Below are 473630 nucleotides of genomic sequence, written 5' to 3'. Positions count from 1 at the left end.
TTTTTTATTAATATGCATTACGTTTTATCTGCATATTATCATATATGTATTAATTTTAATATTCTTGCAAAAATTCAGTAATGAAATCCTTTTCTTTTTCCCCTATGTCTTTTATTGACATGTCCTTTGTTGCAGTTCTAAACTGAATTTTAGCTTCTTTTTTTTTAAATCTGAAAAACGAATGATAGTTTCCCAAAGACAATACATATTCTTTCAGTTTCACTTCGAATATAGTTTTTAAAAAATCTTTTTTGAATTTAAAATAAGTGCTCAACATTTACTTTCCTATGCCTATTATTAGATTACTAGAAAAGAAATTGATATGACAGTAAAAATTCCTTTGGTTGAATTTAGTATTATTAATAAAATTTTAAACACCGATGCATGTTCATTATGTTATAAGAAATGTAGTAATTTACTTTTGTAAATAAATATTTTTATGTTTGATTTTAGAATATTTGAAATAAATTTATCGTTTGTGTTCGTAAAATTTATTTTCTTTCATGTTTTATCCTGCAGTTTGTTTCTTTGCTACCTATGTATATCCAAATGACAAAAATATTGTATTAACATCTAAGAATACCAAAATTATCGTGCAGCATATTTTCCTGTTCAGCAAAAGAAGAAATAGGTCATACTCTTCTACATATCTTGCAAATAGAGAGTTTTACGTATTGCCCAATTCTGTGGTATTAATAACTGCTATTGGTTTGTTCTGCTGAGATCGTAAAAGAGCACTGATTTGAATATTCAAAGACAGCTGTTTTTTTATGGGGCCTAGGCGAGTAGAAATGGAATTCCAGAAAAACAGATATACTAATAAAAATGATCGGCATCATTTCATCTCGGATAAAAATAATGTGAACATACTACCAGTACATTTTTCCTATCATTCATCTCTTTTTAGCATATATTGTCCTTTAATAGTTTTTATATATCGATATAATAACTGATGGTATTAAATCCTAACTTGAAATGCATAAGTATTTATCTTAACACTTAGCACCATATACCAAATTTGTAAATTATTAAGTATGTTTTTTTATACTAAAAACTATTTACGAATATACAATGTACCAAATAAAATCTTAGCATCATGATAGTTTGGAGATAGTTTCGAATACCGAATCCGACCAGTTTCCAAATTTAGTTCGTTAGCTTAGGCGTCTTCCTCTACAATTCAAAATTATTGAAACGAATCTCTAAATAGTTCTCGTATAGCTTTAAAACGCGATGCTACTCTAAGAAATCAATCGATATTTTTGGAAAAACCAAAGATTTGAAAGCATTTAGGGGCATTTGTTTAAAAGAAAATGTGCTGGTCTATTCGTGCATTTCCACTCTTTGAAGTGACGTTGGATAAATAAGACTTCTAAAAAGGTACATCTTGTGAAGTTTGGTTTGTTACTGTTTTGGATAATCAATCAGAGATGGTACATTTAATGGTACATATTTACAAATATAAGCAAGCAGAAGACCTTTCGTTCGGACACCCCTATATTATTTCCTAATATTGACAGTCAGCAATACAGAAAAAAAACAAAAAACACTCACACTTGTAAATAATACTTAATATTAGCGTTACTATTTTAGATGTATCTCCCAAGTTTTCGATGAAAACTCGACAACGCAGTTTGAAACACCTTTGTAACATAACAAGCAATTTTTATTTCCGATTTTATATTAACCGTTTCTTTTATTCTTGTTTGGTGGGGCATTTTAGAATTTTCTTTTAATAAAGTATTGTTCCTATTTATCATTAACTAAACTTCTCATTGTAACATTTTTTTTACCCCATAAGATCTGTATCAAAAGAATTTAAATAAAATACAGCGTGGGTTATTTTTACTCCTGTTAGATAATAACAATGCTTTTACAAGGAATAATAAATAAAGCTCTATTTAATTCTATTTTAAAACAGATTACACAATTAAATAATTTTACAAAAGTTTACTTCTTTATCCTAACTGTAATTGTTTGCTGATAAAATAAAATAATTTTTGAGTTTGCTTTTTTTTCCCTATTAAAGGTAAAAATAAATTTATCCACCTCTTTTTACTCTGTAGCTTCTATTACGCGAACAAATTTATTTGAAGTAAAATTTTAGCCCAATGAACCTTACTCCGATACAGTACTATGACATCGTGGGTTCTATCTAGCATGAATTGCAATACAGGAATATCAGGGATCTGATAAAAGATTATAAAGTGTGATTTAATTACACAAGACAATCCTAATATAACGTGGCATTTTTAATTTGATTGTGCTGAACACTTTCGTTTTTTCATGTAACACCTCGACAATACATGGGATGAATTCAACGTGTTATAGAGGAGTTGGGTGTGCATCATACACATAGACATTCATTATAAATTTACGAAATAATGCAGAATAAATATTTGATTACAAACATAAAAGAGTGCATTATATTCCGGATTCATTATTGTCGAGTTCTGCTTAAAAACTTCCTGTCAACATCGATATGCTTTCTTGAGCAAAACCATTATGAAGCATAATTTCCGTTCCCATCGTTACAAATATTTTGACTTCATTTCTCACTAGTCATTTATTATTATTCAAATGACTAGTAACCAGCAGTTACAACAATAAACTGCGTCCATTTTCTCATTTCAAAACAAGACGGTTCATCCAAAATGTTGCACCGTAATACAGCGCAAAACGGCAGTAAGTAGCGAACCTTTTCATTCGGCAACCGAATTAGTCAGGCTTGGCTGGATCTGTTATCATATTACTATGCAGGTAATGGTCATTCCTCGGTCTGATATGAAACATAATAAAAGGCTGCTGATTGTGTAACACAGTTTAACTTCCATGTTAAAACATTTCCGCATCCAGAACACAATAAGATACGTACCTTAATGCTGCAGATTGTACCGCTACGCAACCAACAATTGAGGTGGCATGGGAATTTTTTTCTCCTCAAAAACAAAGTTCTATTCATGCTTACGATGTGGAGATATTTATCGCACTTTGCTGACGTAAATGAAAATTTTTCTACCTCCACTGAATAATTCAAGAAAACTTGTTGGAATGCATTAGATTATAAACGCTATTCATTCATTAATATTGATGCCTACAAATTAATACGAAATGATGAGCTCTGTAAATACCGATTTTACCCTTGCAAGATCATGTAAAACTTATATAATTATGATTAATAAATTTTTTTATACAACATTAAAAAACATTCACCATGATTTTCCATTTAATCAAGCGCTTTTAGAAAATGATACTACAATTAAAATGTCCGATGAATAAGAGTTGAAACTGAAATATAAATATTCCAGAATTATATTATTGCCTTTTCTAACAATTTTGGGATTCATAAAAGTTCCATAAATCTTACCTTTAGTTTCGTTCATGCACATTTTTCTATCCACGCCCATATTTCGAATTGTTAATTTTTTTTTCTTTTATAACAATCCAGCTATTTTTTTATAAATGTTTTTTATACAGTTAGATGTGATTTTCGGTATAAAAAATCAATAAAGATTATCAACTATTGCGTTCATTTACTCATAAGAACCGTTTGCTAAATGCATGTCACATATTATTCGCATAAGAAATTTATTTTTAATCCCGTTAATTTCTAACTCACTGCTTTTGTAAAAAAAAAAAAAAAAAAAAAAAAAAAAAAAAAAAGTGCGCAATTCTGAAAATGATCCTTTGAATTATAAATAATTCATAAAAAGATACCATTTTCTAGGTCAGCTTACTTGAACAAAACTTTTATTGAAATCTGCAGCATTTGCGGTGAAATGATGCAAATTCGATTCTGTGATAAATAAACAGGGAAATATCACATCGTTAGATGTTATTTAAAGGGTTGGGACTTAAAGATAGGAAACTACTACGTCAAAGAGTTATTTTCAATAATAGAGCGATGTTAACTCTTCAAAATAATAATTCTGACTCACTAATTTATGCAACGATTGTTTAACTTTTAGATTACGGAGAAATGAAATCTCAAAACTACCTTTTAAAACGGAGATTTTGTGGAGACAGGTATATTTTTTTTATTAGAATATAAGATACATTTATTAGAATATAAGATACATCTCATAATGCAATCTAATTCTCCTTTAATTAATATCTTTTCCCGTTAATAATAAGCATGTCAATCATTCTAAGGCTTATACAAAAAGACAGGCAAGTAAAACTATTAGAAGAGATGACATTTCATTTTCAAAAGAAAATAGAACCTAATAATTTAGAAGCATTGCATTTTCACCAGACTATTAAATAAAAAATCTCCTGGTACACAGCTACTATTAAAAATACTATTGGAAAGGGAAAGAAAGTTATGAAGTTTTAAAAATTATATCTAGTTCTATACTTTCAAAATCGGATCATTTAGTAAGTTATTAATCTGTATGACGTATTGTATGAAGCGAAATTTACACAACTGGATCTAATTTCATAAGATAAAATCATAATTTTATGGGATGATACTTACTAATCTAAAGCTATATCAAAAATGAGGTAAAATTACTTTTAATATCCTATGCAATTATGCAAAAATCTTAAAGTAAAGCTAGATTATCCTCACGAAACTTCATAGTAAATTAGAATTAAATATCAGATATTATCTGTATGAATTCAGTTTTATTGTCTAATTCATCCATTATAGGTCATGACTCAACTTAAAAATAATTGTAATTTTCTCAAAGACACTTTATAAGTTTGGTCGACTTCAGTGACGCAATTCAACTGTCTTCAGAGCCTTAAAATAAATCGAGGTTTTTCTCCCAACACAGTATGCTCTATTACCATATTTTCACAATGTAGCTGAGGTACATCACATGAGCATGAGTTTCCATTGTGTATTTTATGTTTTGATACGGAAGCATACAGATTATCGATTAAATTTTTTTATATTTTAAAGCAATTAATAACATGAGATGTTTTATAAATTTTCGCTGCAGTTAATTTCATCTAATCTTGTGCTCTATAACACATTAATTAATATTTGTAGAAAAAAGAGATTTACTTTCCTAAATCAGTTATATACCAATGAGGAAAGATAGCGAACTGTTGTCTTTTATTTAGGAGCTTTAGTACTTTTAAATAGCTATGGTGATTGGACATCAGTTTTGCATACTTAATCCACGTTTATTGAGCAGTTCTTAGCATAATAGAACCACATAACAATTATATCAAACAAGATGTATATGAAAGTTCTGGTGCCCTTCTTAGAAGGCACTGGAAGACAATATTTTTGTTTTCATTTTACATTTTTTAAGAAACAATTGATGGATGAGATTCGAGGGGAGGAAAAATATATTCCTTATTCCGTATGCCATTTACTCTCTTTAGGCTACCCGTTTTTGACATAAACATATCCATTCCTCTCTTATTATTTTTATTTGAAATTACCATAGTGAATACAGACATACAAATGGGTTACTTCTCAAGGCACCCAAACATATACAATGAGATTTAAATAAGAGAAGCAAGTTACCAAATATATTCTATGACATGTTTAATATCCAGTAGCACATCCCCTGATTTAATAAATTAAAAAAAAATAATACTTTACAACAATATATTCTACTGCTTTAGTTATGGTATTTATACACATGCAAATTGCAAAATATTAACTGATTTTTATGCGCTATCATTGTTATGTACTTTTTATCGCTACTGTTACTTAAGAATGAATTAAAATAATAAAAATAAGATAAAAAAATCAAATCTACATCATTGACACTGAATGCAGCTCGGCCCTGTTTGTATCCATACTAGCACGTTATTGAAACATTATTATTATTATTATTTTTGGTATTTCGAATATTTTATGTGAAACTATCACGCTTACCAAAATGTAACGTATTTTTGAAGCCTCAATTAACAATATATTTTACAACTTCAATTTTACTTTTTTTTTAAACCATCAACAAACAGACATTAAACAGACCGATAGCCGAGATACAAGCAATATTCTGCACGTGACTTTAAAATGTTTCCTCTTCACTCGTTTTAAAAAATATCAGTTGTTAATGGAGTTTTTTTTAAATCATTTTGTGTTATTTGTTATTCGAATCATTCATCATGAGAAGTATTTGTTAGGCAAGCTTTGCTTGTATTGATCTTTAGTGCGAATCTGTCATGTTTACCGAATTTGTCATGTGACTATGCATTTGATCCTCTTTTTTCGCCCGATCTAAACCAAGGTTTGGCACGGAACTTCAGTTATAGTCACAAGCCGAAATTCATAGCGTTTATGAGTTATTATGTTTATATGTATGCGAAAGAAAAAGCAGACAGCAATCAACCCTTTGAAAGATTTGGACCAAAATTTGTAAAGCATCTACATTTTTTATGCTAAACCACATTTTATCTATCTAGCTTTTTATATTTTATAATTATCGTGTTTCACTTGGACAGCAGGACTTCGTCTGATCGGATTTCATTCAAAATTTCATTTCCCCAAATTTGGTATAACGATTCTATCTTTATCTCACCAACGAAAATTCCTCCATTTAGCTGAAAGCAATTGCGAATTATCGTGTTCACAGATAGACAGACATAATTCCAAAAGTAAAGCACATCGGACTCATGGAGGTTTAAGATCTCGAGATTCTTCAAATTTTGGAGGTCGAATTTTTCGATAATTACAATATTATCTCTAAGTATACTTCTGTATGAGAAAATTAAATCACCGGTACACCATCAGTATTAAAGGTAATTAAAGTTATTTATACATTATTTTTATGGACAACAGTAGAGAATCTTTGGCTGAGATGCCACATTCGTTTGAAGTGGCTTTTTTAATATAGAAATGCACGAGAAAGTGGGGAAGAAAATATGGCAGTTTTTTTTTTAAATGATAATTGAAACATTCAGCATCACCCGTGAGAAAATTTTCACTTTATTTACTTTAAAAACTTATAACTTAATTAATTACTTAAACTTATAACTTAAGTCACAAAACGTTTTTAAAAAAACCCTTATTCATACTTAGTATTTTTGAAGAAAATTTAAATATATATTGTATGAATATATTTAATATCGACTCTCGACGGAATCCCAACATGTCGACAAGCTAACTTTTAATGCAAAAGTTTATGCTTATAAAACTAGCTTTATTTTGAAAATTTTCAGCAAATCTGATGCCTGAACTATTTTTAGGGAATAAAATGTTGTGGTGTTTTGAACTACTTGAAGCAGAAAATGGTAAACCTTACATTTCTAGCTATTCAGCTCAGCTGCAAGCCCCCCTTTGTGTTATGCATCTTCTAGCTGCGACACAACCCTACGGTGGTATTTACATCAAATATTTATTCTCATTTCGACAACCTACTTGCCATATACGGTTGGAAATTTATGTAAATGAAAGCAAACTATCTTTAGTTTGGCAATGTGAATGTTGACCTTTATTTCACAGGCGGATCGGCATTTAGACACGGATACTCTTCTTTTCTGATGCAAATTGTTCCGAGAAAAGGTGATCTACATTTTTTCTTTCAGGGCAATTCCACGCTTTTATTTCCGACTTAAATAGCTATTAACGAGGAGTCAAAATGTCAATTCGATTCCACATTTGAGACATGCGCCTTTTTTTTCAATGGGAAAACCATGTTTGTTTTGTTGCGGAATTCGGAAAATTCTGTTGTTTGTTGTTTTTGAGTGGGCAGGGTGAATGAATTGCAAAGAATAAAATTTGCTACAGTTTTTTTTTTTCTCCTTTTTCTATTATGTTATCTAATGAATAGTCGCTGATGTAGGTGGTGTGATTAAGAGTTATTTTAAGGGGAGAAACAGGTGTTTGTTTATTATTTTCACTCGTAAATAGTAATTATTTTGGTAATTAATGTTTAGTTCATGGCAACTTTTTTCGACTTAATACATCATTACAATAAATCTAAAAATTCATATGTAAGTTTTAGTTTTATTCATTTTTTCTTGTTTGTTTGTTGAAAGGAAACAAGTGAAAGATAAATAAATAAAAAATCATTGGAAATGTTAAATCACAAAACTACTAAATATATTTTTTCTGCTTTTAAAAATTGATGTACCATCAGTTTGAAAAATGCAACCTGCTTAAAGTTAAATAAATTCTGGGCCGTCCTTTAGCCAACTGGACTAAATGAACCTCGCGCGAAAATGCTGTTTGACACTCAATTCAAAGATATTACTAGAATTCGATTAAGCAGAACACTTTCAAAGGATATAAAATTGAGTTCAAAAATTTATAAGCATTTTATTTTTTACTTTGCAGCATATAAAACTTAAATATTACAATTGTCAATATATTCACAATACTAAGTTCCGAATTTCCGTGTTTTAAACCTAACTCAGTCAGAAAAAAATATACCATTCTTGGAATTAAGAACTCGGTCTAACATAATAATTCAAACTCAAAGGATGAAATATGATTTGTGATCATAACATCAAAATTGAAAATATCGATCAAATTTTAAATGAAATCTGTTCATCCGTTCATTTGCGTGTTTTTGATAATTCAAAAACGAAAAGAACTTAGAATATGGTATTATATAATTATTGTAAATCTGTATTGTATTTTGAAGTGGATCCATCAAAAGATTGACTATCTGTCAGTTTGTTTGTTCGTAAATATGTGAAAACTATAATTGAAAAATGTAACATCTTAGATAAATAAAAATTACATTGTGTCCTTGTTATGAACATTCTAGTTTTATATAAAAATTTTATTTCTTAATGATAGAAGAAAATTGCTTACACGGTTGATTTCACTATACTATGAAGTAAAAAATAAATTATACAGTGTGAGTATATTAGAAAGTCGAAGGGAAAGCACATTATTTTTCCTTAATTCAAAATCTTTAAATTCTTTAAACGTTACAAAAATTCCGGTACCCCCCCCCCCACATTTGGGTTCCACTTCTCATAAGTTCGGCTTAAGCCACCTTTAAATGATTCGTATAAAACAAATAGTAGATACAATAAAATTTTTGAGTATTCTAAACAGTTTTGATATTTCTTATTTCACCAATTCACTGCAAAATGGCATTAAAAATTATTTAAAATTATACATTTTTAAGTAAAACATTTTTAAAAGGAGAAGGTCAATATATCCATTAAAATGATTTTTAAAAAATAAAATTTTAGACGAAAACATGAATTAAAAATTTGCAATACAGTTTATACAACAGAAGTTAATCATGTTGTCAATTAAAATTGTGATTTCTGAAGATAAGAACAAATTTCAAATATATAACATTTATTATAATTGTTTATATCAATAAAGTGTCTGTATAGACATTTGCCCCAAGTGACTATATCAGTAAATTAAAGAATAGCTTGAAAGATAGACACCCATCAATTTTTAATTAGACACACCTCAAAAAAAAAAATTGAATTTCCAATGGTAATATAATAAATACCATATCAGCCTTCCATCTATTGTATCAAAACTCTCTACCAGATTTATTGTTAACAGAATATAATACAATATGATACAGATCAAACTATTAGATCAGAACAAGTCCTGCTTAGAAATGTAAAAAAAGTACATTCTTATTCTAAAGAATATTCTGACTGAAGGTGCACTGAATTAAATTCGATGTTAAATCCGAATTTTATGGGTTTTGAGAGAGCATCCGATAGTATTGGCAGAGATTACATCTGCAAAATCTTGAATTTCTAAGGATTTTCCTAAAAAATTGATTGTTAGTACTGGAAATCTATAGTGCGGAAGTAAAACATAAGTTATTGCACAGGGCACACTATCAGAAGCATTAGATATTAAATCAGGAGTAAAGCAGAGATACATTCTGTCTGGAATATTTTTTTTTTTTATAATTGTAAAAGATTTGATAATCAAACAGGTATTAAATATAAAAAAATGGGAAAAGGATGGAGTTTCAGTTCCACACTAGAAGACTTAAATTTTATTGATATTGTTTTTTTTTTTTTTTTTTTTTTTTCAAATTTTATCAACGTGAATAAAAAGACAGAGATTTGAAGCATATTGCCTAGCAGATGGGTTTCAAAATAAATATATATATAAAAAAAACACATAAAACAAAACAGAAATAATGAAAATATAAAAAATAATGATCCACTTTAAATAAATCAAAACAAAATCAGAGATTGAATGTTTTTAGAGTTACAAATAGTAAAATGAGAGGCACAACTGAAGAGATAAAAACTAGTATTAGAAACATCCATGAAACATTCAGAATACTGCCATAGATTTGGGAAACCCCTATGGACATGAACTAGACATAGAATGCCACCAAATAACTATACAAGAATTACATTGCCACAGACACCAAATGGAAATAAGAAGAGCAAGGGCCATATGGCATCTTGTGACTGCAGAGGAAAGGGAATGTTTTTGAATTTTTTGTAATTTAATGGAAATGGAAAAGTTGGGAATGTGTTTGGGCGGTATTATTAGACTGGGTTAAAAGAGTTAAGAGATGCAGCTGTTATGACCTCATGTACCAATTTGATGTAAAAAGAAATGATTATCATAAAATAATTTTTTTAGGAAAATTGTGGGCTTAAGCAAATTGACAGATTTGTAAGCATTTAACTATATACAAGATCTTCTAAACTGCAAAGATATAATTATGATATAACTGTAACACAATGTACTGTTAAAATATGAATGGAAAATGGCAAAAACAAAACTTTTGAAGTTTTGAAATCAATTGAAAACTTTACTCAAAACCATAAAGTTTTTTCCTCATACAGATTTTCTTCCTCATATCTGATTTTTTAAACAGAAGAACATATTAAAACACAAATATTTCAAAATAGTATTTATCAAAATAAACAAAATCAATACAAGAAACTTTTGATGGATATTTGCATCGAAAATAAATTTTTCTTTGGAAACTTATTATTTTTGTGTCAATAAAAATAAACATAATTTATCAATGTCTATTTTTATTGACAAAAAAAATTGCATCAAAAATTATATTTCAATATGCACCTAAGAACTATAAATTGTTTCTGGTATTAGAAAATTCACATTAGGAATTTTTCCCTGAAATATGAAATAGTATTTTTAAAAAAAATATTATTTTTGTTGTAACTTAATGGGACTAAAAAATGCAAAGAAAAAATTATTATAATGCTTTCTGATGAATAATGGCAATACTAAGAATTATTTAACATCATTCCAAGAGTAAAAAACAAAATATATATCTAAAAACATTTATAAATGATGAAAGAAAGGACTTTTTTTTCAAAAATTATTTAAAATTTTATCCTTATAAAGTCATTTGGCAGCAACAAAATAAATGGAACAAAATATGGAATAAACAAATAAGTCACAAATTGGATAAAATTTATTTTGTAAGTAAAGGGGAATTGGAATCAATACCCCTTTCAATATATGTATCTGTTTAATTGACAAACAAATATCTAATTAATTTTTTTAGTAATTAAAATTTACTTATTGATTTGAAATTTTAATATCAATATTTAATTTGCAACACATTATTTTAATGCACAGAAGTTGATATATGAGAAGAAGTTTAATGCACCTAGATTGGCAGCAAACATAAGAAGAAATTGCACATTGATTAAGGATATATATATATTAAAAAAATTCAATATTTCATAAAAATCTTTTTAGATCTTATTTTATAAACAGTCCTTCATATAAAGTGGCTTCACATTTTATGACGCACAAATCATTATCATTTTCTTTCGAGGTTTCATAAAACAATATTTATATCTTTTTGGGCATTGTCCAAATTTCACAATTCTAATTAATTTCTAACACTGATAGAAAAAATTAATTTGTAATTACAAAAAAACTATTTTTTAGTTCTTTTCTTTTCCTTTAAAACTATTGCCTTTTTAAGGAGAAAAAAAATGTTTTAATAAACATAATTTGCATTGCATTTTCCTCATCATTGAAATAAAATAGGTAGTAATTAAAACACATGATGTGCTGAAATACTATTCAATAGCTCCAGAATGTTGCAATATAAATAACGGCAATGAAAATTAAGAAATTAGTTGAAATTACTAAGCACCACAAAAGATATGAAAAAAGTAAATAACCTGAAAAATAGATAATTATCATTCAGCAAAATTAATATCTTGATACCCTACTTTTAGAGAAAACACAAATCTATAACTTTATGGTGAACTCTAAAGGTTAAAATTTTTATTCTTCTGCATCCAGAAACACAGTTTACAAACATATATTCCATCTGTAAAACTTAAAATAAATAAATATAGAGACAATCAATTTTGTCTAATATGTTTTCTTCTTCTTTAAATCTAAAATGGAGATAAATTATAATCTGTAAGTTTGCATTGGCTTGATATCACAATTTTGAAATAACAGATTGAAATTTTTCTTCTATAAAAACATCTATAGTAGATTCAAAAATCTTCCAGCAGTTACGTAATAAATGTGATATATTTCATGAATAAATTTAGAATTTTAAAAAAATTCTCACATTATCTCAATCATAAATTTATACAGAAAGTATATATTTAAATATGCAAAATTTAATCAAATAAGTGTTTTATTCAAAATCAAACATAAATAGTCTGAAAGAAAAACCTTTTGTATACTATGAATAACATGCTCCTAATTAATGCTATTAATTTTGATTATTAATTTCATTGTCTCTTTATATATATATATATATATATATATTAGTAAGGTCCACTAAGGTTAATTCTGTAAAAATTCTTAGTTTTTACATTTTTTCCAGTTTCTTATAAGTTCCAGTTTACTGATAAGTGTGAAACAGAATGATTTGAAAAGAACAATTATAGGAACACAGTTACATTAAAATGTAAAGTTACATAATTTCTGCAAAATTAAATGTGAAATTATAACATGGGAATAAAAAAAAAAAATACTCAAACACCACAGTAAGAAAAAAAAAGGAAATGCGAAAAAGTGAAATAAAATGTTCATTATAGTACACACAGAGTCTTATTTTATGACTTTTTATTTTTAAAGATGACAATAACCTAAAACATTTAACATGAAGTTTCAACCATAACGATAGTTACCAGATTTCAATTCAGCAGGAGCATTCAGGAAATAAGATTCAAAGAAGTATTAAAGAAATAATGCATTAAAAAAATGTAAAGCTAAATTGCTTTTAAAAAGTATTATATTATAATTGGAATGCTTAAGAGAATTTACTTCAATGTCAAGAAATAACTAAAACTATTATTTGATGAGCCATTACTTAATGAAATAAAAATTAATAGCATTATTCTTATATTACAATATATAAATTATTTGAACCTTATTTTGGGGTAGTTCTACATTTGATATCAGATTATAATAATAATAATAAAAATATATCCCATGAAGATTAATTAAGACAGCTTACTTTCTTCAAAGTATAAAAATTTAATTATGGGATCGAAATATGCTGCGTTTTATCACATGGTCACATTGTTTGTGTTCTACTTATAACTAAAAAGATCAAGCACCATGAGAAACATAATAAAATTATAAATATTACTTTGATTGCAAAAAATCCGCACACACAAATAAAATATGTCAGAATAATTTAAATACTTTAGTTGCAGAATGTGATTTATTCTTTATTTTAAATTAAAATGAACTATCAAAGCTGAACTCACATGTGGCTAAACCTTTAAAAAAAATTCCGTAACCCTATCAAACGATAAATACAAATTTATAATATTATAATAATATTTTATTTACGATAAAATTTTTTATAGAAATGTTTAAATGTGCGAAGTTGAAGTTTTGTGACTTTTAATAAATATTTAAAAATACTTTCAGAAGTCCGAGAAAAAATTCCTTTGGTAGAAAACTGCTTTTATTCCTTCGGTTGATTGAAGTTGACTTCATAAAAAAGAAACCGTAATAGCAAATTTAAAAGATTTCTCCATAGGATAACATTACGTTTGAAAATTGTAGGTGGCGTGTAGACGGCAACCTTAAGTTGGATCGGAGCCGAAAATAAAACCAGCATACAAAATTTTATGTAGGCTTTCTTTATATTAACGGAATCAATTAACTAAAGATCCAAATATGAAATAATTTCCTTGATAAAATCTTTGCACCTATTGCATAATTTAAAATTTTTGGTATATGGACTTAATTACAAAATTAAACGTGATCTTATGGATAAAATAATTTTTTATAAGTTGATAGTTCTTAGAATCTTGTCCGATTAGATAGTAACTGTAACTGGAACAAAGTTGTTTTATTTTGAAAATACATGCTTCTTGCGGCTTAGCAAAGAAAGTACACGTGTGTTCTATTTGCTGCTGAAGTTTTTATAAGTAATTGCTTCATTCATTTTTTTATATATAGAATTAATCCTTTAAAATTGGATTTTCAATAGTATTTGTATCTTTCAATTCTTTTTTACATTTTAAAATTTCTGCTAAAGTTAAGAAATAGTTGATTATAATGTGGCATCGATTTACTAAAGTCATTTTAGACATGAAAAATTAGATAGCACGTATTTTAGACTTAAAAATGTGTGGTTAATAATTCTTGAATAATAGATTCATTTTAGAAATAAGCATATAATTGTTAAGTTTTGTGTCCGTGCACTGAAAGTCCTACACTATACAGTACGACTATCAGTGATATTTTGATTTTTGAAGTTTGTACTTCTCTATATACACATGCACTCTTCAGTGCTGTAAATAAAGTGGAAGTTTAAAAGTTATTTGCATTCAAAAATGCCATTTCTATTAAGATAAGATTCATATTGTGTGTTGCAAAATACTGAAGATTCGAGTAACAAATGTCGATTGAAAGTCTAATTCATCTAGTTCATTTTGCATATGGTAAATAAATTAAAGAATACAATTTATTCTAAAAAATACCTCTTTTATCAACAATTGATGTAAGCAACTGCAAAAATCGTTTTCTTTCCAACTCTCACTCAGCATTGATTTCTATTTAAAGATTCATCTGTAATGAATGATGAACAACAGTTATTTTATAAATTGTTTGTTTTATAACAACTTCATAAGGATTCAATAAAACTCTTCTATGAATATCTATTTTCCTGTCTAACCAATATTTTATCTGTGTTGTTAATTTAGATTATTAAATTTTACTAAATTTTCATTTGTATTTGATAAAATTCAATTATTTCCTATTAGTTATAATTATTAACCCAGTATAAGACAAGTACCTGCCACTGATGTTGGAGATCTTGTACAGTTACTGGTTCACTATTAATTTTATTAAAAAATAAGAAACAAATAAAAAAAATATTTTATTATTAACAATGACTACAATAATTAATTAAGAAAGTATAATTCTTTTCTTAAGAAAATATTTAATATTTAAGAAGATAATGCATTTATAAATTTAAAAAATAGAATTGCATACTTGTATTAAAGGTTCCAAAACAACATACACTTCTAGCAAACACAAGAAGAATGTTTTTGCATGAAAAATGATTGCATATTGTGCAAGAAATTGTGTTTTATTATCCTTTGATCTTGGACACATCGGTCTTTGTCAGGTTTTGGTCTTTTTATTGGATGTTGTATCTGCTCTGATCCACTGGATGTGGCTTTAATGATTTTTTGAGGAGTTCTTTAGGAAGCATTTGCATAGCTTTTCTTGACTTCATATGTGGCTAAATAAGAGATAAAGTTTTTAAAAATATTTCTTCTGTTTACATATTGCCTGGAAGGTTCTTTGTTGATATTAGAACAACTCTGACATTTATTCCAATGATGCTCAATGTACAATAAAAAAGCAACCATTGGCTATTTGGTGGTTTTTCAAGCTGTAAAATATAATGTAGACATTTCATCTACTGTATCCACACCTCATTTTGTTGTGGTATAAAACTGAATAATTTAAAGTTTTTTTTTTTTTCCATCAATGACATCATCACAATGCATAGCAAACAATATGGCCTAAATTTCCCTTGATTTTGCAATGAACATGTTGGGAACTTCCACGTTGTTTTTCTTCAAGGTTCCAAAAATGGTTAATTTCTTAGATAAAAGTTCTTTTCTTAAAGAATATCTTGTGCACCAATTATGCATTGTAATATTTCTACGAGATCCTAACAAATGAGTACACAGGCATTTTGTAATTTCATATGCTTTTTTTTTTTTTTTCTTTGGACCTTCAGGCTGTTGCTTTGCACATATTTCCATGTTAAAGTCATGCAATTGACTAAAGCAAATATTTTGATTCCATACTTTGCTAGTTTTATGGAGTATATTTTGCTAGTTATATTGATGAAAAGAGATCATAAATCTCTTTCAATTTCTCATCAGTAATTACATATTCATCAACAATGTATGTTTTGGGGCAGTTTTCATTGAAAATGGCAAAGAATTCTCTCACAACTGCCAGCTTGTCCCTTTTTTTTAGAGCTTCATGATGAATCAAATTGATTAGCTATAGATGCCTGAGAAGAAAAATAAATCTTTTATATAATATTATGTTTCATAAAATTTTAATGCCTGATCCCACCAATAGCCCACAAATCTTGTTCAATTATATGTGACAACTTATGCAAGCCGCATAGATACAAAAGTCCGCTTGGACTTTCACTTAATTTGTCATATTGGTGTCTTGAACTCTGATATTTTTTCAATATAAATATTTGTACACTCTTCTATAGATCGTATGATTTTATCATTGAAAAATAATTTTCAACTTTCCAGAGGCTCTGTTATATTATGTTACATTTTACTCTGAGTTATCACTTTTTGATTTGGTTTTCTTTCTTCTAAACTTTTTGATTTTTATTTAAAAAAAAAGTTTTCTTCTAATTCAGATCTTCATTTTCATCAGTCTGCTCAAGTTCACTATCAGTATTGTGAGAACTGTATATTTCTTCATCAGATTCATCCTCAGTGGGTTCACCAATATCTTCTGAAAACTTAACTTCATCTAACAGAGTTCTTAAATATTCCATCTTTTTTTCATACTTTGTTAATTTACATTTGTACACTTTTTTTTTTTTTATTTAGAAATAAACTAGCAAACAAAACTATGAAAACACTCCAGAGCATGAAACTGAGCTACTTATAAGAAGAAATTTCATAGCAATTCTGGTCATATAAGGGACAGAGTCACCTCGTTATCATTTTAATTCCTAGAAAGAACCTCTCCACATGAAAGGCAGATGAAAAATAATAATGCTCATTCCAAGAGGGGTGTGGGACATGAAGATACTGAAAGGATAATTGATTGCATATACATACTTTTCCCAGGATTGTTGATTTTCGAAACATGGGGTGGCTTTGTCCCTTGTATGCCCTGCAGGGGGTTAATTATGCTAGTGAACCCAAATTTTAATGAAATTGATATATTGATACTACTTTTTGTCCCATCAGTAAATGCAATGCATATAATAAGCAAGTAAAAATTCTTGTTAAAATATAAAATTGTAATTTTCCATTAACTTAACTGTAGATATATATCAAGCAGCCATAAATTCAAAATGATATTCTCTGTTGTCTTAATAGCATTCCAAATATGCACATATAGGCTAAATATGATAACCTTTCATTCTGAATCTAACAAAAAATAGTAACTTTAATCATTTGCTTTACTAAGCATCTTGAATGTTTATCTAGACTTTTTTTAAATTAATTGTGGAATGGCAAAATATTTAATAATTCATACTTTTTAAAATGTTGGACACTGTTCTATTAGCAAGTATACATGGGGGAAGGGGAATGTCATGGCAGCTCAGTAGCAATCATTAGAAACTCTGCTAATGAAATAGCACCAAAATCTTGCATAAGAAATTATACCTATTTGTACTTAATTAATATGCACCTCAAAAGTAATTTTTTTAAAGATATATAAATATTGTATTATTTGTGTGTAACATTTTATCATTTTATGGCATTCATATTTTAAATTTATGTATATCTGCCTATTTTTTAGCAAATATTGTTAGGAACTGAAGTTAAAGGGAAATGATATTTATTAATAAAATTTTTTTTATTGTTCGTGAGAAGTAGATGTCCTAATTTATATATATATATATATATATATATATATATATAATATAATATGTTATTTTTAGAAAAGTTTGCAATATGGAAGAAGGTGAAGTTAGAAAGCCGCATCGTGCAGCTCATAGTGGTCGTAAGGCTGCAAAGAAGGAAGCTAAAAAGAAAAAATATATAGATGATCCGTCAGCTGCTCAAAAACGAAATCCTAAAGCTTTTGCCATACAATCTGCAACAAAAGCAGAAAGAAGCTTTAGAAGGTAAAATGAAATTTTCTTTCTTTTACTTTTTTAAATACTTTTGTGGTGAGTTGTATGGAATAATTACAGTGTATCAATTAATATATTAATAACTAATTTTAAAAGATGCATTAAAATATTATTTAATGGTTTATTTATATTGCTAATAATTTGGATGTTTCATCTTTTTTTTTATAATTATTTTTCTTGTACTTGAATTTCATTATTTTGTTGGAGTATCAAAATTTTATTAACATTTTTTCCCCCAAAATCAGTTGTTAATTTTTTTGTCTAAAATTAATCAAACATTCTGTTTTAATTTTACTGTAGAATTTATAATAGAAATTTAACTGTCATTTATATCCTTTGCCACCTGTTTTATTTTACTCACTCCATTTATGATTTTTGATATTAAATTCTACAGTTAATGAGTTAAATATTACTAATATCTTTATATGCATATTTGATGCAAATTTAGCATCATACTTGTATAAAGATTTCTTTTTTTATAAATATTATGAATTTGAAATTTTATTTCTTTGGTCTAAAGTTGTAGTAATTATATTTATTTCATTTCACACATAAATTTGTGATTTTTTTTTTCTTGAACAGACACAGTACTTCCTTGGAAATAAGATATAAGTGGATAATAAGTTTTAGCATACATTTTTAAGATGCTATTATTGTTTATTCTTATGTTCAACTAAATCAAATCTTTTAAACTGTTTATTAGCAATATGTTACATATTAGCTGTTCTTTTCATGATGTGTTATTACGAAACAACATCAAGCATTCAAAAATATCCATTGGAGAGTCTTGTCAGTCTGATTTTTAAGACAAACAAGAAAATTCTAATAACCACATTTAAAAATACAATGCCATTTGGAAAAATTAAAGAGAATTAGTTTTCTGAGTGAAGTATCTACTGTAGATTAATTTTAAAGAATATATATATATATATATATATATATATATATATATATTTAAATTTACCTGGTACCATTGTGCTAATCCTATTACTCAAAACTATTCCAGTTAATTGTATGTTAATAGAACTCATACTGTCAGATAATTCAAGCATTGAAGCCATCATAATCTGATAAAGTCCCTTAATGATGGCAGTAAGCTGACTTCTGATCAGAAGTCCAGATTTCTTTATTTTTATTGTTCCACCTTTAGCGTTAATAAATTTTTGCTGTCAGTTCAAGATTTTTTTTTTTTGTTGAAAATTATAAATAAGAGTAACTCTATTGGAAATACTATTGATAATTTCAGAGGTTAACTATTGGAGATATATATAACTGTTAAATTATTTGAATTTAAACTTAGAAGTGAAAATAAAAAATGAGCAGACCTTTGGAATACATCAGTACATTGTTTTAATGAATGCCATCCCAGGAAAGGGAATTAATACTTTAGATCTGACAGAAAGGTCTTCCTTTTAGACATTTTTTTTTTGAGCTGTAATTTTTATGTCAGTGCTACAAATAGTCTGAAATTTGATTATAGAAATCATTGCTGTATGATGTATTGCAGTATATTACTGGTTAAGAATTTTGCTTAAGAATCAAGACTAAAGATGAACTTCATTCATATAAATAGATGCTAGTAATGATAATTTCCAATTAAGATAATCAGGCTGATAGATTAAAATGTCCAATAAAGCAAACAAAAAAAAACATGTTATATTCATATAAGCCTAGATTGTTGAAAATATATGATTGAGACATTTTGGCATAAATAAATTGATTATGTAAATTCATTTATTATATTCCACCTTAATGAAATATATTTTTTTTTTCAATATAGAACAATGGATATCAAAAGTAAGGGTTATCATGTGCCCACAGTTGATCGTATGCCAGCAAAACCACCTCCAGCTATTGTTGTAATAACTGGCCCTCCTAAAGTTGGTAAAACTACTCTGCTAAAGTGCCTTGCAAGAAATTTTAGTGGACAAAAGCTTACATCTATTAATGGGCCTGTCACATTAATATCAGGTTTGATATTTGTTAGATTTTAATTTGTCTGCTTTCTAAAATTTTATGTTCTCATCACAATTGCCCTGATAGAAATATGAAATTTGACATTAATTTGAGATGATACTTCTCTTTTCAGTTTGAAAATGTTAGAAGGAATAAAAAACATATAAATAAAAATAATTCTAAAGAGCAAAAGCTTAAATTAATCTGGTTCTTTAATATTAAATGCAATTTATATCCAAATACTTATTTAAATCTAATGAAAAATTGTTTGTACTATTTATAATTGATTAGGAACAGGGAAAATGCTAATTTTATATCTGTGGGAAAAAAAATCTCCTATTTTTCATTAAAGAAAATATTCTCACTCTGAATATTAGTATAATTAAAATACTTTTTTTTGAGCACACTAAATAAAAATTTAGTCCACTCCATAAAATGCATAAAATAACTCTGTAACACATTTTCTCATTTAATATTTTTTAATTGTCAAGTGTTTAGTTAAAAAAAAGTTATGAAAGAAATTATTCCTTATAGAGTTTTTATTTAACATTCCTTTTAAATATATAAACTTTACAAATAAATCAAACAACTTCACAAGTCAGTTTTAATGATTTGTCATGTATGTAAAAAAGACATGATAATTTATTTGAAGACCTGTTGATTCACCATGTATTATGGAATTATTTTTTCAGTCATATTAATTTGTTTTGACTGTTTTAATATTTCATATTTTGCATAATAATAATTTCATATTGTGTTTAAAATTAACTTTTCTGTTATAGTATTGTTTTTATTATGTTATGAGGAAATGCTTTTCCATTTTTCCGAAATTAAAATTCAAACACATAGTATACTTTAATTATTCAGGTTCTCCCCCCTCCTTTTACAAAAGACTTTCCACTTTCTTGTACTTTTTACAAGATGTATAATTTCATGTAATTGTTAATTGTTTAATTCATTAAAAATAATATGAATTAAATCTCATAATTTTTTTTATTTATTTAAAAAGTGGAGGGTTTCTATGTTATTTTATTGATGTTTATTGAATTCAACTAATTTGATGATGAAGCTTAGTAAAATTACATAAAATTGTCATATTTTACCAAAATCCATGATTATCTTGAAAGAAAATGGATTTCTGCAGTATTTAAAGTTTTTTACACCACTCATAACATTGAATGAAATTTTGCATACTTTTATGCTCTTAACTCTTTTTCTCTCTCATTCTGCATGGTAATAAGAATCTTAGATTTAAAAAACAAATGCTGTTAGTTGGTCAAATTAAAAAAGAATAATTTATCAATATGATTCAATAATGAAATAATCACTCTTTTTTAGTTTTAGTTTCCATTTAAGTTTTTTAAAACTATATTTCCAGTATAGTTTACAAAAACAATATTTGATTTAATATTAAATAATTTGATTATCTTGATATAAAAAATAATGTGTATATAATATTTGTAATAGTAAAATACGTTTAATATATGGATAAAATTTGAATTGTTTATAATATTAAATTATAAAATTAAAAAGCATGATGAAATATAAGTATTTTAGTTGTGATAAATATTACCTTTTGTTTATATTAAGGCGTATCTAATAACACTTTCTTTTTCCATCTATTTTAGGAAAAAAGAAAAGAATTACATTTATTGAATGCAATAATGATATTAACATGATGATTGATCTTGTTAAAATTGCTGACTTAGTAAGAAATTTTTTGTTATTTAAGTTCTTTATTTTAGATGTTTTTGTCTTCAATAAATAATTATGTTTTCTATAGCACATAAATATTTAATGTAAAATCTTTCTCATTTGCATAAAATTGCTATTTCCTCTGCACCTAATTATTTGCAATAACTAGTATTTGCATTTCAAGTTTTACAAAATATAATTTTTCTTCTTTTTTGTATCAATAAATGGAATTGAATATTAAAATCTTTGTTTTCTCCACCACTAATAACTTTCTGTTTTTTTTCCCCCCTCAGTTTTTTAGAAATAGCTTATATGAATAAATCTTAGTATTTGAATTAATACCCAGAAAATTATGAAATACTAAACCATGTCACATTAATCAATTATTTTAATCTTATTTAACATTTAAGGTCTTTTTATTTCTAATCTGTATCAATCACATAGTATTCATTCAAATATAAAAGAAGAAAGAAATATCCAACATAAAATACATATTAAAATTGCTTCATTCAGAGATTTCTTAGGATTATGGATCTCATCTAATGGAAAAGTTCTTTTAGTAATTTATTAATAATTTGTTGTAGCTCAGCAAAGACTCAGCTACTTATTATATGAACTGGCATTTAATTATATGAAGATTAAGAAATTTATCTGTTATTGAAATAGGAAATTTTTCACTCCTTTTTTATACTTTACAAAAAATTCATTTTCAGTTTTCTTAACAGCATTGATTAATTCATTTATTAATAATTAGTATTGAGTAAAAATATTTTTTTTTTAAATTCTGTGTTAATTTTGTTTAATTCTGTGCTATTAGTAATATACATGAGAAGAAAATATTAAATTTTTTGAAATGACATATTCAACATCTTAACTGCACAGTTTATTAACACATAGTATTAAGATCAGTGTTTAGTAGTGCCATTACTATAAACACTCTTTTTCTTGCATATATATATATATATATATATATATATATATATATATATATATATATATATATATATATATATATATATAATGTGCTGCTTGTAATTTAAAATGTCAATGATTGAATTATGATTTGGCACCTTTAGAGACAGTCATTATTTTAAAAAATATATTTTTTCAAAATTCTTATTTTCCTATTTAAATTATGTCTTGATTATCAGTTTTGACCATAGCATTTTACTCTATGACAAATAATTAGAATGTTTACAATATCAGGAGTTGAAACAGCTTCTTATTTAAATGTAAATTCAAATTAATTTTATACTGACAATATTTAACATGAAAAATTTTAGAATGTCTTGTTTCATTCAGTCCATATTCAACATAGATTCATCTTCAACATCAATCTTATTAAAATGAAGAATGATTGAAAAAATTAATTTCATCTTGCTAAAATCATCTTTACTTTAAAAATGCTATTTTATCAAATGCTAAATATTTAAAAAAACATAATTGTATATAAGAAAAGCAAATCATTTTTTAAAAATGTTTTTTAAGTTCTTTTCGCAATATTACATTTAATGTTAGAAATAAGTGTACTTTGTCATTACTACTTGGTTTGAAAATTAGTCTTAGTTTTAAGCAGTACAGTTTCTTAAATTAAATAATAAATTATTATTTCTTTTTTAATAGAATTTTTATTTATTTTCTTTTATTTACAGGCATTATTAGTCATTGATGCAAAATCAGGTCTTGAAATGGAAACATTTGAATTTTTGAATATTTGTCAAGTGCATGGGATGCCACGATTGATGAGTGTTTTGACTCACCTTGATCTGTTTAAAAATAAAAAGGCTTTACAAAGACAAAAAGTTTTCCTAAAAAAGAGAATTGCAACCGAAATTCCTAGAGTAAGTTTATTCAATTTGTCTTAACTGATGCATAATAAAGATTTTTTATTTTTTTATTAAATTTTATTGTCTATGCTTTGAAAGCATTAAAGTCTTCAATGAGATAAATGAATAAATAAAGAACTTTGATTGAACAATATTTTCGACTAATATTTGAAAGTGTCATACGGTATGAAGCTATGATGTGGTGGTATGTAGATTATTATGATCCATGCAGAAAGCATCAGGACGAATGTTTTTAGGAACATTTCTTTTAATAATCACATTCACACACTAAACAAGCACAAACACAAAGACAAGACATTAACGCACACGGCTTTGTTAGCATCACATCTCATTCTAATTACAATCGCAATGCACTATGGGATGACATATGGAATGGCCTAATCAGGCATCGCCATCTAGTATCCAAAAGAGAAGATAAGAGTAATACAACTGCTACAATGAAAAATTAAATGTATTCCAAATAAAATATTTAAAATTGAGTAAAGTATAATCAAAGATGAACATTTACCATGTCGAAATAAAATATTATGGTGGACTTGTCTACTTATTTGAATGCTTTGGCTTCAGTGCCAAATTTTATATAAAAATTCATTAATTATTTATAATAAAATTCATTAAAAAAATGAAAAATATAAATGAAATTTTATGTTTTAAAATTGAATTGAATCATTTTCATTTTATTGTTTGTATTGTTGATTATAATATGTTTTATATTTTTAGTGTGAAAAGATGTTTTATTTGTCTGGCATTCTTCATGGAGAATATCTAAAAAATGAAGTTCATAATTTGGGACGTTTCATCTCAGTTATAAAATATGAGATGTCTACCTGGAAGAAAACCCATCCATATGTATTTGTTGATAGGTAATATAGAGCTTTTTTTAAAAAATTATTCATATTTTATTTTTAAATACATTTAATATTTTACATATTTACATGAAATTAAACTATATTTAAAATTAATTATGATAATTTTATAATAATAATAATAAAATTTATCAATAAAGATGCTTACATGCTTTTAAATTAGAAAATAAAATATAATTGAATGTACAGGCTTAGCAAAATTAAATCACCTAATAAGCAAAACTAATAATTTTTCAGTAATCATTTAACTAAGTAAATAATTCATAAAATCACTGCAGGTTAAAATTTGTTTATTATACATTTACTATAAAATAACTATAAAATGTTTAAAATGATCTTTTCAATAAGACTAGTCTAGAAATAATGATTCTTTTTAATCATCATAATCTAAAAATTCTTTAAAATTTCATTCTTTAAGGTTATAATATTAATGTGAAAATCTCTGAATTCATTGTTTTTAGAATGGAAGATATCACAGATCCTGAATCAATGGCAAAAGATCCAAATTGTAATCGAACAGTATGTTTATATGGCTATGCAAGGGGAGGAGCTTTGAAGAAAAATTCACATTATCATATTCCAGGTATATTCAGTTGAATATTGTTTGACAGACTATACATGAAGAAACATCTTACTAAATAAAAAAATTAACTATATTCTCTCTTCACTGTATATTTCAATATATTTTTCAATTGTTCAAATATATTTTTGCAATTTTATCATGAATCAGGAAGATCAATGTACAGTAAATTATTATTAAAATTAATATCAGATTGAGACTTTTCATTCTTACCTTTTGTTTTAAGGGTTATTAGAATGAACACTAAGAAAGGAAATTGTGAAATCAAACATATAAAAAGAACACAAGTTTTATTCATAAAATTGATTATGCTAGCTTCCTTATATTTGTTTTAGTTTATTGGAGCATTTGATTAACTCAGTTGGTCAGATATAATTAAATAAGAGATTCATTAATCAAATGCTTTGCTTTGATGCTACTAGAAATTGGAGGTTGCTTACTTAATAATTTCTGTTATTTTCTTTCCTAATTTATATGTCAAATAGAAAATATTCTGATATTTTTTTTAGCGTTTCAATTATTAATAACATGTTTAGAAATTTTTGAGAGATTTGTTTGATTCTTTTAGATGAATTCAATTTCACTTAAAAAGAAGAATTGAGTGTAAGAGGATATTTTATGGACAAGGAAAAATATTCTGAATTTCTGTATTCTTCACATATTTATATAAAGTGATGATTCGAAAAGTTTCATCAAATATAATAAACTATACATTAAGAATTAATCAGAAAAACAGTCTATTAGCATTAAAGTGAATTTAATCATTACTTTAATATTTTTATTATTTGTGTGAAATGAAAATAAGGTTAAAAAAATGCACATGCTTAAAATTATTTAATTTTATTTCAATCCTATGATCCAAATTTACTTTATGAGATTGTCTTATTTCCTTTCAAAAATAGCTATCCATAAGCTGCAATTATAAAGATTTATAATAATAATAATATATTATCATTATTATAAAAAACATATATTCATCCCTGATATTTATTTATACCTTTTTCCATAACTGATATTTTTGCTAAAACCTTAAATGGAGGAGTAATATTTTTATTAGTTTTAACTCACTAGAAATTTGCTAATATGAACTAAACTGGGATTCCATAAGTTAAGATTTTAGGAGTCTTAATGTTGTGTGAAATGGTAAACTGATATATATATATATATATATATATATATAATTTTATATAATTTAATTAACCTAATGCTTTTTTTTTCTTTTTCAAATATGTTGTATAGGTTGTGGCGATCATTTGATAAAAAATATCCATTTCTTACCTGATCCTTGTCCACTTCCTGACAAATTAAAGAAACGTTCTCTGAATGAAAAAGAAAGACTTATATATGCACCTATGAGTGGTGTTGGTGGAATAGTGTATGATAAAGATGCAGTATATATAGAAATGAAGGAAGATCAAAATAAGGCAAATGAAGAGGTAATTATGATTTGTTTTTTGTGCCTGAAAAACAATTGTAGATTATACAGCTGAAATAGATACTTCAGAATGAAATGAAATAAAAATTTTAATCTTTAAAAGAAATATATATATATATAATAGAAATATTTTGTATCTGTAATTTCTATGCATTTTTAAATTATTATTTTCTACTCACTTCAATTCAGACCTCACTTCTGAATTATGTAGGTTTTTCCATCTTTCTGTTTCAAAATCTGTTTATAAAGTAAATGATAACTGCTAAAATTTAGGGAAAACTCCTTTATGAAGATGTATTGATTCTGAAAGCATTTCATGTATTCTTTTTCCTGTTTCTGCCATCCTATTTGGACTATATATCCTTGCCTGTTCATGGATATAACAAAAGCCTTAAAAGGAATCTAAAAAAATAGAGCATTTTCCATAATATCATGACAATAATAATGAAATAATTAAAAAAAAAATCAACACTTGTTTCTTTTACTAAAAATGTGTTTTATTAAAAATATAAGATTTTTTTTCTCCAGTTTATATGTATTGAAAAATATTGATTTAAATGTTAGATGTATTCTTTCCAGTTTACACTTCAGCTTCTCTCCCTTTTTATCTTTGTTCTCTGTTTTATTATGAATCATTACTTCTAAATTTGACTTGTCACTAATTATGATTCTATTACTTTCTTAAAAACTGAAAATACAGCTTATATAATTAGTGTCAATGATCGGTATTTCCAAAATGAAAATGCTTTCTTACATGAATTCTTTTTTCATTTTTGTTTATTAAATATTCATAAATTCTAGACACCAAAATGTCATTATATTTCATCTTGAAATCTGAATTGTGCTATACAATGAAACCTCTCTTAACAAGCTGATTTGTTCCTTATTTTTGCTCATAATGTGAAACACTCGTTATGTTAAATAATGTAAAAAAAGGATAATGCATTCCATTTGAGAAGAATTAATAAAACAAATTTGAAATAATATTGTTATTAAATGCATGCTTTTTTTTACAAAATTGTTTAAAAGTGTTTGTTTTTCTACTCTTCAAAATGTAACAAAAATAAGACTAAATATTAGCATTAAGTAAATCTATAATGTGTATTGCAATTGTCTAATTAGGGTCATTCTTCTCAACATATGATGCAGCAATTTCTCATCTTTCAGCATCTTTCTTATTTCACCTGGAAGGTTGATACTATATTCAAGCAATTATCTTTTCTGCTGAAATTTCCTCCACAACTGCTTGCTTTCACATTCAGTTCCTGATTGTGCTTATATTTGTGCTTGCTTTTTATTGAAATACTTCTTTCTCATATTGCAGTGTAAAACTATGATATTTACCATAATACATTGCAAGATTTTTTTTATACTTCAAATTGACTATATATTTATCAGTTGCACTGTTAATTAAAAAAAAATCAACAAAGAAGCATTAACTTTTTAATGCCAACAAAAAGTGTCATGCCTCTGCAAAAAATGCTGAACAAATTTCATGAATTTGCAAGAATTTGGGGAAAAAACTTGTGAAAACAAAATAAAAATGCAAAGCATAATTTGTTTCATTAATAAGATTTAATCTTATTTATGTGTAATAAATACTTTAGAAATTAGAAAGATTGGTCAGAGAGTTTTATGCAGAAAGGTCAAGAGAGTTATACAATATGTTAATGCATGGCATATTTTGACTTTTTTTTCCTTCTGCAACATGTTCAAAAGTTCTCAGTCAAATATCAATTGGATTTTAATCCTGTGCTTTTAAATTTGATCCATAGGCTATCAGAATCATATTATATTTAAAATGTTTCTGTGTAATATTTGATAATCTTAAAAAATTGTTTCAAGTTAAATGTCCCCATTGTTAAATTAAGAATATCGTATATTTTAAATGATATTTAAGTGATTAAATCTATAACCATTGATAAAACCTTAAATTTTTTTTTCTTCTTTTGAGCAGTTTTTTTTTTTCTGTTATAAAGTATTTTGAGTTTAACTCAAAAATTTATATCATATTTTCAAATTAACAAATCATATTGAAATTTCTAGTTTTACATGTTGTATAATTAAATTATCTGTGTAGTTATTTTATAAATCAAAACTTTCTAACAAATTAAGTGACAAATTATGCATGTTTATGTTATATATATTTAATTGTGAGTATCTAATTAAATTATATTGTAACTATCAGACACAGCACATTTCTAAGAAAATACGAAATTTCAATTTTTATGGAATCAAATTTTATCATTCTTGAGATCAGTTAAGTTTCTTTTATGTAATAATTCTACAGTATTTTTAATATCTCAAGTATTTTTGTATAAATTTATTCACTTTACAGTTTAATTAATCATATTTTATATTTTGGTGTTAATATTTGGCATAACATATTATTTATGAAACTCAGTTTTTTTTTTTCCAAGCATATGTTTGAATTATATTATGAACAATCATTTTATTAAATTTCTTATGTTATGAAGTGATTTAGAATGTTGATCTTTTTCATGAAGTCTAATTATAGTTATTAGAGACTAAAAGCATTAAAAAGTATCCATGTTTTATTATAACATCTTTTGCAGAAACATATAAGCTCTGCAATTATTAGAGATTATTATTGTAAGTTAATTTTGGCAATGCTTGTATTAAGTTTTTTTTTTTTTTAAATTATTGATGAGAAGTTGTAAAATTAATTTATTTGCAAATTCTGTTTTACATTCTGATAAAATTATATGTATTAAGTAGTAAATTATTCATATTAAAAATATTAATGATCTTACTGTAAAGCTTATTTATATTTGTAATTAATTTTAAATTAAGCATTTAAGACTTAAGTAGGATCCTATTTAAGAATGAAGAAAAAATAATATTGATATGAATAAACTTCTACTTCTGCATTAAATTGATGAAAGTATGATTGTATTAAGTTGTTAGATCAAATAATTACTATATACATTTTTATTATATCTATTCAATCTAATCTATATAAATGTATTTAAACTCTTTGTAATGTTGTGATATAATTTTTCTGCATCTGTAAATAATATATTTTTATTCAATACAAATTTTTAATTAGTGCATGCAACACTCAATATTGATAATGATAAGATTTCTCTCCTCTCTTAGGAAGAAACTGAAACTGGTAAACTTCTACGATCTATGAGTGCAGTTCAGCATCCGATTGATGAAAAGATAAAAGCTGCTTCAATTCAGCTGTATCCTGGTACAGAACTTCCAGCAGATGGAGATGATGATTCTAGGTAAAATATAGTTTATGAATAAATAAATTTTTAATTCATTTTTAGAAAGAATGTTAAAATATGTATGTAAACATGTATTTGGTTCAATATCTCAATGAATAGAAATCCTCTTTTTGACATATTTGTAATCTTTGTATGAATTATAAAATTATAACTGCAAACTTTATTATTTTTTCAATTTTTAAACTTCTTACAGCGATGATCAAAATTTTGAGGATGAAGATGATAATGAGGAAGAAAGTGATAATGAAAATGAATTTGATGAAGGAAATGATGAGGATGTTGACTCTGGTAGTGAATTCAGTGATGATGAAAATAATACCATTTCTAATGAAAAGTTGAAAACAAAAGGGGATAAGAGAAAGGTAAAAAATAAAACCTTTTAATAATTACATTTATTGTAATTGAGGTCAGCTTGAGAGAATAGACATGATTGCATTTCTCCATTTATTATTTTTCTTTATTAAATTTTCCTTTTTTTTCTTTTTTGTTAATAGGTAACTTTTGCTGATGATGAAAATAATTCAGATCTAGATTTTAATGATGGTACTAAAAAGTTAGTTAAAAAAAGAAAAACTGAAGCCAGTTCTGATGAAGAAGTGGATGGTTTTGAAATAGGTTTGTGGTTTGTTTCTTATGTGTATTATATGGTTTTGATATTTTTGAATAATCTTGGATTATTTGACAATTCTTTACACAAACAAATAAATAAAAAATTCTATAAAGTTGTAAAATAAGAATTAATTCAAAGAAAGTAAGGTAAACTTGTATTATTTATAATCAATATTTAAAAAGCAAATTATATTACCTGATTGTCCTACTAATATTATGCTTCTTAATGGAACATGTGATTTTTTTTATCAGAAAGTGTTGTAAAAGTATTAAGATGTGTGTATTTGAGAAATGAAGAAGGTTTTACAATCTAATTTTTCTATAACTAATAATTTTAGAATTTTTCTTTTGTTATTTAGTTTAATTTCGATGTAATAATATTCAACTTACTATTATTACTTTTTGTATAACTAAATATTTCACACAACATTGTAATCTTAATTGTATTATTTTGGATATTTTTCAGAAATTTTATACAAGAAATCCATATTATGCTAAATTGTGTTCTACTTGTTTTTTTTAAAAAATATTATGGATAGCTTGAGGCAGAATAATAAAATTTATCATTTTAGGTGAGGCAAAATGGAAAGAAAATTTGGTAAAAAGAGCAGCAGATGATTTTTATGAAAGACAAAAGCAAACAGTTAGCCTCCAAAGACTTGTTTATGGTCAACGTAAGCATTATTTTTTTTTTCTAAAGTAACTGTTGTTATGCTAGTTTAGTTCATGCTTGATGAAAATATTAGAACATGTATAAAATGAAGAGTATTGCTTGAATTATAAATGAGCATATAAAAATATTTTAAGAACTCTATAGATGCATTTAGAATATTATGATATGTTTTATGCACTTGCCTACCAACTGTTCATGGCATTAAAACTCTTAAGCAATACAAATATTTGTTTTTAAAAAAATGTATATATTGATATAAAATGATTTTGGTGCTGAAATATGAAATATCAATAATTTTAAATTTTTTTTTTTTTTTTTTTTTGCTACTGTGATTTTATTCAACCTAATACCAAGCAGAGTAAAGAACTAAAATTAAAAAGATAATAATATTCAATGTATGAATTTATATTAATTTATCAAATGAAGTTAATGAATTTGAAATACCTTTTTCTTAGTTTCAAGATCATAATCAAGATCAATTAACATAATTATGAAATGAAGTAAGCCTTTCTAAAAGATATTTTTGAAAAATGTATCATTCTGCTTCACTCAAAATTTTTGTTTATTCTTACTAAACATATGCTTTTTTAAAATACATTCATAATCCTTGGTGTTTATTCCCATTGTAAAAGAAAACTGTTCAATTTAACACTTTATCTTCATTAAAGGTGATGATTTTTAATTTTAAAATACTTTGTAATGAATTATAGTGTTTTAATTTTCATTGAAATCCACAGGTCAGACAACACAAGGATCAGATGAATCTGATTCTGAGGATGAAATAGGAGGTTTATTTCGTTTAGCAAAACATGAAAAAGAAAAAAAGGATTTACAAAGTGATAATGCTGTGGACTGTTCAGCATTTATTACCACTGTGCAAAGAAATTGGGAAGATGAAAATGTGAGTCATATCTTCTGTATCTTTTCTCAAAAATATAACCATAGTCTGCATATCACTACTTAATATCCCCCCTCTTAATAATTTTTTTTACTGTTAAAAAGTAAAATCTTTTTCGCATTAAAATTTTGATTTGAAGTAGAGAAAAATTTTATGGAAATCTTTTACATTTTTTATATGTTTACCTCATCTACATTTTTAAAAAAATCAGGTTATGTGACTTCAAAAGTATTTTTCCAATTACAGCTAAAAATTTAAAAAGTGCACTGTGTAACATTAAAATATACATGTATAATTAGGATTTTTTTTCTCTGGGAAAATTATGTCTGTATTGTAAAATTCAATGATTAATTTGTTACATAATAAATCGATAATTTGATCAAACTTAATTTATCTCAGTTTTTTAAAATAAATTTAAAAAATATATTGTTTTAATAGCTTAACTTTTTTTATTTATTTTAAAACTGTATTGCCTTTCTTCATAAATTTTAATTTAAAGAATTTTTTTATACTTCAAGTTTTAAAATTAAAAGTTTTAAGACTCTGCTAAAATACTCAGCTGTACTGAAATAGTGAATTCAATTCGTAAAAATCACTTCTTAACAAAAATTATGAGAAAAATTTTATGTTAATAAGCTTGAATAATCAAAAAGAATACAGTGAATGTGTCTTTAGTAAAAAATATCATTTATAGATTTGTGATGTTCTTAATCCATCATTTCATAGTTACTGTAAATTTAACTCGCAACACTTTAAGTGAGAATATTCTTCTTTGAAAGCTGTGTGCACTGATTTGAAATATTATGAAAAGTTAATTCTATGTAAAAATTTCTGTAAAACATAAATGTTACCTTTGAACAATTTTGTGTTTGATATACTTTTTTTTTTTTTTTTTCAAATAAATGTGGAATATTTGGTCATTTTGGTTTTGAGGTCCTTTTCCCAATTAAAAAAAAATTATTCAATTAATTGTATTAATTTTTATCAAATTGTTATCAGTATGTTTTCATGCCTTTAATAACGGATAATTTTTAATAAGAAGAAAATTCTGAAATGTATATCTTAAATATTTTTTTATAGTAGGTTTCTTTTATTTTAAATTATTAAATTGTTATTCCAAATATAAATTTTTGGGAAAATAACTTGATTACAGTTATATGTTTAGCACTACTAAGACTAACATTTGTACACGGCATATTTTTTGTTAATTTTTTAAAATCAAATTTAGAATTTTATTTGAAACCTTTTATAAAGAAATTTAAAATTTGGATAACTAATCTAAATTGGACTTGAAACTATAAAAGTATTTTAAAAAATTTGTAGTATTTGTCAGGTAGTTATTTTATGAACTTGAAATAACTGTTTCAATTCATATCAAATATTGATTTATATTTCCAAATAGATAATTCTCTGTCACATTCTGTATCCTGATAAGTGCACTTCTTTAATTAGGTGCAAGCGATCCATATGTCTAAGGACAGAGATAGAATATTGAATTTCAATCTTGTGCCATATAAAATAATATAAATAGTTAAAAGTGAATCCATTGAATAATATTGAAATTTTATTATAAATAATTCCTAAATGCACATTTTTTCCTTTGCATCAACATTTATTCACATAGGAATTTATTTTATTATCTTTATTGATTGATTCTTGTCACTTTATTCTTTACATTCATATTTTTGTTTATTGTTCTTACTTTTTTGTTTGTTTTAGGAGTTGCAAATGATAAAAGATTGCTTTGTCACTGGTAAATGGGATGAAAATGAGGATGCTGAACATCTACTTAATGATGATGGTAATTCAGTTTCTACTATATGATCTATATAATCAGTTTTTGTTTGAAAAAAAAAATGTGCATTTCTAGATATTCATGTGTAAATCATAGCCACATAACTTTCTAGAAAAGCTAATAAATTCCTTGAGCATTCATCTTTAGACCATAGTGTCATCAAAATAAGTTATAGCTTTTGGTAAGATTCAGTATTTGATCAATTATATGGTAAAACTCAGCTGGAGCACTTTTAATCCCTAAACTCAGCCGGAGTAGTTTGTATACCCCTTGATGCATTGAAATGGTTTGGATAATGCAAATCTTTTCATCAGTCTACAAATGCTTATATGAATCCAATTTGCAAAAATGCTCTTAGATATTTAGCTCTTCATCCAATTTCTGGATTGAATATATATTTTTTTTAATTGAACATTTATTGCACCACAAAGTATCACACGGGGCTTACAGAAGTAAGTATGCAACACACTGCATAAAGAAAAAGAAGAAAATTTAACAGTCACGAAGGATTACAGATGTCAACAATAAATTTACAGAAATTTTCAAAAGCACTTCTGGTGGAAATATGTTGGTGAAAACCTGGAGGCCAATTTATATTCATGCCCTTGGAAGCCAGTCTTAGGATCTGTCTTTCTTTGACAAACGTGGAACATAGAAGGAGCACATGTTCAGCATTTTCCTCGCCATCAATATTACAATCGCAGGAAGATGACGGAAGCAAATTAAATTTGTACAAGTAACTTTTAAAGTTACCATGACCAGTGAGAAATTGGGTTATAATTTGTAATTAGTTTAAAAATGAGGGCATGACAGTCTTTTATAATTGGATGGAAAAAATTTCTTTGTTAAGCTCCCTTTATTTGAAATGAGATATTTTTGATTCCAAGACTCCACCATATTTTTTTCTCGTAATCTTCTTGTGAACGGATTTAGGGATATTAATGACAATGTCAATTTTGCGCTTAGTGGCAGCCTTTGCAAGCCTATCGGCCCGCTCATTTCCATAATTGCCCTTGTGCCCACGAACAAATGCAAAGATTATTGAGATATTTTTATCTTTCTGGCTTTTAATTTGTTTTTGGATTTCAACGATTATGTCGTTATACGAAGAAATACACTTCAGAGAATCCAAGGATGAAAGAGAATCGGTACAAATAAGATAGTCTAAGATTACACTATTTTGTTCAGTGATCCATTTGATGGCGAAGTTTGAACATAAAAGTTCAGCTACAAAAACTGTGCATTCATATTGAATTCTGAATTGAAAGTGCTCGGATTCAATACCACTTCTGTAAACAACAAATGCGAAACCAACTCTGCCATCAGTATAGCAAATAACAGGGAAAACATCTTTGGTTGTTAGTTGGTAACTGCAGCTTTGTTACCTATGCAAAATTGAATTGTTCCATCTCTCTTAAGGAATTACAATTAAAGAGGATCTATAATCATTTGTAATTGATTCAGGTATTACTCCAGCGACTTTGAAAGTACCAAGTTCTTTTTCTGCCCTTTTCCCCTAAAGTATAAAGTATATTCTGTTCTGGATTGTAACAAGGTTTAGCTCCATTGCATAGTTTTAATTTGATTGTAAATATTATTGATCTGCCAAATAAATATCATTAATATCTTGAACTCAAAATATTTTATTTTGAATTCCTATTCCCTGCATTTTCATCAATTTCATTTAGATTAAAATTTAAATGTTGGACCCAGAGTCTTCCTGATAGAGGATCATATCCATCTAATATGACATACATATCTTCATAAGACTAATGATACTTGTAATGGATTTTCACTTGAATTTTTCCTAGAAGCAAGAATACATTTTCAGTATAAATACAATCCTTGCTGGTCCAAATTTTTCTTCATACTTAATTCTTTAAATTGATTATCTGGTGTGAGATCTTGCTGGTACCTTGCAGCTGTGTTAACATCAAATTTTTGATAATGATTTTCAATGTAAATTGAAGTAAAATATTTCCTAGCATCAGTTCTTGCTTCTTTAATTTATAAAGTATTTTCTAGCTATTGATTGTAAAGTTTGATTATTGTAAATGTTGGTAATCACATTTACATAGGTGTCTTGGTAAGTTTTTACATGGTTAATTGGCAATTTTGAATATTTGATCTTACATTATTAAATTTTACATATTTTCTGAAGTCCTTATACAGATTTTGTGTGCATTATTTAGTAGATTTTCATGGTTTGCATTTCAAATTGTTTGTATCTAGTCATCATTCTCTAAATAAATGGTTAATCTCACAATTTTGATACAAATATTTATACCAAATTTTTAGAAATCAAAGAAATTTTTTTTTAAATTTTTCTATGATAATTTTATGCGGCATCTTTCTACTTTGTGGTTGATTTTTAAAGTATGCTTTCCCGCTTTTCAATTCTCCATTTTATATATATATATATATGAAGATCCAACTCTCAGTTGAATTCAATTTCAGTAACTGATACTTGTCTATTTTTGAAGCTTTTAGTGTACAAGCTTGGTCGATAATATCATTAAAATTATTTAATCCAGACTGCTATATTTGCTCTCTTAACCAACTGTCCTTAATGCTGTGAATAAATTGTTCTCTCAGCAAAATATCAGTCACCAAAACTGTTTTACAGCATTCACAAGCAACAGTGAATTCACATTCAGCTATATCACGTCACAGATCAGCAGCATAATCCGAAATGGAATTGTCCTGTTTTTGATAAATTGTTAAAAAGTAATGCTCATGAAGCTACGAAGCTTCTCTTTGGGGCTAAATGATTTTTTTTTCACTTCATCATATACCAATTCATTGTTTGTTAGCTTTTGATGTAATTAAAGGCATCAAGCTATTGTAATGCATTTCTTCAATGGAATTGAATGACATTTGTGCACTCTTAAGCTTATCTTTAAAATCCTCTTTCATCATTAAGCAAATTTCAAAATAATGTATATATTTGAATTTTTCTTCCTTAAGTTTTTAATTTTCATAAGGTGGAACATGAAAAATATTACTGAATTTTCTTTGGAAACAATCAGTTTTGATTTATCTTTCAATATTAGCTGCTCAGTCAGCACTTGTCGATTAGCTTTTAAATATTCCATATTCATCATAAATTTATTGAAAAATATCATAATTACTTTCAAATAATTTTTGAAAGAAAAAATATTTGTTCTGAAATATTGCGAATTTGATAAGACAGCCCACTTATTTCGAATGGATGAATGGCAGGAAATTTATAAACATCTATTTATTATACATCTAGCATGCATATTTATTATATTATTAGCTAGTATTTATATATTAAAATGTAGTTATAACCATATTAACATATAATAACATACATAACCATATTAATCGTCTGATAAAACTCTATAATAAATAACGTTAATGTTGCAGCTCTAAAATTTTAATTTAAGCAATGATTACAGATGGTCTAGATGCTCAATGCAGACTTTTAGGAAGAATCCAATAATTTCTGAAAATATTTTGTTGGCTTTTTGAATGAATAACTCTAGTGATTGTTGAGTTAGAGTTTGGTTTATTTTCCTTTTCCAGATGAATTATATGGAGATTTTGAAGATCTTGAAACTGGAACCATGCATAAAGGCAAGCAAACTATGAAGAAAGATTCTGAAGGTTTGTGCTTATACTTCTTTGTTTTCAAGTCACAATATTATAATTCATTTCTGCTTTTAATTGAAATTTTTATTGAATTCTAATTTAATTATAGCTAGAACTTTCTGTTTAAGCTCAATAATCATTCAATGTAATTTATCCTGCATGGGCTTGTTTAGATTTTCTTTCTTCCTATTTTCATGATTGTTAACTATCATGAACTTTCATAAACTGTGACTTATATATGCCAGTTTTAAAAATATATTTGCATTTTCTCTTCGTGTAACGTGTGTTTTATTTTTATATCTTTTAATTTTCACTCATTTATATTTTATTCATTTTTGAAAAAATTAACCCTCCTTTCATTGTTATATTATTTACCAAAATTGATAAGGAACCTCCCCCCTTGCATTAGAACCAGTTCTAATGCAAGACACTTAAATAAATATAAACATAACAATCCAATTAAATTCATTACATTTATATTTTATAGTATTTAAATAGACATTAGTTTTTCATTCCATTGAAATACTTCATTTTTTTTTTATTCATTTAATAAATTATTACCATATGACAATATTTATGTCTGTTTTGTTGTTTTAAATCCTAGTGCATTAGTTTGCTTTATTGTTATTTTAATAAGTATATTTTGTTATTAGTGTACTTCATTAATTGAAAACTTACTTGCAATTATTTCAGGTGAAAGTGATGAAGACAAAGAAAACTCTGAAGCTGATGAAGAACCAGAGACTGAAGAGGTAAAAGAACAAAAAGAAAAAACATTGCAAGAAAAGAGAATGGAGAAGAAGAAAAAGCTTAAAGAATTGTTCAATCAGCAATTTGATGATTCTAAAGACCGTACCTACCATGATGATCTCAAAATGGAAGCAGATGCTCAGGGAGAAGTATGCAAGTTTAAACCAAATTTTTATTTAAAATACATAAGTATTCAAAACAATTCTTTTTTGTTATTGTTTTATTAGTGTTTTTATTAATCTAAATTTGTTTCTCATCTTATTTTTTATATTGCATAGGATATAAAATCATTTTAATTTAAAAACATTCCAGAAGCACTAGCGTTTTATACATTTTTGCATTCATTACTGGATATAACATTTTGTACAGTTAACAATAGTTTCTCAAAGTCAGGAGGCAATTTTTTTTTTATAGAATGATGTTTTAAAATTGAATTTATAAATAGGGAAAAAATCTTAACTAGATTATACTTAAATAATAAATGTGACTTTTATATACAAACGGAAAAGTTCTATCAAATTAATTAAATATGTACACAGGATATCTCAAGTCATTATATCATACATTTTTTTTTTTTCAATTTTGTTTTGAAAGATTTCTTTTGATATTGACTTTTATATTATTGGAAATTTAAAAATAACTGACAATATAGAATTTAATATAGACTGATAAACAATAAATTTTTATATTTGTGTGGTTTTAAGGAATAATTTTTCAAATTCTTCATGTTATGGATTGTTAACAGATTTTTTTGAAACTATTAAATAATATTAGTTTTTAAAAATGTTGATTATTAAATATTTATTACTTCAGCATAGGAAATAATGTAATTAGCTCTGCAAAGTATTTTAAATAAAAATGAAATTTATACATTCTGCAATTATTATAATTATTGCTTTCTGGAAAATTTAAAACTATTAGTTTATATAATTTTAAGTTAAAATATTACCAATTGTTATCTTTTTTACTTAAATGTTTTATTTCAATGGGTTTTTTTTCTCTCATAGATGTCATGAATAAATTGATTTTAAAAAGATATTTGTCTAAAAATTTAAATTATTGTACTCTTATTTTATTTATCTAATTTTTACTCCTTTTTTTCAAAAATAACTTTTATTTCCCTTGAGTATTTATTAATTTTAATATTCTTAATCCAACATTTTTTTCTTCTGATAGTTCCCCCCCCCCCCACCTTCTGTATGTTTTGTGGATGATAAAATAAAATTACAACTTCATTTTTCTTTCATAGTTGAACAAAACAGAATTTGAAGGACTTGATGATGATGTTAGAGTTCAGTTTGAAGGATACAGACCTGGTCTTTATTTGAGGGTGGAAGTTGAAGAAATGCCATGTGAATTTGTGAAAAATTTTGATCCATCTTATCCTATAATTGTTGGTTCTCTTTTGAAAGGTGAAGAAAAAATGGGATATCTTCAGGTATTTATCTTTTAAATAATATTTTGTGGTGTATAATTCATTACTATGATATTATGCTCTTGCTAAAATTATTAAAGAGGCCTGTAGATATATTTTTATCTTTCAGTTGTCATATTTTTATATTACAATATTATTTTTGCCATACTGATTTGTGGATTTCGTCTGGTTCTTAAATTTTCAGTTAAATATTTTTTGTAATGTGGTTTTAATAGCTTTATCACCAAAATATTTTAAAGTTTCAAATTTTGATAGATATATAATTAATACTATTTTAGAAGCCTTCTGCTGTTTTGTTTATTTTGCTATGCTTTTCCCTTTACTTTTTGTCTGCTTCCCTAGAATTCTTAAAAAAATGGACGAATTCTGCTATCTGTAGCCTTTTAATAGTATAACTTAATTTCTAACCTAAAACAATGTAAATTTTTGTCTTTTCTTCATGTTAATAGTATATTTTAAATATGAATTTAAATATTTTATAGATTCTTCTCAGAATTAAATAAATATAATGCTACCTTTCCTGAAATCAGCTTTGCCAATAATGATATGTGTGAAGTGCAGAAGTTTAATTTGACTATCTGTAGTAATTTTGATTATAAAACAAACAAAAAAAAATTGCAACTTTAATAATAACTTATCAATAACTTTGATGCTGTATCAGAATTTTTATTTTTGTATTTTCAGCTGTGATATGTTTAATATTCATTCGGAATTCATATGCATCTTTATATTTTTATAGGATTAATGATTAAAATATTTTTTAAAAATTGATTAAATTTGTAAAAACAGCAAATTATACAGCAGAGAACTTGTTTACATTAAAAAGATAATTTTTTGAATTTTGAGATGATGTGAAAGTTCATTTTTTATTGAAATAATTTCTATAATTACAGCAGGAAAGCATTTACATTTTGGTTAATTTTTAATTAATTAAAATACAAAACAATTGCTCCAAGGTACTCATTCTTCAAAATGTATACAGTGGTGACCAAAAGTGTGGACATTTTTTGAAAGTTTTATGTTTTTTAAATTTGCGTGCTTGTAGAATATATTAATTTTCACTTAAATACAAATGTTTGTATATCAAATTAAAGGTAATTGAATGTAGAATTTAATAACAAAAACAGTATTACAATATCTGTATTACAAAAAAAGTTATGCTCATTTTAGTAAGCTCTATCTTAGATTTGCATTTTTTTAAAGTGATACTTACACAATCAATACTTAGTAGGATAACCCTTATTTTTTAAGACAGCTTCACAGCGTCTTTTCATCGAGTGTTTGGAGTTCATCTTTCGTAATCACATGGTGCCAAGAATCAATTATAGATTCAATAAGTTGTCTTTTATTGGATGGACGTTTTTTTCGTACAAGAATTTTCAAATGTCGCCACAAATTTTCAATTGGATTGAGGTCAGGGCTGTTTCTTGGTCCTGATAATACATCTATGCCTTTATTTTGAAACCATGCTTTGCATACTTTTACTGTGTGGCATGGAGCTGAATCCTACTGAAAAATAAATGGTGGTTTGTTGGGGAAGAAATCCCTGATGGAAGGTATCAATTTTGGTTGCAGGACAGTTTTGATGTATTTTTTGACATTCAGGATGCCATCAATCACTTGAATTCAGCCCACACAATCTGCAGACATGCCCAAATCATGGCATTTGTTGTTGTTTTTATAGTTGCTTCAATGCAATCAGGATGAAGCGCTTCACCTACTCTATGTCTCACATATGTCACTACCATCACTACCAAAGAGCGATATTTTAGTCTCATCGCTCCAGATTACTTGCTTCCATTGATTTTCTGACCATTTAATGTGTTCTTTTGCCCACTTAACTCATTTTTCACGCTGCTTTTGTTTTAAATATGGTTTTTTCCTTGGAATTCTAGCTTGTAGTCCAAATCCTGATAACCTTCTTCTTTTTGTTCTTGGAACTTACTGCAATACCCGCTGTATTCATTTCACATCTAATGCCATCTGATGAAATTTTTCTATCTTGAAGGCATAGCCGTTTAATTTTTCTATCGGCAGTAGCACTTGTGCATTTTTTTCGGCCTTATTTTCCACTGATTTCTTTTTTTCATAACGTAAACAGAACTTTCGTACACTAGAACTAGTAACTGAACCACCAATTTGTCTTGCAATTTCAGCATAAGAGAGGCCATTTTCTCTCAATATGACAATTCGGTTTCTTTTTGTAGATGTCCAATCAGTTTTTCTTGTTGGTGACATTGCTTAAAATTAGTTTAATTTATAAAAAATTACTTAAAATATTCAAAAACCGGAATACTCTATTTAATTGTACTAGTATGCATCATTTAGCAAAATATTTCCACAACAATAACTCTTTTACCATCCAAATAACCTAAACTATAGTTACAGACATTTGACTGGTTCTCAGAACAGTGTTTGTGATTAGCTAGTGCACTTTTATTACAAAAACGTCATTATTCAATGATTTGTGTTTGTTTGTTCTACTAAAATGAGCCTAACTTTTTTTGTAATGCAGATATTGTAATACTGTTTTTGTTATTAAATTCTACATTAAATTACTTTCAATTTGATATATAAACATATGTATTTAAGTGAAAATTAATATATTCTACAAGCACACAAATTTGAAAAACATGAAACTTTCAAAAAATGTCCACACTTTTGGCCACCACTGTATATACCAACTTTGATAGCTCTAGTTTAAGTGGTCTAGTCTGTAGAGCATAACGCACACACACATGCACATACAAACATTCGTTTTTATTATAAGTATTTGGATTTAATGTATTTATTTAGATGTAAGCATTTTAGATGTATATTAGTTAATGTAATTTGAGTTAAAAAGTTTATTTTCATACAAAAGTAACTTGTAATATTATGTAAACAAAGGAAGAATTTTTAATTTCATCTAGGCTCGCATCAAGTGTCATCGATTTTATCGAAGAAATTACAGAAAATTAGTTCTCAAAAGTGGAGATCCTCTGATTCTGTCTTTAGGATGGCGTAGAATCCAAACTGCTCCTATATACTACATGGTAGATCACAATATGCGATGCAGATTTTTGAAGTATACTCCAGAGCATTTACATTGCATGGCTACCTTTTGGGGTTAGTTTTTAAAACATTATTGCTTAATTATTTAATATAATTTTAATTGTATAAATCAGAATTTTAAAAAAATTAAATTATTTTAGGACCAATAACTCAACAAAAGGCTGGAATTGTTGGGGTTCAAACTGTCAGTGAAATAACAGTGAGTATAATTTATTCTTCATTTTATTGATTGTCTTGATGATGCATGGGTGAATCTGACCTTTACGTTGTTAAAATATATTACATTTATCTATGATTTATTTGATTGCTGAGCTATTATTATTGTATATTTCTAGTATTTATTACATTTTTTAATCTTCATTGTCATTTGGGCTTCATATATTTATTTTCTGTAATCTGTTTATTATCTTATACTATTTATTTTTCCTTTTAAGAGGATAATATGGGATTTTATTTGATATGTTATATATTTGTAATTACTTTCGTACTAATAGAAGTTAATTTATATATTTACATGCACACATTGCAAAATCTGTTAACATAGAACATAACTGAAATCTTAATTTTTTTAAGCATAAGAGCAGAATTCTAACAGAGCATGTTTCATTTAATAGGGAGAAATGTTTATCCATGCCCAAAACTGAACCTAGGTTTGAAATATCAAAAATAGGAATTATTTTTTGATATTCAGCTAAATTATTTCAAATCTTTGAAAAGCCTTTTTTTTTATATTATGTTTATATTTTAGCAGTTTTTCTGATTTTATAAAGAAATTCAACTGGTAGTATATATAATGCTAAAAAGATTTATGTTTAGATAGCTATATATTTTCCCCCCTTTGCAGTCAGACTTCAGGATTGCTGCTGTTGGAAGTATTACTGAAGTGAATCATGTGACCAATGTGGTGAAAAAATTAAAGCTTAAAGGATATCCTCGTGAAATATTTAAGAAAACAGCTTTCATTAAGGTAATCATAAGCTCTGTTTGCATGCTACCCTGTTCAAAAATGATATTTGTTTCTTTCAAATTTCTTATTTTGAATTTGTTTTGAAATTTTCCTTTTTCTTTCTTTATAATTCCTCTTACAAAAAATTGTTTATATTTAAAAATTAAATGTCTGTGCATTTTATGGACCAAAAAGAATATCCAAATTCCATATCACTTGATTAATTGAAATGAAATTTAGCTCACATGTTCCTCAGGGCTTAGAAAGATTAATGAAAGTATTAAATCTCTGTATACCTCTGTAGGAAACTAATAAAATGCGAAAAAAAAAAAAAAAAGATTTTTTTTTTCTGACATTACTTCTGAATCTATCACTCTGTGCTAATTTTACACCATTCTAGAATTCGAAAAATAAACTTTATAAGACATCAGTTTTGTGACTGTACAATTTATCTTTAATTTTTAATCAATTTTTCTGTTAATCTAAACATAGCTTTAGTCAATTCTTTTTTTTTTTTATGTACTATAATAAACTGTATGATATGCAAATATCAGTATTTGGTTTTTTCTTGCATACTTATAGAGCAAATATACTCAGATGAAGACACAGAAATAGTGGCTAATTTTCTATCTATTCAATTTTTCCTTTTACCTCTTGCATGTTTTTAACTATTTATGTTTATATCTGTGGCTTCAGCACAATTAACAAATAATATAATGTTATTTTTCAAAAATTATTTTTATATATTTTAATCTGTGTGTTCAGGCTTAATTATAGTTTTCAAAAAATGAAGGAGATAAAAATTACTAATATTTCATAGATATTGCAATTTTCTATTTTCTCATCAAATTTTCTTGTGACAACAATCTTGGAATTTCTCAAATGACATTATATTAATATCAATATCTGTTGATAGATAGTTGGAAAACAATTAAGGAAAATAATTTTTACATCACTCAACATATCTAATTTTACTTATTTTTTCCTTTCTTTTTAACATCATAAAAACACTTTACAAAATTAATTCCAGCATTTTTCTGAAGTAGTTACAGTAATAAACATGGTACATTTGAATACATTTTTGTGAAGTGGTGTATTTTTGGAAATTTAATCTGTGTATCAATTTTGGGAATGTTTAATGATTATGGCTTTTTGTTTGGTATTTATTTTCTTTAGGACATGTTTCATTCTCCATTAGAAGTTGCCAAATATGAAGGGGCTGCAATTAGAACAGTTAGTGGTATTAGAGGACAGATAAAGAAAGCATTACGAGTAAGTTATGAAAGTAAATCAATATATAAATAATTCCTTTATAATATTTTGTAAAATTTTAAACTAAAGTTGTGCATAGCATTACTTTAGTACAATATGGGTAAATTGAAATACATAAAAATTTTATTGTTCAAGTTATGTCATACATAAAACTAAAATATCAATATATTTCTAATTATCATGATATTTAACTGCATCCTACGGCTGCAAACAAACTGGTAGGGATGTAAATGCTCATCTTCAATTAAAACTTCTATAGTTCCCATAGCAAAGTTTTAAACTGAGATAGATATTTAAACCATATTTTACATCTTAAAATCTTTATACTTGTTTTGTTCATAATGTATATGAATTCCCTTAAAGCAGATCAGAATTCCTTTAATTCTGAAATCTTGCCCAAACTTTGAAATTTAAGAAAAAGAAAGATTTTAAAATTTACCTAGTCTAGTGGAGCATCCTAAATTTACCTAATTGGAACATCCTTGTTAAAAATGGAGAAAAAAATGATTAAAATCATTCAATAGTGTAATTTGTGTTCTGCCAGAGATGTTGCAGAGTTGACTTTCTATCTTTTATTTACAGACTCAATTTTTACAAATTAAGAGGTTTATTTACAGAATTCAAAAAGAAAAATTCAGCACATTAATGTATTTTTATATATAAATTTAAGTTTCAAGAAAATGTAACATTATTTAGAAATGAGCAAGTTATCAGAAAACATTTGTAATTTCTGAATTCTAAGTTGATTAAATATTTTAAAGTTAAATGAAATCCATCAAATTACAATAACTTATGATTTGTAATGATGTTTAAATTTCAATGAAGTCTGTTGAATATACAAAACACTAAGCAGCATATTTATGTTTTAGTTTTTTGTCAAGAGAAGAAAAACTTAAGATTAAATATTTGTAGGAGTATTAAAATTGCTTTGAATTTCATTACAATAAAATAAGTATTTTCGCATATTATATTCAAAAATATTTGTTAAAATGTGGGAAGGGATATTAAATTATATGAATTTCATTTAGGGAATTAAATTTAAAAAAAATCATTTGTGTGCAATGAAATGTTTCAAAATCATTGCCATTAAATGTTAATTTTTTTTAATCAACCGAATTTTAATTGACATTTAAAAATCTTTACTCTTAATATGCATCTTGTTGCTATTAAAATGCATCATTTGAATTTGAGTGCTAATGACCTGCCTTGTAAAATATCAGCAAATAAACATGCATTTATTTTTATTATTTTTAGAGTATTTATTAACAGTACTAAATGTTTTTTTTTTTTTTTTCTTTCATTTTAAGGTTCCTCCTGGTGATTTCCGTGCCACTTTTGAAGACAAAATTCTAATGAGTGGTAAATAAATTTTAATTTATTTTGAGTTTTTGCGGAAACTTTTCTACTTATATTTTCTATTATTTTATATGATCTCATTCATTTTTGAAAAATGTTTCAACTCTCATTTTAGATTTAGAAATACTTGGTTCCTTTATTCACCAAAAATATACTATGAGAATTTGCATTTAATATATTTATTGTGTTTCATAATATTTTGTAAAAATGTCATAATAGTATTTCTGAACAAAATAACTTGGGATCTAATCTTAATTTTATTGAATAATCTTTATATACATAGAGTTTCTGAGTCTAGAGTTTTTTATATCCTTATTTTAGTGTGACTTGGAATTTTTAAAAATGGGAATTAATTTTTTAAATGGTCATTTTAATTCTTTTCAACAGTCTTCAGGTAACTCCAAAGTAAGTGAAAGTGTAACATATTAGATGAATTTTGTGTCTAAACCAGACTGTCTTGTGAATTATAACAGTAAGCAGATATAGAACCCTTCACAGTTTTTCTTTGTCTCTTGTTTTTTGGAATTAAATGCAACCAAGAAAATTATTTTAAAAAAATTCACTATAGGTGATATTAATAAGAAATGAAATATTTTATATTTATCATTAATTAGTGCTTTTTTTAAAATTTATATTTCAATCTGGGCATTTTAGTTGAATTTTTTTTATGAAAAGGTTGTTTGTGTGTATATATATATATATATATATATATACAAAAGTATTAGAATCAAGTTAATAGGAAAAACAAAAATCAAAAAAATTAAACCAAAAAAATATAAAAAAAGAATCCGGCCTGAAGACTTTTTCAAGGGTCACCCTCAGGCAGGGATTCAAAGAAAGGGATTTTTTTCTGTGAGGAAAAACAGACATTGTCTAAAAATGATTCCTCATGACCCGAAAATCCCCTGAAATTATGCTCAAGAGATATACCATTTTAACAGAAAGGAAATATAAAACAACAAATAAGAAAAAATTAACCACAACAAAGTAAAAATACAATAACAAAAAAAAAAAAAAAAAAAAAAAAAAAACAATAAAAACAAACAATAGCACTAAAATTAAAAATTAAAAACGAAAAGGCCAGTACATACCATTAACAGTCAAGAATACTTTAAACTATTGATTGTGATTCCCTGTTTTTAAGAAACTAGCGGTAAATTTTGTAAACAGATATAGGCACCCAGCGCCATCTATTGAGTAATCCAATATGCAAGGAAAGTTCTATTTTTATTTAAGCCAAAGGATTAATCCCAAACCATACCTTGTTTAATTAAAAAATTGACATTACAGTAATTTCTAGGAAATTCATTTTTAATTAAATTTTTAAGGAGGTTGTTTGATGCTTCAATATAAGAATTTTTATTATTGCAAACCCTTTTGATCCTGTTAACTTGTGAGAAAATTAGATTTTTGAAAATTTTAGAGTTTAGATTGGAATGGTAGTTACATAGTTTTGTTATTTTAAAGTTGAAATCATCCCTTTTATCGTATATACCAACTATTGTTTTATCATTAGCAATTTCGATTTTTAAATCCAGAAAGGTAGCCTCAAGTTGATTTTTATTTGTATCTTTTAGAATTAAATCTTTTGGATAGCAATTAGTAATAATATTAGTATTGTCGAAGTTAATCAAAAGTAGGTGATCAATATATCTCCACCCGTTTATTAAATTACATTTAATTATTTTTTTCTCATAGTAATGCAGGAAAATATTAGCCAAAGCACTTGAGAAAGCTGTTCCCATTGGAATGCCCTTGACTTGTTTATAAAAATTAATACCATTAAACACGTAATTTTCAGTAATATTAAAATTACATAACTGAAGCCAGTTATTTTTAGGAATGATATTTTCATTTAAATATTCGTCATATATAAAAGTGCAGACCTTTATTAATTTTTCATGAGGTAGATTAGTGTATAAATTTTCGAAATCAAAAGTATTAAGTTTATTAATGTTGTTATCTTTAAGAAAATCCAATACTTCTTTGTTACTACAAATAATAAAGTTGTCTTCATTTTTTATTTTGTCCAGGATAATTTTTAAGTATTTAAAGAAATGTTTACCCGTATAGTAATTATAACTGCCAGTGCTACAGGTTACGAATCTGAATTTTAATGGATTTTTATGAAATTTAACTGTTGGGAATAAATAAGGATAGTTAAGAGAGCAAGTCTTAGTTTTGGTTTAAAATAATAAATAAAAAAAAAATGAAGACAACTTTATTATTTCTAGTAACAAAGAAGTATTGGATTTTCTTAAAGATAACAACATTAATAAACTTAATACTTTTGATTTCGAAAATTTATACACTAATCTACCTCATGAAAAATTAATAAAGGTCTGCACTTTTATATATGACGAATATTTAAATGAAAATATCATTCCTAAAAATAACTGGCTTCAGTTATGTAATTTTAATATTACTGAAAATTACGTGTTTAATGGTATTAATTTTTATAAACAAGTCAAGGGCATTCCAATGGGAACAGCTTTCTCAAGTGCTTTGGCTAATATTTTCCTGCATTACTATGAGAAAAAAATAATTAAATGTAATTTAATAAACGGGTGGAGATATATTGATCACCTACTTTTGATTAACTTCGACAATACTAATATTATTACTAATTGCTATCCAAAAGATTTAATTCTAAAAGATACAAATAAAAATCAACTTGAGGCTACCTTTCTGGATTTAAAAATCGAAATTGCTAATGATAAAACAATAGTTGGTATATACGATAAAAGGGATGATTTCAACTTTAAAATAACAAAACTATGTAACTACCATTCCAATCTAAACTCTAAAATTTTCAAAAATCTAATTTTCTCACAAGTTAACAGGATCAAAAGGGTTTGCAATAATAAAAATTCTTATATTGAAGCATCAAACAACCTCCTTAAAAATTTAATTAAAAATGAATTTCCTAGAAATTACTGTAATGTCAATTTTTTAATTAAACAAGGTATGGTTTGGGATTAATCCTTTGGCTTAAATAAAAATAGAACTTTCCTTGCATATTGGATTACTCAATAGATGGCGCTGGGTGCCTATATCTGTTTACAAAATTTACCGCTAGTTTCTTAAAAACAGGGAATCACAATCAATAGTTTAAAGTATTCTTGACTGTTAATGGTATGTACTGGCCTTTTCGTTTTTAATTTTTAATTTTAGTGCTATTGTTTGTTTTTATTGTTTTTTTTTTTGTTTTTTTTTGTTATTGTATTTTTACACTGTTATGGTTAATTTCTTCTTATTTGTTGTTTTATATTTCCTTTCTGTTAAAATGGTATATCTCTTGAGCATAACTTCAGGGGATTTTCGGGTCACGAGGAATCATTTTTAGACAATGTCTGTTTTTCCTCACAGAAAAAAATCCCTTTCTTTGAATCCCTGCCTGAGGGTGACCCTTGAAAAAGTCTTCAGGCCGTATTCTTTTTTTATATTTTTTATAATTTTTTTGGTTTAATTTTTTTGATTTTTGTTTTTCCTATTAACTTGATTCTAATACTTTTGTATTAATTCATCTGTGTTTTAGAAGTAGCTGCAATTGCGCTCTCTAAATACTATGAAGTTCTTTTTTTGGTTTTAGTTTAAATAGGTTATAAATTTTAGTTGCGATTTCGAAACTGTTTTTGTTTCGTTTTCATGTTAGTTTCGTTTTCAAACTTTTTCTTACTTAAGATTGGTTATATATATATATATTGCTTTTTGAATTAAAGTAATTTTATTTATGATAGAAAGTGGAAGTTCAAATGTGTGAAGAAATATCCATATATATCAATTACAATATCTAAATTTACCACCTTTAATGATTCAAGGAGTTTGTTTCTGAATATTGTTGTGTGAATATATATATATATATAAAAGTATTAGAATCAAGTTAATAGGAAAAGCAAAAAATCAAATAAAAATTAAACCAAAAAAATTATTAAAAAAGAATCCGGCCTGAAGACTTTTTCAAGGGTCACCCTCAGGCAGGGATTCAAAGAAAGGGATTTTTTCTGTGAGGAAATACAGACATTGTCTAATAATGATTCCTCGTGACCCGAAAATCCCCTGAAATTATGCTCAAGATATATATATATATATATATATATATTTGAAGCAGTCTTGTCTAGTGAGTTATTATTTCAGACTCATATACATACATGGACTAATTACAAAATCTTTTTATTCAGATATTGTATTTCTGAGAACCTGGGTAAAAGTTCCTGTGCCTCAGTTTTGCATTCCAGTGAAATCATTACTTTTGCCACCTGAAGAAAAAACAAAATGGCAAGGTTGTAGAACTTTAGGTCGTCTTCGATATGAAAAAGGTCTTCAAGTACCTGTTTCAGACGATTCTAAATATACTGTAAGTAAATACAGAAAATTAATTTTAAGAAAAAAAGAATTATACTTTGTGTTGATTTCTTTCACTTTCTTTATTTTCCACTTTTTTTTTCGATCTAAATTCTATTTTTTAAAGCAAAATTAGAGCTTAAAAAAATTATGTAAATACATTTTTAGAAGGAATTGGGAAAGTTTTTATAGAAGCAAATACTTCTAAATTCTTTGTAATGCACTTTTCTTTTAGCAATTGTCTTGAAAGCTTTTAGGCATAAATTTTGATTGGCAGTTTTTGCTTTCTTGAATCCAAAAAATGCAATTTTGTAATTAAGGCTGCCTGTGATAATGAAAACTCAAAAGACTTATGAAATTTGGTATGTGCTTGGTACACTGTATTTTTAATTTTTCATCAAACTTTGAAGGGAATCCATTCATAGGGTCTGTTTGTCTATGTACTAATGGGCATGATAAATGCAAAGCATAAAGAAATAGATAAATAAAATTTAGTAAAATTTTTTATCAGCCCCATATTAAATTTTAAATCAAATTCATGTATGGTTAATTATCAGTTAGTGTATCTTCATCTAAACACAACTCAGAAGTGCAATGAATGGTTGAAACTTAGTATTTTTCATTGTGAATAAAATTTTTTATTCAATGTCAAATTCTGATTCATATCAATTGTCAAAAAAAAAAAAAAAAAAAAAAAAAAAAACTAAATTTGTTTTTTAATTGTCATAATTTACTTTTTTTAATAGCCTATTGAGAGGAAACTCAGGACATTTGCTCCTTTGGTGGTTCCAAAAACCTTACAGAAAGCATTGCCTTTCAAAGATAAAATTATTCATAAGGAAAAGATGAAACATGATCCTGAGAATGAAAGAATAGCTGTTATTAAAGAACCTCATGAGAGAGAGGTGAGTTGTGTTTGTAATTTAAATGTAATTAGTTTAAATGATATATGCATGCATGCATGCATGCATCTGTATACAATTACTTTGCCAATCTTTAATTCATATCTATGTTACATTTATTAAAATTATTTTCATGATACTGTAATGACCATTTTTAAAAGAAGGTTGAAAATATATGTTTCATCTCATTAAGATTGGAGGGAGAAAAATAAGAATTCTTTTATGAAATTTAGATTTAATTAATAATCTATTGAATGTGTTGAATTTTCTGAATTAGCATGTTTTATTAAGAGTTTTAATGCTGTTTAACAAGGAGTGAGCTTTTAGATAATTTAAAAGAAGTAATGATTACAATAATAAAAAAGTGATTGCAGAGAGAGAAAAGATCATGAAACACAAAACAGACAAGTATTAAAAAAATTATTGCATATAGATATGGCTATCATAAGTCATTTTAAATTTATTTTTTCCTTAAATTGTGTTGACAGGGGTTTTTAGTTACATTGTTTATTATGTTTATATTAAAAATTTAAAGTAATAATTTTTTTTTTTTTTTTTTTTTTTTTTTGTAATTTTTTCAAAAATTTAATTATCATTACCATCGTTTTTTATCATTTCAATATTTGAATCTCTGTAAATGTTATTTTTAACTGATTTTAGTACAATTTTATTTCCAATATATAATGCATACTCAAAAATTAGTCATCTTTTAAAGAATATAAATGCTAAATTTAATTTATATAAGAGATAGCAAATAATGATAGGGCTGAAGGATTTTTTCCCTCTTATCTTTTCACTGAGTACTGAGTTGAAAAATAATTCTGAAAGTGGCACTTTTTTTCCCCCATTAATGTTCAAAAGCCTCTCTCTAAATTTTATAATCTGAATATTGGTTATTTCAGTAAAAAATTTCCTGATCACTTTGTTTGAACAGGGAAATCTTTTAAGTTAACGAAAATGACCCATGTTGCAAATTATTTCGAAAATTATTAGAAAATATTTTGCAGAATTTTAATTTTGTTAAGAAGAAATAGAATTAGAATACTGAAATGAACAGTACATGATCAGCACCAATCAACATTGATTATAATAATCATACATTCTTCTTACCTGGTTGAAGTATGTCTTTTCTTAAATTACTATTTTAAACCATGTTTTCTGTCTCTTTGTGTAGGTTTCAAAGGTACTAAATATGTTAAAGACTGTTCATCAAATGAAAGTTAAGAAAGAAAACAAAGCAATGTGGCTGCGAGCTAGAGCTCATCGTAAGGAGAAGCGCAAAGAAGAAGCTGTTCATCATAAAAAAGTGCAAGAGATGAAGAAAAGGATATTAAGGAGAAAGCCTAATAAAGCACCTGATATGTGATAAATATGTGATATTTATCTTTGTAAATAGGACTTTAATAAATTGTTTTATTTTTATTTGTACCTTAGTACATTTTTGTAATTTAAATATTTTTTTAAGTTGCATTTTTGTCTTGTATAAATTATATTGCACCATATCAGCCCTCTTACTTTTTTTTATCATAAAAAGTTGTTTGATTTCTGAATTTTCTTTCTAATAATAATAATTATTATTATTTAAAAACTTTTAATAATTATTTTAAAACTTCCAAGAAAGAAATCAACAAGTGGTAATTATTTTTAAAACTCAAGATGAAATAGATTATTTTTAATTTTATGGTCTATATTGAAAAGATAAGGATATTTATTAATTTACAATATTGTTATGAAAAATCTATCTAATATCTACATAGTGAAAAGTCCAAAAAACTTAATAACAGATAACTGTTAAAAACACAAATAGAAAAAAAAAACAAGAAAAAAACAAAAACAGCAAATTATTATTATTAAACAACAGCACAAAGCACTCAAAGGGAACTTGCTGGAAATCAACACTCCAAAGAAAAATATCACTAAACTACTCACAACTGTGCATCTCTGTTTTATAACTTCTCATGGAAAGGCATTGAAACTTCTAGAAAGAACTCGCTTATTGGTTATAATAATATAATTGATATATTATTTGTGCTTATTTGAGGACTTCGTTTGTCATGAAGATTGAGGTATCATTGTTCTTGCATCTCGTTCTGTATCTGTAAAATCGTCTTTCTTACTCTCAGAATAAATTGCATACAGAAGTAATATTACCGATTCATAACAATTAATATTTTCTAGAAATTTTTACAACTTTTTTTAATTACTAAAAAAAAAGCACTTTATCACGATACAAAAGTTCTTTAATTATCATGTAAGATATATTCATAATGCTTTTTTCATTTCTTGTTAGGCCTGCAATTGAACATAAAATTTATTCTTTAGAAACTTATGTCTTTTAAAAATATTTTATTCAAAATAAATTATATTCCAAAAATATGAGATATTTAAATTAATTCAGATGTTGTGTGCATAAATTTTAGAGTAATAATTGACATAACATAATGTTTGAAGTCATTATTGTTCAGAGAAAAATTATGTTTTCTAATACATCTTGAATTTTTTATTTGTTACTTGGGGAAATATTCTACTTATTTTCCAGAAAATTAGCTTATTTCATTTTATTGAGAGAATCACAACTCCATCGATTATTTTCTCTTCTAAAAATTAATAATATTTGATATTTGAGTCAGCGATAATTGTTATTAGAGAATCTGGCAGAATTATCTGAAGCATTCATTCAAAAGCTTCGAAAGTCAAAACATTTTTTAAGCTCGGAGATATTGTCAATATTGCTAACTATAATAGGGAATGCTAACTATAATAATTTACCAGAACCATATTTCACCTAGAATAAGAATGTTCATCTCAAAGCGGTGCTTTTATTAAAATCTTGAAATTTTTACTAAAATTGAATTAACAAGTCGTGGCCATTGACAAAATGATTCTCAATTTATCGCACAAAGCTGGTTTTTATAGGATGATAAAATTCGGATGGTTTCAAAATAACTATTTGTGCTTATTGATGCCTGCTTTTTTTTCTTTTATATATATATATATTTCTATTTTTTCAAGTTCGCGGGAAAAAGTTAAAAAAAAACGTTTTATAAATGTTATTCAACAATTTCTGATGATATTCAAATGATCAGTATTCAATAAAAGTAGTAAAAATAAAGTTTGAAAGGGGTTTTCTTAAAGATCTTGCTTCGTGGCCACAGGTTCTCCGGAAACGCACGCGAATGTAGTGGGCGTCGGAAAATGCATTCATGTTTAATAATTGAAATAAGCTACTGAATTCATTTTTTTTTTCTTCTTCTTCTTAAAATGGATCATTATAATACCATCTGAAATCACAGAACAAAATTTTTAGAGCCAGAAGTTTTTTTTCTCTCTCTCTTTCAGCGAATTTGTAGTTATAGAAAAGTATTTAAAGCATTCTTAACTTTTTTTTTTTTTTTTTTTTTTTTTAACAAAGCTAGATGTTTTTCAAAGATTGCGGATGGTATTCTGAAATTTTTGCCATTCATTTCCTTTTGTGTAGCTTATATGAAAATGGAATTACAAAAATTTCTTTTAAACTGAAATATATGTACAAATATTTTCCCTAACTTTATATATTTAAAAATTTTCTTTTGATCTATTTAAGTTACCTTAAAATTGAACCGTTCATTGTATAGATCTTTTTTTTTTTTTTAATACCTGTAACGTTTTTAATTTAAATAAGCAAATACTTTTACTCACCGATTAATAACTGTTTAAATAAATGTGAAAAACTGACATGCAAATTTTCTCATTAAAAAAAAATGAATTGTAAGTACTGTAATCGCGAAGATGTTACCTCTACTCTTCTTTGCCTCTAGGTGAAATCCCGACAGCATAAGCAGTAAGTGAGGCTTAATTCCTAAAGCCTACGATGGAATCTCAGCTGTAGTCAAGGTTCTGCCCCTCTCGAGGGAATACGTTCCGTCATCGCACTGACATAACTCGATCTCACGTCATTATTGTGCTTATCTTGCTTATATAGCATCGCTCTTTTTATATTTCTTATCTATGTATGAACCATCTTACATGGCAGCTTCTCGTCCCCCCTCCCCAACTCGTGGTACCTTCCTCTTCTCTAGCTGTATATGATTACTGTAAGAAGTTTTGATTTTTTTATAAAATATATTAATCCGTTAATCATTTCATTTCATTTTGGTTTTAAAATTGCTGTGATTAGCTTGTAAATATGTTCCTTAACCTGATGGATTTACTTGTAGCATTAGCCGGTTTCCTAATTTTTAAATTATGGTATTTTAATGAACTTCTTCGTTAAGTATAATTTTTTTATGAAAATGAAGAACTAAAATAAAAATGTATTATGTTTAATATCAAATAATTGTAAAAACTTCAGTATTATAACATTTTCTTTTAAGTTTTCTATGCTTAACTCTATGCTCTATGTTTTCTATGCTTCTTAACTCGAATATTTATTATGATGGATAGCTAATTTTCTCATCGAATATTAAAACGCTATTAAACATAAAAACCCCCTTGTGCATATTAATATATTAATATTGACACGCGTATTCTTAAAAACAAAACGAAAACAATCTTAACATTTTCAAAGATTAGAGATTAATTAAAAATTAATCTTTCTTCTTTTTATATTTTTTTCGCGATATTTTTCGTAAGTAATATTTTACAAATATGATTTTTATGCCACCAAAATTCAAAACATTACTATTTTAGTGAAATTTTTAGCAATTAAACAACTTTGATTTTTTTTATATATTTATATATAATCTGTAACAATATTTTTTAATCGTTCTAATGAAAATCAAACTAGCTTCATTATTTTATCAGAATGTTGTTCATCTAGATTAGATTTCTTTAAATTCTAATATATATGATTGTATTATTAAAAATAAGGTGAATATGAATTTCAAAAAGAATGTATATTTATATATATCAAATATAGAAAAGAAAATAATTATCAGATTTAACTGGCTCCATTCCGTTATTTTAATTGGCAACATTTGAAATAGTTATGTCTCTTTTTGCTAAAAAAATCGTTTGGTGTTAATTTTTCCCCTTTCTTCCTTTTTCCTTCTTATGTGAATGATAAAATTATTTTTAGAATTTCAGCTGTTCTGAAAACGAAATCGTGTAGAACCAGCGCGCATTAATTGGTGAAAAAAAGGTAAGAATGTGGATGTAGTTTATTTTTTATAATTTTATGTGTTGTAATTTGTATAGTTTTAATACCAATTCTAAATTCTCTTTTATCACAAAATAATAAGATTCAGTGTTTGTTTTTTTCTTTTCTGGATTTGATATTACATTGTTGTATTTAATATATTACTGTCGTCGCAGCAACATCATTTTAAATCGGTGCTTACTTTCAGATGAATTTCAACATCTTAAATTTAGTATGCAATTATGGAGTGTGTTGTAATCGTTTATGGTTGTTATTTAGATTGATTCTAAATGATTGCAATATTTATGGATGTATGAATGGGGAATGTAGGGAACTTATTTCATTTTATATCTCATATTAAACAATATATTTAATCATCAAGATTTTCCATGATTATTTTTCTTTAAATTAGTTAAATTTCAGATGGTGATATTTATTCCATTTTTTTTTCATGTAACCGTTATGTAGTATCGAATTATTAAACCTGATTTTGTCATCATTTTTTTTATCGCTTTTGATCAAAATTTGGTTAGGGTTCAATCTTGCTTATGTTGTTTTTAATTTATGAAATAATTTCAAATAAAATTAACTTTTTCAAATATTTTTATTAAATTAATAATAATTCTTATATATAAAATAATTATTTATTCGTATGATAAATGAATTATAATTAAATTTAATTTCTAAATAATTACAAAAACAACTTGAGAAATGATGAATAATAACTTTAAGTACTATAATCATTACAATTTTAAAATTATTAGAATAAAATAGCTGCAAAAATTGGTTATAACTTTATTGAATGTTTTTGAATGACAAATAGAATAGACAGAAACTATCACTGTATTAGATATTTTGGCAGATGGTTTCTAACAGATTTTCTGAAAAAACGCTGCTCTTAAGGACAAACACAGTTCTCATTTATTAATTGTGCGAGATCATATTTTTTTTCATTGTTTTAAGTATTTTTATGACAATTATAATTCTGATTCTTATACGTAATTAACAAAATTAACAAATAAGTAATTAAAATGAACAAATAAGGAGAAAAAAAAATGCAAAAGTTTACGAAAGCAAGCCAGCATGAAGTTTTCTTGTTGAGAATGTTTATGTTAATTATTTATAACGTTTAAAATTATTATTCTTAAAAAAAAAATTCATCTTTGATTGAAATATCATATGAAGAGTAGTTATTTTACGAATAAAAATTATTTAATAATTAGTTTAATAAAAATTTGTAAATATTAAATTTAATTTGGAATTATTAATTGTAGAAAATAAAGAAAAAACCTGCTGAATCAACCCTTAGCAACTAGTTTGGAAACTACCACTCATGCTGTTTTATCATTAACCAATATAGACAATTTAATAGTATATAAGTTATATCGCAAATATGAGGAATATTTTCTTGGAATGGACTGGATGTTGAAGTATTTCCTTATATGAATGACTATATACCCTAAGTGCGTATTAATAATATATCAAGTCTCACTTTAGAATGAATTTTTTAATCCGTGCCCTCCTATTGATAGGTGAATGCGGTTTACTTGCATATGGTTTCAAATTTTGAGCCGAAGTGTTCTTTACTTTTAGTTTGTGTTGCGAATGAAAGAAATGGCTTTTAAAGGATGAATTAATTCACTAGACCGTTTCTGCTTTATTTGTTCTATTTATAAAGCAAAGCGAAAAAAAAACCAAAAAAACTCAACAAATATTTCAAATCGTGTGGGAAAATAGTGTTTACTTTTGCACGAAATTATAAAATAAGAAAGAAGATGAAAGAAGAAAATCATAAAAATATATTCAAAGACAAATTTTAATTAATGACAGAAGTTTTTACTCCCATCACTTCATATAAAGCCAGGCATTATAAAACGATTTGTTAAAGCGTTATGAACAATTCTTGACATTATTTGGACATTAGTGAACAGTTCACCTGTTTCTCTTAATCAAAATTGAAGAAATGGGTATGACTATTTTTTTGATAATCAAAGAGATCCAAAATAAATCGAACGTAGAAAAGTGTTAGCAAATTTTAAGGCATTAAAATAAAAACATAAAAATTTATTTTCCTTATTTGCATTTGGTTATAGTCAGTAAGGCATACGGAAGGGCAAAATCAGGAAAGGTGGGATGTCAATGTGATTACCAACTTTTATTTGACATATTTCATACTTAAGTAAACAGAATTTTAAAGTCGATTTTTTTCTCACTTTCTTATGTGATAGAATTTTAAAATTTCATGCACTTGTTCTCAATGACAATTATTTTTTTTAGAAATTAATTATATGTTAATCGAGTAATTTTAATGAAATTTTAATTTTCTATGAGTAGCATCATTTAATGAGGAATTCTAAAAGATCATTACAAAAACAAGCTATAATAATTAAAATAAAAGAATTCCGATTTTTAACACATTAATAAAAATGTATTATTTTAAAAGCAATTTTTATTAAATTTATTTAATTTCGAATACTTACAGCGCAACACGCTATTTCGCAACCAAATCGAAAGTTCTCAAACACAGTGCCATTTCTCATAAGATTCAAATTGATTTCCTTATCTTGAAACCTTTTGAGATTTCTTTCAATAAACTTTAAATCTTTATCATAAAAACTGTTTATAAAACATTCACCGTGTAAGGATAGTACGCGTCAAATAGAAATTTAATAGCTTTTATGACCTTGAATTTGAAAAGATGCAAATTTTATGCTGCTTACATTTACTCTGTCAATGAAAAAAAAAAAGAAAAAAGAATGCAATCGAAAAAACTGATGAATTAAGGAAAGCATATTATGAGTTCAAAACATAAAAATAAAAGATTTGATAAAACTTTATCTTACACCTGGAAAATATTTAATTTCTTGAAAGACTGAATGGGCGAAATTTAGAATCTTAAAAAGTTATCCCCCCCCCGAAAAAAAGTTTTCTTATTGGGTTCTTGAAATTCCCTACTCATTTGTCAACATAAAGCCTTTAACATATTGAACCATGTTCTCACAATCAGACCTCGTGTTTGAATGCAGTCCTTTCCTCCATCACTTTAGTTAGTATCTAGAGTGGAAGAGACAGGACAGATAATTTGGACTTAATTACATGAGTGCTTAAAGTTGCTGGAAATTTAAGAATGTTACCGGTTTTTACTTATTTGTATATGTATGTTACTACTGAAGTGAAGAAATCAGTTATTCTACAACACTCATTAAAATGAAAATAGGGTCTTTTTCTGGAATAACAGCAGCTTTTCTACTCGCTTAAATTAACATAATGTTATCTATTTACTTTCTCGATATCTAGAAAATTAGTTTAATACAATTAAACAATCAACATATTAGTTGATAGGATCAATTATCAACCAGTTAAAAAACTATAATATGAAAAGTCAAATGGTTTAAAATATTATTACAATTAAGGAAATAAATTTGCAAAATATACGATAAAATTATACTTATCAGTGCTATCTAAAGATTGACAACATTTTGACAAGGGAGAAGGAGTAGAAAAAGGAAATGAGAGAAAGAAATTTTTGAATTTTAATAATAAGGAAGCCATTAATGTGAACATTACCTAGGTAACATGCAAAAAATTCTTTATTCCACACTTTAACGGATCACTCTAGCTAATCAACAGATTAGCTAGGCAATGTGCATATTAACTATTTTCGAGCTTTAGCGGTCACATGTGTAAAGAGAAAGCATTGTAATCGAATAAAAAAATTCGAATCCTAGATTTTGACGCATTTCCATATTTCCGACCGCCGTGAGTCCCCCAAAATCCATTTTGGGAATTATATCTGTCTATTATTCTGTTTGTCTATCATCATAATTCAAAAATCCTATGAGATGAAAGGACGGAATTTGGTATATGGTTTTTACAGAAGATTGCAAAATTGTTATCAAATTCAAAATAAAATTATATTCCTATTGTTGATTGATTCGTGTTTAAACTAGAGACTTTAAATCAGTGTGCTGAATTTTATCTATCTAGTGCTCTTCGTTTTGTAGTTATCGTGTTAACTTATATTCGAACAGTCGGACAAACAGACTTTTAAAAATTGGATTTCGCTCAAAATTTGATGGAAATCTACAAATTTGACGTAAAGACTATACGCCAAATTTCATCCATTTAGCTCAAAGCGTTTTTTAATTATTTTTGTCGCAGTCAGGCAAACATTTTCCAAAAAATGTTTATCGAACTCAGAGAGGTCTAAAACGTAGAGGTTCGTCAAAATCTGGAGTTCGATTTTTTTTTTTTTTTGACGATTACTATACTTTATCTATACTAAATAAACGAGAAAGTTATAAAAAACATATTATGTTGTTGCTACGAAATTCAAATAATTTTCATTGTTTCGTTAAATATTCAATTGCGTGATGTTCTAGTATTATTAACAAATAAATAGAAAGGATTCTATTTAACATTTGCATATTTAAGAGACTAATAATAATAAAAAAAGAAATTGCAATATCGCAAAAGTTAAAAGATAGATAAATTGGGCATTTTTATTTTAAATAGAATTATCATGTCATCGTCCTCATTAGAAAGGCTGCAATAAACATGTGATGGAAGACCATAAGTAAGATAATTAAAATAACATGACTTTAACGCCTGATAATTTGGCGGAATCGAGGGCATAAAAATATCTAAACAAATTATCTGAAATTAGATATAATCAATATTCCCGCGAATCAGCTAGTCGCCAGAGGCGATTTATTCTGCATAAAGTTGTCAGCGTGTGAATATGACATTCAGGAAAATAATGCATCTGTTTGAAGCATTTTTTTCCTGCTATTTTTTATAGATATTGCAAAGGAACTTATGGCATTTCGTTGAGCAAAGCTGAAAAAATAGTAGAATGCAACAAATTTGACTTGAATTTCCGAAATATTTTTCTTGGGTCAGATTAAAACTGCCGGAATCAGGATGATGCTTTATAATTTAACTAAGATGTTCTTTCATTTAAATTTTCAATAAACGATTTGTATTAACATTATCTGAGTATTTTATATCAGAAGTCGATAAAAAAAACTCATACTAGTTAAGAGAAATGAGTATTAAATATATAAATAACGTATAAAATCTTTATTTTTCAAATTAAAAATATGTATAATAAGTAACGTTTCTAAACTTAAAGTGACTTTTTGACTTGGAATTCTTTAACAGTTCCAAGTTAACATTGAAATTCCGTTATTTGAATTGCTACTTTTAAAAAAAATATCCTAATAGGCTTCTTATTAATGTGTTAGTGCATTAGTATTCTGTTGGTCTATCTATTCATTTGCGTGCGACATAACAAAGTAGATATATGAAATTTTGCAAGTAGATTTTTAAATAAAACTATAGTGCATTTTGAACGAAATTTGTTATTAATAAAAGAAATTTTTCTGAAATGCAGACTTAACTTACTTCATTATATAACAATGTTTGATACAAAGCCCGTCATCTTAAAAATTCAGATCATTGTCTTTTTAATAATACTCATTTAGTTGTCGCGCAATTGCTTTCATAATTTCGGCAATTTTTTTAAAAATTACAATACTTTTTACAACAGATTTTAATGCTGCAATGAAATTCAAATTTTGTAATGTTTTATCAAATGTTTGATCCCCTGATTTTATCCCAGCGTTGAGAGATAAAAGTGAAAGATTATTTTTAATATCAGTATTCTTTGCATGATGAATTAGAAAGTAAAGTTAAGGTACAGCAAAAGTTAGAAGATAAATGAATTGCCTACTTAAGGTTTTTAGTATCAATACGATGTTATGAGATTTGATTGTAATAGAATAGCTCATGTATATAATGAATGAAGTATAAAGTTAATAAAACAACATGGCTTTCATATCTATGACTATTTTATGCTTAAAAATATTTTATTTAAGTTATTGAAATTATTTTAAAATGAGGAGAAGGCATTGAGGTTTCCTGTTTTTTTTGTCTGATTTTATATGCTTCTAAATGTGTGCTTTATCCTTATAAAGAAATCCTTTAAGACGAAGCTCTATTTTTTGTCATATTTTTCATTAACTAGTACCATTAATGATAGCAATAGTACTTATTAAATTCTTTCTCATTATTCTTTTTCTTTTCTTTTTTCATTACTTCATAATTTTCTGGTGCTGAAATTTATGGAGAAAATGATGGATGTTTTTTATACTTAGTCCTGTCATTAACACTGTCGGACCTTATTTAGAAATTTTAATAACCATGTCGAAACAAACAACAAAAAAGAAATAAGGATTTTTTCGTCATCTTGTTCGGTTTTCACAATTAATTTTTTTTATGCTTGCTATCGATAGAAAATCTTTGCAATCGCGAAGATTACTAAAAAGAGAAGTGAAATTTCTGTGGCATATTTTCTTGAAAAGTCATTTTATAAGTATTTATTCAACGGTTATTTTATCACAGACGAGAAACCTTAAATATTCATATGTAGTGGAATCCTAATCTGATAATGATTGGGCGTATGATGCAAATTTGATTAACATTTTTCATCAATTGTTGTTTTAGTAATTTTTTGAAATTGCAAAGATTTTCTGTCGATGCCGAACCTAAAAAATACTAATAGTTAAAACCGAACAAGATGATAAAAAAATCTGTTTTTTTTTTTTTCAACATGATTATTAATATCTCTAAATAAGACGCAACAGGGTTATATGTAAGTTTCTATGTAAAAACGTTTTTCCTTGTTTTTTTAATAAACTGAATTATTAATTTCAGAACAAGTAATGAAACCTTTGGACTACCAAAACAAAACCCAGAAAGCGAGTTTGAAAATAGAACTAAATAAAGAATCAATGTTTTTCTGTATATTCGAAAAGATAGCAATCACTTTGCTATGGTTATATAACACGTGCGGCAATGTTTGTGTAATAACTACCAATCAGTGGTGTGCTTATCAGTATCAAGCTGTTGCTTCCTAAGCGTGCTTGCTACATTCATTTATTATTTTTGAAAGGCCTTCATATTATTTTTATTTCCGTCTATCAAGGTTTTTCTAACACTTATAATGAATGAAAATTAGTTTCATTAACCAAGCAGTCTCTCGGAAATACTGAGATTCCAACATCCGGTTATAAAACACATTGACGGAAGCATGTTTTCGTTTTCTTCAATGGACATTCTGGAAGAATAATCCGGCGACAATTTGGCGATCGCCAGAAACTTCTTAAGCAAAATTTTGAGATCCACCGAAATTCTATCAGCCTTAAGATCTAAAGTTCAAGAGGCTCCTAGCGAATTTGCGTTAGTTTTAGTTGAAAAGTCAATGTCGCCGCATTTATTAATCTGAACGGAAAGACTACCAGCAATTTAATTTGCTGGCAAATACTACAGGCGATGTTTATCTCAGTAATGAACTGGGACGGAATACTGCATCATTCGTTTCTTTCTTTCTGATGACTTTCGGCGGAGGTGTGATTTTTTTAGCAATGTTGGCGATGTTTTAATCTACGATGGTTCTTTATCATATTCTTCTGAGTTGTTCCTGGTTGATCTTATCATGGCTTGTATCTAAAGGAAACGCTGAGAAAAGAAGCTATATGACTTGTAAGTACCATAATGTTTTTTAAAATTCGTTTTCCACTACAAATAAAAAAAAAATTCTTTATCAGATTAATTATACATTTATTTTATTCCCGGAAGAAATAGAATATTGATTACAGAGTAATTAATTCAGCTTTGGTAGTTTTAAACTATCAACAGATTTTTCCATTTTAAGTTTATATCGACAAGTTTATATTACTTCATAAAAAAATAATAAACCGAACCTGTTACGTTTTAATGAAATGCATTATGCCGATTTTATTTTAAATCTTATATATTTGTGTTTGGTAAATTTTTTTTCAGGACTTTCAATATTTAGTTGTATTTTTAAAATTATGGTTTGATAAAATACAAAATACGTTGTTAAAATGTCAAAGTCATATTGTTTGAGCATCAATTTATTAACTACCTAAAATAAATTGCAGTAAAGTTTTACGTTTAAAAAAATCATAATTTTTAGTAAGATATTAACATTTTTTCAACGACTTTGTTTTTAATTCATTATTAAAGTTTATTTAGTTAATGTATTATTTTTGCAATTTATTTGAACTTATAGCTGCATTTTGTATCATGAGTCGTTAATACTATTGATTTTATAAAACATAAATAATTGTGTTATATATTCTGTTTCTATGTATTTTTCTTGCGTCGTTTTTCTTTGCAATGAAATAAAATGAAACTTCAAAATTATTTATCAAATTATACTTTTTTGATGTATATGGAACTTAAAAAAAAAAATATTTTCTAGCATATCCCCTTCGAAATTGATCATTTAATTTTTCTTTATAAATGACATAAAATCTACATAATTGCGATTTCGATCTCAAAATTTATAGATAAGCAGAGAAAACAAAATAAATTTTAATTGTTTCAAAAGCCGTGTTGATTAATCATCTGACTGTTTCTAGACATGTCTCTGGATATCTTGACCTTCAAGACATCCATCTTGTCTGATTGGTTTAATGCTTCGCATTATATATCTTCTACGTGCTGACCAACCAGTTAATTCTATAATCCTCTCCGTTTTGTGAATTAATGAGTTCAGAGATTCACGAGAGGGACTAAAAGATTTTCTGAAGGGACTGAAGATTTTCTGAGTTCTCAGTTTTATCTAACTTTTACATGAACAGGATACTTGTTCTTTAACTTCATACATATATCTAAGCATCTCATTATATGCAAATGAAAGGACGTACTCGAGGGTTGTTTTTATCTCCTTTGTTCCATTTTTGCAAACTAGATCTTCATTTTCAAGAATATATAAATAAAACATGCTGCTTATTATGTCATCGTTTCTCGATTGATTTGATTACAATTTTAACCTTTGAAATTCAATCTATTTAAGAAATCCACAACAACAGTGATATTGTTTGCAGTTTTTCATTTTTTTAGGATAGAGTTTTTCATCGCGTTTATACAAATGCATGCTTCTCTCTCTCTCTCTATTTTTTACTTAAAATTCGTGTGAAAGGAATGGAAATAAAGCAAAAATGAATAAAATGGAAACGGAAAAGGACAGATTTTATAAAAATTAAACTACGAAATTTATTTTTATTTGATATCAAAAATATTTTATTTCGATTTCGATAAAAAAAAATTATTTCGTTGTCCAAAGAGATTAACAGAATCTTGAAAAATGCGTAAAATAACCATTGTTGACTCAATAATACGCATGCTCAAATGGCACTGTTTGATTTGTGATAAAAGAGAAATTATCGAATCATTCAGATGTTTTCATTTGTATCAGATTTCAATATGGTTTGCTTCTATCAGAATTTAATATGGTTCCGTTAATGTTTGTGAAATTAAATTGATTCTTTATTGCATGTACAATTGATGTTTAAGTGATTAAAAACGTTCTGGATAAATTTTATTTTTTAAAATGAAATTTCTTTACAAAGTTTGAAAAAAGTTGACAAGCCTACTATTGTAACACAACATATAATTAAGAGAAAAGAGGTAAAAACTAACATAGGGTTTAGTATTTTTCATATAGTTTGTATATAAAGTAAATAAATTCCATTTTTATCTTACATTATTTTCAGTTTTTAAAAATCTTTTTAGTAAGAGTGCAGCAAGTCGTAATTTCAATAAACCGGTGGGAGCGGTCGCCCCAAAACTCTCCTCCATACTTTCTAATAAAGATTCCTGTCAGTGAACGCCTTGCATGGCATTGGCGTACAGTAGTTACGAAATATTAAATTTTGGCGCGAATTTTACATTTTTACTGAATCTATCGCGTGATCCTTGACGAATGTTTTGGCGATTAATCCTGTCATAAGGTCAACAGTACCCAAACATTGAATTTCTTTTTCAGGCGTGTTCTTCCCTATCTATTGAAATAATAATAATTCAATTTAGAATTGCTTCGCACGATTATTCTACTTTTGTATATTATTTATATAATTTAGTAAGAATTATTAGCATTAATATAGCGATAATTTTTTAAAAAAATTCCTGTATCTAAAAGATATTTTCCATGTGCAGTGACATTTGTTTCCTTAATGTATATATACAAGAAAAGCAACTTCGCTTTCATTTTGTTATGAATTTGATTGATTATATTACGTGTAATTTTAGATAAGGAATCTTCAGATTTTCTTCATTTTCATACTTTTCTGTTATGAAATTGGCGAATTTTTTGAATTTATTCATTTTGTTGTGAATTTGATTGATTATATTACGTGTAATTTTGGATAAGGAATCTTCAGATTTTCTTCATTTTCATACTTTTCTGTTATGAAATTGGCGAATTTTTTGAATTTATTCATTGGGCAACTTTTTTCTAAATTAAAATAATTGATTTATCCCCCCCGCCCCCCGAAAAAGACTTTTTTTAAAAAATAATGACAATGAACACAGCTTGATCTCTTCCATTTATGGTCTGAACTTCTATTTGAAAAGGAAGTTCCAATACAAAAAAACATTTAACCAAAAAATATATAGGAACACGAAAAGAAACTTAACATATTTAATTGCATAGATAAATGTAATGCTTAAAACCCCCAACCAATAGGTGACTTAATATAACATTATTCCCATTAATTGTCCTGTGATATGAAATCATCCTAATATTTATATTATTGTGATGTTAAATTAAGACTAATATTCAATTTCTTAACTTTTCAGTAAATATTCTGAACCATTGTGAAAATGCAAATTTCGCAGTTGTAAAACGTGTTATCTGTTTTATGATTAGACTCAAGAAGAAAAATTAATCCTAATGTTAAGATCTAATCCTAATACGATCTTGTTGGCGCGATGACTGATTACCTCAAGAAGTCCTTCCAAACTGGGTCTGTCCATTCTTCGTCTACTTGGCGTGGACATTCGTCCTTGTGTTCTCTATCAAGTAATTCTGTTTCGTCTGGCCCTAGTACTTACTGCTGTACATTAGGGATTTAAATACGTAACAGCATACTCTATTACTGGCGCGATATCCTTGGATTGGTGTAAGATTTTTCTAAAGGTAGGGTTAAGGTGTTCTAAAAATCTTCGGCTTTTAAATGCCATTTGTAACATAAGCGAAGATAGCGAGAAGTTCGCTGAAAAATATTTAACAACCCATCTTCTGAATTTTGTTTATTGATAGTATGTTTCCATTTATTTAATTGAAGTTACGCTATTTTAAATGTTATTTTATACATCATGTTTTTTTTAAAAAAAGTCTTCTTTTTGTTTGAAAAATTTGAATAAAATATTATTTATCTTATGATTTAGTTTTGTTACATTAATAATATTTTTTGTGAGATCTGATTTAAAAAAAAAAAAATTACTTCGTTTTCATGCTATTTTTTATGTTTATGAAAATGGTCTTATGATTTGCATGAATTATTATCACCGTTAGTACATTAAATTCAACTATTAATTTAAATTATTTAACTTAATAGCTTATCTATTAAATTTTTGAAATACTTTATTACGACTGGTTTCTTAGAAAAGTTAGCTTATTCTTTTAAACTCCTCAAAGTAAAATCAAGTTAAATAAGTTTCATGCATTCCAGGAAATATTACTTATGAATTTAATGAAATGACTTTAGTTGTAGTGTTTCAGTGAATTAAAATATTTTAAGTGGGCTAGAAAAATGCTATTAGCTCTTCTAAAAATTATCAAAAAAGTTACTTATTCTAGCTTATTTCGTTAACTTATAACATGAATATAAAATATAAAACTTCACTGAAATATTTTTATCATTTTTGTTTGCAAGGAATTTTTCTGCAAATGTTTTATAATATGGTTATAAATTATGCTTATGGTTATAAACTATACAGTGACCACAAAAAAATTATTTCAAGCAAAAAACATCCTAAATAAATTATAAAAGCGAATTGTCAGCACATATTGCATATAAATAATGCTTAAATTTTTTTCGCTTCCGAGAGTAAACATTGCTATAAAAATTTAATTTATATTGAATAAAGAATTTACTATGAGTAAGGTTTAAAATATGTAAAAAGAAACACGAAAAATATTCAGGAAATTTCCAAAGTTAAGGTTACTCAAGCGACAGTTATCTCCGTCTTTTTGTTTAGAAACAAACCATATTAAAAAGAGATCGATTATTGATAAGACAGGCTGGCGAGTGTATACCATCTTTATAATGTTCTCTGGCTGATAAGACGAACTCAAGTTCCCTTAATGGTGGTGGTTAACTTATAATATAAACAAAAACACTCTTTATATTTATGGGATGAATGGCTCATCGATCTTTAAGGTTTTTGCTTATTTCATCACAATGAAAATAGATAGCCGATACCTTAGTTATCTATTTTTTGAAAGCTTATTCTTTCGTATAAACTGAAAATAAAAAGTAGGTGCTGATTTGTATTTTGTATCCTCAAAATGTATAACTAGGAAATCTAAAATGTGAACATCGATAGTCAATGAATTTAAAATGGATAACCAGTATAATATTTAACAATAATACATACACAAAATTTTAAACATCAAAATTATTTATATTTACTTCCCAATTTAGTTATTATTTTAATGGGAATCCTAAATTAACGCAAGATTTGAATTTACTACCATTCGTGCAGTAAAGTTTTGGCAACCCTATTAAAAAACCATTTAACAGTTGATAGTTTAGGGTTAATAAGAATGCAGCCTTACAAGATAGAACAACGTGTTTTCATTGTTGAAAAATATTTCAAACATAATGAAAATCTGGCGGCACAGTCCGAAAATTTGAGAATAGGCCCTCTAGATCGTGTGATTTAACCTCATTGGATGTCTTTCTATGGGATTATTTGAAATCAAAGCCAACGAGCACACAAGCATTGAGGGGGGGAATTCAACGCCGCATCAACGAAATTGGGCCATATTTATGCAAAATTGTCATGGAAAATTTCGGCAAAAAAGTGTCAGCGTAGCCAGCATAGGTGCCACTAAAGCCGTGGAGGTCATTTGCCCTCTGTGTTATTCCATACATAATCCTATCCTGTGTACTTTATACAATTTAATAAACTTTAATAAAAATATAGCAATTTAAAGGAAAAAAAACTGTGTTTTTTATTTAATTCAAATCTTGCGCTAACATGGTGTTCTATTGTGTAACGCTCCATTTTTCCTAACCTTTAAGTACTAGCTGTCAAATATTTTTTTTAATAGGGTTGCCAACACTTTACTGCACGAATGGTGGCAAATTCAAATCTTGTGTTAATTTTGGGAAACCCTTTACTGAATATTCTAATAATAAGATAATGTGAATTTTTGGACAACTAATTCTATATTTCATACTTTTTTATGCAAATGTATCAATGCATAGTTTTACTTAATATTTTTTGAATAAATAGAGTTATTTGATTGTTAAGAAAAAACAACCACCCATTTTGATGTAACGTGAAATAAACATGACAGAGAAAGTAATTTTGTGATTAAGTGTCGAGGAGACAATTTGAGGCTGTATTCGGTCTCCGAACTTCCATATCATACTAAAGTCAACATGTTTGGCTCATGATAATCGATTTAACGAGCCTTAAGTCCATGCGCAGCATATCTGTGGGGAAATCGAGTTTCGAAACCCCAGATCATGGGTTCTTTAAGCTTAGAATCTATTATCAGCCTCCTTTGCAAACCAAGGCTTGCTTGTTTCTTTCGCCAATTTCAATTGCTTGAAAATATTCGGTTGGAAATTATAAACTTATAGCTTTGTTGATATTCTTTTCATACAAATTTTTTAAGACCAATAAAAATGCTGTTAATATTTTCAAGGATTTTTATTTATTATGTTCTGGATTTTTGACTTATCCTGAATTCCCAAATGTTTTACTGAAGTACTACATAACTTTCTCTAAATTTGCCTTAAGTTAAGATTTCTTTAAGATAGACACATTAGATTTTTTTTCAAACAGTAATAGCTAAATGTGAGCAAAACTTCGGTTTTTGTCCAAGACGGCTGCCGCTTGTGGGTAATTTATCTGGAACAAATTTATGATTGCAACATTTAATTTAATTTTCCTAATCCTATTCCTAATAAATTATCCAGAATAGGATTCCCGAAATTCCAAACATAAATCTTTAAAATTAAAGTAAATGTTGCAGTGATACAATAATAACATTTAATCATTATTGAATTTATTAGGATAAATATGTTTATGATAAATGTATTTTCAAAATTTTGTTAGGAATTTTAGTCAGACAATTTATTAGCAAAATAATTAAATGTATTCCCAAAGATGCATGCATTAAGTGAACTAGTGACATGCTGAGAAAAGTTATCCCTAAAGAAATATCCTCATCAAGTTTAATTCATTAAATCCTGCTCTACATAGCGAAGCAACAATTTTCATTGCTTTGAAGAAATTGATAGATAATTTTTTAAATGTAATTTTAATTGATGAAAAGTTGTTATATCAAGAAATCAAAACTTATCAAATATTTGTTCAATTATTTTAAACAGGAGCGGAAAATTCTGCAGCTAACTTTTGGGTTGAAGCATTCAGATTAAAAGAAAATGTGAAGTTGAATTACCTAGTGTTGACAAAATTAGTAAAAAAATCTGTTTAACGTTTTATCGAGAACCCATTTTTGAAAATTCTCTTAATTATTTCTGTAATGTAATGATAATTGATGAACACTTTTGAGGATGGATAGTCTGTATACAATACGGAATGTAAAATTTTATTTATTTCTTTAAATAAAAAAGTATATTAAATTTTGGGATCAGAAAAATCTACGAAACTCCATTGATCAAGATTTTGTGGAAAATTTATTAAATCTTTCATCTATGATGTCAAGATTCTTTACTTCCCATGAACATTTCTCTTAATATGAACACTATAACTGACATATTAGATTCTAATGGAATATTAAAAGGAGAAAATGAAAAAGCATTGTCTTGCTCAAACTGAACTTTACTTATTTGCCGAGAAAAATGTAATAACAGCAATTTCCAGAACTGTCTTCCTTCCCCATAAAAGAGCAATCATTTTAGTTTATTATTAGTATAGCAATTATAAAAAAATGTCGCGAAAACAGAATGCTAAATAATATTGTGAAATGAAATATGATTAATTATTTTTTTAAATTGCACATTATGCTGAATGAAATTGTTTGGAAATATGAACATCACAAAATTAATAGCAATTATACTCATTAGTGAGATGTTTTTTAGTTTTTCAAAAATTTTGTTAGCATTGCTATCTTTGCTGTAATAATGATTTAAAAAATATATGCATGGGAATTACAATAATATTGTGAATACTGTCACTTTTGTTCACCAGTTGATTCGCCGGGATTAATGGTTGCTAAAATCTTCAGTTAAATATTTTTTGTAGTTTGGTCTAAATAGTTTTCTCAGCAAAATATTTTTAATCTTCGATAAATATATAATTCATAATACTTATGCCGATCTGTTCATTTTACTGTGTTATTTCCCTTAATTTTTATCAGCTCCTCTAAATTTCGTAAAAAAATGAATACATTCTCCTATTTCTAGTCTTATAATAATGTAATCTAATGTTTAGCCTAAAACAATGTAAAATTTGACTTCTTTTCTTTATGTTAATAATGTTTGAAGTATAAATTTGAATTTTTACAGATTTTTCTCAGAATTAAATACATTTCTTTTTTTCCAGGAATCTAATTTGCTTTAACTATTTTGCATGTTTCATTATTTTTTGCGTTAATATCGATAATAATTCGGTTTACAAAATAAAAACGAAAAAGTATCTGTAACTTTATAATATTGCAAAAATATCTGCAACTTTCATCAATAACTGGTGTTCTTAAAGAATTCTTATGTTTTTATATTATCGTTCTTGATTACGTTTAATATTCATTCAGAATTCTTATATATCTTTGTTTTCTTGTTGGAAAATATATTTAAAATATTATTAAAAATTGATTAATTATAGGAAAATAATTTTACATGGTAAAAATTGGTATAATTAAAAAGATAATTTTTTTTTAATTTTACGTAGATTTAAAAATTATCTTTGTACTGCAATATTTTCGGAAGTTATCACAAGAAGAACACCCATTTTTTGCTTAATTTTTAATTAAAAAAATTATACTTACAATTTCAAAAATTTCTCCAATATGCACATTCTCAGCCGCCAAAGTATATAATATGCCAAATTTGGTATTCTAGGACAAATGGTCTACCTATAGGGAACCAACGTGTGTACGCATTTGTCTTATAATAAAGATTAAGTTATTAATTATAATAAGTAATTAATTAATTTTAAGTAAAGATTAAGTATGTTAGATTTTTGTTTCAGGGTGTTTTCAGGATTTTTGATTTGTAGTTGCAATCACTCCTGTATTTTTTATCAGTGAGGCGATTAACTGCTACAGTATTCATTTTTATCGTCCTTAGTTCTGGAAACATTGATTATTTGGATATTTCTATTGTCCATCGAAAAAAAAAAAAATGAGTTTTAAAAAAATGACACCCTGTTATCTATGCGGAAAAGATGAATTCGGGAAAGCACGTGAAGGTGACAGAAAAATTCCTTTAATCACATTTAAGTTGATTTTAATTCAATCAAAACGCATTTTTAATTTTTATTAGGTGTTTTATAAATGTTATTTCTTATGATATTCATTGATGCTTTATTTTTTTGTTGTTTTGTTTTCAACCCTTCATGCTTTTGTGATTTTGATCCCCTATTTCTGATAAGAGAATTATTTTCTTTTAAATATTCGGAGAATATTAAATAATGTATAATCATCATATTCTGGAGTTGCTGAACGTGAGAACAATAATCACACTAGGCACAATAATCAATCTATCAAGCTTGTGTAATGATATCTCTTAATTTAATTTAAATCTTAATTAATTTCCTATTTTTTTATCTTAAATTATTTCATGTTACTTTATTCTAAAATTTTCTCATATTTCCCGATTCAAATTTTTCTTTTTCACATAATCTTTTCTAACATCTAATCTTCTCTAAAAAAATGCCGAGTTTTGACTTCCCACAATCCGAGCGAAGAGATATATATATATCAAAATTATTAACATTTTACTTCAGATGAATTTTTAGTTTCCCTTTAGAATAGGATTTTCTTTGATATTAAATTGCTGATTGTAAAACTGAAATACGAAAAATAGTCGTAATTTCCAACCTCATATTTTTCCTTTGCAGTTTCCGAAAAAAAAATTTGTTATTTTATTAACTGACATCTTGTTTATTCAGTTCGTGATATTTTGTGCTTGGCATGCTTGCTAAAGCATTTCGGTCTTTGGAAGTATTGAATTTTTTTTTTAGCTTTTTACCCGAGAAAACGACAATAAACAAGATATTTATACGAAAAATAGGATATTTTTCTAAATATTTTTAAATCTACATACTTTTTTTGCAGCACATTTTTTCCCCGTTCTGTTTCAAATGACACATTTTCATAATATTATTCATGTACTAGCTCTGCACGTTTATAAAAATAGTGCGAAATTTCTATATGAAATATTGGTCTCAATAAAGTTTTTAAGATTTTAAAATATGAAAGAATCTTAGACTATGAGATTCCTATTTCTCGTTAATGAACTTGTAGAATGGAGAATAAGCGTTGAATTAAACTGTTATTAAGTTAAAAACGAGAACATTATCAAGAATTCTTTTATCTGATGAAATTGTGTTTATTATTTTTCTTTCCAAATACTTCTCGATGATTTCATCCATTATCAATTAATGTTCTCTTTAGTGCAAGCTCGAAAATTCCCCAAGTTTCGAAAGCTGAATGGATTTCTCTGATGTCATTATTTTCACACTTCCTACAAGAAAAAAGTTCAAAAGATTATATCAATATTATGATCAATATGGGTAACACATGCCTTTCAACACTTATAGTAAACGCTTTGATAGCTTACGTAAACAAGATATCAGAAAAATATTCCCGACTTAAGAAAAGGGTTAGTTTCATAACAAAGACGAAAAATGCTTGTCTAGAATGTGTCAGATTTTCCTTCTTGTAGACACATTATTTACTTTTAAACTATACAGAATATCTTTTTTAAAATTAAAAACGTTTTTAAATTTCTTGATTAATGGTATATTCTCTTAATGTTTTCAAAATTTTCTGTAAATATAGATGTCGTGGAAAACAAAAACAAAACAAAAAAATCAGGTGAAAAATTCTATTTATGCTGTTATAAAAGTTTAAGTTAAAAGTTTTTTTTTTTTTTTTTTTGTTCAAAAATTAAAATGTTTTTTAAAGTAAGTTGGCATTTTTTATTTGTTCGGCAAATTATTTAAATGTTTCGCTAACGTCATTGCTGCAAACGTTGCTTTCAATATAAGAAAACTAAATGCCAGAATTAAAGGTTAGATGGATTTTGTTAACTTGGTATCATTTTGAATTTTCTCGACAATATCGGTAATAAAATTACGTAATCTGGAAATTTTTAAAAATATTTTTCTTCTTCAAACTATTACCAATATATACTGTTTTTCCAAAGAGAAAAGGGAAAAAATATCATTGATTTTTAAAAGCAGCTGCAAAAAGTTTGTTTTGTAGCAAGTGTGTTAATTCCGATACCTGTATGATGTTTAAGAATTAGCAACTGATTTAGCAAAAAAATATTATTGTATTTTTAGAATTCTGAAGTGCAGGTAATTAATACTTTTAATAATGTTGTGTCTTATTATCAAGATCGAAAGAAATTGTCAGCAATAATACTGAAACAAAAAATTATGGAAATAAACAATACATTTTTCTGTTAAACACAATGCAGTTCTAAGATAAAGTGATAGTTTCTTTTAAAAGTTTTTTTTTTAAATCTTAAATAATAAAAGTCTTAAGAAACATTTTAATTTAAACTATTTTGGGGAGACATGTTTGTAATTTATAGTATGATATCATCTCTTTTTATGTTTTTCTCGAAGTAATGTTGAATTCTTTTTAACTCTATGTATGTGTTTTGTAGTAGCATCATGCCTCACACATTTAACATTTTATTATTTACATTTAAAAGGTGATCTTTTAATCAAGAAGTTGTTATGCTTTGTTTTCTATATGACTTCAGAAATGAGAGATTATTATTTCAAATGCTACTGTCGGATAAATATTTGTATAGTTTAGATATTCTATTATAGTTTCACTGATTTTCGCTTTTAAATTGAAATCGCAATGGCATATGATATTAATCTCTATTTGAACTTGAGTAAGTATTAATATTATATTTGTCTAAAATAATTCGAAGAAGGTTTGTGTTCTGAAGATATAAAATCTCCTAGACATGCATAAAATTTCTAGCCTATCAGTAATGTGAAGTTAAATGGGTGAGTCCTTAAGTAGTATGCTAATTCGATTCTTTATATTTGAGCTATTACTATAGTTGGATTCTTAATGCTAAAACTAATAAGATTTACAAAATTATCTAGTAAGTATGCGAAATATCATCGTTTATTAGTAAGAGAAAAAAAATTCAGCATTCTTATGTCTTTGGATTTCAATCTAATATAAAAATGGCAGCCATATGCTGCCTATTTTATATTATTGTCCATACTAAATTTTAAAAGATATGTCTGAAAAATTAATCATCATAATATTATGTTATGGCTAAAAATTTGTAATAAAAATATTTAGAAATTGTCATTAATTTTTTTTTTTTCGTATTACATAAATTCGTGTAGTATAAAGGACACGCTAGAGCTCTGCTCATGAACTTGAAAGAAAGATAGGGATCATAAGCATATAGGAAAGCATGATTAGAAATGGGTAGATGGCACTTTACACGACCTGCTTCTCTTTTACATATCGACTGAGTGCGACCGATATATCTTTTGCGTTTAGTTTAACGGAAATGGACGCATGCTGTGCCGTTGTTTCTGGAAACATAATCTCGTATCAAGTCACAAATATTTGTTGATGTGTACAAGAAAATCTCTGAATATGATGCTTTAACAGTTCCGATGAAAGGCTCTTCACAATACCGTTGGGGCTTCATTTCATTTCTCAATTTTTGAACGAGATTTCTTACATCCGTCATTTAGCCGTGAATGGACTGAGCGTGGTGCGTAGCACCACTGCAATGGCTATCTCAGATCACCTGATTTATCTCTTTCTCTTTTCCTATTTGTTCGATGCCTTGAAGCCTATCGTTTACGAAATGTTAGTAGATTCATATTTGTTCCTGATGGCACGAAATGCCGTATCTTCTGCTGCTATCCGCTAAATGTCCGGTATCTTACAGCATGCCTAGTAGTCTATGTGGCGTAGATTTCAAGTTTACCTCAATCATCATGCCTCAATGTCAATAGGTAAAATTTATTATGATTTGAACTATGACTATGGACACTTACTATGAATTTTGTAGCTATTATTTGTATTCTTTTTCTTGGGTACTATAGCGCTTTATATTACTTTCAATATTGTGGATTTATGCTTTTTCATGACTTAAGTATACTACGATCTCTGATATCATATAACATTTCCTACGATCTCTGCTCTCTATCTCCCTTATAAGCTTGTATGTGGAATTCTGGTATACTTTAAACAAATTCATTTTAACTGTTGACCTCATGGAGTTTTAAAGTGTTTTCAGATTTTAACCTAGTTTTAAGAAGTATGGCAATAAAATTCCACTATTGCTCATGCTATATCTAAGACATGTTCCTATTAAATGTTAGACTTAAATATCTTTCCCCCAATAAATAAATAAAAAAAGAACATATTTGTTTTGTCTTGAGATCACACCAAGTCCAATTTTTTTCAATATTTGTGTGAAACAAAGTTTTTCAATCAATTATGCAAAATGTATTTGAACTTTATTTGATGCCTAGTTTTTTTACAAAGTTGGACTAGCAATGGCAAAAGTTTAGGACCTGAAGGATTTAAAAAAATTAAAGGAAGTTATATATTTTCCAAATTTTATTTTCATAAGTCTTATCATTAAAATTTCGGAAATAAACAGAAAAGAAAACTTAATCTAGTATATATTTTGCAAATTTCCAATACTCGTACGTGCAAAAACAAGAATCATGTTTTGCTTTTAAATATTTTATCTTGATTAATTTCTTTGTGTTGCTATTTGAAATGCTTTAGATAAATGCAAATTAGTGAAGTCTTATCTAAAAATAGGTTGAGTTGATATCTCGTCACCAATATTAGAAGCTTTATAAATGAAGAGTAAACATCCCTTTCATGAGTTGAATAGCTTCTCATTGTTATTAAAAACATTAAATGCTTCAGGCGTTTAATATTAAAAACTAATATTATTAATATTAAATGCTCCAATGGAAAATGTTAAATTTTCATATTAAATTCTTCAAGCATTAAAATGTAAAAAATTAATTGAGGAAGTTTCCCAATTTGTGAAGTGGCAATAGCCTCGTAGGATGACCCAATTAAATCCTTCTGACCTTCTCCATCTGGCTCAGTGTGTACTATGAAAAAATGACTGATATAAGTCACCTAAAATGTCGAATCATAGTTGGAATCGAAACTGTAACTCTAGATATGCTTCTCAAGACATAAAGTGAGATTGTCCTGAAGTCTATTGAGCGATTAACGATGCCACTGTGAAAAAAAAAAAAAAAAAAGCTGAAATGAATAAAAAATGTTTACAGATTTCTTAATATCTTTGTGCAAAATTTATCCGCACATACTTTTATTACTTTGCGCCATACGATTTTGTAATTCCGTATATATATTATTATATATTCCGTATTATAAATTAGTTTATGAAAAATCTATTTTGCAAATTAAAAACTGCAAAAAACAAAGACAGAAATGCACATTTTATGTCTTATTCTTATAATCCTTTGATATCGTGTAGTATAATTGTTAAAAAAAATGAAATGAATATCAATGTGTTGAAATGGTTTTTCTTTATTACTACTTATCTATACTTATAATAAAGCTCAATGTGTGTGTGTGTGTGTGTGTGTGTGTGTGTGTGTGTGTGTGTGTGTGTGTGTGTGTGTGTGTGTGTGTGTGTGTGTGTGTGTGTGTGTGTGTGTTGGCGCTCTACAGGTCAGGTCATTTGACATACAGCTATCAAATTTGGTACATGTATACCTTAGAGGTCGGGAATGTGCACCTGGAGTCCCTTTTTTGAAATTTTAATTAGAATTTTAATTATTAATTAAAAACTAACTTTCCCGCCAAAAAAATCTTCCATTTTCCCCACCGCCAACTTTTCCGCCAAAAAAATCTTCCATTTTTCCCACCGCCAAATAAGTAAGGCATCAGTTGTTATTTTCTCCCAACAGTAATGAGGCTAGGGTTAACATTTTTCGACGGATTATTTCAAACGATTCTGTTTATTTTCTTAATATTTGATGCATTTAAAATTAAACATTGTTAATTAATCCATGTTTCAGATTCATTCTGAAGTACTTTTGAATTAAAATAACACAGAATAAAGGAAATTAAAAATGTCTAATCTGCATAGCGTTACCCCAACTGGCGTAGAAAAATTTACGCATTTGCGTTAACGTAACTGGCGAAGAAAATCCACGCATGCGCATTGTTCTGATTGTTGGCATGACAACCAGACGGACGATTTAAATTATTTTTAGGTTAGTTGCATGCTTTTGTAAGCAAAATGTATTTATGTTAGTTATATATTTTTTGTATATGTTTATAGTTTTAAGTACATCGTTTTTTAAGTAGTTTTTTTTAAACCTGTTTTCGACCGATTATTTTAAACGATTCATTTTATTTTCTTAGTGTTTGATGCATTTAAAATGAAACATTGTTAATGAATCGATCTGTTCATGATGAATCTGAGAAATTTTTGTTGACAAATTCTTGAGATATTACATAAATTAAGAAAGATATTCTTTAGTGCCCATAAAGTTTAAACGCTCAGTGACTCTATTATCAGTAATCATATTATTAAAAAAATGCTTTGTTTCAGTAAAAAATATTATTATATTAATTGCAGATTAATCATTTACACTTTAATTTAAAGCATAATTTCTACGAGGGGTAACAGAAAATTAGAGAGATACATATCACGCTATAACTGAAGGCCTTTATAATATTATGAGTGACTATCAAAATTTGAAGTTTTAAAATATTTTGCTGAAGAATCTATTAAAGTTGGAATTGCGTAAAATATTTAATGGTACGACCGGAGTTTTATCCCCTGCTTGGCGAAATTTTTAAAAATCGCAAACAACGGCCTTGCGAAATGTTCAAAAGCAAAGAAGCAGATGTTCAATTATAGTGCATAATAAAGATTGCCTGCTTTGGCGCGTTATCGCAACTTGGCGAAGTAGGGGGTTAAACTCAGGTTCAACCTATTTAATTATTAAAATTTAAACGAACATTAAGATTGGCGAACCGGCTGGTCGCCAAAGGCGGCTAGTAATAAATAAAGTAAATGAAATGTAATTTTTAAGATTATTTTTTTTTATATTATAAAGAAGAAATTCACTGTTTCCTATTTTAAAGAAGAATTTTTAAAAAAATAAACTTCATAAATTCTTTGAATAACTTAAAATAGAAATTTACATGATTGATAAAAAGTAAGCACGCTTAAAAATAGCTTATCAAATTTTTTCCTTAAATGGTCTTTGACGTGTTACTCTGGTAATTAGCTATACCTAATTATAAACTGTTTTAACATTAAAGAACTTGGAAACAGTTTATGGAAGAGGAAAGAAATATATAATGGGATCCGGTAGATTTTAATTATAATTTATATTGCTTCAAACTCAAATAAATCATCTTGCAAATAGGCATTAATTCATTAATATCTAATAATTTTATCTCCTTTAAAATGTTAGTTTTCGAAGAAGGATGATGTCTGAATCTTTGTTTTTTAAAATTAATAATTCTACATTAAGTTTAACCCTGAAGTATTTGAAGCTCTTTTAGGGTATTTGATACCTCTATTTTTATAATTCTAAATAGATTTTCCATAATTTTTTTACTTAAAACTATAAATTGTTAAAAATTTTTGCTTTTCAGATACAAATGTGTTTCCCTAATAGTTTTAATTACTGGTAAATTGTTTTCCTCAGGTTGTTTATCCATTTCTGAGAACTGTATATCTTATTCTTTTAAATGATTTTAAAAGTTTTGAACTCCTTTTTAAACATTTAAATTTGATTTTTTTTATCATATCTGTAGAAATGCTGGTTTATAATAGCTGACTTTTTACTGACTTTCTGATCTTCTAGATTTTGCAATTTTTTACTACTTTTGAATAACAATAAGCTATTTTTATATTTTCAGAATTTTATAAGTTAAACATTGATACCGTATCATTAGTGTCTAATTAAAAAAAATTTCCAAAAGTTTACTACTTGAGTCCGTAACATTTATAATAAGGAATCATAAATATTAAATGTAGAAAATATTTAAATTAAAAAGACCACCTTTTTAGAATATATTAAAAAAATATATTTTATTACATTATCAATAGTATAATATATTAATAGAAAAAATTCTATTCTTCTAAAGAATACATCAATAGAAGAATATTTTAATAAACTATATCAATACTCGTTAGACGCAAAATCAAAATAATTAAAATGTTTACAGCTACTTCAAATTCCTTAAGCAAGGAGCATTGATGAGAGTTGGAAATGCAGTTTATTGAAATCTGAAGTAACTAAAAAAAATATATACTAAAACAAGTGAAGGCCACTATAACAACCATAACATTTATTTATGATGGCGAAATCGTCTTTACTATTTATATTCTCCCTGAATCATAATATACAATCTGTTGTCACTCAACTAAAATAAAGCAATTATTATTTACAAAGAAAAATACAGAAAAGTAGTGTTGCAAAATAATTCAGTTAAAATATTAATTATGTATAGTAATCAAACATTCAGAGGAGTTTGAATGCCTATGTAAACATTTAATTGGGTTTGGAGCAATTTCTGCTAATTATGAAATAATGACTAAGAATTTTAGAATTCTCCGGATTTATGGAAAGCGTCCAGTCATGTCACTTGAATTGCATCACTTCAAGTGACAAATAAAATGCAAGGCATTTAAATCGTATAATTGAAAAGATTTTGTTTAACGTTAAATAATGCAAAAATAATTTTTTTGGAATAATATTCTCTAGAAGTTATCTTTAAAAAAATCGTAAAATTTTGTTCAATTTTTAATTAACTAAAATTTTACAAAAGTTGCTCTGAGGAGCACATTTCCAATATCAAAGGTATGCTAGTGCTTGATTTCATACTTGTAGGTGCAAGCATTTAGACTGGAGAGCCCTAACAAACAGAAAGAAAAGATACGCTAATTTTTTTTTTCAAATATAATGCTTTAAAGTTGAATGAATCGTGGAAAAGAATTATACCAAATATAACTGTGAAAGATTTGAATTAGAGAGCGTAATATTACATTTCATAAGAATGCAATAGATCTCAATTTAACTTTTGATACATAGACAGTAGATTTTTCATAAAAAAATACAGTGAATTTAAGAAAAAATATGCTGTGTCTATTGTTCTGTTAAAAAAGATAAAAAGATGATGAAACTGAATCACAAACAGTACATAACTGATCAACATCAGTATAATGGATTACAGATTATTTTCTTGTTTCTTGACGTGTTTAAATTCGGAAAAAAGGGTGACATCCGTATATACATACGAAAACAGCAGCTGTTAGCATTACAATATATTTTTTTTAGTAGAGAAACATTATTTAATCAAATACCAACATCTGTATATCATTTCAAAGGCATTTTTATGCTTGAATCCTGGAAAAGAGAATATAAGCACAAATGAAAAAAGAAATGACATCTAAGGTATTTTATTCGTTTTTTAATAAAGAGAAAGAGATGGAGGTGACAACTTGAATTTATATTTGTCAGTTGAGAATTCAATTGAAAAGACAGTCTAATAACTTCTTTCGAGAGTCCAAAAATAATAATACATATTGATCCAAGATATTTTATATTTGGCATTTATATTAATAAATGAAGATTTTCAAATTAAATGCTATGATTGATCTGCATTTATTATAATATTTTTATGTCAATTCTTTTTGTGCTCAAATTAATCTTTTATTCGGATTTCAGCATTAAAATTCTTTATTTTAATATTTTATAAATATTTAAAAATCTAAAAAATTAAAATATTTTATTAAGAAAAGATACCAAGTTAAAGTTGGAAACTTTAAAATTACGCTTATCAAGCATTGTACAATAATTTCTAAGAAAACACTAATAACTACTGTTGTAAAAATAAACCCTTTCTTTTTGAATAAACTCTTTAGAATTTTAATTTGTGCTTGTATATTTGTTTATATTTTTCATGGACAAGTTAAAATGTTTGAAAAGTTTTATATATGTACTAGTCACTTTTGGCGATTAACTGGTTTGATAGAGATATTAATTTTACATAATTCCAATTAAATCGGTAAATGTATTTTCATGTCTGTGATTACACCAACTTGTCAGACATTAAAACTAAGTCATTTTAATTGTCCTGCATATGTTTTCTTTACTGAGTTCGTGAATCTTTCTAATGGAAATCAAACTTATGTCATTATAACTCTACTAAACACGTAAATATCCTCTTAATCCATCTAAATTTATAATTAAATCTGTCCAATTTTAAATCTATATACCTTTATAATTAATTGTATCTAATATTAATCGCTCTAAATTTATGAAATAAAAATCCTGTTAACACTTCAAGCTATCAGCTGATTCGCCAGAAATATTGATAATATTTGTTTTAAGATAAATGGTTTAGATGTAACTTCCATGTCCGTAATTTCGCCAAATTGTTTGGCATTAAAACATATTATTTTAATTATCTCACTTTAATTTTATTTATTGTGTTCATGAACCTTTCTAATGGAGACAATCTCATAACATCATAGGGCTATTAAAATCATAAATATATGGTTCATGTCTTCTAAATTTCCCTTTATCACTTTTTTTATCTATCTTGTAAACTATACATATATTATACAGAATATAAATTTCTTAGCTTTCGACAACAGAAAAAAAAAATCACGCGATTAAATATTTGATGAAATAGACACAGTTTTGAATTTCAGGATAATAATGTAATCTATTGTTGGAAATTATGCAAAAAAATTTCCAAAATTTTTCAAAAGTTTCTGTGGTTATTAAATTGGTATCATTTAGATGATAACTTATTTTGAAACACTGTAAAATTCAGCGATATTTTCGGTAGTTAACACGGATTAATTTTTAATTAATTATAATTATAATTAAAATTTTTTTTAAATTACTCAGAGATGCACATTTCTACTCTCCGAAGTATATATGGGCTAAGTTTAGTAGCTCTACGTTAAAGATCTGGCACACACATACACACACACGGTCATCTTTATGATTAATATGGATAAATCTATAATAATGTTATGTATGTTTTGTTTTTCAGTATAGAAGTATTAATATTTTTTTCAGTGTTTTTTATTATTATTTTTGGTCACAAGAAGTTTTTTTTTCTTAAACTTTTGTCAATTTAAAAAATATATTTATTATTCTAAGATTGAATAATTTCTTGTTAAAACTGGTGATAATTAAATGGCAGATCAACAGCTGCGTTTCACTTTGTTAAGTGAAACTAACAATATTTTATAGAGTAATTTTAAAACTATACATTCCGAGTTTTTGATTCCAATAATGTTTTCCTTCTTTCCTTGGATTTACTTAAAAAAATTTTGGAATATTTTAGATGGGAGCAAAAATTACTTAGCACCAATTTTTTTTAAAATAAAATTAATGCGTCACATTCTTTTTTTTAAATTTTTTTGGTTCGGTTAAATTAGAAGCTTTGATATTTTTATAAACATGATATTTTTCTTTCTTTATTTTTCGTTTTTGAAATACTCACTGAGGATTTTGAATGAAGTGTAAAAAAAAGAAGGGTGAACTATAAAAAAACAAAACATAGAGAATCGCAATTTTCTAAAATGACAATCTTGCTGACGCAAAGCGGACATTTAGAATGCCTGTTCAAGTGTCATACTCATTATCTGGCAATGCTTAAAAATTAGAAATCCATACAAAATAGCGCTTTGCATGCTTAATCAGTATTTATTAAGATATTATATTACGGCCAAGAGAAATCGTTAAAAATGAAATGATCCCAATGAAATTTTAAGAAATGTTTTCATAAGAATTTCTTTACCACAAAATTTAGAAAGTTTCAAAATATTTACCAATGACCTTTTCGTTACATTTTCATCATATTTAGAAACATTCAAGGTTATGTAATGTAGAATTGCAAAATGATATGTAATTAACACGTTCATTTTGTTCTACACTTTTTCCCGTAATTTTTTATAGTGAATATAGTGTTCAACGCTGAAATTTAAATGGCGGTATAACTTCTTTTCTGCATCCAGATGACATGACTACCATTTGCAAGAAGCTGCCCAACTTCAAGATTCGGATGCATCATAGCAACGCGGGATCTACGGGAATTTTAAAAGCTACGGACTACTTGTCTGAAGAGGAGGAGAGCGAATGCGTTGCAAAAATCACACCTCCAAGAGGCTACGGTGTAATTTATCATTTCGAAGGAATGGATCTGAGGAAGGACGCAAATAACGATTGCAGAGATTATATTAAAGTAAGCAGTTTTAATTTTTTTAAATTAATTTTTTTGTATTTATTTCCCAAACTGTTACATTTATGATCAAGTTAGATTCTTTTTCTGCTATTTATAAAATTAATCAGGAATTTATTCTTCGCAGTTGGCCGTAATTGTGAACTATTGATTAGCTTACTAAAAACATCATGAATTTTGAAATAGATGATTTTGTTATTTGGAACAGTTGTTTTATTCTAACTCATAAATTTCTAAAATGTTATATGTAGATCTGTCATTTGCAAATTTCAATTTCAGTAATTTATTAATTATAAACTTTTTAATAAATGTTCTTTATGATATTTGTTGAAATACTCCCTCAATTTTAGTATCGTGAATTTTAATCGCATGAAAGATAATTATTTTGAACGCGGTCCATTAGATATGATGTCTCAATCATTTTTAATACTTATCTGTATTATTCTAAGCAATGACATGAAGGAAATTAACATAATTTAGTGGTAGAAACTGAATTGAAAATTAGCAATTCATAAGAAAAAAATTAATTTTCTAATGAACCCATCAATTTTCTACAATTTGTTTATCTCCCGAGTTACAATATTAAGAGATGTTTGCCTTTTCTGTAATTAATATCATTCAAAAGAGCTTTTCCGCTTGATTTTCAAAATGTCAAGTAACATGTTGGAGATTTCATCGGCGTTTAGTCAGTTCAAGGTCAATTTCGTTATCCACTATCTGTTGCATCTGTTTATAATTTCGAAAGATCAAAATATGATTTTATAATAACTTACTTCCGCTGAAAAGTTTTAAATTGAGAGCATTCTTTGCTTCGAATCGCTAAATTTATTTGCAAATATTTTATAAAATAAAAAATATATTTTTTTTTTTCGATGATGTTGCATTTATGGTGTAACAAATAAAAAAAAATCGCAATACTGTTTGAAAAAAAAAAAGAGTTTGATGTAGAGTGCAGACCGCTAATAAAATATAACTAAAAAACTACTGTGAAGAGATTTTATTATAGATTAAATATAATTCACGTTTAAATTCAACATAATTTATAGTACAATGCATTTATGAATATGATAAGATAGAATTAACACTCTATCTTTCGAAATTAATGCAATAAACGGCCAAAATTAAGAATAAAAATCCATGAATAATGGCCTACATTCATACCGTAAGTACCCCTTTACCTTCAAGATATTTTAAACATTTGCTATTTTATCGGCTCTTTAAGGGCGATGGTGAAATGGAAGTTAAAAGAATTTAGGGTTTTCTACCATAACTTCTTAAAAAAAATCGCTACACAAAGTTATTTTTAAACCAATTTAAAATTCAAAAAATTAGCTTTATTGGTCAGTAAATAAACAAGACAAACTTCATTAACGTACAATTGTGCTTTGATTTTTAATTAATTTTTCAGTGTTAATTTTAACATAACTTATATCAATTCCATTTTATTTGTATGAGTTTTCATTGCATAACTTACAAGCTTGTCTTTTTGTTTTTCTGTTTATATGTTTTGCTTTTCCTTGACGCATCTGTACTCTTCGGACCTCCTTCAGTTTGAAAAACATATTTTTGCATTATATCTGTCTGTCTGTGAACACAAAGGAATGCTTTGAGCTAGACGAATGAAATTTGGTATATGGACTTTAAACCAAATTTGTAGATTTCTGTTAAATTTCGAACAAAGTACTTTCTGAGAAAGTCTGTTTGCCTGAATATTTATGCACAAATGAGTTCAATAATTTCAAAACATAAAGCTAATTAGATAAAACTTAGTACACAGTCTTAGCATCTAAAATGTAGATTCTTGTCAAATTTTGAGCTAAATCTGTGAGAGTGTTCATCATCTGTCAATTTATACTTTTATATCTATGTAAACGCAATGATTTAAACCATTAAAATTAGCTATGTGATCTTTAAACGAAAGCTGTAGTTCTGAGTCAAATTTTGGTTGCAATCTCCCAAAATGCATATTCGCACGACAGATTCAATAAAAAGGTTAGATTCATCCCAAAGATTTATATTTCGTAGCAATTGTTTGCCAATGCCGTATAAGATATTCACGGTTTTACCTTAAGCCCCAATTTTATGTGGAGGAAGAGGGAGCGGTAAGAACGTTATTGGAGAGTATTGTTATGAAATTTCCGGGGTTCGTTTGGATAGTGGGGGTTATATGGTGTGAAGAACGCTCAATCAGCAGGCGGCAGTAGAAAATGAAACAACGACGTTTATTTACACGAAGACACACAGGACAGCACAAAGACGACAACTGTATACAGCACAGAACACGATTATCTTCAGCCGAGACGTGCTTCATACAACAGATTCTACTGCAGACAGTAGCACAGTTCAGCACTAGCTTCACTCCGTCGCTGCTCCGCTTATCCCTGGGAGGCTTATCTCTTTACCGTCGCTTCCGACGACTCTTCGACTCCACTGGTCCACGACTACTCTCTCTCTGGAAGACTCGTTCTTCCCCGTCGATCCCGACGACTCTACTCTGTCGCTTCCGACTACTCTACCACTACTGGGACACGACTACTCTTCCGCACTACTCAATTCACGACGCCGAAAATAGCACAGATTAAAGGAGTACCCGCCCGATGTGGGCTACCTCCAACATAGCAAAATTGAGGTGACCTAGCTTGAGATAAGTTGACATGGACTGTAACGTCTCCTGTGATGGTAGTAGAGGAAATGGACTCAATTCACGACTGAAATAGCACAGATTTGTGGAGTACCCGCCCGATGTGGGCTACCTCCAACATAGCAAATAGAGATGGCCTAGCTTGACATAAGTTTCCATAGACTGTGACGTCTCCAGTGATGGTTGAAGGAGAAATGAAGCAATATCGACTGATGAAAAGTCGCATGGCAGGTGAGGGAGAGAGGGTGAGATGTCTCAGCCAATAGCAAAGCAGACGGTCAAGGGAGTAGGAGAGGGTGAAGTAGGAGCACTTTTGGTCTTGAAGTGGGGCCGGAGCCGGATAATCTATTGTACCTGGGGGACCAATCAGGAAGCTGGGTTATTGTAGTGGGATGTCTTGAATTCTGAGGGGACTTAGCCGATCAGCGCGTTAAGGATGATAAGCTTTTTCTCTTCTTTGTCATTTGTTTTCCTTGCGAGTTTCACTGCCTCCATTAATTTGGGGAATTCCTGGAGTATTTCTTTGAGTTCTCTTATGATTTGCAGGGTTTCTTGGAATGATGTTATTTCTTCATTAGCCATTGGAGTGGGCACCGTGTTCTGTTTCCTGGGTGTTGAGATGGGCTTTGGGTCTTGTCTTGGTTGATTTTTCTTTGTTATTTCAGCGTATGTAGTTTTCCCGTTGGAGGTTATAAGTTTGGGGAATTTTGAGCATAATTTCCAGGCAGCTGTATGGCCAGTTTCTCCGCAGTTTACACAGACTGGATCTTTAATTTTTTCCGTGATGCTACAGTCCCTGGTTGCATGGGTACCACCACATCTGATACATTTTGGGGTCATTCTGCAGTTTCTTGCTGCATGGAAAAAGCCAGCACAGTTATAACACATGGTAGCAGTCGTTTTTCTTCGGTAGCTTTCAAATTTAATTTTGAGATGTAGTAGGAATTTTTCATTGAATATGTTTTGGGCGTTTTCAGTTTTCTTAATTTCTAGGAGGAAAATTGGGTAAAGGGATTGCAACTTGTGGTTTTTGAGCTGGGTAATTCTGTTTACCTTGTAGTTTCTTTCTTCTAGTGCTTTTGTGATTTCATCTTTTTCTGCATTCACTGGGAGGCCTTTCAGGATAACTTTGATAGGTCTTTCGTCTTGGCTTTCAGATAGAACAAATTCTTCTTTCTTTTCAGTTAGCAGTTCAATGATTTGTGCTCTTTCATTTTCCGTTGCCGGGCTAATTGATATCATGTTTCTTATTAATTTGTTTTCTGTTTGGGGGAACTTTCTATGGATTTCTTGTAAAATTACGTTGTAGTTACTTGTAAGTTTTAAATTAATGGTGGCTGGTCTGTTCATTATTTTTTCTTGGTTTTCCTCAATTCACGACGACAGCTGCAGCTCCTTTTATAGGTCTCAGGAGGCGGAGCTAGAAACCTCTCAACCAATCAGGAACGTTCGGGGCGTATCTCGGTTCCTAATGGACGGTTCGGGAAAATTCTTGATGTTTCGGGTATAATCTATTTTGGCGCCAAAGTCGCCGGATTCATCGCCAAGTCGCCAAAGGTTTGCCAAGTTTGTCGCCAAGCTCTGGGACCTCCTATGGAACCAACTATGCTGGGAAGCCGCATCACAGATTCGTAACAGTATGCAAGAAAGCTCCGAAGAGACCACACCTGCTGATTTTCTGTTATTATATCAAGGAAATGACTTTCTGCCATTACCAAGCCTTTTCCTAGGACCATAATTTTATGCGGGGAAAGGGAGGTAACAACTTTATTTAAGAGAACATGAGGAAATATTTTGGAGAAACTACTTCTGCTAATTTTTTTTTCTCTGTGTTAAAAAAATTATTCTTTTCCGATATAAGTCGAAGGTCAAATATATATCCATGATTCACTGAAGGGTCAGACTGTCACGATCTACATAATTGAGATTCGAACTGACTGACTACCAGCCAATTCTCTCACTGACAACTCACCAATTCATGAAACTCTCCATCCAAGCCGCCCAGCCTTTCAAATGAAAGAAATAAAACAAGTATTGTTTTAACAAAAATAAGGGCACTTTGGGATTATCACGTCGACCTGTCAATGCTCACGTAACGTTCATAGGACAAAAATATTTTTAAACACTTTGACATAGGTAGTTCTTTCGATGAAATAGAACAATCGTTTGAACTTTGCTATAAAAATAGTGTAAAGATATATATTTTTTTAATTTAAAAAGATAAATATGAGCCTTTTATTTTTGCCTTTTTCTTATTTGAATGGCTTTAGATTTTATATCTTAGTAATCAACATAATCATTTTAAAGCATCAATTGATAACTTTTTGTGAAATCTAAGTCTAAACTGACAAAGAATGTAATGATTATTTATAAATAATTTAGTCTATTTGATAGTTATAATAATTTGTTTAGCCTTTGCATCCTTTTCTTATATTCTCCTCTATTATAATGCCATTATTTTCATTTCTGAATAATGTTAGTATTTCTCCCTTAAAGCCTCATAAACAATTTTTCAAAATAATCCTAGTTCAAAAATGAGTAAATTTTTTTTTTTTATTTTCCCTTTTTTTTCCCCAATTATTATTTGTAATTTCTTGTACAAATCTAAATTTCAATATGAATGAGGTATTTCAGGGCAGTCTTTTTAAAAATTTCTAATGGGAAAAATCATTGAAAGATTTGACGAGTGTATATAAAAAGATATTCATTCAATTTTTGAATAAATTACATAAATAACAGATTATATATTTTGAAATGTTTTAGAAAAAAACGTGAACTGTATTTGTTTCTGGTATCCTTCTTACGCATTTTACTTATTTTTGGATTTTGTTTTTCTCCAATATTTATATATTATGGAAAGATAGAAAAAAACATTCTGGCTTTGCTTATTTTAAGATTCAAGGTCATCAAGCTGATTGCCCGGAAATAGTTTTTAAATTGAATTAGCTGCGTTTGTTTTTTAACCAGAAATGACATACATGATGATAAAAGTCCTGTGATGTACGTTCCAGACCAGCTGACATATAAATGGATGGAGCTAGTCTTATCGAAACAAGTGTACGCAACATGAGTCACGCGTCTTAGGGAGAATCAGAGAGTAAGAATATCATTTTTGGCGGCATATCGCAAATCTTGACAAATTCAAAATCTGTCGCGCAATCTTTTCCTTCCCGACATTGGGTTCGGTCGATTTTCATTTCCTAAAAAGTTTATTTATTTATTTTTTTTTCATTTCGTTTTTTGAGATTATCATTCTTTTAAGCAAAAACTAAGCAAACTGGTTTCGAAAATAATTTTTCTTTTTCATAACATCTTTTGATTTAAATCATGTTTAGTTTTTTACTTTGTTTTTTTTTTGCATTAATTAAAAGTGATTATTTTTCTTCTTTAAGTAAACATTTTATTTCTTTTATTTACCTAAAAACATCTTTTAATTTTACATTACATGTTCAAATACTTCTATCATTAACTCAAACAGATAAAAAAAACTTTTATAAACGCAGATTATAAAAGTAACTTAAGTCTTTCTTTTCTGGGTATTTAAAAAAATGCATTCGTTTTTATAATTATTTTTCTTTCTAAAAATTAAATTATAATTCTTATTAATTACTAGCCGCCTTTGGCGACCAGCCGGTTCGCCAATCTTAATGTTCGTTAAAATTTTAATAATTAAATATTTTATACAATTTCTACTTTAATAGCTTCTTCATCAAAATATTTTAAAACTTCAAATTTTGATTATCATATAATTCATTCATAATATTATAAAGGCCTTCAGTCATAACGTAATATGTATCTCTCTCATTTTCTGTTAGCACCCGTAGAATTTATGCTTTAAATTAAAGTGGAAAGAATTTATCTTCAATTAATATAATAATATTTTTTACTGAAACAAAACATTTTTTTATAATCTGATTACTGAAAATAGAGTCACTCAGCGTTTAAACTTTATGGGCACTAAAGAATATCTTTTTAAATTTATGTAATATCTCAAGAGTTGGTCAACAAAATTTTCTTAGCTTCATTATGAGCAGATCGATTAATTAACAATGTTTAAATTTAAATGCATCAAACACTAAGAAAATAAAACGAATCGTTTAAAATAAACGGTTGAAAACAGGTTTTTAAAAAACTACTTAAAAAACGATGTACTTAAAACTATAAGCATATACAAAAAATATATAACTAACATAAATACAATTTACTTACAAAAGCATGCAACTAACCCAAAAATAATTTAAATCATCCATTGATAACGTTGTCATGGCAACAATCAGAACATGGCAACATGCGCCGGTTACGTAACGCAAATACGTGATTTTTTCTACGCCAGTTGGGGTAACGCTATGCGGATTAGAAATTTTTAATTTCCTTTATTCTGTTTTATTTTAATTCAAAAGTACTTCAGAATGAATCTGAAGGATTGATTCATTAACTATGTTTAATTTTAAATGCATCAAACATTAAGAAAATAAACAGAACCGATTGAAATAATCCGTCGAAAAATTTTAACCCTAGCCTCATTACTTTTGGGAGAAAAAAAACTGAAGCCTTTCTCGTTTGGCGCTGGGGATAATGGAAGATTTTTTTGGCGGAAAAGTTGGCGGTGGGGAAAATGGAAGATTTTTTTGGCGGGAAAGTTAGTTTTTAATTAATAATTAAAATTCTAATTAAAAATTCGAAAAAAGAAACCCCAGGTGCACATTCCAAACCTCCAAGATATACATGTACCAAATTTGGTAGCTGTATGTCAAACGGTCTGGCCTGTAGAGCGCCAACACACACACACACACACACACACACACACACACACACACACACACACACACACACACACACACACACACATTGAGCTTTATTATAAGTATAGATAATTTAATCTAAAAATTAAATTATAATTAATAAGAATTAGGAGATATAAATATTTATTTATGCATAAAAAATGAAAAAGATATTAATTAAAACTGTTAAATTATTTTGAAATAATTTAGAAAGAGAAAAAAACACTAGCCCATGATCGAACTCAGGTGTCGTGAATGCTACGCTAGTGCCCTCACCACTACTATACTATTCGAGCGCTTGTTTTGGGTAACACATTATTAGTATATAAGCTAATTTAAACGTTTCAAGGTTGGTTATTGAATCTTAATATTTTCATGAATAAGCATTCTAAATGTATACTACCATTATACAAAATCTCATCCCGAACTCAATTTTAAACCTCGTGTCTGCCCCTTGTTAATATTAGTTTTAAATATTTCGCTTCTGGTTTATAAGTTTGCTGATAACTTTGCTTCTAACTACCGCAGAAGCAAAGTTAAATCATTTTTGGAATCTTAAATATGTTGACTTTAATACAAAATAATAAAAAAATTCGAAATTTGTACGGAAACGGTGATTTTAGGGTATGTGCATACCTCAAGTTATTAATAAATGTTAAAATTCAGACAAAATTTTTATCTGTTAAGATAGCAATTTTTTCTTTAATAGTTTCTTATCTTTAGAATATCCACTAGTTTCTTTATAGACCTTAATTAAAATTTATAAAAATATTCAATTATTACTAGTAAATTTATGAAATTTTGCTACATAACATTTTCAATAAAACATACGTTTTAGTTTCACTATTTCATTCATAACGATGATTTAATATTGTGCACGGTATAATACGATTCGTATATTTTTGGTAAAAAAGAAACAGCATTTTTAAAATAATAAGGAAATGTATTTGCATTAAAATAAATACACAATTATTAATCGGTCAATATTGTTTATATATACACTCGTATTGGCGAGAAAAAAAATCATGCCAAGCTTGCAGCCAAGCGCGTGCGACACATTCGAGATTAAAATAAAGCGAGTAGCAAAACATAATGCAATTATATCAGTTTAAATGAACCTTAAAAAGTTAACTAAATTAAATACAATAACTAAACCAAACTATGAAATATTATTCAGTTATAACATCAAAATCACTGAGTCATCCAAGTTACGCAATTTTAAACTGATTTAAAAGGGATATAAATAGAAAATGTTTATTGTACATAGCTGTGAAATGATACAGGACAATCCTTAGAAGTTTTTTCTTTGACTCCAATTGCACAGAAAGAGTTAATCAAGGCTTAAAATAAGCTCTAAAATTTAACAGTTAAAAGCGAAAAATAATCTGCCATTGAAATATAGTGGGGAATGGAGAATGCGGTTACAGCGAATACAAATTTTGTCCCAAGTCACGTGATTTTATCTTGTCCTACACCAAAACAGGGTTGCCGTCCTTCAATCACTATTTCAACTCTATGTTCCAGCCCTTAAAGTTTCCCTCAGAATTTATGAATGCATCAGAAATGTTGCTTGTTTGCTTCATTTTTTTTATTTTTATTTTCTTATTTTCACGGAGATAAAAAGGTTCTCTATTGCTGTCATCATTAATCAAGTATATTACTTAGTGTTTCTATTTTAAGTATATCATTTCGAAAGAAAGATAGCATTATATCACTGGAAACAAGTAATCATGAATCTGGTTTTCCTTGATGCTTAAATTGTTTTGTAATTTCACGAAGCATGAATTCAAATCGGAAAAAGCATGTAATAAAGTGCAATATATCTTCTATTATGTAAAAACAAGTATTTATTAACAGCTCTCTCATACAAACTTAATTGTTTATATGAAATTACTTAATCAAAAGTATAAAAGTTAAAATTCTAAAAAAAAATATGGGTGACAGATTTCTCAGATAGATGAATAACTTAAATCATTCATTATTCAGTTATATATGAAATATTGGATTATATTTTTATATTTCAAACAATACATTAGTATTCGTACATAATATATTCTATTGTGGGATTTAATATTGTTATTACTATATATTGTTAATATATATACCTATACATATAGGTATATATATTAATTTACAGGGTATATATATTACTCTAGTCGTGGCCGATTAACTAATTTCTAAATAACCAGAGATACGTATAGTTCTTGTTGAAAAATATTTTGCACGATGTAAAGGTTAAATAGGATAATTTTTTCCAACAATATTTTTATTGTTGTTTTCCAACAATTGTTATTTTCACCAATAAAAATATTGTTGGAAAAATTTATCCTATTTAACCTCAAACCTATGAAATCTAGAATTTTACATATTCCCCCAGTTCTAATAATCATATCTAGCGTTTAGTTTTTGGAACATAACATTAAAAAAAGGATCAATTCTTCTACGAGAAAAAATTTTCAAATTAGGAAACTGAAAATTGCCTCTAAGTTTCCTCCAAGTAAAATCATCCAATCAGCGAACTCTATTGTACTCGGTTTTGATCACAGTAAAGTGGACTTCTTTTGTATAAAATGTCAAAAATATTTTACTAAATATGCTTATAGGATAGTACTGTAAAAATATTACGATTTATTAGATTTTTCAGGAGAAAATTTATTGACTGAAGCAGCGCAAAATACGATTCTTCAGATAATTTAAAGTATTTTAAAGACTGAAATTATACATATAAAAATTTTTTAAGGAAATAGTCAAATTTTTATACATTATCTTCTTTTTTGTCCAAACCATTAGGAGAACAGTGCTTTGTAGATTAAAAAGGCAATAAACAGGAAACCACATCATATTTAAAACTTATATATATTTTCAAAAAAGAATTTTCCGACTTTGCGTAAGATTAGGATGAAGTTATTGTGATGCAGAAGCAAATTTTACAATGCAATAATAGGAAATTGTTTTTTAGAATGTAGATTAATAAGAAATTATTACATGTATATGAAGGAAATGGAATAAAATTTTTATGTGGTCAAAAAGATATTTTTTTTTGTTTAGCTATACTATATTTTCTGAGATTCATTCTGTAGAAGCTTATTTATTATTACGCTGGTTATCCAAAATAGGGCTCTATAATCACACTTAGAAAATGAACTAAATAAGGTAGCAAAAAATAAAACATGATTTTGTCATACTCAAACACAAAAGTTGAAAAATAGTTTAAATTAAAAGTTCATAAGTATTAAAACGATTTATAAAATGAACTGTCGAATGTTAACTCAATAAAATCAAAAGTAAATTTTTAAAAAAAGTGTAAATTTGGAAGAATATTTTTATTTTTTCAATTTGAGCGAAATGCTTTGAATTCCATTCTTTCATGTGTTACACAAAAATAATTGACAAATGATTTGATATCTACATTATGTTTTTCAATTTAATTTATAGAAAAACGTAAAGTTGTTCGAATATGCCTATAAGCATTTTTCTATCAACCACATTTCGCTTTAACAAAAGAAAAAGTCTGATTTTAGAAGTGTAGTTCTGCATATTTCATACGGATTGTAAGGATCGATTTTCAGGAGAAAAAAAGAGTGAAAATTAAAATTGGAGTGAATATTTTGTCTCAAAAATTGTGCTTGAACATTTCTCCCATCGGCACAGGTAATTTTTTCCACATATTTTTTTCAATTTATCAGATTCACTTCAATTTTATCAAATTATATTTTGAGAAAAAAAGAAATATGAAATTTAAAAAATTTAAGTTTAAATGAAATCATAATAATTTTCCTTTCATATAAGTTATTTATCAGTATCCCATTTTTTTGTTTACTGATGGTGTTTAACGCTAGAAAAAGTATTTAACCTTTATTTCCTTTACATAGTAACATTTCATACTATATAAAGCAAAATAACTGATAATTTTTCTAATTTTATCACTGTCTAAATTAATATTTATGTTTTTTTTTTTTTTTTTGACAGAGTTCACGTGTACTCTACTTAACGATAAATAAAAGGAAAAAAAAATGAAACATCCGCGCCAATGAAGGTCACGTTATCAGTAAAAGTATCGATAATTTTATTTGGTCTTAGTCATTTTACACTATCGTATGTTAAGTGCTCTGACTGAATATATAATATTTTAAAAACACTTTCACACATAAACAATCCGGCGTTTTCGTAATGTAGAGGCTGCTTATTTCTCGGAAGTTTCAGACAAGGAAATTCATGAAAGCAGCTATCAGTTTGTAGATAAATTATATAACATAGCATATTTGAAATTATAAATGTATATACTATCCTTGGAAGCTTCATTTCTTGAAACAAATACGTTTATAAAATTTCAGTGAACCTGAAATATATTATATTTAATTTATATTTCATTTTAAGGTATCCGAACACGTTGAAAAGGTCAATTTTAGCAAAAATGACATTTTTAAAAATTCTATTATTGGATAGACCAGTCTTTGAGCTATCTAAAATAGGTTTACTTTTATCTCTACGTTAATTAGAAGCTAAGTTGTTAATATTTTCGTAATGATCGATAAACCGCAAGTGGACAATTAAATAACCAGAAGTACCGATTTAAAGGGCCGAAAACATGTTAAAAATTTGTATAAACACAAATTTAGTTCTAAATATGGAACGTTTTTGCACTGCAAAGTAAAAATGCTAATGAGAGTTTTAACGGTGTTTAGTGGAAATTTGTACCTAAAAATGTCTTTATTAAGCTCCGAATCTTCAGATTAGGGCATTTATGTCTGAAATACATTTTAATGAAAGTTTTATAGGATTACAGAATGTTCTTAAGATTATTGGAGTGTATCCTAATGCAAATGCAGTTAGAGCATTTGCTGAGCTCGACGAAAACAGAATATACGAATCTAGGCGGCATTCACTGCCAAACACAAAAATTGCCAGAAAAAAATGACTAAAAAAAGGAAATTATTAAATGCCAAGGAGTAAGAAGGTATAACCTATAAATGCGGTGAATTTTAAGCATGCACACGCATAATTTATTATTAAAACATGTTAATGTATACTTTAAATGCATTTTTCTCAAAATTGGTTTTTTTTTTCTTATTTTTTTCTCACTTCAAATCAAATAACTCAAAATATAATTATCATATTACTATGAAATTTGATGGACTTTGTCTTTATACTATTTTATAGGGAATGCGCTTAAAGAATTTAGATTGAGGAAATACTTTTTAATTTACAGCCTATTGTTTGAACAATGACGTCATAAATTTACTAAAAATTTCATGATAAATTCTTTGACTGGTTCTAACATTTTTATTTATTATTATAACCATACGATTGTAATTCATTTCCATTCCCATTCATTGTAATTCATGTGAAACTATGTAGTTTGTTTTGGTGTTTTGTTCGGATGGGAGTAATAGTTTTTGGTGTAGCCAATTTGAAGTTTTTAAAGAATTTGCTTAAATTTATGTTATTAAATGCCAATTTTCAAAAAGTTTTAATGTTTATTTCAAATATTGACATCATATTACTAATTTTGAGTAGTCTTAATCCCATAAATATGGTTAAAGTATGTCTACACCATGTTTTCTAAAAAAGTGCTCCCATCTTGTTCAGATACCTTAAGAAATCTGATTAATGCATGAATATCGAACAGATCTGAAGAGTTTAAAATGAATTCCAAAATCTACATATAATGGAAATTGTTTTATTTGATGATACATCTTTTTAAATTCAAGATATTTATGTATTCCATTATTTGTAATAAAAATTAATTATCATTAAAAAGTTTATGGTAGTTTTTAAAAAGTCTTCTAAAGTTTAAAGCCTAAAAGGCTCCATTGGTTTTGCAGTTTTTAATGACGATTCTATTTCAAAAATCTTATTTTATTTTCAACAGCGTTAATTTATAATTTTTAGGATTTGTAGGATGTATAATATATGAAGAGAAGAAGAACTAGGTATTAAGAACAGTACTGCAATTGCTAAGGATAGTAGCAGAGATCGGTGATATGTAATCAAGATTAAAATTGAAATTGCAGCTAACTGTAGTGAATCTTTTTTAACCAATAATAAATGCAAAATGCAATGATGGATTAAGAAATGTGAAGTATCTTCTCTTCTTAATAGTTTAGAGTTACTCTTTTCTATTGTCAAATTTTGTTTTAAAAAGAACTTGCTATTGTTTTCTGTCAAATAATTTCCATTTTTTTATATTTTTTTCAAACTTTTAAAAAGAAATAAATACAAAGAAAGCTTTGGTCTATAACAATTTTGACTTTGTGAAAGGATTACTAATTTTTAGACCCATTTCCATTGAAGTTTCGATGCGGATGCATTTCATTATTCTTGTTGAGTGCTTGAAATCTGCCAGGTAGTAAGTGATGATTGTGAAATGAGATTAGGCACGAAGTGGGATCCTTGGAGTCATTACCAAATGACGTTAAAATATTATAATCTCAATTAATTATAAAAAAACAATTTTATTATTCTTTAACTCAAATGTAGATATTAAATAAAAGTTAATTTTTTTTACAGTAAATAACCATTCAAAATGAGTTTTATAATATCATTAAAAATTACAGTGCGCTATATTGAACGCTATATTCAATACAGGGTGTTTATAAAGTCCCAGACCCATTTTAATGTTTAATAACTCATAAAATAATGAAAATATAAACAAACTTATGGCATTTATTGATGGAATAACTCATATATTTTCCTTTTCAGGTTTGAATATTTTTACTTTTTTGGTTAATTTCAGATAATTTCATTTTCCAGTCTAAATATCTGTACTTTTCTAAATATCGTCTGCTTATTAATTGCATTTTTCTCTCTTTTGTTTTTGGCAACTATTGCAATGTTATGTTTACTTATGTTTGTTCTATGTAGTACTTTTGTATGTAATGTTTTATTCGAGCGGATATTAAGGAGAATGCATACACAGCAAGAGAAAAACGAAATCGGTAGTGCAAGCACAGAGAAATTTCAGAAGAATTTACCAAAAAGATTCTCCATCCAAAAACAGCATCTTGCGGTGGAAAAAGAATTTTCTAGAAATTGGTAGTATCGCAGATAAGAAACGTTCCGGACGCCCTTGCACAAGTGATTTTGATGTTGAGCATGTCAGAGAGACATTTTTACACAATCCTAGAATATCTGTGAGATCAGCGGCAACAGAATTGGATGTGCCAATTTCGACGGTGTACAAGGTTATTAAGAAAAAAATTAAGACTGCATGCATACAAAGTTCAAATTGTTCAAGTTTTGGAACCGAACGATAGGCCTAAGAGGATGGCCTTTGCAACAGATATGCTAAGGAGGATAGAAGATGATGCTGATTTTCTGAAGCGCATAATGTTCTCCGATGAAGCATCCTTTCATATTATGCGCACATTATGGCATTGTTAATCGCCATAATGTGCGCATATGGGGATCTGAAAACCCCCATGAATACCGTGAGGCACAAAGTGATTCCCCAAAGGTTAATGAGAAAGTGCGGACTAATGCACGACCGAGTCATTGGGCCTTTCTTTTTTACAGAAAAGACGGTCTCGTCAGTCGTATACTTAGACATGTTGGAAAACTTCGTATTTCCACAACTAGAAGAGCTTCAGCCACATGTCTTTTTGCAACAAGATGGTGCGCCACCTCATTGGGGTACCATCGTTCGTGCTTCTTTGAATGACCATTTTCCAGGAAGATGGATTGGGCGAGGAGGTCCAATTCTTTGGCCACCCAGATCACCTGACATAACGCCACTGGACTTTTTCCTTTGGGGGTTTGTAAAAGACAACGTTTTCAGGAGGAGAGTGTCGAACATTGATGACCTAAAAGCCATAATTACAACCGCAATAGGCTCTGTGGATGCCGACATGCTTGCCGCTACCAGGCGTGAAATTGACTATCGACTTGATATTCTCCGTGCGACGAAGGGGGCATACGTGGAAGTTCATTGACAAGGGTCATGAAACTTTTTGAGTCTATTTAACCATTTATGTTATTAATTTTAATCTATCTTTATTATTTTATGAGTTATTAAACATCAAAATGGGTCCGGGATTAAATAAACACCCTGTATAATGTGATTGTTGGAATTCGTTTATATCCAAGAATGTTTAATAGAGTGTCTGAAATCTATAATATAAAATACTTCAACTTAGCTAGCTAGATTTTCTGAAATCTTTTAAATGAGTCGTGCATATTTTCAAGCGTTTTTGACTCCTATTTATATCGTTATATGCAATGTCCTTTCTTAAACGATCAAAGGTTATTATAGGCAAAAAAGATTTTTAAAAAAATCTTCAGAAAAAACAACCGACATATTAAAAACAGACTTTAAGGAAGAGAAAAAATTATAATGTTATCTTTTTAATTTTGGATTGTTTGGAAGGATTATTAATCAAATAATTTAATTAAATTTTTTCTTAGCAAGAATGGAAAAGTCATGCGAGAGTATTAATTTGAATGAAGCAAGATTTGCAAAATATTTATAATGATTAAAATTTACTATTAGATATACTAACTCAATTTTAATTTTAAACTCTTTGCGATGTCATTTCAAGTTTTTGAAATACTTTTAAAAGTAATATTTTTAATTAATAAATTATAAAAATGAATTAATATTATCTATTAAACTAATATTTTAAGTAAAAATTAATTACATTTTAAATAAAATTTAATTTTTTAGATTAACGGATAAATCAAACTTGGCTATTATAGTTATATAGAGAATATGTTATAAAATTTCTTTTGATTAAACTATAGAGGTACTATATCCTTTTTTATTTAATCTTGCAAAGTTTTAACTTCAAAAAAATTCAACAGCTTGTATTATTTTATTTCATATGTCGGCTCAATAAACTAATTTACATTAATTATGAAGGTTATGATTAAGATAGCAAAATATTCCTCGAAAACTTTTTACCAGCATAAGTTGAAAATGTCTGTCACACTACCGAACTCCAAGGATATATCTGAAACCCGGATTAATTATAATTTCAGTTTAAATTGCGATTTTTAAAGCTGTGCATCTCATGCATTATAAGCTAATTTCTTATTATTTTTATGCTTTTCCTTTTTAGATTTACAATGAATCATCTACGAGCAACAATACTGCTCCCATGTGTAGAGACTGTTGTCGTTTCACGAGATCCGAACAGGTGTGCCACGGTCATTGTGGATACGAGAGCGATGGCCTCATCTGCGAGGAGTTCTGTGACAAGAACAATGCCACATTCCTCAGCACGGGCGCCGCCCGCTCACTTTCCATTCATTATCATACACGGTGTGGGACGTGTACAGAGAAGAAAGAACAAATCGGATTTCGGATGATCTTCACAGCTTACAAGATGCACTCAGGTGAGTACGGAACATTGAATAAGAAAAAGAGAAAAATGATTGAAAACTATCGAACATAGAATTAACTGTTAACTGATTCATTCTCTGGTCATTTTTAAACACAATGCAGAATCTTTGGGTTAACTTTCAGAAAATTCCGTCGTAAAGGGACTTTTTTTTTTTTTAATAATAGATAAAGTATATAACTCTTCTTATGCCGGCGTCCTGGCATAGGGGTAGCGCGTCTTCCCCGTGATCTGGGCGTCCCGGGTTCGAGTCCCGGTATGGGCATGGTTGTTCTTCTGTTGTTCTATCTGTGAGATGTGTGAATGTGCCCTCCTGTAAAAAGGGGTTGTGCAAGCGAACGAGTGATGCGTGAGTAGCAAAGTCGTATTCTTGGCTCTAGTTGGCGCTGCTATAAAAAATAAGAGACGTCCCCCTCAGGCTTAAATCGCTGTCTTCGTAACAGCGGGCTTGTCAGTGGCAAGTGCCATAAGGAACAAACAAACTCTTCTTATAGAATTAAAATAAATGTCACCATGACATCATATTACCATGTTTTCCTTGACCGCCATAATCACTGGATGCTTTCTCCCAGAACTCAATTTTTAAAAAATTATTTTTTAGTTTGCTGGACCATTATCGGATTTTATTTTACTTTAATAGTAGCTTATTCTTCAAAATTGTATGAAATAAATGAACCACTCTTCGAATCGCAACATGATACCAAGTATCTGAATGATATTTTGCATCAAGTTGATACAATGCATCATCCAAACCAAACTTAGACTGGTAGCTGTTACCGATACGAATATGATTTCAAATTGGGATTACCGATACGAATATGATTTCAAATTGGGGTTACCGATGCGAATATGATTTCAAATATTCATCATCTCGGGTTTGATAGTGATTGACGATTAGTTGAAAAAATGAAATGAAAACCCCTTCTACTATAATTAATATCGTAGAAGGAGAGGATTCGACAATGGTATGTTCACTGTTAAATATGGTAACGCAGGTATGGCTTGGGATGAAAATTAATAGTTAAAAAAATATCATTATGCATGCTTATAGCATTCCCGAGACTGGGCAACAAATTAGACTCTGTCAACTTAATACTTTATATCAAATCGATATAATTTATTAAATTGATACTTTCTACATGCATAATCGTATAAAATAAGAAATGCATAATTAGTACTCAGGATAGGCAATGGAAGTGGGATGTTTGTTATTTTTATGATAAGCTAATAGAAAACGATTGAGATCGATGAGATTACCAATAAATATCAATTTAGTTCAGAAACTGAAACAAAATATCTGATACTCTTAGTATGTGTCATTGTGTACCTGATATTTTTGCGCGCCGGATACAAATAATGAAATTGATGCAATATCAGTTTTCCTGCTTCTTTGGAGTTTACTTTCAAGGCTTTTATGAATTCTAATACTAAAATCATGCATTCGGAATTATTTAAAATTGACGAATTAATAGAAAACAGATTGTCTGCTACCAATTTTAACAATGAACGAATGTTAAGATGATATTTTGCCTTTCTTTTAAAAACACAATGTGCTTCAGTGAAAAAAAAATGCGAATTTATTTTGCTTGTCAAAACATTAGTGACAAAAAAGATTTCAATGAATTAGATTTGATTCATAATTCTGCACTTAATATTCTCAGATAATCAGACATAGGACGATGACTTAAGATTATTTTTACCTTCCTGCATGGATAATCGTACAAAATAAGAAATATATAATTAGTATTTTAAGATAGGCAATGAAAATGCAGTTTTTCTTACTTTAATAATAAATATTTAATTTTAGAATATCATTATTATTTTCCTTTCTTTGTAGTACTATTTTATACTTGTCTTAAAAAAACTTTCAAAGTATTGATTTTGTATGAATTTACATTAATAGCATAAAACATATGATGGTAAAAGTGATTTATTAAAATTTCAATTATATGTCTTTTTTATACTATCTGTTCTCGAATATGGGAAATTTCCGCTGATTTTCGAATTTGCCAGGGGGCATTGATTTCACTAAACTTGGAATAATATGAAAGATGGAATGGCAAATGTTTACTTTTTCTTTGAAGTACAGTAAATGATTGTCAAAGGATTTAGAATTCAGAGTATTCAACGATAATCTGCAAAATTTAATTAGTTTTATGAATAATAAATATATAAGTAGATAAAATAATATGATTCAAAATGCCAAGCGTGAAAAAAATATATAACGGCGATGGATGAACGATGGTGGAGGACGAAGATAGAACTCCCAAAATGCACTCATCTACTCACTGCATTTCAACTATCTGCAGGGTCCAATTGTCCAAAAATGCTGGTCTTGGGTTTTTGAAATGAGCAGATATCTGCCCATGAAAAGCTTATAAATGATTCTTTTGTGCATAAGACATCTGAAGGGATAACTCCCTGAAGATTATCCTCTCAGTCTTTCTCGTTAAGGGTTGCTGAAAGAATAATTTCTTGAAAAATATCTTTTGCAACATTCCTAGATTTCAAGTTGAACAGTTGTCACTAGTTGCATAACACTAAGTATTAGAGTGATTCCTATATCAATATGGTACAAAGTATCAGAGCGTAACTACACTATACGCCTGGACATTTTAACTATCTATGTATATTATTTATTATCATCAGTTGGGATAAAAGCATTTCTAACGCATTAGTTTATTAAGCACATAAAATTGTTTATGGATAAATAAATGTATTTTGATTTGAGTATTTTTTTATTTGAAGCAAATACGTAATTCAAGCAATAGAACGACTTAAAAAAAAATGCACTTAAAAAGAAAATTTTGGATTTTTAAAAATAATAAATATAATATAATAAATGTATGACGAAATATTTAATAAAATTTTTTATTCGAAACTAATAAGTAGCTCAAATAAAAGAATTATGATTAGTGAAATAAAAATTAAATACTGAGAATGTATAGATTTTTTCCTGTATATAACTATTTAAAAATATATTTAAAAAGCAAATATCTCAATTTTTTAAATGTCATTCTAAATAACTACCACAAAATATTTAAACATTAAATATAAATTAAATTGTAGCTAGCAATTTTTTTAAGTTTTATAGAAGTTCTTATTTTTTAATAATGCTTTAAAAAACGAAGTTCAAAATTGAAATTAAGTACCAAAGTTTTATTGATAATGAACCATTTGGGTCCATTTAATAGTCTCTAAAGTTATTATCTATTAGCAGATGGTGTTATAATAATATTGATGATAAAAGGACTGGTTTCCGTGTGTATCAAGTGTGAAATAATCAGGTGAAAGTGTCAGGTAATATATTCAGTATCAGTATCAATTTGCTCTTGATGCTGCGAAACCGAATATCAACTCAACTGCAATCTCGAAGCAAGTAAAAGAACCGATATTCACCGAGAATATTTAGAGACCGAGTTTATTTATTTATTCCTATTTGTTCCGTTTTTTACCAAGTTGTACTACTCTTTCAGTTGAAGATTTAATGGCCGGATTCGTTCTAATAAACCTAAAGTCAAGCTCAATTTTAAATTAAAATTTCGTTCTAAATAAAGAAAGCGATTCGGGAATCAAAACTAAGTGTAACATTTGATTAATTGGCAAATATTTACCATTTTTTTTCTTAAACAGTTGTACGGTCTTAAATGAATTTCTGATGCTTAATAAAGTTTTCTTATTTAATTTATATTCATTCTTATGAGATAATCAACTGTGAAGCTGCAGTAGGTATAGATTTTTAAATGGAAAGTTTTATTCGATGCAATATAAAAGTTTGTCTGATTTATAAAAATTGTTTTTCTATTGAAAAAAAAGCCAAGAATCCTGAAGATGTTCTAAATAGAGATGCTTTTGATTTATATATATGTTTATTTTGTATATCTATAAATATCAGTTTTAAGTGAATTTAAAATTTGTTTGAACTTTAAAGCAAAGGCATTTAAAGTACTAATTCTAGAAATAAATAGATTACTAGGTACCTGTAAAGGAAGAAAGGTAAATGCATATTCTTTAGTATATATTATATAATCAACATTATTCATCCGCCACATCTATTATTGAAACTAATTGGGGCCTGTTATTATCTAAACGGGGCGTTGATTGCCTGCACTGTTTAGAGTTTACTAATTTGGCGAGACTTAAACTATAGTAGAGTATTCTAAATTAATTATAGTTTGGTATTAACCAGAAGGGCTGTGAATTATCAAAATAATAAGGTTTTATCAGATTACTTGAACTAATTTTAATTTAGGTTTTTCCCTCATCAAAAGTTGACAGTTATTCTTAATCTTACAGATAATGACAGCTTGTTAACTCACAGATGATAAGATTGCAAAACATGCTTAAAGAAATTATTTTCCATTAACTCAAATTTCTGACATTCAATATCAGATTTTAAAACTTCCCACATTTTTGACAATTTCAAATAAAGAAGTTTTTGGGCTCGTTTAATCCTCTCCTAATTACCACCAGAGTTCTTATCTAAAAATATGTGTAATATAAGTAAGTACACGTTAACTTTCCTTTCTTAAATGCTATTATCTGAAAAATTGATCAAAACTAAAGAAATAAAGAATGAATAATATCTTGCAATCCAGAAATTTACGAAGTATTCTTAAATGAAACGTTAAAAACAAATTCAAGGAAATGAGCCAACGAGGAAATTTTAAAAAGCAAGATAATGAAAGATACCATTTTCTAACTTTTCTTATTTTTAAAGAAACTTGTTCAGCTTAGTAATAATAATTTTTCATCATCTTTATCTCATAAAACGGTTCACACATTGATTGAGTTTTGAAAAATTTTGAAATTTTTCGACGTAAGCTGATATTTCAGCAGGCAAACTGTGATTAGAGTATGTGATTAAAAATTTTGTTTTTATCTTTAATTGTAAAAGACGTGGAACTCACATTAAAGAAATGTCTACTAACTTTGCTAAATAAATGAAAAATATATTTTTGAAATAACTTACTGCTGCTTAAAAGAGAATCACTCCAAAAGTCAAGCTAGAGAGATTGGATAGTTAAGCATCAGGCAAGCGAATATTTTCTTATCCTTTACATACTTAAATAAATTATTTACGAATTCAGAAAAATTTATCATAAAAAAATAGGCTTAGGTTTAATACATGTTTTTGACACAAAATAATGAATGAAATAATATTGAATAACATAAGTATTATTGCATAGTTACAATAAGTGCCATATTTTACAATTGGAAATATGATGGAAGTTTGATAATTTTTTTTACATTTGAAATATTTGCTGTTAAGCCTATAAAATCTTTACATTTAAGACACATAATTTAACTTTTTCTTGTTTGCATTTCAGGTCCAGACACTCCTTGTGCTTTATCATCTGAATTTCAGTGTGACAACGGTCGTTGTATTTGGTCTGGATTGACCTGCGACGGCTACAATAATTGTGGTGATTTGAGCGATGAAAACAAAACGGGTAATTCTCATTGCGGTAAGTATGCAAAGGGTAAATTAACTTTCCAATTCTTTTGTTTTATGTATTTCGCACTTAAACTCGAGCACTTACAAATGGAATAAAAAAAGCATTCTCCATTGTAGAATTCCTGTAACAATTATGTTTTGATATCAATGCCATTTCCGAGTTCTTTTTTCATTGCCAAGGTCTTGGTCATAAGTACTTTTTAAATCATTTTTTTTGCATCCGGCACATGACGAGGTCAATATGTTCTTGGAAATCCAGTTCTGATAGGGCATTTTGAATTAATAAAGGCGTGTACAAAAATAAATGTGATTTTCTTTATTTTAGTAGGTACAGCATCTATGTATAGTAGAATATATAAAGAAGTAAAATATTAGTGGACCCTTCTCAAAAGTATAATATTGTATTAATGATATTTCAGTTGTTATATACGAACAATTTTTATTCAAAACATTAAAGTTTTCCTTTCAATGTATTATCTTCTATGAAGGTTTCCGGAAGACAAGTAAACCTACCGGCACACTTTCAACTAGTATGTTTATTCGGTGTAAACACTCAAACTTGTAGGTTAGATATATCTAAAGTTTCATATTGCTAAAATTAACTATGCAGATTAACCCTTTCGAAACGAATGCCGTATATGCTCGTTTGGATTAAATTCTCCTCAGAGGTGAATGCTGCTTATGTAGGAACCACATAATTTCTATTAGATGGCGTTACTAATCCATGTTTTTATTAAAAGACTGACCCCATACATTAGTATTTTTCTCTCCGAGATAAGATTGGGTTGGGTAAGTGTCAGTGAATTATTAGATTTTCCCAAATATAAACAGACACGCGTTTTCTAATGTAAAGGAGAAAACGTGCTCATTTTGAAGTAGATATTATAATTTATACTCTTATTTAGGATATTTATTCTAAAGAGGCTTTTATTTCGCTCGGTTCCATTTGTGCATTCATGGCTACAAGACCGGTTATCTTTCCGAGGGGGGGTGATATGTAAGTTTATGAATGATCCATCTATGGAATTTTTCCCGATGGTAGTAACAAATATTAAAATAATCAAGATAAAATAGATGATTAAAAGATGTATAATATGTCCGGAGCACTATAAAACAACAGGACACTTCCTATTAATATGAATCGTGATCTTTAGAATGATTGAAGAGTATCTACAGTGACCTCGTTTTGAGATTTTTCATACGGCTTTCAAACAATAATTATTGCGATTTTTGTGAAGTATTTTAAAATATTAATTGTAATTATTTATTTTTTCTCTTGTTTTCATATTCTGGTTTTAATTTAAGTACTATCGATCATAATAAAATACTCAGTATTATTTTATTATTTTTTAGCTTTAAATATCAAGTATTTCAATTAATTTTTTTAACTGTGATTGAAAATACAATATCGATTGTCACATTCGAAAATATAATATCGAAAATATAATAAGTCACATGTTTAAAAATTGTTTCATTAACGAGTTATTATGTACATTTTTACAAAATATAATGCGCTGTAGACTTAGTTGGAGAAACTGCCCCGGCTTGATATGGATTGTCGGCTTTTGCCTAGTCCTGTACTGTGCGTGCATTTCTTTTCTTGCGAAAATCCATCCTGAAGGGGTTAATCGCAAAGAAATGTTTGTGCATCAGGAATCTTCATCTCTTCACAGAGACCATAAATAGTCAGAAAAGAAATCCGACAAAATAATGTTTTCATATTATAATTTTATCAATGATAGTAATTTCTTTTTATACTCTTATGCTCAACTAAATTTTTTTCAAACCTAAAAAAAAAAAAATGAATGCTTTTATTCACTCTCATGTGAGTTAGAGTTTTGAAATTTTTTACTATTATATATTCTTGATGAGAATACACTATTTTAATATTTTATAAACAACATTATCAGTTAATTAATTTAATTTAATTTTTTTATCTGCGTTTAGTGGCACTTGGAATTGTTTTCAAGATTTCATAACATTGTAATTAAGTAGTAAACAATTGAAAAGTAATTAATATAAAAATATCTATTTTTTGTATGAAAGTAGAAGTGCGTTTCCACGATTAGTTTTTAGTAAATTGTTTTCACTTGAAATTCTTTTTTTCATTCAGCTGAATTTCCTGATCCAGTGAAGGCAGTGATAGTTGCCAGTGCCGTCATTGTGGCAGTCCTGCTGGGCGTTGTGCTAGCCTATTTCCCAAAACTTTCCATGCTATCATTCCTCGGGAAGAAAAGAAAAACGGCATCTTTGCGATTGTCCAGAAGATATGTGAAAAAGAATTCTCAAACTGAACTCATCGTCAGAAAACCGTCTCACAGCAAAAGTGTTAGTTTCCAAACTCCCTTGCCTAAGATTAGAGAACTGAGTATTGGTGAATCAGAAGTTTGAAGAGGGAACTCAGTTATAGCTGAGAAATCCATTTTTGTTCTCGTATCAAAAGTAACAGATGCAATGAGAAGCAACATGAGCTTTCGAACTGTCAAATCAACGAACATCCATTCATTATTTTCACATTAAAAATAATGTGGTATGTGTGATCATCGACGTACAAATTACATTTTGCACTGATTCCTCGCAAGTATCGATCTTTTATAGATCAATCGACTTTTTCAGGAAAAAATGCCAAGAGGAGAAAAAAAAGGGAGGGCACATAAATTCCTGATAAAACTTTGAAAACAATTAGAATGTTTTCTGCATATGATGTAGAATAAGCAATTCCATATTTCAAGATAGTATGTTCAAAGGCATGTTTTTAGTATCTTCAAAGGCAAAAGACAAATGCTTTTAAAGTGATTTTTAACATGCAAAGAAATAGTAGATGCCTTGTAGATCTTATGCGGGATGTGCCAAGTTTATTTTAATGCAGATATCAGAGCTAAAGTGCCAAATATACTCAAATTACATTCATTTCATTTTGTGGTTTATTCTTAACTTTTTATTGGAAGCTCTGTTTAAATTTTGGGATATTATTTCATATTTGGATGACAACAGACTTTGTTAAGTAGTATTGGTATAATGTGAATAAGTGAATGAAATGAATGATTTGTTATTTCGACGTTAAGAAGAAATATTTTTAAACATTATCAAATATTTAACTCTCTTGGTAAGCATATAATATTTCTGCTTATTTTTTAAAAGAAATTTGTTAAATACCTATTTAAAGAGTTTTTACACTAGCTTACACTCTTACTCGATATTTCAGGTCATTTTGAACTTTTATTATTTACTTGGTATTATTAATCTGGAAAGATTCAGATTTTCCTTTTCTCTGCAGGAAATATCTCATGTATATTGTGATTTAGAATCAGCATTAAATATTTATACCGATTTTGTCTTTAATGAATAGTATGAAATATACAAAATGAAGTTTTAATCCACATAATTATAGCATACAAATACTTCCAGGAAAGATACCTAAGTCTTGGTATCCTTCTTGGATTCCAAGATATTTTTATCGTTTAAAAACGACTTGGCGATTAAAAAAAATTGAAATCCATTTCAGTCTTTTATTATTTTTAAGTACAGGCATTTAAACGAGTACAAATTTGACAATCTGTTAGAAATATCATTTTTTCAACTATTATTTTTATCTTTTATATTTCTTGTTCCATTTACCTCTTGTACTTCCTATTTCATCTTTAATTGGTCAAATACGTGAAATTCCTAAAGTGAAATATGCCAAAATCAGATTTAGGGACTTGCATTGCTTCAGTTTTTATGAATTTCACTTCGAATTCACCATTCATTACGTGTTCCGATTCATTTCATTTAATTTTATTTTTCGAAATTGATGTTATTACACATATACGAGTTATAGCGTCATTTTAAAATCAATCTTTTGGTGGAAATTCCTAAACTTATGAAATAAGATTTTTTTATGTTCTTTTGCCACAAATAATTTAAATTTATTATGCTTTTGTTAGCTGTGCTATAAAAATGCATCACAAACGTTTTCTATTTATCAGTCATTGTTGAGTAAAACTATTTTATTCTTATATGAAAATTTTAGGAATAGTTTACGTTCTAGTATTGCAAATGTACATGTGTGAATTTTGGTTAAAGGAAAAAAAAATGCACTATCTGTACATGATATATTCTGTACACACATTCTGTACCGTTAAGTATTGAGCAAAAAAATGTACACAGAATTCATATTTTACTTCAGTTCATTTAAATTAATTTTATATAAACTTTATTTCAGGTTTTTGAAGAAATATAAAATAATAGTTTATGCATGGTTAAAATTTGTTTCAGAAAATTTTTGTTCATAATTACTTGGGAATAAATTCATACAAAAGAGGTAAGAATAGTTATTTTTCACGTAATTCTGTTACAATTACAATGTCTGATATGATTAATATAAAGATTAAGAAATGAGGATTTTAATTAAGGTTATGTGTGCACATAAAATATTAGACATATAAAACTCTGAATTAATCTCATTTATATTTTATTATTAGTTTTATGCAATGAAGGTTTTAGTCAATTAAAAAATTAAAAATATTATAATTAGTTTCAAGTTAATAATACTGGAGACAGACATTTCCAAATAGTTAACAATTTATTTCCTTCGTTCAAATGATTTTAGAAATGTTCATTTACCTCTTGATTAATTAAAATATTTTAACATATTAAACGGAGATTTCTTCTTTCGTTCCTTTTTTTTTACAAAACTCGTTAAGGATAGGACAATAAATTTGCTTTCATCAACGAAGAAAACTCTGGGTCCTGTTTTAATTAGCGATGTCTTCTTAATTTGCTTATTAAATAGAAAAAGCATCAGACGGTAAAACTAAAATTTTAAGAAATTCTTTTGAATTTTTGAATCGGATATTTGCATTTTAGTTGTTCGTGAAAATGTTATCTTTATTTTCTGGTTTGCTTATTCCTTTGAAATATTGTTTATTACCGCATATTTTGATTATTACCGCACATATTCAAGCTTTTTAGTACAATATGATATGATATTTGAATTTGCACGATTGTTGAAATGTTTTATTTTAGTAACGGTAAGAAAAAAAAATTGCTGAAGTTACATAAGCTGTAACTAAATTTTTAATGCATTCTATCAGGTTTGTTGATTTTAATTTTCAAACGATCACTAAAAAGTTAAAACCTATAAAAATATAAGAGACTGAAAATAATTGTCAAATGTTGAAACAAAATAATTTGATTACAGATAAAAATTTTGGAAATGTATAAAAAAATAATATGAAAAGCCTAATAGAAAAATAACATGAAAAATAAAAATTCAGTATAATCAATTTTACTTTTTGGATCCATCTTTTTTTTTTTTTTTTTCTTCTTCTTTCTGTTTGTACACAAAAAGGTATTTGAAATGGTTTTAGTTTTTAAAATTTTTTTCTTTACTTTCTAGTAAGACATTTTTATTATTTTTAAAAGAAGAGAAAAAAATAGCTATTATAATAATTTTATTCTGGATCGAAAATATGATAGGAAACAGATAATTTTAAGCATTTTTTCTGTATTTTAATGTATTTTTTCTAAAAACTCAGGAACTTCATAAAGTAACCATATTTTTTTTTTCAAAAATTTCTCATCACCATGAAAATTCATTTTGAAAGTAAAAATTATATACTTTAGACTTATATTTCTAAACCAATTTATTAAAAAAAAAAACAGAATAATTTCTGTATTATTTTTGTAAAAAAATACAAATTAAATGTGCATTCTAAAACACGTATGAATGTATTGAATTCACAAGCTAAGGATAATTTTTGCATATACTTTGACATTAGAATGATATTTCGCATTGATATTAGAATAATTAATATCTACTAGATCATGGATCTAGCACATGATGGATTTATTTAGTGACAAAAATGTAGCTTATCATTATTGTAGCCGATAGTACGTAAGAATTTCACTAAAAAAAATGATTTGCCTACCCATTCTACCTGATATTCTAATGTAAGACTGATACATATAGTAGTAAAAAAAAGTAACAATATGAATGGAAACAAAAGTACGTTTGACTTTTTTTTCCTTTGGTCTTTTATTGCAACATATGAGGTTGAAATGATTCTTGAGATTAAAGTTTACGCAAAGTACATTTTATGATTTATTCAATCATATAAGAACTTTGAGTAGCAGCTATGACATATCATTTTAACCAAACGAATAAATAAGGATAGTATGGTTCAGTGTAAATATCTATACTTCTATCGATTGTTTATGAATATGTGCAACTCTAGAATAAAAATCCATTTCTATTTGAATAGAAAATCTACTTTTTCTTTTTCTTATATTTACTATCGGATGTTAGATTTCTGGAAAGTTGTCCAAATTTAAAAGAACGAAATGTCTGGTTTGAGTAGCTAATAAATTTCGGATTCTTTAAAATTTTAGATTAAGAATGTTTGAAAAACATATGAAATAGATGATTAGCAGATTTTCGATGATTCATATATTGATACAGTAAGAGAGTTCCAGACTCATATAAAAGTAAACCATTCTGTATTTATCTCAATGTTGAGTCTGGAAAACAGTAGTAAGTGCTTACTGTAAATAATGATTCAAACACATATTGGAGGATAGTTCTGAAACAATATACTGGAAGCTTGAAAGAGAAAGCTTTTATAAGGTTATCAAAGATAATAAAACTGTTCTGATATAGCAATAAGCGAAGAAGATTCGTCATCAATGGTGTATTTAGGTATTTCACTGATCTAGACAGAGTACATTATGTGGCCCTCTTTTAATAAATGATCAATTTAGTTTCCTATTTTAACACATTTTTATTTTAAATAGCATGTTAAAAAATAATGTAATTCAGTTTTTTTAATTTTATTATTTTAGTAAATATGGAAATATGTGCTTCTATTTTTTATATATATCATGGTGAAAATGATTAAAGTAATAAAATTAGTCGTAATTATTAAATAACGATTTTTTTGCTTGCAATGAAAATCCTTAGTGATTGATTGATTATAAATAAATAATTAATTGCAAGCAAATAAAAACTATTATTTTACTGGATCATTTTAGAAGAATATAATATAACCAGGCCAATTCCTAATTAATATTTTAATATATTATGATCAAGTGGTTAATTATACTTTAATTTATTTAATAATTATTTTAATAATTTAATTTAACCTCAAATTATAGAAATATTTAATAATTTATAAAATTTGTATTTTTTACAAATTTATAGTTGATAATAATAATAATTTGGCAACTAGGCTAATAACATTTTTATCAACTTTCAACAGCCCAGCGGCTCTAAGAGATGCCTATTTGGCTGCCCATTACAGTTCATCAAGATTTTAATGACATTGGTAGATAGATATGGCAGTTGTTTTAATCGATTTTCATATTCTTAAAGGATAGTTAGTACATTTATCAAATTTATAAGTGGCTGAAATTTGTTTTAATTTTTGAAAGGATTTGCGTCGATGACATGAAATTTACGATAAAGAAATACCAGCATCGTGCAATTAAAATTTTTATTAAATTCTAGAAAGATAGAAAAAAAATCGAAGAAATTCTTTCGATTCCGATGCATGTTGACAGATGTTGGTTTATCCGAACACACTTTCCTTAACGTGACTTTCCAAATGGACTCGAACTCTCTCTCTGTTATCCTAAAAACAACTTCAACTATCCTTTCGCGAGTGCAACACATAAAAGGTTTCAGGATCACTTGAAGCAGTGCAATACCGAGAAAAACACATCCACGAGTTCGTCACAGAGGACCCTCTTGCTGGAATAAACAAGGATAGATGAACGCAGCGCGGCATCGGAGGTTGCAAGGTTGTGATGATTATCATCTGAGGTCAGCGGCACTTACCGAAACGGTCTACAGACTGAGCGTGGTTCACCTCCACCCAGACTTCCCTTTGTACTCATTCGGTGCAACGAGTGCATGCGGAAATATCTGGGCGAATCATGACGAGTGTAAATTCCCTGCCAAACTCAGTTACGCTGCTTATCGCAGTTTGTGGTGCGTTGGCGATTTTTCATAAAGGGAGTATTATGTACAGCGACTTTTCGATAAAACGGTTTCGAATGTAGGCACTTTGTTGCTTGAAAATAACTATCAAGATAAGAAGCTAGAATTACTTTTGGTCACCGAATACGAATGTGATTACTTTCGTCGTGTCGTAATTACTGCTGATGGCATAATTAATGCATTATCTAGTGATCTTAACATCGAATGTTATTTTGCAGTTTTCAGGCATGAATGGAAGATATATTTATTAAACGATCAAGTATTTGGTGTTCTCTGCGAAATTATTGCTGTGCCCCATTTCCTTGCATATACCGTATACTGGCACATGTACTTAATCCTCAATACACAAGTACCTTTTGCGATTTAATGTATATTTAATGTATAGAAGATGAAAGAAATCGTATAATGTTAAAAATGATAGTATACTGTTGTTTCATGTTAAATAAATGTGTTAGGCCCTAGAGGGGGAGAAAGTGAAATGTTCAAATTCAAATACAAAAAAATAGAAATTTGTGAAATTTTCTTCTTTTTCTATTGTATTCCATTGGCAGCCATGTAGGGCGCTCAAATTTTCAAATTTATGATTAGGAATTGGCCCTCAATGCTCTTGGAGCTCAGTGCCGCGGTTCAGACTGCATAGCCCCAGAGCCGGCCTTGTTCATGGTGAATGGAGAGGCGTCTGTTAAGACATCGCAGTACGTTGGAACAATAAACACTGAGGGAAATAATATATGATAAATATTATTTGTATAACACATACTGTACAATTTGTATTTGTATAGTACGAATATATAAAGATGCACTAAAGAAAAATTTCACATTTTGTAAGCAACATTTTTTTTAAGAAAAAGGAGCTATGTATGGTATTAATACAGAAGTAAGACACTGGAAGCCGCTGCTATAGACAGTCGAAGTATTAATGGCTCGTTTTAATTATTTTGCTTTCTATTGTAAATTTAGAATCCATGCATTAGCTTGTGGAATTATCATAACAACTTGATTTCTTTAAAATAATATTTAACTCTAATTCCAGGTGCAAGTGGATAGATGGCTTGAATATTTTATCTGATCTTATTCAACATGTAAAATGTATAAAGTAAAATGAACTATTTTTTTATGTTTTAGTAAATGGAGTAATGTTAAAGTATTTCCATTTTGTAATTATAAAATCAGTATTGCAAGCATACTCAGAGAGTATTTATATTATAAAATTTGTGGGACCAATTTTTTTAAATCCAATACAATATTATTTCAACCATGATTATGTGTATACCTCTTTTGGGCAAACGTTTTTTCCAACGCTTTTGCGTTTGAATGTGAATAACCTTGGAAATATAGACGCTATCTATTTATAAATTAATTTGCGATAAATTGAGGATATTATTTTTATATGAATATCATTCATTAACGATATGCATTTATTTCTCTACCATTTTCGAAAATATCATCCAATTGACTATCAGATTTTCAGTATTCATCAAATCTTAAACCCTTTTAAACTATATACTTCGTGTAATAAGCGAAATTTTTGAAATTCCAGCCATCTTTAAAATAATAAATAAATTTAAAAACAAAAAATGAATGAAAAATACTATAATATATACTATAAAGGCAAATTTCAATAATTTTTTTTTATTGATCAATTTTAAACCTTTAATGAATTGATACTTGTATAGAAGTAACAGTAAATAAGTTCTCCTACCGGAAAACGAAATTGTCATTATACAATTATTTTTAGAGCTAATCATAGCGATGGTTTAAGAAAATGCTTAATTGAAAACAAAACCGAAAGCAAGAATTTACTGAGGTTTCTACTATTTTCAGTTACAATTGAAATTAGAATTCTCTAGTTTGATTGGAATTGAAATAATGCTAATATTTAAATTTAAAATGGTCCGTTGGCTTTAGATGGTTTTTAAACGCTTAAGGTGTCAGGTTAGTAACAGGTATAGGCTATAGGCATACCATGCATGAATTTTTAGATCCAAAATTAGTTGGAAGATTAATGTTAATTTAAAAACTATTATAAGTAAACAAAAAGAATTGTAACAAACAATGAAAGAATAAATTTAAGTTAAAATTTTAAAAAGTATCTTTTAACATTTGGTAGAAATTGTGTAAATATAAATGTTTTTTGAATTTGAAATTTTCCTATAAATTGTACTAAAAATTCTGAATACCAGAATGTTTGTGAACTGGGACGAAGAATATCTTTAATACGTCAGATTTAGAGACTAGGTCCATATTTTTTAATTTTGATCTCTAATGTAATTCGTCAAGCTATATATATGCGCAGTATTTTTTTTATTTAAAAATGTTCGTTGATTGAAAGTTGAGCTATCACATTAAGAGTAGATCAATTTATTTTATAATCGCATACATTGATTCCCTGACTGTTTCATTAAATATAATGTTTCAGGAGTATTTAGTCTAAACGTTTCGTTATGAAAATAAAATTCCGTTCACTGTCACTTTGCGAATTCTTTTTATGAATACACATTAATATACTATATTTATATTGAATCATATTGTATCAATTGCGATCACTATTAGCTTTAATTCTGGACAAAATAAACATCATTACGCCTCTAATAAGTTATATAAATTAAAAATATTTTTCTGAACGCTTCTCTATTTAATAGGATGCTCTGTCAAGTAAACTTTCGAAATTTCACCCTTAATGTAATAATTACCGAATGTTATCAATAATAAAAAATAACGATCGCTGTAATGGCAACATTTTCTTAAGATTGTTTGCTTAAATAAAAGTTTAATATGACAAAAATGCTAGAATAAATGTACAAAATAATAATTATTCCTTATGCTGAGCTATATATTTGCCTGTTTTCTCAAGCGATATGAAATTTTAATTTCTCTAAAATAAACAATAGTTGGAAAATAAAATGGAATAAAAGGATTTAAATAAAGCGGATAATGAAAATAAATAAAAGAATTCTACCAAACAGTGATGTGATAAATTATGAAAAGGGTATTATTTTCTAATTTACATTCAGTCATTATCATTTGATTGTTTGGAAAATATTGACTCAAACATGAAAACACTGATCTTCAAACGAAAGATTTCTGTGTGACATTTATTTTTGATGAAACACAATGAATACTGAAACCAGTACATTATACAATAACAAGTTCATTGAAACTTGTAATTCTCTAAACATTACATTTCAACAATAGATTTATTAAATTCATCAAATAAATATAGGTGATATGCTTTTTAGTTTTTACACAAGCATGATACAATGTTTTAACATGACTAGACCGCATAACACAGAACGGCTTATCACAGAACATAATATAGGAAAAGTTTTGAATAAATTATGAAACTCCAGGACGTGTGCATATTTCAACAATAAAAAATTATACCATTACATGAATATGAAACTATAAGCTTGAACAATCAATGTAAATAATGTTTATTTCGCATGCTTGTATGTACAAATATATACGAGTGAGTTACACATAAATATCTGTTTATTAAAGTAAAATGATGCTGTATCTCGGTGAAACATAAAATTATTATTTAGGCATCTACACACCAGTATTCATAATAAGTCATGTAAATTAACCAAACTTCTACTAGTTTATTTATTAATTTTTATTGCAGTACATAAAACATTTTTCTTTGGATTAAAAAAAAATTATGCTATATTCAGTAAGATCAATTAAAAATTTAAAAAGTAAGGGCACTGCGTACTGTAAATCGTAAATTTTGTTTCTTTATCACATATAATTTCTGCGCTAATAACATTTGTGTATACATGAATTCATTATATTCTTACGAACGAGCTAAAAAACGATTTTTGTAGGTCACTTAATATTTGTTACTTTCACATCTTTTTCGAACTTTTTGCAAGCTCGTGGGCACTACTTGATCAGGAAGTAACAACATTTTTTTTTATTAGCTAGCCCTCATGCTAACAGGCCCGATTTCTTCTAAATTAGTTTATACATTAAAAAGAAAAAAAGTTTCTTTCTTTGACAAATTTTAATTTTATACTCGAATAAGATGTTCGTCAATTCTGAAAGTCTAGATATCGTTAATAAAGATGAGCCGCTTTTACTGTTCGAATTTTTCCAGTAATTCTCAACTTGTGGAACCTGGACAATTAAAACCGTGTGACGTAAATACAAGAGTCGTGGTAAAATATGAAAAAAGAAAGAAAGAAAGAAAATTAAACTGGAAAAATATGAGAAATCATTCTAACAATGCAAAAATAAAATGACGCCCTTGAAATAACCAAATTCACGAATGCTACCAAAAGCTATTTTATAATAATTATTTTAAATTCCAAAAATTGATTGGAAGGGGGAGAGGCAGTAATAAAACTGATATGGAAAGTTGAGTCACAAATTACCAACTAATGCGCATGATATCACTAAATGAATTATAATAAATAATTTATTTTGTGTCACTGCACCAAACATTCTGAATAATGCGTATTAAGAAAAAAATTAATCTAAAAAATAATTTTTAGAGATTTGTATTGTCTTGAGAATACTTACATATTTTTTCTCGAATATTCCTTTCACCGAGAAATGTCTTAGAAGGAGAAGAGGGCAAGTTGCTGGAATGAGTTTTATCATAAAAGTTTACAATTACCCCAAATAATACGTGAGTAAACATTTATTTGAAGTTTCTACAGCAATGAAACGTTTTTCTGAAAAACCAGCCATATTCATGATGGTAAGTGCTATATTTACACAAATATGCCTATATTCACGAAATATGTTGTAAAACAATCATATAATACATCTAATATGCTCTCCAAAATTGTGCTTATCCATTTCAATAAACTCGAGTTATGAAATGTGAAGTGCTTTTGAAGGGAAAAAAATTATTTTAGAAACGGCATGTGTGTGAGTATAAAGAAAATTAGAACTTTTTAAATACGAATAAGTGAAGTTGCAGTTACGGTTAGTGAAAGAAGCAGTTGGAAAATTTCCAGCTGACAGATATGCATGGCTGAACCACCATTTACATATACATATTTATATTTGTTGTAAAATACAGAATAACTCTTTCTATGCATTTTATGTTTATAAAAATTTCTCCCAGGAGAAAAATATCCATCATTTCACTTAGCATTTATTTGATGGCTCAGAAGTTTTAACCAAAGTGCTTTTATTCACATTTCAGTTTTGAAAAAAAAAGAAAAGAAAACGATAATTTTAAGCCGAAATTTAATAAACCATGGAAAGTAAAGAACTTCAGTTTTGTAAGGTTGCATTAGAACACGCTTATTTGCTCAGTCCTCTTTTACTTTCATGTACCAAATTGTAACAATGAATGCCGCATCAATAAGTTCTATAATATAGGCAGTTGGTAATATCAATCACTAAAATTTTCTTTCATAATATATGTATAGTATATACTTTAAATGAAAAACACAAATTATTTATTATTTTAAAACTGCTATCAATTCGATTACAGTAATATTATTAAAGTTGATATTCGCAATACAGCAAACAAGGCTATTAATATCATGAATCTATAAATGCCAATAAACATTTGCTTAAAATTCTAATTATGTTACGTTTATTAATTTTGTTTTGCAAAATAATATATTCAAGCACTGCTAATTGATTTTTACGTTAAAGAATATACTCCAGAAAAATGATATCCGCTATAATTCAGAGTGGAGCATTAAAAAGAATTGTAGGTTGTTTAGGATACAATATTAATTACTGGGATAAATATTTAGATGTTATAAAAATTTTAATTATATTCATTTTCTATTAAGCTAAATTTTTAAGACGAAAAATAGAAGGTTTGCAATGATGTGATGATTAGAATTAAAGTATCTAAACTAAACTTTTGCTCACAAGGGGAGGGCATGAAGTTGAAATCTGAGATCGATTAAGATTTAGTATACATTTAGAATGTTCATTAATGAAAATATTAAAACGCAATGGCCAGTCAATTTCGAGAAAATGGTTCTCAAACTTTTGGTAAAACTTATATACTGATAACTTGACTCCCGTCGGGTGATCCCTGTGGCATGGTTGTCTAGGTAACCATCTCATATGCGGAAGGTCAGGATTCGAACCTGGCTGAGAATTTATTTATTTATTTTTTCTTTTTAAATAGTTCTTATTCAATTAAAAATTTACAAATGCTTTTAACTAATATGTTTTTAATTTTTTTATCCAAAAATATTTAATAATTTTAATATTTCATAATCTTAATATATTATTATTTCGTTTTAATATTTTCATGAATGGACATTATACTAAATCTCATTATACTCACTATCATTATACTAAATCTCATGCCGATCTCGGATTTCAACCTCGTGCCCTCCCCTTGTCAGATGCACTACCATTATAGATGGTATGCCTTTCAGAACATGGGAAAAAGAATGATTATATATATAATTTAATATTTGCCATTTCATAGCTAAATTATAATTTTCCTGCGTAAATTAGTATAGACACAGATACTGAGAACTGTTGAAACTTATGTATTAATCTAATAGATGAACTGAAATTCATCTATTAGTTATATTAGGGCGTAAGGTTAAGCAATTTGATGATGAAAAAAATTGCCTCTTTTAATACACATTTCTTTCACGTTGACTTGAAATTGATACATTATTCCAGATCAGCTGGACTAGGAAAGTACTTTGCGACATTATCAGAAAATTTACATTTGCTCAGAAAAAATATCTGCATTCGTAGGCAAAGGATATTTTAGAATTAAAATCTACAGAATAAATTATCACAGGTTATCCATTCACAATTATTTGGGGTCAGAGAAAAACACAGCTGTTGCTCTTTATCAGTGGGCGCGCATGTTCGTTGTCGCGGGAAGATTCACTGGTATCTCTGACCCTGGGTGCGACGTGGATGACCTTGACACTGTTTTTCTTTGCTGGACGTGAGATGATGCTGTCGCGCAGGTTAGTGCGGCGTTGCAGGTGGCAGGGAACGAGAGAGCAAGAGCACGGGGAAGGGTTTTCTGTGACGTGGCAATGACGGCAACTGTGACGCTCGCGACGAAAACAAAAATAACCATTTGGTTCCTACAAGAATTCGAGAGAGTAAGTTAATAATTTGTTGTCAAAAATTATTTAATCAGTCATGAAACATATGATATCTTGAATAACAATTGACTTTTAAAAAAATAAAGAAAATCTGTACATACATATAAAAAAAACTATCAGACAGTCAACAGAAATAAGAAAATAAACAGATATAAAAATTTTTAAGATAAAAAATGACGTAAAATTAAATATTTGGCTAAAAATAACCAAATAACTAGATACACCCAAAATCGCCAAGTTAATAAGAATTTCATCTTCTTTATAAAAGTTTATAATCATTACAGCAGGTTTTCATGTTGAAAATGAAGTTATTGGCCACAGTCAATATTAAAATTCATATAATAGCGAGGATTCTAAAGCACGCTAAGTTCTTGGAGAAAAATTTCATCAAACAATAAATGTTCCAAAATTTTGGGATTTGTCGGCCCCAAATTCAAATTTATCGAATTGTAAGAGAAAATTCACTCTTACCTGTCATTCCGAGAACTTCTAAATCAGAAGAATCGAGGTATCCCAACATGAATTAAATCGTATAAACATCAAAATCATTAATACACACGTTCTCTTTCTTTCGTCATCTTTTTTATTTGCTGGGCGATGACACAGGCACAGATAATTATTTACATATATTTCATTTTACGTGCACGAATTCTTTATATAGCATACAACCATCATTGGTTCAGTTCTTACACACTTCAACAGAATTGAAAAGTGAACCGAAACTGAAACTTACATCTGTTAGTGTGGGATTTTTTTCTGACTTCACCATTTACTTTTGGGCAAAAGGGTTTCATCTTATTATGGTTAAGCCAGAAATTCCAACATCAATCATCCAGTCCTCGAATCGAGAAAAGAGTTATTTTCTCCAATAGTTTAATTTGGCTTAGGAGGAACAATAATTTAATATGCTATTTTTTATTTTGAATTTTTCAAAGAATATACTTTTAAAATGTATTTATTTATAATTTTAATTATGTTAAATGCAAAAACATCTTTAATCTTTAACTTATCAATTCAATAAAAAGTCAATGATCGATTTTGTACTGCTGCCAGGTATGCCAGGTTCCAAAACTCCATACCGAGACAATCAGCAAGAAACTCCTCAGCATCCACATGTAATTGAAGTTACTTTGCGAATGAAAGAAGACAGCTGCACCTTGGTAATGGTAATGCATCAGATTTAGTTCGAAATCACCTCATTCAGCGCAAAATTTAAGAATATTGTAAGTTAAATATTAGATAGACCATTAGTACATATTTATATTGCAAAATATTTTATGATATAAACCCTATTTGAAATATAATATAATATAATACAAGGGGTGTTCAAATGAAAAGGTACGGAATGTCGTAACAATGTAATCGTTAACATATTTGCCGATGCCGCTATGGGAGAACGTAGCGAGACATCTAGGGATGAGATTGAAGTCTCTGGCATGGACCGGAGCATTCGCGGGTATCCGCATGCGCAGTAGAGAGTAGAGGCTCTTATAAAGAGCGTCGTCCAATTGACGTGGTAGTGCATGTGAAGACAGGATGGCGTTCACATCGCAAAATTCGACGATATAGGAGCACGCGGCTTATCCGATTTCTGACAGCGGAAGGTGTTACACGGCCGCTATTCATCGCTGAATGGTTACCGTATACGGGGAGGACTGTGTGTCATACAAGTCAGTGAGAAAATGGAGTGCCCGCTTTCGTGCAGGCCGTGAGAGTTTGATTGATGATCCGAGACCAGGCCAGACAAACATCATCACGGCCGATCTCATCGACAAGGCGGATGACCTAGTGAGAAGTGATGGGCGTGTCACATTGCGAATGTTGGCGGTGAAGGTGGATGTCAGCGTTGGAACAGTGTGGACAATTGTTCACGACATGTTGCGTTATCGGAAGGTATGCGCTCAGTGTGTTTCGAAGTAGTTGACCGACCAGTACAAGGAACTGCGTATGGGGCTAGCACTTCAATATCTGTTTCGGTATCACGAAGACCCTGTTTTCCTGGAGCGGATCATCACAGCTGATGAAAGCCGGTGCCATCACTACGAGCCAGAGACAAAGCGGAGCAGCATGTAGTGGAAGCATACGTCGTCGCCTCCTCCTAAAAAGTTAAAAGCCGTGGCGTCAGCAGGCAAAGTGTTGCTCACCGTCTTTTTCGATGTTCAAGGTTCGCTACTTCTTGAATTCCTCGAGCACAGAAGAACCATTCGCTCCGATGTGTACTGTGAGACACTCCGAAGACTACGCAGGTCCATCAAGAACAAAAGCCCGAGGCTACTCACGGATAGTGTGATTTTGCTCCATGATAAAGCGTGTCCACACGTCTCCAGATTAACACACGCGGAACTGGCCAAGATGAAGTGGGAACAGCTCGATCATCCGCCCTACAGCCCGGACATGTCCCCCTGCGATTTTCATATGTTTGGTCTCCTGAAAAAACATCTGAAAGGGAAGCACTTCAACTCGGAAGGCGAACTCAAGAACGCTGTGGAGGACTATATCTCGTCGCGGCCACAGGAATTATAGGAACAAGGAATCCTTCAGATCGTTTTACTTAATTAAAAATTAAGCTGGATTTTAGTGTTTTGCATTCGATAACTTCCATAAATAATAATTTAAAAGCATTTTGGAAACCACTTTTTTCCGACTAAATGAAACCGAGATTTAGTATAGAACTATAATTTTAATCACAAGATGACATACCAAATTTAAATTATTTAAGTCATTGCTCTTTTGAGGCACCTAATTCACTTAGATTCAAAAACACAAACACATAGACGCCCATTCTTTTGTTAGATTTGGTTTCAAACTTCATGCAGATATATATTTTAGACGCTTAAAACTTATATACCAAATTTTATCCGTCTAACTCTTTATGTTTTGTGGCTATCGAATCCACTCTTCTCGAACAGCCAGGTAAAGAGATTTTCTCTCAGTGCATTTCGTTCTAAATTTGATTAAAATAAATTTATATGATTGATATCTCCCACAGGGAGAGGGGGATAAGTAACTTCCGGTTTGGTAGTTGGTTCTCTCCACCCTGGTGGGCTCTTTTAATGGTGGGGGTCAGCTACCTCCTATCGATGACCTTCTATAAGTAATTTCATACTGCCTACGGGAATCGTTGCACCGTGGCCAGTGATGGCCCTTAAGACTCAACCACAGTTCCCGTCAGTGTTGCCGTCCAGGTGGCGTTATCCGCGTGCCTTCCGTTTGGGTCGGATATATATTAAGTCAGCTATTACATGTTTGGCAATAAGACCAGGTAAGAAATTTTCTCTGCTTTGCTGAAAACGTTTTTGATTTACCGTATTCTTAGCTAGATATAGATCCAAAAATGTGGTTTGCGCACTCAGGGAAGTCTGAAACGAGGAGATTAATCAAAATATTTTCGAATTATTTGCCGATTACAATACGTTCTCTTTGTATGTCTTATACAAGAAAAATAAAAACAAATGTCAAAATTTCCATAACTTTTTAATTGTCTGAATATCAAATGTCGTGAAATTTCAAATTTATAGTTTGGTAAACACCCATCAAAAATAAATTTCCATTAAATCTGGTATAAAAAAAGTTCTTTTAAATCTTCTCGAAAAAGATTTTGCATCGGGAAAGGAATTACTTACGTGTTGACTAGACACTAGAGGCTGTTCGCGTAGACAGTTGCGTGGATTATGATAGGTAGACATTAACACAGCAGGACAATGAGAAGGAGGACTTGTTTGAATACCAACAGTTGACAAATCTGGATTTGTTTTCATAGCCATGGACAGATCCTCCTCACTTCGGATGCTAGGCGTGAAAACTGCGAAGAAAAGAAAATGATTTCTAAAATCTTAATTTCACAGATGTGCGGGGGATATCGCAAATATTAAGAACTGTATATGAATAAATGAAAAGTTCGATGCATTCAAGGTATTTATGCACTTGCCGTTTGGTAATACATGCTGTGGATACGTTGTCGAAAAATATCTTGTCAAAGCATTAAATTTATATTCGCGTGATGCATGAGAAATTTATTTTGACTGTGGCATCCACTTCGGATCAGAAAGAAGATAACGCCATAAAACTACGTAAGAAAAAAAAATTCAATTTTATTTTCGATGTTATGAGCAGAAATAATTGTATTGTGATTGAGATATTCAAGTGGTTTTATTAAAATATCGTATGACGAATGCATATTGTTACAAATCTGTAATTTTCCTTCCCATCACGAATAGTGCCATCGTAAGAAAGGCCGTTTTAACGATCAGCCCTGTGGGTGCTGATCGGGTGACGCGTCAGTGATCTCAGGGCTTGGCGACAAAATGGATAATGCTGGAAACTTCGAGAATTTTCACGATCCATCCAATAGGAAACGAGATACGCCCTGATTGGCCCAGAAGGTTCTCGGCCCACCGCCCGGGAACTATAAAAAAGGCCAGCACTCTCAAGCTGCAGGTTGTCATCCCGAATTGAATGGTGAATTGAATTGTAGGTGTAGTCGCCGACAAGTAGTCTTCGAGAGGATCGCGAAGCAACAGCAGAGAGTCAGCGTTGTGTGGAACGAGCGCTGAACTGCTGTGTGCCGAGTCCTATTGTCTACTGTGGAAGCAGAGTCGTATGTTGTGCGTAGTAGCGAGTCGGCAGTTAAAGCGAAGAGCAAGTGAGAAGTTCAGCCGTTGAGAGACCGAAGAGCGAAACTCCGAGAATCCCCTCTCCTGCTGGATTCTGTTTGGGGCTTTGTGTGCTGCGGTCGATTACTACTTGTGGGCTACTGTCTGTGCTGTCCTGTGTTCGTCTCGGCTGTAAATATTTTTCGTCAGTATATTCGTGTTCTTCGTGTAAATAAACGTCGTTGTTTCCTGATTGCGTTCTCACACCATACACCCACTATCAAGCGAACCTGGCGGTGAAATCCGTAACAATATATGGCTTCAAATGAAATGCGTGTTGAATTTATTAATTAATTATTCTATTAAAATTGATATTAATTGATTTATATGAAGTTACTATTAATTTTTTTTGAGAAAAAAAATAGAAAGCATAACTAAATATTAACTAAATATTCATTAAATGGAATAAGAATGTATGGATAGTATAATTAAACGATACAGAGATAAAATGTTAAAAAGCACTTTTTATTATACGACAAATTTCGTTCCATTTTTTTATATAGAGTATCTTTGATGTTTGTACAGTTATTAGTTAGTGTAACTTCAAGCAACGTAGTGATTCAATTTTTGAAGCTTCTTTAACAAAATCTGTAAACTAAGATATTTCCCAATCATTTTAAATCTTTATAAATTCTCTGATGAAGCATTAAGCATTTATTCAATTATTTTTAAATTCTTTATAAATTCTCTGGTGAAAAATTAAGCATTTATTCAAATATTTTTAAAATCTTTATAAATATTCCTGATGAAGAATGAAACACTTGTACAATTTCTTCCTAAATTTAAAATTCCATTCATATTTATTTATTTCACAACAAAACTAAATGTTTGTTTCATGCGAAAACATTTTTCTCCCACCAAAATAAACTTCAGATTCTTTGAGCACTGCGTATTCGTCACTTTCTTTACATCATAAATTTTATATATGCAATTTGCAGAAGGTACTACATTTAAAGACTCTCCCTCTCAAAAATTCGGAAAGCATTTTGAAATTTATTGGAATGGAGATGCTGAAATTTTAATTCTACATAAGGATTTTCGTGCATTAATAATTTTTGCGTTTTTTTATCCCGTTTAATAGAAATTTAGATATTAAACAGAAGGTTTTCTGTATTTCTTTATAAGCATTATTCCGAAATTTTTTTGTTATAACTAGAAAATCTAAAGCGAATGCTCAAGCTAGACATGATCCGATAGATCATTTCTAAACCTTTAATGATTGACACATTCTAGTTGGAAAAATGCTTTACACACCTTAGGAATTATATTTTGTGCCGCTTGGGTCAATGAACGTAATTCGGAAAAATAGTCAAAACTAAATTTAAATATAGACCGCGATTTTATAAATCATATATAGTAAGACATACTTGAAAAATTGCTTTATTAAACATAATCAAATCCAGACACCAACGACAAAAATTGACAGAATTAAAAAGCTTTGAATACCACAATTTCGGACGATTTTAGACCATTTGATAGTCACCTCGCGAAAACAACAGAAACTAAAATAATTCATTTTTTTTTTTTGAGACGACCGTTTATTGGACTAAAATTTAAAGCCTCAACTCAAAGCTTCATAACTATCTTTGATTTGATAACAGAAGTGTAGATATTTTAAATATAAGTATATTAAGAATAATTTACTAAGTATATTAATACGTCAGAAGTATATAAAAATTTAGACATTGCAATTTTTTAGCAGTATGTGTATTGATTCAAAAGGCATAAAATATAATTCTTTACGGCATTTAGAGCCCTTTTTTGGATTTGGAGCATCTGCTTATCTCTAACGATTTAGAAATTAATAATTGTATAATAAATTAGACTGAACAATTCGCATAAAAGTCTGTTCACTCATATAGCAAGTTTAGTGCAATAAAATAAAATAAAAACTTTTTTTTTCACTTTCTTAGTTTTAATTTACAGTGTTTGAAAACCATTTGATAATTATTTATGAAATATAAATTAATCAGATGAGTATAATAGGAATAGGCATTTGGCTTCATTAAAGCTTTTTTTTTGTTTGATAGATAAGAAATTTATGAGCTATATTTAGAAGTTTTTAAAAGATAATTTTGTTCTTGTCATTAAAAATTTATTAAAAGTGATATTTTAGAAATGAATCGCAGGGGATTATTGAAGCATAACATGAAAAAACTTTTATCGAAGCAGAAAAAAAATATCAGGAATGAAAAAATTAAATAAATAAATAAATATTAGAAAATGTTTTTGACAATAAATCAAAAAGAAATTTATTTTAATGTCAAGAAATATTTAGACTTAAACCAGACATTTCTTAGAAAACTCTAAATATTTTAGTCAATGGAATTTTTTAAATGAGACTTTTTTTATTATATAACTATAAATTTTACTTCATTGGCAACAGTCCATTAAATTTTTTTTTTGCAATAACTGCAGAACATGACTAATTCGAAACTAATCCTAATAATTATTCTATTCTATATATCGATTCTACATTATAATTTCAACTGGGAAGATAAAGAAATTTCGACTTATCTAAAGATTTGAAAAAAAAAAAAAAAAAAAAAAAAAAAAAAGATGAATCTATAAATGAGTACAGAAAGAAAAAAAAAAAAAAAAAAGAGATTTTCAAAACTAAAACTGATAAGAAATTATTTTTTATACTGATCAGTTTTAGAAAAAATATGTATTTAATAAATAAGCAATAAATAATTTTCATAAATAATAATTCATAGTAAGAATAAGAACTTATAATTGAAAATTTTTTTATAATTCCGAATGTGATAAATAATTTTAATAAATAAACAATCTGTAACACTTTAAATTCTTCAATAGTGCAATAAAAATTCAAACTAAACAATATAATTTAGGTATAATTTTTTTCAACGATTTTAAATGCTTTTTTTCATTGCCTGTGTAAACGTCATACCAGTTGCAACTCAACTCCACATGGTATAATTTTTTCAGATTTCGTTTTCTCGATGTAAATATGCTTTCGAAATTTTTTATGTAAATATTCGCAATTAAAGTGTTCTCTCATATCATATCCATAGTAATTATTGAAGAGTTTTTACAGCCTATTTTGATTGAATACAGAATAAAGCATTGAAGTCCTTGAGTGTATTAAAGACATTAGAAATTATTAATAACGATAAGGCACGTAGAATTCAATTAACAGAAAATTTTCATAATTAATAAATTTTATAATTTTTAGTTTTGTTTTTGAATTAATCAAAAGAAATTCGAATTACAGACGATATTTTAATGTTACATTAATATGAAGTTTAAAGAACCAAAGAAAAAATTCGAATAAGGAATGATTGAGTTAAATATATCGGATTACTCAAGTTCCACTCAAAATATTTGAAGAATAAAATAAAAGAAAAAGAAAAGAAAAAATAAAATAAGAATAAAAATAAAATAGGCATAAAAAGAATAAAAATAAAAAATAAAAGAACAAAAATAACATAGGAATGAATAAAACAATAAAGAAGAAAAATAAAATAGAAATAAAATAAAATAGAAGAAATAAAGGAAGAATAAAAATAAAAAATAAATATAAAATAGGAAAAGAATAAAAATAAAAAATAAATAGAAAATAGAAAAGAATAAAAATAAAAAATAAATATAAAATAGGAAAAGAATAAAAATAAAATAGGAATGAATATTTTTAAAATTACAATTAAGAAAGAGAATATCCTTCATTTTTATCTTGCAAATGAAGCTGACGTTCCATGATTTAGAAATCGATATCTAAGATACTGTGTCAACGGAAATAATCTATCCCCATCTATTTTCCCTTCCTCATTTCTCCACAATCTACTTGTCAAAGCCGACATCATTTCATATAAACGAATACATTTACGTAATTTTGCTTTGCAACTTCGATGCCACTACGAAATTTACGACATCAATTTAAGCACTGAATGGCAGCGAAACCCATAAACCGCGAAGCCCTATTGGTCCTGTTTTGGTGGCACCTCAAAAAAGCTGACCATACCCCATAGGAACAATCAAGTGAGACAAATACCGCCACTTACATTACCTTCTCGGTGGCTAGAGATTTGTGGCGACACAGAAGGCTCTGGCAACCTCAGAGTATCCTTTTCAAAATCCGCCAATGGCAAGAGATCATTCGAAATAGAGCTGGTTGGCGACATTACTGGCGAATATCTGGAGACGTCTTCGAAGGTGACAGGGGAGTACAAGGATCGAGTGTCATGAGAGTCCAAAAGAAATTCCACATTCAGGGGTTCTTTGCCGAAGTCTGGCTTGTTGGGCTCTATTAATTTTGGTGTCTCTCGTCGGTGGAAAACCACAGGTGGTTTTAAGCGTCCATGCAGCCAATATGTTTTCATTTCTCCTTTTCCCTTAAAAATATAAAAAAATAAATATATTGTTTGATTTTATTGATTTGAAAATAGTTAGAATTGGTCAGTCAAAATGCTTTTCTCATTTTGCACAATTGGATTATCTAATGCAGACTATTCATGTTCATATTAAGGATTTCTCGAAAATAAAGTATGTCCATGATTTAATTTTGAAATCCTTTGCCATCTGACATCAAGAAGACGGATATGACATCACAGCTTAGCTTATGTCAATGTGCACTTAGTTATTAAATCGCGTGCATAGTTAATCCCGTAGCTAAAACTTCATAACAAAACCTAGCAGGAATGTTTTCCCTTCGATTTTCTAGTATACTTAGAATAATTTAGAACCCCCTTTTCTCTCCTTCCCTACATTCTTTGGTTGGGGTAGCGTAGAGAGCAATGGCGTATTTCAGACTAGGCCTCGAGTCTGAGAGAGGTAGCAACATGTCGATTATTTTTCTTGTTGCCAAATAAATAAGCAAGTAAAAAATACAAGTTCTACGTATTATAAAGTATTAAGTTGTATTAATTATCAAATACAATTGATCGGTGCTTAAATGCTTTATTACGATCACTTTTCGTTATTAGAATATTTATAAACGTGGATCGTCTGCTTCGATAATGTTGTGAACTTAAAAGAACCAGAGCCATTTTTACGAAGTTAATAAAATAAAATAAAACAAGTTAAAATGAGTTGCAATGTGAAATTAAATTGATCAGTTAATTAATAGAAAGGTTTAATAATGTGGACTGTTTAGGGTCAAAATACTTAAATTCACCACTGGTAGATCGGAAAACACCAGACATTTGGTCATGGCTGTCTACAAAGGTGAGAGCCCCCCCCCTTTCAGTGTGTAGGCGGAGGCATATAATGTGTTTTATAATACGCTATATTATAAACAAAACGGAGTTAGTTAGCCTATATCTATACATAGTATAAAATGAAGTCTCATGAAAGCGTCTGTATGTTTAAACCAGAAAAACTCGAGAAATTAGAGATATTTGTACCATTTTGAAGGGCATTTATTGGGGAATGTTTTAGTATATGAAGTCATATCAAAATTAAAAAAGGAGTTTTATAATTGCGATGTCAATTATTTTCCTATTACGATTCGCGCATGCGTAATACACTTATCCGCGCATGTGCGAAAACTACAAATTGCGCATGCGCAAATAGCAAGAGCTGTGGTATGCATATGCGATACATTTCTTTGTTTACGTCTGATTTTAAACAGCGATTCAAAACTCATTATACCCCCAAAATAAACTGATATTCGATATATTTATACCATTTTGTAGGGCATTTGTTGGGGAAGGTTTTATTCTATAGAAAACATATATAAAAAAAAGGAGTTTTAAAATTGCGATTTTAGTTACTTCAAGGACAAGTGTTTCACACTGTGGAATTGACTTAAGCGGAAAATGTTTTTCTCATGGACAAGTTTCTGTGGCACTTTCTAGAGTTGCATCCAAACAAAATCTTTTTGTCTTGGCAGCAGGAGGAAAAATCGTCAATATAGTTTGCAAAGAAATATTACGTAGCAAGCTGAATTTTATTTTAATATCAAATTATACAGAGTTGATAAACAAGTGTGGAACAGTGGGTGGAGGGAATATCGAGTGGAGGTAGACTTAAGTTTAAAGCTAATTTTTCCTCTTGGGCGTTATGCCACAGGCAACGCTGTGCGGGAACTGCTAGATATGTAATAAAGCATGCATGCGGTATGTTATCCTGTATGCGGAAACGAAGTATGTTATCCCATTTTTGAGTTTTTCGCTGCCTTTCTTTCATTTTCCCGATTCATCCAAAATTTGGCGAGAAAACTCGGTTCCAATTTTTAAGTATTTAAGTCCTTGCTTTTCTGTGTTAATGTGACGTGAAAATATATAGATAAAAACGTGTCCTTCACCCTTTGTTACATTTGGTCCAAGCGTAATTCCGTTAATGAACCGATATTACAAATTAACAAATTAAGTTTTTGAGTTATCGTGTTCACAGAAATCAAAGTTCAAAAATGTGTTTTTTGGACTCAAGGAGTTCAAAAATGTAAAGTTTCATCAAAATTTCAAAGTCTAATTACAATACTTTGCATATTTAGTATAAGAGAAAGTAAAAACTGTCTATTATGTGTGAATAAATTTTGCAAACCGAAACAGAAAGAAATAATTTTAAATAGAAAACAAAAGCACGTTTTTCAGAATTTTCTTTTTATAATTTCAGTTAAAAATTTGTTCAAACTATGATATAAAATAAGATAATACTATTCCTTTGAGACTTCTTTTATGCATTTTTGATAAACTATATTTTTAAAGAACTATACAAAGCTCTAGAATAATGAAACGAATGTCCTTTGCATTGTGTATCCTGCTATACAAATACCGACAAGACAGACTTCATAGAACAACTTCTATTAAAAGAGAAGGTAATAAATGGAGTAACACAAAAGCTCCAGCAAAAAAATAACATTGGTTTGTTTTTGTGGGCGATTCATTTATATTGGATGTCTGACCAAATAACAATACAAATCAGGAAAAAAAATCGCATTCTTGATACACAATAAGAGTAATAATTTATGCGATGTATCTGCTGCATATATTTATTGCATTATCGCCTTCGGATTTTATGTTGCTATTTTGTGAACTGACCATCGATTTCTAGGCAAAATAAAAGCAATTCCCATGATAAACATGAAAAAGATATACATGATTTAAGATTTAATTCTCTCTCTCTCTCTCTCTTTTTTTTTTACTTTCTCGTGTACGAAATATATAGAGAAATTTGAACTCTAACATTTGACGAATATCCCTGACCTAAAAGCATATCTTTGGAATTCTGTTTGTAGTTAAGTTTGCAGTTATCTTTGGAATTAAGTTTGTAGTTAAGTTCGTAGTTGTTAGTAAGCTGTTTGTAGTTAATTCAAAAACACTTTAAATCAGATGAGTAAAAATCGATATTGCACCAAATTTGTAGTTTTTTTCTTTCAAATTGTAAACGAATTTCATTCCGAGAAAATCTGTCCATCCGACTGTTCGAATGTAAGTTAACATGATAACGATAAAAGGAAGAGAACTAGAGGATAAAATTTGGTGCACAGATTTAACATCTAAAATAAAGATATGTATCAAATTTGGAACTAAATCCGTTTGCGGATTGTCCGTTTATAACCATGAAAACGCAATATCTTTGATATATTGATATGTAAATTTGTGATTAAAATTGTAGTTTTTGGGTTAAATATTTATTTTAATCGATTTGATAAAAATTTCCCAAGATGCGTATTACAAGTATTTCTGTATTAACTGCATCGCAGCGATTAATTGTCAGGTAATAGGATCTTTCGTAAATTTTGTTCGCAAGAGGGATACGAGGATACATCCACATTACATCCACATTTGTTTAAGAAAATGAGAGAAATTTTCTGGGGGACTATTCCAGCTGGTTTATATGTCTTGCCTTTAGAAACCACAATTGGGCAGTGGCAGAATCTCACCTTTTGATTTATTTGTTTTGTGTTGGTTTTTGGCTCAAGAGCCAAGTTTGGCTATGCTGCGCCTAAAATACAGAGGACAAAGGTCAACGTTTTGTCAGTTTGGTTTAATTATATCAACGTCCCGTTTTAAAGCAACACTAGGGCTATTATGAGATTTACCTCTTAATTTTTAACCGTTGTCAGATGGCGAGGACGATACCTGAGCTGGGATCACCTCTCTAAACTTACACATAACACCATCAATTTGGCCCTGACAGATTTAGCGTGCACTCAGCTTCTGAACTGGAGTGTCAGGGATTTGATACTCGATTCTTATTATTCCATTGAAAGAGCCGTGGTTCACATAATACTCAGCCGGCGTCCTTGCATAGGGGTAGCGTATCTTTCCCGTGATCTAGGCGTACTGGGTTGGAGTTCCGGTTCGGGCATGGTTGTTCTTCATCTGTTCTATCTGTGAGATGTGTGAATGTACACCCTTGTAAAAAGGGGTTGTGCAAGCGAATGTGATGCGTGAGTAGCTAAGTCGTACTCTTGGCCCTAGGCGGCGCTACTAAAACAGGAGACGCTCCCCCACCGGCTTAAATCGCTGTCTTCGTAACTGCAGGCTTGTCCATGGCAAGTGCCATAAGAAATAACAACAACATAATTCTGATGCCCTTTGTATCCTTCAGGGTTGCGCAGTTTCACGTATGAATAGGTAAGATTTTGTAGGGTGGGATTTCTCATCATTGGACAACATGATGTGAAGTTCACATCTATATAGTTTTTAAATTGCTTTGAAACGGAATTATTTATCCAACGTAATAGGCTGAGTGGAAAAGAATGATAATAAAAAATAACAGAAATGTAGGAAAATTTCGGAAAAATTTAATTAAAATAAATTATCTAATACAGCTTAAGCATATTATTTCGGTTTTCATGATGTCATCAACAATACACTTTATACGAATTATTATTATGTAAATAAGTAAGTTATCAATGCTTTGTCACTGTGAGATTGATAAAAAAAAAGTGCTGTTTAGGATGGGGGTTTAATAAAAATCTATGATAATTTAAAATTTTCTCTTCATAATTATTGTAAGTGTAAATGGATTTTGAAATAATTTACGGTAATTTCATTGAAGCTTAGTGGTGGATTTGTAGTCCTAGGCAGTACAAATTATGAAGAATATTTTTAATAAAATGCTCAACTAGTCTCAAATTTCAGCACATTTTTAATATGTTAATGATTCATTTTAAATTCATTTTATTTGATTAAATTTGTGAATATGTTCTATCTATTATGATTACAAACTGCCCAAAAAACTACATATGTATATAATCCTATTGAAGCATAGGTTTTTATAAATATTCTAATAATTGAATGAATGTAATGAAACATATAGGATCCTGACCAATTATACTTGATAAAATGTTAATGTTACCATAATATTTTTATCATTCATGGAAATTGCATTTTTTACAAACTAGGTAACTAGGGAAATAAAGCGTTTTAATCATTCTGCTAGCGGTCCCCTCACAGCTTAGAGGTTCTAAATAATTGCTTAATTGGAAATAAGCTTCTATTTCAGCTTCTTCTTTCATAATTACAAACATTACTCCTGACCTGACCAAGTATCGGAATAATCTAAATGACGAAATCATTTCGAAAATTAAAACAGACCCTATAATGAAGGCACTATAGCAGCTCTTTACTATTATTCTAACCACGAAAGAAATAAGAACCAACCACCATTCCAGAGGCTTCATATCTGAGGTGCGCCTTAAGGGCGGAATTTTTCTTTTGTAACAGCATTTATCAAATATTGAAGATATCTTTTCCCCCCCTCTATGCAGAATTCTCTGATATGCAGAATTCGCCCTCCTTCATTTTTAATTTAAAATATGAAAACCATTTCGGCGCAATATCATAAAATTTAGTATTTCCTGAACGTCTAAATTTTTTTCGGTGCGAATTTAATTTACGAAACTCAAACTTTTTAATAAAACTCTTATTTTAACACATTATTTGTGTAAATCTATTTCAAGTATCTCCCTTCGTGTTCTGCCTGCTGGAGTCTATAACAAATAAACGGAACAAAAAAGAAAATATATAAGAAATATATTTTATGCAAAACATATCATAATTTGAACGTCATTTGAATTTCCTATTTCTTTTGAATGACAGAGAAGTAATAACTCAGCTTTCATTTTCCTACATTGCATGCCATTTTCAGTTGGTCAAGGCATTTCGTTCAAATCGAGCTTTCTTTGGCCTGGGGGCAACTTTCTTCATATAAGGTGCAGTGAGTTTGGAGTAACGGATGAAAATGATTTCCATCTTTTCATTTATCATGATATTATTGATCGTTTCAACGACTATTTCTAGAACTTTTGACGAGGACCGGATTATAAATAGGCATCCAGGTAACTGCCTAGATACCGGCAACTTTTGGGAGTCCCCGAATCTTGATTATTTTGATGATATTTTCAGAGTAAACTAATTTTGTGATTTGCATTTCATTTACAAGAGATAAATACCGAATTGATTCAAATATAAATTAAATATTTTTTTTTAATTAACAGACCATTATCATTAGGATTTTTTTTTATATTTTCAAAAACATTTGTAAATTAAATTTTGCAGTTGATTTCTTAGACTGATTAATCAACATCTATTAATCAAACATTTTATTAAAAATCTTTAGACTGTATTAAAAAATAGTTTGGTAATTTTTTGGCATCTTGTTTAAAATTATACTTATTTTTATAAACTCGAGATGCTGAAATGAACTCTCTTGAACTGAATGATTGCATAACCAAACTGCAACATCGGATATATTGTAAAAAAGTTTGAACAATCTCTACTGTGGATTGGATATCGCTCGTATTTTTGATTGCGGTTACAATGAAACATTTATAATTTTATAAACTTTAAAATATTATTTATTTTTGATTCAGTTTGTCTAAAGTAACTAAAATATGCCGCAACTTTTTTCAGTTTCGTAATTTTAGTCCTTTAAAGTTGAAGTATTCTTTTATTAATACCCTATAGTTTGGATTGAATCAACTGAAAGAAACAAATTTTCTTTAAGTAACAGAAATTCAGACAGATAATTAGTTTAACCACTTAGAAAAATTTCGGCCATTTTAAGTGATGTTACAAAACATCTTTGTCTTACTTTGACTGTGATGGTGCCTCGATCTGATATGTCCCATTCTGTGAGATCTAGCCTATCTCTGGTCTTCTCACTGATGTGGATCTTTAAAGCCTGAAAAGAAAGAATTACCCAGTAAGTTTTTCAATTTGTAAACATATATAGTGGTATGAAAAATTACTTGAATCAAAATCAAATTTTAGAAAGATTCAAATCAAAAATTCTAAAAATATTTATTATCATGTGAAAAAATTATGTTGTTTGCCCAAAATGCACGGCAGAAAATTGACGAATTTTCGCTTTTGAGGTATCAGTTTTCGCTTTTAGGGTTATTCGAAAAGGATAAAGAAGGTTGTTACATCTGGCGACTTATCGCCAACAAACAGTTACAACTTGACGCGAATGTCCACCATGTACCCGATTCTCCTATTCGGCCATTAAAGGGAATGTTTGCAAGAAATTGTTGCCCAGAGAAGAAAAACGGGAATGAAAGCGAAACAGCTATGAAAGGTATCGAAAGTTATATATATAATTTGTTTTTAAATTCTAGGTGGCAAAAAAAGGTTTGGAGCTCAAACAAAATGATTTTGAGATGGGGAAAGGAAAACACACACATTATTTTCTAATTATCGACGCATAGGTAATTTGATATTCACGTGATTGTTAAAACTGGTTTGTTACGAAAATAGTTCTGGCCTCGAGAAAGAAATTTTAGCACTCGATTGATTTTGAGATGGTCAAGAGTCATTGCTTTTCTAAATGTTTGTGATTGCGAAACATGAGTCATGTGAGTACGTGATGTTTTTCCGACAAATAGATACCATGTGACTTTAAAAAAATAATGTTCTCACATGATAGCTTGAAATTTGCAACAGCAGATTTTAATTTTTTTATTTTTAATTCATTTATTTAAATTTTTATTTAATTAATAAGGGTATTCTTTCGATCATTCGCTTACATACTTGTATGGTAGTTAAGTTTTTGTGATGAACGAAGAGAATCAAAACATTTAATTTAGAGTTTTTATCTTTGATAGATTAAGTCTAAAATTCGTTATTAATCTATAGTTGTAATAGTAAGATCATATATAAGGTTTCATTTATTTTGCACTTTTGAGTCATTGTGCTCACATATAGGACATATTGCTTGAAATTCTTTAATGTGCTTAATCATATCGCCAAGAATGCCAACAGTCGTCAGCCAACAGAATATAGTCGTCAAATTAAAAAAGCTAGAATTATCTCCCTAAATTTTCCTCGTACACTCTCTAATAAAGGATTTGTCCCCTTCTCTCTACCTCCCTAAAAACTGTGGTTCTTGAGTAAAGCTGCAAATGACCTGCATGGCATTGGCGAAAAATAATTATGAAATATTGATCTTTGGCTTGAATCTATTTTTTCATCAAATCTTTCTCGTAATTTTTGGCGAATTAAAGCGGTTAATACATAAGCACCTGAAAATAGAATTTGAAAATAAAAATTTCTTTTTCAGGTGCTTATGCATTAACCTCTTTTTCCGACCGCTTAAAACCAAAATCTGACACACAGCTGCAATTGTTGTCACAAGGTAATATACCACATTTCATTTACTTAAGTCATTGTACTTTTGAGTCATTAGGTACGCATACATGTGGAAAAATCACCCAACAGATGGTTAACCCTTTGACAGATTTGATCACAATTTAATAAGAATACACATTTCAGATCTAAACCTGTGCACCAAATTTTATTTAACTAACTCATTATGTTTTATGAATATCGTACTCGGACAGCATAATAAATACATTTTCTATAAATGGATTTCGTTTAAAATTTGATAAAACTCTATCAATAAAAGTATAAAGTCTATAAACCAAATTTCATCCAACGAGATCAAAGCACAAAGAGTTATTGTATTCATAGAGAGACAGACGGACAAACACATATAGTATCAAAAAATGTATTTTTCCAATTCGGAGAGATCTGAAACGTGGTCCGAATCGTCTTTCCCTTTTGTCTCCTTTTTCTCAGATTTGACAAACCTCCAGTTGTCCAAAATGTTCCAATTGAACTTAAGTCATAATAGTTTTTATTGTACAAAAAGTAATTGTTTGATTGATATATGTATATCAAATTCGCATTTCGATTTTTTCTTCTGATTCATATACCAGCAGATAAAAAAATGAAATAAAAATTCATATAAACACAAGTATCTCCGCATTACAAAAATCAAATATCCCTGTATTACAAAAATCATATAGTTGAACCTGAATAACATCGCTAAATTTCATTGTATATTTAAAGCACCGTTTTTTTCCCTCCGGAGAAAATTTTTATTACTATTTCAAGACTAGTTAATTAATGTGGCACTAAACAAACTTTTAACTAATCATTTCTCACACTTGACAAATAAAATGTTGATTTATTATTTCAAATCCACAACCTCGGGACTTTATTCCACTGAGAATCCAACTGGTGCAAGCTAATTTCGGAAAAGGGAATTTCAAAATTGTTATCAAAATACAGAGTGATTTCAAATCCATGTACAAGCTAGGAGAAGAGGTTTTGTTTCTAATTTCTGTACTAGTGGAGATATTTTAATGAAATATTCAAAATTTATTTAATGCATTTATTTTGGTACATTTATTTAAAATAATCATTTATTTTAATGAGGATGCCTGGTGGACAAGTCCTTTGGCACACCAATCAACCGCTTTATCGAGCATCGATTACTTTTTCTAAGGACATACAAAGAGTTTAGTTTATGAGATTCCAATTGAGCCAGTTGAGGATCTAGTCTCCCAAAAAGCAGCAGATGCTGCATGTTTGTGTGTGAAGTTCATAGAATCTATGGCAGTGTACGCCAGTTGCTTTACTAAAGCTATTAAGCATGTATCACCATAGGTGGAAGCAGTTTTGAACAGTTCTTGTAAGCATTGCACTCGTTAACGATGCCTTCATTAAACGTTTTGTCTTTCTCTTCATCTCTTATTTATGTCATTTAAATCTATGCATTTCTGTACAATAAATGATTGTTTTAAATAAATTTAGTACTGTTGAAAATTTCTTTAAAATATCTTAACCATTTGAGACAAATATCTAGTTTCGGTTGAACTGAGACACCCTGTACTTATGACTAAAGAAATGAATTGTGACTTGGGTGTCCTATGTGAATATTATTTGTATTTTTGTTCTTTACCTCACTTCGAAGTCTGTACTATGAATTTGCAGTCATCCTTTACAACTATGGCGACTCCCACCAGGGTCACCTCAGAAATGAGGATAAGAAACTTCCGGTATGGTGGTTGGTTCTCGCCACCCTGGTGGATAAAGAAATGATAGGAGTTGGCTACTTCTTATAGATGATGGCACGTTCTTCTCACAGGAAAGGTTGTATCTTGGCCGGTGATGGCCCTTATAGTTTGACTCACTTTTAGTTTCCGCCAGAGTTGCTGTCGTAATAATCCGGACAATCAGATTAAATCTGAAGGCCTTAATTAGGCTGGGTGATATAGTCAGTGTAGTTATAGCTATGGTGGGATGTGGAAAACAGCTGGTGTGTGTGTTTGTGGGGGACAGCGTATTCAAATGTCTTTTTCATCATCTAACCATGACTTTAAACAGTGACATTCATCCCAAAATAGATCTCTTGTAATTTCAAAACATCTTTATCTTATTTAACTAAATAAAAATAAAGAAAGGCTAATGAAAGGATTACATAATAGAGACAGTTCGGCGCCGCTAGATATTTCTAGTTTTAAATCCTTATTAGCAAAGGATGATAATCAATAACTGTAAGATGTTCTTCAAAGGCAAGCTGAAAACATGATACATTTTGAATTAAAATAATTATTATAAATGAAGCCGAAAGCTTGAGTTATTATTAAGTATTAAATAATTAGTAAGTGTCTAAAATATTAATCTACTCTGCGCCTTGAAAATTCCCTTGAATGCCGAACAGATTAAAAGTGAAAACTGGGCGAAAAAGGATTAGTAGAAACGCATTATGGCACTAAAAATAACTCGTTTTGTTAACACTGAATAGATTTTAGGCAGCGTATTCTTCTGCCTGGCCACGTGTCGAAAATTTAATGAGGCTCTTAAAAAGACTCGAGAGCCTTAAGATCACCTAATGAAGCAAAGAGACAATCAATTCTCTGGCAGAGGGCTTTCAGCAGTCAAGCTGTCTCTACGGGTTGATGATTATGTTGGGATACAAACTTTCGAAGGATGGTATTCTGGTTATAACCGGAACGGAAGCCAGTGTAGGTGGTACTTAAGATTAGAATAGCTGAAAGTTGCTTCGGAAAGTTTTCGCTAATTAAATACAATTTGCTAAATCTGCTAGCTTTTCTAAAATTTTCAGATTTGCCCTGAATAAAAGATATTTTTGATTGTTTCTCTTTTTTCTTCATTTATGTGAAATATGCTTTGAAATTTTCAAAAAATCCGACTGCTAATTTTTGACGAATATCCATTTTTCAGATCTCGTTGGCACAGGCGAAAATTTTTTCCAGATTATACCTGCTGGTATTGACGTGATATCACACACATACAAAAAAGGGAATTAGCTATGTATTAGACATTTACACTAAAAATGCATATATGCATCATAATTTTGAAGAAATTCATCAATGTACATTTCAAAATAACAATTCAACCAACGGGAATGATATCCTCGAAATTTCCTCGCATTCTTTCTCATAAAGATGTTACCCCTCCCCCTCTGTACACGCACAATACATGGAACTTGGACAAAACCGAGAACGCCATGAGTACTCATATTTTTATTTTCAGATTCTTGCACATCAGAATTGTATGTGTTTTGGATATGCCTATTTCTCTACCGATTGAAACCAAATGATAACTACATTTGCAGTTTAGTATGACACAAAACTACAACTGTAGTCATAAAATCAGATACCAATTTTCATTTGTTTAAGCCATTGAGTTTTTGAAATCGCATTTACATGCATTTGGAATCGCGGTCAGATGACGAGGACGACATCTGAGCTAGCAGCCCCTCTCCAAACCTCCACTCCAACTGGAGGACGTTTGGTGCGAACGGATTTAAAGTGCACCAGATCTGCTTACTCGGCAGTTCTTCGGGGAATCCTGTCTCGAATCTGAAACCCTCCTGTTCCGAAGCCAGGACCTTACCACCAGGCAACCACGGCCCTCAAACTCATAAGAATCTACACTTTAGATAATAACACTGTTTTTTTAATGTCATATGTTGACATATTACAATTTGTATCAAATTGGCTGTATATGATATTATTGTATTTAAATTTTGAAAACAAATTATTAGAATATTGGATTCATAAAAATATCAATATACTTTACCTATGCGAACGATAAACTTAAAAATACCCTAAGTAATTATTTGCATATCCAGTGATAGCAAAATAAAACGAAAAAAAAAAACAATTAAAAAATATAAAGTACTGTTAAGATCAGTTCAAACCAAAAAAATTTTCATTCATAATTTTCATCATTTTCATTTCATTATACCACATTCAGATGACCCATTAATACCAAATTTTTGGAGCAATCGTGGGATAACTCATTTAGCTGAACATAAAAATTATAGTATAATTAATCGTAATTATTTCATAATTTTTTTTATAAAAGCATGTTTATACTCTAATATCGATTAAAATGTTCATATTAGATGTATATTCCTTTTCAAAATTTACAGTTATTTACTTTCTCTGAAATACATATTTTCACAGACACAAAATTATTGACTATGATACTAAGCAAACACGTCTAAAAAATTGTTTATACTTAAATTTCATCCGTAACGATTTTAATTTCAATATGCACACACTTTCTAAAATATAATTAATTTTGTGAAGTTCATTTGTGAAAGTATTTGGGATTTTAAAACAATTCAACTGCACATTCAGGATTTCATCATTGAACTCAGACTTTAAGGAGAGTCCGAATAAGGACTTTTTAAAATTTTGTTTTAAATTATTTCTATTGAAAAAAAATTGTAGGTTCATTCCAGACAGTATTTCAAATTATTAGATAATTACATTCCCAAGTTTGAAAAAAAAGCCCAATTATAACAACTATAAGAACTGTTATTTCAAATAATGAAATTTAAAAAATTAGCTTTTTTTTTCAATGAATATCAATACTCAGTAGCAGTTGTAAAGAAGCAAGGTCCTGGATGTAAACCCTACAACGTTAAGCATAATTATACGTGATGGCGATTTTAATGTCTTTCCTTTCTTAAATTGACGAGGAAACAAACATGAATAACAAACATAAGAAACAAAACATAAGTAAAATAAATACATAAACAGATAATGAAATGCAATTCATTTTAAAGAGAAAAAAGTTTAAATAAATTTAAAAGAAACAAGCTAAACTAATATAAAGACATCTGTGGCAAAAGCGAAAAGACGGATGATCAACAGATCTTTTACCGACACAAATATGCGTCAAAATCAAGTAAATCCCAGACCTCTGATAGATTCCCCCTTTCGAAAACCAAAACCGATTCCTACAACGATTCGCATAAACCTAACCCCTTGGCAGCAAGAGTTTTCGTGGCGGACAGACAGTACAAACATAGTTACAATGACTTTTATTCATATTAAAATTTACAGCCCTGTTAGTAGAAAATGTGACATTGTTTGCCAACTAAGGAAGACAAAAAGTAAGTTCAATCGCTTGATTAATGTTTATTTTATTGATTGTATGTTTAAAATTTATAAAAAAAACCATATATAAAAAGTAATAACAGTTTTAAGGAAAAAGAAAAAAGGTCTCATGTGGGCTACTTCGAATGAATGGAAAGAGAATTCAACAACAAATATATTGCAACGTTGGTGTTATTACATAACTATCTTATTGAGTCACTAACCTCCCACGGTAGGAAACATATCCATGTTAATTTCCAGAAATAACTTCAATTATTTAAAGGATAATTTTCATTGAATGCTATCACAATCTTAACCATCACGCTTTTGGCGTGCCTAAATGCATCCTACCAACATGAAATACACTTATGGTACATTTATAATTTTTGTGTGCTCATTTTTTTGTGACGTTTCATCTATTGAAGGCAATTACACATATCCTCAACTTTAACTCTCTTGATAATGAACTTTTACTCTCAAGATTTTTTATTTTATTTATTATTTTTATTTATTTATTATTTTTATTTTATCTTGATGAAGATTCAAGATTTTTTATTTTATCATTAGTGAATATTTTAATAAATTTTTATAGCTTTGGTTCAATAAAAGAAGATAATTTTTTGACAAAAACAAAACTTACGCATCTAAGTTGATTTTATGTCCTTTAGATACATAAAATTTTATTACATAAATTTCACTCCTCAAGGGTAAATTAAGATGAAAATTTTTAATATAAAAATGAATTTAATTACTAGTGAGTTAATTCACCAATATAGGCAATTCAAAGTTATTGGACCTCGAAATATTTATTTTCAACAAGGCTATTGAAAGTTACAGAGGAAACGTAGAAAATCAATATCATTTCTTATTATGTAATTATCGAAATACAGTTATCTCTCTTGATATCTCTAAGAGAATAAAGCCTTTCTAACATTTTTGTTACTTACATTTTGTAATACCTGTCTAGAGGTTTCAATTGCTTTTAACAAGTAATTTCAATTGGTGACATATATCTTTGATTCAAGAAAAAAAAAACTACACATACATTTTCTCAATTCAAAATACTATAAATAATTTCATAGAAAAAATTTACATTTGGAGCTATTTGATATTGACAATAATGATTATCTATGTATTTGCAGCTGTAGTTGAAACATTTGGCTCGCGTATGTCATTGTGTTTTTTTTGCTCAGACGATATTTTTAGTATTGTGTCAAATGCTTAAATGGATGATTTGGAGAGAAATATATTTTGGGAACAAAAGCAAAAATATTTTTAGTTGGGAAATTTTACTCAAAACGGAAATGAAATCAATTTTGATTTGCCTCAAGATGTTTACAAAAATGTTCTAGTCGTAAACTAGATTTTATATTTTTTACTACTCGCTACTTTTTATAAGATAAGTAAGAAACTAAAACATGTTGAGGTGTGTGTGCTGGCATGAATATGTTCGTTCCTGTATTATTTTCGAATATCTGAGCGATTTCAATGTAAATTGATACATCTGTTTCTTATTGCTTTGAAACAAAGTAAAACTGTAAACGATTTTCTTTTATTGAAAGAACAATTTGAAGCAAATGGCAAAAATTGCAAATACTTATGGACGGATTCGCGAGCTCTCAAACCAGAAAAAAAAAACCATTGAGATCTATAACAAAAACAATAACATGATAGCATTTCACCTCATATGCATATACATTTACAAAAATATTTATATGGTAGGAGTTTCAAATAATGTTTTCTTACCTCGCTTGTACTTTCCATTCTCGATGCCGTATTGACAGTGTCTCCGAACAAGCAGTATCTAGGCATTTTCAAACCCACCACACCTGCCACGACTGGCCCTGTGTGCACACCTGCAATGGGATATTGGAAAGAAAAGCCTTTTACATAATTCTCCAATACTCTTATTATTATAAAGGAATACTCTTATTATTATAAATATCTGAATATGAACAAAAAAATTAAAAACTACATTTGAGCAATTATTATATTTTCAGTCCAATAGAAGCGATAAGATTTTATAGCTTAGCAATACGTTCAGTGTAACGAAAGAATCGCAGATAGACAGGGAAAGTATAAACAAATCAAGGCATAAAGTGTACCGAAAAAAATCTGGAGTAAAGATCTTAATGGTTAATGATAGCGATTAAATTCATTCTTCCTCAATGATGATATCAATTCTTTATTCTTGTTAAATGTTGATAATCTATATATTTAAAATAAATAGGAAACAAAGATCCATTTTCCAGAACCCCAGTCCTAATAACTGGTCAGATTTCGTCAGTTGATGGGACTGGGTTTATTTTAGGCGAAGGCTTATGACTTTCAGCAATGATATGATGATTGCATTCACTCATTATAATGACTGCCTTCCCTCATTATTCATCACTCATTATTTCATAATGATGATTGCCTTTCACTCATTACTTCATTCGTTTTCTTCATTGCACATTTTCTTTGGAAGGGGAAGCATGATAGCTTCCCAGCATTAATTACTGATCCGATTTCACCCATTTTCTATTTTAAATGAAAAATCGGGACATCTAGATACATTGTCAATAGTTCTCTTACTTCCCCCTCCCCTGATTGTGGTTTTTGAGAAATATCGCAAAATAAAATCTTGATACAGCTCAAGCTAAAAACTAAATTCACGTTTCTAATTAAATTTTCCACTTCGCGTGCGTATTTAACAAATCAGAATGTTATATATTCATTGCATAAGTACAATTTTAAATGTATTTTTAAATTCGTGATATAAGCTGAAGTTCTTCAAAGGGTGCAGTTTTTGACATCATCACAAAATGACATCAAGTTCTTTGATATTGCAAAATGAATTTTGTTAGCCTTGTAGGTCAATAACGGGTCGCCGAAAGTTGCTAGAGCAACAATTGTTGCAAACAAACTAATTTTATATTTGTTCCTTTCATATTGTGGTATAATATTTTCAAAACTATCTAATCAAGCATCAAGAAAAAAAATAACAACAACTACATAGAATATTTTTCACTGTCCAAATTCGCTGCGATTGCTAAGAATTTGTTCTTTGAAGCATGCTGAATGCACTCAAACTACGAACAAGGCTTTTACACTGAGCAGATAATCTTTCAGACAAAAGATTGAAAATATTTGTGACCCGTACAATTTAAACAGGATGCCAAATTGATACATATTCAGAAATTTTTTACTTCCTATCCGGAATCATAATAGGGAACATTTCTACAACCTTTAAAATTAATGACTGTGTAACGGATTGATATGAGTGAGGATAGAACCTGGGACCTTGTGGTTTGCAGCCCAGTAACACGGCCACGATACAAAAGCAATTGCTCGTGCAGCGTAGCTGTTAACTGGCTTATAAGCTATTCACCACAACTGCTTAGAATTCAGAAGATCGTTTTTTGTCTTACGGATATTGCGCCTTATTTTGAGAATTGAACCTTATCTTATCTTAGACATTTGCATGTAAGTAAAACTGAAAGTTTCTGGCTCTTGAAAGCTGCATTATTTAGAATCTTAATGCTTTTACTGCTTCAAAATTAAATGGGAATAGCTCTTCGTACAAACGGAAGATTTAAACTGAGAAGCAAAGCTTGTATTTCATTTGCGTTGTTGTAAAAACAGTAAAAAAAAAAAAAAAAAAAAAAAAAAAAATGAATGGTTAAAATTTTACCATCGAATTCACTCAATATATATATAATTAGGGATTGCAATACCGAACCAAAATTTCAATACCGGTATTCATTATTTTTTAAATCTTAATACCGGGATACCGGTTTTAATACCGGTATTAGAAATTTTAGAAAAAGAAAGAAAACACAGGTGTTTCTTTGTTTTATTTGCCAGTTTTGTTAGAGAGTGTAAATATCACAAAAATAATTTGTAACTTATAAATTATAACAGTATATCTATACTTATAATAAAGCTCAATGTGTGTGTGTGTGTGTGTTGGCGCTCTACAGGTCAGGTCATTTGACATACAGCTATCAAATTTGGTACATGTATACCTTAGAGGTCGGGAATGTGCACCTGGGGACCCTTTTTTTGAAATTTTAATTAGAATTTTAATTATTAGTTAAAAACTAACTTTCCCGCCAAAAAAATCTTCCATTTTCCCCACCGCCAACTTTTCCGCCAAAAAAATCTTCCATTTTCCCCACCGCCAACTTTCAGTTATTTTTTTCTCCCAACAGAATTGAGGCTAGGGTTAACATTTTTCGGCGGATTATTTCAAACGATTCTGTTTATTTTCTTAATGTTTTATGCATTTAAAATTAAACATTGTTAATTAATCCATGTTTCACATTCATTCTGAAGTACTTTTGAATTAAAATAACACAGAATAAAGGAAATTAAAAATGTATAATCTGCATAGCGTTACCCCAACTGGCGTAGAAAAATTCACGCACTTGCGTTAACGTAACTGGCGAAGAAAATTCACGCATGCGCATTGTTTTCTGACTGTTGACATGGCAACCAACGGATGATTTAAATTATTTTTAGGTTAGTTGCATGATTTTTTAAGTAAATTGTATTTATGTTAGTTATATATTTTTTGTATATGCTTATAGTTTTAAGTACATCGTTTTTTAAGTATTTTTTTAAACCTGTTTTCGACCGATTATTTTAAACGATTCATTTTATTTTTTTAGTGTTTGATGCATTTAAAATTAAACATTGTTAATGAATCGATCTGTTCATGATGAATCCGAGAAATTTTTGTTGACAAATTCTTGAGATATTACATAAATTAAGAAAGATATTCTTTAGTGCCCATAAAGTCTAAACGCTCAGTGACTCTATTATCAGTAATCATAGTATTAAAAAAATGCTTTGTTTCAGTAAAAAATATTATTATATTAAATGCAGATTAATCATTTACACTTTAATTTAAAGCATAATTTCTACAAGGGGTAACAGAAAATTAGAGAGAAACATATCAGGCTATGACTGAAGGCCCTTATAATATTATGAGTGAATTATATGACTATCAAAATTTGAAGTTTTAAAATATTTTGCCGAAGAATCTATTAAAGTTGGAATTGCGTAAAATATTTAATGGTATGACCGGAGTTTAACCTCCCGCTTGGAGCAATTTTTAAAAATCGCCAACAACGACCTTGCGAAATGTTCAAAAGCAAAGGAGCAGATGTTCAATTATAGTGCATAATAAAGATTGCCAGCTTTGGAGCGTTATCGCAACTTGGCGAAGAAGGGGGTTAAACTCCGGTTCAACCTATTTAATTATTAAAATTTAAACGAACATTAAGATTGGCGAACCGGCTGGTCGCCAAAGGCGGCTAGTAATCACAAAAAAGTAAAGAAACATCTTATTTATTTAAATGGCAAAAAAAGTGTAAATATCACTATTCAGTCTGTGGTACTATTACAAATTTTTGAAATGTGATCTTAAAAAACATAATGTATTAATTGTACTGTCATTAAGCCTGAAAAGTAATTTTGTGTAAAAATTGCCAGCTGTCGAAAACGCTCTTTCGGCATCTACGGTAGTTGGTGGTACTTTTAGCAATGCGCGATATACTTTTTCTAAGTATTTACCTCTAAATCCCTCATCTTCAAATAAATCGATTTCCCGTCGGATGGTTTTGGGTGTAACTGATTTCTGTATTGTATTTTTGGTTCGTTGAAATTTTATTTATCGCTAATTCTACTTTTTGTTCAAGAGACAATTCCTTTTCATTATCGACAGTAGTGACATCATAATCTTCGATAATTGAACCGAATTCTTCCGAATGTGGATAGGTTTGTGGGTAAACAATTTTAAGAAAATTTACTCAAAACTTAATCAGATTTGAATTGGTTATTTTCTTTTCTTCTTTTTCATTTTCATTTTTAAAATAATTATAATTATGTAAATACCATAAGACATTTTTTTTATTTCGGAATGCCTTTCTTCTGTGCGATTTTTCAATATAATATATAATTCTTCAGATAGTGATGTGTGCTGTTCTTTCAGTGACTGCAACATGAAATTTATTGTTGCATTAGCTGTTAATAAATTAGAATCTCTCAGACATAATGACTCAATAGCCAGTTTTATTGGAAGTAGAGCTGATATAGTTCTGGATATTAAGTGGAATTCACTATCTGAAAAAATAATTTACACGTTTAAGTCGATTATTTCTTTTTGGATTGAATTTCTCATTTTCAAAAATCGTTCCATCATTAGGAGTAAACTGTTCCAACGTGTTTTAGAATCTAATATTAACATATATTCTGTTTTATTTTCAGTTAGTTTAAATAACAATTTTTCGATCTTTATAAATTATAGGAAGCAATTCTTGATAGGTTAATATTTCATCCTCATTAGCAATATCTTCTTCAACAATTACATTGTCATTATCTTCATTGTCAATATCACTCTCACTCTTACTCTTTTCAAAGTTGGAATCCGAAATTTCTATATCCACAGTATTTGGATTCTTCTGTTCTTTATGTTTTCGGTATAACTCATCTATTACTCCTAATTGAATTCCATGTGATTAGCACAACTGCTGATTTGCACCAATCAACTTTCCAACTTTTTTCGTAATTGTTGCTCCATCAGTCGTTATGGATACAATATTTTCTTTCGGGGATAATCCATGTTTCGCTCATTTAGATTTAAGCAATTAATTAAGCCATTCATTAGCTAATTAATTTCGCCCGTTATGGAGACATAAAAACAAAAACGTATACTATTTTGCTATGTTCGCGATACCTGAACATATAGTTGAAACAATTTAAAAAATTTCTAGTAAATACCGAAAAACCGGTATTTAAACTTGTGAATACCGGTATTACGAAATTGTACAAATGGCTCAAAATACCGGTATTCGGTATCCCGGTATACCGGTATTGCAATCCCTATATATAATGTATAAACAGTTCTGACTCTTAAAGATGAGGCTGCTATAGCCCAAGATATCTTTCTACCTAGTAGAAAAATAACGGCTTTGGGGATGAAGGGTTCTAGATTTGACACCCGACTCCATTGAAGAACCGTCTGTAAGTGGGTCACTGGGGGCCAAATGTTCTCCAGTATACTAGGAAAAGAATTAAAGAAAATTTCTTCACAGTTAAAAAAAAACTTCGTTTATTCTTTTAACGAATTGGCAACAAAGACAATGATATCATCAGTAAAATTCATAGGAAAAAATTATGCTTGGGGAGTATTTTCGTTTTCTTGCTTTAAACATTACAAAAAGTTATTATAGAAATAAGCATGGAACCGTCAAAAACTTTTTGAATGAAATTCATTTCACTTGATTTGAAACAATTTAATCAATGTGATTCACATATTTAAGGCAATTTACAATATTCCCACTCCGAATCCCCTGCTGCGATCTTTCTTAAGGATAAACACCCTCTGTTTTTGTCCGCTTTCTTCAATACCTTTATTAGTAGCACTGGGCTTGTGCATATAATAACTATTAAATGTTCAGCTTATGTAAAGATAAGAACTTATTTGGGAAAATAATATTTGCTTGAAATTAATTAACATGATTTAAAAAATACTATTAGACATCATTATATAATAAATAACCAATTATAAAATAACATCACGAGATATAGCTGTTTTAGGAAAGTAATACAGAAAATAATTTCAAATGTTGCATTTGTACCTTATTAATTATAGTGTTATAAATAGTCCGTTGTGCAAGAGACTGAAAAAGGCTTGAATTCAAAATTATGTTGACCTTTTCGTTGTTTTCAAAACGCATTTGTATTGTAACATGGTATATCGATTGTGACAGATTAGAAAACAATTCGACATTTTGACATAATTGAATAAATACTTCAAAGCGTGTTAAGTCCTGTTTATATCGTTTTGTAATAAGAAGATATGAATTAAATGGACTACGAGAGCGTCGAATTTGCTTTCAAAATCAATTACCTATCTTCGAGTTTCACATTTATTCCTTATTTATCAAGCATATTTTCCTTTTCAAAATGCTCTCGAAACAATGGAGACGTTTTTGCTTTTAATTCAGTTTTCTTTAAAAAAGGAATTGATATTTAAACGTTGTTATATTTATTCATCAAGTGTAACAATTTGATAAATTTTCAGAAGCTTTCGATAATAAGATGAAATTAAATTAACACGTGCCCTACCGAAATCAGCCAGTTCTTTTTATCTACACATGAAAAACAGTTCAGAATAAGATACTGCTTTTTAGATTGACAACAAATGATAAAATAAACAAAAATATCTCAAAATATAGAATTTATTTGCTCATTTAAATAAAAAAGACTATATTTTATTTTGTTTCTGAATTAACCATCTGAAAATATCACTTCTTTTTCATTAGCATATATGACTTTATGGTTTAATCGTTTAAACTATTATCTATTTTTTTCCCTTAAATATCCTGCTACTGGTGTGGTGTGGAAAGTTGGAGAGGGGGTGCCAGATCAAGTGTTGTCTCTGTTATCTGACCGTGGTTCAAAATTACGAGGTCCGTCCCAAAATAGCCACAGTGTTGCTTTAAAACGGACGTTAATATATCTAAACTAAAATAAATCTATTTTTAAAACGGTTCTTGCAGTTAACATATTAAGCGATAACACTTCTATGATACAATGAGATTATGAACTTTGACAAAATGACATAGAATCGCATTTGAGTTTTATTTATAAAAACAGAACATCAAAATGTTTAATGGAAAATCATTTCAAAAGAAAAAAAATTATGTTTGAATTGCATTAATCTTTAAATCCCAGCTTTCATGGATAGACATTTTAACAGTACATTTCAAAATACAAGGGAAAATTATATTGCCATTTGCCTTACACGAAAAGTTATTATTTAGAACTTTCGAATTACCGGCTTAACCTTGCACAATGTCAATTCATAGAAACATCATCAATTTCATTATAAACTGAGAATACAGGTTTTTAGAATTGTTGGAATGTTATAAAATAAAACATTCTAAATCTATTCGGAAGGAAATATATCAGATAATTTTTTTTCACAAATAAATCAATTCTACTATTTTATACTAGAACATGTGCTTGTCTAGACGGGCTTTTATTCCGTTAACAATAACTTAGATCTGACAATGACAGATTAATTAACGAAAGTTGTAGAAAATCTGATGCACATTTGCAGAATTCTTAAGAAATAAAAGATTATTATTTGAAGTATACTTTAAATGTAAATATACTAATATTAAACGTAAACAACAGAAGAACCTGAAATTCTGTGATTTAACAAATTTTATAATAAACAATATGCTTCTTCTCTATCAATAACATTTACTCACATTAAAATCCTCAACAAATTTCTGAAATCGGATTGAAACAAATATTAATTTAAATAAACAAATTTTTTTAATATAATTAAATTAACCAATATCATTTTCCACTAATAGAAAAAAAGCAATATAAAAAAAATAATGAAAGAAAAAATCCGACAGAAAATATTAGCAATAACCTACAATAGGTCAATGAGAATGTAATGAATCAGCATAAATATAAAATAATAAAAAAGTACAGGCCTCAGCACCTTTGTTATAATTCAGCATAAAAAATAGATAATTAAAAGTTGAAATATGTGATTACATAATTAATTTTTATTCATGGTTAGTTTTATTTGTGCCCTGATAAATCAGCCAAATTAAATATTAAAAAAGTCTGCATGAGTTAATTGACGCCAAATAGAAATTAGGATCTGCGCATCTTATAATGACTCAGATAGAGAAGAAGTCACTTCACTCCGTCCTGCATTTCAGACGCCGTTGGGTTTTTCTATTAGAAATTTTTTTATTAATGCAAAACAGTTAATGTCTGATGCTACTTTTTAAGTATTCGTCGGTGTATCGCTTATATCATTCTGTAAGAGCCATTGTTGTTATGTTTGATACTGAATGACCTTACCAACACGTATCTTCAGGCTATCCCCGGTCGATGGATCCTTTAGATCACCAATCACAACCACCATATCGAGTGCCATTTGACAAATCTTTTCAGGATGTCGTTCTTCATTTTCGGGAGCGCCTGAGACCACCATATAGGCATCCCCAATCGTTTCCACCTGCAAAAGAGGCCCTTTCTGTAAATCTTGAAAGAATATTCCTGTAAATTGGTTGTGTATTCAGAATAGAAAATATATTAAATATAAATTATTTTACGCGTCATATCTTTATATAGTACAGTTACATTGCCAAGAAAAATGGAGGGATATTTCAAAATGAGGAGATAAAAAACATCTTATGTATTTAATTTCTTTTATTAAGTAAATATATCAGATAGACGACAAATCATAAAAATGTTGCTTGATAATGTGTTTTAATTTAGACTTTAAAACCACTGTACACTACTGCACTTAGAACATGAACATTCCCAATCAGTAGGGATGGGCAAAAGGGGGGGAAGAAGTGAATCGTATTATTATTATTAATAATAATATTAGACGAGAGATCTAGAACTATTGTGTCTTTTTGAGGATGTAAAAAGTGTTAGATATACAACTGAAGACAATAAAAATTAGAAAGACATAGCAGCATTGGGGCTTTGCAAAGAAAAAAAAGTACAGGCTAAATCTTGGCTAAAGAAAGGGGGTAACTGTAAAATTGGAACAAAAATTGTTCTAAATATATATTAATAAAACAATGGACCAAATAAAGATAAACTGTTGGAATGAGCGAAGTAAAGTATTTTTCATGACTATTTTTGTTCGGATAATTATCTTTGTGATGATGCTTCCCATTTCTCTCGGTCCCCAGCATTCCTTCCCATAACCCCTCGAAGATATAGCTGTGTGAGTATAATACTCAAAATGCTGTGCGATCTCTTGTTAATCGTCTATTCTCTTTATATAAAATGTGCAATTGATGAGATCCTTGAGAGGGATCATTAGAAAACAACAGAAACTGTGACGAAACAAAGAATAAAATCTCATAAAATGCAATATGATAGCTAGAAATAAAATACCAACAAAACGAGGAAGAGTATTAAGAAAGCATTTCATAAATTCGGATCTAGAAAAATTCCAGGCAAAGTTCGTGTGCAAGAACATTGCATCGTCCATTGATTGAAAAGGGTCGAAAGTACCTTGGATGTCAAGCGAAATGTCTATTGTGTAATTTTGCTATCACTGGAATTTTCGATTTTTTCTCAGTTATTGGAGATGTACGTCGCCCATTGAATCGAATTAATATATTTGGTAAGGATGATTGATTGTAAGATGATACTTTAATTTTTGAAGTGATATCTTCACCAAGATTTTACCCAACGCTGGGTAGAGGGAAACTGTTTTATAGGATTTTTATATTGATAAATGCTTTTCTTTTTCCCCTTCTTTAAGGGATCAATATTGCATCGGGAAATTATCTGGCGAATCTTGCAATGACTACCGCAACGATTTTGGAACTGGAAATAGTTTTGAAGTGACAATATTAATGTCATTCATGAAAGGAAAATAGCATCTTGTAAAGGATTATCTTTTTTTTAGCTTACTGCAACTTTGAAAAATGTCTCCGAACAGAGTGATGTGAGTTTCATAACATTGGTAATCGAACCGGTTTCCCATTTTCTTACTGTTCTCTGTTATAATTTTGAATCAGCAGTGAAACGTATACTGAATCGCAGTAATCGAAAAAGATCTGTTAAAACTTCCAAGACTACGATTGAAATGCTAATATTGTGTCACGTATACAATAGAATGTTATAACAGAAAATAACAGTATGTCCCCACATCTCTCTTGTCTTTCAACGTCGAACATGTATTATTTCAAAAACATCAATGTCAGGCTACTGAGTCTCAGCTTGCATTACATTTTAAATTGGTGATTCTTTATGCTTTTTGTTCATTGAAATACCTTTTTTACCATTTGACTGGCGCAGCATAGTCAGATGTGGATTTTGTGCCAGAAAACCTAAACAACCAACCAACCTCTTTGCTTATGCACTCTATAATTTTTTCCCTTTCAATATCTATTATAGTTTTCTAGATGAAAGTCATACCTCAAATATTCGCCATTTAAGGCGCTGGAATCAATTTCAAATGATAACGTGTGATCAATGCATTATAAAGAGATATATCAGAATTCATTGTTTCTTCCTCTGAATATAATTTCGGAAGGAAACAGATAGGTATATAGCTTGCATTTTTTATTCTAAAAGCCACTGAATTTTATTATGCACATTATATTTGATAGTTTCGTTCATGAATTTTGACGCCGGCGTCCTGGCATAGGGGTGGCGCGTCTTCACCGTGATCTGGGCGTCCTGGGTTCGAGTTCCGGTTCGAGCATGGTTGTTCTTCATTTGTTCTATGTGTGAATGTGCCACCCTGTAAAAAGAGGCTGTGCAAGCGAATGTGATGCGTGAGTAGCTAAGACGTTCTCTTGGCCCTAGTTGGCGCTACTAAAAAGCAAGAGACGCACCCTCGACTTAAAATCGCTGACTTGGTTAGCGAGCTTGTCCACGGCCAGTGCCATTAGAAACAACAACAACAATGGATTTTGTTTGTTTTTCTTTTCCGTAAAATACCTTTTTTCACTTTATTTTATTTTACAGTGCATTTTAAACAAATTTCAGTGGCTAAGAGATACAAATGAATTTAAAGCAATCGATTCGGGAATTGTTTCCCATTCAAAGTACAAATAAAACAACCTTTAGTATATGTTCAGAATAATAAAACTTCTAGCATTTTCGGCTTTTTAAAAATATTTTTTAACAGTAAGTAGCTTTTAAACAATAAGAGACTTTAAAGTTCAATTTTGTACATCAAATAAACTTTTTATAATGATGATTTAGTAGAAGTAAAAATTTTCTAATTATTTTTATTTAATCGTGTACTCCACTTAATATTTATTTTTTGTTCTCAAAAAATGAGCATTTTATTCTTCTAAAAATACACACTTCTAAACTAAAAACAAAAATACATAATATATATATATTATTTAGTCTACCAATTCTCAGACTTTAAATTTAAAACTCTGAAACGGCTGCAAATTTTCATTTCTTATATAAATGATAGACAATAAAAATATTCGTCATAAATTATGAAATTGTTTTTGAAAACTGTTTGTATATTAATCTCGTATGTTTATGAGTTCAGAAACAGGTACCTTACTTTGTACACATCGTGCTTTTCGGTCAGCTGGTCAAAAATACTGTACATGGAATTGAGCATAGACACTACTTGCATAGGCGTGATGCGGCTGCAGATTTCCGTGAAAGTGACGACATCGCTGAACAGTATAGTGACGCTCTCGAAATACTGAAACAAACAAACATTTCTCAAAAATTCGTTTTGAAAAAAAAAATGAAAGAATGAAAATAATTACAGAAATAATAATAATAAAAAAAGGATTGGAAAATTTAAGTTAACATAATGAAAACAAAAGAGAATAACATATCAATATTCGGTGCATCTGAAGTAAGCTATTGTAAAATTGTTTACCTCTGAGATACAGAATTTTAGTAGATACAATCAATTACAATCAATACAATAAAAAAAACAACATATCAATTACCTGGTCCATTCTTAAATATTACTTTTGTTCTATAGAATTTGCAGTGACATAATTGTATGGAAGCTAGAATCCTTGTTTAAACCTATTAGAAAATTTTAACCCAAAGGTTCTTATAATTTTTCAAAATTTCTTAAACTATAGTAGAAATACTATAGAATAACTAGCATTAAATAGAATTTTTCTAAAACTTTCTGCATCATCATAATAATAGTATAACATTAAAACAAAAATGTTATAAGAAATGCCATCTTACATTTATTTAAATATTTTACGAAAAAATGTACACTCAAAAACCATGCGAAATACAATTAGGGGCACAAATGTTAGAGAAATCCTAGCATGGAATTATAAAATAATTCCGTAGTGGGAAATTGAAATTCTGAAGGAACACTGAAAACATATGAATCGATTAATTTATTTAAGATCAATTTATACAAATAAACACAAAAAATCTACTTCTTTTCAAAATATACAGTTACTCCAAATAGAATCTACTTTCGAAGAAGGTTTTGATTACAAACATATCAATCAAAGCAATATGCATTTTTAGAAATATAACGTAAAAAACAGAATAATGGATTGTGCATCGATTACTATACTATTTTCTTAATCAAATTTCTCGAGATAATGAAATACGAAAAAACAAGCAATTTTGAATTCAAAGCAGTGGTTTAAATTAATTGAAAGAATTTGATTGCTACATGAATATTTGAATCATTTTTCGAGTAAACATAGTTATCTTACATTTAAAGAATTTTCATTTAATGCTACTCATTAAATGCTACTAAAATTTTAAACTTTCAGTAATTGGTAACTTCATTTATGAACGCGAGTGACATTTTTCAATATTTTACAAATGCAACGACAACAAGTCTAAATACTTCTGAAATAAAACGATTAGCTACTTATTAATAAACATTATAATAATTCCTTTCATTAATCCGAATGGAAAAAATTGATACACAATTTCTATGTTGCATTATACAAAAGCGTTAATTTATAAAATTACCAAATTGATATATGAAACTCTAGTTCTGTAATCAAGCATTAATTAATAATTCTTTTATTTAAGATTCCGAAGGCCTTTTCTTCAAGTCAATTTGAAAACATGTTTTCGAAATTCAGGAAAGATTTCGAATCAATTAAATTTTTTGATATTTAAAAGAATGTTATTTCTTGAAAAGTAAAGATGCTACTCCAAATCTGAATCCACCAAAATCTTAATTTTGAATTATTAGAAATATAAATCATAAAATATGTTAAATTCCAGTCAATCACAAATAAAAATAATTTTCGAGAATTTCCATGATTAAAAAAAAAAAAAATAGTTTCCGCGAAAAGCAGAATTAATATTTCCTATCTGTAATCATTTGCTAAATAAACATTATTTATGTATTAGAAACATCTATTTTTTTTTCATTTTAAAATCACTTGAAATGGCCTCGGAAAAATTCTTTTGCAACTGAGCTCAAAAGCCAGAATAATCATAAAATATACTGATTTCTTATGACTTTTAAACATCTATTCATCAAGAAATCTTTTCATCAATTGATAAAATGGATATTATATGATGGTTAAAAATCAGTCTGAAAAAGATCCAGCGCATATAAACACGCGAGAAAAATATTCCGAGAGGCACTGTAATCTCTGATCGGCGTAAGGACTATAGATAAATCGCATTAGTTTATTTCCTTTTTTATTTCATGACATTGTTGGGAATCTGATAAGTAGAGAAAGGGTTACGCAAATGATTTATTACGGTCAAGAAGTTCAAATCCTAAAACATCGCCGTTAACTGCCAAGAAAACCATAAATCACACTGGTCACGGACAAACAGATCTGTATGTTGTATGCCATTTTCAGAAAATATTAATCCTGGTGCCTTAGATTTGTAATATTAGTAGCTGTTCATTCAAGTTTCTCAAGCTTGAGTGCATTTATAGAAATTGAGCTACAATAAAGATATCAAGGAATTCACGATGCGTGGTTTACAGCTCTCAAATTAAAAGACAGGTGGTCTTTATGTATTATTGGGAGTGGTAGTTTTCAACTCCAAAACAATTCTTTTTAACAAATAATGTGTCAGAAACCAAAGAAGTACCGCATTCTTTGAGGATATAAACCGCTCCCAAGTCGTTTGTTATTTTTGTAGACATTTTAAGATATAAAAGCCATCTGCTTTCCAGAAAATCCTCACTACTCAATCGGGGTTCTGGTATCAGTAGCAGCACATTTCATTCGGAAAAAAAACATGCCCCCTATCTTGATGTATTCAGCTTTCCTGCTTTGTGTTGGCCTACTTGCCAATGCGTCAGCCAACAATTCAACTGCAGAAAACAAAATAGAATCGAAGCATCGCTCTGGTCGATGGTATTCAGAAAACCAACCTGGTGCATACATTAACGCAGGGGAATACGCTTCTCCAAGTAAGCCCTATTATACAGACGGCAATGATGAAGATGCTGAACGCAAAGACAAATCCAAATATAACGTGCCGACTTCTTTTGCCGAATTCATTCCAGATCAGAAGTACAGTTCTTCCAAATTTCCATCTAAAAGTGGTCCACCCCCATCTTTCGCAGATTGGAAAGGTTTCTCTGGAGATGCCGATCCTTCAGCTTGGATGTTCCCAGCAGAGATGATGACAATGTTATCTGCCATGAAAGATGATGGCAAAGAAACAGGATTCCTTGCAAAGCTAAAAGCCGAGCCGATTGCTGTTTTCTTGAGCATCGTTCTGCCATTGACGCTCATTCTAGCTGCGGTATGGCCATCCATCCTCAATTTCTTCATGGGTGGCATGGCTCCCCCACCTGTTACCACAATTGCTTCTGGCGACAATGGCGATAATGCATCGGGTCGAAGAAGCCGTAAAGGAGATGACCCATCCTTTATTGTTTCTGTTCTGGAAGCCATCGAAAAATTTAGTGAGAATATGATTTCAGATATGGATAAAAAAGCAGAGGTGAAAAAAGAAAAGAAAACCCCATAAAATTAAAGATGCATTGCTACTTTTTTCCATTGGAAAACCAATATTAACAGAAAATCAACTCAGGAGAGACAGAACAATACCAGTTTTTATGTGGAAATGATGCCAAAGATGAAAACAAAAACAAAATTATAAAGCTCACTATATTCACGCGTACTTCTTCATGCTGCTATAAAAGGTAACCCAATCTATCTGTATATCTGAGAAATGTATTACTATATGTTTTTTAGATGTGACTAATAACTAAAAATAATAACCAAAATAAAATTTGAAATGTTGAATTCTTTTTCTTTGAAAAAAAGTTATCAAATACTGTATTTTTTTCATATAATTTTTGATATTGAAAAATATGGTAATATTAAAATCCAATTAATAATCATCGAACTTATTATAATGTTAAAAGACTTTTTTAAATATTAGTATATGTATATAATTATAACTAAACAAATACATTTATAAATTAAGATAAATTATGAAAAAGATAAAGGAATTGGCAAAATATTTCGAATCGAAAGTTGCATATTAGTATAAAACGTTATATTACAATATCCTTAACAATCGTGAACATTAAGATCTTGTTTAAAGACTATTTTAATGTTAAGCAATGAATATTTCTTGTAATTAAATCTCACATTTATTTATTTATTCCAAGAGTCAAATTATAAAAAACGATCACTACGATTATAGAATATTTCGAATTTATACCTACATAACATGATACTATTTATCAAAGAATAAAAAAAAATGTCTCTAATTTCATATTGCCACTGAAAATTAAAATCATATATTTTAATTTCTAGAATATTTTAGCAAAAATTGATTGCATATTAGATAAATTTGAATTAAATATTCAGACGATATTAGCCAGTTTTAAATTATTTTCCTGATAGATGAATAGCATTGTTCAAATCACACTTTGAAAGTCGATTGCATAAGCATATGCTTAAGTACTAATATATTTACAATTTTCTCAATGCAGAACTCATTTGATACATTTATTTTAAATTTAATCGCATTTTGAATGCTAAATTGATTATGCACAATATATCTATTTCTAAATTAATGACATTATTGTTTTTACTTATAAAATTTGTTTCATTTGTTAAATTAAGGCACATTGTTCAATGATTATTATAAAATTCAAATTCAAATGCGTCATTAAACAAAAGAAGATATAAAACACAGAACGATTTCTGAGTTTTATATTTTCATTCCGTGTTTGAGGATGATTTTTAAGATAGTTTAGAAATTTCAGCATCATATTAAAAACGAAGATAATGATCGTGGAAATGTGATATCTTTTTGTTTTTATTCAAGTTTTTTTTTCACAAAACATAAAAGATATCGACTGTAGACAGAGAAAGCTTGTTAAGTGGCTTTGAAAGTAGCATTGAATAAACTTTATTAGATACATAAAAAAGAAGGAAATCATATGAAATCCATAAATATCAATGCCGAACAAAAATGGGTGTTTACAATGGATTAAAATAAGTGCACTGAGAGATTTTTGCTGAAGGCGATTCAGTAAATATTGATAGTGATAAAAATAACAAGAAATTTTGTCAAAATAAAATCTACATGACTCTTTCAGTTAAACCATAGGATTTAATTTTATGAATTCATGATATTTTAACCTCAAAATAAAAATATGAATTTAGATAAAGCATAGGTTAAAAGAAAACTAGACAGCAAAGGTGGGAAAATATATATATTAAATATATTTTTAAATAAACAGACAGTATTTATGCGTTTAGCATAAAATATAAGATTATTAAAAAAAGTACAGGCTATACTTGAATTTTGGAAAATGCATTTATTTCACAGGAAAGAATTGAGCTGTATAGAGTATAATGTAAAGATACTTAATTTTTAAGTTATGAACTCGCTCCATAAAAGGAATTAAAATGAAAGATAACATGGGTAATTGGCAGAGAATGAATGCATGAAAATTGAAAAATGTATCCTCAATTTCCACTTCCCTCCAAGTACGCTTATTATTATTATTATTATTTTATCAGTATTATTTATTATTATTATAATGTTTTGAAAAAACTGTATAATAGTATCGGAGGATACATTTTTTAATTTTAAGATGAATCCATATTCAAATCATGAATATTTATAATTTTAATTCCAAATATCTCCACCAATTTTACAGATAACTCCATGAAATTTTTTCCTACGATTTATGATGGTATAGCCTACATTTTTCAAATTGTACTTGTTAGCCGATATCTTTTATTTTTGTACTTATTTTTATAAATTCCTTATTTTGATCCTGTATCAATGAATTCAACAAAGTCACTTTACTATAGATACATCCTACTTACCTGGCTAAACGGGACGCCGTTTTGAATTTAATGGACTTAAAAAGGAATTTAATGATCATCTTATATCATAGGAATATATATTATATATATATATATATATGTATGTATATAAAAGCAACAAAAACGAAGCGTTCTTAAATGATTTTTCACATTCAATTTTGAATGTTTTTCAAAGCAGCATTAAGTGAAACTAAATACAAGAATAAAATGTTTTTTATGAACCATGCAATTACGAAATTTTCGCCGAGATAACTTAACTGCTTGAAATATTTAAAATGGAATTTGATGAAAGAAATGGCATGAGAACTTTTGAAATGTGATAGAATAAATGTGGATATTTTCATTAATTCTTCATGTGGTACCTTATTAAATAAAGTAGTTGTAAAGTAAGGATGAATAGATTAATCAAATTTGGATAAAAAGAAAATTTAAAATATCTGGTTTTTAAGCGTTGAAAAAAAAATTGTGGATCAGTGGAATCTTTTATAAATAGAAGCAACGGAGAACAATTAATTTCGAATAAATAGCGAGTTTGATATAAATTATGGAAACAAAATCAGGCAGAATAGGTAAATTTAATTATTTTTCTAAATGAAATACAGTTAAATAAATGATAAAATTACAGTTAACTATTAATTTGCCATCTTTTATTCCTATAATACTATTTCCTGTAGGCATAGAGAAAAAAAAATATAAAATAAGCATTTTTGTAATGAAACAATTGAAATCCAATTATAACAGAACACTGTTAGGCATCAAAATGTTAAGACAATTATGATTTCTGTCGGAACAGGAAGTCAAATATTTGTTTAAATTAAACTGATGAGTAAATAACATGTTATTTACTAAGATTTGATCGAATTTTCGATTCTATCAACGTTCTGCTGACGTTTACAATTACTTTGATGAGTCACAATGCAGATTTGAATTAATATTTATGATGTTGGAAGAAAGCGTTAATAATTATTTTCCTTTAATTTTTTTCTTCAACAAATGGTTTCACCGAAATGAATGCTAAATTTTCAGGTTTATTCATCGAACCAAAAGATATCGTAATTGATAAGTTTCGAAGGCAGAAATTTAATCGATTCATTCAGCTGAGTGGATTGAAGTATTTATATAAAAGACTGAAAAACTTCAAATAAAACTGCATTTACTAAAATATTTCTTCTTCGTATATAGATATTAATTACATATTTTAGAATATATCATTTATAAATTGAGCTCAAAAATTAAAATAAACTTTTCAGGAACCATTCTTTATTACTTCAGGAGATTGATGCAGGATTTAATAGAATTTTATCTATCTTATTGTGCATCTAAAAATAAATCGCACACAAACCTGTATATTCAAGCATATAATATTGTTACGAAGAAATAAATTAAACACTAATCTGTTTTATTTTGAAAGATAACATAAAAAAAGAACGCCAAGAATCTCGCTTTATAGATACACATTACAGAAAGATGCAATTAAAAGAAATAAAGCACGTGCATCTTCCGGATTTTTCTGTAACTAATTACTTTTTCATCATATTGCCAATAAATGTTCCTTTATTTTTTTACTTGTTTGCTTAATTTTTTTCAAGATATTACATTTTGGTTTGTATGCATTTAAATACTTTCAAAATAAAGTAGGTTTTTCAATAACTTTTTCATCTGTCAAAAATATTAATTATTTTTCTGTTAATGCTTTATATTTTTCAAGAATTTTATCTTAGAATATTACAGAATTAAAATAAGTTAGAAAATATAGCAAAACCAACCTATTTCTAAAACTAAAACTTTTATTTACACGTTAAAATAAATAGCCATTGCAAAACAATTTTGTTTAATATTTGTGCACATAAACAGTATATATTACTAAAACGCGCTTTTTCAAAAATCAGAAGATTTAAGTTTTAGTACTTTTCATATAATATTCGAAACTAAATTATTCTTTATAGCAAACAAATCAGTGGATTGTAGAGAACCATTGGTTAGGCATCATCATTAACGTTTAAAATTTTCCATTTTTATGACTAAACATCACCCATTTAAAAATAGTTCAAAAATCATATAATTATATGTATTTTTGTTATTCTATGTATAATAAAAACATCCCCATTTAAATACAGTTCAAAAATCATATAATTACATGTATTTATATTACACTATGTATTTTTAAGTTTCATAAAACTACTTTTTGTTATTCAGAAATATTTAATGTAAAGTCTATGAATATAAAATATACTTTCTCCAGTTCCATTTGATATTCAATTGAAAGTTTAGAGATATTCTTATTTCTAAATTTCGGCATCATCGACTTAAATTTAAATAAAATATCTTGAATTTAGACGTTTTCCTTTTCTGAAAAATAACATTATAGAAGGAACAGTTCCAGACAAATCCTGAGAGAAAATAATTTTTAAAAAAAATCTAACATTTCCAAAAAGAAATACTAGCTCTTGCCCCAGGAAATCTTTGAAATAAGAGGAAAGCTTATTTGTTACGCAATACTTTTTTTTTCTTTCATAGAACTTTTCACATTAAAGTGCATTTGTTTTATTTCTTGCAGAGCAACTTTATTTTCACATGTTTACAAATTAAAATATTTAGAATAAGACTTAATACATTTTTTGGATGTACTTCACTATGAAAATTGAATTGCTATTGTTGAATAAAATATAAAGGATTTAAATCTGTTTCGTCTATTTGAAAAAATAGAAAGTTATTTGTAAAACTCTAAAATAGCGCGAATGGATTATTTTATAATCTGTAGTCATAACAGAATTAGGTACACGAATCAAAATATAATAAATTTTACTGAACTGAAATTTTAAATGAATATAAAATAGCTTAGAAGATCTACTTTATTAAAATTTTTTTACTTAATTCTTGATTAGTCAATTAGTTGTTACTAGCTTTTATTTGAATTTTTTTCTATTGTTATAAAATAAAAAATATCACCTTTAGCTTGAAAATAAAAGGGGTGAAGGAGTTTCTCTTTCCGATTCTCTCCAATATTATCACAAATTATATGTTTTTCTGCTTTGTTTTGTAATTTGGTAAATATAATTGAATATACAATCTGACTCTTTTCTCTTTTACTTATTACATCCAAAATTTTATATAGATAATCCAACTCATTATATACAATATTATTACTTTCTCTTCTACGAAGTATACAGGCACAAGAAACAGTACTGTCAAAAAAATTCGAAATCGAAATTTTAACTATTCTCCCCCTTGCAAAGTTTTCCATTTTTGGCACGATGTCTTTCTGTCTGTGAACACTATAAAATAGAACCTCTTTGTGCTAAACGGCTGTAATTTGGTATATAGAATTACGACCAAGTTTGTAGATTTTTATCAAATATTGAACAAAATTCATTCACAGGAAGTCTGTCTGTCTGATTGCTCAAGAACAAGTTAATTCAATAACTACCAAAAGCAAAGAGCTAGGTAGAAAAAATTTGACCGGATAATATTTAAAAGGTGTGTTGCCAATCTTCATTTATATAGCTCTATACGTTATACATTCCCAATAATTGTTTTTACGGAAAAGTTCATCTGGTGAGTGTAAGGTAGAAAAGTCTAACAAGTGCTATAACGGTTAATTATGCTTAACCAAGAAAGTACAGTCAAAGTGCACAAAAAATAGTACTTGCAGTAAGCAACAGCATACAAATGGAAAATCTCTAATGAATAAACGCAACAGCAAATTTCTATTTAGTAACCGTAAAATTGCAAAATGCTCAGATTGAACTCGTTATTGATCAATAATCCAAAGAGAGATTTCATACCACTACTTTTTTCCGGCTTTTATAGCCTCCGTATCAAATGTTTCAGAACAAATGTCAAACTCGAGTCTTAATGAAGAAATCTCTGAAATTCGAATTGTTTCGAGGAAATTTATTTTATCGCCAATTTTGTCGCCAAGACCGGCGATCATTAACCCGGAAATCATTGTATATCCATTAGAACTATCTATAAAACACTCTTCCTTATCACAAAACTAACTAAGTAAGGAAGCAATATTACGAATTCAACACAATATTATATTTATTATTTTCATAAGTTAATTATCAGAATTTTATTATCAGTTCTACAACATGAGTTAAAATTTTGAATCTATGTTAACGATCCCATCTAATTGTGAACTTCAAAAAATTATTAAAAAAGCCTGTAATATTATAAGTGTCCTAAATTAAGGATTTAAAACCGGAAAATAATTTAAATAAAAATTCAAATTTTTAATGCACTAACAAATTTGTACTGAAAAATGTTTTTTTCTTCTCCCAAATTGTGTTTATTCCATTTATATAAATGTTTGTTTAACAGTTTTCTGGGACACTTAATTATCAGTATTTACAATATGATAAAATGGCGATTATTCTACCATCTTTGAATATCATGTTTGTTTTCACGAAGCGACGATTTTTTAACATGGACTTTTGTTATTAATTTCTATTCATTTCCTTATGTACTAAAATTTCGAAATTTTGTATATTTATGAGTTTTCTATGCAATAAATCATTCAAATATTTTTGTAATTAATTATCAATTTACCGTTAATCTAATCGCATTTTGATTCCAGATGTGTGGCGCCATCTAACAACAGGTATGAGAAAAATTAATTTCAAAATTCCACAATATTTAGAACACGGAGTTATAATTTTACATTTAATTAGTAGAATGTATAAAAATAAAAAAAAAATCAGTAGAATAAGGTTTTTTAAATTCATTTTTGTTAGATGTATTCCTACCTTTAAATATGTAATCGCAATTATACGGAGAATTAATTACGAAATTTTAATTTTCATAAAAATCTGTTGCTTTAATTCAATGATATATAATCCTCCAGGTATTTCACTGTTTGAAAAACTGACAAGCTGCTAATTTACAGATTTGAAAATTGAGTTATTTTTTATTTGTCTCAAATATTGACTTTAAACCAAGTTAGGCATATTAAAAAAATATGATGTTCGCAAGTTATTTATTCCCTTGGCACAAGTCTAGCATATGAAAAAGTAATAAACTATCGAAACATCACATAACAGATTCCCATGAATATACTATGCATTTTAAGCAAAATGATCATCGAATATTAATTTAAGCTTCGAATGCAGCAGATTTTCCATTTACTGTAACCATTTTTTTTTCTGACTTTAACTCGTCCAAAAATTCCTCTGACAGTATTAAAAAAGATAGGTGTAAAAATAGCAACAACAAAATCCAATACTTACTAATCTAAAAAACACTTTCATTTATTAGGTTGCTGCCTCTAGAAAATTACTACTTTTTGAAGATTTTTTTTTTTTTATCTACGCGCTGTGTGGATAAGCTTTAGACGTGAAAACACTTATTAACTTAGTGAACATTAAACAGCTTACACTTTTTTGTAAACTTCGGAAAAAAGATTCTGGGAAAAGAACAGTTTTAAATAGAGAGCGGCGTTTTTTGATGTTTTTGGGTATTAAAGTGTTACTTTCCCCTACGTTGTATTACTTCTACAATTTTTTCTGTGACATCAACTCACATAATACATTAATGAACGAAAGTTATTAAGGAAGTAATGTCAATAATATGTGAATGTTTAGTATATTTAAAAACACTCTTAACATTGAAAGAAAAGTAAATTAAATTTGTGAAATATAATTATTGCAAATTATTATGAATATAATTATTGCAAATTATTATGAATATAATTATTGCAAATAGTATTAGCTAATACTTTTTTTTATATCCTTTGTGTCACTTTACGGATTTATTCTTAAATCTGGGAATGTATTTTCTTTTGTTTTGTGTGTTGTGTATGCATTCATTCTTAAATAAAAGTATAATTGCGATATGTTTGAAAACTTGACCTATTAATTTGATTAAAATTCCAGAAAATGCAACAACAAATTGCATTTAAAAATCTGAAAGTTTTAATAAAAAGTTCAGTTACATTTACATCAACGCTTACAATTGCAATCATATATTTTTAAATCTCATTGTTAATGACTGAAATAGTATTAAAATAACAGGCAATAGTCGATATTTTCTTGTTTTAAGCAGTTAAATGAGAGTTGTCACTATATATATTAACAAAAATTAAGAAATAATCTGATGGTATCTAAAATCTTTCCTGTAAAAATTCCTTTTACAGTTAAAAATCTGAGAAGTGGTCTCATCAAACATTTCTCGCACACTTATTAATAAAAATTTTATCTTCTCCCGTATAAAATTGTGAACCTTCGGCATTTCTAAGCAATGTTTTGCATGGAATTGGCGAACAATAGTTACGAAATATAGATCTTAGGCGCGGATCTTGCATTTTTATGTAATTTATTGTGCGGTCCTTGGTAACTCACTCTTGGCATCCGGCTAATACACAAATGCGCAAAATTCGAATATGAATTTTAAGCACTTTTTTCTGACTGATTGATATCGAAATTTGGTGCAGAACTACATCAAATTTCGAATATGATTTAAATTACATAATATGATTTAATTAAATCATTACATTTTTGAACTATTGCTCTTGCATAAACAAGATAATCTGACTGACGGTCAGAACTTTGAAAGATTTGGCAGAAAATACTTGTAATAAAAATCTATATTTTGAAAAACTACTACTAACATTTTGTCGTTACTGAATTCATTTGTACTTGAATAGTCGGAAGGCAGATCTTCTCAGAAAGGATTGGTTCAAAATATAATATGAATTTACAAATTTGGTTGTAAGTCTATATATAAAATTTGATCCTTCTAATTCAAAGAGTTTTAGGTTTATTATGGTTACAGATAGATATAATACGGAGAATATATCTTTCAGATTCTGAGATGAAAAAATTTGTCAAAATAGTTTATATTATTTTGACTATTAAAATGCTTTCTCTTTGTGAATTTCGCAAAAGAGAAACTAAAATGATAAAACATTCAAATAAAAGAAAAGAACATTCTATTTTTAATAGAAATAAATGTTATATTGATATAACTCCATTTGAATGGATACTGCAACATTAGAATAAGAAATAAAAAGCTCCGATGAAATATTACATGGACACTCCGTAAATTTTCTGCACTAGTATTTGATTAATTCACATACTTAGTAAATCACAACTGAATTGGGATTTGTAAATTCACCTTTACAAGTATGGATCCAAGATATTTTTAAATAGATTCTTTCAGGAAGACATTCTAGTAAAGATCATATTTTTAACTCTATTCCATAGGTTGGTTTGTTCATCAAGATTCGTATGGTAAGGCACAATATCCTTTGTGCAAACATCTGGATTACTGAAACCCATACAATGAACTCATGCATCATCAGGTGATACGAATGTCATATGTTACGCTTTTGTCAGATGTGTTTTATCAAGCTGAAAGTTCACAGTACAACACACTATTAACCAATGATTTTATTATTAAAAAATTGATATAAAGCTATACTTGAAGTCACAAAATCACATATAAAATTTAATATATTTAACCCATTGCGTTTTTAAGTTAGTGCGTTTACACGTTTCTAGAAATATAGACGGACAGACGATCAACCCGCCATTGGATTTTGCTCAAAAATTTATAAGTATTTTCACAATATATGTTAAATGTGTGTACCTAGTTTAATCCATCTAGCTCTCTTTGTTTTTTAATAATCGTATAAACTTATATTCAAACAAATGGACAGACAAACTTCCTTAGAACGAATTTTGCTCAAAATTTGATAGAAAGTAGCAAATGTGATGTAACACCTGTATGGCAATTCTCATCCATCTAGCTCATAGTGTTTTAGAGTTATCTTTGTCACAGACAAACAGACGGATATGTTCCAAAAATATATTCTTAAATCTCAGAAAGGTCCCAGAAAGGTGGAAATACCTCAAAATCACGGGTTCGATTTTTTTATGATTACTATACTTACTCTATACTTCGTATATGTGAAAGTAAAAAAAAAAAAAGAAAAGACAGATTTCCTTCTAAATGAATATTCTTCCCTTTTGATTTTTCAAATTACATACAATCTTCAGATTACATACAATCACATCCTCTGTTTTCGAACACAAATACCGAAATAAGCAGAGATCTAAAAATACGTATATGAAGATGAGTGGATAAATTTCAGGAATTATGAGTGCAGAAAAATATTCATAAATAATTTAACAAAAACCAGTTGCAGAAAAATGTAAATATCATAAGATTTATATAAAAAAGGACAATTAATTACAAATTAAATTTTCTATGAAGATTCACTACATACAAGCATATGTATTGAGATTAGAAATGAACAACATCGTTTTTTTTTTTTTTTACCTTATTTTAGTTTTTAAAAATATAGTCATGAGAATAACTGGTTTCTATGGTATGATAAGATTAATTTTTTTTCCTCCAGTGGTAATCAGTGCTTAGCAAAAGCAAAGATTGTTTAGTACGTGGTATTATAATTTCGTTCTTTTACAAGAATCAGCTATTAAAGGTGATATAGATGCTCTAATGTTTTGCTTTCACGACACTAACCAAGACGGGCACCCAGGATATCTATGCCCCTGGTGCTACACCATTTCATTGGCTGATAGTATTCACATTATGATTTTCCTAATTTTGACATTTCGTTGCCTCCCCCCACCACCAAATGATTTGGATAACTGAAAATTCGCGTCATTGAATTAGGATAACTGGGATTCAATTGAAAATAAATCTTTATTAATTACAACCATGAAAGATATTAAATACCTGACATGTTTCTACCGCCGCTTCGCCTTTTCTCAATCTGTCAGCTACTTGCTTCGGAATCATTTGGTAAAGCAACTCGTCCGTCCGGCGCATTTCGATGTCCAGTTTTCTCATGGATTCCTCCAGTTGCTTGCTCTTTTGGAGCTCCTGGAAGAAGAAAAATTATACTTAGTGATAAAAACTACTTCATAAAATGTAAAATTCATATTGAATAAGGAGTCAACTTCACTGCAAGTTCTTAAATAAACGTGAGTTTTGCTATTCAATGTTTCATCAAAGCTTGTTTAAAAAAATATTCTCACAGAAGGAAAAGGAGTTAGTATATCTAGTGCTATTTTTTCTTATTAAATCTTCTCAAAAAACGACTATTTTAAAGTTCCAGCTATTCTAAACAAAAATTTTTACCCATTTTTTTTATTTTTAAGCCTATCGAAATTTTTTCACTATTAAAACCAGCAGGAGTGGTCGCTTCAAAACTTTCTCGCATAGTCTCTATTAAACTTGTCATATCAAAGAACGCCTTATATGGCATTAGCTTATAATAGTTATAAAATATTAATTTTTGGCAGGAATTTAGCATTTTTAATGAATCCATCATGTCAGTTTTAGCGAGTTAATTTGCAATTAATGCCTGGCATACATTAATAGTATCCTAAAATGGAATTTGTGCTTTAGGCACATTTTTCAAGCCAAATTTTATACAAAACTACACTTGTAGTTGCGAAATCTCATACCAAATTTGATATATTTGAGCCATTGACTTTTTGAATTGTTGCATTTATTTGTTTCTGAAAGTATAAACCGACAAACAGTCAACCCATAAATGGATTTGGTTCAACATTTGACATGTGTGTATACTATATATGTTAAATCTGTGCACCGAATTTTATGTATCTAGTTCTCTTCGCTTTGAAATCATCGTGTTAATTTATACTCGAACAACCGGACAGACGGACTTCCTCTGAACTAATTTTATTCAAAATTTGATAGAAATCGACACATTTGGTACAAATATCATATACTAAATTTCATATAACCAGCTCAAAGCATTTTTGAGGTATCCTTGTCACAGAAGACAAACATAATGCCAAAAATGTGTTTTTCTAACTCGAGGAGATCAGGAAGGTGGAGATTCGTCAAAATCACGAGTCCGAATTTTTTGAAGATTATCATACTTCCCCTATACTAGCCATGTGAGGTATATGAGAATGTAAAAATCATGAATATAAAAGGAATTCGCATTAAATAAAGATAATGCAGCTATAAGTATTCATAAAATGACGATGATTCTTCTTTGTTTTGTTGAAAAAGTAAAAGGAGCTCTAACCAATATCTGACGTAAAATACAAAGCAAACAAAATTTAACAAAAGACAACTCACAGCGTCATTATTCTATGTAGAAATGACCGATTCGCGCGAGTTACTTTCTTTGAGAAGGATTCAAGTTGAGACTACCTATCAGTAAAAACAGATTAACATTTTTTTCGTCTGTTCTGTCTTTTCCCGAACAAAACTTCAGTAAATAAAGAACAAATTTGTTATTATGGAGGCTTTTGTTAGAAGCAGAATTATTGCACTTTAGTTATCATAAATTTTCTACGTTTAATTAATTCATAAGCGTTGAAAAATATAAAACCATTAACTATTTATAAACTATTTTCTTACTTCATAATCTCTGAAATTCAATAAATCAGGATTTAAAAGAGCTTATCAGATTTAAATATACATTTTAATTCTGTTATATTAAAGCACAAAAGTTAAAAGAAATGTTTAGAATAATTCAAGCCGGCGTACTGGCATAGGGGTAGCGCGTCTTCCCCTGATTTGGTCGTCCCTGGTTCGAGTCCCGGTTTGTGCATGATTGTTCTATGTGTGAATGTGCCCTCCTGTAAAAAAGGGGTTGTGCAAGCGAATGAGTGATGCGTGAGTAGCAAAGTCGTACTCTTGGCCCTACTATAAAAACAAGAGACGCTCCCCCTCCGGCTTAAAATCGCTGTCTTCGTAACAGCGGGCTTGTCCGTGGCAAGTGCCATAAGAAACAATAACAGAATAATTCAATGTAGTTTAATAGACGCCGGTTAAAGCCAGTAGTTTATAGCTGTTCAACATATTAAAAGCCAGACTTAACAGTGTAGCTGTCAGTTTAATCCGATTTAAACGCTTTTAAGTCAAATAATGAATATTATTTGGCCATATCATGTTTTTATATTTTTCAAAAGATTTTAAAAAATAATTAAAACAGCTTTAAAAGCTAAATAAATATTTGAGTTCATCCAAAATTCATGCAATTGTTTTTTCAGTGATACAAATTTTTTTGTGGTATATTCTTTATTTTTTCTATTTTAAGTCAACTTTTAAAAAATAATCTAAACCTATTCTATAACAATATATTTCTTTGTTGAAATGGAAATCAAATCGCTTTCATTGTTGTTTGAATATTGACTTTGTTGGTGATCAAGATTTGGAGATTATTTTTACTTTCCCGTTTTCAAAGTATAGATAAAATATGGTATTCATCGAAAAATTCGGACTTGAAATTTGACAAATATTTTAAATTTTAGACGTCTCTGAATTCGAAAAATAACATTTCTAAAAAAAAAGACTTTATCTCTGTCTATGTCAAAGATGACTGTAAAACGCGTTGATCTAAAAAGATGAAAGTTAGTAAACAGGCTTTACACCAAATTTGTAGATTTCTGTCAAATTTTGGGCAAGTTCTGTTCAGAGTAAGTCTGTCAGCCCAGCTGTTGGAATGAAAGTTAGCAGCATAATTACAAATCGAAGAGAACTTGATATATAAAATTCGATGCATAGACTTAACATTTATAATGTAGACAGACACCCTGTAAAGTTTGAGCCAAATCCAACAAGGGGTTAATCGTTTGTCCTGTACTTTCAGAAATATGCAAACGCGATAACTCAAAAATGTGAGGCTTGAATACATCAAATTTGGTATGATTTTGTGATTATAAATGTAGTTTTGTGTCCCTTTTTTGTTTCAATCTTTTGAGAAATACGCGTAAAAAAAGTCGATTTCCACATCCTATTAACCGTTTTCTGGGGATTAAACGCCAAAAACTCGCCAAGCATCATACAATAGACTCATTAAAAATAGTAAATTCAGCCCAAAGGTTAATATCTCATAATTACTGTTGGGATGAAGCGAGCGGACTATTTTTCTAGCGCAGGAATATTTGTGTGATTACGCTTCTGCTTCGTTCCAGCGCCATTCCTCCCGCGAACTGCTTAACACGATGCTGTGTGCGTAATCGTCAATACATGTGTTTTTTTCTTTTCGTTTTCAATGTCTAATAAATGTGCTGTCTTCAAGAACCATGCTGAGATTTATTGAAAAGTAACAACAATTGCTGTACGTCAAATTCATGCAATTCGCGATCTGTGATAACATCATCATTTGAAAATATGCGAGAATGTTTTGGAGGGATAGCTCTCTCTGGTTTCATATTAATTAAGTTACAATACCAGATATGAATTTAATAAGTTTTAAAATGTTGTTACAGTTAAAACTAACGTTTAACTTCAAAAGGAAGAATTGATGAAAATTTTTTAAGATGCACTCATTTTTAAATATTATTGAAAATTTGAACAAATGTGAAAAAATATTATTGACACATTTGAATATATAAAGATACACACAGAAAATTTGAGAAATACACGCCAAAATGAAAAGAATGGTAAAAGGCTTCTAAAATAGCATGAATAGCACATATCCATCATAATTTAGAATTTAAAAAATATTTTGCTTAAAATCCCTTTATACAAAGTATTAAATTGAAATTTTTAATAATAGTTATTCCCATCAAACCAACTAGTCGCCATTAACTAATTTATAAATAATAATTTTAATTTAATAATCTGGATGTAATTCTTTAACCTAGAATAAATTAATAATTCTATACATTAAGTTATTTTTTCCATATTTTACATCTTTCTTAGTTAAAAATAATAATTGTAACTGGAAAAGTTTAAACAAATATCATTATGGTGTTTATGAAAACAGTCTGCTCAAATGTCTCATTTAAACATACCCATTAATCAAACTACTGCTATGATCTTTTTAATTTACATAACAAACAGTAGGAAAGATAAATATCTCCTGGTTCCCTCACTAATTTCTTCAAACCCCCGCAGAAAAGAAGAAAAATCAATTGCGCTCTCCAAGACATCCCCTCCTCCCACCGAGCAATTGTTGGACAGGACACAGAGAGCAATTTGCAGTCAATTAACGCTCACAGCAAGACAGCTTCACAGCATAACAAGCTCTTTTGACGAGCTTTCTCTCTCGCAACCGGTGCATAGAAAATGAAGAGCAAACATGATGGATAAGTTTTTGGTTTCTTTAAAGATTTCGCAGGAAAGTCTTTTAATTTGCACAGTGCACTTTCGGGGTGTAATTTACATAAGCTACTTAGGATCCACAATTGTTATGCATCACGGAATGACGGTGACAGTTAATTAAGATTCGGGCGACCGAATAAAGGCGACTGCACAGGTTACTGCGCTGCGTATTTAATGTTAATGTCGGTTTGTTATGCGGTAGTTAAAAGCATTTTCGGGAGATTACATCTTCATTGACGTATTGAGTCTATCTGGTCATGGAAAGTTGCCTGAGGGAAAGCGTGTTTTAATTCGGCGAGAAATAAGTTTTTCTTTTTCTTTTTTCTGAAATGGAAATAAAATGTTGCTTAGTTTGACATTATTTAATGTACAGTCAGTTTAATATAAGCGGAATTGGAATATTAGCTCTCGATTCTGATTTAATGCATTAGATTTCACTCAGTTCATTAAATTGCATAATATCTATTTCCTGTTTCTGCAAGATACTACTATAAAAAATACTTAATTATTTTCAGCAGTATTTTTATATCATTATTACTTTTGTGATAGTCTAAATTGTTTTGTATTTAATTTTTTTCTGTGCATTTTTATTTCCATGTTTGCTCGAAACTAAATTATGTTTCAGATTTTTAGTATGTGGTCTCTGCAGCAATTTACCAAATTTGTCAATTAATAGGCTAAAACTAAGTCAAGTAGACGTTATATATATATAATTCATTACTTCATTATTTAGCTATTTTTCGCACATTTAATGCTACGTAGCTCTGTAGGTGATTTCTGTAGAAGTGTCTTTGGAATCGTTGACTCATATTCTTGGTATTATAATTTGGAATGACTTCATGAATTTGGAACGACCAGATATTTTAATTAATTAACTACAGAATTTACCTTTTAAAGTCCCTTCAGTCCATCTTTTTAAAGTCAAGCAATGACGCATGTATACGCCGAACTCAATACAAATGGTTGCAAAATCATAATATAGTGAATTAAATATTATTTTTATTCGACAAAAAATTATACATCGATCACTCCAAAATGAAGATTTTGATGTGCATAGGTCAAACACTCTTAACTAGTTAATATACTCCTAAAAAATGGGAGACGTCTGCTGGAGGTTGATCAACTGAAAGCCTAATGGTGTCCCGATTTCTTAATCCATTGTCTGAATTAATATAATATTTCAATAGATAAGTTTTTAAAAGAAAATGTGGACGATTTTGGAAATATCAGGTGTCTATTCAGGAAATATCGTCTATATATTATCTCATTAAAAAATCTAAAAACCTTCTTACTCTTTTTTTTCATTTGTTAATCGACTATTGACTATCTGATAAATTTTCGCTTATTTGCGTTATTTCACATTTTAATATTAATTTTTAAAAACCGATACATACTTAACAAAAATAGGCACAGGGAATAAAAAAACGATACTGTTCATTCAAGGAATCAAACCCTCTTCGCTTTCGCGCATGCGTCAGGATGCATGTATTTAGTCAAAATAGGGCCGAGAGGAAAAAGGAAAAGGGGAGATGTTTACATTTAACTATAAGTATTTACTTATTTGTGTTACTTTATATTTTAATTTTTAAAATCGGCATAGTTAACAAAAATAGGCGCAGGAAAATAAAAGGCAATACCGTTCATTCATGGATTCGAAAACCCTCCGCGCTTTGGCGTATGCATCAAGATGCGTTTATCTAATCAAAATAGGGATGAGAAGAAAAATGAAAAGATGAGTTGCTTACATTTAACTATAAAATGAACTCGAATTATTCGCGGGCTTAAAAAGTGAACATTTGTGGATAACTCGTAATATTGAGTGAAAAAGATTCTAATTCATAGTAAAATATTTAGAACAATTTTTATTTACTGTTAGGGCCCTAAAAATCAAATTCTGATGAATAAATGAAAGAGTTTTGTTCATAAAATTTGATAACTCATTTTTCAACAAAATAACAATATTTTTTTTTTATGCTAAAACACTTTTTTTTGTTATTAAATTTTTTATAACATTTTGAAATTAACAATGGTAAATATTTCGGTCACATTTAACGTTATGTAAAATATTCTTTGTGACCATCTTAAAAACTTTTTAGCCACGTGAACTAGCGATATAAGCAATCAATACGCAATTTTGAGTTAAAATAGAATAGTACAATCAGAAATGACACAACTCTAACACTAACACATTCACTAACATATGTGGAAAAAAGCTGAACGAAGAAGTATAAAATGAGAAGGAAATTAACGTCAATAAATAGAGAAGAATTTCGGAAATGCACTCATTCTGCTACGTTTCACCCCTTAGCCAGGTAGAATCATCAAAAAGTGGTAGTCTCGGGATATCGAAACGAACAACATTTGTAGCTTGTTGATAGGAATAAGAAAGAGATAAAACCATTTTTTTTGCCTAGAAGAGGGAGATTAAAAAAAGAAAAAACCGATTCTGCTACGTTTCACCCCTTAGCCAGGTAGAAGCATCAAAAAGTGGTAGTCTCGGGATATCGAAACGAACAACATTTGTAGCTTGTTGATAGGAATAAGAAAGAGATAAAGCCATTTTTTTTCCCGAGAAGAGGGAGATTAAAAAAACCGATGATGTGGTACCATATAAATAAAGGTCAAAGAATCATCATACAATGGAGATAAAGATAATTATAAGTTACAAACCTGATCTAGTGCAAGCTTTAATTCCGCAGATTGTTGCTGTCCTGCAAGTACCATGTCTCGACTGAAATCATGCATGCTCAAATCATTTATATACAATCCTGTATGAACCATAGCATCCAGATCTCGCATCCTAGAGAAATAAAATTAAAAAGATTATTATTAACCTAAAATATTAAACATTTCAAGCATTACAGTTTAAAAGACTTGATAAAATAACTTCAATAACTCCAATGTTTTCCATTAAATAGCTTTTCAAAAATTACTTAAGTTTCAAAAATTTTAATTAGAATCTATACCAACCAATGTACCAATAACTTTTCAGTCCTATATCTGAGATGACCCCCATGTTGGATAATAAAACGTAGCTTAATTATTTTCAAATAAATATATATAACAATTATTTTTAAAGTCAAATTAGAAGAAAGTATTTCTATGAAAACTTACCGCAGAAGAAAGAAAAACGAAAAATGACTATCGCCATGATCCCTTTAATTTCTATATGTTGTAATAAATAGGACAAAAATATAATGTATTTATGGTGATGATTTTATAAAATTGTTACTAAATGATATAATTAATATTAAGTGAAGGTTCAATCAATTTAAAAATGTGATTAAAAATATTTAAAAATTTATTTATAATGTATAATATTATAAATGTAATAATATATTAAATTAATAATGGAAAAATTACTAAACTGATGACCCTTACAATTATATTAATCAAGTAAAGAAAACAGTGTATTCTATTTCCCGCATAGATTCCATATTGTATCGTTTTGCAGCTGTCTTGTGCAATGTACTAAAGAAGTCTTACTATTTGCAAAATTGAATAATAATTTTCATAAGCTAGAAAAGATTTTTCACAATTTTTTTTCAACGAAACAAAGATTGATTTCATTATCAATAGTAATACTCTAAATGGAAAATCATTATAAAAAATATTGAAGCATGTTTCTTGAAGTTTTGTTTCAGTTACAACGCTAAGATTCGATCTTCATTAAACCTTAAAGTTTTAGTTTATGCTAGGATGAGACCCATATTTGAAATAATATTCTGATCAAAAGCAATTGCGGTGTAAATGAAAGTTTTTGATTTTTTTTCCCTTCATATTGCACAAAAAAAAAAAAAAAAAAAAAAAAGGCGATCATAAAAAAAAATTATCATTAAAAAATTTGGCCTCATTTTTTTGGAATTACCAAAGAACTGTGCATTTGTTTTATTAAATGTTTGATCCCCCTGGGGGCACCTCGAAATGAGAATGAGAAGCTTCCGGCATGGGGGTTGGTTCTCGGCAGTCTGGAGGATACACGAAAAGGTAGGGGGTCTGGCTCCTCCCATCGATGACGAGACGTACTTCCTTAGGGAAGGGTTGTATCGTGGCCGGTGAGGACTCAACCACAATTCCCGCCAGTGTTGTAGTAGCGGCGGTTCGGTCATTCAGTGTTTATTATTCGTGTACCTTTGGGTGGGTTGGAGAGTCAGTGATATGACTGATTAAATGTTTGACAGTACTAATGTGGAATATATTTATGAAAAGGTAAAGGCAATGTCTGCTCTATAGCTAATTATTCTAGTGAATTCTTATAGGTATCTCTTTTCTATCAGATTTTTTTGAGACTATGTAAATATTAAAATACATCAAACACTTTATTTATTCTTTTTTATTTTATTTAATGAAAATATATTGTGTGTAATATGCCAACCTAATTAATATTTTCCTTTAATAATAATAATAATAATAAATTCATTTTTTTAATATTAAATTGCATAGGAATAGATATGAAATATCTTTAAACAATAAAAAAATATTAAACTTTTATGCATTTTCAGAACATATGAATATAAAAATTAAAAAATTATTTTCATAAGGATCAGTTTTCAGATACATATTAAACTCTTCTTATCTGAAAATGACAAATCTTCCATTACCAAATTCAATCAATCTACATTCTGTATCCTTCTAAATAGAACATCATTCATCTTTAATGGATGAAAGTTGCAATGCAAGTCAAAATAATCAATAAAATTTCCATTATGACAATATGTAAAATGCCATTTTAAAATTCTGCGAAAAAGGGATAAATACGAACTACACTCAGATGTTTGATCAAATCATAGTGTATCAGTAGAGGAAACAAATACTAAAAGATGTTTCAAACTTAGAATCGCTAATGGCAAAGTGCAAATTAGTATCTGTATGAATACAGATATGAAAGATGGAAGTTTGCAATGCTTTTACTTACACAGGAGTTCCCAAGTAAACCATGCTTCTCCATTCTTCCATATACATCATTTGCCCTTTTAGATGAAGCAGTTTGTCTTCAAGTTCTGAAAATAAATAGTTACTATCAGTTATTTTATGGGCACTATGCATGATTAAAGTATTTTCAATCATTCAAATAAAAAAATATTTCCTTTGATTTATATTTTATGATTTTTACTTTGATATGAGACTAAGTAACACATTTCAAAAGAGCTACTTAAGGAATGCGGACAGTTTTAAAAGATTACAGATTTAAAATTAAATTTGAAGCAAATCCTGAATTCCTAAACAGAAAGTGAAATAATAAATATTTGAAGTGTTTCTTATCATATTCTCATCTTATTCATATTCTTAGTCACTGTAAAGCATGCATTATAGAGATAGCTCTCAAGAAACTAAGGTAAAATGATGAATGAATGAAAAGATGTCTAATAGAACGTTTCAGATACAACTTTGATAATTATAAATGTAATGCTACTATTGCGAATTCGGTAAAATGTAATATTAAAAAAATAGTTAAGTTTTTTATAATAGTTATAGTATATTGCTGCATATATAGAAAACAATTAAATTTGATACATACTTGAATAATTAAATTTGAAAACAAATAAATTTGATACAGATTTAAAATAAATTTGAGAAACATTCACAGTTTTGGTGTAAAGACTGCTCGCAATGAAATTATTTTTATGTTTTTCACTAACAAAAAATTAGCTATTTAATTAATTGTCATTAAAAACCTACTTTAAAACTTTTCTTATATTAATATTTGTAATTAAAACTTGAAATATCCATAATGTAATAAATTTTTTATATATATTCATTATTAAGGTTAAGGTTATCATATGCCAAATTATATTTTGAAAGCTACTTATTTTAAACCTAAACGCCAGAAAGTAAAAATTTATTTATAATATTAGGACTTATTGGCATGCCAACGTGTGTTATAAAAAATGCAAAAAAATATTTAAACAAATAAACTGTAACAAATAATAGACAACTTATTTTTAATGTAACAGATTATAAAATGCAATATCTTTTATATTCTATGACTTTATTTTAAAATAAAATGAGAAAAATCTATTTCCACAAAAAATAATATTTCATAGTTTCTACTAAAAATTATAGAACGTTCCTAAATGATTTTAAAAAAACCATAAAGTTAATTTTTATATAGGTTATTAATAACTTTTTAAGAATAAGAATTTAGATAAACATTGTTAGTAGAATTCAAATATGTGTTTACATCATAAAACGCGAAGGCAGTCATTTTGAATTTTTCAAGTTGAATTTCAATCGCTACGAATCATCAAAATCAAATAGTCAAGTATTGATATTATACCAATTATACCAAATCAAATATCAAGTATCAATTTATTTTGGTAACAGAAAACATGAAAAAAGTTTTCAAATTAAAGAATTATTTTTGAGCATCAATGGGCATTAATAAGGTAAAATAAATTTTATTTAAATATCTTTTTTTTTCAGCCTGTTGGATATCTTGAATTTCATTCATTAAGTAAGCCTTAAGGGCAGACATATTATTTCCTAGCTCAGCACTTCACTGGATCTAAGGAACATAAGTTTTTAATTAATAAGAAATTAATTATCTAATTATTACGGATAATAATTATCTAATTGTTATTAAAATATTCTTACTTCGCAGTATTTGTAAGGAAAAAGAAACTAAAGAAAATCAAATTAGTAGTTTGATTTATATAGAATAAAAATAATTGATGTTTCAGCTTTATTTATGCAGGCTGTCAATTATAATAGCAATTTTGTACAGATATATAAATGGTTGGTATTAATTTGAGACGTGGGTGTATAAAAATTTTGTTGTGACGACAAGATGATCATTTATTAATCAACATTTACTAAGAGCCTCTTATTAATTACGTAAAAATACATCTTGCCAACTCGTTTTGGAAAGTGGTAACCGGGGATATTAAATCCCATGATGCAAGGAAAAATCTTTCATGGTAAAAAAATAGAAAAGTAGCATTCTACCTTTTCATTTCCCCGATCTGATCAAATTACTTTTCAGTTATGAAATTAGTTTTATGATCTAAAGCAATAAAGAGATTATCAAAACGTTTTCTTTCAAATGAACTTGATGTTGTTAATAATCACAGAGCTCCCGATATGATGCTTCCAATGTTGGAGGGAGTAAAAAATATTTCGACGTTATTAGGAAATAATTAATGAACATGTTTAATATTTTGTTCAGGAAAATGTTGCCTCGAATCGAAACTTCATACTTAAAGAAAAATTAAGTAAAGAATGAATTATTTCTATTTCTTAAGAAGATAAATTTGTATTCGAGATTCATATCTACGTTGGAAAGTAACTAACAATTATTTTAAATGCAAAGATTAAATAAAAAAAAGTTCTTTTGTTTATTTTGCGTTTCGCTTAGAAATCGAAAAATTAGAAAAATTTCCATTTTTATTTTAAAAGATCTTTATTAATAATGAAGATGGTTATGTGAGTGTGTGCCTCATTAAGGGGATAAAGGATCACCATACAACATGGGGTCCCAAACGACGTTAAAAAATCTCAAAAATATAGAGTCGGAGAACTGTTGGAAACTGTAAAAAATTAATAAAAAACAAAAACAAATGGTGTTTTATCTATGATTTTTTTTAAGTGAAAGGACATTCTTAAAAGTTTTTTCATGTTAGTAACATGCGGATTGGATGATCTAGGGGGACATGAATTACTAAAAACGAAAAAGCAGTTAGGACTCATATTTGCAAAAATATTAAAACTTGTAGCAAAATAAAAGCTTGAGAATATAAGGAATTTTATATTCTATAATTTGATATAACCGTGTAGTGTGAGAACTGGGGAGTTTAAAAAATATTCAAGAAAAACTAAAATGGGAACCAAAAAACGTCGCTGCAACATCAGTACCGATGTTCGCAGAGAGCGTTGTCAAATTTGATAGATAAATTTAGAGCGAGAATAGAAAGCATTAAGTAGATGAAAAATCACCAGAAAGCATAAGGTCGCAGGTCACATTTATTCAGTGAAAATCACAAAAAACAGACGTCGAAAAGACGATAAGTCTGGCGGAGATTATGGCCCTATGAAAGCGAGGATTAGAAACAAGGTAAGCGAAAAGAAGCCGAGAAGAATGTAAATTTTTTCATGCGTTCGAGAAAAATAAAAGCAGAGAGCAAGTATTCATTAATGAGCAGTGCAGAATTCATGGTCGTTAAACTTCATTCACAAATAACAAGTCAGATTTCACGAATGTAATTAAAATGTGGTGGTGCTTCATCATGCATTAACCAAATGTTCTGGGGTACAATTGTTGGTGCTTCTTGCAGTAAATCCGGAAGAACGTGCTGCAAAAAAAAAAAAAAAAAAAAAAGAAGGTACTTTGTGCCTCTGAGGCGTTCGGGCAGAAGATATGGTCAAAATAGAAGACTCCGCTCATATGTTAATGTCAAACTTGTGTTGTACGTTCGACGAGAAAATGATGTGGAAATTTTCGAATGACGAAATATTCGCATTGTGCGTGTTGAAGACACCTTCTCTTGTAAAGTAGACTTCATCAGAAAATAAAACTCTCGTTGAATAGTGTGCATCTTTCTATATGGCATCAAGCCCCCAGCGTTCGAACTCCACCGATTTGCGATTTAAATCGGTGGAGTTCGAACGCTCCTCTGTTACCAGCGGCCCTATGTTTTCTGGTAATTTTTCATCTACTTAATGCCTACTATCTTTGCTCTGAATTTATCTTCCGAATTTGACAACGCTCTCTGCGAACATCGATACTGATACTGCAGCTATGTTTTCTGGTTCCCATTTTAGTTTTTCTTGAATATCTTTAAAACTCCCCAGTTCTCACACCACACACTTATATCATAGAATATAAAATTCCTTACATTTTCAAGCTTTTATTTTCCTTCAAGTAATATATTTGGGTAAAAATTTTTTAAATATGGGGTTCTAAACTACTTTTTCATTTTCAGTAATTTACGACCCCCTAGATCATCAAATCTGCATATTACGAGCATGAAAAAAAAAAAAAAATAAGAATGTGCTTTCACTTAAAATAAAAATGCATAGTTGAAACTCCATTTGTTATTTTTTTATTAATTTTTTACAATTTCCAACAGTTTTCCGACTGTCTATATTTTTGTGATTTTCACTTACTAAAGGTCGTTTGGGACTTTTCTAACCAGTTTTATGTAGTTATTTCAATATTTTATCCATTTAAACAATATTTCAAGATTATTTTCCAATAAGAATATAAATATATGTAAGAATTTTGAACAAATATTAAATACAAAAACATACAATTCATAATAACAGAACATAATACAAAAACATAGGTATTTTGGAAGAACAAATATTTTAAAAAAACGTCATTAGTAAAGTAGCAGCTATTTTTTCATTTTTGTTTCACAATCCAAATTTTTATAGATAGTTATACAAAACAAAAAATAACTAAACGTGCTAAATAGCAAAATTAAGCTTTTGTTCTAAACTTAAATTATTATTGGCAAAGCAGATTTCAGGAAAGGCAGACGATATCTATATACTTATAATAAAGCTCAATGTGTGTGTGTGTGTGTGTGTGTGTTGGCGCTCGACAGGCCAGGTCATTTGACATACAGCTATCAAATTTGGTACATGTATACCTTAGAGGTCGGGAATGTGCACCTGGGGTCCCATTTTTTGAAATTTTAATTAGAATTTTAAATATTAATTTAAAACTAACTTTCCCGCCAAAAAAACCTTCCATTTTCCCCATCGCCAACTTTTCCGCCAAAAAAATCTGCCAAATGAGTAAGGCTTCAGTAATTTTTTTCTCCCAACAGTAATGAGGCTAGGGTTAACATTTTTCGGCAGATTATTTCAAACGGTTCTGTTTATTTTCTTAATGTTTTATGCATTTAAAATGAAACATTGTTAATTAATCCATGTTTCAGATTCATTCTGAAGTACTTTTGAATTAAAATAACACAGAATGAAAGAAATTAAAAATGTATAATCTGCATAGCGTTACCCCAACTGGCGTAGAAAAATTCACGCATTTGCGTTAACGTAAGTGGATAAGAAAATTCACGCATGCGCATTGTGTTCTGACTGTTGACATGACAACCAACGGATGATTTAAATTATTTTTAGGTTAGTTGCATGCTTTTGTAATTACATTGTATTTATGTTAGTTATATACTTTTTTGTATATGCTTATAGTTTTAAGTACATCGTTTTTTAAGTAGTTTTTTAAACCTGTTTTCGACCGATTATTTTAAACGATTCATTTTATTTTCTTAGTGTTTAATGCATTTAAAATGAAACATTGTTAATGAATCGATCTGTTCATGATGAATCTGAGAAATTTTTGTTAACAAATTCTTGAGATATTACATAAATTAAGAAAAATATTCTTTAGTGCCCATAGAGTTTAAACGCTCAGTGACTCTATTATCAGTAATCATAGTATTAAAAAAATGCTTTGTTTCAGTAAAAAATATTATTATATTAATTGCAGATTAATCATTTACACTTTAATTTAAAACATAATTTCTACGAGGGGTAACAGAAAATTAGAGAGATACATATCACGCTATGACTGAAGGCCTTTGTAATATTATGAGTGAATTATATGACTATCAAAATTTGAAGTTTTAAAATATTTTGCTGAAGAATTTATTAAAGTTGGAATTGCGTAAAATATTTAATGGTACGACCGGAGTTTAACCCCCTGCTTGGCACAATTTTTAAAAATCGCCAACAACGGCCTTGCGAAATGTTCAAAAGCAAAGGAGCAGATGTTCAATTATAGTGCATAATAAAGATTGCCAGCTTTGGCGCGTTATCGCAACTTGGCGAAGAAGGGGGTTAAACTCCGGTTCAACCTATTTAATTATCAAAATTTAAACGAACATTAAGATTGGCGAACCGGCTGGTCGCCAAAGGCGGCTAGTATTTATATAATTCTGAGAAGAATCTAAAAAGAATTGAACTTATATTTATAATGAATAATAAGATGAAAAAAATGCTAACTTTTACATAGTTTTAGACTAGAAAATTAGATGCAATGCTAAAAGGATAGAAATAGTACCATTTTTTTAACAAATTTTAGAGAAACTTATAGAAAATACGGGAAGAAAACCGAACAGAACGATCTGAATTAAAGAGAAGCTTAAAAATATCTCGCTAAATGAATACTGTAGCTTAAAAATATTTTGCTGAAAAAGTCAAGTTGTATAAAATATTTAATGAAAAATTTTAGCGAATGTTAATCCCGATGAACAAGTTGATTGCCAAAGATAATGTAGAAAAATGTAAATGTTCTTTAATATTCTTGTATTTTAAAATGTTTAGAAGGCATGAGTGTACTTGAGGATTTTAAGTTCAATTTCTGGAAATTTTTTTATAATTATTAGAAAAATTGTTTGAAAACTAAAAACAGCGTTTGAATTTTAGTTTCATATCTGGCATTTTTAATAGCTATTTAATATTCAAAAGATAAAGTATGCTTGTATTCTTGATCGGAATTTATAGAAAATAATAAAAAAAATGTATTTACAATTCCAAAATCCTTTTCTACATTAACTATTAAGTTCTGCTTGGGTTTTGTTCTCCTAAGTTGCCATGTCTATTTACAAAATTAAATTAATGCTTGAAATTTTAAAAATAAATTAATGATATTTTAGAGAAATGACAATAATAAATGGATCAAAGCGTTGCATTCCACTAGCATATTTCATTCTTTTGCATATAAAAGTGAAACCAGAAATGATTTTTCGATGGTTTTTTTTTTAAAATTCTAAATTTCCTTATGGAAGACACGTTTGAAATTGAATGGTAAACTGATGTATATTTAAAAGTTTGAAATGATTTAAATACTATATTCTTATCGAATGCTTCTAAAGAAAAATATAAAATAAAGCTCTGTTTATTAATAACAAATCTGAGAAAAAAAATCAATATTTTAATGCTTAAAAGGAAAATGAGGATAATACGTGATAATTTAGATGTTTCATTTCGATAATTATTGGAAGTTGTATTGAATGGCAACTGATTATACACAGTAATGAACAATACAGTTTACAAAATATATACAATACAAAATACAATTTTAAAACGTGAAGTTGAAGCAATTTCTAAACATCTACTGTCAAGCAATAATAAAAAAAAATCTGAAAATAAATAAATACAATTAAACTAAATTGTATTACCTTTTAAAAAACTTTCGTTAAATCTCCAGTATAACTTAAAGTCAGAAAAATTATTTTTACTTTTATTACATGAATTCAAATGAAATTAACATTAAAACTCTTTCTATTTATACAGAATTTTATTAAACATAAACTTTTAAGCAGACAATCTTTGTTTCTCTATATTCCAAATATAGTAACCCTTACGTTTCTACATCATTTAATTAAAAGCATTTACATAGTCAAAAATGAAACAAATTAGCAAATTAATGAACAATTATTATTTATTTCAGGTAATTTTACCATTTCGATGTTAATTAATAAATGTGTTGCAAGACTTAAATATTACTAGGATTAAAATGCAAATAAAATATGACATAAATTTTGAATCATTTACATATAAATAGAAAAATTCTTTTTTCATTTATTTAGCCTTATTTAGCAATCACCTTTATTTTGTTCAATTATGATAATTTAAATTATTTTCTAAGTGAACAAGAATTATTTTTTTGTTGCAATCATATAATGGATTATTTTGAAAGAAGTTTTAAATACCCATTGCATTATTTCATTTTTATTGCGATTCTGATTAAATTTAGCATAATTTTTTATCTTCAGTTATCCTGGATGAAGGATATAACACGATGTTTAAATCCTTTTGATTTTATTACACTATAAATTTAATATTAATCAAAGCAGAAAATAAGGCAAGTACTTTAACTATCTAAATTCAAAAATTTAGCCTTACAAAATCAGATAAATTTTTTAAAATCTTAAATTAAAATATTAAGGAAATTAATAATTAAGGAATTAATTATTATTAATAATTAAGGAAATTAAATATTAAGGAAAATGTTTTTTGTTTCGATAAGAGCTAAATTATTTATATTAAATGACATTTTCTTATTAAATTAATTAATTTGATAATTAAATATACTTTGTTCTTTTTTGTATATTTTCAGAATTTGAATACGTATTATTAAATGCTAACTGTCTAGTATTTATTTGCTAAATATAAGGAATTTTAATTATTAAAAATATCAAGAACAGAAATATTGAATTATTAATGTATCAATAAATGGATAATTCCTTATTAATGCATAAATAAAAGTTTATTAAGTGACTTTAACTAAATATTAAAGCAACCTAAATCTGACTAGTATACAAATGACTTGGTCACTGTCTATTATTATCTGGTCACTTGGTCACTGTCTATTGAGAAACATTTCTGATCTTTATAACTGCATATGCGTCAATTTATTTATTTATATGGTTCAAGAATATTTCGAAGAAATGTTAAAAGTAAAACTTTATGCTTATAGTTCCAGTGAAATGCAGATACTTTAGTTTAAATTTTTTGAAGAAATCCTGCCTAAGAATCCTTTTCTCAAATATATTGATATCTTGTATAGAAAGGAAATAGTTTTTTTTGTTCATAAATCAGGTTTCGCATTGGCCTCGAAACCGGAACTGAAACCCCTCAGCATAAAAATTCAACAAACCGCAGACTGCAAAGCTTTATTTTGAGATGGAAAATTTTAATATTAATACTAGAAACTGATCCTTAGAAATATTGCATTTCGAAATTTGATCTATATCTCCTATTTGTGTTATATATTTCTATCTCTACTGTTATATATTTCTGTAAAATATTTATAGAATACTTGAAAACTTGAATGGTAAATAAAATATGATATCAAACTAGTTGGAGAAATTTAAAGAAACCTGAATAAAATATTTAAATTTTGTCGTTGTTTCTCTCGTTCTCAACTAAATATTTTAGAATGTTTTAAAGATAGCCATAGAATTTATTACATTCGTTTTATTTATTTTATTAAAAATGTATCTAGTAAAAATTTAACGAAATTAAAATGATGCAATCGCGTTGAATATTATCTCGCACTTCTTTGAAATTGGGTTCAATTTCAGTGCTCTAGTGGGAACCAGAACGCATGGCAATTCTTAGCGTTCAATATGTTTTATAATCGGGCTATTGTTTTAACTGTATTTTTAACTATTTACAAAATAGTACACATTTAGAGTTGCTGGAATAATGACTGCTCTGAGAAATAAGACGTTTTATAATCATCTCGATGAGAAGTAAGAGATTAACCTTTGCATATAATAAAATGTTTCTATCGATTCTTTGTCTGCCTTTCTGCTCTATATCATCTCAAGTGCTATAGCTCCCACTTTTCACAATTTCGTGCTCGCGATTTCGTGCTTTTCGATATGATATATATCAGTAAGTTTTCTCATTTTCAGCTATATATTTTAGATTATTTTAAAGGTGACAGAAGAATTTAATAGAAGTTTTTTGTTAATAATTGTTGTTAATAATTTTTGTTTAATTTATTTAATTAAAAAATGCGTCCAGTAAAATAAAAAAAAATCAGACGATTTTTTTATTTCTAAAAGAAAAGCATTTTAAAACCAGATTTGAATAATAGCATTTTATTTTCCATAAATATGAAATGCCAGATAAACATACTTTGTATGAGGGTCGTATTTTTTTCTAAGCTCAATGGACAAGAAATAAAAGAGATAGGGATGGAGAAAGGAAATGAATACAAAATTTGATATAAATCTACAAATTTAGAGATAAAGCCATATGATAAATTTCATTCATCTCCTCGTTGCCTTTTATGAGTTATGATATTTCCCTGTACGAACAGACAAACATTTTTGCAGTGTGATTGTTTTCAAAATATGATATAGATTTTTCAGTTATCGTGCAAAGAATATATGAGATCTGTGTATAGAATGTATAGTATCAAACGTTTAACTTGTATCCTTTTTGAATTGTCATACTCAAAAACAGTAACTAAAATATTTTAAAGATATTTTAAAATACATATTTACATATAATAAATTTAAGTACAATTTTAAATATATTTTTCTGACCTATTTAGATTTGAAATGTGAAAATTAATCAAAATATCAGAATCGAAATTTTGATGACCACAATACTTTTTATTTCGTATTTAAGCAAAAAAAAAAAAAAAAAAAAAAAAAGTTGGCAAACATTTGATACTTAATAATACAATGATTAATTTTATGTAAGATAAATTAAATATAAAACGGATGAATAATATTATATATTTATTTACATTTACATAAGTTTAAAAGATAAATCTTTATAAGCTTAAACTGTATAAAAACAGGTACCTAAAATAAAAATAAAAAATAACAACAGATAAAAAAAAATCTAAAGAAAAGTTGATAAAACGATGATGAATTCAGGGTTGATGGAAACGCTGGATTCATGGTATGGATTTTCGATAATGTTATTCTTCAGCCCTTTACTTTGTTTTAAATTAAAGTTTCATAAGGCGGTTTTTCAAACCGAGCATTTGGCAATCAATCGTTTCGTACCCTAGGCCTTGGAGAACAAAGCTGAAGTTTTAAAAAAAAATCTGCAAACTTTTCTTTGATCCATGTTGTTTCTGTTCAACTTTTATAAAATCAAGGCTTAATTTAAAACTTGACCTGACAATGACCTTACTCATCATTTTTCAAAAATTGTTACCGATTATGGTAAAGTTTTGAGAGATCCCTCCACTATGTGCTATCCATAAAAAACGGCGCTTTGAAGATATGATTTCTAAGCAGAAAATGAGCTGGAATAATAATTCTAAGAGGAAGAAGAATATAAGGGTTTTTCAGCTAAAGATTAATACAAGGGGTGTTCAAATGAAAAGATATGAAACCTCGTAACAACGTGCGGGCGGCCGCATGCGCAGGAGAGAGCAGAGGCTCTTAAAAAGAGAGCCGTCAAATTGACACTACTTGTTGAATTCCTCGAGTACTGAAGAACCAGTAAATCCGATGTGGGATATTCTGAAGTCTACGCAGGTCCACCAAGAATAAAAGACCGGGGATACTCACGGAGAGTGTGGTTCTGCTCCATAATAACGCACGTCCACACGTTTCCAGGGTCAAGTTCCTGACCAAGTTCAAGTGGGAGCAGCTCGACCATCCACTCTAAAGCCTGGACATGCAGCCCTGCGATTTTCATGTGATTAATCATCTGAAAAAAACATCTGAAAGGGAAGCGCTTCAACTCAGACGGCGAACTCAAGGACGCTCTGAAGGAATGGGTCTCGTCACGGCCACAGGAATTCTGGGAGCAAGGAATCTTTCTGCTAGTTAATCAATGGAATCGTTGTGCTCAGGCCTATAGTGCATACTTTGAATAAAGTCTTCATTTATATCCACAGAGTCGTTTCGTACCTTTTTATTTGAACACCCCTTGTATCAAAATTCTAATCACTATATATCGCAAATTATTCATTGTCCATCACGGCTGTTTTTTTTTTTTTTTTTTGCGTATTTTAAAGATTCAAATGATTAAATTAATCGAATTTCTCATGTACGGAATGCTGTCTCTACTCCAACGGTTGCCCATGTTTCTATAGTTTAAACTGTCTCAACAAATATCCCTTTTTGTTGAAATTTGTTGGACTCTTCCCAGTTAACTATTTAACTGTTCCATGCCCAATGGATGAGAGGTCTGCATGGATCGCAGATAGTGGAGTATCCTAATAATTCAATAAAATTTGTTATAGTAAAATCTTTATTTTCCTGCTGCATGCTCTAAGCAAATTTTTCATTAGTTCTCATTATGTTTCATGATATTCATCCTAATTTTGTCTCATGATTTTAATTACAATTTTGTTTCATTAGTCTATCATTAGGAATTAAGTTACTTTATTACAATTTTTCACAATCGACCTCCTGTAAATTAAAATCTGGCGTTAATTATCAATTTTTATCTTTTTGGTTTTCAACAGTATGGAATGATTACTTAAGTTCAATTTGTTTTTGAAAAAAGTGACTGTAATAAATCTAGTAATAAATATAGTAAATCTAATTAAAATCACTTTTAATTTTCTTCTTCTCCTCAATCTCACTTTTTAGTCTCTTTCCCTATTTAAGTTACATCATAGTCAATTTTATGATTATCCAAATTGTCTATTCCATAACCTGTTCTATCTACATCGTTTATAATTCGCCAGATGAGCACGGAAATACAAGCTCCATCAACAATTGTGTTGGAAAACTTATATTCATAATGCCGAATGAATGCTACAATCATGAGCCACATTTAAAGTCTAAGTCAAAACATACAAACGCCATTAGCAACTATCTTGAGAAACCTAAGTGCACTGCACCAAATCAATCCAAGAATCATGACATAAATGCTAAGGTGTAGATTGTTGTTGTTACTTATGGCACTTGCCACGGACAACCCCGCTGTTCGAAGACAACCGATTTAAGCCTAAGGGGGAGCGCCTCTTGTTTTTATCGTAGAGCCAACTAGGGTCAAAAGTACGACTTAACTACACACACGTCACAATTCTTTTTACTGGGCGGACTTCATTCTGGCATTTCATTCACTCATCCACAGATCGTAATTTAGACCTGAATCAGAGAACGATCACCCCTGATCCAGTACCCTCAGTGGTATTACTCTCGACATGGAGGACTTTGTGACCACGACAGATTTATACGCGCGTCAACCACCAAGCACGCGGGGAATCTTCGGCCGGCGGGGTTTGAACTCGCAACCTAAGGGACGCGAATCCAACACTCTACCCACCAGGCTATGTCCGCCTAAGATATAGATTAAAAAAATACAAACGCCATTTACAATTTTTTGGGGAAACTTGTGTGCATTGTGCAGAATAAATGCTAATATCACGAGACAAAGTTTACAGCAAGTACCCAGAGGTTAGTCATTTGTACTACAGAACATGGCACTGCAAGCACAAAAGTGACAACTAAATGGGCTCTTTGCACTTAAATTAAGTAAAAGTTAAAGACCGGCCAATAAAATGTTCAAAATTAGCTAAGTGGAATAGAAATTTATAAAAGCACACAACTAAATGAATGAATGATTATCATAATAAGTCATAGGCAGGATAACAGATAAATAGCAATAAGGAAACAGTATTAACAAGAAATCTTTGGAATATTAAAAATAAAGAATGAAAGGAATCATCTGAAGTTTTAACTTGTATAAATGTTGCCACATGCAAATACATATGTTGTTGTAACAGCAATATAAACGAATATGAATAACAGCAAGCGAAATGTAAAAATTTTGAATTAGTCTCTCAAGCATTTGCTTCAAAATCAGTGATTCCATGGAAAAAGCAAGTTTAGGTGAACATATAGAATAATTTTTTTATTCTTTATTCTTAATATTTGAAAGCCCTTCTTTCTTTTAGAAGTTACATTCATTTTTAATGTTATTTTACATCTTTAAATATTATGTTCTTGAATTTTGAAGTTTAATAAAGTGTTCTTACTAGAAAATTTCATAAATAATAATTTAATAAACACTTTTTAAATTAAAGTTTGGTATAATAATTTCTGAATAGGCTTTGCAATTCATGTACTTCGTAATAAGCAATTTCAATATTTAAAAAGTTTTTACAGTTGTTTTGAATGCTTTATAATGCAAAAAGATTGAAAGTTTCATTTTATTTATTAGTTAAGCACTAGTATTTAAAGATTGGACAGAAATGCGGTTTATTTCTTAGTTTCCAAACTAGGTAATAAATTTTTTAAAGCATCTCCAAAATTTTAAACAAATCATTTGATTAATATCAAACTAAAAGGGTTTTGCTTTATGAAGTGTATAGTTATAAAACTTTTTTTCCTTCAATTTTGTAAATATTTTTAGTTTTTAACTGATATATTTTCGTTTCATGGATGTTTTTCAATTTATTTAATGCACAAATTCAAAAATAAAAATATTTTACATTTTTCAAGAAATTTATCACGAATATATTTATTATTAATTGCTGCTTTTTTTATTGCCATTGTATTTATCATGTTGATTATAATTTGTTAGACGTCATTTATGGAATTATTTTGTTCTGCTTTTGTAAATTTGTATTCCATTAAACTTATATTGCACATTTTATCCGATGTACTTCTTCTTTTACTTATTTAGTGAGCAAATAACCCCTTTTAGCATTTCCATTTTAAGTTTTTGGTTCCCTGTTCTATCTTAACCTTTCTTAATTTTTCTAACTCTTAGATTTTGTCCTATCATTTTAGAACCAACTAATAGACTAATATTTCAAATATTTTAAATTTATTCTTCATTATGAGTAAAAAGTTTCAAGACTCTTTGATTTATTGCCTCATAAAGAATCCGAAAACTTCCCCTTTTTAGTAACTCAACACTTAATTAACAAACAATCCTTTGACTATACATTACACAAACATGTTTATTATTTTAATTACCTAGAAAGATTATTTTAAAGAAATTATCGAGACTATCATTCCACTTCAGTTCTTTCGCGAAAATATTACTCTTCCTAAGAAAACGATCTCATAAATGTCAAGAGAATTTGAAGTATGGCAGCACTTTTCAACTCGACTCAACTTCTTTTCTTCCTGAAATTGCTAAAAATACTGAAGAGTTCTTCTCAACAAAAACTATCGACATAATTTAATAGAAAGACAGAGTCTTCTATGAAAACAGATTTTTTTTTGTGCATCATTTCTTTCATCTTTCTAGAAATATACCTTTTATATTTGCTTATTCAAATGAGAACTCAAATTAAGGAGTTTCTTAATATAATATTTTACTGAAGCGATACTTGTCCTTTTTATTTTCTTTTGATGTTTATATTTATGTAATTTAAGCATTTTTCAGTGTCGTAGAGGAGCATTTTCTTTAACAAGCCATCGGCATAATTTTATAAAAATTATATTGATTGTGCAGCGATATATTTACTATCAAAAATGGAACAATGGAAAGAGTGCTTGGATTTATTTTTGAAAATGTATATTCAATGCATCTTCAATATTTTACATCAGACTTCCAAAACTTCGTTAAATTTGTTCATGTGGATGCAAATATAATAATTTTAAACCGTAAGACAAAAAGGATTTTGTACGTGATCGATTGAACAAAATCAAAGCCCGGTATAAAATTTTAGATCTGTTGTTTCTAAAATTTATACTAACTTTTTCGCTCAATATAAGGAAACTAAACACAAAAGTAACATATGAAAAATTATACGATAAAATAAAAGGGAGAAAATTCCCGTTTATTTTCTCAGGAAATAACATAGATTTTAGTCTAACATTCTTCTAAACAATTTAAACCTTTAATATTTTGAATAAAGCTATAAAAGCAATGCAAAAAGCTATCCCAATTAATTTAATAAATGTATGCATTTCCTTTTTAATGAAATGCATACCGTTGTTTAACATTTCTGGGACGTAAATAATAAAGTTCCTTGAAATTTATTTTTACAATAAAGAAACCAATAATTGCCGTTAAAAATAATAAATTCATTTTTTATATACATGAATATAATAAATGAACCTATGCTTTTATTTAAATTGGAAAATGATAAAAGAAGAAAAACGTCTTGTACTCCATTTTATTTAAAATCGTATCTTTCGAAGCATTAAGAAATAAAAAGGATTCGAATATATATCAGTTTTCTATTTTCTTAAATTTATGAGATATGCGACTTCTTGAAATATTAATTTCAAAGTTAAAAATATCTTCTCCTAATTTATATTGCTATTTACTATTTTCTTAAAGATTGTCTGAAAGTTTCTTTCTGAATTTATTTTGAATATATTACATTCATTTTATCTTCAATTTTCGTAATAGCAATAGAAATTAGCTAAATTTAAAATAGTGAGATTGAATTTCGGGTTGCCAATATATATATATATATATATATATATATATATATATATATATATATATATATATATATATATATATATATATATATATATTTACAGGGTTATCGAGAAATAAGTTACCCATTTCAGAGAACTCTAAATTGCGTTCTTTTGATCCAAATGAGATAAAATTTGAACTACAGATTATTTAGATAATGCTCTTTACATTTATAAAATAAAAAAATACTACAAAAATTCAACATTAGGTGGCGTTGTTATACACATAAAACCATTTAATATGGTTTATAATTGTTAAATGAAGTAAAATTAAAATTGTTCCATATGTCCGCCTTCATTTTCAACAGTATGCTCTAATCAGAGAACCTATATTTTCTATAGATGGTGGCAGTGAGTTTGCCAGAATAGTAAGAATATGGCGCCGAACGTTGTCCTTCAGATCTAGCAGAGAGGTTGGCCTTTGACGGTAGATATTGTCCTTCAAATAACCCCACAACCGAATGTCTCAAGGGGTAATGCCCTGCGAGCGAGGAGGCCATGCTATTGGGAAATGACAGCTGATAGTTCGTGCTTCTGTGAAATGCTCAATTAACAATCGCTTTACACGACGATCAATATGAGGTGGAGCACCATCCTGCATGAAAATGATATCTTGAAGACATTTACGCTGTAGAAGAGTTGGGATTACAAAATGCATCTGCACATCATGGTACCATTGTCCTGTGAAGGAAAAGGTTTGGATTCCATTTGAGGTTATCTCTTCAAAGAAATACGGTAATAATAAAGGTAGTTGTAAAACCACTGTCACTTTTTCAGAATGCAAGGGTTGTTCCTGGATAACCTGAGGGCTTTCCTCTGCCCAAATTCGACAGTTGTGGTTGTTAACTTGCTCATTGAGGCAAAAGTGGGCCTCATCACTCCACAGAATGTCCCATGGCCAAGTTGTGTCAACCACCATTCGAGCAAGAAAATGAAGTGCAAAAGTTTTGCGGACCTCTAAGTCCCCGTCCTGCAGCGGGTGCACATACTTGATTTTGTATGAATAAACATGCAAAATCTGCAGTACGATTTTTCGTACAGTTGAATACGGCATATCCAGAACACTGGAAAATACTGGCAAACTCACACTATTATGCGGCGACTGACTGCTGGATTTAACGAGCGTAGTCGCAACATTTTTGATGCTAGAAGACGGGATTTTTTTTTCGTTCTCTACCTGAAAGAATGCCAAGTTGCCCAGTTTTTTCAAATTTCTGCATCATCTTGCGTAGGGCACCTGGAGACATTGGAAATCTTCGTATCTGCTTCATACGACGAAATTCCTTTAGATCTGCAACGGTATCTTGTTGGTTCTGGTAGAACAATTTCACCAGTAGCACTTTTTCTTGCAACGTGGGCATGGCGAACAGAGAAGAAACTAATGTTTGTGCAGAATCCACCTTCTATTTATCCAAAGAAAAATGGTAATAGACGTGCGCTGTAACGCAAATTATGTTTCACATTTTCAATATATGCAAATAAATGCCGTTTGTGTTACAGCGCCATCTATTGGTGAATTTTTGTACTATTTTTTATTTAATAAATGTAAAGCGCATCATTTGGATAATCTGTAGTTCAAATTTTATGTTATTTGAACCAATAGAACGTATTTTAGAGTCCCGTGGAGTGAGTAACTTATTTCTTGCTAACCCGGTATATATATATATATGTTAGCTAAAATTAATAAACAAAGTAAACTTGCTTAAACGATACATATAGTTATAATTTAATTAACAATATCTCAATACTGTTCCACTCGAATGATTTCATAATTTTTTTCTCTGAGATATTTCATTCTTTTTATTTCCTTATTTCTCAAAATGAAACTTGTGATTTTCAAAACCTTATAATTTACCTTTATTATTTATTAATTTCGAAAATTATAAAGCCCTATAAAGATATATTCCTTGACAACTGATAAAATCTTATCAAAAATGATGTATACTATATTTGTCACGTAAATAATTAGGACAGTTGCGCTGATTTTTGATTCGAGCCGTATTAATGGAAAAGATCGATTATAAAAACCAGTGTAATGTTATGATTTTGATAATAAGTTCAAATAATAAAATATGGTTAAAAGGAAATGATCGTTTCTTTCCAAACATTATTATTATGTTTTTTTGGGGTAAATGGTAATAATTATTTCTATCATTCCTCTAATCATAAATTATTGATTAAAAAACAAAATTCACAAATCTGAACTAAAAAAATTATTTCTATAAAATTGTTTATAAACAGGCTTTGTATTTTTAAATACTTGTTCGATAGAAGAGAACGAAAAAAAAAAAAAGAGAGTGGCTCTTTTAATTAGTCATTTTTCAGTTAAACCCTAGACAGATATGCATGCAAAGTTTGAAAAAATGCATGCCCAATTATTTAAACCAATTTCTTCCAAATTTGTTTTTATCCTTTTCTTAATTTTTGAAAAAAGGCAAACTGGGCAGATGAAGATGGTTTGAGATAGTAATATTTTATTGAGATAATAATATGCCAAAGTAAAAGAAGACTTAAATTATCCTCAACTGAATGAGGCAGTACGATGCCTTTTCATTATATCATAACACTCGGTTTATCCTATAGGATACTATTTTACACAATGATCGAAATGAAACAGGAACAGCTTTGATATTTTCTGAGCAAAAATTAGAAGTTGAACCACAACGAAATCTTATAAACATATATTTTTTTTTATTGTACGATTCAGAAAGATTTCATATTAAGAACAAAATTCAGAATAGATTCAGAACAAAAAATATCATAGCTCGGTCAAAAGTATAAAAAATGATGTGGTATAACAAATTTGCATAGAATTTCTTTACCTTTCTTTCAAGAAGCAATTTCTCACAGAATTAAGATTTTAAAACTTACAGCAAGAGAGAATTGAGAATTAACATCATTGCTTATCAAATTCCTGAAAATTGATTTGCTTATCAAAATCAATTAATTAATTCACAATTAATCAATTGTTAATTAACATTGCTTCTGACATGATGAAACCAATTTAACAAATAGAACAAATGGAAATGGAGAATGATTATACATTTTGAAAATTACTAGAAAATTCGCAGTGAACCTTTGATGGTTGGTTGGTTGGTTGTGAGTTTTAGTGGCGCAAGAGCCAACCTTGGCTAAACTGCGCCAACTGAAAACTGAAGCCTTGACGGAGCCTCAAATCAATGGAAATATTGAGATCTGATAAGCAACAACAGATGAATATAAGAGCTTCTAAATAACTTTCAGCTTTCTCTTAAAAGTAAAATTATAGCGATATTTTTTTATTCGGTTAGAAGCACTATTTCTTAATTATTGAAGAAAATATAAATTTTTTCCTTTTGAAATTAAAATTGGGCACTTAAGAGAATGTGTGTACAAAATTTGTGACCCAGCCTATGGTTTTAATGCATATGCTAAACCCTTCTATTCAATTTTCACCTCCCTGTTTGTTTTTTAAATCTGGCCTGAATATTTACAGATTTTAAAAGTAATGGATATATATTTGAACAAAATTCAGTTTTAAACACTAGTAATCAACATTATTCGCAAGGAAATTCTGCACTTGAGGAGAAATTGTTGAGTCCTATGAAGTTTTATTTTATTTTTTTATTTCACTTGCTTTAAAATGCGTTTCTATACGTGTTATGGCCATTCAGTGGTGAAGCGGTGATATATAACTTTTTAAGTTTTGAAATGCGCTGATTATAATAAGTCAGGAGAAACGAAATATTGCGTTAAAATCCCCAAAGACTTAGATTTCATTTTGAAACATTTGAAAGGAGAAATAACTATAGCTTCCAGTTAAATACTGGTTACTATCAATAGAAATAAAACCGAAACGCTCAGTTTTTGTTTTTGCAGAAATATATGCAACTGAATAGATCCTTTTTTTCAAATTACGCACATAAATATTTTGAAATATATCCAAAGTTTTATCAAAAGCTTCTTGATAACTATTTAAATAATAATTTGTTATTAATTAAAATTATATTTCCACTGCCAAATGCACGGAATCTGAAATCCACAGCAAATATGTCACGAGTCTGAGATTTGTTTAATAAGCTGAATTTAAAATACGGAAAACATGAGATATTCAAAGAAGAATTATTTTACCTCTTAGATTATGAAATTTTTCTCTTCAAAATCAGAATTGTTTTGAGGTTTCCTATTACTTAAAGATAATTCAAACTTAAATGTCTGCTAACTGGGAATTGAAACTCATGATTCAAAATGGCTGTTTTCCTTTTATATGTTGCAAACACATATTTCCTCATAGCAATTAGCTAAATTCTACGTCATTTCTTAAAAATTATTAATAGCCCACTAAAAGATTAGTTTTCGAATTTAAAAAAATTCATTTGTGGGGTGCTTGGGCTATTTTGTGAGAAACTACTAAATATTAAAAAGTTTTGGTGCAGCAAAATTTCTTATTTTACTAGAAATAAAAATGTGGACTATAAAAAGATTTTGTGCGTTATAGCATTCATATAAAAGAATTTTCTGAATTAAAATGTTATATATACTGATTATTTTTAAAACATACGGGTATTACTGGTATATGTTTAATAAACGGTATTTTCAAGCGCATTTCTTTTTTGTTCTGATATTTTCCTAATTCTACGATCATTCGTCATCAATAAAAACACATAAAAACAGTCTTTCCCGATCAAAAAAAAAAATTTTTTTTTAAAGTTTTATAGCTTTTTTATTGTAGAAAGTTCTATATGTTAAACAGGCACGAAAATAATCTTACATTTTTCTATTTTAGGTAGAATTAGAATTCTCCAATATAAATACTGTATATATATATATTCCTTTTCCTAAATCGACAAGTGTGAAAGAAATCCTTATCAGAATCTCTTAGAAAAATCACTAACGTGAAAAATACTTGTCATTTTGCTCTGATCTATTGTAAAGGAAGTGAATGAATAAATTGAAGAGTAATTTTTTAATTATGTATATATAGTTATTACTGATACTATTATTATTTATTTTAATATGTATTAATGATCAAATGAGATCATTAAAAATATTAAAATAACTTGTATTGTACATATACTTATACATAATCTTAACATATACTTTAACATATATTGTACATATACTTATACATAATCATATACATAATCTTAACATAATATATTTGCATTTGTAAAAATTCAAATGAAATTTTTTTTAACTAAAACTGTTTATATATAGAGATAGATAGATTGATATAGATATATATACACCCATCCTCCCTCCTAATATTAAATTTCATTTGCGAGTTATTTACTAATATTACTATTTCCAATGAAAGAATTAAAAGTGATGATGAAACATGAAAAGTGATGATTAGGGATGCAATACCGGTATACCGAATACCGGTATTTTGAGCCATTTGCACAATTTTGTAATACCGGTATTCACAAGTTTAAATACCGGTTTTTCGGTATTTACTAGAAATTTTTAAAATTGTTTCCACTATATGTTCAGGGATCGCGAACATAGCAAAATAGTATACGTTTTTGTTTTTATGTCTTCATAACGGGCGAAATTAATTAGTTAATTAATGGCTTAATTAATTGCTTAAATCTAAATTAGCGAAACAGGGATTATCCCTGAAAGAAAATATTGTATCCATAACGACTGATGGAGCAACAATTACGAAAAAAGTTGGAAAGTTGATGGGTGCAAATCAGCAGTTGTGCTATGCTCATGGAATTCAATTAGGAGTAATAGATGTGTTATACCAAAAAAATAAAGAAGAATCCAAATACTGTGGATATAGAAATTTCGGATTCCAACTTTGAAAAGAGTAAGAGTGCGAGTGATATTGACAATGAAGATAATGACAATGTAATTGTTGAAGAAGATATTGCTAATGAGGATGAAATATTAACCTATCAAGAATTGCTTCCTATAATTTATAAAGTTCGAAAAATTGTTAAGATATTTAAAAAGGGTATATTAACAAAATATATACTAACTGAAAATAAAACAGAATATATGTTAATATTAGATTCTAAAACACGTTAGAACAGTTTACTCCTAACGATGGAACGATTTTTGAAACTGGGAAATCCAATCAAAAAAGCAATAATCGACTTAAACCTGTTAATTAATTTTACTGATAGTAAATTCGACTTAATATTCAGAACTATATCAGCTCTAATTCCAATAAAACTGACTATTGAGGCATTATGTCGGAGAGATTTTAATTTTTTAACAGATAATGCAACAATAAATTTCATGTTGCAGTCACTGAAAGAACAGCACACATCACTATCTGAAGAATTATATATTACATTGAAAAATCTCACAGAAGAAAGGCATTCCGAAATAAAAAAATGTCTTATGGTATTTACATAATTATAATGATTTTAAAAATGAAAATGAAAAAGAAGAAAAGAAAATAACCAATTCAAATCTGATTAAGTTTAGAGTAAATTTTCTTAAAATTTTGTACCCACAAACCTATCCACATTCAGAAGAATTCGGTTCAATTATCGAAGATTATGATGTCATTACTGTCGATAGTGAAAAGGAATTGTCTCTTGAACAAAAATTAGAATTAGCGATAAATAAAATTTCAACGAACTAAAATACAATACAGAAATCAGCTATATCCAAAACCATCCGACGGGAAATCGATTTATTTGAGGATGAGAGATTTAGAGGTAAATACTTGGAAAAAATATATTGCGCATTGCTAACAGTACCACCAACTAGCGTAGATGCCGAAAGAGCGTTTTGGACAGCTGGTAATTTTTCCACAAAATTACTTTTGAGGCTTAATGACAGTACAATTGATGCATTATGTTTTTTAAGATCACATTTCAAAAATTTGTAATAGTACCACAGACTGAACAGTGTTATTTACACTTTTTTTTGTGATAAATAAGATGTTTCTTTACTTTTTTGTGATTATATACTGTTATAATTTATAAGTTACAAATTATTTTTTGTGATATTTACACTCACTAACAAAACTGGCAAATAAAACAAAGAAACACTTGTGTTTTCTTTCATTTTCTAAAATTTCCAATACCGGTATTAAAACCGGTATCCCGGTATTAAGATTTAAAAAATACCGAATACCGGTATTGAAATTTTGGTCCGGTATTGCAATCCCTAGTGATGATGGAATAAAATAAGTACAATTTCTTGATAAAATGAAATTCTGCTTCATGTTGCTTTTTTTAACAAAAGTATTCTTTCCTTCTAAAACCGTTCATTTTTATCGAATTTATTTTATTTATTCCTTACAATCTAAGTAATGCAACAATGTTGTGATTTTCTTTTATTAATATTAAACGGTTAAAGCTGGTTTTTTAAAATTATTATTTTAAGTATTTAGTTTCCTTTGCATTTAGTTAACGGTGATAACTTGTCATATTTGGTCCTTTACCTTTATCATGCACTTTTAGTTATTTATTTCAATAAACTATAATATAGTGAGAGTATTCTTTTTTTAATTTCTTATTAATATTTTTTTCCAAATTTATACTCAGTTAAAGAACAATTAATTTTCCCGTTTCTTTACAGATTTACAGGAAATTTTGATAGCTATTAAAATTTCGAAGCATTCTATCACTTAAGATTTTAAATAAATCATCTGTAAGTAAATTCGAATGTTGGATAATTTTTTTATTTCTAATGAATTTGCATTCAGCATTTGGTGACACTTCTAACTTCCCATTTTTTTGTTTTTCTGCCAAAAATTTAAATTTAAACTCGATATTTATTTATGCTTAAATGACATGATAAATATTAAATTATTTTTATTCTGAATGCTAATGACAGACAACTAATTTAGTAATACAAATCATTTTACTACGGTTTGTTTTATGTTTTAATTAAGATTTTTTCTCTGTCTTAAAGATACATTTTCTTCCGGCTGTGTATGAATGAAAAATTTCTCTTACTTGTATCATCGTCGTTGAATTCCGAATCATAGCTTTTTGTGGAACCTGTTTCTAGAAGACGTTCTTCTTTCGGCTTCAGGGGATCCACGGAACATAATTCGAAGATGTTATTCGTATGACTATGAATCTGAAAAAGAAACACTTGAATGATTACATGATATTTAATTAAATTAACAACTTCTTTCTCCATCTTTAAAAAGGAAAAAAGAAAAACACGAATATGTAAAATACAGAAAAATCTCGAACACGAAAAAATACAAACGCATTTTAATACGATTAAACATCTACAGAGAATTCAAATGGGTTCCGAACAAACTTTAAGAGCAGAATGAGCTTTCATAAACTAATGAATTTCTTGTAGTTATGTAGGGTCATGAGCAACAAACTAATCAACTTTATGTTGGAATTTCATGTAGGAAATTAACAACGTCGCTTTCCATTCTGAAAAAGGCATAAAAGAACACGAATACGGAAAAAAAAATACAAATATAGAAAATACAGAAATCTTACAAACGCAAAAAAATACAAATACATTTTAATACGAATTAAACATTTACAGAGGATTCAAAAAGTATCCGAACAAATTATAAGAAAAAGACGAGCTTGCGCAAACTAATCAATTTCACGTAGGAATCTTTAGGAAAACGAACATAAAATTTACTCTGACTTCAAAGTTTCATGTTCACGCGTATATTATACTAAATCAAGTATATGCCCTTTTACCTTTACAACCAATCACAATACAATTTTTTAAATACAATTTGATAATTGAACCAGGCACACAATGAAAAAAAATCTAGTTTTACAGTGTAAGCAATACAAGCAATTACAGTGTTGCAAAATCATTCATTGACGAAGATTTCTTAAGAAACCTTAACGGTGTAAAATATTTTTAAAATAAAAAAAAGTAAATATCTGCGTAACGCTCATAACTTATAAGGAGTTATTGAGATAAACAATATAACGCATTCTGTTATGTGTATTTTCATCAGGAATGAGTTCAGATGCAGTAGCGATAGTTGTTTTTTTAGAATTACAGAAAGACCGCAAGCTACCAATAACCAAAAAACTACGATGAATGCCGAGAGTGAGAGATTCAGATTTACCAAGCTTTCGATGCAAATATTTTAAGGCTTATTTTTTCGATATGAATATATCACAGGTCTATCATTGCCTTTAAGCATCACAATCATTAGACTTCCCAAATGCAAATTAGTATTTGTTTGTGACTTCAAACTTTGGAAAAATTTAGAAGTATTTCGTATTTAACATAATTTATTATATCCTGACCAATCAATCAATCGATTTCATCCATATTGATGAAATAGTAACTGAACAAAATTATTTATTTATTATTTATTTGGATCCAAATTATTTTACCATCTATTAAAATACTAGCCGCCTTTGGCGACCAGCCGGTTTGCCAATCTTAATGTTCGTTTAAATTTTAATAAATAACATTTTACGCAATTCCTACTTTAATAGATTCTTCATCAAAATATTTTAAAACTTCAAATTTTGATAGTCATATAATTCACTCATAATATTATAAAGGCCTTCAGTCATAACGTAATATGTATCTCTCTAATTTTCTGTCAGCTCCCGTAGAATTTATGCTTTAAATTAAAGTGGAAAGAATTAATCTGCAATTAATATAATAATATTTTTTACCGAAACAAAGCATTTTTTTATAATATGATTACTGATGAGTCACTGAGCGTTTAAACTTTATGGGCACTAAAGAATATCTTTCTTAATTTATGTTATATCTCAAGAATTTGTCAACAAAATTTTCTCAGATTCATCATGAACAGATCGATTATTTAACAATGTTTAATTTTAAATGCATCAAACACTAAGAAAATAAAATGAATCGTTTAAAATAATCGGTCGAAAACAGGTTTAAAAAACTACTTAAAAAACGATGTACTTAAAACTATAAGCATATACAAAAAATATATAACTAACATAAATACTATTTAATTACAAAAGCATGCAACTAACCTAAAAATAATTTAATTCAAGAATCACCCGCTGATAATATTGTCAACAATCAGAACACAATGCGCATGCGTGAATTTTCAACGCCAGTTACGGTAACTCAAATGCGTGAATTTTTCTACGCCAGTTGGGGTAACGCTATATAGATTAGACATTTTTAATTTCCTTTATTCTGTGTTATTTTAATTCAAAAGTACTTCAGAATGAATCTGAAAGATCGATTAATTAACAATGTTTAATTTTAAATGCATGAAACATTAAGAAATAAACAGAATCGTTTGAAATAATCGGCCGAAAAATGTTAACCCTAGCCTCATTACTGTTGGGGGAAAAAAAAAACTGAAGCCTTACTCATTTGGCGTTGGAAAAAATGAAAAGATTTTTTGGCGGAAAAGTTAGTTTTTAATTAATAATTAAAATTCTAATTAAAAATTCAAAAAAGGGACCCCAGGTGCACATCCCCGATCTCTAAGGTATACATGTACCAAATTTGGTAGCTATAGGTCAAACGGTCTGGCCTGTAGAGCGCCAACACACACACATTGAGCTTTATATAAGTATAGATAATTGCAATTTGAGTAATATCTGTTGATTACAAAAAAATGAATTAGGGTTACGTGAAGTAATTAGGACAAAGGAGTTATTGGAAATGGCGAATAAAATGTACATGAAAAAGGCCTTAACCAATTGGAAAGCATGTATTTTAGGAGAAAAACATGTCTTCCCGCTTTTTAGATTATTATATAACGTTTATTTACTCTGGTTGCAAATATGTTCAGTAAAAATATTCTAAAATTTCAGAAAATTTTATTATTCACTCCTTACTCAGTTAATATTCAAACCAAGTTGCAGAAATATAAACTTCTTGGATCTGTAGGGTGTAACAGTTATGAGGAAATAACTTTTCTTTTTGAATTTTCTCCCGAAAAAAAGGTTAATGTTCACAATTTACCTAGGCAATTCCCATAGCAGGGAGGTAAGGAACAGATTTTTAACTAAACCAAAAGTTATATTTTTATCATTTAGTCATTTCTTTGAAAATTCTAGACAACAAGGGTCGTGGTGGCCTGGTGGTCGGGTCTAGGCTTCAGAATTGTAGGTTTTATGTTCGAGACACGACAGCACCGAAGATACGATGGGTAAGTGTGTCTGGTGCGAGTCAAATCTGTTGTGGCCAAACGTCCTCCCCCTAGTGTGGCTTGGAAGTTTGGAGAGAGGTATGCTCAAGTGTCGCCCTCGTCATCTGAATGCAGCTCAAAATTACGTCTACCGTCCCCAAAAGCCCTAATGTTGCTTTAAAACGGGACGTTAATAAAACAAAAAAGTGCTTTTTTAACATGTTAAAAGCTTGTTCAAACTATAAAAATGAATTAAAACACGAACTACAGCATGCCGAAATTTTTATTAATCAAATCATTTGCATAATTTGATATTTCTGTCTCGAAGAGAACCTTTTACCCCTTTTTACCATGCTATTAATGAACCATTTGATAAAAACTCCGATGGCTATCAAAAATTCGTGCATTTTGGCTGAGTGAGTTTTGATCCCGTATGATAAAAAGAGCATGCAAAATGTTGTTATGAAATGAAGCAAATATTTTGGGACGAAGTTTTGCACATATAATCATTTGTTTCAACAAGGCTTATTTATTTACGTTTGCGTCTTGTGAAAAACAACAAATCTGTCGGCCCCTGATAACCATTCCCCAAGTGGTCGTCACTTGTCGGTTATCGCTGCCATATGATTTTTAAAAAAGTTTATCACGAAGTTCAGTTCCCCTAAAAGGGAAATACCAAATAAATTCTAAAGGAAACTTTAAAGTTTAACCGTTAATGTAGGATGCTGGGGGGGGGGTGCACCTTAAGAATTCGATTACTTTAAACAGACGTCGAATTTTTTGGTAAAGCCCCAAGGTCAATATATGGTTCCCATGTCGCCTGAGCAAGCATTTTAGAATTACGTTTTATCAACATATCACGGAAAGGTATGTTCCACATGACATCATTGTATAACAGGACAAAATATATATTTTTTACAAAATCGTAAATTAAGATTGTTAAATGATCAGACAATAATGGTACTATTTTAAAGTTTAAAAAAGTATTTATAATGCAAGTATACTCAATACACTCATATCTACTCTATGAGTAAATTAAAAGATCGAAATACCGCAATAGCATAGGAGCGAGCCATGATAGAGTCCTAACGGTCATTACTGGCTATGGTCAAACCTACTCATAGGAGGCATGTCCTGTCATCTGCAGGTGATGACTGGAACCCACACCATTATTATCTCCACCAGAATGGCGAGAACTGAGAGATATCGGAGGATTAACATTACAGTTTTTGAGATGCTTCCTGGTGGGATTTATTTATAAATAATCGTCTTCGACGATCAACTGTTAGCCGGTGATATTGTTTATACTGAATGTTATTTAAATCGTTTAGATGTAGCTTCATGCGAGTGATTCGGGACACATTCAGATATTAAAGTCGTACTATTTTAATTGTCCAACTTCTGTGAATTGGGAACACGAATCTTTCAAATGCCCATAGTTCCATTCCATAGTATCGCATTACTATTAAAAATTTAAATGTTCAGTTTTTTTTTATCTTCTGAATTTCAGGCAATGTAACTTCACTATTTTCTTCATCCTTTGAATCATGCAGATATTAAACAGATACCTTCTTCTTTAGCTTTCAAAAATGGAAGAAAATCATGCAGTTACATATTAGATGAAACAATGAAAATGGTTTGAATTTCAGAGCAACAATGTAATCTACTATTGCCAATAAATAATAATAATTTTAATAAATTCCGAAATTGTGTAAAAGTTTGCACAATTATCAAATTATTCTTGAATCTGATATCTTGTATTAATTATTCTGAAAATAATTCTAACATCAATGACATTTAAAAAAAAAAACTTTGAAAATTTTCTAAAGGTGTATAATTCAGTTTTGTGCTATAATAATTTCGGAAGTTATCGCGGAAAAATGCCAAAAAATTATGCTTGATTTTTAATTGATTATTGTTTTGAAAAAATTGCTCCGAAATGTGCGTTTCCACCCTTCAGTTCTGTATGCGCCAAATTTCACATTGTGTGTCAAACTGTCTGATTTGTAGAGCTCCAATGCACACACAAATCTTTATTGTTAATAGAGATGTAAAAATTTCTTTAATTTAGAAATTAATTTTATGAAACATTGAATGAAAAAAAATTTAAATATAAACTTTGTTTAGAGTGTCGATATTAGTTTTTTTCTATATTATTTTTTAGTACTTTCATGCTATGCATTAAAAGATATAATATTAATAATTGCATTTATGCTAGCCATATTGTAAGAATTTTATAAAGAAGGCAAAGAAATACATAAAACTTCATTTATTGAAGTACATAATAAAATTAATTAGTAGCAAGTACATTATGATTGATTAAGAAATTCGAATACTTATTAAGATTATAAATTATTTTTGGTCTAGACATTTCTATTAGATTAATAAATACGTTTGGGGTTAATCATCTATTTAATAATGAGAAATTCAATAAGAATTTAAAACGTAAATGTTGATTCTAATTAATATATTAATTAAAAATAGTCCTCAAATTTTAGTTAAATTAATAACTTCAGTTAAATTAGAAAAGCGAAACTACTTAACTAAATAATTAGGTTATTAAAATGTTTAGCATAAATATTACATTTAAAGCTTCATTATGATTCTTTATGTCTCTGAATAGAAAGCTTTCTATATCCGCTTAAGGAAGCTATTTGAAAAGATTTAAGAGCAAGTATGCAATCTTGAAATTCAATACTTGTTTTGATTAAAATATTTTTAATAAAACATATGGCACTAAACTATACGTTTAGAACATTTTCAAAAAAAAAAATCGTTTCTGGATTAAAATTTTGCTTTTTGAAATTAATCAGCTAAAATGTAAATTCTGAAATCCTTTTGAAGATACAAAATAGAATGAAAGGGAATATTTTACCGGAAAAGCTTGTTCAAATAAAGTGATTCGACGAAATAAAATGATGCTTGAAAAATTTGTTCTAGAAGTAACTTCTCTACAAAAGATGGAAAGATGAATGAGATATTTGGCCTTAATATGTGCATTCATTACTAATTAAAACTATTAAGAATGTCCGAATTAATAACAGAATATAAAAAAAGTGCTTTATTTATATTTAAAAACTCCTTCCTACGAGTAGTTTAGATTCTATTTACAGATAAATTTCATAGAAATAAATATACAAGTAATTAAATTAATAAAATAATTAATAAAAATAATTTAATTAATTTATAAATTCATTGTTGTTTTTTCATTGAAGACGTTATTAAAGTTTATCGTAAAACAGACTTTCCTAGTCTGCATTAATGAAAACAAATTAGCAGCAATCTCAAGAGATTTGTTAATCCAAGACTTTTAATCTATGAAAAGAATTCTGCATATTCTTGTATGTAACCGCGTAGTTGCAAAAAGAACTTGTTCTGAAAAAACTCCTTAAATTGAATTAAAAATTACGACAATGATCATGAATTCTTATCAGCAATTTCGAGACCTACAAAGAAAAATTCGACATACTTTTAAATAATAAAGAATATTAATTTGATAAATATTTACCAAATCTAAAAAATAAAATGTATCTTAATAAAATAAAAATTCCTCTTAAAAATAAAAGAAATTGAAGATAAAAAAATTCCTCTTAAAAATAAAAGAAATTGAAGATAAAAAAAATCCTTTTATTAAATAAAAATATTAAAATTTCTCTTACTGTAGATTTATTAAGTTATTGGAACTTGTTAGCTTATATTTTTATGTAAACAAAGCAACAGCAATCTTTTGGCGAAAATTTATTTCTTCTTTTCTTGTTTAATTGTTGAGTTATGCCATTTTATATTTTATAATTTTAGCAGTTTTATATTTTAAAAGATTTATCCAAATAAACAACATTGATTAACCATGTTTAAAAATATGCATATACATATTTATTTTTATAATTGAATCTTTTATGTGTTTTATATACTTACATTAAAATATTATATAAAAATTATATTCCTTTATTTGTGAATAATTTTTTTCCTTCCAATTCTTTCTGTTCCGGACACACATCGTTAATTGACTGTCATTAAATGTTTCTATACACGTTCTTCTATAATTTATTAATCAGTTCTGATAACTGTGTGTTCGCGTATATTCCTATTCATAATGTATTTTAAAATGGGTTTACACTCGGCCAGTCCTAAGACGGTCAGTAAGACAACGCATGCGCAGAAAGGAAATTTCATAAGATCGATTCACGCATTCCATGCTTGGTTACAAATGGCCGTTTTGGTGTCCCTGAATTTTTCTTTTTCACTGCGCATCGTATTAAAATGATAAGTAATTACACAAAAAAACGCGGTAAAATAAAAAAAAAGGTCAACATACCTAAATTTAGAAAACTATAGAAAAAAAAATGGCAAATAAAATGGTAAAAAAGCCTCTTATTAGAAAGAACAATGTACAAAAAATGTTGGAATTAATCTATGATAAGTAATCAATTTTTTCACGCAAAAAAACACCGAAAAAAAACTTCCCCGCCAAATTCTACAAATGCATGCGCTGTATTGTAAGGGGGAAAAAATGCAATGCAGCGGCATGTTGTTGTCCCGTCGGGACAAGTACTTGCCATTTTCCGAACAGCATTTTTCAGCCTTCCTACGCATGCTCTTCATACTGGCCGTCTTATAACTGGCCGAGTGTAAACCCACTTTTAATGGTTTTATCAAATCAATTAGCTGTGGAAATAAATGATTCGTTAATGAAAGATATTGCTTTATTATCGAATACAGCTTAAATGCAGCAGCATTAAGAACCACACATGCTCTGTTCTTATTATAACTATAACTCCTTCTTTGAAAGTAAATTAAGAATTTCTCATTTTAAAGTAAAAGTAACACATTTAGCAACTTATGCGATTGTTCAAAAGAATTATGTACTTATTAATTAAATTCTATTGTAAGGAATCTGAATGATATTAAGAAATAACGATAAGAACTTTAGAGTGATAACTAAGAAATTAAAAAAAAATTCTTTCAGAAAAAGGTTACCTCACGTAAAGAAATCATAATCTGCCATCTTAAATAAGTTTTTTAAAGAGAGAGAGAAAAAAAAGGAAAGTTTGTAAAGAAAGATTTTTAGTATATTTTATTTTTCTGAGAGCATATGGCAATATCATAGTAGGTATCTAAGGCCGAAACAGAAATAATTTCGAAAAAAAAAACCCTTTAATCCATTAGATTGGCAATGGAATATGAAATTCTCGGTCTTTTTACAAAAGCAAAGTTAATATAAATATTGTCAATTGCAGCCCTAAATTTTTTCCTAAAGCTGGACATAGCAGGATCATATGTTGGCGCTTAAAGTAATTCTTTGCGGATCTGTGTAATTTTTAAAAGAACTTAATTGATATTCGTTTAATAAATTCCGAAACCTGTTCAATTTGCAAGTCACTATGAAGTACTTTCATTCTTATGTATCAGGCTGAATTAACAATTATTAAATAATTATTAGCATTAAGAAAATTTATTATATGTTTATTTTGGAAAACTTGCAATTTTTAAAGTTTTGGGAACCGGAATTTGAGAACCGTGCATCAATTTCTAATTAAAATTCCTTTACAGAGCAGAAGCGTGAGCCATTTTAAGACCAAAAACAATCTAGTAAGTTTCAAATATCTGAGGAAGAATTTTCCTCTTTGCTGATTCTCCCTCTTTCACAAATTAGTGGATAATTGGGAGTTATACACGGAAATAAATATTAAAGACTTTATTAGAGATTGCAAGTAAATATTCTGTGCACCAGATGATGATTAAATTAATAAGCAGTGATCTTGAGAAAATTAATAAGCAACAGCTTCTTCCACATAAAAATACATTAAAATTTTCCAATAAAAAATGTTGTCAAACACATATTATCACTACTAATACCATCTTAAAATAAACTGATTAAAACTCCTTTTATTTTAATCTTCCTATTCTATACTAAAAGGCATTTGTTTTCATAAGAGTAATAAAAAGTTTTTTGTGCTGTATAGATAATGAAAATCGATATCTCATAAAATGAAAGAAGCCAGAAGAATTTAAAAGAAGAAAAAAAAAGGAAAGATGATTATAGTTTTGTTGCAGCAGATGGCTAGCAACAAAGACAAATATAATCTGAAGTGATGTAAACTGCATTTCCGGTATCTTAGTGGGTCCTCAAAATTTCAAGAGCGGCTGCGTAACTTTTATTCAGAGATTTTTGTTTTAAGATGTATCACATTTTAACTCTCCAAAGTTTCTTAGAAGAGCATTTCACTTCAAGACCGAATAAATATTATAGGATTCTTATACAACACAAATGTGCGTTGAGTTTTCGTTTAGAGATTTAAGGATTAAAATATGTATTTGCTTTAAAATATTTGTAATAAATTTGATGAATATTATGCTGAAAAACAATGACGTATAAGCTTATAATACAGTGTCAGTATTTATAAACATTTGTCAAATTTTGGATGAATGGCTGAATATCGAAGAATTAATAAAAATATATTAATGAACTACTAAGGCTTATCTATTAAACCATATCAAATGAAAACAAAATGAAATATTTTACTTAGTTTTTTTTATTTGTTAAATTTTTATAATTTATAAAATATTTTATAACCGAAATATTTTATAAAATATGAAATATTCTGAAGTTGAAGGAAAGCTTTTCCTTCAATTTTCATGCAAACTTCTTCAACTTCTTTGGATGATAAAATAATAGGATAATATCAATACTTTGTCAAGTATAATTGATCAAGTTCCTGTATATTTCCTTATGTTCGCTTAGTACTTAGGATATTTATAACATTTAGCACTAACTTCAATAATATTGTGTACAAACATGGATACCAGGTAATTTGTAGTTAGATAAATTCTTAAAAAAATACATATTCACAAAGTTAAAAAAAAATGTTAATACAAAATAAATCATGAACATGTTAAAACTATGAAACTAAATTGATAATTTTATTAAAGAGAGGTCTCATAATGTGCTCTTCCTAGCAGCTCAAAATATCTAATTCAGTGACTGAAAAAAATTCAACAGCAAAATTCTGGTTGAGTTAACATTCCAAATAACCTCTTTTTCCTTTCATAGATTATCACTTACTTAGTGAATGAAAAAGAAAGATCATGGACATCAGTTGGGATTTTACAAATAAGTATTTGGTAAAAAAATTTAGCCATGGAGAGAAAAACTAATATATACCAATATGATAATAACTGGCCTATTATATAACTCCACAATGTTTAAATATGATTTCTAAAATAATGTGACATATAGAAATTGATAATCAAATTTCGAATTTCAATGAAAATTCACGGATTCGAATTCAAGTATAAAGGAAAAGAGTAATATTTAAATGAACTACTATTTTACATATAGGTTAACACAGTTAAGAAATGTCAATTCAATGCAACAAAAATAGGCAATATTTTGCATATAGGTTAACAGAGTTAAGAAATGTTATGCAACAAAAATAGGTCAATAAATGGTCGTTAAAAGCAACTAATCGTATTATAAATAAATCAATCAAAACTCCTAACTATTTAATTCGAAGCATCGTTCCATGATAAAGCATTAGGCTTGGTTCACCTATTCTTGTTCTTCGTTCTGTTTGATTGCATAAGTTATGCCATTTTTATATAATGATTTTTTATAGCATTTAATCGACTAAATCTCAATAAATAATCGAATCATACTACAGCACTGTATGGATGTCTAGAAAATATCACCATTGTATAATTCTGTAGTTAAACTTTAATTGCAATTACCATAAAATTGGAAAAAATGAAAAATTCCATCAGATGCATGCTTTAAAATTTAAACTTATCTTTTAAATACGCAACAAAGTCCCATTGTGAAATATTTGTAGCAACAATGAAAACAATTTTTGTTTCATTACAAAAAAGAAAATTATTTCCACTTATAATAAAAGCGAATTTGTGTATACAATTTTTCTTTTTGCAAGATCGACAATTCGACTTACAGTTGGCACATTCGACAAATATACATAAAAGGGTAAGAATATGCATTTTTAAATTTATTTTTTAAAAATTTTAAATTGAATTAAAATTAAAAGTGAAACGAGTTTTGGCATTGCTCCTTATTATTCCCGAAAATATGATGGCACAAAATTCATTTGTAAAACCCTAAAAAAATGTTTATTAATGATATTAATTAATAGTCCAGTATTTTTTCCTGAATTTTAGCAATCTTTTTAAAAATACATTTTTGCATAATTTTTAACAATAATTTTCATTGTTATAATGAAAATGAAACCACTCTCATTGTTTTATCAAATATTTAATCGCATACTTTTTTCCTATAAGTTAAGAAGCAAGATTCTGGTAATTATTAGGCAGTTTCGGCAAAAAAACCAGAGAATGAAATTTCTACAAAAAAAACTTGAATATTAAAATAGATTATGTAATTTTTATTAGCGCTGTGATATCTTGGGAACCGACTCCATTAAGATGGTTTAAGTTCAAAAAAAGAACAAATAAAAAGATATTAAAATAACCCACTTCAACGTCTTCTCATAATTCATGTTTAAAAATACTTTGAATAAGTCATTCAAGCAAGATATGCATAAGAGAATTAATTAAAATTAATTAATTGAACCTCCAAACAATTAGATAGGTTCTAAAAGAGACTAGAATTTAATAATATATTAAAACTTACGAAAAATTAGATGGCAACGAATTTAGTATCATTGAAAAGATAATTTGAAATTTAAAATGTTGTGCTAAAAATTTAAATTATTTGCATGCTATAATACTTCTGAAAATTATACCAAAAAAAACTTCAAAATTTCGTTTAATATTTAATTAATTAAAAGCATGAATAACTCTCTTTGACAACAGCACTCAGATGTAGATTCTCATCCAATTTTTTTTTTTAATTTTCGATTAAATAATCTGCCTATAGAGTGTTGCTATCCGTATGATCTTACATCACTTAATATAGAGTAAAAATGTAAACATTAAAAAAATCATAACAAGTTAAAATAATTTCTGTAGACTCTGTTCTCAATCAAAAAATCTGCAGATAGTATTTCTGAATCAAATTTATTTAAGAAAGTATAATGCTGAAAATATATATTAGTCAATTCTCCTGACTCTCAGATGTGACTTTAACTTAAACTTAGCCGAGAAATAATCTTTAATTGCACACAGGAAGAGAATTGATCCTTTTGTCTTGGTAACCATATGAATTCCTTCATGCCATCCAAATTCAGTTACAAAAGAAAGCGTATCATTTCGTCATGGCAACCATATGATTTATTTCTTCCGATTCACTGTGGTATGATTCCTTTTTCGGTTACTAATTGGATTGAAATGGCTATTATCTATTTACAAATTCAAGTTCAATGAAAAAGTTAAAGCCAAAGTTCACTGCTTATGCTACAGCATCCACATATGTATAAATATATATTTAATAATTTTTTTAAATGATTCATGTTTATTTATTTATTTTTACATTTCATGGTTACATAAAACACAGTTGAGAAGACGGTTTTCCGGCAAAGACATTCGTATATGGTTTTTTTTCTTGTTGTATAAACAAACGTTGGCCTTATTTCATTCAAGGCAATACAAACATCTGGTTTTATGGGTTTTCCTCTAGGAATAACATTTGGGTATTCATATCTCCAATATGCTAAATTCTTATGAGAACGAAGGTCATTGGATAAAAGGTTTATGTTTCGATCTGTTCATATGGTTAAGAAAAGGTTGCTCAGAAGCTTCAGAACTTTTTTCGTTCAAAGTTAACTGGGAAAATGTATACATAGCACATATTAGAACTACAGATGAATAATTTTCAAACCATGAACCAAAAAGGTTTCGAATTTATCAATATTGTGTCTCGAGTTTACAGAATCAGTTTCATAGATTGTAGATCAGTTTCATAGATAGGCTTTATAAGCATCAATTCCACATATATCATATATGCCGATTACAATCTAGCAAGACAAATATAATCACAGCCAATAGTAGTATTATAAAATGAAAATGAAAGAAGACTTTTATTAATAAATGCTAATTTCTAAAAAGGACAAGAAAATGAACTTGCTTAATCTATTTTTAAGAATTATAAAGAAATATTCTTAATTTACTTTGAATTTTAAATAGTGTAATAAATAAAGAACGATTTCAAAAAGATATTTGTTACTCTTTTGTTTGATAATAGTTATTGAAAGCTGTAACAGAAAAGCTCTTTTGTTTCTTAAAACATTGATTATTATTAACACTGAAGCCAATCAAAGCCAGTTCGTTTGAAAATCATCCAAAAAGATGTTCAGTGGACTTATTAATTCAAATATTAAATGTATTGATTTTCGATGGAATTGGATATATAAGGGTCGGTAGCTATTTTCTAAACTTTAAAAATAGATACTAATATATATCAATATTTATTTGATATACATGATGACGTATTTGTAGATTCTTTTTTTAACACATAGAAAAAAACACAAATAACATAAAAGCAATAAATACAATTTATTGTATCTTATACAAATTTTTAATAATAACGTCTATATTGATCCTGTATGCTTAATTTAATCGCGGCCAATAACAGGTTTCTAAATTATCAGAGATAAACATATATTTCCAATTGGTAAAACGTTTTAAATAATCATATTTAATAAGGTTAATAAATTTGCTGCCGAAAAAATTCCAAAATTTAAATTTTTATATGGTTACATTCAGTAAAATATTTTTGATATATTAATATAAATATAGCTGAATTCTTCTTCGAACTGCTTTAAAATGAATTGAATTAACATGTTTGCATTTCCTGATTAAAGAAAAATAAACAATCGCCTAGAGGAAAGGTCGCGTGTTGATTGGTAGATATTATGAGACGTGGCTGGTCAAGTAGTCTAAAATTTAAAAAAAAATCTATTTGAAGATTAAATATCAGTACTTTCTCAGTAATTCGCACAGTATTATTTTATTTTATTAATTGTGATCGGTAGACATAAAATTTCATCATTTTTTCCGGTGTATATTTATTAATTCACACACACACACACACACACACACACACACACACACACACACACACACACACACACACACACACACACACACACACACACACACACACACACACACACACACACACACACACACACACACACACACACACACACACACACACACACACACACACACACACACACACACACACACACACACACACACACACATATATATATAGAGAGAGAGATTTAAAACATCATCGAAATACATATTTATATTTTTAGAAAAACACTAAATGAGCATTAATGTAGTGAATTCTCAATAAATAGTCATTTTTGAGAATTATTAAATTAATTACAATTTAGAAGTTTCATAAATAACATTATTTTTATTATACTAACTGGTTTTGTTTAGTTAATTAGGTATATTTAATTCAATAATCTTACAAAAAAAATTAAATTATTATGAATACTTGTTTAATGGAATAATAAAATTAAATTTACTGTTTAGAAAATCCTTTAAATTTTCAACAATAAAGGAAATAAAATTTAGAGTATGCAATAAAAGAAAGAGAAGTTACAAGATTATTAAAAGGTTAAAAAGGAACTTTTATTGTACTTGATATGTGACACAAATTTGTCTTTAATAATATTATTTTATCTCTTTATTCTAATTAACTAAAAACAGAAGTAACAGTATTTGCATTTAAATAGCTTTGATGCCTCGCTGTTTAAAAACATAATGGAAAATCAATAAAGCTAAAACTCGTCTAGCATTTTTTATGAGCTTTATTTTAACAAGGAACATTAAAGCAAAAATTTTCGACTATTCGAAATATGAAAAATCAAAGCTACGAGTTTTTAATAAATGTTATTTTTAAATCATACCTATAAAAAGGCTTTATGTATTATGAAATATAATTTAAAACCTCTCAAAAAATAGAGATAAATTCTTTTAACAAAAATTCTTAAATTCTTAATAAACAAAAAGCATCGATAAAAAGTAATTTTATTAAAACAATTACAATAATTTGGGAAATAGTTATTTACATACATTCACCAACTGTTTCAAGTGGTTTCTTTAAAGTTGTAACACTCAAAAGAATATTAAAAAATAGCTTATTCTCCTTTTATTTCTGAAATATCTGCATAGTGAAACTTGAAATATGGAACATGTAAAGAGAATTTTGTATGAAAGAGATAAAATCTAAGAGGTAAGTTTGTATAAGAGTTGTTTGTTATAATACTCTCACTTGTATATGAAACGTATAAAGAGAGAGAGCATTATAACTGTCAAAATATCTGATCATAGTATCTTGATAAAGATCCAGACTGACCTCCCTAAGTCCAAAGAGCACGTTTTGGACTATGTCTGTCTGTCTGCTTATGAATACGATAATTAAGAAACGCAAAAATCTATATGGATTCAAATTTTCACCTGCATTCCTTCGTGTTAAATAATTTTACCAACGTACTATCTACATAATTTTGTCATCAGTTGTGTATTAAATTTTGGACCAGTTCCGCCGATGGAGTGATTGGTTTATATATTCACTTGAATGTGAAAGCAGTTATGCGGCAATGTAGCCAAGACAGTTCATTTGTGTCCAAATGCAGTTCTAATCGGTGAAAAAAAAAAGGCTCCCAAAGATATGCTCAGGTTTCTTCATTATATTATGAAACGAAAAAATATGCCATTCTGTCTCACTATACGCGTAAGTAAGATGGAAGGCAATCATACTTGAGGATATCTGCAATCTTTCAAGTATTTGCCACCTCTGTCCCTATACAACTTCATTTCCATTGTATATCCAGGGATTCAGAAGACATAAAGAGAAATGCTAAGTACAAAGAGAATTAATGCTAGATTGCTTAAGCATCAAAGAACTAAGAAAGTCGAGAGAAGAGACTCTTGTTGGTCTATATGATATTCCAATGCCATTCATTGCACACTATAAGGGTAAGCACTGTAAGGGTTAGCAGATTTTAAGCTTTGGAAAAAAGATCAAACTCTAAAACTCTTGTAATTTGCCAGAATTTTGCGTTATTGCTAAAATTTTTAATCATCTTTAGCCAATAAATAAATGAATATATATATGCTGGAGGATATACCAATCAGGTTATTTGTTTTTGATCTAAAGTGCTTAAAAAATGGACTTATTTAGAACAAAATGTTCTAGATTTTCTTAAATGCTTGAGAAAATATTAAAATTATATTTTTTTTCTACGACATATTAAATTTTTGCTTAAATTTCATTTGAAGATGTTAAAAAAATGCTTCAGATATCCTTATTTAAAAAAAGATCCTAGAAGGTAGTTGAATTCCTTAACACTAAATTTGTAGAATTTTTTTTCAATAACATTTGGATAAAATTCGTTAAGGAGAAAACTTCGCCTGTTTGTCCGTATGTACGATAAATCAAAAACGGGAACAAATTTTGGTATCCACATTTTTTTAAATCAAAACTGTAGGGAATGTATTAATTTTGGACCCAAGCGGTCAAAAGGGAGGATGGATTCATTGCAGGTCTGATTAATTGTCACTTATATATGAGCATGATAATCTAAAAATAAATGAAATTTGTATGTGGTTTTCTAGCAAAATGTTAGGAACGATTAAAATTTTACATTAAAAGTAAGGGTTGAGAGTACATGGGTAACATAAAAGTACATATGTTATACTAATACATAAAAGTAAGGGTTCTTTATTACATTATGAAGCCTAAAACGCGGCATACTGTTTTATGAAACGCGGCAGTCGAGAAGGGAGTGGTGAAATTCAAGCTTGGAAACTATCTTGTTTTTTAAAGGTTTACCGCCTTCTCTACTCAAGCTCACTCCTACATATTACATTCAAGGGATACAGAGGAGGACAGAAAGACAGTAGAAAAATGTTTCAAATCCAGGAGATTATCTAAAATAGATAAGTAACATAATTTGGCAGATATAGACATGAAGCAAATTTGGAATTAACTTGAATTTTTTTTCCACGGACGAGGGGCGTGATTTGTGCAATGGATAGACCAGTGGAAAAATGGAAAGTGTGAAAAATTCTTCCTTTAATGCTTTTACTGAGATATCCGTTTAGGGATTTCTTTGATAGTGTTGATTCAGGACAGGGAATCTTAACTATTTTTGAAGACATTACGTGGTGTTAGGAATTTTTATCCTTTCGCTTTTTTCCTTGAGAAATAATTAAATGAAAAATGAGATTTAAACAAAAAAATAAGTTAAAATGTGAAAATAAAGTAGCATGGGCTAACTTAAGATTATATATATATATTAGTTTAATTATACAGAAAAGTTGAAGGGGAACAATTCAGCTTATTAAATTACGTGTTCAAACAAATGAAAGATTAAATTTTCAGCCTAAAATTAATACCAATGGCATGCATGATAGTGTATAATTAGATGAATAATTATAGTTGGATAAGGAGTCATTTCACACATAAATAATCTTATTTTAGGACGATTATAAGCAATTATTTATTCTGTAGACAAATCGAAATTAATATTGACTCTTGTACCGTCAAATTATTAAATCTTCCGCTTTTGGATCAGCGGAATACCTTTCAATAGGAATGTAATCAGCGTTCCTATGAAAAGGTAAACGTTATTTTCTATATGTATTATGGATTAATATAGTTTTCACAACTCGTAATTAATAGAAATTATAGATTCATACACCCATGAAGCAAATACACAAGACTTATAGCTCGATTCATACACCCATGAAAGCCGCACTGCGTTCAAAGACTACGGATAAAGTTGTGAAGGTTATGACAGTGATCGAAAACTGCTGGATTTGCATTTTAGATCTTATAATGAAATTATCGGTGTTTGTAGCGGAACCAATTTAGACTAACTCGATGACGTTCTGCAATTTTTAATTGGTCCTACACTTTTGCGATTGATTTTACATATTTATAATTGAAAATTGTTCAGTGTAGGTTTTAATGTTCCATTCCCTGATTACTGAGATTAGCTGAAGGGAGCTTTTAAAAGAAAATGGATGGTCACTTTACTTCAGGTAGAGTGCCCGAAGGGGGGAATACAATAAATATGAAGTTGAGAAGTTGCTGGATGAGTACTGTTCATTTCAATATCCTGAGAAGACCCCCTTTTTGCCAATTCTACCTCACTAAAGGGTGAGGCGCGGAAGGATATGCGAATTTCCGGAATTTACTTTACTGTTAAATGTATCATTCCCTCCTTTCATCTTTTCTCTCACCCCTATTTTGCTGAATTCAACCCATTTTAACGCATGCACAAAAGGTCAAAGGTTTTAGAATCTGTTGGCAAATAATAAGCAAGATTTTATTTCCTTAAAATGGTAATACAGGATGTTCATTAATTATTGTCGGGGTTTCCGTACCTCATAACTTTCGAATAAAAAATATTACGCAAAAACCGATTACGTATTCGTAAATTACAACTCAAAGAGTTTTATTAATGATATTAAAGTGTAAATCTTGCACAATTTGCACTTTGTAAGCATTCAGCTGAAGGCGATTATGTATTCGTAAATTACAACTCAAAGAATTTTATTAACGATATTAAAAAGATTAATGAATATGCACATGGCTGCCCTTCGTTGCTCGTAACACATCGAGACGAAAATCGATTACCCTCCAAGTGTTCTCCAGCATTTGTGGAGTAACATTTTGGATCGCAGTAACAATTCTGTGCGAAAAACCACAATACATACATTGCTTTTTCTTGCAAGGTCGCCATTTTTATTTATGACGTCATAATTATCCAGACTGCAAATGCTCTAAGATCGCATTGTTGCCACGTAAAATTCTTTGAGTTGTAATTTACGAATACATAATCGCCTTCAGCTGAATGCCTACAAAGTGCAAATTGTACAAGCTTTACACTTTAATATCATTAATAAAACCCTGAGTTGTAATTTACGAATACGTAATCGATGTTTGCGTAACATTTTTTATTCGAAAGTTATGAGGTACGGAAACCCCGACAATAATTAGTGAACACCCCGTATAAGTAGTGTCTTGTTGGTCAGATTCCGATAAATAGATCATACCTATTACGGAAGGTCCTGATACTTTATATTTTACTTTATAAGTTTATAACTGATTTTAAAGCCCGCATTACTATCTGTGAAGATAATTTATTGAAACAAGCCGGAGTTCGTGAGTGAAGATTAAAAAATTCTGTAGGAAAATTACAACAGATATACAGTTATAGTTAATACAGTTTCCCCAGTTAAACCTTCCTCATTCAAAATTAATTTTTATACAAGGTCTTTAATTACACCTTTCATGATATTATTGGATGATGCTGAAAAGAAAAATAATAAATCTAAGATTAAAGGAAATTGTTTGTACTAAACAAAATTAAACTATTGTTATTACGAAAAAGGCATAGAAGATAAAATTAAGAATTTCTTTAAAAGAATTATTAAAAGGAAATATTGTGTTAACTACCTTCTCACTTCTTTTTAATAAAAAAAGCCATTATTAGAATTTGAATAAATGAAGTTACTTCACACTCTGTTCACTAATTAATAAGCTATTAAGTTTCTGTTCGCCGAAAATTAATTAAAATAGCTAAAGACTTTATTATGTAACCATTATCTCGATTCTGAAATGCAGAATAATAATAGAATAATGAATAAAGCATTTTGTCCCAGAAAAAAAACATAATGTTAGTTAGTTTAAAATTTTTCAATAATGATGGCATAGATAGTTCATAAAAAAAATTAATTATAAAAATGACTATTTGTTTGGTGCATTATCGTTAAATATTATTTTATGGCTTCATTATTTCGTGAATTTAATTTTCCACAAATGTATGCTTATAAACATCATGTTAATATCGAATATATTTTTTTTCAGTACTGAACAATTTTTATAAGTAGATATTTTATCATGCAAAATATATTTTGTGAAATAATTCGCTAATATGAATGTAAATAATAATGAGAATAATAATGTAAAGAATTATACTAAAATAAAGTACGCCAAAGTAATTTTAACGTAATGAGAAAATCTATGAATAGAAATAAATACATGATTTAGTGATGAATGAGTTTTTTTAAAGAGAAAAAGGAACGTTAAAAGAAATAAAAATTATTATTTCATGCATATGCTAATATATTATTGAAATATGCTAATATATTCTCGATAATATATTATTGAATATAATGCTATTAATTATTTTATATTATATATATTGTATATTTATATATAATTAACAATTTTAATTAGAATTTTAAGAAGCGTAAAACGACGATTTAAAATCTATGTAAATTTAAGTTATGTAAATTTTAAGTTATGACGAAGCCCACATTTCATAGAAGTATAATTTGATATTTTTTGTAAGAAATACATTAAATTAATATTTTTAATTTCTCAGATATAAAGTATATAAAGTGTTGTAATCTTCAAAAATTCGAATTAAACATCTTGACGAATTTGAAAGTTTCATATCTCCTTGAGTTTATAAACACATTTCTGAAATAATGTCTGTCTGTTTGTGAGAAAGATTTAAAAAACACTTTGAGTAAGTAGATGAAATTTCGTATACTCCACATTTAAAAATTTCTATCAATTTTTGAACGAAACTGATTCAGAGGAAGTCTGTCTGTATATTTGGAATAGGCGATGCTGACCACAAAAGTTTTTTTTTTTTTTTTTTTTTTTTTTGTCTTATGGAATGGAGAGGCTTGACCACATATTGGTTATGCTAATCACGGGTTTTTTTTTCTTTTGTGGAAATGGAAGATTCCTGGCAATTGGATTTTTGAGGGAGTTTAGTAAGTAGAGGGAATCACTGGATGACGTAACAGTTACAATTCACTGTTTTAACTATACAATATTATGTCGAATCTTTACATTTACGTTTTCAACATTTTCCCCGTCATTTACGATTGCTTTTGCTCTCTCAGAATTATGTCATGACAGAAGGGTATCTATACAAATAGTTTAAATTGATTAACACTTTCTTCTGGTTCACACCACGATTTCTTATTTCACGAGTATTTATTATACAGCCGTCAACAACAACAAAAAAAAAAAATTCCCCTCGGAAAGCTGGGAGGCAAAGGTGGATTCCTTTACATCTAAGTTACTATCTGGCAACATAAATTGTCGATGTTAGAAACAGTCGAAATTGGGGCCTGAAAATCCCTTTTCAGCCCCTAACATCTAAAATATTGCAGTTATAGACAAAATTTAAGAACAAAAGTTGTTCGTCTTAATGAGGCACTAATTAGGCTGATTGGATTTATTTTTCTGTCCCCCCCCACACACCATTTCCATCTGCTTTGAGCTAGATGGGCCATTTACGAACTCGTCCGAGATTTTTACGTTTCTAACAACATATTCAGAGCCAATTAAAATCCAAACAAAATTTCCATATATATATATAAGAAGATGCTTGGCCAAAGTGAAGAAACTTTTGAAAATTTTAAACTTTGATTTATTTAATTCTAGGAGGCATAATTTTTACAACCACAAAGTGTTAAAAAATGTGTCCCCCTACATCGCGATACAAGAGCAAGAAAGAAAAGAATTTTTCCCTTTAGTGACTTTTCTAGGATTTTGATTCACTTGATTTTTTTGAAAATTGTCGATTTCGGAAAGGAAATCTTAGGTATCTTTAAAAGCATTGGGAATTTTTTAATGACACACACATACTATATGTCAAACATGAAGACAAGACAAATATATGATGCTAATTTAAACAATAATGAAAGAAAACGTGAAACTATTCCATCTTTCTTTAAAGAAGCAACGTATTCCATTGTAAAGCCTCATTTTGTTTGTCAAAACAAGAGTGGAAAATGTATTTATTATACTTGATTTGATTCATAATAGTGCGTTTAAAACTTCACAAACAATCAGTACATCATACTATAAATACTCACAAACAATCAGTCGATATTAAAATATTTTTTAAAGTATTAAACGATTAACTTTATAAACATAAATCGTTTAAAATCAGAAATACACAATTTACATTCAAGATATGCAGTAAAGGTATATTTTTCTAACATAAGTAACTAATTTTTTTAATGGAAAGCATTAAATTTTAAAATTAACTGTTAATTTTTTTAAAAATTTAAATTAACTTCTTCAGCTAAATTTTCCTTTTGTGATTTACAGCTAAATTTTAAATTAACTGTTTCAAAGCATTGCAGTAATATAACAGCATTGTCATTGAAAAATATAAAATTATTACATTTAAATAAGTCTACAGCTAGTAGCATTCAGTTTATTATAATCAAAGGTGTTATCGAAATTTCAATAGTATATTTATTTACATATGCAAAAGACGAATAAAGGGTGCATTAGTGATTTTGATTACTTTATAAATTAATTAATGAGAAACAGTTAAAATGTAAAATAAGCTCTTTAACTTCATTATGTAAGACAGAAATCATTATATGAATATAACTGAATTAATTGGTACTACTGGGACTATTAAAATGGAATTTAGAATCACCTTAGAATATTATTTCTATTAATAAATATTATATAGCTTTCTTACAAGTTATGCTATGAAAATGTATTTTTCTGATTCAGTTAGTTAAATTTTTAAATACCAAAGTTAAATTTTAAAATCATTTATTTAGTAATCATTTTTAGTACCATCTAATATTATTGAAGTAACTAATAATCATGTAGCATTTCCTTCTTTTTCATGCTAATCGTTTGCACTTGGAAAAGTAATTTGATGCATAAATATTTGCTTAATGCAAGAAATTGATATTGCTGCGAAACATTTTTATAATTGTTTTATGCTGAATTGCCTCGAAAAATAAATTTGCATATAAAGTATTAGAATCAAGTTAATAGGAAAAACAAAAAATCAAAAAAATTAAACCAAAAAAATTATAAAAAAAGAATCCGGCCTGAAGACTTTTTCAAGGGTCACCCTCAGGCAGAGATTCAAAGAAAGGGATTTTTTCTGTGAGGAAAAACAGACATTGTCTAAAAATGATTCCTCGTGAGCCGAAAATCCCCTGAAATTATGCTCAAGAGATATACCATTTTAACAGAAAGGAAAAATAAAACAACAAATAAGAAGAAATTAACCACAACAAAGTAAAAATACAATAACATTATATTATATATATATATATATATATAGCTAATAAGTAACAAAAAGAATACATCATGACGGAAATGTTGCACTTCGAAGGAGTATAGATCGTTATTCTATGAAATAACTAGATAAATCATAAGTGTCAAGTTAGTTTTGTCTATCCTCTTGCGGTGGAAGTACGTGACACACACGTCCAGGTGTTTTTGTCACACAATTACCAACGACGCCCTACACATGTCAACAGGCAATTGTCACAGATGTCAAAAATGATGTTCGTGACCCGTGGACTGAGATTGTTTGATGGAATACAGTTTACAAGAGCAAAGTCTTATGTCGAAAATTCTTTCATTTAGAAGATATAAATCTTGTTCCGATTTGCATCCAAGTTTTTGATACTTTGTGGGCAACTTTGCGAATTATAGTAGACTACTTTGTAAGCGCACCTGTGAATTTCTTACCATCGCAAGTGTTACAGACTTGATCTGTTATTTATATCATATATAGATTACATATTTCAAATAATATTGCTGCAAGAAATGGCTTCTTTATCACGAGGATTAATTATGATAAAAGATTAGGATTATAAACACTGTAAGAGTATGTAGCTGATAGATTTAATATAAATGCAAAATTTGAAAACCGTCCAAGTTGCTTTTAAAATCTTACGCAATTAAAAAAGAAAAATGTTACAGATTATTTGTCGAAATTCTTTCACGTGAGGAAAAAAATATTTTCAAAATATTTTGAGTATGAAATTCTGTGAGCTTTAAGTATAAGATATGGAAAATATGCAATGTCTTTACTATTAATAATAAACATGACACATTTAGATTATTCTGATTTAATTTCAAGTTGAAAATTGAATTCTGATTTAATTTCAAGTTGAAAACTGAATTCTAATTTAGTTACAAGTTGAAGGGAGCTATTAATAAGCTTTTACTGATGTTTGTGAAATGGAGGATTTCTCAAGGACTACAATATCCCCAGCACATACTTGAATCAAAGTTGTCTAATCTTAGCAAGACCGATTTAGCATCTCGTTATTCATTAATAACCAAATCAGATCCAGCACAAGAATCTTGACGGATACCAATATAGTATTTCAGCTGAATTCCATTGGATAATTTAATATTTCTACTTGACAGAAAAGTCTGGAACCATTTCATTGATTTAAAAGCTTTTTCTATATCTAGTGAGACTACACAAACAATTTTATTTTCTAATTTAGCATCAGTAATGAATTTAACGATTTTCTCAAGTGCTCGAATGATAACATAATTCTTTCAAAATCTATGCCGAATTTTAGATAAAATATCAGAATCTTCCATGAAACGTATAAGTAAATTTTTCATGAGCTTTTCTCAGATTTTACTCTATGCAGAAAACAAGTAGTTTGGTCTGAAATTTTAAAATTTGTTGGATTATTTCCTTCCCTGGGAATTAAGATTATTCAGAATTTTTCCTAGACCCAGAAAATTATATACAAATACAATTTTCATAAATGATAAATCTTGAAAAATAGCTTCATATGAAGAACAATGTAGAAGAATAGGTGAGAAAAACTTTAATTAGTAAAATTAACAGATTAAAAACCTAGTGATATTGGACACCATTAACCCTTATCGTGGCAAGATTGCTTTTTTGAAAAAAAGCAAAAAAAAATGTATATAGGTAGCTATACATTTTGTATAGTATACCTCATTTTGTATAGCATCTCATTTTGTATAGAATACCATACATACAACTTTATAAAAATTATTTTATAGTGGTAGTATATTTTTATAAAGTTGTATGTATAGTATACTATACAAAATGAACATAAGGGTTCAAGATGAGAAAAAAATTAAGGATCCATATAAAATCTGAAATCTTTGCCATTTCCAATAATAAGTTTGAAAATATAAATAGACAAATAAATATCAGAAGAAAGTTAATTCATTTGCACTATTTTTCTTGTGCAAGGAACATTAACTTTAAAAAGCCACATCATTCTTAAAAAATATTAAGTGCAACATTTATATGATTTTAACAAATAAAAATACTATATGAAAAAAATAATTAATACTACTAACATCTCCTATTAATAAAATTTTTATAGTTTCAAAACCTGTATCTAGCTTTAAATATGAATAGTACCAAATTAATATCTTTGGATTTAATAACATAAAATACAAATATGTTTGAAACAAAGTTGAAAAGCCAACAGAACTAGATTCAAAAAGAGTCATTTTAATCAATCGGATTTACGAAACAACAAATAATTTCTTAATTGACATGTCTGAACGATGAGATAAATGCCATTCCGGGCTGCCCAATTGCCGAATCGATAACTCAAAGAAAGTTGTTAGAGATGATCAGCTGAAACGTAAAAGTTCCGACTCATTTACAATAGTTCCTCACAATTCTCAATATTTCTCTCTGCTTATAGATATTAGAAAATAATTCAGTCATGCATGATATTATATGAAATGCTGGTAATTAAAATCTGACTCAAGTGGCTCCATATAATTGTTTTTCGAGGAAGATACCACTTAGAAATCTTTCATCAATAGTTTGTAGAAGTTGCACATTTAAATATTATCATATGACTAGGGATTGCAATACCGGTATACCGGGATACCGAATACCGGTATTTTGAGCCATTTGTACAATTTTGTAATACCGGTATTCACAAATTTAAATACCGGTTTTTCGGTATTTACTAGAAATTTTTAAAATTGTCTCCACTATATGTGCAGGTATCGCGAACATAGCAATATAGTGTACGTTTTTGTTTTTATGTTAGCAATTAATTAATGGCGTAATTAATTGCTTAAATCTAAATTAACGAAACATGGATTATTCCTGAAAGAAAATATTGTATCCATAACGACTGATGGAGCAACAATAATGAAAAAAGTTGGAAAGTTGATTGGTGCAAATCAGCAGTTGTGCTATGCACATGGAATTCAATTAGGAGTAATAGATGTATTATACCAAAAATAGAAAGAACAGAAGAATCCAAATACTGTGGATATAAAAACTTCGGATTCCAACTATATTACATTGAAAAATCGCACAGAAGAAAGGCATACAGAAATAGAAAATGACTTATGGTATTTACATAATTCTAATGATTTTAAAAATGAAAAGGAAAAGAAGTAAAGAAAATAACCAATTCAAATATGATTAAGTTAGAGTAAAGTTTCTAAAAATTTTTTTCCCCACAAACCTATTCATATTCAGAATTCGGTTCAATTATCGAAGATTATGATGTCACTACTGTCGATAATGAAAAGGAATTGTCTTTTGAACAAAAATTAGAATTGGCGATAAATAAAAAAAATTTTAATGAACCAAAATACAATACAGAAATCAGCTATATCCAAAACCATCCGACGAGAAATCGATTTATTAGAAGATGAGGGATTTAGAGGTAAATACTTGGAAAAAGTATATCGCGCATTGCTAACAGTACCACCAACTAGCGTAGATGCCGAAAGAGCGTTTTCGACAGCTGGTCATTTTTACACAAAATTACTTTTCAGGCTTAATGACAGTACAATTGATGCATTACGTCTTTTTAGATCACATTTCAAAAATTTGTAATAGTACCACAAACTGAATAGTGATATTTACACTTTTTTTGCGATTTAAATAAATAAGATGTTTCTTTACTTTTTTTGTGATTATATGCTGTTATAATTTATAAGTTACAAATTATTTTTTGTGATATTTACACTCTCTTATAAAACTGGCAAATAAAACAAGGAAACACCTGTGTTTTTTTTTCTTTTTCTAAAATTTCTAATACCGGTATCCCGGTATTAAGATTTAAAAAATACCGAATACCGGTATTGAAATTTTGGTCCGGTATTGCAATCCCTACATATGACATTCATTTCAATTTTTTATTTTATTTATGCAGGCAAGTGCTGCGTTTTACTTCAATAATTAATAAAGTAATGTCTTCCAGCTCAATAGGTCATCGCATATCTAGAAGAATATTAATCTAGTTGAACGTAATTTTCAAATACTGAAATCACTCCTTTAAAAACGTGGTTCATATCCATGTGAATAATATATCCGACTGTTGACGACAACTTTTGAAATACAGTTAGTTTAAATAATACGAAATAAGCTCATAGAGTTGTTAAAAAACTTCAAGTGGAACGGAAATTTACATCAAAATTCTACCGTAAACACCACTTTTAGTAATTATAAAGAATAAAACCACAGACACAGGCAGTAGTTCTAGATGAAAGAGGAGGGATATACCAGACGATTGATGAATTTTCGCATTTATTTGTTAACGATGATTGATATAAGAAACGCCTAAGATGCATGAATTCTTCCTGTTATTTTATTTAATATACTGACTGCTTAATAGTAATACGTGTAATTTATTTATGATATGGTCTCAACTAATGTTTTTACGACATGTATTTTCATTTCGATTTTAGATATTCAAAGAGGAGGACTGGCTAAGAGAATTCATAGGTGATAGTCTGATTTTTATAGGATTTCCAAGTTTCCTGATTCCATAATCCACTGACCTTTTTTTACTAAATCTTTTCTTTTGAAAATTTTATGGGCATACCGAAAATTATTATTCAATTGATCGATATAACCACAAATATTTACACTATATCCCATATCTTTAAGAGTAGGGAATACGCTTTATATCTTTGTAGAATATACAATAGTATTCATAAGCGCCAATGTTATTGGTGTAAAAATACATGTACTCATGTCTTGCTCATGTTTCATATATACATGTCTCGTACATGTCATTACCATCTTTTATTTCTTTTAGCACTCTACTGCTGATCACAAGTTGTATTGAAATATGTGGGTAAATGAAACTTCTTGCTCAAAAATTGAATTTTTTTCGTCTTCAAATGACATCATACAATTATTTTCATATTTCCTCTAGGTGTCATGTTCCATTTTAATTCTGATTCTTTTTGGTGTTTAGTACTAGATTACTACTAGACGGAAGATTACACTACAAGTGAGTGCCCCCCTCGCAACATCTTTCCATACAACAAAGCTTAAAATAAATTTCCTGCAAAGTCACAAAAGGAGCATTAATTCATTCTATAGGCAGAAAACGCAGAATATCATTTAATTCTAGCAAATAGTCTCTTCTTCTTGCTGATAATTTAACAATTCACATCCTTTTCAACAATAATATTAAAAAAAAACCTTCTCTGGCATAATTATTTTATTTAAAATTGAATTTTTTAGAAATGAATAAAAACGTTTTAGGGGAGAAAATCTAGGAAGTCTGTTTTCAAATAGGAACTATTAAAACTTAATTCAAAATCAGACTACGTAACAATAATATTTATTAAAGTCTAAAATATCATTTCAGTTCATCCTTTGTTCATAATAAGTGCATATAATCTTTAGTAAAGTATGTATAAAACATCCAATAATGCACAGTATGCAAAAATATTTACTTCAAATTATTTACTTTCATTTAACATTTCTTTCTTTTTCTTATGTAAATTTTAGAGCGAGAAATATAGCATAATTGATTAAAAAAGTGTATATGATATGATTAAAAAAACTTTCTATACTAACTCAATTGCTTCTGATTCTAGAACACTAGACTAAGAATCTCTACAGACAGGTCGATTAAACAATAATATTTGGCTAATTGCCAAGGAAAAAGTAAATAAATATATAACAGTAAAACTCCAATATATGTTTACATCCAATTATTAAAATCAATATTAAAGAAATTAAATTTTCATTAATTATTTATACATAATGTATTGAAATATAAAAGAAGCAGAGGAGAAATATATGAAATACAAAAGAAGCAGACTTCTATGTGCGTTTACATCGAATTATTAAAATCCTTATTAAAGAAATTAAAGTATCATTAATTACTTATATATAAAATGTATTGAAATATAAAAGAAGCAGATTTTAATATAGATTTAGTTATTAAAATCATTATTAAATAAATTAAAATGTCATTAATTATTTATATATATAATATAATGTATTGAAATATAAAAGAAGCAGACTGCTATGTATGCTTTCATCGAGCTATTAAAATCATTATTATAGTATCATTAATTACTTATATATAAAATGTATTGAATGTACAAACAAGTGCAGAAAAACAAGCAAAAGTCCAAATGGTATTTGAAGTTCTGCATGTTTACAATTAAAGCAAGCAAAGAATATATATCGTCGTTTAGGGCAATGCATCGAATATCTAGTTACTTGTCATCGAATATATAATTATTCACTATCTAAATTTTGATGAAGTATATATTATACTATATATTATTTAATTTCTAAGACAACGATCTTAAAAAAAAAGTAAAATATTCAAGGAAATAGAAGTTTTAGGACGAATGAAAGCATATGAATTTTCTTTCCAAATGTTCTCATGTATTATTTTTCTTGCAGATAGTATATGTACTGATCAAATACTGATTTAAAAAGATACAGATGGAAATCTTAATGAGTTTGATCAATATCAATTATGAGCTCCAAATGAATTAATTTGCAAATAATTACACTTTCACATAATATGATGTTCGATTTTCAATGATTTGAAACGACACCTTCCTTCGTGGTGATATTTTTACAAATAATGGCATATTAAATATAACAAATACCAAACTAAAAGCATATTTATAGAAATATTCATTACTTTACGATAATTAATGTATTTTCATACTGGATGTAAGATTAAACTTCAATGGTATCTCCTTAATTTTCATTATTCTAGTTTTTCTTTATTAATATCAAATAGAAAGTAGCCTAGCCTGAATTGTTCAGAAGGCTGATTGTAGTAAAATTACCATTTTTACATAAAATGATATTGCTTGACTTGTGTATTTAAATATAAAAGTTTTGATATATTAATCACTAATGAAATCAAAGTAAGAATTAATTTAAAAGATGAACATCAGGAGGATTTCTCTTCCATTTTCTTATAAATTGAAGAAGAATACTTATAAATTATAATATTCGTATATTTATAAATTAAACACGTAACCTTATTAATAAAAAGTAATGAATGTTATATATGCATGACCATTTGACCAAGAGTTGCGAAATTAGGCGTAATATGCTTTGGAAAGTGTAAATGCGCATTTCCGAGCGATTTGCTGAGAATTTTAATAAGAATTTTGATTAATTAAAAAATAAGCAAAATGACAGCGTTTTTCACGCTAACTTTTACAAATATTACCCAATGAAATAGATTTTTAAACAGTGTGTGCGTGTATATATTGGTGAAGTGCAGACCAGATCATCTGACATAAAGCTACCAAAATGGCGCACATGCACTTCGAAAATTGAAAATCTGCACCTCGGAGCCTTTTTTAAAATTTAAAATTAGAAATTAAACTGAAATTTGGCGTTTCATCGCTATAACGTCGAAAAATATCATCACCCAAAAACAAATGTTACACCATTTCAAAATTGAAAAACAAATTCATATTGATAATGTCTTAAATAAGTCGTGCAAAGTTCTGCTAAAATTTAGATTTTTTTTGTTTTATTTTTAACAAAAGATTATATTGTTCTCCCGAAGTACAAATCGTTTTCTGAGCTTCATCAATATCTGATCACGTGATTTTTTTTTCCATTGATGAAAACTAAAGAAGGAGAATTCAGTTTAATATCTGTGTAGTTTACAAGACCAAAGTGAAGTCACAATATCTCAAAATTTAGAAGCTGGATAAATCGGATATTTACGTTTCTAAAAACGCTATGATATCTTGCGGCCAATCTCTTCTAGAAAAGTTCGTGTACAAAATTTATAAAGACCATGCAAAAGACAGTTAAATTAAGCCACTTTTAATGCTTAATAATTTGGCCGATCATAAAATTACATCCAAACGATTTATCTGAAATCATACATAATCAATATGCACGGTGAACCAGCTGGTCGTCAAAGGCAACTAGTTATTTTTTAGAAATTTTAACAACAGTGAATTAACTAGCTGATACCCAAATATGGCTGATTAAGAATATAAATAAAATTACAAATCATTTTGTAATCTCTGTCAGTATCTTATGCTTTTGCAATTTGTTTTGACCATTAGAATGTTTATGATAAAAAAAATGCTTTCCTCTATTTAGTTCATTATAAAAACGAGTAATTAATGGTTGTTTATTTTTGTTTTTTTAATCTGATTTTTTTTGTGCTGTTCTTTTGTATAAAATTGTACATTCAGTAATCCAGCAATAATGATGTACGGAGAATACGGGTACACTGTTCTCATATAAGTCTCTATACTTTATGTCTTCAAATATTCCTTCCCCGCATAAAAGATATTCATATCTGATAGATAACATAAAAGCGGCGCATTTCCTAAAACTCTCTCAATATCTTCCCCCTAAATAAGCAGGGGAAAGGCTTGTTGTAATACCTATCTCCCCTCAGCAGTAACCGATGTTGTTCGGAATGAACTGCATCTGCCGGATGCATATTACACGATACTTTGTTCATTTCGCCACCGATCCTTTAGTGAGCTTTTTGTATCTTTGGGATTCATTCCTGTATAGCTTGCTCACTTGACACAGTGGATAAAATGAGCTGAACTGCTGTGAGTGTTGTCTGTTGACTTTACAGTATACTTCTAAAGGGGCTTTACTTATAGAATGTGGTGTAGAATTGATTTTGCTTGATATTCGAAGCGAAAAAATCTTAGCGTAGTGGAAAGTGATAATCAAAACACACAGATATCAATGAATATTGTTTTTAAGAATCTAATATTATCTTTCACTTCAAAAGATTTGTTTCTGATTCTTTAAGGAACTCATTCTGATTTATTTTTCTGGTGATAACCTATCAAATTATTATCCAAAGAAAATGTGTTAAAGACAATCTTAAATAATTAAAATCATGTATTCAAGAATGTCAGTCTCTTTCTTTCTTTTTTTACTTTTTTTAAATATACCAAATTAAAAAGAGAAAAAAATAAATTCACCAAAGATAAATAAAAACGTAGGTATCTTGATTTTCAAGGCCTCTCCGTTCTGCTTTGTATCGACGAATAATAATATACATATATAATGTACAATATATTAACCCTTTAAAGGGCCATTTTTTTTCTAGTTGTGGTATATTAAAATATTTTTAGAATTGAGATTGGCTTAAGAAAAGAGATTCATTTAACTTATTAGATAAATTTAATTTGATTCATTAATTAATTTGGTTAATTAATAATTCAGTAACAAATCAAAACACGGAATTTTGCGGGAGATAAGGAACTGAACCATCTAAGTTTCTCTCTTGTATTGAAAAATATGTCAGAACTTATGTCAATCTTCATTACTTTGTTCGAAGATCGATAATTTTGGTGGGAAGCATACTTACCACGTCCCTAGAAAGGGTTAAACAATATTCACAACATTATATAAGTAGTTGCCTTTGGTGACTAACTAGTGCATCGGAGACATTGTTTATATTTAATTTTATTTAAACCGCTTCATGTCCGCAATTCCCTCAAATTGTCAGTTTGAAATGTCCTGTTATTTTAAATGTTTTGCACTTGTTTTATTCATTGTGTATTTGAACCTTTCAAATGGAAACCAGTTCCATGATATCATAGCGATATTAAAAAAGTAAATATGCGGTTAATCTATTTTCTAATTTCTGTGGAATTGTATTTTTTTTTTTTGTTGTTGTTGTTTATAACGTAAACTACACAGAATTCTTTCAGACAGAATCTGCAAATAGATTCCTTTTTTTCTTTAGCTTTCAACAATGGAAGAAAAACACAACATTAAATATTTGATGAAATAAGGAAAACACTTTGAAAATTTCAGGACAAAAATTGTAATTAATGTATTGTTGGGAAAAAAACAAAACAAATTTTAAAATATTGCTAAGGTTCAGAAACATTTTGAACGACTATCAGATTGGTAAAATTAAAGACAAAAATTTTTAAATTTTAAAAAGGTTTAAAATTTATTTTTACACAATAATAATTTCGGAAGTTATTGGGGGGATTCTAAAAATTCATTTAAATTTTAATGAATTAAAGTTCTACTTAAAATTGCAAAAAATTCGCCTCGAGATCCATATTTTCATTTTCCAAGATATTATATATATATATATATATATATATATATATATATATATATATATATATATATATATATATATATATATATATATATATATATATATATGCCGAGTTGGTCGCTGAAGGTTAAAAAATTTGACATGTTGAACGTCAGCACATACATTGAACGTAACAGCACACATTTTCGTCATTCCGCCATCTTCTATTCCAAATTATTTGATGCATCCCCAATCTTCCTAGTAGCTTCAAAATGTAGCATTAATCCATTCACTTTCGAGGAAATTCAATTAATAACCGCTCTTAAGCATTAGACTTAAATTATAAACCTGTTTAGATGAAATATATTTCTACAGACATATTAATAAAGCAAAATTTTATAAATTACGTTTATCTGTTTACATTTCTTTGGTAAAAGAAATGAAGCTTTTAAATATATTTCACTTTTTAACTTTTACTAAAGTAAACATCTCGTGAAAATTTCAAATAAATTAATCCATTCACAATAGATATTATGAATGGATAATATATTTGATATTATATTATATTATATACTAGCCGCCTTTGGCGACCAGCCGGTTCGCCAATCTTAATGTTCGTTTAAATTTTAATAATTAAATAGGTTGAACCGGAGTTTAACCCCCTTCTTCGCCAAGTTGCGATAACGCGACAAAGCTGGCAATCTTTATTATGCACTATAATTGAACATCTGCTCCTTTGCTTTTGAACATTTCGCAAGGCCGTTGTTGCCGATTTTTAAAAATTATCCCAAGCAGGGGGTTAAACTCCGGTCGTACCATTAAATATTTTACGCAATTCCAACTTTAATAGATTCTTCAGCAAAATATTTTAAAACTTCAAATTTTGATAGTCATATAATTCCCTCATAATATTATAAAGGCCTTCAGTCATAACGTGATATGTATCGCTCTCATTTTCTGTTACCCCTAGTAGAATTTATGCTTTAAATTAAAGTGGATATGATTAATCTGCAATTAATATAATAATATTTTTTACTGAAACAAAGCATTTTTTTTAATAATATGATTACTGATAATAGAGTCACTGAGCGTTTAAACTTTATGGGCACTAAAGAATATCTTTCTTAATTTATGTAATATCTCAAGAATTTGTACACAAAATTTTCTCAGATTCCTCATGAACAGATCGATTAATTAACAATGTTTCATTTTAAATGCATCAAAGACTAAGAAAATAAAATAAATCGTTTAAAATAATCGGTCGAAAACAGGTTAAAAAAAACTACTTAAAAATCGATGTACTTAAAACTATAAGCATATACAAAAAATATATATAACTAACATAAATACAATTTAATTACAAAAGCATGCAACTAAACTAAAAATAATTTAAATCATTGAAAACAGATAAAAAAAAAACTACTTAAAAAACGATGTACTTAAAACTATAAGCATATACAAAAAATATATAACTAACATAAATACAATTCACTTACAAAAGCATGCAACTAACCTAAAAATAATTTAAATCGTCCGTTGATAATGGTTGTCATGGAAACAATCGGAACGCAATGCGCATGCGTGAATTTTCTTACCCAATTACGGTAACGCAAATGCGTGAATTTTTCTACGCCAGTTGGGGTAACGCTATGCAGATTATACATTTTTAATTTCCTTTATTCTGTGTTATTTTAATTCAAAAGTACTTCAGAATGAATCTGAAACATGGATTAATTAACAATGTTTCATTTTAAATGCATAAAACATTAAGAAAATAAACAGAATCGTTTGAAATAATCCGCCGAAAAACGTCACTCTAGCCTCATTCCTGTTGGGAGAAAAAAAAACTGAGCCTTACTCATTTGGCGATGGGGAAAATGGAAGATTTTTTTGGCGAAAAAGTTGGCGGTGGGGAAAATGGAAGATTTTTTTGGAGGGAAAGTTAGTTTTTAATTAATAATTAAAATTTCAAAAAAAGGGACTCCAGGTGCACATTCCCGACCTCTAAGGTATACATGTACCAAATTTGATAGCTGTATGTCAAATGACCTGGCCTGTAGAGCGATAACACACACACACACACACACACACACACACACACACACACACACACACACACACATTGAGCTTTATTATAAGTATAGATAGATATAAGAAAAGATTCTGTAACAGCACACATTTTAAATTTCAGGGCTTTTAAAATTGCACCGATTTTAGTGTTTCATTATCTTCCCAAAACACTAACATTTGGTATTAGTGGCATTTTTTTAAACGCAATATATCCATGCTGTGTTGCGTTTAAAAAATTTCTACCAAAAAACGTTCATATATTGCTGTTGCATACTTTTTTAATATAATAACATTTTTACTTTAGAAGACTCTGTAAATTGCTTGATATAATAATCGTAACGCTTACAGTGTAAATATTGAACCCTAGCTGCTATTTCGGTAACGTAGTTAGATTTTAATATATTCTCGCTAATTACGGTTTTCTTCGAAATATTAATTAAATTTTCGAATAACTACGAATTATTTCAATTTTTAACATTTTCCTCAATAAATTCCGTAGAAAATTATCGCACAAAAGTATTTTTATGCATGGATGATAAAATAAATACAAAAACGGAAAAATACATGGATGATAAAAAATTTTATGTATTACCCGCTTTAAGTTAAATATCTATTGTGTTTGAATCCAAAAATGTATTTATTACATTGTAAAACAAACATCAAACAAATATATTAACATAACTTTTTATGCATAGAACTGAAAATAAAACATTTACATTGTTTGTTTAAACAACAACTAAGTTTTTGAGCAACTCTTTAAAATATTTATATCAACACTAACATAATAGATTATTCAAATATCCTGCCAAAATGAGAAATAAAGAAAATTGAAATAATTACTGGGTAGTTTATTTTATGAACCCATTCGTAATGAGAACCATGTCAAGAGAATGTGTGTTTGAACCCAATTAGCTCGAAAGAAAATAGAAAACAACGTTAGCGACGCATAATAATAAAAAAACACTGTTTCAAAATGACTGCCAGTTAAAAAATAAATATTATTTATTAAAGGTTAAAAGAGGCATTTCACATTTTCCAAATTCATTTTAAGCTTATTTTAATAGCAGTTATGTTTAAAGAAGATATATGCACTAGAAATGGCAGTTTTTAAAGTTTAACAAATACTTAAGTGCTATTTTTTTACCATTTTGTCATTTTGTGATGGTAATTTCATTTAATTTTGAGAAAGAAATGCTGAAACTGAAAAACAAGCAAAGTGTAAGAAATTTTCAAACTCTTTTACCCATTTTTATTTAATTTGACATGTTTCATATTTATGAAACTGTAATAGATTAAAAAGTATTTGTTTGTTGTTAAAAGTGGCGTAAAGATTATTTATTCGTTTCCTGATGTTCTGGAGTTAAAAAAACTTAAATTTTTTTGTAGATAATATATACTGATTCAATAATTTCATGACTTAGTTATCAAACAATTTATTCATTTAGTTTTATTTACATTTCATATACGTGATGCCATCTAGTGGTGAATGTGAACAAATTGTTTTTCAAATCTATTATAAAAAATAAAAGTTAGGAAATAGTGTGGCAACATTCTGTTTTTGAGTTGTATACAATTGGAAAATAAAATATTTGTACCTTTGATAGTCATTTTACCATTTTTATCCGTATTCAGATCAAGTGCGATACTCATTAATTAAATTTTTTGACCTTTTTTGTTTATTAAAGTTGCTTTTTATGTTGCTTAAAACTATATTTCGTTAGTCAAAATGAATTGAGTCTTTCAAAGTCAGTTGAATGCGTAGGCACACAGCTTCTGTAAATAATTTCCATTGTTTACTTTTTACTCTTGAATACAGTATTTACAATAAATGCCATTCCGATAACTGAAACATGAATTTCTATTTTTAGCATTCTAATAAAAGTCTGTTTACAGGTTTTTTTTGAAATTTATTTTATTTCAAAAATGAAAACAATTATCGTTGCTTTAATTATTTTACTCCTTAAATTATTTCAGGGTATCTGGTAATTTTTATAAGAAACTACATTATTGATAATGTTACAAACTGAAGTCATTGACTATAGCTTGCAGCATATTTTGAGATAATTTACAGGATATTAAAGTTGTGGTATCCTACAAAATATCAAAATGTTTTTAACAGTATTCTAATCAGAAAAAATTATCTAAATAGGGAAAGAAAAGAAAATTTTTTCTTCAAGGAACAAACGTGAGAAAAATTGTTCATTTACATTAATAGTAAATTTTAGTCAGCATCATTAATACCTTTCCCCCTCTATTTTATTTCAAATTAAATTAAAAACGGTATGTACTAGAAGCATTAAATTTTATATGATGGCTTGAATTAAAATTGTAGAAATATAGCAAATTGTTGACCAGATTCTTGAGCAAATTGTTGACCCGATTGTACGGATGCACGCGTACATGATAAATGTAACGATCTAGATGAAAAATATATCGAATACCACATATCGTATGCCATACATACCTACCTTTATTACTATAATAAAAGATAAGTTTCAAATTCTAGGATAAATTTGCCAATAGGCGGAAATTGAAATTTGAAAATGAAATAACATCAATGCAGTTTTCAACAATCCTTACAATTTAATATAATGCCTGTAGAAATTCAAAATTCTTTACGTTTAAAATAAAATATAAATTAAAAATTATATCTTCGTCGTATAATTATATTTCTATTCATTTTCTGCATAATTTTTTTTAGTTTAACTTTCTCACTACAAACACGACCTAACTCGGCCTTGGACCAGTTTTTTCTAATGGGCGATTATGGCGCCGTTTCTCTTTCAGGATCTAAAGCAAAGGTATGCTTGGTGATTAATTACTTTATATACTTTATCCCTCTTCTGAAACAGAAATCGACCCCAAATTGGCACATTAGTGTAGAACTTTCACCACCTGGTTAGACCGAAGTTGTGGAGAAATGGTTAACGGTTGACTTGAATGTCAAATAGCAGAAAAGAATATATTTTTCAGTTCACAGAAAATAGCTCAGATATAGAAAAAAATTGTATTTTTTAAAAATTTCTTTTTAACTTTGTATTACAATCTAATAGCAAATATTTTATTTCATGTACAAAACAGAAATATCATGCATTGAAGACGGTACTGTTTTGACGTTCAAGGATTACTATGCAAAATATTTAAAATCTACTGAATACATTAAAAGAATTGAATGTCTGTAACATAAATTATTCCATTTCATCAGCATAATTTTCGCAAGAATTAGCAGATTACTCATAACTAGAAATACACACACAATAAGAACAGAGAAGAAACACAGAATAGGAAATAACTCAAAACTACACAAATATATATTTAATAAATTTGAGAAAAGTTCTAATCCTCGTATTCGAAGCAAATCAGTTTTTTTAATCTAATAATTTTATATTCTAATAATTAAAAAAAGATATATTTCAGCGATAGTACAAAAGAGGAATGATGAATGTTTCTTAAGAAACTTTCATCATTTCATAGCAGCATTAACGGAAATCCTTTGATTATTAAAATTATTTAAAAAAAAAGTTGATGTAAGCAGACAGAAGTAGTAAACCATATCTAAAATTAATGTTTTTTTTAACCAATCGAAATCGGAGAGAAATATTCAGAGATTCAAAACCTGAGAGGGATTAATTTATAGAGGAGTAATAATTTTTGACAAACAAAAGAAATAAAATTCTGCTTCAGCGACAGCATTTGACTTTATGATGTTAGCAAGACCAAAAAAGAATATATAGATAGATGGCAAATAATTAATAAAGGGAATTTTGCTGATTTAAATTATGATTTTTTTTGATTATTAGCATTTCTTTTATTCAGACGAAACGTTTATCAAGCGAAAATAAAAATTTACTCATTATAAATTAGTAGAATAAACAGATTTTGTTCTTCATTCTTTACGCTTTCAAAACCGAAAGAGTTATTTGAATATTGAGTAACAAAGGGAATTTAAAATTTGAATAAATTCAACGAAGCGAAAAGCATTTAAAAAGGAAATATAATTTTTAAAAATAAGAGCAGAAATAAGTTAGTAATTTAAATATATTTATGTTGCTTTCATTAACTTTAGTTTTCCCCCTTTTATTTACAATTATTTCTCAATCAAGAAAGATGTTGAGTTATTTTATCAAAAATAGTTCATTCCTTTCCATTGCGTTTGTAAACTGTAGAAAGAAATGAAACATTCATGAAGATGATATGAATTAACAGTAAAAATAATCAGAACATAGCATATGTAATAAGATAAACTCATTCGTTTTAGTTCTACAAATAGCGAAAGATAATCTCTTCTCTAAGTAAATGTGATTGTAAGTTAGAGCAACGAAGATTTAATTCAAGATTAGTTAGAAAAGGAATCAGGATTAACTTAGGAATAGGATAATTCAGAATTTAACTTCTGATTAAATAAAAGTTTCGATCAGAGATTATTGGAAATTCGTATTTCAAACAACGCAATTTAAAGAACTTGAAACCTGCTAAATCAAAGATTCCTCACTTAAAACCTATTCTTAAAACAAATGGTGAAGTCTCTCCCAAACTTTCTCGCATACTCCTCTCTAATAAACTTTTCCTACCAGAGAACGCTATACATAGCATTGGTTACAATAGTTTCGAAATATTCACTTTTGGAGTGAATTTAGCATTTTTACTGAATCTATCGTGTCATCCTTGGAGAGTTATTTATCAATTGATCTCTGGCATACGTTAATAGTACTCAAAAATCGAATTCATGTTTTAAATACATTTTTCTCATCCTATCAAAACAACAATTTGACATAACATTGCACTTATAGTCAATTTTATGTCAAAATCCAATACCACATTTGATATATTTAAGACACTGAATTTTTGAATTATGGCTTGTAACAGGAGAACAAAGGTGGAGTAGTATCAGCAAATTAATAGACGTTAGATATCTATTTGCCACAGTTATTAGAATAAGAATGGAACTCTATACTTTAATAACTTTCTAACTCATTTTTTTCCTGATCATTTTTATGTAAGCCCAATTGTGTATGTGTTCTCCTGCAACTAACCTTTAGCTTACGGCTGGTACAACAGTTGTACCAGATTTATTTTTACCTTTCCTTACGGCGCGGTACAACAGTTGTACCAGTAACGAGTTTGAATTTCGTCCCCCACTTGAACTTTCCAGCTGAACCCTAATTGCCTCGTAAAATCGCTTCCCTTTTGTGTCTCACCCCTTAGGGTCAGGAGATTTCGTCCAGCAGTTGTTATTATCACTTGTTGGAGCTAATGAGTCTTGTGAACCCTGCTTTGGCGGCATTTTTTTAAAGTAACATTCCTAAGAGGTATGGAATGAGTTTGCATAATTTCATTTGTGGGAAATACTCATTGAAAACTTTCGTCTTTCCCCCTGCTTCTTAATTTTTTAACTTTATAAATTCCTTAATATTTTAACTTAATATAATTTTGTAACTTTATAATAATATATGGTTATAGTTGGGCCCATCTATTTGTCTAAATATTTGAACCAAGAATTTACTTGAAAGAATTCACTAATCATTTGAACAAAAAGAATTTCTGAAGGAATAATATTATGAAGGTAATCGGCACTCTAGACAAATTGTTACTTCTTCGCTCTCATTCGTCAATAATGTAATAAATATAATATTATTACATTATTGACGAATAAAAATATCATTTATATTCGTCAATATAAATGATATTTTTACGAAGTTGTTTTCCTTGAAATTACCCATGTTTTATACTAAGTCAGGCCTTCTTAAATTATAAGTATAAATCACACAAAATAATATATTTGTCATAAAAATTTTTAAAGCTCCTTCTGTTATATTTTACAACATTTATAGGGGGAATATATTGGGAAAATTAATTTGGATTTTTAAACATTTTCTTCAAATTTTTCCTTCAAATTTGCTTCAACAATGAGCTATGATCGTATCAGTAGGAATTTTCATCAAAAATCTTTCTTGAAGAAAAATTTGGTGAAAGCTAATATTTTAATGTTTTCAATTACCACTAAATAATCTTTATTTAATTAATTTATTTTTATATTTTTGGTTCCTCAAAAAAAGTATAAAATCAAAAAATAAATTTTTTTTATAGTATCTGCAAATGTAGTTATTACAATCAATTACTAAGCAGAAAAATCCTGCAAAAAATGAATAGCTGTGTGTTGTGCATTCACTGTAGAACGAAATTAGGATTGCTTGGAAATAATTCTGGATTGACAAAAATTGTAAACAATTTAATGTCATTTGAAGATTGAAATGCTGATATATAAACAGTATTAAATTGTTGATAGATTTAAATATTACATGGAACATTAAGTAAAGGAGTGAATTCATTTATATACTGGAACGTATAGAAGTACTGTTACTCCGTAGTAATATAATTTAGCCGCCCCTGCTATTTAATTAAAATGTTAAAAAACCATCATATAATAATTCATTTTTACTCTTGATGGTTATTAAAAAGGAATCGTAAGAGAAAGTCGTGTAATGGATATTAACAATCACAAATACCAACTTAATAAATGCGTCTAAGAACACAAAAACAGTAACTTCCACCAAATTTTTCTTTAAAATACTTTTTCCCTTTTTTCTCATTTGATTTTCCATGTTTTGAAATCAATACCATCAATATATATCGTTCTTCTCCTGTGGGATATCAACAAGAAACAATTCATCCAAACCATCTTATAAAAGAATTGATTTATCCACTAATTTTCAGCGAACTAATTTTAATTTTTCGAAATGCGCAGTTTAATAAGTGAATTTATACTTACCGCTCTCCAAGTGCACTCGATGAGAGGTTTCGTCAGTTCGAAAACCAATGTCAATTTCTTGCCAACAATGTTCGGCATCACAGCTTGCAGGCTGTTGCCAATCGTTCGTATAACCAGATACTCATCAAAGACGATGCAAAAAGGGAAGATCTCCAGAAACAGAAATGCTTGCACCGGCATCATGTTTTTATCGATTCTCTGCACGTTTTGTTTTCTGTCCAGCTGGAAAGCTCGGTTGTCGAACGAGAGCTGCATCATGACGTGGAGGGTGTCGAAGATGGTTTCTTCTTTCAACACCTCGATGACAACATCGGTCTGGTAGAAATGCCTGCCGACTTCCTGTGGACAATGAATAAAACAATTGATAAACATCTGAATCTAATAATCAGTATATGTAACTGCCCAGTGTTGTCTGTAATACTGGACCGATTTTAAAAATATCCTCGCCGATACGAAATTCTAATCTCTGCTTTAAGCAGTTTAGTGACACAGATATGTTTCTTCAACTGCTCGAATAAAGCTGAGCATGATTAAAAAGTAGATAAGTAATCGTAAAATTCCCGTTTTATTTACATTGTCGATGGATTGTGGCACATATCAATGAGCTGAGATCTGCATTTTTTTATTATTTTTATTCTATGTTGATTCATTAAATTCTAATTTCACGAGACAGTTTGGAAGATATATCAGTTGTTTTCGTTCAGATTTTTTTATTTTTTTTATTTTTCATTTACAATATATATATATATTTTTCTCCTAGTAGTACTATTTGTTTCAATCCGATTTTAATAATTAGTTTTAATTTGGGTGATTATGAACATTATGTATAAGGAAAATCACATTGCAGGGAAACATAATTTAGCAAAGGGGAGAAATGTATAAAACCAAGACGATGAAATTTAGTTATGACATCACAAATTTCAAATTGTTTTTTCCTTTTCAATTTTTTTAAGCTGAGTTGCAGCAAAGATTAATAAGTTGATTCTGCTGATTCTCAATACACCATTTTATAATTGGACTCTATTTCCAATATTTTTCTTCAGCAGTATTTATATTTTGCATTTGGTCATGTAGGTTTTTCTATTACAGTCTGTGTATTTTCTGTAGGCGGTTCAAGGTCAAATTTTCTACCTTGTTATTGGTTATCTGGTACCAGTAACGCGGTAGAAAATGTGACCTTGAACCGCCTACAGAAAATACACAGACTAAAGTGGGTCGCTATTTATTCCACACCTGATTCAGTGATAAATTGGATTTGAGCTCTCATGAATATTCTGGTTAGAGAAGATACCGTTGTAAGGAAACAAAATTTCCAATGTTATATTTACCTCTAAAGAGCTTTATACTACATATTTGTACTTAAAATTTATTGTAAATAATCCATTTTTAAAATATTTGTTAAACATTCTGCTAGTGAATATTACATTTTCTACTACAGTTTTCGTTTATTAATCTACGACAATCATCTGTTAAGATAATTATGTCAAAAAAATCGATTTTTTGCAAAATTATGAATTTTTTTTTAGATTTTATTTTTTTAATGGTAGAACAGAATTCTTCATAAAATCCTTAGATTTTCGCTTCTATTTTTTGGACATTACACTGATTTTTTTAAATATTTGCATTTACATATGGTTTAATGATATTTTACATCTTTAAATTCTATTTTCTCAAATATAAAATATGGTAGACTTTTTCTTAAGCAAAACGCCATAAATTAAAATCTAATTCATATTTTTTGTTGAAATTTGGTATCATAATTTGTCAATATGTTCTGCGGTTCCTGAATTAGAAAGTAAATAATCTATTCATTTAGAAATAATTCATGGTTGTTTTTGTACTCCATAATGTGTAAAAAAATATGAAAATTTCATATTAGTCGAAACCAATATTTAAAGAATGGATTAAAATATAGCTTATTTTTAAGTTCAGGAACTAGAAGATATATTTCTTAAGCTGTCTGCAATGTTTTAAGAAAATCGTTTAATAAACTTCTAAACTCGAAGTTTTTTGTTTTATACCTCTTTTTAGATAGAAAAAAGGGTCCTTTTCCATTAAAAAAAATTTGGCACTTAACTGGTATATTTTGGGTTTTTTGCTGTTTCTTTCAATCTTTTTTTATGCAAATATTCAAAAATACAACTATTTTTCGAAGCTTTTCTAAAAAATTCACCTCAAACGTAGTCACGTACTTTAATAGGTTAACAGCCCTTTAAGAAGGACATATCTTCTAGTCATATAGCAATATACAGAATTATTTTGAGTTATGGCTACGCTGGAAATGCGTAGACAATTTTAGGAAACCCGTTGAATTAAATGCGATTACATTTTATACGATTTGCATAAATTACAGTCAGGGTTTCGTAAATGACTGTCCACAAATTTAAACCTTGTGCTGCTATATTTCTATTATCTGAATGTAAATATTTCGAAAAGCGCTATCGACAAAGTCAATCCACAGACCAGACAGTTACATTCTTTTCTCTCGTCTGTATTCCTTCGTGTACATGCGTTCTGCAATTTGGCATGATAAATTAAATTCTTCTGACGTCACAATTCTCTAATCATCTAATTAATATATATTCTTTATATAAATACTATATTCTTTATATATATTATTTTGCAGAGAAAAAAAATTTGAGACTGTTTTTCAATAAATTTACTATTACAATTTAGATATGATATGCCAATAATAGAGGAAAAAAGATTGTATGGAAGGTAAATCAAACGATGTAAGATGATTTACAAATAAACATGGTGAGCTCAGTGAGATTAGTTTCCGATCATGTAAAAGTCATAAGATCAGAGTTTTAACAAAGTTGGTTTGATTATTAATGATTAAACTGTAATATTTTCACATGATCGTTATATTAGTAGGTATATTTTAATTGTTTCAGGTAGGTAGGTAGGTAGTTGGGGATTTTTGGCGCAAAAGCCAAATTTGGCCATACTGCGCCTTTAATTGTTTCAGAGACGGGATAATCTGGTTGATAGGACGTTGGATTCACATCCCTTGGATTGTGAGTTCGAACTTCGCAGACTCTTTGCGTACATGGTAGCATGTGCACGTATAAATCCGTCATAGTCACAAAGTCTCTCCAAGTCGAGTCAATACCACTAGGGATACGGATCAGAGGTGATCGTCCTCTTATACGGATCTAAATTACGCTCTATGTGTGAGTGAATGAAATATAGGAATGAAGTCCGCCTTGTGAAAAAGGCTGTGACGCAAGAGTAGTTAAAACTGCTTTTGACCCTAGATGGCGCAACTGAAACAAAAGATACTAAAACTCGGCTTAAAATCGCTGACTTCTTCATCGGGCTTGTCTATGATAGGTGTCAAAAGCAACAACAGAAAACATTTCTTTAATCTAAAATTTTTTTAATTTCATGTTTCAATTCTTCATTTCTGCAGAAAAAGTGAAAATTATGATTATTTTATAAAATAATATATGCATTAATTTGAATTAAAGTTAAAATATTTTTTATTTAGAATTGGGCTTTTTTCATTACAATTTTAAAACAGTTTGTTTCCATTTACTTTTTCTGTCTGGAAGGAGGGAATCAATTCCTCAGGAAACTGCACTAGACTGAGAACAAACATGATTCGAGGACAACATTGAGGTTAGCGAACGAAAACGAAACGAGCTGGGGCTAAAGCCTCCTAGGGTTTTACTAAATATTTTTAAGGAGGGGAGCTTACCCTAATTTGTCCGATGGTGTACCAGAGGAACCCTCTTCTGGTGCTCCTGTAGTGCAGCGTCAGTCCCGACGGCGTCTCATTCTCGCAGAAGAAGGAAGGTGCTTTCATTCTGGGGTAGCTGAACTTGAGGTACTCGTGCAAATTGTCCAGTCCATTGAGGAAGTCTCGCATGTGACGGCCCAGAACCCCGAGAACTCTATCATAACCATAATGACCAACAAAAGATACGAAGTACACCCCCATCTGATCGAGAAATTCCCTCTCCGATACACCAAGCACCTAGAAAATTAAAAATATACATTAGATGTAGTTCAGTTGTCACTGAAAAATCTTTTAAAAATGCATTCTTTATTCTTTTTACCTCTTAACATATGCCATCATCTTATAATATAACGAAATTCGCAGTCTATCAATATCATTTGGGAAAAAATAGCATATTCAAAGTAATTTTTTTATGTAGTCCATGACATCCGTATGGAGTATGTTGCTCTCTTGAGGTAAGAAGTTGAAATATCCTTTCACCTCTTCATCAAGGTAAAAGGATGAATACCATTTTTTAGGAGTTATAATTCAATTTTTTTTCTTTCTTTAGGCTTTATCATTACGAATTTTAACAGGCAAATATGATTTGAAATTATGTCGTTAATGATGCCTATAATGTGGCTTTCTTTCTTTCAGTTATTACGTCAATTTCGTTTGTAATACTGAAAAGCTCAATAGTTGCAACATAATCATTTGTAAATAATAATATTTTATAAGAAAGGAGGATCTGAAATTTGATATAAAATTGGGGGTGTAAAAAATGCATTGTTGTGTATGATTCCTTTATGTTTCGCAAGGATTATGCCTTCCAAAATATGCATATACCAAGTTTGGCAGGGCTAGATCAAAAGTCTGGCTTGCAATGTGCCAACGCGCACACACAAATACTTTCATCTTTATTATAAGTAGAAATATATATGCAGATACTAAAATTTTTGAGAAAAATGAATATGAAAGTAGCATGCTTTTTCATAATTTTCACACTCACAAAATTTATTTTGCGTTTAATTAAAACAATTAAGATTAGTATGCTTTGTTTGAGAATGTTTGCAAAAAATAAATGGATCCAAATTATCTGATATCACAGTTACAAAAATAGCATGCCATCACACACAAAATCAACTAGTACAGATAAAAGCTATAGACTATCCACTATTCAAATGTTTATTGAGTTACAGTATGCTGTGATGTCCTGCTAAATTCTTTTCAAGATAAGCGATAAATTTAAAAATTACAATAGGGCGATGTATTTGACGTTTATCACTTGAGCATAAATTTAATCCATTGTAAAAACATATCGTGTATCGATAAAAATGGTGTAGGTATAATATATTTTGCGAACAATGCTGGCCATGAATTAATAAATGAAGATGCACTCCTCAAAGCTGAAGTTAAAGACATAAATCTGAAAAGGATTCTTTTCAGAAGCACGGCAAACATCTATTATTTCCGAAAACTTTTATTCCATGATTAAATGGAAGCAAATTTTGTCTTTTATTGTCCATCTGTCAAATACTTTAGCGTGAAAAGAAATGAATGGAAAGCCCATAGCTTTCCAGTGAAAACATTCATTTGAAATCGTTCAATCGCAAATATTTTTATTCGGCATTTTGATTAATGAATAACAAGTAAAGAAGACGATCCATTTATTACAAGCATTTAAAAGTGATATCTCTAAAAATTGAATTAGCGCAATGCTTTGCTTATTTAAAGAACGTTTTTTCAAAAGCTTATAAGTTAGTCATTCGAAATTCTTTGTTGAACAGGAGGGATTATTGTATGTATATATATAAGAATTGCTCATGAATGAAACAAATATATTTCATGGCTTAAGAGGAAAAAAAATGCTTTTAAATTTGTTGGAGTATTTGCTGTTTTTGTATTAATCCTTTCAAAAATATTTTTCTGGTAACAATATAAAAAGTTTAAGAATACTTTTACAGATAATCATAAAGCATTTTACTTGGAAAAGAAATTGTATTTTAATGAATTATGAAGTCAGTAAAGAAAATAAAATATTTATTTAAACTAAATCTATCATATAACAATGAAATATGTCAATTTAACTTTAGGTTATAGCACTTCGGACTGACATTTAGAAAAAGAACATTTATAAAGAATTGCGCATAGCTTAATAGGGTACAATATAATAAAATGTGAAAATCTCTCACTAATAGAAAATGTTTATTTTCATAAAAAAAGGGATAAAACGATTTTTTAAGTATTTTTCATTCTTTAGCTTTCAATAATATTTCTGCCTTTCTTTTACGAAAAATAACCTATAAAATATGAAAAAAATTGAAATCATGTTTTAATAAAAGAGGAAATAATTTGAATAAATTAATAATCTGAATTTTCAACACAACAGATGAATTTAAATTTATTTTACTGCAATAAATATGCTGTTTTAATTTTTATATGTTATAATAATATCCCTTTCATTATTAAAAATGCCTTGAAAAATATTATTTATTAACTCATTCAACTAAATTTGTGAATCGGAATTCCATTTCAATTAAATGATAAAGCATTTTAGCATGAAATGACTTTTTATCATTCATGTCTAGTGCCATATATATTTACCGTTATTTTTTAATTAAAGTAATTGTATACGACACATATAAATAGCACACACAATACTTTCAATTTTTCTAAATTCCTCAATAAATATAATTGTATTTTAGTAAAATATAAAATTATCTCAAGAAATATGAGACCAACACTTAATACACTAATAATATGTTATTTAATTTTTAGTTAATGTAATTTCTTGTGACACATCAAAATCTATATCATGTAAAAATACACTCAAATTCTTCAATTTACAAGGAAAATAGATATTGCATTTTAATTGAATATGAAACTTATTATAACGTCTAAACACAGTTATAATACAGTTTTGGACATACGAATTAGATAGCATTCTTTTTAGAATTTATCTATCTTGAATGTAATATAAGGCAGTGATTTCCTGATTAGAAAGAATAATTATGAGAAATTATTATAATTTGACACAATTGCATTTAGAAATAATTTATAGCCGATTATTAAATTATTAATAATCCCACTTACGTAAGTAAATTTCAGTGTGAGCACTCTTGATAAGTCAAAGAATGTCAAGACGGTATTTCTATAAATGCATTTAAGGAATTAAAAATTTAATAAACAAAATTAAATTTACAAAATTGTTAATACTGTTGATATAGAAACTAGATAGCATTCAATGTGCTAAATAATGTTAATTTAAATCGTAATCACTAATTTCCCTTTCTTTCTCTATATCAGTGGAAGATGTGTAGAATGTTATCCGTTTAATTGTATCTCAGATTTGATTAAATATCATTTGTCTTTGTCTCGCCTCCATCTCAGAATATTTTTTCTTGCTAACCTTTTTTTTCTTTGCAATAAAATGTTCTTTATTCATTGTAATCATGATTACGTAAATCTAAACTTGTCACTAAAAAAAATTGAAACAAATATTGACCCACTAGCAGAAAAAAAAAGTGCAAAACCAAATACAAAATGAAAAAAGGTTGAAAGGAAATAACAACAATAACCTCTAACTGGCTCGTGAAGGAAGAATATAATAAATCAACATCAATATAAAAAAATATAAATTACAACCTCAGATCATTTACCTTTGCTATAATCCAGAATTTAAAATATAAACAAAATTGGAAGTTTGTGATCTCACAACTAATTTTTGTTCTTGCTTACCTTTATTCGCTCACAGATAAATTTTCAAATCAGCATTAGATTATGATGCAGGCAAAAAGGGTAAAAATAACCCTCCATTAAAAATGGCACTAACTTATTCTACTATAAATAGATTTTTAGTTTAGAAGCTTTGAAAGGAGTAGAATTTTAATTCTACAACCTTGATAAGCAGAGAATCACAGCTCTAACAAGTTTTCATAAAATTGCAGAAATATGTAAATTGAGAGAAATCTGAAAACACAAGAATTTGTAAACTATCTCCTGGTTTACCAAACTGTCTATTTTTTTTCATTTTTATTATTTTATTTGGTTTTATAAAAATTTTTTTCCATTTGAATTATCTTACGCGCAAACGATTTTATATATTTTTATAAATAATATATTTATAAACTACCACAAGTAATTAATAAATATACTTATTAATTTAGAAAAAGACTATTGAGCTGTTATTAAAATGTTACATTAGATTTATCTAATGTAAATTTAAATACTAGAAATTGAATATATAATAATTCTTTTACGTCTAACGAAGAATAAGAAAAAAAATTTTCTAATGCACTTCATTTGCAATATACTAATGCAGAGCTATTGCAATTCCATTTGTCAGGACAAAACAAAAAGTGTTTATGAAAAATTTATATAATTTTTTCACATAACTATATGAACTGAAATTATAGTTTAAAGTAATATGAAAGCATCTGAACTATTATAAGCTGAAAAATTAATTCAGTTCTGCTGTTTGATCAATAGCAGAAGTCCTAACTCCTTTCCCTAACTTTGAGTTATTGTCATTCTATATGTCATATCAAAAAAAGGCCGAAGAGAAAAAAACGAAGAGGATAGTCTTTCTTGATCTCAATACCCGTCAGGGACTTTCGTCAATAAGAAGTTATTGACTTGTTCAACTGTGAAGTATGCTCGAAGGAATGATGAAGTTTCAAAAAATTTCATCGGATGTCTTGATAAGAAAATATGAGATGCGCCTCAATAGGAGGAAAAAAAGGTCAAAGGACAAGGATTATTTTCTAGACATCTGTGCTAGACATTTCAACTATTTTTGATCAATAAACGAAAAAATGCATTCAAAAGTTTTAAATGGTTCTCAAAAGATGCGATTAAAAACTAAATATTAATTACTATACTGCAAAAATAAATATTTGAGTAAATCTTTATAAAAATATTTATAAAAGACTATAAAAATTAAGCATTTTTTTACTACTGTTTTAGCTAATATTATAATAGTTAATTAGAAGCGAGTGAGAGGAGTTAAAATTTCTTTACTCTTACTTAAATTATAAAAAATGTGTTTTTCTTAAAATCTAAAATATCTTCAGAAAAAATATTTTAATTGATTATTTAAAATTTTAAAAATGATTCAAAAGGAAAAACACATTTACGTAAAACTAAATCTAAAAAAGTGGTACTAATATATATTAAAAACTAATTTTCAGGAAAAAATCATTTTAACACAAATAAAAAAAAACAGTAAGACGAAGTTTGCAAAAAACATAAAATATTTTAATGCTGATTTTCTTTAAATTTAAAATAAGTTTTTCTTTAATTTAAAATAAGTTTCTCTTTAATTTAAAATAAATTTTTAAATATTAAAATATAAATAAATTAAAAAAAATTGTAGGAAAAAACATTCAATTAATGATTATAATTCTTCTAAAAGATTTTTCTTTTTTCAATTTCGGAGAATAAATTTTTATAATACTTTTCTTCAAAAACTATTATTATAGTAAAGTTTTTTTTACTAGAGAATAGATGATGGAAATGCTTAAATTTTAATAATACAGTAAAAATGTTAATATTTCCAAGTTATTTTCTTAAATTCTATTAAAAAAATAAGGTTTGGTTATGATTTTAATATGAAGTAGGAAAAATGTTTTAATATCATGAGGTTTTTAGATTGACCTACTTTCTATAAATTGCGTGCCAAAAATCATGTAATATATGCTCAGAATGAAACTCTCTGTAATACAAACCGTTGGAAGCACAGACACAAAATTCAAAAGTAGTTCATTCTTATGTAGGAGGTGCTGACTAAGAAAGGATTTTTCATTATTTTAATTAATTAAAACTAGGTTCCACTTAAGATTAAAACATTTTTTCAATTATATCAATTTTCTTTTGGTACAAATATTTTCTTAAAATTTAATAAATTCATCAAAATTAATTTTAAAATATTTTATAGAAATACTTGTATATTTATAATGAATTTAAAATTATTTTATTGCTTCAATCAATTTTTCCGTAGTGAGAATTCCAAACGACGTTAGAGTTAGAAAATTAATTACGTTGGAGATTAACTCCATGTTAGAATTTTCACTTTACTTTTAATTAAGCCTTTAAGCTGTCATTGTTTCTGTAAATTGTGAACTGTCAAAATTGTTGTGCATAAAATGTAAGAGACGTGATTTCAAGCCAGACGAATTAATCCGAAAACTATAGCAATTATTTATAAACATTACCAATATAGGATGTTTCGGTTTAAATATTTGCAATTTTATAAATTTTTGCATAAAAGCTGTAATTCTTGAAATATTTTCATATATAATTAGTTTACTTATGTTTTTTATTTGTTGCATGTACAGGTTTATTTTACAGATATTTTATACATTATTAGCTTCTAACCATGTCGAATGAGTTATGAAAATGAAATAGAATGAATGAGTTATGAACATACCGAAAGTTGAATCTCAGAATTGTATTGTGGTGTGAATATACTTCATTGTGGGAGTCTTTTAACAATGTTGACAACTTTAATGATTTTTTAATACTTTTATATTATTTTAGATGATCTACATTGCTAATCATTTGCTAGTAATTTATGTTATCATTTTTATTATATAGTGTTACGAAATTTTTCTCTACAGCAAAATACCGTCGATCAATCGTAATGACGCAGCGCATTTAATCGCTAGTTCAGCAGATTGCTTGCTGTCTAATCCTCTAAATTCTTTTACTTGTCGGCTACTCCGACTCTCACACACGACTTCTGAGAAGCTTCAGAGTGCCCGTCTTTTATAGTTCCAGGAGGCGGGGCTAGAATCTTCAGACCAATCAGGGCGTATCTGAGTGTATCTTGGTTCCTACTGGATGGATGGTAAAACTTCTCGAACTTTCCAGTATGATCCATTTAGTCGCCAAACTCGCCAAATTCGTCGCCAAATGGTCGCCAAGCTCAGCACGCACAGGATAGATATTACAAAGGTTTTAACGGTTTTTCCAGGATGACACTATTCGTGCCGGGTAGCAAAATTACAGATTTGTAACAATAGCTTTTATACATATAGCGATAAGAATTCTTAGAAGCTTTAGTTAAAATATTCATATAATTAGTTAATTATTATATATTGTTATATTATTAGTTATATTCTTATAAGAATTCTTATCTTATTCTTCTCATAAGTATTATTATTTGATAAAATTCACATTTGCATGTAAATTTGATAAAATAAGAATTCGTTTGGTACATCTTTTTAAAAAAATTCTACTGCTGAAATAAAAATTCTTCATTAATTTGTTCTTCATTTTTGATATTCTTTAATCTGAATTCCTTGTATGAATTCAGATTAAAGAATATCAAAAATGTAAACTTATTCTAAAATGTCTTATAAAAGTACCAAGACAAGTAAAGGAGACAGAAATAAATTATGTTTGTGACTAAAAGTTTTAGCTGAAAATGTTCTTTTCTACTGTTTCGTAATTATGAATTACCATATATTGATGATTATTAAGTAGAAAATAAAAGAAACGTTATGGAATTGAGTAATAAATTAAATACATCTGCGAAGAAAAATCAAATTCTTCAGTGGTGCAGCAGAAAGGCTTTTGTTTGTATTCAATAAATATATTTCAAGAAATGAATCATCGAAATAATATTAAATCTTCAGCTTTCCAAACTACACAACATACTCGAATTATTATTATCTGTTGAAAACAAATAATATTCGAATATTTCAATCACATTTTGACTCACTACTGAATTTCAAATACAGTCAGTTTATCACAAAATTTCCATGTTCCAAAGGCATTTTATTTTCCAAAATCAAACTATAAATAAAGAATGAAGACTGGGAACATGCCTGCTCTCTTTTCTTTCTGCCTTAAGAATGGAGAAAAACAAAATGGGTATTTGACAAAGACAGCAGGAAACAGGGGCTTAAAGAAATGCTAATGAGGCGCCCATTTCTTCAGATGTTTCTTTATGTCGAATGTAATGATGTCGTTTCTTGGATATACTTGTATATTCTCTTGATGGTCTGGTACTCCTGCGTTCGTAAAAAATGTATTTATCATGAATCAAAATGGTTATTCAGAGTTAAATAGCTATTTATTTCTAGAAAAGTGATTTAATAAGAGGAAAAGGTGAATTTATTATAAAATGTTGGGACAAGATGTTGTACCAGTTCTGCTGTAATTTGAATTAGCATATGAATATTAGAAAAAAAAGAAAATATTTCCTGATTTGAACATTTTTTTGCTTATTTCGTTCTGAATAATATATCTTATTGTTTTAAAAGGATTATGTATTTAAAATTGTTACATGATATTATGTTTTCATATTTCAATAATAAAAAATAACAGCTATATATATATGTGTAATATTATTTATTGTAAAATAATAGTGTGACATAAATTATATAAAACGTAATGAATAATACATTAAAACATATATGCGATTTGTATTCGAAAAGTCTGGTAAAATGATTTTAAGCTGTATGTTTCATTTTTAATAGAATTTAATATAATTATTATTGGTTTCCATGATTATTAGAAATTATAGAATTAGTTATAGATAGAAATTATTATTGGTTTCTATGAGGCCATTATTTTCCTCTTAGCATTGGAGTTCAGAGAAAACAGATGGCAGTGTAGGTATCGTACGTGTTGGAAACTGAAGCCTTGAAATGACCCCCATAGAAAATTACGGGATTTGTCCAGAAATAGATTTCATGCGTAGAAAAAAATTCAAAATGAAAGAAGAGACTTTTATTTTATATTAAAATAATTACATTTATTTCCTAACCAACACTTTGTAAGAAAAGATTATTTTTTTAAAAGGTTATAAGAAATTCAAGAAAACGCAAGGCAATGATTAGGGGAAGATTATTTTGTCTCTACAGCATATAATCTGCTTTCAAACTTTTGATCAGGATTTAAAAATGACGTCTTTCCCAAATTAGCCCTCAAATTATTTTAAATCATGTTGAAAAAGGATCTCAAAAAAGAACAAAAATTATTTTTTTTACATATTAATATAATAAAATTTATTTCTGAACCAAATATATATATATATATAATTTTACAAAAAAAAGGGGAGGGGGGTGGAAATTGGCGAAACAGTTAACTCAAGATTACTTTTTACTCTCTCGTATACGTAGTATAGAGAAAGTATAATTATTGTCAAACAATTTAAACTCGAGAATTGACGCATTTCCACGTGTTACATCTCCTTGAGGTCGAGAAATCTAATTTTTGAAAAATGTCTGTCTGTCTGTCTGAGGCAAAGATAATTCAAAAACGTTTTGAGCTAGACAGTTGAAATTTCGTATACGACTTTACCCTGATGCAGATAGTTACACTGATTTACTGATATTTTCAGATTTTTTTTTTAATCAAATTTGAGTAAAATCTGTTCAGAGGAAGTCCGGCTGTTCGATTATAAGTTCACATGATAACTGCAAAACGGAGAGATCCAGATGGATAAAGTTCGATACACAGATTTAACATCTATATTATCAAAGTTTGAAACAAAATGAACAACGGGTTGGCTGTCCGTCGCTCTGTACTTTCAGAAATATGTTGGCGTGATATTTCAAAAATACAGTGACTTAAATATATCAAATTTGGTATGGTATTTTCCGACTATAAGTGCAGTTTTGTGCCAAATCTTTGTTTCAATAGATAACAGAAAAACATTTCTAAAGTAAATATTCGATTTTCAGATCCTATCATGCCAGGGATTAATCGCCAAATGACTCGCCAAGGATGGAAAGATAAATTTAGCAAAAATGCTAAATTGAGGCCAAAAAATATTTGGCAACAAATGTACACCAATAGTGTTTTGCAAGACGTTCTTTGGCACGACAAGTTTTTAGAGAGTATGCTAGAAAGTTCTTGGCGGACCACTCCAGCTGGTTTCTTCTCTATTATAAATAATTCATATTCGGGCTTTTAACCCGATTCACTACTGTGAGATCCATCTCCCGTAAATTTATTCAGATTATGATGAAAAAGGATTTCAAACCAGTGGAAGTGATCTTCCTTAAACTTTCTCATATATTCTCCGATAAAGATGCTATCCCGCACACTCTATCCGCAAAAAATCGCAGATCTTGCGATAAAATAGAGAATGCCTTGCATGGAATTGGCGTGAAAAAGTTAAGAAATGTTATCTTTTGGCGTGAATTTATCATTTTTACTGAATCTATTATGCGATCCTGGAGAAGTTCTTTGAAGAATGATCGGTTATACGATTAATAGTAACGAAAATCAAAAAATTGACGAATTGAAATTGTAAGCACGAAATTGCATTCCAAATTTAATATATTTAGTCAATTAGGTTTTGTGCTATCGCTTTTTTACATGCTTCTGAAAGTGCAGACCGAGAAGCGCTACAGAGAGACGGACAGACAAAGACAAAACTAATCCAAAATGGGCCTTTCGAACTCGCGAAGATCTAAAACATGAAGATTCGTCAAAATCTTGAGTTCGAATTTCTTGTTGATTATAATACTTCCTCTATACTTCGTAATGAGAAAGTAAAATATCGAAACGCCATTTTTATTGTATACCAGTCGCCTTTGGTGACCAGTTGGATAGCCAGTAGTAATGCTCTTTAAAATTTTCAATTAAATATTTATGTACCTTTGTTTCTTAATAGTTTCTTCAATAGAATATTTTTTTAAGTTTCAAATTTTGATAGTCGGGTAACTCATACTATTATAGAAATATTCAGTACATTGCATTGTATATCTCTCTAATTTTTTTCAGCTCCCGTGAGATTTAAATTTTTATTTGAAATGGAAGAGGTTATTTAACATAATTCATTTTCAAACCAGCATTTACTAAGACAAATATCAATTTTCTTTTAAACTAAGAAGTTCAGAAAAAACGAGTCAGTTTTGTAAATATTTCATCCTAAGCATCTCCTACAATCAGTGCTATACGTTCACGGCCGCTTTTCTCAAGAGTTTATCCAAGATGGGACTTTCTCATCCCAAACTTCCAAGGACTTCCTTCCTGGTTGTGTTTTTTAGAGGGATTTTCCACTTGGCACAGCTGTTCGAAGCACCAGACTGGCCTGATTACGTTCGCCCGTCACTTGAGAAAAGAGTAACATTGTAAGCGCTCGCATCTGTCAAGACCAAGAACTTCACGGACACCAAAATAGAAGATCGCAAGGTGTTTTCTTCTTCTAGCCATGCATTATCAGCTGTCACTTCGAAGAAATAAATACAGGCATGGAGGTGTTTTTTTTTTTTTTTTTTTTTCCTTCCTTCCTTTGCGTATATGCGTGTTCATTATTTTTGTTGATTCAGTTGATTAAAGAAAAATGTTTAATTAAAGGTCTTTGTTCATTAATTAATCATTTATTATGCAATTACTGAAACACCACGGAATCAGACATTCAGTGGACATGACATAATTTTTTTATGTAACTTTTAGAGATGTAAGTTGAGTCTGTATGATTCTGAAAAGAATTTTTCGCTAGATGTCCGAATACCTTGTTTGATGATGCCAGATGTTTGAGTGTTATTGCTAAGTAGCTACAAAATTGCGAAATTGCAAATGCCGTTAAATGCCACAAAAAGATGTCGGTGCATCTATGTTCGTACTGCGTTACGACTCTCTAAGATGGGTAATAAATTTATAAATAGCCCTTTGAGATCGTCAGCTGGTTGATAATGATTTCTAACCGCTGATTATTAATTAGGATAGGTTCTCATGAAATAATTTCATCGTGAAATAAACTTTCATTAGCTTTTTTCTTTCTCGTATCAGTAGTATAGAGAAAGTAATGCGACCGTCAAAAAATTCGAAAGCGAGTTTTTGACGCATCTCCTCTTTTCAGACCTTTCTAAGTTCGTAAAACACATTTTTGGAAAATGACAGTCCATCTTTCTCTCTCTGCGACAAAGATAACTCAAAAACACTTTGATCTAGACAGATAAAATTTGGTATACGATCTTTATACCAAACTTGTAGTTTTCTATTAATTTTTGAGCAAAGTTCGCTTAGAGGAAATCTCTCTGTCCTGTTATTCGAATATATTTTAATACGATAACTACAAACGTGGAGAGCTGGACAGATAAAATTCCATATACATAATAAACATCTAAATCTTGAGTCAAATCCAACAGCAGATTGCCCATCTACATGCTTCTAAAAGTACAAACAGCTAAACATGATAACTCAATGTCGTAGTAACTTAAGTATATCAAATGCAGTATGACTGCAAGTGTAGTTTTGTGTCAAATTTCATTGAAATCGGTTGGAAAAAAGCATCTAAAACAGAAATTAGATTTTCAGATACTATTAACTGCATGCCAGGGACTAATAGTCAAATAACATTCTAAGGATAACAAGTTAAATTCAGTAAAAATATTGAATTCACGTCAACGATTAATATTTCATAACTGTTGTATTTCATTACTATGTAAAGTATTCTCTAGGATAATACTTATATTAAAGAGTATGCATGAAAGTTTTGAGAAGTCATCCCACACAGGTTTCACGAAACGATTTGTGGTAGCAAAGATCTAGCATTCAAGCTTCAATTAGTAAAAGGCAATATATTTGTAGTCGCTCAAGATTGTTTAACCTAGAAATACCACATTTCGTACAACTATACTTTGGAGGATGGAAATGGGCACCTTGAAGCTATTTTCTAAAATTTTAATTTATTAAAAGTGAAATTAAAACGTTTACGCATGATAACTTAAGCAAATTTGATTAAAAGCACCCAAAAGCCATTTTAAAAATCGAAAATTATCATTTAAATAATAATTAATATCAATTTCATTCCTATGCAATCGTCAAATTTTCACACTTTCTTAAAAACAACTTATTGCATAATTTTCAATAATTTCATTGGTGTAATAGAATTCAAACCCTTTTCAATATTTCCTTAAATACTCAATCGTATGATTGTTTGTCACTGTAGAAAACTATAATTATAAAAATTCTGTTTGCTGTCTTTGCAGTTTACCAGAAGAATCAGAAAAAAGAAATTATATTATCGCAAAGGATAACAAATGATTTGAATGAGATAACCCAAACATTTCAGTTTTCACTGGCGTTTTCATGTCATGGGACTCCGTTCTTTTAGGAGCGTTTCTCCGTAATTTTCAACGACAATCGAAACTAGGGTCAACAGGATTTTAATTTATGTCATAATTTAATATTTATAAATGCGTTTCTAAAGGATTCAGGTAGATTAAGTTATGCAGAAGAGATTTAATTGAAATTAAAACACAGCCAAAATTTCCGGAGAACCAGCAAATCGCCAAAAGCGACAACTATATAATAAACGATTTTCTAAGCTATTTTTAAGTAATAAACTATTACTATAAGTTAAACTACAAGTGCCGGCGTACTGGCATAGGGGTAGCGCGTCTTCCCTGTGATCTGGGCATCCCGGGTTCGAGTCCCGGTTTGGGTATGGTTGTTCTTCCATTTTTCTATCTGTGAGATGTGAATGTGCCCTCCTGTAAAAAGGGTTTGTGCAAGCGAATGAGTGATGCGTGAGTAGCAAAGTCGTACTCTTGGCCTTAGTTGGGCTGTCTCCCAAAGCGCGCTACCCGCGACGCTCCCCCTCCGGCTTAAATCGCTGTCATCGTAACAGCGGGCTTGTCCGTGGCAAGTGCCATAAGAAACAACGAACCATAAGGTATATTATAAGTTAAACTATAAGTTATAACTTAAATAATAAACTTTGTTATAGTAGTAATATATTATTTATATTCTAATTTATTATTTTTAAGTAATAAATTAGCTTTAAAGTATTAAACTATTTTTAGCCACCTTTGGCGATCAGCTTGGCTCCAAAATTATTGATTTTTTAACAATGGAATGGAATAGTTAAGTCACAACGATTATCCATCTGCCAACGGTTAAGTTTATTTTAGAGCTTGATGAATTTTCTGTTTGACCCTCATTTCTATATCTCTTTTATAAATTTTTTTCTCTGATTTAATTAAATTCCAGCTTTTTCCAAAGCATTTCTAACAATATTTTGCAGCTCTATTAATTAGCGAAACATTGAATAAAGCGCAGCTGTAAAACTATTCAATGAAACAGTCCGAAGCTTTCGTATAATGATTAGATTATATTTTATTGATGCCATTTAGAAATAAGTAATAAGTAAGACAATTATTTATTAAAATTCCACTTTGTTATTTAATAAGACTGAAAAATACAAATTTGAATGGTGTCAACCTACAACAAATTACTATTCAGACATATTAAAATGTGAAGGGGACATTAATGCAGAGATTCTCGCCAAGAACGCCAAAATCGGTTCAATCGTCCAAAAATTCGATTAAAAGTTCGCCATCTTGGATGGTTACCAGAAATGGTTACAAACGCTTTTAGGGTTGCAATAAAAAATTGTTTACGATTATATTTGATCAGAAATCCTCCCAAATTCCATTTTACAACAGCACATTCATCTTAAGTCTAGCCAAATTGGTATATGTCACTGTTAAAATATGCAATTCAGTTATTTCATAGAATTCTGAAATATTTTATATAGCAATTAATCATAACTTATTGAATGGAATTTCTACTTATTATTTTAATTTTCATTTTTTAACGATGCAAATCGTGTATATATATATATATATATATATATATATATATATATATATATATATATATATATATATATATATATATATATATATATGTCATCTTTGGTGACCAGTCGTTAAAATTTTCAATTAAATACTTTATATCTTTTAATATCTTATCAAAATAATTTGAAGCTTCAAATTTTGATGGTCATATAATTCACTCATACTATTATACAAGGCCTTAAGTCATACCGTAATATGTGTCTCTCTAATTTTCTGTCAGTTTCCGTAAAATGTCAACTTTAAATTAAAGTGAAAATGATGAAATTGCAATTAGTGTAAAAAAATGTTTTTACTGAAACCAAGCATTTTCTTAAATTACGAGTACTGAAAAAATAGACGTTCAGCATATAAGTCTTATGTGCACAACTTTGAGAAAGTCGATGAAGTGGTCTAAAATCGCCCATTTTTATTGTATAGTGATATTCAAATTTTCATAAATCATTCAGTTTTAGTATCTGATTTAGTTGATTGGTATGCAACTCATTTTATTTAAAATGTTAGAATATTTTGCTAAATATGATTCACAGAACGGAGGATCTAGATAATGGCTAAATATTCGTAATTCATTACAGCATTTATTGACTCAAGTTACATAAAATATAATTATTTACTTCATTTAAACTTATTTAAAATAATTTATTTCTATTATTAAAAGTTTACAAATTAGCCGTTGGTTCCTGAATTGAAAGAATATATATTAAACCATTTTTGCCTTAACTAAAGCTAATTTATTGAATTAATAAGACAGATTTATAAAAGATTATAGAAAACTTTTTCTTGCATTTATTTTTACAAAAAAAAATCATCTCATATTTATTTCATTTCATACAGACACATGTTGAAAATTGCACTTTTCAAAGTTTGCAGTAATATTATACTTATTTTTTAATTTGATCTTTTGTCTATACGATGGCAACTCATTGATAAAAGCTAGTTTTTCCCCATGTGCAAATTAAATTTTATTTTTATTTTGTGCGAAATAAATTTTTGAAAAATGTGGTTAAAATATATTTTTTAAAAAATTCATTAGAAAAAAAGAAGCCAAAATTATAGGTTAAAGCATTGTTATCATTAAAAAGATAATTTTTTAAACTTTAACTTGATGTAAAAATAATTATTGTACTGTATAATATTTTCGGAAATTATCGCAAAAAATGCTGAAATTTCCTTTTTTTAATTAATTAAAAATTTTAAAAAATTGCTCCGACGTGCACATTTTCGTCCTCTAAGATATGCACGCACACACACACACACACACACACACACACACACACACACACACACACACACACACACACACACACACACACACACACACACACACACACACACACACACACACACACACACAGCTTTATTATAAGTATAGATATAGATAGAAACTGAGTTATAACCTGTTGATAATCTACCTCACAAATTATAGAAAGTATTATATTACCCTATTAAATTGCCTAACACTATTTAAATTGTTGAGGGATTTCATTATAATTACAAAGGTAGAGTCTACATACATGAATATGATTATTCTTTATACATTTTAACGATCTGTGGTCCGCGCCGATTTAGCGTGTTACTACTGGCGATAGGCGAGGATCGAACTCGCAACCTTTGGGTTCGTAGCCGAGTAACAAGACCACTAGACAAAAGAAATTTCTCATGTCTCGTAGCTGTTATCTGGCTTATAAAGCATCACCACAAGCGATTCAATCTTATCCATTTTGGAGATATTGAAAAAAGAACGAATAAAAAATGTTCCAACATTGACAATTCAATAGAAAATGGATTCATTCGTCTGAACTAAAAGCGATAAATATTAACTTAAAAGCAGGCGATCATCTCCTCTATTTATATTATTTTCACAGCTGGAAAGTTCTCAAATTATTTTGTAATTTTGCTGGAACAAGAAAGTATATGCAAATTATCTAGATCGTCCATTACCTAGATTAAGTAAATTTTGCAGCATTTGAAATAAAAATTTGCTTACATTATCTTGATTAATTTATGTTAATAATTATCTTACCTGATTTACTATTTTCATAATTTATCTATACGAGGTAAAATTTTATCAGAGTAATAAACATATTTCAGAATTTCATAAACAATTAAAAATTTATATGCATACAGATCATAAACATTTGTATACTACAAAAAATTCCAGAATGGTTGAAACACGCTTTAATTTTATACTTACTGAGGATAAGTAGGTTTTGTAAACTGCAAAAATGTTCAAAATGTAGATAGGATATAATTTTTTTTTTAAGTCCCTGCTACCAATTTTTAAAAACTTTCGCTTTTTAAATTCTTGTACGATACCTTTAGACAAAATTAAATAATGCATATTTAATTTTTTTTTTATCTTATTTTGAACAGTTTCGGAATTTATAATTCTTATTTATTTCCAATAGTTAAAGATAGTTAAGTTAATAGTTAAGAAATAACGAAATTTGTCTCATTTTAAATGATATTTGTTAAACATATAATTATTGCACAATCTATAGATATACTCTAGCTATTGAGGTAATTCAAAGTTATTAAATAACACTGTAAGTATAATTTTTCAAAATAAGAATTGTACTAGAAAAATAGGTGCATTAGACAATCAAGGCTATGGAGATTTCTTATATAATAATATATTATAATTTGATTCTCGGAATTGAATTTCGAATGCAACTAAATGTTGATCCATTACTTCCAGGTGCCTACTGAATGGAAAAACCATAAAGGAAAATGAATGTTCCGTACTTTTTCTAGAATTTAATTATATTTATAAAAAAGAAGATGGCATCAGTATTTACTTTATATATTCATTTTCAGCCCAGGAAAAAAATCGATATTGCAGTCACTGATTCAGGGCAGAAAAAGGCATTTAATCGATTTTAAATGTATCGGAACAGTAATCAAAATGACCGCATATTAACCTGAAGAAAAATAGTAAAAAAAATATATATATATTTCCGGTTATTTTTCAGGAAAAGTGAACCTGAAGATACATAAATAATATCAAGAACGTAGAGGGACAGGACTCTTTATAACTTCATTATGAGGTAGATGAAAATAATTGACGAGTTTCACTTAATTATTTTCTAAGTTCCTTAACTTACTTAATTATTTTCTAAAATTCACGTTTCACAAGACAATACGAAAATAAACGATATCCACTTAAAATACGATCTAACAATGACCCCGAAAAAGGATAATGGGAAATATGTTTTGATGTTAGTAAGGTAATGCCATCTGTTGTATCAAAAGAGAAGATAGTAGAGTTATGTAACCGCTACAAGAAATATATTTAAAATGATTTTAGAGACAGTGAATTTATGAGAAATTTAATTAGATGCCACATTTCGATATTAAATTCAGGATTTGATATTTCAGATTTTTAAACGGTAACCATAAATGTAACAAATTTAATTTCTTAAACTTTCCTATTATTGGTATTTTAATATTATGATGAATCATAAAAATTGCTCTCTAGTGGCGAGTATTTTCATTTTGCCCCTATTTTGTTAAATTACAAGAATATTATACAAAAATAAATAAATTTAAACAAGACTATAACACCAAAATAGATTAATTTAAACAAGAATATAATACCAAAATAAATAAATAAATAATTTTTTTTGCGATTAATCCTTGACATTTGGTAAATAGTATCTGAAAATTGAATTTGTTTTTCAGTCTCCTTGTTTCCAAACCAAATTTGACCAAAAATAAAAACTAAAAAAATGACTGACAAATACAAATGTAGTTAAAAAAAATCACATACCGAATTTTATATATCTAAATTTTTACTTTTTATTTTTATTTATCGTATTTGCATAGTTGTGAAAGCACAGACCGACAGACGGCCAACCCTTTGAAAGATTTGATTCTAAGTTTAATAGGTACCTACGCTTTAGAATGCTAAATTTGTGTACCAAATTTAATTCATCTGTTATCGCAGTAATTTATATTCGGATGGCCGGACAAAAAAACTTGCTCTTAAGGGATTTCGCTCGAAATTTGAAAGAAGTATACAAATTCGGTGTCAAGAGAATATATTGAAATTTTATCTGTCTAATTCAAAGACATTGAGTTATATTATTCATAAAAAAAAAAACAATTCTAAAAATGTGTTTTTTGAACTTGAGAATGTTTGAAATGTAGGAAATATACAGTTCGACTTTTAGACGATTTCAATACTTTCTCTTCGTATACAAGCATTTCTCTATACTTCGTATTCAAAAAAGTAAAAAGCAATAACTCAATACCAAGACATAATAAATACACACTTTTATCTAAATTTTAAAGATCGGTAAAATTTTAAGAGAAAAACTAATTAGATTAATTAAAGAAAGTTAATTTATTATAAGATAATAATGTTTAAGATTTGACCGAAATGTAGGACAGGTGAAATCTCCAAATCATTAATTTATTAATGATTTTGAGAAGACTGGAAGCTACAATGAGCTAAAGTTTAAATTGCTAAAATGTCTATTTTTTTTGCTTTATCATTTTCTATAAAATGAAAATTTTGGCATCATAACTACAACTTTAAAGAAAAAGTTTGTCCCTTTTAATGGCAACACAGGAAAGTAAATAAAATTCGCAAATTCTATTTATTTATCAGGACTCAGTTTATGATAAAGTTTCTACTGTTTTTCTATTTCCGAAGAGATAAACAATTCATCAATTCATGAGAAAACTTATTCCTTAGAACTAAAGCGTGGGCAAAAATTAAAAAAAATATTAGAATTAATTATTTCGATGTAGATAATGATACTTTTTGAAGCAACGCAAATAACTTTCAGGATATCAAGCTCACATTCCATTTGTAGGAACAAATGTAAATCCAAATTACATGTTTGTTTGTAAATGCAAATACACCTGATTTTTAGCAGAAAATATTTGAAAAGATGAATGTTTGAATAATTTAAAGACAAATTATTATTTGATGCAGAATTAACTAAGAGATGGTTCAAGGATTAGAAATGACATATGGAATAAGCTAAAAAAGTCTGCAGTCTGGAACTTAATTCTGTAAATATCAATAGTTAAAGAGAAGTAATTCAAAAGATATGCGAATCAATAACTTTATTACTGCGAATATTCTTGCACATACGCACGCGTACATTTTAATATTTTTTTTGATTCAGTATAATCATACTTCTTTTAAATAATTAATATGATGCTATATTCAGAAACAATCTATAATTACATACGTATATATAATATGCTAACTTAAGTCCCATAGAAATCGGTCTTATTATTTATTATTCAATGGCAACAGACAAAAGTCGTACAGACGCTTTAGATTACTTCACTGAATTCTTTTGCAGCTGCATTTCAATCAATGGCATGCTCAGCTAATTAATAGAGAGATAAAATATTGTAAACCTAAAAATGCTCGAAAAAGGGTTCTCCATGTCACTTAAATCCTCTTCAGAGAAAATAAATAAATGTAAATGAAACCAAGATTCTAACATTAAACAAAAAGCTTGATTTATTGCGAAATTCGGCTAGACCGATAATCGCAATGATTTACATCGTTAAAGCATCAAATATGTCATTTCATATAATATGGAATAACTGCAATTTTATGATAAATCATAATCAACTAATTTATGAAATAACGGAAGTCTAATAAATTAGCAGAATTATACAATTTAACGTTAACATTTGCACAATGTAATCCCCCCTCCGAATAGTAACTTATTGTAAGCTGATTCAATTCGTATAATTCAGTATTATTAAATAACAAGGTGACATTTTAATAAACGTATTCCGTATTAATAGTTTAACAGCCAGAAAATTCAGTATTTGAGGCGAATACGCTGGTCGACAAAGGCAGTTACATCAAGAAAAGGATAAGAATTATATTCTTCTGGATGTATCCTTGACTATAAATGTTAGTTAAAATTCCCTTCCTTCGTTTTTATAATCAATAACCTTCTATTTAATGGTGTTATAGAAAATATATTCTGCTTCCAATTTCTAAATTATCATTCCTTTTGAAAAATGAAGTGTGCACTTAAAACTTCTTAAGAAGGCATTTTAAAACAAAATGGGTGGAGAAAATCGAGTGCGTATAGTGAGTCTCAAATGCTTGGTATATTCATCATTTTAATTTCATAAGTAATATAAAGAATCCCTAAGAAGGTTAAAAGACTGATATATTCATGGGGGTTTTCTTTTTGTATAAGAAAATGTATTTTCAACTTCAATAATTCAACTTGAAAAATAACTGTTCTTTTAGAAGCCTTGACTACTTAAATTGAGAAAATAAACTATAGTTTTTCGTTGGTTGAAATAAAATATATCGGTGCTATTCAAAGTTGATTTGAAATAAAATGTAAAAAGAAAAGATACACACGACTTTTTGTAATGATGATTCTGCTATTATCCATGTACATGTATCATGTTACACATTCATATCGTTGAAAATACAGTTATTGTGAAGTCATGCTGTAAGCTGTTCATATGGATGAATGTTTTTAAGAAATGTTTGAAAGATAAAATTTCTAAAGAAAAAGAAAATTGAAGTTCGATCATTGTTCAAGTGTTTTTTCTATCGCATATACACATACAGTTGAATAAGTTGAGAGTACTGTGGTGAAATCTTATAAGCCATATAACAGCTACGCTACCCGAGCAATTGCTTTTGTATCATGGTCATGTTACTGGACTGCGAACCACAAGGTCCCAGGTTCTATCCTCGCTCATACCAAGCCGTTACACTTTTATATGCTATGTATCTCATTGCTTTTATTCAAAGGTTAAACCTTGCAATCAAATTTATGTTTGAAATAAAATTAAATATCTATTCGGATAAATTTCACTGAAGAAAATTTAAAGAGTCATCATCAAACATTAATATTACTTTTATTTCTACTAGCATTAAAGATGAATGGATCTTTATAGATCAGACTGTTTGACCTAGAATTATAAAATTTGGCTCAGATATAATTTGCAGCGTGAAAATATGCAATTCGGAGAGATTTTTTAAAAATTTTATAGGAATTTTAATTAAAAAAACTAAATAAAATTTCGATGTTTGTCACTTATTACAGTATTAATTTTTTTTTTTTGCATCATCTCCATTTTAAAAAAAATTAAAAATTAAAAACGTTATTCATTGAAAATTAATCAAAAATTCAAAACATTGTCCTTTCAAACATTATCATTATCCTGTTTTAACTGTATATACTTATCTTATATTTTGTCAATTTGAAAAAGTTTTAACATAATTTACAACAATATGTTTCATTGTTCAAGTTTCAAACGGTGAAACTCAAATAGCTTTCAATGTTTCTAATAATATTTCATCCTGCCTTTCTTTCCTATTGTTGATGAAGAAGATATGAAAATTTGATTTATTTTTCTACATTGAGTGGGTTTCGGTATATACTATGCTTTAAACAAAAATGTTGGTATACTTAGAAATTAATGTTTATCATCATAATTAAGCAAAGGCAAAAATATTTTTCACAAATATTATTAATTTTTTATAAGGAATCAGATAAATCTATAACAATAAACATAAATATAAAATTTTTGAAATGGTTCGATTTATAAGCCTATCAAAATTTGAAGATTAAAAACATTTTACTGAGGATCCATTAATACTAAATTACGAAAAAAATATGATTAGAATTTTTAGCAATATTTATGCCCGGAGAATCAGCAGGTCGCCAAAATCTAAATAAAATCAATCAATATTAAGATTCAGAATTTATTATGTAATTGTTCAAAAAAGTAGGCAATTGAAAATTTTCAACACTTAATCAATCTATTTTACTTTTAAAAAAATCCCAGACTTATTACAATAGTTTCATAATAAAAGCTCAATTCAATATTCTATTTTCTTTTTTAAAAATTTCCCCCGCAGCTGTTCATTTTCTTATTTATGACCACCTGCTTAAATCTGATATGCACATCTTGTTTACGTGTTTTAAAAATATATTTTTTTTCATTGTAAATGTGCTTTCAACAACCGAGCGAATCACCTACCTAAAAATCTCATTAATTCTTATAAAATGCAATCTTCTTTTCTGCTGGAAGACGAGAATGTTTTCAAGATTTTCGTCTTTAATTAAATTCTTCCTAAAGAGAACGAAATTACATTTTATTATTTCCTTGAAAATAATTTATTTATTCCTAAAGTTTATTCCGAAAGAAATGTTCAGTAATTTGTAATTATTCCCTGAATGGATTTCATGCTTTTCAATTATCTTTTGAATCATCTTTTAACTTTAAAAGTATATCATTCGAAATTTTGTAAAGCTATTTTATTACTTTTTTAATTGATAAAGAAAGTTTCTTTTGTAAATAAAAAAAAAATCAAATGTTACTAAATACAAAGACGCAAAAAATTTGAATTTTTATTTTTCATTTAAGAGGGAACTAAATCAGTAATCATGTGATAAACACAAAGTGTGCATCTTATCTAGGTGATCTCGGAATTTACAAATGTACATGATAATGTAAAATCGTAGTACATATAGATATTAGTTGAACATCCATAGTTTCTCTTGTAATTTGATGATTTGTAATGATAATGTTGTGTTTTAAAATTTGTAAAAATTATTTATCAGTTAATCATAAATCAAAATAAATTTTGATCCCATTTCAGTGGCGCCATCTAGTATTAAATTTGAGATAAACTGATCTGAAGATTAATAATTGGAAAATAATTGAAATAAAAATTTCTACATTTTTTTTAATTCTAAATATACACATTTAAAAATGTGTTTATAAAAGATATCTGAATTCAATTTATATTTAATTTTCTTAGTTGTTTATTGAAGCATAAAACAATGAATTTTTGCAATGTTCGTGGAAACGTTGTGTAAATGAAATTAATTTCTCATTTATTGGAATATTATTAATCCTTCGATTTGAATTCCTTGTAAATTGAAATTAAATATTATGTGAGAAATCATTGGAAGAATTAATCAACACTGATTACCTGCGATGTGTGATTTTTTATTTTAGAAATATGTGTTAATCTTGTAGGAAGGAAAACGTAAGAAATGAAAGCTCACATATCAAAGATAAGTACTTATCAAATAACGCAAACTTAACACGAATTTACTCCATTCCTTCGATGAATCTTCAGACGAAATTTGATCCACTCTATCGATTTCACGACACTCGAATAGCCAGATTTTTGTTTGACATAAAAAAAAATATTGGTACCATTTAAAAGAAAGATCCTTCGCCTTTGTTCGTATTAAATCGTTCAATTCTAATCCTCGTTTAATTGAGAGTTAAATATTGTATGGGAATACAATACAGAGGGGATTAACGATCTACTCATTTCTAGGTTTAGAATTAATCTCAAACCTTACAGGAGGAAAAATAAAAGATAACGTACAATTAGATTTTACATGTCATGCCTAATTACTCGTCAATTAACTGAGTATCATACGAATTTGCTCTATTCATTCGATTAATTCTGAAATAAAATTTGTTATCAATTATTAAATATTGGAAATGTGCGAGTTTGGTTTTATATGTTCTACAAATGAAAGGAAACTTTTATTTATATGTGAAGTATATTCCACTTTTACACTATGCGTTAAATGCTAACAAAAAAATTCAAAAAGATTCAAAATTTCGAATAAGAAAACAAATTATTTGTTTCAATTTTACTTAAAACTCTAAGTAGCATAGCTTTTTATTTTTCAGGAGGAAAAATAAAAGCTATGACTTATGGCACTTTACAAGCCCGCTGAGTTATCTGTCAGCGATTTAAGCCGAGTGAGTGTCTCTTGTTTTTTCAGTAGCGCCAACTAAGGCCAAGAATACGACTTAAGCGGCGTTCCTATGACCGGAGATACTTCAGGCGGGCCACGCATTCCCCCCTTGAGCCCCTCTTGCGGTTTTCTGGGGTGCTTTGATGCCTGTCTAGTTTACCGACAAATCGTCGCTAAACTGGACAAACATTAAAGCACCCCAGAAAACCATAAGAGGGGTCGAGAAGGAAAAGCGAGCCTCGTCTGCCGGGTGGACAGGTCGTTGGAATGCCGCTTTAGCTGCTTCATGCGTCACATTTGCTTGCAGAATCCCTTTTTACAGGGGGGGGGGGGGGCATTCATACACCTCACAGATAGAACACTGAAGAAGAACAACCATGCCTGAACCCGGGACTCCCAGAACCCGTTTTGAATTCTTGTGTAATCCTTACTAATAATAAAGATGAATGTATGTGTGTCTGCGTGTGTGTCTGTTGGCTCTTTATAAGTCAGACCATTTGACTTGCTACCAAATTTGCCATTTGTATACCTTGGAGGTTGAGAATAAGCCCTTTCATGAATTTTTAATTTTACTTAAAATTGTGATTAAATAAATATTAATCTAAATTTTGACGTTTTTTGTGATTACTTCTGAAATTATTACTGCACAAAAATAAATTTTACAACGTTTCAAAATAAAAAATAAAAAATCTTTTTAATGACACCAGTTCAACAATTATGAGAATTTTTAATGAATTCCAGCATTTTTTTTTTTTGCCTGATTTCCAACAATAGATTACATTATAACTCTGAAGTTCAAACCGTTTTCGATGTTTCACCAATCCAATCGTATGATTTTGTCCCATTACCATATAATGGAACAACAATAGGACAATATCGCGAAATTTAAAAGATAGATGAACTGGATATTTACGCTTTTAAGAGCACCATGATATCGTGGAACTGATCTCCTTTAGAAAGATCCCAGCGCACAATAAACAGAATATTTGAAAGACAGTTAAAATAACGTTGCTTTAATGCATGATAATTTAATTTCTGCTTTAATGCTTGTCATGGACATAAAGTTATATCTACAAGATTTAAAGAAAATTAAATATAATCATTATTTCCAGTGAATCAGCTGGTCGCCAAAAGCGAATTATTTTAAATAAAAAGAAAGACATTCTCGATTGTAAATAAAACTGACTGAGTTATAAAAATTTGAATATTACTATCTTATAAAAATTTCTTACTTTATACTACTCCATTGACAGTCTCAAAGGAGATAGCCAATCAGCGCCCAGAGTTTCTCCAAGATTGACTAATCTGAGATTATGAAAATATTGACTGTTTTAAAATCGTAATATTCAAAATTCTACAGTTTTTGGCAGATTTGATCGCAAGAAATATAAATGCGTTTTTTTTTTAAATTTAAATGTCGAAGGGTTAAGAATATTTTGCAAAATATGATTCTTTAAGATCAAAGGACTGTATAAAATTTATATTTCATAATTTTTTGAAGAATACTTTTTGACCGAAACGAAGTAAAATATTATTATTTAAATACTTATGGGAGTAAAACTAAAAACTTAATTTCATGATGTCAGAGAAATTTCCATTGAATAATTTTTTGAGTTATTGAATAATTTATTATAAAATTATTCTGTAATGCACATAAGATTTCAGTGCCGATTCAGTTTTTATTGAATAATTCAATGCAGATTTTGTTTGAGTACAACAAACAGAATTTGCATTGAATTATTTATATTTCTAAAAAAACTCGTTTTCTCTGAGTTTTCTTCTCTCATATTGTACTCATATTTTTTTTAAATGTGCTTAGTTTAAGCAAAAAATGTTTTTGTATTAATTGAAGTTTAATCACTTATTCTTTAAAGTTCACATTTTAAGAAAGCAGACTGAAAATTAGAGATACGTAGCATAATGAATAGAACGGTTTAAGTTTTCTATAATATATGAGTTGTATGACTAGCAAAGTTTGAAACTTAAAAATATTTTGCCGAAGAAGCTATCAAGAGACCAAGTGACATAAAATATTTAATTGAAAAGCGAGTATTACTCAAGCAATTATATAAAATATTTATTTAGGGAGCATTAATCATGATGAACCAATGGGTCGCCAAAAGCGGCTAGTTTAATACTATAAAAAAGTGAACAATGAAAAAACGACAAAAAAGTAATGACCATTAAAAAATATTTAATGCACATTATTTGAATTTCATATTCACTTCATTCTATGCACATTACTTAAATGTTCAACTTAAAATATCCTCATTACTGATGTCAAAATTGCCAAAACAATTTATTAATGTATAATCGCTGCATAATTATGCATCCATAAGCTGTTGATGTCTTACGTGATTACGTATATGCTGCTTCAAAACGCCATTTGTCAGTTTTGGTTCTTGTTGTTACATCAAAATTTCGTACGTTTTTATTTTATATGATTTTTAACTTACGAAATTTTGATCTATCACCAACCAGATATTTTTTTAATTAGAAAAAAATCATATCATGATTTATCTGGATTAGCTAATTTTATCTCAGGTATATTTTGAAAAACAAATTTAATTTCAGTTGTGTGGATTCATTTTACTCAGCATATTAGAGAATCAACCTACCGAACATATGATTCCCATATTATGGAAACTATAAAAAGTGGAAACGCACAGACAACTGTTCCTCAGTAATCGAGTTGAATGAGTGAGTGAGTTAATCGAGTGAGTGGTTGAGTGCAGTCTCTCTTCATATAGTATTGTTACGAATCTGTGATACGGCTTCCCAGCATAGTCGGTTCCATAGGAGGTCCAGAGCTTGGCGACAAACTTGGTGACCATTTGGCGACGCGACGAATTTGGCGACTTTGGCGCCAAAATAGATTATACACGAAACATCTAGAATTTTTCCGGGTCCGTCCAGTAGATACGCCTCGAACGTTCCTGAATGGTTGAGAAACTTCTAGCCCCGCCTCCTAAGACCTATAAAAGGAGCTGCAGCTGCCGGGGAGTGGTGGTGAATTGAGTAGTCGGAAGCGACAGAGAAGAGTGGAGTCGTGGACCAGTCGAGTCGAAGAGTAGTCGGGATCGACGGTAAAGAACTGGCCTTCCAGAGATAAGCGCAGCAGCGACGGAGTGAAGCTAGTGCTGAACTAAGCTGTGCGCTACTGTCTGCAGTAGAGACTTTTGTATGCTGCACGTCTCGTCTGAGGATAATCGTCTTCTGTGCTGTATAGAGTTGTCTTTGTGCTGTCCTGTGCGTCTTCGTGTAAATAAGCGTCATTGTTTTATTTTCTACTGCCGCCTCCTGATTGAGTGTTCTCCACACCATATAACTCCCACTATCCAAACGAACCCAGTAAATTTCGTAACAGTATTATAGTGATGAATTTTTCAAAACCATATCATCTCATTTTTACATATTTTGATACTTTTCATGACAATTCAACTAGAACTAAAAATCTTTTCCTTCCACTTATTTATTAATAAATTCAAGAAAATCATACATACTTTAAATCATATAATATTCATATTTGCTATTTCAATTCATAAGATCGTATTACTTGTAAATCAGCTTCATCAGACTGACTTATGCTAGGTTTCATTTTGTGAAAAAATGTCTTATTACACTGTTTCTTAAAAATAGCTGGAAAAAAACACTAATATCTATATAAATATATTTTTTTATCTTCCGTTTTCGTCATTTAATTGTGTTATCGCTCCATGCAGTGAGTATCACATTTTAAGAGATATTTTTAAGAAATTCTCTTCTGTAAAACTCAAACACAAAAGTTCTCAACAAACACGCTTTTCAATAAAGTTCTGAATCACAAATTCTTCAGAAATCAACCATTTAAAAACATTTGGATCGTAATGTATTATTTCGCAAATGAAAGAGTTTTTTAATTTCAAAATAATATTGATAAAAGAGGATTTATCTATCGCTTATTAATATTTTAAAAAGCATTCGTAACAATTTAGCAATTCATTAAATAAATTCTATTGTTTAACTTTCTTTTTATGGAAAATTAAAATACGTATTTTGTGAAATTAAAGTAACAAATAAGAAAACATTGACGAAATCTGAGCCGCTCTATTATATTAAAAGCAACACTAAAAAAAATTGAATTTAATACTTTTGGAGAAAGGCTTAAACAAAAAGATGTTTATTTATAGATTAGAGCAATTACAATTGCGGCGAGTTCACAGAAAAAAACTATGCTCTTTAAATGCTTAAAAAATGCAGTAAACTGTATTTTCTAACTAATTAATTTCCTTTCGTAAAGTTAAACGATCTTTTTCTTCTTAAATCAACCATTAAAGACCGAATTGAACAATTCAAGATGAAAAAGAGTTATTGCAATGATTTTTCATTTATTTTAGATTACTTCCACATTTTTTCTTTCTTTTAATTTCTTCTTATTTTGAGTAAAAATTAAGCTATGGTTGAAAATGGCAGCTAATTAAATAATTGTTATAAGTTGTAAAAAATAAGTAAAATAAGTAAAAAATTGTCGAGAAAAGATATTTCACACATTATTTATTTATTACTTCATATTATATTTGTTTGCATAAAACTCTTTAAATATTATCATGGATTCACTTTATTATATATATATATATATATATATAGTAATCAAAGAAGTCTGATTAGATCTGACATCGAGTCAAATGCTCTCCTGTTTGTGTGGTGTAGAAATTTGAAGAGTGGAGAGACTTCGTTACTTCACTTTCAAAATTACGATGTCGGTTCTCAAATAGCCTGTTTCACAGCAAAATGGGACTTTAATGTAACTAAACTATTCATTCTCATGTAAAATTTAATTTTCGCATTCATTGGCTAGTTAAGTGACGTCATAATGGACATCATAAGCAATGTTGAATTAGATATCATGCTCAATTGGGTCATTTAAACGAACCACCATTCATTACAATTATGCACTAAATTAAAGGAAATTCTCATTATGCAATTCTGAATTGTCTCTATTAAAAACAGAGGGGGGGGGGGTATATGCCTGCTTGCATTTTTATCTGATGGAGCTCTACGAACAAGACAGTTTAACTTACATTTTCCAAATCAAGCAATCCAAAATCATAGATTTTGGAAGATATCTATTTTTCCTCTCATTAAAATTCTAGCTAAAATGTTAAAAAAGCTAAGATTTTTGCATTTTTTATTTGACCACTTTCTAAATTTTCTTATTGCATAAAAATAATTTTTTCAACAATTTTGAAATTTAAAAAAATTGTCTGTTTAACAGTGCCTAGTTAATAAACGTGCTAAGTTTTTTTTTCAAATTTTGACCGTTTTGAATATTATATTTATTGCACAATTTTCAACCCGATTTTTTTTCCTTATTTCAATGAAATTCGAGCCATTTTCCTTTTTTTCATCAAGTAACCAATCGCGTGACTGTATTCCAGTGTCAATAACTAAGGATAAAATTATCTGTTTGCATGAAGGATAAGATAGTATCCCAAAAAGCAGCATGCAATAAAAATATAATAGCCGGGCAGTTACATTTTTAATTGCATTATATCTTGGAATATGATTTCACTGAGTAGGTGCATATACACAATAAGCATAATAAGTGAAAGGCTATTAAAGCAACCGATTTTAATATCTATCACAATTTTATACTTAAAACTACTTCGTTGAGGGAACATGCACATAACATTCAGTATAAATGAAATTAAGTACAAATAATATCAACAAATGGTCGCTAAAAGAAGGCTAATAATATTCATTAATTTTATTAGCATAATATTAATATTATGCTAAATAATATATTTTCATAAAAGGCAAACAGCTATTTCGACAATCTTTTAATTTATTATTGTTTTTTCTCACATGCATATTATAATCATTTAAAAGTGAAAACCTGAAACAGTTATTTTATATGCTATACTTCTATTACCCATAACTGCTTTACTAAATCTTAAAACCGGTAAGATAAAGCGTAGCACAGTTTACTCTAGCATTTATTTGATAACAATATTATCAAATAAATGCTAGAGTAAACTGTGCTGTTATAGACTAAACTGTTATCATGAGATGAATTTGATTCAATAATCCCATTTGATCAAACTTATCTCACTAAGTTTCTTGTAGAAGACGCACCACGAGTATGCGGATGAAAGGTTTTGGCATAAATAAACAAGATCTAGCTTTCTTGGTGGTTTAAATAATGATGTGTATATGTTAACCATCCAGAAACGGGATGCTCCTTCTACAGGAGAAGTTTTGTCACAGCCGATGTTGCTTAGGATACCTTAGATCCCACCTCCACGTGGTGACGGCTCTATTCAACGAATTCTAATGCCTTGCCAGGGCGTGAGTATTTCTAACATGCTGTATCGCACTAACTCTCTGATAATTAAAAAGGGTATATGTGGCGTTCTTTCGTAAATCAAACTGACTTTGAAAATCAGAAAAGAGTAACCTCCACTCCAATGATGGACTCCTGCGAGAGAAGTTGCAGTATAGCCGGCGGTCCCTTAGAACTCGACTTTAGTTCGCGACCACAGCGATTATTATTCAAAGAACCCAGACACCTTGCTTTATCCGGTTAGATACAACATGATGAACCTCGTCAAGTCTATAATTGTATGACTTATGATAAAGTATGTGGTTTTATTTAATCGAATTTTTAAACTGGGATCGTGTTATGTTTACTCTAAAGACGGAATATAACACAGACAATAAAGGAGTTAGAACCAGGTACTACCTGCGAGAGAAGTCCGATACAAAGCTAATATTTGAAGGAAAGTTGCTATTTTGGGAGACTTACGGCGTCCACATTTGGGGGAGAAATAAATATTTTTGCAGCTATAATGACTGCAGAAAACATTTCATTGCGGAATTACTCACCGACTTATGAGTTTTTCAATAATCAGAGTTAAGATCACAGCCAAAGAATTAAACCTATAACTTTCTTCATTTAACTTATCAGTTCACTCACTAAGCGGTTTCAATCTTCATTAATCTACTAAATTACTGATGGTTCTGATTTATCTTTCCAGAAGTACAATATATACAAGATATGAATTTATCAGATATAAGAATTCAAACGTCAATGTCATTTTTAAAGTAAACAATGATTCATTTATATAATATTTTTAAGAAGATTTTAACAGACATAATGTCGGTTAACAGACTTTTTACACAAATAAAAGTAATAATTTTAAAAATAAAAGAATTTGATCTTTTAAAGAACAAAATAAGAAAAATTAAAAAAAAAAAGACTTTTTTAATCACTTACCGTCTATGCAAAATTCAAAAGATTAATTACATTTTTATCAAATTATCTTTTGAGATAAAATGCCACTTCATTCAATTTTTCTACAGAAATTAGTCTCAGATACAAATTTTCTTAAATAATATCGTTAATATTTTTCTAATGATTTCTTTAATATAAAATATAATTTATAAAATTATTTTGATTGCAGACTCTCGAATACTCTGATACCAATATATCTGATTTACTCGTAAATTATTTCCTAAAATTTCCTTAATTTTTCCTACTCAACCGAATAACATACATATCATATCGAGAATTGCAGAAATATTGTTATCATTAAATTAATCAGAAGGAAACGTTTTGATAATCTCTTTATGCAAAGTAATTTGATTACGATTGAAGAAAAAAATATAAAGTTAGAATATTCTTTTCTCTTTTTTTATTATCGAAAAAGAATTTTTCCTCTCAGATGCTGGAATTCAAAATCTTCACTTACTCGTCTGCCGCTATTTTTAAGAAAGAACCAGAAAATATTCCCTTTTTGGCATTATTAATATTTAATTAATGAAAAGCTTTATAAAATACTCATTAATAAATAATGGAATTGGAAAATTTGGTAAACAACCGAATCTCACATTAATATCATAAATATAAATCCCTATTTACACTGACAACAAATGATAAATATTATTTAAAACCTTATCCAAAAAAAAGAGTAAGTTGGAGTAAATTTTCTATCAGAAATTTTTTTTTAAATCTGGAATTATTAATGGTAGAATTTTTTAGAGTAACAAAATCAGATTAAGCACCTTTTCTCTTTATCTTCATGACAGCTGCAAAAGGAGTGTAATATTTTTGAAATAATTTTTCACAGATACTTCGTGAAACAATAAGACATTTTTCATAGTAATATTATGATTAGTATGTTCGAGTAAATTTAAATTCTTTTTCTGAAGAATTAACAAAACCCTTTACAAATTTTCAATAATTAATTTATTGTAAAGAAGACAACTATACATTTAAAACATTTAGGAAAACCAAAAGACCAGTCCCGCAACCCCCAACAACCAGTTCGATTTCGACAATTTTTATTTCTTTGTGAATACTCATGATGAAGAAGATATCAACGCCCCTTATGACCTTTGTATCATACCTTAATTTCGGAAGAAATCTCAAAAATACTATTTCACTCTATTGTCTCTATGAGGGAAAGGTGTCCATTTCAATATCTGTACCGATTTCACCAATTTTTATTTCTTTTAAAAGTTTGTGAAATTTAGAAAGGCCATTAGATTTTGAATAACCACCTACAATTGTAAGACAAAATCTAAAAAAATATGGAACATATTCTATACTTTAAAAAAATCATGACAGAAATTAGATCGATGTTTTAGACCTTCCTGCTTTCGAAAAACACTCTTTTGTAAAATGTCCGTCTGTTTGTCTGAATGTGACAAAGACAACTCGAAACTTTTTGATCCAGATGGTTGAAATTTGATATACCGCCAATCCAAATTTGTAGACTTCTATCAATTGTGAGCAAAATTCGATAAGAGAAAGTCTGCTTGTCCTGCTGCTTGAATATAATTTAGCACAATAATTACAAAACTAAGAGAGTCAGATAGATAAAATTCAACACATAGAATTAACATATGTACTCTAGACACCTATGAAATTTTGAGCCAAATCGAACAAGGAATTGATAGTCTGTCGGTCTGAACTTTTAGAAACATGTGAAAGCGATAACTCAAAGAAGCAATAGCTTAAATATATCAGATATGGTATGTGATTTGGTGACTACAAGTGTACGTTTTCTGTCAAATTTATATTTCAGTCCATTGGAAAAAACGCGTCTAAGAAACTCGATTTTTGGGTTTTATCATCCGGATGCCAGAGATTAATCGCCAAATAACTCGCCTAGAATGACAAGATATATTCAGTAAAAATGCTAAATTCAAGTCAAAGATTATTTCGTAACTATTGTACGCCAATACTATTTAAGACGCTCTCTGAGATAGTAGAACAACACCCTTATTACAGAATATACGAGAAAGTTTTGGGAAAACCATTCCTTGGTCTTTCAATATTGAATGCGAAGAAAGAAATATTCTGCTTATTATCTGATTTATTTCCAACAGATATTAGAAAGTTAAGTTGGTATACTACTACAGATAATGTGCAATTGGATGACATTACTCAAACAGTTACGATTTTAATGGCAGTATGATGTAAGCATCTTGACTCTACTCGGAAGGTTTATGCACTTAATAAGCAAAACAGAGTTATTAAAATAACACGAATTAAATGTCTATCACAACTTGATACTCAAAAATACATTTTTGGGGGAAATCATCATTAAAACATCAATTCATGACATATTTAATTGAATCTATATATAAATGCCCGCATCATTCTGGCCAGCCAATGGTCGCCAAAAGGTGGAAAATTACTATTTCTTCTAATAATAAAGATGATCGTGTGTGTGTGTGCAGGGGTTTAGCAGACGAGACTGTTTGATCCAAAGCTACCAAATTTTGTACATTGGTGAGAGGGAACATGAAACTATAAGTAATTATAAAAATTTAATTTCCGATGATAACTTCCCGAAATTAATACAGCACAAAAATTATTTTTGTTTCATCTTAAAATTATCTTTTCAACGATATCAATTTCTTTGCTATATAATTTTTTAAAACAATTTTTAAAAATGCATTAAGCATATTTTATACCAGTATATTTCATTGAAATGAATCTCAATTCGTTTTAACTGTTTCAACGTTATATATATTATGATATATATTATATATATTATGTATATTATGATATATATTGTTATAGCTATTTGCCATTGCTGATGATCAATATGCGAAGATTTGTTTCCCTATGAAATATAAAGCATGCTATTTTTCAATATAAGGCATGCTATTTTTTAAAAATTAATAATATTTTTCAGATTATATATATATTTTGTTAAAGCTTAATTACAGAACTAAGTAATAGTAAAATATTTTAAGAGTAAAAAGAACTCTTTTAAATTTCTGCATACCTTTAAAATAAAAAATAACCCGATAATAGTATCTACAGCTAATAAGAAAAAAAATGTGTGTGTTGTGTTGGCACTCTACAGGCCAGATTTTTGACTTATAACTACCAAACTTGGCATATATATACATAGAAAACTGGAAATGTGCACCTTTAAAAGTTTTCTTTTTGAAAAAATTTTAATTCGAATTTTAATTAACTAAAAATTATACAACATTTTGGAGTACATCCGCGATAACTTCCGAAATTATCGTTGTATAATAATGAATTTTACACCATTTCAAATGTACAGCTACTTAATAATTATGCAAATTTTTGCTGTTTTGGCAATCTTTAAAAATATTTTTGTAATATTTTTAAATCTAGATAATACTATTATCCTTAAATTCAAACAATTTTCATTATTTCTTTAAATATCTAATGACGTGATTTTGCCTCCGTTGTTGAAAATCAATGACGAAGAATTTTGCTTAATATCAGTGTATTTTACATATGAAAAAAGTTGAAGAATTGCAAAAATTAAAACACACATGATAGCTTATATACTTATAATAGCACTGTGATGCTACAATACTGGTTTCTTTTAAAAAGGTTCACTTACACAATAAATTTACTTTTAGTAAGACTGTTAAAATAACGTATTTTAATATATGTAAATTTGTCAAAATCGTAGACATGAAGTTCTATTTAAGAAATTTATCTGAGATCAAATATAATGAAGATATCCAGTAAACCGACTGGTGGCTAGAAGTGAATGAATGATATAGTAATAAAATAAATAAGAAAAATTAAATCCAACCCTTTTTAAACACCGCTGATCTTTTACGTGATATAATTAGATATATAAGGATACAGAAGCAAGGTTAAAAAATACATAGCACCATAAACAGAACGATACAATACATTTAAAATGGTACGAGTTATATGTCTGTCGAATTTGAAGTTATTTTGATAAAGAAGCTATTATGAGCAAGTTACATAAACAATTTAATTGAAATATTTAACTACAGATTATTTAAAAAGAAGCATGGATCCTACAATAAACAATTCTATTTTTCAAAATATTGTATTCTATATAAATATACATTATTATTCTATATTTTATTATTCCAATTAAGCATATTTTATTCTATAAGATTCCATTATATTACTATTCCCCTCATTCCTAAAAATTTTCAGAGAAGCATTGAAAAAGTATCAGATGTCAGAAATATAGGATACTAAAAGTGAAAAAAGACGCATGTCAGAATCATGTTCCACAAGCGCGAAAAGTTTCGTAATTCTCACTTCCGATTTCATTCTATTTCGATTCCTGCCTCTTTTCTCCCGTCAAATTGGTAGCAACGCATGACAAAGCTTTTTTTATGTCATTCCTATTCGTACATATCTTCTGACATGGCGAAAAAGATGGCAGAAAGTTAAAATTCTAATTTTAGACACAGGATCAATCTCAGTGTTTGTAAATACGTTTCGACAACGTTTTCCCGCTTTCTGATTTTTTTACAATTCTAATTGGGCGTTCACTGATCGCTATAAAATTGCAAATGTTTTTTTTATTATTTTATAGCTCTAATTTATTTTTTAATTGATTGTCGTTTCTTATTAAGTTCATTTTTATCGCGTAGAAATTTCTGAGGATTTAAAACGATAAAACTAATATCTTCAATATTAAAGACAAAATCTTTCAGCCATGGTTAAACCCTCAAATTTAAGCAAGGATTGTTTTGGTTTAGTTCATTATTTTGGCGAAAACTAAGATAAAAAAAAGCATCAAGTTACATTTAGTTAACTGAAGTAACCATAAAAGGCAACAAGGAGGCGTTAAGATATATCCGAATTACCGGAATACCACGACATTGGCATTATTTCTGATTGTGTTCTATATGCCTTCATCGGTCACAGAACAACCCCTCTTGTCAACGATGGGAACGGAGGCGGGGGGGGGATTTATATTAACCTTGTCCAATATTTAGTTGCGCCAAATTTAACACTTGTATATTAAAAGGTCAGGTCTTCACAGCGACAATTCTCTCTCCCTCACAGTGATATATTTTCAAATGTTTATCAAGTAAAGATTATTTTAGAATCAACAGAGAAATAAATAGAATTTCTATACGATTCGAATCTGCTACGTGGGCTGTTATTTGTACATTCATTTTGGTGAAACATTTTGAAAGTATTATACAAATTTTTGCAACTAGAATATAAATATTTATAAAACGAAACTATACATTAACATTTGGAAAGTTCGCCAAATTCATTCCAAAATTTGCGAATTTTTTCTAAAGCTGAAAAAAAATTTAATTTACATTTAGGCATAAAATGATTGTAATGCAATGAAAGCTATCCCTTAGTAGGTTTAAACCAGTATTACCCACAGAACAAAATGCAACAATCAAAAATAATATAGTAATGCCTAAATATTTATGATTAGTTGATATACCACCGGTGTTCGGGGTGAAATTCATATATTTTCCTAACAAAAAATTAATAATTCAATTAATTTCCGCAAAAGACTTTAGAGAATCCTTATTTCAGTATTTGTGACAAAAATGTGAAGTATTTATAACAATACATTTATAACAAGAATTTAAACTATCACATAATAAAACAGGCCATAAAAAGATACTGGTGTAGAAGTAATATGCAAATAAATAATAAAGAATTTAATATTAACACTCGACTGAATATTACACCGAATGAAAATAAACGCCTTTTTAAATTACTTCTCTGCAATGCGGAAGAATATTTTACATATAAAATCTAAAACGCTCTTTATATAAGACTCTGCGATGCACAAAATATTTCTATGAAGTACAACTTTATTTTTAATTAAAATGGGTCTGTGCATCTGCAAAATTAAAAAGCTCGTAATTTCTCAAAAAAGAAGATTATTTCGAGCATTTTTTAAAAAATGGCAGAAATATTTTGTTTACAAAAATTCTTGACATTTTTGAAAGAATGACACACAATTTAGGTAAATATTGTGAATAGAAACTTCAGTACTTGTAATATAAAATAAGAAGGTAGCTATTTTCAAAAAAAAAAAAAATTATCTCCTTTGATAATTCATAGTTATTAAATAATTTTACTTGTTGATTGTCTATTTATTAATGTGATTAAGGTAGTCATTAAGCTGTTTATTGGCGCAGACATTGTGTATGGAAAAGTAAATTAAGTTTTTAATTAATAAAAATTTAATCTTCTTGATGTTAAGTGACGAGAAAAATTTGAAGAAAATCTGCCCTTAGTTTGGATTTCCTTAAGGAAGAAAAACGCATTTCAGTTTGATTTATATAAAATGAAAAGAACTACTCCTAATACCAGAAGATGTATCTGTCTAAACAAATTGTTATCCTTTTAAAAATTAGAGAAAGTTGTATGAGAAAATCTCATGCATATTGAGAGCATGGATAAGAAATAAGAAAAATTATTTTTTAGTACACATTAGATAAAATATACAATAATATTAAATTTTTTTTCTTTCCAATGGGATCTTCATTCATAATGTCCATGAGCATTTAAATCAAAACTAATCACTAAAACGGGATTGAAGCAAATAGGGATTCATTAAAAGAAAAAAATGCAATATCAAATGCAAAACAAAAACTGATACTGAAAGAAAATATTAGCAATAATCGCCAACTGGTCCATGAATCGAGAATATAATGAATCAACACAAACATAAAATAAAAAAATAACACACCATAACTCATTAACCTTTGCTACAATCCAAAAAAAGGGGTATATTTTATATATGTATGCTTAGTTTAATTCGCACACCTATGAATCAGTCAAGTGAAACAAAGAAAAGCCTATCTGAATCGCTTAATGCTACACCAAATGCTAGGATTTGCACATCCGAAAATGCTACAGATAAAATGAGCCGGGATATTTTTAGTCCCTATCTATATTACTGGCATCGCAGATTTTTTTTTTATTATTATTATAATCTAATTGTTTTTGGCGATCAGCTGGTTTGCCGACAGATTAATTATATTTAATGTCAGTTAAACTTTGTAGATACTGAAAATTCAAATTCATGATTCCACCCAAATGCCGGAAATTAAAGCCGTTCTATTTTGTTTTATATATATCCTACACACTGTGTACACTAACCTTTCTAATGTATACTATTCCCATTAAAAACATAAATGTGCGGTTGATCTAATAAATTTCATGACATTGCAACTTCACCTTTTTATTCGTCTTGTAAACTACACAGATATTAAACAGAATCCTTCTTCTTTGGGTTTCAACAGTGGGAAAAAAAAATCACATGATTAAATATTTGATGGAACATTGAAAATGGTTTCAGTTTCATGAAAACTACGTAATCTATTGTAACCAGGTAAAAAATATTTTTAATAAATTAACTAAAAGCAAGAAAAAAGATTTGCAATAATAAGTCAGCCATCTAACTCTCCGACCCGCCACGAAGGCACACGGATTTAAACCATAAAAACTGAATGACCGGACCGCTGCAACAGCAACATTGGCGGGAACTGTGGTTGAGTCCTAAGGGCCGTCACCGCCCACGGTACAACCCTCCCCAAAGGAAGTACGTCCCGTCATCGATGCAATTCTTGCAATAATAAAAATTCTTGCAATAATCAAAATGACAAGCGTTTTTCTACGAAAATGTATAAAATTCTAACAGAATAAAATGCAACAAGATGTATTTGAAATCGTTTATCATCAGCAAAATTACAGCATTTATTCTCTAAGGATATGTGACTAATTATAACAAACTTTATAAAATATAGTATTCTTAATATAATATAAGAAAACTCATTTTATATAAATAATAAAAGCCAGAAAAAAAGTTACAATCTATAGATATTTTAAATTCCTTTTAACTATAGTCGCTATAAAATTCTATGAAATTCTATCACGTTTTCTATGAACAGAAAAAGCATAATTTTATTATATTTTAGCAAATATTTGATTTAATCAGCGAATTTCTTATTATAAACTTTAACGCATTGCATGCATAAAGATTTCGAATTCATTGCTACTTTTTGTCACAATGTTAATAGATTCTTTTTATAGGTAGTCTCGGTTTTGGGAGTGGAACGAAAATATATATTTTAAAAGTAAAGAAGTTACTCTTTGTGACAAAAGTCCGTCTCTGTGAATTAATAATAAAGAAAAAAAGCTTTAGGGAAATACTAACTTTTTATAGCTCTAAGAAAAAGCTTTAGAAATTATATTACATTATATTTTGTTAATGGAAACTGTGAACCATAGCACTCAGACTAAAATTCAGAAAAAGAATTTTTCTATTGCCTTCATAAAAATTCCGCAAATACAGATTTTATATAATCTTTACATATTGAAAAAAATTGTTATTTTGAAATATGAGTGAAACATTATAAAAAGCCTTAATTGATTTGATAATGTTGTGTTACTTAACTATATAATGTTGCATTACTATTATTTGTTAATGTTAGTAATATTGCATTGTACTTAATGTCGCCTTATGGAGCTACAGGTAAGTTATTATTGAACAAGATATTTAATTTTGCAATGTGATTAGATGACATGATTGATATAAAAGTTGACACCTTATTCTCCAAACTTCTAAGTTATAATAAAGTGAAAGTTTTCGACTATCAAGGGTAAGAATTAGCAAATATGAAAACCTATTTATGTGAAGAAACTTTGATGGTAAATCTAGAAACTCTGATTATCTAAACAAGACTAAGATTCTGCCACTAAGTGACAGTTATAAGTCATATAATTTGATTTATACGATTAGAAAAATCCCAACTTAAAATGAAATTAATTAAATCAAATAATAAAGAAATAAAAAAATGGGATGGATTTAACAAAATGAAAAAGAAAAGTATGGTATAAAAAATCATTGATATCCATATTTGATACACAAACCTAACAGATTTAATTATGTAAACTCGAGCTAAGATTCTGCAATTAGGTAACAGTTTTACACCATATAATTTGAATTATACGACTGAAATATTCCAACTTGAAATGAAATTAATTTAATCAAATAATTAAGAAATAAAAAATGGAATGGATTTAACAATACGAGAAAGAAAAGTATAAATTATATTAAAAAAAAGCATTGGTGTTCTTATTTGATACACAAACCCAACAGATTTAATTATGTAAACTAGAAATAAGATTCTACCATTAGATGACAATTTTAAGCCATATAATTTGAATTATACGACTTGAAAAATCGCAGCTTGAAATAAAATCAATTTAATCAAATAATTAAGAAAAAATGAAAAGAATTTAACAATATGAAAAAGAAGAATTATAAAAAAATCATTGGAATTCATATTTGATACACAAATTTAACAGATTCAATTTAGCAGTCAAACGAATAAATCTTTCTCAGTGTTAATGCATGATTCATTCAAAAAAGAAAAATCTCCTAATAAATTCATTTTCATTCTTATTCTTCATTCCTTTTTTTTTATTAAAAGAAAGATTAGAGTTTTAATTCCGAGCTAGTTTGCTTTTATTTAATACTTTTAATTTCACATCTGGCTACATTGACTCGTTACAGATTATTATGTTATCTTTATATTAAAAATAAATAAATTACTTTGTTGCAAGTTATTAACTCATTTTTAGTTGATTATTAATTTTATTTTTCTTTTGTAATTTAACTTCGTCTACTTAATACTTATATTATTTTTTGTTTTTATTAATCTCGCATTCATTGAAATTTTGTACTGCTCATTATTTTTATCTTTATACTTGATTATATTTTTTATTCGTAAACAAATATTTGGAAATCAGTTACACGAGCGATTATTTTATTTTCTATGAATAAAATATTTATTAAAAAGACAGTCGATTTAATCCAGGATTTAAAATTTCTCAATAAGGAGGACACAAGTAAGGACATGTAATCGTATTAATTGGAAAGGAATAGAGTCTGCATTCTTATCAAAGGAGAATTAAAACAAAAGAGAAAAATAGAATTAAAAAATCTATATTATTAGCATTTCAGTGATAAATAAAATTAAAAAATGCTTATCTCCTATAAAAAATGAACTCTTATTATTTTCTTTAAATATAAAATTTTTAAAAATTATAGATAAAATCACTTGCTTCATTATGAAATTAATCAAATTATAATTCTTTTTTTTTCTCGTTATAACGTTCATCTGAGTTAAATTCCCTCTCTTTATTATTCCCTGATAATAAAGAAGAATGGCTGTTTGTATCAGAGCCAGAGCTTTTGACTAAAGATAATCAAATTCCACACATACAGACTATAGAAAATAAAAATGTGCTTTTTAATATTTTTTTAAAAATTTATTTAAATAAAAATCAAACTAGAACTAGGCATTTTTCTGCTATAACACCAGGAAATATCTCACTAAAATGATTTTCACACCGTTTAAAGTTTTAAAAATTGAAATTTTAACTATACCAAATGAATCATTTGAATTTAATTACACATTGTCATTTAATTTATTGGAAGAAGATAATCAGTGGGCCTTTTAATTACACCCTGAATTTTAATAATACAGTATATTTTTTTGCATAATTTTCAAATTGTAATAAAATTCAAATCATTTGCAGTATTTCATCAAATGTTAAAAATTTCGTGATTTTCCTTCCAATTGCTGAATATTAAAGAAAAAAAATATGCATATTAACTGAGCAATTTAAGTGGAAAATCAGAAGTTGAAATTGCATTATCACAAAAAAAAAAAAAATGTGAAATTTCAAATAGATTCTGATAGTACTTTTGTATCATCAAAAGTGACCTCATATGGATGGTTCACTTACACAATTAAACGGAATACTTAGGCAATAGGTTTTAACTGGGCTATAATTTTTATCACAATTTAGTAGATAAATATTTTAAAGAGACAATAATGAGCATTAAGTTATGTATATTTAATTGAAATCTAACACCAATAATATTCCTGAGGAACCAAGTGGTTGCCAAACAATGGCAACAAATTCAAACAGTGGAAATGAGCACCATTTCATAGAGTTGATTTATAAACATTTTTCTTTTTTAAAAAGATGCAAATTTTAATGAGATTTTTGTGCATAAAGGTAATAATTTTGGATATGCTTCAGTAAAAATAGGGACATCAATTTACAGCACTTTCTACATTAATCAGAACTCTATTGTTTAACTTTATAGACAAATGTTTTGAGAATTATGAGAATTTTCTGTATTCCAAAGTTGGCTAGTTATATTAATGGCTCGTTTTTTTAAAGCAACACTACGGCTATTTTGGGACGAATCTCGAAATTTTGAACCGTGACCAGATGACTAGGACGGCACCTGAACTGGCACCCCCTCCAAACTTCCACGTTTCACCAGCAGGAGGACGTTTGGCCCCGACGGATTTAACGTGCGCAGAACCCGCTTGCTTTATGGTTCTTCTCCGGAATCGGATCTCGGGTCTGAAATCCTCCGGTTCCAACGCGGAGACCTTAACAAGAAGCCACCGCGGCCCATATGAAGTGCGAAATACTGTCAGATATATTTCTTTCTTACTTTATTTGGATTATAATAAGCATTAAGAACTATTTTACATCTTCCCGTATATAATCTTTTTCGCGTGAAAATATATATATATTTTTTACAATAAAATCATAAATATTTCCAGCTAAGAGATAAATTTTACAAACCATACAAGAAAGAATTTCTTCCCAAGAAAAAAACGGCAGCCAATAATGTCCTAGAAATTTGCCATCTAAAATTGTCTTTACTTTTTTTGCTATAATAAATGTTGAAACTAATATTATTTTAGAGATTATTGTACAGTTTAAGTTCTCTTTGTCAACTTTTATTTGTTTTCTATAAACAAACAGCAACCTTTTACCCCGTTTCCAAACAATTTCAGAAAAATAATAATATTTTTCCTAGATGCTGCTTAACTTTTTTACTTTTTCTTTTCCGCGTCCCCCTCACTCCTCTCCCCCTAGATAACCCGGAGGACATCAGTTTCCTGGAAATTATTCACCTGAAAACTATGTTTCCCTTTTCTCCGTGTTACGTGGAATTAGGAGAAGAGCTTCAATTCAACTTACGTCTCAAAGAGGGATTTAATTGTTGGCACTTATCGGCTGTTCACCAAAAATTGCAAGAGTTTATATTTAATTCCACCGATTATTTCTGAGAGTAAGAGTATTGTTTGTCAAGATAATGGGAAGTATTTTTTCTAGTTTCCGTTTACCTGAGTAACATGGTTTTCCCACTAGAATTGCGTTTCCACTCGCTGATTCCGTAATGGATGTGCGCTTTAAAGCTTTCATCCCCCAACAGTGGCTTAATCTTGAATGAAAAAGATATTTCTGTCTATTTTTAGTCATTCTTAATAGAGAATCAAAGTAGTCCTACGAAAAACATCGGCACATATTTTTTTAATATTTTTTTTTAGAAATTAAATTTCTATCTGACACATAAAACACACACACCACATATATGTATGCAATTATATTTAATGCATGTATGCATCAATTTCCTAATTTTTATCTAAAATTAGCTCGTATCTATTTCATACTAAAATGCTCTCATAATTCCTGCCCCGATTCATACTGTTTTGCTTAATTTTTTTTTTTGACATGTGCTCCAAAATATTGATGACCTTTGCATTTCCCGCCCTCAGAGCGAAGGGTTACAAATCCCTAATGCTTACGATGTTCTTTCAAAGATGCCTAAAATTCCCTTTCCAAGGTGTGCACGTGTCAAATAAATCACTATCAGAGTCTCTTAATAAAATCACTGAAGGGAAAAATTTCTGACACTCTGCTCTCTTATAGTGATGTAATCAAACGTCAATTTATCATCGCCTCTCTCCTTTACAAATTATGACTCCTTGTAAAATAAACCGAAGCTACAATTTCAAAAGTGTCTTCTTTTCGGCCTTAGTCTGCCTGCACGCACGCACACACACACACTATATTATATATATAAGAGCTCTTATAAAATTTTAATCACACTTATAATATATTTTAAATCTTACTGAATTTTTAAGATTATTTTAATGTGTGCAACAAGTTGTAGCTTTTGCGTCTTTTCTTTAGCGTCTCGCTCTTTTATGTAATTCTTTTTAAATACAAATATTTAGTCTACATAAATGAATTAGAAATTTTAATTATTCAGTTTCTTATGGGAGTCCAAATTAAGGAACAGTATTTCTAGAAATTAATCGCACATTTATTGAGTACCATAAGGAAAATCAAAATTTTTCCAACTCGTTGCATAGCATTTCTCCAACAAACAACATAATGACACCCATTATTACTTCATTAGAGAGAGAAAGTAATATAATCGTCAAAAAACTTCGAACTCCAGATTGTGAACAGTCTTTCCCCACATTCCATACTTCAGCGAATATGAAAAATCCCTTTTTAAAATTATATCTATGTGTTTGTTTTTGAACACAGTAACTTAAAAACGCTTTGAGCTAAATTTAATAGATGGTCCTTGTGGATTTCTGCCAAATTTTTGTACATAATCTATCTATTCATAATGCCCGATTATGTGTCCGAAACCAACCTTCAAGAACCATATAGATAAAATTCGGTTCATAGATTTAGCATCTAAAGAGGTGATCTGTAGCAAATTTTGAGCAGAGGATTTACGTTTAACTTCCGCATCCACGTGAAGGCGATAACTCAAAAAAGCAAATAATTCAAATAAATAAAATTTGGAACAAAGTTTTACAATCTAATGTAAAGATTTGTATTAAATTTGTAAACAAATTTCACAAGGCGGGCCTGCATATTCTCATGCATGTATACGTGATAGCTCAAAAATATAATGAATAATGTTGAAATAGAAAGATAAATCAAATTTATCTTTGAAAATAATAAAATCACATACCAAAATGTGTATAAGACTCTCTTCATTCCAGTATGAACGTTTATGCGTGAAATGTTGAAAATAAAAATCTGAATCCTCTTGGCCTTCATGACTTAAGCCAATATTCCAAATTTTATGAGGGTTGGTATGACAATATACAGTTATTACGAAGTATACGAAAAAGTTTATGGCTGAACCTCTTCCGCTATATTATATAAATAAACAGAATTTAATCAGTTGGGGAATCGTCTGTGATTGACGCTTACTTTCTAATTAGATATCACCTTCATCACTAAAGTTAAAAGATGGCAAAGAAAGAGTCACTTTAGATGGCCTGAATCAAAGAGTAGATGGCCTGAATCAAAGGCGTGAATCGCAGAAATAAACATATTAAAAGAAAAAAACCAAAGGAAAAAGAGATATTTAAATAAGATTTCTTTTATCTTATTATTCCTTAAAAATGCTTCTTTAACATTTCTAATATTTAAATGCTTTAAAACTCCTAATATTTAATCCTAATATTCCTAATATTTAAAAATTTTGTCCTCACAGTTGCCTTTATATTTTATACTGTAAATGAATGAATTTCTCATTCACAATATGCAGTCACATTATTTTTGTAGTTCTTTTAAAACTTTTGATAACTTATATGAAAAATAAATTTTCTGTAGTTTTAAATAATGCCTTGGGTAAATTTGTTGTGTTTAGACTATCTAAAAGCTTTTCAAACTTTTTGACACAACAGACAATTCTCATTTCAAGTTAGCCGAAGCAGAAAGCAAATTCTCGCTTTATTAGTGGGAAAAAATAATTGTAGGTACCTATCAAAGGCCATAGCTGCTGATATGCCACACTTCAATATGAGTGGTAAATGTATGAGCTGCTTGAACTGAAGTCTATTTTGCATTGATTACAGTGCCAGATGTTACTTAAATCATCGTTCAGCCCAACTAGACGACTAATGTTTTTGTAGTTACAAACAAAAAAAAATTTAAAATATAATACTTTTTACCCTGTGATTTAGTAATATTCATTGAAATAATGAGATGTATAGTTTATTTTAATAATGTTGGCTTTCAAAATAGTATTCATATTATCATGTCAATAGGATAAATAATTTTGTTACTTTTTTTAACTAAAAAAAATTGAAATTAGCTGTCACTCATTTGTGACCACATTAATATTTGAAATTTTACTTTGTCTTATGAAAGTATATGCAGTTTTTTAAGATTTAAATTACCACAATTAAAATTTCCTAGTTTAAATATATAAGCTTCATTTGCTTTCAGAAAATCATCTTGTTTATGTAATATATCGGCTGAGTTCAAGTTTTTTTATTTATTATTTTTTTTTTCATTTTGTAAATGAAATTAAGAAAATTAAAAAAAACTAACTTTATCATAGTTCAATCAATCTGCTGTAGTTTATCCTAATTTAATAAGGCAAGTGCATTTGGGAACGAACTCTTACAAAAAGTTTATTAGCTTGGTATTCTATTCTATTTCGATTTAATAAATCTCTGTTCATATAATCTCAGCTAAAAAGGTCAATTTTCTAAGTTCAAAGTCTAAGAATGCTTAGTACAAGGATTTTTTTTTTAGTTCAATTTGTCATATACCGTTAGAAAAAGAATTTAATAATCTCAAAGAAACTTGTTTTGAGTGAACAAAAACAAATTTATCTTGTAAATAAACAAAGATTTCTATGATAACATCAAATAAATTCTTAATGTTTACTATACGGAACATTTCATTTCTCATAAAATAACTAGATTTAAAAATTCATGATCATCATTAATACAAAGAACGTAAACTTGATAAAATCTACGGATGATCCTTTCAACTCACTTAATAATTAATGTGAATTTTATTCTACTAATGTATCTCTTTTCAAAAATTTGCCGCAAACAATAATATCAAGAATGCCAAATTCATAAAAATAATGGACTAATTTTGTCGAAATCATTTAGCAGAACGCTTTGCAATTAATTTCCCTTCTTATTAACGTTATAATGGCAACAGTGAAGCCATTAACTGCAAATAACTGGTATTTTATGTAAGTCTTAAAATGATTTTTAATGAATTATATTAATTTAATTCAATGTAATGATAGCTGTGTCTCTTTAAAACTATTACGTTCATTATGAATACGAAATCAAATCATGCAAGTGAATTAAATGAAACGATTTCTGTATGTTCCTGTTTCTTTTAAAATTTGGTAGAATAAAAGGTATTTAGTTTCATTCATATGGTTATTTTTTTAAACATTACTATAGAAACATCATTGAAAGATGTTGCTGTCTTTTAACTATCACAATTAAACTATTCAAGAACGTTTATTATCAGTAATTCAAAATCACGACGAGTTGCAGATGCTGTTAAACTAGAAAAGCTTTCAAATGTTCAAATTCTAATTAAATATTTATGAAGCAATTAATAAGAAGACAAGCTACATGCATGATGTTATCTGATTGTACATCCCTTGGAAACATGTTGAAAGCTTATCTGGGAGAAACAACTATCTTAAAGCATTGTGAAACGGCGCTGTTAAATTCAAAATATCTTGCGAAACCGTGAAATTTTATTTTATCAAAGTAAATAATAAATATATATTATATGCAGAAAACATTTTGCATTAAATGGAGAAAAATGTATAATGTGATAATACAATAAAGCAAAATTTAAAGACTGAAGCAATGAAAATGTTTTTATTGTTATCGTTATTTGAAAAATCGATATAAAAATACTTTTATTCATAAAATTGCAATCAATATTTCATTGATGAGTAGTTTATTCTTAAATTTAATTATTTGTTCAAAATTCCGGGTTGAAAAAATGAAATGCAATAAATCAGAGCAGAATCAAATTTTAAATGATATATCGAAAAGGTCAAATTTTATGAAACACCATAAAATGATAATTAATTTAAGAATGATTAATTTTAAAATTTACTTATGAATAGGAAGCAGAGTCAACGTCACACAAAAAATTCATTTGTTGAAACAAACATAAAATACAAACAATGAAAAGAAACAAAACATTGAAAAATATTGTTAAAAATAATTATTATTTTTTTTGAAATTTATTCTTGATTAGACAGCAGCGACAACGTCACAGAAAAAAACGTATTTGTTGAAACAAAACATTGAAAAATATAGTTAAAAATAATTGTTAATTAATTTTTTGAAATTTAGTCTTAATTATGCAGCGGCAACGAAATCACACTAAAAAATGTATTTGTTGAAACAGAGCAATGAAAAATATTATTAAAAATATATTGAAAAATTTCATAAAATTTAAGGAGCAAACTAAGCAGATGACGTCATAGTTCGGTGTATGTGCATTAATATTGCTCGGTATAATTGTGCAGTCTCAATTATTGCCTTGAATAAATGGACCGACATATTAGCAACACCAAGTTTTGACATCAAATGAATAAAAATGGGGGGAGGGGAAGCAGGGAACAAAAAACAAATGGAAAATATGTCATAGTATTGAGTGATATGAATTTTTGCAAGAATTTAAATGCCCTGGAAAGGAGTCTGCCTGGCATTGTGAAAAAAGATTTAAAAGATGGGGACTATTTTGTAGTTTTGTAAGAAAAGCTGTATTTAGTATTACTGTGTGCAAATAGAAATAAGAATGAATGGGTGGATTTGGATGAATATAAAAGCCTGCGAAAAAAAAATTTCTTGACAGATTCATAGAACACCAACTTACATCGTTCTCCTAAAAAACATATTATAGGTGTGCCCTCTAGCGGCGAAAATTCGGAACACATACCACCTGTACTCTGTTAAGAGTGCATTTTACAAACTATTATACTATTATCAAATACAAAAGAAAAATAAAACAATATAAATTCACAAACAATATAAAACAATAACAAATACAATAGAAATATACAATTATACATGAAAAAAAATTTTTTTTTAAAACATTAAGTTATTTCAAGTGGGTAAATTAACTGAATTGGTCTTCTGTACTGACCTTTAGATGTTTTGACAATACATGATCTTATAGGATCATCTCGACCAATAATTGCTTCTTCAACAATACCAAGAGGCCATAAAAATTTAGATTTAGTGGTTCCTTCAAGCAAAACTACGTCTCCTACTTTCAGATCTCTTTCTGGCAAAGGATTAACAAATTTATGTGCATTTCGTAACTGCATCAAATAATTAGCTTTCCATTTCGTCCAAATTTGGAGTAAGAGTCTAGTTTGATAAAGTTTGCATCGAATTAAATTTTCTTTAGTAGAAGGTTCATTACTGAAAATGTCTCCAAAATGCACAGGATAACTATGATTTTCCTGTCCAGGAAATAAAAAATGGGCAGGTGTAAGAGGTAGTGGTTCGTTTAATTCATTGCTAGTATATGTAATGGGTCTATAGTTCAATACAAATTCAATTTCTGCAAAAATGGTCGTCATTTCTTCAAAGCTAAGAAAGTACTTTCCGAGAATTTTTCTTAAAGGTTCCTTAATACTTTTTACGAGTCTTTCATAAAATCCGCCCCACCAAGGAGCATGAGGTAGGATAAACTGCCATGTTATATCGTGCAAAACAACAAAATTTTTTAACTCTGAATCAACCAAAATTTTGGAAAAACATTTTAAGATGTTTTCTGTGTTTTTGAAACTCTTAGCGTTATCTGAAATGATGACCTTACAATTTCCCCTTCTTGCTAAAAATCGTCTTCAAGACAAAATGAAATTTTTTGTAGTCAGATCAGTAACCAATTCAATATGAAGAGCTCTTGTAACAGCACATGCAAACAAAGTTATATAGGATTTTTGATTGGCATCTCTCCCCGAACGAATACTGACTGGACCAGTAAAATCAATTCCAGTCACAGTAAAAGGAGGTTTTTCAAGAACTCTAGATTTTGGCAGTTGTGCATTATATTTGTTCAGCAGGTTTCAATGAGTATCTTTTGCAAATAAGACAAGTTTTCAAAACCTTTTTCGCAATTTGTCTACCCTTCGGAATCCAAAATGCACTACGAATTTTTGAGAGGGTAGCCGACACCCCTACCATGACAAAATTTCTTGTGTTCTCTAGAAATTAGAAATTCAGTAAATTTTGACTGTTTAGGTAAAAGAATTGGATGAATCTCATTATCAGACAATTCACTCTTCTAATCTTCCCTTTACCCTTAAATTATCGTTTTTATCTAAAAATGGGGCAAAATAATAAAGAGACGATTTTTTAGATATCTGCTTACCATTTTTAATGCATTCCAATTCGGAAGAGTGGACAGGATTTTGCTCATAATTAATCCAATCTAGTTCAGCTTCTGCGAGCTTTGTTGCAGTGTAAGCTCAATTCTACTGGTAATTTTTTGAGTTTGTTAACGAATCTTAACCAAAACTGTAATTTTTAACACTCTAAGTCACTGTATTTATTTAAATCTAAAACAAATTCAGAATCATACACAGCACATTTACATTGAGAAATCATTTCAACTTCATTTCTTATTTCCAAATCTCCAATGGGTTTTTCATTTTCAACGTTACTAGGCCAAAACTCACTAGGTTGACTTAGCCAAGGTGGTCCATGCCACCACAAAGAATTTTGGGCTAAATCCGAAACAGAAATACCCCTGGAAAGGATGTCTGCAGGGTTTTCTTTTCCAGGGCAATGAGACCATTGTGCTTTTTCAGTTAAAGTTTGAATTTCATTGACTCTATTTTTAATAAAAGTTCTGTAGTTATTGGCCTCGCCTTTTATCCAAAACAAACATATGGTTGAATCTGACCAATAGTGATGAGTAGTTTCAAATTTTAAACATTTACATACTTGTTTAGCTAACCTAGCAGACAATAAACCTCCCAACAATTCTAAACGTGGCAACGTGATAGACTTAATAGGGGCAACCCTACCCTTGGAACAATTAAAGCTAGTAATTACTCGGTTTTTCCGAGTGGTTTCTCGCAAATAGACCACACCGCCGTAGGCCATCATGGAAGCATCTGAAAACGAATGAATATCAAATGAAATAAAATCACATGAATTTAATCCTGAAAGATAATGTCTAGGAATGAATATCTCGTTCAAATGTTCGCTTTCACTGCATCACAACTGCCACTTGTAGTCCAGCAAAAGAATCAATTTTTGCAGCCCACAATTCTTGGATAAGAATATTCCGTTTCATGACGAAAGGTCCTTAAAATCCTATAGGATCGAAGATGCTACCCAGTACGTGGAGAATAAATCTCTTAGTACTGCCACCATTGGCAGCACTGTCTTTCAATTTGCTGACGTCAAAAAAGATTAAATCTTTGTCTGGATCCCAGGCTAGTCCTAGAACTTTACATGGAACACCACATCCACTGATGTTACCCTTTGTGTCATCAGTTTCTATGCCTGATAGTTTGTACCTTTCACGAAGTAGTACCGAATTAATTTGCCATTTTCTTAGCACCTTTCCAGCCCTTTTCATGACTTCTACACTTTCGATGCTGATTTTGAGAGCCGTTTCTAGGTCGCCAACTCCACCAACAAGATCATCGAGCCAGAAAGAATTTTTCAACACTTCACAAATTTCTGGGAACAAGATACCTTTCAAAATGATGCTTAAGAGTTGCTGCGAGCAAGTAAGGACTTGGTTTGAGTCCAAATAGCACTCTCGTAAAGTTTAGTACACAAAGCTTGTCTCAATTAAGGTCTTCAATCCAGAAAAATTTAGTAAATCGTCGATCCTCTGGGTCTATCAAAATTTGTAAGTATGCCTGTTTAACGTCCGCTGTATATGCTACAGCATTTTTTCTAAATTGCAGCAAAAGTTCGAACAAGTTAGAGTACAGGTTTACTCCAGTGTGAAGACAGTCATTAAGTGAGTATTCTCCTTCAGCATGAGCTGTACCATCAGACACAATTCTGAGGCTACTACTTGTTTTATCTTCGAGAATGGCAGCATGGTGGGGTAATAAAATAAAATAAATAAATAATTCATCTATTAAATCATCTGACAATTCCGCTATTCACTCTTTCAAATAACCGTCAACAACTTCCCGATACTTCTTCTATAAAGATGAATCTCTCTTAAATCTCCCGACTAAAGCGTTTTAATGCCACCTCCCTATTGTTCCCTAACTTTTCTTGCATCCCTTCTATCCACAGCAACTTAACACAATATCTATTTTCAACAAACTGAATCGAATCATTGAATTCCCTCAAAATGCCTTGTTCATTCACACCTAAAGTATCTATTTCGTCATCTCTAATTCCCAAAAGCGTGTAAGCTCCGAAGAGATAGCATCCTTTTCACTAAAAACGAAATTAACTGATGCGGACTCGCTTATACCCTCACATGTACCTTGAAGGACCATCCAAAAACAGTTTCCAGAGCAACCAATGATGAATTTAACAGTTGAAAATTCTTCGTCAAATTCCAGTAATAATCTGATACTACTAACAATGAGATCCGACAATCGCTAGACAACTCATTACAATTAAACGTCAACTCAAGTCTCCTAGCCTTCATCTCATCACAAACCCTTTGATCAGGAACATGAATTGGAGCTCTCGAAATTTCATCAATCTCCAATGCCTCAATCACCACTTCATTGCCTACAAAGTTATTCCGTAACCTTACCTCAACTTTACGACATTCCTGCAATTTAGGATTTTTCGCACCAAAACTGTAAATTTTTAATTTTTCAAATCCAATAACTCTTGCACCTAATCTTTAAGAAACAGATTTTTTTTATAAAAGTGCATTCAGAACCATTATCAAACAAAGCAAATATAAAGTCCGAAGATTTAGAACCAGTAATTTCTACCTTTACACATTGCAACAAAATTCCTCCTTTATTATTCGTAATGTGATTCGAAGTAGATACAACCTCATTCAAATTTTTCTCTTCATTTTGTTTTTTCTTTGACTCGCCGTCACCCTTTTGCCTCTTAGAGTTTTCTAATTTATAACATATTGAGCGGGCATGTTTACCATTACAAAAAGAACAGACGGTGCCACTACAGTTTTTAACAAAACAATTTTCATTACAACAGGCATCTTTTTTCGCGTAGCAATTTTTCTTTCTCATTTTGAGGTTTCAAGTTCTCACATAAATGATTTTGATGGCAAAATATACAGCCGCTTGAAGCAGCATTAGTCATCAATTCATTCGTGGAGGATATAAATTTATTCCGATTCGAAGTGCCTCCGTAATGTTTACGAGAAAATTGTTTGGGCTGGGATTCTGACGCCGGACGATTCGATGGGAGATAAACCGTGGATTGTTGCATATGAATGGCTCTCTCTCTAGCGATGATAGCGTTATGCAAAAAACTCATTAATTCATCTAGATTGTGATTAGTAGTAGAAATTTGCTGTTTACTAAATTCTAAAATAAGATCACTGGGAAAGAGTTTCAAAATAATTACGCAAAGCATTATGCTATATGTTTCCGATTTCACACCTAAGCTTTCAAGAGAACGAATTTGAGTTTGACATTTAAAATAAAGATTCCTTAATTCCTGTAAATTAGAAGAAATTTTTAAAGGTGTTATGTTTAACAATTTAGACATATAGGCATTAATTAACACATCTCGCTGGCCAAATGCATCTTGAATTAACTTAAGTGCTGACTTATAGTTATTTCCTGTTATCGCAAAACCTTTAATGCAAGCAAGTGCATCACCATGAAGACAACTAAATAAATGCGAAAGTTTTTCAACATCTGAGAGAGAAAAGTTTTTGTCAATTGAATTTTCGAATTGGTTCCAAAAATTTAAATACTCTGATAGATCGCCATAATAGGTTTGAATTTTCAATTTAGGTAATCTTGCATTTATATTTGATCCGCATCGATTTACTGGGGTTTCACGCAAATTACTAGTTTCATGTTCATTTACACAATGCGAATGCAAAGATTTTATTTTATTCTTTAATTTTACAGAAGTAAAAACTATTTCTTGATTATATTCATCAATTTTCTGAATTTGACTCAATATCATTAATATCTAAAAGATTTTCGATTTTACTATCGATAGATTTCATTTGTTCATCTTTGGTTTGTAGTTGCACCAAAAGACCTTCGAGCTCATCCATTTCAACTCCCGATTCGTCTAAACGAGTTTTTATTTTTGAAATTAATTTTGTAACTTGCCCTCTGTGTGAGGAACGTTGTTTTTTCAACTTATCTAACCTATCTTTTTCGTTCTTTTCAGCCATAACTAATTCTTTTTCTTTTACAGACATTAACTAACACAATCAGATGACTTCCTTTCCAAACTCAAACAATTTTAAAATATATGTGGTTCAGAAATACAAATAAAACACAACTAGTAACAAACAACGAAAACGAAACACAATTCAAACACACTCAAAATGACTCCCTTTACAAATCAAACAATTTTAAAACATAGGTGGTTCAGAAATGCTAACACAACTACTAACAAACAACGAAAACGAAACTCAACACTCTCAAAACGAAAGCATATACAACTTTACCATTTCAACTATTTCCAACGAACAAACCCTAATTCTAAACATCAATACAATCTTGAAACAACTAATTTCTAGAGCAGAACTAATTTACTTCAATAACTTTCAACAGAAAAGACATAGCAAAATTTCAACTACATACCCCATCAGCTGACATCTGTTGTTCCGCAAACGAAGTTACTTCAAAATAATCAGGATATCTAATACATTTCTTGAGTCATATTCCAAATGCAATGTTCGGATAAACCACTTCAATTATATTCTGAAGCATCAAAACACAATTTACCGTGACGTGGCAAAACGAATGTACTTTCGTTCCGAGTCAGTCCAAACGTATTTAACTTAATCAAATGAATCCACATTCCCGGCCGATACATCATTTTGTTCCTACGAATGTTCATGTTTCGAATATGAGAGGTTCGAATAAAAGACGATACGAATTTTACACATTCACATACATTTATTTTCACACACACCACAGAACAAGACAGATTCACAGAACACCAACTTACATCGTTCTCCTAAAAAACATATTATAGGTGTGCCCTCTAGCGGCGAAAAATTCGGAACAACACTCAATTCAAAATAGAAATCCGAGCAGTTGCCATTACGAAGAACTTTATTTTAATTTTATTTAATCTTGTTGCGAATGTTCTTTGCTGAAGACTTCTTCTGTTTTGCTGATGGGTGTTGTGAACAAGAGGATGGACCTGATTGCTTACTCATACTAAAGCAATTTATTTCTGGGAGACAATTTCACAAAGTCTTCTTCTATAGCAAGCATAAATGAGTTTTTGCTCAACGCGTTTCATTAGTATATGAAATAAAAGCTGAAATGTGAACCTTTTTTTATCATTTGATACGAAGATATTTAACCTCAATTATTCATCCAAAAGATTTCTCGAATAAGACAAGAACGTCTAAATTAAATATATTGTTTTCTTTCTTGAATAAAAAAGTCTAAATTTTATGAATCTTTCGAGCGATTCTCGAAGAATCAAACCATTCTTCCAAAGTATTTCAAAGCTATTTTGTAATGTGATAAGAAAAAATTTGTATGTTATACAAAAATAAAATATTTGCCTTAAAAAACTTTTTTTAAATTTAAAGTGATGTAAGAAGTGATTTTATTCTTTTATATTCTTAACTATCCGCCTTTGGCGACCAGCCGGTTCGCCAATCTTAATGTTCGTTTAAATTTTAATAATTAAATAGGTTTAACCGGAGTTTAACCCCCTTCTTCGCCAAGTTGCGATAACGCACCAAAGCTGGCAATCTTTATTATGCACTATAATTGAACATCTGCTTCTTTGCTTTTGAACATTTCGCAAGGCCGTTGTTTGCGATTTTTAAAAATTTCGCCAAGCAGGGGATAAAACTCCGGTCGTACCATTAAACATTTTACGCAATTCCAACTTTAATAGATTCTTCAGCAAAATATTTTAAAACTTCAAATTTTGATAGTCATATAATTCACTCATAATATTATAAAGGCCTTCAGTTATAGCGTGATATATATCTCTCTAATTTTCTGTTACCCCTCGTAGAAATTATGCTTTAAATTACAGTGTAAATGATTAATCTGCAATTAATATAATATTTTTTACTGAAACAAAGCATTTTTTTTAATAATATGATTACTGATAATAGAGTCACTGAGCGTTTAAACTTTATGGTCACTAAAGAATATCTTTCTTAATTTATGTAATATCTCAAGAATTTGTCAACAAAAATTTCTCAGATTCATCATGAACAGATCGATTCATTAACAATGTTTAATTTTAAATGCATCAAACACTAAGAAAATAAAATGAATCGTTTAAAATAATCGGTCGAAAACAGGTTTAAAAAAATCTACTTAAAAAACGATGTACTTAAAACTATAAGCATATACAAAAAATATATAACTAACATAAATACATTTTACTTACAAAAGCATGCAACTAACCTAAAAATAATTTAAATCGTCCGTTGGTTGTCATGCCAACAATCAGAACAATGCGCATGCGTGGATTTTCTTCGCCAGTTACGTCAACGCAAATGCGTAAATTTTTCTACGCCAATTGGGGTAACGCTATGCAGATTAGACATTTTTAATTTCCTTTATTCTGTGTTATTTTAATTCAAAAGTACTTCAGAATGAATGTGAAACATGGATTAATTAACAATGTTTAATTTTAAATGCATAAAACATTAAGAAAATAAACAGAATCGTTTGAAATAATCCGTCGAAAAATGTTAACCCTAGCCTAATTACTGTTGGGAGAAAAAAACAACTGATGCCTTACTTATTTGGCGATGGGGAAAATGGAAGATTTTTTTGGCGGAAAAGTTGGCGTTGGGAAAAATGGAAGATTTTTTTGGCGGGAAAGTTAGTTTTTAATTAATAATGGACTACCCCTAACATTTAGGGGGATGAAAAATAGATGTTGGCCGATTCTCATAGATACCGGATAAGCACAAAAAATTTCATCAAAATCGGTCAAGCCGTTTCGGAGGAGTATGGCAACGAAAACTGTGACACGAGAATTTTATATATTAGATTAATTGAAGAAAAATGCTTAAATTTCGATTAATTTTTAATTAAAAACCTATAAACAATTAAAAAAAATTTTTAGTGAACGCCTGCTGCTCATGGATGAATTTCATGCTAAGTATGGCTGTTCAAATTCCATTGATCTGACCATTGATCTGAAATATACTTGAATTTATACCAAGTTTTAAACATTAATAAAGCTCTACTTTACCATTTGGATGGTGCAGTATGGCCAAAAATGGCCTTGCGCCAAAAATCCCAAATCAATCACCATTTACAGATAGTAAAAACCTTATAAATATTATTGTTTAAAAAAATCTTCTTTGAAATTTTTTATCTAGGTAAGAATAATTGAATAAAAAATACTCTCTTTCCTTCTTGGGACCAAAGTCTTTTACAAAAAATTCAGCTTTCTATTCCACAGACAAAATAATTTTATGTATTAACGCCTCAATGGATTAATTCACAAAGATTGTGCACTAAAATAATTTATATCATATTTTTTTATTCGTTACTGAAATATTAAAAATCTTTACAATAGGTCAATTATTGCGCGCTACAGCTGTCTCTGGTACCGTCTCTCTATTGTTTTAATATAAAAATAATCCAAACAATGCTATGCAGTTGTCCTGGTGAAAAACGTACATGTTATTGTCTTTCTTTTTCTCTTTCTATATAGGCGTTAAAAACATATATAAATGAAAAAAATGTTTATCTAAAATATAAACTCATTTCTTTGTTGAGTATTTTTATATCACTCTTTTTTATATGTTTTCTTTTGTTTGTGAGCGTTTTTTAAGCACAATTTTCTCATGACAACGAGAGATGTTTTATGAATGTGATCAGGTATGCTTGGAATAAAAATTATCCATTTTTAAACTGATTATGTTTTTTTAAATAACTCTATAATTATCATTTTTTACCAGATTGAATTCAAAAAATAATGATTATCTTTTGGATACACTTTGATATTTTGCAAGTCTTTGTTTCTCTAAATACATTCATTAAATATTTTAAGGATTATAAGTAAACGATTTTTTTATTATTAGAACCAGGCAAAACCTTTTTTTTTAATTTCCAGCTTTTAAATTAGCAGTTAAATGTGTCATGAAGATAAGAAGAGAGTAAATATTTTTTAAAAATGCTCACAAAACATGAAAATTCCTGAAATAATTACCAATAAAAGAAATCATAAATGAACTACTTGATGGTTGATCATATGATTCCCTATTGATCAAAACAGCTGACGTAATGTAAACGCTCTTTCAAATTTCTTCAAAATCTATTTTATCGAATCATGATTTTGGGTTACTGCATCTAAACTTTTGTTTGCATCATAAATCTTTATCATTTATGGGTCATACTATATGATGTTTTTTTATCAGTATTCTGTTTACATCAATTTAAATTTTCAACAAAAAGTATTTGTTATTTATTGTCCTTAAAAAGCAAAGATATTTCAATGAGATGCCAAGTCTTTCATGAAAATGGGCAACCAAATAAATTTTTACAAATGCTAAAGTCAAACGGATGTCCTCTTTGTATAAAAATGTATTTAAGAGTCAGATGAGTGTAACCTAAGCATATGTGAATCAACTGTATGCCAGCCTCAATTTGAGGATACATTTCAGTAGTTGTTTTTATTATTATTATTTTCTCGTATACGTAATATTGAGAAAGTATAGTAATCGCCAAAAAATTCAAACTCGAGTTTAGTTTTAGTTTAGTTATATTAACGTCCCGTTGTAAAGCAACACTAGGGCTATTTTCATACCGCCCTGAGTTCGAAATACATATTTTTTAGAAAATGTCCGTCTGTATGTCTGTGACTAAGATAACTCAAATATGCTTTGAGCTAAATAGACGAAATTTGGTATACGGTCACACACCAAATTTGTTGATTTCTATGAAATTCGGATCAAAATCTATTAAGTACAAGTCGGTCTGTCCGTTTATTTGAATATAAGTTTATACCATAACTTTAAAACGAAGAGAGCTACATGGATAAAATTTGGTACATATATTTAACATCTCTACTGTAAACACCTATCAAATTTTAAGCCCATTCCAAAAAGCGGTTGGCTCTGTGTCGGTTTGTACCATCAGAAGCATACAAACGCGATAACTCAAAAATACAGTGACTCAAATATATCAAATTTGTTATGGGATTTTGTGATTAAAATGTAATTCTATGCCAATTTTTTGCTTCAATCGGGTGCGAAAAACGGCTCTAAAACACAAAGTCGACTTTCGGATATTATTAATCACATGCCAGGATTAAGTGCCAAAAAGGTCGCGAAGGATATTATAGCCGGTCTAAATATGGAATGCCTGAGTTCAACATAACCGGTCTAAATATGGAATGCCTGAGTTCAACATAACCGGTCTAAATATGGAATGCCTGAGTTCAACATAACCGGTCTAAATATGGAATACCTGAGTTCAACATAACCGGTCTAAATATGGAATACCTGAGTTCAACATAACCGGTCTAGATATGGAATACCTGAGTTCAACATAACCGGTCTAAATATGGAATACCTGAGTTCAACATAACCGGTCTAGATATGGAATACCTGAGTTCAACATAACCGGTCTAAATATGGAATGCCTGAGTTCAACATAACCGGTCTAAATATGGAATGCCTGAGTTCAACATAACCGGTCTAAATATGGAATACCTGAGTTCAACATAACCGGTCTAAATATGGAATACCTGCGTTCAACATAACCGGTCTAAATATAGAGTAGATGTATAAATAAATAATAAAAAATAGGTAAACAAGTAAATTAAATTAAGAAAGAAAGAAAATGTTGTTGCCACATTGGTTAAATAAAATTTGATTTAACCATAAATGACCATAGTGCAATGAATTTCCTGATAATAATGCGAAATAGTTTAGCTATCCACTCCAATTTGCTCTGCGGTTGGCAGTTATTACACTTTATTGCTTTATGTTATACTAGCCGCCTTTGGCGACCAGCCGGTTCGCCAATCTTAATGTTCGTTAAAATTTTAATAATTAAATATTTTATGCAATTTCTACTTTAATAGCTTCTTCATCAAAATATTTTAAAACTTCAAATTTTGATTATCATATAATTCATTCATAATATTATAAAGGCCTTCAGTCATAACGTAATATGTATCTCTCTCATTTTCTGTTAGCACCCGTAGAATTTATGCTTTAAATTAAAGTGGAAAGAATTTATCTTCAATTAATATAATAATATTTTTTACTGAAACAAAGCATTTTTTTATAATCTGATTACTGAAAATAGAGTCACTCAGCGTTTAAACTTTATGGGCACTAAAGAATATTTTTTTAAATTTATGTAATATCTCAAGAGTTGGTCAACAAAATTTTCTTAGATTCATTATGAGCAGATCGATTCATTAACAATGTTTAAATTTAAATGCATCAAACACTAAGAAAATAAAACGAATCGTTTAAAATAAACGGTTGAAAACAGGTTTTAAAAAAACTACTTAAAAAACGTTGTACTTAAAACTATAAGCATATACATGTTGTCATGGCAACAATCAGAACAGAATGCGCATGCGTGAATTTTCTTCGCCGGTTACGTAACGCAAATACGTGATTTTTTTCTACGCCAGTTGGGGTAAAGCTATGCGGATTAGAAATTTTTAATTTCCTTTATTCTGTTTTATTTTAATTCAAAAGTACTTCAGAATGAATCTGAAAGATTGATTCATTAACAATGTTTAATTTTAAATGCATCAAACATTAAGAAAATAAGCAGAACCGATTGAAATAATCCGCCGAAAAATTTTAACCCTAGCCTCATTACTGTTGGGAGAAAAAAACAACGGAAGCCTTTCTCGTTTGGCGCTGGGGATAATGGAAGATTTTTTTGGCGGAAAAGTTGGCGGTGGGGAAAATGGAAGATTCTTTTGGCGGGAAAGTTAGTTTTTAATTAATAATTAAAATTCTAATTAAAATTTCAAAAAAAGGGACCCCAGGTGCACATTCCCGACCTCTAAGGTATACATGTACCAAATTTGATAGCTGTATGTCAAATGACCTGGCCTGTAGAGCGCCAACACACACACACACACACACACACACATTGAGCTTTATTATAAGTATAGACTAGCCGCTTTTGGAGACCAACTAATTAGCAGAAATAATTGTTTCCATTTAATTTCAATTGAATCGTTTCTACAAATTCACTGTTCAAGATTCTTTCAAAGAAGTATTTTTAAACATCAAATTAGGACAGACATTAAGCCAGTGTCATCTCACCTATGTTACGAAGTTATAGCTCAGTGCATTTCTTTTGTGGATATGCATAGTTAGAAAGTGCACTTTTCATGAATGCGTCATTCAAACTGCTTCTCTAATTAGTTAAAACATTTTAATGAATATGAGAAACTTGCATTTACTCAGCGTTGACTTTACCATAATCAGGACAAACATAACACAGAAGAGCAATTGAATTCAAAGCTTTATTGAATAATAAACTTGTTTCTATTCGCTTTTGAATAGCTTAAATGGTGCTTGAAGATTTCATTAATACTACTATATGAACCTTCAAAGGAATTGCTTTTACGAAAATGACGGTTCAAATTTCAAAATAGCCTTTTATTACGGGTCACATTGAAGCAAATCCATCATATCCTTTGAAAACAAATTTTGAATAGAAGAATTTTGTTTTGAAAATTGTAGTATATGTAAAATATGTATAATGCTTTGTATAACTACTTCACAAACAATAATTAAATTGAAGTTTTATTATTGTAGCATGAAAAATCTGTACGATAAAATTGAAAACATTTTAATCATAATAATTAATATATAAACACATCTTTATTCGGTAGATATTCTAAATTCGTCGATTGAAACTGGTCTTAAATTGCACAAATTTGATTTTTGATTTAAGAAGAAATCCAACAAAGACATGGATGCAATGCAAAATGAAGACTTTTTTTTACATTTGTGAAATTTATTATGAATACAATCTTACTCAAATATAGGATTATCTAAATAGAAATAAATATATTCTCCAATTATTTTGTATCAATAGATTGGATATCAATATATCCAAATATAAGAATCAAAATATAATCTATATAAGAAAAATGAAGAAATCCCATCTCTCTACCTGAACATTAATCTGATTTCACCACTTCTTATTTTATATAAAAGCGCATAATTTCTAGAATTATTATCTAGAATTAATATCTAAAATATCTAGAATTATCAATGATCGCCTACTCAGTATCAGTTTTTTAATTTTTGAAGAAATAAAAAAAAACACTACTTAACTGCATATACTCTAGAGGTAAAAACCTTCGACAGAGTTCCCCAACAATAACCACGGGATTCATAACGCAAATTTATATTCCGGGTGAATGTTCATGATTACTAAATACATCAGCGTTCGATTTCTATTAGCTTTCGTTTTTGATGAAAATTGAAAACATTTTACTTCACTGTAACTTCTTGACATCTTGTGAAACTTCGACAGAACTCCTCAATCATAACTATTACACAGATTTCGCTAAATTTTATTTTATATAAAATTTTATGATCTCTAGATGCATCATTAATGGACACTTACACCCCAACCGCCCAATAATTTTGAGAAATATCGCAAACTAAAATGCTGCCTCCAGTCTCAACAGCTTGGGCGTTTTCTCAAAATCCATTCGCCAATAATTTAGTTAACGAATAAAAATACACTAGGTTTACTGTTACTAAGTATAATTCAAAAAAGGAAGGCCTCGGCTTCGGAATCGGAGGGTTTCAGACACAAGACCTGATTCCATCGCACAAGACCTGATTCCATCGTCGTCTTGGCGCACGTTAAATCCGTCGGGGCCAAATGTCCTCCCGTTGGCGTGTTGTGAAAGTTTGGAGAGGGAATGCCAGTTCAGGTATCGTCCACGTTATCTGACCGCTGATCATGATTACGAGATCTTTCCAAAATAGCCTTAGTGTTACTTTAAAAAAGGATGTTAATCTAACTGAACTGAACAGAAACTATAATTTAAAATAGTATTTTCATTTGATGCAATAGTTCAGCAATGTTGTTTGACATAATTAAATAAATTACATTGTCCATACAAAAATTTGTACAGTATATATATTGACTGAACAAGTGATCAAAATACTTTAAAAATGAAAGAAATAATTAGCACTTTTGATATTTCAAATTCTTATCTGATTAAAAAATGACACCTTCTTAAACACAGGAGAGGGGGGGGGGGAAGAAAGAAAGAAATTCTTTCAAAATTATTAGCATTTCAACCCCTAACAAAACTAAATCCTTTCTTTTTACGATTTTAAACAAAAAAAATGCAGCGGCAAGAATATTTATGGTGCAGCCTGATTTATAGCTCAATGAAGTGCAGTTCACCTTTTTGTAACATAAAAGAACTTGAAGCACTGCTACCAGAAAAAGGCAGAAGTCTTTACTTTTACTGAGTGAACTAAATCTACTGACACATATAGTGCAAGAGTAAGTTATACGAGATTGAAAAACCAACTTGGATCGAATCTCTCACATAAAAGTGCAGTTCCTCTTACCCATGCAATCAAAGAATAAGGAAATAAGTAAAGGAAATGGGTATTGCAGTGTAGACGAGAGCTGGAAGCGAAAAAGAAATGTGGATTTCTGTGAATATAGCAAACCTCTTCAAAGAGTCCCATTTTCAAGAAACAGGACAATATGTATCTCTATATGTCAGGGAGTGTTATTCTAAGTATTTGCCATTGCTTGCGAAAATTTCACTTTCATTTTATGTTAGAGGAGTTTCTTACCAAAAGTGAAAGAGATTTCATTTCCCGCAAACCCCATATGCTCTTGTATCAAGAAAGATTCTTTTTTTCTATACTCACGAACAATTCGGAATAAAAGCATGTATGGAGTTTGATAAAAAGGGGAAAAACTTGCAAACAATGCTACAAAAAAAAAGGTATTCATTTCAATAAATCGTGCATCCAAATTAAAGCTGAACGCAAGACGAAAATGATTGTATCTTATCAAATATAGGGTGTTCCAAAGTGAACGCAAGGTTTAAATTTGCCACCATTCGTACAGTAAAATGTTGGTAACCCTATTAAGAAAACCATTTGACATCTGATAGTAAAAATGGAATATTACATGATCGAACAATGTGTTGACGAAAAATTTGAATTATATAAAAAACACAGTTTTTTCCCCTTAAAATTTTTATATTTTTATTGAATTGTAAAGTACACAGGATATGATTATGTATGGAATAACTCATCGGGCAAATGGCCTCAACGGCTTTGTTGGCACATAAGCACGCTTTTGTCGAAATTTTCCATGATAATTTTGCATAAATGCCTGTAAATTTCATTGATGCAGCTTTGAATTTCCTCCTTCAATTCACGCGTGCTTATGGGCTTATTGGCATAGACCTTTGACTTCAAATAACCCCAATAAAAAGAAATCCAATGATATTAAATAACACAATCTAGGTGGTTAATTCTCAAATTTTTGAACTGTGGCCGCCAGGCTTTCATTTGTTTCTAAATATTGTTCAACAATGATAACATGTTGCTCTATTGGGTAACGCGCTATTTTTATTATCAGCTGTCAAATGATTTTTATAATAGAGTTGCCAACACTTTACTGCACGAATGGTGACAAATTCAAATCCTGCGTTAATTTTGGGACACCCCTTAGATGGCTGAAATCCAGAAAAAGGAAGGTGAAAGAACTATTTCTTGGAAAATCTCTTGAATTTCAGCGCCGAAAGAATCATGGGAAATTTTTACTTTAATCAAATCCTCACTACCTTTGGTGCTTTTAAGGCTGGTCATGTCTGATTTTTAGACAAAAAGGGAAAAGTGTTCAGAAGGGAAATCACTTTGTAGGATTTTTTCTCATTATCAAAGAGTTTGAAGCGAGATACGAAAAATGATATCCGGGAAAAAGGAATCGGTTGTAGACTGTCAGTTTGTGGTCTGTGGCTGGGAGCGATGTGGTATGGTGTTTTGTCTTGGGTTGCTTCCTGGTAAACCACAGAATATTTGGAGCTATGTACGTTAATTGTGGCTTATTGAGGATGGGTGGAGATGAAACGGAAAATCTCTTTCAAATTCTAGCTAGTCAGGAGTTTTGCTATTCTGATTGCTGAGACACAATTGAACTATAACTATTGGATAATATTTAAATAGTATGGTTATCAATCTGAATATGGAAACCATTCCGTTTTACTCATTTTTCACCTCATTTTTATTTTCTCGTATACTAGTGTAGAGAATGTATAGTGTGACGAATTGGAATGAGCGAGGATTGAACATGAAACCTTGTAGTTCTCAGGCCAGTAACATGACCACAATACAAAAGCAATTGCTCGTGTAGCGTGGCTGTTAACTGGCTTATAAGCTTTCACCACAATAGAAATCGTCAGAAAATTTGAACACTAGATTTTAACGAATCTACACGTTTCAGATCTCTCTGAGTCCCAAAAATGCACTTTTTTGGAAAATGTCTGTCTGTGACAAAGATAACTCAAAAAAAAGTTTGAGCTAGACGATTGAAATTTGATATATAGACTTATAACCAAATATTTGGAAGACTTTCAAATTTTGAGCAAAATCTGTTCAGAGAAAGTTCGTCTGTCCAACTGTTCGAATATAAGTTAACACGATAACAACAAAACGGAGAGAGCTAGATAAATAAAATTCGGCGCACCATTTAACATCTATAATGCAGACACATGTCAAATTCTATTCCAGATCCAACTAAGCGTCGATTGTCTGTCAGTCTGTAATTTCATAACATGTAAACTCGATAATTCAAAAACGAAATGATTTAAATATATTAAATTTGATATGGGATTTTGTGACTACACCACGTGCAATTTTGTGCCAAATTATTGTTTCAGAAAAATGTGTCTAAAACAAAAATTCTATTTCTGGATACTATTAACGTATGTCAGAAATTAATTGACAAATAACTCGCCAAGGATGACATGACAGATTGAGTAGAAATGCTAAATTCCCGCCAAAAGTTAATATTATGTAACTATTATATGCCAATACTATGCAAGATTATTAGAGAGTATGCCAAAAAGTTCTGGAGAAACCTACCCCTTTGTTTTAAGAATAGGTTTTAAGTGAGAAATCTTTGATTTAGCAGGTTTCAAGTTCTTTAAATTATATTATTTGAATTATTAGAGAATATGCGAGAAAGTTTTGGGAAATCCCTATCCTTGTTTATAGTTACGTAGATAATAAATTGTCTACTTGGATGCTGATATTGTATTAAATAAATATTGAATACATTTTCCTGTTTTTCTTTTAATTGTTTCCTCAGGTTTTGTATTTATCTAAATTAATTTCGTTTTTAAGCAAAATTTATGCAGATAAATCTAATAAGAGACTGTCGATCCGGCTGAGGAATATTTGCAGATGCGAAGTCAAATTAGATCGTTCGATTAGTTGATGTTTTAATTTTTGGCATTCTGAAGAAACTTAAGAGTATATGAATCAGTTGCTAATCTTCAGTTTTGTCATCTTGTGGCTTGTGATGGTGTTTCGTCTGAGGTTGTTTCCTGGCGAACCATATTAACTCGCTATAGACGGAATATCGGTTTTGTATTAATATCAAATTTTAATATCATTATATAATCTAATTTTAGAAGTGGATATATTTAATTTTTGCGAATAAATTAAGAACTCTGTGTATTTTAAAAACAGAATTTCAAAAACTTTGAGTAGGCGGAGGTTCACTTGTGGATGTTTGAAAATTATTTTAAAAAATCCTTCCTTTCCTTTAAAAGAAATGCATTCCTTCATTTTTGAAAAAATTCCTCTATTGTATTTCACGGTACTGCTTGCCGTAATAGTCCACAAAACCACACATTCTTATGTGTATGCTTTCATTGGCATCATTCAATGTAACATTATGCATAACAAGTGCCATATCAGTAAAAAAAAATTGCGAAAAAAATTAATAGGCAGCACAATGCCTTTATCCTGCACTTGAGTAAGTTTAAAAAAATACATTCTCGTGCAGGAGAAAAGAAAGATTTTGTTCCTTAGATAATCCTTAAGAGAGTGTTTGAATAGGACGGACAAAAAAACATAGAACTCATAATCTTCGGTATAAAGAAGCAATCATTGAGTTTTTTTTTATATTTAAGTAAAGTAAATTATATTTTTTGCGGATTTATCAACATATTTTTTTTATAAATCCAATTCAACATTTCTTTATCTTAGTTATGAGTATCAGATTCTTCTTAGAGATTCTAATTAATCAGAATAAACGCTGACTCCCAGAGAAAATTTCAAAAATATTTAGTACACATCCTATTCAATAAAATATCTCTATTGTATGCAAAATAAAAAAAGAGCTGTCTCGTTCTAACATTGCCATCTTTCATAAAAAGGCTGCAGTAAAAAAAGTTTAAAAAAAGAAATATGAGAGAGATAAAAGCAGGCTTTTCTGAAGAGTAAAAAGGGATTCATTATATATTTTTTTTTCCTTCATAAAGGTGAAATCCATTGTTGGGATGCATCATAGTCAATGGAGACGTAAATTTCTATGAACACTTAACATCACTTGAAATATGAATATATGAAAAATGGAAAAAGAACTAAGCATTTCTTGACGATTAATCCTTATGGCATATAAAAACTCGAATTCTACAAGCCTTATTTTTTATATAATCAACGAAGATACTAGTTTTTGTATACATATGTATTTTAATGATAATTATGAGGTGAAAAGATTCACGAAATTGCGTTCTTTTAAAGAAATCTTAAATATAAAAATGAGCAAAGTGATTAATATGTGCCAGAAAATTTCGTTTTCAAAGTTAGATTATTTTTACGAAATAGTACTTCAATAACTTTTTTAACGGGATAATATAACGGACTATATGCATTCATTTATATTTTACTAACGACTTAGACGACTAGTCAGTCTGCCGAGAAATATTGCTTAGCCTTCTTTCAATTAAATTTCTTAGGTATAATTTCATGTTTGTACATATCCACCCAAGAAGATATTCGCAGTCGGCTTTCTGGCATAGGGGTAGCGCGTCTTCCTCGTGATCTGGGCTTCCTGGGTTCGAATCCTGGTTCGGGCATGATTGTTTTTCATCTGTGTTCTATCTGTAAGGTGTGTGAATGTGTCCTTCTGTAAAAAGGGGTTGTGCCAGCGAATGTGTGTGAGTTTTCATGAGCTAGAAGTCAGGCTTCTGCCCTCGGGTGATCGGGAGTCTTTACCCTCAGATGCTACTGCACTTTCTTTCCGTGGTAACACGGGCACGACATCATCATCATCAAGATATTCGCAAGCATCGAATCTAGACAGACATTAAACTCGCATTATTTTAATAGTCTTACAGCGCTTCTATTAAATTTGTATATGAACCATCTGAATGTAAAGTTCCATGGCATTTAAGTTCTATCAAAAACTTAACCTGAAGATTAATTGGTCATTTATCTTTTGCGTTGCTTCTTCATATAAACTGCACAGATGTTAAACAGGATTCTTTTTTCTTAGTTTTCAACAATGAAAGAAAATCATATGATCAAATTTTTGAGAAAATAATGAAAATGGTTTAAGTTCAGCTCATCAATGGAATTTAATGTTAGAAATCATGCAAAAATAAATATGTTTTTCTTAAAAAATACAGCCAAAATTCCATAAAATTTGAAAGACTTGTATGATAACTAATTTAGAAGTTAATTTTCAGAAAAAAGCAAAATCTCATTAAAATTTTATTTAATTAAAACTTTAATAAAAAAAGTGTAAAAACAATTTTACCTTAACACATTTCCATCCTTCTATCTGAACCAAATTTGATACCTCTAAAATAAAAGATCTACTTTGTAGAGCGCGAAAACAAATTCTCCTTTATCTCAGACAGACATATAATAATACAACAATGGAACAGTGAGAAGGAAATGAAAATCTTTTTCAAAACAATATGAACGTTTTAAAATGTATACAAATGCAGCATTCTTAGATTTATCTTTCATTGCAGATTAGCTGTGTTTGGTTTGAGAGAATATTGGTGAATTTCTATTAACAATCTTATACATAACTTGATAATTATAATTCCTTCAAGAAAGTATTTTCATCCAACAAATGCTGACAGACATTCAAGCCTCATTACTTTAACAGCCAGTAAATTGTGTACATGAACCTTTCTAACGGAGTCAAATCTCATATCTTTAAACCCTTAAGATTCTGGGCAATCTATTTTAAATTGCATATTGTTTTTCGCAGTAATGTAATTTCGCTCACCAAATCCTCATGTAAATCTTTCTTCCTTTCTTGCAGAATCCTCTCTCTTAAGTATTTAATAGTAAGAGAAAAAAATCACAAGATTAAATATTTCATGAAACAATGAAAATGATTTGAATTCCATTGTAAAATGAAATCAGTGGTTGAAAATTATGCAAAAGAAAGCTAAAATCTAAGAAAATTTTGTACAACTAAATTAATTTTATATCAAGGATAATTTTTTCAAAATTCGTTCATTCATTTTAAAATTCCAAAACAGCGTAAAAACTACCCTTATGCAATAAAAATTTCCAAGCTTATTCCAAATGAATGATAAAATCTTAAAGTTTCAATTAAAATTGATAATAGTTACAGTAATAAAAATTATTTAATTAATAAATTAAATAACAAATAATCATTTAGAGATCTTTACCCCCTCCTTCAAAAGAAATTCACTTCGAGATTCCAAACCTCCAAAAGTTATGCGCATCAAATATATTAACTCTATATGAAATTATCGGTCATTTAGAGAGCTAATACACGCACAGACACTAATTACACCCCCCCCCCCATAAATTCTCTTTTATTATTATCAGAGTGGTTTGATTAAAAATAGTTCGCTTTAGAATTTTATAGAACAAAAAAAAATATTTTATTTATTTTAGTGTCTAACATAGGTGAGAAAATGTGTAATGAATTTTGCACAAATAATCAATTTAGATTCATTTTAAATAAAATGCTCATATTCTCTCTTTTGAAATTTAAAATGAATTCATCAAGTTCGTTATAATTATAATAAAACAACTAACAATAATCAAATCATTCACATAAGAAAATGCAACTAGACCATAATATTATGTTATTTTTGGATTATATTATTAAAATCAGATTATTAAAGCATATATTCTATTTGAGGATTTAAAAAACAGATCGCATTTAATTATTCTAATAATGAGCATTAAAGAAGAAGATATAAAATTGCATTTAATAAATTTGTTCTAGAAGTTGAATCCAGATTCCTTAAAAACTTCCTCATAATTAAATATTTGCAGTATATATATTTTTTAAAAGCTCATATTGTCAATAGCATATATCTTTTATGTACCTCTACTTTAATTATCTCTGTAAAGAAGTCAGCACTTCAAAGTTAAATAAAATCCTAAACAGCATGATTTACCGTTCTCAACGAAATGCAAGAGAATGTACCACAATGTTCTGTATCCTTTTATCAACTTAATTTACTAACTCGTGTTATGCAAACGTATTTAATATCACTATAAAAGGAGGCTGGGTTTTTTTTCAAGGTAATATAGTACTTTAAAATTTTTCTCCTTAAAAACTTAACTTGTAATATGTCTTGACAGTAAACGTACCTTGTATAATTTAACTCGAATATAAAAAATAATATTAAATATAAACTTCAGTAGAGTCATTACTTTATTCTACTTCAGAGATACTGATTCTGAATTAAAAACCATTATAAAAAATGTGTTCTGTAATTCTTTTCTATAACCTGGTGAGGCGATTAGAAAATGGGTGCCGTGTCATGGAGGCGATAAGTAGCGTCTAATAATAGTTTGAGATAAGAGTTCTTATCATATTTAATTGTAAGAATATTAAATAAGATGAATCTTATTTTATAATGGTTAACAGTAGTAATGTAACTGCAAAGGAATATAGTGAATTCAAAGAAGTTTACGTGGTTGGTAATCAAACATAAATTCACATACAATACATTCATAAATAAATCAAACGAAAATGATCATATTCGATTCGCCGATTTGAGGGATTTGTCGCGGTGCTCTTGAACTCAAGGTTCTTAACCTCCGGACTGAACAGGTGATATGGATATTTACATGGCATTGAAATTACTTAGCAAGGAACTTCAATACCATGTTTTATTAAGGTGAATATTTTTCACGGAACAAAAAAAAATGATTATAACTAATATTTCGAAGGAAAGTGACGAAATAAAAATAAGATAAAGAAGGCAGAATTTTACTTTAGATTAATCATACATTACAATTTTACATTAATTATATATAGGGAGATAGATATAGAAATAGATTAATAAAAAGACTTATTTAATATAATTAAGTAATTCGATAACATTCTTCTTCGATTCATAGCAGTTATGCTACTATCGATTACAATTTAAAGTTATTTGCGTATTCTGCAATACACAAACACAACGCACAACGACTCTTAACTATTGCACAATAAACTATTCAGAATTCTCAAGCGATTTTGGAAAATTATGCCATTATAATTTTTTTCCTCAAAATGTACGTTTTGGAATTGTTAGTCGATTGCATAACAGCGTTTATGTAACAGAATATTTGAAATCTTTATTTCTTTAAAATATCATCATCATACAAAACGTAAACGAAATTCTGCCGTAATGCGAATTTATCGATCGAACCCGAGATCAAAGTTTTACAGGGAAGAAAAATTTCATTAAACAACGTGATTTATTGTATTTTAAAACAAACAGTTGCTCTCTGCAGTTTAAGTGAACCCAAAGCGCTGATTTCATTTCAAAGGCAAAGTTGCGACTTTATCAAATTAAATAATCTACTGAGACGTATTATGCAAAAATAAGAAACAAAGCCGTAAAAAAAAATATTGAAACGAATCTCTCTAGAGGTAAATCTAGTAACAAAAAAAAGTGTTTATTTCGTGTCTTCTTTGAGGCAACACAACTCTCTTAAAATCTTCCTCGATAAGCAACAAGAATTCGTAGTTAAAGCTACGACGTTGGCAACAAAGAAAATTGATCACGTGGCAGGAAAATATGTCCTGTGCCTTTCTCTATTGGATTTTGCTCCCAAAAGAGAAAATGAAAGCGTTGTTCGTCATTTTTTTTTTTTTTTTGATTTTACGGATTTAAAATCCCTTTCTTCTTGTTATGTTTATGGTAAAGCACAAAATGAACCGAAAATGAATGGAAAGTCTTTTGCAGATTAATGTTTTGGAAGGAAAGTAAACAGTTTCCATCTTTTGTTAGGCTCTAGCAATCTAGGTTTTTGTGAATTTATGCTGCATAACTGCATACTGTATGATGCTGACAATTGACTGTTTTATATGTTTTTCATTATGGCAACATGGCATGCAAATCTATGCTTTAAGATGTGTTTATTATTTACCAAATGTATTATTTTGCTAAATAATAGATAGGAGAATTTTAAAAGCAAGTAATTTGAGTTAAAGTTATAGAAATGTGTTTGTGACTATGAATTTATTTCTAAATATAATTAATTCATACTCACAAAATGCATAAATTGAAAATTTTTTATGCACTTAAAAATAACTGATTGAAGATTAAGAATATATATTATTATTATTTGAGATGTTTTTGCATTTTCTTTGGCAATATAAATATAATTATAGAATTTTAAAGGGTTTTTTATTAGTTTCTTTATTTTGTTTGATGATTACTAGCCGTCCTTGTAAACCAGCTGATTCGATGGGAATATTGATTGTCTTTAATATGGACTAAATCTCTTATATATAACTTGATGCTCATGATTTGCCCAAGAAAATATTTTGAAATCCAGGAAGAGATAGATATTTAATACTTTGTGAATGTAATAGCCTTTCATCTGTTATGATTATTTTGTATACGAGGCAGACTAGTGAAATCGAATCCAATGACATTATAGTACTATTTTAGCTTGTTGTCCATTTTACTTATTTTCTAATTTTCGTGGTATTGTAATCACAATCGATTACTCTTGCTGCTCTGAGTACACGAATAGACTCGACTTGCCCTGAAGTACACGAAAAAATCTAAATGACTGGAACACCATGACAGCATAGGAGGGAATTATGTTTTAATCCTAATGGCCATCACCAGCAACAGTGCAGACCCTCCCGTAAAAGGCACTTCCCGTTATCCTAGATGGTAGTTAATCTCTCAACATTTTTGTACCCAAAATGGCAACGAAAACCAATCACAATTGTGGGAGCCTCTTATCCGCGTATCTGAACAAGGGGGAGATGAGATGCTTTTCATACCATACCATACAAATTTTTTTCTCCCTAACATTTTAAGTTTCTTAGTAGTTCACCTGTAATCGAACAATGAATCAGATAGACTTTCTGTGACTGAATTTGGTTCAAAATTTGGCAGAAATCTACAAATTTGATTGTAAGTTTATAAGTCAAATTTCATCCATCTAGCTTTTTTGAGTTACCATGTTCACATGCCGATTAACAGACAAACAGACATAATGCCAAAAATGCATTTTGTAATCTGAGGGAGGTATGCAATATGGAGATTCATTGAAATATCAAGTTGGAATCTTTAGATTATACTACATTCATTCTAGATTATACTACATTAGATTATTAGATTATACTACATTCATTCTAGATTATACTACATTAGATTATTAGATTATACTACATTCATTCTAGATTATACTACATTAGATTATTAGATTATGCTACATTCATTCTAGATTATACTACATTAGATTATTAGATTATGCTACATTCATTCTAGATTATACTACATTAGATTATTAGATTACACTACATTCATTCTGGATTATACTACATTAGATTATTAGATTATACTACATTCATTTTAGGTTATACTACATTCATTTTAGGTTATACTACATTCATTTTAGATTATACTACATTAGATTATTAGATTATACTACATTCATTTTAGGTTATACTACATTCATTTTAGGTTATACTACATTCATTTTAGATTATACTACATTAATTTTAGATTATACTACATTAGATTATTAGATTATACTACATTCATTCTAGATTATACTACATTAGATTATTAGATTATACTGCATTCCTACAGCGATACTACTTCTTTACTTGGTGCATAAAAACTAAAAATGGTCAATATTATTTTTAAAATAAATGATTATTATGTTTCAGTTACAAAAAAATATATAGTTATTTCCTTTTAAATATCATTAGGAATACATTATCATCATTTCTGATAAATTTCATATTAGCATTCATTTTTCAACTATCAACGGATCGGGATGTTTTTGATAATAAATTAAGATTCAATCCATAGAAATATAATTTTCTTTTACTAAAGATTGAAGTATTGGGAAAATTTAGATGAATTAAAATTTAATATGTGATGCAAATCAAACCTACAAGCACGAAACTTAGTTTGATGGAAAAACTCCCTCTTTCATCACAAATGAACCCTATTTAATATCCGTTATTGAATAAATTTATTAATTTCTTTTAAAAATTGTTGAAAACAAGATGGATGTAGCCGCTGCCGAAAAAAATTCCTCAACAAGCATTTCCCCGAAAATACGAATTTCTTTCAATAAAGAAATTTTGAAATTTCAATTCATTTTAGTCGTTTTTTTATCTGTCAATTTATCATCCAACTTTTTCATTTGAAAATTTATGTTATGCATCAATATTTCAGATTCATCATATATTAAGCTTCTTATAATCATATACCATAACATTTTACATATTAAATCATTCTGGAAAAAAAAATATTTTCGACAACTATGACTTTTAAAAAGTTGGAATACATTTTGAAATCAGCCTTTTAGATTTTAGACAAGTAACTAATTCATTTTACTGTCATTGCTCTGATATCGCTTAGTTATTTTTTTTTTTTTTTGGTTAACAAAAAAAATTTATAAAAACGAGTCTAGACATTTCATTAAGCATGTTTTTATTTATGTATTCAATGCTGAAAGAACATGATGTTTATAGGAAATATACGAAAGGTTTTCATCATGGTTCCATTAATACATGCTAGAACTTTGGAACTTTTGTCACCATATTTTGAGACAAATTGGCCACTTAAACCAGAAAAATCGCCAAATAAACACCAATTCTCTTATCTGAATTGAACATGAATTTGCATGTATTTAACTTGTTTACATGAACTTATTCTATATTACATGATTTGATGAAGTTGTAGGGTAAATATTTAACTTGTTTAAACGTGAATTTACTTATATTCAACTAAGGACTATTTCTAGACATGGCATTCAACAACAAAGATAATGAAAATAATTTACATTTGAAACAACTGGAAAAAAAAACGGATGACATTGAGAAAAGAAATAACGATTTTCACGGGCATCATATGGGACTGTTGTGCTTACATGATGCATGACAAATGCAGTTATATGATACGTTACCAATGGCAAATTTAGACATTTCACGTCCTTGGGCAAAATGAGGCTAACTATATGAGGCTCTTCTTTTAATAAACTGAACGATTTAGTTTAATATTTCAAAATGTTCTTAATTTAACATAGAGCCGACGATTTATTTTAAGGTTAATTTCTTTTATCATTTCAGTGACTTTCTGAACTGCATATGCTTATATTTATTTATTATGACTCACAGATTGTGTGTCATCCACATCTATGCTATTAATTATGCAAACACTCTATGTTTATAAATGCTGCAATATCCAAATAAACTTAATGAAATAGATGGGATAATATTAACAATTTATCACTTCTAATTACCAATATTTTACAATTCATAAAATTTGTATTTTTCACAATTTTATTTATTTCACAACAAGGCTAATAATGTCTTAATTGGCCAGATAGTGACCACTTTGAGCACAGATGCCTATTCGAAAATCTGTTACTTCGTGACTCAAGAATATCTGACTTCGTTAAAATCCATAAAAATAATAAATGATGATGTTTGTGTGTGTGGTCCTGTTCTATATAGAAGGACATTAGATGTGGAACTGCCAAAAATTTATTTTGGAGGTTAGTAATGAACATCACGGATTCATAAACAGAAAGATTTTCCTTTCTTATAATGGCAATATGTCCATCCCATTTTTTTTTGTTTTGTTTTTTGCTATTTTTGATTAGAGTTTTGTCTAACTAAAAATTAAAATACTGCCTTAAAAATTATTAATTACTATTTGGTAACAGATTCTTTGGTTTTGAAGATATTTTCATAACGAGGGTGACAGCTAAGCCAAACCATACAGTTGTTACTAGAAGTCATTTGGTTCCAAAGGATTCAACATGTTCCAAATTTTGGTAGAATACAGTCTTGTATCCATAAATCTCAGCACCCAAACCTTATTATTAGACTAATGCGGCTCATTTATAAATTTTAATCACCTAAAGACAAGCATAATTGTAAATAACTTTTATAATAAAGAGTTATTCTTGCAAGAAAGTAGTTTCTGCAGATTTGATCAATAAGCAGTTAAAAAAAGTTTCTAAAATTAATTTTCGAATGTTTGATTAAAATTTTCAAAGCGAAAGCAAATGATCTTAAATTTGATGATTTCTTAGAATACAGTTTAAATTTTATTAATTATTTAACAGAATATAAATAAATCCATTGCAGTTTCATTCCATTTATTTATCACTAACGAATTGTATCCAGAATTTGAAAAATGCATTATTACAGCGAAAAAAGCACTATTCGAAATTGGAAAACGTTCACGAGGTGAATATATAAAAATTTATTTTATGTAGAAAAATTAAGTTTCAAAGTAAAAACATTTTATTTGAAATAAATTTACTTTACATATAAAAAATTCAAAACGAATAACTTAGCATTTTTTTTTCTCGATTAAAGTTTTTTTATAAGTATTTTTGTAGAATTCCATATTATATATTTATCAAGCATCATATAAACGTAATAAATTCAACTTCCAACAAAAAATAATAAAATACATTTCAATAAAAAATACTGCCGAACACAGGCTATAAAGTATAAAAATAAGGTTATTTTATAATTTACTTGGTAATAAATAAACAGTGACAGCTTTAAGTATATGCTGTTCTTTATAAATTCTAACTCTTTCTAATGATTCAAATGAAATTCCTTTTATCGTTTTAGAAATTTCATTTTATATTTTCTTAATTTGCTTGTTACATCTCTCTTAAAATAGTTCCCCATAAATTGAAATTAAAAGCCTTTCATAGAATTTTAATTCCCGATTCTACCAATTATGAAAAAAAAAAACGGTATACATTCATTGTTCATTTTTTATTATATTATTTCAATCCACTTAAAAAAAAGGTTAAGTCTTCCAAAAATGTTATTAAAATAACTAACTTTTTATAAGCTGTTAAAGTAATAAAAAAGCAATTTCATTCATTTTTGATAGCTTTTTTCTGTCCAATAACAGTAACAAAATGGCAATTAGTTCATTTAATATTAATAACAATCATAATTAATTTTCATACATTCTTCTACTTTTATATTTGAATCATCTTTATTAAATTATATAATTTATTTTATTATTATTTTTATTTTATAATTATTTTATTATTAAATTATAAAAGCAATTATATAATTTTTATATAAATTTTAAATTAAAAAATATATTTTAAAATATTTCTCATTATTCATATAAAAATAAATAGAAAAAATAAAATATTTTATTTTTTCTATTTATTTGAATGGAAAATTTATTTTTTGCACATAACTAATTGAATTTTTTTACTTTATTAGCAAAAAAAAAAAAAAATAAATAAATAAAATTATTCGTTGAATATTATTTTAGAATAATAAAGTATGCCTTTTCATAGAATTCTAAGACTAAACTTTTAACTTTTTTTAACGTAAAACTTTTTTATGATCAAATTCATTTTTAATTTTATATATTCCATTCCACTAAAAAACTATTTATGCATGATAAAAATGAAATGATATCAAATATACATTTTAATATTTAAAAAAATATATTAAAACCTGCTGCAAATATTTAATACTTCAACAGATTTCAGTAAATAAAAGACTTATAAACTACAAAATTATACAAAGCGTTCAGAAAGAAGATTTAAAGTATGCTCCAAGCTTCTGCATTTGACGACTGAATCGAATAGCAGTATTCTGATATATAAAATCAAGTTTCACCGGTTTTATAGCATGTTAACTTCCCATTTGTCTTTGAAGTATTACTTGAATTTCAAGCAGCAATTTGATTCACAATAAACTTTTTACCTTTCCTTCTAATACAAAAAATTCTATACAATATTTTTGGGAGGAAGGTTTTATTTCAAAATAAATTATGTAATTTCGACAGACTTTTCCGAACAATAAATATATTTCCATAAAACGATGTAATAAATAAAGAACTGGCTTGATTACTTCTTGGTATCTGAGGTAAACAAAGTATCACAATCATCAAAAGATTATGTCTTGCATTTCTTCATTATAGAGACTTCTCGGAAAAAAATAACATTTGATGCTATTAAATGTCTGATTGCAAAAGCAATAAACCAAAATCATTGAGTTAGCAGGATGGAATTTTGTATGAGATCTTTATACCAACCAGACAAGTTTAGGTTTCATAAAGTTTTGACGAAATCCAATTACAGAAAGTCTGCTTGGCTTAACTATGCGCATACAAAAATGATAGTTCTAAAACACAACAAATCTAAATAACAATCTAAAGTGATTTATATTGCAGAAAATGATAGAGTTACTTACGCATTCATTTATTATAATGCTTTAATTACTATAATTTACTATGAATTTAATTATTTAAAATAATGTGTTGCTTTTCCACCAGGAAATTTAAGCAGATTTGGTATTTTTTCATCTGTTTCTTTTGTTATTAATTAAATGAAATTGTTATTTAGTGCCATTTAATTTTTAATCAGATCATAGCAAATTACTAAATAATCTGTGACTAGAACACCGATGATGTTAAATCTATAAAATTAAGATTATAAATATATGATGTTTTTCTATAGTGAATACATTCTATAATTGAAATTAATTTATAGGAGTTAACGGCTGTATTTTTTTTCATGCATGGCATTTTATTTTGCTGGTGAAAATTTTGACGTTGAAGAAAAGAAAAACGTGAAATACTAATTGGCAAAGTTTAAGCTTCCGAACGATGTCGTATCGAGAAAAAGGAAAATAAAGTTAATTTCTAACAAATATGAACTTCAAAGAAAATATTGATAAATATATTAAAAATAAAACTGTCATATCAAAATTATTTTTTACTGGTACCTTTGGCGAACAACTGGTTCGCCAAGAATACTGATTGTATTAATTTCAATTCAAGACTTAGACTTAATTTCCATTATTCCGCCTAGCTGTCAAACTTTATTTTCAGACGATATTTAAAAGCACCATTTAAATGACTCTGATATATTCGTAATATGATTATTTTTTCAGCCGCTATTTAAAAGAACGCAAAGATTGTAGCTCAGACAATTAGCAGAAAATATTAATAAAGTCTTTATTATTAATTAAATTAATTAACTTATTTGATTATTCTAACCAAACCTTAACCTGGACTCAGTTACACCAAAGTCCGTCCACCTTTATACCAATACAATAGCTCAAAACACAAAGAGAAAGATAAATAAAATTTGAATGCCATCTTGGACCCAAAATAATAGATAATAACCACCTGCATCTACCTATTCTATATGTGTACAGAAAAAAAAGAAAAAAGAAGGGACATGCACTTTTACAATGTAAAAGTGTTTCCTGTTTTAATAAAATATAGCAGGTCTCTGAAATTGTAATTAATTTCAACTTCAAAAACCTTCCAAAACAAAACAAAAAATATATGGATTTATGTCGAAGGTCTTTGCATTTCCAACAATAAATGAATCTACTGTTCATTTTTCGATTCGTGATCATCCCACACTTTTGCGCATGCGTCAGGAGACATTTATTTCTTCAAAAAAGTGGTGAAAGGACAGATAAAAAAAGGAAGATGGTTATTTTTCGCACTAAGATGAAAAATTACTCCCGAAATAAGGAAGCATAATAACCGCTCAACTTTCTACCTAACAGATCTTAACGAATTGCAGAAACAGAAAAGCGCAAATATCAGGATCCCGATTATGACTATGACTACGATAAAATCTGGGATAGAAACTTTGATGAATATCTATATTTCAAATTTTCCTGTATTCCAGAATGGCATTACTAGAGTCATGTCAGAAAATTTGTGTCTAAACAGAGCAACTGAAATTTCGATTTTTAAATTTCAACGCAATGATTTGGAAGGATAAAATTTGAAACGCTGATTTTGTGTCAAAATTGAAAATCTCTTTTAAATTTTAGATAAAATCCAAAAGAAAAGTCTATGAAGTTTCTTATGCTTCTTTTCTTATGTCTTTTTATAATGTGCTTAAGACATAATAAATAAAATCAAATAAATTCAAAAAATAAATTCAAAGACGCAGTGAGATTAATAAGGGCAATTGAAAACTTGATTTTTCCTATTATAGTCGTCTTTGCACACGACCTGACCAAATATATATCCGAATTAACTGTTTATACATTCAAAAGTGTTAATTAAAAAAAGATGTATAAATTTCATTACATAAACATTAATAAGTGGTTTCTGTGTTCATATTGTATATCGTAGTCAAATTTTGGAGCAAATATGTCAAATGGAAGAGATACTCTTACAAAATAAATATTTGAATATCGTCCCCGGGCCGCGGTGGACTGGTGGTAAGGTTTAAGGTGATACGGTAAGGCACCCGAAGGGTTTCAGGTTCGAGACCTGATTCCATCGAAGAACTTATGTGTACGCGGGCCCGGTGGAAGTAAAGTGCATCGGTTCACTCTGGTGTGATGTGAAAAGTTGGAGAGGGGGTGTCTGGTCAGGTGTTGTCATGGATCAAAAGGCTGCGTCATCGAGGCTCAAAATAACGAGGTCCGTTCCAAAATAGCCCAAATGTTGCTTTAAAACGGGACGTTACTAAGCTTGATTTTCTTTATAATATTATCAATAATGCAAAATACGCTAAATTGTTTGTTACTTGCTTGCTAGAAATTTAAGAAAAGAACATTTAACTGTGCTAAATATATTTTTTCATGTTATTTAAAAGTTTCTTGAATTTTATTTCATTTTTTGAATAAAATAGATGACTAGCATTTATATAAAGTACTAAATATATTCGTATGAGAAAAAATCCGTTATAGAAATATTATTATCTAAATTAATTTTCATTAATTCTTATACTAGGAAAGTTCGTACAAGCACCAATCCGCCGGATAAATAAATAAATATTTATTCAGTAATTACTGATCGAAAAAATATGCAAAATTCTGTACAGACCATATGAATTCTTAGAATAGGTCAGTTCGTACAAGAGCTAATCCGCTGAATAAAAAATAAACAAACATTTGCTTAGCCTTTAAATAAATATTTATTTATTCTTTCTTAATCCTTAAAAAAACTTATAAATACGAAAACCCGGGTCGCACCTATTGAAGATGGACGATTGTCTGTTTACGACAGACATTTATCAATTGATGCCTGTCTTTCCCCATCCATGTGTGAACAAAACTAGTTAAGAATTTTTCTCCTTTTGTTGCTAAACTAAGTTTTGAAACAGCTTTATATGAAAAGAAAGACATGATGTTCAGCTGGTTAAAAACATGATGTACAGCTGGTTAAAAACATGATGTACAGCTGGTAGAAAATGGCACTTCAAAATTGCAAAACGTCAAACACAGATTTGCCTCCGGATGCGATTTAGATAGGGAACGCAATCAGATTATGGAAGTAAATGCAGTTCGTAACCGTGAAAAGTGAGCACGCAAACTTAGCACAAAAGATAACGTCTTTCACAGAAGAATTTTTTGCTTCACTGAATTAACTGGCAGGGATTGTATTCAAAGAATTCTATAAAATAAAAGAATGAAAAAAAAATAGAAATAAATTGTATCGACATCATTTTGTACTAGAAAAAAGAAAATAAAGGCGAAGTGACGCTTACATTTCTAAGAAAAATGTATTGCGGATGGTTTGCAAATCCACGCATGTTTTGGATGTCATCTATTTCGAACGGATCAGGAGAACGTTTGGGGTGGACTGTTTGCTACATGATAGGAAAGTGATGAGCTTGAGACCCAATTTAACTGAAGAATCTCCATATATACATGTCTTTATTAAAAGAGAGTAATGCAGAAAAAAATACCAGGGTAATGCGTATTTTTACTAGATTTGCACCCTAAACTATGAATGCCATAGAATTTGTCTTATCAGTATATATAGTTTCCCAGCGAGAGTTGTACCTCTATTCTGGCGTCTAGCTTTATCTTTCTTTTAGGCATTTAGACAGACCTGTTTTGTTTATGTATCCGAATAATGAATGCGTAATTAGATTTGATTTAAATCCCCCTTGAATAGAAAAGATTCCATTGTAAGGAAACAAAACTTATACTGTATACATGCTACACTACAAATTATAATTTTTTTATTTATTTCTTAAGAATTTTGCAAATGTGCATAAGATTTTTCTACGACAATTTTCGTTAGGCCTCGACAACATAACTAACAACATAACAGGCCAACCAATAACATCTAACATGTATATAATAATCCTTTTTCATTTCTTTCAATGTTTATATAGCTTCGTTTAAACCATTCAAAATTCTAGTTTTTCAATTCAGTTGTGTGTGTGTGTGTGTGTGTGTGTGTGTGTGTGTGTGTGTGTGTGTGTGTGTGTGTGTGTGTGTGTGTGTGTGTGTGTGTGTGTGTGTGTGTGTGTGTGCGTGCGTGCGTGTGTGTGGAGCGATATTTTAAAACTTAATTTAAATCTTAATTTCCTAATTTTTATCTTAATTTTACCCAAATTAACTTCATTCTAAATTTTTCTCTTATTTCCTGGTCCATTTCCCATTTTTTTAATTTAATTTATTCAATATGCACTCTGTAAAACTGCTCACTTCAGCAGATACTGTTCGACAACGAATTGTAAAACCGTTGCGCATGCGTTAGGATGGGTTTAATTCATCATAATAGGGGTGAAAGGAAAGATGAAAGGAAGAGATGTTTGCATTTAAAATGAAGACTCTCGGTTTTGTGAGACGTAAACTTTACAGATAATTAGTAATACAAAAGAAAAAAGGTACTAACGCACAGTAAAATATTTCAGAGCAATTTTTATTTAATGTAAGGGCATAAACATTAAATTGTGGAGAATAAATAAAAATTTTCTGTTCTTAAATTTTGTTAATTACTTTTTTACAAAATAATAAAGATATTTTTTATATTAAAATACTTTTTTATATTTTATATGTTATGCGTTCAGCTAATATTTTCCGTTTATTCTGACATCTTTTCCATTTAAAGTCAATTTTATGTAGAATTTTCCTTAAATATTCCTTACTCCGCTTAAAGTTTATTGTTTCTTTCAAAATTGAAAGAAGTTTATTCAAAGAGGGGATTTTTCTTTCTTTGATATAAAAATCATGCACATTTCGTCTTATAATGCTACAATCGAATTCGTCAATTGATGTTTTTTCAAGAAAATCCCTTTTCACTTTATTTTCGGTGAAACAAAAATTGGATGAAGTTCATCTCTTGCTTCCCGTCGGATCTTCTTAATGGTGCTAATAGAAATTGACTGGCTAGTTTCGAAGAATGTGCGACAGGAATAAATTATTCCCCGTTTTCTGTTTCTTGGAAACAATATTTAATGATATTATATAAAATTTTCTTCGTACCACTCCTGAAAACTTTTTTACCACTAGAACTAACCAGATCAATACGAAATTTGGAGTTAAAATAAAATGCTGTCAGAAATAATACAACACTCACATACACGTGAAAAAATGTATTTAATTTTAAAAATAATTAAAAAGTATTTAATGGGGGAAATCCAAGTTGAAAGGGAATACCGGAAATGCGCTCGTCGTTCCGCGTCTCACCCCTTAATGAGATGGAATCGTCGAAAGGGTCGTCTCAGAATCCATTAACAAACAGTATATATATATATATATATATATATATATATATATATATATATATATATATATATATATATATATATATATATATATATATATATAATTATTTCATTAATATTATTAGAAATAATTTACATAGAGGAATTTTACTATATATTATTTACTAGAAAATTTCCAACCTTTGGTGATTTTGTTAAAATTAAATAAATCAACAATTAATCAATGTCAATCAATAAAATAAATCAACAATTAATCAACTTCGATTAATAAACAACAAGCAATTAAGCTACTGCATAGATAAGCAAAATTTAACATGCGGACTGGACACTATGATTTTATATTTATTAATAAATTTAGGAGTATTAAATTTAATTATTAAATTAGGAGTATTAAATTTAAGACCTAAACAGCTAAAGAAAAAAGATGCAAAATTCGTAATTGTGCATCTTGTTTATACAACGAAATATAGCATAAAGTGCTGTATATTGTGGAAATATAAAAGGAAGTCACGAAGAGAGAGCATTTTCGCTGTTTATTATGATAAATATTTAACTCTATTGAAAAACTCTTTGATTTCGATTTCGATTCAGAATTTTTATTGAAGCACAAAAATCTCTTTTGTAAATAAAAGCTGCCTTAAGGAAAGATCCCAATTCTTTATGCAAATATTCTGCAAGCTTTCTTCTTAGGCAAAAACTTTTATTTCCACGTCTTTGTCCTTTTTTTTTTTTTTTTTTTTTTTTTTGAAATTTGCTAAAAACTGAAAAGCACCTTCAGGCGCTTGAACAGGTTCGCAATAAGATATCTTCTTGAACTACCACTACAGACACATTTTTGTGGGAAAATCCAAGATTGTTTTGATTCTCATTTTGTAATACTATATCTGAACTACTTGATTATAGAATTTTTTTTATCCTTCAATAATTACAGTACAGAACCCGGATAATTTTCTTCGAAAAGTGGTAAGAATAGCTTCTAAAAAAATTCTCTTTTTAAAACTTTTTAATCCACACTCTATAGAAAAACTGTTGATGCTTATAGAAATAACATAAGACAGTACTGTATGGTGGACATCAAGAATTTATAACCTCGAATTCTGCCTTCACATATAATGAGTCCGCACAATTGCTTACACATGCTGAAGTGGTTTTCCCAATACCTTAGAGATTCGTCCATTATCGCCAATGTCAGCCAATATTCCCAAAAGAAAAGAAAAAATTTGATTCTAGGAGTTCCTCTCAGTTTATTACGATAACCCTTACCCTTATTCATAAAAAATATATACCAACTTTTAGTATTAAAGTTGATATTAAAAGAATACAAGTTTTATACCAGTGATTCTCAATATTTTCAGAGTGGTCATTCTAGTAGAGTTTTAAAAAGTAAAATGCTGAGGATCATTTAAGAAAACAAGTAAAATAAATGTAAATAAAAAACAGTTTTGGAAACATCTTTTTATTAGAGTATTAAATGAAAAATATGACATTTTGATTTATTTTACCAATTTTAAAATTTTAAATCTACTGTTGCTCAAATCATTTTTAAGTGATATCACGGTTAAGGAATGAAACCTTCGTTTAATAATTGACAATAGACTGATAATTGTATTCTCAAAATATTAAATTACTGTATTGTCATCAAAAACACAAAATTTTCCCAATTTTAAAATTTTAACATATCAGGAAGTGATACAAAATTTTGTCTTTACAGGCTTGAAACAGGTAATGTTAAATAGGATTATTTAAAAATAAACATTGAAATCTTGAAATACAAAAATAAAATACTAAAGTTCTTAAAAATAAGCCAACACAGGTATTTATAAAATAATTTTTTCTAGTTAAGAAATTTTAGGCAATATGATGCTAATGATATTCAAGATATAATTACTGAGGGTGAGCGGTTGCGAATAAGAACCATGAGCCTGCTCTATCTTAGTGCTCGGAAAACTAAATGAGAGAGTCACCAGTAAATTAAAACGGGCACTATGACGAAGGCCTAACAGCCCTCTTTACAAAGAGATTAAATCGTCCATCTTCAGATAGTGGTACGATTTGTCATTGGTATAAAAATAGCATAATATAACAGCACTTAACCTGTGATTGTAACTTTATAGTTATTAAAATAATGTTGGGGATACGAAGTGGAAGTGATACCAAATGACTCTAACCACCTGCCCGACCATCGATTTCCTTTATAGGAGAAAAAAAGTGGGGAGAGATTATTGAGTTTTCAGAAGCATTCCAAATGGTTGGACTAATTAAAAACTTAAAATAATATTAATCTTAAATATTGGAGTTAAACTGCACAAATTTCACTCTGGTATAAACATTGTATAAAAAGGATGCAAAAAATGCATACAATGTAGCTACATAAGAATAAATCCAGTAGGAGGGGAAGAACAAATGACCATGCCAGATAGTTTGCTATCTAATATCTCAGGTGCCTCCCCATTTGCAGTGAGTCCAGAATGAAAGAACAAACAAATAAAAAACAATTCAAGTGGTCAGGTTACAAGATAAATATTGTAAAAATACAAAGACAGATGTTCGCTTTTTCATTTTTATAATTAATTGGTTCACCGATATCAAGGAATAGCGTTGCAATGGCACACAAATGTGAACATTAGCACAATGTTATAATTACTTAAAACATTACTGCGAAATTAACACAAGAAACAAAGGTATAATATAATAACAAAAAAACTGTAAAGACCAAAAAAAAAAAAAAAAAAAAGGAAGACAGAAAAGAAACAAAAGAAAAAATCATTCAGTTAGTATCACAACTGTTTAATGTGATGACATTCACACTCAATTAATACAAAATGTCCATGAAATATTGGACAGAATTCAAAATTGTTGGCAATGAAAATGATAAGGCACAGAAACAAAATGTTTTAAATTGCTTACAATAGAATTGAGAAGTTAATAAATCTTAATGAGAGATCCCTTTATTTTGCTATTTCCTGTCTAAATGATACTTGGTTTCATGTTATACATTTCCAAGCACTTGAAAAGATATAGAGAATAGAAATACAATACTCTGCTTTATACATTGCAAATTCTTGCAAGGAATCAGATTAGATAATGTTTCTATAACATTACATAGAAAAAATCCAAATAAAATTTTAAAAGACTAATAGGCGAATTTTTCTCATTAAACCCTCATCAAGCCTACACAGTGCCATCTATCGGTATTTGTAAAATAACAATGTAATGTTATAAAACATTATGATCTTTGTTAATATGTAGCTAGGGAAAAGGCTATTATTTTTAATTATTTTTAAATAATTTTTTAATGTATCTGAGAATTTGTTTTTCCTGACATTTCATTTGAGAATCATAACTTAATAAAGTATGTACATTAAAACATTGAATGAAGGTATAATTTCATGCTATAAAATGTTCCTATATATTTTCTGTCGTTAATTTAAATATGATTTCTCAAAAACAGAATTATAGATGAATAAGTTTTTTAAAAAATATGCCTTTGCTTTACATTGATAGATATAAATTGCATTCCTTATAAGTACATATTTATAAATTAAAAAAGAATTATTTATAGTTAAAGTATTATTTTAATTGTAAAAATATTTTTCAAACCCATTCAATTTTTATTATAAAGCAAATAGGCAACAGAAGGTAATATAAAAAATTAACAACATTGTTTTTAAAACTATTTAAAAACAATGGAAACGATTTTTAATATTTGCTTAATAACAAAATTCTATATCGCATTACAACTCTGTTTATTGCTATGACTTGCTAAATCGTGCATAAGTATTTCGGTTCAAGAAAATCTGAAATATAAAATATTACTAGCATAGGATTATTGATTAAAATTTGCGAACCATACGCTTCGATGAATATCAAGTCAAAAAGTTTCAACAAAACATAATAAAAACATCCGAGAGCCAATTAAAGATACAATGTCTAATTAAAATTTTGTGGATATAAAAATTCTCTTTCTGGAAAATTTCAATATTTTTTTCTTGTAAAAGTCTATATTAAATTTTGATAAATATCATTCATACGCTTAGCCAGGTTTTATAATTTCGTAGAATTTTGCTGCTTGTTATTTTTAATGATATACGACGACTTTTTCTTATTCATAACAAAAACTTTTAAAGAAAACTATATGAAGCATTTAAAATAATCCGCATATAACAGAAAATTTGCATGAAGGTTCAGTAAGTTATTCTACAAGCATTTTATTTTCTCTAATTGTCAATAGCTACTGATTGAAAGCATCTAGGGATTGCAATACCGGGATACCGAATACCAGTATTTTGTGCCATTTGTACAATTTTGTAATACCGGTATTCACAAGTTTAAATACCGGTTTTTAGGTATTTTCTAGAAATGATTTAAAATTGTCTCCACTATATGTTCAGGGATCGCCAACATAGCAAAATAGTATAAGTTTTTGTTTTTATGTCACCCTAACTGGCGAAATTAATTAGAAGAACTGGAATACAAAGTTGCATCATACAATCAAAACAGAAGGGATAAAGTACTGTTAGACAACGGATTGTAAAACCCTCTGCGCATTTGCGCATGCGTTAGGATGGGTTTATTTCGACAAAATAGGGGTGAAAGGAAAGATGAAAGGAGGAGATGTTTACATTTAGCAATCAAGGCACTCGGTTTTATGAGGCGTAAACATTACAGATAATTAGTAATACAGAAAGAAAAAGTACTAACGCACATTAAAATATTTCAAAGCAATTTTTATTTAACATGAGGAACATAAACATTAAATTGTGAAGAATAAATGAAACTGTCTTACGGTATTTACATAATTATAATGATTTTAAAAATGAAAATGAAAAAGAAGAAAAGAGACTAACCAATTCAAATCTTATCAAGTTTATAGTAAATCTTCTTAAAATGTTTTACCCACAAACCTATCCACATTCAGAAGAATTCGGGACAGTTATCGAAGATTATGATGACACTAATGTCGATAGTGAAAAGGAAATGTCTCTTAAACAAAAATTAGATTTAGCAATAAATAAAGACAACTTTCAACAAACCAAAATACAATGCAGAAATCAGATATATCCCAAACTATCCGATGAGAAATCGATTTATTTGAAGATGAGGGATTTAGAGGTAAATGCTTGGGAAAAGTATATAGCGCATTGTTAACAGTACCACCAACTAGCGTAGATACCGAAAGAGCGTTTTCGACAGCTGGTAATTTTTAAACAAAATCACGTTCCAGGCTTAATAACAATGCAATTGATGCATTTTGTTTTTTAAGATCGCATTTCAAAAATTTGTAATAGTACCACAGATTGAATAATGATATCTAAACTTTTTTGTGATTTAAATAAATAAGATGTCCCTTTACTTTTTGTGATTCTTTATATACTGTTATAATTTAAAAGTTACAAATTATTTTTTGTGATATTTACACTCTCTAATAAAACTGACAAATAAAACAAAGAAACACCTGCGTTTTCTTTATCTTTCTAAAATTTCTACTATCGGTATTAAAACCGGTATATATTAAGATCTAAAAAATACCTAATACCGGTATTGAACTTTTGGTCCGATATTGCAATCCCTAGAAGTGTCCATAGATGTTAAACATTACACGTTTTTTTATTTAATTTCCAGTAGCAATTAACTTATTTTTTTTAATTTGAGCTTTCATCAATATGATGGCAAAACGTTGATCATATTTATTGTCTTTTATTATTATAAACTTTTTTAATATCAAATACCCTTTGCTCTATGGATTATCTCCCCAACGGCCGGCGTCCTGGCTTAGGGGTAGGACATCTACTCCGGGATCTGGGCGCCCCAGGTTCGAGTGTCGGTTCCAGCATGGTTGTTCTTTTTCTCTGTTCTATCTGTGAGTTATGGGAATGTGCCCCCATGTAAAAAGGGGTTGTGCAAGCGAACGTGACGCTTGAAGTAGCTAAGTTTTACTCTTGGCTCTAGTTGGCGCTACTGAAAAAACAAGAGACACTCACTCGGCTAAATTACTGAAGATAACTGTTAGCGGGCTTGTAAATTGCCATAAGTCGCAACATAACAACATCTCCCCATTATAAAATTACAGTGATTTCGATCCAATTCTGAATTCGGAGAAATTTAAGAAGCAGTAATGAATGTTTAAGTTTCAAATTAGATATTGAAAATCAAAAAATGTTAGTGCGAATTTTAGTAAGCTGATAACCCATGTGTAATACCAGCTGGAGTGATCCCTCCCAAACTTTATCGTTTATTCTTTAAAAAAATCATGTCCGAGAACGTCTTACATGGCATTCGGATGCAATAGTTACGAAATATTAACCTTTCGTGTGAGTTTGGGATTTTTACTGAATCTCTTGTCATCTTTGGCGATTAATCACTGGACTGCGTTCATTTGTGCTTTAGATACATTTTTCTAAACTGATTGAAACAAAAAATTTGACACGAAACTGTACTTGCAGTCCCAAAATCCCATACCAAATTTGATGTATTTAAGTCACTCCGTTTTTGAATGATCAAATTTGCTTATTTCTGAAAGTACAGACCGATAGACGGTCAACAAGAAGTTGGATTTGACTTAAAATTTGATTTACATTATAGATGTTAATTCTGCGCTCCGGATCTCGTCTTCTTAGCTCTCTTTGTTTTGTAATTATCAAGGTAAATTATATTTGAGCAACCGGACTGACGCACTTAACCTGAACAGAGTTTACTCAAAATTTGATAGAAATCTGAAAATTTGTTGTAAAGACCGTATACGAAATTTCAGCTTAGCTGATCTAGCTGAAAGCATTTTTGAGTTACCTTTGTCACAAACAGACGGACATTTTCTAAAATTGTGTCTTTCGAATCCAGAGAGGTCAAAAATGTGGAGATTCGTCAAAATCTCGAGTTCGAATTTTTTTTACAATTGCTATACTTTCTCTATATTACGTATACGAGAAAGTAAAAGTATTTTCATTTCCACACTATAGCATTGTGAAAAACTGTATTTACTACATCGCCAGTAAATTTCTATGAAAATTTCCTTGTATTAACCGTAATTTATCCTGCTTTTCACACTTTAATTAATGCTAAGAAATAAAATATGTTCATATTCATATATGAAATATATTCATATTTTAGTTTTCAGGATCAGTATCTTTTTTTAGAAGTATACCGATTCTTTCACCAGCGTTATTTATTGAATAGAACGATTTTTTTGGGGAGGCGGTGGGCCAAGAATAAATAGTGTAATTTGTAGCACTAAAGCTTTACTCTTCCACCTAAAGCTCGTTAGAGCTGGTGATGGGATATGCAGCATCATCCAATTCTATATTGCGGTTAGATAATTACAGCACAAATTGAGTCGGGCCCTTATTTGAAGATTTTCATGCTTGACTCCTCATAGATTTAGTGAGCTTCAGTATCGTAAACTCAACGGATCATAGAAATCGTAATTCGATCATCAAGGCTATGATGCCACAGTAATATAATTCGATCGATTGTTTTATACACAGTAAAAACAATCTGTATGTTTCATAATTCCTGGTTATAAATATAAAATCCAAAAATTAATATTTTTCAAATTAATTTCCAGATGGCGCCACCTGTGTTAAATAATTTTTTCACTGAATTTATTTATTAATTGATAGATAAGAACTCTAAAATAATTCAAATATTCCATTGGCATCAGGAATCAATAACTGTTTAAAATTTTTTCCTTACATGAAAACATGAAACGAAATTCTTTCATTATATGCTCAAGTCCGACTCATTTTTCATTACAAAGAGCTATTTTATGAACACGGGAATACTTTATATTGATGCATATGAATTCTAATAATCTTACATATCCTCGCTTTATTTTTGAAATAATTATCAACATATTCTTAGCTTGTTCTATTTAAAAAGACACTCTTTAAATAATTTTCTTTTGTTAATTTAAATAATTATTCTTTAATTTATCCATATAGTTAGTCCCAAAAGAAATATTTCCTTTATCCTCTAAAGTCTATTTAGCACTGACTGAAAAAATAAAATTTCATTTATTTGTATTTCTATATTTAGCCATTAATTTAATATAATTTAAGATATTTCTATATTATCTCTCTATATTTTGTTTACTCTATACGAGATTTTTATGTTTTACCTACTCTAAGCTAATAATTTATTAATGCATCTTTTTTATTTGTTTGTGTTTTTCATTTCATTTGTATGCTTTAAATTTTCGTAGAAATAGGAAGAAAATATTTTTTCCATAGCAGAAAATCCTATTTATTACAAAACTTAAAAATAAATCCTCCATAAAAAGATAAAATATTTTATTAAGGAAATGAGAAAAAGAGCTCACTGACAATTTAATCTCTCTCTAGTGAATAAGCTTTAAAAATTTAGGAAATCCAGGATTAGCTGACTATTCATCTTTCTTGTAAATATTTGATTACAATAGTATTAGGGAGTTTGTGCATTTTGGTACTTAGTGGGACTTTTCCTGTATAGTATAGAATTTCATTCAAAAAAGAAATGAGTAACGTAGCACCAAAGAAGAATTTTAAAGCTTAATTAAAATTGTGATTATATTAAAGAACAAAATTAATATACTTACATGGAAACAAATAAAGCTACCAAAATTCAGTAGATTTTTTAAGGTAATTGAATTGAAAATATAGAAAGAAAATAGAATTTATTTAGAAATGGAGGATTCATTTTGTAAAATTAAATAAGCACACTTTCATGCCAGAATTTTCTTCTGAAAAGGCAAAAGAATAGACATAATAACTGAATTCAAAAGCGTAATTATAAGACCTTCTTTAATCGAAGGATTTAGAATGAGCCTTTCAGAAGGGGGTGGATATGTGTACACATACAGTTTGACAGGTTTTTTTTTTTTTAGTTTTTTTCTTGTTAGTTATATTTGAATTTATTTAATTTATTTTGCTTTGCAATTTATATTCTAAATTCTTTATAACGGTTTACAAATTTTTGTGACGGAATGAAACCTTGCTTATATGTAACATTACCGTAAGAGAGATACTTTTCAAAATAAATATCATCGGATAAACAATTCTTTCAATTATTTGTGATTTTACCATCTTTCCATATTAAAGAATAAAGAAATGGCAGAATACCTTTTTTTTCTAAATTCAAAAATAGTCAAAATTCAAACTCTTGAACTTTACAATTATAAGAAATTACTCTATTTGATTTGAGCAACTCAAATCAAATAGCTCAGCAACAAATGGAAGTTTTAAATCTTTCTTTCATCTTTGAAACAAAATTAAATTAAATTACTTAAAACACATTATTATATTTAATGTTAGAACGATTATAATTATGAAAAAAATTGTTAGTAGGCACTTTATGGGAGAGTCCATTTAGATGATAGCTCAAAAATTTAATGTAACAGATATAATACTTTCTAAGAAGGGAATGTACAGGCTAATTTTTTTAAAAAAAATTAATTATAACTTTAACCAATTAAAATGAAACGAGATTTTTACATTTTTTCCTCGATAATTCACTAAAATATTGTTGCACAAAACCAATTCTTGCCCCACACTATTAATTTTGAAAACTAATTATATCTTTAATGATAATAATTAAATAACCATGAGCATTTTTCCTAATTTCTGTCAATTTTTAAAAATTATTTTTTATAATTTTAAATTATAAATTTTTCCGTTGATTTGAAGTTTAAACGGTTTCATTGTTATGTCAAATACTTAGTAGTAGGATTTTCTTCCATTGTTGTAGGAAAAAGATGAAGAATTCGGTTTAATATTTATGTAATATCTAAAATTACAACAATGTGAAAGTAAGTAGATAAATTGTCCTGAAATCATTTACGTTTTAATAGCATTATCTATCAAGGATCGATTCATCTGTCGGTTCATAATTTGGCAAAATTAGCATGTAAACATGCTAATAAAAAAATGCACCGAAGGTAAATAAAATTTGGCATAAAAATTCCCATTTAAGTTTTAAGTCTCTATCGAATTTGAATCAAATTTTTCAAAGGATTGATCACCTATCAGTCTGTATATACGCATGCGTGATAAATCGACAACTCAAAAAAGAAATGATGAAAATAAAATTAATTAAGAAAATAATAATTAAATATTAATTAATAAATTAAATATAATCAATGATAATTAAATCATTAATAATAATTAAATAATTATACTTAATGTTAATTAATTAATTAAATATAATTAATACTAATAATAATTAAACACTTATTATTAATAATAGTTTATTAAATATAAGTAACTAATAAATTAATGCTTAATTAATCAATTAAATAAATTAAATTAACAAATCTAAAGTGTATACCTATAACAAATTTTCAATTAAATCCATCAAAGGACTGATCCTCTATTGGTCTATACATTCGCAAATATGTTAATGCAATAACTTAAAACCAAATTGAAATTTAGCATGCGATCTTAAATACTTGTTTGTTTGTTTCTTATGGCACTTGCCACTGACAAGCCCGCTGTTACGAAGACAGCGATTTAAGCCTGAGGGGGACGTCTCTTATTTTTTATAGCAGCGCCAACTAGGGCCAAGAGTACGACTTTGCCACTCACGCATCATTCATTCGCTTGCACAACCCCTTTTTACAGGAGGGCACATTCACACATCTCACAGATAGAACAACAGAAGAACAACCATGCCCAAACCGGGACTCGAACCCGGGACGCCCAGATCACGGGGAAGACGCGCTACCCCTATGCCAGGACGCCGGCATCGTAAATACTAAAATACTAATTTAAAGTCGAAGTTTGGTTTTAATGAGTTAAAAAAGAGCCATTTAAAATGTGTATTTTGTTTTCTTTAAAATACAACGAAGTAGTTACGAAATAGAAAAAAAAAATGAAGTAAAAATTTATTCTATGCAGGTCCTGAAATTAAAAATCTGAGTAATCATGGCTGTCATGTCCAAGGTGCAAAATTTTATGGGGGGGGGGAGGAAAGTTAATAATCTATTCTTAACTAATGAATTGTTAATTCTTAATAGTTTATTCTTATTTAATATTATATAAAATTTCCTAGTAACAAAATAAATGCTATTCCTGTAAAAATTCTTATACTTACAATCAATCAAAAATTTTCAACTGACATCTCAAAAAACAGTAATAGTGTCTGTCATATATATTATAGTTTAAGACATATTTATAATATGCAATTCCTAATTTTTTTAAAAATCAGTAATTCACATAGCAGGGATTTCAAAAAATGCAAATTGCTTAAGATAGCAAAAATTAGTTCTTTAAATTTAAAAAATTATATACTTAAATTATAATCTTAGAAACTATTAAGAATTATCAACCAAAAAAACTATATCGCTTCATTTGCAATTGAAAATAAAATATTAAAAATGCTACAAATGCCTCTGCTCTCAAGAAACTAAATTAGAGATTTTAACTAACGCAAATATAACCCTCTTGCTCGGAAATTATCTTTCACTTTCAGTCGAATAAATAACTGCATTTGAGAGACAATTAGAGCGCTTCCATTCTTTGTGCAACATCAATTTATGCGCCAAGTCTCTAATTATTAACAGCTTTAGAGTTTTAATGGCATTTCGCTTGTTTCTAATTTTGTCTTTTCTCCTTATGCTCACGCTTTGTTACATTTCTTCTTCGTAAAGGAATGCAGTTAGCTACAAAGAATTTATTACGCAAGTGTGAAATTAATTCAAAGTTATTCTTTTCACACTTTGTTTGTAGGAATCCATCTTGGTTCAGTCTAATGTGATACTTATTGCACAAGTTATTGAGGCTCAAAATAATTTTTATCAATTGAAATAAATCTTCAGGGCGTCATTTTTATGCACTTTTATTTAACCTGACTTGTTTCGCGTTTATAAGGATGCAATTCCATAATTGATATTTCAATCCCTTCTTTATATGCTAGAGTTTTGAAATTTTGTACATCTATGGATTCTTAATGACCACAAACTATTTTAATATCCCCAGTAGTTAATTATTAGTTAGCAGATAAGTAAAATTAAATTTCTATTCTGTACGAATGGAGACACTTGGTTAGCTTTGCAAAAAATTATTTCAAGTTTAAATAGCATTTCCACAATAATAATTAATTATGAATTAAAGATTTAAATGCAAAAAATAAGTAAAAGGAAAAATTCTATTTTTTTTTTTACTTCATTAAAAAAAGAGTATTTTAGAATCTGTTTCTTTTAAAATAATTTAACTTCATTTTATTAACTTTTCGTAAAGATGAAATTTTATAATTAATATTCCATACACTTTGTTGAAGAATTTTCAATTCTGCACAATAGATGACAACGCACCATTTTTTTTCAGAATTTTGTTAACAATTAATCGATTACATTAATATGGCAATGAATTTAAAAAAAATATTGAAAAATTTTGTAATGTTTCTGATGCTGAATTATAAATTAAAAATAAAGGCATAAAAATAATCTTTAAAAAATCCACTTATTAGTACATCTAATATAATCACATTTCTAAACACAGTTTTAATTAAATTTATTCTTTGAACGATATGAAGCACACAAACTGGCTTTAAATATGATGGCATTTATATTTTAAGTAACAGAAAAAAGGTTTCTAAAAACAAGCTTTTATAAATACACTAAATAATAGAATGATTTTTTTCTACCAAAAATCTATAATATAATAACCCAGCAAATTTTTCAACGCAGCGTGGAATTAAAAATATTTCCACTCTTTTGACTTCCTCATTATTGACGGCGAAAATCTGCGAATTTTTGTTTGGGCGTCAAGCAATTCAGACATTTGGTGGTAATTTAACTTTTATTTAAGAAATTTTAATTTAATTAGTTAATTTATGTTAGGCATTATGAAAACCATCAAAATACCTCATATACAAATTATATTACAAATCAAATATCCTAAAATAAATATTGTATGTTTAAAATCAAGCACATAAAAAATATAATATTTATAAGTCATTTAAACACTGTTTCAATCAGGAATTTCATTTATAAGTTAAGAAATATATGATCCATTTTAAGAGAGAGTTTAAACATTTGATACAACTAGTATTCTATATTTTATATCAATTAGTTGCAGTTTTTCACTGGTAATTAGATATTTTATAATAAAATTTTTACAGCTCCACTAATTATCTAAGTGATGCTTAAATTAAGTTTTACGTCATATGATATCACCAGCGAGAAGTAATTGAAATTGGAAAATATTTGACGGACGTAAGTAATATGGCTTAGACATAAATGAATCAGTAATACACAATTTTAAAGAATTAATTAAAAAATAATCTATCCGTTATAAATGAGCAGTTTTAAATATTACTAAATTGATATTTTTTTTTACTCTTTTGCACTAGCAAATAAGAATTACAAGTGGAGAGAATTAAATTTATATTTGGTTCTTTTTTAATCTCATATTTAAAATCAGCATCACCATCTAACTATACATACTTTCGCAATTTTTCCACTGGAAAATATTTAAATCTCAAATTAATTCAATGTTATTAATTTAAATGAATTTATTTCCTGAAACCATTCCTTCATTTATTCACTATTATTATGAAGAACAGAGGAAACTTTCTCCCCTCGACTTTCGTATACTAATATAACATAGTGCACTTTGTTTAATTCTATTTATAAAATTCTTCAATTCTCCGCCTTAAATTCTCCAGTTCTTATAAAATTGTGCATCATATGTAATCTGTATCAGAAAGTATACAAAAAACTTACAAGTACTCAAATAATGCAAACAAAAAGAGAAACCCACCATCAAAACTAGAGGGAGTTTTCCCCCTTTGAATTTTTTAAAATGATTTCAAAAACTTATTCTTGTGATACCTCGGTAATGAACTCTCATTAGTTGCATTCTCTTCTACCCTCTTCCATTCTGAAAGTTTTTTATAAAAAATATATTTTATAAAAAAAATATTGGTGTTATTGACTGTGAGATAAAGCTTTGTTTTTCTTCAATCACTCAAAATCTTTCAGTCCCTAACTCTTAAATAATTGCAAATTTTGAAAAATATTTAAAATGTTTTTGTTGTTGCTATGATGAGATAACAATTCATCTAATTTGAACATTTTAATATTGATAGGAATGGAAAAAAAATTATATTCCATTCATTCAATTTTTCTAAGCAACATTGTCGATCTTCGAATTCGTTTGAGAATTTCACTCTCACTACAACTTATTACTCTCAGGTTACAATCAAATCAAAATTACATTAGTTTCTGTTACCAAACAATGACATGGGGCAGATTGATTGAAAGTACCCTTTATCAATGCACAGATTGAGTTTTCCTAATATATATTCAAGATTATTTGTGCTTGTTTAGTTGGACATAACAAACTCCTAACATAATTATATTTAAATATTAAGTAAAATATTTGTATTTTAATATTTAAATATTAAGTAATTTATTGTATATTTGTATATTTAAATATTAAGTAAAAATAGGGTAAAAGTGAAACATCTTTAACACTTGTTCTTTCATTATTGCATAGTCTTCTATTTAAATATCTATGAATTTATAATTTTATAATATATATTTTATAATTTATAATATTTTATAATTTATAATATATATTTTATAATTTATAATATATATTTTATAATTTATAATATATATTTTATAATTTATAATATATATTTTATAATTTATAATATTTTATAATTTATAATATATATTTTATACTTTATAATATTTTATAATTTATAATATATATTTTATAATTTATAATATTTTATAATTTATAATATATATTTTATAATTTAAGGATATTCATATATACAGTTTCAAAGGTACGAAAATTTACAAGACAATTACAAAAAAAAAGGAAGAAATCTTAAAACATATGTTTTTAACAACTGCATTGATACGAACAGTAAATATTCGCCTTGAAAAAGGCGAAATATATGATAAATCGCTTTTGAGGATATTGTTGTCAAATGCTTAAATCACATTCTAATTACCTTTCTCACATGGAGATTTCCAAATATCAGAATTTCCTTCAACGAATTTCATACAACTTTTGACAGAAATCTATAATTTTGGTGCTAAGACTACATATTAAACTCCCTCCTTTTAACGTATTCGACTTTTTAATTTTTAATCAAAATTTCCTTCACCAAATCTGTCCAAATTTTGACAGAATTCTGCAATTTTGGTTCTAAGACTACATATTAAACTTCATCCTTTTAGCTCTTTCAATTTTTTAATTATTGAGTTCACATGTAGACATCAATTCTAAATATGCTTTTTTTTTGTTCAATTATGTTTAAAATTTCATAACCTCAAATCGAATTTTTTAATGATTGCATTGCTTTTTATATTTCTTATATGAGAAAAAGAAAGAACATTAAAAAAATTAGATAGCGGAAAATAAAATTATATTATAATTATCGTGAATGGCATTATATTAACTTAGACTTGCCATCGATTCTCAGCTTGTTAACATCATCGATTCCCCCATTTAACACGAGTACATAGTGAAGGCGTGCCCTCGTTTGAGGAGCATAGCAATCTATACGAAACTATACACATGGAATAAGCCACTTTACGTAATTGAATACATTTGATACCGAGAACAGTGATGTAATCTTGTGTTTACACTGTAAGAGAAATCAATTAAAATGCAATTTGTTTCTCCGTAATTCTTTTATTCATTTGGATTGATAATAAATATGATTAAAAATTAAGCAATGTTCGGAGTGGAAATGTGGAGGATGCTTATTTTCTCTCAATTATCGCATAGATGCACTCGATTGATTTCCAGAAAACGTTTTGTATGAAAGTAAATATTCATTGAAATAACTACTGTATAAAATCTTTACAAACTACAAATGGATATCATTTCTAAAATATGGTATTCAATCATAAGTTGGCTATTCATTTTTCTTTATTATAGTAAATGCTTTTGTTTGTAATGAGTACGAATACTCTTTTTTTAAAAATATATATAACTCAAAAAGTAACAAATTTATCTTACAATTGTTAAAGAGAAAATAATTTTCAACTTGCTATATGAATGTATTACACAATTATTCTAAAAACATTTTCTTGCACATATAAATTTACAGGTGAGTTAAATATCAAGAATGATAATGGATTTAAATTAATTCATAAAGCAAACTAACACGCTGATCGCCATATGAATCAAATACGATTCACACAAAGCATAAATCATATTTGCAAGGCCTTATTATTTTTTTAGCCTGCATAGCTCATCATTTATTTTTAATTGGCTGCATTTTGCTTATAGGTTAAAATATTGACTTTCCTGTCTGTTAAACTATTATTATGAGTTACATTTATCTAAAACTTCATCCTATTATTTGCTAAGAATGAAAAACATAAAATTAAATTATTGAAATTTAATACTACAAGTGCTGATTTAAAAAAAATTCTATATAATGCAAAATAAAAAAAACCTTAAATCAAAGTCAATGTCCAAGAAAGCTATTCTCTTTATTTTAATTATACAATTGGTGAAAGCACATGATTAAATGGCTTAATTAAATTAAATTAGTTAGAGTTTTATTATAAGAATAAAAATACTATTGCAAATTGATTAAAATTAAATTTAAAAATTTATAAAAATTAGATTTTAAAAAAAAGTCGCCCTAAATGAAATGGTATCATTAAAGATGTAATTTTTTTAAATTTTAAACTAAGGTAAAAATCAGTTTTGTGGGCTAATATTTTCGGCAATTTTTATTAAATAATAGAAACTTTAAAGTGATCATTTTTTTTAATTTGTTGATATTTTAATCAAATTCTATATTTTAAATGTTGATAGTGTGGTTTTACTTGTGTCTTAAAATAGACGTGTCTAAGTTTTATCATGATCGGAAAAAAATTGTAAATGTATATAGAAGGCATACACACCATTTTATATAGAGATGTATATCATTAAAATTGCATTACATCATGATTATATCTTTGAAACTGAAAGAGTTATAAAAAATGACTAGTGAAAATGAACGAAACTAAAATTGTAAACTCAAGTATACAGTAACATTCAATATTAAAACAAAGAACATAGTAAAATTTTTATATTGAGTACTATTCTAGTACGCTTTTGTGTCATCGGATATTGAATATTTTTACTATGTTCTTCTATTTTTATACATTTCATTAATTCATTCAGTTGAATGGAGTAACAAAAGTGAATAAGAGTACTGTCATGCATTAAATTTTCAAAATTAAATCTGACTGTGTGAATCAGGTGTGAATCGTTCGGTCCAAACAATGATGAAGATTTCTGTGATTTTCTGCATCCATGAACTTTATTTATGAAACATACTTCCTTCCGCGATTTTGAAAAAAACAATTAATAATATATGATTACTTAATGCTTACAGAAAAATAAATCTCTCAAAAATAGACGGAGGTTTGGTCCAGAAAAAGCCAAATTTCATTTTTCCGAGATAAAAACAGAAGAAACCACCGTCTTATCAAAAAATAATTTGCTTTATTTAAAAAAATAAAAAGAAAAAGAAAACAAACATGCTTATACTCTCTCTCTCTTCACTGGCAAAAATTGTAACAAAATGCGTTAAAAAAAACTAAAACACATGTAGTTTTTGAAATTTTCTAAATCTGATCATTTTGCATAAAGTTAGGGATAAATCTTTCTATTCTATTATTTTTAATTAATCCTTTTATTTTTAAAATTAAACTTCAGTCCACGTGCATCTGATAAACTTTAAGATAAGAAAATAAAGCAAGTTTAGTAGTTTTTTTATTTATTTTAATGTGGTAATATCGATCATTTTTAAAAAAATCAAAGTTAGGGATTGTTAAGTTAAAAATCAAGGAGGTGTTTAGGAATTTCGTCCTCTAAGCTCCAAGGAATTGTGACTATTGAAAGATTATAAATGCATAAGTTGTTCCTCTTAATGAAGCACAGATTTACCCAGTTGATTTATTTTTCTATCTTCCATCGTAAGGAGATTATGAGGATATGAAGATTTCATCTCCCGTTTCCACCCCTTTAAGCTGGATGGTCGATTTATGAACTCATCCCAAATTTTTAACTGTCTTTACTTCAAGCCGGTTGAAAGCCAGTCAAAATTATTTGGCTATCAGTTTACCAAAATAATATTCGCGAAGCGTTAAAGCAAGCTCGCGCGTGCGTGTAGCATAAGCTTCAAATTTTTGAGAGTGGTATCGGGTTCTAGAAACTATGATTGGTAAAAATCAGCTAACATTTTCTCCAATTGTTGTCATTAGAACTACTAACATAGGTAGTCTTCCTTAAGGAATCGATTTTAAAAAGAAGCTTATCTGAAAACTAATTTTTTAACATTATAAAGGTCTTCGCTTTCCTAACTTTTTGGCTAAAGTAATACGCATAACTTTGTACTTTTATCTCAGTAATGCGTAGCAAGTTTAAAAATAGAGTTAAAATTTAAATAACATTAATTAAGTCTGTTTTAAAATAGTATTAAATAAGACTGCTTTAAAATAGCATTAAAAAGTCCGTTTTAAAATAGCATTAAATAACCTGTCAGAAATGGAAACAAAGTTAAAAACTCACTTTATCTTAATTTATTATTTTAAAATAATAACTTTATTTTGAACTAATTTGTAGTAGTTCCTATTCATTGCAAAAAATAAAATTTATATTAAATTCAAATGAAGTTATTTTTTCTTTCAAGAATATTCATTTTTTTTCATTTTATTCATTTTAATTAATTCTGAATATTTTTTATTTAAAAACGTTGGATGCAATGAAAAAAATAAATCTCATTAGTTTTAATTCTCGACGCGTGATATTCTACGAAAAATAGCAACTAAAATACTTTCTGGCGAAATGTATGCAGAAAAACTACAGTTACGCACCTTGGAGAGCAATTAAAGGGATTCTGTTTCGCAGTGGGGTTGGAGTGTGGTACTCTTAACTAATCGATACTCATTACACGACGAAAATAGAATCAGGTTTGTTTCAACTAATACGTAGAATGAGTTTAAAATTCTTCTTTGTTTCAATGTGGGGAAATGTACAAGACAATTAAAGGATAGAAGAAATTTTTTTTGAATAATCTGTGCACGATTTTCAACACTTGAAACACAAAAGGAATGTATCTTTATAGGATTTTTTTTACTAACCACATTTTTTATCCTTATTATTAAGCTATTTAAATTAATTATCTTTCAAAATAATGAATTCATGAAAAATAAAACAACATATTAGTTAAATTCAAAAATGAGTAATTCAGGAAGACATTTATTAAAAATGAGTAAGCGATTTTAATTTCGTAAAAATGTGCGAGCCTTCATTTTTTTTAAATGGATAATCCTATATTTGACATGGTTGCTCAAATGCAGCATGTACTTTCAACGGCTCGTACTGAAATACTCGTATATATATATATATATATATATATATATATCTAAAACAGTCATAATAATTGGGAATGTAATGCAATTTATCGACATTTAAAAATGTACTCACAAATGAAAAGACTGAAAATTGACATTATAACTGCGAAATTGCTAAAAATTAACTGAACCTTCAATTGGCTTGGTTACTCAAAAGCAACGCGTTTTCATTAACTCTTATGTACAGCTCTAAAAGCTTTACATGGGTATTGTAAGCACTCTTTCATTGCACTGATTTCTGATTAGTAATTAAAATAAATTCACTAAAATTCATTCTAAAAATTAATTAAATTAAAATTAATTCATTAATTATAATAAATTCTTAAGAACACTAAAATGCATTATACATATCCTCCTTACTTAATGTGTGCATTCCAAAAATTGTTTTTACTACAACTTTTCATCATTTGCCAATTAAAAGAATAAGTAAATGATATCGTTTAAAAAGTAACAGTTTTGTTTAAGGTATATTTCATTTTATACCAAGGAAAATTGAAATAATACTTTCATAATGTATCAAGATTTTTGCGACTTCAGCTCATAAAATTCCAAAACTTCTACAAAATAAAATCTTAATTAAAATTTCTTTAATGAAAACAACTGTCAAGATTTCCTGTTCTATTACTGCTTTAAAAAATCAACTTCCATATTAACATGAATCAATGGAGTGGTCTCTCTCCTGACTTTTTCGCATTCTCTATAATAAATGTACTTGCAAATTATTAATCCCATTTGGCAAACAATAATTGAGAAGTTTTCTTAGAGTGGGATCTTTGGGGTTTAAAAGCTAGCATACGATTAATATACAAGCATTGATCGATTATGTATTTTATACACCTTTTTTTTTCGCAAAAGTCTAGAACCAAAATATGGTACAGAACTGCAATTGTAGTAAAAAGATCGCGCACATGATTTCATAGATAGATTTCATTGTATTTTGGAGTAACCGAGTTCAGATGCTTGTAACACTACAAGTAGAAAATGGCCATGCCATAGATAGAATTGGTTCCAAATTTAATAAAATTCTACGCCTTAAATGTTAAATCTGCATCTAAAATTTATATCTCTAGCTCTTTATCTTTTGTGATTATTGAGCTCACTTGTACTTGAAGAGCCAGACAGATTTTTCTGAATGGATTTTGTTCAAAATTAAGTAACACATAAGTATGGAGGTTTGAGGTAAAGATTATATACTTCCATATTGTCGCAAAAAAGCCTGCAGGTAGTCAGTGTGGCTCAGAGGTAAAGTGCACACTTGGAACGTACAAGGTCAAGGGTTCGAGTCCCAGCCAAGTCGCATTACTTTAGAAATTAAATTTTAATTTTAATTTCTTTTTATTCATTTGTTAATGCTCTAGAAGCTTCTAGAACTTTCCATAACTTTCTTTATAATTCTGGATTATTCTGTAAAGGTACAAATTTTGAATTCCACAAGCAGTGGCATCAGTTTCTTTGTCTGCATGTTAGGAGTAGCTTAAAGCTAATAAACTTGATATAGTGTTACTTTGTTACCTATTATTCTTTGCATCTTCGTGACAAACTCAATTCATCTCAAAGCGTTTTGTAATTCTCACGTTCACAGATATAATGACAAAAATGCTTTTTTTTTTTTTTTTGGATTTCAGGAGGTATGAAACATGAAATTTCGCCAAAATCTTGGGTTCGAATTCTTTGACAATCAAAATAATTTCTCTTTGAGTAGTTCGTATACGATAAAGTTAAAAAGAAGTAAAAAAGTATTCATTTTTAACATCGAACGTTTTTTCTTACCCTCGTTTCAGATGAATTCAAAGATTTATTTATTAAAAACTCAAGTAGCCTGCGCCAACTACAAGTGAAGAGGCATACAAAAAGTAATAAAGAACTATATCAGACAAAAAATTTAGTTACACGACAGAAACGAGATCATAAAAAAGGATAAATAATTTTATCAAGAATATAATCGCTCTTTTTTCCTTTTTATATTAAAAAAGAAATTGTTTAAAAAATTCAATTTACTCCAAAAAAACTCAGAATTCTTTCAAATTAAAAAATTAATTATGTATTTTATAACATATACTACATCGAAAATTTTGTAATGGGCTTAGACACTGAAATGGAAAAATTTTTGTTTTTAATAGTTTAAAATTTTCAAGTATTAATTCTATGAATCATAAAATATTTATAGACAGGACAAGCTTATTTAGAAAAGAAATCTTAGACTCCAAAAACACTTCTAATTATAAAACTTTAAATGTTTCTGAGGTACTTCATATTTTAAGTATTTCTTCTACTACTCAGCCTTAATACTAGAATAAAATAAAATTTCTGTTATATATATATATATATATATATAGGAATAAAAAAGTAATTTTTTTAATAGCAAGTATTATTCTCGTCCTTGGATAATAATGTAATTGAATTCAGAATTTGTTCATATTGAATTTATTTTAAAGAGAAAAAAATTTATTTAAAGTTCTATAATTATATTTTATATCTATGAATAGCTTTAGATATTAAAATTTCGGTCTACATTTAATAGCCTAAGAATTTTGTGGATTAACTCTACGAATACCGAAAATTCTACAAGTTAATACCTTAATTAAAATTCCTGAAGACGAAAGCAACCTTTAAAACAGTCGGAGCTTCTGTTTTCATTTACTTTCCCTGCTACTCTTTCAAAAAATAGTTTTAATGCTAACATAAAAACAAAAGTTACAGTTCTCGAAAAGGTATATATCCTTTAACACCCGGCATATTTCCTTGTCCTTGGGACATGTAGATGAATTAAAAGATTCATTTGATACACCAGAAGACGACGAGTCACTCGCAAGCAGCTTACACGATCTGAGAGGAAAAAGGTCTAAAAAAGTAATAAAGAACTGGAACAGACAACAACAACAAAAAAAACTAGTAGAAAGAGACAGCAAAGAGAGAGATGATAAAAAAAAAAAAAAGAAGAAACATTGCTCCCCAAGCGACTTGCTGCGTCAGTAAAATAAGAGATTGACTGGATAATGACGAATCAGATGAGAGGAAAAAAATTGTGACGAAATAGATGGATAGATGATGCCAAACGTGTTGACAAAAAAAAAAAAAAAAAAGAGTAACTACAATGTTTTATTTCTATGGAACACATAAATGGTTCTTGGAGTACATAGCAGTTTTGGTTTCTCATTTCATTCGGAGGTGTTCTTTTAACTGCTCGAGACATGTTCTCTGTTTGATGGAAGTGACTTTTCTTTCTAGTCAGCCTTTCGGTGCAATCATTGCTGAAATCATTTGATAAAGTTTATTACGTAGATCTGAATAACTATAACTCGGAATTTATTATTCATTATGATGAAAGACTATAACTATTACTTTTATACTAGTTGGGCACGTAGTATAAAAGTTCAATCACAGTTTGCGTATAAGAATAGATACAGTTTAGCTATTTTGGCGGATTTAGTTATTTTGTTACAAGTAGTGCATATTATGAGTCTCCTTTTTTAACCACTCGTTAATTTGCTTTCTCATTTCCACACTGATTTAACTTATTTAATAAGTTAGTGATTTTTTCATTTTAATAATTTAATGAATATATTTATGTCCTTACTTATTCTTTCAAATGTACTTCATGAATGACTGAAGTTTTAAAATTCTTTTAAAAAATTAACAAAGATTATTAGTTAATTATTTCTTTCTTTACAAACGGAAACATTAAATTAAATTACCTTATAAAGAAAAAATATTTTTTAACAAATATAACATTAAAAATCATTATTTTACAGGACCCATCAAGAGGAATTAACATAAACATTAAAATAAATAATTATTATTCGAATATAACACAAATAAGTGATTTATTATACTTTAATTTTTTTAAAAAAATTCATTCATTAATATTTTGTAGTTCACAGTATTTGTATTTGTATTTATTTATTTGGAATTATACTAATAACATTTTTAATCGATCTGCTAGTAGTTCACTCTTAGCTAGAGGACATAGTCAATCGATTAGAAATCTGCTACTGTATATATAGAGTTGGTACAATAATACATTAAAAGGCATAAAGCATTGAATAACAGAGCTGAAGTATTACATACAATGTTACGCATATTTTTCTGTTAATTTTCTTAACATAATGTAAAATCTCTCTTTACATGGTAACCATCAAGGATATCAAATTTAAATCTGTTTCAGTATGAGTGTTTATAGAAACTTATCAAAACATCCTGAATAATAAATATTGTTTGCCTAAATCTATTTTTTTGGTTTGAAATTACATCTGAATACAACTGATGAAAGAAGACATCCAAAAACAAAGGTTTTTATATCATGCTTTTGTTATAATATTATTGTAATTTCAATTGTTATGTTCAAATAATATCTTTCAAATATTCTAACTAATATTCTTTAGTATAAAAGAAAAATAGAGTAATATCTTAAAATAATAGTGACTAAATGTACAAGTTTGTATGTTTCACATCACCTATTAAATATTGGACCGAATTCAATCAATTTTTCGAAATGTAAAAGTTAAACAAATATTCAATTAATTAAAAATTAATGGAAAAATTACCGGTTTCTAAAAATAACTAAGGAGCAAATTACCCCACAAAATATATTTTAATATCATTTCGAAATTCAAAATTTCAACTTCTTAATCCCATTATTTTCATTTCTATTCAATTTTTTCTTCGATTTTTAATACTCTTTCTAAATTTGATAACAACTCAATAAGTGCGAATTATTTTGATATAAGGAAATTTTTAAATACTCCGTAACTTGGCAATAATAATATATTCTGGTTTCCTTCTGAAATATTTTCAGGCCACATTTTCATTAGTCTTAAAATAATTTTTAAGTTTATTTAATTAAATTTTAGAAAAAACAGCTGTTAAAATATTCAGCTATCTCTATCTTTGTCATCTAAAAATTAGCAAATAAATCATATTGTAATAAAAAAAGAAGACAGAACTTTACGAGAAATTTTAAATTATTTTTATTTATTTGTCTAATTTTAATGATATCTAAAGTAAATTAGAAATTCATCGCACGAATTCATTACGAAGGTAAGGTAAGTAAAGTTTTTGCGAGAAAAAAATGTTCGATGACAGCTTCAGGCTATGAGGGATTGTGCCAAAATATTAAAAGAGGGTGGATGGGAAATTTTTAATTAATTAATATTTAATCATCTCAAAAATTCTTTAAAATTTTTCTTATACTTCCGTGATTGTGAGCAACTTTTTAAGTACTTATTTAACAATTATATAATAAATATTAATAGCTTGTGGAGAATATTAGCATCCAATGGTTTTTAAAAATTGTCTAGCACAATTAATATTCGTATTCTAATTTAAAAATGTATCAGACGATAAAAAAAATTTGAATATTATTATATTTTATATAAAAATAAATTTTGTATAAAAATATTAGCAATGAATTAATTTTAATCTCTAGCAACGGATGATATATCAACTAATATTCTGTAAAAGCTCGGGAGAATTTATTAAAGGGTTTTTGACATGGATGATTATTTTTTGGGCCAAAATCTTATTTCTAAAAAAAGCAAGACAAAAGCATTGTGAAAAAATAATAAGGAATCATTTTTAAAATTTATGAATAGCATTTTATATATCAGTCGCGCATAAATGAATCAGATTTAATACTAGTCTAAATTATTAAAAAGATACTGTGTGGGTTTTTTTTAATAATTTACGCTAGTATTATTTTTTTACAATTATAAAAGAGCCTCTATTAGTTCACAAAAATATAAAATATGAACACACATAAAAAAGTATTTGAAACGCGTAACATGGCTAATAGAAAGAGCTTTAAAAGGAACAATAAATTTAGTGGCATAATGAGTTATAATGAGAATATGAGAGGGGGGGGAAGAGTAGCAAGAAAGCTAGAATATGAATTCAATATTTATGTAACAAAATTAATTGCTTAAAATATACTAATAAGTTAGAATGAAACAAAAATAAACCATACATTCGAGAGAATGAAAACAGTTAACAACTTGTAGCTAGGTTCTCAAATCTAGTTTATCAATTAAAAATTCTCATTATAAATTAACCAATTTTCTTTCAAATTTCCAAAAATAGTAATTTGCAATTCTATAGAAAACAATTTGTGCAATGAATAAGGAATAATTATTTTTCTAACTGTACCGCAAACAGAATTTAAATCTCTTTCATATAGAATCAAGTCCATATATTAAAAGACAACAACATTATGTAAGGTAAAATGTCCTTTGAAATATTTTTACGCTATTTAAGGAATTAAAAAAAGAACAGTAAATTTATAAAAAAATATACTCATAACTATACATATCAAGTAAAAAAAAAACATAATTCAAATAGTTTACAGAAAATAACTGAAAAATATAAATAATAAATTTTTAACAATAAGATACGTATCCACCTCGCATTTTAATGCATACATTAGCAACATACATGCATGCTCTTGCTAATATTATTAAGCTGAAATTAACATAAATTATGTCCTTTTTGTTTAATTCCTGCAAGGCAGTTTTCTTTGCGAAGCGGTGGTGCATTGTTTCCCAAGAGCATCCCATACATGTTCAACTGAATTAAAATCAGGTAAAAATACAGGAAATCCTATTCAACGGGATTCTTCATTTTCATTAAGATCACCATAACAAATATGATGGTAATGGACATTATCATCCATGAAGATAGAACAATTTCGAAAAGCAGAAAAAAATTATGACAAGAAGAGGCTTAATAATTTGGCAATAAATATTGCATCCTTAGCGCCATTTTCCAAGACAGAAAACTGAGTATTCTCATGCAGTTTTATGCCTGACAAGAATATAATATTATTACCTCAGTAACAATCATCTTCCAAAATGTAAATATAAATGTAATCAGTTCCAAATGCACTGGTACCGAGAACCAAGCGATTAACAAAATTTGGCAGCATCTGTGAATGGTACGTTTCTCCACAACTTAACGCTCTCGGTGATATATTCACTTACTTATTTTTGTTAAAAATAATCAATAAGGCGCAACTAACTGGTTTATTGGCAAACAGATTAAACCATTTTAATCTTTTGCTTAACATCGATCGTGATATTCCAGTGTCAGCATTTCTACGCATATCTTGTATCAATTCGACAGCAGTCTTCCGAATATTTATTTTAGATGTTATTTAAATATAATAATTCTCCTTCACAGAAAGTTTGTTTGAACAATTACATTTAGTAACTATTCCAACTTCATTAGATATTTTCCTAAAGAAGAAAAAAAAATTTTTTTTAAATTCCCGATTTATAAGCTAAATCTTTGATTTCCGTCTTCTTATTCAACTACGATAGTATTGGCTCTGGAAAACGTCTGCACCTGTTCTTCAATTCATATAATTTATTAACAGAAAAAAATATGTTTAACACATATACAATGCTTTTTATTTTCTGATATACGAAATATCTAAACAAAAAGTATTGTAAACGTCAAAACACTGAACACGAAATTTTGATGAATCCTTACGTTTCATGCCTCCCCAGGTCCGAAAAGCACATTTTTGGTAATATTTCTCTCTGGATGCCTGTGATCTAGAGGGATGAAATTTGGTATATAATCTAAAAACCATATTTGTAGATTTCTATCAAATTTTGAACGATTTCCATTCAGAGGAAGTGTGCCCGATTAGCTATTTGAATATTATCACAATAACTACAAAACAAAACGGGTTAGATAAATAACATTTGGTATACAGATTTAATATCTAAAGTGAAAATAAATATCAAATTTGGAAGTTCTTCCATTGACCGTCTGTAAGTCTGCTTTTTCACAAGCATGTGAACAATGACATAAATACATGGAATTCGGCATGAGATTTTGTGACTACAATTGTAGTTCTATGTCAAATTTTGGTTTCAAACGGTTGGAAAAAAGCTTCGAAATCATACACACCCTGTTCCGGTGCTTATGTAATAACGTGGTTAATAATACAAAGAACTTATTTAATTTTTGGTTCTCTTATGATAAGTTATTGAATTATTTCCTTTCTCTTTCAAGTTTATAAATAAAATTTTCTCCTCTCCAAGAATCTGAAGTCATATTTCATTTCAAAATAATAAAAACATTAAAGAAGAATAGTTTTAATTATTTACAAAGACTGCGAACAAAAAAGTATTTTTGTCTGGAATATTATATAGCCACAAAACTTGAACAGCTTTAAACTTTGAGCGAGGAGACTGTAGATATAGTAAAAAAATTAACTACTTCTTGAATCTTTCAAAATAAGAATTTAGAATTCTGCCTTCCCTCTCTGTGATTCTGCTTTCATCAACATATAGCATCAGATGTTCTGTAGATCGCCAAAGCTATATATATATGTTTCTTTTAAAATTTTATGTACTTTCTCAAAGCACTTATGGGTACCTTGAGACATACTTGCGAAGTTAAGTGCTGACATAGGCAGGACACTAAAATGCAATCCAAAGAAAATCAATTCCAGGCACTCTTTTAGTAAAAAAGAGTGTGGTCTTTTCCAGAAATCCCCTGTTTTATTCATGGAATGCTTCTTAAATTTTCAAATGCATATTTGCCATCCAACGTACCTTTAGGTACTCTCTTCAATATCTTGAGAAAATATTTAGAATAATAAAATAAAACAGGTGTATTCATATTTTGTGCAAACATTTTATACGATGCTTGAAAGTAATATATTATTTAAACAAATAAAATGAACCATTAAAAATTTAAAGAAGCCGACGTCCTGGCATAGGGGTAGCGCGTCTTCCCCATGACCTGGGCGTCCTGGGTTCGAGTCCCGGTTCGGGCATGGTTGTTCTTCCTGTTCTATCTGTGAGATGTGTGAATGTGCCCTCCTGTAAAAAGGGGTTGTGCAAGTGAATGAGTGATGCGTGAGTGGCAAAGTCGTACTCTTGGCCTAAGTTGGCGCTACTATAAAAAACAAGAGACGCTCCCCTTCCGGCTTAAAATCGCTGATAACAGCGGGCTTGTCCGTGGCAAGTGCCATAAGAAACAAACAACAACAAAATTTAAAGAAAGCAGTCCTACAATATTAACACGAAATCCACGCATGCAATAAAAAAAGAGTCATGAAACTTAGAAACAGTCTTTACATAGAAATATTATAAGCAATAGTTGAAGTAATTACGAAATAATGATGGAGTTCTGAAATTATACAACTTTAAAAATATAAAGGGCATCCTTCAATCCTCATTCAGGTTTGAAAAAAAAAAAAGGAGAAATTCAAGTTTCATTTCCGTGCTTTTATTTTTCGACATAAGCTTCGAAAATGAGTTCTAGTTCATTCTCAGAATAAGTAAAAAAAAGGAAAGAAGAAATTTCATTCAAAAAGCCCCTGATGAGTGAACCTTTTCTGTTTTAGAATATATGAAATTCTCATTGCTTTTTTAAATGCTGTAGACATTCCAAAGAAAAAAATTGGGGGGCAGATAAGCAATATCATTTGTTCATTCTTAGTTAGTTTCATGAGTTCATGGGCAATGATATATGTGTGTAAAGGAAAGATGTGAAAGAACAAATGTTTCACAAAAAGGAAACCTGGAAGTCAATGTACTATAGTAACAGAAACTCTGATATTCTATAGGCAACTACACCGTAAAGATAAATGTCTTTAGACAACTTTCTTGTAAATAAAGAATCAAGCGTTATAAATAGTGAATCGAATAATTATAAATTTGTTTGAGAGAGGTTTTTTTTCGGAATAGAAATATATAATTCCATGAGAATCTAGTTTACATATATTCTCATGAGTAAAATTACTACACTTAACAGGTGTTTCGCATTACTAGTAAGATTCGAGAACGAATTATGCTCGTTAAACGATGTTCCACTACATTCGGAAGATTGTCATTTATTACATCTTAAATCGTTAGGTATCCTTTTGCTATAACAAATGAAATCCAGATAGTAACATGGTCCTATTGTTTCTGGATAAAATTGAAATACTGTAAATATGAGTGTTCCGTTAATGTAATATAGAATATTTGTAACTATATGAAAAAAACTGAATTATTCCTGTTTCTGGAGAGAAGAATGTTATCTATAAAATCTTAAATCATATGTATACTGTAACATTCCCCGTTTCCCAGTACTGATAAGACATTTACAGCCAGCTGTGTCGTCACTGTTACTTACTAAGCTCCTCGAGATAGCCAGATGGTGGATCTTTTCACCTGGGTGGCTCGCATCTGTTCATTAGAGACTACAGTGAAAGACCACATGTGGAATTCCTCGTCCACGAGGTATTGATAGTACCTTCAAAGAGAAAAGGGTATCCAAATATCTGCTAAATGTTTGCTAAATGTTTCTCATTATGAAAGGATCTTCTCACGACCCACTGGCATATTGCTGAACCCGATTGGCCGAAAGAGAGCTCAAATGACCAATGTAAATTAAGAGGCAGAGATTGTCGCCGAAATAAAGTGCGGAGATTTTTTTTTTTTTTTTTTTTTTTTTTAGGAGGAGAGAAGAAACGAATTGCAGGAGACTCTTGGACTAAGCCCACGAATTCGGAGTCCGGAGAACTACCCCTGGAATGGTCTTGTTGACTAACAACCTGTGAGTTCCCTATGGTGTTGTTTCTACGTATTGATGGAGAACTGAGTTTCAAGAAAACCTTCCACTTCGACTGTTGTGTCTCCTACTACAGGTGTAAATAACTATTTATTTAGCCAAGATTAGAACAAGTTGTTCTTTTGTATATATAAGGCTGTAAAATAAAGAATTGTCTGGAAATTCTGCTTCGTTATTTGATCAGTCTAGATCAAGACATTACAATACTTTTGCTATAACAAATGAAAGCGCAGCAATAACATGGCCTAATATTTCAAGATGAAATTAAAATAGTGTAACTATGAGCATCCCGTTATGTAATGCAGAATGTTGGTAAATATTTGGGAAAAAAAAAGGAATTATTCCTGTTTCTTCGAAGGTTATTTGCATATTCATAATACTTTTTAAAAGATATAGTGAACTAGTAAGATACCATCATTATTTGAAGTCTTCCTTAACTTGGGATAAATTTTTAACTACTAAAGAACATTGATAAAATAATATGAAGGAAATTTGTATCTGAAAAGATAACTTGAACAAAATGAGTTAAATACCTAATAAATCAACAATAGCGCAAATAAGCTATTCATTTCACCACTCAACTTTCTCAAATTTCGGAGTTTAAAAACCATTCCCTCTTGTCCATTTACTTTTTGAGCACGAACAATTTTCAAAAGTTACTGCTATTGTTTCTCATTTCTATATAAAACGAACCTTACTTCATGAAGAATGATCATCATAAATACATTTTAGCATAAAAATGGATAAATTTAGTAAAACAATAAATTTATAAAACATTTTTTCCCTTAAAGTAGCCCTTAACACAATAAAAACCTTAAACAGAGCAATTCAAAAGTCTAATTTAATGAAAATGACTTTATGAATAGTTGATATTATTGAAATATTTATCGGTGTATGAATATAACTCTGCCCAAGTTGATTTATCTCATGAAATTCCAGTTTGAAACAAGAAATGAGTATCAGCGATGAACTTGGTAAATTTCGCTACTACAAGGATAACATCAGATGTTGCATTCTCTGAGCTTTTTTGTAATGCTAAACTCCGCTTGATCTGTAACTAAATATAACTCACAGCTTTTCGGCATATATTATAACATTAAATGCATTGTGAATTGAAACGTAATTAAGTTAAACTCTACCTCTATTTTAATTTAACCGTATACCTTTCCTCCAAATAATAAAGAAATTGCAATTTTATTAATTTTTCAATGTTTATATTTTAAATCTTTTTCCTAAAGTTAGGAGAACTATCGTCAATCGCAAACTTGTTATTTTTTTGTTGTTGTATTCCAATCGTCTTTGATTTAACTCGTTTGTCTTTGATTTCATCTCATTATGTTCAATTTTTTAACAAAATTATATCCTCTTTATTAATGTGTATAATTTAAACATTTTTTATTACTTTACAGTTTTGATAGTTTAGCTCCATTTTTTCGATTTTGGTTATTTATCTCCATTTTTTCATTCTTGGTAATTTATCACCATTTTTTCAATTTTGGTAATTAATTTCTATTTTTCACTCAACAGTTTGAGTTATTAATATAATTACGTTGCAAAGAGTTCACATGTTATTGAAGACAAACTATAGCCATTCGCCTAATGAATTTTATCAAAATTTTAGAGAAAGTGACTTTTATTTATTGCATACTAACCACCTGTAATAACCAATTGGTTCGATAAAAATACTGGTTGTCTTTAACTTCAAATTAAATCACTAACTGATTACTTAATGTTAATGATTTCCTCAGCAAAATAATCTTAAATATCAAATTGTGGAAAATATTAAAGGCTTGCAATTTTAATAAGTTTACACAGATTCTGTTTATTCTACGCTTAAACCTTCCAATTGGACTTGAATCCCATGACGTCATAGAACTACTAAACCCTGAAGTGTCTGAATAATCTATTTCTTACTGCATGTTGTTTTTAATTAGAATGCAATTCCACTTTCTGATTCCTCAGTTAAATATCGCAAATAATTTGCAGAATCTTTTGTTCCTAACTTCCAACATTGAAAGAAAATCATGTCATTATGTCATTAAATATTTGATGAAACAATGAAAACGGTTTGAATTTCCTTGTAAAAATAAAATCAATTATTCAACAGTATGCAAAAAAAAAATATTTTTAAAAAAATTGTCAAATTTGAGAAAAGACTTCTTGTGTGCAGCCGACGACCCGAAGGAATACCAACAGGATTCATTATGACTGACTGAGAGAAAAAAACTGTATGACAGCTAAATTAATAAAAAACAGTTTTTAAATATTAAAAAGTAAAACAACTTTTTAAATATTAAAAAATAACGAAGTAAAAACACAATTTTTTGCAACAGTAATTTCGGGAGTTATCGCAGATGAACAGTAAATACAAGGTTGATTTAAAAATATATTTAATTTCTTTTTTAAAATTTTGTCACCTAGGTATGCATTCCAACTCTCCAAAATCTATCTGGGCCAAATTTGATAACTCTAAGTCAAATGTACATTCCAAGAGAAGACAAATCACAGTCCCTTTTATCAGTAACAGAAAGAAATATAAGTATTTTATGCAGATTTCTATCGTGAATTTTATTTTCAGAGATTTCTCAAATATCTGTTTGCCTTCCGTCCAGGTTGGTTGAGTTGTATTTTACAATGCAACAGGCATATTTAACTAAGCATTACTAAAAATACTGGAACATCACTGTCTAAGGCATAAAATACATTCCAAATCCCCCTCCTAAGATTCAAAACGTTAGGAAATGATAGACATGCAATAAAAAAAGTTCTTTGTGAAAAAAATAATGTGTGGTATAGAAATCAGTCATACTGAATCTTCACTGCTTTTCTATCGTATTGAATAAGCAAAATTATCAGTATATTCAGTAATAAAACTTTATTTTTCCCAAGATGACGAATTCCAAAATACTTTCTTATTGTCCTTGAAAGAAAGAATTACCAAATATAAATTGTCTTTTTTTAAAAATTAAATAAACAATTAATTTAGATCCATTCTCAACAACAGCTCATTTTATTTCAAATAATTTCTTCCTTTTTCATAAAATTTATAAAATTTCCATTTATACCTTTAATTTGAAACTATAGTCTCCTTTTTTTGTTTACCTCAAATATTTAATGTTTATTCTGTGGGAACAATTTCCGTTTGAAACTGTTTATTTTGGTAGGTGATTTATTCGTTAATCCATTTCCAAAATTCCATCGATTCCGGAATAAGAAATATTAAAATTTTAATGATAAAAAATAAATATAACTCTTTTTAGAAAGCAGCTTTCTTTTTCCAAATTTTGAGCATGACCAAAACAATTAACTTAATTGGGTTTTTGATATTAAATTTCGTAGTTATTTCTTAACCTTTAAAAGGAAAAATAAGCGTTTGTATTAAATTCCAGTAAATCAAAAATATCTTATTATATAAATTTAATAAATGTACCAGAAAACAATTTAAAATAAGTAGCAAACAAAATTCAGGACGAAGATTTTTTTTATTAAACAGTAATTAGTTAAAAATATTTTTAAGTTTCTTCCTAAATTTTTTGTTTAGTTTATTTCTTTTATTTTTTTAGTTTCTTCCTATTTTTTAGTTTTCATTTCTAAGACTAATCAGAAGTTTAAAAAAAAAATCTTTCCTCTGAAAACATTTTGCTTAACAATTTACGAAAATTATCCAAAAAAAAATTTTTTTAATTATTTGTTAGCTAAAATAGTTAATTTAGTCAGCTTTACATAGCTTCAATATGAAAAATTTTATACTTCATTTAAATTTAAAAAATATTCTCATAAACAAATCATAAAAAATTAAGTTTATTTATGAATTTCGTATGAAAAATCAGTCTTGTAAAAGAAATAAAAAAAATTTTTATCTCCTAATTACAGCTTGAAATTAGAAACATTTTTGCTTAATTTCTTTTAATTCTTCATTTAATGCAGAATTAAACATATTAAATTTTAAAATTTTCCTCTATAAAATGTTGTAATTTGAGAAATGGATTTATATTAAACTGATTTTGAATACGACTTTCAATATAAAGTTCGGAGCATTTGTTATAAGGATTAATTATTTTTTAATTCCGAAAAAAAATTATTTGTAAACTAACTATTATACCCAGCTTGGTTTAGGTGAAATTTTCATGTTTTTTGCAAATGAGAAATTGAAATTTTAAGTAAATGTCGTAAAACCTTTATTACACTTTTATACTACTTGAATATTTGTGAATAAAAATAATAATTAAAGTAAAATTATACATAATATTAGAACTCGACGGAATTTCAGCGCATCCATTAACTAACTCCTTTTAAATAACTTCCCAAAATGTTATTTTGTGCAAAATAATATGCAACTCAAAATATTTCCATCACCTGCAACTTACTTTTTAATTAACCTGAACCAAAAACTTTTAATATCTAGTTTATTAAAAATAAAAGATTATTCCCAATGATTTTCAAAAACCAAAGAAAGCTAAATTTTTTTTCGAAAAATTGTTAATAATTTTGGAAGAATGATACAAAATTTAGTTAAGCATCGAAAGCGGCTACTTAAATATGTTTTCACTACTTGGAAAATGAAGGCAGACATTTTAAAAAGTAAATTTAAATTTTTATTAAACGTTAAATTCAAGTAGTCGCATTTTGAATTGCTTTTTAATTAACAGAAAATCTCACATAATTTTAAAAAATATTTTTTCAGTACTGAGAACTCTCTTTGCTTCTCTCTAATTTCTTTTTTTTTGTCAAGTAAATAAATGTTATGCGCCATCATGTTGCTTGTTGCTACAAACAGTATGCTGCAGTAAATAGGTTTTAATTAAGAACAAATTAATTTTAAATTAATTAATCATTTTGAACTATTTCTAAAACATTTTTTATACTTAAAATTATTTTTATTAGCATGAAAAGAAATTTCTTCATTAATTTTGTTTTCATCACAAATAAAAATAACTGATGTTTCAATTTTATTACACTATCTTATGGATTATATATAAAAAAATTATAATATGTTTCATATCTGTATATCTGCATATAATATGTTTCATATCTGTATATCTGCATATAATATGTTTCATATTTGTAGAATTTTATATCAATGGATTTACTGAGGAAGTTTGGTAGTGTTATTTTAAATTATTTCGCATAAAAATAAATCTAATCATTTATTTTTATCCTAAATAGTTTAATGTATTATTAAGCAACTTATGATTAACAAAAATGATGATTACAAACTTTTAAATCCCTAGTGCAATTTCTTACAATTTAATTTTCTATTGAAAAATATTTTTCAATTGCTTACTATTAAATATACATTCTTCTAAATATACACAACAATTCCACTAGACAGACACAACCTACCACAATGATAATTGTTGGACAAGAAAAAAGACTCAGCCCCCGGTTGAATAAAAAAAAATTTAAAAAATTGCTTCATCTAGAAACTTCAGATATTTTTTATATTGCCTTAAACATACATATGATTTTTCTAATTATTACCACTTGGAAATTTTTATATCATCATTAATGATAGTCTGTGTATAACACTCAGTTCAAGAAATTTATGGACTCTGATCGATGGTATAAAATATTTTAAACTATGATCATAGCAGTTGTATTAGATACTGAAAGACATGTTTCGCAGTTCAAATAAAACCTTTCTTATAAGTTGATAAGTCGTTTTAAAAAGGAATCATCTCCAATTTTTTTACTAATTTACTGTTTGATGGTTTCGCAATCCTTTAAACTTCGACTTGCATACTCCAAACGACAAATATTTCATTCATTCATTTATAAAAACTATACATATTTCATCCGTTAAAGCATTTCTATATGGAGCTGGTTTCATGCATTCATATTGAAACCCGATAAAGGGCCTATAAGGGGTCCACATCTTTTTTCACTATTCATGCAATAACTACCTACAACTGCGTAAATATACAAACAAATTACAAGTATCACCCATCGAGTTGAATCTGATTTTAAAACCCGATGACCAACCTTCTATAAAAAGTTATTTCTCGCCATCCAGAATTATGGAACGGCTATATCTCATGAACAAAAATATCATTTTGCTGTTACAAACTATTATGGATTCTATTTCACGGACGAAGAATCAGGAGTTGTCATAACAAAGCCCTACAGCAACAACATCTTATAAGAATGATTTCTATTGATGAAAAAAATGAGAAAACTCTCTACTGTTCATTCCAAGTCCAGAAAACAACTCTGCCTCCAAAATTCTCTATCAATAATATGAAACATGAAGAAGTTCTATTAATGCATACAAATCAATAACCAAGGCTACTACAATAAAATGATAAATGTGTCGCTAACAACTAAAAGATTATAATACTTTTTCTTATTTGTTTTACCTTTTATATATAAACACTGTTAAGTTTTGAAATGACATTTTTTTTTCATTATTTATTTCATTAAAAAATACATGTTTTTATACATTAAGATGGATTTAATATTTCACAAACTGATGTTCATTGTGAAAATTGGCTGCATAGGAAAAATATTTTTCTTGGGCATTCTGAAGAGCTATAAATAATTATGTAAGTATTTTACATTATATATAATCTCTATTAATGACAAAAATAAATCAATGATATAAGTTTTCTGGAAATGTTATGGAAAAAAATGATTTTATTTATTTATTTATTTTTATTTTTTCATCGTTTTCTTTTTTGTTTCTCCTGTAAAATTTGGCCTCTTTTCAAAATTATCTATTTAAGGTTTCTTTTTAATGTTTCTCCCGATTCAATCATCTTCATGAAATTCATTGCTAAGGTATTTTAGTAACAATTTTTAATAAATTTCATTGGACCTTATTTAATAACTTTATGAAAAATCCTTAAATGTTTAAAATATAAAAGCATTGATCAAGTTAAATAAATACAAAATTTAACACATCTATAATTATGCAAGTAGCAATTTTTTTCATCTTTTCACAATCTAATAATAGCTATAAAAGGAAAAACATACAGTGTATATGATATCTAATTTTCAAAGAGCACAGAAGCACTAATGAGAAAATTGTTTAAAAAAAAGTTAAGGAACAGAAACATGATACAGCAATTTTACTTTCAACTAACCTCCAATTTAAACTTCATCCCAACAAAATTCCAACCGAATTGGGTTTTTTTTTCCTGATATTATACGCTTTGTTTTGCTTTATTCGTTCTGTAGTGGCGGGGTGGTCGGCTATGCACAAGAACTCGGTATATACTTTATCTTGGGTTTCAGAGGTTTTTTTTTTTTTTTTTTTTTTCTCCTTCCTCTTTCTATTTTCGTTCTTTCTTTCTGATTGTTCAAGTTCTTTCGTTTATAGAATTCAAACTAGGCCTAATTTTTTATTATTACTTATCTATATGATTTTAACAAGCGTTCTTTAAGAATGCAATAATAAACCAATTTCACTTTTAAAAAATACTTTAAAACAAATTTTTACTGCACACCAGTTACTGATTTTTCTTAACATGACTTATTTTCGAATCTTAAAATCCACCGTTTTTCAAACTTATCATCAGATGGCGCCACTGATATGGAATCAAATTTTGGTTAATATTTGATTTGAAACATTTTTTCAAGTATTAAAAACGTTTTTTTTTAAATTATATGATTTTATTAATGTATTTAATATAGGAATTTTTTATTCAAATTATTTTTTACTTTTTAATCTTAATATTTATTGTTTCACAAACTAGCTTACGGGTCCTCATTAGATAAGATTCAAATATTTAATTTTATGAACGTTTAATTGGCAAATAATTTCTGGAAATAGTATTATATATATATATATATATATATATATATATATATATATATATATATATATATTGTCATTGACATTAAGCAAATGAAAAAAAATTCAGTCCTTTAGTTTATCAAAAAAGGAGAGGAAGAAAAATCGATTACAATACATGAAACAAATTATCATAAATAAAAGTGTTTCAAGGATTTCAATTCAAAATTTTCACTCGGCCTGAAATTCCTCGCACCCTCACTTAATTGTAAGAATTGTATACGTATCACTTAATTTTGTTGAATTCAAATTATCCATTCTATTTGTTGGATAGTATTACACAGTAATTAATATAGTGCAATCGACAAGATATTTTACCACAAAAAAAAATTTGTGATGGATGTTCTGGTTACAAATCTCCTATATTCTTTAAACAAAAAGTCTAAGAGCCAGATGACTTAAATACGCAAACAACCAAAATGATTACATCAAAAATATATAGAATTTACTATCACCAAAAATGCAAATCTGTATTTAAATTTTGGACCAAATCCGTTAAAAAGAAAACCGCGTCTCTGCATATGACTACGGGAATTCAAAAAATCAGAAGCCTCGTGTACATAGTCTCCCATTGGATAAAGTTGCTTGTTGGCATTTGCCTAACAAATAGAATGGAAGCTAGCATTAGCTACTCCGCAAGTGACAATTTTATTTTAGAAGGATCTAAGATTCTGTAATATTTAAATCAGCTTTGAAGAAACACGAAACTATTTTGAAACGGAGCTCGCATTTTTAAATCATGGGCGGTTGTCGTGAACGGCACACAAAGCGAAATGCCCCCTTCCCAACTTTCGCACCGCACCGCGGGGATATGGCCTCGACGGATTTAATGTTCTCTATACGTATTCACATGATGGTTCTTCAATGAAATCAGTATTCGAAACTAGAGTTCTCCGGCATCGAAGATGAAACCTTCCCACCAGGGCACTGAGGCCATAGAGAGATATGAGAATGTCAAGAGAAAAACACTCTTCCATTTTAGTTTAAATAGTAATATTGATATAGTTCTTGTATTAAATTGTTACAATATTCCATACTCTCGTTAATATATATTTCCTTTTATAAAAATGTGCTATTGTTCTTCTGACTTATTATGAGAAATAACAATTTTTTACTTCTTGGTTAATGCTAAACTACATTTAACTATAATTGCTTGCAACTGGTGTATGTTCTATAGTATAATATTTTGTGATACAATTATTTTCGTTAAATATTACAGATAATACGAATGTTGAATCAAAGTTAAGCAATGCATTATCCGGAGTCTAGCATTTTGTAATACAATTATTTTTGTCAAATATTACAAAAAGTACGAATGTTGAATCAAAGTAAAATTAATGTTTTATCAGTAGGGTAACATTTTGTGATACAATTATTTTCGTCAAGTATTACAGAAAATAAGAATGTTGAATCAACGTTAAGTAATGCACAATCAGAAGTCTATATTTTGTGATGCAATTATTTTCGTCAAGTATTACAGAAAATAAGAATGTTGAATCAACGTTAAGTAATGCACAATCAGAAGTCTATATTTTGTGATGCAATTATTTTCGTCAAGTATTACAGAAAATAAGAATGTTGAATCAACGTTAAGTAATGCACAATCAGAAGTCTATATTTTGTGATGCAATTATTTTCGTCAAGTATTACAGAAAATAAGAATGTTGAATCAACGTTAAGTAATGCACAATCAGAAGTCTATATTTTGTGATGCAATTATTTTCGTCAAGTATTACAGAAAATAAGAATGTTGAATCAACGTTAAGTAATGCACAATCAGAAGTCTATATTTTGTGATGCAATTATTTTCGTCAAGTATTACAGAAAATAAGAATGTTGAATCAACGTTAAGTAATGCACAATCAGAAGTCTATATTTTGTGATGCAATTATTTTCGTCAAGTATTACAGAAAATAAGAATGTTGAATCAACGTTAAGTAATGCACAATCAGAAGTCTATATTTTGTGATGCAATTATTTTCGTCAAGTATTACAGAAAATAAGAATGTTGAATCAACGTTAAGTAATGCACAATCAGAAGTCTATATTTTGTGATGCAATTATTTTCGTCAAGTATTACAGAAAATAAGAATGTTGAATCAACGTTAAGTAATGCACAATCAGAAGTCTATATTTTGTGATGCAATTATTTTCGTCAAGTATTACAGAAAATAAGAATGTTGAATCAACGTTAAGTAATGCACAATCAGAAGTCTATATTTTGTGATGCAATTATTTTCGTCAAGTATTACAGAAAATAAGAATGTTGAATCAACGTTAAGTAATGCACAATCAGAAGTCTATATTTTGTGATGCAATTATTTTCGTCAAGTATTACAGAAAATAAGAATGTTGAATCAACGTTAAGTAATGCACAATCAGAAGTCTATATTTTGTGATGCAATTATTTTCGTCAAGTATTACAGAAAATAAGAATGTTGAATCAACGTTAAGTAATGCACAATCAGAAGTCTATATTTTGTGATGCAATTATTTTCGTCAAGTATTACAGAAAATAAGAATGTTGAATCAACGTTAAGTAATGCACAATCAGAAGTCTATATTTTGTGATGCAATTATTTTCGTCAAGTATTACAGAAAATAAGAATGTTGAATCAACGTTAAGTAATGCACAATCAGAAGTCTATATTTTGTGATGCAATTATTTTCGTCAAGTATTACAGAAAATAAGAATGTTGAATCAACGTTAAGTAATGCACAATCAGAAGTCTATATTTTGTGATGCAATTATTTTCGTCAAGTATTACAGAAAATAAGAATGTTGAATCAACGTTAAGTAATGCACAATCAGAAGTCTATATTTTGTGATGCAATTATTTTCGTCAAGTATTACAGAAAATAAGAATGTTGAATCAACGTTAAGTAATGCACAATCAGAAGTCTATATTTTGTGATGCAATTATTTTCGTCAAGTATTACAGAAAATAAGAATGTTGAATCAACGTTAAGTAATGCACAATCAGAAGTCTATATTTTGTGATGCAATTATTTTCGTCAAGTATTACAGAAAATAAGAATGTTGAATCAACGTTAAGTAATGCACAATCAGAAGTCTATATTTTGTGATGCAATTATTTTCGTCAAGTATTACAGAAAATAAGAATGTTGAATCAACGTTAAGTAATGCACAATCAGAAGTCTATATTTTGTGATGCAATTATTTTCGTCAAGTATTACAGAAAATAAGAATGTTGAATCAACGTTAAGTAATGCACAATCAGAAGTCTATATTTTGTGATGCAATTATTTTCGTCAAGTATTACAGAAAATAAGAATGTTGAATCAACGTTAAGTAATGCACAATCAGAAGTCTATATTTTGTGATGCAATTATTTTCGTCAAGTATTACAGAAAATAAGAATGTTGAATCAACGTTAAGTAATGCACAATCAGAAGTCTATATTTTGTGATGCAATTATTTTCGTCAAGTATTACAGAAAATAAGAATGTTGAATCAACGTTAAGTAATGCACAATCAGAAGTCTATATTTTGTGATGCAATTATTTTCGTCAAGTATTACAGAAAATAAGAATGTTGAATCAACGTTAAGTAATGCACAATCAGAAGTCTATATTTTGTGATGCAATTATTTTCGTCAAGTATTACAGAAAATAAGAATGTTGAATCAACGTTAAGTAATGCACAATCAGAAGTCTATATTTTGTGATGCAATTATTTTCGTCAAGTATTACAGAAAATAAGAATGTTGAATCAACGTTAAGTAATGCACAATCAGAAGTCTATATTTTGTGATGCAATTATTTTCGTCAAGTATTACAGAAAATAAGAATGTTGAATCAACGTTAAGTAATGCACAATCAGAAGTCTATATTTTGTGATGCAATTATTTTCGTCAAGTATTACAGAAAATAAGAATGTTGAATCAACGTTAAGTAATGCACAATCAGAAGTCTATATTTTGTGATGCAATTATTTTCGTCAAGTATTACAGAAAATAAGAATGTTGAATCAACGTTAAGTAATGCACAATCAGAAGTCTATATTTTGTGATGCAATTATTTTCTTCAAATATTACAGAAATTATGAATATTGATAGAAATTCAAGTAATGCATTATCAGAAGTCTAAACTTTTATAATAAACTAATTTTCATCAAATATTACAGAAAATGTGAATGTTGAATCAAAGTTGAGTAATACATCATCACTGCAAAATTGCTGAATCTGGCTCTATTATTCTTAACAAATTATACATCTCTAGAATTTTTTTTAAACAATAAACTCTAAATCCTAAAATTTGAAGTCAGTTCCGTATTGCATAACTACACCCAATTTTTCTACTTCTGTATTCAGCTCGAACAGTTTCCAAAAAACTGTATTAACTTTTCCAGGATATTATTTGATTTTTTTTTCAGAACAAAATTGTAAATATATATATTGCCGAGACGATTAAATGTAACAGACAGAAAAAATGAAATATATAGAATATCATGGTTCAAGTCCTGCTTCAAATATAGAAAAAATTTACGGATATTCTAAAACAATTATTAAATTTATTTGTTCAAGCGCAAAGAGGAATTTTTTCATTTACTTGTTCTAATGATTGAAAAACTTTTATTCGATGAAAATCGTAAGAAATAAATATTTCAATTAAAGAATTATTCTTGAGACTGAGCCCCCACCTCACCCCCTTCAAAGTCTCGATTGAATGTAAGCACTAGAAAATAGTAAAATAAAAACTTCCATTTCAAGGGAAAGAGAGAGACTAACAGGACCCAACACTTTTTTCTCAAAGCACAGGCTTCTTGCAAGGAAACAAGAAAAATTTACGCTATCAAAACGTGTCTACTGGAATTTCGTTCAAGTATGTCGATTTCGATTTACTTCAAAACTTAACAGCAAAAAATATTGATTTAAGCTTAAATTCGAATCTAGAGCAGCTGTCGACACGATGGTGCTACATTTGTCTGCAAAAGTATATATTAATATCAAGTAGTAGAAAAATCTGCAAAAATATATATTAAGAGCAGTAAAAGGAGTTATTAAAATTGCGGATTCATTCATCAAATGAATCACAAAACTCTTTTGAGGATTCTTATGAAAGTATTATGCGTGAATATAAATAAATAATAAATTGGTTGCATTTTCAATAAAATTCGTTCAATAAGCTATTTCAGCAAATGACACAAAAGTGATTAAAAAAAGAAACATTTCTAGTTTATAAAAGGGGAAACAACACGCTTATGGTTACCTAGATGAAAGGGTATTTTAATTAAAATGTCAATGTGATAAACAGCGCATATAATTGATATGTATTATGTATATTTCATCAATATGTACATAGTTTCGCGGCCGAAGAGAGAGTAGGTACTTCGAATTTTTATACTTAACTTTTATTCCCTCCTGGGAGGCATAATTTATGTACAAGTAGCTCGGACAAAACTGGCATCCGTTCACAAACAATACAAGACCTGAAATATTTATCCCAAATGATTATATACAATGAGAATCTGATAGGAATTCATATTCACGTGTCAATTTAGAATAGTAACTCTAAGTATCTTTTAAAAAGAATTCGCTTACCTTGACCAATTTTTATCCCTTCACTTGGGGAGTAGGAACCGCTGATTTAATTTAACACGAATTAAATACGAGAAGATGGAATTGGATCAGGAAATTAGAGAGCAATTTAGAATGAAGTTGCTATGGGCTAACTTAAGATAAAACTTTAGGAATTCATTAGGATTTAATTCAGATTTAAACATAACATTACACACACACACACACACACACACACACACACATATATATATATATATATATATATATATATATATATATATATATATCGGGATGGAATTTTGCCCATATGTTGTCCTCGTCAACTGAACATAATTCAAAATTAACAATTCTATTTAAAAATAGATCTCATATAGTTTCAAAATTGAAGCACATTAATCTTAGTAAAACAAGACTAAACCCTATCTGTGCACATTGTACATTTTTCATCACATTAAAGAATCAATGATAATAATAATTTTTTAATTCATTTTTTGTGAGACTTCATCAGAATTGTATTTTCATTTACTTAAGTCATTATATTAAATTTTAATGGTATTTCATTTGAATAAAACAATTCTAAGTTAAACTGACAAGTCGTGTGAGTTTATTTGATTGAAGGAGTTAAATTATTGCATGCTGAATTCCTACGTTTGATTTGTTAAAATAGTTATGATCAAACATTATCCATCCTTTGTGGATAACATCCATCCTAGCTCGGGTTATATACATTATTCACCGGAATATTATAGATCATCCACAAAGTCAGAATTATGGCATTGTGACAGGATTAGAACATGAAGAGCCCGAATCATATTAATTAGGAGGCGAAAATAATCATTCACAAGTGCACGAAAGAGGTGTTGCTTATACGAAGCTCTCTTTTAAGACATTCGAAATACCTGGAACACCAAATACATAGTTATGATACCAAATACGCCACAAAAAGGCATTAAATTGGAGAAAACAGATGTTTTTAAAATATCTTTCTTACACAGATGAAAATATTGCATATCATTCGAGGAAAATATCTGAGATGAATTAAAAAATAAAAGAAAGAAATGGTCATGATAAATATTATTGGGCACAGCTTTCAGATTAACGCGCCTCAGAATTATTTGGAGAGCACATGTTTTGACTTGGAAGAATTTTACACTGCCTAGTATATTATTTAATAAAGTACAACACAATGTTAAAAAATTGTTCGAATGTTTTTTGTATAGCATTTATCTAATGTACAATGAAACTAAATAAAAATTGTATTTTATGATAGAATAGAATAGTAGGCCATTTAATAAGGACATTATGTTTATAAGGACATACATTAATAAGGGCGTTATGTTTAAAAGGGCATTATGTTTAATCTTTAATCAAATCATAAACACCAAAGTGTCGAATAATTTATCTCCATAGGCATATATTTCAGATCTTTATTAAGAACTTTCAGGATTTCTTTAGGGTAATCTGATTCCAGCTTAAAACATTTATTTGGATAAGTTCAAATGAAATTCTAAAAGAAATTCTTTGTTGCTTTTAAGAAATGTTTACTGTACGTTAGAATGTCAAATATAATGTATTAAAAATTCAAAGATTAAATTCTTTTCAAATTAATAATTTTAAAACAACTTCAAAATTAAAAGGTGAAATGAATCAGACAAAATTAAAACGTAAAAAGAAAAAGAAAAAAAATAGAAAACTTTTATCATATATTTATGCAGTGATGATTCCTCAGTTTAAAAATTTACAAATGCGTTTTAGCAAAATAGCAAATAAAATGACATAAAAATACAATTATTAAAAAAGATTTCTCAATAAATAATCCCAAAATTTTGTATTGTAATTATCTGAGTTGTATTTTAGAAAAATATCTGCGTATCTTTTTCTCGATGAGTAAGTTTTAAGAAAAAATAATTAATTTGTATATAAGTAAATGACTTTCCATGACTGAACAATATGAAAATAATGCAACATGCCCATTACCACTTATTAAGATGTATATATACTAAATTCGGTAACATTAGGTAAAACGCTAACACACATACATATTCGTCGTTATGAATCCCAAAGATTTCAACAATTGTCATACATTTTCTTTATTTATAAGTAAATTCTATATTTACTAATAATGAAGGTGCATTTGTTGTTGTTGTGTTGTGACTTACGGCACTTTACAATCCTTTTGACAATTATCTATCAGCGATTTAAGCCGAATGAGTGCTTCTTGTTTTTTCAGCAGCGCCAACTAGGGCCAAAAGTACGACTTAGCTACTTCATGCGTCGCATTCGCTTGCACAATCCCTTTTTACAGAGGGGAACATTCACACATCTCACAGATAGAACATAGAAGAAGAACAACCATATCCAAAATGGGACTCGAAACCAGGACGCTCACTTTACGGGGAAGACGCGCTACCCCTATCGCAGGACGCCGGCAGGAGTGTTTGTGTATATTGCTAAGTGAGATTTTAAAAATTTTCCACAATAACATCCGAAAATATTATTGCATTTCCACTATTTTAATATTTTTTAATCATCTTTTCATTTATATCAGTTTTAATCTATCATATAAATCTTTCTTCAATTATTTAATTTCTTAAAAATAGTTTTTATATAATTTTAAATTATAGGTTTCATCGTAACGCTGAAATTCAAACCGCTTTCAATGTTATAACCAATTATTTATTTGCGTCATCTTTTTTTCTTCGAGTCTTTCTTGGAAGATAAATGCGAAAGATTCGACTTGCTATCTATCAGCTCAGTTTACGTGAGGAATCAGAAAGACATCATCGTAAAAAATAACTATACACAATTTGAAATAGATTACCCAGACATTAAGGCATTTTAATGGCACTGTTATCCCATGGGACTCGACTCCATTATGGAGATTCGTTAGACAGTGAATGGCCACATGCGAGATGCTATTAAAATTACAAGGCTTTAATAACATCAAATTATGCAATTTAAGGTTAAAAATATTTTGTTGAGGGAATTATGAAATGCAGATTATGCAAAAGAAATTAAATTGAAATTGAGTACAACCAATATTTCCACACGAACAGCTGGTCGCCAAAGGAGTCTAATATTAAGAACAAATAATTTATGAAAAATTGCAGTTTTATACCACTTTTTATTCATATAAATTAAATGAACCATAGTGTTATCTATTCAAATTTCTCATAAGATTTTGTAGTATGATAAATTTCTTGTTTGACTTGGACGGTAAAGAGGATTTGATACATATTTTGGCTTCTTTTTGGGGGTCGATTAAATCCTAAATTTGGTTAAGACCTATAATGTCAAGATCATATATTTAAATTTCACTTTTCTAGCTTTATTCATTCATTCTAAAGTATTTGAATCGGTAACAAGCAACACAACCAGTAGACTGATTTCATTTATAATTTGATATTAACTTGTTAATCAGTTATAAAAAAAAAACTGAATTTTACTTATTTTTGCAGATAATTCGCATTATCATGCAGCTGATTCAAATATTCCGTAGGTTTTTTTCCCTCAAGTTTGTTTTTTATTTCGTACTCAGAATTGTTTTAAAATGTCTACTCTGGAAGGATTTCACAAGAATTGAGATCTTGAATTGTTTACAGACATAAATACTCATGATGTTTCAATTTCACTGAGGAAAGTTATTAACATTTGATATTTCATAGGATGCGTGTTTCAATTTTATAGAAAATACTTCCATTACTTTTTTTTTCATTTGATCTCTAAGAAATATTTCCTTTCTTATACCCAGTCTATTCTTTGGATATTGATTCTTAAATTTTGAAATACATTGTCGTTATATGTATTCCCAGTTTAAAGGCACGTACATTTTTGATAATAATTTTATTTCGAAACATTTTATATTGAGGAAAATAATCTTTCTGACATTTTCCACAAGAAAAGATATGGAAGAAAATAATATAGATTTCTGCTGTTGCTAAGCAACATACCATATAAAGAAGATTCAATCTTTCGGTTGGTTTATTTATAGTAAATTTATTACACTGTCAATCTTCGTATATAAGGTATTCAAATAATATATTTCCTACGAATCATGTTGCAAACATTGAAATACCTTTCTATAAAGCAGTATTCATATAATGAAAATTTCTTATAACAGGTTGCAAATATTTTAATAATATCCATGACACGGTATTCATATAACATAATTCACAAATGACCAAATGCAAAAATTTAAATAATTCTAGGAACATATGAGAATAATTTAAAAAATTGTTCTCATACAGAGCAAGGAAAATTGAAAAAATCTTGCCATCAAAAGTACGGCCCCCAAAATCGAGTTCCTGAAAACTAACTGCAAATACAATTACATCAATTACAATAACCTACCTATACACATAGCACGATTTTATATACAATGCTTTTGATATAACACGAATTTCCTGCCATTCTCTTTTGATTGAACTAAACTTGTAAATTCGAAATATGGTTCGTGTATAACATGGAACAGATCATTCTAGTTATTACCAATACTATCTAGGATTACCTAGTTACCAATCCAATAAATCAATGGTAATCTTTATTAATAATAAAGATGAATGTTCGTGTGCCTGTGTTTCTCTCTGCGTATGCCAGCGCTCTACATGTTAGACCGTATAGCCAATAGCTACTAAATTTGCAATATGTACACCTTAGAGGGTGGAAATGTGCACCTGGAGGTAATTTCTTATATTAGAATTTTAATTAATCAAAAACTTCAAATATCTTTAATATAAACTTTTCAAACATATTTTAACACTTTTCAAAATCTAAAAATTTATCTTTTTGATGATGATTTATCAATTTAATAGTCCTGAAAATTTATTTTGACTTTTGGCAATTTTGGAAAAATATATTTTTACCTAATTTCAAACAATATATTACATTGTTGACATGAAATTGAAACCATTTTCATTGTTCCATCAAATATTTAATCTCATGATTTTCTTCCATTGCTGAAAGAAGGATTCTGTTTAATATTTGTGTATTTTATAAGACGAATAAAAATTGAAAAAGCTATACCGTGAAAGTTAGAAGAGAGACAAACTGGAAACCACTTTTCAATAGTGCTATGATGACATGGGACTGATCTCTATTAGGAAAGACCATGTACAGAATGAACAGAATATGTGTATTTATAACTATTAAAATAACATGATTTCAATGCCTGATTGTTTGACGGAATCATGGACCGGAACTTACGTCTAAGCAGTTTAACTTAAATGTAATATAACCAGTATTCTCGGCAAACCAATTGGTCTCCACGGGTGTTTAGCAATAAAAATAAAAGTAAATTGCAAAGATGCAAGTTTATATTACTTCTCACAAATTGAATTGCCAATAATTTTATTTATTCAATTCTTTTATATACTTTCACAAAATGATGAATTTCATATTTAGCTTCGCAATAAAGTGAACAGAGTGTACTATTACTTCTTGTTTATGAGTGAATTCATTCCAGCATTTGATTGAGACTTATAACTTTGTTATGAAGACCACATAATAAAGAATGTAAATTCAAACAGCAAATTACAATTTTTTTTATGAGATTCAAACTATTTTCACTGTTTCATCAAATATTTAATCCATAGAACACATTTTTTTTGCTTATTTTGTTTTTTATTCGTCCATTCACATATATTCGCATAGGCAGAAATCAAAACAAGTAGTTGGATTTGGTCCAGAGTTTGAGACAGATTTGCAATTTTGCTGAAAGCTGTATGGCAAATATTATATCCTTAGCTTGTTATTTTTTTAAAATTATCGTGTTCAATTGTGCAGGCAGAATTTCTGCAGACGAACTTTATCTCACTTTGTTCCAGATATCCACAATTTTGATTTAAAAAAAGCATTTCATGCAAAACAAAGCGCGCATAAATTGCTCATCAGGGAATAAGATTAATGTGAATCTCCAAAAGAATTACAACACATTCTGTAAACATTATCCAATAATTATTTAAATAATATCGAAAAATTCTTTCGTTCTTTATGATGAGCGTCATTCAACATATTTCACCTTCTGTTTCCACTTTTGATATTGATTTGTGTTTTACTTCCACAGTGTTCCTTGAATTGCAGCATTTTCTGCACTCGCATGCATTTTATATCATATTTTCGAGGCACTTTTATTCCTTTATTCCAGAATGTATATGTATATAATGATATTTTTAAATTTAAATTTGTAGCAGTTCTTTTTCCCCTTGAGGAGAGAACGCCCCCTTGTGGCATTTTGTAGAAGACAAGCAGTTGAATGAGAGACCTGCATCCTGAGGTCGACTTTTTCCCATGCGCAACCCTTGCGCTAACGCCGATTGCTTTTGGCTGGAAGCGGTGGAATCCCTCCACCATACTGTTTTCTTTAACTATGTGTTTCTATGTGTGTCTGTAATAATAACTGTTTCTAAATTTTGTAGTGTAGCTGTGCTTGTGTAGATTAAAATTAATATATTTAAAATCGGGCAGTTCCTTAGTAAACCGCAACACACCCACTATAAATTACATTTTAATTAATTTCCTAATTTTAATTTTAAATTAAACCCTATTCCTTTCATTCTAAAATTTCTATAATTTCCTGATCCAATTCCCACTTTTTATTTGATTATTTTTAACACGAGCTTTAGAAAACTGATTACTTTAGCATTTTCTCCCGCTCCAAGTGAAGGGATGAAAATCCTTAATACTTACAGCATTTTTTAAACTTATCTAAGATTACAGTCAAAGGAATCCCTATCGAAACCTCACAGTAAAATCACTGAAGGTAAAAATGTCTGCCTCTTTTGCTTTTGTGTCGCGATATAGACTGACGTATCTCATTGCTTTTTCTCTGAACAAATTATGTCACCCGGGATGAAACAAATCTAAGTTAAAATTCCAAAATTTCCTCCACGCATTAGTAATGTGTGTGTATGTGTGCGTGAGTTTGTGTGTGTATGTGTGTTCCAACTTTTCAACTTTTTATACAACATATAACTTTAAATGAATTGCACATCTTTCTTACACAAAATTACACTCACTTTGACATTTCACGTTTATTTGATAAAAACCCAACCACATGTACTTCCTACGCACTCGCTTCCATCAAAAACCCTCAGACGACCTTTTAAAACCACTTTATAACGTTCTTACTGTTACGCAACAGTTACACGCCCCAAAGCCAGAAATATTGCTCCGATTTTTCGAACTCAGGTATTCACTTCCGCGGAGAGGGACATCGCCGTTGACAAATGGCCCGAGAAACAACAGGTGATCTCCGGAGCCAGGTTTATGCGAACAGCCAGTAAAATAAGACTGCTAATCACGCATCAGGGATGGCGGGGATCCTAAATAAGAATCAGCAGATTACTGTATATATAAAGAGCCGCTAATGTTACAGGTCATATCCCTCGGTGCAATTTCTCTGACAAATCTCCGGGTAATACCTAACGATTAGTTTCCCCGGAAATGGCTGTTCTGAGGCGGAGAGATATATATTTGGTTAGGTATTTAAATTATTTGGTTTGTGGTGGTTTATTGGCGTAAGAGTCAATATTTTAATCATAATGAGCAAATATCATTTAAGTTTCCTGATATCTAGAGTAAACTTAAGTATAAATGCTGATAAAAACTTAAAAGTAATTCGAGTTTTCGATTATAAAAATTTATTACGTAAAAGGTCGATAAAAATCTGAAAAAGTGTAATTAATAGGTTTTTGAATACAAAAATTACTGTAATATATTTGTAAGAAATCGAAACTATCATGTTTCTGTTGTTGTTTCTTATGGCACTTGCCATGGACAAGCCCGTTGTTACGAAGATAGCGATTTAAGCCCGTGGGGGAGCGTCTCTTGTTTTTATAGTAGCACCAACCAGGGCCAAGAGTACGACTTTGCCACTCACGTATCACTCATTCGCTTGCGCAATCACTTTTTAGAGCAGGGCACATTCACACATAAAACAACGGAAGAACAACTATTCCCAAACCGGGACTCGAACCCGGGACGCCCAGATCACGGGAAAGACGCGCTACCCCAATGCTAGGACGCCGGCGTTATGCTTCTGAAAAAATCTAAGAGATTTATTTTAGAATCTATCATGGCAAATATCATTATAATAATGTTTTAAGCTTGATTCGTTTTATTGATTTATTTTCAAAATTTTCACAAAATTAACACACAAAAAAAAGCATTTTAATATACCTGCAGATTGCAGTAACAAAAGTGTGAACAATTTTGCTGCATAATATACTTAAAATTATTTTGGAAAAATATATTAAAATCAGTGGGAAAGTATGGCATTAAATTTAGTATCACTGAAAAAGTCTTTTTATTTTTTTTATTTTAAAGTACTATAAAATAAAGTTTTGTGCAATAATACAGATTGAAATTCTTGAAAAAAAATTTTATTTCCAATAAATTTAAAATTTATTTAAAATTTTGGAAATCCCTTTCTTAGTAAATACTTAACAACCAAGTAATTATTAAAGGCCAAATTTAATAAATTTGCAGAATGCTCTGTTTTTTAGATCTTTTGAACGATTTTACAGTCTATGTTGCGTCATACATTTTACAAATAATGTATTAGTCCATAATCATTGGCATGTTAAAATTTAATTAATTAATTAATTAAAAAGTTTTTGAATTTTTCATTCAATTATTACAAAAGTTATTTTAAATTTATTATATCAGATTCTAAAGTCATGCTTAAAAATTCTATCCAACTCGAGTATTCGATGTCAGTCACATTTTTTGAAATAAAATATACATTAAAAATTTCAATACATATATATATATATATATATATATATATACACATTCAAAATTAAGTCATCAATACATAGTTGACATAGTATTTAGGAAGCCTACTTTTCAAAAATCAGCCATTAGTTATCCACCACCTAGTTAGAGAATAAAAAACAGATCTTTCTTTAAAAACTACAATTTATCTCCAATTCAACTCACCTTTGCTTGCTATATGAAACGATTTTTTTTTTTTTTTTTTTTGTTCAAATAAAGCGGCAACTGTAATTGACTGCATTCAAAATATCATGCTCCTAAAGTGAATAAAATCAGAACTCGTTTTATTCTTTTTCTTCGATGCTAACATCTGCAAACAGCCTCGGCGGAAATAATTGCAAAAGATAAGTGGTAACTTCCCGATTTTTCGAAACCTTTCATTAACCAAACGTGAGAGTTATGGCCGGAGCAGAAAAACAATGGAATTGATAAAACCGTAAAACGGAAATAGTTTTCGTTGATTTATGGCGAGACCGAGAGACGAATAAATTCGAAATACGTCAGATTGCAATTTAAAATATTTCACGCAATGTTTAGTTTCCTTAAAGTTTCAAAATTTCTGCCTCAGCTATCATTAATTTCACAGCTTAATCACACAAAAGATTCCAGTGCATAATAACAAAGAAATATATATAAATCTAAATGGCACCTCTTTTCAAAGTATATTAAAAGTGACGGTTAAATACTTGGTTTGCAACAATGCATTTTGGTAAGTTTTTTAAACGATAAGTTATTAAAAAAAATTTCTGCTCAATACCATTATCAAATGTTCTGTTAAGGTCAGAGAGATCAGATCAAGATCAAGAATAAAATAACCATAAATATACTGTGTCACAAGAAAATAATTCGTAAACAAGACGTTAATCATTTCTAGTAGACCCAGCGGAAGTGATCTCCCGAAGACTTTCTCGTATACAGTCTAATAAAAATCTTATCCTAGAGAACACCTTGTATAGCATTTGCGTACAATAGTTACGAAATATTAACCTTTAACGTGAATTTGGCATTTTTATTGAATCTATTGTATCATCATTGGCGAGTTACTTGGCGATTAAAATTGAATTTGTGTTTTAGACGCGTTTTTCCCAACTGATTGTAACAAAAATTTGACATAAAACAATAATTGTAGCCACAAAGTTCCATACTAAATTTGATATATTTGACTCACTGCAACTTTGAGTTATCGCATTTACAAGCTTCTAAAAGTGCAGGCCGTTAGACGGTCAATTCTTCTTTGAATTTGGGTCACAATTTGACAGGCGTCTAGACTGTAGATGTTAATTCTGTATATCGAATTTTGTCGATCTAGCTTTTGTTTTGCAGCTGTCGTGTTCAATTGTATTCGAACAGCCAGATAGACATACTTCTTCTATATGGATTTTGCTCAACATATGATAGAAATCTGGAAATTTGGTGCATAAACCGTATACCAAATTTCAATCGTCTAGCTCAAAATGGTTTTTTTAGTTATTTTAAATTTAGGTAAGGCCGGCGTCCTGGCATAGGGGTAGCGCATCTTCCCCGTGATCTGGGCGTCCCGGGTTCGAATTCCGGTTCGGGCACGGTTATTCTTCATCTGTGTTCTATCTGTGAGGTGTGTGAATGTGCCCATCTGTAATAAGGGGTTGTGCAAGCGAATGTGTGTGTCATTTTCATATGAGCTAGAAGTCAGACTTCTGCCCTCGGGTAGCAGTAGTTGCAGTAGCTTCTGAGGGGTCTTTACCCTCAGAAGCTACTGCACCCCCTTTCCGGGGTAAGACGGACACGACATCATCATCATCAAATTTAGGGAAGTCTAAAATGGGGAAATTCATCAACATTTCAAGTTCGAATTTTTCAACAATTACTCTACTTTCTGTTACAACGTATGCTAGAAAGTAATAAAAAAAGATTTAAATTCTTAAGTAAATGTAAATTTTTTTTATTTCAAAAGTAAATAAATTTTCATCTATTTTTAAAATTATATAAGGGTTATTTTGGAACGGATCTCGTGATCTTAAACTATGATGAAATGGTGGAAACTAAAAGCATCTCTCTCACCAAACTTCTACATCACATCGTTGGATTGGTGTTCAACTCTTAACGAATTTAACTTGGGCTAATAAGGCCATGCAAATAACGAATTTTCTGTAGAGTCGGATTTTGGACATCGATCCAGTCTTGATGTCGAGGTGTTGCCAAAAGGCAATCTGCATAAATATCATTTAAAAGTTTTTATTTCTACTAGAGAAATTTATTTCCTTATTCAAGCGCCTTTTAACCACTTTAGGTCATTCTTGACATACATTCTTGCAAGAACAAGATAAGCCTAATAAAAATCGATTACGTGTGAAAGCAGTAATTCATAGGCAGTTCTCATGTAAGAATCTTGTAACATCATTTCCTCTTTCTTTGTCATAAAAATGTCTGAACTTGCCTTAATGCCTTACAATGCCTTAAAAATAAGAGATTTCTCTACATTTATGAAGCAAAATTTTGTATTGCAGAATTTCGTCTCCTAAAAAATGCAATTTGAGATTTTTCAACTATAATTAAGCTGAAGTTTGACTTCGTAGAAAGATTATTTATTGCTATAAAGAAATTTATATTTATCAGAATGTTTAAGAAATCAATACACTTTTATTTAATCTCTCATGCCATTTAAATATAAATTGTTATGATCTTCTGTAAAAGTCTTACTCTTCTTAATACCTTTATGAAAACCAGTTAGATCTTTCAGAAAACTTTTTGAAGTTTAAGTTATTTTTCATACATTTCTTTTCTTAAATATTTACGATTTTTATTCATAACACCAGTCAGACGGCATAAATTCATGAGTGAAAATCGTGCCACAGGTACTGCTCATTACAGAATTCGGAAACCTTTTGAGCTTTTGCGCATGTTTCACGAGGTGTTTATTTCGTCAAAAAAAGGGATCAGAGGAAAGATAAAAGGAGAAGATGTTTAGTGATAGAGTAATTCAGATTATTAGAAGAATTAGAAGGCATAACAATTATTCATTTTTCTCTATACTACTACTTAACGTAGTACAATCGAAAAGTGCTAATCTCGGGATCTTGAAGATATAACAACAATTTGTTTATGGCACCTCTATTCCAATGAAAGAACGTACCTGATACAAGAGATAGATTGTGGCCATCAGATCGTTATTCTCAGTTTTCGCCATAATGGCGGTGATAACAGTGATCTTGATATTCCATATGGCAAGGCAGGATATTATAATTGATTCCTGGTTATCATTTTTAGTCACCGCATCAGGAGGGGGAGGCATCAAAAGATCGAGGATAAGGTGCTAATGGGTAAGTAAGCTTATTCTAATTTCCCCTGAAGGTATAACCCTTAACTGGGGACGTGCGATCTGTGAGCCCGCTAGCGATAGATTTTCGGTCACCCCTATTCCATTTTTAACTCAATTGCATGGATTGACCCTGTAGCTTCCTGTTTTGTGACCTTCAATACACGTGCACTTTCTCAACCGATTTCATTGGATGCTTTTTAAAATAATTCAGTTATTTCTTTGAGTGCGGTCTCTAAGACCGCATCTCACTGTTAGTGTCCCAATGATAAACAAGGCTTAGCAGATGGCGTTAAAACTTGGGACCCGAAATATCATCCAATTTACTGATCTTATTATGAAGCAGTACTCCAGACACTTTTAAATGAAGCAGAAAGTGATTTTAGTCATAAGGATAATTGTACAGAAGAGTTTTTCGATGAAAGTTCGCATTCAATTGATTATGATATGTATATTCAAACATAATTAATTTTTCTAGTGATAATGTACTGTGAAAAATTTATAAAATATATTAATATACCAAGGGATATATATATATATATATATACAGAATTTGTAGGTTGATTTTTACACTAGTTCTTAACCTGTATGTTTAAAATGCCCTAGAAAACCGTGCTATGAAAGTCACACAAGCCGATAAAAAAAGGGCCAATTTTACCCATTGTCAATTTTTTTTTATTTTTCATATAATTGTTGAATTTTATATTATATTGTCTTCTATGTACCTTCATATACTGTAAAAATAAGTATGATTTAAAAAATAAAAAATCATGTTTTTTTTTTCTCAAGAATATTATTGATTGTAACATGTAATTTGAGAAGAAAATGTATGTTCAAACGCATTTACTTTTTTCAATGATAATATATTTTGAAAAATTTCTAAACATATCTATATATCAAGAAAAATATCTGCAAAATATATTGTCAGTTTTTCATACTAATACATTGATTAGAAAATTTAATTTGAGTGTAAATTATATGCGGTCTCGTAGACCGCACCTCCCCAGTTAAGTTCTAAAATTTCTCCTCCCCAGTTAAGGGATAATAATGCTTTGGAATTTAGTGAAATAATATTGCCGGACGTACCTTTTGAATGTGGCCAGTGTTGGACCTTAGGACTCTTTTCTCAATTTCCCTAAAATAGTCACTATGATTTTCATTGAATTCACTTCGGATATTAAGCAGTGGGAGGGTGATTCTTTAATGTTTAGTTATTATTATTTCTGATAAACTTTTCTAACCTGGTTGATTAAAGAATAGTTTTCATTTTTAAACATTCTATCATAAATACATTAGGTTTTTCATTGCTCCAACCCACTTCGATTAGAAAAATATACCTTTCCAAACATCTTTATTGAATATCTATAAATTAGTAAGCAAATTTCTACTTAGTGAATCACCGTTAACTAAACAAAGCTTTCTAAGTTCTTTTAAATAAGCGTTTAATATACTTAAAAGGCTGAATCTCCTTTACCATCTAAAGTCTCTGAGTTTTCTACAAAAATTAATAAATATTTTCAAATAAGAGTCGACTATGATTTGATACAAAATAACATCATCAAATTATGCTAATGCAAAGAATGGAAGATATACACTGACATAACTCTTAATTAAAGTCTGTAACAAGTTCTTACACGGGAGAAAATGAATAACAAGTAACAGCTGCAAGTTGAATTTCGGAAAGTAACTTGCAATCTATTCAAGGTTCAACATAAAAAAAAAATGCTTTTAATCCAAAATTATTACTTATCTTCCTTGCAATTCATAGCTGTTTGCAAATTTCTTGCAATTCATAGCTGTTTAACTATTCAGAGCATTATAATAATTCAAGGTTTATTTATTCTGTTAAATCGCTAATTGGATTCGTTTGGAGACATAAAAAGCAATTCTTAAGAAAATGCATAATGTAGCAGTTTTCATTTCCCTATCTTTAAATGAATGTATTTCGTAGAAGATAACTTGACATTGACTTAAGAAGATAATAAAGTAACTGATAAAATAAAGCAAAACTTGATGCAATGATTAAATAAAATACAAATTTTATATCTTTCTTTAAAAAAAATTACTGGACTATCGTACCGTTTTCGAAACTACATAACGGTTATTTTTTAACAGCCTTGCAACTACCAACTACAGGTACAACTACAGCATATTAATTTGAAACTCTTAAATTTAAATTATCTTCATTTTTTATCTACAAATTTAAAATAATAAGAAACATAAATGAACCAGGCGTCCAACACCAATCATTGGTCCAAATTCGCTTACTTTTATTTCATATAAAAGCTCATTACCTCTTGATGTATGTATCATCAACGATTGCCTAATTTTCTCACCCCTCTATTTTTGGGATAAATTGAAAAAACAATACCTTTCTTAATATTTTTCCTAGGAAAACCCATGATGGAATTCTCCAACCAGAACCATTAAATCTATTTCAAAATTCTTAGTGTCATATGAATGCTCGTGATTTATAGAAACGTCATGAATGAACATAAGTATAATAACACATCTTTCTCCTCTATTTTTCGAGAGATACTGGAAAATAAAACGTTGGCATCTTTCTTGCCTAATTTCAACAACTAGATTGCTTTCTCAAGTTAATTTAGCCAATTTAATTAAATGTAAAGTACAATTAATAAAAAAACACAATTTAAAAAAATACTTGCATTTATTTTTGTCTATAATAATTTTATATACTGCATTTATACTTTTGTTATGATAAGATGCAGTTCATTAAGCTTATTGATATCACTAAATTAATCTTATTAATATGACTATCTTCGGCAACATTATAAATGTTATTATTATACTCATGCCGATGAATTCTGGTGAAATACATCTCATCCAAAACAAAGGGAATACTATTTTAAATTGTGATTAGGAAAAAAATAATAATAGAGCATTCAGGCTTGTTCATTGTGGTAAGATTGACTGGCGACGAAAAACGGGAAATCAGTCCGATTGCTGACGTTGGATGGGAGGGGGGGGGGATAGTCTAAGTTCATGCGATCTCTCAAAAATGGAGGGTGGTGTAGACAGACAATCTTTGATAAAGTATATCGGGAATCTTGAACTTTCATTCGAAATAAATATTTAGAAATCGATACAATGGATATTTTATTTAGTGGCTCTGACTGAAAAACTCTTAAAATAACTCTTGTCTTTTTCCAAGCAAACAGATAAAGTTTTAAACCAGATAGAATGCAGAATGAAGGAGAATTTTTGAGATTTGTCTCGAATATATTAGTGATATATCAAAGAAGACTACTTATGATGTATCGAGATGTCATTAACTTGCTTTTGTAACTGAAGTTGGCAAATTAGGACGAGTAGTTTAGGCTGGGGGAATAGTTTTTTTTTTTTGACATCTTTCTTATAAATATATAAATGCGGACAAACAGTTGGTCACCGAAAGCAGCTAGTAATAAGTAAGTATTAAATATAGTAAAAAAAACAGCTAGATGCATTAAAAACTTTAGAAAAACCCACTTCACCGATGAATGATATAATACGGTCTCCCATTAAATAAAATTAAACAATTATCGTTTTTTTTTAAGTTTCATTTCTTAGAATGTCAGTTGTAGCTGTTAAAAAGCAAAATATATTCAAATCTATTATACATTTTGAAATACAAAAAATATATTTAACTGAATGCAATCTTATATGCTGTAGTTTTCTCCGCTATCAACTTGAGTTAAATATGACTGTAATATTTTTCACAACTCCAAGATGTATCTAGGCCGATGGTATAAAACTAGGAACACAAAACTTTTAAGGCATATTTTAAAAGCTCATTTTGGTATGAAGTATAAAAGAGCATGTCATTCATAATGAAAGCTTATCATTTTACAGCGAGCTGAGCATAACCTAGTTGTCTGTTTGCTGCTAAAAACTGAGGTCAGTCTTTATTGGGGAAAGGAAAAGATATGCAAGCCCCTTCAAAATTATCTTACATTCTAAGTATTTTAGTTCTGAAGATTAATGAAGCGTTGAAACAAAACTCAATGAAGTAAATGGCTCGGAAGTCATGAACAGAATCATTTACCAATTTTATTCTTACTGTTACGTCACACACAGGCAGCTTTGATACTGAGAACGGGATAATTTATAACCCAGGTTGGAGCTATCAAAACTTAAAGTGAAGATCATATTTAACTCTATCAATTCTTTATGCATCAATTCAAAACTCCTTAAATGTTTTCATGTGAGTTTTCTTTACATCAAATTTGTCTTTACATTAAATTTGTAAATTTTGATCAAAATCTGGATGAATATCGAATGGGAATGTAGTATGCAGATTCAATACCAAATAGATTACTGTCCAAAATTTGTTAAAATATTTTGAATAAAATTCTATTTGTCCGTATGCCCGTGAACAAAAGAACTCAAAAACACAAAGAGCAATATCTGAATGAAATTCAGTATACAGGTATATCATTATAACTGAAAATTTATATTAAATTTTTGAAACACTCTGTCAAGCAGGTGACCATTTATTAATCCGTATATTCGTGTGCGTGTGAATAACCATAGTTGAACAAGTGGAAGATGTCTTCTCAAAACTTTCTCGCACACTCTCCAATTAGAGTTTTATCCCCTCTCCCACCACCACCTCATGTGGACCTTGGGTAAGGCAAAGAGTGACTTGAATGGCATACGGGTACAATAGTTATGAAAGCCTTTGAAGAATTTTGGTACTTTTCCGTTAGCCGGACGCAAATGTCGTCAATTGTGAACCAAACACGAATTTGGCGTAAGAAATTCGGCGGAATTCTACATTATTTGGCGATTTTTCGCTTGCGCCCGGCTAACGGAAAAGTACCAGAATTTTTACTGAATCTATCGTGCGATCCTTGACGAATTGTTTGGCGATTAATGCCAAGCATATAGTTAATAATACCCGAAAACCGAATTTGAGGTTTAGAAGCGTTTCTCCTCAATTGATAGAAACCAAAATTTGACAAGCAACAATTGTAGTCACAAAATCAAATACCAAATTTTATATATTTAAATCATTGTGTTTTTGAATTATTGCAGTTACATGTTTCTGAAAATGTGAACCGACAGACGGTAAACTCCTTGTTTAATTCAAAATTTGATAGGTGCTTATGCAATAGATGTTAAATTTGTGTACCAAATTATATCCATCTAGTTCTCTTCGTTTTGTCGTTATCTTTTTAACTGATATTCGAACATCCAGACAGACGGACTTCCGCAAGATATATTTTGCACAAAATTTGATAGAAATCTACAAATTTGATTGAAAATCATATATCGTATTTCATCCCTTTAGCTGAAAGCGTTTTTGAGTTAGCGTTGTCACGAGCAGAAAGACGGATGTACTGACAAACATAATGCCAAAAAATATGTTTTTCGAACTCAGAGAAATCTAAAACAGGGAGATTCGTCAAAATCTCGAGTTCGAGTTTTTGGACGATATCAAAACTTTCTTTATACTTTGTATATGAGAAAGTTAAAAAATTACAGACTTCAGTATATAATATTTGGGATATGATCTTGCAGCCAAAATTGTATAGAGGTAAAAAAGAAATGAAAGCATCTAAAATGCATACCCAATTTTCTTCATTATATTACGAGGTACAAAACGAACAAACCCGTGTCACTACAGACGTAAAAGGGTGCTGGAGCACTCAGGGTTGCGGATTACCACCACAACCCTTCTTTACTATTTCAAAACCCATTATACATTCAGGGAATACAAAGAAGGATAGACGGAAGAGGAAAAAAAGTAAGTTTAGATTACCCAAGTACACAGAAAGTCGAGAAGAGAATACTCTCACTGGTTTATTATGCTGTTAACCATCAGTGATTTAACGGTTAATTTGAAGATAATCAGATCGAAAGATTGTGCGGTGACTGCTTCTTTTCATTTTTCTTTCTTAGATTAACGTAATTTGAAATTGCACAAGGATTTCTGGGAATATAATTTAAATGTCTGTATGAGCTGAATTTTTCCTTGGAGAAAAATAAGTTTAAAGTAAATTCTGATGCTATATGTTCTATAAAAATTTGTTTTAAAATATATTGTAGTTTAAATATAAGTATTTAAATTAAATAGAAATCAGAACGATTCGAATATACAGAAATACGGATGGGTGGGAAAAAAACCAGAAATTAAGTATTAAAAAAATAAATCAGATACAAAAAAAGCTGAACGCAATTTTAAGAAATTAAATTTAAAAAACATAAAGTCCATAAAACAGTATGTATGAAGATTAATTTGAAAATTATTCTGTATGTAAATATCGATTAAAATTACATATTAAAATTATAAAATGCAAATGACCTATTTTAATTTAAACATTCCGAAAATAGTGAGCCACTTTTAAATATAACCTCATTTGGTTGGGAAAAGATATTTTAAGGCCTTGAAAATTCCCGAAATATTATTTTTCCAATTTCGAATGTTTCACTTTTCCTTTTTCTCTGAAAATTATTTCGACTAATGAGAAATCCGTACAATTGCGATTTGGTTAATTACAGGTATGTATTATTCACATTTATTCCACATAATGATGAAATTAATATATGCTCACTATTTCTGCTTTTAAAAATCATTCCTTGCAAGAGTTATCAAATATATTTCATTAAAACAGTTTTGAAAAATATTCTTTTTCAATGTAGAGAGTAAGTAATAAGCATAATTTTTTTATTTAAACTATTTTCTACTTTTTAATTATTAATTTATAATTCATTTTTTTTATAAAAATCATCATATCTTAAAATAGGTTTTTCATAAATGCACTTTAGGTTAATTAATTCAATAAATTAACTGAATATTAAGTTTAAACATTAATATTAAAAAATTACTAAAAATTAAAATTAAAAAATAAAAATTAGAAAAACAGATAATAAAATAATAAAAACAAATAATTAAATAAAATTAGAAATTAAATATAATAATATTATACTAAATATTAAATATTAAATAATAAATAAATAATATTTTTAAAAAATCTGATACTATTGAGAATATAGAAGTGTACAAAACTTCAAAATTCTAGCGCCAAAGAAAAAAGTGAGTAAAACCACGATTACAAAATTCACTTTGTGTAAACTTTAAGCCAACATATCAAGTTAACTAAAAATATTAAAAAACATTAAACATCTCCATTAATTGAAATTCTAGAAGTTGAACATAAAATAATAAAAATTATTCATAAATATTTTTCACAAATATTACTAATAATGAAATTGAATGAAAGTTTTAAAAATCAGTTTTTATTTTATTTCTAAAAAATGATTGGAAACTAAATTATGAATCCGGACTCAAAACTTCTTTTTTCATTTCCTTTTTAATTATAATTTTCTAATTTCACAGTTTATTTATTTCAATTTACCACAAAATTAACTCTATATTCAATAATTTGAAATTCACTGACTTCAATTCCCTAAGATGCAAATAAAACAAACTCTTACAATAAACTCTTTCATTCGATAATATTAGCAGATTACAATAATTCTCTAAGGGGGATTTTCTCTTTGAATGATGCAAAAAAAATTATTTTCGTATGATTATATTCTTTCAACCTTTCAAAATAAATTCAGAAAAAAAATAAAACATTGTCATTATAATATGCTAATACAGAAGTGAAATCATATAAACAAAAAATTCCAGAAATATATCTTATGCAGACGAATTATTTAAATTATAAAAACACTAACATAATTAAAAATTTTATAAACTGTGTGCAGTATGAATTGAACAGATGTTCTAAAAAAAATTCTTCTTAAGAGGAAGAAATGTTAACTCCATACCATATATATAACGATACCAAGCCTTATATTTTTATACAGGAATTAAACTTCTTTTTGTTGTACTGGTATATATATTCAGCTTCCACATCATTTTATGAAAGCCCAAACTCCAAATTTTGTTTTGTGCTCGGGACTTCCTAAAAGCCAAATTTTAATCGAAATAACTTTTCCCTTAATCCATTTTCTTTATTTACTTGGCTATAATTACACTTGAGACTGCCGGAAGTTACTTTAGGAGGATGAAAATATCATGAGCATCGTGAAGCACTAGGACTGAAAATGCCAATCAGTGAGGAAAAAATTTATCTTGGTTATCTGAAGTCGTAATTATTTTTGCTTGCCGTAAATTCCCCTTAGAATTTAATATCAAAACTTTTAAGAATGTAGCAGATATGTAGAATTGGATAAAAAGTTTACAGAAAAATGCAAGCCTAGGAATTGCTATCGATTGAACGGACACAAACTGAATCCAGAAAATTATCTTTAGATGTTTAATATCTTTTTACCTTTGACTTTCTTAGATAACAAAAATTAATGAATTTAATAGTATCGAAGGACATCAGGAGAATTGGAGGTGGATTTTACTGATATTCCTTGAGTAATTGATTGAAGTAGAAATTAATATAATTCATAAGCAGCCTTTTTTACACAGAATTAATTTGGAGATAAAAACTTTAAATGACTTATTAAAGTTTGATAATCCATAATGGCGTTATAAAATGCTATCTATAAGTAAATAGACGTTTAAACGTTTATACCCTTAATTGTTTAGATTTCAATATTATTTAATCAGATGACATATCTGTTATTGTAAAGCATTGTATTGTCGATTCTGCATGGAGATCATAGAATACTTCGCATATGCAAGAATTCTAGAGGCAGGTTAAAGCAGTGCACAGGGCCACAAAATGTCTAAGGCCTCTCATTTAATAATGTAAATCAAAAACTAATGGTCAAATTAATTTATTTCAACACCTTTTTAACTTAACAACATAATATTTATTTTAGGCTAATTTTTTTTATTTTATTGACTTCGTGAAAATGTATATGTTTTTATTTATTTTTTATAATTGATGACTGTGCAATATACATATTTATCTATATTCTGCAAAAGTATTGAAGAAGAGGCTCGATATTTATAAATACTGCAATAATTTAATGAACTTAATGAAATATATAGGTTCCTGGTCAAGTACACTTGTTAAAGTGTTAATAAAGTCGTCTCATTATTTTATAAATTAAAGCGTTACCATTTTTGAATTTATATATTTTGCTATTAGGCAAAAAATATATGTTTTTAATGAACTTTCATTTGACACTTCTCAATGCAGGAATCTGCCTACTAATCTAAAATCCGTTACTGATTATTTGCATTTAATTTTTGCCTCGAATTATAACTTTTAATAGCATTCTAATCTTATAATTTTAAAGATAAAATAATTTGGTTCATAGAACGACATTTAAGTAATAAATGAAAAAAAACGTTGTTGAATTGTTCTTACAAATTTGGATCCATTATGTTTAATACTTGAAATATTTGTTTTTATTATTACTACCAGTCATGAACTTAAGCATTTTACTAATTAAGTACAACCCATTATGAGGGCCAATCCTCTGTCAATAAATTGGTGAAATAAGTTTCACATTTCAATATATTTTTATCTTTATAATATGTTAATAGTTGGTATTAGGTTGATATTTTTATTTTAATAACTTTAATAAAAGAAAATGTTTATTTTTTATTTTATTATTCGGGAAGACTTCTGACAGTGTGACATTCCCATTTGTCTCAACATTAAATATATTTAAACAGATGCTCTGTGTTTATAAAATCTGTAATAACGAAGCAAACTTAATAAAACAGACATGAACCTAATCTATTATATATGACAAATTATAAATAATATTCTAATATTTTACGATTTATCGGATTTCTATAGGTTTTTTTTTTTTTTTTTTTTTTTGCAAATTTATTTGGTAAATAGGCTAATAATTTACTAACCCGCTCCTGTCACTTCCGATCAGGGACTTTAGACAGCTGCCTTGTATGCCTAATCGGAAATCCACCGCTGTTTGTAGTTTCTACATGTTAGTTGTTTCTGTTTTTGTATATTTCATGATTTTAATGAATTCTTCTTAGGTTCCTTTTTTACCTTTTTTTTAACATATATTTATAGCCATTCGAGTTATTATGTATATGAAAAAGATTATATAGATTAAAAACATTTGCATTTCCACCAATAATTTTCACAACATACTTAACGAAACAGTGAAATTTAAGTTTGAAACAGCTATTCTCATCCCATTAAAAAGTACTTGCCAGAACCAGATGTTGAATACACGCTGAGGCACTGATTTGTTGAAGTACGTCTGATATTTAGACATTCACCAATCTGTAGTATGGAACAATTTGCTTCATAATAATATAATTTTTTCATTTAATCCTTTTTTAACATTATTAAATCGTGTTATGTCGGTACATAGTTCATTGAAGCCGACGAAAAGCAGTAGGAGTGGTTTCTCTAAAATTTTTACACAATAGATATATTATTCCGTAGAACGCCTTGTAAAGCACTAGCTTGCCATATTTACGAAATATTAAACTTTGACGTAAATTTAGCATTTTCACTAAATCCAAAGTGTCATCCTTGGCGAGTTATTTGGCGATTATCCCTGGCTTGCAGTTAATAGCATCCAAAAATCGAATTTGTGTTTTAGATGCTTTTTCCTCATCCAATTGAAACAAAATTTTGACCCGAAACTACACATGTAGTCAAAAAATCTTATACCAAATTTGATGTGTTTAAATAATTCCAATTTTGAGTTATAGCCTTTACATGTTTCTAAAAAAATACAGACCGAACAGAATCAGCCCCTTGTTGGACATGGCTCAAAATTTGATAGGTGTATATATTATAGATGTTAATTCTTCGTACCGAATTTTATCCATCTAGCTCTCTTCGTTTTGTAGTTGTCGTGCTAACTTATTTTCAAACAACCAGACAGACAGATTTTCTCTGAACGGATGTTGCACAAAATCTGATAGAAATCTACAACTTTGGTGTAAAAAACATATACCAAAATTATCATCTGACTAGATGAAAACGTTTTATTATTATTATTATTATTATTATTATTATCTATCTTTGTCACAAACAAACAGAAGGACATTTTCCAAAAATGTATTCATTGAGTTCATAAAGGTCTAAAATGTGAGAATCAATCAAAATCTCCGAGTTCGAATTTCTTAACGATTACTATATTACTAAATATATGAGTAAAAGTACTAAATATATGAGTACAGTACTAGATATATGCGAAAGTAAAAAAGTGAATAAACGGAATCTACATTTGTTATAATGTGCTACATTTAATATGAAAATACTGTTTTAAAAATTTCATGCTTTTGATGGTAATTTGAATAAGTTCTAAAATTATGTTTTGTTGTTTAAAGAGAACAATAGAACTTGCTTAAAGCAATCACAAAAAAAAATTATTAATCGAAAAATTTGAATTAAGTGTAAAAATGTATCTAAATATGAGTGCAGTAAAGGAAAGACGACAATTTTAAAAGCAAAACTAACAGTAAAGATCTATTTTTTACACTTAATAGCCAATTTATACATAATTTAATTAAAAAAGTAATAAAATTAATAAATGAATTTAAATTTTTAACAATTTTTTTAAATTTAATAAATTTGTTACAATAAACAACCCAATCTATACACAGCATTCTGAATGCAACTGATATGTAATAAATAAACAGCATAATTAAAATTTTCCATTATTTTATAAAATGGAAAAAAATTTTATTCCTTTTTTAATATACTGTAACCAAATTCTGGAATGAATTTAAACTTTAAATATTATTCTCTTATTGTTATTACGACTCGAAATAAGGACGATTTAGAAAAACGATATTCAGAAGCATAATAATTCAATCTTTAGTTTTGAGTTCAAAATATTGAAACAACTTTGATTCAAAGACAATATTTTAACGTTACGTTAGTAGAAATTTCAAACGATCGTTAAAAATTTAAACTACCAGCGAATTTGAATTTAAAATATCCGAATTAGTCTAGTCCTATTATATAAAAAAATGAAATTTATTTCATAATTTAAAAAAAAATATTTTAAAAAGCATCTTTTTACAGCATTCATAAACAAATACATATTTTATAAATTCCAAGACAGAGAAAAAGGAATTAAAAATAAGAATAATTAAGAAAAAAATTATATAAGACAAAAGAAAACGATTCCAAATATGCCGCCCAGAAATAAGATTTTTAAAAAGGCTTCATATTTATCACCAAAATATACATTGAGTGCGCCATAATACTTAAAAGGCATAAATAGAACTTATCTGAAAATTAAATTTTGTGATTTTAAACATTTTAAAACTAATTTTATTTATTATAGTCATCTCTGTTATAATCATAAAAAGTTATGGAGTCTTAACAAATTAACTCTATAATTCTTTTTTTAACACATATAAAAACTTTAATTATATTTTTCCAAATTAATTTGCATGATTCGAGTTAACTTATAAAGCACATAAGGCATAAGCAACAATTATATTTTTCGGAACAAGTTTATTTTAAACATTCTCTGATATAGTAGACAGTCATTAAAGCTATTTACTCAAAATAAAGAGCTAATATTTGGTATAATTAAAAATTCTATTCCACTTGTTGCATCAAAAAAAGTCTCATTTTATCTTTTAAGTATTAAACCTAATAACTGGTCATTAAAAATACATTATTAAAAAATATTAAAAAGTTAATTTAAAGGCTCTATTGCAGAAAAAATAATGCGCTTTTTTCATAATCGAAACTTAACATCATAATTTTCTTTTTCGTTCACCAAACATTTTCATGCCAAAAAGTTAATTTAATTTCATTCCAAAATATTTGTAAAACACAATAAACACTTATTTATGTTTATTAAAATTTTCAAACATTATTATCTGACAGAAGTACACATAAAAACAATTAAGACAAAATTATTACTAAGGCACTGTACCATTAAATTTTAAACCAAAAACAATAGATTGTTTTAAATCCAAATAATTCATCTCTCTCAATATTATATTTTTACTCCTGAAAATTCCAAATTATTTCGAATTTCAGAAAATTGTGTGAAATTCGAAACATAATATTAAATTTTATACTTTTGCATTCCATGCTATACATAGAATTTCTTTATTTTGAATATTAATAATACTTAACTATTAATAAAAAATTGAAAGAGTAAAAAACTTTAAAACAACAGTGAAGTAAAAAAATAGCTTAAAATCATTCTAATAGATTCAATACAATTTAATACTTTTTAACTTTTTTTCATAATAAAAAAATTTAATTTGCTCAGTATGAAAATATTGTGCACAAGCTTAAATTAAGCTTATATAATAGTTTATAAAGCTTTAAAATTTTCCACTCACCTTACAGGCTTTAGAAGTTAACCTTGGTATTAAGCTATCTGGATAAACATGATGTGTGCTAAAAGTTGCATGGTCAACTTTGGCCAGTCTTCGGATTTCAATCCACTTATCTTCGCCATACACAGAAATTATGTACTGGCTCAAGTTCTCCAAAATCAAACCATACATGATTATCTAAAAGTTGATGATTTTATTACATGATGAACGAAGTTCTGAAGTTATTAAAAGAATTCAATTTTCAGGAAAATTACTGATCAAACACTGACTATCATTTCTATTTAAAAAGAAATGCAGGTAAATTTTTTACGTAACAATTTCAGATGATTTCTGATATTCTAAAACCATCGCTGACAAAATGTACTTCGCAACATCAGCGTGCATCTCTTTTAACAGCATTTGAAAAAATTCTAAAAAAATCGTCTGCTTCAACTTTAAAAGTTATCTAAAAAAGAATTTATTAAATTATCGTCTGCACTTTAGTTCACCAACAATGAAGCACAGAATTCAATATATATAATTAATTTTTCATAAGAGGTTCAGATGTCAAAACGATGCACCGTGCATGAAATCTATTTTAAAGAAAGGGCTGACTTCTCATGAGTTGTTTATTGTCTGTCCTCTCAACACGAGGGTCTTCATGTCAACTGAAGCGAAGAGAAAATAGCGGGAGATGCTGCGTTGCTATGGTGACAGATATAGCGATAACTCGTCCATCCTGGCGGCTCAGAATGAGGTTGCCGAGTCAAATTTATTCCGAGAACGAGAGAGAGATTCTCGGCTAAAAAGTTCTTGCTTTATCAAAATGAACCGTGGATGAAAAAGAGGATTTCATACTCAATAAAACTTATCTGTCGTATTTCTATGCAAATATGCTTTTATTAACGAAGACGACAAGCACACGCGAAAAAAGCAGGGATTTTTTTTTCTGAAGCAAATAAAATAAAGGCATTTTACAGAGTTGAGGTTTTCTTTCTTCACTTTTTGGTTGCGGATTGAATTTTATTCCTTTTCCTGGCGTGCGAAGAGTTCATAATTTTCCCGAAGGCATCAGAGCACGTCAGATGGAATAGCGTGGTGTCACATAGGAAAGACTGATGATAGAATTAACTTTATTGAATGAATGGTTCAAGATAATTTTTCACCCATTTTCTTGAATAAATGAAACAATTGCTTTACCTTCCGATGCTTTTAATGCGAATAAAAAAAAAGAAATGGATTCTTTCGGATATGCATAACAAATGATCGAATGCTCTAAATGATTTTTTTTTCATTTCAATAAATTCAAATTATAGTTTAAATTATTTTGTAGTTCTTTCGTTCATACAAATCAAAATTTCTTCAACCTTGACTCCATTTTTTAATCAAAAGAATCTTTCGATGAAATAATTCAAAATTAAATGAAAGAATCGTTATGTATATGTCAAAATCAGTAAGTTATCAATAACTTGAATCAATACCAACTTAAACTGATTAAATTTAAAAAATAAAACTCAATGTCATCACGAGTTAATGGAAAATTTCATGTTTTATATACTAAGCCTTAAAGAAATTTTGTTGCAAAATGTGCAGAATATTGGAAGTGTAAACTAAATTAATTTTTTAAAATATCAATTAATTTTAAAAAATGTTTGAATCGTTTTCGGAACTGTCTAAATTACTGTTATGCAGTAAAATGCCTAGAAATACAAACAAAAATGGCTTCATAAGATTCTGATTTTAAATTTCTGATGTTGAAACATTCAGAATGGCAAAAAGAAAAGAATTGTTTTCTCTTGATTTTATTGCATTTTTTTTTTCTAAATATCTGAAGAAGGAAATATTAGAAGTGTAAACTAAATTATTTTTAATATATATATTAATTTTAAAAAACATTTGAATCGTTTTCGAAACTATTTAAATTACCGTTATGCAATAAAATTCCTAACAATCCAAACAAAAATGGCGTTATAATATTCGGGGTATATTTCTGATGTAAAAAACATCCGAATGGCAAAGGAGAAAGAATTGTTTCCTTTTGAGATTTTTTTTTGTAAATACCGGAAGAAGGAAATAGAAGTGTAAACTAAACCATTTTTTAATATACATAATAATATATATTAATCTTCAAAAACATTTGAATCGTTTTCAGAACTGTTTAAATTATTGCCATGCAATAAAATACCTAGTAGTCAAACAAAAATGGCGCCATAAAATTCTGAGTTTAGATTTCTGATGTAGTGATCATCAGAATGGCAAATTGAAAAAAATTGTTTCCGTTTGGGGATTTTATTTCAATTTTCGTTTTGTTTTGTAAATACCGGAAGAAGGAAATATTAGAAGAGTAAACTAAATTAGTTATTCCTATAATACGTTTAAATCGTTTTCAGAACTGTATAAATTACTGTCGTTCAATAAAATGCCTGGAAATCCAAACAAAAATGACGTCATAATAGTCATAATATTCTGAGCTAAAATTTCCGATGTAGAAATCATGGAAATGGCAACGAGGAAAGAATTATTTCCTTTTGCACATTTTATTGCAATGTTTTTTTTAATACTGGATGAAGGAATAAAGTTATAAATTTTGCGTTAAGCTAGGTATATATTTTAATCTGAGTCATATGAATTTAAAATTGATAAAATATGATCAGCATTTTTAAGAACCTAGTATATTTATAAAAACGCATTGAATTCCCAATATTACATCATATAAAGCTATCTTGAATAGTTAGCATGAGAATATATCTAATATACCAAGAGAAATGAAATTAACAAAAAAGCTTGAAATAACTATCTTTTCCAAACTTCATTTAAAAACTTCTCTTAATTACTTGTTACATAGAAAATAATAACTGATAAACTTTAAAATCGATATATGCTTTAGTTTATGAAAAATTTGACTTCGTCGAAAAAAAAGCTCGGGAAAACCATCAAAATATAAGTGCTTTTTGATCACTCAGAATTCAAGGATAAAAATAGAAATTGTCGTGGCTGGTTCGTGAGTGCTTTGAAAAAAATTAGGCAAATAGAAAACTTAACAGATTTATTTCAGATTCGTTCGAGTTACTCTGCTCAGTATCTCCTTCTCCACCAAGAGCCAACATTCGAATGACATCACTCTTTGAATTACACTCGCGCTAGTTGCCTAGCGCCATCTATGAACGTTTATTTTCTTAACGCTTCAAAATCCAATCACTACACCCACAACGTAAGAGTTGTGTTTATATGAAAACATAAACATACCTCTGAATTAAAATTATGAATTGGATTTTAAAACGTATCTAATAACATCAAATTATCCAAATAAAAATAAACACAAATGCAAAGTTAACTCGAATGAATAACTAATTACTAACAAACATTTAAGAAAGCAACGAGGTAAAATAAGAAATGCACAATTGAATATAAATACCATCTTGATAATAAGAAACTCACTTATCAGTTAATATATACTTAATAATGTATATAATCACTTATCAACTAATAAACACAAATTTATAATGAATATAATCACTTAGTAAACATTAATACATAATTAAGAAAGGATTTCACTTGATAAACATTACTCAAATAATATTTCAAATATAACTAAAACTGCTGAATGAAAATTTATAACAAACACTAGAAAAAGTTATATTCCTGTAACCAATCCTATTTCAAACAGTTTTGCACATTATACTCTTAAACTTGCGAATACCAATTATTCAACATATTAAGAAAATGATAATAACAATAAAAACATTAAAACAAATATACATAATATCAAGCATAAATTATTATTATTTTATAGTCACTAATCCCATATTGATATATAAAACAGAAAAATGATATTAGTACTAAAAAAATGTTTTTCAGTCTATTTTGTAATAAACATGACAGGGCATCAGCATGCGGCATTTTAGAACCAGGGCAATGTTTTAATGTTATGTTGAATCTCTGCAAGGCAAATACCCACCTTTGTAGTCGAGATGACTGAGGAGCGCACTTGGTCAGATAAGGAAGGGGGTTATGATCGGTAAAAATGTTCTGATTTTACGATTTCAATAAACATCTTAAATATCAATTTTCAAAAAAGGGGGTAAACATTTTTAAAAAGGAAAAAGGTCTTATTTTGTAGCGATCGATTTTAAAAGGTTGTACACCGGTCGTTGGAAATTGAATTGTAATAATTAAAAAAAATATGTTAACTGTTAATTAAATTTCAATTAATTTGTTTGAATTGGATTATTACGGCATTTGAAATCATAAAATAACATTTTTAGAATAGGAATATATTTTCAGTGCACGAATGCTGAAGAATAAGAAATTACTTAATTTCGTTTTTCAAAAACCTGGCTTAATTCAATAAAATTCTTCAAAAATTGATACCGATTTGAAATTTTTATTAGTTACTAGCTGACACGGCAAACGTTGTTCTGCCATATAAATTATTTCTAGTGAATATTTTGGTCGTTAATTAAAAAATAACGAATGCATTGTAAGTGTGTGGAGATGGGATCTATGACAGAAAGAGGAATGGAGCGCTCTAGACGATGATCGTCGATAAAAACAAAAAAAAACCACCAGCCATTCATTTTCTCAATGCAATGTATTTCATTAACGTAACGAACATATACATTGTTTAATTTCTTAAAAGTTAAACACAAAGTGGAAAAAGTAATGCATATTTTATCCTAGAGTATAAAAATGAAATAAGGAAAATCGGTATTCATTTCAAAGAGCAATTGAGTAAAAGATATTTTTTGTCAGTCCGTCTTTAACCAACACAAATTAGCTCGATGGTTTGCCCCGCGAGAACATGCCACGTATAATTGTCCGTGCGAAAAACATGGCGTGCCCAAATCTAAGCGGCAAACAGACATCGTTTGGCCTTGCGACTTATTGATTGTCATTGCGAATGCCAATCTAATAGGAAATTGAACGCGTTTGAATTCAATTGGCATGTCTGTGAGAATCATTGGAATTCGTGGCAGCAAAACATTTTGGACTCTGAATTTGCCATTCAAAATGATGGTTTCGATAACGTTTTTCATCAATTTTTTAATGACCAATCACGTGCCATTGCACAGCCGTGGTGGGTTCATATTCCGAAGTAAAATAACCGGAGATCCAACTTTCAGTCGTAGAAGGTGTGGTGACATGCCTGACAAATCCAGTGAGCTCAAAAACTCTGTTGGATAATTTACAGCTTCGTTAGCATCGCGAACTGTATCGATCGATTTGTATGATACCAAGTCGCCTGGCAACGACTGCTGTATCTTGAAGTTTAAATCGTCGACTTCCATATTTTCTGCTGCCAAAATGGCTGTTTCTGCCAGCCACGCATGATTTATGTATTGTGTACGTACATCGGGAAATATGCGGTCAATGAGAGCATTTTGCGAATCAACGACAATGCAGAAATTAGTGAGCAATTTTATGCATCCAGTATTTTCATAGACAGCAACTTTTCCATCGCCGATATCTAACAATTGGTCCGAGAATGTGTCAGCGGATGGATCTTCTAGCATTTGGACGCACTTGTTTATTTTTAGCTGGACTTATTCAACATTACGCCACAGTGGCGATGATTTCAAGCAAGCGTTGATCTCATCAGCGTACGTTGAACGTGGATAGGGACACCCTAATTACCTAGCGTTATGAAATATACTTTATGCCCTATTCTCATACCAACCAAATACAGATAAAAAATTTCATAAAAATCGATCGAACCGTTTCGGAGGAGTACGAACACAAACACCGTGACACGAGATTTATATTATATTAGATTTATTTCTATGGAACATGTACTTCAGTGGAATTTAAATACTTTATTCAAAATTTTTTTACTTAAAAATCTTTTGAAAATTTGTTAAAATTTGTCTTCTTTCTGACCTTAACATAACATTAGATTGAAAAATGTTCAAATGTAATCGGTATGTTATATTCGTATAAAAAAATTATTTACAAAAAAAATCATAATTTTACAAAGAAAAAAAAATTACTGAGCAGTTTTCCTGATATTTAAGATTATAGTTCTTTTCCTTTTATACATCGTTAATTCTTTGATAAATTGTCCTTTATCTTTAAAACCTACAAGTAATATAATAAAGCGATGTTAATTATACTATACGAGAGTTTTCTTTTCTTTTCTATTAAAGTACACACATATGTAATAACCTAAACTGTAGCTAACAGTAAAAAAACAATTGCAGAAACGCTTATCTAATTAAAAGGAATTTAATTTCTTATTTTGCATATGGTGCTTCATCATTTCTCTTGTCTCATTTTGATTATATAATTATACAATGAAAATACCTTTTTAACTTGTTAATATCTAAAATAGGTTGCATAATTCTATTACATTTCTTTCCTAAATTAGAAATGTACCTTTAACTTTTATTATCAAAATCATATAATTACATTAATTAAAATTTAAGCACTTAACATTAACAATTTTCGATATCTAACTTTATACACTCAAGGATTAAAATCAAAACCTTATTCAAAATTTAATAAGATTTTAATTCATTTTTTATTAACTGAATTAATTAAGTTCCTTTCATACTTTGTCTGTTTTTTTATACCATTCTCTAACTCTACCTTTGCCTTCTGGGCATATATCATTAATTGAACTAATTAAAATTTAACCATTTAATATCAACACTCTTCTATGCACAATTTTATAACGTCATGAAGTAAGATTAAAATCTTGTTAAATAATAAATAATATTTTGATACATTTTTTATTAGGATTTAATAAAGGAATTTATTGAAGATAAAAATGGGTTCAAAATAGTAATAAAATGTAATGTAGTGTTAACATCTTTTAATTAATTTTTAATGTTTTTCTTAAACATTACTAAATGGATTAATTAAAAATTACTTTAATATGATATTATATGATGCGAGTTTAATAAGAGGAATATCATTTTTTTTTCAGAAAATACCATGTTGAATAATGAACTTTACTTAGAATATTTTCATGAAAGAAGAAATTATTCTTATTTTTCTAGACATTTCCATGAAATCTATTGAGGATAGAATAGCGCCCAAAACTCGGATGTAATACTTTTAATTAAAATACAGTGAAACATCTATTGTACTTTTTTCCTTATGATAGTGTTATTGTTAATAAGTCATCTACCTTCACTTCGTTTTATTCCAGTTCATTTCAGTTCTAAATGAATTTTAATAGCATTTCAAGAATTCTATAATGTGCCACATGAAACCATAAGGAATTTTTTGAATGTACATTCAATCATTTTACGCTTATTAGAAAACAAATGATGAAAACAAAACATGACAATCTAAAATAATAGAACAAATAAGTAAAATTAAAAATTGAGCCTTTTTGCAAACATCTCAGGAAAAAAAAGAACAAAATTTCAATAATCATCTTTATTACATAAACAACCACATTTTAATTAATCTTTTTATTTTTTATGTATCGTATGAGTCCCACGGGGGGGGGCAGCACGTAATTGAGGATGACAAACTTCTGGCATGGTGGTTAGTTCTCGCCTCTCTGGTAGGTAAACAAAAAGGTGTGTTGGCTGCCTCCAACGATGATGGAACATACTTCCCAAGGGAAGGGTTGTACCGTGGCAGGTAATGGCCCTTAGGACTCAACCACAGTTCCCGCCACTATTGCTGTTGCGATGGTCCAGTCATTCTCATTTTTTCGTGAGCCTTTCGGTGGGTTGGAGTTTCCAGTTTAAGGTTAAGGAAAGGTTACGTATCGTATGAAATTATCAAAAAATATTCCTTTATCCAATCGCGAAAAAATTGTTTTATGTTAAATAATTAACATTTGAAAAAAATATTCATATATGATTTATCCAAGAATGACTATTCCAATAGAGCTTTATTATTGTCTAAAAAAGCAAGTATTTAAAAAATAATTTAAATTTTAATTAATATTACCAAAGATTATATCAAAGATTTTTAAAAATATTAATAAAATCATATCAATAAGTATATATCTATTGTTATCGTCAGAGGTCAGAATGAATATTTTATAGCACTTTGAACCAAGATTCAATGGAACATCATTTTGGAATGATCTACCGAACGATATAATAATACAATGTTGCGTTACTATAAAACCTGCATTGCATGAAAAACTTTCAAGATTTTCATTTGACATTTTAAATGAAAACTCACTGAATTGATACTCTGATGCATATCTCCAAATTCATTTGTCATTTGGACGAAATGAGAAAATGTAATATACAAAATATATATTTTTTTTAATTATTATTTCAAAGCTGTTTATTTGCATTATAAATACAAAAACTTCATTTCAAAGTTCCTTTGACGCTGGATAGATGTCCCAGTTCTTCAAATCTGCCAAAAGTATATATTAAATTCGTATTTTCAAAGTGAATATACACGTAAGCAGATGTTCTCTAATGAGCGCTTTTCAAAGTAAAACGTAATATTTTCAAAGTCTCTAACTTTCCAACTGCATCATTATGAGAAAGGATACAAAATCTGTTGAATCTATATTGAAAACAGCAAATCTGCATGAGGAACAAAATATTTTATCTCTATAAGATTCTCCAAATTGCTTCAAGAATCTATTAACATTCCCAATGAAAGCATTATAAGATAGACGTAAAATTCAATGACTCTAAATTGAAAATTCAGAATTTACATTTCTTATACAAAACTTATATTGAAATTAACTCAAAGGCATGTCTCAACAAGTTATAAAATTCTCCTTGATAGAAAATTGAAGCCAAGTCAGATGGCATAAGAATTTATTGACTTTAAGTTGAAAACTAAATATTTGCATATCAGCTAAATACACATTAAGACAAAAATTTATGCAAGTTTATCTTGTATTCTCCTTTTTAGGTCCTCGTATACTTAGTATAAAAAAATTATATCATTCGTCAAAATATTTGAATTGGAGATTTTGGCGAATCTCCATATTCTAGACCCCCCTGAGTTCGAAAAATACATGTTTGGAAAATGTTCGTCTGTCTGAGACAAAGATAACTTCAAAACGCTTTGAACTAGATGGTTGAAATTTGATATAGTCTTTATACCAAATTTGTGAATTTCTATCACATTTTCAGTAAAATCTATTCAGAGGAAATTCTTCTGTCAGTTTGTTTGAATATAAGTTATAACGAGAATTATAAAACAAAGAAAACTAAGTAAATAAGATCCGGTACTCAGATTTAACATATATAGTATAGACACCTGTCAAATTTTGAGTCAAATACAAGAACAGGATGGTTGTCTATCGGTCTCTAATTTTAGAAACATGTGCCGGCGTCCTGGCATAGGGGTAGCGTGTCTTCCCCGTGATCTGGGCGTCCCGGTTTCGAGTCCCGGTTTGAGCAAGGTTGTTCTTCTGTTGTTCTATCTGTGAGATGTGTGAATGTGCCCTCCTGTAAAAAGGGGTTGTGCAAGCGAATGAGTGATGCGTGAGTAGCAAAGTCGTACTCTTGGCCCTAGTTGGCGCTGCTATAAAAAATAAGAGACGTCCCCCTCAGGCTTAAATCGCTGTCTTCGTAACAGCGGGCTTGTCAGTGGCAAGTGCCATAAGAAACAAACAAACAAACAGAAACATGTAAAAGCGATAACTCAAAATCACAAAAAGATATGAAAATTGGTATTGAATTTTGTGACTACAAGTGTAGTCTTGTGTTAAATTTTTGTTCCAATTGGTTGAAAAAACATGTCTGAAACGCATATTCAATTTTTGATACTGTTAATTTCTGGAGAATTTGCTAACAATGGCGCAATAGATTTAGTAAAAAAAAAGCTAAATTCATGCCAAAAGTTAATATTTCATAACTATTGTACACCAATGCCAAGTAAAGCGTTCTCTAATTAAATTAATTAGTTAATTAATTAATTAATTAGTGAGTATGCGAGAAAGTTTTAGGAAGACCACTCCTAATGATCTTGATTGAGAAATTAATGAAGTATCAAAAAAATTATTTTCTTGAGAATAAAACTTTTTATTCCACGGTGTTTACTTCAATTAAACATAATTAATTATTATCAAATCTATAATCAGTTTCATTAATATGTATTATGCCATTCATAGTTTGGCTGAACATTAACATTTATTGATTCAGTGAAGTAATAATAAGGAAATTAAAGTCCCACTAAAAACAAAAAGTCATTTGAAAATGTACAGACAACAAATTTCACAATTTACACGCAAATATTGATAACATTTATGAAATTAAGGAGAGTTCGTTTGTGAATATATTCTATTACACTTTAGTGGCACAAAAATTACCTTTTGAGGCTAAAAAATGAAACTGATTAATGCAAAGAGAAAGTTTTATTTTTACATTTACATGACAATATCTTAACCTACTTTTCTGTTATCATTATTTTGTCTATTATCGTATATTGTAGACATCTCTAAAAGCAATAAATACGTCATGCAGCTGTAATAACCGGCGGAAGTGGCTTTCTCGAATCTTTCTCGTATACTCTAAAATAAAAATATAGTCCCCTCTTCCGTATAAAATTATGGATGTTGGGCAAGATTGTGAATGTCTTAAGTGCTCACATCTTTATTTTCAAATGAAAATTCTAAGTTGTATAGTATTCTGAAGAAAACCGGTATTTGCGTGTTGATTCCATAGCAGTGATAAACAGTTGTTACAAAATATCGATTTTAGGCGTAATTTGAGGGGGTTTTCTGAATTTGCTGTGCAGTGTGTTTTTTCTGAGTCAGAGATACTTGAAAAGTGCAGATTCATATTCAAACTTTTAGGCGATTACAATATTTCATTTGTATATAATGTTATATGTCTGTTGTTTGTCAACAGATTCTAAAACCCTCCGTGCTTTTGCGCATGCGTTAGGATGGATTTAATTCGACAAAATAGGGGCGAGAGGAAAGAAGAAAGGAGGAGATGTTTACATTTAATTCTAAAGTAAATTTCAGAAATGCGTACATCCTTCCGCCTGTCACCCCTTAGTGAGACAAAACTGTCGAAAAGTGGTCGCTTCAGGATGCTAAAATGAACAATACCAGAATGTAAAAATCTAAATACAGAGAAATACTACTTAATACAGAAAAGTTCGTCATATTTGACATATTTAAAAATACAGAAAACACCCAGCACATCAAAACGCAAACTGGACAACAAACCTTTTATCATTGCGGTAAAAGTATACCCTTCCTTCTGAACGCATTAGTAGGTTTCGGTATAGTCAAAACAGTATCAACTTAACACAGCAAATTAGCATAAATTATAAGTTTTATTGCGAAAAAATTCTTCACAGACAATCCTATGTTTACATACAGTTTTAATAAGTCTTTTTAGCGGCTTTCTTTAAGTGAATTTTGATACCGGAAGCATATCCAAATGAAAATATTTATCTCATCCCATTTTTCATTCGGTTGAAAAATTGAGACGCTTCAAAAACAGCAGCTCGGTGAAACGCAACTTTTGATTAAAATCATCCGCCATTTGGATTTCTTGCAATAGGATCATTATTACTTATAACTCTGAGTGTCTGTTGAAAACTTCAAGGCTGCATGCGATCTATATTTAGAAAAAAACCTACTATATTTAATTTAAAGATCATTTCTCTGAGAGCCCACAATCTGTCGTTAAAACTAATTTGGTCGGGTTTTGGAAAGTTAATTCAAAATCGCAACGACTGAGTGACGAAACGCTGTTCCCGCTTATTTGCTTTCTGGTTAGTTCCTCAGATGAAATAACATCGTTCTCTTTTCTGCCCTAGCGGTTGTGTAGTTTCTTTACGTTCTCGAGTATCTTAACAATGTTATAAAAGGCCAGATGGGAAACAATTTAATTTCGGTATTTTCTGAAGTGGAAGAAAATCAAGGTTGCCAGATTCTTCCTTTAAAAGCTGGATTTCGGAGAAATTGCTTTTCGTTAGAGTGGCTGGAATTAAACAGGAGATTTTAAACAATTTTATTTGGGTTTTATTTCTCTAATAAAGCAAGACATTTTACGATATTTCTAAGATATTATTCGGTGCTTTAAGCATCGTAGATGAGGTAAAAATATTGTAGGAGATCTTGCTTTATTACAGCTAATTTCTGTACCAGACGATATATTACAACTTTTCTACTATATTTTTCAATGCTTTAAGCATCTTATAACATCGTGAAGATGCCGTAAATATATTGTAGGAGATCTTGCTTTATTAAGGCTAATTTCTGTACCAGACGATATTTTATGACTTTTCTACTAAATTTTTCGATGCTTTAAGCATCATATAACATCGTGAAGATATCGTAATGATATTTTAGGGGATCTTGCTTTAATAAGGCGAATTTCTGTGACGACTGCTTCTATAAGGCTAATTTCTGTTACAGATGTCCGGTATAAGTTGATCATTGCCCTGCATCTCGATAATTTAGTTCATCCTGAATTTTAATGATAACACAGGTTAAAAACATAAAAAAGAGAAAATTATAGAACATACAATATAATATTTATTTTTGAATTTTCAATTTTTATTATGCTTATAAAGAGAAAAAAATTCAAGATAATGTTGATTTTCAACTGTTTGTTCCTGATGAAAAAAAGCTCGGGATTTGAATTAACCTTTTGTCCCCCAAAATAACTCCGGATCTTTTTTTTTATTCATATTAACAAAAGCATTAACTATATTCAATTTTTCTGAAAATTAACTTCTGAATAATTCTGTTTTCAGCACATTATTTTACAGAGTAAGCAAATATTCTAATTAATATGGATTCATCAGCTTAAAAAAATAGCAAAAGTAATATTAAAAAGCAATATTTAGAGATTTTAAATTCTTCCCCTTTTTATTTATTAAATACTTTACAATTCAGTTTTTCTGAATTTTATTTTATCTATTTATCTTAGAGTTTTCCCATACACTCTATATTTCGCCCTAATCAGAATCGAGATTCAGAAATCTGTTTATATTACTTGATGTTTCTTTCATCATATTCCTTTTTTTCACTTTATTAAGACGCAATTAATCTAGAAATATTTATGAATCTTTAAGGAAAGAATCGATGTCCTTGAATTCAAAACAACAAGAAACCAAAAAGATTTCTTTTGCCACTGGCATTTTTTTAAAAAAAAATCTGAAACCTCTGTGATCCGTTAAGAAGATAACATAAGCTTTTCTTTCATTTGTTTCACTCGCTGTTTGTAACAAAAGGTAGGAAAAATTCTAGGTCGACAAATTTGGGCATAATTTTTTCTACTACCTATAAATGCATACCTTTCCTATCACTATAATAATTTACGATCAAATTTTTACAAAGTTTTGGTTACAAAACCGGAGGGCATTACTACTGTAGCAGAACATAATGTTGAAATACACCTACTGAAATTTGTCCACATTTAGCACATCTCGCAGACAACAGTTTCATTAAAAAACTAAGTTTAGAGAAGATTTTGAAACAATCACTTTTTTATATACTAATCGTTAGCCTCTGGTGAATGAGTTAGTTCAGCAGAGATATAGGTTATATTAAATTTCATTTAAGTCGTTAGGATATAGCTTTGATATCCATGTTTCTGTCAAATTGATAGGCATAAAAACCGTTTTATTTTAATTGCTTTGCATATGCTCTATTCATTTTGTACGTGAATCTTTCTAAAGAATACAGCCCCATGACATCACATCGCTATTAACGCGTTCGCTGCCACGACTCACGCCTAATATTCGGGCCATCTATCTAGTTAGATAACCCCTTTGCTATATCTTAACAATAGTAGAGAAGGGGTCATCTAATTAGATAGATGGTTTGGTACAATTAAATATAATCTGTAACGCACAGGCGCTGCATTCGGCAGTCAATGTGTTAAAAGCATAAATGACTGGTTCATTTATCTTTTAACTTTTGCGGTATTGGAAATTCCTTTGCTCTATATCTTGAAAATTAGATATTAAACACAGTCCTTCTTTCTTAGCTTTCAATAATAAAATAAAATCACGCAATTAAATATATGATGAAATAATGAAAACGGCCTGAATGTCAGGACAACAATGTACTCGTAATCTATTGTTGGAAATTAGGCAAAAAAATTAATTTAAAAATTGTCAAATTTCACTAAATATGTGCTAATGATATTAAATTGGTACCATTAGCAAGACCTTTTTTTTAAAAAAATTTTTGAGCAATGATCTTTTCTGAAAACATCGCAGGAAAAGCCAAATTTTCAGATGAATTCTTAATTAATTAAAATTTTAAAAATAATTACTCCGAAATATACATTCATACCTTTTAAGATATATATATGTTCCAAAATTGGTAGCTGTAGGTCTTATGGTCGGGTCTGAAGAGCGCCAATATATACAAATATCCATACTTATTATTAATAGAGATTTCAATTACTGTATTTTTGGTTGCTCAGACATTACATGACACATCTATTTAATCAACGGAATATTTAATCAGAAAATCCTTCAGGTGTCACGACACAGCCTATTCTACGGATTATAATTTTCAGCTAAAATTAACACACTTGTCTAACAATAACAACGATACAATAGTAATAATTAATTTATAGTTATTGATATTTAACTTAATCAATAATACTTTTAATAAATCGAATTCATTACATTTATTAGCATCTACATTATTAACATCATTTCGAAGTCATTTTTTCCTAAACATCTATCATCCTAAAGTCAATTTTTTTTTTCAGAAATATCCGCACCCGTTGTGTTGTCATCTGGAATCTAAATAATTTATTCCGCTTTCAAAATTCATCTGGTTGCTCTCTTGTAACTTGTGTTACGTGTCTAGAGTTTATTTAATATTAATTACTTATTCGGTATTTCATCATACCAGAATCAAAAAGGCAGTGAGATTCCAAATAATAAGAAAAATTCAGTAAAAATAGGTTCTGAAATTTCCTTGATATTTTTTATACCAAAGCTAATTATTAATATTAACTTTTATTAATCATCATATTATAATTATTTTATTAAAATAACAATTTCATTGTAAAAGTAAATAAATTTCATAAGTTCCATATATTTTATGAATTTATGTAAACAAGGTTCGACTAATAAATATATCGATTGAGTCGTTATCAAATACATTTCACAGATGATCTATTTATAAGAACTTACGAACATCTCAACATATGACCTTTATTAATTCTGTTTTCTAATGATGAATCAAATCACCACTTTTAACGAACTCATTTTCGACTTGAACTTCTGCTCTTGTACAATAATGAATACCAATTCAATTATCGAGTTTGCTTTTATTTCACTTCTTGGATATTTGTTCCTGTCTTTTGAAAAGGAAAGCACTTCTCCATTTTTCTAGTATCTAATTAATTCACTTCAGTTTCGAAATATTTCTGAAATAATTAGTTCCAAGTTCAGAGAATTCAAATATGGATGCTAAAACCAATTCATTAACAACGATATGTGATTATGATATTTAAAAAATTATGCATATTTGTTAGATGATTCGCTGACTTTCGTAAAGCAGGATCCATATTTGACTTTATTTATCTAATCAAGAGAAGGTATAGAGCAGATATCCAAAGTTATTTGAATGTCAAATTCTCAATATCTTAACATTTTAACACGATATTCCAGGCATTTCACTGAAACTTTAACCCTTTATTTATCACATTATTTTACCACCAAATCTTTAGTTTTATTTTTGCATCAATAGATCATTTTTATTCAGAATAAGCTCAGAAAGAAGGAATTTTTTTTAATTCATCAAAGTAACTTAATTAATTTAATTAATAATTAAAGATTTTTAGTTTCTGTCTTTATCTGATATCTATTGTTTACTATCGTAGATATGCTCTTCGTTTTCTTTTGAATATCGTCAGAAATTATAGTCATATTATGAATATATCAGCATGATTCAAGCGGTACTTTTAAGTACTGTCGGCATATAAAGGGTTAAAATAGCTTTACATAGGAAAATTTTATTTTATTTTCTAAAAACCCAGAATTTCGATATCACTTTGAAAACAACTGATCGAAAATTTTCTTGACTCAGCAGAAGTGAGCTCTCAGATACTTACTCTCTAATGAAGAATTAAAACCCTCCCTTTTGCTCCCACATTAGATTGAAGATTTTGAGAAAGATTGTAAAAACTTAGAATGCTCAGATTTGTTATTTTCAAAGTTCAGCACAGGAAAGTTTTATGCTTCATAGTACTATAATGAAAACCTAACATGTATTTTTTTTTAACCAACTGAAATCAAAATTTGATAGAAGATAGTTATTTTAGTAAAAAAGATTGCTTACCAAATTTCTTTATTTAAGTTGATAAATTTTAAATCTATCCCGTTTGCATTTATATGAAAATATCGATGGAAAGACAGTCAATCTTTTGGTGGATTTGATTCAAAATTTTATGTACACTGAAGATTCAAACACTGGGTATTAAATATCTTTTATCCATGTCCTTGCAATTTTTGAGCTAATAATCTTACGAAAGGACAGACCGACAAACAGTCACCCTTTTGGCAGCTTTTATTTAAAATTTTATATGGAACTAAAATTTACAGGCTAAATCTGCATACTAAAAATCATCTATCAGCTCTTTGTACTTCTTTTTTATCGTGTTCACTTTTACATTGATAGTATGACAGATATATTTCCTATAACTGGATTATAATCAAAATTTGATAGAAATCTTTACATTTTTTGTAAAGACTACATACAAAATTTTATCCGTCTAACTTAAAAATAATTGAAATTATTGTTTTTATAGACACTTATCAAAAGATGCGTTTTTTGGACTTGAGGAAGTTGACGATTGCAATACTCTTTATACATAAATAGCAATACTCTTTATACATACGTTCGCACATGAGAGAGTGAAAAAAGTTTTCAAACTTTGATATCATAGTTTCTAGAAATTATAGCTAACGAACTAACATCAAAATTCTAGGGGTAATTTGAAGGACCAATTCACCGTGACAAATAACGGAGTACTTTGGTTAACGGTTTAGGTTTGACTCCCTAATTATGAGTGTGTCGTGTATCAATCTCTCATATAGAGGTATGACCAGTCATCGGCGATGGGTTCAGAGAACAATACTACTATTTATGTACCTACCAGGGAAAGTGAAAACCAGCTCTCACCTATAAATAGTTTTAGCAAACTATATCGTAATTCCTATAAATTTATTCATTCAGATCCCACTAATTTCATGGTTTTTCTGAAAAGTTCAAATTAATATCACGAATTTTGTATAAACACTGTTATCAGAAAGTGTCTCCCGAAAATCGAGAAACGTAAGAGAAGACGCCTTTTGATTATGCATCTAAGGGTCATAAGCCCACATATGAAATAAACATTGATGCAGAGGTTAGGATTAAGGAGCTTTGTAGAGGTTTCTTTAGACTCGAATACGTACAGTTAAGTCATACTTTTGAGATTTGTTTCAAAAAGTGATCCTTGATGACTTATCTTGAGGTCATGAGTTTTCTTAAGAAATAACCAGAGGGAAAGGTCACCACAGCACTTCCTCACATACTCTCTAACAAACTTGTTACGTCAGAGAATGCCTTTCATGGCACTGGGGAATAAAAGTTACGAAATATTAACGTTTGGCGTGAATTTAGTATTTTGAATGAATTTTTCGGGCCATCCTTGGCGAATTTTTTGGCAATTAATCCCTGGCATGCGGTTAATAGCACCAGAAAATCACATGTGTACTTTAGACACGTTTTTCACAATCGATTGAAACAAATAGTTAACACGAAATTGCACTAGTAGTCACAAAATCCCATACCAAATTTGACATATTTAAGTCATTGCGTTTTTAAATCATCGAGTTTACACGTTTCTGAAAGTACAGACTGACAGACAATTAATCCGGTGTTAGTTTTGATTCAAAATGTGAAGGGGGTTTAGACTACAGATGTTAAATCTGTATGCCGAATCATATATATCTTGTCCTCTTCGTTTCGGTGTTATCGTGTTTATTTATATTAGAACAGCCGAACAGATGAAATTTCTTTGAACAGATTTTACACAAAATTTGATAGAAATATGCAAATTTGGATAAAGACCGTATGTCAGATTTCAATTGTCAAGCACAAAGCGTTTGTGAGTTGTCTTTGTCACAGACAGATGAACGAACATTTCCTAAAAATGTGTTTTTCAAACTCAGGAAGATCTGAAACGTAAAGATTTGTCAAAATCTCGAGTTCTAATTTTTTGACGATTACTATATTTTCTCTATACTACGCATGCGTGAAAGTAAAAATTGAATAATTGAAAAGGTCGAAAAAATGATCACTAGTCTTATATAACATAGTATTTCTGGCCAGGCGCCAATTAAATACACGTGGTGACCTTTGACACCTTTTCAAGGGCAACCGAAGATATCACTTTCTCTTGATACGTAGTACTGATGGCGCCTTATTTTTACAGAGGAATTAATTAAACCGAAAGTGGAATTGGATCAGGAAATAAGAGAAGATTTTAGAAGGAAGTTACGATGGGCTAAATTGATTAAATTAGGATTGGATTAAATTAAGAGTTTAAAATATAATTACATATATATATATATATATATATATACCCTTAACAATAATCCTTTTTAGTTCCTATTCATATCTATTTCACTATTAGTCAAATAATTCTACCAAACCGCCAGATTTTAAAACAGATCAAAGGTTGTATCTTTCTGTATTATTTGTGGGAGTTACCTTTGAAAAATCTGATATTATTGATGCACTCTATTATTTCCTCCGTTATTAAGTGAATACATTTAGAATATTTCCATTTAATATGCAATGCTTTAAGCACATGTGAATAATGTTTACAATTTTTATTGCTTTTATACACAACTCCTATTTTCTTTGCAACAACCAGATATCTTTTCTTTCATAAGAACCGTTCAGGAGAGTGCGTGAATTTAACACTTGTATTGCTGTAACCATTGTGCAATAGCTCTTCCTCCATAATTCAAAAGAAAATAATATTCCGTGAAATTAGGCTTAAAAAAATCTTTCTTTCTTTTAGATTCTTCCATCGAAGTTTTCTTTAACAGCTGTGATTTTGTAAGAACATAAGGATATGACAGGTATAGAGAAATGCTTTGAAGAGAAATAAAATTCATCAATCTTAGCAGACCGTTCCTGAAATGCTACGCGTGATAACCTTTAAAAGTGGGGTGGATAGAAGGCCGGCACAAAAGGACAAGAAAAGAACCAGTGGTAGTGGTCTTCCAGTAAATTTCTTGCACAATCTCTTATGAACTCGTCATGCCAGAGAAGGCTTTGCATAACAGTGGCGAACAATAGTTATACGAAATATTAATTTTTAGTGCGAATTTATCATTTTTACAGCATCTGGCGTATCATTTTTGGATAGTTTTTTTGGCGATTAATCCCAAAACTGCACTTGTATTTACAAAACCCCATACCAAGTTTGATAGATTTAAGTCACTGCGTTTTTGAATTATCATGTTTACATGTTTCTGAGGGTACAAATCGACCGTTGGTCAATCCATTGCTAGTTTTGGATCAAACTTTCACAGGTGTCTTCTTTATAGATATTATATCTATATACCGAATCTTATCTATTTAGCTCTCATCGCGTTGTATTTATCGTGTTAACTTATATGCGAAAAGCTGGGCAGACGGACTTTCTCTGAATAGATTTTACTCACAATTTGATACAAATCTGAAAATTTGGTGTAAAGATCATATACTAAATTTCAACTATATAGCTCAAAGCATTTTTGAGATATCTCTGTCACAGACAGACAGATAGACAGGATATACATTTTCCAAAAATGAGTTTTTCGAACTCAAGAAGGTATAAAGCGTGGTGATTCATCAAAATCCCGCGTTCGAATTTTTTGCCGATTACTCTATTTTCTCTTTACTACGCATATGAGACAGTAAAAATCGTTGAATTTCAGAAAAGTTACACAACAATTAAATTAATATCATTTTTAAGATTTTAAATTGGTATAAAAGTCAAATTATTACTCTAATGTTTTTCAAAGTAAAGCCGGAAAAGCGCCAAAACATAGCTTGATTCTTAATTAAAATTTCAAACAAAAATTTTCGAGTTACCGATTGTCAAGTTCGATAATATATCTTTGCCAAATTTTATAACTTCAGACCTAATGGTCGGCTCTATAAAGCACCAGAACATACACCTTGCTTTCATAAATATAGAGAATAAGGATTCTGAGATAGATTCTCCAAAATGGCAACTATTTCCCATCTCTTCGAAATTCTGTTAGCGAAATCCTCTTTTCTTTAATCTCTAATCACAACGCTGTGAAAGCTATGAATGAGAAAATGAGATTTTTCACACAACGTGAGAAAAGTATGTTAAGGCTTTGGTAACGAAGTCTGCTCAGAATTCATAAGCATTTTGAAATGTGAATTTTCAATCATAAATTCTTTACAGCAGCTTCTGGTTCTTTCTTAAGGGTAATAATAATAGTTTGGCTATGTCATTGGGAATTTTAGAAACTATCTTGACTTCTTATGACACCAAGTATTAGGAAAATCAATAAAACTATCCATTTCTAATTTTTTTTCCATTTTTTTTTCATCACTATGTTTAACATTCTTGTGTAGTGGAAAAACTACACATTATATATTTGTTATCGAGTATATATTTGGTGCTTTATCCATTCATAAAACTTTTTCGAATACGAAGTATGCAAAAAGAAAGGATTATCTTTGAACTTAAGATTTTTATGACTCTGCATATTTTGAACTCATTGAGTTCCAAAAACGTAATTTGGAATTATATCTGTCTGTCGCACTGTCTGTCCGTCTGTGTACAGAATAATACAAGAAAATTGACAGCTATATAGATGAAATTTGGTATATAGAATTACCACCACATTTATAAATTTCTATCAAAAGTTGGATGAAATCCGTACACAAAAAGTCTGTATATCTAGTTATCCGAATATAAGTGAATTCGCAAACAACTAGGTTGATATAATTTCGTACTCAAATATAGAATCTACTGCAATTTGTTAGATTTCTATGAAATTTTGAACAGAATATCCAATCAGACTAAGTCTGTTTCTCCGGCTGTCCGAATGCAAGTTAACATAATAACTACAAAATGGAGAGAGTTAGATAAACTTTGGTACTGAGATGCAGTGTTCTGGTACTTACAGGGTGGTTATAATTAAAGTGCAAGTGTTTGAAGGACTGTAAAAGAAAAACTACTTGGAATATGTTGACGAAATTCGGTATATCTTATATTTACAATATGGGGAAATGAATTACTCAATAAAAACTTTTATTTCATTTTTTTGCAATAAATGGCGTTGTAGATGATTAAAACGTTGTTCTTGCTCTGTACTATATCAAAATAAATACCACTTCAATTTTAAAATCATTATGATGATAAAAGTCATGAATCTTTGAGCTATAGCCATGACTTTGTCAAAAATAGAACTTGCTCTGTTAGTAAAATGCTATTACCAAAAGAATAGCAATTATAGTACTGCTTTGAAAGAATATCGCCGTCTTAAAGATTTGAGAAAAGGACCGATGTCTGTGAATGGTTTAAAGAAAATGATTAAAAAATTTAAAGCTACAGGAGAACTCGGAATGCTCCCTGGAACTGGAAGAAAAAGATCTGTGAATCAAGAAGTAGTGGAAGAGGTTAGAGAAGTAATTGATTCAGGGTTAATGGATCGGCGACCTGTTAGCGCTAGAACTATAAAAGAATTTTATCAAAACCATGGGTCTTGATACGCAAAGTCTTGCGCTACATTTTAAGACGCTATCCGTATAAAATTAAAACCCTGCAGCACTTGCAAACAGGCGATCCACAACAAAGAATTGATTTTTCCAACTTCATTCTTGCCAAAATTGATGTCGATGAATCATGGATTCGAAAGATTTTGTGGACTGATGAAACGCCCTTTACTTTATCCGGGAAAGTCAACACCATAACTGTAAGATATGGGTTTCATCTAAACCGCATACTGTTTTTTGGAAACCCTTGCATTCAACGTTTGTTACATTTTGGTGTGGTATGACTGCTGACATTATTATTAGTCCATTTTTTTTTTCGAAAATCTGACACCAACAGGGCTAGTTTGCTACACCATAACAGGCCCTAGTTACACTCAGATTTTAGAAAGTAATGTGATTCCTGCTTCGCAAGACAGAAAATGCCTCGATTCAACAATATTCATGCAAGATGGAGGACCACTTTAAATTGTTCAGTGTGTTACACAAGTGCTTCACAAGTGTTACACAAGTGAACTTTTAGTGAGGATTATATAGTTAGCAGATGTTCCCAGAATGCGTGGCTGCCTCATTCACCTGATTTGAATCCTTGTGATTTCTGCCTGCGGTGATATTTAAAAGATCGTGTCTACAAGGACAAACCTGACTCTGTTGTTGCTTTAAAAAGCAACATTACTAGACGTGTCCTAGTAATCCAGCAGGAAACATTAGATGCTATTGTGGATCACGCTGTCTTGCGTCTACAGCATTTGATAGGACTTGAAGGTTCCCATATTGAACAAATATTGTAATACATTACGCATTTCCTATTTTAATAAAGAAAAATATTATAATTACTATGTATAAAATATTGTCATGAAAAAGCGCCACCTATGACAAAATGTTGAACTATTTTTATTTACATTTCCCCATATTGTAAATATAACATATACAAAATTTCTTCAACATACTCCAAGTAGTTTTCCTTTTACTCTCCTTCAAACACTTGCACTTTAATTATAACCACCCTGTATATTAACCGCATCACATTGATTAAACGCCAAATATTGCACGCTCATAAGCTATTTCATAACTACTGTTCGTTCGCCCATGGCATGTAAGTACATTTATTAGAGAGCTTTATTAGTTTCGGGTAGATCACTCCCGCTGGTTATTGCTCGTATACAGAGCGTACAAAACAAAAGTATTATAATTGTCAAAAAATTTGATTTTCATATTTTGATGTGTTTCAAATTTCAGAAAAATTACATTCTTGGAATTATGTCTATCTTTCATTCTGCTTCTTTGCCTGTAAGCATCATAACCTCAAATTTCTTTGAGTTAGACAAGAACGATGGTTTTCCTTTGGTCTAGAGGAATAGCTCTTATACTATCTTGGACAATTTTCGAGAAGAATCTATTCAAATAAAGTTTGTTTGTCAGTCTGTACGAACACAAGTGAGCAAGAGGACTGAAAAAATAAAGAACTAAGTAAATAAAAATATAATACAAAGGTACATTCTAGCATCTGAAATGTCAATCCTAGATCATTCAAAGGATTGATCACATGTTGACTGCATGCTGGAGTGCATGAAAACACAGTAATTCAGTCATGCAACGACTCGTATAAACGAAGTTCGGTCTGTAATTCTTGCAGTTAAAATTGTAGTTCTGTATTTGTTGTTTTCAATAGATTAAAGAAATGTTTTAAAATATATTCTAAATGTTTTTCCATGCTAAAATTTTTACGTCCAGTGACAGAAAGGGAATCGGACATGTCAATTTGCGTTGTCAATCTTTTACCTTGTCCCCGGTTCCGATTCTTTTGCAATTACTAAAGGGAGTGATCTTTCCGAAACTTTCTCGTATATTCTCTAATGAATGTTCTTGGCCATTATTAATTACGTGAAATTGGGGAAAAACTGTTGGGAAAGAACTTATTAGCGAGCAATTTTTTGGTGATTTATCTTTGGGATGCGGTTAATACATAATCATCAGAACACTGAATATGTGTTTTGGGAGCCTTGTTTCCAAACAAAAATTTAACAAAGAACTGCAGTTGAAGTCACACAATCTTGAATCAAATTTGATATATTTAAGTAATTGCATTTTTAAATTATCCCAGTCACGTACTTGTAAAAGAACACATTGACTTGCATTATTTGATATATATCTATACACTTTATTTGCTAAAACTAAGTACTAAATTTTATCTATTTAAATTTTTAGATTTTGGAGATATTGTGTTCACTTGCTCTAAGACATACAGACAGACGAACTTTCTATGAAAGGTCTTTTGCACAAAATTTATAAAAATCTGTAATTTATTAAATTTATTTCTATCTGAGTAAAGAGCCAAAATCTCCCTTTATTTTTAAATTAATAAATTTAAAATCAATTACCTTTTAATTAAAAATTTAATCAATAAATAAAATAATAATTGTAATTTCAAAAACTCGTTCTGGAGTTTACACTCCCATCGTCTAATATATACTTCCATTAAATGTGGTATCTCTAAATCAAACGGTCTTCCATATAAGAAACTGACGCATCCACAAATGAAGCATCCTTTATTAATAGTAGAGATACGCGAAAAAAACTGCATTCGTTTCATTTTTAATAGGATTGTTTATCTAAAGCATACCTCACATATTAGATCAATGTACAGATAAAGTTTTCTTATCAGATCAAACAAATGGTAACCCTGAATTCATCTGAAAGCAATCATTGTTCAACAGTATGCTATTAATAGTTCTCTTTCTTTAACTAGACAACCACCATGAGTGATGAATAGGATTATTGTGAGATAGTAAAGTGTGTCAAAGCAACTTCATTTATGTTTCAGTAGAGTGATAATTCGTTTAAAAAAATTAATTCTCTCAAATAATTTTCCTAAATCTAATTACGATTAACTTCCACTTCGTTCAATTTAATTATTATATAAATGCCTCTTATAAAAGTGTAATGTAAAATAAATTAGAATTGCTATTTGTAGTTTCATGACTGTGCAATCTTTGAACCAAATTTAATAAATCCTGCCCTTTAATTTAAATCGTTCATGCACATATTAATTAAAAGAAAAAGATGGGGGGGGAGAAATGAACCAATAGCTTCAAAAACGGATCATTTTACATAAATTTGATTGAATTTCATTGATGCAGCGTTGAATTTCTTCCTTCAACGTACACTTGATTGTGGGCTTGTTGACAATGAACTTTTACTTCAAATAACCCCATAAAAAGAAATACAATGATGTTAATTCCTAAGATCTAGGGAGCGAATTCTCAAATTTTCGAACTATGGCAGCCAGATTTTCATTATTTTTTAAATATTGTTCAACAATGAAAACTTATCGTTCTATCGTATAACGCTCCAGTTTTACTAACTCTAAACTATCAGTTGTCAAAGGTTTTTAATAGGGTTGCCAACACTTTATTGCACATGGCAAATTCGAATCTTGCTCCAATTTTGGGACACACTTTATTTCTACAATTTTGTAAACTTTATTAGCACTAAAATTGACACTCTCAGAAACAAGTAGATAGTGCTTTATCTTTTTATGATACAGCTGTTCATTGTTTAAATTATGAATGGTTTGAATTCATCTTTTTTACTCTTGTAATTGAACTATTCTGATAGTCTACTGGTGAGAAAGATTTTTTTAATTGATATGAACCTCTAACCCATATGTGTCTCAAACAGCATAACATAACAATATTTCGAACTTCATTCGTCAATCTTTGCTTTATTTTCTTAAATTTACTCTTAATTGTGTAATTAAAATAATTCGCATACAAAAAAATGCAGTTAAAAACTTCGCAACACATATAAAGAAAAATCTAATAACTAAAACAATGAAAAGTAATATTGTAAAATATACTTAAAAATAGTTTTAATAGTTTAATAAAATTTTCAAAAAATAATGAAGAAATGAAATTAATATAATTGTAAAACTTAAACCTTAAACTGATGTACAAAGTAGTTTTTGTCCAGTAATAGACTCTGAAATTATCTATCAAGAAAGGCAAAATTTTGATTAATTTTTAATTGTAAGTCTAATTAAAATTCGGAAAACCCTTTCCAACTGAAAACGTCTTACAAAGATATTATTATATGTCGAATTTGACATTTTAGTTCTAACCGTCCGTCCTGTAAGGCGTTTTGAATTATTTTTTTATGATCCATGCAATTTGCAGATAGCATATCAGACTATATACATTATCATATTTAAAAAAAATCATAATTTTCAATTTGTGAATGTTGATTCATCAAATAATACATGATGACATATTCCATTTAATTTTTACCTGGGAATGGCCAGAGTATGAAATTTCTCTTTCGCTTTGGACTTTGATGCCTAAGAGTAATGTGCCAGGATCGAAAAGTTCTGGCTGTATAATCTGTTCCATTAAAGATTTGCATGTGGTGAGGGAGACTGATGCTTGCTAAATGTGGCGTTTATTTCTTACTTATTTTTTAATCATTAATTATTTCATTGTTTCCGAATTTTCTTATCTTAGCTAATTTATTTATTAGCGTTCGAGTTTAAAATTTCACATCGGGAGATTATAGAGAAACTAGCCTGATACATGAGACCGTAACCATCAAAGTATTCACAAGAACGGAATAGAATTTTAGTAAAAGATACTTTGAAGTATGCTCTCAAGAATAATATGAAAAATTACAGTTAAACTCTAACATTTACGGTTAGAGTGACAAAAATTCATATTTTTTAAATAGTAACACCAATTTTTTTATTGTAATGTGCTTTACATTGCAAAAAACAATAAAAGCGTTGAAACAATACCTGTAGCACAAAAATCACCGGCTACAGACTAAAAAGAAATGAGAAACCGTAACTGTTAGAGTTCTAGAGTTTAAATGTTTTTTGGGTTTTTTTTCTTTTTTATATCCTTCTTGAGTGCATATCTCAAAATACCTTGAACCAAAATTTTATTTTCCGTTCCCTTGAACAGTAATGATAGTAGCTATGATCTCATCAGGATAGTATTTTTATAATCACCCGGTATGTCTCATCTATTCATTAAATTTTTCTATCTCTAGCAAAGACAAAGAATTTTGCACAGATTTAAAACTAGCAATACCCTATAAAGGCCTATAGCTACTTTAAAAACTTATAATAGCCCTATCCCATCGTAATCTTATTTAAATCCTATAATCAACAGACAACATAAAATCATATTATCACTTTGGATTAAACTTCAAAATATGTCTTTACTAAACAGCTTTTAACTCTTGAATTTTTACAAACTTTTCTTTGGAGAAATTTATAAGTAATACAAAATCTGTTACGGCATTAGTTAATTAAAATTTCAAAAATCATTAGAATAGATCAGTGAATAAAATTAATATGAAAAGATGCAGACTTCTGCCTCGAACGCACCAGCATTATCTTCATTTCCTGAATTATTTGCAATCGAAATCATTCATTTCCCGAATGGTGAGCATTAACTCAGCTAAAAGCACGTAGAATGCACTTACTACGCTTGACTCCTATGATATAAGGAAAAGTTTATTCATCAGAAAATTTATTGATAGGAGAAAAATCCCTTAGGTATACATCGCAGGATTTTTTGTTGTTGTTGCTGTTGGGAGAACTTCAAATGAAACAGTCTATTTCACAGCAGCACATACAAAATAAATTTTCTTATAACTTTAAATGATCATTTCATATACAAATATAAATTTATTTTGTGCATCTCAGAAACGGCTCTAACGATGTGGGTCAAGTTTTATATTTAGATAAGATTTTGTTTTTTAAGTTTGTGTATATATGTGTGACTTTTCTGAATAAACGCGATTTTACATTTAAAAAACATTTTTTATAAATAATATAAGAGCCTTTTTCTATCTGTTCTCGTGCTGACAATGTCATATAGCGCCATCTCGTAAATTTTTGTGGTGCTTGCATTGTAGGATGACAACTTACTGGTACAACAAAATTTTGTGAGATGGTTCTTAAGAGCCTCAGTTTTTATGCTTGGCATATTGTATGTAGCGTTTTCCAGACTAACTGTGTTAATAATGCTTATTCCAAATGGAAATCCTCGACAAATCCCCAACATAATATAAAAGGTAGTACTAGGGTAAGACCCGATTTTACTATGGGAAACTGAGTGTAAGTTCAAAAATATAAGTAATGAAAGATAATCTTTAAAATGAATACTGTAATATTGTTTGCCAACGGATTCTACCCCCCCCCCCCACCTTTTTCCGCATGCGTTAGGCTGGGTTTGAATTGTGAAAATAGGGGTGAGAGTAAAGATGAAAAGGGAAATTACGTTTAACAATAAAGTAAACTCGGATTACTCGTAGACGAAATTAAAATAAAATAATAAGACACGATATTCCCATGCATATGGATAAAAAATTGAACGAAAAAGTTTCTAATAGAGCTGGAATCAAGGTAAAGGAATGACGAAGAATTCCGGATATGTCGTTGCGATGAACCTTATAAGCCAGATAACAGCTACGAGACACGAGTATTGCTTTTGTCTTATGGTCTTGTTACTCGGCTGCAGACCAGAAGGTCCCAGGTTCTATCTTCGCTCATAACAATCCGCTATATTGGTGACCTCGGAAGATGAACCTTCAACCTTCTTACAGCTGTTGTGGTGCCATCTACCCACAGCAACAAAGTCGTCAGATTCACTTGACGGAGCAACACAAAGCCGTCAGAATCACTTGTCGCAACAGCAATCACACACGCTCGACGCTACTCAAATGCTCAAATGGGTACAGGTGCATAAGAATCAACAGCTAAAATATCACCACTCAACAGCCATATCGTTCGTCTCACCTCCAACTCTCTGGAGAAAGAGTACTGTGGTGAACCTTATAAGCCAGACACGAGTATTACTTTTGTTTTGTTACTCGGCTGCGTGCCACAAGATCCCAGGTTCTATCCTCTCTAGTGAACCTTATAAGCCAGATAACAGATACGAAACATGAGCAACTACTTTTGTCTTGTGGTCTTGTTACTAGGCTGCGAATCACAAGGTCCCAGGTTCTATCCTCGCTCCTAACAATCCATAAGTATATTCATTGATTTTTTTTTATTTAAAAACCAGTTTATATGTAGGTAAGGTCGAAAAATATTCATATGTAATCAGTATATGATTCGCATCTAAATATTTTCTCCGAAAAACAATATTTTACAAAAAAAAAATAATCTGCTGAGTGAAGTTTGGTTTCCAAGGTACTATAAATAAAAATGTGAATATTTGCTTGTTCAAAATCTTAATCTCCTAAAAGTCTTCGCCTAATGCTTTGGAATTTTGGCACAAAATTACAGTTGAACACGCTTGTGTTATTATATCTATTATAAAAAAAGACGCTGTGACAGGTAAGAGCTTATTTTGTAAAACAGCGCCATCTGTTGGACGTAAAAGCAATATATGTTAATGTAAATATTTTATGATTCCGAAGGAATTCAAACCGATCTTAGTGATTAGTTTTTATTTGAATGTTTATAAACATCACAAGGAAACGAAACTTTTAATTTGTATTTTTAAATAATACACACATATAAAACATCTAAATGTGTATTATAAATAACTGATTTCGACATAATCTGCTTTAAGAAAAACAAGTTATCAACTAATTACTGCTAAGATTCATGAGATTTTTCTGATATAACTTTCATTAATTAATGTGTGAATTGGAGATCTGAGATATCATTAACAAGATAAAAGCCATCTAAACGAACACATCTTTTCGGTAGAATAATTCCCGATGATAAGAATTTAAAAAAGAATAATATTTCCAAGGAAAAAATTCGATTTTGAATGTTTCAAGTGTTTGCTTATAACAAAAGAGAACCATATTATTTTTATCAAGATACTAATACCAGAAGTTAAAGTAATTAAATTAATGTGTCGCAACCAGTAATTGAAATGTCTCTATCTAGGAACAAAAACATGAATAGTAATCTAATTATCTTATAGAGAGGAAAATTAATTAGTTTATCGCCCTCTAAGTTTTCATTAATTCACACTTTTCTGTTAATATGCAACATACTTTCCATTGGACTTAGACTAGCAAAAAGCTATTATTATTTAAAGACCCATCTAAAAATTAATTGAATTTCAGATAAGAATCATTTCAAAACGCAATAAGCTTTCTTTTTTTTTTAGTGATAATATTGTGATTTCAATCATTTCAATTGAATCTGATTAATAACGAGAAATATCAAATCTAATATATGAATGATTTATTTGCTGCGCCGCGTAAGAGAGAAATAATAATATTCATCATCTGTTCTTGAATTAAATTGAATTTTTCATTTATATATTGATGTAAGACCTTCTTTTAAATGAATAAAAGATCCAATCGTTAAAAAATAATTGATAAATTAGAAAAAAACACATTAAAGACATAAACACATTTAAGAATCTGACATTCTAGAAATTTAATTTGTAATTCTAAATCTGTTTATTCTTTTAAGAAAATAAATTCATCATTACTAATTAAATAAAAAAATAGCTAGATGATTGAATTCAGTGGATATTTAGAAATTTCGTTCCACAAAAAGTAAAGCTATATTATTCTGGAGATATCTATATATGCATTTTTTATTTTCTTATTTTTATATTATTTTATTATGTAAATCATTTACATATCTCAAAAATCATCAAAATAACATATACTTTAAATTGCCATTTTTTCTGGCAGAAATTCTAAGAAACAAGAAAACCAGCGTTAAGAAATTATGTTAAGATCAGCCGTCTTTGTCGACCAGCTGGTTCGCTGGGATTAAAGGTTGCCAAATTTTTCAATTAGTTATTTCATTTTAAAACTTCTACTATATGCCTTCCTCCGAAAGTGGTTTAAAGCTTAAATTTGATAAGCATGTATCATACATTATTTTAAAAGCATTACACCACTGAGCAATAGCATTTTACTAATTCTTTATAAAACATACATACATAAAATATTTTTAAATTGATTAAACATAGAAAAAATATTATACAACAAAAAAATGATATCAATGACAAGATAATTTTTTCAAGTTTTGGTATAGTGTTAAAAATTTTCTGCAAAAATATTTTTGGAAGTTATCACAGAAACCGCAAAATTTGACTTAATTTTTAATTAATTTATATTTTTAAAAAAATTACTCCGAGTTTTACATTCTTACCCTCCAAAATACATATGTACCAAGTGTGGTAGCTCTATGTCAAACGCTCTTACTTGTAGAGCGACAGAACACACAGACACAAATACACATGTTCGGCGTTTCTATGTAGTGACGTCACCTTCAGATGATGCTACGAATTTATCGTTTGGTTTTTTACTTTTAATTAATTAATCCTGCCCACAAAGATTTGTTAGAATATCGTTTGGTGTTTTCCATGTTTAATTATCGCAATCTTTTAATATGCAACTTAAGTCTATAGTTTAAAGATTTTTTGTGTATTTTATAGCAGAATGTAACGACTTTAAAAACACTTTTATGAACTGTAAGTCTGCCTCAAAAAGATTGAAACTTCCTTTTTGTTATTTTTTTTAATATAATCTCTGTATGTTGATGAAATTATTCAAGGTCTGCATTGGAAATCAGTGGATAATAGCCATTTATTGCTATACTTCTCAACCACATACTTTCAAGTTCATATGATGTAAGTATTAGTTTATAATTTAAAATCAAACTTCAATATGTTCATTAGAATTTACTACACATACAATAACTTCCAAAATATTTTAGTAATAGCGAACTTGTGACTGAAATATTTGCTAATATTTATTTGTTATTTTCAACTGCCGCAACATAACATAAACAGCACATATTCAGCTGTATTATTAATAGTGGCAGAGAAGATAGAGATATCAATGATATAAAAAAGTGTTTCCTTTTTAAAATAATTTTTGTAACCTTTATAAAATAATTTTTTTTCTATTGCTGCACAATAATTTAGTTTCTGTGTCAAAATGACTTTTTTAATCCATGGTGAACATTTAGGAAAAATCTGCAGAATTATGCAAATTTCAACACCTTATTTACTTATTTGCATTTGTATGTAAATTTTTTTCTGTAAACATATATGGTATTTCATTCATTTCTTAAAATGATTCACAGAGAAATTTTAGAAATGTTGCCAAAAAATTTCGTGCAATTTTAAAGTGAAAGATAACTAATACCTTATTCTAAATTCTATTTAAATGGATTTCATTCTTTTTTTTTAGCTGGAATAAAAAAACGCAGATGTAAATGTATTTAAAATGAAATACATTTACATTTGCGAATAAAATAAGAACTACATGAATTTTAATGGAAACTTCGAAACTAAATATCCTTGCTACGGCCGATAAACCCCGATAACATTGATTAAATATTCATTAGACTAATTCTTTAAATCCAGTTGATTCGAAAAATTTCTTCCGATATTCAAATTAAAGTTACAAACACAAGACAAATTAGTTTACGAAAAATAAATGATTTATCCAAATGAAATTTAGAAAGCAAAAATCCCGCCTTATGAAAAAAATAATAACCTATCAAAATCCATAAGTAAACTTTTCGTGACATAAAAATGAGATAAGACTTGGTTCAAATACAAAACACCACTTCTATAAAATGATCCAAGTACATGAAATTATATTCGCTCATTATGAGCTTCAGAAAACGTCTAATAACAGTTTGTGTAGTGGTTACATAACTATACTACCTACTTTTTTGATACAACAGATGGCGTTACCTTATTAACATTAATGTATATTTTCCGCAATCCCTTTTTGTGTGTCATTATTAAATTTATTCAAAGTGAGTGTGTGTATTTTCGTGTTCGTGGTTGTTTTGTCTTGTGAAATGTGGAACTTAGAAAATAATTCAATGACTGTTCCTGAAACTTGTCTAATATATTCATCATTCAATAACTGTCTATTATATTATAGTCATCTCATAACGAAGTTATAAAGAGTCTCGTTCCTCTACAGTTATTGATTATAGATTGATGTTGCCAACAGATTTAACTATTTTTCATTCTTTAATTCCGTGGAGTCTTGGTTTTCTAACAGAACTCTTCTTGGACCATTCATAATCTATTCAAAAGGTTTTGGCGGTGGTAATTTCGCTCCCCACAACACGTGACAAATAAATTCTTCCTTCAGAAATTCATTAAAATGTTGCAATCTGCGCAGCTTAGTTTTATCTTCTATAAAATTAAAGTCTAATTTGACAGACGTCCAGTAAAGCCTCACATAGTTCACATACATCCGTTTAGTATCGTGTCATCAGAGTGCTCCCATTTAAGATGATTGTCATCTCACATAAGCACTTCCAATTTCACTAACGTCATCTATTTTTTTAATGTGCAAATTGGCCACAAAATAGTATTCTCTGTTTCTAGGTATCTAAAAAAAAGAATGGGTGCTAAAACTAAATGAAAGAAATGGAGCAAAATCTTTATACAATCTGTTGAAGTCATGGGAAAAGATTATAATAACAAAAATCACTGATAGAAGAGATTTTCACGTTTTTGAAGCGAAAACAGTCAAAATGAACGTACGAAAAATAGACTATGCAAAATTTCATTTAAAATCTATTGATGAAAAATCATCCCATACAGAAATGAATGACATGTAGTAAGACACTACAATAAATGGACTTTAATTAATCAACAAGAGGGTCCCATAACCGACGCGTAATATTTTAAATCTTCTGAACCTCTATTTATACATTGAATCGACAACTTTTGGTGCTTTTGTTGCAGAATTCATCCCTTCATACCTTCTACAGTCGGTATATGAAATTTGGTCTCTTTCCTTTAATTAATTTTAGATATTTCCTTATAAGAAGAATTATTTTTTGCCCTTCCTCATATGAAGAATGCAAACTCCATCCCCCCTCACCCTAAGGCACTTTTCAGATAAAAATTAGTCAAATATCCTTTAAGGCGTTCAACTTCGGTTCATAACCCAAGAAAACAAAACTTTACATTGCTACATCCAACAAAGGTGCCTCTAGGTTTCATACAAGGCAATCTCTGATCTATGACCTATTAATGGTAAAATTTTAATTCAAGTAATTATATTAAATTTTGCTACTTTGGCTTAATAAAATAAGTGCTTTTAAAGATATTTTTTTATAAAATATCTTTTGAATGCTGTAAAAATGGAAGAAAAAAAATTTTATTGAAAATTTTCTCTTAGTAGATTCGATTTTATTAATGTTTTCCCGGTCTTACTAGTTAAATACATCGTACTTTCTTTAAAATAATCTTCTTCTATCAATTATTCATTATAACAACTCCAAAATATAAAAACATAGAAATAAATAAATATATAGTCATTCTAACAAAATTTTGAACATTTTTGCTTGCATGTTTAACGATGCAAGGGTTATATAAAATGGGTGAGATTTTCAGTTTTCAAAAAGTAATTTCTTTTAGTAAATATATCAATATTTTGAAAGTAACTTCTTTCAGTTCTTTTTCTTCCAGCCTAATATTTCCATAATAAAATAATGAAATCCGAAATGAAAAGTTGAATTTATGTTTTAACCTGATATTTAAACATATTCTAATACCATTCTGCGAATAAATATGTAATTATTTTAAATTTATCACTGTCTCGTAATGATATAGCACTTAAATTAAAATATTGGTCTCAATGTAACATATGCATTTTTGTATTTTGCAATATTGATGTATTTACTTTAATTTTTTTTATTAAATGCTTTCAATCGTACCAGTTTCTAAAGCATATATTTTCATTCTACGCCATATAGGCACGAATTTTTAATATTTTTTTATGAAATGATTTCAATTCCGAATCTAGTTATTTATCCTTGAATTTCACAAAAAAATCTTTGAAATATTTAATTCATATTTTGAAACGAATTTAAAGTTCTTTTGATTTCTACATAGTTTGTCTAAATAGATTATTGTTTTCAAACTTTCATCAGAAAAATTAATAAAAATTTTAATTACAAATGTTTATTTTAAAACGGAACTAAAAAAATAAGTCACTTTTCACTCATATACATTTTGCGTTTCATTGGCAAAAGAATTAATATTTAAAAACTTAACTAATTTCCAAACAAAAGTTAGACAATTTTACATTATAGGCATGTTACTTTGTCTACAAAATAAAATCCAAACATTTGCTTTAAACTGAATAATCTCAAAAAAAAACCACAAAAAAAAACGTCTTTTAAAGAATGTCGGAAAAATTTTATAGAATGCTACAAATATTTTTACAAATGATTTTTTTTTTCTGTTAAGCTAAATCTACAGAATTTTTTTCATTTCTATTAAGCTTTTTGTATAGCAAACAATGATAATACATCTAAGCGATATAAAAATAGTATATAATATGAAAAAATATTTAATTAACAAAGAATCTAATATTTAATTAACAATAAAAAATATATAATAATTTCTATCAAATATATATTTTTAAAGTAAATTTGGTTTTACTTTTGATTTTTTTGTTGAAATTTTTGGCGAAATTGGCTTTTTGGTATTTTTTATCACCACACAAAAAATGAACGGGATTTTCTCAATTTTTGTGAGAATTTGTGTGAAAAATCTTATTGCGATAAATATTTTGTTTAACCTTTCCCTTACTTAGAAAAAAGATTTCAATAACAAAATCCTGGATTAATATTTCTAGAATGCGGTGCATATAAGTCCAAATATTTTTTAACTAAGCCAGATTTAACTCTGTTAAAATATGGGTTTAATGTTTTGAGCAGATTCGATACACAGTCGAAATGGAAGTAACAGAAAGATTAAGAAATAAAAATATATTGACTTCACAGTCTAGACTAGAAGAATTAAAACTTCAGCGAAAATCCTTAACAATCAAACAACGCGAAAAATCCTTGATAAAAGTACTATTTTTACAATAAACATTTATCAGACAAACATAAAAAATTATGGACAACAATTTTTATGCTGTAGACATCTACTAAGAAAATATGAGACTTGCAGTATAAGAATAAAATAAAAGAATACGTAATCATGCGAAGAATTATTTCAATTCTTGTACGGCATCGGACCTTTAAGAAAATATTTAAACATGTGTTTTAATTGTACATGTAAGCAAAATTATTAGTTTTTACTTTCCGTTTTCATCAAAGAAATAATCAAAAACATGGGTTTCAACATTTTAATGAACCTCTATGTATCAGATATCTCCGATTTTGACAATAAAGATTTGGTAGGATTATGTCAGTAAGCCAGCAAACGATGCGGCTCACAAATTTTTGTCTAAATATTGCATACACAATTTTATCCATCCAGCTGATTTCGATTTTCAGTTATTGTACTGCTTACCAAAGGATTCTAAAACTCTCCATTTGGATGGGTTTAATTCGACAAAATAGGGGTGATTGGAACAATGAAAGGAGGAGATGTTTATATTTAACAAGAAAGTAAATTCCGGAACTGCGCACATCCTTCCGCGTCTCTCCCCTTAGTGAGATAGAATCATCAAAAAATGGTAGTCTCAGGATACTGAAACGAATAGTAGAGAGGGATAGAGAGCATAACCTCAGGAAAAAAATGTTCAGGTTTATGATATTTTCAAAAGTGGAGACTGGTCAATAACTCGAAGTCAAATCTTTTTGACAATTTCAGTACCATCGCACTTTCTGCACAAGAAATTAAAAAAAATAGAAATTTAAAAAAATAATAATAAATAAAAGGAGATGAATAACAATTCATATAAAAATACATTTTTTAAAGTCACTTCCTACTTTCGAAATAATTGAACTCGCATTCTTCACCTTCAAGTGAAAAATATTTAAATCCTTGCATTTTATCGATTAAGCTACTGCCAGTTGATTTCAATTTTCATTACAAACTGCTAAAACTCTATTTAAAATATTAAAAATTAATTAAATTTAATTATTAATGAATTAATATTTGAAAAAACTGTATTAACATCAAGTGTCATCCTCTACAAGTTAAAAAAATTGTATTTGAATTTGAGTGGATGAATAAAAAGTATTTTATTAACGACTGAAAATTTGAACAAGATATATAACTATATATATCTGGAGAGTGTGAACTAATAGTAGGAATTGAAAAAAGAATTTATGTTCTTCCAAGTATAGTGATACAGTTTATTAAATCATAATCAGGAGCAAATTTTGTACTGAATATAGAAGAAACGAAATACATTCTAAAAGCTTTTAAATAACTAAGTTATAAAAAGCTGAATAAAATTTTCAGTGGACTCTAAAATGATTCATCTTTAATTCGATTACAAATTAAATCAGCACATAGTAGTCTGATATAAATAAATTAGAATAATATATTAAAACCATTAAAACCATGCTTATAAATTAATATTAAACTAGCTTTCATCGTTTGTTCATTGTTCTTTTAAACAAATAAGTATATTGAAATGAATAAATAAAATTCTTTCCTGTCATCCTGCTATGCAAATCTGAAATTATATTATATTTCAGCAAAACAATAGCTATTAAAGTTTTCAATGGATTCGAAAATGATTCATCTCTAATTCAATCAGAAAATTAAATTGGCACATAATAGTCTGATATAAAAAAAATTAGAATAATAAATTAAAATCATGCTTATAAATTAATATTAAATTAGCTTTTATCGTTTGTTCAATGTTCTTTTAAACAAATAAGTATATTGAAATGAATAAATAAAATTCTTTCCTGTCATCCTGCTATGCAAATCTGAAATTATATTATATTTCAGCAAAACAATAGCTATTAAAGTTTCCAAATGATGAAAATGATTCATCTCTAATTCAATCAGAAAATTAAATTGGCACATAATAGTCTGATATAAAAAAATTAGAATAATAAATTAAAATCATGCTTATAAATTAATATTAAATTAGCTTTTATCGTTTGTTCATTGTTCTTTTAAACAAATAAGTATATTGAAATGAATAAATAAAATTCTTTCCTGTCATCCTGCTATGCAAATCTGAAATTATATTATATTTCAGCAAAACAATAGCTATTAAAGTTTCCAAATGATGAAAATGATTCATCTCTAATTCAATCAGAAAATTAAATTGGCACATAATAGTCTGATATAAAAAAATTAGAATAATAAATTAAAATCATGCTTATAAATTAATATTAAATTAGCTTTTATCGTTTGTTCATTGTTCTTTTAAACAAATAAGTATATTGAAATGAATAAATAAAATTCTTTCCTGTCATCCTGCTATGCAAATCTGAAATTATATTATATTTCAGCAAAACAATAGCTATTAAAGTTTCCAAATGATGAAAATGATTCATCTCTAATTAAATCAGAAAATTAAATTGGCACATAATAGTCTGATATAAAAAAATTAGAATAATAAATTAAAATCATGCTTATAAATTAATATTAAATTAGCTTTTATCGTTTGTTCATTGTTCTTTTAAACAAATAAGTATATTGAAATGAATAAATAAAATTCTTTCCTGTCATCCTGCTATGCAAATCTGAAATTATATTATATTTCAGCAAAACAATAGCTATTAAAGTTTCCAAATGATGAAAATGATTCATCTCTAATTCAATCAGAAAATTAAATTGGCACATAATAGTCTGATATAAAAAAAATTAGAATAATAAATTAAAATCATGCTTATAAATTAATATTAAATTAGCTTTTATCGTTTGTTCAATGTTCTTTTAAACAAATAAGTATATTGAAATGAATAAATAAAATTCTTTCCTGTCATCCTGCTATGCAAATCTGAAATTATATTATATTTCAGCAAAACAATAGCTATTAAAGTTTCCAAATGATGAAAATGATTCATCTCTAATTCAATCAGAAAATTAAATTGGCACATAATAGTCTGATATAAAAAAATTAGAATAATAAATTAAAATCATGCTTATAAATTAATATTAAATTAGCTTTTATCGTTTGTTCATTATTCTTTTAAACAAATAAGTATATTGAAATGAATAAATAAAATTCTTTCCTGTCATCCTGCTATGCAAATCTGAAATTATATTATATTTCAGCAAAACAATAGCTATTAAAGTTTCCAAATGATGAAAATGATTCATCTCTAATTCAATCAGAAAATTAAATTGGCACATAACAGTCTGATATAAAAAAAATTAGAATAATAAATTAAAATCATGCTTATAAATTAATATTAAATTAGCTTTTATCGTTTGTTCAATGTTCTTTTAAACAAATAAGTATATTGAAATGAATAAATAAAATTCTTTCCTGTCATCCTGCTATGCAAATCTGAAATTATATTATATTTCAGCAAAACAATAGCTATTAAAGTTTCCAAATGATGAAAATAATTCATCTCTAATTCAATCAGAAAATTAAATTGGCACATAATAGTCTGATATAAAAAAAATTAGAATAATAAATTAAAATCATGCTTATAAATTAATATTAAATTAGCTTTTATCGTTTGTTCAATGTTCTTTTAAACAAATAAGTATATTGAAATGAATAAATAAAATTCTTTCCTGTCATCCTGCTATGCAAATCTGAAATTATATTATATTTCAGCAAAACAATAGCTATTAAAGTTTCCAAATGATGAATATGATTCATCTCTAATTCAATCAGAAAATTAAATTGGCACATAATAGTCTGATATAAAAAAATTAGAATAATAAATTAAAATCATGCTTATAAATTAATATTAAATTAGCTTTTATCGTTTGTTCATTGTTCTTTTAAACAAATAAGTATATTGAAATGAATAAATAAAATTCTTTCCTGTCATCCTGCTATGCAAATCTGAAATTATATTATATTTCAGCAAAACAATAGCTATTAAAGTTTCCAAATGATGAAAATGATTCATCTCTAATTCAATCAGAAAATTAAATTGGCACATAATAGTCTGATATAAAAAAATTAGAATAATAAATTAAAATCATGCTTATAAATTAATATTAAATTAGCTTTTATCGTTTGTTCAATGTTCTTTTAAACAAATAAGTATATTGAAATGAATAAATAAAATTCTTTCCTGTCATCCTGCTATGCAAATCTGAAATTATATTATATTTCAGCAAAACAATAGCTATTAAAGTTTCCAAATGATGAAAATGATTCATCTCTAATTCAATCAGAAAATTAAATTGGCACATAATAGTCTGATATAAAAAAATTAGAATAATAAATTAAAATCATGCTTATAAATTAATATTAAATTAGCTTTTATCGTTTGTTCATTATTCTTTTAAACAAATAAGTATATTGAAATGAATAAATAAAATTCTTTCCTGTCATCCTGCTATGCAAATCTGAAATTATATTATATTTCAGCAAAACAATAGCTATTAAAGTTTCCAAATGATGAAAATGATTCATCTCTAATTCAATCAGAAAATTAAATTGGCACATAATAGTCTGATATAAAAAAAATTAGAATAATAAATTAAAATCATGCTTATAAATTAATATTAAATTAGCTTTTATCGTTTGTTCAATGTTCTTTTAAACAAATAAGTATATTGAAATGAATAAATAAAATTCTTTCCTGTCATCCTGCTATGCAAATCTGAAATTATATTATATTTCAGCAAAACAATAGCTATTAAAGTTTCCAAATGATGAAAATGATTCATCTCTAATTCAATCAGAAAATTAAATTGGCACATAATAGTCTGATATAAAAAAAAATTAGAATAATAAATTAAAATCATGCTTATAAATTAATATTAAATTAGCTTTTATCGTTTGTTCAATGTTCTTTTAAACAAATAAGTATATTGAAATGAATAAATAAAATTCTTTCCTGTCATCCTGCTATGCAAATCTGAAATTATATTATATTTCAGCAAAACAATAGCTATTAAAGTTTCCAAATGATGAATATGATTCATCTCTAATTCAATCAGAAAATTAAATTGGCACATAATAGTCTGATATAAAAAAATTAGAATAATAAATTAAAATCATGCTTATAAATTAATATTAAATTAGCTTTTATCGTTTGTTCATTGTTCTTTTAAACAAATAAGTATATTGAAATGAATAAATAAAATTCTTTCCTGTCATCCTGCTATGCAAATCTGAAATTATATTATATTTCAGCAAAACAATAGCTATTAAAGTTTCCAAATGATGAAAATGATTCATCTCTAATTCAATCAGAAAATTAAATTGGCACATAATAGTCTGATATAAAAAAAATTAGAATAATAAATTAAAATCATGCTTATAAATTAATATTAAATTAGCTTTTATCGTTTGTTCAATGTTCTTTTAAACAAATAAGTATATTGAAATGAATAAATAAAATTCTTTCCTGTCATCCTGCTATGCAAATCTGAAATTATATTATATTTCAACAAAACAATAGCTATTAAAGTTTCCAAATGATGAAAATGATTCATCTCTAATTCAATCAGAAAATTAAATTGGCACATAATAGTCTGATATAAAAAAATTAGAATAATAAATTAAAATCATGCTTATAAATTAATATTAAATTAGCTTTTATCGTTTGTTCATTATTCTTTTAAACAAATAAGTATATTGAAATGAATAAATAAAATTCTTTCCTGTCATCCTGCTATGCAAATCTGAAATTATATTATATTTCAGCAAAACAATAGCTATTAAAGTTTCCAAATGATGAAAATGATTCATCTCTAATTCAATCAGAAAATTAAATTGGCACATAATAGTCTGATATAAAAAAAATTAGAATAATAAATTAAAATCATGCTTATAAATTAATATTAAATTAGCTTTTATCGTTTGTTCAATGTTCTTTTAAACAAATAAGTATATTGAAATGAATAAATAAAATTCTTTCCTGTCATCCTGCTATGCAAATCTGAAATTATATTATATTTCAGCAAAACAATAGCTATTAAAGTTTCCAAATGATGAAAATGATTCATCTCTAATTCAATCAGAAAATTAAATTGGCACATAATAGTCTGATATAAAAAAAATTAGAATAATAAATTAAAATCATGCTTATAAATTAATATTAAATTAGCTTTTATCGTTTGTTCAATGTTCTTTTAAACAAATAAGTATATTGAAATGAATAAATAAAATTCTTTCCTGTCATCCTGCTATGCAAATCTGAAATTATATTATATTTCAGCAAAACAATAGCTATTAAAGTTTCCAAATGATGAATATGATTCATCTCTAATTCAATCAGAAAATTAAATTGGCACATAATAGTCTGATATAAAAAAATTAGAATAATAAATTAAAATCATGCTTATAAATTAATATTAAATTAGCTTTTATCGTTTGTTCAATGTTCTTTTAAACAAATAAGTATATTGAAATGAATAAATAAAATTCTTTCCTGTCATCCTGCTATGCAAATCTGAAATTATATTATATTTCAGCAAAACAATAGCTATTAAAGTTTCCAAATGATGAAAATGATTCATCTCTAATTCAATCAGAAAATTAAATTGGCACATAATAGTCTGATATAAAAAAATTAGAATAATAAATTAAAATCATGCTTATAAATTAATATTAAATTAGCTTTTATCGTTTGTTCATTATTCTTTTAAACAAATAAGTATATTGAAATGAATAAATAAAATTCTTTCCTGTCATCCTGCTATGCAAATCTGAAATTATATTATATTTCAGCAAAACAATAGCTATTAAAGTTTCCAAATGATGAAAATGATTCATCTCTAATTCAATCAGAAAATTAAATTGGCACATAATAGTCTGATATAAAAAAAATTAGAATAATAAATTAAAATCATGCTTATAAATTAATATTAAATTAGCTTTTATCGTTTGTTCAATGTTCTTTTAAACAAATAAGTATATTGAAATGAATAAATAAAATTCTTTCCTGTCATCCTGCTATGCAAATCTGAAATTATATTATATTTCAGCAAAACAATAGCTATTAAAGTTTCCAAATGATGAAAATGATTCATCTCTAATTCAATCAGAAAATTAAATTGGCACATAATAGTCTGATATAAAAAAAAATTAGAATAATAAATTAAAATCATGCTTATAAATTAATATTAAATTAGCTTTTATCGTTTGTTCAATGTTCTTTTAAACAAATAAGTATATTGAAATGAATAAATAAAATTCTTTCCTGTCATCCTGCTATGCAAATCTGAAATTATATTATATTTCAGCAAAACAATAGCTATTAAAGTTTCCAAATGATGAATATGATTCATCTCTAATTCAATCAGAAAATTAAATTGGCACATAATAGTCTGATATAAAAAAATTAGAATAATAAATTAAAATCATGCTTATAAATTAATATTAAATTAGCTTTTATCGTTTGTTCATTGTTCTTTTAAACAAATAAGTATATTGAAATGAATAAATAAAATTCTTTCCTGTCATCCTGCTATGCAAATCTGAAATTATATTATATTTCAGCAAAACAATAGCTATTAAAGTTTCCAAATGATGAAAATGATTCATCTCTAATTCAATCAGAAAATTAAATTGGCACATAATAGTCTGATATAAAAAAAATTAGAATAATAAATTAAAATCATGCTTATAAATTAATATTAAATTAGCTTTTATCGTTTGTTCAATGTTCTTTTAAACAAATAAGTATATTGAAATGAATAAATAAAATTCTTTCCTGTCATCCTGCTATGCAAATCTGAAATTATATTATATTTCAACAAAACAATAGCTATTAAAGTTTCCAAATGATGAAAATGATTCATCTCTAATTCAATCAGAAAATTAAATTGGCACATAATAGTCTGATATAAAAAAATTAGAATAATAAATTAAAATCATGCTTATAAATTAATATTAAATTAGCTTTTATCGTTTGTTCATTATTCTTTTAAACAAATAAGTATATTGAAATGAATAAATAAAATTCTTTCCTGTCATCCTGCTATGCAAATCTGAAATTATATTATATTTCAGCAAAACAATAGCTATTAAAGTTTCCAAATGATGAAAATGATTCATCTCTAATTCAATCAGAAAATTAAATTGGCACATAATAGTCTGATATAAAAAAAATTAGAATAATAAATTAAAATCATGCTTATAAATTAATATTAAATTAGCTTTTATCGTTTGTTCAATGTTCTTTTAAACAAATAAGTATATTGAAATGAATAAATAAAATTCTTTCCTGTCATCCTGCTATGCAAATCTGAAATTATATTATATTTCAGCAAAACAATAGCTATTAAAGTTTCCAAATGATGAAAATGATTCATCTCTAATTCAATCAGAAAATTAAATTGGCACATAATAGTCTGATATAAAAAAAATTAGAATAATAAATTAAAATCATGCTTATAAATTAATATTAAATTAGCTTTTATCGTTTGTTCAATGTTCTTTTAAACAAATAAGTATATTGAAATGAATAAATAAAATTCTTTCCTGTCATCCTGCTATGCAAATCTGAAATTATATTATATTTCAGCAAAACAATAGCTATTAAAGTTTCCAAATGATGAATATGATTCATCTCTAATTCAATCAGAAAATTAAATTGGCACATAATAGTCTGATATAAAAAAATTAGAATAATAAATTAAAATCATGCTTATAAATTAATATTAAATTAGCTTTTATCGTTTGTTCATTGTTCTTTTAAACAAATAAGTATATTGAAATGAATAAATAAAATTCTTTCCTGTCATCCTGCTATGCAAATCTGAAATTATATTATATTTCAGCAAAACAATAGCTATTAAAGTTTCCAAATGATGAAAATGATTCATCTCTAATTCAATCAGAAAATTAAATTGGCACATAATAGTCTGATATAAAAAAATTAGAATAATAAATTAAAATCATGCTTATAAATTAATATTAAATTAGCTTTTATCGTTTGTTCATTGTTCTTTTAAACAAATAAGTATATTGAAATGAATAAATAAAATTCTTTCCTGTCATCCTGCTATGCAAATCTGAAATTATATTATATTTCAGCAAAACAATAGCTATTAAAGTTTCCAAATGATGAAAATGATTCATCTCTAATTCAATCAGAAAATTAAATTGGCACATAATAGTCTGAGATAAAAAAATTAGAATAATAAATTAAAATCATGCTTATAAATTAATATTAAATTAGCTTTTATCGTTTGTTCATTGTTCTTTTAAACAAATAAGTATATTGAAATGAATAAATAAAATTCTTTCCTGTCATCCTGCTATGCAAATCTGAAATTATATTATATTTCAGCAAAACAATAGCTATTAAAGTTTCCAAATGATGAAAATGATTCATCTCTAATTCAATCAGAAAATTAAATTGGCACATAATAGTCTGATATAAAAAAATTAGAATAATAAATTAAAATCATGCTTATAAATTAATATTAAATTAGCTTTTATCGTTTGTTCAATGTTCTTTTAAACAAATAAGTATATTGAAATGAATAAATAAAATTCTTTCCTGTCATCCTGCTATGCAAATCTGAAATTATATTATATTTCAGCAAAACAATAGCTATTAAAGTTTCCAAATGATGAAAATGATTCATCTCTAATTCAATCAGAAAATTAAATTGGCACATAATAGTCTGATATAAAAAAATTAGAATAATAAATTATAGCTATTCTTATAAATTAATATTAAATTAGCTTTTGTCATTTTTTCATTATTCTTTTAAGCATGTAAGTATATTAAAATTAATTTTTAAAAATTCTTTCTCGCATTGTCATCCTCCTTTGCAAATCTGAAAATGCAGAAATATTTCAGCAAAACAAAACATAATCCCAATACAAAGAAAACATCTTTTTTTTCCTACAAAAGGAAGATAAAAAAAGAAGAAATCCTAATTTCGTATTCATTCAGATTTCCTTATTCATTTTTTACATTTGTTGCTGGAAAAAATAGCACGTGAGAAGCGCAGTAAAAAAAAATATTCCTCCCACGTATTTTGCAAACCAAATCAAGAAAGTTTCTTTCGAGAACCAGAGAATCTTTGATTAATCAAAAGAATGGGGTTGCATAACTTTTATGGCAATTTAGTTAGAAAAACTAAATTTTATGAAGCAACTTCGTATAAAAATCATGATGAATTCCCCCCACCTGAATTCTAATTTTTGAGGGTGAAATTATACGAATGACTGCTTTCCTTTATGAATAGTGAATTTATGCGCTCTAGTATTTGCTCTGATATTTCCGAGTTATGTAACTATCTACTGTTATTAGTATTCTTATGAATAACTAGACACAGTTAGGAGCCAACCACTATTTGATGATTTTTGATTTGGTATTATAAATACACCTGGTGTCTATTTTTAGATACGAAGATCCTCCGCCCTTTCGAGCATACACCAATCAATTTTGATTTTATCGAAATTGGTATGAAAAATAAGTTTTAAGTTGTGATACAATTTCACTCATTTGGATGTCTCAAAGAAGATATGTCAATCAGCACCTTGATTTTCCCCGAGATAATCCTAAAATTATGAAATTGCAGGTTGTCCTAAAATAATGATATACAAAACTTCATAACTCGGTCAAATATGATCTCATAAGATAAAAGCTTTTTTTTGAGAGTGGGGAATATGTTCGGCTGAATATGATTTATAAGGTTCAAAAAACTGTATAAAAATATAGACTTCATAATTTTTTTCAGAAATGCATTTTTTGTCTGAAACAAAATAAAATATTATTATTCTATCATTTAAATCTATTCGAAAGTTAAACTAAAAATTGAATTACATAGTAAATCAGGGTAAACCTTTATTGAATAATTCTTTGAAAATCTGCTTACAGTACTTAAAAAGAAACATTCTGTAATGTTTATGAGGCTACAATGTTGAACGATTCTGTTTTCTGTGCTCATATTAAAAAGATGTTTGGTTTCACCAAAAAAAATATATATATTACTTGACATTTATTCATTTTTGTTTTACTGTCAATAGAAAATTAAAGAGATTCATTGTTTCTCAGATGAATTTTCTCTCCAATTTTCTATTAGTTCCTGTAAGATTAGAAATATGCATAGTTTTGTTGAAAAGGCCAATAAGAGAACAAGTTACATAAAATATTTCATTCAAAACTTTAGAGAGTATTAATCCTAGCCAATATACTGATCACTAAAGGTGGCTAGTATACTATATATTTACATTAACGCAACTGTCAAAAATATCGATACTTTTTACAACTGTCGATATTATTGAATTTCTAGATATTATCAATAAATCAGCTGTTTAGTGTGGGAAAATTCCTTTTTCACTATCAATAAATGTTACTTTAGGAACACTAACAATGATAGAACAGTTAAAACAAAAGATAACAGAGTGAATAGTCAAAATTTTTATACTGTAGTTATTCTTAAAAATAGAAATACATTACCTATTGTCTTCATAAATCAAGTTAACAAAAAAACCTTTCGTAAATAAATACAAAAGGAAAACGCCATATTTTTATTGTTTCGTATACTTCCAAAATGTAATAAATCCCAAGAATATCATATGACCACGTTCAGTCCTAAAATATAGTAAGTGACTCTGGAATTTCTGGAGAGAATATTTCAAATATTTTATCATTTATTTTACCGAAGACTAGAATGAATGTTACTTCAGCAAGTCCAATACTTGTAGATTTTCTTTTAGGAAACTATCTATTTTTCAATTTTGCCATCATCTTTTACAAATAGTAGTTTATAAAGTAAAATATAGATATTGTGTAACCTTAGAAACGAATAAACTGCAACCATCGTAACTATGAAATATTGTTCCCTTTAGAGAGTCGGATGTTTCAAATGGTTTTCCGATAACTCGATCTGCGGAAGAGTCAATTTTATTTCAGTACTGTATCTGTCTATTATAGTACTGACACAAAATAAACAGCATTTGTAAATCATTAACCAACTGGTATTTATCAGTGTTTTCAGTTAACATTGAAACGGTTATGAGTTACGATTTTAATCTAGTTTTTGTTTATGTTTATTTATTATTTGTTTTAAAATATAAACTTCATTTAAACCGGAAAAAGCAAAAATTACTATCAAATACAAAAAACGAAACTCTTCAACTTTTTTGAATTTTTAAAAAGATCTTAATATATTTTAGGTATAATTTTACTTTCTTTTTATGGAAAAATGTAAATATATATATATATATATATATATATATATATATATATATATATATATATATATATCTGCTAAAAAAATTAATTACATATATCGGCCGGCCTATGAGCGCATTAGCTAAAAATCTTATTTAAACCTACTTGAAAATGTCCCTCCATATCGTCAATGATGCCAACAATGCCAGAAAGCCAAAATAGAAATGATTTTTGATATTATTAAAATCAGTTTCTTTTCTCCGTAGATTTTAAAAACCACCTTATTTCTACGGGAGCTGATTGTTCTACTGAATTTCAGTCGAACAACGAATAACGATAAAATAGAAAATGAATAGTTAGAATTTTTAAAAAAAAACAAACATAAAATACTTCTTATTCTTTATTACGCTGACATACTTGCCGTCAATTACGACCAGTTGGTCCACTGGAATTATTGATTGTGTTTAACTTCAATTAAATCTGATATGTAAAACTTATATACACTTAACAAAATATTTTTAAGTATCAAATTATGACAAAAACCAATTTTTAGTAGCCTTGCGCCTGTTCTGTTCATTGAATACATAAAAATTCCTGAAAGAGTCGAATACCATATCTCAATGAGTCATTAGAAACTTAAATAGTAACCTATTCCGAACTGTTATCTGTGTTTTACGGTAAAGTGATTTTATTTTCTCATGCAAACTCTGCACAAAATTAGTTTAATCTTTTATTCTTAGCTTTCAAGACAAAAAGAAAATAACGTGATCAAATTGCGATGAACAATAGAAAAGATCGATTTTCACTATATATTACCTCATTATTGAAAATTAAAAAACAAGATTGCGCAACAATTAAATTAATATAATTAAGAACATTTTTTTTATTTTTGAAATGGTTTAAAAATCAATTTCTTATATTCTCATGCACTATATAGAAAAACGCCATTATACTATTTGGATTTTTAATTAATTAGAATTTCAAAAATTAGCTCTTAAGTGCACATTCCCACTTCCCAAAGTATATCTGTGCTAAATTTGATAGTCCTGGATCAAATGGCATGACTTATAGAGGCTCTCTTTTATTATGACCACATTCCCATTCATTATTATTAGTGTCGATGAAATGGACAACAATGAAAATATGTTGGGGAAAATATATATTCAAATAAAAAAGAAATTACTTATATCAAGAGATATTTTAATAATAGTTCACTGATAACAAGGCAAGTGGCGGATTTAGGTATCACACATAATGATGCTTCTCTTTCGGTACACTGGCCAATTTAGTTTCAATTTTAAATAAATTTTTAACTTAAATAATAAATTTATGATTTATTTGAGATAATTTTTTTATATTTTCTTAAGCTTGGAAAAATATGCACATATTTATTGATTTATTCATCATGACTTATGACTAAGTGGCATTCAGTTTCACTAATAACTATATTTCCTATACTTGGCATTCCTAAATATTGTAATAACTAAGTTTAAGTTACGGTAGCCACGGTTTGCCGACCACTGGTCTAATCTGACTAACCAGAAAACGTCACTGAACAAGACATATACACACTGTCATTATTGTGTATATGTCTTATGATTTCAATGCGTAAGAAAGGAATGGATGGTTTCAGTTTAGAAGCTCCTGGGCTACTGACAGATCCAGTTTTGAATGTGTGAATTTTGCTGTCACACCTGAATCATTAACATTTTAGCGATTGTTCATTAATTCTATTATTTCTAATTATTATTTTTGTTTAATAATGTATATTTTAAATATGCCAGTTAATGCTGTTAATAGATAGTGCTGTGTGTATTCAATAAACTGTATAGTTTAAGAGTGAATAGCAAGAATTGTTTTTTTTTTTTATTTCGATGAAAGTGTTTTGCGTTAAACTAATGCAATTAAGCGCAGTTCACGCCTTAATGCCTGCAATGGAATGTGTTATTGTCTACGTTTTGTGTGTGTGTGTGGTGCCGAATTTCAAAAATAAATTATCAAAAGACAACCAAGAATTGTTCATTGGATAAAACACCCACACACCCAACTACAGCGAGTTTTTTAGGTCTCTTGCAGCAATTTTAATCAAAGAGGTATCGGAGTTATAAAGAGGCTGCTGAAGTGTTTTCCATCAAAGTTTTGGTTCCATTTCAAGGGTTTTCTTGGCCACCTGTGGCCTAGAATTGTCTTATAATATCACTATCATTTTTAAGGGTTTACCTCAATACTTATGTTTCATGGCCTGTTCGGTGACATTACTATTCAGCGATAATTGCGTCAAAACTTTTCGCCATTGGATGAATAGAAATCTTATTTGTCTAAAAAGCAACTGAGTAGTGCTTTTTTGGTATTCAAAGGAGCAGGAATACAGCCATTACCAAGCACAATTATCCATTGCGATTAGATACAGTATAAAATGTGCTCAAAAGAAATGTGTCCTTTTCTTTCTAGGTATAATTAGAATAATCTTTATTTGTAATAAAGGATAATGTTTCTATTAGTCCTCGCAAGGCCAGATTCTTTAATATAGAACTACAAATTTCGCTCATATAATCTTTGAAGAGATGTAATATTCACCTCGGAAAGATGTCTTTTTCTTTTCATTTTAATTTGTTAAATATTAAGCGAGATTTTTGCATTTTCCGATGATGATTTTCAAAAATATTATGCCACTAGAATAATTTTAACATAATTTAAAAACTCAAAAAATCTTCTTATTGATTATATTTATATCAATTATTGTACAAATGTTTCCTGAATTTCAACATTGTTTAAAAAAATATATATATTTGTATAACTTTCAACAACAGTTTTCATTATTGCATAGAACTTCAAAGTGCTTTCATTATTTCATCAAATATTTAATTGCGTGATTCAATTTCTATAATCGAAAAAATACATCTGAAAAAAGATTCTGCGTATTGTCAAAGCAGTTTGTATAGAATTATGGCACAATAAATAGGTACAGATCTCATTCCGGGAAATAAAACGTTACAGAGGGACGAAACTCTTTATAACTTCATTATGAGGTAAATGAAAATAATAGATGAGTTTCAAAACAATTATTTAATTATTTTCTAAATTCCATATTTCAAAAGACAAAACAAGCACAAACACGAAAATAAGCGATATTCACTTAGAATACAATATAATAATGGCCCTCTACAAGGATCATGGGAAATATACCTTGATGTTAATAAGGTAACGCCATCTGTTGTATCAAAAGAGAAAGTAGTAGAGTTATATAACCGCTACAGTGTAAAATTTGATAACACATTACCCGAATAATTAGTTAGGTTTTTTTATAATGGCGCAGTGTTGTCATATGATTCGTCTTTCACAGGAAGATTCATACTGCATACATAATAAAGAGATATAACAGTTTCAGTAATTTACAACTCAATTCTTGGAAATTATTAATTGAGGGAATCATGATCTCAAAATTACTCAAAAAAGATTTAATTGGAAAAAAAAAACCAATGCTCCTTCCAACAACAGCTTTGACAAATCAAGTAGTCGCCCAAAGACGACTATAATATAATATAATTATATTATATATTATATATAATTTCCCATTGATTCAACTCTATGAAACCACTTAACAATTTTTCTCTATTTCCATTAATTATTCAAGCTTTCATGGTTGGTAAAAACTTAAAACAGACAAACTTAATTCTTAGAATGTCTAATCAGCAAATGCCATTTAAAACAAAGTTACTTTTATTTTAATGTTTGCTAGTTAACAAATTAGAGACACATTTCTGTTGAAAATATTTCTCTCTCTCTCTCTCTCTTTTTTAATTCAGAGAATTTCTGCATTAATTTCTATGAACATTTTTTCGTCAACAACACACTTAAAAAATCAAGTTTATATTTTATCATGTCACTTATTTCTAGGGAAAACATTTTTTTTTTCTCCACTTAGAACATTTTGCGCGAATTTTTATTTTTGTTTCAAAAAGACTGGCTTTCAAAATATCTTCTCATCCGAAAAACTGGCATGAGCACAAATTATTTTAATTTTTTTTATGGAAATGGTTTACTTTTCCATTAAATGCAATCATTTTGTAAATGAAGCTGGGTTTTTTTTTTTTCGTTGTTTTTAAAATGAAAAGTTTTGCTCGTTTTTTAAAGTGAGTGGAATTTTTTTCACGAGATTATAAAATAATTTTATTCAAATATTTGACTGAATAGTGAATGAGAAATCAATAAAAAAATCTATACCCTTGAATTGCTTTTAAACCAATCTTCTTTTTTTAAGAAAAATTAATGAATCTGGCGTTAAAAGTGCATACGCATTTAAAACAGCGCCACCATTTGGCACGAATTGTAACATTTAGGGTAACAATTCTGTAACTGTTAAATTAATAATAGAGCAAAGAACTGATACTCCATTTATGGTCCCAAACTTTAAAAAAAAAGCTTTGCTAACTGATTGAAATTAATAAAAACATTTATCCTTTGTGGGTATATATTTGACTTTTATAAATTCAATATTTTTAAAAAATCTAGATGGTGTCATAATCTCACTTAATCCACTTAAACCCTTGCCAAAATCATGAAAACTGTATTCAAGAAAGTGATGTCTAGATACAGTAAAATCGCTATGAGCTACGCGATTAGTTCATTTATAGCGTCATCTAACGGCAAACTCCGAAGTTAAAATTCCTACCTCAAATATGGTACAAAATAAAAAAAAATGTCAATTGTAGAATTGATTTAAAGACATTTTGTGCATATTAATACCAGGAACAAACGTTTAAAATTTCGCCTTTTTCGAAATTGTGACATCACAAGATACGAACAAAAAAGTCAATGTCATTTTTCTAGGAAAAAAATTACCCCAATATACTATTTTTGTGGTATTGCCTCAAACAATAAGCTTCTGTGAGCATTACAGAACTTTTTTTTCCTTTTTTCTTCTGTATATGATTAGTTTGGAATTTTGGCTTTCAAAGAATACAAGAGAAGACGGGGGGCGGAGGTTGTATAAAAAATGCTCTCCAATTCATCAATCACAAAGAGAATAGATGGAAAATAAAAATAACAATCTGAAGAAATTTATTCCAAAAGATATATTTATTAAAAAAAAATTTTCTCCGAAATCTTTGCTACTAATTAAAATATTCAATTCAAAAAAGTACTGCTTAGGGAAAAGAAGACATTTCTTAGAAAAATGAGAAATAAAAATTTTGCTTTTATTAAGAACAAAACGTCAGTGAAAAAAGCTATTTTAAAATTTTTTGAAAGAATTTATCTGGAAAACTATCCGCTTATTATGCCCTCATGCTCTTCTTGGAACTGATACACTAACAAAGAATTTTTAATGCAACAATGAATTTTTAATGAATTTTTAATAGAACAATGGAATGCCAACTCAAATGTGTGTGTGTTGTGACTTATGGCACTTTACAAGCCCGCTGACAGTTATCGGCCAGAGATTTAAGCAGAGTGAACGTCTCTTGATTTTTTTCAATAGCTCCAACTAGGGCCAAGAGTACGACTTAGCTACTTCATGCGTCACATTCGCTTTCACAATCCTTTTTTTACAAGGGGGCACATTCACACACTTCACGGATAGAACAAACATGCCCGAAGCAGGATTCGAACCAGGGACGCCCAAATCACGAGGAAGACGCGCTACCCCTATGCCAGGACTCAAATTCTCTTTATTTATTTGTCTCAATCATACGAGCATTCAAATTTACAAGAGAACTAACAAAACTTCATGCTTTTGGTACATGGAGAGATGGCTTTAGTTTAGTTTTCAGTTTCTATGACTTAGAAGCAATGAAGTTGACTATACTATAAAAAAAGGGGAGGACCATACCTAATGAAATATATGATAAAATTATAGTAAAACGGTAAATGAAAAATATACTCTAAAAATTAGTATATTTTGAATACTTATATATACTTTAACCTCTTTTGTATACTTATTATTTGTACTTTACTATTATAAACTTAATGGACTTCAAAAAAAAGCAAGAAGTTAAACATGTAACATTTTATCAAGCAAAGGTGACAATGAAATTGAAGACACCTAAAAACAATACAAACTTTGGCTGAAAAAGGTGAATTAATCACGTCTCTATAAGCCGATTAAAAAAATATTATTTGTTTATTCATATTTTGGATTATCAGGGTGAATTAGTCACATTTCCATAAAAATCTATAGAACAACTCAATTTATAACAACTGACTCAAAAGATTACGGTTATAAATTGACCACTCATTACAATTTTTGTTCCAAAGTAGCAATCCGAACATTTATATGTGGAATCATAAAAAAATTCATGGAATGCTATTTTTCTCTACTAAACAGAAATAAGAAATAGAAAGTTCTCGAACTAAAGAAACCAACTTACTTATTCCCACGGGTAGCATCATCCGTAGTTACCTGAAAGGGATATCAGAAAAAATATCAGGAAAATGTGACACATGGACACTTGCATAGCCGAAGGCTCCGTCACTCTCAATATATCAAACGGAAGTTTTCTTATGTATTTTGAAATGAGTCTCAATGTTATTGCATATAATCCTAATATAACTTCTTAGAATGCAATTATTAGTGATGAACTTGTTGAATAAAGATAATGAAAATCAGAACAAATGAAAATATTTTTAAATGATTCATAGAAAAAATAAGGTATTAATAGTAAATTATAATTTAATTCGATGTATACTTTTAGAAGTTATATAAAACAATAATCACGGTTAATTCTTGCATAGATTAATCACTGTATAATTATAGAAATTATATAAGAGTTATTTTGAAATGAAAGTCTCAAATCAGAGCCACGATCAGATGACGAGGACAACACTGAACCGATACCTTCTTGTTCTAACTTCCACGCCACACAAGAAGGAAAGATATAATTTTCATAGGTAATGATTATTAGGTTCGTTAAAACTGTTTTGTCATACAAAAGCAAAAAGAAAAGTAGGCGCACAAACGAAATATATAATATTTTGATAGTTTAAAGAAAGACTTTCTCAAAACAAAATTATTTTCTACATTCCAATGATGAAAATAGAAGTATGAAGAATAGTAAAAAGAAGAATTATGCTGTAAATAATAATAATTATAAATCCAAAACATTATATTTCAGTACTGTAACTTATTTTAGCTTGTTAATGGCAAACTATATGCAGAGGAGAGTTGCCTAATTTGAACCGTCTCTGACATTGCATAGCCCTTACTCAATGAATTACCCTAACTTAATGTCTTTATTCAGTAATATAGACTATTCATGTTGCAACTATGTGCATATGATTTATGACATCAATTTTCAGAGTGGAGGCGACACAGTTGCAGCTAAAAAATAAGTTTTTTCATATAGATATATTTGAAACAATAATTTAATTAAAGACTAATAGTCCTTATGCTGTCTGAAAAAAAAATACGTTATTATATTCTTTGGAAGCAAACTTGTTTAACTACAAATTATTTTGAGGATTTTATTAATGTAGATTGAAAATAAGGTTACAAAAAACTTTTTGTCCAAAATATTTGTCAGACTTGGTCACAAATAATCGTACAAAATTGGAACTATATAAATCAGAAGGACTATTATACTGCATTATAGGAGTATTATTTGTTGTACGTGAAGTCAACGAATGAATGACCGGACCGCCGCAAAAGCAACATTGGCGGGAACTCTGGTTGAATCCTAAGGGCCATCACCGGCCACTGTCCAACCCTTCCTGAAGAAAGTACGTTCCATCATCGATGGCAGGAGACAGACCCCCTACCTATTTATGTACCCTCCAGGATGTCGAGAACCAAGCACCAAACCAGAAGCATCTCGTCCTCTTTCCGAGCCGCCCCTTTGGGAGATTCATTGTAAGTGAAACAATCCAAAAGAAAACAAATAATGAAATAAAAAGGAATTTAAAACATCAAATATTAGCATACCAAGAACAAAAACTAATGTTTCATAATTTTCATAGCATTATATGAAGAAACAAAGGTAGAAGAAGAAATCATACAATGTATAAAATTTCATAGATTACTTATGATTATTAGTGAGATTACTTATTGTGCGCTGATGTGAATTTTAAGGAAAAAAGGACATTTGTTTTAATTGTGCTTAAATAAATAATTGATCCAGTTTGTTACAGCCAATCATTCAATCTGAAAATGTGTTCCCTTAAATGAATCGATGACACAATTTTTATGCTATTTTTACTTATGTATTTCTTTGAAAGATGCATTGTTTTCTTTCTTCTTTTCAGATGTATTTCTTGAAAAGTTAACTATATATGTTTTAAATAAACATAAATAAATAATGAAGATAATATAAAATGAAAAAAAACAACTTTACTTGCTTTAATTAATATTATTCTTCGTTGATTGTGCCTCTGAAAATGCTTTGGTGGTCAAAACTCGACAACTTTTCCCAATCTGAATTTGTTCAAAATATTTTTTTTCTTAAAAACCATCATTTTTAATTAAATTGCTTTTTAATTAAATCATTTGCTAATTAATCATTGTTCATTAATTAAATCATCATGCTTTTTAATTAAATTTAATTAAATCATTTCAAAATTACTTTTTTCTCTCTATCGCTAAAAATATTTTTCACGGATATATATATATATATATCTATATCGGCCGAAACATAATTCTCAAAAGTAAACTGATATTATTATTTTTTTTACCAATTATGGCAAAATTTGGCTATTTTGTGATAAATTAAAGCTCTCAAAGTTTCTGGATCTCAAATCATAACGAAATGTCTCTCTTTTTCATCAAATTGTGAGAAAGTGCTAATCAATAGAAATATTCTCAGGAATGGTGCAGCTGTTTTCTACCAAATAGTCAGAAAATGCTAATCAATAGAAATACTCTAATGAACGATGTTTCTGGTTTTCATCAAATTGGCAGAAAGTGCTATTCAATAGAAATATTCTCAGGAAATATTTGTCTATTTTTTTCATCAAATTATCAAAAAATTCAAATCAATAGAAATATACTCAGGAATGATGTCTCTGTTTTTCATCAAATTATTAGAAATTACTAATCAACAACAGAAATATTCCCAAGAGCTAAGCTATGTATCTATTTTTTTCATCAAATTGGTAGAAATGCTAATCATTCGAAATATTCTCAGGAACGATATCTCTGTTTTATTTTTCCAACAAATTGTCAGAAAATGCGAATCAATAGAAATATCCTCAATAATGATGTCTCTGTTTTTTCATCAAATTGTCAGAAAATTCTAATAATAGAAATATCCTTAGAAATGATGTCTCTGGTTTTTTTTAATCAAATTGTTAAAAAATACTAATCAATAGAAATATCACCAGGACCGATATCTCTGGGGGTTTTTTTTCAAATTGTCAGAAAGTGCTAGTCAAAAAATGTATATATTCTCAGGAAAGATGTATCTCTTTTCTACCAAATAGTCAGAAAATGCTAATCAATAGAAATATTCTAATGAACGATGCATCTGTTTTCCATCAAATAGTCAGAAAAGGCTAATCAATAGAAATATTTTCAAAAAAGATGCGAAAATACAAAGACACTAGTTGAAGAATCTTTTGTCTCAGGCAGACATAAAATGTCCTCTGAAGCAAGAGATACCTTTAAACTGCAGAGAGAAACAAAATTTTCAATTTGAATAATCAGTCATTCTCATTCGAAAAAATGTTTTGATTACATTTTACCCAGGTATACAATACCATGTCCCTGATACATATTCAATTTTTAAAGCGATATCAAACTAAAGATTTACAAAAGAAACTACAGTAAATGCAAATTAAAATCATCTAGATCCTGAAAATAGCAAATAATACGAGTAATTCTTTTACTTCAGTTTTGGTCGCTCCTAAGAATGCTTATAAGATATTCTGAACTGACTCGTTATCAAATCGGTAACCTTTCAAGATAAAATAGTGAAAATAGTTTCAAATTTCGAAGTTTATATTTAGAATATGATTTACTTTCTACACAGTGAGTAAACAAAATGATAAATTCTAGGCACAGAACATTCTAAAGCATTGAATTGGGACTTCCAGCTACGGGAATCCGAAAATGTTCGAAAGAAAAACACAACACTACACTAGACACATTTTTCAAAGCCTGCTTTTCAGTACAAATTTAAAATCAATATTCTTTCACTAAAAATTGAAAAAAGAATTTTATTTATTCTCGCCTTCGTGTAAAACCTTTAACTTTAAAGACATCGCGTTCCTCGATTTTGAAGCAAAACAAGTAAACCTATTTTTTTTTTTATTTATTTACTCTGAAACTACTTATGCCTCAATAAAGTCGAAATGCAAATATTTTGAACTTCCTAGAAAAAAAACATTTAAAATATGTTTTTTTTAATGTTGTATACTGATGGTTCAAATTGAAAACGTGATTTTTTAAATCCAGTTATGAGCAGAAAAATATTTTTTTGATAACTCACATTTTAAAAATATCGTTTCTTTTTCAAGTTTAAAAAATCAGTCATTTGGATAAAATATTTGGAAATAATAATCAAAAAATTCTTATTTAATATATTTCTTCGATAAAATACTTGAATATGTTACTTATGATTCTTTACACTCATTTCGCTATTTATTACTCGTCATATATTCATTACTTATGATTCATTACCCATAAATAATGAATCATAAGTAGATCACATTACTTATGATTCTTTACTAATTGCTTATGTAACTATTAATAAATTACTTCTTCTTTCACAAAATTTTTAAATGGTAGAGTAATGAAATATAAGAATTAAAACCTTCAAATCTATTCGTTGTTTTCAAAATTATTCGTTTAGTTCAAAGAGAAATCATGAACATATTAGCAAATTAGTATTGTGGAAATTTAAATTTTAATGTATTATTTCATTTCAAACATTTTGAGAAAAGGAGTGATTTTCTTAAACAGCTTTCTAAAGATATTTCAAACGTACTAAAAATAAAGTATCATTTTTTACTTACAAAATTTCAAAAAATTTTATTAAAAATTTATGAAGAAAAAATCGCTTTCTATGTAAAGATCCTTTTTTATATACTTCATATAATTTTAGAAATAAATTTGAAATATATACTCAACTCACTGAAACAATAAAATATAAAAGTCAAGTGCATAAGTTGGAACAGTACTTTCTCTCTATTTTAAGTTTGATCCAAAATTTGATACATATCTATAATTTCAATGGTAAAGTTATTTGCTAAATCTCATAAAACTAGTGTATTGCATTTTTAAATTCCCATGCTCACGTGCACATAGGCGGATAATCAGATACACTTATAATTCACATATTTATTCCTGAATTTTATAGATATCTACAATTTTAGTTTTGAAATTAAAAACAAAATTTCACCCTTCTAGATTTTTCCATATTTCTATTACAGTTTCCAATAAAGCACAGAACAGGCCAAATTTCGAAAATTTACCAAAAGGCTTCGTGGAACCCGATTTCAAATGTGAAAATTCATGGAAATTTCAAGATAAAAGTTATTTGAAAAGAATATATTAAATTTAATACCAAATGTTTATTTGGGAAATGCGAAGTCCCCAAGCTTGGTTCTCGAAATACCAGATATTTTTTGCAAGTTCAATTTCTCATCGCACCACGCTATTAAAGACGTAGAACTGCTTAGTTTCAAAAGTACACAAGCAGTTGAATGCCGTGAGTTGAAAACCTAGTAAGCTCTTCGATATCTGCAACACCTGCTAATATGTGCTACCGTGACTGCGTTTTGTAATTGTATAATCTTACTTCTTGATATGTTTGAATTTCTGACTTTTTTCTATAAATTAAATGATTTTTTTTCGAATAAACCTGCTCCATCCTCTACGCTTAATTTCATAAATATAAGACTCGCATAGGGTATTAGTTATTTTCTTTGTATGCTTCGTATACTAGAAAGGAAAGATAAGATTTTCAGATGCCTCAAAAAATCAAAATCACTTTAAACTATTTAATTAAATAAACAGATTTCAAATACATGTTCGCTCCAATCTTGACTAGCTGAATAGTTATTATTTTTTACTTCCTTGTTTACAAAGTATAGAGAAAATATACTAATCGTCAGAAAAAAAATTCAAGGGATTCCTTTAAACTTTAGAGGAAAATAACATTTTTAGTTTGAATATATTTGTTTCTAGAATAAATAAATATAAGAATTTTTTTTTCTCTTTTACCCTTAAAAAATATTTTCATTATATTTTACCCAGGCACACAATACTATGTTCTCGATAAATATTCAATTTTCAAAAAGATGTCACACTAAAATTTACAATAATAACTACAATAAATGCAAATTAAAACCATCTGGATCTTGGAGAATAAAGCATAATAAAAACGAAGTGTTCTTTCATTTTCTCCATTTTTGATCGTTTCTAAAAATGCTTATAAGATATTCTGTACTGACTCTATCAAATCGGTAACCTTTCAGGATGAAAAAGTATAAATAGTTTCAAATTACAAAATTTATATTTAGAATATGATTTACTTTCTACACAGTGAGTAAACAAAATGATAAATTCTCCGCATAGAATATTCCAAAGCATTGAACTGGAACTTCCAGTTACGGAAATCCGAAAATATTCGAAAGAAAAACGCAACGCTACACTAGACACATTTTTCAAAGCATGCTTTTCAGTACAAATATAAAATCAATATTCTTTCACTAAAAATTGAAAAAGAATTTTATTTATTCTCACCTTCATATTTTTATAAAACCTTTAACTTTAAAAACATCAAGTTCTTCGATTTTTACAGCAAAAAAAAGTAAATTTTTTATTTATTCTGAAACTACTTATGCCTCAATAAAGTCATGGAAAGCAAATATTGTAAACTTTCGAGAAACGAAAAATATTTAAAATATGTTTGTTTGTTTTTTAATATTGTGTACTTGGTGCAAATTGAAAATGTGTTTTTTAAAATTCATGAGCTGAAAAAACAATTTTTTTTTTCTTTGATAATTCACATTTTAAGAATAACGTTCCTTTTTCATGTTTAAAACAAATCAATCATTTGGATAGCATATTTGGAAATAATAATCAAAATTCGGTTGTCTTACATTTTTCTGACGAAATACTTGAATACGTTACTTATCATACACGTTACTTATGATTCAATCTAATTGCTTATGAAGATATTAATAATTAATGAATTGCAATATATTACTTTCTCTTTCACAAAATCTTTAAATGTTAGAGTGCTGAAAAATAAGAATTAAAACCATCAAACCCATTTGTTGTTTTCAAAGTTAACTTTAAATGTGTTAAAAGAAAACATGAACATATTAGCAATTTAACATTGTGGAAATTTAACTTTTAATGCATCATTTCATTTCAAATATTTTGAGAGAAGCATTGATTTTTCTTAAACAGTTTTTTAAAAATGTTCTAAATTAATGAACAATATTTTTTACTTACAAAATTTAAAAAAAAATTAATTTATGAAAAAAATTCTATGTAAGGATATTTTTCTATATATTTTATATGATTTTAAAAATAGTAATATATAATCAGCTCCCTGTAACTTATAAAATATAAAAGTTCCCTTTTATGAAATATTAACCTTTCATAAAGTTCGATCCCTCATCGCTCCAAGCTATTAAAGACGTAAAATTATTTAGTTTCAAAGATACGCAAGCAATTGAATATCATGAATTGAAACCTTGAAAGCCCTTCGCTATCTACAATTCGTACTGTTATATGTAGTTTTAACTACTGCGATTACGTTATGGATTTATTTAAACATACTTCTTGCTGTATCTGAATTTCTTACTTAACCCTTTCTAAGGCCGTGTGAAGTATGCTTCCCACCAAATTTATCAATCTTTGTATGAAATTATGTAGGTTGGCATAAATTCTGACAAATTTTTTTAGAAAGACAGAAACTTAGATGCTTTAATTCTTTATTTTACATAAAATGATGTGTCTTGATTTGATAATTAATTATTAATTAACCAAATTAATTAAATAATCAAATTAAATTTATCTAATAAGCTAAATGAATCCCTTTTCTTATTCTAATTTCAAGCCTAAAAATATTTTAACATAATATGACCAGGAAAAAATGGCACTTTAAAGGGTTAAGTAGAAACAGTAACTTAAAAGTACTTCTTCTCTTTGCCAAGCCTGATCCAAAATTTGGTACATGCCTACAATTTTCATGAAAAATTATTTGCTAAATCTCATAAAACTAGTGCTTTGCGTTTTTGATTTATCATGTTCACATGCAGATGGACGAACAGTCAGATACATTTCTACGTCACATATTTATTCCAGAATTTTAGAGAGATCTACAATTTTTGTTTTAAAATAATAAACCGAATTCCACCTTTCTTGATCTTAGAATACCGTTCGAACAGAAATACAAATTAGGCAAAATTTCGAAAGTTTCTTGAATTGTTTTGTGAAACCCGGTTTCAAATGTAAAAATTCATGGAAATTTCGGGGTAAAAGTTATTTGAGAAGAATATATTAAATTTTATATCAAACGTTTATTTAGAAAATGCGAAGTCCCGGAACTTGGTTCTTGAAATACCAGACATTTCTTGAAAGTTCTATCCCCCATCGCTCCAAGCTATTAAAGACGCAAAATTGCTCAGTTTCAAAGATACGCAAGCAATTGAATATCATGAATTGAAACCTTGCAAGCCCTTCGCTATCTGCCATTCGTACTGTTATATGTAATTTGAACTACTACGATTACGTTTTGGAATTATATAAACATACTTCTTGTTGTATCTGAATTTCTTACTTCTTTCTATAACTTAAATGATTTTTATTTGAAGAAACCTACGACATCACTTACGCTTCCTTTCATAAATAAAAGACGCACACGATGTAGTGTAATTTTATCTGCATTCTTCATATACTAGAAAAAAAATATAAGATTCTCAGATCCCTCAAAAGATCAAAATCACTTTAAACTGTTTAATAAAATAAACAGATTTCAGATACACTTCGTTCCGATCTATAGTGAACAGTGATTTTTACTTTCTCGTATAAGAAGTATAAAGAAAGTATAGTAAACGTCAAAAAAATCTAACTCAAGATTTACCAAAGTCTGAGGTAATCTAGATTAGGGTTTGACCGTCCGTCGGTCTGTGATTTCAGAAACACGTAAATGGGTTAACTCAAAAACACAATGACTTAAATACGTCAAATTTGATAAGTGATTTTGAGATTTCTGTATAGTTTCATGCCAAATTTTTGTGTCATTCGGTTGCGAAAAACGTCTGAAACCCAAATTTGACTTTTTGTGCACTTTTGAACTCATACTTGGAATTAATCGCCAAGCATCATACGATAAAATGCTAAATTCCAGCCAAAGGTTAGTATTTCATAATTATTGAATGCCAGTTTCATACAAGGTGTTAACTGGAATAATATCTTTATTAAAGAATATAAGAAAAAATCTGGGAGAAATCATTCCAGCTTTTTTTTTTTTTTTTGTACGAAACATTGTTTTCTCTTATATCTCTAAAATTTAAATCCTAGACATTATTGTAACATGATAATGTTTTAAGCTTCATTCTTCCATCTAGTTTTTGTCCGGCTTGACTACATCAGTAATTGCAATCTGTGCATGACTTAATTTTGGGGGAAATATCAGGAAATTGCTTTTTTTTGGAAATTAATTTCAATGCAGAATTTCTCCTTTCTTTTTTGTAATCATGTTTTAAAAAGTGGAAGTGAAAATTCTACCTTAAAGTTAATGTCTATAAAAAGCAAATATTCAATTATGATATTAAAGTGGTAAACTACGTAACGAAAAGATTATGAGTTTGAATTTAATAGTGGTTACAGACAGCATTACAAATTATGTTTAAAATAATTGAAAAATTTATAAAACTCAAAAAAAAGAATTCATGGAAATAAAATTGTTATCAATAAAAAAACTTTTTTTTACAGTTGTGTAAATATGGGTTTTATGCAATAACTAGTGCAATAATATACTCCCAAGTTAATTGCAAAAAATTCTTACTTTAAAATCTAATTAAATCCTTTCTTAGTGATTAACAACTACCAAAGAAGTAACTAGGTGCCAAATATAATAATTTCAGATCTTACAGTCTACCCTATAGAGTGTTGCATTCCTCTTGTACAAATTTTTGGTGCAGATATTCAGTGGATTAATATAGGTCTTTTGCTGAAAAAACTACCAAGTGGTCCACCCTAAATATCCTCGCATACTCTCTCATAAATATATATTATTAACCGTATGCCAATGGTGAACAATAGTTACAAAAGAGCTTATTAGAGTTCAATCTTTATTGATTAATAACTGGAATTCGGCTATTAAACAGGAAATTGAATGTGTATTTTGGTCTCCTTTTTTCGCAATGATTTACTTTACACAACTACATTTGTAGTCATAAACCAAATTTCACATATTTATATAATTGTGCTTTTGAGTTGTCACGTTTAAATGCTCGTGGAAACACAGAATCATAGATGATCAATATCTGGACGTAGGTGGTTCTATGTTTGATGATACCTTTATACTTCAAATGTTACATCAACCAAATTTCATTCACCTAGATCTCTTCGTTTTGTAATTACCGTTTTAACTTACCTTCAAACACTCGAACAGACCTGCTTAGGACCTCTAACAGATTTCCTCTGCTTATATTTCGTTAAAAATTTGATAAGAAATCTACAAATTTAGAAAAGATACCATATATCAAATTTTATCCATCTCGCCAAAAACGTTTTTGAGGAATCGTATTCACAGAAAGAAGGCGAACAAGCATATAGACATAATCTCCAAAAGATGTTTTTTGAAACGCGAAGATTCGTCAAAATTTTGAGTGTGAATTTTTTTTAAAGATTGCAATACTTTTTTCTTAGTTTACTTTTCATACGAAAAAATAAAAGTGATATTGCAAATACAATTACCAAATAAATTTGAATTTGTCATTTTATAATAATATATAATATAAAATAACTTTTTCTCCGTCTCAAATAGCGTTATCAAAAAAGAAAAAATAAGAGGAAGGGGAATTTTAAGTGGATTTCAATATCGATTTAAGTTTTTATATCGGCAATTCAGATTCGTCCAGAAATCATCTTGATAGGATGAGAGATCACGTCTTAGTAGAGTTATTTGTTGATAAGTTTTCTTGTTCTTTTCCTGTCCTAGAAGTGCTTGGTATCATAGATTTCTTTTCCTTAAAGGTTTCCGGATCATTAGTGCCCAGTTTCCGCAAAAAATCTTTTGACTGATTGACAGCGGTTTAATGAAGCAAGCACCTAGTTTGGCTAAGCTGGAGAAAAGAATATTTTGGTTCTTATGCATTAGCCAATAAATCTTATTTGAAGATCTATTTGGATATCGTGATTCCGGACAACCATGGCACGCTGCTTGGTTTCATAGAGCATGTAGTGAAGATCGTCATGTTTGTTTTCTATAATTTCTCTAAATGGGGCTAGCATAGCCGATAACAAGTTTTGCAATCTAGCAAAATTACAGAAGGCAAATTACAATCAAAGAAATTACGATCAAGTAAAATTATAGAAATCAAATTGCAATCAAGCAAATTACAATCAAGTAAAATTACAGAAAGCAAATTACAATCAAGTAAAATTACAGAAAGCAAATTACAATCAAGTAAAATTACAGAAAGCAAATTACAAAAAGAATGAGAACCTAAAAATACTAACAGATTAATTTCCAGGAATTTATCACCACCATTTCCAGTCATAACATTCATGTGTACTATCATTTTAGACAAGATTAGGATTTTATTGGCTGACTTTTTGGTGGAAGTAGAGATCACGAATCATTTGGTTTATTATGATATTCCCGAAAAACCACGCCATGCAAACAAAAAACAAAACGGGGAAATACATATTCAAATCTAAGATTTCATTGTTGCATGGTAATGATTCTATAAGACTTTCTGTGAATAGTTCTCATTTGATGCCGAATAATAATCGTTCTCTATTAGTATTATAGAATCATATAACATAAATAAATGCCTTGCAACCGGCATCTTCCTCTTTGAGAAAGTCTTAAAACAGAAAGAAATTTCTTAAAAAAGAAATTTTGCTAATTTTTTTTTTAAATGCTTCAGCACATAGTAATAAAATTATTTTAATGTAAGTCATGAACAACTTTTACTGAAAATTTTTCAAACTGAACTTATTTCCTTACTTCATGTATCTCCGTAGCATAATAATCATTGTCCGAAGTTCCCTATATATTCCGGATATATATATAGGTCAGAGAGTATTTTTATGCTTTCAAATTAAGATAATGTTCTGAGCATTTATTCTGAATTTTATAAAAGGAAGGTTCCGACTCTATATTTATTCAGTTTCTTCCTTTAAAAATTAAAAATCATTTTTTATCAGAAGTTTACTTAAATAGCTATTGAAAAGGGAAAATGTAATGAGTTCTACACTAAGAATGTATTCACAAAATGAAAAATGGAAATTAAATGAATTGAGATAGCCGAAAAGCAATTTGGCAGCATGGCCAGCATTACTTAATACTAACAAAAAGAATCTTCGAAAAGACAATGAAACCAGTTCTCACGAAATCACAGTGATATAAACATCATGTGATGTCACTCTCTCTAATAAAGTTAACTGTACATGTCATTCAACTGCTATTTTTGAAGTGTCTTGGGACATGTCTTATATTTTTCTGACAACAAAATGGAAAAAGATTTCAATATTAAAGTAGCGCTGTTCTTTCTAGAAGAGTCAATCTAGAAAAAATTGGTTTCTCTCAAGAAAAAAATTCTATTGCTAAATGTGAATAAGAAAATCGAAACATTTCATTTTTCTTTTTATATCATGCATATTTCTTATCCTTTCCAATTGTATTACTTTTCTTTGCTTTAAACCAGGGATGGACCACCTTTACTAAGCCCAAAGATGAGCATACTAAAAGAAACATATTTATAAAACATTGTATTCTATTTATCTCTTGAGGAAAATGAAGTTTTTATCCTTCAAAATGACATAATTTTAATAGCACGTTGTTCAGAACTTAAGAATAACTTTTGTAATTTAATGAAAGTATCTTAATTTTTTAAAAAAATTGCATATCATTTAACATCTATCTTTGGTTCTACCTACTTGGGTGAATTTACATTTTCAACGATAAATATAATTAAGACAACATATGTTCCCGTTTCACAGATGACCACTTAGAATCCAGTGCAAAAATTAGCAGTTCGTAATTATAGACCGAAATACTGGTAGACGGTATGCAGCCAAAATCTTCTACTAACTAGAACTACGAGAACTAACTTCAGATGAAAATGATATATTTTTAAATTGATTTTGGATTTTTTGATATCAAATGCATCATTTGATATTATTATATTTGTGGCAATTATTATTATGTTTGTAGTTTTGTAAGTGTATATTCCATATTTATTATTAAGTTATAATAAATATTATAGACCTACGCCACTGAGTGGACCTAAACCCCTTGGAAAAAATTAAAAGTAGTCCGTACCCTGAAAAAGTCTGCCCACCCCTGCTTTAAATTCCGCTGCCATCGAAAAAAGATACAATTTTCAACAAATAAAGAAACTCGTTTGCTTTGATTCAATCATTTGTTACAAATATCACCACTTATTGTACCGGACATCTTCCCTAAGACTCTGTTAGCAAAGATTCGACCGATATTTCCTCAAGCATCTAATAAATCTGCGCGGATTTAGCGAAATCAGGAACGAAAACAAGGGCGTGGCGCCAGACGGATGGAGAGAAGTCTCTGCTTTCGCGGGAAAAAAAAGCGTCAGGGGGTGGAGTGTCAGAAGACCTTAACAGCAAGAATTACGGTAACTAGATTTTCATTCGGGTAGCGAAATAAAAAGAGTGATAAGATTTGGTTTATTGTGGAAGTTCGAAACAAAAACTTTACATTAGATTGAAACCTGGACTGATTTGTTAAATAGGCAGCTGCCTAGGCGCTCTGCAATTTGGAAGATGGGGGTGAGATGCCTTTGATGATGTTACATCTTCAGGATATTTAATTTTGTGCTTTCATTTGATTTACTATAGGCAGGTACTAGAGTATATTCATATTAAAATACAGTATAGTTAATTTCAGAAAATAATTCTTGGAGTTACTGTAATACATTCAAATTCGTGTTGAATTGAAGGTTTAAATTCGGTTTATTTGAAGGTTTAAATACTTACTAACCTTCAAATCATAAACTAGAGTTCAAAGACTTGTTATCGAATTTTTTTCCTTCCTAAATTAAATATTCAAAAGGATTAGTTTTTCTTAATTATGCTTTTTCCCCACAATTATATTTTAAATTGTTTTTAAACTTTAATTTTGTTTTGTTTTGTTCTTTCGCAAGATGCAAAAACCAATCGTCTTAAATGTAACCTAAAAATAAGTGTTTTATTATTTCAGTTTAAAGTAACACTTGTTACATAAAAATTGCTCATATAGATATTCAATTAAAATGGGTGGAAAATTTATATACGAAAAACAGAACCCCAAAATTAACATTACTTAGGGCATCGCCCAACAAAATATAATCCGACACTGATTATAACAAATCTAAAAAGACCATTATTACAACAAATTTTACAATTATAACTATTCTCATTAATGTTTTAGTTCCTCATCCCTAAGTAATGTTTAAATAATTAAGAAGTTTTCAAGGTTTTATATAAGAAATCATTAATATTTTATTAGACGTATTTGAAATGACTGTTTTAGTGAAGCTTATGCGTGAAATTTAAAACATAACTGATTCCGTTCATTGACATGTATAACTAAATAATTTAAGAAGAATCAAATACTGTAACAATTAAATATTTTTCATCACAATTTGATTAAGAAATCAGAAGAAATTAATTTTATTTTCACTGCGGTTTAAAGAAAATGATCACCAGCATTATCAGCTGGTGAGTACATTGGTATCGAAAAATACTAAGGAAAGGTGGGGAAAAAATAAAAAAAGGGAATTAAGCACGAAAGAGAAAAAAAATGCATAACTGAAAAGCGTTTCGGGATTACTTTAAATTGCACGCCTAGTTCCAAAATTTCATAATGTATCAATATTTACATAGTAAAAAGTCTTAGTAATAGCACAAAAAAACAAATTTGTTTTCAGGTATCCAGTAGGTGAGATATAGGGTTGAAAATAAAGCTATATTAACCAAATTAATGTGTGTGTGTGTGTGTGTGTGTGTGTGTGTGTGTGTGTGTGTGTGTGTGTGTGTGTGTGTGTGTGTGTGTGTGTGTGTGTGTGTGTGTGTGTGTGTGTGTGTATGTGTGTGTGTGTATGTGTGTGTGTGTATGTGTGTGTAATGATATTTTAAAATCTAATTTAAACTTAATTAATTTCCTAATTTTTAGCTTAATTTAGCCCATGTTAATTTCATTCTAAAATATTCTCTTATTTCCTGATTCCATTCCTCTTTTTTTATTTAATTAATTCGACTGAATGTTTGTAAAAATGCTTAGGTCGGCCGTTACCATACTTCAAATGAAGGGATAAAAAAATTGTCAACATTCTTCTAAAAGATACCTAGATTTCCCTACCGAAAGCGACACGTGTAAAGAAATCCCTATCAGAATCTCACAGAATGTAAACACTGAGGAAAATAATTTCTTCCGTGTCTAAGCTTTTCCTCATTTCGTTCTTGCATTGTTTGATGAGCTCGTCACTTCTACTTGTACATAAATCATACTTCCCGGGATGAAATAAAACGAAGTTAAAAATTTAAAGTGTTTTTTGCTGCCTCACCACGATTCTGCTTCAAAAATTATAAAATTACGTTTTAAATAATTAATTTAGATTTTAAATTATGTTTTATAATTAACACAAGTAGAATTTAAATTCATTTAAGCCACTATGAAAACCAATATATATACCAATACCAATATCTTCTTAATATATGGTAGCTTTCTTTGAGATAAAAAACATCGCTGGTGATATGCAGAAAATAAATAGGAACAGAAAGCAAAGCACAGCTTTATGTACTACTCCCACTACAGATGGATTCTCACCTGGTCAAATCAACACATTCGTTGAGAAACTAGGATTTAATTCTAACTCAGTTTTGCGGCTTGTTAGGCAATTATCCACTTAGAATACGTATTAGTTGGCAGATGATACCGATAGATTATCCCTCATCTATTGCATGACTATCAAGTTTCCTTTCTAAATGGAATTAATTAGTT

At 28.5% G+C, this 473630-nt stretch overlaps 3 protein-coding genes across 4 annotated transcripts; 2 read left to right on the top strand and 1 right to left on the bottom strand.

Moving 5' to 3' along the window:
- The first annotated feature begins 14169 nt into the window (after window positions 1–14169).
- Window positions 14170–52881, top strand: LOC129981789 (ribosome biogenesis protein BMS1 homolog). The gene is made up of 25 exons (XM_056092807.1): window positions 14170–14259; window positions 18006–18191; window positions 19981–20171; window positions 21785–21864; window positions 23504–23692; window positions 24419–24561; window positions 25026–25147; window positions 26384–26580; window positions 29700–29833; window positions 30030–30198; window positions 30331–30451; window positions 31018–31119; window positions 31856–32019; window positions 33736–33817; window positions 37361–37441; window positions 38120–38325; window positions 39426–39614; window positions 42524–42719; window positions 42806–42864; window positions 43510–43632; window positions 44788–44883; window positions 46191–46242; window positions 50421–50596; window positions 51330–51488; window positions 52660–52881. Exons 2-25 carry the CDS (start codon window positions 18019–18021, stop codon window positions 52849–52851), a joined length of 3396 nt encoding a protein of 1131 aa, XP_055948782.1. The 5' UTR covers window positions 14170–14259; window positions 18006–18018; the 3' UTR covers window positions 52852–52881.
- A 10671-nt stretch (window positions 52882–63552) lies between these two features.
- LOC129981981 (uncharacterized) lies at window positions 63553–110671 on the top strand. Its single transcript, XM_056093056.1, has 5 exons — window positions 63553–64146; window positions 84900–85126; window positions 101602–101878; window positions 107214–107351; window positions 109455–110671. The coding sequence occupies exons 1-5, from the start codon at window positions 64053–64055 to the stop codon at window positions 109730–109732; spliced, it is 1014 nt and encodes a 337-aa protein (XP_055949031.1). The 5' UTR covers window positions 63553–64052; the 3' UTR covers window positions 109733–110671.
- A 10089-nt stretch (window positions 110672–120760) lies between these two features.
- LOC129981733 (soluble guanylate cyclase 88E-like) lies at window positions 120761–404359 on the bottom strand. Of its 2 annotated transcripts, XM_056092694.1 has the most exons (14): window positions 403889–404359; window positions 250968–251246; window positions 247265–247603; window positions 205262–205388; window positions 181430–181514; window positions 179185–179314; window positions 172156–172302; window positions 157734–157880; window positions 154532–154688; window positions 146399–146508; window positions 138043–138132; window positions 131063–131387; window positions 126007–126185; window positions 120761–122362 (listed from the first exon to the last, which is right to left on the bottom strand). In XM_056092694.1, exons 1-14 carry the CDS (start codon window positions 404054–404056, stop codon window positions 122090–122092), a joined length of 2556 nt encoding a protein of 851 aa, XP_055948669.1. In that variant the 5' UTR covers window positions 404057–404359; the 3' UTR covers window positions 120761–122089. The 2 variants fall into 2 exon arrangements, with proteins under 2 accessions (XP_055948669.1, XP_055948670.1); XM_056092695.1 differs by lacking the exon at window positions 120761–122362 and having other exon boundaries at window positions 126020–126185; window positions 131058–131387.
- Window positions 404360–473630: the final 69271 nt, after the last annotated feature.

The sequence above is a fragment of the Argiope bruennichi genome, chromosome 8 (genome assembly GCF_947563725.1).
Source record: "Argiope bruennichi chromosome 8, qqArgBrue1.1, whole genome shotgun sequence".
In the NCBI taxonomy this organism is placed as follows: Eukaryota; Metazoa; Arthropoda; class Arachnida; order Araneae; family Araneidae; genus Argiope; species Argiope bruennichi.
The sequence above is the reverse complement of the archived record's forward strand: the minus strand, read 5'-3'. Positions and strand labels throughout refer to the sequence as shown.

Coding starts and splice junctions, on each gene's coding strand:
- LOC129981789 (XM_056092807.1), top strand. CDS start 18,019: ATGGAAGAAGGTGAAGTTAGAAAGCCGCATCGTGCAGCTCATAGTGGT. Junction 29,834..30,029: donor GATGGAGATGATGATTCTAG/GTAAAATATAGT, acceptor AACTTCTTACAG/CGATGATCAAAATTTTGAGG. Junction 32,020..33,735: donor GAAATTGGGAAGATGAAAAT/GTGAGTCATATC, acceptor TGTTTGTTTTAG/GAGTTGCAAATGATAAAAGA.
- LOC129981981 (XM_056093056.1), top strand. CDS start 64,053: ATGGTTCTTTATCATATTCTTCTGAGTTGTTCCTGGTTGATCTTATCA. Junction 101,879..107,213: donor AGCTTACAAGATGCACTCAG/GTGAGTACGGAA, acceptor TTTGCATTTCAG/GTCCAGACACTCCTTGTGCT. Junction 107,352..109,454: donor AACGGGTAATTCTCATTGCG/GTAAGTATGCAA, acceptor TTTTTCATTCAG/CTGAATTTCCTGATCCAGTG.
- LOC129981733 (XM_056092694.1), bottom strand. CDS start 404,056: ATGTATGGTTTGATTTTGGAGAACTTGAGCCAGTACATAATTTCTGTG. Junction 181,515..205,261: donor ATTCAACGACGATGATACAA/GTAAGAGAAATT, acceptor ATTTATTTTCAG/AACTTGAAGACAAACTGCTT. Junction 131,388..138,042: donor GAGGCACCATCACAGTCAAA/GTAAGACAAAGA, acceptor TATATTTTTAAG/GGAAAAGGAGAAATGAAAAC.